General features: G+C 37.8%; 2 protein-coding genes across 12 annotated transcripts; both read right to left on the bottom strand.

Annotated features, from left to right (window-relative positions):
• Nucleotides 1–15,673: 15,673 nt before the first annotated feature.
• Nucleotides 15,674–39,154, bottom strand: RAB12 (RAB12, member RAS oncogene family). The gene is made up of 6 exons (XM_064656756.1): nt 38,747–39,154; nt 27,154–27,214; nt 19,329–19,467; nt 18,701–18,790; nt 17,709–17,813; nt 15,674–17,418 (listed from the first exon to the last, which is right to left on the bottom strand). Exons 1-6 carry the CDS (start codon nt 38,988–38,990, stop codon nt 17,305–17,307), a joined length of 753 nt encoding a protein of 250 aa, XP_064512826.1. The 5' UTR covers nt 38,991–39,154; the 3' UTR covers nt 15,674–17,304.
• A 38,997-nt stretch (nt 39,155–78,151) lies between these two features.
• Nucleotides 78,152–535,519, bottom strand: PTPRM (protein tyrosine phosphatase receptor type M). 11 transcript variants are annotated; one of them, XM_064656540.1, is made up of 35 exons: nt 535,046–535,519; nt 431,813–431,935; nt 396,468–396,733; nt 384,513–384,591; nt 380,784–380,899; nt 367,275–367,449; nt 356,852–357,145; nt 300,775–301,083; nt 297,548–297,657; nt 292,316–292,517; nt 287,818–287,920; nt 259,228–259,501; nt 258,063–258,099; nt 252,303–252,377; nt 235,111–235,243; nt 228,131–228,160; nt 175,406–175,557; nt 172,814–172,888; nt 172,560–172,586; nt 168,483–168,494; nt 167,543–167,730; nt 138,460–138,547; nt 132,271–132,347; nt 129,487–129,523; nt 112,127–112,224; nt 99,441–99,557; nt 94,770–94,924; nt 94,318–94,453; nt 93,589–93,738; nt 92,942–93,115; nt 90,598–90,729; nt 87,390–87,515; nt 85,494–85,657; nt 83,336–83,471; nt 78,152–79,048 (listed from the first exon to the last, which is right to left on the bottom strand). In XM_064656540.1, exons 1-35 carry the CDS (start codon nt 535,116–535,118, stop codon nt 78,995–78,997), a joined length of 4,497 nt encoding a protein of 1,498 aa, XP_064512610.1. In that variant the 5' UTR covers nt 535,119–535,519; the 3' UTR covers nt 78,152–78,994. The 11 variants fall into 11 exon arrangements, with proteins under 11 accessions (XP_064512610.1, XP_064512619.1, XP_064512659.1 ...); XM_064656549.1 differs by lacking the exon at nt 168,483–168,494; XM_064656589.1 differs by lacking the exon at nt 252,303–252,377.
• Between the last annotated feature and the right edge of the window lie 10,693 nt (nt 535,520–546,212).

The following is a 546,212-nucleotide window of genomic DNA, read 5'->3' as shown; positions in this document are numbered from 1 at the left end:
AGACAGGTTAGAGGGAAGAATCAGTCTGACTGACAGCACTTCATCCTTTAAACTTCAGTTCATGGCTGAGCAAAGCAGAAATAGTGCCAAGCAATGACCATGGGGAAATTACCCTTGTTTTCATCTCTGTCTCTTCCAGCTGATGTCAGTAGAAGGAGACAAGACAAAGGACCTCAAGCTGTGGTTAAGATCATTAAAACAGAAGAATATAAAGCCATGGACATGCCTATACCATCTATTAAATATTAATTTCAGTTGTTATGCTGTTTGATACTATTGTTATTATTATACCTTTAATCCATTTTATATAGTTTTATTCCTTTTTTAAGCTCCTTTGTAATGAAGGTGCCTTTTAGTCAGCTCCACCAGCTAATCAGATTGCTTTCCCTTCATTACTCACTTTGAGCTTTTAAAGCCTGAAGCCTAAGCTAACTGGAATATATGCTCACGATTTAAGTAATGTGGAAGAGCTGAAACTATGCCAGAAACAAAGCACATAGCTACGTTTTTATTGCTGTCATATTGAGAGCAGGTGAGATGCTTTTGAATTAGGAGACTATTTAATTGAAAATGTGCCCAGTTACTGTACAGGAGTATAACAGATGTGTTTATCACTCACAAATTTCAGTGGAAATGACTAACAGCCTTTTTTGCCATTTGTCCAATAAATTGTGTTAAGACAAATGCAGGGCAACATTAAAGAGATTGTGTCTGTCAGCAGAGGCAGATAAGATTTTTGGGGGGCTATATTATTTTTTCCCAAGGCAAAGATATTTCTGAGTCAGAGGACAATGCTGCCCACAGGCAATTAAGGAGTCTATAACCCACACACACAGATCCCCCAAGCCTGGTTTAGTTCACAGCAGTGCAAATCTAGAGAATTTCCACTGCAGTCAGTTAAGTTAAGCTGTGGTCAAAAACACTCATAAAGGCAAAATTGTTCCCTCTTTCACAAGACTGTGTATGTGAGGAAAGATTGGAGGTACAGACCTGTGGGTAAACCTGAGTGAAGGGCTTCAAAGACTACATGAATCCAAAAGTGATAGGAAACTTACTCTGACCACTGAGCACCAGTGGCGGGTGATTTGCCTCTCCAGTATGTGGCTGCTGCCCAGGAATGTGGTGGTGGGGAAGAGCAACCTGGTGCAAGGGCAAGAAGAAAGGAGAGACCATTACTACGTGACACCAACAGTAGCAATTTCTAATTCCTCTACACTCTAATTTAGTACAACTGAGAGTGTCATCAATTGCTGAAATCTTTTCACTATTTTTAAACCGTAGGGAGCAAATGGAAATCACATTTTAAAGATGGAAACTTAATTAGGGTTTTTGAGAGCTAGTCATTTGCCAAAGGAGAAGTGACAAGGGCAGTTCTACATTCCTTACCTCTTCTCTCTTCTCCTCTGGGAAGGTTTCTGTTGTATCTGCTGCCGGTCCACAGAGTGTTTCCTTTATTGTGGATTTATCTGTGATGACTCCCAGCAGATCAGTTTGATGCAGCCAGTCATCAGTAGTAAAATGGAAGAATCAATAGGTTTTTCAGTTTGTGTTCTTGTTTTCCTCAGCACTTTTAGGAAAGGCTCTAATTCTTACAATCACATCTTGACCTTGGTTCCCAAGATGATCTATTTTTGAAGATAACTACACTGTTATCAAAGTTTGCTAGTTATATGTGTAGCAGCTTTCATCCAGGTAGATTCAGATTAAAGGTTCCTGCAACAATTAGGCAGCTGAAGCCAATGGCTGTCACAGCAGTGGAGCCCTTATGGCCCCACAAGGCATGCTGGGCATCTGCTTGTGAGGACCGTAGGCTTAGTGGCCCTTCCCATGACAGCTCCTGCCAACCTTGCTCTGCTGGAGTCACACTTTTGCCTCCTAGAAATACCTTGTTACCCCCGTCATGATCAATTGTCTGTAGTCAGTTCTTCAAAACACGACCTTCTTCAGTCCTTCAGCCCAAATATTTATGAAGTGAATGGCCACTTTTGCTCATTAGGCTCTCACAGTTCATGTGGGCTGAGAGCAGTAGCTGATGATTTTTTGTGATGCATATCTGCTGCTCCTCCTCTTTAGCTCTGGAATTTTTTTTCTGAAAATTTTTCCATCTCGGCTTTCTTCAAGTTTCTTTGTTGTGTCCCGTGGCTCTAGAGCTCAAGAGAAGTTGTTCTGGTGTACTTCTGAAAGTTTATCAGGCTCAGTAAGTTAATAGCTTAAGAAGTTGAGAGGCTGGGGAGAAGACGAGATATTCAGAGCACCTTTTTAAGGTATTTGATACATAATCAAATACAATCAAATATTTTGATAAATAAATTAGGAACCTAATTTCTCTTGGCTTTCCTAACAGTGAAAGAGATGACTCGTCCTGATTCCATTTGGTGGAGGAACCTAATTTAAGCATCCAGATTTAGATGAGTTAAGTATATGATGTGATGACTCCTTCCCACTCCTGTTCATTTTTCCACTGCTCACATGGGTGGGAAATTCAGATGTATGTTACTATTTTTTTTTAGCAACATGATGTGACCCCTTATTGTTAATGAGAAGAGATTAATCTTTGGAAATGTGAGGATGAAATTACACTCTTTCAGGACTAGAGCCACGAGCTAATATAATCATGTAGTGCCTAGGAAAGAGCTATGGAGACACCTGAATCTCAGATCTGAAATTCATGTCTATAATGAGAAAACCAGAACATTTATTAAGCGATTATTTAAGTAGGCTCAGGGTCACAATCCTAACCATTTCTGCTTTGGCCAGGAACAGAGAATAGTCACAGAATAAGGATGCAAACGCAGACCTCCACCCACTGTTTCAGTGGGAGAAAAAATCATCTTCCCGCTGGGTTTTGCCATTGACTAATCCTGCAAAATAGAGAATTTTTATTTGCATGAAGAGGCCTAGGAACTAAAATGAGGTCTTAAAATGCAGCCCCAACAGTTTTTGGAACTGAATTTTGGGTGTGTAACTTACACTCATGACAGTCTTTGGCTGTACTATGTTTTGAACACAGCTGCAAGCACACATGTAGTCATTCCCTTAGAAACATCCATCTTGGTTATGGAAATACTAGGATTATTAGAAAATAACTACTAGTCATTATGAGAAATCACACTCATCTGACCAGAAGGACTGTGAAATATAGGTAATATTTGGGAAAATTAAAAAAAAAAGGAGTATTAAGGCAAAGAAATGCCAATATATACCTTTGTTATGTTGCATCAGCATAAACTATAAATAGATGGAAGAAAATGCTGTCACAAATCCAATTCAGAACTTGAGGAATTGCCTAATTACAGCTCTACCAGAGGTGAGTGGTCAAGGACACCACTCTTCTGAATGCCAGCAACATTTTCAAACTATTTGACATATGCTTAGGTGCTCGGCCATCCACAGGGGAGGAACAAGAAAGTATAATGTAATGGCCTTTAAGCAGGTTCATCCAATTGTCGTGGTTTAACCCCAGCTGGCAACTAAGCACCACACAGCCACTCAGTCACTGTCCCCCTGCCAGTGGGACAGGGGAGAGATTAGGAAGATTCAAACCCATGGGTTCTGATAAAGATAGTTTAATGGAACAGAAAAGGAAGTAAATAATAGTAATGATAAAAGAATCAGAATATACAAATCAAGTGTTGCACAATGCAATAGCTCACCACCAACTGACAGGTACCCAAGCCAGCTCCTGAGCAGTCAGCTTCCCCTCCCAGTTTATATACTGAGCATGATGCCATATGGCATGGGACATCCCTTGGGTCAGCTGGGGTCAGCAGTCCTGGATGTGTCTCCTCCCAGATTCTTGTGCCTCTCCAGCCTTCTCACTGGCAGGCCACAAGAAGCTGAAAAGTCCTTGACTTACTCCAAGTTGCTCAGCAACAATTGAAAATATCAGTGTGTTATCCATGTTACTTTCATACTAAATTCAAAACACAGCACTGTACCAACTACTAGAAAGAAACTTTATCCCAGCTGAAACCAGGACACCAATGTAGAAAATACTTACCCACATTAATGCATCTCCCTTTTGGTTCTACTGTCTTGCTCATCACATGGAATGTCATGTCAAATATTGCAATACTAGGAAAAGAGGTTTTACTAGTGTAATTAACATGGTTTCAACAAAAGCTGAGGGCTAGTTTTTTGTGCCACCATAGAAGTAGCCCTACATATATATTTCAGAAACAACCAAAGTACATACAGGTGGTCTTTAGTTGAAAGATGCTTTCACTCATATGCTACCCTTTCTTCCTTCCTGCCTTCCTTCCTTCCATCCCACCCCCTCTAATTCTTCTGCTCCCACCGCAGTAGTGCTCTGGAGGCTCCTGGCAGTCCCGTCCCATAGGTATGAAATGTGCATGAGACTTTCATGTGACAGCTCCTTGGATCCCGACCCAAGCATCTGAGCCCTGCTTGCTCACTGGGGTTGCCAGAGGAGCACTGGTGTGCAGCTTGTGCAGCGTTCAGATGCCTCCCTTTTGACCAGCAAGAGGCTGTTTGATGGTTCATTTGGGCACACCAGGAGCTAGGCTCAGCTAGTGTTGACAAGGTAGGCATCTCCCCCACTAATTCTGACAGGCTGACAATACAGGTTTAATACTAAGGAGCACAATTACTTCTCCTTGTACCCCATTAATATTTGTTTGATTAGTGTCATGTCTTTTTCCTTTGCTCTCCCATCTAAATTCTCCCCTTTCACGCTCTCATCTAAATTCAATCTACTTGTGACATACTCCCATCCATTATCCATTCTCTGTTTTCTCCTCAAATGCTCCTCTAATTCTCTTCCCCAAAGTAAGAGTGGCCAAGCGCACCGAGCACTTAAAGCCCAGATAAGTGGTTACTGAGCTTCCAAGTCCTCCTTAACACAGCCTTGTACAGAGTTAAATGAGCAAGAAGGGGACACAATGGCTCATGCACTCAGGGAGAGAGGTCAAGGTGCTAGCCATGGCTGAGACATACTTTCTAATGAAGAGCTTTTAAGGGAGATCAAAGATTAGGTTGACCAGATGTGCTACACTTGCAGTGTGCCAGAGGAGGAAGGAAATAGGTCCAGCTCCCTGAGGTCTATCTTCACTGAAGCCCCTCACAGGGGATGGAGGAGATGTAAAGAGAGATGGAAAGCATGAGGCACTGAATGGTGCAAGTGACACAGGTTAGATCTGACCCTCAGCTGAATTACTGCCTGGTGTGCAACATTTGAGATTTGAGGTTTTGACTGTCCCACATACCTACTTATATTTGCATCCTTCCTCTTATTAGTTTTAATTACTCTTATGTTTTGCTATAATAGGAAGATGAGGACCTTAAAAGACACACCGCTTCCAGAAAGCCATTACTGCAGCATAACCCCTTCCTCTCATGGCAGAGCTGGGACAAGTCAGTCTTTCTCTGAAACCACTGACTTCCTAAAGTTTTTCAAAAAACTGAAGCATACAAAAAAGGTCCATACTGATTTGATGGGAATTCAGTTTCTAGATGGTAGCTGATTAGAACTAGATGACTGATTCAATTTTCAAGCCTGATGCCTGTTGATCAAGTTGATAACTAATGTACTGCAGGGACTGCTTTCTGACCTATCCAGAGATGGGCAGGCACCTGGAGGCAAATGTCTAATTTTCATTTAGACCCCTACATCAGACAAACCTCTCTTTTTTTTTTGCTTTTTTGTTTTTGTCTCTCTAACACTAATATTTACTTATGACGCTTACTTAGAGCCCTGCAATGCACAGCAAAAGTTGGTCTTATTGCAGAGAAACTGAAGTTCTCTTTTTCTCACTGACCAAATTGTATGCCGTGTTCATTTGGTGGGAAAAGAGAAGTGGAAGTGGACAGAATAGATCTCTTCCATTCTCCTTTGGGTTTCATTATCAAAGACATTTTCAATTTCAGTAGACACCCAAACTTTCTTTACGAGCTGCTAGCACAGTCTAGCACAATTGCCACAATTTATATATCTCCTATACAAATACATTTTATCCATCAGTATCTTATGACCCAGGAAAACATAAAACTCAAATTACTCATTAACCTTAGCTTCCTGAAACTGCAATTACTGCCCTGTGCACAGTCAGTAATTGAATTGAATGTGGGTAGCATGCAAATGCCAGCCAGTGCTAGCTACTGCTAAAAAGCTAATCCTGCATGCTTACCAAAATTGCATGTGGCATACAGACAGCAGGTAGTAAAGCTAGAGTGTTAGAAAGGAAAATGCATAAAGTAGCATGTGCAGGGATTAAGGAGATGCAAAAGATCAGACTCACAGGAACCCACTCAGTGGGAATAAACACAACATTATATTAGCTCAGGTTTACGGTTACAGTTAATAGCATGCAGACTTTCGCATTGAAAAGCATTTTCTGAGCGGATGGTTTCACCACAGAATCAGATCTTGTTTTTCTCCCTGCCTTTTGTAATTCAAGATGCTAGCTGGCATTTTACATAGCCTAGTGTTCCTTGCCCCAACTGTCAAAAAAGAAATCAAGACATTACAAATAAGGACTGGATCTAACACAATGAGATTCAGTTTGAAGTATACTTGTCTTTCAACATTGTTACTGTCTATTTTTTTCCTCCCATTGAATGATGAGTGTATGCTTTTCCAGGTTTGTGGAGAGTGCTTTTACAGTTTTCAGCTTGATCTAAGTGTAGATGACCCTGGTCTCTTGCAGCTACATTTAATATCTCATCATGGCCCTTGCAGAAATCTCTCACTAGCTGGCTAAGTGCATTTATCATGAAATCTCATATTCCTCTCACATTTCACTTGTTTTGTCTAGTTCCCTGGTTCCAGTGCTAATTTCTTACTTTCTTTCTTTGCTACTTGAAGGTGCTCCAGTAAGTAAAAAATGCCACTTAAGAGCTCGAACGCCACAGTTTTGAACTCATACAAGGCATGCCTATGCTAGCACTGGCTGGCATTTGCATGCTACCCGCATTCAACTCAATTTTAATTCAGATAAGGATCATCCCCTCTTGCTGCACCTTGGTTCACATCATAGAACATCATGTTTTATGAAAGGGATTTCTACTAGAAGACCCTAAATCACAAGCTGTTCTTCAGGAGTGCAAGTAACAAATTCCAGCTGCTATCAGCAGTCACTGCCTGAGGACAGACTGGAGCAAGGCCAGAGCAATCTCTGCCCTGGAAATGTCCAGCACCAGTGCAGTTTGACAGTGCCACTCATTTTGGATCACATCACTTTTTAAGATTGACGTAGCATCCATAGCATAAGTATACACAACTTTCTCCTGTTTATATTTGGTGGTGCCTCACAAGAAAGCCCCTACAGAGGATCTACAGCTACCTAAAGAAAACAACGTTATTTTGATAATCTTTTTTTTTTAAGCGATGCCTCTTTAATCTGACGTTTGACTAGTTGTCTGGTTCTCCTTGGCCTAAACTTGTCTCAGCCTGACTGGAAACCTTGGTTTAGCTTGCTGAGATGTAACAACATTTTTTTTTCTAATGATCAGACACATAATACCCATTCTGTGTAATTTTGCATATTTTAGTCATGTGATGTAATAGTTCTATAGTGGTGGCAGCTGGCTGTTCTACGTAGAAGGATGTATTTGGGACTCAAACATATACAGCAACCAGTGCAAATATATAAGAACAATGGCAAAGTATGACAGCAAAAGCCTTCAAAGTGAGAACACTGGATGTGATCTAGACAAATCAGTCCTGGACTGATAAGAGGGGGCTTGGGATAACACGAGGGATGCAAGTACTCACCAACGGTAAATTAAAGATACTCACAATTTGGAGCTGGGCAAAACCAGAGTTAGGAGTAAAAGAGAGCAAAAGGTATTGCCCAACACATGAAAAATGCACTGTATATTGTAAATGCAGATGTAATGTACTTGCAGACCAGTGAAGAAAGAATAAGGTCTAATAAAGTGTCAGTAAACAGAAAAATAGCCCCAAGTGGAACCTAGAGGGAGGAAGAAGTTGCCAACATTGTATTCCTCTTGGCAAAGAGGAAGAAACCCAGTCATCATCACACTCCACTCAGTGTGTGTGCGCTTGTGTGCTTTTCTCTGCAATAATTTAAATTGATTTTTTTTTTAATAGAGTGAGAAATATTAATTTAGTAAGATAATTGGGACTGTGAAATTTAGTAACTGGACTAATCGAAGTAAATGTTTATTGCATTTTATTTAAGTCTACTAAAATGTCAGTTAGATGAACAATAAATTCTTGGCTTCTCAAGTAAGGCTTGTCCCCATTTTTGCTTACAATGAGATTTTGAGAAAAACAAACTGATTTCAATTATGATGTATTTTGTTGCCATTTTGAGTAATCCCTGTCTGGATGCACAGAGTTCACAAAAACCTGCAAAGGAGAGTTATTTGAGTTCAGATTTGTATCCAGAACAGCAACAGTAGTGGAAGTTAAATGTAACCAAGCTTAAACTTCTAAATATGTCAACGTGGGGATTTTCACTGCTTTTAAACTGCTTTCAGTCTGCTCTTAAGATGACAGAAACAGTGCAACCTGCCTGTGCTTTCCTTAAGAGTGGTGACTATACACATCTTGGGCAAAACCCACCCATCTTGTCTGTCCTCCCACACACATTCCATGGAAGAGAGTTCTCTAAGGGACATTTGGAGTGACATCGTTTTGGGATAGCTGGTAGATACTGTAATCAAATAATAGAAGACATGTAGAAAAATGTCATGGAAGAATATCTGTAATATTCAGCCATCACAGACTGCATGAAAAGGGAGATTCACTTCATCTGATTTACTTAGATTTATAAAAGCCATTCAACCACATCTCTCACTGAAGGTTCTTAGAGATACTAAGATGCCATGGGACAGAAGTCCTCTTCTGATAAAATTGCTGATTAAATTATAAAAAGCTATTGTGTAAAGCAATGCTGAAACCCCATTTTTCAGTGCAGTGCTGGCCTTCTTGAAAAGAGATGGTAAAAGAAAATATGCACAGACAAGGGCTGTAAGGATGTTTAAAGGTATGAAATGGATTCAATAACAGGAAGAACTGAAGATAACAGGGCTTGCCAAGACTGTAAAGGATATGACTGATGGAAATATTTGATAAAAGATCTTAAAATTATGGGAAGTTATTTTACCATAGAAATGGTAAAAAGGAAACAATTGTTCATCTGTTTCTTCTGGTAAGAGAACGCTGGGGGATGAAACAAATTAGCAGATAATAAATTCAATATAAAGAGAAGCTCTTTTTCCCATAGTGTATTGTTATGCTGTAGCAATTGCTACTACAGTATATTGAAGATATCAATAAACAACATGAGTCTAAAAAAATGCAGGCAATCGGACCAAATCTTGGAAGAAAAATCCATTGTGCTATTATGATTCATTAGCTCAGGGACAGCAGAAATTTACCATCAAGACTTCCTGCCTAGCAGGGGACAAAGTTTATTTTCTTTAAATCCTTGCTTATTTGAGGATTGCAGTAGGGAAAAAGTCTCCATTTTAAGTTTGTCTATAACGCAGGATTAAGTTAATGAGGCTTGAGCAGCCCCTTCCATTTCTCTGTTCTTAAAAATCAAAACTGCATTGGAGCAAGGAAAGCAACGCCCTTATGCAGAGGTTATCACTGGCTGCAGATGGATGTTCTGGTCTCCTCTTTCTCCCAGTGGTTATTAGAGCTCTTTGCATTTTGTCTCCTTCCTGATATGCCCTCCTGATATGCCCCTAAGACTCCATTAGGGGCAGCTGCAGAAACCTGCAAGAAGGACTGTAGTCAGGAACCTGTAGCATAAAGTAATTTCATAATTTGGCAGGTAACACATTTTGATCGTCCTACCGCCTTCCTTCCCTCTTTTCAGGCAAGCTTAGACAATTCCATAAAGCCTGTGTTTACACTGCTACTGTGAATCTGCATCACTGTGCCTGAGAAAAGTGCCTGATTGCTTTCTTCAGTACCAGCCAGCTTTTAGGGACCCAAAATCTTATGCCAGATAGGGAAGGTGTCTGTAGAACTGTGTGTACTAACACACTGAGACACACATGGTAGATTTTATAATCTTTAAATGCCACATGAGAAGGCTTTAGAGAACATGAAAATCTGGGTTAGAGGAAAATATAACAATTTTAATTTTAAAAAGCATCTTAATTCCCTCATGATAGCAAAAATCACAGCCAACACCAAACAGGATTTCTCCTTTCTAAGAGCCAAAATCATCTTCAGGAAATAAAAATTCAAACTTATAACTAAAATAAAAAATTTCATAACTATCTGTTAGGATCTAGAGGAAGTTGGATCTTTTGCAAGGGCTGGAACTTAGCCAAACTGACAAAAAATTTTGTTTAAATGGGATTGATCCTATAATCCTCCGTAATAGAACAGCATCTTCAAAGAATAATGTATAGAATCAGACCTCTGAAGTACTTGGTAGTTATATATAAAGTTTACCTTTACAATTTTAAGGAAAAGCAGTCTTCACCAGAGATAGTTTACCAATATTTTGGCCAGAGTTGGAAGGAAAAATAATTTCACTCAAGACCACCTAATCACACAATAGTACAAAAAACAAATTTTATGGACAATTCTAAAATTGCTCCAAAAAAAAGAATGAAAAAAGATATTAAGAGTTCTGATAGAACGAAAAGTAATAAATCACACTGGTTTTTTTGGGGGTGCATTTTGATTCATTTATTAGGACATTAAGAAGGCCCATCTGGATACTTGATATTGAAGGGGATCCTCAAGAAGTATAACAGGTTGCACCTAACATGCAGATCACTGGAAGTTAGCTAAAAATATCCTTTTTGTCAGAAAAGACACTTAAGCAAACACAACTTTGCATACAGAAAGAAAAGTGTCTTTTTAATCCTTCAGTATTTCCTTCCTCTACCGAAACAACACACTTGTGCATTTCTTTGGCAATATTTTTAGTGCCCACAGCTATACACCACTATTATACTTTAAGTTGTTGCTTTGGAAAAAGCAGCAGTTTTGACGAAAGAGACATTTACACAGTAGGAAGCAGTGAAAAGGGTACCCTTCATCTGACGGGGCAGGGAACATCTCCACTGGTGGAGCTTCACTGACCCCTAATGGACAATCTCCACCAGTGCACTGCCCTGGCAGGAATTTCAAGCCATGCCAGAAAACCTAATAGTACTTGAAACTTCTTTCAGCCTAATATGAACTCTGACATCTCAGCTTTTCATTATTTAGTGTGAACATATTTATGCCACTTTCGTATTTGACCGTTTGAAATGTTCTAAGAAGCCAGAAGGAAGAGAAAGGTGAACAAACACTATGTTTAATGCAGCCATTCTGACAACTAGTTAGGAGAGCAAGGTCAACTCTTTAAAAACTACAGGTTTTACATCTTTCAACAAGAAATAAAAAATGTTAAGGACTAAGATCTCCAACTGACCCATTTAAACTGTTTTAAAAGGAAGAGCTGCAATAGGCACAATCAAGAATCTGTATAAACGATGGCAGTAATTTGAAAGACACAGTCCAAGTATTTATGCCTTTTCTCCCCCAAGTATGACTATATCTGCCATCAGGACAGCAATGAACCGTTTCCATTACAGGGAAAGGATTCTTTGCTTCAGCAAAGCTACTACTGTTTCCACTGAATGAAAAACTGCCAACACAAGAAGGGAGAACGAATTCATGCTGGTTGGTGCAGTTTCTTTTTGACTTTCACAGACTGCAGAGATGAACTCATGAGAATGAACTCCCAGTATAGGAAAGCAACTTTGTCTAGAAAAGGGTTTTGTTCATGTTGTTTACTAGCTTCGTAGCTCTGCTCCCCTTTTCCTATGTACCTTGCTTTCCTTCCCACCTCAGAAATGTACCTGCTATAAATCTTCCAAACTAGTGAGATTTTGACATGCAGAAGGTAATGGCATGGAACAAAAGGATCCCAGAGCTGATGCTAGCACTGACAGCTAGCAGAACAGCCCCATTTAGAAAAACAATAGCACTAGACTGTAAGACAGCTACTGGCTTCCATGGCTAACTGGATTAACCAGAAATCCTTGCCCAAGTCAAAAAGACTCACCAAATTTCCAATCCTGCTTAAATCTAACACTCTACATAATGCTCACTTCATGATACCCCTTTCACAAACAATGATGATAAAAAGGCAAACCAATTAAGGCAAGCCCTTTGCTGCCAGAAATTCTTTGCCCTTCAGTGTGGTGATATAAATTACAGATTAAATTAATTTAATCTCTGGTTGACAGAGCCCCTTGAGAGGCAGTATTGAAGGGTAAAGGAATCCAGGAAGGCTGGACATCCTTCCAGAAGGAAATCTTAAAGCCACAAGAGCAGGCCAACCCTTGCGCTGCAAGACAAGCCAGCAGGGAGGATTGGCCTGGCTGAACAGAGCTTTGGCTGAAACTCAGGAAGAAAGTGGAGAGTTTATGGCCTTTGGAAGAAGGGGCAGGCAACTCAGGATGACTACAAGGATGTCATAGGTTATACAGGGAGAAAACTAGAAGGGCCAAAGCCCAAGTAGAACTTAATCCGGCTACTGCCACAGAAGACAATAAAAACTGTTTCCATAAATACATCCACAACAAAAGGACGGCTAGGGGGAATTTCAATCCTTTAGTGGATGCTTGGGTAAACACAGTGACAAAGGATGAGGAAAAGGCTGAGGTACTTAATGCCTTCTTTGGCTCAGTCTTTAATAGTAAGGCCATTTGTTTTCTGGGTACCAAGCCTCCTGAGCTGGAAGAATGGGATGGGGAGCAGAATGAAGCCCCCACAACCCAAAGGGAAAGTCAGCAACCTGCTACATCACTTAGATACACAAGAGTCTATGGGGCCTGATGGGATCCACCCAAGGGTCCTGAAGTAGCTGGCAGGAGAGTTCAATGAGCCACTTTCTGTCATTTATCAGCAGTCCTGGCCGACCAGGATGGTCCCAGTTGACAGGAGGTGAGACAATCTACAGGAAAGGCCAGAAGGAGGATCTAGGGAACTACAGTCCTGTCAGTCTGACCTCAGTGCCAGGGAAGGTCATGGAGCAGATCATCTTTAGTGCCATCACACAGCATGTACAGGACAGTCAGCATAAGTGTATGAAAGGCAGGTCCTGCCTGACTAACCCAATCTCCTTCCATGACAAGATGACATGCCTAGAGGATGAGGGACAGGCTCTGGATGTTGCATACCTGGACTTCAGTAAAGCTGAAGCATTCTCCTGGTGAAACTGGCTGCTCATGGCTTGGACAGGTGTACTCTTCACTGGGTTAAGAACTGGCTGGATGGCTGGGCCCAGAGTGGCGGTGAATGGTGCTGCATCCAGCTGGCAGCCACTCACTAATGGAGTTCGCCAAGGCTCAGTGTTGGGGCCAGTCCTGTTTAATGTCTTCATTGATGGTCTGGATGAGGGAATTGAGTGCACCTTCAGTCAGTTTGGAAATGATACCGAGGTGAGCAGGAGTGTTGATCTGCTGGAGGGCAGGAAGGCTCTGCGGAGGCATCTGAACATACTGGATTGACAGGCTGAGGCCAGTGGCATGAGGTTCAAAAAGGCAAAATGCCAGTCCTGAACTCAGGTCACAACAAGCCCATGCCATACTATAGGCTTGGGGAAGAGTGGCTGGAAAGCTGCTGGTCACCAGTGGCTGAACATGAGCCATCAGTGTGCCCAGGTGGCCAAGAAGGCCAATGGCATCCTGGTCTGTAACAGGAACAGTGTGGCCAGCAGGACCAGGGCAGTGACTGTCCCCTGTACTCTGCATTGGTGAGGCTGCACCTTGAATCCTGTGCTCAGTTTCACAGCAAGAAAGACATTGAGGTGCTGGAGTGTGTCCAGAAAAGGGCAATGGAGCTGGTGAAAGGGATGGAGTACAGGTCTTATGAGGAGTGGCTGAGGGACCAGGGGTTGTTTAGCCTGGAGAAGAAGAGGTTCAGCAGGGACCTTATCGCTCACCACAACTACCTGAAAGGAGGTTGTAGCCAGGTGGGGGTCAACCTCTTTTCCCAAGGAACAGAACAGGAGGAGATGGCCTCACGTTGCACCAGGGGTGGTTTAGATTTGGTATTTTAACTTCCAATCCTTTTTTTCCACCTTCTTCTGGTCTTCCTTTATCAGAAGTACCAAATGTTGACATTAGTTGTGTATCTCTGCTCTGAAGGAGCAGAACATCTACTGAAAGGAAGATGTGACTGTCGCTATTCCTCTAGCACACACAGCAACAGTGCATCATTTGAGACATCCTGATAAGGCAGTGGTTTTCATTTTTTCCCATATTGTGATCAGTAGACAAAAGAGAAATTTCCAGTCTTTCTATGTTCCTGTTGTTTGCTTCTGAAGAAATAATCTGTTAATTCAACCCACTGGCTGAATGCCCAGGTCTAAAAGTTTATGGACACAATCAAATATTATTTCAGTCTCTTGATAGATATAAACTTTGGTTTTGGTACAAGACACAGTGCTAATCTTACATAATACAGTTTCAGGAATTTACTCGATTAAATCCTAACTACACTGAAATCAGCAGCAAACCATCATTCAGTGGCCACAATCTATCATTTTTCAATATTTCATTATTTCTGTGATTCAAGAAAGTCAAGAAACCACCACTACTTCAGAGCAGATGTTACTATCCTATTTCTGATACTTCTGTGATTTCTGCTTACCAAAAGACACTGCCGTGTATTTTTTTCCATCATGAAGAAACTGCCAGGGACTAGAGGACCTCAGTAGCATCTGATGAATTTAGTGGTAAAGCACGTATTAGAAGGAAACAGTCCCACACACTCCCTGAAGAGAGTGAACGGGACCCCCTTAACTGAGGCTTCTAAAGAACATTGATCTGCTAACACAGGTTAGAACAGACTGAGAGCTGCAGCTAGTGGTCACCTTCCCTTTTTCTTTTCCATCCTGTGATCTCTCTCAGTGGTTGTAAAGACCATTTAAACACTCCATCATTAGATGTCAACAAAGGTTGGGCTGGCTGCTGAACTTCCCTATGAGGCAAGGGAGCAGCATGAATAACTTTCTTTTCCCACCCCTCTTTCTGCATCACACCACAAATGTCTGCTAGGTGGAGCAAGGATATAAATGGGTTTGACTCATACAAAATCTGCAGAGATAAAATCAAGAGCTAGAACCCTCTTCACAGTATAATGGATGCAAAGCAAACAGGTTTCCTGAACTTTTTATGATTTCCAATGAATGATCAAATACATTCAAATACTCACAAAAATATGTCCTTCTCAAATGCAATAGTTTTTAATTTTTGGTACAAGAGACTGAGATTCCAATCTGCCTATATACAAACAGCACAGAACTACAAAAAGAAAGTTTATCTAAGTCAAATGTCTTAATTTTTATTAAATTCAAAAACTGCAGGAAAAAAAAAATCACAAGTTTCTAAGTACAAATAAAAACAAATCAGCTAAAATAAAATAGTTGTCAAGTTAAAATCCATTTTCCATAAGATTCCCTTCCTTGCTATTGCCCACAGTATCATCAGAACTCGTAGAAGTGCTTTAGAAATTTATTTTACCTTGCCAATATGATAGCAAACTGTAAGTTTACCATGTAAAAAAGCAAACTGTTTAGGCACAAGGTGGCAGAAGACACAAATATCAACCATGCTTTCCTTAATTTGTCAGTAGAAATCCAGGTGTGCTTAAGACCTGCATGGTATTGTATTCAAACTGTCAGAGCTTACTCAGTGAAATAAGGGCTCTTTTTTTGGTATGGTTTTGTTTGTTTTTGTTTTTTTTTTTAAATGTTAAAGGTTTCTTGTATCTTTTTTCTCCCATAAAACAGAGAGAAGATGTTTAAGTCAGCGGTATGCCTTACTGTTCAGTGCCAGTGTTCTGGCTAGAAGAGTGGCAAAAGCGACAAAATGTGTTCCAGCACCAGAGAACGTGAAGTAGAAAACCTGTAGTGTAAAAAAGACCGGTTCATACTTGTGTTTTCTGTGTAATTAATAGTCTGGCGACCACCTGCTAAGACAGCATGACAGGCAGTCACATGCTATTTTTGAAGATATGAGCTGGGCTAGGTCATCAGCTGCTCTCCCAACAGAGCAGTGATCAAGGTGAACAACTAACGTCTGCTGCTCTTCTCACTACACCTAAAGGAACTGTCAAGCAGAAAATTAAATTATAACAAAATTAAAACAAGTGTTGTTCCATATTCCAGATTCCACCTTTTACCCATCACTTGATTCTTGCCATTCTAATAACAGGTGCAGTTCCACTGTCATTCATAAATACAAAATTTTATTTGCACTTCATTAGTTTAGAAAGACCACAATGTTTTTCAATACCACAACATTCAGGACACACCGAGTTATTCAAATATGTATCTACTGATTTACCACAGCTAAACTAAACAGTGCATTTAATAAAAGATATACCAAAGATATAATTCACAAGTTAATTATCAGACAAAATCCTAACACAATATTTGCTTGATGGGAATAATTTCCACCATTAGGAAAGAAAATAATTTTACCTTAGGTTCCCTCCCCCCCAACCCTACAGATGTCCAGACAAAAATACACATATATATTCCTTAACACAGGAAAAGTATAATCTTAATTTTTTTTTTTAAGAATTTGTCTAGGACAGCAGCATTGCTTTTTATACTTTCTTTTAGACCTTGAATATATATCCATTCTTTTATTGAAACTTAGTGATTCTTGTAACCCAAGTTTATGTTTATGCAGAAAATTATATATGCTATTTCAAAGTGCAATCTTAGATCTGCACCAGATGTGATGTCTTGGTACACGAAGAAAGGGTGCAGCATTGAACAAAATAAATAGAAGACTGCCAAAAATTAAACTTAGCTTTTCAATAAATCCAGTCAGCAGAGGATGCTACAGCCAAAAAGTGTTTTCACTACATTAAAAGGAAACATAACGCCCATTATGGAAGCTTTGTACATAAAGTCCTCTGTTTTTAAAAAATTTGTCTTTAAAATAGTTAGCAAAGCACCATATACTTATCTTCATACCAGAAGAGCTTCTGCCTGCCTGTTTATAATAACAAAGAACTATTACAACATTTATGTCAAGAATAGGTATAGATTTAATTTCTTCTTCTCCTCAACTGGATGTGTGGCAAACCCCCAACGACTGTACAGTATTTATAACACTGGGGCAATGAACAAAACATCATTGTGAGGGAGAGGGGTAATAATTAATGTTATAGTTGAATCCTACATAGGATTGCATATTTGCATATTTACAAGTTAGTGTGTAGCTCTGACTTGAATAACAAAGTGCAACGAGAAACTGCCAAATGATTGTAGTGCAGAGTAGTACAGATACTTTCTTTACCCTCCTGCTCCTATTTTTCACTCTGTAGGAAGTAACAAGTCAACAGCAACGGACATGTGGCCTTGGAGGAGGCAGTTCTGGTGGGATTTCTGGCTCTGGCTGCAGGGACAGGATACTGTTGGACAACTCATTTCTTATAACATCCAGTGGCATCTTAAAGAAAAGAAAAATCACCTGTAACAGTCATCTGCATAGAACTCAGCACAAAGAACTCATTTCAGGAGTTCACTGTCAGCCAAAGCCTCAATTTAAGGATCTTTTGGATCTTATTAGTGAAATACATCGGTCAGCAGTCTGTGAACTACATCATGCCCACTACATGTTATCCAAAAATTTCACGTGACAGTTTGTACTTGCCCTCTACTTCCTCCCAAGCATGTGCAGTCGTTATTTAAACACTGACCATTTATCTGGTCAGAGGAACTACCACCTGAGTATTTTACCTTCTTCAGAATGTCATCAACAAGTTTTAGAAATATTTCATCCACATTAAAATTATCCTTGGCACTTGCTTCACAGAACCGCATCCCGGTTATTTGCTGTGCAAACTGATGGGAGAGAAAATAAAATAACTCCATGAAGATATGCACAAACTGCAAAAAATAGCAAATATACCTACCCTCCCCATAAAACCTTAAGAAAAAAATCAAACACACATCTTTCCCCAAATCTGTGACTGCAGATTTGGTACAGCAAATACTGCAACATACAGCTAATTTTTGCTTAAAATTGGTTTATTGGGAAAGTGTTCTGCATTTTTCCAGACTTAAATCTGAGAAATTCACGTATTCAGTTGACACAAGATTGCTGCAGACAAAAAGTAAGAACTTTTCAGAAGAGTTAATCTTAACCTTATTATTCAAAATGCAGAAAAGGGAAGTACAGATGTAAGAATTAGCCTTGACTCTCTGGCAGAAAACACTTCACTTCCAAATGTTTGTGTATGCCCATACTGATATTTTCCTGATGAAGACGGTGCTATGAGTATCACACTAATGATATGAGTACCTTGACTGCTTGTCACTCTTGTACTCTCTAACACTTTTGGAGTTGCATGAGAACATAACAAATATGAAAACAAAGGTGAGCTCAGTAACCAAGCAGGGCTGTTGCCTGTCCAAAAACAGTACTGAAAGAAGGCTCGCAAACATGTCCTGAGTAAAGGTATCTTCATTTGTGATTCAAGTCTTCACTTTCAGAGCCCAGAAAGGGGTACTGTATAGTGTGAGCCTACTTACAGCTTACTTTCTTTAGATCATACTGCTCCAGCAGGAACATATATAAACTGCATGTTCTATAGAAGTAAATACCATATGAATTTTGCCAGATCAACACCACTCTCAATATGCTCCCTACAACTAACAGTCTGAACAAGAGCAGCCATGGACCATCAACAGCAGTGCCACAGCAGCTTTGCTTCTAGACCTATCCTTACCTTCTCTCCCTGCTGTCGAGTAATCTCTCGATCAACTTCACAGTCCAGTTTATTTCCAACTAATAGAAGCTCTGCATCTTCTGAAGCATACTGTAATTAAAACATTTTTAATTAACTAAACTTAGAAACGTAAGATTTTGTAATGCAAACACAATACAAAAAGGGGCAATTCCTCTACTAAATGGGGAAGCACACCAAATCAGTTTATATGTAAATGTTCTTCCCAAAAATTATTTCAGAAATTTTTAACTTCAATTTTTAAATTCCATCCTTAAAACATGACTTGAGAACTAGCTGTTCCAGTTTATCTAAGAATGAACATAACGACCTCATTTCACAGACAGGAAATAACCCCCCTCCCTTTACTGCACAGGTAAATGAGTAATGTTACAGAATTCCACTGACACTTCCAGCTGGGACAATTCTAGTTCAAGGAATTAGGAACGGACAACCATTTTGCAACAAAACCAAATTAATGTTAAATCCTGGCTAAAAGAATCCAGTGAAAATCAACTGGAAGTAGTTAAAAAATCCTAACTCAATGCTGTAAAATGTCTGACAGAGATTTCTCTGAGGGAAAAAAATGCTTCTTGAAAAAGGCATGTAAAAAGAAAAACATAAGGCATACCTTATCAATCATTTTCATCCATTTTGGTAAATCGTCAAATGTTTCCTTCTTGGTGATATCATACACCAAAATAATTCCCTTGGCACTTCTGTAATAAGCTGAGGTAATGCTGTTGAATCTCTCCTGACCTGCTGTGTCCCTAAGAAGCAGCAGCAAACATTGGCACAAACATTTCACCAATTTGCAAAGTACAGAATAACTTTTTTTACATTTTAATAATAACACCCCGACACTCATTAGACACTCTACATTTCCTCCTGTATGTGTGAATTTCAGGGAAAAAAATGGAGCAGTACTTTCAATCATTAAAAGTTTTCATATTAGAACTATTTATCCCATACTAACTTCACCAAGAAAGGCCACCAAACATTTCTACATGTGTCTGAGAATGAAGCTGTCCAATGAAAATGTACCAGCAGATAAAGCTGGTTTTGCATTGCTGGAGTTTTGTTTTTTCTTTTGTGGTCCCTTGTTTTGGTTTGTTTTTTTAATAGCTCTGAAAAAAATGAAAAAATAAATGGATACATCCAGACACCCAACTATAACACAAGCAATTAATTGATCATTTTGATTTGAGCTTTCAGAGTCTTTTTGGGTCAACCACAGCAATTCAGCCACAGTTCTAAAACTACTTCAGAAGCTACTGTCACAGAAGTCAATGAAAAGAATAAGCAATCACCAATTAGTACAAGTTTTGAAAGTAGATACCTGGCTTTCACACTTGCATCTACTTATCTGAGGCGTTCAAATAACATTTCCATGCTCACTGTCAGCACCGTAGGTATTTCAGACAGGGTGCATTTACACTGGAGATTATTATCCAGCAATGACACTAAGTCACCCATGGCTTCTGTTCCAAAGTAGATGAGACAGAAGCATAATTTTTTACTGAACCATGAAAACCCGTGCACTGCTTTTAATTGTATCAAGACTGCTTAGGGAAGATTTTTGGCAGTTATAGTAAAAATACAGCTGGTGCATACCCCAAGTCCTAAAATGTGACTGGCATCTCAACTGGAAAATAAGTTATATGGCACCCCAAAGTGATCAAGCATTTGTTGCTTGAGTTCAGCCCCCAGATTAAACAGATAGTTTTGAATTTTTACTTAGACCAAGTCAGAAGATGGACCAAATTTAAGAGTGGATGGAGAAAAATGTGCATTTGCGTTCGGACTCAAAAGTTCAACGTGAACTCTCTTCAACAGTCACATTTTAGACAAAAGGAGGAGGAGGAGAATGAATTTGGGAATGAGATTAACAATGGAGACCTGAAACACTTGTTACCAAAAAAAAAAAAAAGTGTGTTCACAATATGCCACATCAATTGTCCCAAAGATTTAATCCTTTTATGGCCTGTGCACAAAAAGCAGTAGAACAAACTACCACAAACCTATCTTACTCTTTATGAAATCTTTAGGAATTTCAAAAAAGCAAGTTTAAAAGTGAAGTACTTAACTTTCTCTTCAAATTGCCACAAGCGTACTTGATAGCAAAAAATATGTGGCAGTGAATTCACAAAGTAAAGCAGTGTCCACTAGAAAAAGATTTTGAACCTCTGCTTCATAGCCTGTGGAAACATATTGACTTATATTTCACTACAAGCCAATGACATTGCAACACGAGGCAGAAGAGAACAAATTCCTATTGCATCCATTTTTTATTTGATTGTTATTCAAATCCCATTCTCAGAACTTCAGAATTACGTTCATACAAACCTTTGGGAACCTACAGAAGGTGAAAACAGGTAGCCTGTCTCAATAAGGTCATGCACTAGTAGTATTGCAGACCAGTTTTAGATGGTTAATTGGTTGCTTTCTTATCACTAAAGAGGCATTTTTATTAAAGCAATACAAGTTCTGGCAGCTGAAAATACATATAATAAGTATTAGTCAGAGCAAGTAACTACTTTATTTTCCATTACTTCTTGGCTATGGTCAGATTTATTTATGGAAGGTCCTTTGGACGTTCAGTCCATGAAAAATTTAAAAATTCCAGTATGAACCGTTGATTTTCCACATATGGATAACATTGCTCTAGTGCTTATGAACAGAATTCTCAGAATTCTGCCATCTGTTGCTAATCCAGCCTACTGATCAAGTATATTGAGGATTGGATACCTTTGGTTCCATCATTCTGAGCAGACTTAACTAGGATGGCAGATGGAAGGGCATACCTCATGTAGAAGAATATAACAATTTTAGCTTTGTCCAGAATAATGGGGAAAGCTGCTTTTGTTGTCATTGGGTTTTTTTTTTGTGGGTTGGTTTTTTGTTTGGTTTTGGGTTTTGTTTTATTTTTTTTCCTGGCCAGTCTTTTCCCTCTTTTCTGTACCTCTGTCGGAACACAGAAATAAAGAGGGTGTTTCAAAGTCACCTGTCTGTGCCTCCAGGTGACTGCTAAGGAGCTTCAGCAGCTCCATCATAGAGGGGCCACCAGGGTACCAGATCACTGAGTCCATACATTATAAAAACAGAGGGGAAATAAACACACTAATGTTCACCTACCCTCCCTGAAGTCAGTCATCAGCACACTGGTTAAGTAAGCAACGAAGAGAACTACACAACATTATGCAACTCTCCCACTCCAGCTATCTCCAACTCCACATTTCCCCTAGTTTGCTAAGTGCTGTATTGCCAAGTCCACCTGGTACTATCAGCTTCTCCTCACTCTATAACACCCCTGGGCTCTTTAAAAGTTTATGGTATTCCTAGGTTGCTGCACCCTCAGATCCTGTGCTTCCCATTTGTGTAGGTCCTTCACCCAAATGTCACACAACTTGTAGTCTCGCTTGCTGGCTATTCGGGACACACCACATGCTGTGCCCAGTTTAAAACACCTGTGGACAGCCTGGCTGCCCACTACTTAAAATAAATGGCCAGATGGCTACTGACTGACACCTGCCAGTCGTGCCAATTACTGTGGATTATGGCTGACTTTCTCTGCCTTGCTTTAAGTCATCGACTTCTCCACACTTCACACAACCTCTACTGCTGCCACAGGTTGAAATGAAACCAGTCAGCAGGTTTCTGATTGTAAGCGTGATATTCTAATCCTTGTTTCCTTTGAAAAGTGGAAGAAAATAAGCTGAATTTGTGATCTCTACCATTACCCTAAAATTGCATTTGCTGTCAAACAGTAAGGTGAAAACTGAAAAACTATTTCTGCAATAAGTAAGTTTAGAATGCAACCCCAAGCTACCTAAGTAAACTGCAGTTTGAGAAGAATAACACGTTGATCTTTTGCATGGAAAAATCCCATTTTCATCTTATTTTTCACACAAATGTGCAGCAAATCCTTCTAATATTCAGGAAAAAATCACAATCCTCAATGGAGAGCTGCCATTAAAAGCATATCCAACTTCAAATGCCTTCCTTTCATGTGCAGTGCTGGAGCAATAGTTTGCTACACTATTTTCATCCATGTATTACACTCCTGCAGCTGGAATATTTTACTAAGGATAACTATTGAAGCACTAATGGAAAAGTGGAAGAAGAGATGACCACTATTTAACTGGGCTAACAGTACGTAACTTCATTAACTTCATAAGTGATACTAAGTGCTACTAGTTCTTTATTTGCTCTGGTCAGAATCAACGCAATAGCCTAAGTCAGTTGAATTTAATTCAAACTCCAGAAGTCCAAATAATAAGTTACTACAACTTAAACAATGATCTAGCATAACTGAAAAAAAAACAACCAACACCAAACAATCAGATTTCTCTTTTTTAAATGCTAAGTCTTTTGATTTTTTCAAGAAAATTTTCTAAAGGAAAAATACTAGTATTTCTAAATTGTAATCAGAAACATACAGTGAATGACTCCTTGACCAGCCATACTCTGCAATTATAGAATCCAACCGCTTGATTGTTTTTCTGCTTCCAAAACAGAAATTAGACATAAAATACAAACATACATTACACCAAACAAAAGAAATTAAAAAATCACACAAAGCCCATTTTCAAGCGTTGATATGTCATATTCTATGTCATACTGCATAAAATGCAATACAAATACAGTTGATTAAAATATGTTTGGATAATTTTTCTTTTACATAAATGTTCTCTGTGTCTATCTACACCAGTTGAAACAAACACATGGACAGACTCAAAACTGTCTCTGGCTCTGTACTTAAATTACTTTTTTGTGAGTGGTGGCGTGAAGTGGCAATAGAAGAGAAAATATTTTTAAAACTTTAATAAAAATTTAACACTAATTTAACACTCACATGCTCTATGCTTCTATGGAACCTACAGGTAGTATTTTAAAAAATGCTTTAAAGTAATTTTAGAGGTTAATTCTACTTGTCAAGATGAGTTTTTTTTCCTCCCATAAACCAGAAAGATACTTAAGATCTTTTATTATATAAATAATTTATTTCAGAGGTACTGAACAAAAGGAACTACATTCTGTTATACGCCAGGACAAGGATTTTCCAAGACAACTGATCCTTAGACCACAGAGCCGGCAGAATGTGAACTGAGAATGCACCACTTTAAAACAACCTTCAGAAGCAAATCAAGACTGTTTTGTTGCCAGGACACTGGCTACCTTGGGCATTAGGCCTGTAGAGGTAGAGAGCCCCTTTGGCTCCAGCAAGGAACTCGGCACAATGGCAGGGCACCACTGCTTCCAGCAACCAGGTCCTTTCAGAGGGGAGGCTGGAAGTGACTGCTGGTCATGTCAGCTGCTTGTGTGAATGAGTGCCCAGATGACTCATGTAAGAGGGCACAGTCGGACACCTTACTGTCCTACTGAGCAACTCCCAGCACATCTATGCTTCAAAGCATCGATGTGGAGCTCCTATTATTTGGTCTGGGTTTCCAGCTTTGAAAAAGTGCTGATTCACAGATGCCTGGATTCACTTAGACACTCGAACTATCCAGTAGTTCTGGTTACTCTACCCCATGGCTTGAGCTGCATGCACGCATTACTTTTTATAGAACACAGGAACTTGTTTCAGCCAAGAACTGTGATGCAGGACCTGAATTACTGCATCCCACTACTTTTGGCAACCCAAGGGACACTACTACTGTTCCGGGTAGCACAGAAAAGATGGACACTACTCTCTGTCCTCAGTGGTGCTCTACCATTGCATAATCTAAGAAGTACAAGGTTGTTTCCTGACTGAAAGTCATGGAAACAGGGGAAGCAGGGACCAGATAGGAACAGGTAAAGCTAGAGGTGAGAGGAGACGCCTCTGTGATCCTTAGGGCATGGTATCCCATTACAAAGGGAATACAGGTGATGAGTCCTTTTGTATACTACTCTACTAACAGCAGCAGGTGTGAAAGCTGCTTTAAAAAGGACATCTTGCACACCCAATTGATTGAAATATTCAACATGGTACTAACTTTAATATATCTTTTGATAAACTCAAGTGGTAGAGCTCTACGGAAAACATTCTGCTGACAGAGTGGTCAGTGGAGAAACAGGTCAAGTGACCATAAAAATACCAAATTTAAACTTTTTTTAAACTGTTCTTGTTTGACTTTTAAAGTAGAATCAACAAATGACTGAAAAAAAAAAATCCAAACCCTGATGCTTCAAAACATAACTTTAGTCATTTTAAGAAAGCAAATAAGCATAAAGTTCAGAAATTATCTGTTCACTGAATAAAACATTTTTTGTAGTAAAGTTACTGCAATTATATGTAAAACTACCAGGAAGTATGAGGCAACCTAAATTCTGTCACTGTGTAGGTATGAAAAGAGACTGACTTATGATTAGCTATGCAATTGCAGTCTGCATTTCTAACTTCCAAGTGTTTGACTTACTAAATTGCTTTCCTCTTCAATCTAACAATTGAAGATACAATAAGGAGCTGAGGGAGCTGGGGTTGTTTAGCCTGGAGAAAAGGAGGCTCAAGGGAGACCTTATCCCTCTCTACAGCTACCAGAAAGGAGGTTGTAGCCAGCTGGGGGCAGCCTCTTCTACCAAGTAACCAGTGACTGGACAAAAGGAAACGGCTTCAAGTTGCGCCAGGGAAGGTTTAGATTGGATATCAGGAAAATAAACCTCTTCACCAAAAGGGCTGTCAAGCACTGGAACAGGCTGCCCAGGGCAGTGGCTGAGTCACCTTAAGAGACATGTAGACATGACACTTAGGGACATGGTTCAGTGGTAGACTCGGCAGCAATGGGTTATAAGTTGGACTTATTAATCTTAAGGGTCTTTTCCAACCTAAATGATTCTGTGATTCTGTGTTAATAAGAGTTTATAAACAGACCCAACAAAATACACAACAGAATTCAGCATAAATTAGCAAAAGGAGTGCTAATCTAATTGCTTTTCTAAAAAACTGGAAGTAAGCCAAGACAGTTTTAAAGATTCAGTATAAGAACAACATTTTAACAGCCACAGTTGGAGATGAAGTGACACTTAGGAGGAGGATGTTGTGTTCGTGGATTTTATCATATTTTAAAATATTATCTCATTACATTGTGTTTTCCTTGCTATTGTAGCAGGGCTCCACAAAGGAGTAATCATCACAATTTAGCAATCTCTCAACTTTTAGTTTTAAGTTTCCTATATCCTACTAGCATATTCTCAATATGTGGAAAATAATGGTTTAAACAAAACTTCTCTCCTATAACGTAGTTATTCAACAGGAGAATTTTTTTGTATCAGCTTACCACATTTCACAGCAAGCATTCATATTAGGCATACAGTAGTATTTCCACATCAGAATTTTTTGTTACCTCTGTCAGCTCCAGCAGACCCTGGCTAACAATTGCTGGCTCAACTGCCAGTCTTGTGGTCATAGGTTTCCAAACAGGGACAGATGAATGAAGACATGCCACTAACATTCAAGTGTTAGGTGACTGATGAGACCAAAGATGAAGCAGCAGTTAACTCAGAGGGAAGCAAGACAGACACATGGTGTGACAGACAGAGTTGATGGTGACCTGCCAAGAGGAGTTAGTAAGCTGAATTCACTGCATCCATGTAGTTAAGAACGACAAACCACCAGAATATTCCAAAAGTGTAACAACAAGAATATTTAGAGCTTTTTCCCCCCTCTATGGGTTGTTAGCAGCTTAAACAGTTTAACTACAATGCCAATTATGCATCATACACTGTTAATAAACCAAAGCTAAGCTTCTACATGGTAGTATATAAGGTTAATGTATAGAACATAGCTGGTTTATTCTCTCATAATAATGTTTATGCATTGTACTACTCTGTAAAACAAAGGAGCTGTTAAACTCAATAATTTCTAAACAATAAAAACTGTATTAATCGCTAACATGGAGAACCATTTTCCCACACTGTTTAGAGTGGATATAATTTACTTAAGTCTCGAATGCCCTTAACTTTGAAGTTATTTCAAACAGCATCAAAGAAACAGCACTGCCTATACCAAGTTTTAGAAAAACAGTTTAGAAAATACTTCACAGTTGTTTTATAATTGCTGTTACAATGAAGGTCAGTTTTAATCAGTCCAGAAAAATAAAGAAAACAAAGTGTACTTTCTCTAGTGTCTATTTAGCACAGTCACCTTTTGTTGTTTGTAGAACTCCTATTTCTTCTGTAGGTGATGTCATTCTTCTAGGAAAAGGGGCTCGAGTCGTCTGTGATGCATTAATATTTCAGTAATTACATTCATGCCCTACTTCTAACTTTATCTCTCCTTCTCCTCCTTTACCCTCACAAAAATCTAAGAGCTATTTGGTTTTGCTTAAGTCTTGTGGGAATGGAGGAGAGGAGTAGTAGGGTAAGAGCTAAACCAGCTTATAACAGTTAATAGGAGTATTAGACAAGCATATTAATTCATGCTAGAACATAAAATTAAAACATACTGCTGGTTGCACATTTGTTTTACTTACCAGATTTGTAATCTAATTTTCTTTCCTCTTAGCTCTACTGTTTTGATTTTAAAATCAACACCTATAAATAAAATACAGTAAACAGAAAAGGAGGAATAAGAAGCAAAAGTAATGAGGGTGTAATTATTATTTTTTGATACCTTTTTAAAAAATATATCAACTTGTAACAGTCTCAATAAGCAGAAGGGTTTGCACCACTATGGGTCAACTCAGGAACACCATGGGGATTTCACAACCACTATATAGCCTGTGAGCCATCCAATTTGGCAGCATCACAACATAAACCTTCCACTTTGTGCAAAATTTCCAGCAGCAGGTAAACCCAACATAACAGTAAAACAACAGGCACAGTATGTTTGTTTCTCCCCTGTTCACCTTGACTGTCAAGGACAAGCCTGCTCTACTTCCAACTGGCACAGATGCCCGGGAGGCTTGGAGCAAAAACAATCCCTCCACATCAGTTCTGCTGTTTGTGAAGCAGGAACAATATATGTCTGGCTTCCAGAATAGATGCTTAGCATCTGCTAAGTGCTGTCCTAGAAGTGCTGCAACTATGGTTGGTTTATGAAGAAGTTTGTCAGCAATATCATTCTTAACTCCTGCAAATATTTATTAGCAAACTTCTTAGATTTAAAGAGGGTATTTGATTTTTAAAATTTATTTTATACCTGTATGGTGCTTTTATTGATCATCTCAAATCCAGTCACATTCTGAATGCATGCTAAATATCAAAGATAGAACCATGAAGACTTTGTTATACAGAAAGATCTATCTTCTATAAAAAATAATAATGCTGGCTATCAACAGCTAAGACATACTACGGTCAAACAATACCTAGACACAAAAGCTTACCACCTTAACTACAAGAATATTTCAGGGAATAAATGCCCTAGCATATTTGTAGACTGTGAGTTCATTTTAGTATACATTTGCAGGAAGATTTTTGCTTCAGTTCTTCCTTCTAAACATCACCATCCCTTCTAACAGTGCTAAATCAAAAAGGCAGAAATAAGAAGACATGGTTCAGAATGACACACTTAGAACTCACACAGAAGTGCAGAAGCATAGTGTGTTGGAAACACTTTTGGTATTTCACATACAATTGTACACTAAGAATAGGAATGAAACTGAAGAGGAAAAATAATTTTTATTTTCTTTAACAAAAACTACACATTTTCTCAATGTGTAAAAGCTGAGTGTCCCTGTTGATATTGTTAAGGGTTGAGACTGAATTGTATCTTTGACAGAAAGGACTGAACTTGGCCCTTATGTCCATATTTTTAGTTTGCAAAGCAGGTGGACACTGTTCAGCCAGATGAAATAAACAGAAAGATCACGGACCTTTATTCTCCTAAACAAAAATCCCTTCAAGCAGCTTGCAGTTCCACATTACGCAGTGATAAAAGTAATGGTCACCACCAGGACATTTGTCCTCCTTCTCCATGTCCTTATCAGTGTCTAGCACACTTATTCACAATTCTTGGAGCGCTAATCAGGACATACAATGCTTGCACTTCGTTTACCAAGATGTATCTCATTCAAGCCCCAGGAGCTAAAGAGTTAAACTGATTTGTACTATACAGTCTAAAATTTTAAAGGCAATTTTCAAGCATTCATATGCAAATTGAGAAAAATATTAGAATTATTAAAATTTCAGAGCATTTATTAATCCTAACTTCAAGAAATCTTTTTTCTACACTTCTGAAAAACGACCATCTGTGTTGGTGTAAAAGCAGAAGAGAAACGATCCAGCTATGTTCTACTATCCAAAGTGTGTGAAATAGGAATTTCTGTAATTACTGCTTTTCTATTAATGAGTTTTTTTAAAGAAACATAGAACCATTTCTACGGTTTTAAGATTTCCTCTATATAAATGCATTTAAACTATAGAAACATTTTCCCTAAGGGTCACAGCTTTTTCTACAACAAGAGAGTAACTTTACTTGATAAGGAGATGATCAGTATTAACTGAAATTGCTTGCTTCAAACTTCTCCCGTCCTCAAGGAAGTTTGAATATAACTGCGCACACATTCCCAAGCCCAATTCCCAATCCCGCCATTCTGCCATACACAACCTTCTAAATGATTTGCCATTCATGTGACATTAAAAAAAAAAATCTTCCTTTTCTCTCCCACAGAAACATAAATAGAAAAAAAGAATCTACGATGCTCATACAGTATACATGGGTATACTTGTCTCAGGCTGATGATTTTACTTATAGAGGGACTTGATGTGAGTGCTGAGAGAATACAATTCTGCTGTGTAAAGGAAAAGCCCTATTGTCACACACGAAAAAAGTCTAAATCATCTCTGATCACAAACTAAGTATTAAAAAACGCCACAGGGATTTCATGTAAGTTTCAATAATTACAAAACTAAAATATTTTTATTTTTACAGAAGTGGTTTAAACACTGCTGCCTTACACAAACAAATAAACAAAAAGCTTTTGTTGTATTTTTAAAAAAGAAAAATAAATAATGAACTATGGAAAGAAGATCCAACTGTTACAATAAAGTACATTTTCAACTTGGGACTTTCTGGAACTACTAGGCACAATATATGAATTAAAAAAGTAGGAAAAAAGCCTACATATTAAAGAGATCGTTTCAAAATAAATGTCAACAGCATTCTTATTTCAAAGGCAGATCTTTCTATTAATTATCTTAAATTCATACTATGAAATATTTCCCTACTGTTAAATTTTACAAGGAACAATGCACACAAGTAACAGTTTTGGAAAAGCAGATTCTTCTATAGAACTGTTTGAATCATTTAACACTTGAGTCAGACAGAGTGCCAGAACTACGCAAAGGTTGCTCAACTGCTTTTTATAATTAGTAATGCTCTGCAAGCATCAACACAAAATCAAAAGCTTTATGTCTGCCAATACTGAAGAAAAAAATCTGGCAGCTTTCCTTTTGCACACGAAGAAACAAATTCCTAAGCCTGTCAGGTTTCATTAGCATGTTCCACCATAGACTGCCAAAGCCAGTGCTTCGAGTTTACATACAATTTAGTAATTCAATTAAAACAACAACACAATAATTTGTTTTCCACTTCAATTTCAAATATTGCATTGAGTTAAGAAAAAGTTCAATGGAAGAAATTATTTAGCTTGACTTATGTTAATGAAAATACCTAAATGAAAAGTTTTGTTATCCATACAATTACTCCAGCATGGCTTTATATATAGTTCAATAAACTAGAAGAATCAACAATTACAACTGCATTAATCTGAACAATTTATCTTATAAAAAGAAAGGATTTTAAAAGGCTCTCTTTAGCTGCTACAACACCAGCAAACTATTGCTGGTTTGCATGCTATCTAGTTTGCATTTTAAAGGCCGGCTGGCTAATTTATTGTCAATGAAAACCCAAATATACACATGCCAGCGAAGCCAACAAGTGCATGTGCTTCTGATCATACTGAAATGTGCCCTTTGCCAGTTCACAGTGATTTAAGGGGAATCAAAGGGCTTATTACGATCTACCCTCCCATTTAAAAGTTGGCCTCCTCTATATATCAGGATTGCACAGACCACAGGCAACCAATGCATTCAGCTTATCTAAAATTGTAAACTCAGACCACAAGTAAATCTGAATCACCATCTCTATTTTTATGAGTTAAAAGTCTGTGTGTTTTGGATGGCATATTCTGACCCTCATTTTTCGCTGGAGGCCTTTTTGGGAAGTTCAAATATCCTGTAAGAACTAATGAAAAAGGCATAAAAATACAAATCTCAGCCTCTGGTTTGTGTTTCTGATTTTGTATCTATTTAAACATTTGATTCAGCTTGCCCTACAACTTAAAACTGGAAATGAGCTGCTGCCCTTTCCCCACAGGCTAGATTTATGTCAAATAAGGCATTACATGCAGCAGCACCTACATGGTGTGTGTAACAAAAGATTATTAGTTCAGGATTTTCAAAATTTTATATAATGCACATTGTTTTTGTTAATAGCACATGAACTTTAGATTAAAAATATACTTTGTGAAAACAAGAAAGTCTATTACAACATGCGCTCTATTGAAACCATGCAGGAAAAATAAAGGGATAGTAGAACAGAAGGGTTTTTTAAAAGTATATTAAACACACAGCCAAACAACCTGTCTGCACTCTTTTCAAAACTAAACAGCCCTAAAAGAGAACAGACACTCAAAATAGAAGCGCACTAATGAAGTTCTAGATAAGGGCAAGTCACTGAGGATGACGTATCTTGTCACTGAACCAAACTTGAGACTGTTCCAAACTTGAGACTGAAATCCCATAAAAATGAAGCCTAGCCCAGAACAAAATATAATAGATTAACTCCTCACTCTAAACAGAAACTAAAACTTATCTACTAAGGTACAATCTAAAACACACACAACTGGGTCTGTCCTTTCTCTTTAAAGCTAAAAAAAATTGTTTAGAAATAAATAATAAACTCTTCCTATGCTTTTTATGTTCATTTTTTCAATTTTTTTTTTTTCTAAGTGGCAAAAAAAGGAAGTGGAAACTGTTTTGCTTAATGCACACAGAGTGACCTTTTGGTGGCCAAGATTTCCTGGTAACAAAGCTAATGGAGGAACTGGGAAAACAGATGTAAACAGAGCACAAAAAAGCCCCTCCAACTAAAATCAATTCCAATGGACTAAATTTTCAGAGGCCTATTAGTGATTTGCATCAAAGCAATTCAATCAGTGAAAAATAATCAGACCATGTTTAAAGAAACAGAATCAGTTTAAAAATTCAGAGGTTATATACTAATTAACCATTAAAACAGACATATGATTTGAAGACTATGACAGTTTATTTAATTTGGACATCTCACAGCATTATGCAAACAAATTTTCTTACTTATGCTACAGTTAACGACAAAGGTTGCATGATTTTCAAAGTAACAACCATCTTTATTAGTCCTGGTCTGTAACTCAAACAATAACTTTCACCTATCCAGAAATTGTCAAAGCCAATGAAAAGGTGCTCAGTAGCTTTGATACTGATTTCTAGAGTCTTGCATGGCGGTAGGGGAGAAGCAAACAATAACAAAAGGTACATAGGGAGGACAGGAAAAGGTTACAGAAACTGTTCCCAGAAAAAAACTGAAACCATCGTGTCTTTTTTTAATTGAAGCTGTAGGACAAACAGGTAGTTTCTAAAACACACTAACGTGGAAATGCCTCTTTCAAACTGCATATTATAAATTTTAAGATTATAAAAAGAGATTTGGCAGCATCTAGTGTTATGTCAGATATAAGCCCGTTTGGGGACTATTTCAGAGGCAGGTAAAGTATGTTGTCCATAGGGCTTCAAGAGTGTAATTCTAGAACGATTAACATGCAGACATTCGAGACCACTTGCCTAAAATAAAAGTGTGCCCACATCTCAACTGGCAACTGTGCTACAGACCAGAAAGAAACAGATACCAAATATTTTTTTCTGTTGGTGTAACATACATGCAGTGAGTAAATTTTGAAGGTGAATTAAGTGATTTTTTTAAAATGTCCAATATACAGCTTCTAAACATCTCAGCTGCTTGGTACTTCCCAATTCAGTGAGAATGGAGGAAATTCTGATTTCTTTATATTCTTGTGGACAGTAAAATTATAAAGCCTTTCACAAAATGTAGGCTTTTGACACTAGTTAAGGTACTAAGTTCAAAGCATGCACCAAAATGTTGACAAACAGAATGAGGTGGAAGAGAAAACTGGAAGGAATATGGCTTTCTGTGCCTTCATAAACAAGACTTATTTTCAAACTGATTATAGAACAGGAAAGCATACTGAGGCACTGGTCTACAACTACCTGACCTGAAGGGAAAACTGAATTTGAGGAAGAAGTAAAGTTATTTCATGAGCAGCACTATTCAGATTTTTAAAAATGGAATCTATTTCAAAATCAGACTGAATTTATCATTTTGTTTTGGGTATCAAGTTTCCCACTGCTTGGAATATCAGAAGAAGTAACTTGTAAAAGTGTTGCTATACAATTCCCAGAAAGAAAGTCCCTAACCAAGAATCATATGGCCCTATTTTCCTTGCTACTGACATGCCCAGCTGTTCACAGAGACTGAGTTTGACAGCTGCATTCCACTCTCCTCACAAACTAAACTGCCCATTTGACACCATTCAAGTGGCCTCTTCATCTTGCCTGTTGTTTTACTTGCACAGTCAGTATATGTACTAACTAGGGACTACATGGTACTCCAACAGTCCTGTAGTGTTGATATAACCCAGTACCTGACTGTTTCCATCAGCTGAAGTTAACATCTAGTTTACAAATGAAGTAAACAAAGTCGACTTCAAACTGACTTTTCTTTGCAACCTCTTGTTGACTAAAAACCCCATACCTCCCCAAAACCCTATCCCTAAACACTAATAATTTATATTACCTACCTACATTTCTCTATTTTCAATTATAGTTTTGTTCACTTACGAGGATTCAAATGGTTACACATAGAAAACGACTGTTGACTAAATCAAATGCTGTAAAATACACTTAGTTGACACATGCGAGACAAACAATGACTTGTCAGGTGCTTTCACTTTCTGGAGCCTCTGGAGTGTCCATTACAAGTGACTACTCTGCTCCCAGATGTAAAAGGCTGGTTCCAGGGGACACAGGCTTCTGTCAAAAGTTGCATTTCCTAAGACAAACAAGGAGGTTCACACATGCTCCCTAATTATCTGAAGGTTTTGTGTAAGTCAAAACTGTTTTCTGTTTGAGTTTCCAGACTCCTGCTCTCCTCTGTTTGTAGTTTGGCAAGACACTGCAGCACACCATCAACAATGTACTTATTCGGTTTATTTACACTATTCTGCACTAGTCAAAAAGCCAACACATAAAACCAGATGTATTAACACTTTGGATATGCAAAAGCAATAACAGTCAATAAGAACTGTCAATTTTCACAGAAATACTTATCTCTGATCAGAACTTTCTTTTTTTGTACAACAGTAAAAATTTTTCATGCTAAGTATAGAGCTGATTTTGGATTAAAGCAAGAACATCTTACTATTACTTTGCCATGATGTGGTAAAGCAAGAGACATCTATTTCTACTCTTTCTTCCCTCTCGCCACCCCAACTAGACTTTCAATGCCATCTTATGAAAGGGTGGAAAAAATCCAGTTCTGAAAAACGACAAATAGATGCTTTTAAAATTAATAGCCCGATACTTCTAAGTGAATTTAATTATGTTCTATGACAAGCTTATGGGAATGAAACCGAACATTTATGTTGTCAGTCCACATTTTTTAAGGATAAAGAGAATGAAGAAAGAGTTTCAATTGTCACAGAAATCCCAAACAGATGTATACACACCTATAAAAGTATAATGTATGTATTTGTATATCATATATATGTATGTATATATATTAAAACCAGAAGTTGCCTTACTTAAGATAGCTCTGATAAAAGACAAAGCTAAAGTTTTCACTACTGTTATTGTTTATTTGATGGATATTAGGAATTTTGCATGGAGATGGGTATTTTAAAAATAACTCATATGGAAAATACCGCTTGGAAGGAAAAGCTATGGACCTCTGTAAAGCTCACGAGTTGCCAACCTCCACACCATTTCATGTGGAGGTGAAACAAGGTCAAAGAGCATTTCTGTGAAGTCAAAGGAGTCCTGCACCACAGTGCCTTTACAAGCCACCGATCTGGATCCTTCAGGCTACAATTAGTCCAGAACAGATCACAGGTCACCACATTCCCATTGTGATCCACAACGAATCTTCCCACTACAAACTCCACCTATGATTTTGCTTGCAAAACAGGACAGAAGGAAGCTTTAGTGTTTACTACAAGTGGTAGTATAGTTTCCTATGAAGAGCTGCTACAAGAGCCAGCAATGCACGAGGCACAGAAATTGCATTGGCATTACCAAGGGTAAGGCCTCTTTCCTGGAATGCTTTTAGACCTGGTGGAAAGGAGCTGAAAGATAAGACTAGGTCTTAAGAAACTTTACATACTGAGCCAGCATGTAAAAATAAAGCTGAGGAGCTAAACTTGATTTGAGGGACCATAAGAATCAGCATCCCAAGAGGTGAGTCAGTGCAGAGCCACCAGTTTGGGAGAGCAGGAACCTCAGGTTCAGAAAATAAACCCCAGAGAGAAGTGTAATGCCTGCAGCAGAATTAGATGGATGGGAAATAATGCTGAGTACAGGAATTCTGTAGATCTGTCATGGAAGAAAAAAGCAAGGAGACTGGGAATGAACTAAGATTTGGTGGATGACATAGGAGACACAACCATAAGACTGAGCTGTAGTTGTACAGATATTGGGAAGAGAACAGAGGCCATTAATTATTAAATAAAGGCACTCTGATGAAAAAGAGGGTGAGATAGTACCATTTAAAAAAACCATTTTATAAATTATAAATTTATAAAGATCACCACCACGATGGAGATCTGAATTACAATGTATTCCTTTTAGGATAAGAACTACTTGGGGTAGGGTAAGGGGAGGAAGTCATGGAAGAAGCAGAGGTAAACACTTTTCCTTTGCCCCAATCCTTGAATCTTCTTACAAATGTGGCAATGAGTATTTATCCATTACCCTTTTTCATGCCATATTTGGCATATGTGGCCTCAGCTGTCAAGTTGGAAAAACCTCCAAGTCATAGTTTTGGATTCTGCTCCTGTGTGAATAATGCAGGTGAAGGGAGATCAAATTTTATTTTAAACGGAGATCAAATTTTATTTTAAAAGAAAAAGTGTAGCTTTATGTTTGTTGACAAAGAATACAATGCCAATATACCCTGGTACAAGCATTATTCCATTGCAGGAAAGAAGTTTACTACTCTGGATTTAACACTGGCACAGAGAAAGTAATTTCACATTTTGCAAAAATCAGTAAATATTTGAGCATACTGAGTATTCTCAGTGCTATGTAAATAACAGATTAAATAGACACAATATTCTATGCAGCTAATTTAATGCCCAAAAGAAATACATCAAAAGAATTTTAGATCAACAGCGCATTGTGTGCCATTATGAATAATGTGCTGAAATCTGCCAAGCTATTTTTGAACACTTTCAAAGAACTTCAGCATCTGAGATCCGACTGAAGACATGTTGATATGTTTTCATTACAGAATTTACTTTACCAATCTGGCAATGTAGGCTTCTTAAATTAGCATTAAAATACTGCATCTTTCTTAATTGAATCCCTACATCCCCTTTTCAGCAGAAACACTCTACTTTACAATGACACGGCACGATTATCCTAAACAGCCCTTAGGGACAGGAGACAGAAAAGTTTTAGGACGTTTGCAATTCTTACACTGTTAGAGAAGACTTCCGAGTAGCCTGTGCACTTTCATCCAAAAGCTCAAGGTGTTAAATGTTTTTCTATTTGTCCTATACATCCACAGTTTAATATACAAGCATAAATGTCAGGTTGAGACCATTAATGTCAAGGTAAGGAAGTAAGCATATATTCTAGCACTTCATTATAAATACAGCTTTGCTAATATAAGGTAGGTTTAATAAATTTTTGTTTGGTTACATAGCCTTTTCAATTTTAATCTCAAGATATATTCAGTTTATATAAAGTTCCTCTGAAACTGGATCAGTCACAGGGTTTTCACTGATGTTTCAAAACACATTCTCCACTTGCAATTCTTGAAAACCACTGCGGTTAAGCGGTGACAAAGGAAGAACTTTATGATTTCAACTGTGTATCAAAGGCTGAACTCAGGTTGTTTTGGAGTGCAAGGTATATTCCATCTATATTAAATGTAAATAGCAGAGGTTACTTGTTCTTACAGCGCAAAAAAAGCAGGGTGCGAGCTGACTGTGAAAAGCTCTTTCTTTTAGCAGTCAAAGGATCTGGGGGAATCTCAACAGCTCTCAAGTTAGTCAGAGGACCTTGAAAGAATGCCATTACTGTCAAGTCCTTCTGCATGTATTTTGGCACAAGTTGATTTCCCTATGCTGCTTTATGTTGGCACACTTTGTACACCAAACATTACATAACCTTCTGTCTAGCAGCATATCACCACTTATTTCCTGTTTCTTCTCTAAAATAAGGAAGCTTCTCTGCTTCAATCACTGTCTCAGTTATCTAGGGAATCAGTTTTGCTTACAAGGCAGCAGCCTAGAAGTCTGGATCAGGGTCTAGAGTACCTCCTCTAGAGCAACTTCCCAAGATTCACAGCAGGAAACTAACCCTAGTTACACAGACCAGCCCAGGCTTGAAGGAACCCTTAATGTAGGTCAAGGCAAAGATACAAGAGAGCTCAAATCAATGTTTAGACCTAGAGAATTTATAAAAAAAATTCCATGATTAGTTCTAATTCAGCTGTACCATAAATTTAATTAAATCTGCCCATCTACAGAAGCTATCAGCATTTCTTCATTACAACACATCCCTTGAGGATTAATGCCTCAGATATGCTATTATTGTCTTTCTAACTTCAACAATGTTAACAACTTCAAACCAAAGAATTTAAGGGTGCAATCTGCACTATCAGATTTGGATTCCTAGAGAACCTAAGAAAGAATTAAAAAACTGATAAAACACACATTAAAACAAAAGCATAAGTAACAATGTATTATTTTGTCACAGGAAGATGGTTTTGGATAGTAATAACTCAGCTTCTAAAAGGCATTACAAACACTTTTCATCAGACGTTTCCTCACATTCCAAGCTACAATTAAGCCATGTATTTTCCAGTGACACAAGACTTTAACAACCACCTTTCTGCAATACTCAAGAGTTCAATTTCAAGGACAGGACTCTAATAACAATACAGACTAACTAGCTTGTTTTCCTACCTTTACACATTTGTGTATTAAAAGACAGCAGGCATTAAATTACCTCCAAGACTTGTACAGATGACTAAACTATGAATAAGACAGCACACTACAGAAGTAGGAGGTTCTCTTGAGTTGTGTGAGGAGCCAAACATGCGGCGTGCTCAAGAGGTACTACTCTTCAAAAAACAAAACTTCCTCGGACCTAACATCGCAGAAGGCTTCTTGAAGAAGGCGTAACAGCCACCTGGAGTTAATCTAACTGCAGTCTGGAAAAGTAGCTGAATACACTGAGAAGAGTACGTTGGATGCACAATGAGCAACTTTTCAACTCCTGAAATACTTCTGTCTCCTTACATGCAACATCTAAGACTTAAGCACAAAAGCCTGCTTTACCAACCATCTCTAATATTTCCCTTTAAACTGTTTCCCGTTAGTAAGGCTGAAACTGGGCACCCAGCACCTTCTCAGAACTTCCAACGATAACTAGGGCATCCGCGATCTTTCCAAGCAAAGCTGTGAAGTTCGGCACCAAGGGCTCCCGCGCCATCGACCCCCTGAGCTTCCCACGGCCCGGGAACCCACTGGGCGAGACCCAACGCCGCTCCGCTGGGCGGGAGGCTGGGCGGGAAGGGGACGGGGACCACTGCGCTCCCCGGGGCGGGGAAGGGTCTGGGAGGGAAATGCCTGGCACGCGGGGGGGGGGGGCTCACGTTTGCGGGAAGGCGGGAGAGGGGCCGGGGAAGGGCGGCCGCCCCACCGAGCCCCGCGTTCCCATGGCCGGGCCCTGCGAGCACCGAGGGCACGACAGTCCCTTTGGACGGGACGGGACGCGCTCCCTTACCCACGGTGGACTTGCAGGCCTCGCAGAAGGTGTCGTCGGTGAACCGCTCCATGAGGCTGGTCTTGCCCACCCCCCGCGACCCGATGATGATCACCTGCAGCTTGAAGTCGGCCGGGCGCGGCGGCTGCTTCCTGCGGCGGGACTGCCCCCCGGAGAGCGCCGGCGACCCCGCCGCCGAGCCCGCCCCGAGGTCCAGCCCGCCGCCCCCCGCCCTGCGCTGCGGCAGCCCCGAGCCCGGCTCCATCAGCCACGCATGCGGCGGCGCCGCGCTCCCTCCCCGCCCTCCCCGCCACCGGCGCCGACCACTGCGAGGCAGGGGGAGGAGGGGGCAGCGAGGACGAGACGCGACCGCCGCCCGGCCCTGCCCTGCCCGAGGGGAACGCGAACAGCCACAGGAACGGGAACTGCGCCGCCGCCGCCGCCGGGAGCGGCGCGCCCAAGCCCGCGCCCGCCCTCGCAGCGCCCTCTGCCGCCCCGGAGCCGCGTCCCGCCCGCGCCGCAGTGCCGGGGGCGGGGAGCGACCGCCCCGGAGCGGCCCCTGGCGGGACCGCGGGGTCTCTGGCAGCCAGGGTGGCTGGGGGGCTGGAGCGTCCCTCTGGCGAGGAAAGGCTGAGGGACTTGAGCCTGTTCAGCCTCGAGTTGAGACAACTAAGAGGGGACCTTATTTATGTGTATAAATATCTAAAGAGGGCGTGCCAAGAGGACGGAGCCAGGCTCTTCTCCCTGGTGCCAAGCAATAGGACAGGAGGCAAATGGGCAAAACTGATGCACAGGAAGTTCCACCTGACTATGAGGAAGAACTTTTTTACTGTGCAGGTGACCGAGCACTGGGACAGATTACCCAGAGAGGGTGTGGAATGTCCCTCACTGGAGATACTCAAGAACCACCTGGACACAATCCTGTGCAAGGTTCCCTAGGATGATCTTGCTAAAGCAGGGAGGTCAGACCACATGGCCTGCTGTGGTGCCTTCCAGCCTGACCCATTCTGTGACTCAATGATTCTGTTTCACCTAAATTTATCTTCAGGAAGTCAAGCAGAGCCCTTGAGTGTGGCAGCACATGTGGGCCTGGGGTCAGCTGGGTTTGGATTTCACTGTCAAATCTGAACCTGGTACCCGCTGGCTCATGGGCATGGACCTTTTCATAACAACCTCCAATACCAGCTCAGTTGTATTCCAAGCAAAGGAAAACATGGCTCTAGAGGAAGTAGAATAATAAATCATGTGAAGGAATAATTATCAGGATGAGTGTTACTCATTGTAATATTTGAGGAAATTTCTAACTCTCCAAGCACTGAGGACCAAGAGTTCAGAGAACAGAGATTTTTCAGCAGCAGCCAGAGGCAAAGAGTACAGAATCACAGAATGGTAGAATGACCTGAGTTGGAAGGGACCTTAAAGACCATCTAGTTCCAATCCCCCTTCCGTGGGCAGAGATACCTTTCACTAGACCGGGTTGCTTAGGGCTCCATCCAACCTGGCCTTAAACACTTCCAGGGACAGGGCATCCACAACTTCTCTTGCAGAGGTAGGAAGGATTCATGGTTTTAAATGAGATCTAGAGGTAGAGATAGCATCCTTCTGAACACCAAAAGAAAGCTAGTGGAGATGTGAGAAAATTTGGTCCCCTTTTTTAGATTCTCACTAGCATTTGTAAGATAAGGAAATTCTACAAGGGAATGTCAAATTGGGATTTACATTTAAGAAATCATTGCCCTATAGGAATGATTTTCTCAACAGCTAATTTTCTTGAAACAAGACCATTTCACAGGATGTTGTCAAGAGCAAAAAAGAAAACAACAACAAAAGCAACAGAAAAAACATTTTTCTTAATTGCCACTAGTTTTCATTGCCAGAATTATTGGCAGTCCTTCAAACAAGTAGAATGGTCTAAACCTTAAAACAGGCAAACCAATTCCATAATTTCTTGTGCATTACTCTCACCCCCTCCTCTTCTTATTGATTATCCGTAGTACTATAATTAGGTATTTTGAAGGGGCAATCCATCTCTAAGAGTGAAATAATCTAGCAAGTAGAGCATCATAACAAGATAACCTTTTTGTTTTGAGTTGGGTTTTTTTATCCCTTAGGTTCTTCCTCTAGAACTATAATGTTCTCCAAAATCTGTAACTTTGATAGATTCTCAAGACTGCTTAGCTCTTCCTGAAGGGTGCAGAGCACTAGGTATGTTGTAGACATACAGTCTCCAGTTGTAGACTGTTCCCCCACATTCAGTATTGGTCATTAGAGGAGCCTCAGTTCCACATGCTATTTTGTGTTCTACCAATTCACTTTCAAACAAGCTAATTCAAGCAAATCTAGATTGACCACTCTATTTCGGTACCTGCATATAGATATTCAGCAACATCAATATTCATTTTCAGTCCTTCATTAGATAAACTGAACTGTGAATACCGGGCTTCAATTGCTTAACCTTGAGTGGTTTGTATCTTCTGTGCAGCAGAAGAGCTTTATCCTGATTAGTCAACAGCTGCAGAAAACCCACAAACTTGAAGTGAATTCTTTTGTGCCTCAGTTTGTCATGTTTAGCAATTTGTCACCAGCCATTGCCTATCTTCCTTTTTATTACTCTCTGGCTATTAAGTGGGGTCATCTCAGCAAGCATACATAGATTTTTCATGTTAGCTAGTCTCTGGCATCCAGACTTTTCCTTCAGCATCTATTTTCAGCTTCCCCACACTGACATGCATAGTCAACTGCTGAGTATCATAGAATCATAGAATCGTTGAAGAGAATATGTCAAGTTGGGAGGGACCCATAAGGATCCAACTCCCAGCTCCTCACAGGACTGCCTGAAACTAAACCATGTGACTGAAGTTGTTATACAGGTGCCCCGTGAACTCTGACAGGCTTGGTGCTCTGTCCACTGCCCTGGGGAGCCTGTTCCAGTGAGTGACCACAATCTCAGTGAAGAACATTATTCAAATGTCCAGTCTGAAGTTCCACTGATGCAACTCTCTCGTGTCTCACTGGCACCAGCGAAAAGATCAGCACCACCCTCTCTGTTGCCTGCCTTCAGGAAACTGTAGACTGCAATGGGGTGCTCCCTCAGCCTTCTCTTCTGCAAGCTGAACAAACCAAGTGGCCTCTGCTGCTCCTCCTAAGTCTTGCCCTTGAGGCCTTTCACCATCTTGGTCACTCTCCTCAGGACACACTTAATAGTTTCATGTCTTTCTTGTATTGCAGTGCCCAAAACTGCACACCGGAGTGAAGTTGAGGCTGCCCCAGTGCAGAGCAGAGCGGGACAATCCCCTCCCTCAACCAGCTGGTGATGCTTTGCCTGATGTCACCCAGGACACGGTTGGCCCTCCTGGCTGCCAGGGCACTGCTGACTCATATTCAGCTTGCCACCAACCCATCCAATAGACCAAAGACTTGCCATCAACCCAAACCAACCAGTAGAGCAATAGATTCTTATTTGTCAAGATCAAACTAAAAATCTCAGGCAAAATATGAAGTATTTGGACAACTTGCAGTACTGCAGAAATGAGTTTGTCATACCCTCAACTACTACACTCCAAAAAGAACGAGGTTTTTTTCCCCCTAATAGGTGGGTGTGGATTTTCTTTAGAATACCGACAATACCATCAGTAGCTGCTGATGGAAAATGTTTCAAATAGACTTTCAAAATGGTCTTCTGAGTTTTGCTGTTTTATATCAGACAACTTAATTTGTTGCTTGGAAGGAAGTTGAGAGACATTGGCGCCTTCATCTAGATTTCTTCCTCTCCTACCTGTGACAGAAGAGTCATTATAAAAACATGGAAAATGGGTTCTCTGGCTGTGCTGGAAAGAGATGATATATAGGAAATGTAAAGTCTGATTCATGGCATAAAGAAATTATTCTGAATTAAGACTGAATATGATTTTAATTACTTGTATTCATCTCAGATGACTTTAACTTCTTTTAATTTTAAAAAATGTGTTTGATTTCAGGGATAGAAGGTGTTAGAATCTGAGCTGCATGGCTATAACATAGATCAGTTTGACTGAGGGTGTGATTTTTTAAAACCAAAATACTGTTATCATTCACTATGTGAATACTCTTTCTGTTATAATGAGATTTATATTGGTATGATTCATGCACTTTCTCTAAATGGGAGCCTATATATATATCATGTATTAAGTGCATGTGCATCAGCAGAATCATATCTACCTACATACCTACATACATATATATATATACACATAGGAATGTACTGATATTACTATATAAAAATTTTTTGGTAAAGCTGTACAACTTTTATGGATATTCCGGCCTACCTTTCAACTCATTTATGTACAGAAATAAAAAATGACCATGGGGAAAAAAACAATCAAAAACTAGCTCAAAAAGCAGAGAAAGAGATGAGATTTTGATTTCCTTGTAATTGTTTCGTGAAAAATAATCAATATGCTAGTAGGTAGTATAGTCTGAGTTGCAATGTTTTCATTACAAATTAAATTGGTATTGGCCAGCAGAAAAAAGCTTGGGGCAAAGCTCACATAGTTGGTACAGCAGCAGGGATGAAATAGAAAAAGAGCTTCTGTCCCCTTGGAAACAAAGAAACAAAAGAAAAAAAAAAAAAAGCCCCCAAGCCCCCAAACTTCTCATTTTATTAATAAGCATTTGTACGGAATAAGAGCTATTTTAATACATTATCCCGCTGTGTTCTTGTGGCAAATCTTAGCTAATATTTCCATCCCTCCTCTACATTTCAGGGACTCTTAGGGCAGCCAGTGCATGTGTTTATGTTCAGAAATGTGAAAGGAGCCTTGCTTCAATGTGACGAGCTGTTTGGAGATGTCACTTCATGTTTGTACATTTAATTTCCACTGTACAAGTCTTCAGTATATGTTCCCTATATGTCATCTGTCATGCCCAGGTCTAAACTCTTTCTTTTCATGCAGGTTTTTTTGCCTTCTGTTGTGTCTTGTGCTCTTCTAGGTTTTATCCAGGTGAAATTTATTTCAGGAGAATTATTTAAAAGAAAATACATGAAGTATTCTTTTGGAGAGAGTGGGGAAAGCAGGGCTGACTGGAGTCTAGATCTGTGACTGTCAAACCCAGTCTCTCTAAGCTTGAAAGATATTGAAGAAGTATTGACCTATTGGTCATTGTTCCAGTGGAAGGGACTCTTGCTACTCAATGGAGTACAGCATTATAGTTAATTTAAATGTCTCTTTAATCAATCTTTCTCACAGTCTGTTGCATGATACTTATACCATCACATCTCAATTATGTTACTATTATAATTAATTTGTATTTTCAGTACACATCTAAAGGGATACCACTATGCCTGTATTACAGATGGGAAACTGAGGCCTTGATATTTATGGCTGTGTACTCTTTTAGACTGATTAAAAAAAATCTAGATGATTATTTTATATGTTAGGTCTTGACTATTTCCTTCATGAACTTGTTGGAATATGCTTCTTTTGGAAAGTGGAAAAAAAAAAAAGTTAAGACCATAGCAATCAAAAGGAACACAAGACAGGGGCTGGAAGCTTACATGTGCATGATGCCAGAGTAGTCTAAAAGCAGGACTTCAAGGCTTCTGCTATAGTACATTGGAAAATTTATAGCACCTCAGAAGAGTGATCCAAGAAATAGTAGTCTTGACCTACTCTGCCAGAAATGCTAAGCATAGGGGTATAGCTAACATTTTTATTCCCCACAGGCTTCAAAGTTTTATAGAGCTTCTTCAAGGTGCATAGCAGAATGGAGATTCTCCCTCTCAGATAAATATCCTAAAACAATCTCTCATCAAATAGAAATTAATTCAGTGGCTTCTGTTGGCTTAATTTCTCCTTTTTCTACTTTATGAATTTGTGAAAAGGTGTCAGTGCTCTGAATCTATATGCAAATTTTTTTAAAAGAAATATTACCTTATTTGCTTTGTTTGCAGAAACTTCATCAACTCTGATTGTTTTTTCCTCCTCATTTCAGAGTCATCAACTGTAAATCCCATGTGGATTTTAGATATACTTTTTAAACAGTTTTTATTCTGAACAATAAACCTCCTTTTTAATATGTTTATTCCTTTTCACACTCAAATGTTTTATTTACTGAGTGAGTGGACTAAAAGAACCTTTTTCATAGGCCATCAGAACCCATTCTAGGATATGAAAGAATAAAAATATTGAGTGATATCATACTATGCTTTAGTTTCCCAGTATATTTTTTCCCTGAAAATTCAATATTAGCATTATTGCATCCATATTAGTTTCATTTTTGAGAAGTTCCTTACATGGGTGGGATATTTATCATCCAGTGTCAACATGTCAGATTGAGTATGATTAAATACAAGAAAAAAACAAATGAAAATTAGGAAAGGTCCTTCTGTAAACAACTCTGTGGATCTTTTATTGTATTATCAATTTTAAGCAGGTCTTCTCATTGATTTCAGTGTGGAGTTTGGTTAAAAATCAATAGTATGAGGTGGCCTCCTGATTATACATTAAAATTTGTACAAAGACAATAAAGGGATTTTGTGTGAGGGACCTTTCTACTAGTACCATCAGTGTGAGAGTTAATGGGCTGTGTTCTGATCACTGTCACTTCTGAGTAAATTTTCCTTTGACACATCAATCACACAGAGAACAGATGTACAACGTAATCCATACCTTTCTTCATGCAGGAGTGAACAGCTTTCCACATCTTTCTGTGATCAGGGTTGATTTCTACATATGCAGGGACCCTTGGGAGTGGTAGAAGGAAATAGCTAGGAGAAGCAGGCATTCACTTAGCCCTTGTCTTTTTAAAAAATGTGGAGACGAGGAACACCTAATACCCTTTAGCTATTGCCATGGAATTGTCTGGTCTACCACAGGAATTCCTAGTCTGTCCTGTGAAGGCGAGCAGCTCCCCCTCCCCAGTGGAAGGGTCTCATAGAACTATATTTTGCTGAATTCCTTAGTTCACAGAAAAATACTGGCACAAAGGAGCAACATCTTTCTCATCATTGACTTCAGTGGAATGACTTAATGGCTGCACAGTGCCTTTAGATTTGGCTTTACTTCTGTAGTCATGCTTTACATTCAGCTTTTCCAGCTCTCTGTTTTTTTTTAATCTAACAGGAGATTCTTGTAAAAGAAGATGGCAGTTTTGAAAGCTTCAGTACATGTATAAGATCCACACACCCATCCATCCATCCATCCATCCATCCATCCATCCATCCATCCATCCATCCATCCATCCATCCATCCATCCATCCATCCATCTATCCAGGTAAGGCTGGCTTAAGTTCTAGATGAACTGTGGGATGTAGTGAGGGAGAACAAAGAAGTCCAGCCATGACCAGTATGTGGCTTGGATGGCTGCTTCAGCTTCTGGTTATCAGTGTTTGAAGCAAGTCCCACACTTCTCTTGGTCCACCCATATTATAGCCCTTTGTGATGCCAAAAAATGTAATTCAATGACATCTATGGAATCAAACTGGTACATACTTTTTTTTTGTGTGATTGAAATTTCAGATAAAGTTCAGAAGAAAACTAAAAAATGTACGAAGTTGTTTTGCTGGTGCCAGCATATTTGCCTCAGTCCTGTTGCTTCAAATAAAATATATTTGCTATTGAAGTGAGAAACTCTTTACATAGTAAAAATTAAATACTGAAGATGAATGGATCTACAAACAAATTCTTAGAATAAAATTAAAGCTAATGATCCAATCATTTCTGACTACTGTAATATGATAAAACATGAAACATACTTTCAAAGTATGCAATCTTATGGAGCTCAGGTTGCTATAATAAGCTTGACTGACCAAGTTGCCTCATCTCTTCTAATTCCATGTTTTTCTTAGCAATTTCAGAAAGCTATTGTTGGATAAATGAATTTTTGATTCATTTAAACAGAAATAAACTCTGAGGTTTGATAATCAATATTGCTAATTATTATTATTAACTTGAAGGCCTAGATTTTAAAATGGAAGTGTTACAATTAGATGAAGGCATTGAAGTACTTTGCTCACTATAAAGAATAGCAGATTTTTTTATAAAATGTGGAGTCTTTATATGAGTTGTCTTCATTGTGACCAATGACTTTTAAAAACTCAAGGGGTTTTTCTTCCTTGTATTTGTCTGTGAAATAGAGGATAAATTAACTCTAGTTAAAGATCTAGATCTCAGAGAAAGTAAAAAGTAGAATGTTTCCCCTCACATGCTAACACATTTACACATGCACACACACACGTATGAAAATTAATATTTGCTTTAAGTTCATTAAATGTTTGCTTCAAGAACTCGGAACTGTTAATGTGCACTGTTTATGCATATCAAGACCACTAGGTGCTGCCTATTCACTGCAGCAAATGTTACAGTCTCTTATAGTGAGTGAGTGAGAGGAATTAAGTGAATTATTCATAGTATCAAACTGAATTTGAGGCCTTTTGCTTCCCGCTGTAATCTGAACAACTGAGAATAAAGCTAAAAATATGGTAGAGGGCTTATGTTGTGTAATTAGGAGAAGCATTTCCTTGGCCATTTAATTTTGAGCCCTCAATTACTGACATGGTGAATAAAAGGTATCAGGAAAATCCTGCAAAAAGCCTTTCCAGTGTTTTAAGTAAGGAGAACACAAAAAAACCTCTCATATTCTAGTCTGACTGGCATAGGAGGGATTTACTGTCAGGCAATTACTAAAAATTGAAAATGTAATTAAGGTTCACTTAAAAGTTTATAATCTCACTTTAACTCTGATGCTCATTATCATCTTAAATGCGACATCTATTGTTTTTTAAATAATGTGTGAAGAGCTGGGTTCTTACAGTTAACACTCAATCCTTCCTAATATATTTCATTACCTGCTAATTCTGTATGTGCAACTGCAGATTAAGGATAGACAGGAACAGGAGAAGAAAGTTTATTCTACATGGTTATAATAGAAAAAAATAATTCAAATATCTAGCTTTATATAAGCCTGTCCATGGTAGTTGTAAATACGCTTAAGAGTGAAATGCCAGCAGCAATCACAACATGTGAGCTGCCTACCCACAGATAAATGGAAGCCAATGGCTGCAACACATTTCATGGAAACCTTTGTGATTTTACTGTGCTTGACAAACCTGTATTTCTATCCTCTAGAAGGTGAACTACTGTATGAATTTTAACACCAACAAGTACTGGATTCTGCACCTGGGACAGGGCAACCCTGGATGTACATGGAAACTGGGGAATGAGAGACTGGATAGCAGTGCTGTGGAAAAGTACTTGGAGTTCTTGGTTGATGGCAAGTTGAATATGAGTCAACAGTGCCCTGGCAGCCAGGAGGGCCAACTGTGTCCTGGGGGGCATCAGGCAAAGCATCACCAGCCGGTCGAGGGAGGGGATTGTCCCTCTCTGCTCTGCACTGGTGTGGCCTCACCTTCAATATTGTGTGCAGTTTTGGGCACTGCAATATAGAAAAGACATTAGGCTATTAGAGAGCATCCAAATGAGGGTCATGAGGATGGTGAAGGACCTGGAGGGGAAGCTGTATGAGGAGCAGCTGAGGTCACTTGGTCTGTTCAGCCTGGAGAAGAGGAGACTGAGGGGAGACCTCATTGCAGTCTACAACTTCCTCATGAGGGGAAGAGGAGGGGCTGACACTGATCACTTCTCTGTGGCGACAAGTGACAAGACCCAAGGGAATGGCCTGAAGCTATATCAGGGGAGGTTTAGGTTGGATATTAGAAAAAGGTTCTTCACCCAGTGGGTGTCTGGGCAATGGAACAGGCTCCCCAAGGAAGTGGTCACAGCAACAAGCCTGATAGAGTTCAAGAAGTGTTTGGACGATGCTTGTAGGTGCATGGTGTGATTCTTGGGGTGTCCCATGTAGGGCCAGGAGTTGGACTTCAGTGATCCCTGTGGGTCCCTTCCAACTCAGAACATTCTATGATTTCTATGACTAGTCTGAAAATAGATATGGGACAAGAAATAGAATTAAAGAGCATTGATAGTGTGTCTGTATTAACATTATGAAAAATGAAACATTGAAATAAGATGTGCAGTATGCAGAAAGTAGGGTTATTGCTCCTATGTGTGTTTGATACCACTGTTCTCTTTTCTAATGAAGAAGTGATGAAATTTCATTTATCCTTTGACTCAAATGGAGCATTTTTTTTCAGTAGTAAGAACAACAGAGATGTGAAACTAATGTTGAAAAGCAGAACTGAACATTATAAAAGTTTTTTCAAAGATTTGGATAAAAAATTTCAAGATTATAATTGTTCTCTCCATGTCAGTAAAATGACTCTCAGAATGAAGCTGTACCCACATTATTCTCAAGGTCTGAAAAAAAAAGTAATGCTCGAGTAAACAACAAAATATAGAAAATTAGTAGTCTAGGCAAAGAGATTCATCACTTCTGTAAAATATCTGTCTATTAATAGACAGATATTAATTAATAGATAATATATTAATTCATGTAAAGATTGTCTTAAGAGAACATATATTCAGGTGACAGAACTCCCACAGAGCAAGGTCATAATTAGAGCATGGGTAAGATTCTGAAGCAAAGTTTAGAAACTGTAAAACCCTGCACATTGTGTGATATTCTTTGAATATGGTCAAAACAAAAATGTTGTGCCCTGGATGTGGGAAAAGTCGAGCTCATCTGGTCCATGCCACTACTTTGTAGTGCATATTTTGCTTCCCATCAGTAAAAATGTGAATGACTTGGGGAGTACTCTAATTGTCTGCATCATTCCCTTCTCCAGGAGATCTGCCAGAAAAACAGCTTTCAATCATATCTGGGAGTGTGGAGGAGGTGCTGTGGCAGAGCCTGCCCCAATGAACCAGCTGTGTGGGCTCAAAGCCTTAAATTCTAAATTCCTGAAAACCACTAGTTATTTAATGGTGTTATTTTCAGCTACACATGGCAAGCTTGACCAAAGGACCTGCTTAGTGTATTTCACTGTTCAGAAATTAGTGTGTAAATGCCAGACTTGCGTCTGATCTCACAGTTGCCCAAGTTAGAAGGTGTAACTTTATTTGTAGTGAAGCTGGCTTCTTTATGACAAATAACAAGATCACTGTAACAAACATTTCATTTTCTGGGTAAGAAAGAACATTTACTCTACCTAAGGAATGTAAAAAGGAAAATATCTGGTAGCATCTTCTAAAATTAAATCAATTCATATGCTGTTAAAGTTCTACTTGAAAGGATATTAAATAACAATAATTTTCAAATTAACTTGGAAATCTGAAGACATGCCAGTGTGGATTTCCAGCATAGTTTTAGAGAAAGTGAAGGAAACAAGAAGTTTTAATTATTTACTTAAATACCATACAAAGTAAAAACAGTTAATTTTGTTAAAAATAACATAATAAACTGTCAATCAACATAATTTCATGGAAAATAGATATTTCCAAACAAACTATTATGTTTATTTTATAGTGAACTGTGGATCTGATGGAACAGGACAGTTGCATTGATACACTGTTGTTGGATTTCTCTAGTGGATTTCATATAATGCTGTACATTCTGAAAAGAGAGATGATTATCATGGGACAGCCAGCATTCACAGCGTATAGATTTAAAGTTGGATTACTGAGAGGTCTTGAAATGCCCCTGATACCAGGCTGTCAGACCTGGGTGTCTCAAGCAGGTTCCAAACGGGTCATTAGAGTACTTCAATGCTCTTTTTAAAATCAATTGTGTAGATGATGACACAGAATCTTTGCCTGGATGGTTTAAAGATGACATAAAGATCGACCAGGGAGTATAATGAATACAAGTTGCTTTACAGAGAGGACCTCATTACCTAATTAAATGCAATTACTCAGTCCAAAGAACTGTGATTCAGAAGAGCCACATCTATAACTAGAAGTCATTACAGGGCACCGCAAAGTCTGAGCCAGCACCAAGTACTCTTCAGCAGGGCTACATTGTCTCGGCATGTGGTTTTGACTGTGCTGTCTATGGTATTCAAATTAACTCTCTAGGGGCCATCTCAAGCGTGTCTGAATTGGATTGGATCCAGTTGTTTCCAATTGGATTGGATCTTGCTTACTCTTGTCTTTGTAGATGAATGACTCAAAGAATAGCTGAAGGTTCACTGTAGGTGATCGTCTCAAAATCAAGCATTCAGGCTATGTTTTAGGAAGAAGGAGCGAAGGGAAACAGGGAAGTGACTTTGCCTGTACACATAGCAATAGTAGCAGCATTACTAGAATACTGTTTTAATTTTTCATAGCTATGCTATGAAAGGGATGTGGAAATGTGATTGAAAGGTGCAGAAATGTACAGAGCAATGTCAGCATCAGGTCTGTAGATATCCCTGCTGGTTAATTGGCTTCTAACTTTCAGAGAGTTTGAAAGAAAGCAGAATATCTTTTCCACCAGTGGCTCGTGTTCATACTTCTCTTGCATGGACTGTTCATTACTTGGTTAGAGAAAGGCCAAGCTAAAAGTATTCAGCATTGTTCTGAGAGTCACATCTGCCTGCTCTCCAGTCTGTGCACTGAAGCAGTTTCTCTCTTTAGGCAGTGGGACTAGATGATCGTTGTAGGTCCCTTCTAGCTGAAATATACTAATTTAGTGAGGACTAGTCTGTTTTTCAGAGTTTGCCTTAACACTAGTCCTTTCTCTTCGGGCTTTTCCTCCCCCATTTGATTTTTAAGAGGTCCATATCTTGGGACCTTGTTTTTATGGAAGCCTATTGCACACCTAGAACAAGATGAGTAAAGGAGATTAACTAAATAAGCCATGCAGAAGCAATTGCATAACACTGTAGGTTTTTTTCAATTTAAACCTGGTTTTTTTAGAAAATATTAATCATTGTATACTATTCTAAAGACCCTCTATAATTACCTTTTCATTTTCACTGACTTCACTGATAGTAGAGGGTGGACCAGTAATGATCTTTGACTACATAGCACTTTCTTCCTTTCAATGGAAGGACAATAGATAATTATAGCTTATTAATGGACAAGAGAACAGTTATATGCATACAGGAAAAAATGTTAGGGTCTCATTCAAAGCTGCAGAGGGGAAACTTTCAATGCATAGAGGCATGCTGTTTTATCAAAAAACTTGTTTTTTGCCTTTCCCCAAACACTGATTCTTCAGAAGCTCAGTAATATTTTGCACACTGCGTTATTTTGTTATGTAGCAGTGTGCAAGGATTTGCATCTTATGGAAGGAGAAATCTGCTAAAATTCAAAGATGTTTCTGATTTGATTTATTGACTCTAGTTCAATTATGTCTATCTTTTTTAGTTAACTACAGATTTGTAAACAGGAATTTTAAGTGTGATGTAAAATGTTTCTGCCCCTGAAAAACTCTTGCAATCTGCCAGCATCCTGGATGACATTTCAATGTGTGCTTTTGCTATTTTTAAAGATCAATTTTTTATGTAACTTCAGTAGCAACAAGTGTTATTTGAATTTAAATGGATTCCAGAATATGTTGTAAGTCTTGTGGCTGCAAAAAACCCATATATCTCATTAATAAAGCTAGGCCACCTGCCTCCTGCCTTGATCAGTACATCAGGTGTTAGGAAGGGATAAAACTATGCTGTAAATTGTAGCTATTTGTTTGCACTCCAAATCCTTTTAATTTTTTTTAAAGGGAAGAGAAATATGTCCTCTTCCCCAGTACCTAACAAATATTGCTATGACTCAGAAGTGCAATTTGAGATTAGGTTATTTCCATTTCAAAAGGAGCTTTGAGAAGAGCGGATATATGGAAGATGCAAAACCACCGAAGTCTTTATAGACCACAATTTCTGAACTGTAATAGACTTTTTTTTTATTACTCACTGTTAATAAGATGCACCACAAGATGTCTCTCTAACAACAAAAATAGTCACGACGTTCAAAGCTGGTTCTAAAAATAGTTGCTGAGCTCTGAGTGGGAGCAAGTTTACTACCACAAACCTGTGTGCGGTGCTGTTGAAGCTGAGGAGAAAGAGTTTAACCACCCAGACAATACCTCATGAATCCTTGTTTTTTACCTGCATGTTGTTATTTGTTCACAGAAAGCAACTATAATGTAAGAGAACTTGCTTAAATGTTTGACAGTAAATAGCCATGGCCACCTGTGACAAGTTAACAGTGTATTTGTTACATGGCTACTGAGTGCGACGGCAGGAGAACTCAAAGGGCATTTTTAGCTAAAGAATAATTTCAAAATAATTTATACCCAATTTTGTGTGAAAAAAATGAAGCATTTGTTATTAATTTGTACTATCCTACTGAAAGAAAGATGAGTATGTTTCAAACTCCCATTTATTTACAAAAATTATGTACAGAGCTGTTATTTGACTGGTTTGCTTGCTGGAAACAAAAACTTGCATATGTGCAAAAGTGTGGGAAGAGAATATGCATGTGGAGAATACATGACCAATTAAAGTATCAACTGCAACTTGTGTGCTGTAATAGTCTTAAGCAGATACAGTCAGAAGTGACTACTGGTAAAGGCCATCTCCTACAAAGCGTGCACTGGCTTTGCTGGAGATGAAGCACCAAACTTTTGTATTCTTGTCCTTTATCTCATAGATTATTGTCAAAACCCCGAGTTTTTGAATCGGTAGCAAAGACTAAAACAAACTTCATTCTTTTAAAACTGTTTTTGGAGAGCCATTGGGTAGGTATACACAGTCCCAGTACAGGACATTTCATGTCTTGGGTAAATGAAAGATGCAGACACTAGTCTAACTTGACTAGTCTAGTCCAGTCAAACTCTTCTTGGAGCTTAAGTACAAAATTACACAACACAGCGGAAGAAATAAGGTCAGCATCTAGGACTGACTCTCCTAATCTTGCTCAACAGATCAGGACACAGAACTGAGAGGAGAAAGTCAGAAACTTCCTTAGTTTATCCTCATCTGTCGTTGCTGATAGTTGTAATTCAATAATTGCCTGTGTGAACACTTATGTACTGTGTTAGGACAAAAATCAGTTAAATTCACCTGTTTGAATTTCCCCCTAGATGGAGCAGAAGAGCCCTTGTAGTTAGTTAAAAACTTTCAGCCAAGAGTTATACACTATCCAATTCATAGCAAGGCAAAATAACAGATTAGTTTGAACTATCTTCAGCAGCTTGCTAAGATAACGTGTCCTGAAATGAAGTGCTCCCATAGTCAGACATAGCAGAGATGTGATGCTAGAATATTTTTTTCCTTCCCTCTCAGCTGCTAGCTGCTGCCTCAGACCCATACCTGACTGTGGAAAGGCTTAGGGAGTACTAATAAATCAAGGGAAGGCACAGATTTAATGTCTTAGTGGGTTTGCTGTGACTGAACTTGGGATAGAGAGCTTAGCCACAACCCAGTGTTATTATGGTTCTGATAGAGACCACTTCACAGAGGCTTGTGGTGCTAGTAATGAAATATAAGAGGATTACTGTTTTGGACAGAGATTTATATCTAGTCTTCCCAGCTCTAATAAGAAATGGTCCTAAGCCACATAAAATGGGATTTAAGACTTTCCTAAAGTTTAGTTGTGTTCTGAATGGGGACTTTGGTTCAGGGGAAGTATTTATAAACTTACAGATCCCAAAGTGTCTACTGTCTGAGACTCCCTAGCTCTCCCTACAGCTCCCTCTGGAGCAGTCCAGCAAAATCACTGTGATGAAAGTTCTGCCTTGCAGTTCCTCGGCCCTAACCCTGTCCATGTTTCTTATAAAGGGCTCTTGTTGCTAAGCTGGGCTCTTTGGTTACTGCCCTTCATGTAAATTATCCTTCACAGGGGTGAGCTAAGCTCACAGGCAATGCCAGCAGAGTTCTCCTAATTTGTTATAATGTGACCACGGTTCGATTGCTCATGTGAAATCAGGGAACAGACTGTGTCTGTTGACTGACGCCAAGTGAGATGATGCATTAGACACTGAAATGGCTGAATTAAACTGGAAGTCATGGCTGACTTCTCCCTAGTCTACTATCATCCTGATCATTCTCTTCACTGGAAGAGGAACCTCCAGTTATGATCTGTTGCAAAATTTAATCTGATGAAAATGACCCATTTTAGGTGGTAATGGAACAAAAAAGGATCCCTAGATCTGTGGAATGGACCAGGCGGATTATATCCATTGTTACAGAATCACAAGATAGTTGAGGTTAGAAGAGACTATCCCTGGAAGTATTCAAGGCCAGGTTGGATGGGGCCCTGAGCAACCTGATCTAGTGAGTGACGTCTCCGCCCATGGTAGGGGGGGTTGCAACTAGTTGATGTTCAAAGTCCCTTCCAACCCAAGCCACTCCATGATTCTATGACCTTCTGGTTGAACCTCACTGCTCAAGCAGGGCCCAGAACCATGTCTAGTCAGATTTTGAAGAGCTCCGCAGATGGAGACTCCACAACCTTTCTGGGCAACCTGATCCAGTGTTTGGGCACCTTTATGGTAAAGAAGTGTTTTGTCATGTTCAGATGGAATTCCACGTGGTTTAATTTCTGTCCTTTGACTCTTCTCCTTTAACTGGGCACCACTGACAGGAACCAGACTCTCTCTTCTTCACTCCTTCCATCAGTTATATATATAAATTGGTAAGTTCTCTCCAGGCTGAGCAGTTCCATCTCTCTCAGCCTTTCCTCATGCTGCAGTCTCTTCATCATCTTAATGGCCCTTAGCTGGATTTGCTCCAGTAAGTCAAAATCTGTCTTGTACTAGGGAGCCCAGAAGTGAACTCAGCACACCAGGTGTGCTGAATACACAGGAGAATTACTTACCTCCTCACAACACTCCTCCTCATGCAGCTCAGGAGACTGCTGGCCTTTTTTTTTTTGCCACAGGAGTGCATTGCTGGCTCAGAGTCAGTTTGTTATCCAGCAGGAATCCAAGGTCTTTCTTGGCAAAACTTTCCAGCCCATTGCTCTCAGTGTGTGCTGCTGCCTGCTATTATTACTCCCTCTGCACTTCCCCTTGTTGAACTTCATGAGATTCCTTTCTGCCCAGCTCTCCTGCCAGTCTCTCAACAGTGGCACAATGATCTGCACTCCTCTCTCTTTTGTATTATCTGTGAACTTGCTGAGGGTATAATTCTGCTGCATTCTTGAGGTTGTTAATGAAGACGTTGCCCCCGTAATGGAGCCCTGTGATTTGTGCCACTAGTGACTTGCCTCCAGCTGGACTTTGGGCCACAGATCACAACACTCTGGACCTGGTCATTCAGCTAGCTCTTAATCCACCTCACTGTCCACTTTTCTAACCCATATTTTGTCAGCTTGTCTATGGTGATGTTACAGAAGTTAATCTTGAAGTCTTTACTGATGGAAAACAGTGTCCACTGCTCTCCTTTTGTCCACTAAGCTAGTCATATATCACTGTAGAAGGCTATCAGGTCAGTCAAACATGTTCTCCCCTTTGTAAATCCTTGCTGACTCCTTCCCACAACCTTCTTGTCCTTCATGTATTTGGAAATGCTTTCCAGGAAGATTTTCTTCGTTGCCTTCACAGAGGCTGAGGTGAGACTGGCTGGCCTGTAGTTCCCTGCATATTTGTTCTTGCCTTATTGAAGATCGAAGTGACATTTTCCCTCTTTCAGTCTTCAGTAATCTCTCCCAGTTGCTATGATTGTTCAAAGTTAGTCAAGCTCAGCCAGCTCCCTCAGCACTCATGAGCACAGCCTGCCAGTTGGTTTAAGTGCTCCCTGAACTGTTCCTCCTTTAGCAGGGTAAGTCTTCCTGGCCCCAGACTTTCCCTCTGGTCTTAGGTGCCTGGGGTTCCTGAAGGATGAGGCAAAGAAGGCACCAGGTACCTCAGACTTCTCTGTTTCATTTGTCACCGGCTCCCTTGATGCAGTTGACAGTGGGGCCACGTTTTCTATGGTCTTCCTTTTGCTATTTATGAACTTGTAGAATACTTACTTCTTGTCCTTCACATCCCTTCCCAGATTTAACTCCAAGTCAGCCTATATATGTCAGACTCTATACTCCTGGGTTGCCTGCCTCTGCTTTCACCCTTTGTACACTTATCTGTCATAGCCATGTACCTGCTGAAAATACTTCAGCAACCATGGAGCAAAGCAACAAGATTCTTCATTCTCCACCAGTCCTTTGCAAGACAGACTATGTTGAGTTTGTCAGCTTCTCCCTTCATATGGGCTCGTCATGGCTTTAGCACCTAACTGCTGTCAGCAACTTCTGCCCCAGAAGATGCATTGTCACTGTGCTGTAATGGAAAATATTGGGGAATAAGGTTCTATTCCTACTTACCTGGCTTAGAACTGAACTAGGTGTAACAGAGATGAAAACACTGTTGATCTAGCAAGGCCAGCCCTCCCAGCAGCGCCAGGAAGAGAGTTGTCAGAGCGTGAATAAAATCAAGATTCTGGTGGGGATAAGGCAAAATACAATGTACACTCATTTCTGCAGAAAACCCAGTGGAGCACTTTGCAACCAGCTGGATCTACCCAATGTGCAGCACAGGTTGTGCAGCAAGGGCTTCCAGGCCCCAGTGCCACAGTGGGAAAAGAAGGAAGCACAGTTGCTGCAGCAGCATCTTGTGATCTGCAGCAGAGTCGTTGCACTGGGCATTGCCATTGGATGTTACATTCCTCTCCCATGTTTCTATTTGGTAAATCCTAACATGGACTTTTTTGTCTCTTGGTATATATTTACAAGAACAATGTATTTTTTAATAAATAAAGGTTAATGATAAAGAACACAATAAATATATTGCATATGTTGTTTCATTTATTTCTGTTTAACAATTTGTTATTGAAACTTAAAATGACAAAAGTGACTTGGCCGGTTGGAACATGCAATCTGCTGTATTGGTCTTTGGCAAGTGATGTTTTGGGATGCACAGGACAAATCATCATTGCAGTTAGTATACCATGGAGACAACTGGAAAAATAGACAACACAGTAGAAATCTTTTGATCTAGTCGTAGGTTAAAATTCACAAATCTTTACAGATTTAAAGGAAGGAAAAATGTATTTTTTGTTTTGTTAGGATTAAACTATAGAACACAAACAATAGCAATGCTTTGTAAATAGAAGTATAATAGTATCCTCTGTGCGTTCTCAAAAGTTAGCAATTTCAGTAAATTCGGTACAAATGAAAATAAAACACAATAAATTTCATATGTGGTGTTCAAATATATCACTACTCTATTGTGAAATTTGCAATCTGTGACTCAAGTAATGATACTTGAAAGTCTGAAGCAATAAAGCACAAAACAGTAGCTCATACAGAACACAGAAATTGCATCAATATGCACTCCACAACAGGGAACAAAAGGAAAGAAAATTATGGTTATGCCCTCACTGCTTTCAGAGACAATGTGGGGATAGGGTTAGAGTTAGGGCAGGAGAGGATAGGAGAGGAAGATACCTGTTTGAGAAAAATACTTCATTAAAAAAATTCTATTGACTTAGTCAGCAGTGAATAGTATTCTTGGTGTATTAAAGCATCAACCAACATATTTCATCTTGTGAGATCTGTATCATTAATCCATACATGCCCCCAGTGCAATGCTAGGTTAAGTAGGTGCATGTGGTTTATCAAAGTGCAAATATTTTCTTAGATCTGGCAGTCTCTGGGAAGATGTCACACCACTAATCAGCATTAGAAGAGGCAAATTATTTTTCCCCTCCATGTGGGAAGTTTGTGTTCCTAGACAGCTGACAGGACACCAGAGACTTTTATTTTCTCATTATTAAAGCTGAGTGTGCCACCAGCACATGGCCAGTTTTAACTGAAAGGTGTAATTCAGAGCTAATGTTGATGAAGATTTTGGCTCAAGGGATACACTGAATGGACAATTTAACTTTCCAGGAATCAAGGGTGCCTGTGTGATTGAATCTGCCATGATTGAATCTGATCAGGCATCAGAACTATTAATTTTCAGTCAGAAGCTGAAATACTGAAGGTCGGGCTGCCAACACAGTGTTGAGCCATCAAAGCACATGTTCCAAGAAGATGCATATCAGCATCAGGCTGCTCCTGGGCGAGTAGCAGTGGAATGGGCAATGCCCTCCTGGTTTTCTCTTACACTCATCTAGCTAGGAGAAATAAAGATTAGCCCTGAGTGAGATTGCTAATATCACTTTGAAGAATATATATAAAAAGTCAAGAGGCTGTAGCACCAAATCCCAAAGTTCATCTCCTGGGAAAGAGCAAATGTTTTCCACTGTACACCATAAATTCCTTACTGGTGAAAGAGCTGCCAGTTTAAGAGCTGAGGTTCAAAATTTCCAGGCTTTAGCCTGCTTTGGCACACAATATTTTGTGTGTTGGATACCATTGTTTTCCTATCAGTAAATTTAAGGACAGGCACATGTAGTGTTTCATTGTCCTAAAGTAGTTCCTGACACCTGGTCTGGGTATGCCAGGAAAAGCATCTTGCCTGGTTCTCTGTTGTACCAAGCTTTTCAGATGTCCTATTAAAATCAGTGCTCTATCAAAATATATTCAGTATAATGAATGTATTTAGTTTTTTCTAGTGAGGATGTAGCTATTAGCAGAGGCAGCAATAAATAGGTTAAAAAAAGATGAAAAAGCTGTTCATCTAGCAAGAGTATTTTTCAGGCTCGTATGCTACCACATACACATGGGTCATCTGAGCATGGGGTGCATGAGTTCCTTGATATAGATAAATAATCTGTAGCAGAACTAGTCCCCTGGAAGAAGATACTCATATGCCTGCGTGTGTGCAGGGCTCAGCAGTTCTGTATTTGCATTGTGCAGTTACAAATGCCAAGTTGAATGGCAGTTTAGCGGTTAAATTTTTGCATGAAAGAGATACCATAGCACTATAGTAGATTGTCTGTGCATTGGTCCAAGGCAGTGTTTTCTACAAAATTCTGTACTAAATTACAATAATAATACTTTATTTGCTTAATGTCAAGCTATCATCAATCCCATGCAAATTGTTAGCTTTGCAGCAAAACACCATGTAATTGTCGCTACAATCTTAAGCCTCAGCAGTCTTGATTTTCAAAATACCATTTCATCAATAAACCATTGTAAAGGCTTTAAGCTCCAACAGGAATGCAGTAAAGAAACTCTTTTCATCTGTGATGTCAATAAGCTGAGATGAGAAAAGAAACTAGATTCATCCAAGTGACAAGTGGATATATATATTTTAACCATAATGAATAAATGACATCCCTATTAATTATTGATCTACTTTCAACATTAACAAACAGTTCTAGTGACAACAACTAAACTTTTTTTTGCATTAGAAAAGTAAACTGACACATACCTAACATAGTCAATTAAAGCCTAGTTCGATATTCATAAATGCTAGCTTAGTATATGGAAGCTGAGTTGGTAATTACAACCAGAGCTATTCATTTTCTTTTTTAAGAGTAGATATGTGGGAATGCCATTTAGTCATTACTCAGAATTACTTGTTATCTTTGATGAACTTAGTCTGTGCTTTCATCTGGTACCAGACTTCATGCTAATGCCAATCAACAGTGTAAATATGCAAAGAAAAAATATTTGGGATGCGAATTTTAAATAAGCTTGGTGTCATTTTCGCTCCAATCCCTCCCATTGAGTCAGAGACTGCAGTGGCAGCACCCTCATCAAAAATGCTACCACTGGGACAAGAGGGGATATCATAGCGCTTAGAGAAATCCATCTCTATTCTTGTGACAAGAAATGCACTGCAAATGGGCATTTTTCCTATCCCTCAGTCCATTCCATTTGTTGCTATTCTTATACCAATTTCGAGCCACTCACCCATATCCTGCCCATTAGAACTGGTTAGTACGTGCTGTTCATTTATCATACAGGAAATAGGCTGCTTCACCAGTCAGACACTTTTTTACAGGAAGGTATCTGTTTCAGCAAGGGCTTTTTCTGAAGGTTTGAAAAGCAACAGAGTAGAGCCCTGTGTCCCATGGCAGCCCTACCATCTCCAGGGGTCACAGGCGCAGGCATTGGATAGTGAAAACCGGTATCTGTTTGCTCTGTTTTGTGCAAACAGCGGAAACAGGTTGTTTTTATCCATGTACAGAGAAAAAAGCACAGCAGCAACAATAAATGTCACAACCTGAAGAGCTGCCACAAACTAGAAATGTTATCCTCCGGTCAACTTTTGGAGAGATTTAGTTTGGAGATCTAACTCAGCATTTAGGACACACACACACACACATACAAAAAAAAAAACCACCCCACACCAAACCAAACAAAAACAAACAAACAAAGAAACAAAAGAAAAAGATGATGTAGCTGTTTTTCTGAAATTGACTTCTATTTCTTTTACATCCTTACAGTTAAAATATCTATTTTAAGCTTTACTGTAGTGTCTGTCATCATCCTCTTTAGGTACTGCAGAGGAAATTTTGAAACACAAATACTCAATAATAATAATAATAATAAAAACAGTAACAATAAATATGAATGTCAAGAAGACAATTACTCCTATTTTTGCCTTTGAAAAGTTCTCCCACTTAATCATTAGACATTCCCAGAGTTCTCTAACCTCAGTACATTTATCTGTAGGGAGATTAATGTTCTTTTGAAGTTATGGGTCATTTTTCAAAATGTTGGTTTCCTCCTGTTTTCTGTTAATTTTTCTCAAGATGCCTCTGCTCCAGGGAGAGGCTGGTTAGTACATTAGCTCTTCACCTTTGAAGAGCCGGATGAAAGATTTTAGCCTTTCGTACTTGTCCCTTATATTTACTCAGTCATAAACCACAGCACAGCTACCAGAGAAACAGAAGGAAACATAGAGTGGGACTTGAGCAGGAGGCATGGGTAATGTTAGTACAGCTGTGAAGGAAACACTTATTAACGCCAGCAGACCTAGTTAAATCTGAATTAGGCTGTCAGTACTGAAGTCAAGGTGCTTTATCAGTTAGACCAAGGTGAAATCAGGACTTAACTCCCCTTTTTCTGCTGATTGCAGATTCAGTGCCTCACTCTAGCAAGACTGTAAGAGCTCTCTCCCCACCTTTGAAGAACAGACATTAACCTTGAAGGACAGCTATTTGCATAAAATATGTTGCAAATACTGGATTTCTGAACACAGGCTTCTGTTAACATATTTCAATGGAAGCACATTAAAAAAAAAAGATGGTTATTTGGAATTGTCACGCATTACAGTGAATACAAATACACTCTTATAAATGAATAAAATGCTAAAGCTTCTTATGTTAGAATCTGTCAGTCAGTCTCAGTGGAACTTTATCCTCTTCATAAAGGCTTAAATTTTCTCCTGAAATAAATATAAATCAGCACCTCATTTTCAGTTATTGAAATGGCGGTTTGCTTTGTTTTCCTTGAGAAAAATCAGATGAGATCCAGTTGGCAAGCTTGTGATAAATGCCTCAGTGGTCAGACTAATCACCTTTAATCATTTCAAGCCCTCAGCCTTTCTGACATAAAAAGGGAAAATCCAGGCATTGCTGTCTGCACCTTCCTGAGAAAAACTGTCTTTGGGCGCAAAGCCCAGCGGAGGCCACGACCTGGGAAAGAAGGGCCAGAAGAAACAGCAAAGTAAGCTTAGCCTAGCCTGGAAATGTTCTTTGTCCCAGGAGAATGCTTCTGTGGCTCTTCAGGCATGCTTTAACCTAACTGGGGAGGTGCAGGGAAGGCAGAGGGAAAAATGATATATAGTCCCTCCTGGTGTGATGGGCTGTGCAATTAAGCAGAGAGGTGCTATTCAAGAGCTTCAGAAAGTAAGCTTTGAGAATCTGGCTTCTCAAGCAAGTGTGTTGTTTGTGATTGCTCGCTCCCAGGAAGAAGGCCCTCAATCTCTCTTCGAATGAGGATGTTTTATAGAAAGTCATAGCAAATATCAGGCCAGGCATCAGGCACTTCTGAGGTCTCACTGTCCTCAGATTTCAGAAATATTATATATAGGCCATTTTGTTATTTACACTGGAAATCACAGCTTCCTAGCAGAGACTGGGGAGGTTAAATGAGATTTGTTAATACCTCTGGAAGTCCTGCTGAGCTGAGGTCTATGGTAGGTCTAAAGGAGTTGATAGTGTCTCTGTATGACAAGGAGACAGCAGATAGAAATCAAAATGTTTTTTCAGCGTGAGTGTGTTTTGGGACCACAGACTCTGCAGTACCCATGAATCATCTCTTATCCTGTAATAATAAGATGTAGAAAAAAATTTCCTTTGGAAAAAACAAGAGAGCTTTTGAAGTCAAGTTTCTACCATTTTGCCCATCTTTCAGTTATTATAAGAGTTGAGAAAGACAGGTATTTTCTTCTTCCTCTTCCTCCCTCTTTCAGTTCTCATTTCTCCAAGATCTTCAAGCTCTGCCAGGCTCTGTCTGTTGTGCATGAGGTGCTCTTAGAGCTGACTGGTTCCAAACAACATTTAGGAAAAAACTTCTGGACTGGTACCAGAAACAAAGCGAATGGAAAGGAGGGGATAAGGTATGTGTTACAGACCATTTGTTTCCAAACTTTTCTGTCCCCCACAGCATCATGCAATCAGATCTTGATTATCCACATTAACAGAGACTTAAGATGGCTTGCGTAAAGCAAAATATAGCTAACACAAACCATATGGCAATTAGACTATTGGAATATTGAGTGAAAAAATAATGGGAAGGGAAATAAGACCAATAAAACTCTTAAGAGTGGAGCATGGTGGTCCCCATGCTAACACTGATTTGAACTAGTAAGTCCACACTTAGCCCTGTAGAACCTGCTTTCAGATAAGGCAGAGTTGTAGAAATCTTTCTCTAGGAGTGGGTTACTTACCTACCCCTCAAACAGTCTGCTGAAAAATGTTCCAAAGGTAGTGATTCCAAAGAAGCTGCAGGACCTCCTTCCTTCCTGCATTTCATGAGGAACAAAGTCACAATCTCCTGGATTCTGTCCTGTCTTAAGACTGAGTTCAGTAAAGGACCCTTAATAGTCATGTCCTTTTTTGATTGGTTGGGTTAATGTAGTACCAAGTTGTTCTAATCTTCTTATTTGACAAATATAAAGAAAACTTCACAGGGTCCCTCAGTTTACTCATCCCTTGCCCAGCAGAGGTCAGAGCAAGATCCAAGCCCTAGGCTTATTTTCTTTTTCCACACAAAGGTTGAGATTGACTCCTGTATTTTAATGCCAGTGTAAAACACAACACTCACCCTTCAACAACTGCATTGCAAACCTATCACTTGAAAAATTGGGCTTTAAAATTATTAATCCACTCTGGCTTCTTTGTGGTCTCCTGGAATAAAAGAAATATTTGTCTGTGCTCAGCAACCAGCCACTGCAGGTTAAGTTCCCCAGTGGTCAGCACTGAGGGACAGTACATGCAATCACAAAAGATGAACACCAGTTAAAGCTTGAATGTGAAACATTCCACCTGCTTAATGCCTTGCCTGAGAAATGAAAGGCCAAGGATCAGAAAAGGTTCCTGACTGATGAACTGAAAATGACAGCCTTCGAGTAGTTCATTGCTGAGTTGTCCCGTCAGGCTTCAAAGTGTTTTCTCATCAAGAAGATAAACCTGAAGAAGTTGCTCAACCAAGATGTGTAAGAATAATTTGTTTGCGAGTTTACTATGTTTGTCCTGTCCTAGTACACTTCAGGTCTCAGTGGAAGGAAACGAGAAACAATCCCTCTTAAAAAGGTTTCTCTCAAAACCAGGTGTCTGCCTATAGTTTGATTGAGATACAAAAAGTCTTTGCTGTTTGGGAATGTTGAGTGCTACCCTTTGGGATTAAAAGCAAAGACTCTAAAATGCACTGTGAACCAAATCCTGGGATTTCAGGACGTGATGAAAACATATGGGGGACTTAAGATGTAAAGCAATTATGAGTGAAAGCAGTAATAAGGAATCTTACAATGATAGGACTAAAACCACCAGATTCCCTGTGTGCTATAGGATGTCACTTGTCTTGAAATCTACCTCACTTATTCCCATAATACTGCAGTGAAATGACTGGAAGGATCCTGCAACCTCTCCCTACCTGCTACGGCTGTCAGAGTGTCTTCTGGTGAGTCTAATATCAGACTGTAGTTCAGTAATGGAATACTAAGTGAAAAAGAACTCCATACACATCTAGGAGATAGAAAACCCCAAGGAAAAAATCTGTGCATGTTTGCAAAGAACAAATTGTACCACCCAAGCTAGATTATTTTTGATAGAATTACTAAATTAATGAATGATGGGAATGAAATCGATTAAGCTGTTCTGAGCTTTCAGTAAGGTATTTGATATAGTGTGTCACAAAATCTGGTGTGAAAAATGAGTAGCCATCTGAGCTGCAAAGAAATTGTCATGGATTGAATCAAGGACTTAAGAGGAGGGAAATAAAGCTCAAAAAATAAATGACAATGACAAACCAGGACATATTTGCTCTGGGCTCTCCAAAATCCAGTGTTCATTTCACTAGTATTTCATGCCCCATTAGGGAGCTGTTGCGAAAGATGGAGGTGACAATAAATTAGGAGATTCACCTGAGTTGGAAATACAAGCAGGAATTAGTAGAAAGATGAATTTCCCCTCAGCCTCAGATTCACTCAACATCATTCACACACATACACACACTCTGGACCCCCCCCCAAAAAAACCATCAAATCGAACCTAATATACTGGGAGAAGGAGAGGGAAACACAGCAGGACTGAAAGGTGCGCCTGGAAGGAGTGGCATGGTGAGGTCGGCACAGACCTTGGTGCAGAGAATGAGTGGAGACCTTTTGACCGGCTGATGTCTGGTTCAACCCATGTTATCCAACTGAAGACCCTCCAGGCTGTGGGTTTTGGTTCTCTTTCACAGCTTGCTTGGCCTGACAGATGTGCTCTGCTTGGAAGGCTGAGAATCCAGCAGAGACATACAGAGATGGGAATTGCAAAAAAGAGAAAAATTGGCAATCCTACTCATGTGGCACAGAAAAAGATTATTTTAAGGAGTATACAGGAATGCTTCATATCATGTCATGGGAAGCTCCTGTCTGCACAGTGATGATGGAACTAGGCTTCAGCTTTGCTATACTGATTTTTATTCCCATTTCTATGTCTCTTCAATAATAACTAGTAATTTCTCCCCACTTCTCAGGTAAGCTGCACCTTTTGAAAATATTACTTCTTGAAAATAAGCAGACAGATAACCCACATCCTCAGATAAGCCCAGCAAAATGGCAGTGCCCTGCCCTGCTTGGTGCCAAGGAAAGGGAAGAAAGAACAATTTCTGTGCCTCACTGCATAAAAGTTCTTTGATTTGCCCTCTCCTGTATTCACTTGACTTAAAAATATCTCATGGCTGTGCACATGACATCTATACTACCAACTTCCAAGGAATTTCTAAATAATGGGGTGGGTATGGTCTTTTTTATCTTTGTGTCCTACGTGGAGAATTGGAGGTGACACGATCAGGCTAAAGGGTCAGCATGGATCTGTGACATAGCCTAGGACAAACCCCTGAGCCCCTGATGCCTTACAACTGAGTGCTAACATAGTTTTTCTGTAACTTCTTATAAATTTATTTCTCTCCATCACTCTTAATATTTACTCCCAAATGTCATTGTCTGAAACCACTTGTAGATCTGGAAAGTGCCTTTTATTCCATTATATGTGTTGCAGCAATTTCTATTCTGAAGGCCTTAGACCTTCTGTGACTCATTTTTTCAGGTGTTTTCAGATTTTTGAGCAAGTGAAGTAGCAAACCTGAGTGATGGTAAAACTTTGCCACACAGAGAGACTAATTTTCTTCTGTTGCAGAGATTAATGTTATTCTTTTTGGATAAAAAAGATATCTCCTGGCTGATGACCTTTGCTCTGACACTGGGCAGGAATGGCTCCAGATTTTTTTATTTTCTCTCTTTCTCCAGAACCACTTTGCTCAGCAGTTATTTGTAGGATACTGAAAAAGCCAAGGAACTGTGCCAGTTCCTGCTGAGAATCAGTGATGAGCTCTTGTGCTAGGGGAAAAGGCAGTAGGAGCTGAGCCCTTCTGAGAGAAAGCTGCCTTGCTAAAGACCTGTCAGCTGCTGCCAAAACCAACAAGGCGAACAGCCCTCATGGGCAACTGTGAACCCACGGGATTGGGAGGTCTTTGCTGGTGGCAGAGTCCACTGGGTAAAAACACCTGTGGTTTGAAGGAGCCAGCAGTCCTTTCTGATTAACAACCTCTTACAAAACACATTTTCATCTAATTTACCTCTTTTGGCTTTCAAATAAGCAAGTAATGTCACACCTGCTAAGCAGCTAGAATTATGCGAGCATAATAAATTAAACTTTTTAATTTGCCAAAATTCCTGGCTTATGCCATTTATCATTCAGAGTCATCCTTCAGAGAGGCAGAATTGTTTCCTGCATGACTGCATATGAGAGGGGAATCTTTTTCCATTGTCCTGCAGCACAGGATGAGGCACAGTGGGCAGTGGGTGCCAGCACCAGAAGCTCTCCAGAAGGATGCATCATTAGTGAAGTCGTTAACCCAGGACACTTGTGTTGTAGTGCTGCATTTTGCACCATGTACCTCCACAGCTGCTTTAGGCTGGGAGACTGGTCCACAGGTCCTGCTGTTTGGTTCCCAATGGCACAGTGCAGGCGCCTTCCGCCAGTGGGGCAGCAATGAAGAGGCAGCTGCTTTGCTGATGTCAGGTACTGTGAGAAGTCCTTACAAATAGGAGTATGATACATCAGTGATGCTGTTCCAGCTGAGTAGGCTGGCATCAACTTCAAACATTCTGCCATATGAGGAGGGAAAGTGCCCTTATGAGGTTGGGTAGTTTTGGCCTCCCTCTTCCTGTCCCCCGACTCAAGGCTCAAAGCTGCTTAACCCATGAGAGAGGGAATCAGCAATGAGGCTACTTCTGTAAATGCTTTTCAGTGATGGAAACTGGGCTTTGAAGATTGTTGTCTCTTGAAAACTGTATATCTGTTGGAAAAATATTGATGAGATTGCATTTTACATTAAAGAGCAAGGTGATGCTGCTGCTTAACACAAGCTCCCTGGAAGAGAAATCAGAAATGTGAGCTTGTCCCAGGTCTGGTAACTGCAGAAAAAATGGGGTGCCTGTACTCTCTTTTCCTGTGGAATTTTTTAGTGGATTTTCTCCCAGTGCCTTTTTTTTCAGGCCAAAAGTTGAACCCTTTTCATTGTTTGTAAAATGGTGGTGGGTTCTCTTCCCTAACAAGAAATAAAGACTTGTTCATGGACTAGAATAACTTGAGATCAGGGAATGTAGAGTGGAAATATTCTACTGAAAAAGTAATTTCCTCTTGAAGAAATATTTGAAGTCACAACAAATTGTTTGTTGAACAAATCTATGAAGAGTTATCTAGGCACCAAGTAATACAAATGAATTAAACCGCTTATAAGCATGTGCCCTTTTCCATAAGCAAAAAGTTCATATCAAAACAGATATGTGGATGTGCTGAGAGAAAAATAACTGCATTTAAAGAACCCAAAAATGGTCTAGCAAAAACACAAAGATGAGGGTGATTTGTGGTACCTTGAAGAGAGAGAGTTTTATTTGGACACTACCCTTTCTTTCTGTAAAACATACACATAACTGCTGGGAAAACAAGTTGGGAAGGAGCCAAGAAGAACAGCGGTGAATGGCATGAACCCCGCAGAGGGAAAACAAAGACCACCAACTGCGTGCAGCACAGCTTGGCTTTCCCTCTCTGCTGCTGGCTTTGCTCAGGCCAGCAGCACAACCCTGGGTCAGAGGGCAAAAGGCGGGTTTCATCTGCTGGCCTGGCTGTTGGGAGCCTCCTCCCATTAACTATGAACAGCCTCCAGAGGACCTGCAGCTTCTCTTGACATTCTGCCGCCCGTTTTACAGCCCCGCTGTTCCAGCAGGGGCCTGTGCCAGGGCCACGGCCCTGGGCTCAGGGAGATGCCTGTGGAGCAGAACACCATGTCCTGTGCCCGCTGTGCCTTAGCCTGCAGGGCAGTGCTGGCTGATGGAAGGGCTGTAACAGACTAAGCCACAGACAGAACTGTTTGGAAAATTATCCTGAAAAGGCTACAGTCCTAATACTTCAGGAGCAAACTTCGTCAAGGCTGGAGGTGTTTGCCAGTTCCTGTTTGCACTGGTTTCCCTCTGTGTGTCCTTCTGGATAGCCTTCTCCCAGTGGGATCCTGGGCTTTTCATGGGGAGAGTAAAAGAGCTGTGAAATCTCAGAGATACACATGCTTACATGAGACACCAAGACTGCTCTTTGATATCAAGCAATCAGAACAATTAATGGAGGTTTTATCTTGTTGTGGTCTCTTCTGAGAGAAGACAAACTCTTAATCAAGTTAAATATGCACATTGCATATGTGATACTGATAAACAGTCTTCTGCACTATATCCCTGCTGTTAGGGATACAAAAATCCTTTGTTTAAATTAAGGCTACGTTATTGCTGTTCACATCTAAATTAAAGCGTGGAAACCAAGTCTGGAGTAGTTACACACATCTCTTCCCAAAGGACTGAGCCGTATTTATTCAGTCTAGGGATAGATGTGGGAGGCTCAGGGTCTGTATAAGCATATTCATGCCTATGATGTGCTGATACCGGTGAGCCCCTCTCAGCTAGCAATGCAAACGCATCCTATGGGTAGCAGAGTGTGTCTTGCTTCAGCTTACTGCTGGGCCTGGAGCAGCAATGTGACCTATTCCAAGTCCAGTGGTGGAACAAACCCCTCCCCATGGGTCAGTACTGTTAAATGTCTTCTGGAATCCGAGTCAAGTAAGTTGGATACCTCATCACCACGTGAAGTGTATTTAGAACTTCACACCTGTGAGTTATAATAAAAAAATATGCTAACATATACAGCAATAAGGTGTGATTTGTGATGTTAATGACTTTCCCCTCTATACACTTACTGACAAAATATATTGCATAATTTATGGAATTGCTTTAGCGCTCAGAGCACAAATGGCACCTCCTGATTGGCTCGGTTCAGTGCCATATGTTATATACAAAATGTATTTATACTCAGTGAAGACGTAAATTGTAAGGAAGCCTTGAGTACAATGATAAAATTATAAACGCATTTTCCGCTTGTTGAACACAGAATTTATATTTGTAATCTTATCTTGGTTGTGTTGCAACAGTCAGCTTGGCTTTTGTTTTCACCCCTAAAGGCTTTCTTCAAATATTCCCTTACTAGAAGCATTTCTTGAAGCTCTACAACTAGACAATTAAGTGAGTACAAAGAGCACAAGAATGACTCCACACTGCAAGTATCATGTCATGTGTGGTAATGCCCTTCTTCCTCTCAGTTTATTTGATCTAGTGATATGTTACACTGAGAGACTGGCTTCCAAGTCCATATTCAACTCAGTTACAATAAGTTCCATGAGAACATTGCTGTTCATAAAATACATAAATATGCAAAAGCTCGAAAGCTGGAGAGTTAAAGTGATCCAGGGATTTTTCATTCTCACTAATTGATGAAAGCATTTCAATTTTAAACCCTCTTGATATAATCTCACACACACACACATATATATAAACTTAATTTCCCCAATTGTTTATGTTATATTATCATAGAGCAAGTTACTTTAAACAGTAAGTTTGTCCTTTCTGAAAGGATTTAAGTGTAAAATATGCAAGAGGAGAGGAGAGACAGGTCATGGTGTCCCTTGTTACATGTACATCATCATCATCAGTCTGTGGAGGCAGACAGACCCCTTCAAGATATGTCACCCCGTGGCCATGGAAAAACAGTTTTGGAGTAGGCAGACTCCTAGCATGGTCCTCAGTCAGGTGGCCATGATGATTCAGAGCCTTGGAGCATGCGTTTTATTTGAAATACAGATTTCTGACAATTCTGGTAGACACTGGCCAAATTGGACAAGATTTTTATTCTTTCCTACCTCCTTTCCAGAGAGAAATGAAGGTCTGTTTAACTGCTGCCAACTTCGTTAGTTGATTGATAGGCTTGCTGGCCTGGCCAAGCACTGCTCTGAAGGTTAGGTTTCCTGAAAGCAGAAGGAAAATCCCCCCATGACCACTCTGGCACTTGTCGAACAAGCAATTTGTCTGACTGGTTGCTGAATGTATTAATATTTGAAGTTAATTTGTCTGCTTGAATAATCTGGTGCCAAATCATGTAGCCATTTATCAGCTGTACTGGGAAGACACCGCTCTTGTCTGACCGCTTCTAGAAAGTAACCACCATAATCTCAGTACATTTGACACAGCTGGTTGTGGAAAATTACATTGCAATATTGTTCTGACTGCTTGGTTACAAGAACTATTTAGTAGGTTTATATGTAAGGTTGGACTAAATTATATCTTCGTTGTCCAGAAGAATTTGCAGTTGTACTAAGCAGTACCAGTTAGGGGAGGGTGTACGATTCTTCCTAAGAGTCTCAGCTAAATGGAAATCTCATGCAACATGTATTGAAAGAGAGCATTCTCAGCAGAGGTTTTGGAAGGGGAGAGAATGCTCTATTTAAAAAGATGGAAGGTAAATACCACCCAAGCCAGTAAAACTGCCCACCTTCAGGAGATGATGTTCTGCCCCAGGCTGCAGCGCTGACAGATGTGCTGGGATGGCAGGCAGGAGAGCAGTGCTGTCAGCATGAATGAGAACCTTTGCTGGAGAACAAATGTTTGGCAAAGCTGCCTGTCAAAACAGACACAGGATGACCACAGACTGATCCTTCAAGTGTAGTCAGACATTCAGAATGTGGGTCATAGTGATTTGGCAAAAGGAGAGGTTGGCAGCAGGAAGGGAGGAAGGAAGGGATGAGTGCCAACAGAAGGAGAAAGAAGCTCGACTTTGACCAGCAGGCTTTATCATCTGATAAAAAGACAGTACAGTTTAATGTACCAAAAGCTTTCATTTAATGTATCAAAAGCTTTTATTCAAATCAATTACAGCAGCACTCGCTTATGTGCCCTTTTGGCTGTCAGGCCGAGGCGTAGCTCCACGCAAGGCAGCCTAAAGAAGGCAGAAGACAGACTGATAGCAGTTAATTCGTTTATTGTAATTGAAAGAGGTACAGATTTGTGCATATGCCATCTTCTTGCTAGGACTTCACAGAGGTTGGTACAGGCAGGCTAGAAGAACCTGTGAAGAGTGGAGTATCTAGTTTGGGTGATGGCTTGTATTTTGCTCATATCCTATCAAGAAAAAAACTAATCTGAATAAAATGAAGCAAAAGAATTGCAAGCCACTGGCAGATGGTTTTTTAACAGTGCTATCTCCATGGATTTGCTCAAAAGCTGGTTGTTTTCAGATGAAGACTGTAATCGTTCCAAAACGCAGGGCTGCAATCCACTGCAATCCAGAGCTGCAATTCAGCACGGCTGAATGTGTGCTGATCCCCTGTAACAGCAAAGCTACATTTTGTTTTATGTGGTGTGTAATATTGATTAAATTCCTGTACATGGCCAACAAAGGTCACTCCTCTTACATCTGGGTGTGCAAGAGTTTCCCAGGTGTGCAGTTTCCCACCAAACTGTGCAGACTGGAGAACATGGAAATGAGCAGATAATGAAGCCTTTGAGGACCAACATCAAATTCCATCCCACTTCTCACGTGGCAAGGCAGTAACTGTATTTCACTGAAAAGACTTTCCATCCCCAAAAGGCTTTATATTATAGGCTGATTGTTATATACCGTATAAATCAGAATTTCAAGAGGACACAACAACAGGCTAGTTCTCTATGCATTCAGCTCAACTTCTAAAGGTTACAAATACAGAGAGTAACAAGATGGCATACATACCAGTGTCTCTTTAGAGGCTGTCATTACTAGCCTGATGTGTAAAAGGAGTGTTAAGTATGTGATCCATTGTGGTGCTCTGCCCTCTGAGTAATCTTAAGTTGTTAGTTTCTGGGAGAGCAACTCAGTGGGGTCAAATGCCACCCCCTTGAAAAGTATCTGCAGCTGTGCAGGCCCAGAGCTCTCAGGCAGGGTTCTGCTGCACCTGTAACATTCATTCATGGCATAGCAAAAGCACTAGCAGAGGTTTTTTTTGCTGCAGTAACTGCTGGTTATAGACATTACTTAAAATGAATTGAATACTGTACAGATACAGAGAAGGCCAAGTGTCTGCCCCAAATTTTCTGCCACATACAATTAAATTAAATGTTTTTATCACTTTGAGTGAGTGGGTCAACCTGTTCCATCTATTTAGGTTCATTTTTAAAATGTAGTTTTAATAACATACATCATGGGCTTAATTTTAAGCACCTAGGCAATCCTATTCATTTTATGACAAGTGAGCTCCTATTTAAAAATTTTTCTTGAAGCATATTGTTGACTGATGGATGTAGACCTACAAACACTTCAGTGCTCTGGTGGACTGACCCCAGCCAGCAGCTAAATTTCCACAGCTACACTTGCACAGTCCTTCCACCCTTGATGGGATGGGGAGAGAATAGGAAGAGCAAAAGCGTGGTAATTTGTGGGTCAAGATAAAGAGAGTTTAATAAGTGAAGGAAAGTGGAATGAGAAAGTGGGAAAAAAAGCCACAAACAATTTATGCAAAAGCATTAAAAAATTCACCCACCTTCTCCCACAGACAGACCAATGCTGAGCCAGCCTCCTAGAAATTGCTTTTCCCTCCTCTGCCCCCATTTTGTTGCTGACTGGGATGATGTACAGTAGGGGATATCCTGTCTTTGGTCAGTGGAACTCATCTGTCCCAGCTGTGTTCCCTCCCCCTCTACCTGATCTTGACCATCTGCAGGCTACTTGCTGGGGTAAAGGCAGAGTGAGAAGCAGAGAAGGCCTTGACGCTGTGCAAACACTGATTGGCAATAGCTAAAATGCTGGTGTGCTATCAACACTGTTTTAGTCACAAACAGAAAACGCAGCAACATATGGGCTGCTATGATGAAAATTAACTTAATCTCAGCCAGACTCGATATAGCATCATGACAGGACATGCACAAGGACTGATGAACTCATATGCAAAATCCGTGTGAGTATCAGATTGATTTTTTTGTGCAACTTGGACTAGACAAGAGGGTATTACTGTGAACGTTTGTAGGACTAGGCATTCTGATTGAATTTACTCAGGCCTGGCAGCAGTATTAATGTATGTCTAGCATGAATGAGACTTAGGCTTTAATTGTGGCCCCTGAGCACATCATCACAAAAAAACAATTGCTAGAAATATCACAACTGTAGAGATACAATTAAAAATCTTCTAGCTGCTACTAAAAACACATCGATACAAGAGTTTCAGGCGTAAAAATACCATTGCTTGGAAAGACTGCCAGTGAACATGAGATATTAATCTCCCCTGACACATTCCCTCAGACAAGCTACAACAAGCATCACTCTCACTCTTCATTGTCGAAGCCTATTTTTCCTGTGCCTTTGTACATTGAATACTATCAGCAATATTAAAAAAAAACATGATAGAGTGTTTGTAGACCTCAACCTCTTCCAGACTCAAATCTCCCTTCTATCTATCTCAAGGCATATTACTCAGAAAGAGCATCACATGCTCTGGTGACAGGACCGGGAGGGAAGAGGGAGCACTAGAGGGTGATGCATCTTCCAGGAGGGCCCTTGGAGGTGGAGATGGGACAGCCTTGCTCTGAGAGTGGGTGAGGAACTGGAAAGACAGACTGGAGGAAGTGGGGACAGCAGAGGATGGCTTTCAGGATTGGAGCAGATCAGGTGAATTTGGAGAAATAAGCAATGCAGGAGTTGCCTTTTCAGCCTTTCGCAGAAAAGTCTGCTTGGAAATACCCAGCAGAAGTGAGGAAGGCATTTTGCTGTTGCTGTTTATTGCAGTTTGCAAAGGGTTGACAATGCTTTGGAGAGGTTCCTCCATTAATGTGGGTTGGGATGCTGAAGGGGAGTGTCGCCAGCTGAGTGGGGGTGTGCAGAACAAGCCCCTTCATGCCAGTGGTGTACAGAAAGCTCCTGCAGGCAGAGCATGCGACTGGCTGAGGCAATGCAAATGCACCCATCAGTTTCACCATATAGACAAGGTCTACAAAAATCAACCAAACAAATGAGATGCATTAGAAAGAACATTATTTTTCACGTGATCTGTTGGGTTTTACTGGTACTGTGCCCCTAAAATTGACAGTGGTCATTGTCTTCCTTAATAAGCATCACACAGTAGACCTAAGCTGTAAAATTTTCTTCCATTCCTAATTTATTTTTCTTTTAATAAAGCCTCATGTCTCATGTGAGATATGGGCTGCATGAGATTTTGTAGTTCAAGGATCCAAGTTGATAAAAAAAATGTAAAACCAACAATAAATGTAAAATAATCTGACAAATCATTCTGTTACAGTGATCTGCCGACATACCTTGCTGCTTCTGAAAGCAAATGCACAACTTCTTGAAGTTACTTTGGGAGGTAGAGCAACCAAATTGCCTTTGAATCAGAAAGCTAATGAGGCTGTAAAAACTCAAGTAAACTTTGAAACTTACTTTCCTTTAGTCATCCTTGATATGAGGGAGAGGGCAGGGGGAGAAGAGATGAGACACAATACAACAATGAAAGGACACTTAGGAGCTGATCTTGCTGTGAGTGTTTTGGAGTGAATAATGCCAAGGGGCTTTAGGTTTGCTACTGCCATTACAGCCTCTACAGGCCTCTCCAAAGGAAAATGCCTGGAATACCTGCTGCTGGAAGTGTCAATTTATCTTCATTGCCACATGTCAAAAACAAGTCTGTTATGTCTTTGCTACACGTCATTAAAGGACTGAGAAGGACCATGCACAGTAAGCAGCTGGACCTGGGGGAACACCTATATACAGTGAAATAAAAAGAAAAAAATTTCAGAGAGATTAAAGATGAGCCCTAACCAGATGAAGGAGAAACCCAAAATGAAGATGGTCTTGATGCTGCCTAGTACCTTCAGATCAACTCCTTGTGGCACAGACACCCTTTTGAGAAACACTGCGTACAGCTGGTTAAGAAGTTTTTTCTGGTTTAATTTTTAACCTTACTAGATGTAGTCCTTAAGCTAGTTAGTACTCCATGAAGGTACCTGCCAGTGACAAACTCATTTTGCTGATAAAGAATCCCAGGAATCTGTCAGGAGCCTTGATGTTACAAAGATACAGCTTACCTGCATGTGCTCACTTCTCTCACCATCCCCACTGCTGTTCTTTCAGAATAGCTTAACAAAAATCATCTACCTCAAGTCCCAGAGAGATGATGAGTTGGGTGATACATAGGGCTGACCATTTAAAGTATTTTTTTATTCAGTTATATACCTCTTATATTGTTTTACCTAAGCCTGGATTTCTCTATCATTTGTACTGATTGATAGCTGTAGTGTGAGAATGAAGACACAAAGCTGCTTGCTGTGCTTTCTTTAGCTGGCTCCAGTTTTATAGCATTGTAGTTCACAGAACGCCTTTTCAAACCACATCAGACAGACTGTAACATATACCCTATAACTTCTGACTTATGCCTATGTGGAAAGAATTAGGGAAAAAAGAGAAATAGCAGTAAAACAATAAGAAACACTGCAAAATTCTTTTCTCCTCGTCTCCTTCCACCCCTCACTACCAAAGACTTACCTGTGCAAGGAATGTCTGCAAGAGTAGCAGGTGGAATAATGTCTGCCTGACATGGGCAGTTTCTGTCTTCAGGAGAGATACCCACAATTCTTGCTCCATTTCAATCTCATTCACATTTGGGAACACATTGCTGGCATCACCTTCTGTCCAAGGGTTCCTTTGGCACACTATCTGTCTTACTTATACTTTTTGAAACACTGGACATGCCCACATGTATTTCAATGGATACGTCACAGAACCCAACTTTTTATGGTCCCATAATTATTACAAAGAAGCATGCTTGGCTGGCATACCTGGTCTGTCAAGATGGTTGTGAGGAATATGATGTTAGAGGTTTCGATTTTGTTTCCTAACACTAGGCTTCTAAAATGAATCAGAGCAATTCTGCAACAGGCTGAAGGTTTATCCAAGGGCCATCATTCTTCTCAGGACTGGGGTTGTTTTTGCTAAGTTCTTCAGTACCTCTGTGCAATTTATAGCAATGGCCAGTATGTGCCGGCTACATTTAAAGCAATTTTAAAAGAGATTCTTTCCAGCTGCAGAGGAAACCTATCCTCGTGTCTTCAGATCTGAATTTTGGGAGTGGTTTTGAACTGGGAGTTGACAAGCTGTGAGTCATTCTGTCCAAGCTGGATCTGTTAGATTTAGAGGTTCTCAAAACATGTTGACTGATACATTTATATAGCTACTGCCCCCATTCCAGATGGCTAGCACGTTAGAAGGATCATTTTAAGAGCTGAAATACTGTGCAGTCTGACACTTCCTTGAATTTGATTTCCCATATAGCTTTGGAAGGCTTCAGTATTGAGCAGTTGCTCTGCCTGCAATGTCTCCTTGACACTTCTGGATGAGACGAAGTTCTGCAGTTCCAGCAGATGGTGCAGCAAGCCATTTCTGGCTCATTTCTCCCTTTTGCTGCTTTGTTGCTGCACCTCCTGCATCCATAAACACCAGGTAATTCCCAGCATGTTCAGACACCTGTGCGTGCTTTGTAGAAAGGGGAACCATTCAAATGCAGTGGAAGGTCAGCAAAGCTATTCGTAGGACAGGCAAGAGCTTTAATGCTTTAACTTGTCCAGTGGTAGTACTGACAACAACTCTACTAACAGTAGTTTCATGAAATTTTTAACAACTTTCCCCCCCTCCCCGCCCACCGCCAGTCACTCCAGTATTGGTATCTTTAACATCTTTAAGAAGAGGAATTGCAGTCATTCTTCCCAAGAACAAGTGCATCGTCACCCCTTTCGTAGCAGCAGCAGCAGACACAGAGCAAATGGCAGGGAATGCCCAGGGCTGCGGAGGGATGCTGTGACAAGACTGAGCACCACTAGCCCAACATCATCTCTTCTTCAGAGCAGGGCATCTTTCAGGTTCTGCATTTGTGCACGTGCATCTTTAAACATATGTTCCACCTCTTTTATATACTGGCATGGCACAACTTTGCTCTGGTGAGACCCCACCTGGAGTGCTGCATTTGGCTGCAGGGTCCCCAGCACAGGAAGGACATCAACCTGTAGGACCAAGTCCAGAGGAGGGCCATCAAGTTGATTACACAAACTGAGCACCTCTCCTATGAGGAAGGGCTAAGAGAATTGGGTTTATTCAGCCTGGAAAAGAGAAGGCTTCAGGGTGACTTAATTGCGACCTTCCGGTACCTGAAGGGAGCCTAGGAGAAAGATGGAGAAGGACTTTTACAAGAGCATGTAGTGAGAGGACAAGAGGGAATGGCTTCAAACTGAAAGAGAGTAGGTTTAGATTAGATATTAGGAAGAAGTGCTTTACTGTGAGGGTGGAACGGGTTGCCCAGGGAAGTTGTGGATGCCCCATCCCTGGAAGTGTTCAAGGCCAGGCTGGATGTGGCTCTGAGTAACCTAGCCTAGTGGAAGATGTCCCTGCTCATGGCAGGGGGGTTGAGGAGATGATCTTTAAGGTCTTTTCCATTCTATTATTCCGTGATTCTATGATTCTATGACCTTGCTATTGGCTGGATCAACACTGGATCACATAATAAACACGCTCTGGTGGTAGCTCAGTATTTACTAGATTTAATCTGAAAAGAGGCTTAGTTGAAGGCTCTCAGATGCCAAGAGATACTAAATTAAACGAGATTTTATCATGTATGTAATTATTTATTGAGCTGAGAATCCATACAAGGTAAACAAATGTTTACACTATCATACAGTAAGCATTTCCAGGGCTTAATAAAAATGATTGTCACTCACTGTGCTTCACAAAAAAATCATTTTAATGAATAAATAATTTGATGAAATCAAAAAATATTTACAATATAAACAAATGAAAAAGCTTTGGATATATTAATCTGAGCATCCTGTATTTTGCATTTCCTCACTGTATTTCACTCAAGATTCTCTCTCTGAAATGGGACAAAGTGGATAGAAATTACAACTCAACAAAGTTAACATGATTTGGTACATTTCTTTCTGTTAGTTCAGATAAGCTACATATGATTAATTTATTATGCACGTGTTAGAATACAAATATAACTAAAATAATATATTATCAAAATGCCAGACAGCATTCTCCACAGAACAGAAATGTACACTAGGCTGTGACAATAACTGAGAATCACAGGCAACGAAATATAACAGAAAAGTACAAATTCCTTCATAAGAATATAATTGTGCTCTCTTATTTACCAGAGGACTATGCTGCTTCACCACATCAATGGCTATGTATGAATACGGTGTTCAACAACTGCCATGTGGTTTGGTGTACGTTCATATGGGTGTCAAGCAGCGGCATTATAGTGGGAAACGGGCAGTGCAAGCGGTTTTATAAACACGTTTTTGGGCTCTTAAAAAGAGCCAATTATACAAAGCAGTATAAGCATAACACTGAGAAGTCTTCATCTCATTTACAAAGATATCATGAAGCGACTTGCTTTGTTTGTGGTGGTGAAAGGAGGAACTTTGTCTGTGCTGTTTATACAATCAGCCAGAATTCAAGTATTCCAAAGCCACTTCATAGCAGAATTTGTATTGATCCTGAAAAATCAAAAGAAAACCACAAAGTCAGTTACTGAAGAAACTTAATTAAGGGGATCAATATTTCTCTTCTGTTGAAATTATTTACTATCAGCTGTCGTTAATGGGAACCAGTTTGCAAATCCAATTTATATTCAGATAAGAAAATCTTTATATTAACCAGACAATAGACACTACACATGGTAATTTACGGTACTGCTTACTCTAGATGTGTATTCAGCTGCTCTAATACACTTGCATGAGAAAAACTGGCTGCACATTGACTTGCAACCCTTCTGTCATCTGTCAAAATGCTCATGTAGCCCTTTACCAGAATTGGAGCTATTGAAATTCCTCCCTGGAAATGTTTATCTTAAAATAGATCCCGTGTTTAGTAGTTCCCAGATTGTAACTTTTATTTTAATGTCACTCATACACTTGCTACATTTCAGGGCAAGAGCCACTTACTGCTGGTCCTCTACATGTAGCCCAGACCCAATCTGAAAGTCTGTCCCCTATCCAGTGCAACAGGCTTGTGAGATCAAGCCTGAGCTAAATTACTTGAATTCATTCCAGTTTATTTTTAGCAATTAACCGTGATGCACAAGTTAGGCTCTTAACAGCTCTCTTTTACCCAGAGTAAGTTTTCCGGGGCCATCCTGTGCTCCAAACACAGACCTGCTGTTTTTATTTGCAACTGCGTGGAAAGAGTAAATCCTAGGGAAATCCCCTTCCTGAGGGATGCAAACCCAGTCTGCATCCTTCAGGGACAAATGGTCATGACTTGGCCCCCTTCACATCTTCAGCAGAACAGAGAAGCCAAATGCTTTTGACTGACCTTTGCCCACTCTGCAACTTTTAATGATACAACATTTAAATGATGCAGTCACTGATGCCTTCACAGTTTTGTATATGCACAAATATCCTTCTTATATTTTCATTCTTGCTACTCGCAATACTATAAACCTTCAAATGAAACAAAAAACCTGAAAGAAACAGTAGGTGCAGATTCCCGGAATCCAAGGGCTCTGGCTTTTGAAAATTCAATTTGGAAACACCTGCCAGTTTTATGACTATTTCTGATACTGAAATGCCTCTTTCACTTATGCACTTTAATCAATTAATGAAAAGATAACTAGGCACATACTGTCATCTAGGAACAACAACAGACTTAACTAGCTGACAGCACTCAGCCTTCCCCATCCCCACATCACAAGTAGGAAGATGACAATTACTCTTTTCATTGAAGTAAACATTTTAGAGGATTAAGTCTTTTGGCCTGTACTTGTGTCTTTGGGTCACATTTTAGCTGAAATAGAGTCCACCTTAACATGTGGAAGACCACGTGCTATTACAATAATCAAAAAGCCATCAACAAGCATGTACCATTTCCAAGTTCTTTTGTTGAGAGCTTTGACTGTAAAAGAAAACAAGGTTTACATATAACCTAAGTGATGAATGAGTTGTATGTGAGGTTTTAAGATCCTGCAAGGTTCCATAAACTGCTTGTGCCTTCTTCAGAATGAGAAAAGAATAAAAAAAAGTAGAAAGGAAAGGAGTATTATGTAAATTCCTTTTCTGTTTTTATTGCATATATGTTTCTAAATAAATGGAAATTATTCTGTAACTATAAAACAGATCAAAACAAGAGATCAGCCACTCATCCACTTCCACTCTTCCATGCTCATTTTATGCTGATTTACTGATCCAGCTGAATAAATGTCATTTTTAGTAAACAGGATACCTGTCTTAAAGAGCAAATATATATTATTTCCCACTGTCTTCACTCATGAGTGTCTTTTGTACATTTTTATTATTCACTTGACAGTGGATATTAAAAGAGGTATATTTAAAATTTTTTTCTAGGACACCTACAGGTAAGTCGAATAACATTTATAACAAAATGCTCTGGGCATTCCGTAATAGAGATTTTGTAATACCAAGTGTTACCTTTGTATGATGGCTGAAAAATTTCATAGATTTCCATATTGTATGGATGTGGTATTCAAATTTTTACACTTGGAGGAAAACCAAAGGTTTCAATGAAATAAGAGATGAATCTCTAAGTATGGATGTAAAGATGGCCTTTTAGCTTGTCAGAAAGTGCCCAACAGGTATTGATAAAGCAGTCTTAAAACTATTTTTGTGAAATACTGTCATGATTCTGAGCATTTAATCTTTTACCATAAAATTTTACAAGGTAAATGAATATTATTGTTCTCACTTTTCAGATATGGAAACTGAGACAAAGACAGATTAATGTAAGAAAGGTCATAAAGGATAAATTCAGTAACAGGAGTAGGAAAAAATATCATGTGTTGCAATTCCCTTATACCATGAAGCAATCTACTTGAAAATCAAAACCTTGCTAATTCAAATATTTGTTCCTACAAGGTAGCAGACCAAGACTGAAGAGATGTCATTCTAACTCTGCTCAGTCAGTGCATTACGTGATAATGGGGAAAATTCTGATTGTCCACTGCCTCCATTCTGCTGTCTGTAAAATAAGAAAAACAATACTGATCTCCTTCACAAGTGCTTTGAAATTTCAAAAAAAAAAAGACCCTACAAGGCCTTTCAATGCCTTCCAGATATTCTCAATAACACTCTCAATTTACTAAAAGGTACTTTTATATTCTAAAATAATATGCTGAGCTTTTGATTAAAAAAATTCTCTTCTGCAAAATGGAGACAGCTGCCTGACAAATCTATAGCTGGAGAACTGTCACAAATGGGAATTTATAGAGAGCATTTTCTTAAACTGTACATCTTCACACAGGTAATTTTCTTTTTTATTTCTATAAAATAAATGAATAAGATATCAGTGTGTTCTGTGGACTTGAGCTCTGGGAGAATGGGGAACAGCAGGCCTGCCAAGTCTCTGTCCAAACTATACTACTTGAATGAAGATGTAGGACATTTTTCTTAATATCTAGGAAATAAAAATGTATGGTTCTCAGCATGATGATTCTTCTCCTGAGAATATAAACTAGAGGAAAAGAAGCAAACTAAGCTGCTCCCTCCCTAGTGAAAGCTTGGTAGTTTCTCACTGATTGAAGATTCACAATTCCACATTGCTGGCTCATGGTCCTATGGTACTGCTTGTAATTCCCGCTCCTTGCTTTGCACAGCTGACAAAATCTGGTCTTTTTCCATGTGCCTGGCCAGAGCAGGGCCAGAGGAGGGTCTTGGACTTCACAGGCAGGCTGGAAGGGAGCACTGAGATGGGGGATATGGTGGCAGCCACATCTCTTCTTCCACGTGAGAGATGGGGCACAGTGATACATGTGGTGGGGAGGTGGATATCCCTGCCCATCTCCACATGCACCTGAAAACCTCACTCTTTCTGCCCATTCTCCAGTGTGTTTTGCACTTGGACATTGTTAGCTCACCTGAGGGGGGATCTCCCCTAAAATTACAAGAGCTCGGGTCATCTTAGTGAGATGCCTCCTGCCTCACCCTGGGCATGCTGTAGAAAAGTTGCTAAAATGACCCAAACTTGTTTAACCAGCACTTGCAAAATTGGATTGGATTGGGTTAGCATCCCTGAAAGCACCCAGATGCTGCTTCCTCCTGACTATGACGTTAAATCAAATACAGCTGCCTCTTAAGCAGCCACATCTGCAGCAGGATGTTGTAAAACAGTGTCTTTTATAGCCCAGGTTTCAGAACAGGTTATTACACTACACCCATCCCCAAGTACAAAACTACACACTGGAGTGTAAGAACCTGCTGGTTTAAGCTGTTCTGCAGCTCTTCTGGCATAGCAGCTGGCACTTCAGCAATTCTCCTTTTGAAAAAAAAGCTCATAAAACACTCTCTAGGAAAATAATTGCACATGGCCCCCTGTTTCTGAACTTCTTTAATCTTTCTATGAGATAGAGCAACCATAATTAAATGCAATATTCTGGATGTCAAACTGAAATTCATGGCTTTGATAAATATTAGGCGATTAAGCTATTTATAAAATATATAATTTGAAAATCTGGCATTTCATTTTACATAACTATTATTTCTACCATGCAAGGGCTGCTCTCCACTTGGCTCAGCCTGCTAGAAAAGAAAATTAATAAGGATGTTCATCTGAAAGTTTAAAACTCTTAAAAAATTCAAACGAATGGAGACAAAGTCTCCTTGGGAAAAAAGCAGTGTAAAAATACTCTTACAAGTGAAGTGACTTCATTATCCCCTTTGAAAATGACTTGCTTGCTTTGTGAACAACTCCCATTGCAAATCCTGGAAATCTTACTGAGTCTTCTGAGAAAAAGGAACATTTTCTATTTAGTGGTGCAGTTAAAAAGCTCATACCAGAAGGTCCACCATGTTAGGCTTATTATTCCTCAGTGTTTTCACAGCATGGAATACGTCAACAGCCCTCTGATGTCGAAGCATTTCACAAACAATACTGATTGCACAAAATGTCCCACTGCGGCCACCTCCATTCCTACAATAAAAGCGATAAAATGGCTCAGTTACAATTGACTCTATGTTACAAGTTTGTACAGCAACAGGGATGGCTACAGAACGCATGAGTTCCAGCAGGGAGAAGCCACAGAGCATTCCTGGCCTCAAAGGCTACTGAACTCTAGGCAAAACACACATTTTAATTGAAATTAATGTGATGAAAGATCTCAAAGCTGTGATTCAGAATTCAGCAGGCTGACAGCCTGAAGGGAATTGAATGGCTGAGTTTTACACCACTCTTTAGTGAACACTTGAGACAGCGATGCTAAAATAGGGACGAAGTCCTTTTAGATTCAGTTCAACGCTGCTTTGCACTGTAAACACACATGGTTGCAATGAGCATCAGGCCTGGAAATGTTATAGAGAAAGCGAATCTCTGAGTTCTTTTATTCCGGATCCTAGTGCTTTGCTTTTGGATCCAAGAGCATTTCAGAGGAACAGCAAAAGCACCAGAAATTTCATCTGTGGGAGTCTGTCTGGTGGCTGCACACTTAGTATGGCACTGGCTGCTGCTGCCATGTTCCCCTGGCTGATGCTCTCACCCACTGGCAGCAGGCAGAGGGGATAACTTTTTTCGAAAGGACTGCTTTTAAAAAGTGTATCTAGTTCCCCTCCACCCACAGTATCAGAGGATGAGAACCCGAAGTGACTTGCTAACAAAGGAGCCAGGCACAAATGCTCATACGCATGATCGAATACAGCATTTAATAACACTTTATTCGTGGTTATTTTTAATCTTCAAGAGAATCTCTTTCTTTCTGGAAACCCCATTATTTCTACTGCAATTCTAATCAGAATTTTTAGGCTGCGCTTCACTGAAAATAATAAACCTTAATAATTACCAGAGTGCAGACTAGTTAGGTAGCAGGTCTTTCAAACCAGCTTCGCAAATGGTTGATTTTCAAAGGAAGATACAACATTGCACATCTGTCACATCCAGGCAGTATGAAAAGAATGCTCTCTGCTGCCAAAACATTGCCTGATATTGTGGGACTCTTTGAGAATTTTAATTAAAATAAAGTAATTTAAAAGGATTATATTAGAGCTTTTTCTTTCTTTACTGCCTGGAAGTGACGCATGTGTGATGTTGTACAACTATTTAATATCATCAGCCACCTCAGAGATAACAGTAATTTGCACTTCAAAAGGATCTTTTCAGCTAAAGATCTCAAAACATTAATTAATCACACTGCACAATGCTTCTTTGATGAAAGTATTATTATCCCCATTCTACAGATGGAGAAACTGAAGAGCAATGACTTGTTCAAGGTCAGTGATACTGGGAATTATTATTATATTCTTAGATTTTCCTCCATCATTCTAACATGGGGTCTCAACTTTTGAACATGGTTTTCCTATTACCATGAGCCTTCTCCATCATGGCAGCACCTTTAAACAGATGTTTGAAGGAACACGAATATAACTTCAAGCACTGAAGACTTGGTCTCAAAAGATAGGCTACTGTTGAAAGCAAACAGCATGTACAGGTATTAAACCACATCAAAAGAAGGATGATGGCAGAGTGGATGACAGTCTGCATCAGTGGATCACAAAATCACAGGAGGACAAAAATATATAACATTATTAGAGAAAGGTAAGGCAATTACAGCATCATCGTAACTGGTCTATCACACCACCTTTGCTTCCGTGCTTTATGAGTGGAAGAGAAATCACCCTTCAATGCTACCTATTTCTACAGTTCTTATCTCTAGAAATAAAAGGTACATTGTTCTGAAGGTACAATTCTGATTTACTCTGAATAAATATGCAACTTTTCCATTTGCAAAAGTCCCTGGACATTTTTATATAAAATAGAGTTAACTTGTACCCATCATCTTCTCACAGGGGTCTAACAAAGGACAGAGAGGGAATTATGCAATATTGCATTATGCAGTTCCAGAATAGATAGATGCCTCTTCATCTCTTCACAAATCTTTTAAAATCTGGCATAAATTCTGTAACAGTATTCCCCTACTTTCTCTCTTCCTTTTGCAGTACTTACAAGCAATGTACGACTGTGCGTCCCTCTCCCCCATTGTATTCTTCCTGCCACTTATCCACTTGACGGATGAGCTTCAAGAAGGAGCGCTTAGAAACCGGAGTGTCTCTGTACATGGGCCATCCCAGGAATTGGAACTGCTGCACCATCCGATAGCCGTCTTGGGGCTGTAGAGATTCAGAAAAAAGCAGGAAAAATAACAGCATTTTTTGGGGGGTAAATAATTTAGATATTTGAATCAGCAAGGAAAGTTGTTCAAGCAGATGATTGCTAACAAACTGCTAATGTAATTTCAACTGCTCTTGAGGACTTATGACTTTTAATTTCCAACTAAGTTATTAGAACAAGAATTTTTAAATACAGTGCTATACAAATAGTCTGGAATAGAGCAATAGTACAGCTGCATGATCAAGCAAATAATTAATTAATATTATAGCAGGAACTTGGTAGCAAAGATGGAGCTGCAACACAACTTCAGTTATATACCCTTTTCACATACATGCTTCAGCAATTTTAAGAACGTTTATGTCTTTCTGTCTTTTTTTGTAAGAAAGGTCAAAAACTTTCAAGATATTTTGAAGCAGGAAACATTAAAAAAACCAAACAGAACCCTCAGATGTTTCTGGCTTATAACATATATCTAACTATATTTTGTTCTATTGTGTTCTATTGCAGCAGTCAGAACCCCTTTGGTGAAATGTTACTGAACAGTTGCTTTATGGTGATTTAAAAAAAAAAGGAGCATAGAACAAGTGTTAGTGGCAGAAAACTAGTCCTCTGAAAAGGGCATAATAAACATGATGTGAAAACTGGTTTTGTAGTCTATAATTTGCCACTTTAGTCCAAAGTGAGGGCATTTTAGTGCCACTCTTAAAATGAACAACACACAGAAATGTTGACATTACATTTTATTCTCTAGAGTAAGAGTTAATAGAGAGCATGTAAGATTAACAAGATACAGGAATAAACCAAACTGGATGCAGCATTAGGTATGTTCTCCAACCAGTTTTGTCTGCTTTATGTCAAAATTTGGAATTTACTGATTTCCTGTCCAGTTGCTTTCAGCTGATGGCCCCTCTTCCCAAAGCACAGCAGCCAGACCCAGCGCCTGCTGAAGCTCACATTAACGACGCTGGAGGTTGTTTTCATATTACCACACTTACTGAGAATACCAGGCCTTCATAGTATTAAAGAAGTATCTTGAAGTTTACAATCTGTTTCCCTGTTTGGATATTAGCATATTTTTGGGTGTGGTTTTGGAGTCTTTCACTGTACTGAGAGGTACCAGATCTCTTTTGTGATCGATACCAGCCCAATGCAAAGGCTCCCTGGATGAGAAGAGATGCCTGGTCTGCGGTGAAATCTTTTTTCCTCTCAGCTTGAAAGACATGCCTCATTTAGTCTTCTATCACCTTTATGGGAGCATAAAAGCTCGATATGAGAACCCACTTGCCCCTCTGAAGCTCTTACATATTTTATGAAGTGTGTTTAGTGGGACAGGATGTACACTAAGTTTGGGACTGCTACTGAAAAACATGTCTGGTATTGGTGAACAGCTTTCTTCACATGACACAAGATACAAATATGCAAGATAGCCCATTTCAAACCGCTGAAAACAGCACCAGTTTCAGCATTTCCTGGCTATCATACAGTCTGAATACTGCATTTATTTCATTTCCATTTAACACATTTATGATATGCATTAAAATATTTTTTGCTTATACATAGAAGGATTTTTTTCTCATTCATTATGGTGTGACTCAGTATTGCACCATTGCTTTCAAATAAGTAAGCTGAAAAATGAAAATGGTTCTATGTGAGTTTAACTTTCATTTTTTTGATTTGAGTAGAGTCAATTCATCTACTGATACAGAATTGTTTTGCAAATAACATCCTTACTCTGGCTGCATTATAAATTCGAAATATCCGGCTGATTATGTCTTCTTCTAAATCAGCTGATACAAACTCCACCTGAATAGGACCGTGCCGGTGTACTCCATTTTCTGGCCAGTACTGAGGGCATAGCTATAGAAGACCATGAACAAAAAAGAATACAGTTAATCATTTTGAATTTCATGCTGCCTCAACATACTTTTTTGTATTTTAATTTGTGATACATGTATTACTGAAATTCTAGTACAATATTGTTATAAAATACAAAATCTTCTACCAGTTGTGAGCACTCTGCTTTTACAATGCCTTTTCATGTAACTGAACATACTATTTCTTGCTGCTGCACTTGCTGTTCTCTGGTATTTGGAGTAAAACACTTCTGACACTCAATGTTAATTCTGCAATGCATTTTGACAAGACAGGAGATACTGACAAGTATTACCATATCTCAGAGACAGTGTGGAGCCTAAAGACCAAAGGCCTGGTATCTCCAACTGCCCTGAATGGTTACTTTTAATTCAAGCTACATTAGAATGTGTGTTTTATACTATGAAGGGTTCATCAATTCTCAAAACCGAGGACTTAACTTTCACATCTGTTTCACCCGTGACCAATGATATCGTCTAATATCAGCATTCCTTTAAATTTTCAACAACTGCCTAATTTCTTCTATGAATGACACCTGAAAATATAATCACGCTTTCTTCAGTGCTCAGAAGACACTAGTTCTAGGTACCTAAAGATCACAAAGTAATATTACCATTATCTTGCACAGTTTTAGTGTCTAATAATATATGATGGCTTAATCCAGGAACCAATTATCATCTATGTTAATACTTTAAAGATTAAATCAACACTTTGCAAGGAGGTTTTTGAAGACAGACTCTGCCTGTCCATTTTCTTTCATGAAAATCCTAATGATTTTTTTTTTGCCAGGGATATTTAGAGCAGTTCAAGCATACAGCTTTTGTAAGCATTCACCAAAATTAAATATGAACTCATGAAATTTTGTTTGCTTGCAGAAGCATTGATGTCAGATTTGGAACTTTTTATTTTCATTCAGTAAAACAGCTGTGGTCTTCATTCTGCTGCATTGCTGTTGGTGATCCAGAGCAGAGCTGACAAATCACATTTACTCCAGATGTTGTTTTGCATTTCTTATAACACTTAGTCCTCAACAAAGCTGTTTAGAGATGGCTACATTTTAGGAAAACATAATCATTTACTACATCAATTAAAATGAAAACAGGGTCTGATTTGCAGGAGATCACTTTAACAAGTTAAAACCAGGAATTTCAAGTAGAAAAATATATTTTCATTTATTTTAACCCCCCTCTATGATTTGGTCTGCTGAGCAAACTGCTTTCCAAATACTGTCTAAATCTTTCACAAATTTTTTTTATGAAACATGCTAGTGTACAGGATAACAAAATAAAATGCATACAAGTGGTGCAAATTCCAGTGCTCAGATCATTTAACGTGCACAATTTAGGACACATGTTCCAAATACACAGGAATACTGCTTTGCAGTATTTATCATTTAAGTATTTGAAAAATACTTAAATGATAAAAGCGAAGATGTTTGCTGGAGCTGTTTTAGGAAGCCAAGATTTTCAATTTCTAAAGAAACCAAAAGCATTTAGGTCTGCACACTTTGCATGCAAGTGATACTAGCAACTCTCTTTAAGCCAGAGTCACTGTGGAGGGTTGAATTTCATTTCCCAATAGAGCATAACAATCCACATAAATGGTAATATCGAAACAGAACTTTAAACACTTCATATATACATAAATAATAATGATAACAGTAATTATTAATAAATCTGAATGTAATGCATGTTTTTAATAAGCTGTGCCCTCTCTCCACTTCTGTTTGCTCTGAGGGTTTTGAGATTTATTCCTAATGAAAAGATTGTTACTCACATTAGAGGTAAAAGGTTTAACATACTGCAGAGGCAGGTGCATTAACTGCATATCCCAATAGCTTTTAAATCCTGTGAGGGTAATAAATGCTTGAAATAGCCATGCCCTATTGTAAATTCAAAACACATCTGACAAATTAAAAAAACTCTGTTCAGCAGTCCCTAACAGCCTGACTCCCTTGAGTCTTTCCTTATTCACTCAGAAAATAATCTTAGATTCATGAATAAAAGTTTTGTCTTTCATTTCTATTTTTTCTCCCTGTAGACAGCGAAGGGCTTGAAATCAGAAATTCAGTCTTTAAAACAGCGTGTGGAATTCCTACAAGTTCCTTTGAAAGACCAAACGGAAGATTAGTATCTTTTAAAAACAAATTCTACATGTTAAAATTTTTTTCTAAGTGTGTGCAATACTGAACAAAGCTAAAAAGATTTTTGATCATATCACAAATAAAAATGACATGCAGTCTTCTATAAAAAATCTATAATTGCTCTTAACCAATAATTAACAAATATCTACATATTAGGAATCCAGATTACCACCACATTATTCCAGCAAAGGGCTGGTGCAATTTTTTGGAACTAAGGAAATTATATCTGTGTAAGAACTTGGAATTGCACAGTTACGACCCAGGCTCTAGGACGCTTAGTGATTAATCCTAGTGATTAAACTGCCAAACCAGTAGGTTCGGTTTTCCAATTTTCTGAACAACATCTACACCATTGTACAACCCTTTTGTAAGGTAATTACATTCCCCCACACGTTCCATTGCCCTGTTTTCTCTTAGGAAGGAAGCTTAGTCTCCAATCTTGTTTAGATCCTATCTCCTTGCTAATGATGACATAATTTTGTGCAAAACACAACACAGATTTTCACACTGGGAACATCTATTTCCCTGGTTAGCAGACCAAGGTCACTGACCTGTATCAGGCAGGCTAATGAATAGCTGTTGGCTTCTGTTTGTGACTTTTGGCTATTGTTAGTACGTTTCAGACTTGAGTCAGAATTTCACAGCCATCATTTTTGGGTTTTAGCAGCTCTTCCCAAACCATGTTCTCTTAGAATAAATTACAGGCGCATGCACTTATGTGTGTGTGCATTAAGATTTTGGTGGAGAAGCTGCTGATGGTCTGATTTATTCCTCTTTCCCTAAGTGTATCCGTAAGCTACAGATCAATTTTTTAGCATGTAAGCATTTAATGTTGTTTTATAAAACTAATTACATCCTAAAGCTCTTCTGAAATGCTGAAGCACTAGCTCTACTCTTTTGAATGAAGCAGTTTTCTGGACTTACTTGTGCAGGATCTACATCATTCAGCATAACTATTGAAGTGCAGTGATAATCTAGGACCAGTCTCCAGAAATCTTTGACGGTATTTGGTAAAGGATGTTGTGTAACTATAAAAGCTGATGGTTGCTTGTAGCTCTGCAAAGAAGTAACGAGACAATGAGAAGAATGGTAAGAGGTAAAAATTCATTTAGCAGAATGTCAGTCATAGCCCCAAAACTTTGGGACTGAAAGCACTATTGCTATTTTCTATATAATTAATATATTGTTTTCAGCTCTTTCTTGAGATCTTATATGCTTCAAAGTTAATAAATCGCGTTTGGGCAGAATATAACTTCTGCAGATGTTATATTTCTAAAATGTATTTCATGCCACAGGCATAGAGTAAAATCATAGAGTTGCTTCCAATTCAACTCATACAAAATTTTGAGCAACGGGTTTGTTTTGAGCTGCTAATGGACAGATTAATCTTCGATGTTTGCATTTAGCTCTAAATTTGAATGATGCCTGTGAAAGGAAATATCTAGTTATTTTTCAGAAATATTATTGAAATTCTGGTCTATCTGACAGCACTGAGGATACCCAGGGGATAAATTTTAATGCTCTTTGTTTCTTTTAGTACCAGAATATGTCATTGACTGAGCTGTTTGTTGGAACTTTTCCACTGTGGATCTCAAACTAGCATTTTCACTTACATCCTCCTGAGTAGAAGGCTAGCGTGGCCATACTGGAGCCATGGCTGGGATGGGGTGCCACCGCCTTCATTAAGGAGGGGAGGGGAAGTCTCTACAGGCCTTGAACTGAAGCATTTGTACCACAACAGAGATACAATCTGATCAGCTATTTGCAGACACGTGTTGTTATTCTTGGGGCTGTCCTGTGCAGGGCCAGGATTTGGACTTTGACCTTCTGGCTGCCAAGAAGATAGTGCCAGGCTCTTTTCAGTGGTACTCAGCAACACAACAAGGAACAATGGCCATAAACAAAAACACAAGAAGTTCCAACCTGAACATGAGGAAGAATTTCATTACACTGAGGGTGGCAGAGCACTGGAATAGGCTGCCCAGGGAACTCGTGGAGTCTCTCTATCTCTGTAGACATTCAAAACCCACCTGGAGGTGTTCCTGTGTGATCTGCTCTAGGTGACCTTGCCTTGGCAGGGGGGTTGGACTAGATGATCTCCAAAGGTCCCTTCCAACCCTAAAAATTCTGTGATCCTATGATCCTTATGGGTCCCTTCCAACTCAGGATATTTTATGATTCTATGATCTCTCTTTCAGAGATGTTTCAGCAGTGAAAGAGGGAAGAATCTTCAAAGCAAATATTAAGGGACGGCTCTTTCTGAGCATTACTTAATTCACAGAACAAATGGTGCTGAACTCTCCAGGAAAGAAGGGCATGGTTGCAAACTGCCGATTAAGAAAGTTCTGTTCTAATATGAAATGTCATTGACCTACTCTGAGAATCTATAGAAGTCACTTAAACTTTTGTTGTCAGTTTCTCTGCATAGACAAACATAAAGATACTACTCCTACCTTTTCACAGGAATGTTTTGAACTTAGGCTTATTTTAGGAAAAGGCTTTGAGAACTTGGAAGGAAAGAAATTCAAAAACTGCTATAAACTGTTATTACTCTAGCTTCACTTTTTAAAAAGGCCATTTACAATGTGTTAGTTCTTTGCTAACCTCTGTTTTCTTGTTGTTTATGTGTTTGACAACTGTAATGACTACAGCTCTAAATCATCAAAAATAGACTACAAATATCTACAGGCTGTAAAGGCAGTTTAAGTGTCTTTTTACTGTTACTCTATTAGCAGATTAGAATTACCATAGATGCGCTTGGAAAAAAAATCCACGCACACATGAAGAGAAACCATTCATTCAAACAGAAATAAATGGAAAGACTGAAGTAATGGCTTGTGTACTATCTTGTGCTGACAGACAATTACTTTTTTGTTAATTACTGTTTAAATTATAAACAAAGGGAACTGAAATATTGCTGCAAACCTTATTATTCTATTTAACTGCCTTAATCTCTTAATAGGTAACTCTTGTTTTCCTAGGCCAGATGGTTAAAAATTCAAGCACTAGGGAGAAATCCAGACAGATTTAATTTATCAAAACTCCCTAAATTGCTCTCTGCGCATGGCTTTGGAACCTTGGCTGTGACATAACATATGCGGGATCCTAAATGTACTTGGAGGTTTAAAGATTTTGTGCCATGCTTTTGGAAAACAAAACAAGCTAGAAGGATTTCAGTCTTCTTACGCTGACTCCATTTTTCTGGCATTGCTCAGTTTGTAGGGCTGCTTATTCCCTTTTTATTATTAATGATATAGTAGAGACTTACATCCATCAGTGCAGCATTGATGTAGTTACTGCTCTCCCCATCTATCGTTATGAGGAAAGGCAGGCATCTGTCTGGAGGCAGAACATCCATACAACGATTCTTTTCATGATTTCGTGGTAAAAGCGCTATGCTGCAGTCTTCTACACGCAGTGTCGGAGTCACCATATTTAAAGTCTTTCAAAAAGAGTAAACAATACAACCGAAAAAATTAACACAGCAGTGAAAGCAACCCAAAATATTTAAGAATAGATCAGCTCAGCATTCAGTTTCAGTGGGAATCAATATGCAGAGAAATGAAAACACATCACAGTCAGCAGGGTTTGGAAGAAAAAAAAAATCCTGGAAGCAAACAGATCTGAAAAATAACCTCAAAGAGAGCTGCAGAGTAGCCTGCCTTCTAGAGAAAGGACAGTAGAAAGAATCGACATATTTCCCTTGAGTAAAAAGAATATTTCACTACTACCCCATTGCATTCTTTCATGATTCAGCATCAGTCAAGAGCAATGACAGACATGTTATTTTTCCCTTTTTGCAGTCTTTCCCTCCCAGGTCTGGTCCACAATTCACATGGTTATGAATAAGCACTTAAGCAGAAGTCTTTAGTATAGATAAACTATGGCTTCTAGGCAATGTTAGCCACTACTTACCCTGAATTCCTCTTTGATTTGACTGGAGTTAGTTTGAGGATCTAGTTTATTCATTTCATAGTAAGCAGACCTAACTTGAGAAGCTGGAATAGATGTGTCCCCACAAAGGCAGGCCTCCAGGATAGCATCATGGATGAATACATACTGTTCCTGGTAAAGTAATTAATATATATAGTTACTGACAGAGAGAGCTTAGGCTATTAGTATTTTTGTAAATAAAAAATAACAACTAATATGGTTTATACTTCTCTCTTGAGTTTAACAGCACTGAAGCAAGACCAGAAGGAATAACCACAGCTAATAAAACGTTTTCCCACTCATTTAGAAATTAGTATAGAAAGACTGACTTAAACTAACTACAAGTAGTTAGAGAAGTGCAGTAACACTCCATAATAAAATTCAGCATGTTTCTGGTATTCTCATTCCTCTATGCAGATCTGTAGGTGCTATCACATAACTGAGCCTCAACTAGATGTACTCCAGAATGAATCTTTCCCAGAGAGGAAACACTTGTGGTTTTCCTTTTTGTAAAAAAACCCACAGTGAACCTTCAATGCAGTGTAACTGTGCAGTTGTTTGGGCACGAATTCTTCAGGTTTGTGCGGGGATTATTTTCTGCATATGATTAAATAAACTACTTTCTGGAGGGTGCCAACTACAAAGCTCTATCTTTATGGGCTAGAAGAATATTTTTTTTGCAAAGCAGTATTCCAGTAGATTTAACAATACCTCGGTCTGCACCATGTTAACTCTCCGGGATCGAAGCTCTCTCACGCAATTGTATATGTCTACAACACCTTCTCTTTCTGCCATATCTAGCATGATGTCAATAACAATGAAGCATCCAGTTCTGCCAGCACCAGCACTGAAGTAAAAGGAAAGCATAGTTAATGTTTGGCAGTGTGTACTGGAAATGTGAGGTGTAATGGTTCATCTCACAGGTACTCGATCAGTTGGATGATTACTGAAATTGAGCTAGGCATTTGCAGGACTTCAGACTGGATTTTTTACTCTTGTTTATATATTGCATATTTCATATATACGTATTCTTGTTTATACTTATTGTGGGTAGAGCTCCAGTGGCTTCAGCAACCTGTGTGGGGATGACACAGTACAGGAGAAGCAAAAGTAAAAGCTGGGTTTAGTACAAAACACAACTGAGAGATTTCTATGTTACCTACCTGCAGTGAACAACCAGAGGGCCAGCATTTGGTGGGCTCTTGGATTTGACCTGCCGTACAAATCCCAGCAGGCCTGTCGCATGGTAGGGCACACCGTGGTCTGGCCAGCCAGTGAAGTGAAACTGACGTATTTCTCGAATCTCATGGGCACCTCTCTGTTGAAAAGGCAAGGGTCGAAAACTTCAAAAGCCTGAGGCTTGCTGAAAGCATCCACCCCCTACCAACACAATCTGTACAGACTGTTGGAGAGCTTTCTCATAGCAGAAGAGCAAGTTCAAAGTTTAGATATCAACTGGTTTTAAAGCCTTACAACAAAATTAAGTAAGCACTAGATTGGCTAGAAACCTTTAGCAACAAGATAGATGCTCATCTCTATATTTAAGCACTAGGTTGCTTTGCAAACTGTGGCCCTAAGATGCATGCCATGATCACAGAATAGGTCAGCAGCAAGGCTGAACATAGAGTACAGATGACTTTTTTCCCCACTGCTCTCCACAGGAGTTTTGCTGCTGACTTCAGGGAACTACAGCTTCAGCATGATTTTCCTTATCATTTGTCTCCTTCATTGGTCTGAAAGAAACAGCTGAATAGTAAGAAACCTTTTTGCAACTCCAATCATAGGGGCTGCATTTGTAGCCCTGCACATGCTAAACCTTCAGATGATTTGCCACAGTCCACAAGGATATGGATACAGTGAGACAGGTATGAATGAGAAGCTGATTGTGTAAGTAATTTCCCATGTGACTTTCGGGAGCAGTCTGGATATTAGAAGTGTGTATGCTAAGTTTTATTTTCCTAGTGCTTGTATTTTCCCTTCCCCCTCTAAAAATGTAGCTGCCAATATTTTATTCTTGGGAGAAATCCACAGTTGGAGGCCATCATACATACTTCATCAGCAAACAGCAAAATTATGGCATATCATGTTTAGGCTGGACTAAATGTCTACAATATTAATAGTTTACAGTTTACAGTTTTTCTTCTTAAAGACATATTTCCTGTCTTGAGCTGGTTTGCATATAAAAGGACTTACTCTCTTTGCATAATAAGTAACATAAGCTTCCTAATTTATTACTAGTATGCACAGTCTGGGATTTTCGATGGTTGAGAAATTTTGGCCATGCCAGGGCTACGTGACTGGGGATAGTTTGGTGTATCTTGGAGTCTTTGATACTCTGACAGCTCAGGCTGGGGGTATGTGGAAACAGGGCATTTGCTCAGAGGAATATCTCATCTCCCTTGGAAACTGTGACACAAAAAGGCAGGCAAGGGAGAGGATTGAGTGCACATGCAACAGTGGTGTAGACTGAGGAGATCACATCCTTGCAACAGAAATGACCTTATCTCCTAAAAATCAATTTTAAAGCATATTGAAACCCAGGAATAGACAAAACAATTTGCATTTTAAGACAGTCTAGCAAACACATTCAAATGCAATTTGGTCTCTGTACTCTGAGGATTTCAGAGTGTGTTAGTTAACACATCTCTTTGCTACTGTACTCTGGTGGTCTAGTGGTTAGAGTGCAGGACTCGCACCGCTGCGATCTGGGTTCAATTCCCGGCCCCCCGGGCAGCTGGAGCTCGTCAGCCTTGTATGGCAATCCAGCTACGTCCTGGGGACCTCACTGCCACTGTCCAAGCTTTGCTCGGCCCCGGCAGATGAACCTCAGGATTAAAGGGTGGGCTCAGTTCAGCGCACGCTGTGTCTCACCTAAAAAAATCCACTGCGCAGGCTCGAAGGGTTTATGACCTTTCCCAAATCTTTGCTTGCGAAGACTGGCCATTATTGCTACTGTAAACAAGGCCTTCAACTTAAATAGCTGTGTGTAGGTAGGGTATCCATGTCTCAAACACTTTTATATTGCTTATAACAACTGCTCACCATCCCTTAAGAAACAAAGATCCCATACAAAATAGCAATGCCATGACTATATAAGCTGAGGACCGAAGTGAGTGCTCCATGCAAATACTTCATGCTGTATGCAGCCCAAATTTTCAAACAATTTACAAAAAGCAAACTGCCCCTCCAAACCAATGTGCCCAGCTGTTGCACAGATTAGGTTATGTCCTTGTGCATTAGTTTTGAAAAGGTTGTCTGTCATGCTGACTGCCTTTTTGTCTATTGTTGATAACAGCTACTTAGAGAGGGTTTTGCATATAGGGTACTTATTTATAATGAGTTTTCTTATTATACCTCCGAAAGAATGATTTTCATGTCTGTAGTTTCCTGCTGGTTTCTAAACCCAAAATAGCACCATAACTGTATGAATCATAAAGCATATGCTCAGCTTGGAAAGACTGTATTTTTTACTTTTTCTTTCCACTGAAACGAATGGTGTACATTGCTAACAAACCCTAGGATGTTAAAAAATGCTACAAATGCTTATGCTGCTGCTCTGTGTTACTATATGACTAATTCATCTGAGTTAACTATTGTGCTGCTAAGGAACTGCTCCAAAGGAACTGCTCATTCACACAATGCAAAGTGTATCTAGGAAGTGGTCTTCAGAATCAGGCTGCACTTTTGTGTTTAATTTTTCTTAGCATTGTCCCCCTACTACTCAAAATCCATTTAAAAAAAATTAAAATAAGTGATCAATTTATCTTCAAACAAATCAACTTCTAAACTGTACTTCAGGAGCATGTGAGATGTTCATCAAGAAACAAAAAAGACGGTCAGAAGGGACCTTTGGAGGTCTGCAGTCCAACTTCCGACTCAGAGTGGGTCTATGGGCAACACTAAATCTGCCTAGCTGAGCCCTGATGACCTCCAAGAATGGAGATTCCACAATTTTTTTGGGTAACCTACTCCAGCACTGCACTGCCCTCCTCCTGAAAGAGTGTTTCCAGTGCAAGCTTTCCATACTGCAACTTCTTGGCCATTGACTCTTTCTTTGTCACCAAAGTGTTCCAACACCATCTTTCACTTGGTATTATCTGCATGTTTGCTTAGGGTGCTTTCTGTCTCATCACGCAGCTTGACTTTGAGAACTTGAAAAGCATCAGCCCCAGTACATCAAAAATATAAACTTGAGAATTCTGGTGGAAGAGATGTATGGATTTGACCTTCCAGTACCACTGGAAGAGTTAAAAAATATGGAAAATAGGGTAAAAACAAATGTACTTTACTCAAACTACACTGACACTGCTTTTAGAGGCTTACTGAAAAACTACCAACTATTAAAAAGCAGTGTCTAAATAAAATCTTTTCAAATGGAGATTTTTTAAAAGAAATAAAATGTTTAGTGCCTTTTATCTCTATCTGTTCTAATGCACTTATTCAAGACAGTTTGGTTATGTTCAACTGTAAAATCCTCTAGGTCTTTTTTTCAGTCCCAGCTAAGAAGTGAAAAGCTAACATCAAAGCATAAGCTTAAAATTTGCAGAATAGAAATCAACCAGTGCTTCAGCTACTTCAAAGTGTAGCCACCGTTTCTCATCTGTTTATTAAAAATACCTAAATGGAAGGAAACAACAGGCTTGAATGAATTCAATGTACAATATGTATAGTGGTAAACATGATACAATATTTCAGTTCATTCAAACCACATAATTCTATTATCATTAGCCTCAGGTTCCTGTTTTGATGCATATTTAAGTATTAGACTGAAGAATAAAACAGGAAAGAAAACTAATTCCTCTGTTACTCTGAATGTAGGTACAGAGACCCTGTTGGGTCATCTTTTTGGCAGTTTCATCTACCTGGGTACAGAATTCTTTGATGCTAAAGATTCTGTTCTTCAAAACCGTAATTGAATACTATTTCATCATTACAGAGAACCAGCATTTCACAAGAACTGCAACTAAATCAAAAGGAGCTTTCTAAGCTAATTAGTGGAAAATCTACTCATGGTGATACTGAGGGAACATAACATTAGGAATATCTAGTCTTCCAGAGAGGCTGTTTCCTTGGTGTTCTGCAACTCAGATGAGTCCTGATGTGTACAATTAAAACATTTCTGTTTTTTACTGAAGTCTAAATGAAACTGCTGAATTGCCACAAAATGCATGACACCATTGACTGACCCTGCTCACTTCAGTAAGTACCTTCTTTGTTAATTGTATGTTTTCCATATATTGTAAGCTGTTTGGGAGACCTACAAGTTCTAGTAAGCATCAAACAAATTCATGCTATTATTCTAATAAACAATAATGCAACACACTGATTGGAATTCTCCATATAAAGACAGAGTCCACATGAAAAGGTAAATTGCCTTCAGAAGAAAAGTAGTTTGTTACAAATATATCTCTGCAGAGCAGGAACACACACACTGGCCCAACAGATAACAGTATTCTCCACCACTTCTGAATAATGTTGCATGCAGCCTCTGGTACAGACAGAAAATGATTGCAGGGAACATAAGATGGGAAAGCAGCACGAATGTGTTTTTCAACTGATTGTTGGGAGGGAGGCTTTGATTTCTCCTAGGCAAGGAACTAACTTGGAACACTTTTTCTAACTCAGGCAGGGGCCAAAAGTGATGAAAAGCACATAGAAGTTGCTGCATTTAAAGAAAAACACAGTTTACCGTAAGAGGGCGGTAGTCGTTTACCCAAAAATAGCCACAAACCCGGCATGTCAGTCAAAAGATTTAACTTTCCCTCGTCGAATCTCTATATAAGTTACTTCAGCAGACATCATTGTATTTAAGAAAACTGAATTTGGAAACTTACCTTTTCTACAGCAAATGTTCGAATCACATATTCAGCCAGGAGCTCTGTTTCTATTAGGGTAACTTTAATGTCTTTATATATCTCTGTGTCATCTGGCCAGTATTTGCAGCATTTGACCTTTAAAAAATACAAAATAAATTAAGGTTCATTTATTTTAGAAGGTTCACACTGAATCCATTCTGTATTTTGTGCAATGATTTCTGATTTAAAATGCAATCATGCACAGAACAGTCACATTTTCTGCACATGGAAATGATTAATGTTTAAGGAACATTGCCTCTTCTTTTTTTTAAGACAGTTTTCAGAGTTGCAGGTAAGCTTTGTGTTGTGGTTAGTGAAGTAAGGCAAATTTGTATGAAGCACAGGGGATATTTATACCCTGCACAACTCAGTTACAGTAACAGTTCATTTCCTGTGCTTTGCAAAGCGAAGTGTGCCCAGAGGAACAACTACCACCAGAAGGTTTTTTTCCTCAACCTCTAGGTGGTGATTTGTCTCAAAAATATCTTACTCCCTTCTAAAATGAAAGTGTTTTGCAGACAAGAAGGACACCTCATTGCAGTTTACAATTTCCTCCTGAGGAGGAGAGGAGGGGCAGGCACTGATCTCTTCTCTGTGGTGACCAGTGACGGGACATGAGGGAATGGTCTGAAGTTGTGTCAGGGGACATTTAGGTTGGATATGAGAAAAAGGTTCTTCACCCAGAGGGTGGTTGGGCACTGCAATAGGCTCCCCAGGTAAGTGGTCACAGCACCAAGCCTGACAGAGTTCAAGAAGCGTTTGGACGTTGATCTCAGGCACATGGTGTGACTCCTGGGACTGTCCTGTGCAGGGCCAGGAGTTGGAATTTCATGATCCTTGTGTGTTCCTTCCAACTCAGGATATTTCACGATTCTCTACTGTTAGAAAAGTACCTGTTTTCTCAGATTAACTTTCCAAAGGAACTGATGAGAGGTCAAATAGCAAAACTCAATGATTGGAGTCAGGAGGTGAGTTTTATGTCCAGGTTTTAACATTAATTTACTAGACGACCCCAACCACTATGGTTAGGATTCATCACTCTTAGCTTAACCTAAAATGAGTAGGACCAATGCCTTCTAGAGGTGCATTTATTTTTGTTAACTATGAAAAAAGGCTAGATGATTGCCTTCACCTAGCTGTTTGGCTTTTTAATGGCTGAGGTTAGGTGAGATGAACTCCTCTTTCTCCCATACTGCTATTGCTAGGCTTTTGGGGCTTTGTGTTCTTGGCAAATTCATCTTGGGAGATGGAAAGGAGGTGTATTTTTTGAACTGTATTTCAGATTTTCTAGGCCCTGGTGTGGTCTAGATGGGATGGACTTCACAGTACTTACTGTATACAACATGCACCGTTCTGCTATTTTTTTAAAGTGGGTCATTGTGGGGACTGTATGTGACAATGTAGATAGCTGACAGACTTCAGAATTTTCTCCTCCTTCCGATTTGTGTGGACAAAGTGGTGGGCAGGGAAGCTGACACATTACTTATATGTCTCTCTCTTACTCTGCTTTATTATGCTAGTATCTATGCTATCACCACTGCATCTGGGCATCATCCAGTAGTGCAGTATGTGCTAGGAGTGGCATCTGTTACACATCTGCTGCATGGAATGGTTTCTGTCTTTCTCCTACCAAAGGGAAAATTTAAAATGGATCTTTTAATACATGTAAATGTGTTTTACTTAAATATGCACCTAAACGAGTTGTGTAAAAACCCCAAACACGTCAAATATTCAATAGAAAACTGATAGAAAAAAAATTAAAAAATTAAACTTCACAACAGATATGAGTATTTCTCAAATCCATTTTCATGCCAAAATATTTGGATTACTATCATGTCTAGTCTTGAGCAAAAGATGGATGCATGTATAAGCATACGGTGAAAACTGTAATGCATGATTTAAATGATTTATTTATACAACATCCAGGTTCAGTATATAAAGGATTATATACTTGCCCTGTCAGGCAGAAGAAAATACTTTTCTCAGAATTTATTTCAAGGATGTAGGTTATAATCATGTGCAACCCCTCTTTACTGTATGAATAGAAGAGAGTTCTTGCCACATTATAGTAGTGACACTGGCTGATAAAATAAAAAGTTCGTTCAGGCAGGGTCAGTAGTTATGACCCTTTTTCTGACTCATTAGTAGGATAAAATTTAAATCTGAATAGAACTGAGTTGAAGGGCTGGAAAAACACAGCCCCACATCAGGATCCTCTTCAGAGAAAAAGAGTAGCCTGGTCAGAAGCCCTGGCTCTCAGCCACAAAATTAAACAAGCATCTTAACAGCTTATTCCTGTTTACACAACTGATGGAAAGCTCCTAGAGCAAAGCTGAAGTTCAGGTAGCTTTATAAGCAGGTTTTTATTTATTTTTCTACGCTTGTCTTCAGACCCAGTAACTGCATTAGTATTAGCTAAGAAAAATTCTTGATAGTCTTCACATTTCATCTCGTATCAAGGGTGGTTTCTGGACAAGTAGCAAACACCAGTCTATAAAGTTCCTTTCCATAGCAAGAGGCTTGGAGCTGGGATACTGGACAGTCCTTACAGCGCTCAGCACTCCTGTACCAGGGGCAAGGGTAGCAAGACTGCTCCCCCCCACGCTCAACAGCCAGCAAGCTGACAGGGTGTCAGTGGGGATGAGAAGGTTTCCACTAGCCAAGGGCCAAGCTGAGGGCCATTCCCAGGATGCCTAAATGACAGGATGTCTGACAAACTTGTATTTATCTTTAAAGCATATCTATCCTCTGTAAGCAATGAACAACCATTTCAGAAGCATTAAACATTGCTGCAAGCAGTTTAGTAGTTGCTGCTGCTATCTATTGTTGCATCTACTTGATATTTATTCAGATCTTATCTTGTTTGAATGTATTTCCAAAAATCCTCTGGTAGAAGTTAAGTGAAAAACATTGAAAGCTCATTGTTTTGTCTGTATTGTTAAAATAATCCAGAAAATTCACACTGTTCAAATCCCTCAGGCCAGCAAACTGACCCTTCTATAGTCATTGCCATGAACCCTTTGAAACAGGGTTTTCCTATGTATGGCTAAGATGAGTTTTGTCTCTCCATGAAGAATAAGGCATTTTACACTGCCTCTGGGCTGGAGCAACACACTGACAACCCCTTCTCTGGAGTCGATTCCCTTTTCCTGCCTGTTCACATATCCGTTCCATAGGTGGAACCTGACCTACACAAAGACAGCCAGCACACGTAGGAAGGGAGCAGCTGCAGTGGTGACCCTGCACAGCACTACGGATCAGCACGTCTCTTTGTTGCTACCTTTAGCTTTGTTTTTTTCTGACGGGCACCTGCCATCCTCAAAACAGCTCTAGTTTAGGAAAATAAACAATCAGGGGGAAAAAAACCCAACCCTGGCTGAACTAAATTGCTCAACCTTGAAGGAGAACATGCCCGTTTCTAACTTGCTAAGTTTAGACAGTCTGGATTATGACTAAAAACTAGGGACATTCAGAAAGACCAATTTAGAAGAGCACAGTCCCCATCTTATTATGCCTCAACTGTTGGATTTGCTTCCACTCTTTTTCTGAACCTTATTTAAGATGATACAGTGGAATAATTAGGGAAGCATTGGGGGATGTTGCACAGAAGTAACAGCCTTTTGTGCCTCATGCAACTTGGGCCCACCAGGGATTTCTTACTCAGCTGCACAGGGGATTTTGAGCACAGAGCAGACTGGAGCTGAGCAGAAGGATCCATGACAACACAATTTCCTGAAAACTCTCCCAAGTGGAATAGGGGCTGTAAAAGCCATGGGAACGGTGCCAGAGCTGCAGTCAGAGCCACAGACCAACTGATGATTCACTCACTGGAAGGGAAAAAAACCACCCAAACTCAACTTTATTTTAATTCAGGCGTTTTTCCTACTTTTGGCTCTTGTTCTGCAATGCTCTGCACGTGCTGAGCTCGGGACCTGGGAACTCCATGGACACCCAGTGAGCCAGAAGTTAAGTAAATGCTTAAAGATCCATCTCCCATTGTCTCCAGGACCACTCAAATAAATGCAAAGATGTCTTAAAGACAGAAGTAGATTAAATAGTGCAAATCAAAATCACATTTATAAATGCTTTTTGGATCAGGGCCTTTATTTGCACAAGGAAAGACAATTGCAACAAAATAGAATATGGTTTTACTCATTAAATATGAGAAACACTGCTGGTAACATATGCTCATTTTTTCTTTTTAGCATAGCTTTAGCTATCGTAACTTGATGAATCTCTTTTCCATTTTATAAACATTTGGTACATGTTTTACAAAAAAAAGCCTACTAACAGAAGGTTTAGCTAAATAATTGATACATGATTCCAGAACTGAATATTAAATGCATTACTTTTTTTTCTCCACACAGTTGCTACCATAACAGAAAATATCGTCCTCAAAGCAGAAAACATAATTTTGAATTCTCATCTGAGCAGAATTATAATTGAGAGTTTGTTCAGATACGCCCCACATTTATATACTAACCACATGCCAAAAAATACAGATGTTCATCACAAGATGAGATAAAGGGGTGACTGCCAGAGACACAATGAAAATGCTCTGGTTTAATCTATTCATCCCAAGGTACACTGTCCAATTGTTTCAAACATGTTTATTTTACTAATAATTTTAGAAATTTGGAAAAGAGGATTATCTACATCCACCCTCTCATTCCATTAAACTAAAACAGTTTAATATGAGAAACTTAGAATTAAAAATGAAGGTGGAAAGTTGTTGTTGGTAGTTCTAAATACAACAAACAATGTAGGCACTGGATGGCTAACAAACCCAAATTGTGACTTCTGGAGCTGTATATTTAGCAATTTGGCAATGTGACACATCTAGCTAAAGGCAGTATGAAAGCCAGGACAGTAATTCATTTACTTAGAGGTTTGGAATAGAGTAATATTACAGACTTAATATGTGAGCGGGTTGTGAAATATACTTCGTAGTCTGTACAGAACACTTTAAATAACACTGATTATTCAAAGTTTCCAATTTCCTTTGATTCTGAAATACTCTTACCAAGAAGGTGATTTAACTGACTATGCCCTGCATGGATTGTCATTAGTGAAGAGCAGTATTATATATTCTAATTTAAAATTAATCCTGAACTAAGTAATGATGATAATGCAGACATAAATTTTGAAACCTCTTGGATATAAAATGAAATAGCCAACCAAGCTCACTGGTGAAAATTTTTAACCGATCATAGAGATGTACCTAGGATAACATCATATACTTTTATTTGGCTGACTTGAAATAAAAGGACATCCAGTAATTGAAAGTATTTTTATCTAAATACTTTTCAAACAAAAAATGTATTATGATTTAAGAATGTTTTATATGTTATAAAACAACCTTTGACAGAAGATAAACCCCAGTCTTTCTTTTTTTCATTTTCTTTTGTTTGCTTTCGAGCAAGTCAGTTAATTGTTTTATACCTCTTTTTACAGGTTTCTAGAAGGTAGGGAAGAGTATTAAGAATTACAACTTTTGAGATACTGTTTGGTGCCATCAGACGAACGGGTCTCTATAGAGTCAGCCAGAAGTCTTTATGTTGTTCCTAGCTTCCAGAGGAGGGGAGGTGTCTCCATGAATTTTACTAGCTCAGTCTGACTTCTTCCAGGGATGGCTCAGAGCTGACATAATTCTCCACCTTCTGCTGCTCTATGTTGCCTCAGCAGTGCAACTCTAAGTCACCCACTGAATGCACTCTCATATCAACTTCAACCCAGAATAGCTGGCTTTCTGGACACGTCCAGTAGTAGCCATACATTAATGCTTTTCACCTGAGAAAATGAGTGTGATCCCTTTCTTCTTAAGAATCAGGGATACTGTTAGCATGCCATCAACCTGGTCGCTTGGGTTAGATGAAATTAAACTTACAAGCCAAACTCATGGTGTGGTCTTTGGCCATAAAGAAGAATTATTCTAGAAGAGTTGCTTTAGGGTAAAGGTAGACCAAGGTAAAGCTGTTCTTGTGTTCCTGTCTCCATTGTTAATACCAACAGAAAAATATGAATGGTTTCCACTTCATTGCTTATGTTTAGGCAATTTTGTGCACCTTAGTACAGCTCTGGAGGAAAAAAGGTTGAGCACAGAACACATGAGAAGGGTGGTCCCACGCCAAGATGAATGATGGTTACAGGATTAGCTGAAGCTCCTCACAGCCTATCTTAATTCTTGATACAACTGTGAAATCATGAGTATATTACTCAGATCCTGTGCTCCAAAGACCTGATGTGCCTGCATTGAGCAGAACAGCCTGTGCTCTGAGCCATGCTTCCATTCCAAGAACAAAATCATGCCATTAGCTGAGTACAGAGCACCACCTAGTTAGTGGATTGTATTCTGGCTCTAAAACCTGATCAGCTGATGTTAGGTTAGAAAGCTCTCCATGTTACTTTAGTGTATAAAGTAAAACTGTGTCAGTGCCTCCAGGATACTTCTTCCCTTACAGAGAGACAATTTCACTAGACTGCTAAGGTGAGGAAACTTGCAGTTATGAAGCCATTTTGCTAGCACTGACATCTCAAAGAACCTGAGGCCCTACCTCTTTGCAAAATGCACTTAAAGTTACATCCTACACCTTGGCAGCACTTCAGCTAGGCCAACAAGGGGGTCACTCCATTTGCGTATCCTTAAACTTCTTTTGTTTATTTCTCAAAGTGAATTATCTCAATTGGATTAGTAAGCATTAAGATATTAATCTCTGTTGATTAACATTCTTTGAAACATAGCTTTTACTGGAGACAAGAATGCATCAAAACACTGAGAGCTGAAACTATGTCTGCTTTGAGCGACATGGGACAGTGCTGAACGCTTGTAGCTTGATGCTCTGTCTGATGATGCTAACATTGCTAATCTGGGGACATCTTTATTATATGATTGTAAAGAGTCCTTCCTTCTCTTTCCTGAAGAACAATGTCCAACTTTTCCCTAAGGGCTCCTCCCTTACTATATATAATGCAGTAATGTAAACTTGCTATTTCTGGTTAGAAGTCTAGAAAGCTGAAATATGTTTTGATGACTAGAAGGGTTCACCGACTTGAAAGTTTGATTTTTTTTTTCCTGTTTTTCTCATTGATACTCTGTAAAAGTATAAATGGTAGTTTATCTGATAAGAGATACTGGAATTAGAGTGAAACTGAAAGTATAACAACAGAATATAAAACCATGTGCTTATGTACCATAAGAACAAGTCCCTTTTTTGGGGGGGGTAAACATTTTTAAGAAAAAGTTTTCTATAGATGGGAAAGGAAACTATTTATAGATTTAAGAAGCTGAGAGTACAGTTACCTAGAGGTAGGTAAGGGATTCATATAGCAACCTTTTCCTCTCTTATTTACAAAACGTGGTTTCTTTCTTTCAGTAGAAAAGTTAAAATGAAATCTTAGTCACCAGTATGCACAAAAACTCTTTGGCACATCTCCTAAGGAGCACTAACACCAGTATCCGGAATTAATTCCAATGTAGGTAATTTGGCTTATTACATTTAGAGGCAGTTTCAATTAGACAGAGTGTTCCTCCATTTATACTAAATACAAATGTGCTGTTTGTGAGACGTGCTGAAGAGCCACTGTGTTTCACCTCTGTAAGATCACTGTATTGGGTGATCTGAATCTTAAATACAATTTAAGTTTATCTTTGTTTATTAGAAAGTTCTTCTGCATGGAAGTTTCTCAAAACTTGTAAAATGCATAAGTGCAAGCTTCATAATAGATTTGTGTTAAAAGATTCTGTTTTCATTGTAAGTGTAGGTAGCAAATCCATTGGAAATTTCACATAGATTTTACGTTGTTAGAATTTCCAGTGAAGTTTTGGTTTGCTCTTGCAACCTGTTTTAAGTAAGAAGTCTTTGGACAGAGCTTTATTTAGCAGTCTTTCTTGGATATCTAATGTCTGCCTCAAACAGAAATGGATCATCAGGTAGATCTAAAGATCTAGTTCATCATAAAGATTTCTGTATTTTTTTGTTAAGGAAACATATTTTTATCTGTTTTAGAAATGTCTCTTGAATGCTGACCAAGGCTGCACATCCTGAGCACCCAAGACATGAACATAAGACTGCTCAGGGCTGGGCCCACTGATAGACTTTCCTGAGAAGAATAACTCTCTTCTGACAGCATTTATCTTACAACAGGGAATGCTTTTTAGCCAGCCAGCATCAAGGAGATACTCCCTCTCTGTCACAAGACCATTGTATGGATCTCCTCACTGTCACGTGGAATCCAATACTCTTTTACGCATGAAAAGTCAGAGTTATCCACATTTTTGTAGCAATGCAGATAAGTGCCACATGTCAGCCACAGGTCTGGTAAAACCAGCAAAGGAAAAGCTAAACCACCACTGTATTCCTTCTTTTGCCCTATGCAGACAAGCCATTCTGGCTGCTGGGAGGGAATTGTCACCCAGGAGGAATGTGAAATGGCTATCAGGAAAGCACACCACTCCTGAGAGATAAGCTGGCAGTGAGAGGCTGTTTTGGTAGCACTAAGGTGTGCATGCAGGCACAGGGGCTATTTACTAATTTACAGCTGACCTTCATTCTCCTGTTTGTGTCACATTCCTTCTGTTGTGGTCAACCTCGCTTCCTTTCAAAAAATGGGTCTTTTGTGTGCTTATTAACACTATTAGCCCTGGCTGCTTTCTAATTCTGGATAATAATTGAGAAACTCTAATTACTGTAATTACTATGCTCCTGGGGTGAGGTTTTATTTTTTATAATTATTTCTAGTGATTTTGTTTGTGAATACTTTTAATATAAAAGAGCATGTAGACAATCATGAGTCCTTGCACTGCATTTATTTAACAACTACCTCCACTAAATTTCATCAGTGCCCTTCACCATTTATTAATCAGATACTACTTAATTTCTTCTGCCTCAAGCAAGTGGGAAAGCGACTACTGACAAATGACAAATAATGTGACACGCCAAGTTTGATTCTGCCAACTAAGAATTAGTACCAGCCCAACAAAAGCAAAGATGGAGGTGACAGCTAGATGGCACAATTGAATATATTCTAAATCTTCCCCACATGACTCTTTAAGGAGGAAAAAAATGCTTCAGTGTGTGCAAACACTGAAACAAAGCAAGAAGCAACCTTAGACTTTGGCCACTACATAAACTCCTTGATCCATTCCCATTGCTTTCCACAGAAGGATCCAGTTGTGTCTTCTGGAGCTTGTACTCCAGAACAGTCTCTTGGAGTAAGCAAGATGTTCTCCTGTGTCTATTTTCTGATTACCCCAACACTGGTGGGATAAAAAGTTTTGTTTCTTCTAGAATAATCCACCAGATTATGCTAAATTGCTCAGGAAAAGACGTTCCCTGAAATTACACTACTATCTTCAGCTGCTTTTTCACTTACAAACATGGGCATGGAGGCCTCTTGCATTAATATAATCCAAAATACATTATTTTTAAATAGCTTGTTGTCACACTGATGTAATTTTATGAGTCTTGATTCTCGGTTATGCTTTTTACTTGTTAGTGTGTGGTTTGGAAAATTCTGAGTCTTGGACAAAAATGTTATTATTATAACATTATTGTTATATAAAAATATTATACCATTAATTACTTGTAATTTCCTTTTTGTAAACTTTATTGTGAGTGGAAAGTTGTTGACCCCAGCATGAAGAAGACAGGGACTTTTTTTTGAGGCTGCTTCAAGGGCTGCTTATTTGTTTAGAGTTTTTTTGTAAAAGTTCTTATGTCAGCCTAGGCCAATCTCAACTAAACACTGCTTCATCATCTGTTATCAAAGAACTGTTCATGCAACTCAGCAATGATTTTCCTAAATGACTGTGAGACCTCATTTAGATTTTTAATAAACAGTCACATTCTAATGAGGTCTTCGTAAAACTGACTAAATATGTTTAGAAATCATTAGCTTAAATTATCAGTACAAAAGCCTCCTTAGGGAGCCCTGCAGATTTTGTGATAAGACTTCTGGCAGATGGATTAGTGTAACAGCGCAAGTGAGTTCTGAATTTCCACACAGGCAGTGTAAATCTGAGTGACTGGGTAACAGGCTACTTGATAAAGAGCTAAATGTCCCTGAGGTGGGTTCATTAAAGAGAGAAAACAATCAAAACACATTTCGGTGCCATTTAAATACCAGGTGCACAGCAGTCTGCAGGTGCCAGAAACACTGACAAGGGTCCCTTGCTGGAACACACAAGAGCTTAAAGGGATGTGTGGTTTTGACAAGTGTGCCTCAGATAATGACAGATATTGGCTGATGTACCTGGACCCTGCTGGAGGGTAATGTGGGGACTGAGTCATTTGCAGCAGGTGCTTGCATTAGGGACAGCCTCATGGTGATTCCTCTGCCCGCAATTAAAACAGTCCTGATGCATAATGCTCCAGGGCAAGAAGCAAGTTCCTAGCACCGATTTAATGACTATCCAGCTAGTCCTGGTAAACAAATACACATAAGCCCCCTCAATGATTAATTCATGAAGGCTGTATGCTGTGTGGCAAACATGTTAAATAGATATCCCTTTTTCCTGAAAATACAAGGGAATTTTCCTCCTCAGCTTACAATGGGTCAACAGGGTGAAAAAATAAAAATAATAGACTCCTATAAACCTTATACCAGCAATAGCAATTGAAATAGAAACCCTCAAATTTGGGAAGGTTATAAAGTTTGCCCTACAGGAATGCTACCAAAAGGTCCATTAAAATCATTACTAATCAAGGTGGCACCGAGCTTGTGTTAGGGTTTGCGGGACAGATGGTGTGTTTGTAATTTGCCTCCTTGTTACTGATGGGTCCAGCTCTGGGAGTGGCACAAAAACACCAATGGAGGAGTGACTGCATTGTTCTGTGGCTCATACAATTTCATTTCCATTAAAAGCTCATTTCAATTTCTGCTCTCTAATCTCACCTATGCTGGCCTCCAGAGAAAGTGAGAACAAAGTCATTTCTACCACTGCCAGAAACAACAAAGCCACAGATCTGTATCCCACTAGGACTCTTGCACCCTGAAGAAATCTCCACAGTGGCACAAACCATTATTTGCTGCTAAGGGAATGCGCTGTGTACCTAAATGCTGAGAATGGAGGCTGCCAACACTGGCACCAAGACTGGCGTCTCCCTTGCTGGCACCCGACAGTTCACTCTAATTGGCGCTTTCAAATACTGACTTTAGGAAAACAGTATGTGGTTTCATGCAGTATGCTATTTTTGTTCTCAGGCTTGTTTATTCATACCCTGAAAACATCCCTTTTTAAGTTGTCCACTTGGGTACTTATGAATGTGTATAAAGCTTTAACAAAGAGGTTTGCTGGAGAGTCTCCTATTCTTACAAATCCATCCATTTTGAACTGATATGTGACCATCCCGCTATTTCTACCTTTTTCCTTGCTCAAGGGACTGAGGAGGAAGCAGCCTCCATGATCCTTTTCTGTCTCTGCAATTAGTTGTACATGTGTTCCTGCAGCAGGTGTTAATTGCAGACAAAACCCCCATCTTTTTTATATCTAAAAATAATACTGGCACCTGATATGTGCTTGAGCACACAGATAGCTTAAATGTTAGGATTTATATTATCTGTTGACAAAGGACCTATGGAAGAATAAACTGAGATTGTAAAACTGGACTTGCTGAAAAGGACTTAAACTTACACCACACAAACAGTGCTCTCTCTCCTCATGCAAATGCCACAGGGCAGAGGGGGTATCAGACACTCTACCAGCATGAAATTAAAAACATCTCTTAAAACCATGCAGCTCACACCGAGATGTGTGCACTTGACTTCTTATTTCAACACTTCGATTTACAATAATTGCAGTAGTTCCCATAAAAGCAGTGGTTTTTTTTCATACCAAATGAAAGCTGTATGCCAAGTTCCCAGGCAAATTTTCTTGAAAAAACATCCCAGATGAGAACTAAGACACCAGTACATAGACAAAGCAGTAAATGAAAAGACTCAGTTATTGACAGTTGTGGGAAACAAAGAACAAGGTTCCATTCAATACTTGTTGAAAACAAAATTAGCTATAAAGATTTGTGTAGGAGGCTTACTTTAGAAGTTATCAAGCAAAGAAAGAGAAGTACACAGTATCAACCAGGTAACTCAAGCTTTCCTTTACTACGCAGCTCCTGAAGATAACCTCCTGATAAACAAATTTAGAGTACAAATGAGTAAAACTAATTTTTTCTGGTTTAGTCCAGAAGGCTTACAGGAAGTAAAACCCAAACAAACCAGATTGATTTAGACTAAAATACTATGAAGCAATTTCAGACTTCCAACTACTTTTCCCAGACATCTGTTTCAGAATTAATCCCCTTAGCCTTCCTTAAAAAAAAACAATGATTCCATACTTTGTTCTGCAACAAATTCCCCGATTTCCTTAATTGAAATGGTATATCTGAGACATGTACAAAGATATGGCACCTTCTTTCTTTGGCAGTCTTTGCAGACTCTGCTGTACATAATGCATCTTTATCAGTTACTTTTTTATTGTGCAAATGTTATCAAAGCCAAGCATCCAAGGTACGTTTAAAAACAATTGATAATGAACCTCTTAGCACAGGCAGTCATAAATATTTTATGTGCTATACTTAGTATATAAGCATCTTGTTGGTCTGTTATTTAATTTCCATAAGCAAACACCCTGGATGTCTTTCATCTTTTTAAGTACAAAAATCACTTACCCTTCCCACTTCTACGAGATTAGTAACCATGATTATGCTGGCTGTGTTTTCATGCCATACCATTCTCCAGAAGTCATATATTGTCTCCTGCATTGGTCCTGAAACAATAAATCAAATGAAAGGTTACAATCGGAAAGTCTCATGATTGGAAGCTTGTCTCTGGGGAACTTTGAGAGGCCATGACTATACGCATATATTCATATCACTATCATCATATTTTTCATTTAGGGTCGGTTAATTTCTTTTCTGTCATCCCACCTATCTGCATTTAAGTATTTTCCTCCTGAAATAGTGTTCTGAAAGAAAGTTACTTCTCCAGTGCTTGGGTATTTATCTCCATAATACCCAGAAGTGCAACTATAAAAAATGGATAACATTACTCTTTCTTTTTAACAACTGGATGATAACCTAGGGAAGGTGCATTTGGAATGAAATGAGCCTCAATGGACTCTGTGGCCTTTCCTGGTTTCTAATATTTTTCTTAGTATCCATCAAATTAGCCCGGCTCCTAAACTGTAGTTCCTGAAGTGAAACAGTTTTTCTGCTGCAGTATATCACTTTGCAAAACAGTGGGGAAAGTGGCAAAGAAACCTGACATGCCATGGCAGCATGTCTTCTGCAGTGCTTTCCCGAACAACCTGTGCACTTTTGTAGATGAACACACTGGGCTTCCTCCAGCATTGTGATGAAGCTGGGTACCAGCCCACAGGAAATGCTATAGAAAGGTAAAATGTTGAGAACCACCACACCACTTTGCATATGCCTGGTCCCGTCTGTTTCTGGCCTACATGCCCCACCCTTTGTGTTTGGAGTACCACTCCAATTTTAAACCACTGCTGTAAAATCACTGAGCCAGTAAGAAAAAACAATATAAACTATAAACTTAACATCCATACTGAATCCATTACCCAACTGTCACACTAGAGTTAGCAATTAGGGGCTTATTTAGAGCAATGACTTAAATCAGCTAATTGGAGAACAAATGGATAACGTATTGACCTAAATGTTCCTTTAGTAAAGAAGTAAAAACTCTTAAAGCATTACAAAACCATACATTGACAGATTTCGGTAGTTTGCACCCATGTTTTTTTGGTACTTTGAGCTCCCTTTGAAAATAAAATCTTCACTCGTGAAATAAAGTATTTTGTGGACAATGTAGTTATACATTATTACTATATTATCATGGCAGGGAGGTTGGACTAGATGATATTTGAAGGCCCTTCCAACTCAAATCATTCTATGACTTTGTGATGCTGTGATATTATAGGCAAGCCAAAACCAACTCATGAGGCAAGTAGCACCACAGCTATGACATAACTTAGAACTCAAATTTAAGAAAAAGGATAATAGTCTAAAACTCTGAACACTTTAAAATTCCAAATGATAATTTTATCATCTATAATTTGCATAGATCATTTAAAGAACTTATGCATTCTCTTCCTTATTTTATCTGTCTTCAAAAATGCTGCACATAAGTTTCACAAGTCTTCTCGTAGTCACCTAACTTCTCTTTAATTGTTTTGGTTATTCATGTAACAGGAGAAAAAACCATTTAAAACAAGAGGAAGCTATGATGGTTAGAACATGAGAAATGTCAGAAGGTCTTAAAGCAGAAATAACAGGAGAGCCTAAAATTACAGTTTCTGAAATTACTAAATTCAAGATGATGCTGTAGCTGCAAAACTGGACATCTTTTTTTTTTTCTTTTAATTAACAGCAAGAACAGGTGATACTTTTGTGAGATTTCTTCTGAATTATGACAAGAATTAAATCACTCTCCATCATACGGAAATTTACAGTAAGTATTTTACTTCTACCAAAGTGTCCCGGATATGTAATACAGTCATGGTCCAAGTGCAATTTTGAATGTCACAGTAATATAATTAATACACATTATAGTGAGAGTTTAGCTTGTGTGTGTGTGTCAGTCACAACAACATTGAAAGGTTTGTGTCAGCCTCTCCTACTGATGAAAGGAAGGAGACTATTCTACTCACTGCAGGAAAATACTATCTCTGTATAGCGTCTTCCTTTCTCTCAAATTTCAAACAAGTATTGAGCAAAACCACTATTGCTATCATCTTGTAAGGACCACTGCTAAAAACAGGATTAGGGTTTTACACAGAGTAGTGTCCTAGAAAGAGTCTGCAAATTCATGACCCCTTATTACTATCATTTAAGTTTGATCAAGGACAAAAAATAACAGCACTATTGCTTCAAGAATCCTGGTTTAATGGAGAAAATCTAAATGGCTCCACTGCATTCTGTCTCCATGGGACTATGAGACATTTCAAGAAATTTCATCTATTTTTGGTAACGCTGCAGGAAAGGTAAGAAAAGATCTTCTGTCCACACAGTCTTCTTTTCCCCTTGTGAGAAGCCAGAATCTTTGAGAAATTGAGGGGCAATGTAGCAAGTTTCTCTATGCATTAATACAGTTTTCTTTCCCACAGATTCACTTGAGGTACAAGACAATTGGGCCCCAGTTTGTAACAGTCATTTCTTTTTGACAGCTCTGGGATAACCTGCAACAATTTACTCCTGATTTAATTTTTTTTTCCTAACAGACAGCATAATTTTGTCATGATTTAAATATTCCTACATTTCAAATCCTGCAATCACACATTACAACTGGGAAGAGATCCTAAACATTACTTTATTCCAGTAGAACTTGAATTTATCATTCTCTATAAAGAAAAAGATAATAAGTTATAAGAAAAATAAATCTTTGGAAAAAGTAGCAGCTTTTTTTCACGTCAGAAAAAGAGTTGAGTTCTGACAAGTCTCTCAAGTTCGACTCTCAAAGTACTTCTAGGAGAAATGTCCTATTCTGCAGTACTGAGTATGCTCTTGTCAGTCTAATTGTCCAAATGATAAGAAAATCATAATTAAAAGTGTGTGACAGGATTTCCGGCTCTCCTCATGTATTCTCATGTGTCTTCTTGCTTTTCCTCTCCAATTCTTACACGTAGCCTCCAAACTTCTTTCATGTTCAGGACACCAAAAGAAAAAAATCCCACCCCAAAACCTACCTTAAAGTTTCAGAAAGTAATTCTTCTATACCCCATTTTTCTTTTCTTCTTGACATTTTAAAAATTATTTTCTGACATATGCATAAATTATTACTTGTCTCCAGTGAGAACTGAAAAACATTAGAGACCAGGTAGGGTTGGAGGATTTATTGCCCTGAACAATCTGATTCCATACACTCATGGCAGGGAGAGAAAGAGACTCTAATTGTTCTAAGCATCAACATAACAGATGTGTGCACAACAGGTAGAAAGGTTATTTGCAGCAGTTGTCCCCTTGCAGAAGGAGAAGGTCTGAAGAGAAGGTACTGTGCTACCTAACAGTCAGCCCGTAGCATACCCCATTAGGCCCTCATAATAGTACTTGGTATCAAAGATCTCAGCCATGAAAAAAAAGAAATCAGAAACATACTGCAACCAGAAGATGAAAAACAAAGGAAAAGAAGAACAAGAAGTCAAATCTCCAAACCCCTAGCTAATTAAATGCATTATTGAAAAAAACTCAACAGAAACAATTGGTTGTATATATCACTACCACTAGTTGTATTGCCAGCAGTTGTTAGTTGCTGCTCTGGGAATGCAAAGATTAGGAAATGGAACATCACACAGCTTTTAAGAATGGTTTAAACTCTTAAGAAACTGCTTTTGTACACAAAGATTTCTAGAGCCTCTATTTCTGCTTGCTATCATGAGACCCAGTGCAGAATACAGGAAAGAAAGCAAGCACACCAAGAAACAAGTAAAACCTGAATCTTGAAATGTACCTGATACTTACTCAGACACAGGACTTGTAAATCTATGGGTAATTTTTCAATTTCTAGAAAAGCATCTTAAACAAGGAACGAACAGCTTCTAAAACACTTTTTCTAGCATAGAATGTCAAATCCACAAGCTAACATTTGGTCCACCAAGTTCAATGATAGATATTAAAGCTAGAAATGTGCAGAAAATGAATAGATACTCTTAAGCTCCAAAGGCTCTTCTGGGACAGTGCATGGGCAGTGGGAGCCATAAGTATGTGCTGATAGAGGCAGTGGACTGACAAGATGCAAGACTTATATCTGCAGCAGTTAAAATCCATCTTAAGAAGAGTGCAAAAAACCTCCTCCCAGTGAGTAGATGCAACCACACTGCAAGAAGAGGTGATTATAAAATGGTTCCTTCACCTAATGGTTACTGCAGTTTCTAGTAGCAATGACAACTGTCTTCACTTTTTGCTGAAGCCAAACCTACTGCTTGCTACTGTGACTGCTTACAACTTGACTACTGAAGGACAACTAGCATATATGTCTACCTAGAGGGAGCTGCATTTTAGCCCTCAATCTTTACTATGTATGTTCCATTCAAAATGAACTTGAGACACAGCAAATGTTTTCTTATTAAGAGATATGGCTGCATGGCAACAACAACAAGAAGCCCAAAAGCAATGATTCCCTTTGCAACTACACTGTCAAAAAACCCCAACCCCATTACATAGCAGAAATTGTCTAAAATACATATGAAAGCATAAAACCAGAGAGGGAAAAAATATTGGGAGAGGAGACTAAAAGATAATAGATTAAAGAATTCAAGAATTCTCATTTTCCTAATAAACCTCTTCTCTGGGACAGACATAGCTGTTAGTAGAATAACTTCAAGAGTATTTCACAGACTGCAGGCAAGAGAACATATCCCGTTAACTGAAATACATTTTTTCCCTACTCAATAAGGCAATGTGCCCAAGATTTTATCAACAGGAATTTGCAGGTGCATCATTATGTGATCAGGTTTTCATGAGTGTTCTGTTCTGTTAGCCTCCCAGTTATCTCATGGAAAGCTCATAACTGGTCAGCAGCTCCGCAAACCTGGACACCTCTTTCTGTGACCAGGTGTAGGCTAAGGAGTATAAGATTGGATTCTACTTTTTCATGAAGTAAACCACCTTCAGCTTTCTATCTAAAATAATCAGATATAAAGAAAATGTGCAGATCCCAGATGTGCTGACTTTGCCAACTAGCAAGATAAACTGCTGGTCCAGTATTTTTTTGTAACTGCATGGCCACACAGCAGTACAGCTCTTGTTGGATCATCTCTACTCTCCCCAAATGAGCTGGTTTCTGAATGGAAGGTACTTTGAGGATCTGACCAACTGTCAATAATTTGATTCGTCAAGAGCAGTCCTCACCATATGCTTGTTGAACAGTTATGACAGAGCATGCATTTACCTTTCACTCACACTTCCAGGAGTTCTTAAGGGTTTAGTGCCTCCATGGAAGCCAGCAAAGTCCAGAACAAAGCTGTGCTATAAGAACTTAAAAAACTCACACAGTCTTTCTGCCCTAACTTGTCTCAAAACCGGTTTAGACATTTATTTTCTACCATAAAGCATACCCTTTAAATGCTTACACAGGAGTGTTTTTATAGGCACAGTATGTATGTTCCTATTACGTGAATAATTTTGAAATCTGGGATAAAACTGTGGTCAAGATATCATAAACCATATGGGCCTGCTGCTCACCAATAGCTATCCAAATGCATACAGATCAGTCTTTTGTATTTTTAGTTCTCAAGAATGTAATGATGAAAGAAAATCAGGTCATATAACCTGGATGTCTTCTAATGCTTTAATTAAAGCCCTCCCAAGTCTTTTCCAGAAACCAAAACAGCATCCAGGGTAAAACATACCCCAGTGCCAGCCACCTGTTCACTTTTACTGAAGTCTCCTGCAGGCCTATCACTGTCACAATTAGCACACTAAAAGGCAACAGACACTTTTACTGGCAAAACTTGGCCATAAATGCTTCAGTGTTATTTATTAATTGCTGGTTTCTAGCTGTCATACTTCAGTATTCCTTAATACTTGTTGCTTCTGTGGATTCCAGCCCCACACATTTTATGCACTAAAGAATCTCAATGGGTAATGAGCTGAAAAAATACATACTTCCTTTTATCCCTTTATTTCCTTTGAGTTACAGTGTTGACTGTGGTGGCATTTGAGAAGCACCTTCCAACTTTGGGCTTACAAATTTTAACTGTTACACAATCTTCATAAGGGGTATATTGTAATTATACAGCTATGCTGGATTTCCTGATAAAACTTTCTTAGAAATTGCTCTTGCCTTGAAAAAAATATAAATAAACAAAGAAGTGGATGGACTACCAGTGAGGTTGGTTCCCTATAGGTATGTTAAGCCAGTAAGGAGGGCTGAGGCTATGGCTATTCTCATGTGAGGTATGGAAAAAATCTGCCCCTCAGTTTTAGACTTATTTTAACAATTTCTTGATTACAGTAAATTCAGAGATCGCACACAGAGAAGGCACTCATTTGCAGAGGCAGTAATTAACTCACAGTCAGGTAAGAGAAGAAACCATTTTGTAAGAAAAAATTCTAGTAGAACTTAATTCCCAAGCAAATAAAATTGTTCTCTTTCTCCTAACACTAGTTTTAACCCAGGCTTCAAAATATACCATGCATATAAAATATATGCAGAATCGATATTTGAGTGGTAGCCAGTCCACCATTTCTTTTTTTTGCCTTTTGCAATGCTACCACCCTATACTGCGAGACCCCCAAGAAAACAGTACGCAGCAGCACTGTTCTACAGTAAGTCACCTCAGCTATACTCAAGTGAGTTAATCAGGACTGAGATATGAATTTAAAATGTGTTTTTCATTATTTCCTTACTTAGATGGATTGTCAATAAGAAGTAGATCTGACTGAATCTTGTTAGCTTGACATTTCAGGAAAACACTGCTTATAAAGTAAGCTGAAATACTTTAGCGGGACTAATCCTGCCCAGTGCAGCTACTGGCAACATAGAGGTTTTCTACTGTATCCTTTGCTCTGGAAAAACACAGCTTTCTCTCATTACCAGCCAAGGGACAGCAGAGCGAATAGTAATTGGCTGATTTTCAAGCACAAACTAAATCCTACCTGCTTTGAGCCAGCCAGTCAGCAAACCCTGCCGCCTGCACATTGCTATATGTGAAAATTGGCTTTCACAAAATGAAATGTTCAAAGCGCTTTCAAGTCCCATTAGCTTTCAACGAGGCTTACATTACTAAGTGACTGAGGAGCATGTAGAAATTCTATCTATAGCTCCCATGAGACTGACCAGTGCTTTGGCTGGCTTTCTATACCACCTCCTCCTATATTTAAGGAGTCAGCACTATAGACCTCTTCCAGGAAGAAGAAAAGCAGAAGGCCATTCTGTAAATTCTCCATCTCTTTTCAAATATGAAAAGAAAATAAAAACATTGCTATTTACAACGTACAGTAGTGATAAGCCAGAGCCCCACTGTTTTATGAATTACAGGCAAGTGTCTCACAGATAGCTAAAATAAAAAAAGCCTCCATTCTAAATTCCCAGTTTAATATAGAGGTGCTTAAAAATATATATCCTTTGAGTAATGACAAAACTGATTATTCCAGAGGATTTTTTCTCTTTAAAATTGCTCATTTCGTAAAGCTAGATAATCAGTTTGAAAATACATTTTTTTATAAGAGTATCTGTATACACATACACATCAACTGTTGGCTAGAGCTGGATAATTTCTCTTGCTGGCATTTCCTCTGATCCGATTCTGCAGTGACTCTGAGGGTAGTCAGATGGGGGAATGTGGTATTTATTTTCTGGAATACCACATGATATTTTCTTTTCTTTATTGATATAGATCTAACTGGGCTGGAACAGTGCACATCTCAATGCATTATTTTGTCTGCATTATGGTACCATCTAGAAATCCCAGTCCGGGACTGGAGCTCCACTGTAGCAGAAGTGCATTACATATTAAATGCCCATGAACACACAAAAGGTGTTCATGCCCCTCACAGTCACAAGTCAAACATACCTTGGAAGACAACAGAAGCAAAGTAGGGTTTGAATGAACTGAACAGTCTTGGTATAATATACAGAAACCACAACATGCCAGCCTCTACCATTTCTGACTAATCTTATGTGTTCCTGTTCCACATTAGTATTTCCACCATGTTCAGAAACAAGTCATTGCTGTACTTATTTTTAAGTCTGAGACCACACTTTATTTGTGTACTCTTGACAGGTGCTGTTTAAGACTTTTTTATAACACTGCAGCTAATGCTGCCAGCTAATTTTCCATCTAATAAAGTGTTACACACTTATTGATTGACATTTCTCCACAGCTAAATTTCCAATACTAGCTCAGTTTGTTCTATACGAACAAAATAAAATGAAAATGTCATATGGTTTCCCAAAGAATAAATAGCACATTTCCATAACACCGTTTGACTATTCACAGAAGTACTGCAGACTGGGAACAGAGGAACTGGCAGCAACAGAAATGGTCCAGATTTATACAGTTAGCCTGAGATTAGGCAAAGCTGAATGCAATAAAAGCTGTGTACATAGTACTAACACCCATGTATGCATCCTTATGCCATTCAAGGAAGTGGCTTTTTCTGTCTTGACTGCAGGAAACTAAAAAAAACCCATCAAATCAGTGTAGTTGTAGTTTAATGTAGTTCATCCATTATCACTGAAGAGCTCTTTCACACAATTTTGCTTGCCACACAACAGGGATGTCGAATGGTCTGTTCCTCATTAACATTTTCTGACACTGGATAAATCCAGTATCTTTCAAATTTTGAATTACATGTAGCACTCCTGGGGGTTAGGAATTCCCTAGTGAGGGCTGTGGAATACCTCAATAAGGCTGGAGCCTTGAATCTTTACCTCACAGCTTTTAAGACAGCACTGCTAGACAATGGCTTGCAGGGAGCATGTTTCAGTTTCCTCTTCTATGAAAGTGGAATACTTTGAATAACTGTAATTACAGAGGCCTTGATGTATTTTCTGGTGGAGTGTACTGGCTACAGAGAAACGTCTCACTCCCACATGGACCTTCTTTCTCTCTATGTACTACAATTACTACTGTAATTGTTTCACTACATCCAAGCATGTTGGGAGAATGACAGGTGACTCATCTGGGAAACTGAGATACAGATCAAATAGCAACAGGAGGTATTGTCTGAGGTCACAGCTCTGACTGAAGGCTTATTCCAAGAGCCTTGAGACCATGGTTCAAACCTGAACTCTCTCTGTGAAAGCAGTCCAACAGAAAGTTTCAGTTTAGCTGAATCAGTGTTTTCCACTAAGAAAGCTGTTTTTATTTCTAATTTGTGCATACTTCTCAATAAGTGTGATTTGCATCACGGAAATATGAATACCTATTAATCACTCATTCTAAATAGCTCATCTGAGCTTGGGAAGACTAACAAATAGAGAATTTATTTTGTAAAAAAACATGCTGTCTCTCCAAAACAAAAATCTTAGGTAATTGACTTGTTGGACTGGGTTCTTCATATCAACTTGTAATGCAGAATGAATTCCGATGATGGATGAGAAGTTTAAGATCATTTTATCCCCTTCAGTAGAAAGTTCCTTAGGGAATGGACAAAAAAACCTAATTAGTCTTTTGCATTTCTACTTTCTACTTTCATGTTGAGTCAATAATAAGCATCAGGATGTAATAAAATCATCACTATTCTCTAGTTCAAAAATATGAGTTCATTTTGGCTACTTGTTTCTTTTATTTTTCCCCAAGGACCTTATTGTGAAGGAATATTGCTCATGCATGTGAGTAAGATATTCAGATGCTGTATTTTTTAAACTTGTACTGGGAGTTTAAGTGCATTAACAAGAACGTTTTACCTACATGAACAAACAAGATAATTTAGTCTATATTAAAGCCTAAGTAAAAATGTTAGAAAAAAAATGGTCTCAATTTATTGTCCTGATAGATATCTCATGAGAGAGATGTATCACTCACAATATATTTTTCTATTTAAGGCTAGAGATCATTGGTACATTCATTTCTCAGTCATAGAAATAGTCAGTAGCAAACAACTGTTATCCAGATCAAGACACATATGAAAGTCATTAAAAACAAATGTGTATTGGATATTTTTCCTTTTAATATTGAGATAATGATGGTAAAAATTAAATCTGCACGACAACAAATTCTCTCAGCACTATTATTTGTTGTTATTTTTTGGGGAGCACACTGGTTATTTTCACCAGGGAGATGTTCACTGGTTATTTTCAAGCAGGAAAGGGAAATGCTAACATTTTAATTCTATTTTTTCATTATATTTTATGGGAGACTGCAGTATTTGAAGTACACTGTAAACAAGGAAAACCATTCTAACATGCCGAGTGTATTTGTGCTTAGTACAGACACAGTAACATGAGCATGCTTGCAACAGAAGGAGATTAGCAGCAGCAGAGGGAATCTCCACAGTCTACATCTGAATATGCATCTGCATGGAGGAATACAGATGGACAGGGAAAGAAATTAATCCAATAAGCCTGTATATTTTCTTTTTTCCAAAGCCAGTGCTTAAAAATCAACCAAACTGTCATGTTCATTGGTGGCCATATCAACACAGAGATTTCAGTTGCCATCAAAGGATACATAATAGAGAAAAGATGACAGGTTTCAAAGATTTGGATATGGTGACAAGACAAAAAAAGAGCTGCCTTATTTGTTTCTTGATACATTTGTTTCTGAAATACATTCTGTTTGTAAATTTGCTACACTCTTTTTTTTTCCCCAGCAAATGAGAAGACAAAAAGCCTTCTTCCTTCAGGCTGCTGAAGACCAGCTGGAAAGTAAACTTTACAGAAAAAAAGGATGCTTTGTGATTTTCCTGACAAACTAAATTTTTCTGCTCCTTCTGCTTTAGCGTTAGGCTTCACTGATTAACAGGTCTTTAAACATTACTCTGTCAAGGGTGCTAGATACCCTCCTCATCAAGTCCAATTTATGACTGATTCTTTATCAAGGATGAAAAACTTATCATCAAAAATCAACTTTTCATAATTTGCATTGCCCAAAATACAGACATGTAAGTTAATTTATAAGGCTGATGTTGTATACATCATATTTTTTTTTGTCTGGGTAAAAAAACTGGATTCCAGTTCATATTATAGGTAATTAAGAGTCTGAGAAGCATTAATAGATGGCCACCTCCATAATGTTCTTTTCTGAAAGTGTTTGGTTCACAAGACAGTTTGCTCAGCTGTTGAGTGTCAGGAAGAGCCTAACTTCCTTGTTTGCAGAATATATTTTATAGTCACATTTTTTTAAAGAGCATAAGGATATTACTTTTTACACAGTCTTGTATTTTTTATATTATAACCTTGAAACATTTCCTTTTGCCTGATTCACCTCTGTCTACTTATTTACAGAAATCTCTCATTTCTTTTACTTCTTACTTCTGATATGCAAAGGTCTGTTGTAACTATTCTAGACTCATTTCACAACAAAGCAATATCTTGTCTTTGAGAAAGATCTATATATGCTCTGAAGACCTTTATGTCTGATTTACTGCTGCTCAGTCTTTGTGGGGGAGAGGATAGGAAGAATTGCTTTTCCTTCCTCTGTGGCTTTGACAATGGACTACAGAAAAATCATCAGTTTCTCAAACTGTTGTTTCACAAGCAAGTGAAAGAATAGCCTGCATGGGATTTGGGAACTTTTATGGGCAAATAAATATTAAGTGATTATTTATAACATATCTAGAGCTTGTTTGTACTTTCAAAGAATTTCCAAAGGTTTATGAAAGGCGAGCATGTATTCTATGCAAAATGTAGCCAAATATGTGAAGAAGTGCCTCCATCCAGTAACGAAACTATCAGCACTTTTGTAACAATGCTCCCATTTCACTTGGTCTATACACGAAGATTCAGAGAAATGACACACTGCAACAAAGCCTAAGTCAACCTTGTATCATAGTAAACTATGCTAGCTCTGCATTTACAGCCTTCTAAGCTGAATGGTAAGCAACAGAGGTGTCTCATTCCCTGTACAAACAAAACTAACACAGAGCTGATTAAGACAGACAGAAAAATACAGAAATGACAAAAATGATGAAAGATAAAGTGTTCTGACAGGTATCCCTAAAATCTCCTATTATAAAAAAAGAGGAAGAGAAACTCTGGTATTCTCATGTACCATAAAGTGGCAACTGTTAAAAAGTGTTTGATATTTACCAGTTTCTAGTACACACTGTCTCTTTTTGTACTCAAGTACCAACTTTGAAAAGAAGCTCTAATGTTGTAATCGTTTTCATCAGCCTTTGTTGGGAAATGGTACCACGACAGCTAATGTGAATTTGCCATATGGCTTTACAATATAACCTTGAAATATACTTCCATATGTAAAGGGTTTATTAACTCCTATATGTGTTTGGGTCGGGGCAAAAAGTAACTTTGGCATTTGTCACCACTATTGCAAAACAGATGAAGGACGTGCTTCAGGAAGCCTCACTCATTAAAAGGGGTGCTTAAGAATGGGTTCATATCCCTCACTGAAGACGGATTGCTTCAACCACCTTTTTAACATTTTAAAGAAGTAAAGAATAGCATCAAACACAGTTGAATCTTCAAGATTAATACAGGCACATAGAATTCGATCACTTCATATATATATCAGAAAAACAGCCTGCCTGGTTTTAGTCCTACATCCTGCAAAAAATGACAGCATCTATAAAGCTGAAAAATTGTGTAGAACTATTTTGCTTTTCTGTTATTCATTTCTCCCTGAAGTAATTTCAAATGTTAATATTCACCTGGAGGCTAAAATCATAGAAGCAAAAGTTTCTTTGTAAAGAGAAGTGTTGAGCTTCCACACTGCTATAGTTTTGACAACTTTTGCAACATAAAAACAAAACACATGCCAAGGAAGTTAAGAGTATTATTATTCAATGCAGTATTTCTGCTTCAGATGCCTAAAAGAGAACTTTCAGTTTGAAAGAAATTGTATTTTTATTTCTGAAAACCCTTAATAAAATGTTCACTAAACATATACAGTCACGTGTGGAAGAAAGACAAGTATTTTGCAGAAAAGAGAAGGAATATGAAAGGGGTTATTACAGTGGCAAGTTTATTCTGTTGTAGTCAAGACTGTAAACATTTCCATTGTAAATATTTATTTTCAAAAGTTTATAACTTATTCCTTAAAAAACTCTTTCTGACTGAAACTTAACGATGTCTCTCTACATAATAAGCAATACAGGTAGCAGTTTAGCATCTGCTTTAGAATTGGATAAAAACAAAATAAAAGAGATTGAAAGGCTACACTAGGCCATTGTTTCTAAAATGGCTTTATTTTCAAGAGCTACTTTTTAGAGTCATTAAGATATGCTCTGAAGTACTTCCACAAATTAGCTTAGATCCGGTTCCTCTGCATGCTGCAGCAAGCAGAGACAATCCAAACTGTGGGGAGTATTCAAAAGTCTGAGATGCACAAATGAATGTACTTTATATACAAAGACATGCAGGTTGCATGTGAGTATCTGCTGTTTCGCATGTGATTGATCTGCTTGAAAAACAGCCCTGGTGGAAATGGCAATGAGTGATGCTGTAGAACTATATTAATATTCGTTTGTCACTCACAATTTAGTTGCTGGTGCTGTGGTGGAGGAAGCACACAAAACCTTTGACAGAGGCTTGCTAAAAGAAGCTAAGTGATAGCTCAGTTAACTACCCGAGTTTCAGGACACAAGGAACAAGTGAATTCAAAACCAATTATTTTTTTTCCTGCTTAGTAATCAAAGTGAGACATGCAAGATCAACAGTCATACAGTAGTCAGAATATCCAGCAGTGTGTATAAGTACTGTACGGATATTCAACCCAATGCTCTCACTGACAGACCTGGTTAAAATTCATTGATTACCCAACTCCTGTTAAAAAAAACCCCTAGCTGCCAGTAAATTGAACAGATCATACAAGAGCTCGATATTTTGCTATAAAAAAAAAAATATATCCATGGGAACAAGGGATATATAAAGCAAAATAATGAGTTTTAAATTGCACCAGCTTGCTGGTTCTGCATGACCCAATATGCTGGCTTTTGACAAGGGATTCTTTTTAATCATGGTGACTCAGGTGCAGATCCCATCTGTTGATGCCAGATACAGCAGATAACCAAAAGCCTTTATTAGCTGTAAATTCAGTCTACCCCTCACATTATACTTACCACACAAAGGAAAATTGACATTAATTTTAAAATTGAAATTGCACACTCTGAATGTGTTACTCTTAAAAATGGAAGTAAAATCTTTTTTGATTCTTAGGTGAGAAAGCCTTCAATTAGGAAAGTATTTTGAAAATTTTTCACCCCTAAATCATATTAGCAGAAGGATGCTATAAATGCCAAGGTGGAAATCTACCAGTTTGTATGTCAAACTCTGGTTAGTATGGAAAGCAGTAACACTTTAATAAACAGGTGATTAGGCAACTCCCAGCTCTGTTAAAAGCAGATTGGTAGTCTATTACAAACTGATTAAATTTGCCACTTCTTCACTTCAAACAATTATATTTGCTCATTAACACTTGATATGTTGAATGCAGCTTAAGAAGAATATGGGAAAATTAAATATCAATCATTCTAACTCCTCAGAGATTTAAAACTGACTCACATAATGATACTTTCCTTCAAAGAACAATAGGCAAGTGCACCTGTGAAAGCTGCTGTGGAGGAGAAAAGGGAGAATGGGAAAAGTTATTTAAAGACTGATGAAAAGTAGACATCAAGGGAATTAAACACGTAGCTTAACTGTTGTACTGCACTGATGCGTTCATACATATCTATATGAAAGTGTGTTCTAAAACAGAGCATACACATGGTTGGCTGTACTGCAGGCTGTGGCACGTGACAGGCTTACTAGTAAGGAAGACAAAGAATAGAATCATAGAATATCCTGAAGTCCAACTTATCATAGTCCAGCTCCTGGCCCTGCACAGGACAGCCCCAAGAATTGCACCATGTGCCTGAGAGCATTGTCCAAACACTTCTTGAACTGTGGCTTGGTGCTGTGACCATCACTCTGGGACATTTGGAGGCATAGTCTAACATGTGAGACAAACGTCTTTCCTTTCAGAGCCTTAAAGAAGTTTAGGAGATTATTCCCCCTTATATTACCACCCTTGCAAAAGACAGAGATGGCATCTTAATGGAAGCATTACTATTGTGCAAAGGCTTTGTCAGAAAACTGGGATACTGGAGATAACACTAACTAGCCTTTACACAGCTGCATCTATTGGGACATTGCAGAGAACTATAAAAAGCAGATGAACGTTTTTAACCCTATTCTGATGATGTGAAAGGTGAGACAGAGGAAGGAAAAGAAACTTTCTCATGTTTCTTCATCAGGCCACAGAACACATAAACCTTCTGAGATCAGTGCTCTTCATTCCTGCAAACTAGATATACAAATCTGCTTTCCAACTGGCCTTAAAAAGTAAGATGCTAAAGATGTATCCAGCCAGATAATTTTGAACTTGCTGTAAATTGTATGCCCATTTAAAAATGAATTTTATATTCTTCGAAGAATTAGTTTCTCACTTACTGCACCATGGGAGGCATGTGTGGCTATTTACCATCTCTCCATCCTTGAGATGCATCCCTGTGTGCACTTACCTGCACCTACACAGTAGACACTTATGGGACCTGCCCCAAAAATTGATAGTTGGAACAGTTATATATCCTTTACATCTTGGAAGAAGATTAGTTTATACTTCTGTTCTTGACATCATATCAAGAAAAAAGTGTGGCAAAGAAACTGTTGGGACTTGCTGGTGGATGTGGTACACGGACCTTCAATATATTATTCATACATAATTACATACTTGGTTTTAAGATCTGAAAGTACAAAACCTCAAGCTTGGTATTTGCTACTCAAGTATTATGACGATTCTGATAAAGATTATGATTAAATTGCATTTAAACTTGCTTCAGGCTGGGATCTCATGTCTATAAGAAAACTGTCTAGGAGATCTTCTGGTGAACTTCCTGATAAAAACTGTTTTACAAACTACAAGCTAAATGCCAACTGTTTATCTTTTTATTTTTGGTTTCAATTAAAGGTGAAAAACAGCAGCATTGTTAGCTAAAGGTTAAATGGATCAAACCGTTACTTCTTAGAAGAGGAGGTGTAAAAGCCCAAAGAGATTTAAACAAATGTTGCATTTTTGTCCCTGCTTTTCTGTCTGGCTGAAACCAGGACACTGGCTTGTGTGCAGAGACTGTGCACTAAGGAACAAAGTGGGAGGGTAGCTCATATTCTAAGATCACAAATTCTAAAAGAGTAAAATTCTGGTCTAAAAGTGCAATATTGACACTAGTGAAGTGGTTCTAGAAATAAGGTCCATGTCCTGCCCCACTGTCATCTGACATGAAGTACTGCTGCAATTGAGACTGAGAAGAGCTAAGGTACAGCAACATAGAGATACCAAGCCTCCCACTAGTGGAAGTGGGGACTGGAGGCTGCAGACTCTGGGATACTTAAGAAACAACAGAAATCTCAGCAAGAGCTCTTATTTGACATGCCCAACATTTTATCTGCTTTGATAAAAAGTCATTATAAAGTATATGTAACCTCTAAATCCAACACACGTTAACATTATTCTGAGCGTATTATACCCAGTACTCCAGTTGGGTCCCTTAAAAGGTTGAAATAAGATCCGTGGGTGTAGCTCAGGTCCTTCAGATCCATGAGAAAATGCAGGAAGCTCTGGCACAGACTACCTATTACAGAAACCATTCCCTCCAAGCAGTGGAGGAGCAATCAAATTTTTACATGTATGCTATCCAAGCATAAGCAGGAGATTGGCATATTGTTCAATATTGTGATTAAGCATTCACAGAAGACTCATCTTTCCCATTTGTTCCAGCTCTGAACTTGACCAAAAAATAAATAAGGACTGCATCAGAATGTGCAAATTATGTCTTTCAAGACAAGTACAAATTCAAAATTAATTTGTGTGTCGACAAAAGAATAGGTTCTTGTTCACAAGCAAGCTTTTAAATGATGGCCTGTAAAACTGTCTCTGTAGAGCCCTGTGACGAATCCCCCTGACAGTGACTAAATGTCTTTGGGTCCTCTACCAAAACTTGCTGGCTGAAGAGTTTTGTATTTTATGGACCTGAAGCCTAGTTATCACTCAATAGTTAAGAGAATATACACTTTCATGACACTGTTGTCTCTCTGAAAAGTTTACTGAATGTTTCTACCACGACTAATTTCTTTTTCCATGAGTAACAACATGCTGAGTAACTTCTTCCAAAAAGCATGCATTTTCCTTTTTTTTACTCAAAACCTATTTTAACACAAAGGTAAAGGACTGCTTACTTAAAATACTTGAAAATTTGATAATAATTCAGTTTCTTTGCTTCTACCCAAGTGATTGAGCCTGCTCTATCCTGGATATTGACTGTGGCAAGAATGCATATTAGACAGAATAATTCACAATCCAAGTATCAAAACCTCTTAGCCTCACATAACCAAAAAGAAAGGGTGATAAACTTACCTTGTGTAGCAATGTAGTGATTTGGTCTATGATAACCCTAAAAAAAATTGGAAAAAAAAATCAGCAATATGCACTTTGGCTATGTTCCTATGAATGAAATTTCATTTAGAATCATATTCAGGAAACATCAGTACAGGTATCAGATACAAAAGTTCTTTCCAATTGAGGAAGGGCAAGTGAGAAGGGAAACAAGAAACAAATGTGTTTTGTGCAAGATACCTAAGTTGCAGACTTGTACATTCAGGGCCAGAAGTAGTATGTTCTTTCAGTCCCTTGTTGGCTCTGCTGAAAATGAACAGCATGAAATCCTCTCTAGCACTTGCAGCTAATGGCATCAGATGTTCTTGGAGTCTAAGATATACCTTCACCTATTGCTATTGACTGCAAAGTCTATCCCTTTTTTAACAGTTAAGGAATGTCAGATTTACATTCAGCCTGGTGAAGGGAGAGGGAGGATGATGTTCACTGTGCCCATGGTGAGCTGTTTATGTTTTATTTCTGAACAGTAAAAAGTAAGGTAAATTCTTTGACTAAATGGTTTGGTACGAATACACTTTTTCTGATCTAAATAGGAAGTACATAAAAAATTCTGTTTCTCTGATGATGAGAGCAACTTAATCACAAGTCGGCCAAGCAATAAAGATTAATACTCTATGTCTTCTTTGCAACATTGCCAAAATGTAATGATAGCATTTTTATAGTATTTGAGTTTCTGATGTGATGGGAGCATCACCAAATGTTTAGATGTTGGTAAATTCAGTTGTAGGAGTGTTAATATTTGAACAATGGTAACTTAAGGCTGTAGTATGCATGCCATTGCAATTTCTTTCTAAAAGAGCAAGGGGAATTATAGTGATACAAGGTGGGAAAGACTCAAAACAACTGAAGATACTTTGAATATTACAGAAATAATAACATGAATTACAGAATTGATTTCTTTACATGACATTGAAGCAAAATATGGAAATCTGAACTGAGAAGTGTTCAGAGGTACAGAGCGGATTTTTTTTTCTGCTGCATGTTACCTAATCCTTACTGGCTGGGATCAGACACTTCTATTTCCCCGTGAAAAAGAAAAAAAAAGGGAAGAAATACAGCATAACCATTGTGTCTATGATGGTGTCATTCCCTTATTATCATGTTTATTCTGACAACACGACAACTCTACTAATAACTGCATGCAACAGCAAAATTAAAGCTGCTTCTGTAGTAGAAAAAGCAGCATTTCCCATGGAAACCTGAGTAGCAAGATTATAAACAAACATGCTATGTTTTGTGGTAGAGCTGTCTTTGGAAGATGCCTGCAGTCCTACAAGCTTTGCAATGAAGCCATCTGCTGAGGATGAGGGAGAGACTTTTTTGGTGCTCAAGTGTTGTTGCTTTTAGGACCATATTCTCTCCATCCTCTTGTACTCTTTGTAAGCAAAAAAAAAAAAAAGGTTGCTATGCAACTATCTATCGGTATTTTATATGAGACTGTATGATATAAATCTTTATTCTTCACATCTTGAAATATTTTAGAGTTAGATCAAAATCTCACAGAAGAAGATTCTACTAGCATAAAATGAGAACAATTCTAAATGTTGGAGAAAATGTGAAAGTGAATTCAAATCTAAGTCCCTAGTGTGAACTCTTTCCTTTCATGACAGATTACTCCCTTCAGAGTTTAGTGAGGCACTAACTAAATATATTTCCGTACGTGCCTTTACTGCTTGGTGACTGTGCTATTCTTTCAAACAGGAAGGGACTGAGCAGAAATCTGAGCTTAGCTTAGTGATTCTTGAACATGCTTATAGACATCAACAGAAGGAGGTATCTTCATAAAGTTCTGTCAGAGTCAGACTTCAGATTGTTACAACTTAGGCACCTACTTTTCTTGTATAGCTCTAGTTCCTCCACATTTTGAGAAAAAACATCTGTTACGTTCCTGTTTCATACCAGTAATTAAATTTGAACTGCAAACTGTGACATCATTTTTCAAAGATGCCACTGATGAACAAGAAGTCTTCAGCAGACTAAGTTTCCCGTGAAGCAACACTTGTTTTACTTAGCCTTACATCTAGCACTCCGTGTAAACAGTAAAATTATTATCTTTGCTATCTATAGATTTCTGGCTTTAGATAATATTGACTTTCTAATGATTTTCAATTCTAGTTTTGAGCTCATTCTTTCAACCAAAAACACCTTGTCTCCTAAAGAATTTATTCTAATGTAAAACATTAAGTTAACATGATGCAGAATGAACAAAGAAGCCACTTTCAATAATTAAACAGACTACATATTTAATGAAATGTCTTGCTTGCATTAGAAGTACTGGTTAACAGCTGCAGAATATACTTTGAAGGCGACTTAAAAGTGCAGAGATGACAAGAGACTGCAAATCTCTGCATTAGGCATTACAGAGTTTTGTCACATTAATATGCAAACAGCCTTCTTTTAAATGTGGAATGATGCCAAGCTGTTGACAGAAAGTGAAAATAACATTTTGCTAGCCCACATAAGCACCAGCAGGCAAAGTAGCCATACAGTGTTGCTGGCAAGGTTTCAGTCCAGTGGCAGTTGGAGGAAATGACTAATTTCATTCACTCATCGACAAAACCTTTGAGGCTTTTTTTTTCCTCCAGTGTACACCTAGCTTCCAAAGATAGTACTTGCCAATGCTAAGCAATGTTAGCATCTGATATTAGCTGTGATATCTATTACAAATTATGAATAATGTGAGAATAATAAGAGTTCCCTGACTGAACACAACATTAAGCTTGTTGACTACATCAGTATACGCACATCAATATAATTTCCATTGATGTAATCGGAACTTGTTTCTCCTTCAATAGGCTGCAATCTCACTCGAGAATGATCATCTGAAATGGGAACAATGGAGAGGGAAAAAAAGTAATTAAAAATACATTCAGGAAAAAAGCCTTCAAAATTCCTTTCAAGTCAAACTAAAACCTCAGCAATTGCAAGTTCGGTCTTGTTTGGTTGTCCATGAAAACACTGTATCTACATTTAAACCTCATTTCAGTCATTCATAGGCTTTCTAAATCCCCTCTGATTTTCAGTATGAACATCTTAAATATTCTAAAGTGCAACCCACTACAATTATGATTTTTGCCTTGACACCCCCTGCTTTTGCCAAGAAAATAACATTAAGTTGTCAAAAGTTTAATCACTTGGAAATGCTTCTACCAGTACTCAAAAGAAGCTGAAGTTATTCTACAAGACATACTGCCACCTCACAGTTTTTGAAGGAAACTCATTATGTTTTCAGTAGGGCAGAAAGCAAAATAATGACAAAACCCAAGCAGCCAGACAATTGATTTGTCACTGAATTTTCCTCTACTGTGGTCATCTATATCTATCCAGGAACGTACAAACATTTCCAACTCTATTTTCCAAATTCAAAACCAAAACACCATGGCATGAATTTGTTTTATGTCGGCTGCCTCATTTTCTTTATGATGTAGTAACACTGCTAGAGGCTAGTTCCCCACCCTGCACAACAACATCTGTGTGCTGGCAGGACTTTTTCTTCTCTGAGACTTCATAAGCTCCTCTTGATTCTCTCAGTTCAAAAACAACAAAGCACAACGTTTTTTCCAGAATGCTGCACAAGTTGTTGCTAAAACAATTTGAGGGTATATCTCAAGGATGGAGAGATGCTTAAGAGCCACTTTACTGCTGCTTTGTTTAGGAGTTACTTTTGCTAATTAGATACATGTGTATTATTGTTTTTGCTGCTCGCCTGCTGAGCTAATATTACTTGCAGCTGATGATAGACCTTCATGACTGTCATTATTTTGTTGTAAATGTAAATAAGCATTAAAACACCTGAAACTTGCCACCCATGTTCTGAACAGCTATTTTTTTCAGCTTTAAAATTCCTAAAAGATAACAAATGAATGAAAGAACATGAAGTGGCTTAAAAACTCAATCATAAGTAGGATAATATTTGCCCACATTATGGTGGAGGGAGAATAGGGGAAGTTGTTCTTAGGATAACATTGTTTTAGAACAACAAGTCAAGAGATTTTCAAATGGCTGAGAAGGAAAGGAAGACATAAATCCTTTACTTCATCCTCTTTTATGCTCCAAGTCTCAGGAACTAGAGATCTCAGAGCCTCATTTATTTCCCTGGGACTCCCGTGGAAGAGAGAAAGGGTACAGTTTAAAGCCAAATATAGTAAATCAGAATGAATTAAAATTCCATCTCTAAGTTCCACACAGGTCTTACTTTGCTGTTTTCTTGTGATTATTTCATTTAACAGTCATCAAGAAAGAGTTTTTCCAAACATGCTGGAATATTCAAATCAATTATGTTAATCAGGTTAGCCTTTTCAGCCTCTTTATTCACTTTTCTGAGAGTAAAAATTTATAGAGATGTGACTCTCCATTACATAACCCTTGCTGGTCTGATCCTACCATTCTATGCTAATCCAAGTGCTGTACTATTCTCTGCTTAATTAAGCTATTTATCAGTTTCTTCAGAATAGAGGCTTGGCTCACAGGACCTTAATTCTAAAAATCCATCTTACTTAAGAAAGATACTAAGAAACTTTCTAAGCTCCAGCTATGGCTGCTGCTTTTACAGTTTTGGGACCTGACAGAACTTCTGCTAAAGTCAGCAGACTCAGAAGTCAAGCTTGCTTGGACTCATGGTATGTCTTCATATTTTCATAATTTCCTGCATCATTGCCTTATAAACATTCTCACCAGGACAACTCAGGCTAGTAAAGATCTTTAGTTTTATATTCCTGGATGTATTTAGGACAGGGTTCAGTTGTCTAAGCACAAACATCTCATACCACTTTATATAGCCATCAGGACATACTGCCTAGCTTTCAGCTGCCACTATGGAAATAACATGTCTCTCATGTGTGCTGTGTCACATTTGTTGGTCCTGTACAGATGTCCCAGGTCACTACAAGTCTATGTTCAGCCAACTGAACCCCGTATTTAATGACTTACACACAAGTGAGTTCCATATTGGGCAGAACAAGCTTAAATTTCCCACTAAGAAATATCTTAAAAATATAACTTCCTGTTATTTCTTTCTGATTTATACAACTGAATAATATGCAGTAGCATATTTTCTTTAGATTTCCTGTATTTTGTTCCTTTCTTTGCTTACGCCATTCTTTCCTTGCCATAACTCTCGTTTCAGATAGAGTAAAACTAAAGAAGTTACTGTACACCTATATCTTCAAATCATCATTTGCCCTGTTTTCTTCCTATGTGCATCTTTACTAGTACTGAATTCTCAGATAGAGTTCTGTGAATTTTTGAGGTAATGGACTGTTCAATACCCATTTATTTGTGGTGAAACTGGAGTGACTCCCTTATTTTATCGCATTGAAAACTCTAGTTGACTCCTTACTTCATGGCAACACTTCTTAATTTGAAAAAAAATCCTTCAGTCAACAAAAAGAAATGTTACCGTGTCTTTACTGTGTTTATGTCAGGTAGATTTAGGCCTAAGAGGTACACAAGCCATATATTCTTCAACATGAAGGTTGATTCTGAAAGAGCCTCTAGGTTAACTGTCTAGATTTCTAGGGTATTTTTTCCTTTATACTTCAGCTGCTCTTGACAACTTTTATAGCTTTTAAATACTCTCTTTTCCATCTCATTGTTATTTTGATACCTTTCCATTAGGAGATCAAATTTAACTTTCCACTGATCACTTAAGCTTTCAAAATTAGTTATGATGGAATCAATTTGTCTTCGTAGAAAATGGTAATAGATAATAAATATAAGCATTATATTCTTACTCCCCTCACGTTACCCACAACATGAATATGCCACCCTTCAGACTGTGATCTCTAACAAGTCCCTTGAGCACCTGGGTGATTAGCATGCCTTGCCAGTGACCCTTTCTTGGGACGTGCCTTGCCGATTCTTTGCAAATCAAACCTTTTATAAATGTCTCACCTAAAATCTTAAGCTGCTTTTAAAAGCTGTGATCAATATTCTCTTCTCATTTAGTCAATATTGAGTTAGGTAAAAATAAATACAGAACCCCCACCCCCGTTCCCAAATTACCTCAAGATCTCTCCTGAGGAAAATCCAATAGATTTTACCAAAATCCAAGAATAACCCTATACAATTATGGCAGAAACAGAATTTTTCTTATGTAAAGAAAGATTCATTTAGCAGATTCATGATGGTTTTAGTTCCTAATTAGTAAACACAAAGGTTTTTGCATTCACTAAAGAAGGAGCATGTTTTCTGTGGGTGACTGGACTGTGATCATGATTCAACTTTTTGATGCAGTGGCTCACAAGTTGTAGCCACTCATACAGTGGGTAGGGCACGCTTGTAGCCAATTAAATGCACATCACTTGGGTAACATAAAGCATACTGCAATTTTGACAAGCTCCTGCAATGTTGGCCACTTGGTGCTATTGTTTTAGTTCCCTCTGAGAACAGTAATGACTACAAGCAATAATGTAATAGTAGTATCTTGGGAAAAATTTAAACAAAGAGGTTAAACAGAGAGAAAAAGATTATATTAAACACTTAGCAAAAAATATACATTTCATTATAATCATGTACCAAGGCAGTGGCATCTGAACCCCAGTATTTTTAAGTGTTTGAATATAGCATAAAAAGGCAATTTATTAAAATGCTTTTAAGCTAAAGCATATACTTTAATCAGCTATCTGGGACAAATTTTAAAAAGTGGAGCACTGAAATTGTACTTTCAGACTCTGAAAGAAAAAAGGATCATTTATCCAGCAGCACATTTATCCAGCAGATCATTGATCCAGAAAAACACATGAAATAATTAAACAGTTAACTACCTTATTTGTATGCATGTATTTAATGGACGACAAACTGTGGAGGCAGTTTCAGCTTCTCTTTTAAGATACTGCATTTAATTCTAATAGATACTAATTTTAACTTGTGTTATCTTTGTTCTCACAGCCACATAAACAGGAAGTGGTTTTGATAACAACTCCATCCAAGTCCTTCCCTTTGCTAAACACTGAGGACACTTCAAGTAAATTGAGGTCTAAATGCTCTGAGTTATATCTGGCCTCTCAGAAAGCCTTCAGTATCACTTGTAATTGCCATTGATTTGTGAATCTAATATCTTGTTTTCCCTTGGCTACTCATCACTTCATTACCTCAGACATAAAGCACTAGTAAGTCTTTTAGTTTTCTTCAACCAAAGGGTGTCAAAATGTAAGATAATGGCTAACATGACATTAAAGAGGGGACTGACAACACTAAACCTGACTAAAAGAGGAGATCTATTTTAATAGACTTGGGCTGAAAATAAATCTCCACAAAGCAAGGATAAGCATAAAACTTCCTGGTATTCTTATTTCTACTTAAATGATTAGTCATTACTCAGCTAATGTATTGCTACATCCTCACCAAATAACAAGTTTGTTACACATCAAATATTGCTGGAGGAAAACAAACAAAACCACATTCAGCTAACTTAGCTCCTTTTGTTTATGCACCAGCCCATCATGATATCCACATTTCTCTAGAAGATTTCATTTCCTTTTTCAGTATGTAGAACCATATACATCCAAAATACACAGCAATACTATCATGTCCACTCAAAATGATGTGGCAGATCATCTTTGCTTGACAAGCACCTCTTGCTTAATTTGCCTCTGCCTCCACAAGCATTTGCAGCAAGTTACAGAGCTGTTTTCTCTCTATAGACCATCTCAGCCTAGCTGGGCCTATTCATACCACCTATTGTAAGTCACGAAGTTAGGAGATGTTCTCTCTAGACTTGTTACACATGCACTGCAGAGAGGACCACCAGAGGTGGTGATTCAAAAGTATTCAAATGGGTTCTATTTCTGAATCATTTCTCTAGAAGACCTGTCCTTCTCTCTGTTAAGTTCACGTGGTATATTGATGAGGAAACCTAGGTAGATCTGTCCCTGGACAAGTGCCTAAATTAGGCGCTGAAGTTAAGTCGCTGTAAATATACACTACATGCTCCTTCCACAGGTTGTCTAAATGCTCAGACAATTTGCGCAGCTTATTCTTCTATGCTGTCCCACGTACCTAAGGTTATAAATGATTTCTAAACTGCAGCAGTATCACTCAATGATCCCTCCTTAAAGACCATCCTTCATGCTTACAAAACTTCTGACATGCTGTGACGACTGCATATTTCTCTGTTTACACCTGCCTCATGGTTATCTGGCTGTCTGGTAGAAACAAATACGCTCCATATCTTAAATTTAGATTTTAAAGGAAAAATCTGGGAAGGGATCATCTCCTACAGACACACTGAGAACTTACTCTTTAAGTGCAACAATACCAGTGTGTAAATAATATATTTGTGGTGAACTTGACAAATTTTCTGCCCCCATGTTCATGTGCAGCATCTCGTCACAACGCTTTGCAATCTCATAATGCCAGATTTAGGTGTCACTTGCCAAACCATGCTACCATCTCCTCAAGTTATTTGATTATTAGTATATCTAATCTTTATCAAGCTTGGCCTTTTTAAGTAAAACATACAGATTGTATTTTTTTTCTTAGAGTTTGCCTAGCATTAGAAGGGTAAGTCGGGATAGCTGTCACTTGTTGAGGAACAAGTGTTGTTCCTCACTTATTGAGGAACACTTAAGCAGCAGTACTGTCTGCTCCTACAATATCCAGAACCTAAACCCAAGGTACCGATGTGATCATGGGTACTCTTGCACCAAACTGACAGGAGTAGTTTCAGAGCTGTTAAGAGCCGAGTGCTGGTTAAAGGTGTCATTCTCATTAGCCAAACGTTGATCACAGGATGAAACGTATATAGAAGGTTAGTTCAGAAAATGCATTAAATCTGACAGTTTTCTCAAAAAAAAAAAAAAGTTACATCTTCCCTCACTTTTCTAATCTTAATTAGAGAAAGGGAAACCTGATGTGAGCACAAGGCTGATGGTCATTCTTATCCAGTTCTGAAGGGAAGTTAACGAAGTGCACAATTATGTTGTCAACACTTACATGCAATGATATTCCCATATCTATTTTTCATTCTGTTCTCATCTTTCTTAGCCGAATCCCACGGTGCAGACTGTCCTTCAAAGAAACTCTAAAAAAGGAAAGAGAGTGACATTAAGAAAAGCAAGCCTCAATAGTTACCTCGTAGGTAAACAAAGGAGAAAGGCAAACTGTACTTGTGGGTATTGTTGTTAAAGTATCATTTAACTGATTCTTTTATTGAGCAAAAATACGAGTCTCATGTTTAAATGGTATTTATGCATAGCTTCAGATGTTATTTAAAATCCGACATGAGATTATCCGTGTAATAGCAAGAAGAATTATTTGCGAGTGAAGTGCTATTAAACCTCCCCAAATTTGCATGCTTGCAACACTGAGAGTCCTTCATTTCTGCTATCCAGATTCCCCACATAGTTCTCATACACACATATGAAGCTGAAGGAGCTTCATCATCATGTTGGAGTTGCTCCAGTATTCGAGTGCAGAATTACACACTGTACTGACACATTTTATTTTTGACATATCAAGTTTCATTTACTTCTTGGAAGATGACCTCATGGGTCTAAACATATATAGGCATTTGGAAAATGTGGATTCAACTAGCATACATGTATCTTTTTTTTCTTAAACACAATTTACAATACTGCCATGATGATTGTTTTCTCAGACAATAATGTCATTTTGTGAAGCATGCAATCTTATTCACCCAACCTCTATGCTCTAGCTAATAAAGTTCATGCAAATAGGAAAGTTGAAAGTGCTAAAAGTATATTTTTACATGAATAAAACACAGAAGCTGCCAAAAGGGCAGCAAGCAAGTTGTTATGCCCTATCCATTCTGTGCTTTCTGTGGTCTAAAAGAGAATTTGCACAATTTCTTAATTTACGCACTGTATCCATAAGTCATATCAAGTAGATGCATTTTATCATTTTGTATTGAAATATTAATCTTGTGTTAAAAATATTTAGTTGCCAGGCAAACCAGTGGAATTCTATCATGATGATGACCAGTCTTAATTCATGTTTTTATCTTTTTTACTAGAATGATCAGTATATTAAATATTTTGATTCAGGAGGGACATGAAGGTACATGATTAACTTTTCTGATAACAGAAGCTCAAAATGATTAAGCACCAAACTAAATAGGGAAAACCTTTGGAAGTTTTTATCTCTTGCAAGACCTCAGTACATTCTGAGTGGTTTGAAACAGATAACACCCATTAGACTACCATTAGTATCCTTTGCCCTCATACTTGAAAAAATGTTCAAATCTCAATGATTTCCAATAGCAAAAAGCAAAAAAGTCAAAATAAACCCTAGATCCCTTGCTGAAGTCAATGGGACACAAGGGCATTCAGTGTCTAAAATGGATATTTCTTTCATAACTTCACTAGAGTGCTGGTTTCCAAATTATGATATAGAAATTCTTGGGAATACGTTGATTATTTCTAAAAAGTTTGTAAATAATAACTCAAGAAAAACAGAAGGATTGTCAAATTACTTCAATCTGTTTGTCCTTCATCTCTCCACATTTTCCTTAGAAAATTTTTAATGTTTTGCAAATTGAAATGGTTAAAACCCATTAATACTAATAAATTTCTCTTTTATCATGGCATACCATCATTGGGTACAGCTCTGAGAAATGCAGATTGTTACTAGGATAGATAAGTGAAACCCTGTAAATTCTAAGATGATTTATAGCTTTGGGGCTGTTTGCCAAAAAAGCATCAATTGTTATCTGATTATAGATTTGCCAATGGCATCTAAAGCAAGCAAGCCCTCCCACTCCAGAGCACTCTCCACTCATGCTGGATGAAAAATACTTTTGTAATAAGCCCAACTGAACTGTGTAAGGAATGACTTTCTGTGGGCAAAGTACTATGTCTCAATTTCTTGCAAAGTTCACATTCTCAGAAAACACTGGATACTGCACAATTGAACACAGTTAAAGGCAAAATAGAGATGGAAATGTTCAACAACAAAACTCCAAAGATAGAACAAACTAATCATTCATCTGATCTAAAATCTGATGTGGATTTCAGGATTTTGCATTTCAGACGTCTACACAGACTATTGAAAATTCTAGCTTTCTTATAGTCTCTGACAGAGACTAGTTCACAGAATTGATCCATAAGATATTACCCAGCAAGTGATTTTCAGTTTAATTCACTAAGCATTACATGTGCTGCTACAGAGAAAGTCCTGCTGGTATAGCTTCTGAGCCTACAGCAAGTAAAATGGAAGACCCAAATATACTCATAGGGACACCTTGCTTCTCTCTGTCCCATTAATGAACTTCTACAAAACCAATCAAATAAAGCAATCTCTGGAGACAACTGGGAAAGATTTACATGGTATTGAATTCAGGGAAGATATATAATAGGCAATGTACTGCTTTGGGCAGCTCATCTACATCTCATGTGCTAATGAACGGGTTCAATTTCTCCCACCTGTCTGAATCTTCTGAAAACAATGATAAGCTTAATGAGCCTTACAGATAAAACATCTCTTAACAATATGTCTGCAACATAGGTAATTCTCTTCTTTAGAACACCTATATATCAAACCTCACACAATAGTGAAAACAAAGAGACAGATTCACATTTCTAGCTACTACATATTGACTTCACTTTCTTTATTAAAAATGTATAGGAAATGAACTCCGCATATATATTTTTCTTTGGGTTTTTATCAATAAATAGTTAATGAAATAAAACATATCACATAGGAAAAATAAGACAATTTATGTAGATTCATTTTTCTTTTTAATTCATTTTGGGATACACATTGGTATTTCAGTGAGAAGTGTACAGAAAAGATAATTTGAAGGAAGAGGTATTACAGTGCAAAAGCATAAAAAGAAACAGTTATTGTAAAAGACAGCTGGAGTGTCATTTCCTGAATTCCCCTCGTGCTGCCATTACGCAAACTGCAACAGAACGATAATCCACAACGTATTATAGGGAGAAATCTCATTTGTCCCACAAGTAAAGAACAGAGCAGATATCTCATAACAGATGATCTGTCAAGATCTTTCCTTACTTGTGAGAAATATATGTTTCATTACAGAAATTTTTCTAATCTCTTTCTGACATATCACTCTCCAGGGAAACTGCTGCATAGCAGCCCACACATTATCTTTGTGGCTATTCATTCTAATTCATCCTCAGAAGTTTCTTAAAATTGTGGGCCATTAGGAAGAAATATGCCCCCAAACAGCTTCACTCCACCAAATGCTTGGCAAGGGCAATGGAGAACTGAAAATCAGTGTAGGACATTTCTCATATAATTTAAAATAAGCATTTCTTTAACTCAAATCACACAGAACCGTGGTTACCCAGCCTCCATGATCTTCTTGAAAAATGAAACACTTTTTAAGCCAGCTGTTGTTACAGCAGACATTTCAGTACACAGTGTCAACTGTCATTCTGTTAGTAGAAAACATTTCAATGATCAGAATAAAACACTTTCTGAAGAAAAATGAATTACAGAGAACTGCTTTATATGCAACATGAAAACTGGTCAGTGATGCAGCAGCTGGACCATCTTAGGATGAATGTGATATTTTTGCATGCTTTAACTCAATACTGCAGTGGTTTTCCATTAGAAATTAAATGTTTGACAAGGGCTAATTCACTGTGACCCTCAGACTAGAAAATAACTGCCATATCTCAAATGAAGAGGGACATAATAATCACAAATACAGATTTTTAAAATTATTCCCTTTCCTCATTTAAAATTCATAAGGCAAAAAATATTGGAAGGGACCTATATAAAACTACAATTTGAAGAGGGTAAGATCTTCAGAATACAACTTATAACTCTGTTGATTGTCATTTTTGGCAACACACCGTCTACCCTAGATTTTCATGCTTCCAAGTAAGGATAGTAAAAATAATACATCTTTGTGAGCGCTTTAAGATCTAAAAATGTAAACTCTTCAGTGGAATTACTATTTTTATTGTTAATTAAAAGCCAAGCAGCAACTTTTTCAAAAAATACTTCATAGTTGCTAGGTGACAACAGTGCAGACTCCTACAATGTCATTTACAAAATGCAAGCTCTTACAAGCAAAGAAATGAGAAGTTAAGGGCATCATAAATCTTGCTCTGCCTACTTAATAAGCAAGAATATTATTCATAGGTACAAAAAATGCATATTGCACTGTGTAACAGTCTTAAGTTTGATCTGTGGATTTGTTTTTAAATGTATGACTCTTTAGGATATCTGATTTTCTCTATTGACTCTGAGTTTCTCCACTGATAACATTCATTTTCCATTGCTATTTCTAGATAACCAGATTAAAATATATTTTAGCAAAATTATCAATTTGACCTATTCAGTTATAAATACCTCTGGATTTGTTTTTAAGCAGAGTTATGGAGAGTGTCTAATTTAAGCCAGACCAGACAACAAACAGTGATCCTAATGGAGGTCCCTGTCTAAACTCAATTAGCTACAGAAGAAACTTATATTTCTACTGTCGTCATTTGAATTGCAGCTAAATTAGATGCATAAAATGCCCTGAATTAGATAGTGAAGATTCGCTGTTAGTTTTACCTAGATATATCACTTTTCACTAATGTTATGTCCATTTTATATGTAGAGATTGCAGATGGGAAAAAATGCATCCATTACAGTCTAAGTTAATATTCTAGGGCCACATAAGACTCTTCTTTGTATTTACAAACCCTAGTAAATATGCATTTTATTTTAAGCAAGTCTAAAAATGTTTGGAGGACAAGGATCTTCAGGCTCATTTAATGAACAGCACAAGATTTATGAGTACAGTAAACTTGTCAGGTTTTTCAGTATTCAGAATCTGCTAAATATCTGACACGTGAAGCTGTTCTTGTGACTCAGCAACATTAACCGTTTTGGTTTGTTTAACAGAAAATTGAAATAATCACGTTCAGTTTGTTGATAACTGAGTATTTAGATTATTAAGGAATTAAGAAGAGTCACTGATAGTTACGTTAAAAGAAATCTGCAGGGAGGTCCAAGCTATGGAGCAACATTTTTAATCTTCTAGTCACTTTGAGGGAAGATTTTATCATTGAAAATGCATTACCTGTAAGTAATAGATCACCCCAAGTGTTTGTGAGCAGTGGTAAATGATTTCACTGATGGCAACCCACTGTATGCAAGCGACTCCTCATACTTCAGTCATTGCTTTGGTCACTGAAAGCATTTGTGGATGACAGCATGCCACTAGAGAATATATTCACTATCAGCTTTTCCTTCTCTGTCAGCTTCAATCACTGAGAATTATTTCCAGTTTTCAAATAATGGGATTTAAAAAAAACATTACTATGCCTACCCTTGAAAACTGTCTGTTGCAAGAGCCAATGTGAAAATCTATCTAATCAATGTAAACTGCCTTCAGCTGTTATAAAGCACTTACCAGTGTGTTACTGTAGCCTAGGTCTGAACACAGAAGGAAAAAAACCCCAACAATAAAGACTGTTGCAAATAGAATATATTCATGTTACTGCTAAAACTACCCTTTTCTGTTTAGAATTTTCTGGTAAAATTAGGCTGGTAGTTTACATAAAGTTTTCTGTGTGTAAGGTAAAAGATGCAGATCAGTCTTAAAGCACACACACAGTTATAGTCTGACATACAGCACCTCTCTAATGTTGTTACTGATGCTCATTTATGTGGTTGTGCCTCCTTGAATTGATGTAGAAAAACCCAGAAACCTCCACTTATAAAGGCTTGCATAGCCGAAGGTAGGAAGCAGAGTATTTTCCTTCTCAGGTGCATTTAGGTTAGTCTGCATTACACATGAGAAGAAGAGTAGGAAAGCAAAAGTCCTTCTAGTCTTTTAAGACACTAAACATCATAGTCACTGCCTACATGAAATGCTGAAATGGAAGGGAACTGTTGTCTCCTAAACTGACCAACTGCAGCATGATTTAACACTCAGGTTTCAAAAAAGACTAAAACCACACAGTAAGACAAAATCTGGTACTAATTCTGTGTTACTGGTGTGCTCATTTATCAGAGGCAGTGCTTTCAGTTAGTGTATTTTCTAATAAGTTTGTATTTTTAAAGTCCCAGGATTTGGCACTCCCTGGATAGCTGGCCAGTCTAGTCAACCTAAAGCTGCATAAGGAAAACATACTAAAATGATCAAAGTGCTTCAGTGTGGTACTATGAATGATATAGATACTTGCAGTAGTCAGCATGAGTTAGATCTAGTTGACAATAACATTAGCAAATATAGGGGAAATTCATTTAACACTACAGGACAAGAAGGTAGCTCAGTTACAAGAATAGAGAAGTAACTTCAGTGAAAAGTGACTTTAGTCACTGTGAAAGTTGTGAAGGTTTGTACACCTTTGGGAATAGCAGGCCGTGAGTACCAGCCATGGTGAAGGCTAGTTTTTAGGTGCCAAGTGCATTTGAACAAAACCAAGAATTAGGTATTTTTTTCCTAATCTCAGAGAACTGTATCTGAGAATCCGTAGGGTTGCTTGAGGACAGGACCCAGAGGATGAGGACCTCTGAGAGACACTGTAGGAGACCACATAGCATGGCTGGAACCACCCCACAGACCCACATGACTTCTTTCCTGGAATGTGTCCTCTCTCCTGTGGAATAGGAAAGTTGTGCAATTTGTAAAATTGCATATATCAGTGATTGAAATATTTTGGTAGCTTAGTACATTTAGTCTCCAGTAACCAATTGTCATTTGGTCTTAAACCTTGACAATACTGCAAAAAAGAGTGTCATGGTGCACTTCTGTAACAACTGATAAAAAGTTACTTTCTATATATTTTTAATCCAACCTATTTATGAGATCTGTTGATGTAACTTCTTATCTTGTCATCCAACACTGAAGATAACACCTGTAAGATTCAAAGTAGGAATAGAAATCTTTATAGATTCTGCAGGGTGGCCTAAAAATTTGATAGATAACCTAGTTTTGATAGGCTTTCAGAGCTATTTCCATTTTGCCCACATAAGTTTTAAAAACTCTGTTACTTTCATTCCTTTAAAATTCTTTAAGACTCTCATAAAAGGAAAGATTTTTAGAAATATGGTGAAATGTGAATTAGTAAGAGGACTGCAACAGAACATACAATTAAAATTCTAATTTAGAAACTTATTCCCTGGCATACTAGACAGCAATAACTTAACCTCATTAATCTTCCTGATTTATCTCCAGCAGAAAAATATACTATGTTGATAGGATTTTATGATCCTTTTTTATAGAAAGGACCCTCTGGGTACAATATACACACTTGCACTGTAACTAATATGCAGGACATATTATTTTTAACTTCTGGGTAAAAGGAAATAAAGTTGGTCTCAAGCAGCGCTTATTTCCTCTTATGAAAATAAATGTGCTGCTTTTGGAGGATTTAACAAATACTATTCATGTACAGCCTGTGGGATTTTCTTATCTCCCCATTCTCTTCCCATGTTTTTTTTCCACACAGCAGGTAATTAAAAGTTTTGTTCACAACTATCATATCTTGTATATTTTCAAGAAGAGAGTGAACTTGAGCAACACTCATGACTGTAACGTCTGTAAACATGAAGTGAATGAACACAGGCTACTCTGAATACCAACTAGGTCTGTGCTTTGATAGGAAACCTCTTTTGGGGAACTACAGGAAGACATTGATCACCACAGAGGCAGTATCCATCCTTTTGTGAACAAAATTATCTGCTTCATTATTCGGTAACTCTGTCATCTTCCTGTGTTGTTCCAAAGGCTCTAATTACACGTCAGTTGTACACACGAGTGGTGCAGTCGTTTATTTCTTAATGGGAATTCCTACTCAGCAAGATGCAGGTATTTTTCACTACAAGGATGCTGTCGCACTGGAACAGAGAAGCTGTGGATGCCTCAACCCTTGAAGTGTTCAAGGCCAGGTTGGATGGGGCTCTGAGCAACTAGCGAAAGGTCTCCCTGTCCATGGCAGGAGGGATGGGACTAGATTATCTTTAAGGTCTCTTCCAGCCCAAACCATTCTGTGATTCCATGATTTACACAAAAGGGGGAGGACTCAAAGTTACATACAGTGCTTTGAATGTGTAGGTAAGATAAATTCTAGATTGGCTTTTTTATACCATCTTTGAAAGCTAACATGTAAATACCTCAAACGACTCAGATGGAAGGAAAATATTCAGTCTGATCACTATGACATGGTTTGAATGAAGCCAAAGGGGAGAGGTATCTTAAGATACTGTGTGACACCAGAGACACCAGCTCTGAGCTAATGCTGGTAGCCAAGGTACCATTTCAACCATCTACTAGTTTACTACTACTACTACCACTACCACTACTACTACTAATGTTACTGTTATTATTGATCATGATTATGGTGATAATGTGCCTCTTTTGCCCCCACCTTTGAAAACTTGCCTCACTTTCCTCTATTAGAGGATATGTTATCCAAAGTAGCTCTTGGCTGCCAAATTATCACTGTAAATGTCTCCTTTTTCCAATGTCACAATGCAACTTGTGCTGCTTTTTTGTTGCAGTTGTTTTACAAGTAGTCACAAGGACAGGCCCCTGGAACTTCCAGACTGAGCAAGCTGCAGTGTTGCTGTTAAGGGTGCCACAGGCTTTGATTATTTGCATCAGGGATCTGCACTGTTTGCTAAGACTCCTTGAGTCTTCCTGTTGAGTAAGCATTGCAGAAGAAAGGAAATAACATCCCTGTTTTACCCTAGTAGCAGTTTCCTCTTCTTTCCTCCTTGGCTGCAACACAGTTTCTCATCTCCTTTCCCTCTGTTTGGAGTTACATCTACCTAAGGATATCTGTATGCTTGTGCATTGCTACTCTGTCAGAATTTGGAAAACCATGGAGTTGTCTCCTCTTGTTTTTTGTTTCCAATTTTTATTCAAGAAATTCTTTTTCAGTCCCTTTCTGCCAAGCAAAGCATTCCTTCCACAATAATACTTAAAACTCAGAAGTACATCACCCCTAGATTTTCTCTGTTGTACTCAGAATGTTAGCAGGCAGATGGATTCTAAAAACTGTTTTTAGGTACCTTAGAGCTTTGAGAATATTATTTGGAATCTTTTTGTGCACTTTAAGTTTTAATTCAAAAAACTAACAGAAGATTTAAATATTTTTTCCTGAGTCTAGCCCATTTTTCCTCCTAAAGATTAGCACTTTGATATTTGATTTACTTTACAAATAATAAAAGCTTGCCCCAGAGAATGGTTTCAAAGAGTAATGAAATGTTATTAAAGCAAAGCATAAAAATACAATGTGCTATGAAAGAAGTAGGCAAGAACTACAGATTTGTTCTTCATACAGTAAAGAGTTTGCAATTGGTTTAAAATGTAACGAAAAAAGAAAACAAAAGGAAGGAAAAAGAAATTAAAATGAAAAATTGAGAGAGTGAGAGAGAGAGAGAGGGAAGAGAAGAAGAAAATACAAAAAAATTTAGTCATTTTAAGAAATAATCTGTATTTAGCTGAAGTGGTAAGATTTGTGCTGTAGTCATTACAATTTTGTCTGTTCACTCATGTTTTACACAGTGATTGATGAGAGCTGCTTCACTCATTGCCTGCATATGCTACAAAATGCACAAAACAAGGCTTAAGGCTTCCAAGAAACTCCTTCTGAAGTAAGTGGGAAATACTTACTTTCCATGGCAAAATACTTACTTTCCATGACTTGATTGACATTGTAAGCCTGTGACATTATTCTTTGAGCAACTATATTATTTGAAGAGGTACTATTTATTTAACAGCTGTGCACTTCTGCTTACTGACGATTATTTCTAATGAAAGGTGATCAGCATTAAACTGGTGGACACATACACTGATAAGAAAGGTGACTTCTGACACATTTCTAGCTAATCCAGTAATATTTTGATCTGATTTAATTTGAGTACATCACTGTAATTGAGACAGTGCTCTGAGCTCAGAATTCACAAGAACTGCCTGACTCTAAATTATCAGCTCACCCAAGCACAGAAAACCTGATACGATCTTCAAATCCCCTGTAAAGACAAGCTGTTTGTGATTTAGAACCACACAATTTGGAAAAACCTTGAATGTAATAAAATTCCCTGAAGCAACAAAAAATGGCATGTGGAAAAACGAAACAAAAGCAAACAAATGTTGAATTTGAAAAGTGAACAAACCCCTCCCCTATCTTCATCCAAGTTGTAATGTACACACAGCTGATCTAACCTTTCAGAAGTGATAAAACACCCCTCAGATTTGGCTCACTAAGTGAGCCTCAAGGGTTTTCATGAGTGTATCTAGGCTGCTCTAGTTAATATAATTTGAATAGAAGATAAAGAAACAAAGCTCACATAATAAGATTTTAATTCTGCTACAGGGCGACACTGACATCACATTCAACTACAAGATAAAAGCCAGAGTACACTAGCGTGCAGATGGAACACAAATATTTTGCACACTGTTGTTTTTCCCAGAGTGTATAACAGAGTACTTTTCAAAGGAAGTAAGAGAAGTAGTGTGGAAAATATCCCTCTTTTAAATTTAGAAAGACAGCATAATTCAGGGAACAAAGAAACAAAGAATTTATTCGGTGCGCCAGGTCCTTCTCTCACCGAGTTTTTTGGGGAGAAAGACCCTGTGGGCGTACAACTTATACATTTTATAGTTTTCCAAAATCCCACCCTTTTCAGATAAGTTCTGATGTATTCCTTTTTACCTAAAAAGGTTTCTTCTCTCTGAAAAGGGGCTTTCCCTTTATCCCATTTGGCTGCAAGACATTCCCTGTCAAAAGTGACAGATCTTCCTTTGTTCTTAGCCCAAAGAGAAAAGGAACCTCGTGTACAAAGTGGCCCTAAAAGATTTAATTTTTAAGAATTTTCTCATTTCCCTTATCCCGCCGAAAGAAACCCTGATACCCAAGTTCAGGTCTTGGAACTTGGATATCTTACAACTTCACAATACGCCTATTTATTAAAAAAAAACCATATTTTTATTTCTCATAGTAGGGTATGCTAAAATAGATAAGGGTCTACTTCCATTGCCCTTTCAAAAAAAGGACAGCACTTCATTGTGCTGGTTCATTACATTTTTTGATCTTCACAAGAAACTTTGGTGCCTCAATGTCTGCTTTGCTTGTTTGCAACTACACTATTTGCTAGCATATATGAAGTCAATTAGTCATTCCTCTGGGCTTGACTTTTAGCCCAGCATTTTCCTTGTTCTAAAGAAAATGATCTCCTATCTAAAGCTGCATGTCTACTTATCACTTTTCCTGGCTGGCATCCAGTCCCTGAGCCTATCATTTGCTACACTGTTCTGCTTGGGGGAGAGCAGTAATGTATGACAGTAGAGCCACGGAGTACTTCCACAGCAACAGGAGCTCCTGCTACTTCACTATTCAAAATTCCTGGCTCCAGTTTTTAAAGTTATGTTTCCTTTTCCCAGACATCCCTCTGCAGGCTCTCACTCTATAATTGCTTCCTGTCAATAATCTTCCCTTTGGACAACTGCACACTTACTGGGAAGGAGTGGGTGGGTAAAAACTTTAAAAAAAAATTGGTGTTGGTCCTAGATGATTTCCCATCTCTCTGAAAAACCATTGAAAGAACAATACTGAGTATTTAAGAGCAAAGAAAGATAATCAGCATAAAAACAGTAGACGTAGTAATGGGATTGACAATTATGACAAGTATTGCTGTCAATTGTTAACCTAATTATTTTTAGTTTGCTCACTGTATACTGACAGACAGCAGCAATTCAATACAGCTCCAAGACTACTTGTTAGAACAAAGAGTGTCTGCTTAGGCACACTAGCAAAGAGCAGCAGCTTACCAACCTGAATTGCCTTATTTTGATGTTTGAAATGTATATACAGCACTTTCTCATTCAGAGAGGCATCCCTGCAGCAGTTTATCAACCAGGCTTAAAACCAGACAGTTTATTTGAGTATATAATATATGGAATCAAGGCTCCTCAAATGACCTAGGCTCAGCTAATGGGTCATGTGTAGATGAAGCACTCTGTGGAAGCTAATAATGAGGGACAGGCAAAAGGAGTTTCTGTTCCTAAACGCTGCCATTTGAAGACCACTTCTGCATCATTAATCTAACATCAGATACGTAGTACTAAGATTTTCTCAACAGAAAAATACAATACACAAGTGACAGTTTCACTATGGCATGTACAGGAGCTTATCAATGGACATTCAGACTGTCCAGCTCCCTTTCCCTGTAATCAGCTAGTATATTCCTGATGCCTGAGAATGAAATATTCAAAGAGCCTTGAGAAGTCTTCCGAACTTGTACTGACCTTGTGCAATACAATGGAGATCTCTGGATATCGAAGTGAAAATGTCTCTTCCTTTTTATATCACTCACACAGCTACACTCAGAGAATATATGCTGCAAGTGAAGTAAGTACTGGACTAACTAAAAGAAAAAAACCCATCTCCATCCATAGTGACGGAAACGGGAATTCGAGTGTCATCAGTTACCTATTGGGCAGAACTGCAACACGGATGTCTCTTCTACTCTAGTTTGGTAGTGTTTTACAATCGCTGTGTACAAGTAACAGTACAGTTTAGTAAAACAATGACCCAGATGTAATACTCACAGAGAACAGACTCTGGCAAAAAAAGGAAAGAAAAGTGCTATTCTTTGACAGATTAGTCTTTATTCTAAAGGACAACATGGTGAGGACATGAAGGTGAGTTGTTTATGGAGTAAGGGAGCTAACTTAAAAGTTACGAAGTCTACGTTAACACAAATGGATTATGAAATAAGAAACTTAACAAATAAAAGGTTAGTTACAAAGGAAAAAATGGTGTAAAATACTGTTTATACTCACAGCTTTAAGAACAGAAAAGGAGTAATCATAGTACTGCACTTAGATCACACCCATGACATTATTCTGTGGATTTTTTCCTGGTGTACAGCATCCTTGTGAACATGTCACCTAGATACTCTTTTGTTCAGATTCTGATTGTGCTGAGTATCAAAACAATTCTTCAGTAATGAAGACTGAGGTTTAACGACTTGATGTATAATTCCGGTTTTTGCAATCTGCTTCTTCATTTTCTCTTTTGGATTAACTGAGCAAAATACAGCAATTTATCAGCTCTCTGTGGACATTTCAAGATTTATATACATTGCAGCTCTACATTTTTATTCCTTTCATTAGAACACTGCACTGAAGCTAGATTAATTGAGGCAAGCCAACACTGTAAAAGCTCTGTTGAATAGCAGCAGATGCCTTTATTCTCTGCATCTCTCTATAAAACAAAACTTTTAAAAATTTGAGTCACTATATAAATATTTCCCTTACAAGACAATACAAAGATTCTAGGCATCTGTCTCTCATTAAGCCAATTACTAGTTGTTTAAAATAATCCAATAAAGTCCATATTTATTATGTTTCTTATTAAAAGTATTTTTAAACTCTAGGCACCAAATGCTGGAAATGGAACAAGATAAAATGATGAAGAGTGAGCTAGATGGACAAGAGTGACTTGACAATGAAATGTTCCAGTCCTGACATTTGGTGGAAGTTCTAACTTTGAGAAACACCCACTTAAATAACAAGGGGAGGCTTACTGCTACGAGACTTGGAGATGTCAGCTCAGTAGGGACCAGAGCAGGAGTACAAGGGGGGACATATATTAAGGAGTAAACAGCTGGAGTGTTAGGGAGGTCAGCTGGAGTGTTCAAGAAATTCATTAATGACCTGGATGATGGGGCAGAGTGCACTCTCACCAACCACAGCATCATTTAGGTTGGGAAAGACCCTTAAGATCATTGAGTCCAACCATTAACCCAGCACTGCCGAGTCCACCACTAAACCGTGTCCCTAAGTGTCATGACTACCCTTTTAAATACCTGGCAACTTCACCTCTTCCCTGGGCAGCTCGCTCCAATGCTCAACAACCCTTTCGGTGAAGAAATTTTTCCTGATATCCAACCTAAACCTCCCCTGGCACAACTTAAGGCTGTTTCCTCTTGTCCTGTTACTTGTTATCTGGGAGAAGAGATCAGCCCACACCTTGCCACAACCTCCTTTCAGGTAGTTGTAGAGAGCATCCATGCAAAATGTCCACAAATGTCCAAGAAATATCCATTGCTAATAACAATTTAGTTTGCATGAGGACCCTTTTACTGGCTGTAAAGTACCTGGATTTAGTGCAAATCTGTCAACATAACATGGTGGTCCCATGTCCCACTCTGGCCTCTTACCTTGCCCTAAGTCAGCCTCTGTAAGTTGAATTTTAGTTCCATAAGAATATATTTAAAAGTGTATCTGAGACAACACCCCAAAAAAGTATGGTTTGCTTTTTTCATATTAGGTAGCTGAATTTGAAAATTACCGTTCTCTATAACTTCATTGTAGTCATAACTGCTGGCAACTAAACTTGTCCTATCAGTTAAAATACAAATACTTGTTATGGTACCAGAAAAAACCTGAATTCTAGCATAAACCCAGGTAATTTTTCTGCTTTTCATTAGAAGATGATGAAACTTTCCCAGGCATGGGCAGAACTGTATGGTGAATGGAGTACTTCACTGCTTTATGCACATGCATTTCATGTGCATGCAGCTTTTTAAAATGTGGTGCGTATTAGCGACACCAAAATAGTACTTTCTGTAGTGTATTTTTTTCCTTTTTCTGCATGAAAATAGAGAGGGGAGCAACTTTTTTCATTTTTTTATATTATTGCACTACTAAGCTTGAGCGCTACAATACACTGCTCTTCCACACTAAAACAGTCATATGAGTAGCACTATGCAAATATTTCATTACACCAAAAAAATCACTTACAGACTAGTCAGGTTTCCAGGGACTCTGGCACTTGCTAAACGGCAAATCAGGGGAAAGAGGACACACAAAAACACGGCCTTTTCCTCCTTCAATCCCAGAAGCACAGAATCACTACCCTAGTATAACTCCTTTCCACAGCTGTTTCCACACCCTGACCTCCACAGTCAGGACATCTTCTCTGCTGTTTCTCTGGAGGAAAAAGGAGATTACTTATAGCTGAAAGAAGTAAAGCAGGAATGTAGTCCACCTCCTGCTCCTCACTTTTCCTGGTGTTGGGGAGGAGGACCCCCATCCACTGTACTGCTTGCTATGCTCAGAAGAAGGAGGTGGCAGTGGCCTTAGAAAAGGAATATTTTAAAAAGATTCAATCAGATCCCCTATAAGATATTCAAGGCAATTCCACTGCTGTGCACTTTAGCTAAAAGAAAACATACTCCTAGTTATGTCAAAAGGAAAGACATTTGCTTCCTTACTAGGCTGTCCTTCTACCTCAGCAAAGATCAAATATTGACTGATGGCATGATTACAGTGTTTTTAAAAAATGCCATCAAAAAATCACAAACACATAATCCCAGTAACAAGAAATAAAAAGCAATCCACAAAACAGTTAAACTTCAGAGAAGCCCTAAATGCTGCAGATAGCATGGCTTTTTTAGCTTTCTTTGTGTGCCAGATACACATATGCTTAGTAAATATCAGTAAAATAAACAAAAATGCTATGCAAAAAACTGACAAATGGAGGGAAAATATGTCAATCTCAAACCAGATCTACAATTAAACACATAAAAACCATGAGCAATTTATGTGATTTTTCTTGGATTCAAACATTTTTGTATGTTTTAGCTACTGTCGGTTCTATAGACTTGATTCACAATGTAACTATCAAAATGCAAAATTCAAGCTGGTGATGCTGTAAAAGAAGAGACAATTAAAAAGTCACTGGTAAAACTGAAGTGTGTATAAAAATACCAGGAAAGCAGCAAGACACCAAATTTGTTTAGATTTGAAATGTTTTTCTCAGTGCAAAACCAAAACAAATGCTTTGGTGTGGTTTGGAAGCTCAACCTGTTTACTTGCAAAATTCATACAACTGTATCCCTTTTGCTCCCCAAAACACAAGAAGTGGTTTACTGCTCACACTAGGAGTTTAATTCCACTACCTCAATGTACTGTAAATAATACAACTCTCTTGAAAGGGTCTAATTAATGGAAACAAGGTTCTTTGTAGAATAAAGCACTACTCAGAATAAAAGCTAAAGGATTAGGCTTTAGCATAACAACTACACCCACTTTGAATAAAAATATTTTGCAACCGGATTTCTTTTTTTCTCTTTCTCTTTAGAGCATCATTAACCTGCAGCCCCAGTCCACAGCAGTCCTATAGTCCAACAGCAAGACAGTGGGCCAAGAAAACAGCAACTAAAGTAAAAGAACTAAAAACCACTGAGAATGCTAACTGACCTAAAGAATAATTTTTGTTCTTTATAAACTGAAGTGATGTTAGTTCTATAAAACTGACTACCAGTATGGGGAAAAAAAAAAGAATTACCATTTCACATCACATTGTTTGCTTTGTATATACAGGAGCATTGATTTATTTTCTTTCACTTTATGTGTGTTAACAGCCATACTGGGTCAAACCAGAGGTCCATACAACCGATCAGTTTTTCTACACCAAAACTAGTAGTAGATGTTGACAAAAAAGTACGAAGAACAGAGCAAACAGAGAGTGAATTTTTCCTCAGCATACCCTTTTAGCTTCTAGCAATCAATGGCTTTCCTGAGCAACGTCTTCCTCAGCCAGAGACTGCACACAGTCATTGTGTTTAATAATGAATTTGTCTAGCCCATTTTTTAACCCATTTATAATTCTGGCTTCACAGCATCTTGAGGCAATGAGTTCCACGATGTAATTACGTGCTGTGTGAAAAATATTTCCTTTTGTTCACTTCAAACCTGCTGCTTAATAGCTTTGCTGGGTGCTCCTGATTCCCTGTAATATAAGGAATAATAAATAATTGCTGTTAGCGTGGCAGAAGTAACACTGATCTCTGGCACAGCTCAGAATTTCCTAATGGGATATTACAGCAGCCAGGAATGAGTGTTATTTCATTACCCTGGAAAGCAGGCAGAGACTTAGTACTGGAGCTGATAAAAGGTATCAGCTGTGTCACTTTAAGGATTTCCTTATATAATCTTTACAGAGTTTATGTAAAGTTTATGCCAACCTTAGAGAAGCTGTGTACAGCAGCATTATGCAGAGCATAAAACCTGGAGCTGAAGTATGAATGGGTGAATGAGCAAGACTACAAACTGAAAATGCAGTTTTACTGTAGTTTTTTAGTCCAGCTTGACCAGAGACACCACCAACAAATAGAAACAGCCAAAGAAAAAAATTAAGGCTAAGTGAACAAAAGCTCAGCCTAATGCAGTGGACAATGTTCTGAAATACTCTTCAAGCTAAGAATACAATAAAGTGTTCTGGCTATGACTAATGGTTGACAGCACATGGAAGAGCAATACAGGGATCATAAAAGGCTGAAGAACTGTTGCATACTGTCTATCTCAAGATTAAAAAGTGTGTGCCTCGACAGTCATGCTTAGGTTCAGAGGATCTCGGAAGGATGTGAAAAATCTAAAAAGAGCTTTACACTGCAAGCTTTTCTCCATCTATTTAAGTTTCCTCTGTGCTTTCCTACCTATTTGTACGGGGTTGGAGGTGGCTGCTTTTACTGTTCTTTCATGAGCAGAGGACACACGATCTGACCTATCTTTCTAACATTCGTTACGTCACACTGGAAGTTTGTTGTTTGTCCATTCTTCTTGTAAGGAAAAGCACAGAGATTGCTCATGTGAAGGTATTTACTGTTAACAATGTGAATGATAATATTATCTCACATTAAAACTCTAAGCTCTGTGATACAGCCAAGTATTTAAGCATCAAAGGCAAAGAACTCCTGTTGTTTTCTCCCAGACTAATCACAAACTAAAACTTTATGCTTACTTCAGGGACCAATACTGCACTGCATGGGAGCCTCCACCACCCAGAGCAAGCTGCAGGAGACATTCTATTCAGAAGAGACTGCTGTCGCTGTATGCATAGCACAGAGACAAAAATCTACAATTTCACTAAAAAGAGCTTATTCCCCCTTTACTGCAGGCTCCCTTTGTTAGCTGAAGGCAGCCACAGCTATATCTGCTTCTGAACAGCCCAAGCCTGTGCATCAGGGAAGGTCCTCACTTCTTTTTATTCCCTTTGGTGTGTGGTGTAGGAGCAGAGATAGCCTGTCTCTTAGAGACCTCTGTCCCTCAGACCTCTCTTGTAGATATAAGAGCTTTTTTTCTGTTATATATTAAGAATAGTTATTATTGCACAGGCAAGCACCTTAAAGCTAAATGAGTAATAACTAAGCTCAGCTGATTTTAACTTCAGAGAAACATATGCCACTTATTTTTTCAACAGACCAAAGCAGAGCACTGTCAGTCATGATTATTTTTAAGATGTTAAGGGGAAGAAACCTCATCATTTTTTGTGGACAGATATTCAAGCTTCATCACCATCACATGAAAATGTCTAAACTATCAGGTGTCTGATGTCCCTGGTACTGCTTCCATTTATGTGAATGATAAAATGTAAAACGAGAAAGAATGTATACTAAAAGCAGCTTCAAAACAACCCCTTAAATCCCTTTAAAACCAACTTGACTTAAACACATGCATAAGGTCTTCCCTGCCTTGGCCTCCAAATTGTGTTGTAAACCTAAACCTTTCAGCTCTTGTGTGTGGATTTACGCTGAGTGACTCCAATCTGTTGTTTCTGTCTTGTGAAGAAGTTGTCAATATTATGACTTTTCATCAGTCTTGAACTGAGCTGCAGTAACTCCAATAATTTTACATGGTTGATGCTGCCATCATGTAATTTCTGAAATCCTGACTCTCACTAACAGTATTTCACAAGTCCAAAAAGCCAGCCTCCTTTTCCTTCTTCTCACTTCCTGGGCTGCTTTGTTTCTGTGGGTTCTCCAGACTTCCCATCAGCTTTGGCCTGGGGGTCAATTTTCTCCCCATAGTTATGCTGCTAGTCTTTGCCTGAGCAAGATGCCTGCACCTTCTCATGGCTGCTTGGCAGGATATGTCCTCTACACCTCTTAGATGACTTGCTGAGGACTCAGGGCAACTTAACTGCTAATTAATAGGACAGATACAGAGCCAAGCAGTTAGAAGACATCTTGGCCTCACAATAGTGCAGGCAGTGGCATGACTGAGATCCTGTGTGAAGGGTATGTGGGGAGCAGATATCACACTGAGACAGAGGCAATGGCAGGAAACCAGCAAGAGAGAATAGAAGCTTGCCAGCCCTCTTGTCTTCCCAGCGACGACCTGGCATATTTTCAGTGGACTTAACACTTCCCACAGACTCTTTTGGGCCCATCAAATCAGAATGTTGCAACAAAAAGAAATCATTCCTGCTAGAAAATGATGATCATCTGTTCCACTGACAGGACAATTACTAAAGTACTACAGAAAACATGTAAGAAGTCATCTTGAAATCTTGTATTCCAGTTAGAAAACTTCTTAAAAGGTACACTGAGCCACAGGCTACATGAGAATACAAACTTTCAGTTCCTGAAAAATTTATAATATTTAAAATTTATTACTTTAACTTATTTAAAACAAATACGTTATAGCAAATATTGTGTATTTTATGTATTCTGTAGATAAACTGATGCTAATGTAAACCCAATAGCTAAATTATGCTAATTTGATTTGAAAAGGGTTCCTCTCACTTTACAAACCGCTAGGAATAATGCTCTGGTCACAAGACCAGCATTGAATTAAAATGCCTAATTATTTGTAGTGAATAAATGCAATCTATAGAAAACACATAGGGTGCATATATAATTAATAATAGATTATAATTGCATTTAGCATCATTTGCATAATTTAAAATGGAATAACTACATGACTGATTTTTTATGTCTTTTTAAAGGGCACTAATAAAATATGAAGAAGGTAAGGAGGTTTATATGAGTAGAAAGTAATGAATAATATCTTGAACATTAAAGCACAATATATTATTCTGTGCACATAAATTGGACCAATTCATTTTTTCAGGTGTAATGGGAAAAGTACAGTACATCAGCAGTTTTTAAAAGTAAATAATACGTTAACTGAAGAAGGGATTACAGATTCTGATCAAATATTCAATGTCTTATTTGAATAATTAATAAGTCAGGCTGGTGCAAATATGCAGCATATAGCCTGCAATGCTTCAAAAACTTCTTTCTTTCAAATCATACCTGTCACTAGCATTTAGAATGTTTAACCTATTACCCTATTGCTGTGAGCATTAAACCATTCTTGCAGATTTCCCTCTGGAAACTCACATTATGACCAAAATGAAGTTCAGTGGCCCCATTTAGTTTCCTACTGTGGTTTTCCAATAGCCCATAATGATGCATAGATTGGCTAAATATGAAACTAAACCCTAATTTCAATAGGTACAGAGAGAGCACAGATTTCATACTAGCAAAAGCATAGTAGCAAGATCGGTCAGAAGAAGTGACTTGACTAACAGACAACCAGAGTCAATTTATACTCTGAGAAGTCTGCTCAGTACAGTTTGACTGTTTCTCAACCTGTGGCTGCCAAAGGGGATGAACGCAAGAAAAGCTGGAGAATAATGGTGCAACAGATTCCACATGCTAAAATAGTGATGTGTCCATGTTGATTATTGAAAGAATAAGAATATACTGCTGTGTACATCCAAACATGAGGAAGCAGCAAGATGGAAAAGGTTAATTCTTCTCATTAAAATTATATAACCCCTGTGTTAATTACTTGCACTTATCAGATGTGGATACAGAATTTCCAAAGATCTGCTTAGTACCAAGTTGAGAACAACCACTGAAACTTGGAAGCTATTTCTTTTATTGCTCCAATTTTACATTGCACATGCCCACAAATCTTTCCAGAATAAATTGAGAAAGATTTTACAATGTCTTTAGAGAATAAAGATCCTAATGATCGAGTCATAGGTCAGGAAAAAGGGGAGCAAGATTAAAATAAGTTTTGAAAGCTTGCTGTGGTGGCTGGACCCAAGAGGGGAAACAACTTCCTAAAGTAAATTGAAACTTTAGTACCATGGGACAATTAAGGGCCAGAGGAATATCCACAGAACTGCATGCAACAGTTAAAATTATTCCATTTTAAATGCTTAAGCAGACACACTTGTTAAGGATCAGGAATAATCAAGAGGTGCTTATCATGCTTTAAATTACTTTTAGGTTTTTAATCCAGCTATACTGAAATATGAAATAAATGTCTGCTAAATATCTGTACATGGAAAAGACTCCCAGGGTATCTTCAGGACCATGAGAAATGACAGCACATTTTTTATTTCTGATATATTTTGTACTCATTACTATGTTTGCCACTGCATGCACCAGGACTACCAGACTCAGTAGATGCAGAGAATGACTGAAATAGCTGACAGAGTTTCTACATAAAAACAACCTGCACTTGGTTTATCCATTCAATTGATTAGCTTAAGAATCTATATCTCATGACTTTTGAGTGGGCCAACATTGTCCTGAGTGGATCGATACCACCAGACTCTATTTTAACTGCTTAGAGGGATACAATGGTCATGAAAAACACACTTAAAAGCTACCAGGCTTTCCTCAGGACACAGTTTAAACTTCACATCCAAGACTGAGACTGGTAGACTTATATGAAGAAAAACATTGGGCTGAATTAGTCATCCTTGTTCTTTCTAGGCATCCTTGCTGCCTAAGATCATAGACAGTTCAGATTGTTTAGGCTACTGAGAAGAAGAAAACAAGTTCGTACCCAAGTAAATCATAGACTGATCACTACCAAAAATAGCTGAATCACAGCATGAGCAAACAGCTGCCTATACCCCACTGAGAATAATCCTAAGGATACTGGAAGTGTTCTAGTCTATACACTTCTGCAATTTTACTATTCAAACAGATAAAAGCATAAAGCCTTTCTAATGAAGCCATGACCTGCCTAAATCTATTTCCTGTGATAAGAATAAATTCTAATTAAACCTGCTTAAACAAAACAAATTAGAGAGCTGTTTCTGCATATACATGCACCTCTATTTAAATTGTTGGAGAGTGCATTTAGGAAGAGTGGGAAAGGGAAACAGTGTGATTTAGAAAATCCTGGGACACCTTGACCACTAGGCAGCTAACCACTGTCGCACAAGGCAGTGTCATGTGAATGATATTAAGCACTGTGACAGCACTTCTCATACATTGGAAATCTGTTAAAAAGAGAAATTCAGGACTATTAAGGATAGGTTTAGAATTGCATAAAACTTGCTGACACACCAACAGCCATTCAGCAAACTGTGTCCCTCCTCTGAACCGAAAAAAGTCCCAAATAAATTCCCATTAACTGCCATACAGTTAAAATTGTTGACAACTGATTCTTGCTGATCAACAGGAAGTCACCCATTCTTCTCTGAGACTTATTAAAGAATTAAATGGATATTGCATGCACTGGGAAGCTGTGTCACTAACATCGGCTGTTTACTAGTAAATGTAGTTTCAGGTTTGGGATTACTTTATTTCAACAACCTAGTATTTATCTGGAGTACCTCAGGATGTCCAAACCAAAACATGCTTTGTGGATATGGCAGTTGCTCATTTTTACTATTTCTTTCAACCTCCCTAGATATGATCTCCTCAATGCCAAGTCTTCCAGTGTCCAAGAGTCTGGGATAATCCCAAGCAGGAAAAAATTACCTGGGATTGCTGGAAGGCTGTTGTAGATCCCACAGCAATCTGAAGAAACTGGATATGTCTGAACACAGTCCCTTGATAAAGGAGGAATATCTACCTCATATAAAAGACCTTCATATCCCCATCAGTTGGAGTTACCCTTCATTCAGAGAATACTTACAAAGTAACATATGTCTATAAATCAAATCAGTGCAACTTTCCAGTATTAAAGATTGAAGATTCAACTGGGCATTCAGTTTGGGTTCCCAGCTCCATCTAAACAGATGAAACTTGTTCTGAGCCCCATCTAAACAGATGAAACTTAAAAAATAATAATAGCGATGATCTCTATAGTTGAATATTTCTAACAATTTTCCACATAGTTTTTACAACTAAGAGAGAAACCATTACCTGCTCTTGGTTCTTGAGGACACAGATGCTGTCCTTCCTGTACTTACACTGTGGACTAATGACCCCATTCCCACCCAATGTTTCAGAGTCTTTCTGTTTTCTGTGTAATTTGTGTCTTGTGGGATAGGAAATAACCTGCATTGATTGTGATATTGACTGTCTCAGCTGGTGTTGCAGAATATCAAAATCAGAGAAAAAGGTGTGATAAAAATGTACAGGCTGGAAGCGAGGAAGGTTAGTTGCAGTCACGAGGAATATGCAGGAAAAAACAGCACCAGCTGGGTCCTATCAGTAGCTATATTAACATAACATAAAAAAAATCTATTTTTTCTACTATTTTCAAGATTTCAGAACACGGTCCCTGAAGCACAGGGCTCAGAAGTGTCATGTGGCAGCAAATTCGTCTTCCAGCTGAAACCAAAAAGAAAGAAAAATGCGACTGGAGACTGGGTTTGAGTGACAGGATTCTACTCTGTTATGGCTTTGCATGACAGCAGAAAATGGAAATTATATCATACTTCTTTCCTAAGTCAGACATCAATCTAACAGTGGTCCGGAGAAAACAAAACCTTAAGTAAGCACCTATGGGGCAAACTTCCTCCATAAAAAATCTCTGGCTTGCCTGCAATACTTTCTGTCCCCCAAAACAAGGATCTGTATTTCTCCTGGTTTTAGAGAGGTTTTTTTGCCCTATTTTGCTTCTTAAAACCATTTTGTATTCACCCCAGATGTTCCACTGGCCGGTGAAAAACTTGGTTTCTTTTGACTATTACACATCTACCTTAGCATATCTACATTACCATAACTTCTGAAGCTCCATTTCAATGAATATACTGCTGTGAAGACAGAATTTCTTTCATACCTCCACTTATTCTCAACATTCACCTCCAAATACTCTTTAAATTATCCATTTTTTTATGATCACCTTTGACCACAATCCCCCAAAGTAAAACTGAACAATGACCATGGCCAGATAAACTATTTTTAAATAGTTCTACCAATCTATAATAGGTGCTAAGAAGCCCTAAACTGAAACGAATTCTTTAACACACATTAGATAATACATTTCATGTTCCTGACCTTGACAGGCACTCTGAGCCTGTATTAATCTATTTAACTGTGATTATTATGACATTAATACAGTTACGTTGGTGCAAGACATCAAAATGGAGACCATACAGCACAAAAGGGACAAAATGAGTGCAGTTTTATCTTGACTGCATATAACTTTACTGTATTAGAAACACTATTTGTTTAATGATTTAAGTGTAATATAATTTCCTGACTGAAACAGTTAACTGCCAGAAAACTTGAGAAAGGATGTGTTTCACAGAAGGAGAAGGAAGACAAGAGAGACAGTGGGGGGAAGGCCCTAAAGATAAAGCCACATGGAGAAACCTTTTTTTTAAACCCTGATATTGACCCAGTCCTGTTAGTGACAGTAAGTGAGGCTGATCTGAGCAGGATACCCTTTGCAAATCCTTGATTTTCAAAGAAACCTCTTGTTTTGAGATAATGGAAGCTCAGAACTCCCTGTCATGGAACATAATGGGAAATTGATTTTGCAAGGCTCTATCTACACAAAGTTGCACTGGTTTAATTAAAGGTGTGGTTTAAAATCAATTCTGTTAAACCAGTCCGAGCTCCTGTGTGGACACTCTGAAATCGATTTGAAACTGTCTTATGTCAACTAGCTTTAATTTGGCAAAGAACCAATTTACACTGAGGAGGCACTAGTTTGTGTTCATCCAAAAATAGGGTTAAAAATAAAACATACCTGAAATTATAAGATTTTGTTGAATTTCTCTGTTTCTGCCCTAGCTATGCCAAGCTATGCTGGCCTCTAGTAGCATAGTCCATGTGTTTAGGAAGGAGATTGGATTCTATGGATTTCTGGCCTTTTTTACAGATACACGTTCTTGAGAAAATACAGTGTAAAGCACTGTGATAACATGGGAGTCTAAAACCAAAAGGTGAAAGGTGTAAGGAAGAAGTGACAGATTGTGAAGACCATTTTTCTCTTCTATTTATTTTGTTTCTTTAATGCAGAAAAAAGATGAGCAATAAGCCTTCTTCACAGTCAGTAAAAACTTTCCCATGCCGTAGTATTGGGGAACAGCTTAAATAACCCACAATTAGAGTAGGGTGCATGGGAAATCAGGCCAACATTATCCTGTAAGTCTAAAACTGCTGGAACTGAGCTAAAATCTCTCCTTTCTCATGGCTCTGGCAGGAGATAGAAAGGATTTTAAAGATCCACTGCAGACTAGCTGTGTGGAAATTTCCCCAAGTTCAAGGATTTCTGTGCAATCCCAATCATTCACATTCCACTAGGCTGCAAATGAAGGCCTGCATTTGAGTCCACAACTTACAGAAATGCATCCACATTTTTTCGACACCTGAGAAACTCAAGAGAAGCAGGCAGTGAACTTGTTTCTGGTGTGCTGCTAAGGACACGTCTGCATTTGCTCTGGTTCTACAGGCAGAGTAGGCACAAGATGGGATGCTGCACCACTCCAGCCAAGAGCCGGGGCTTGATCCTGCTTGAGGGAACAACAGACTTCGCACATGCCATCGCAGAAACAGGGTCAGGCTGTGCAATGTTTTCCTGCTGATACTCAACCAAAGTCTTTTCAGTGATGAGCAAAAGCATCTCTGCTCCTCCCAGAAGGAGAACAAAAGGGCACAATCCCGCAAAGCAGGATGTTCCTTCAAGTCCCCATGCACTGGGAGCAACAGACACTCAGTATCCCAAGTAAATCCTACTGCAGAATTGAGCACTGAGTGATTAAGTACCAGCCTGCCACTGCTTAAAGATGATTTTTCAATCTTTATCTTTTGTGTCAGTTATTTTACACCAAAAACTTGTGCATGACACCAATAGGACTTAAAACTACATACGTGTGCTTAGAGGGTGAACTATAGCCCTAATTATTGAGAATAGTGGCCCTAATCATTAGGTTTTATTTTAAAACACTTAAAACTATGCATGACAGTAAGTGCTCTATATCCTTGCAGTCCTCTGAAGTGTTCCTAATGGGTAATGTGCTACTTTACTTTCTCTTGAGTTCAACAGATATATTTTCAGAGTGAATCCTGTGTGAATTTCTCCTGAATCAAACTCTCTCCCTGGTGAGACTATATAATCCTGTTGGCTTGTTAGAGCAAAAACCATCTATGAGACTTCATTCAAAACAAATCCCCTGTCAAACTATTTCTTCCTTTTCATTTGGACATTTATCCTCCTGATAATATATAAGTAAAAAATTCTTTTGTTGTCCAGTTCAAATTTGTAAAGAGGACAGAATCAGTCTGACAGCAGTGTAAACAAAGAGATTTGCAATCTTAGCAGTGCTAGAATATATTGGGCAGTTGTTCATTGCATATGGAGGAAAACCAGCAGTACCGTACTATTTCAATGGGAAAAACCCCCTCAAAGATATGGCTACTTATAGTTTATTCTGATTATAAAAATTTCCATATATAAAGAGGACTTTTTCAGATGCAGTTGCACTATTTCAAGTTCCCCTTCCCTGCCACTGTTAACAAACTGCACCCTAATGTCTTGCATCTACTGGTAATTAGTCACGACTACACCTACTGTTTGTAATGGGATGCCATTTATCACCTTGGTAGGCTCAAAATTAAGTGATTTTCCTGGAAATTGTTTCTCAGCAGCATCATTTGATCCGCTGTAGTTAAAAAGCTATGTTATTGGTTGCACTATAAATTCCATTTTACAGTCTTCATTTTTTTTTTGTAAATTAATTGTAGTTTTCCTCTAGGCTTAATGCTGGTATAAAAGGTTTTGGCTGATGAGCAAATCTTTTCCAAAGACAAGAATTTTCAATTCTATCATTTTTAAATAACAGTGGCATAAAAAACCTCACAGGAAGAAACTTGTTTAAGTCAGCTACACAAATGAAAGTTGACAAGTGATTAGCTCCTTCTGGGAATGAATTGTTATCTATGTTTTAGGGGAAAAAATGTCTTCAGTGACTTTGGAAGTGGCCTGAAGCATGGGTTTTGGAAATCTAATTCTACAAATACCAGTTTAAACAATTACGTATTTAAGCAATTCTTATAACGTGAAGTTGGCATGACAAAGCGTGAAGTTAAAAAAAATCCATCTCTTGTAAAATGCAAGCAGTATGCACATCTGTAAAAACTCAGCAATGTACAAGTAATTGTGTTAGTCATTTTGAAGGACCTGCAATGTGAATACATTAGTTCCTACCTTTAAAACTTAAGTATGGTATATTGAACCTCTAGAGCAGTGCATACCCATGTATGCCCAAAGAGAAATTGTCTTTTGCCCAACAGGATGGAAGTAATTTAAATGACTTTTGCTGTTTGTCGTCCCCCCTCTCTTTCCATCACATAAAGAAAACGAGATTTTTTTTTTTTACTGGCTTATACTTTGAGAAGACAGAATTAAAAGTGAATCTGTATCATTCTCCTTCTTGCTGGCTATGTCAGAGTCACATCACAGTATTACCCATTTATACTCTCTGATTTCTTACATTCTAGTTTCCATGGAAAAGAAATTTAGGGCTGTGTACTGGAGTAGGACATGCAGTGTAATTTGGACAGGTTCCTCAACTGGACAAATAGACACTAACACATACAGAGGCCGACACAGGCTTTGTCAGGTGTAGCCTGCTCCCAGAAACAGGGGAATGAACTGCTGGTGATCAGTGTTTGCTTTGTGGAGCACCCAGCAGGGAACAAGTGTTTTTTTAAATCTAATCACATCATCTTGGGTGATAGTCCACATCAAGTATTAGAAGTCAACAGAGTATTTCAAAGGTGACAGCTTCAAGTCTGCCTACAGATCAGACCCCACAAGTTCTTATGCATCTTCCTACCTGATCAATCAGAATTATCTCAAAAATTCTTACACATTCTTTGACAATTTTGACAATTTATAGTCCAAACCTGACAATCAATCTTATGTACCTTTCCCCTGTGAAGTAATATATTTGTGCTACTTTGTTTTGTGGGTCCAAATCCACTGCATTGTAATCTGCAAGGAATTACTTGCTGTAGACATCTTATCAACCCATATTAGTGTTTCTGTATGTGAGAATCATTCACTATAGATTCACTAGAATAAACTACTTAAAAGCTGAGCTAAAAGGCAGAGAAAAGTGGGCAAAAGACATTTATTGTTATCCCCTAGCAATTAAAATATTTGACCTAAGCAGATTTTTAAAGGGTCTCAAATCCTCCCTCACATTAGGCAAGAAATGCAGGTTGATAAGTCTCTGTTCATTCAAATATATGATCTGGATGAGGAGTGATCCATTCTTGAAACTCTTTAGCAAGGCAAAGTTTTTGAAATCAAGCATAATATTACCCTTAATTTTTGGCACCCGAACAAGTTCTGTTAGTTTTTTGCTTTTTTCACTTAGCAAAGTGACTCATCTCACAAGGAAGCCAGGATCCACAGTGCAGTATGCTGAATTCCTATAGTATTTGCTAGGATGTAGTGGTCATGACATTTAAAACAATGATGATGACAGGGCGGAATAGGTTAATCTAGCATGAAATGAAGAAACAGAACTTGAATTAAAAAAAAAAAAAGGAAAAAAACCAGACTATAAATTCATATGAAAAATAATGAGGATTAGAGCCTCCAGCTAGTCCAAAATGGTTCAAACACCACAAAACAAATTTTATAGCCCTATGGGACTCTCTAAAGATTTTTGCACTTCCTCTCCGTGATGAATACTGTTATCCCAAGAAATACTGCTTGTAGCACTTGATTTCTAAGCTAATATATTGTTACAGGGTAACTGCAATTAGACAATCTGCTATACAGAATGTTGAAAAAAAGCTTCATTCTTCAGTAGTAAAAGGAAAATATGAGAAGTTCTGGGAGAATGCTACTGGACCTGTTTTTTTGAACACGCAGTTTCATGAAATTAGAATTAAACAGAGATTTCCAAGGAAGGTCGTTACGTCTCACTCCTCATCCTACCTGGCTACAACCAGAAAATTTGCTCATTGTAGAGGTGATCCTTTACATTCAGTATGTTCCCTCACATAAGAAGCTGGCTCACTTGGTTGAGTAATTATTTTTCCTGTTCTGTGGTACAGGTAGCAGACAGACATAGCCAACAGTGCAGAAGACAAAAAAAATCAGTTCATTAGATCTGACACTTACTTCATACTCCTCTTTAAATCCATAGCCTTCTGCACACTTCATCTGGGTGATGTGCTGTAGCAAGTCAGCCACACGGATGGCTGGATGGAGCTGTCCGGTCTGGTAGGGCACATCCACTGGATCTCTCTTCTTGTAGGTATGGGATTGGACCAGGCTGCTTGTGTCACTGACCATTGTATGGGTTTCATCTAGAAAAAGAGTATCTCACAATGTAATGGCTCATTTTCACTTATTAAAAGAAACAGAAACTATATAGATTTCTAGAGGAGCGGTAGAAATCTGAGACCATCAGCATTGCTTCTATCTGTGAGGGCTACACCAGAAGAACAGTAAATCCATGGAGCAGTTCACACAGGGAAATTGTAAGACTGATTGGAAAGATGCAAAGTCCATAGTTCTACAATGGAAGCATTGCAGAGCAGTCCAAACTCTAATATTGCTTTAAATATCACTAGCTGATTACATTTGAAAATGGGCATTTGGTTTTAAACTGCAGAGAAGTTTCATTCTGAAACTTCAACAAGCTCCATGGAATGAAATTCGACTTGTATTCTTCAGAGATTACTGAAGTGCTATGTCTTACACTGCAAATTTAGAGCAAATGTTTGGAGTGAGCAAAATAAAAAGATACAAAAAATGACATGGTTTTATCAAGCTAGGACTGCAATGGAAATGTAGATCTGAAAACAACATTTGGAGACACACTACAAGAGGACAAATGCAAAGGATCATCTGATAAGGAAAAATGTCTTGACTGACTACTGAACATGCTTTAGGACCACCGTATATCATGAGCCACCACACTAGGCATGGAATGTTATATGTCAACTGACATGCAAGCCAACAAACAGGAGACCCCCGTGGGCTGGTTAAAATTTTTATGAGACACATACTCTCCCAACCCTCCACATTTCTTGCATGGGGCAAATGGGCAACTTACCATTGATTGGCACTTTTAAGAAGATACATATCAGGAGAAAAAAAGAGGAGGAGAAAAAGGAAACAGGGCATAAGCAACAATACTACATTAATAATTACAGGTAATTTTATGTTTGTAATTTAGTCTTTACAGAATGATTTCCTAAATGAGTCAGATTCTGATCTCAGTTTCACAGTATAAATTAGATTTACTGAAACCAAGGTATCTTACTGAGAGTCAATTCACACAGATGGAACTGAGATCAAAACCTACACTTAGCAGTAAACAGATAGATGTGCACTATACCTAAGGAAGCAATACAACTTTCTTCCTGCTTAGATGGAATTCTAAAAAATTTTTCAGACTTGGCAAAAGAAAGAAACCCAACCCAAATTCTATGGTCCAAGTATCGTCATAAATATTTTATCTGTTTACCCAAATAATATTTTATATATATTAGAGTTTTGAATTTTAAACAAAATTTAAATGTGGTGCTTTGACTTATTCAAGCTACTCCTCACTGGCTACAGACTAAATAAAAATATGAAATCTGTATAATGTTTATAAAATATGGTATTTATCAAAAAATGTTACTTTCTAAAATAAGCTGTATAAAAGGGAAGCATTAGAATAATACGTCCACATTCATAAGTTAGATATATTATAGCAGAAAGTTCCACAAATACTCTGTATGGAAAGGTCCCAGATTCTCATGTACAACCCAAAAATACTGACACACCTTGTTAAAGGTGAGATTCTGGTCTTGGTTATGCAACTGAAAATTGATGATAAAGCCAGAAAGCTCAATGAATCATATTTCAAGGATGATTTGAAGTTTTCTTCATTCCCACTAAGACACATGAAATCTGGTCCTCAGTCAATATATGAACTGAGCATTTACAGCTAAACCAAAAATAGCAGAGAAAAATTTATGGGTATATGTATGGACATTTCACTCCCTTTTCTGCCAGTCTGCTAACCTGATCTAACACAGAGGAAAGGGATTTACCTTTTAGTAATAAAATTTTACAACATACTTGTAAAGTGATATAAAATTGTACTGCAAAGCACCTCAGGATGCATGGCATGACGCGTGGTATACAAGTGTAGGTACAGTATGTTGCTGCTGAAATGGCACCTGAAAACTACAAGGTGGCTAAGACACAAAAGACAAAAAAAGTGTAGAAAGTTGATCATGATTTTTTGGGTTGCTTATTAAAATTTCAGAAACAAGTTAGAAAACTTGGAGATTGACTTTTTTTTTTTGCAAACTGCAAAATTTTTTGTAACCCAGACTGTTAGTAACTAAGATGAAGGCAAAGTTATCAGATAGCAGGGTCTTGTACTATGAAAGCAGCACTTTAATACTTATTAATCTCTTTCCTGTCAGCTTCCTAGTTTTAGAGTAATTTTCCTCTCTCCATTTTTTAATCTATCTTCATTATTACTATTTTTCTCTTTTTGGGAGTTATCTTTTAAGTTGTTCTAAATAAAGTTCTTTCAATTCTTGATCTACATGGTACATTAGGAGCCACATATATTTTTACTTTGCCTCAGCACTGCAGCATGAGCATTTCAGGCTATGAGGTTTTCTAAGGGTGAGCTTCTCCAGATGTAGTGTTCATATGCAATGGAAAGTTTGTTCATCTTAAATACTCCTATAGCTGCATTCTCCACTTACTCATTCCCATAGAGGTGTACAACTTGCTAAATAATATACTTATTTACTAGTTAGATGAACTCCCAACATGGAAAGTATCTGGAAATGCAGCCCAGTATCTTTTCTGGGCTGAGACTCATTTCATTCTCCAATTTTAGAAATATGCACATCACCGATACTAGATAAACATGACCTACAGTCATGCTCAGACACTATAAACTTGGCCACTATTATGCAAAGTTGTTTGGTTTGTTTTTTTTCTTTTTTTTTTTTTTTTTAATTTCAGGGTTTCGCTTAGGTTGTTAGGCCAATAATGAAAGTCTTCCTCCAAATAGAAGAAACTTTCCTCATCTGAAACTAAGTAGCCAGACTGTAGTCTTTTGCATCACTTAAAGAGCTCATCACTAATTACCAGTTCCTAATTCACGTAAATAGTCCAAAGATCCTGTTGTACATAAATTTGGAAACAGTAAGTGTGTTGTGTGGCTTTTCCAGCAAATTTTGAAAACTGAACTCAGCCATTCATCACATGTGTAGCCTTCCCAGGAGGTCACACTGAAAAGTTCATTTAGTTCTAACTACAGGCTCAACCCTGCAGTTTAACACAACTTCTTTGGACATTGGAAGACAGCAAGAGCCAATATTAGTTGCAATTAAAACCCAGCATACTATATTCCCCTACCAATTCAAGCATAGCTAATTTGATTTACCTCAGATAAAACATTATTCTATTCAGACAGTCATAAACACATATTGGTAGAGAGATCTGATCTGAATTGAGCACCCTTCTTAAAATGGTGTGATATTTTTCACATGTAAGGTTACAAAAATATTTCTTTTATGCAGTGAAATAACTGGAACAGTTTCTGAGATGAGTAAGCACAGGTTTGCTGTAGTAGACCATAAAATACATGTCTAACTAATTAAAAATTTTACAGACTTAGTAAAATCAGAGAATTTATTTTTCCCAGTGTGTGTTTGCCTGATATCTGAATTACTTGCTTAGAGATTATTTCTTGTGGGGAAAAAACCTACCATAATTTCACCATTGCTATTATATAGAAAAGGATCACAAAAACAATCAGAGAAACCATTAACTAAAACTTAATAATACAGAAAGGAAATTTCAAAGTTTTTCTCCTGATAATAGTACTTTTCTCCTTCCCCACCCACAAGGTCAGAAAGAACATCTACTGGATGAAGCGCTGAACGAATGCTAAAGCACACACAAAAAAAATCTAACATCTCAGGCAGTTAAAAGGCACTGCAAATTTCATTTGCATGCAGATTATTACATTGTTACAGTCACTACCATTACCTTCTCCCAGATTTACATAATGTATAAAACTAGCAAAGTTCCTTCTCAAAGTTATCACAGTGAAATGCACTGCACAAGATCACCTTCCTAAACTTCTGCCTCTTATATCCTTCACTCTACTTTTACATAAACCTGTTTAACTTACAGTTTAAAGGCAGGAATCTGTTAAGAGGTCTTATGTTTTTTACAGTGAGTTAAGAAAAAGTACAATATTTGTTGTGAAATTATAAATTGAAAAATGAGGAAATAGGCTTGACATTGGAATTTGAATTCTTGGTTCAGTGCAATGTTATATTTTGACTTATTATTAAAAAAAAATGCCCCTGATTAGTAAATTAGCATGGGAAGAAGGTGTAAATGAATACAAGCCACAAAGCAGTTAGAGTTACTTAAGCACTGAAAATGCAATAGCGCTTCATGCTTATTATTTATCACTGTGCAGAAACCTTCCTCATTTTGACATTGGACAATAGCAGGTTATCCTAAATTCCCAGTGGAAATGCTTTACACTTTGACTGTATGTTTTTAACCTACAGTTCTTCTGTTTTATTTCATTCCTGTGACACCTGATGCATAATAAAGTATATACTTTAAGTGTCATGTTATCATTTTGCTGTTCAAAATACCATCTTCCCTCTAAAACTTCACTTTGACAAGCACATCAGAAACTCTGCAGTATTGTGAGATGACATGATGGCTGGTAGATGGCTAAAACTGTATTTTGTCTGATTTTCTGTATCCTGAATAGTCTAATTAGGGAAAAAAAAGTTATTTTTAAGAAGTGACATCTTCAGTCCTGAGATAAAACAGAAAAAAAATGAGGGAAACTATTTGAATTGCTGTGATAATCAAATTCTTTTGTGTCACTCCAAATACATGCATAAACATTTCCTTGCAAATTCACTTGTTAAAATTATTTCTCTCTTTTCTCCCCTGACTTGCACTATGACAGTAGTAATCAAGCCTGATAACTGTCCTTAGCACCTCAGTGTAGCCAAGTCTACCACCCCTTCCCTTAGCTTAAAACTCCAGCATTTTGCATACTATTGTCTGTACCCCGAGAACTGCAACTTCTGAAATTACTTCAGCAATAAACTTTGATAAAGGGAAATGTTCTCACCTAAAATTGCAGTTGGCACAAATGGATCTGTCATACATCATAAGCAGGTCAATGCAGAAAAGGTAAAAAGAGAGAGAACAGTAAATGATTGATAAATGTTCCTGAGTTTTCTTTCAGAAAGCGACTGTAAGCAACCAGTATGCTGCTTATATATGTATTAAATTTTGATGGCAAGAAATATAATAACATGAATATGTACAATTTTATTATGAAAAGGTCTATATAGGGTGGAAACCAAGAAAAAAATCGGTTACCTGGATAGTAAGAATTAGGCACTGTTGTGCTCAATGTGTTAGTTTTCATTGTAAATGAAGATGGTGAAGATACAGCTGTAAAGAGAAACAAAGCTGGTTAGAGACAGCAAAAGTGATATGCGGCTATATAAGCTGAGTGATACAGCATATGTGATTGACTTGGCTTAGAGTTCATCCTGTTGCGTTACTTGCACTGGAATCAGGACATAGGGAAAACCAGGCATGTCTAGTGATTGAAATTGCTCATCGAATTTGATCAGTTCTCTAAAAAGAAATGTCGTTGGAGAACTCATTTTGATCGGTAATCGCAAACATACTTCTTACATCACAAGATTAGACTGAATACTGATGCTTGAAAAAAGACATCACAATGACAACAGGTGTTTTTGACAGAAGCTGATCTTTAGGAAGTTTTCTTAATAATACTGTAAATACTGTATGCAATTATTCTACTAGGGTTTATTCTTACCTCTCCTTTCTTTTTATGCGTTTTGTTCAGCCAGGTGGATAACATGCACAGAGATACTAACAGACCCTGAATATTACTCTTTGTTTAAGACTGGTTTTCAGGGAGTAACAAACAGACCAATGCTTACATTGGTATTTAATAATTTAGCCATTTGTAAAGCCAATGGGAAAGCCCAATGGATCAAATTAAGTTCAGTTTGCCCCCTGGCATACAAAGATCATGCAAATTATGGTGGTAAACACAGATACATTCAACAGGTGGGAGTTAATCTCAACATTTTACAGAATGTTCAGCAAATGAGTCATCAAAGGCTTTTAAGCAAAGCTCCTTCCAAATTCAGCCTTAGTTGCTTGTCTACACAGATCAAATTCAGTTCCATCAGTGAATGTAAGCACATTCCAGATACTTGTAAATGAACTAACAGGAATGTGTGAAAAAGAGAGTTGAGAAATGTAGGATCTGCTGGATGAGGACTGAGATTACTCCTGTTGGCTTTCATCCATCTTTTTTTTTTGGTTGATCTTCTAGGGCATAGAGTTACCAGCCCTTGTTAAGATGGGGGTATCTCAAAACTGGCTTAAATAATGCTGGTAGTTACCATTTATCCTGTAAATTAGTATATCTTAGACGACCTTCCTTTGATTACATCTCCCAAATGAGGAGATTACATTTTCTTGATGGAAAGAATGGTATTCCTTTTGGGTACACTTGGATGCAGAGATTAGTTGAGGTCAAGGCTGCAGAAGCTAATAAAACTTGCTCGATAAAGAATGCAGGCAGAATAATGAAGTTTCACAGGAAGTAGGAGTGTTCTAAATCTTTTGACTACAGTGCCTTACACAAATATTATTCCTAAACACTGTCAGACTGCTTATTCTGGTGACTATGCTTCTTATGGAAAGTCTAATTAGAGGTTCTAGCCCTCGAGTGGTATAAAAAACTTGCTATGCCAGTAATTGCAAACAGGTCTGAGGTGGTTTACATAAAGAGGATTGAGTCTTAGGAACTCACTGCAGCTTCTTTTGTAGTTATGACCATTCAGTAACACTACTGGAAGACTACATCATGATGATGGAATATGAAGTCAAACCTCTGGATTTTCTCACAGGAGTGAGCAATCTTATTAACTTCAAGGGTATATTCTCACCAGAAAGGCAAGTCTGATTTGAAAGACCTACTTCAAATCAATTTCAAAAATAAGTCAAATGCAAACTAACATTGCAAATTCTGAGCCTAACACTGCTGAGAAAAGTCTCACTGTATAAACCTCACAGAGTGTTTGTACAATTGAGCTCGTCAAAGAGAAATTCTTAAGCATATGGTTGAGGAGTGGGAGTTGGACCTTGCAGATTGTTAGTACTTGAAACAAAATTTAATCTTTGACAAATTTTGAAGATGTTAAAAACCACTGGCAAAAAAACCTGAGGCTCCTTAAGAACTACAGAATTAAGAAATTTTTTGAACAGAGTCATTCTTTCTAACAGTTATAAAAACCTGTTTTTTTAGTCTTTGCTTAGTGCTAACTCTCTGATAGGAGTGAGAGTTGACTAAAATTCTAATGCAGGAAATTTTATATCACAAATTTTATTTATTTTGGGATAGATCCAAGAAGACCCAGGATATAGAATCTCTTATGAAATTGCAGAACAGATAATTCCACTGAGTTTTTCCTTTGCACAAGCATCATCTAAAACTGGAAATAATAAGACAATCAGATCATCATTATTAAGTTATGACACTCAAAAATAAATTTATCTTAGAAAAAAGAAGTGAGCAGGGGAAGCATTTGGATGACTTGGGACAGCGTGAGGAATACAAAATTTCTAATATAATAGAGATTGGAGAAAGGTAGAACTACTGTTTCAGCGATGTCATTGCCCTTCTGCAGAAGAAAAGGATGGACAGAAAAAAGCTCAATTATCCTTATTATTTTTAAAGAAGTCTATTCTTGATGTCTGACTGTCTTGCTCATTTGAATAGACACTGTAATGCTCTGCACAGTGGGAAACTCTGGGTCCCATGGATTTTCCATGACTGAGTAATGAGGAATATTTTAAAAACCATTTGCACCTTTCTTTCACCTTCAAAAAGAAAAGAAAAGAAAAGAAAAGAAAAAAACTTACATCTCCCATTTAGATTGTGAGTGTCCATGAAAGAGAAAGCTTCGTCACAGTTGGTGCCTTGCTCGGTGTAGCTTTTATCCATTGAATTCACCATCACTGTCATTTCCTGCCGTGTACTACTCAATGTCTCTTTCCGCTTTTTAGCCAATTTTCTTAAGAAATGAATGATGAGAAAAAAAAAAGAAAAAAAAAACAACTCTCAGTAAGCAGACATAGTCTTCATGTTATTTATATCAGTATTGTAGTTTGTATCCACATTATTAAGTAACATTTACATTTGTTTCTGCATTTCTGAAACCTTAAATTTTACTCTCATGTCTTTCAATCTGATAATCAAAGGATAGTTGCCAGTGCTCTGACTTATGGTCCACATCTTAATCCTTGGGGACCACCACTGAATTAAAGGGGACTACTTGGATATGAAGGTGATGTGAGCTCCTATATCAGAGGCTACATCTGTTTAAATATGTAAATAAAAATGACAGGAGAGAAGATTTCACTGGAACTGACAAATCAGTAACAATGTTCACTTCACATGTGTAGAACTGTCTGGACTTGTTTCACTGAGACACCATATAACACAGCTATCTGTTATTTACGTAACACTGTATAGTATATATTTAAGCACTTAATACACATTGCACACTCAAGTGACGTTTTAAATTGACTTGCATTCCTAAAGACTGTTTTCTGTCACTCCTGATTTCAGGAAAACTAGTCACATGAATTAGTTGCTTCTCAGTAGGAGTGACCTATCAGAGACAAAATCTGATACTACAGTATCACAGAACTGCTTTGGATGCATACAACTTCTTTTTTCATGTCTGTCTGTTTCAGTCTAAACTAAAGTCTGACCATCTCCCCCCGAGTTATGTTGAACTACATCATAAAATAAGATGTCTGAAACTCCTGTTTTTTCCTTCAAGCTCTGTGAGACATCTGTGATCTTGATGACAGTGGATCCCATGACCACTTGGCTTATTTCCCTGGTCTGCAACTTTGTCTTAGACCGCGCCTTTCTCCCAGTTCTTGCCTACAGCATTAATTTAAATTGTTCAGATTCCTTCTGGACAGTATTTTTAAGATATGGGTTTTAGAGAAATAACAGCTCCATAGACTTTGAACTTGTCTTGTCTGTTAATTCAATGACTTTTCTTCTGTGGAAAACAGAATGAGCTACCTCATATTCATCTGCCAGGAAGATCTTTTACATATCTTCAACAGAAGTTATAGGAGCTTATTATCTCATCTAGGTTTTCTTCCACTTCTAGAGGCCAACTGCATCAAGCATAACCAACTTCTGCCAACTTTCAAAGTCTTTCTCTTCATTAACTCTCATTCATCATGAAGAAATGATTCCCACCACAGACAAAAAATTTATACCAGCCTCCCCTACATTTTCAAAGAAGTACGTTTGTCTCCACTCATTCTGCACAGGAGGGGCTTATTGTAACCCTCCCTACTCATATCTCATTATTTTGCTTCAAATTACTGCCTGTAGACACACTTTGCAAAGTCCTGATATTACTGCTCACTATGCTGAGCAGTACTGCCTCTGAGTCTCCTCATGTCCCCCATCTACCTGTTGTCTCTTATCTTACACTGCGGTGTGGTGGTGTTCTCTACCAACGTAGTACCAAGCTCAGCAGTGTCTTAGTCCATGACTAAAGCTCAAAATGCCTTTGAAACTAAAGTCTTGCAAAACAAGTAAGAATGGTGAGTGCAGGCATGGTATTGAGTCACTGCACACAAAAGTACTGAGGGTCACATTTGGCCCTCAATAACCTGCTAGATTGCCACCCCATTCATGAGGGCATGTCCCCACGACTGGGAGCAAATGAAGTACTCTGCCTTAAAAACCAGCTAAAGTACCTGCAGCAATGAGTAGTGTTCTGCCGTGGCTCATCCTATCTCAGGAGTCACCTATGTTTGCTTGAGCCACAAAGAACACACCCTAGACTGAAAATGAGACTGAGAAGGAATGTGCTTATGGTCAGGTGGATGGCAGTCATTTGTGGGTCTCTGCACTACCCTATAACTGAACACTTAGATGTGCAACAAAACCTCGTCCATAAATGCTCATTATTGTAGATTTACAAAAACACTAATGATAATACAGTCCAGGTAAGCAAGAGGGGAAGATAAACAGTACCAAGTCACATCCTTCCTTGTAGATGAAGTTTAACTCCTGATTTTGCAATTTGAAATACCACTGGTGGACGCCAAATATAACTGATAAACACAGTTTTGTTTTTGAATTTTGATTTAATTTTGATTTAATGAGATTAAAAGGAGGAACTTCTCAAGCCCCTTTCTGAACAACACCACTTGACTTTGTAGACTCGATAAAAAAACTGGTTCTTTATTACTTCATGGTGCATAAACGCAGAAGGGAGCATTAGGTAATGGTCTGAACTCTTTCATATCAGCGACAGTTAAATTTCATTCAACTACTGTAAGTAAAACAAAACTCTTAGATCTTTGCATCCCTCAATTTCCCTCCTCCTTCATATCTAATTGTAATGAATAAGTAATATACTATTCAATGTGGAATCTAAGACATATCACCTAATACATGAATTACTTAATCGAAGTCTTTTGTAAGGACAGGCTTATCAAAATGATAACATGATTAGATGGCAGTGAACTAAGTCACGCATGGCTCCCCTTCCAATCCTCTTTACCCTTAAGCTGAAGGTACATACAGCTACTCCCAACACCTGCCAACAACTGAGCAATTCCCAGCTTATCAGGGTTGTGAAACCAGAACCTGAACAGTGACAATGACAACATCCACAGTGTGGTCACTGAAACTTCATCTCTAAGTCACGTTACCATGCTTATTTTATTTCATGGCTGTGCAGACCTTAGGAAAGTACTTCAGGACAATCCAGCCCTAGAGCAATGCTTCAGGAAAGCATGCAGAAGGAGCTTTTCTTCATGAGCTTTCCCTTTCTTCAGGCTGGAAGTAACAGCTTCTTTTTAACCAACTGTCAATCCAATTAGCTACCTAAACCCTGCATACTCACTAAAGCCAGGAAACTGCAGTATACATTGGCCTTCCCCTGTAGGTCCTTCAGTGGACCTGTGAGTACTATCTCTATTCACAAAACCTTTAATCGCTGTTAATCTTGCTAGTTCAGCACTTTATCCAAGAACCTTTGCATCTGAATAATGTACTGGTGAACAGATAAAGAAAAATTATTAGGAGAATCACCCTGAGCAGAAGTATATTGATACTAATCCATATCTGAAAATCCACAATGTGGTAAAATACATGATGCCAGCAACTAAGTGGGATTACAAAAAAACCCAGTCTCACTAGAGTGTACATCTTGAGCATCTGCTATTACAGGGAATGTCCTCTGTTTTACAGTAAAAATTGTATCCTTCACAAGGAAAGCCAGAGTTCTTGCTTATTGCACCAAATTTTATACAAGTCAGATAGTTTTCTTAAAGAAATTACACTAACATTTTCTTCTTTCCTTAATTCTTAGTTTTGGCCCCATAATCACTCGAAATAGATTTTTTTTACGACAGTAACAACTGTACAGTACTTCTAAATCTGAATCTGATTCTGGAAACAGGTCTTGTGGGAAAAGTTCAAATCTGAAACAACTGTTATAGGAAGAGAGTGATACCAGCCAGACTTCTGTACTGTGAACAGAAACACCCACTGGACTTAGTCAAGTAAACTTTATCTGAATATAACACTTTTAACATCTGCAGTTTTCAGATATTGCTGAAAGTGTTGCAGTCTCTGCAACTCATCCATTCCTTGGATCTCTCAATCCCCAGGGGGCTCTAGTTATATGAGATTTAAGACACTTGTAAAACCAAGGTGCCGTACATCACTATCACCACTCATGCACTTAGATTTGAAGTAAATTTTGGGGGAAAAAAAAGGCTTAAATATTTGATCATCTTCACTCACAGAAAAGATGATCAAAGGCTACTCTCTGATGTTTCCTCCTTCTTAAACGAAAAGAGATCTACAACCAAAGGAAAAGAATAACACAGATGGAAGCTCCCAGATGATTACCTAGGATGAAATTATTTTGTAGGGAAAGCAAAAATTATCAGCTTACCACACAAATAGTGTTACCATCACTATATGAGGAAAGAGAATGTACTACATCTCAGAAATGTACATCCCAGAAAAGAGAGCCTGATATTCAGAAAAATCTCAAGACTAGCTAGGAACTGTTGGAATTTTACGGCACAAGAAATAGCAAGAAGTCAACTGGTGTAGTGGTAAAAATACGGTAAAATGCAGAGCAGACAAACATACAGACTTCTGCTGCAAAATTGTGCGGAATTTAGAGTATCGTTTATTCTGTTCTGTTACAAATACTAATCAAAAAAGCCTAGGAAAATCATAAGCTAAACACTTCATCACAATCTGTCCCCATTTTATATACCACTGTGAAACTCTCGAATGCTGCATTTTCTCCCATGAAGTCCACTCTAGGTGAAAGGATCACCCTGTAAAACTTTTGCAAGCGTAACTCAATACCTTTCTTAAAACCTTTTTTCTCTGTAAGTTCTCCCTCAAACCCCTCCAACAAATCAACTCCAATAACTGCTAAGTTTCTATATTGTCAGCCTCTGTTTGCTTCATTTTCCATCTATTTTCCTGTATTCATTTCTCTGTCCTGTCTTGACTTCATTAACAGACACTTTTGAACCTAGCTTGCCTTTTCCCTTTGTGTTTATAAAGCACTGGGCACAAAGAACAGGGCACAATGGAACACTACCATAGTTAGCAAAAATAAATTTAAAAAAAAAATGCTGACTGGGGCTGATAATTGGAATTAACTGAGGCCCTGGAAAAAATGTGCCTTCCATTTTAATTTAGGAACAGTGAGAAAAGCATACGACTTTGAATCAAACAAAAGCTCTCACTTCCTGCTTCCCCATTCCAAACTGAGTAGTACTGTCCTTTTTGTATCAGTATTCCTCCTTTCCTATGAGGAAGATATTCACTTAAGACAAAATTCAGTGTTGACAGACATAAAGTCATGCAGATGGGAAAAATAATCCTAATTACACAGACACAATATTGCATATAAGTGACTTCATAAACTACAGAAGAAAGAAATCTGGTAGTCACTGACTTTCTGAAGACAAAAGTTCAGTGCCATCTATAGTCAAAAAGGCATGAAGTCATCAGAAATGACTAGGTAAGGAATAGAGAACAAAATGGAAAATGTCATTAAGCAACTGTATTAATCCATGGAGCTTCCACATTTTGAACACTGCATGCAGTTCTGCCACATGCCTATCCAAAAAAGACTTTCTCAAACTAGAGAAGATATACAGAGAAGTGATGGGAAGATCAAAGGAGCAGATCCTATCAGAGGAACAGAGGTCCTTAAACAGATAAGGAGTCCCTAGTTTAAAAAAGAGGCAGTTGAACTGAGAATATGACAAAAGTATATTAAAAAAAGGAGAAAACGAAGAAATTAAGAAAGAATTACTGTTTCTCAACCATGTTAGAACCAGAATCAGAGAGTATAAAAATTTTTTAAATATAAAAGTAAATACTTTCACAAAACTCAGAAAATGCTCTATTCTGCACTGGTATAGCCTCACCTTGAGTACTGTGTGCAGTTTTAGGCAGTACAATATAAAAAAGACATTAAGCTATTAGAGAGCATCCAAAGGAGGGCCATGAGGATGGTGAAGGACCTGGAGGGGAAGCTGTATAAGGAGCAGCTGATGTCCCTTGGTCAGTACACTGAGGGGAGACCTCATTGCAGTTACAACTTCCTTGTGAGAGGAAGAGGAGGGGCAGGCACTGATCTCTTCACTCTTGTGACCAGGGACAGGACCCGAGGGAATGGCCTGAAGTTGTGTCAGGGGAGGTTTAGGTTGGTTATCAGGAAAAGTTTTTCACCCAGAGGATGGCCGGGCACTGGAACAGGCTCCTCAGGGTAGTGGTCACAGCACCAAGCCTGACAGAGTTCAAAAAGCGCTTGGACAATGCTCCCAGGCACATGGTGTGATTTTTCAGGTACCCTGTACAGGGCCAAGAGTTGGACCCAATGATCCCAATGGGTCCCTTCCAACTCAGCATGTTCTATGATTATATGAGAATTATGCAGCATATCACCACAGGACTCTAGAGATATCAAGAGTTAATATTGGTAAAAGAAGAATTTATTAAGGGCTGAGTGGAAGACAGTGAATGCATTACCTTATCTTTACTCTGTTTCTCTATTTATGTAAAGGTTTGTCACTGGCCACTATCACAGACACGATGTGTACTTTTATTTCAAAATTTGATGCCATTTTTTATTGTATTTACAATCCCTGCAAAGATTATGCAGGAAACGGGATGTAAATACATTATTTGCTTTTCTAACACTCAGAATTACGCATTTTTTTCATTGTTTAGGCTACTTATGACACCAGCAGTATTAACTAACTCATAAAATAATTATTTTGCCCATCTACTTTGGTTTTGTAGAATATGCTAAAAGAAGACTCATAGCTAATTTTGAGGAACATGCTTTAACCTGAAACAATTCAATGAGCATAACTGATTCAGCGACATTCAGTACAAAGACGTAATTTTATAACAGCTCTCAAGAACCATGTAAGAAAGTCTGCAAATATAACTGACTTATTCCTTATTTGTGGAGTTTTTATACTTTTTTCCAACTTATGTTGCAATTACTTTTTCTTTTAACAACAAAACATCCTTCTCAATAAATGTGAGTGCTTTCTTGTGTTGAACAATGGGTCCTCTAAGGCAGAGACAAAACCACACATCGCATGTCATTGTGAGAATTACATGTGTGTGATGGGAGTTTAGGTTTAGCCTATCCTCTCTGGTTTGCAATAGTATGCATTTGGTAACATTGTGTATTATTCTAACCTGCATTAGAAAATTAAAAATACTATTTTCCATTTTTTTATAAAATTGTTTTAGCCATACCTTGAATCTCCAATGCCTCATTTGTATTCTTTATACTGCTTTTTATTGTTAAAAAGTCCTCATAGAGAACAAGTTTTAGGAACCTGAATATCTAATCCAATTCAATCAAAATGGTAAAGTTCTTTAGTTGTTATTAAATAAATACTATTACAAGTAATTAATATTTTAGTCTGCTTTACATTTCTTATCAAAACAGCACCACTCCGCACAGAACCCTTTCTATCTCCCACAAATGGACTGAAACACAAATACGAAGCAATTGAAATCAAGTAAGGAAGTCAAATATAAGTAGTAAGGCATCAGTGATAGTGAAGTTCTGCTCACCATGAACTTCTGTCATTCAATTTCCCATTTAGATGCTTTATATTGAAATGCCATATGTTCAAGACTGCAATTTCACAGTGACATTGAACTGTGTTCTGTCAATATTCTATCAGACAGGAAATAAAGTTAAGAGAACTATTTTTAAAGGCACTACATTTTGCAGCAAGAACTAGCAAGCACTTAATAAAACACCTCAAAAGTGGTCTCCACTTCAGGAATTAGTATTTCTAGAGAACGACCACAGGGAAAGTAGTTGTCAGGAGAACTAAAAAAAAAGGTAAAAGGTAGGCAGGATATCACTGAATTCTGTTGTTTCTTGCTTATGTTCCCTTAGTATGCAAACCTGTAGTAGATTACAAAATTATTCTTTGTCCTAAGAAGTTCAATATATATTTTGTATTGACATCAGAACAAAGTAAAGCTACAATAGCATGGAAGACTGATGTAGAGATTATGAATATTTTACTATAGCCAAGGGTGCATAAGCCTTTTTTTACCTGACTTACAAAGGGGTGGTTTATTATAATTTCTTTTAGGTGCCTTCTCTTTGTTCTAATTATCAACTTCCTGCTTCAAAGCAAATGCTAACATTATTCATTTCATTTTTATCATGCTCTTGCATTCTCTGATAAAGAAAAAAGAATTAACTTTTTAAAAAATGCTGTGATGACGCTCAAATTTTGGGAACAGCATTCCTGACACTAAAGGATTTAATTTCCTCTCCTTTCATCACTGCGACTTTCATTTTTTTTCACAGACTTTAGATGCACTTCCAGTGACACCAAAACTAGTACTGGGAGATAAAGAGGACATCCCAATACTAGCAGGACTGTCTAGAAAGGGAGAACGAGAAAAGAATACAAGTGAAGGGGTGGGGGGAAGGATTCCTTTAACTTACAGGGTTACAAGATTTGAGTGTAAAAAGAGTGCACACTTTTTACATGAAGGTGAAGGTTAATGAAAATGGTTTTGATTTTTACTACCATAAACAAAACCAGTTTTGATTTCTGTGGTATTTAACTTGCCTTTTTACTCACTGCATATAAGAACTTTAATGGTCTTTTTTGTTACTAATAGATTGGTTCAGTAGCACCACAAGAGATCAAAGCAAAAAGAAAAGTTATTTGGCAACATCCCAATACCAGTGTAAGCTCATAGGTAGAAGTATGGCAAAACTTAAGAAACAGTAGATCAGAAAAGAGAAAGAGAATATGGAGGTGAATGGAAAATGAGAAGGAAAAGATGATGGAAAAGTAAGGTACAGAGTTGCAGTCACAGATATGCAGCTCACCTACTTTTGCTGCTAAGTGTTCTTTCTTGAATTCAAGTGCAGAACACCTGCTTTGAGATTTGCTTATAGTTACATAATTAAAAACTCTGCTTATTTGTTTCTTAGTTTCTGCTTTATATGAAATCCTATATCAGGTTATCTGGGTTTCTGCAAGTGAGGGTTATAGCATCGAACTGAAGAACACCTCAGGTCAAAGAAGGCTGACAGAATGTCTTTGCTGATGCAGTGGCTGATGCAGAGGGGGAACACCTGTGACTGACCGACTGTGAAAAAAATGGAGCTATGTGGTGCATCAGATTAATGTAACAACATTTATTTGAAATGAGCTGACTTTTGTCTTAGCTCTCAGAAGAAGTTAATTTTGTGGTTACAGTTTAGTTCTTATTTGTCCATCTAAGAAGACCTCAATATATTTTAGTATGATTGACAGGTTCTTCAGGGAAGGCTCTAGGCTATGGCAGTAAAAAGGAATTTGAGAAGCTCTGGCAGAACTCTATATCTGCAAAGCTTCTGGCTGCACTATTTTTGGCTCAAGTTAGTCACTGGTCTTGGTCTACATAAAAATGTGCTCACACACCTTAAAAAAAAAATTCAACACCCTTCTGCCTCCCCAATAGGAGAATAAAACAGTAATGAGACATAAGCAGCAGTATTTTTTGTAATTTACCATCATCTAATTTTGACCATGACCTTGAATATTGTAAGTAATGAATCAGACACTAAAATGCCCATTCTACTCAATTGAACTAAGGAAAGAAAAATGAAAAGCATAAATTCTCTGAATTTGTTTCAAAATTTAACAGTTTTGCAATATGAATTTTGATCTGTGTTTTGATTCTTACAATCCTCAATTTAACCAAGAAAAAAGTGAATACAATGTTTAATTGACCTATAGGTCCTCCTGAATTGTAAGGGTGTGTAAGAAAAATACACAGAATATTAAAACTTTTTTCCTCCCAAAATTAATACAAGGTAAATGCTTATGAATATGTTAACTTCACTAAAGACTTATTTACTTAAGTGATTAGAACAGCCGCGTGGAACTACTTGCAGGACGTGGATCAGGGTGCCACTCAGAATATGGGGGAGGCCAAAGTATGACAAATCCTTTACAAGCACAGGGAGGAACTTGGTAGCCCAGCTGGAACACATGAAGGCCAAAAAATCACAGAGTGACAACAAACTGTGTGCTTGTCCTCTCTTCCTAGTAAAAGAAGATGACAGCCAGGCATCTGAGAGGGCTGTTACGGTGAGAATTGCAGGGACCTGGTGCAGCTGGGAGCAGCTAAATCAGGATATGGAGATGACGGGTGAAACGACTGCATTTCACCAAAAAATATTGCTATAGTCTTTGACACAGGAGCAGATCAGCACTGAAGTCTCTCTTATGGCTGATGGCCCTGCTCATTAAACCAGGAAGTCACACTTTCTGATCCATTCCACCTTGAATTACTTTCTTCAAAGCAGCATATTTTTAAAGGTTTTGGAGATTTCTTCCCGTTAAAAACCATGTATAACCAACCAAGAAATCAACCAACCAGCCAACCAACCAACCAATGCGTCAGAACGTTCTGATAGAAAAGAAAATGGACTTTCAAGTACTGTGTGGCTGAACAGGGAGTTCAGCCTGGATCTCTCTCAACAGACAAATCCTGGACAAGGAGAGATGGAGAGAGCTGTGCTTGTTCAGCCTGGAGAAGAGAAAGCTCAGAGAGGATTTTCGTGCTGTTTTTAACTACCTAATGGGAGAGTACAGAGGAGACAGAGCTAGACTCTATGAACAAGGAGAAAGGACAAGACACACTAGACACAAATTGCAATTCAGGAAATTCCTATTAGATCTTAGTAAAGTTTTTGTCACCATTGGGGTAGTCAAATAGTGGAACAGGTTCTCAGAGGGGTGGGATCTCAATCCTGGGAGATACTCAAAACCCTGATGGACAATGTCCTGAGCAACTTGATTTGGTTAAATCTGCTTTGAGTAGCAGGTTAGAAAAGATGATCTCTAAAGGTCCCTTCGGATACAAATTATTCTAGGACACCCACTAAATGTTCTGGTAATAGGGGTTTTTTTCATAAAAAGGAAGATACGGGGATTTAAAGCATTACAGATTTGAACACAATCCTTAATTGTGCCTTTTCTTTGAAGAGTCCTACATGTGAGATTCAGTCAGAACCAATACAGGATAATACTAGCAAAATTACAGTCAAATAATTAAATATGATGATAGATACGGATTCTTCCTATTTAATTATATCATTTTTAATCATCATTTTCTGCCACATGTATTAAACCACCCTTCTAACTTAAGGAGCAAAGCTTACGTAAATATTTTTATCAATAAACCCTTTTCATCAGCGAGCTAGTTATAGTCACACTGAACTGCATAATGTGAATGTAAAAATTTTCAGTGAAAAAAGACAAATTGTGTTTTGATTTTCTAAAATGGTATTAATAATAACATGTTCTTATTTTAATGAAAATTAAATGTTCAATTTTCCATTATGCTTCATTTGTATTAATTTCTGGTACATTAATTATACATAAATGTAAAATGACATTACACTACTTTACATGCTTTTATTACACTATTTCAATTTTACTGAAATGAAGTATTTGAAGACTCTGAAGAAATTCTTTTCTGAAATGTATGGTCACAGGAAAGTTCCACACCTGACCTTTCCTTTGCCTTTCTCTTTACTAACTCTGTTTGAGGAACAGTAAATGAAAATCCACACAGAACCTCCACTTTCTCTTTTTTTTAGCATATATGCCATTTTACTTAGAATTACAGAATCATTAAGATTGGAAAATACCTCCAAGATCATCAAGTTCAACCTTTGACTGACCCTGTCAATTAAACCACAGCACTTAAGTGCCACATCCAGTAGTTTCTTGAACACTTCCAGGGATGGTAACCCCATCACTTCCCTGGGCAGTCTGTTCCAGTGCTTAACCACCTTTTCAGTGTCTTAAGAAATTCTTCCCCATGTCCACCCTGAACCTCCTCTGGCACAATTTAAGGCCATTTCCTCTTGTCCAATCACTGGTTGCCTAGGGAAAGAGACGGACCCCCACCTTGCTACAACCTGCTTTCAGGTGGTTGTAGAAAGCAGTAAGGTCTCTCTTGAGCCTCCTTTTCTCCAGGCTAAACAAATCCAGATCTATATTTATTAAGAGTACCTAGGTTCTTTTGTATGAAAATGCATATACATACTTCATTTTGTTTAAAAAGCCAAAACTTGGAAAGAAACTACTTAGATGAAGAAAAGATGTCTATGTCATATTGGGCTCACAGAGAGATATATTTCATCCATAGTACTGTGTATGTGGATATTAAAGATCCTGTACATGGTAGAAGAATACCCTACTCATAATATGTTGTAAAACATACATTTTGCATTTGACATTGCAATCCTTCCCCTTTGTCTCAACAGCTTTTCTTTTTCCTCTTTCCCCCATTATATTACCCTATGATCTGAATAAAGAACTAAACAGACAACACTGGGGCCTACTCAGGAGGAGGTAGCTGCGTGATGTGCAGTGCTAGACAAACATGAACATGAAAGCTTTTCACAGGAATACATCCACGACAGATTTTGAAATTCTCTTCCAGAAACTAATTATCATTTTAGAAAAGGCTGGCTAATGATGAAAGAAAATACCTTCTTATCCCATAGCTGTCAGTTTTAAGTAGAGCCTCAAACTCCTGGGGATGGTGTGCAATGTAGGTGCCCAAAATCCCTCTGCTTTCACAAACGAAGACAAGAGGCAGCATTAAACTAATGCAAATTTGCGCTGGGATGGTTTTGGCCACGCCAAATTTTCACCATATTTTCAGAGGTGTTCTCACTCAGCATGAGGAATTGCAAGCTGTATGGCAGGTGTATCTATTATGTCGTAGTCTCACATCCTCTCTTCCCACTAGCTTCTGTCTGAGATTTGCTATGATATTATGAGTCCTTAAGCATGGCTAGGTAAATGTTTTTCGTTAAAAGTAAATCTGCCACAGGAGCAGTTCCTTCCACAAACAGAAAATTCCTAGCCCCACAGTGCATCACTATCTGAGGCTCACCTGGGTACAGGACAGGTATCTTTTACGTGAAATACCTTGTTACTTTCACTATGGGGTTAGAAAGTTTGCCTTCCAAGACCCAGTGGAGAAAACAGATCCCCAGATCTCTACAGCATCTAACAAGTTTGTTCTAAGGCTTGCATAGGCACAAGTTGATAGAAAGCAATAGTAACTGGGACAGTTTTAAATACAGGAAATAGTTTTCCCTCAAGGTATTTAGGTCTCTACATAGATATCTCTCTCACCGGCATTTGAGGGCCAATGGATCTGCTGGGTATACATCAAAAGAAGCAAGCTTGTGACCGGCATAGTCCTGTGAGGACAGGTTGAACAGGGCTTTGAGCAACCTGATCTAGTCAAAGGGGGCTTCGAATTAGAGGTTTTTAAGATCCCTTCCAACTCAAGCCATTCTAAGATTTAGTTTTATCAGTATAAGGACATAAAATGTTGCAAAATAAATTGTTCAAAGTTTTCTGAAACTTTCCTTAAACGAATTATCTTTAGCATATTATCTATTTAAATATATGTATATGTATTGTATGTATTGCATACAATATATACATGCCTGTATATATGTAAACATATAATTAAATATATGTAGTGGTGTAGTGCAGAACCAAAAGGAAAGGTTTTGATAGGTTTAATCTAATATGGCTCATTCACTGCCTTACTGCTCCCCAGTAGTAGAAAACAAAAGAGGAAAAGGCTTTTTGCTGACAAAAAAACCCCATTGTGTTTGTATGGAAGTTCTGGTAAAGAGATAAGCATCCTGACCTAGCTTCTGCCTAAGTCCTGCATTGGGTGGTACTTTTTTGGTTCCTGGGTATATTGCCTGCTATGAAAGACAGAGTTCCTTGTTCATGTAGGCTTTTGATCCACAGTCCCCACTTGAATAGATAATTTTTGCCTCTTTGTATCCTAATACAAGCAGCAGCCTGTACAACATATTTGCTAGTCCTGGTACTGAGCATTCACAAACTTGCACATATTTTTTTCTGCACTACATACACTTCATCATGTGCCTTTCACTTTTTCAAGCAATTCTCTCCTTCAAGACTTCCATAATATTCAATACACCTCAGCAGTTCAAACTATCCAACTGTATAGAGTTTTAATCAGTCTTTTAGAGGATTCTATCTTCCTTTTCAACCACAAGAAGTAATCTGTCTCAACAAAAGTCACTGACTAAAAGCCCAGAATAGGCAATACTCAGTCATGTAAGAAAGAAAATCATTTTTCCTAGGGGGCTGCTGAAATTGGGCCATCCCCTTAGGGTGGCTAGAATAACTAGTGAGATGCATGAAGATACACCTGGAGCATAGTGCTCTTGTTAGTGCACTAATGTAATAGTGCTCTGTGCTCACTGGGGGAAGGAAGGTGCTGAACAGTGGTCCTTTAACAGGATGTAGCTTGTAAACCATTCAAGTGCTCTCCCAGGCCATGGGTATATCATTAATTGGCAGTGGAAGTGCAGTGGCAGATGGGCTGCTGGTAATCCAAAGACATGACTAGAGCAGGAAGCGGTCCAGCTGAGGCCTTGTGCGGCTGATACTGTTTGGTCAGTCTAAGATGCAGCTGCACGCTCAATCCAATTTAATCCCACACAGCAGAATGCGGCTTCTGGGAGAAGCTGTCATCTGTCCCCTGTATAAACTGCTAATGAAGCTTTCCAGACCCTATTTCTCTCTTAGCAGGTGTGTGTGTGTGCTGGGGTACTGTATCCAATGGCTCATAAGGAAGATGTTAATATGAGGCTTGTTTGGCAAGGAAGGTTGATTAATCTGCTTTAGGGGCTCTTTATACCATGGTGGAAAGGGCAGCTGAAATAGCTGCATACCATAGTGGCTTTAGGTAAGAACATTTCAAACACATATGTTTAGATCCCTTCATTTCTAATTCTGGCAAAGTTGAACCTATTAACACCAAAGACTTTTTAATTAAAAGATGCAAGAAAGGTGTCAAGGAAAGCTTCTCTAAATCTTCCTAATACAGTTTCATCTGAAGAATAAAATCAGTTTTATAGACACAGTAACATTAAGATTTGAAAAAAAATTTAATTAATGACTGCATATAATATCGGATTTTCACTCAGAGCTTTGCCACCCACAAGCAGAAGGATAATCCAAAGACTGAGGAATCAAAATTTTTGCATGGAACTACCTTTAAGTCTACACCTCTGTCACAGAAACACAAAGAAAAAAATGAATGCCTTGTATTTGTGCTCAAATCTAATCCTAATTTCTGTGAAAATACACTTTTAAAGACAGAAAGACATCTTTTATCCTCGGAAAAGGAAAAATCTGAAACTTCTAAACAGAGCTTGCACAGTAAAGTTCCTTTTGAACAACAGAGTAAAAGCTATAAATAATGTCACAGTTCTTCCCCTGATGAAATCATCCATTACAAGAATATTATGTGTATTAAAATGAGCTGCTAGGCACTGCGCTGTTCAGAAGGCAACAACCTCAAACAACTAAAATACTACTGTATCATTAAAAAATCAGCCAGTTAGAATTTGCAAGTTTAACAGTAATGACAGCTGCTGTTTTTACAATACACAGTCCAGTAGTTCAAATATATTGAAATTTTAAGTTTAAGGTAGTGATGTAATACAGTAAGTACACTGAGATTTATAGAGATACACAGACCTGCCTGAAGGGAGGAGGCAATGACGTCAGAAACAGAACTAACAGGCTTTTGTGTTAAAAATAGCAAACCATTCCTTTGCAATAAAAACAGACAATGGTGATTTCTAAGATACAATGTGTTAGTGCTAAAATTAACTCTCCAACTTGTCATTTACAGGAAGGATATAAACTGTGACAGCTCCAAACTACTTGCTCTGTATTAAAAAAAAAAACACAACCCCCCCCCAGCATAATTTGGTAACAAAGGAAGCAGTATCTCTGAAGCAAAACTTAAAAGAGTTCCATCAAAATGATTCTGCAGCCCTGTAGGTAATGGTTAATCACATCCTTTCTATGAATTTACTGAATAACATATCTAGGACAGAATTCTCTGTTAAAGCTCTATATGGTTTGGGAGATCGTATTTAGGAGGGAGCATCTTAATGTCTGTAATAAACTGTAGATTAGGTCAAGAGACAGATCTGGGTAGGAGTCCCATTAGCAGAAATCAGAGAGAGAGATGTTAGCAGGAGAATTAATTGCAAGACAATAGTACCAGTCAATAACATTTGGGAATATGTGGATATTTAATCCTCCCAGAGAATCTGCCGAAATTTTTTCTGCACTTAAAAAAAAAAAAAAAAAAGTGAGTAGGAATGCTTAAGTAGTGTAGTACTTACTGTGAAACAGGTTCTTTTTAAGTTTCGGCACAAGTGTTGGTATGTTTTCTAATAAAATAGGGTAAGTAATCCATACTATATTCATTATGGTTATTTAACTATAGGAAAGCACCTGAAAATATCTATAGTTTTGTGACTGTTTTCTAAACCTAAAGAAATATGAATGCACAATTGCAAATATATCACATCCATAAAATAGATCATAACAATTTCTGTTTAACATACTGTTTGATTCAAATTATAACTACTTTAGGATCAGATGGTAAAAAAATGTTTTGACTAGACTGACGTTTCCTAGCCTATCTAGACAATTTGTTAAAAAGGAGTGTGTTTCAAAGGAAATTACAAGACTCCTTAAAGTTGACTTCAGCGGAGAGTTAAGCGAACAAGGAATTCAGAACAGAACATTCCACTCCTGCCCTTGGAGAAAGGAGTGCTCTTTCAAGGAGCTAACAGGCTTCCATTTGCTAACTTTTACTTGTGCGAGACCAAACGTAAAAGCAGGATCTCTGGTATATCCATTAAACCCAGTCACTTAGTAAACTTAGTAATGGAATCCTCTTAGTGCAAAGATGACCTAAGTGCTGCACCATGGGTACTTACAAGAGCATTACAGCATTTAAAAATTACCCCTCAACCGAGGGTAATGTTGTTTCATACAAGTCACTGCATGGAACAACATTACCCTCCATCAGGGGGTAATTTTTAACAGCCATCAATAATCTTTAAACTTACAAACATTGAATAAAAAATAGTACTGTGATAGTTTCTTTAACAGCTAGGAAAGAAGTAACTTGAAAACAGATGAGTGGACATCTGTGTGATTCATCAGGGACACACGTTCACTATTTAAATAGCATCTTCTTTTAAAATGCTGCAACACTGTAACTAACTAACTAAGAGTGGGCAGTGACACTCTAAAAGTATTTTGACATAGGTGAATTACAGGTGAGGAGACTCTAGTTGACTTTAGATGAGAAGTTATGGTAACAAAAAGCTAAGTAACAAAGAATTTTCCCAAAATCCAGACTCAGAAATGCAGGCTGAAGGAGATACTGGGCGCCTGGATCAGACACTTGAACATAAGTCTGGGTAGAATTTTAAATGGTAGTAAAACAGTATTTCCTTTACTATAACAGCTGATTTCAGAAATTAGGCAAAGTTTATGAATTATTGCCATGTGCACGTCATCACCATCATGGCTAGGCTTCGTGAACGAAGATTTGGGAAAGGCTCTACCCACGTTTGTTAGAAGCACGCTGGTGGCTAAAAAGGCCAATATGAGACAGGCACGTCCGGTTGCAAAAGGCACAGCAGAAAGACTCCTTAGGTGGTACATTCTGCAAGGCACGATTCTTTCTGCGTTGTCTTTTTTTTTTTTTTTTTTTTCAGTTTTACGTGCACATAGAAAGAATTCCATGTGCACATAAAACTGAAAAAAAGGCTTACTCTGCCAGAGGCAGACAGAAATGTTTGCATAAACTGGAAAATCTGTTTTACATGTCAAAATAGCCTACAGATAGGAATGTATTAATATTGTGGCCTGCATCTGATAAGAACAACTTATCTCCCCTCTGCAGTCCCAGCCTGAGTTTGTCTCTGCCGATTTCTAAATTTTTTTTCCACTATGATCTATGAAGTTTGGGTTTCAACACAATATAAGACTCTGATATGCTATTCTTCCACTTTACTAATATCACTCCTTTTACCTGAGGAGGTTTAAATATTTCATAGAATTTTACTAATTAAAACCTACATCACCCTCTGTGAAATATGTATGGTAAGGGGACAGACAAAAACCACTTCACTCATTAGTAACATGGATCTTGTAAGGAAGTTAGCAGTAGGGTGACAGCAGTGTTAGCCTTTACACAGAAGATGGAGAAGACTATTGCATTCAGTTGACAGATGAAAGGATTTCAGTAGGATCAGTGTTTTTACCTAAATGGAGGGTTGGTCCAGAAAATGGAAGCTTTGCATTTTCAAACAACTTTATTTATGAGCAATACAACTAATGGATTCAAGCTTTCTATGAATTAATGTCCTGTGTTCCCTAAGTATTGTTTTCCCAGACCTCCTCTTGGTTCCCAGCACCCGCTCTCCAACATCTCCCAGCTACCTCTCCTATTTGTATAATGAACTAAGTGGCACTAATTGCTAAACAGCAACAAGGCTAAAAAAAGGAAAAAATTTCAAGTGTCTCCAAATATCTGTAAATTCCTCCATTTAATATGATACAATGGACAGGCAGAGTGTCCCTCAGCACTGTGCTGGGACAATGATTCAAAATAAACTTGTGGATTTCAACTTAGATAAGAATTTAAAGAGAAGACTATAACTTCAGCTCAATGTAGGATTGCCTCTACAAGTACTGAGCTCCAAGCAATCACATGATGACAAGGCTTATGGCAGTTATGGACCACTTACTGACAGACTGGGAGCTAAGCATGTCTTGCTACATTTATTATTTTATCTCCTACATCTAATGTCCCTCTCTTAATTTACCTTACCTACTTTTTCTGTCTTATGTTTTGGATTTCAGGTTCAGCAGTGGTAAAACCTTCACTGATTAGGTGTTTGAACACTTAATGTGAAAGTGTGACATGGAATAGCTTGAGTGAAGTATTTAGATATTTTTTTACTAGCAATTTTAAATTAAATAACAGCAAGTAAAAATATCACAATATAATATGAGATAATCTCAGTGCCCTCTGGAGGTCCTCATCTCTCTCCAATGTTTTAAAATGGAAACCAGGGATAGTAATACATTGTATTATGTTTATTTATTTAGTATTTAAATTAGAGGGAAATAATCTGACTCTAATGACTCTAGCAGAACATGATCTGGTACACAAAATCAAACACGTTTTAAGTTTTCCTAGTCAAGGCCACACTAATGCATCAGCTCTTACCTGCTAAAAGTAGTTCAGGTCTAAAACTGGTTTGGGGCAGAGAGAGAGGCAGATATATCCATAATATTTTTATTTTGGCACTGATCACAGCACTTGTCCTTTAACTACCAAATAAATCGCAGTGACTGGCCTACGTGCACATACTAGTGCTTCCCTGCTACTAAACCAGGTCCTAAAAAAAAAGAATAAGGGAGAGTAACTCCTGGTAATACAAAGAACTACTTTGCATGCATAACCACATCTGAAATATTTTGATTTGCTTCTTGGAACTAATGCATTTTGTTATTTGCAGGTACAGCCAATACGACACAAGTTGAGTTATTAAGAAGCAGGAGGCAAAAATAAAAAGAAGGAAACTGCTCAGCTTCTTCTTAACTGTGTGCCCTCATCACACCATCTTTCTATTGGTTTCACAAAGAAAAAGAAGGGGTGTAATGGTTAATCTATTGTTTATTCAAAACCACCAACAGAAGTTAATAGACAGTTATAAACTAATTGAGTGCGTCTGTAGTGCTATCTCCTCATTCATCTCGCTTATTCGATTTAGCTCTGTTAGTGTTCCATATGGTACAGTGCCCCTGCTGCTAGGAAAAGTCATTCATTGCAAAAAAACCCCCTGTAACAACAGGAAGCTAATAGTTTAACTGTTCCTCTAAATTTGTTTGACAAAACTGACATTTAGTACGCCATGTCACGTTGTCAGTAATCTGCAATTTACCCTTAGGCAGGCAGTGGATGCTCATTTTATTTACCTCTCGTAGTTAAAAGCATAATTAATATTCCACTCTGAAACAAAGATTAGAGATTTGACAAACATTGCAATTTAAAGTCTCCATTATAGCAAACATTAAAATTAAACATCTTTCACACACCCCATTGCATAAAGGACACGTGTAGCTGTAATTTAACTTTTTAGTTTTTAATACCACAAACTAATTTCTGCTGTCAGTTTAATGAGGCGGAAAACACAAATCTTGTTGCACTCTGTGTGCACAGGCTGGGACAGTTAGATTGCAGAGAGCCTGAATCAGTTTGCCTCACAATGTTTCAGTCATGTTTCAGTCAAAATCCCCAAATTATTGTGAGTCTAAAAAAGAAAAAGTCTAAAAACAGAAAACATCTTAAAGACTCTGTTTAACAAAAGGCTTCAAGAAGAACTTCAGGAACAAAAACAGTGTAACACCACAGCAGTTTTCTGATTGCTGAAAAACTTCCAATAATCATAGTCTGAGCTGTAACTCTGCATCAGTGCTACTCATAGCATGAAGCCCAGATAAATTCTCCAAAGACTGCAAAAGGAGGGCATGCTTTCCTCCTTAGCATCTGACCTCCTTCACCCTGCTTTACACACAGCTGAGGTTAGGCAGTTATTCAAATCACTTAATCATGGGCTTAAGACAGAAGCAGTTTGCAGTGATTCCTGACCTGGGTCAACTCTCAGGCTGTAGGCAGGGGCTTGGCTGGCATTGTCTCTGCCCCTTTCCCAGTACCTTTGAGCCTAGGCTGGCATACTCCTCCTCCGCCTCAGGCTCCTTCAGTCTTTGCTCCATGCCCATAGATTTTACATGTATAACAAATGCAAAACCAATTGCAGTGTTTTCTACTCACAGTTGCTGTGCTCTGTGTACAAGTCCCATTGCAGGCTGCTCAGTGGTGCCTGCGGAACAACTGATTTATTTGTGCCAGACTCTGTGACAACAGGGCATATTATCAAACTGGCAAAGTAGGGGGAGCTCTCAGAGAAATAAATGACTGCGGTTTTAACTCATGCTAATTTCAATTCAAATTCTAGCTCCATAAATTCTGTGTGACTGATTAAAATTATTAACATGTAGAACACCTTTAGGCAACCACGCTGGCTCATTAAACATGGAAGCCTAGAATTATCTCCTCTGTAACAAATGTGTGTGTGAATGTGTGTGTTTCAGAGATATACATCAGGAATTTTTAATTTTTTTTTTTTAGATTTTCTTCACAGAAGCACTGATTATGCAAAAAAAACCCCCAAAAACCCCCAAACCAGACAACATAAACTCAACAAAGAGGCTGCTGTTACTCTCTTCTCAATCCATCCTATGTAGTAACCCACTGACTCCTGACTCCTTCACAAGACTTCATTAGTCACTGCCAACTTCAATCTGCTTCAGTTATTTTGCATTCAGCTCCCAAAGGAAAAGCACTCTCCCCCACTGATCACAGGCTAAACTAAAGATAAACTGGCTCATTTTATAACACATCAATTGAACATGTCCTGAATCACACTAGCATCACAAACCAGGAAAGAAATCTCTGAATGTATCTAACCCTGTCACAATGCTAAATAAGAGAGATGCACATTTCTAAAACTGGGTCTCCAAAGCAAGAATTCAAGTTTTAGATGCAGAGAGGTTAGTGTCAGGATGTTATTTCTCTCTTAAATGTCATAAGGAATGCCTGCACGCAAAAAAATAGTAGTAGTATGCTTTAGAAGAGTGCTACTGATGTACAATCTGAGATTCTGTGAATAAATTATTTGAATGAGTAAGTATTTGAAAAGGTTATAGCAACTGAATGGAAGTTACTTAGATTTTTATCTTATTCAAAATGAGATGCAGGTTATGAGGATGTATAAATCAGGTGATAAGTAGCAGAGTCAGAAAGGTCAGAATCACAGCTGTTGATAAAAGGAGCCTCATTAATCATAATGTAAGAATTGCCATGTTGGATTAGACCTGAGCCCAACTTGTCCTGCCTTCATGAAGTCCTGGAAGTTTTAGGGAAATTATAAGAGATAACATGAAATGCAGATGTGGAAAAAAACTGTTTTCAATTTCTTAATGGCAAGAGATTGCTCCAAATTCTGAAACATCAAGCTTTACATGCCTTCCAAAATGCCTTTTTAGCAGTATTTACAAGTGAAATTTAACCATTTTACTTCTGCATATTTTTCAAATCCACAGAGATGTCCACCTTTGAATCTCACTACAATCTTAGCTCAAGTAGCACCTGGTAGCAATCAGTTTCACAGTGTAATTGTGCATTATAGTAAAGATTTCCCTTCTATTTGAAATGCAAGTTAATTAAAAAACTGTTCCCTTTATGGTTGTATTAGCAGACTTATGGAGAATAAAAATTCCTGGTAGGATATACAGTTTATTAATTTATTTACTTTTACTGTGCCTATTTTTATGTTTTTCCTTAAATGGTCGACATCCAATGTTTCAGTACCTGCTCATGTACCTTCTTTCTGCGACTGACTTTGAAATTTCTCTCCCCCTTCAATATTCTTTTTTGGATGAAGACTGATCAAATTAAGAGAAGCTTAGAATTGTACAACTCTAATGCTCACCTACCCCTTCAATGTTGAATTCTTTCACTACTTTACTCTAAACTCAATTCTTCCACTTTTTGTTATGAGATTGATTGCAACAGAGACTCTTGAGAAGCCACCTGAAAGCCTTTTGTGATTCTGAACTGCCTAACAACAAACAGTGGATTTTGTAAGAGCAAATTAAGAGAGAAACTTGCACGACAGGAAAATTTATTTCTTTCCAAATTCCGAGTAGCAACGCTTGACTTGACACGGTTAACTTTTCCTCTTCCAGGTAAATGGGAAGACAAGATGGCCTTCAAGGAAAATCAAAGAGGCACAAGCACATTTTGGTAGCCTTCACATGTAATTAGTGTGCTCCACTGGGTCAGCACTACCATAAAAAGAAGAGGGAGGGACTTGTTCCCTTGGGAGTATCTAGAATGATATAAAATCCATTAAATTCTCAGGACACCAGATTTTCCATAGATAGGGGAAAAAGAGAAAGCCTGACTTTCATTTGAAAAGCTAATAACCATACAGGGAAAGTGTCAGGGGTTTAAAAAATCTGGTTTATATCTGTGGTGGACATGGAGATCACAAGGTTTTCTGTAACCTGTTCAGAGCTGCTTTTGTCTGTTTGCCATCTTACTTGGCCCCTAGGACCAAATATGAAAACTAGCAATGTTCTCATTAGAGTCTCTGGGATTCTGTTGCGAGTTTTGCTCTGAATCACAAAAATCACCTGCAATTATTTGGGCTTTGCATGGCCCTCCCTCTCCACAAACTTCCTCCCTCTGATCATGCTACAAAAAGCTAGAGAAACCAACATTACTCAGTCAGGACTTTCATGTAACTTCATGAGAAAAAGAGAAGGAAAAAACACATGGGATGAACTTACTTGTTTTTTCCTCTTGCCCTACTTTTAAGAGAGAAATTAAATATACAACAATTTCTATGGCAATGGAACACCAATAATTAAATTCTTGGCATTTTCATGCTCTTCTAAGTGACACGCTCTAATCAAGAGACCTTTAACTTCTGTGAGAATGGTCTTCAGAAGAGACAAAGGCAACAGTGAATAAAACATCCAGTTTGAAGGTTCCACTTGAAATGCTCCTATCTTTGAATCATGTCGAAGGTTCATTTCAACATTTCTACTCTAAATGCTGAGATGAAATTTATGAAGAACAGTCTGGTGGATTCTAATTAACACAAATTTCTGGGATTTTTTTTTGGTCTAATTTAAACAGCGCAACAAAAGCATGTCTTACTTCCTGAGTCATTCAAGATGCTCTTGACTCTACCTGTGCCGCTCCTTTGAGGTACAATTGACAAACAGCATTTTTACTGATAGTGCCTTTTCAGCCTCTTCTGGGGGAATCCACCATCAAAACATTCAGCTTACTTTCTAACTGTGAGCCATTGCAAATGTTTTGCTGAAACTGACAAAACTAACTTAGATTTCTAATCTTTTGCCATAAAGCTTCTTCTCAAAGAAAAGCAATTTTCTCAACATGGAAAATGTCACCTAATATAAACTCCACTTAGGAAACTGAAGTTCATTATACACCTAAAATGAGACTCTATCATATTATACAGAGTATGCCAACATTATGTCCACAGATGACTAGGTAGGCAATTAAATATGAAAGCTAACTGAATAAACAGAGGTATTTTTGGCAGTCTAGATCACAGCTAAAAATGTCTTTTTTTCTGATCTGTCAAATTATTTTCATATGTATGTATAATACAGATAAGTGTACATGCATCTTTCTGCATTACCAGACTAATGGTACAGGGCAATATAACATAACAAGACTTTCTGTATTTTTGTTATATAACCCCTTAAACAACCTTTTCCAACTATAAACTCACATTATATGCAAATAGACAGTTAACTGACTTTACCATTATATGTTTAATTTGATGATGCTTAGGGCTTCTTTTTAAAATCTTTCCCAGTGAACTAATTCATTCCATAAACTTATGTGCTCTAGGACATTACTGTATTGTGAATTGTTTTTTTTCCTTCACAAAAGTCTATTAAAAATTTTCGAATCTGCTCTGCCATTGACATTTGGGGATAATGAGTGAAAATCTTGCATTGGTATCTATGTGAGTGGGAGCTATGTGTGTAAATGCTCATCACATCTCAAGAGTCTGTACCTCAAATCCTTTATGAGAAAATTTGCTGTTGTAGTAGCTGTCATTTCTTGAACTTTTCTTACAACACTGAAGTTTTAATTCAGCCCACTTACCAATTCCTTTAAGAGTTTTTAGGAATTGAACAAAACTCTCCACACACTCTCTCACATTCCTTTTAGAACGTGTGACTTAAAAATCCAAAGTATTGGTGTGAAATGCATATAAAGCTCTGAAGGGAATGTTTACATTCCTGAAAGGCTAATTTAGGCATTTATCACTGCAACAGATAAGTCAAAAGTATCTACTTATTTTTCAGAATTGTTGGAAACCCTATGATTTAATTGGTTATATCAATATATCAAAGAATGGCAGAATCACAGCCATGGTATTGTTTTAATATTTTCAGAGTGGATTTGTGTCAATACAAATATAAGCAAAAAAATCTCGATTTTTTCAGAACGTGGATTTGTACCGTATCAGTTCACTGCATTATCCCAAGAAGAGTGTGAATTGAAGCTGTGCTGATTGGATTGGCCATAGATTTGCAGTAGAGAGTGACACAGATAAAGTTCTTCATCAGAGGCCTCTTCTAGTGTCACCAGCTTTTTTTTGATTTCTAGTTGTTTCTAATGTTCCTGGGATTCTGCAGTTTTCTAAAGTACCTGGCAGCTAATTAAAAGCTGGAAAATTTGCCAAAACCCCTTGCCAGTAAGGTTCTACTCATGCATGCTGTGTTTAGGTTGTGTATATACCGTGTGAATGTTTATATGTCTGTGATGGATGAATCATTAGGTAGATAAAGCTAATTGAACAGTAGAGAACTGTTGTGTTTAAAAAATTAATTTTGCCCATTTCTGATAGTACCAAAATGTATTTTCTTTATAAATGATTATGACTGTAATGGTTTGGTATACAAGGCTCTTGCCAGATTTCAGTCTTAAATGGATGTTTCCTCTCAGTTCTGTGAATGCTTCAACACTCTCAACATTTGAGAACACACATTGCATTCCACTGGTCAAGAGACTTGAAGTCCCCATAACCCAGCAACAGGGCACCATACTGGTGTCCCCAGCTCTGGGGCTTCCAACGTAAGAAGGACCTGTAAAGTGAGTCCAGAGGAGGCCATAGAAATGATCAGAGGGCTGGAGTAACTCTCCTAGTCAGACAGGCTGGGAGAGTTGGGATTGTTCAGCCTGGAGAAGAGAAGGCTCCAGGGGGACGTTATAGTAGCCTTCCAGTACCTAAAAGGGGTCTGCAAGAGGGACTTTAGAGGGCATGTAGTGATAAGACAAGGGGTAATGGCTTCAAACTGAAGGAAGGTAAGCTTGGATTAGATGTTAGGAAGAAATTCTTCACTGTAAGGGTGAAGGGTGGAGGACCGGAACAGGCTGCCCAGAGAAGCTGTAGATGCCCCATATCTGGAAGTGTTCAAGGTCAGGCTGCATGTGGCTTTGAGCAACGTGGTCTAGTGATAGGTGTCCCTGCCCAAGGGGTTGGAACTAGATGATCTTCAGGGTCTCTTCCAACCCAAACCATTCTATGATGCTATGATTTTATTCTTTTGGCTAGAATACTTATCTAATTGACAAGCAAATTCAATAAGCTCTCACTATTTAACTTGGCAGCGTTTGGGTCAATAACCACTCCATAAAAGCAGCAGCAAAGTTACAAGCAGTACAGGTACAAGCAACCAGAAATTAGATATCTTTTGAAGTTTTCATATAATCTTTTTGAATACCATAACTATCTCCATTACTAGACCTGAGCATTACAGATCACAAAGAACTGAGGGAATTCAAAGGAATAAAAGTAACTTAGGATGAAAGAAAGTTGAAAAGAATAAATCAGCACATGGAATAATAGGCTGGAAATGATGTATAGATATGGAACATCCAATCCAATCACAGCTCTGTATCAGGGGGAAATACAACTTCAGGTAAGTTTTAAGTGAACTGCAGAAGACTGACCTTTCTTATGACACCACCTTCCATTCAGCACACTTCCCTGATGCAGATACCAGGCTGAAAGCCAACTCCTTTCATCTCTGAATCTTTCTCTCCCTCCTTTTCTTCTCCTCCATACCAACCCCCACCCAAGAAATCTGTTACTGACATCAAGGTATGTTTGTCCCTTTTTTCCACTGTTTTGTAGTCTGTAAGCAGCCATTGTGCTTTCAAAACTAATCTTCTTTCTATTTATATATCAATAAAAAAGAAAGCCTAGACTGCAGCATTTCACTAAACAACTTCAGGGATTTGAAAAGAAAACAAGCCTATTTCACTTCAAAATGTCAAGATTCAATTCACCCTACCACACTATTCAACACACACAAAGAAGGGATAAAATATATCCCAAAGTGTAGTGAGTGACTACCAATCAAAAATGTCACATTTAGGTAGAGAGCTATTGATAAACCTGGGGGAAGAACAGGAAGAAGTGGGAACCAACAAAAATTATACATGCACACACCCCTGAGAGGGGGAGAAAAAAATGTGATAATTAAGACTGTAATCTGTGTATCCAGAAAAAATATTAACTGACACTAAAGCAACAGAAATGAGTTCACTGTTGTCTCTGTTAGCATCCAGAATACAGTGATAGCATCTGTCTGTGTTCTGTTCCTACGAAAATAGCAATGGCAGTTTAAGTAAGTAGAGAGACTGTTTTGAAGATTTTTCAAGGGTTTTTTCCCCCCCCTTTTCTTCTGTCTTGGAAGAATGCCTCTATTCTAAGGAGGTGATTGCAAAATAATTTAAGGAGGACACTTTCAACTTCAATACCAGCCACTAGAATTCCTCTTGTCTTTTTTCTCCCATTTTCATGACATTATGTTTACTAAGAACAAATTCACAGACACAAGCCAAGAAAGAATAAATCACTCCTAGATATATAATGAAGATTGGTCTTGAAAGCATAATTTTCAACAGTCTGCAAGGAACTAAACATTGGAGAACTGCCTTTCAGCTATTAAAGGTATGCTCTACATAATTTGCAATATTTAATTAGTTGCTTATTTATCATATCAAAAATGCTAGCAAAACCCTCTGCTGCTTTAATGCAAAGGTATTTTGATCGCACAACATGTTTTCAGTACATATACTGTACCACTCAGGGATTTATTCTATTCTTGTTTGCATTGTGTTGTAATGACTCCAGGCAGTTCAAAGGAGTAATCTAAATACTGCAAAGCACACAGAGATGCACTATTATTTTCTGCTGTCAAAACATCTACCTTTAAGTTAGCTTTATATTAGCACAAGATTGCATGTACAGCCAGGAGAAACAGAAGAGACTGTGTGGAGGAAGACTGCATGTCAGCTAAATTAACAAAGATGGAATCAGTGCAACTTGCTCCAATGAACCAGTTATGCCTAACTGTCCTCATCACCGTGAAACCTTCTTGTCCAACTAAAGACCTAGGACTGCAGGAACAGTGATTGATTATAATCCCTGAGAACCCAAGGATCAAAGGACAACACTGCCAAGCAGCATACCATGCCACCTCCTCAGTCTCCTAGCTAGCAATTAAAATGCATACTATGCTAAAAGTGCTAAAAGTCATTCATCATAAGATTACGTACTTTCTACTATTAAACTCCACCATCCTCTCTCCAGTACTTTTGTCCTCAGTCCCCAGTTCACCCTCCTTTCCCTGTCCTATATATTTATAATGCTTGCTAACTCATCAGTAAATCTCATTAGCACACTTCTATTTTTTTTTTTTGTGACATGACAAGTAATGGCAAATCATGAAAGATCAGTCTTAAGATCGACACTTAAGAAGCTCCTATGTCAAAAAGGAGGTTTTGCCACTAACATAATGTATTGAGTCTGGCTGAGCTGGAGTTCATTTCCCCACAGTAGCCCTCACAGTGCTGTGCTTTGCATTGGTAGCTGGAAGGGAGTTGATAACACGCTGGTGTTTTGGATACTCCTGAGCAGGGCAGGCACAACATCAGCACTGCAACATTCCTTCCTCAGTTGAGGGCAAGATCCTGGAAGGGGACACAAGTAGGCCAGCTGACCCAAACTGACCAAAGGGATATTCCATACCATATGACATCAGCTCAGATATAAAAGCTGAGTCAAGGAGCAGGAAGGGGGGCATTCATTGTCTCCAATGGCTGCCTACTGAGGAACCATCACGCGTGCTGAAGCCCTGCTTCTTGGGAATGGCCGACCATCGCTGCTCATGGGAAGTAGAGAATAAATCCTGCCATCTTTCGCTTGTTTTACTTTTTGCTTTAAATAAACTGCCTTATCCCAACCCATGAGTTGTTTTTTCCACCTTACTCTCTCCCCTGTCCAGCCGGGAAGGGGAGGGATAGAGAGGTTGGGTGGGGCACCTGGTGTCCAGCCAAGGTCAACCGACCACACATAATCAAGCATCTCTCCTTTGATCACTTTGTATGCTTCTATTTGTGTAATAATTGCCATCCTGCGTAGTTTAAATAATACACATCCCAATGGTATTGCACTGAATACCAGACAGACCAACCAACTACATTCCTGCTGTGAGAAGATCATTATACTATTACAAAAAAATATCCTACCTACCCTGGTAAATCTTCTTTCGTACAATTTACCTTTAATCTCATTTCCAAATTATTTTATTAAAAAAAATTCTAAAGTCTTGAATAAAAGTCGGATTATCTGAGACAACAGTCACCCATGTAGTTTTTTTCTTAATATCTTCCAGTCAGACAGAACCACTCTGATGCAATAGCTCTATTGAAAACTTTTCTAGTGGACCTGTCACTTCATCTGACACTTTTCTTGTAATTTGAGAAGGAGCATCATTTGCTTCCTCCAGCTTGGGGCATCAAGAGTACTGAGTTTTGCTTCCACCATACAGGGGCGATTTCCATTTCTATACCTTTATTCATGTCAGTCATTCTCCCTACAGGCATTTATCCCCATGTTTAACATGATGATAAAATATAAACGTAGTCTTTGTTTAAGAAACACTTTTCAGCCTGAAGACCAGGAAGAAACAGCATAAGAAAGATAAATCATGAACAGAGAACAGGTATTATGTTGAATGGCTCAAATCTTTGAATGCTGACATCTTTGATGATTCACTTGGTTAAGTTATGTTATAACTGAACCTTATGGTAATAACCTGAACTCACAGCTATAGGAAATTACTTGAGGAATACTAAAATTATGTTGGTTTTGTGGTTTTAATCATCCCTGTGTCTGAGTACTGCTGAGAAGCAAAGAAAATATATTTCCACTGGTGCTCTGATGAAAAATATCACATTGCTCTATTCCAGAGAGAAATAGAAATTTTGACATGTCCCAGGACATGCAGAAAGATTTTGATAGTGACAGAAATTTTAACGCAGCCTTGGGATACAATTTAGAAATAATCCTACCTTCCTATTATATGTCCTATAATTTAGTATAAAGTCACACACTTATTTCTAGCATCAAGGATTTCTGGTAAAAGCTGAGAGCACACTAAAGGAAAATGAAGGAAGAGGTAAAAGACTTGGGTATGTTATTTATCAACAGATTATTATAAGCCATCAATATGGTGCAGCCTTAAATAAGGAAATCCAATTCTCAAGTGTAACAGGACAGACATTTCCAGAGACAGAGAAGTATTAATGTCAGGGTTGTCAGGGTATGAGGTACCAGCAATACCTTATCTAGACTCCTCCAGATGGGAAAAGAAAAAAAAAAAAAGAACTCAAATTGGATCAGCTATGTAGTAGGGGTTCTGGATTATCTAGAATGGAGAACTTATTTAACGGAGGAGAATTTTCAAAAAGCACATACTGAAGAAATGACTTCCACATAGGACACATACAGATATGTGGACAGACACATGAAGACTATATACAGGTAGGAAGAACTATATGTCTGCCTTTGACAACTAATAGCTTGGAGATAAAGAGAACCACACAAATTAGAGGACAGTGTTGGCATAAAATAAAAAAAAATGTCTATAAAGTGTATGTGCTGGAAGTAGTAAAATATGGACCAAATTGTCAATGTGTGGACCAACCTTCAAGACAGAGGAAGCTTCTCAGTAAGTATAAATTTATGAAAGTAATTTTATTACATCATTATTGAGAAAGTGAATAGTTTTGATGATCCTTCTAATCTGAGTATCCTACATTCTTAGAAATTTATGTGCTGTGATAATCAAAATAACAAAGCAGAATTTTCATACATGACATTGTGCACATGGGTTTTTATTGATTTATGCAACTTGGCAAAGTAAAATACCCATATTGTGACAGAAGGTGCAATTTTCTGTACACAAATTTTTTGTAGCTGGATAAATTGTATCTGTTGGAATGTCAGTGGGGACCAGTATCTGGCTACTAAGCAACCATGCAAATCTAAAGTACTTTAAGTTTTTACACTATTACAAGTTATTTTCTTGACAGATCAGTAAGGAAAAAAACCACCCAAGATGTGCCAAACCTTGCTACTCCATCATTAATAAAAAGGTAGTCAATGAGAGCACAAAGAAGACGGAATACAGATAACATGTTAAATCTTTAGCTTGTGACTTAGATTTCACTCATTGTCAACAATTTTTTACAATTGAATTGATTTAAATGTAGAAACTAAGTGAAGAGGGTTAAATGGAGCTGCCCATCTTGATTAAGTGGAGTACCTTTATGAAGCAAGGGCATCTTGTCCTACAGTTTTACTCTGTACTTGCCTTGTCTGATTTATTCCTAACGGAAGACCTGTACTAAGAAGTTAGTGAGTACAACCCTCTGTGACAGATTTCAGCAGAAACATGGCTGATCTGTAGGCAGACATGAGTGCTAAAAAAAGTAGCAGACATAAACAAGGTATGAGTCAAGCAATGCCGATCACATGTAAAGCTTGAATTCAGTCCAGTTTCCTACATAAGGAGGTACTTTAATGTGGTACATCAACAGACGTGTTATGAAATCCTGCATCTCATAAGTGGCTTGCCTGAAATGGCAGGAAAAGAGTCTCTATTCTTAGAATGACCATACTGAATCACAGTAGAATATAATCTAGTCTATTATTAATTTTAAAAAAAACCTTCCCCCTTCCCCCCCCGCCATGAAGTGCATAAGGCTCAGAACTGCAGATTTACAATCATGGCTTTCACTGAGAGTTACACACCCTCAGCTCTCTTGCACTGCTGCTGCCTGAGATAGCATGTGAAAGGAATTTGGTGATTTAGTAATACTGTAAAATGGAAACCCAAAGCTGCATCCAGCTGTAAATGAACAGAGTGAAGCTCAATGATGTGCTTCCTAAAGCTGAAGCTTTGGTGTTTGGTTCAACTTACAGAGTGTCGTGCCTGTACTGAAGAGCTAAAGTGAATTTGGGATGTATATAAAGATGTGATTTAGGCCTTCATGACTAAGCTGGCTACTTTTACCCAGGAATCAAGGAGAATATTCCCTTCTTGCTCCTCAGGAGTAGAATAAAAGTATATTAGAAACAGAACCTAATTGTCTTTCCATTGCTTTTGCAGTGGACAAAGAGAATCACAGTTGAGGCTGGTTGTAAAAGCTTTACCTCTAAGATATCTCATTTAAAACAGCTGGATCAATACATTCCGGATGTATTTTTCTGCTTTCACAGTGGAAAACAGACATAAAGTTGACTTAACTGAGTAGTTAAGTCCAGTTAATGGCTGGTTTGAATCTCTAAAGTATCGCAAAGCAGTTGGAGCATAGTAGTGAATCTGGCCTTTGCAGTTTTATTTTGTCTTTAATAGCAACATTTTAATAAGGTTTTCCTGTGCTTAAAGTGTATTTGTTTTTAACCTCAAGTCTCTCAAAGTATTTTGGGATAAATTTATGATGTTGAATTGGATTTTGGGATCTTAAAAAAATAAAAAAATCAAATAAAATGCAATTTCTCCAATGAAACCTTTTTTTCCCCCAATAAAATAACAACATCTATATTTTACATAGTTAATATGTACAAAAAGTATCTTATTTTTTTCAATTCATTATTTTCATTTTTTTCCACCTCTTTATACCTACTGCAGTAGCAAGCAGCTTTTTTTCCCAGATTCTGCAATTTATTATTGAACAGAATATCAAGTGCTGGATTATGAAGTCTAGGGGTTCAGATATAAAATGGAAAATAGTTTCTCATATGTGTAACTAAAGAGATGGTCAAAAATATCCCTTAAAAGAGGATTTACTTAAAAAGTTGCTTGATTTATGTATTTGATTTTAAATACTGCAATTTTTAATACATTTGTAGCAATTGGGGGCAAACTGCAGAGGCAGGTCAAGATGCAGGAAATTTGCAGCAGAGTCTGGACGATGGACCCTGAAAACATCTTGTGAGATGTCTACTTACATAATGTATTGCTATGCAAGGGTCATTTGCAAACTGAAAGCATGAAAATGCTGATGCTACTCAAAATACTCTGTATTAGCAGAATCGCAAGACAGCATGTGGCCTGATTAATCTTATGAACTCAGCATTAACATATTACCAGATCACAATGTAGATTACACATTTATATGAGCATATCAACATCCAATGCAGAGTAAAATATGCCCTGGAGCACCTTCTGAGTGTAATTTTCTTCTACAAATAAAAACAAAGGTTTCAGAGCAATGGCTGGTAGCACAAGAAATAATTTGGTCATATTACTTTCAGTTGCCACAAATGGATGCTTCAAAATTCTATCTCCAGTTTCAGACTAAGTCTATGATTACAAATATTAAAAAAGAGAATCTATGTACAAAGAATTATTTTCTATACAACCCTCTCTCAAGACATATGGAATTCAACATTTACCATGTACATGTGTTGCTAATTTTAACATGCAACTAGTCAGATGGCAAGAGGGGAACACCTTGAATTTATTTCTCTGCGTTGATGGTGTGTAGTCAATCACCAAAAGAAAGCATGCCAATAAATACATGTACCACTCAAATGACTGTTACACTCTAAAAGAAACAAAGAAAGACATCCTGCCTGCCATGGTTGAATCATGTGATTTCTAATATTGCCCATGGGATTGGTACTGCCTAATATTACTTTCTGACTTTACACTGGATATAACTGAAATATCAAGACGATGGGAAACAGCATGAAACCAAAGGCCGAGAAGGAATAAAATGTATGTGTCTGGGATCTTAGATCATGCCTGATGTAATCTTGATACAATATTTTCAATACAGCTCAACACAAAAAAAATGAATCTTTCTTGCTCTAAAATGATTTTCACTAATTTTTTCACTATTTTTTGAATCAAAGAGCCTCTGTGCCCAACATACCTGTTTTGAGACTGGGTCACCGAAAAGCTGACATTTAGCCTGCCTTTGAGCATAGACCCACTTGAGCAGGCCCACATATACAAAAGGCCCCAAGCTCTGACCAACGATATTCGGTAGGTCTGACAATGGATACGATAAACACACCACTTGTTTTGCACACACATACTAGCTATGATGCAATGGAATTACTGCATTGGGAACAACCATGCTCAGTGTTTCTAGAAACATTCAGGCAGCCCAGCCAGCTGTGAGATAAATTTGCCAGTGTCAGAGGGTCAGACGCAATGTAAAGCATTGCCCTTATTCTAGTTTAGCACTAGGTGACCATATAGCATCTATGACGCTCTTCCATTTAGAATTGCTAACAACTACAGATAAAATATGAGACTTGGAAACTGTCTTTGAGTCCTGGCTCCTTGTGCATACCATGAAACTACTGAATTGCACCAGTCTAACTTCGTTCACCCTTAGTGACCTGGTTTCATGGACAGGAAACATGAAAAGATCTGTGTCTGGGGCTTACACATTGCCAGTATGGTTTATTCTGGAGGAAACCTCAGATTCAGGATACAGCCAGCCCAGAATTGTGGGGATGTAAAGAAGTTTTTTTCCAGCACACTTTCACAAGAGCTTCCTTGAAAACATATAGAGGGCTTGCTGAATGATTGCAACACAACTGTTAAGACTTTTCACATTTCATTTAGTGAAAAAGCTTTGTGTAGCTCAGTTTTCAACTGACAATACAGCTCACCATCCAATAAACAAAACAGAAAAAGTAAAGATTAAAAGCATGATTGTGAGGGATAACCTTCAATTTTTTTTTGAAAGGTCATTCTGAATGATAAAAAAGTTGCTGAGGTTATTTCCTACTTTATTTATTTCTAAATATCAGGATAATCTGCTTACAAAATACATATCACATCTGCTCCTACCTTTTGTCATCATGATTTACTGTACCAGATTCTAAACACCTGTGATTGCTCTATCAAAGGCATTTCTGAATATACAGGACATTTTGCTAGAACAAATTCAATGACTTCCATATGATGATGTGACAGGGGATAAGTGTCATCAGACCAGATGTCCTCACAAGGTCCCATCCAACTTAAATTATTCCGTAAGCATGTATCTGCTTATCTACTGATACTTCTGATGTTCAGAACAGCCCAAGCTCATCAAAGAGAAGGCTACAACTAAACGAAGAATTATAACAAGGCTTAACATGCATTCCACTGCTCCTCTCAAGTGATCTGAGTATATGGCAGGAATTTGTACGTAGATTGTACCTCAGACACAGGGGAGAAAAAACTCAGAAAAAAAATTCCACTTGCTTTTCTGTTAACTACATACATCCTACTATGAAATTCTTTCTTGTTCTGACTGTGCTCAAGCCAAATATTGTTAATGTAGTTAAACAAGCAGGAACTCTAGTAAGGAATTTTTTTCCTTCAAAACTGGGATCACTGTCTATTCACAATCACAATACAGATTGTGCAGAAAAAATAAACTGACAATTCCTTTTAGCACTTATGTCAGCATGACTAGCCTGGAATCCTTTGTTTCTCAAATATTACAAACTATATAAAACAATTTGGTTATGGTTGCACTCTGCACTGCATCACTGTAAGTAATGTTACCAAAATGGTAGAGTGTAAGAAGAGCCCTATTTCCACAAAATAAACATTTTAAATAAAGTACCCAAAGGTTCTGCCATCCATGAACTGGAAATACACACTGACTGTCATCAGATCGAAGAGGCTGCACCAGTCCTTTGTCTTACCTATGCCATTTTCAGACTGAGTAGGCAAGAAACAATTCCTCTGCTGCAATCACAGCAAATAAACAAAGCCTAATAAATAACCACTGCTACTTTAGAGAAGTCAAGGTGTTCCCGTTCATAAAGCAGTTTGTGTGTATTTTTTCCATCATATTATGCCCTTGTAATTCACAACAGAACAGACGGAAAGCATCTTACTCTTTGCTTTGTTACCTGCTAGTAGGGCAGGTGTTGACTGTGGCATTACATAAGTTTATGAAACATCATAAATTGATTTATTTTGGAGTTTTCTTCTTTTTGCTATACATCTGCTGACATTCAACCCCACAATAAAATACTGCATTAAAAACTCAGTTTCCACTTGGATGACATCAATTTATGAACATATTTGATATGAAAACATAATTTGTGCAACTGGTCTTCAAAAAAATTAATTGTTTTCCATGCAGTTTCCAAGCAATAGAAAAAATAATCTCTGTGAAAACACACTGCAGCCTTACCATATCACCATATCATAAAATGTTATGTCTGCAAAGTAAAGTGAAGTGTTTAGCAAACAAAAAGAATGAAGACTGAGGACTAAGTCTTGCTGAAAGATGAGATACAGTCACCTGACTTTAGAAATAGCCTTTTAACTGCCAACTGTATAATGAGAGTAAATAAGAAGTGAACATGAATTCACTGACAGTTATTGAGAGCAAAATAGTTGTGTCAAAACAATCCAGTACTACAGAATTGACATGGTAGGCTGCTTTTCTTAATAACTTGTGCTAGTTGGATTCAGCTTTTCTTCAATTTAACATGTCTCTTCAGAAAGATGGTCTGTTTCTTTGCTAGAAGTAACCTACTGAAGAGCTGGCTGAATGAGAGGTTGCTTTGCAGTTACGATTTGTTCATCTTCGATCTATTTGGCATAATTGCATATGGGAGAGTAATCATTAGATGCCTGAGACAGTGCTGCCTCTATCTGGAGCAAAATACTGTACCATCATAAATGAGGTACAGTACTGACAGTCAAGAATTCTCTTTCCTTGGAGTCAATGGTTTTATATTTGGATGAAGATTAAGCATTGAATATACGAACTGCACCATGTGCAAGCCACACATACATGAAAAAAGGGACACTTCTGGCTCAAATATTTTTTTTTATGTGAAAAGCAGACTGAGACACAGAAGCTTTGCTTCTAATGTTCTTTGTGAAACACCATTCTTTTTAAAATCTTCAATGGAATTTGTTCCAGAAATGCATCCTTCTATACTGCTACATCAACTTTACCTCTGGAAGCTTAGTCATCTATCACACTTTTAACCATATGATCATGTGTAACTAAGTAATTATAAGAAAAATGCATTTTCTGAAAATTAACATCATCTTCAACTCCAGGACCACTGAAGACTAAAGTAGAGTGCTCTTTGCTTTTCTTACAGCTGTGGTGTTATTTACTTGGGAACTACTCATCCTTCTTGCTCCTTGTTAAGTCATTTAACATCTGAAAATGCCAGAAGAATGTGATTTTTTTTTACCATTATTTTTCCATGTCAACGTGAAAATGCCATTTTCTTTAACATTCTACATGTTGCCCAGAAAGAAAAAAAGATTTAGAGGCCTAGTTCAGTATAGAGTATCAGTATTCACACGCACATTTCTGGCAGAATTTGCTGCAAAATTATGGGTTGGTTTAATGCTATGGAATAGAAAAATGGCAGCTGCTGCTGCTACAATAAAGGATAGCAAAAATTCCAGCTGTGGATATGCAATCCCTCTTTCAGTGTAATACAAAAAGTGATATTTCCTATGACTAAATTAAATGTGCAACTTTGGCTTGTTTCTCTCTAATCTCATGTTTTCAGCTACTTAACTTTCTTCAGGATTGAAAAAAACAGATGCTCAATGCACCACTCCCACAAACAAAACTATCCATGCAATAATTAATGAAAGCTGTGTAATTTCTTTTTTCTATTTGTGAATCAACCCATAATTTCAATCTCCTCTGATTTCTGTATAAACATTTATTTTTAGCTTCAGAGATGAAAAGCTGACATTCAAAAGAAATAAGGCATAGGAAAATTTTAATAGCTATTAGATATAAGCATAAAAATGCCATCTGTATATAAACTCCAAGCAGCATATAGGAAGAAAAAAATGCAGCTGACATGTTTAAATGTCTATATTTCACTGGGAAATTAGCTACTGTAGGAAATTTTCCAGTATCTATAATAAAAGATACAGTACTGTCTTGTAGTGGAGCTGACTAGATAGATGGTGAAGGAAACATAACACTGTCCTGTTCCCTTAGATTTGCAACAGCAGAATTTAATAACAGAATCTCTTGTTGCATTCTGTTACAGACTAAACCACTGAGAGCTGCAACTTCAAATTCGGGCCATCCTGAAGCTTCTGTGGACCTCGGCCACCTCTTTCTTCAAAGCTTTTTGTGTCATATGGAGTTAGTTACAGTACCACTGCAAGCCACAACAAGTGACAAGTCTCAAGTTCCTGCTGTACCTGTCTCCACTTCAGCAACACTCGAAGGGTGAGTGCCTGGCACAATGTTGTGACAAGGTGTGTGGGTATCGGATCAAAGAGGAGAAGGATCACAGTTACTTCTCCTCCCACAGAATACCTTTGCTATTTTATCACCAAGAATTACAGTCCAAGTGGAACCAACTAATTATTTCTCTGGTTGAATGTTTACATGTGCATGTTATGCTCTAAGAAATTTGTTAGCATCTGAGGCACTGTCAGCTGAGGATTTTCAATGCTTTTCCTTTTACTGAAAGTGCTACCGAAGTCTCACAGATATTTTCCTTGTCTGGTTGCCTCCTGGGACATTTCTTTTCCTTACCTGTTCCTTTTTGGGTCACTTTTGTTCCTTGACAAAGCATACAGCTGTGTCACAGCTTATGGCTAAACTGAGGAAACCAGGAGCGCTCATTAGTTCCAGCAGCCTGGTGCATGCCCTGACTTCATCCTGGCTCTCAGATGAAACTGAGAATGATCATATCAAAATCCAGACTGTTTGGTTTCCTGGCAGATCCAAGTTAACCAACATACTCAAGAAACTAACATGTATAGTGGTGTCCCCTTGTCTTGCAATGGAGTTCCTGAAGGATGGACTTAGTGGCTGAGGATGCACTGGACTTTCAGGAAAGTCATCAGTGGGATGACATAGCCCATTGGCTGTTACCAGTTCACAGTCATTTGTCTCACATCTTACTATCTGATGTCTATGGGCTGCTTCAGTTGTCTCCTGCAGTAAAGATGTGAAGCTGTAATTGCCTTATGTCTTGAGACTTTTAAAAAACACAGTTAAATACCCTGAAGCACCCTAGCACAGGCTTCCAAATTTTCTTCTCGAAAAGTTTTGTTGAGTTACAAGAGAGCAATATAAAGAGCTGAATGCCTTGCTTTTTAAAGACCAGCCATGCACACATTGCCTGATTTTTTAGAAAAGGAGTGTGAACAAAATGGAAGTGGAAAGCTTGTTTGAAGATGAGGTCATAGCAGGCCATGTGCTCTTCTGCAGTGAAGTTTTATAGCTTGTTGCATCATCTTAAACCCACAAAAAGCCCATTTCAGGATAACAGAGTGAACATAACCCATAATGCACTACTTCTCCAACAGCCTGCAATAATGACATTATTACAGAAAGACACAGGACTACACTAGTCCCTTTAATTTTGAAAACTGGTGTACACGGACTATCATCAAAATGCTGGCAACTAGATGTTAATAAGACTCCATCCAAAGAAGTCAAAGTCTTGTCTTTAAAGCTTGATAAAAAGTCACAGCTCAAAATCAACCAATGGAAAAGACTCAATGGAGGCACTTATTTACTAGTTATTGGGACAAAAACCTGAGAAGGTTTACTGTGCAGGGCACATGTACACGCACATCTACAGAGCTCCAAATTACAGCCTGCATAGAGAAACAGAGGTATGAAATACCAGAAGTTAGTACTCTGGCACATCATTTCCTTCACTTCAGATACATCCTCAAATGATACAAAAATAGACTAGCTTACTTTCTGACATGACTAAGGATCTTCAGTTTTGATCTACATACAACTACATTAATAATAGATTAAGGGTTGCTATCAAAGCATGATCACATGCTCCAGAAGGAAGAAACTACAAAGTACAGCTGTCAAATCACTCTCACTAGCTAAAGCAAGGGCAAACTAACCATATCTGAACTTCTGGGACATTTGCTGGTTTATTTAACCTCTCTTTAACATTTTAATCCTGAGTAAAGATTTGCATGCACATGACACAAACATTCTCCTCCTACTTAGTGACCTTGGACAGATAAGGAAAGATTTTTTTCTGTAAAGATGGTAGTATCATCATAGTACTTAAGGCAATAAAACGAGTCTGCAGAGAAGGAGGAACTATGGCATTAGTATTTTGTTAGTCGATACCAAAGAAATAGCATGTGACATAAGTTTACTTAGTATCTCAATCGAGTTTCTCAAGGATTACTCAATATTGAGTGGATGATGTCATTTCAAAATGCCAAAACTCTGAGTAACCATTTAACTACTTCTTGTTTCCTTGTAACTATGCCACTCTCTTAAATATGCAAATTAATCTGTTTGGCCTGTACATGTTTTAAAAATAGCTGTTTTGATTTACTTTCTGATAAACATCCAACAGCAAAACAAGCAACAAAAAAAGACAGCCCTTCACTGTCTGTCCTCAGAAAGGCAAAGCCATTCTGCCAGAGTCCAGCGCAAAATCTGCAAAGTGGGCATTTCTCAATACCAAAGAGAAACCAAGCACACAGAACTTACTAAAATGACAACAAATGGCTAATATGCATGGAGATCCCTTTGGTCACAAACAGACAAGATCTTCACAAATATTTACGGAGAATCACAGAATGGTTAAAGTTGGAAAAGACCTCTTGGATCATCAAGTCCAACACTACCTCAACTAGAGGTACTCTGGAGGTTAGTGAGATATGGGGAAGATGAAGACAGGCCAATTTAGCTACGAACTTCTGGTGACTAATCAGTAATCATGAACCAGGACAGTGACCTTTCCTGCTGAGTTTTCATTCCTGGTTAGTCACTCCAATTTATACGCTTTTCTTTGCTCTCAAATACTGCAAAATGGAGATGTTTTTTCATTCACAGCAAATTCACAAGTATCAAAATAACATCAAGTGACTTTTTATAGGGTTTTATAACTTTTTTGACCATTGAACTTTCTCACCCATATTAAAAAACTTTAGGAAAGAGAATTGATTTTAGTATAAAAGTCTAGATTCTCCACTATTAGTCAGATGTAAAAGATATATTATGAAAATCCTACACTATAAAATTTAGCCTAGATTTTCACTAGACACTGGCAGGAAAAACTAGGCTCCTAAGAATGTCCACAAAAGGAAAATAGACCTAACATTAAAAAGGGAGAAATATGTGATGAAAATGTTAACCTGTTGTCAGTATTTTTAACCCACCAGGCAATAATGTGGTGATTGGAAACACAAGATATTAAGTGATGTGGAAAACAGCATTGCTCGAATGAATCTGTTTACAACAAAATACAAAACAGAGCAATGAATTTGATAGACTATTAATGGGATGAGCAGTATGACCACAGGCATTTCTTGTGTTACTTAGAAATGGTGTGAGATAAAAAGAAAGGGAAAATAAGTTTTAGTATTTGGATCCTGTGCATTCCTCTGTAAATAATCAGAATGGCAGTTATACGCAGAGTTCATAGCCAAAAAAGAAAGATGTGATTAACCAACAGCAGCATATCTTGGAGTGCACATAGTGGACCGTAACCTTTCATTTATCATTGAGGTTAATTTCTATTTCTGAGGGTCACTAACTTGATCATATTTGCTCGAGGTACTGTTGATCTTCTTTAATCATAGAAAAAACCTTTTGTAAGTAATGCCTGTCTGAATGCAGCTAATTTAATCATATGACCTTTTCCATCTTATTTTCACCCTGTGGCTGTATGACTTCTAATCAGACAGCAAATTATGAGACTGTAAGTGGCACAGTATGCTCAGTTATTTTATTTATACATTTCTGAAAATTATGAGATGCTAAATTATTATATTATGCTGTTTTATTGTTTTCATACCTTTATTGAAAGGAACCTACTATTGCGGTATCTGGGCTTTAAATAAGGATTAATTTTTTTTTGTCAAAAGAGTAACCCATGTGCGCAAGAGTTCAAGCAGTAAAGCTTGGATGCTGATTATTCCTACTGTGGGAAAAGAGGCAGTGCTGCAGTCACTGAAGTGTCAAAGCAGGTAGTGTCAGAGAAAACACTTTACACCTCCCCTGGTACTTTTGCAAGGGCTACTCATAAAAGAACATGTGTATCTGCAAGTATATGTGGCTAACCCTGACTTAGCTGGTGATGTCTCCATCACTGATTTTCAGGTACCAATATTCCAACAACATATATTCTTTAGAAACACAAAGAACAAATTTTCTCAAATCCAACTGATGATAAAGGAAGAATAAAGTACTCTGACTCCCTGACTATTGGACCTCCGATAGCAATGATACCACTGCTTTGCAGTAGTTAATAGAAATCAAAATTTAATTAATGTGGAGAATACAGCTTAAAAACTTCCATCAGCAAGCTGGTGGCAGAAACTAGACCTCTTGATTCCCACACTCTTTCCATAACCTACTTGGAAGCTTTTTTAAAAATCAATTGCTATTATTAGATTTTTATGCCACGAAGAAGCCTACAGGAAAGAAGTGAACACCAGAATTTCTGAAAGGATGACTTCAAAGGACTGAAAACCTATGGACCATACTGATGTGAAACGTTCTGCAAAAGAATTAAAATTACAAAACCAATGGAAATTGTGGAGAAATTGCAGCCCTACAAACTTCCACTGAATACCCAAGTTTTTTCTCTGCCACCACTGCTCCATCACTCCTCAGTTAATTTCTTTTATATTGCATGGCAGCAGTCATGGCTGTATTTAAAAATCATCAAAACCTGCTTTAATCAGCTATTATTTGGATCTGAGAGATGGTTATAATGTTCATAGTGGCTTTATTGCCTTACTAAAACTATATCTCTGTTTTTAATACAGAAATGTACAACTGGGCCACAGATAATTTTCAGAAGTCAATACGTAGAACAAAAAAAAATGTCCCTCGTGAGATCGAATCTACATTCTACCCACGTATGCCTTATAGCATCACATATTTATATGAAACACAGTAAACCAGGTAATTCATTACAGAACACAAGACAGTGATTTATTAGCCTTTTGTTGTGCTGTGAGAAAATCTGGAGTCTCTCGAATTTTAGTCTCAAATAGTTAGGTTTTGCAACACCCTAGCAATTCCATCCAGTTCAGTGTAGCATCTGACTCCATGCAGAACACAATCCTCTAGTCATCAGGCACAGAAAAGATGGATACCTATTCTTTAACCTTTAATTACTATTTAGCTACATTACATATGCTGAGGGGAAGATTAGCCATAAACGCTTCTGGGGGCACTGTACACTCACTAGTAACCACTGCACGTAGAAAGTATGTATTTCACTCAGAACCAGCAAGTGGAAAAATATGTAGCACAGAGGGTTGGACAGCATATAATTAAACTCGCTTTGCATATTAGGTGAGTGACTAAAGCAGAAACCATTACTCTCTGTCTGCAAAGCAACTCCCAAGGTTGTTGCAGGCAGAACCACAGAGCCTTGCAATGCCAGGTGCATATGACTGGTGAAAAATAGGCTTTTTGTTATGGCTGGGCTGAGACATCCAAATAGAGGACCAAATTCTGTATAGTGCTGAAGTCAATGGGAATTGAGGGCATCCAGTACTTAAATGAATTCACACAGCAGGATATCAGAATGGACCTTATTTCAGATATTTTAGGCAATCAAATTTAAGTGGTTATGATGAGTTTGTTTTACTCATTTGATGTTGGCTTTATCATTCCAAGATTTTAATTCAGGGAAACTTTCCACTGTCTAGTTAAATTACCAGATGTTATGTATGACATTTTCTTTAAGGATATGATTTTAGGGAGCATGCTGATTTCATGACATTATACAGTGGGGGAAAAATATATTTATAATCTTAAAAATCTCATCTAATACAAAGCAATCACATATCAAACAACTAAAGCAGCATGTTCTGTTGAATCTTTCACTGTTTTTTTTTCATGGGTATGTCAACACTTTTTAAATCTGAATACATTATAATGGACTCACACTAACTTAAGCTACGAACATTTTTGGTGAACAATATTTTCTACTTCTAGACTCCATGTCATTGAAAAGTCAACTAATAATGGATGCTTAGAAATTAATTTATTTCTGGTATGCTATAACAACCATAATCAGACATAAATCCTTTTGCCCTGTTTGCATTTACTGAATTTGCCTTAATTATACTTCTGCCTAATTATGAAACTCAGTCTAGAGGGGAACTCGCAAGAAGCAATGATGCAGAAAGCAGAGGACAGTTTATTCCACTTCATGGATTTACAACTTTCTACTACTGCAAACCATTTGGAACAGACTCTATTTGTGAGGTCATTAACATGTAAACAGTGTCATACTGAAGACGCATGGCAATGACCTACCATGCTAATGAAAAGTGATATTGAGTTTGCTAATTCAGATAAGGGTACACAGATTGCCTTTTCTCTAATGTGCAAGGGCCTGTCACAGAAATAAATGCATGGTCCTTGTTGCAATTAATTTGATTCTTGTTCTTTTAAAGCTTTACTTGTAGATTTAATTAAAGCTTTCATGCAGCATACACTTTCAGGAAGTATCTATGTTTAATGGCTCTTTCCCCTAAATTAAAGAAACGAGTGAAGGTTAAGATTCAAAGAAGAACAAGAGATCATAAAATGAAAAGCTATGCTTAATATAGCAAGCATTACCTTGTTTTGACATAAGTGAATATGCAGTATTTATATACACTTCTTAAAATTAATGCTATATTGCAGCTTCCATTGTGAAATCATTTTCCGTTGGCTAAGATAATTTTTTTCTTTTTGAACACAAAATATTGCATACTAAGTTTCAACCTGGAGGTGAATATTTTAAAAGCCTTAGCAAAATCAATTTTTTGATAATAAAAAACAAGCAAATAAAACCAGCGTATTGTTTCCCCAGGAAACTAAAGAAACAAACCCCAATTCAAAAAATTGTAGACGTGTAACTCAGTATTTCCTTAGTTTTACTGTGTGAAATGCTCCAACAGAGTCAGTCTATCTAAGCAATAATCTGTTAGTAACTATCAAGAATAAAAATAATTAAAAAGGATATTCTGATGTTCTCTCTCTTCCTTCTACAGATTCTGAGGAGAGAGCTGGTAGGACTTCTCTAAGGCCTTTGATATGGTCCTACCCAACATCCTTATTTCCAAATTGGAAAGACATATTTGAAGTGGGTACTATTTTGTGGATAAGAAGTTGATTGGATGGATGCAGCCAGAGAGCTGTGGCAAGAAAGACATGGACGTACTGGAAAGAGTCCAGAGGAGGCCACGAAGATGATCAGAGGGCTGGAGCATCTCTCCTATGAGGAAAGGCTGAGAGAGTTGGGGTTGTTGACACTGGAGAAGAGAAGGGTCCAGGGAGACATCACTGTGCCCCTTCAGTACTTAAAGGGGGCTTATATAAAAGGGGGAGAGTGACTTCCTATACAAGCAGATAGTCAAAGGAAAACGGCTTTAAACTAAAAGATGAGAGATTTACCCCTTTACTGTAAGGGTGGTGAGAAACTGGAACAAGTTGCCCAGAGAAACTGTGAATGCCTCATCCCTGGAATTGTTCAAGGTCAGGCTGGACGGAGCTTTGATCTAACCTAGTGAATCCCCCATAGCAGGGGTTTTGGAAAAAGGTGATCTTTAAGGTCCCTTCCCACCCAAACCATTCTGTGATTCTATGATCCTGTGACATGGAGCAAGAACAAACGATAGGCAGTCTGCATTAAGTATTGGGAGATAAAGCAGAACATAGGGAATGAAAATAAGGCAATCTTAAGGAAATATTTTCCAGGATATGACAGACAATATAGTATCGGGGGGCGGGGGGGGGGGGGTAAGGGAAAAGGAGATAAAGAAAGTCAGGAGTAAGTAAAAAGATGAGCAGAGGAAGAAGAGAAACAACAGAAAAAGTAAACGATAAGAAGAACGGGGAGCCAACCTTAAGAGCTGCATTAGTTTCAAAACTAACTACAATAGTTCTGAAAGAGAAAAAGTAGCTGGAAAGAAGACAACAACAGTTAAGATCTCTGGAGTAAAACCCTTTTTTGGGCAGAGAACTGGACAAAGACACTTCCACGAATGCTCAGTACTCCTGCCTCAAAATAGTGAAATAGTTTACAGGGCTTTATATTCCAACAAAAAGGCAGCTGAAACTGCATTAATCTATTAATAAAAAAATAAACCTGTTCTTGCTGAGAGCTTGTATTAGGACCAAGGCACCCTGTTCTCCATTTCATTTTTTTTAAAGTATATTGTAGGTAATCCCTTTAGTTTAGTAACACCCTTATGTGCTTCTCTTCTTTTGCTAGTTTAAAATATCTTATATAATCTTAATCATATTAAAGTGACATGACTCCTCCCTACTCAGTAAGCAGAAAGGAAAGTTCTACTTCCAGTAACATGTGAATGTTACAGCTAAGGATCAGGGCTCTATTCTGTGATGTATCATAAACATGACAATCTTACCTGAAAAATGCCAGTAAATACAAAGCATTCAGTATTTCATCTGCTTTTGAAAATACACTGTAAGCCATGAACTTAGTTGATACGAAATGACCTTTCCATTGATAATTTCCAAAGAGGACCATAAATGGCAAAATACATGCCATTATATCTAAAGCATAACTAAACACTACCTAGCCCACCTAAAACTGTTATTTGCTGCAAAAAAATATTGCATATTGTGTTATTATGCTGAATATGAACATGCTGGTGAAATCCATACCGGAAGATTTTATTTTTGGCTACTGATGTCACCACACAGGAGGAAAGAACACTATCACTTTGCAATAGGGGATGTGGAATGTCATAATCACTCTGAAATAGCCGATTCTCTCATTCCTGTATGATTGTGAAATGCACAGGTTGGCATTTCACAAAGGGAATGCTTTGCTTTCCCTTTCCTTCAGACAAGACAGATGCCTCTGGTAGCTCTAACTTGTGTCTTCATGATCAGAAGGATCAGGGAATGGGAAAGAAGGAAAGAAGCTATCTCTCTCTGCAGGTGAACGGAGTATAATCGAGATAGCCCTGGACGTTTGGTTCAATATCTCACTGAGGGATCTCAGATCAAATGCAGAACAGTCCTGAGCTTCAGCTGCTGAAGAGAAAAATAAATGTACTTCTTTATGTTCACCAGCTCAGTACTCACAGGAGCAGGTATTTCACTGCACAAGCCCTACAAAACTCTGCTCTGCTCCAACTACTACTTCTTTTTATTTGAATCACTCTGCTGTCTGGTTGGCGCAGGAACAGATGGAATTATGCAAGACTTTCCTGACAGTCCTACAGATTTCTCTCCATAGCATACACTAAATGTTACAGTCTAATAATTACCAGATGTTATGTTATAATAGCAGTAATAACAAACTTTTCTTGCACACTAGTAAATGAAAAGAAGTCATGATTCTAATATACTATGATAAGTCTCATAAAAGATATTCTTTTGTAACAGGTAATCTAGGACTGAAGAAATACCAGGCACATTTTGCTGGATATGTTAGCACACAGCACAGTCGTTCTTCTGGTTCCTTGCTTGATTAGTTTTTGTTATACTCGGTTTCAAACCTGGTGCAATCTTCCCAGATACAACTTGCCCTGAAATTAGGAAGGACCCTGGTCAGATAGAATTCTCGTGCAGATTCTCACAAATGGAAACAGAAGGTCAGTGATCAGGAGTGGCAGAAGAAAGCAAGAGATATGGCTCTTTATTCTCTCATATCAGAAATAGGTAATTTATTGCGGGAAAACTGACAGAAAGAAAATTTGGAAATGAATGATGATTTTGGTCAGCTAGCCATTCCAGAAAGCAAATGGCCACTGTTGTTCTCTCCAGGGATCTGGCAGTCTACACTTTAGGGGAGCTAGAGGTGTACTGTAAATAAGAAAGGAAATGTAAAGGTTAAGTAACAGCAACAATACCAATAACAAAGGGTACAAGGAGGAGACAAACAATTCATGTGGAAACTCCCCCCAACAGGTAATATCGGACTGCTTTCTCTGCCATATTTTGGGACCTGTAACAGAGCCCTTTCCCCTGAGGCCAGGAAATGATGTGAGGTGATATAGAATAATCTTCAAGTCCTGGCAGTGCTGCCTCCTGGCTACAGCAAAAATTAACCCTGTTCTGGCTGGAACCAGAACAGATTATGTGACCAACACAGCAATTAATAATTTCTGATACTTCACCTCTCTCTGTCATACTTATTTATTTGAAGAACCCAAACTTGCAGCACTTTACAGTTTATGGTTTCTAATTCAGTACATCTGGGATACTGTGGTTTTAAAAAGTCTGGGTAAGTTCAGAAATGACCACGGGTTTCCAGTACGGGTATTGGAAAAGTAACCTGGAGTGAATATCTAAACATGTCCAGAAAAGATGAACTAAAGCAGAGGTATTCCTCCACATGAATGATCTGATCTCTGCTGCACTTCAAGGAAGCTATTTCATATAGTCAGATCACTGCCCTGGGGGGCTCACACACTTCAGAAAGAGCTGACAAAATTAAAAAAAAATACTTACTGGTGGTGTGTGTGTTAAGCATTATTTACAGTTTTTCTACAGAGAAATGGGAATGTAAGCCTTGGCTATAAGGCACTACAATCAGATTCAAAAGAATCAGAAGATACAAGGAATCAGTATAAGAAATAACAACTTTAGATAGATTTTTATAAAATTATGTAGCATATTTTAATTAAAAATAAAATCCCAATTCTGAGATTGCTCGGTATCTCTGCATGAAAGCTAGATACCTCTGTACACAAAGCATATGACACATAGCACACAAATGTGTTTTTCTGCAATGGCAATTTAGTAGAACACCCTTCTTGCTGTTTTGGGACTAAGTTTTATCCAAAGATTTTAATATGTTGGCATCGTAGACTTTGCAAGATGCAACAAAACTCATGAGACATCCTCAAATCATTTTAGTCTAGCTTACAAGACAATTACAGGAATCCATGTTTATTTTTGATTACACAATTCTATGATACAAGTCTATGTACCTATGCATATTTAAATATTCAGAAGAAATCACAGGTCTAACAGAATCAAACAGTTCAAGCACATTCATGGTTTTCTGTTCAGTATTCCCCCCCAGGTACAAGATGCAAATTAATGATCTTATTCTGGTTCCAGGGGCAGTTGCAGTTGAGAATACAGGACTGTTTCTAACCTCTTTCACTATTTTCTGCAGAAGTTTTAAATGTGATGACTGCATATTCCCTGGAATTACCCAGAAATGCTGAGAGATATGATACCATTGATTTTTTAAAAATTTGATTACTCCAATTATTAAGGTCATTTTGTAAATCTACTAACCTTGTGCCTTCTGCCATAAGTATTAGGTCAATGGCAATGGGACTAGGAAAATGAGCCACAAATTAAGTCTCTGAACAGAGATCCAGAAGCCAGCACTGAGTATCTGCTAGCGATGCAAGAGACACACACATAACTAAACTGAGAACAGACTCCCAGGCTCCTGAGCTCAAGTCAGAAATACAAGAAAAGCATATTTCAACTGAGCCCCAAACTACCAAATTCTTGGGAAAAGGGCTGACATTTATATGAAAAAGCTCAGTGTTTGTGGAATTAATTCTCTTGCAGCAGGAATTCTGTAATCTGACTCATATGTACCAGGCAACAGAACCTCTAGTCCTACACAGTGCTGGGCTTTGGGATTGAGATTTCCATACATAGGATGAACCTTGATGCATTCCTATTCTAGATCACCTAACTAAATTATCAGTGCTGGGACAGACAACAGCAGATTTCATACTACGAAGAACTCAACATAATTAGGATTTTATAAGAATATTAGGCAATAATTGTCTCCTATTGAAATGACTTGTGAAAAGGCACAAAAATAGAACAAAATTATGCACCTAACTGCTGTGCAGCCCTGTTGTTGCATAAGTACTTAATTTCAATAATAATCACGACTTACAATTTTGATATCAAGCTTAAACTGAGGAACAGCACCAAAAGCTGCCTTCACAACTTTGTATTTTAATTTGGTGTACGTCCTACTCACAGAAATATAACGAAGTCTCGAGTAAACTCCAGCGGTCCAAGCACTCGCTTTGTCTGATACTTGAATCTGCATGAATCTAGCTGTTAGCTCCTGCCTAATGAATAACGGTCTCCAAGGACAGAATCTTTATAAAAATTAAAATCTCGAATATAAAAGTTAATGGCCAACATTCACCACAGTGGTACTTGTTGTCACCTTAACAATAGGCTTGCCTAGTTCATTTAACCATAATTACAAAAAAAAAGAAGAAGAACACATTTTCCTCTCTTCAGCCCATGGTGCAGTAGTTTTGCCATCAGAAAATGTGTCAGGAGTAAGCAGTCATACCAATGCTGCCTGCCATGCTGGGAACACCAGTTGTTCCAAATGTAACTAACGACAGTATCTCCATTCTTCTTTTTTCCCACCTGGAATCGACTGCCAAGTCAAAAGACCTGCTGCAGAGTTAATGAGCACTATTAAATTTGCTCAAATTTTAAGAACAAAAGAACTTATAGAGGACTAACTACAGCCAGACAAAAAAAAAAATCTGCTGCCTGACTGAGGTGAAAGGTAAAAAATGCACCAGTTTTCAGGAACGCAAGAGTGGGAGGAAAGACTGGCAGAGGCACTTAAGCCCATTAAAAAGAATTCTCAATAGCAGCACTTAACTTCTTTTCTCTAATGTCTCTTGACTGGCTAACTAGTAAACACAAGATAAAATAGAAATAATTCTCTGCCAAATATGCACAGCTGTAGGTCCACCTCTGATGATTCATCAGCAGCTCCTGGCATCTGCCAATTTTTTCTTTTTTAATTTTAATTTAGGATGGATCTAGAAGTGGCAGAGATTGCAGGGAAAAGGAGGCCACAGCACACAAGGAAAGCAGCACACAAGACAATAGTAACTATTTCAGTGCATAGATGCTTGCTTGGATGTTACAGCTTGCATTTACAATGACTAATCAGTAAATTTGAATATGATACTCAGTATAGAAGTGGTAAATTAGCAATGGTAGAGTACTTGAAATCATGTTTCTCAAAATATATAACATTTTATAATCCATACCAACTTTCTCAGCTAAAAATAAAACTGTAATGAATTCTGCATTCATGTAAGATTTCCATCAATTTCAGTGAAATTGCGTAGTGTGTAAACAGGTGGAGAATTTGGTCCAAAATACTTCCTCCTACTGACAGACAATTTTGACTGCTCTTTTCAGGGCTCTGACTTTGCTTCTTTTGCCAGACAGGGAACAAAAGAATACAAGGTCAAGATCCCACAATTTCTTTTGGAAGACTTAGTGGACCCAGCTACAAAGTTACTGCATTTGTATCACACTAAAAAAAAGACAGATCTTTTCTTGAAGCCACTGGGAGACTATTTCAAATAATCCCGAGACACTCTCCTCCATCCACTGTTAACAGTCTCTATGATTTCAAAACTGGAGATAAAACATGTTCGTAAAACTTAAAAAACCCATTTCAATTTACATATTTTCCTCTGTCAGTGGAAAAAGAGAAAAAATATATAATACAATTTCTTTGAATAATGAAACAGTGTTTCATTTAATGTTCCATTTGTTTCAATTTTGGTTTTGACTTAGCCTTGAGATATGAATCATATTAAAATATTTATTTAAATATATTTACTTATTATGGCAACAACATACTATATGACTTACTGTATTACATTCTTTTGACATTTTAAAGAACTACATTTAAATGATCCCAAACTGAATTTATTTTTTTAATGCCTATGAAGATATGGTCTTTTTATCTCTGGAACAGAAATAAATTTTGAAATACTGTATCTGTGGCAGAGATAATTTTTTCTGACCTTCATATTAATACACTGCTTTAAAGAACAGTTTTAAAAATTGTACTACATGTAGAGTGTCAAAATAATGTAACATGAAATCTGCATTACCAAGCAAATGAGCACTTTCAATATTTTCAGAAGTCTTACGGAATTTCAACTAAGAGGTTTAAATTTTAGTTGCTTTCATTCATTGGAAGCATGGTTCTGCTTACCAAGTTTTCAAGCTAGAAAATATTTACTAATTTTTCCATAAATCCTATAAATGAATTTTTGACCCTTTTTCAAAATATCAATTGAAAAAATATGTTTAAAAAGTTCGAAGAGCAACTGGAAAGGAACATGAGAAACTTCATATTGCTTTTAAATAAAAACATTACTGAAATGTGTTCCTTTCAAGAGTGTGCTACTACCATATGTACTTGAAAACAAGTACTAATATTTGTCTCATGCAAGTAACACCCAAACTTCTCTAACTACATAAAAATATCTCATAGGTTCCCATGACTTTTAAATCTGAGGTTTAGAGAAAACAGGTATCTACTGGACAGCTGATTTTTGCTGCTGGCCAACAAGATTAAACAAGATTAAATGAGTCTCATTTTGCAACTAAGCAAGACCTCTAATATTTTGTTAATCCAAAAACTACTATGTACTTCTTGTACCTGGAAAGCAAGTAAAGGTGAATAGCTGCAGAAAGGGATTTGCTAAATTCACAGAAGGACCCTTCTCATTCATCACCTGGCAGCAGGGAATGAAACGAAGGCTTTGGGTAAATAAAGAAGCATATAATGCTATTACTAAGGACTGTATCAAAACAAAAGGTTGTTACTTACTGAAAGTTATGTTTCATCCTGCCCTCATTTTTTAGTGCTCACTCCTTTGAAATTCACTTCAGAAATGGTAACTCATGATGTTTATGCATTATCATTATTCATGAAAAAGTAGTAATATGTACACAGCAACAAATGGAAATGCTTGTACATGTCTAACCAATGCTATATTTTCAACAGAACAAATAAGAAAGAAACTGCTAAATAAATTCTGAAAATAGTTATTTAAGCATGAAAATTTCTCATCGACATGGTAGTGGTATTTATACCTACTACTTCTCAATTAAGAAAATTTCTTACATAATGATATTCAAAGGACTCTAATGCACAGTACGAGGCATAAGAAACTGTTATAAAGCTAAAAGCTAAATATTTAATTACATTATTGACCATGTTGTTTTTATCTTGGTAAAACTTTTACAAAGTATGTTTTTATACAGGAACTTTCAATATTAGCATTCACTACTTAGGCATGGAACAACATGGCAGAAAGTGTGTCTCTGATGACAAAGAAGTTACTTACAGGTAATAAGTGTAGGAGTGATAGCTTCTTCTGCCATGATGGTGGAAGGATTAGGCAGTGGTGGAAAAGATGAAATGGAAGGAAAGAAAAGTCAAATATTAATGTATGAAAAACCAAGATGAAACTGAGACCTGAACTGGTGACACAAATGAAAGGTAGCAAGAATGCATATCTGAGCATATCATGCAATGTGTCTGGAATAGACAGATGACATATCCAATCTTCATAAAACTTTGAGCAATACAATATATAATGCATCTCCAACTGTTAAATCAAACCATCTTAAAGTACACCTACTAAGTAATGTTAGGTATTTAATGTTTATTTATATCTCCATATACAACACACAAACATTCCCAATTAAAGTGCTAAACCACTTCTGATTACACCTCAGCTGCATTAGGAATAAGGATATGGAACTTCTAGCATGGTGTTACAAGGTTAGCAATACAGAATTTCAGAACAAGTATGAAGTAGCTTCCCTTCCTGTCACAGCACTGTAGAATCTGAGGCTATCCCCTTCTTTACTTAAAGAAATCAGTTCTGCCATTGACAGGAGTTGAACTTGTTTCCAGAGCAGAAAAATCAATGGCCACGACTTTTTTAATATCTCAGCTTTTTAACAGCCTTTTAAATTTGGAAGAAAAAGATACTTATTATCATGTCAATAAAAAGCCTTTCTTTGCTGGTTAAAATTATATTGGTGGTATTTCCCCATGTGGTAGAGATAAAAATGAGAACTAATCCTGTATCCACATTATTTCTGGCCATGCAAATGTCACAAAAAACAACTTCAGAGACCTTCCACCACCAACTTGAGGAATATGGGCTCAGTCAGTCTTGCACAATGTCTTGCACAGTCATATCCCTCCACCCAGACATGCTCTGTGTGAGCACAAAGTATAGAAGCCCCCAGCTATGCTCTTCTGCTTTACATCTTTTCCTCCCTCAGTTATAAGCCCACTACAAGCAGGACTGCAGCTCTCCAAAAGGGATAAGTTTCAACCTAAATGATTTCCATATATTGACTGCAATTAAAAAAAAAGCTGGAGATCTTAAAACATCTCTGAGCATAATGTCAAGTAGCATTCACATGTTGGTAAGATAAAAGACTGAAAGGAACCATGTAGGCATTTGTAATTTTTAGAGCACATGCATACAGCCCTTTGACTACAGAGGAAACATGTAAACAGGCCTTGCAAAGGCCTATAACCAACGTTAACTTGCCTCTGGCTACATGCTTCAGGCATCTCTTTGAAAACTAGGCTTTCATCAAATTTTCTCTCTCATCTTCCTTGTGTGAAGATGCCGTTAGAAATATTTCCCAGTTTTTATTCCCATTTTTCTGATGCAAACAGTATTGTTCAAACACAAGAGGCTACATACTGAATATTTAATCACGTGGCACATCTGGAAAATGCATACCTGTTAAAGTTGAGTTTTAAAAGATATCTAAGAATAGAGTAAGGGGCAAGCTGCAAAACAGTTACATGCTTCTTCCACCAGCACATACCCCATTGCATTCAGTAAGGAGCATAGGATCAAGTCCTGTGAAAGCAGATCCACTTACCTGTGCTATTAGCAAGGGGCTGTTTTCTGGTTCAGTCATAATTATAATTCCCCCTGCCTTTCTTTTCGAAATTACTTATTCCCTCACTTTGATTTAGAATCTCACAACACTGCCAACCCTATTTCTTGCCATATGTTGCCATGAGAGAGATTTAATGTAATTAGTACAAATATTCTCCTACTTCTAAAAGATGTATAATAATTTGAGAAACAACAATAAATACAATTAATCACTGAAGCACTGATGGTACTTGTGTGCAGAATTCTGCCAGATATGTAATAGAGATAAATTATTCCTTATGAAAAAAATGCTGAAAATCCAGGAGCTTTAATTGTGTAAATGTTCCATTAAGAATTTGTGTAAGATGAGAAAAATTGGAAGTCTCAAGCTCCAGTTATTTTTATATTGCTACAGTTGTGAGATTTTCCATATAAAAGTCCTTGAAAAAGAGCACTGTGGTTTTTGACTATCAAGAATACCGTACACTGAAAGAAACAGGTAAAAAGAACAAATCAAAATCCTACAAAACCAGAAAGTTTTACACTTGTAAGTCCTCAGGCCTCATGCTAAAGCACCATTCGTAAGTGAATGGATTTAGCTTTTTTAATAAGTATGGACAAGTTCCATTTTACTTCCTACATAATGAGTAAGAACTTAGGTCTTTGTCTATGCATGAAAAGCCTTTTTCTGTTAAAAAGACTGATGCAAAGATTCTAGCTAACCTAGGCCAAATTTTCTTATGAGCATGACTCTTCAGTCACTTCTCAGTAGTCAGGTTATTTTATATCCATAAACTGTTTCTGCATATAGTGGCAATACAAAGCATTTTTATATCCTTTAGGACTGAAGACATAAATTAATTTCATGAATACCACTTGTAGAACAAGGCCCCACTATAAAATTTACCAAAATCAGCACTGCTGGCTGCAGGAGGATTGTCCCATTGGAAGAGAAACTTCTGGAACTGTGTCATTACCACAGTGTTTTCTTTCATCACCTCTCTTTTGTAGTTGGCCTAGAGGGAAAAATAAGGTTCAGGGAGAGGAGGCTGGAATTTTCCTTCAGCCTTATTTTCTTCAATTTCTATCCTAACTGCTTGAAATTGTTGGCAAAGGTGTATGTATAACTGAACAGCCTGATTTGCTACCAGGGAATGGGAACAATGCATTCCCAGCACAGCTCCACTGAGAGCAAAAGCCTTGCTTATCCACTGCCAAGAACCAGGGTCTCTGACTTAAACAGATGCCACAACTGCATATATTAGAAACTACTGGAAGGCTCAGGCATAGAGACAGCTGAAAACAGAAACTAAAGACAGGCAAAACAAAGTAACCTTTTTATGGAGAAACGTGATGATCAGAAAAACTCCATTCTACAACGGAAGCAGAAGCCAATGTAATAAAATTTTAATAACAGCTTCCTTACTGCACTCCCACTGCAGCAAGAAGATGGCAGCCCTGAAAGAAACAGCTGCCCCAAAGACATATATGCTTTTAAGCAAATGTGGGACCCACAACTTATCAACTTATGCATTTTTTTTAAACTTAACTTATATAGAATACAAAGGTAAAGAAAAAAAGGAAAGGAGAAAAAGCTGTAAGTGTCTGATTTATGCAAGTGTTGATTTAATTGCTATTGCTTTTCCAAAGCTGTGGGAACAGTACTCTCATTTTCACTGCTCCACTTAAAGTTGATCAAAAGGGTAACTTGCTGCATTCTTTATTTTTTATTTTTTTTACAAAGTCCTATGCAGGTATATCAAAGACTGGAAGAAATCAAGGGCCTCAAGTGAGATTTAATATTCAGGATGAGATTCAAAATTCACTTTATTGTGGATCAATATTGTGGAAACACATGTATTGTTCTCATCTGATTTTGTGTTAACTCTTATATGGGAGATACAGAGCACAGCTGAGGAAGGAAAGCTTATTGGCATTATTCTGACTTCAGAGAAGAATCACTGCATTGGTATTAACCTTTTGCTATAGGAATAGCTTGCAGGTTCCTAGGCTATGTTACATGACACCTTTATGCAGGAATGCGAATGGATAAAGAAAAGATAGAACAGAATAGATAAATAACTCTGAACAACCAAGTGGAGAGAAAAATAGGAAAGCACTAAGTCTTCCCCTGACCCAGGCGACAAGTTTACAAATTTGGTTTACTTCAATCACAGCCTGAGTGTCCATACAGAAAATGTGTCCATGATGTTTCTACCCTCACTCTTGACTCCATACCACACACTGAATCACTAGGCCAGCTAATCTCTCTGTGACCTGGTTTATAATATAACTACTTCAGAAGACCATTATACAGTGAAACTAATAATGCTGCCTAATGACTATTGATATTTGCAGAACTTGTCTACCTACTGCTTTGATAGTGGCCATCATATCCAAAGCACGTCTGCGTGGCACTGAAAACTGCTTTGAATATTGGTCTTCTTCTACCTGGCTACTGAATTAAAAGTTCAAGAGACTGGTCTGTAATAATCCGTGGTGCATGGCACCAACCAAGCAAAGAATGGTTGTTGAGTGAAATGAGGTGGCTATTGAAGGAATGCATTGGACAAAATCATGGTTATCACTTAAGTAAAACTGCTTTCCAGATCTCTTGATAAGGGAAAGAAATGGTTTGAAATTAAGTGAATTAAGCACTGTGAAGCCCCAGAGATGGAGTAAGTTTAATCTACTAGTGTGATCTGGAGATCAAGTCTACAAGAATCTTTTCTGTGAAAGAAAGAATAACACGAAGTACATGCCTTGGGATATGCCTTGGAATAGTGGAATGTGAATGGGATACTGCTGAAGCCAATTCCAAGCAAGACAAGTCTCAGAACATGTAGCTCACTGTGGTGAAACCTAGCATTGTCGCCCAGTGAGTCTGCACATAATAGTGCAGAGAACAAAGTGGTTCTCAGAGGAAAGGTGACACTGAATTACAAGGTGTTATTTTATTTTTTACTCAGATCTTTACGCCAGTGAAGCTCCTGATAAAGTAAATGAAATAAAATGATCAAGTGCAGTAGTCAAACAACCCACTAACTTGATAAGATTGTTTCCCAAAGTAGCACCTTAAGTATCATAAAACTGCAAAACCACTACAGTTATACTAGGCTTGTGGTATGATTTATACATTTTCTTCAAATGCATAATGTATACACAGTAACTGAACCAAGGTGAAACCACAAGGCCTCTCAGCAGCCTAGTGAATTAATGCACCAATAACAATCTACTGAATAATCGGTTCATCTTTTGCTTAAGTCATGAGTGTAATGGTATTCAAGATATTCTAAGCTACAGCAGATGCTTTAGAGGCCTGGGTCACAATATACCCACCTCCTGAAACTCTCATTTATCCCGGTCACATCCTGTTACACAAATGAACCATTCTTAGTTTTTAATATTCACTTCAACTCATTTCAGTTTGTTTTGCTCAAGACTGCAGCATCATTCTGGGATATGTTTGTGTTATTTGTATCGTTATTTCTGTACTACACAATGAAAATGTATGTATTTGGTAACAGAGTTCCCGGACTTTTACTTTCAATAGTTTCATCTCTGTCACAAGCAGATTCATTTCAAACCCCAAAGAAGCTCACATAATACACTTTTCTTCTAGCAACAGAATTGCTATGAATAGTAATTACTCTGCTGTGGTAGACAGAAGGAATCAAGTATCCTTCTGCATTAATGCAAACACTTAGGATCTGAGACCTCCCGCCTCTAACAATTAGATTATCAAAGAGTTTTTCTCTAGAGAATTAAGCAGGAGCTGGCATAGCATCCATTTAGCCAGAGACCCTGACACCTTATTCACTTTGAAACTATTTGTATCATTTTGCAATGCTCTCTCTTCAAAATTAAGAACTTGTCTCCCTTGGGTGAATACATTCTACCTTTGGCAGAAACACTTAAGGAGAGGCTCAGAACTGGAAGAGAGAGAATGATGAATGCTGGTCAGGAAGTATTGGCCAGACAATGCAAGAAGCCTTCCTTCCTGCATGCCAAGTTCTGTGTCTGGCCCTAGGGAGGAGTTTGGGAGTTCAACTGTTAAAACTGAAGGTATGAATGATGCAAGAAATCAGAGTGAGAAGAAAAAAGTACTGCAAAGTCAGAACAAAACCCTGATACACTGTACTTTATTGAGCAGATTTGGTTACTGGGTCAGTTTCATTGCTCCAGTCAGACCTACCCTGGCACTTAAGTCTCAGGCTCTTCTGTGTGGCAGCTTTAGACTGCTTTACCTACCTCTTGTCACGACCTAGCCCCCAGCCCTGGCCACAGCTCACATTTCTCTTCACAGAGACCTTCTAACTCATGGCCCTGCTTTTGTCTTCAAGGAGACTGAAAAGCAGCTACTTCTGTTGCCTGCCCTGAGGCAATGTCAGACAGCTGCCTCCTTTGCTGTGCACCTCCACTGTTCAAATTCTGGAAGAAATTCAGGCAGCTCAGGGGTTTGGACTATCTCAGACCTGCCAAACTAGTTAACATACAATTAAATCACATAGTGTTGGAATGAGTAAAATCAGGCCAGGATTGCTCTCAAAGGAAGAAAAGGAGATAATACAAAGTGCATAGCAAGGAGGTGAGGGGTTATGGGACAATAAGGAGACTGTGGCAGAAGTGGAAGGAGAATTTGTGACTCAGCGCCTTTACACAGCACCTGCATACGCCCAACCCCACCTCTGACAGCTGCAAATCTCACATCGCTCAGGATACAACCTAAAACCTTAATTCTATTTGCTAATTAATTTCTCCCAATCTAGACTTAGCTTCTAATATCACATGGGGGTCTTTTTCTTATCTACGCCTCCTCCCTAGATACGAGATATTTTTCCCATTATTATTTTTCCTTTTACAGTGTTGAGAAAGGAAAACAGTTTTAAAAGCCTCACGCTTCTAATAATGTAGCAGTTTTCAAATGATATTTGAAACAAAACAATCTCAATGTGTGTGTTGAACCAGCATTTGGAAACATTCAGCACCACTGTAACATTTTTCTTCGTTTTCACAGAATGAAGTTTATGCAGAACAATATACTCCCCATTCTTAGCACAAACTACCTTAGCTCTAGTTCCTGTTTGACTAAGAATTTCTTTTACATGAAAGAATGAAACTACATCTAACTTTCAGCTGTTCTGTTGAATAGGGTGGAGACTCACACTTACAGGACAGAGATATTCTTCTATTATTAGAGCCCATCATGCAGTACTGATATAAAAAATGCTAGAATCATTAGTTGGTATACATATATATATATGTGTATATATATATATAAAACGAAGAGAGAAACATTAATTCTCTGTGGACATGAAGGTGGCTGGACACTTCTACCATTATCAAATTGAGAACTGCTGTAGGAGATGCAATATGACTGTGTACATGGAAAACATCCACTCATTGCTCACCTTTTCTTCATTACCAGCACGACCCCCAGAAATATAATGACGAACAGCAAGATGCCTGCAATGACTCCAGCAATTTTAACAGTATGGTCGGTCTGTTTCTCAGGCTCTGGGTCTGGTTTTCGAGTGGCAGCCCCTATGGAATCATTAAAAGAGAAAGAGGAAAAAGAAAAAGAATAAAGGTGTTATTCTTTTGATGTTTGTATACTTAACCTACCAGTACTATTAGTCTTATCCAGGGCCAACAGATATCAATACTTGGTCTTTTAAGAAAAAGTCCTGCTTTCATATGCATTGTCGGGAATAGAATTCTTTATATTGTTCCAAGACATTTTGCAAGACCACAACACAGGTGGATACCACTGCCAGACCTAACCCTTTTACAGGAGCCTCTTCACAGATTCACAAATTTCTATATTTTTATTATCTGTGCTGGCTCCCTTTTCTTTCTGCCATTTAGAAACTTGCTAACAATACAATAACCATACTAAGCCTTTATCCAAATTTTATTTGCTGGAACATTTTCCTCAATTATTTTTCATAAATGAAGCTGTAATTCCATAACATATTAGTTTAAACACCTGGAAAAGTGAGATAAGCTCATTTACCATGCATTTTACCCGCAATTGTTTTTTACACAATAGACTTTTTTTTTGCCTTTGGAAATCTAAATCTAGGTCACATCTGGTAGGAAAAAAGACTCCTTCTAAGCAATTTATTCACAAAGTGGGAAGCAGCTGATGATCACACCACTGGCACCTACATTTAATATCTGTTTAAATGAGATAACCAGTGCCTTACAGCAGCTACTGTCTTAGCTCTTCCAGCTTCTCCATTTAAAGAAAATAACATCGTTTGTACTGTTTACTGTATAATGTGATGGAACGTCAAATCCATGTCTGATGAAATATCCATTTCCCCTGCTAAATGAGTTCAGGATGAAAAACATTAAGGAAGCAACATTCAATTCACTAAGCTGATTTTATTTTTTTTAAGGACTTCCATTTTTTTTTAATCAAAACGTGACAGCATTCATCATTTGAGGCACCATGCCATAAAATGGACACAGAGATTTATGAATCGCTCTCTTGCTGTGGCTTTTTTTGGGAAGGGAGAAGGAAGAGTAAAGCCTAAGTAAAGTGTAATATTTTAAGACCACATTCTTATCTCACTGTCTGAGATAAGATCTGCTCTTTCACAGAGAATTTTGAAAGCACCAACTATATTTTACTTGTTTCTGCATTTCCTTTTTCTGGAGAGAAAGAAAATTAATGATCAATTTACATGCAGAGATATTTTCTGAAAAGTACAACAAAAACATTTCCAATGTCTCTTCTCAGTTCTAACCAGGATATTTTAAGATGGAGAGCACTTCTGAGTGCCCACAGCTACACTTTTGGACTACATCTTCAAAACTCCTTGCTAGGAGGAATGCCAGGAAAACTTGCCAGAAAAGTGATAACCATCAATCAAAACATATCTAAAGCTAACTGCAGGAACCAGGTTCTTTGGAAAATTCTGGCCACAGTACTTAGAATGAGTGCTAAATCAGAGAAGAAGACTGGCTGCCTCTCTCTGTGCCCAGTCCCAACAGAGTATTAGTTTGACAGAAATACATACATACTGTTACAAATTAGCACAATCCTTTGTATGAATAAAGATAACAAAATCTGGCTCTTTATTTTCTTCAATATAGATGCTTAAAATCCCAATATAAACAGTTCTATTTTTATTTTCCTGTATCATATATAAATAAATTTGTTAATAAATAATATATAAATATATATATAATATATATATTATATATTATTTATATATAAAAATATATATATATAATAGATAAATCTATAAATAATTTTGTTAAACTCTATATTGCTGTAATCTTCACAGCACTCAGAAGTGCAGTAGACGCCTAGACCATTTTCATGCAAAAAGGAGCTGTTGAGCTGAACTTGGCAAACAGTGAATCAGGACACTCAAACTCCCATGTTGAATCATCTATTGATTATCCAGTTGAAGGATCATCCCAATTTTCTATGAAAAGACACGTAATGTCACTCCAAATTAAAAATAGCATAGAGTTTCTCACACTTATGGATTCAGCCTGACTCAGAATACAGAACGTCTTAAACTGGAAACATGATGTTTGACAAGCCTTTTAAAAACTCCTATCACTAATTATTATTATAAACCCCGCAAATACTGGGATTATCTCAATTCTCCTTTATTTCCATTCAGCAACTCATTCATTCTCTGACAGAATGTTGCTCCTTTCTTGGTGTCAGTGGTTTCCAAAATCTACTTGGGTAAACAAACCCAATTTGCCACCTTTCACCTTTCTTGAACATCCCTTGAGTCTTTTGATATCAGAAATTTGGGATTAACTTTCCTCATTTTATTTAATACTGTTTATTGTTTTAACATACCTCAAACCTACTCTTTATCTCCCTTAGCATTCTGAATGGTTTTATTTCAACATCAGATGGACATTAAACACGTCACCAGTGCATTGTTTACAATGAAACCTGCATCCCTTTCTTCAGTGCAGTGCTCAGTTTTGAACCCTTTATAAATTAGAAGTCATTTAAATTTAACTCTAGTGAACACTACATAGCATTTATCAAGACTGCAATTCGAGTTCGTACTACCTCTTCATTCAGTTTGCTTTTGTCCTGCTGGAATTCTTCACAGTCCTGTGTGAATCCTGCTAACCCATATCATTTGGCATCATAATCAAGACATGCTGCCCCAACAGTGACTCTTCCACACATTTAATAAGCAGACTGTACTGCATTTAATATTAAATCCTAAAGTGCATTAGCTATGATAAGCAGTGTCATTTTACTTCTCTCTGGTTTCTGTCTGATAGGGAGATGTTGTTCCAGGGTGATATTTGCCTCTCACCTCATAATTACTTCTTAACTGACTTTAAAACTATAGCCACCCGGGCAATTGCATTGGCACCATGGAGAGAAGGGTGGGCTGTGCCTAAGGGGATCGAGGCAGCTAGGGGCAGTAGTTCTGAAATTCATTCTGCCTCATGATAAACTGCAATGTCAATTTGTGCATTGAGTTTTATTTGTACATTTTCAAGAGAGATTGGGAAAAGTACTGTTGTAAGTCTAAAAAAAAGATGCTGTGGTTTCTCTTTTACTCTGCTGTACTGACATATGCTAAAAAATTGAGTCAAATGTCATCTTTTGTTACAGAAACAGTGTTACCACCTATGCACTATTGTATCATGATGCTACAGTCTTGGTGGTTTATTTATTTTTATTGTTTCAACCACTTTTTCTAACACAGTAATTTTTAATTTCCTTGATCACCCTAGAGCCTTTAAGGATACATTGCTACAAGACTAATCCTGTATCTCCAGTAAAATATCTGTTTTTAATTACAGCAATGCATATTGATGCCAACAGCTGAGCTATGCATCTCCCTCACAATACTGGACCTAATTACTTATTTGGATTTCTTTTGTTTGTTTTACTTTTAAGGTTTTGATTCTACTCTTGCATACAGAAGACTGACTTTAAACCTTGCAAAATAATCTCACTTCTCTTTTCTTACTGAGACTGTCTGGGCTAGTGGAGCCAGAATAATCAAGGCCAAATTGACACATACACTGTGGTGCACCTCTAGAAAGACAATAGGTCAGTAAAGAGCAGCGAGTGCAGGATAACTCAAGGGAGCTGCTTAGAAAATGAAAGGACAAGGAAATGTTTCCTGCCAGTTTAAAAAGGATTAAGGTGCTGACTTTGGAAAGTCTTTACTTGATGAAAACAAACCAGAGTGCTTCCTGCCAGAAGTGAAAAACAGACATACACTTATAGATAAACCCTGAGGTGCCACAAAACCCAGCAAAGTATTTCCCCAGGCTTCTTGCACTGAATAAAGTGGAAGACAGTAACATTGCTTAGTTCCACACACTTAGATATTTACTTTTCTAATTAATCTAAGCAATTCTAATTTCCCTTCTACTTATTTCTTTCCCATTCTTTGTGGTTCTCTCTACAGCAGCATTTAAAATGTGAAATATCTTTTTTCCTTCACTTAGGAAGAATGACATTCAGCTGGCCTGATTTATGACTTTTCCTCATGGGTCCCATTTTGTTCAGTACTTCGCAAGCTCCAGTGATAATATTTCTAAGTAGTACCCATGAAACACCTGAAGATAGTATTTCACTTTGTTTTTACTCACAAGACTTATTCCATTAACTTTTCCTTAATACTGGAATCCTGTTCTCTGACATTTAGTGATTGTTCAGCCACTTCATGACACCTTATCTTCTCTTCAGATTGAGAACTGAATTATATTCTAGTTGGTAATATTCAGTGTCTGCCATACTTTGAATTCCTAAAATTACTTTGTGCAGTTAAATTTCTTTTTCTGCACCATGGGTTAGAAGATTGGGTTAAAAAAGATCAACTCTCTTTGAAGAAATTCTAGTTCTGCCACTTCCTTGGGCGGAAAATTTCCCTTTCCTTTCTCACTCAGAAGGCACAAGTATGTTACTGATCAACCTCAAGACTTCATAAAGAATAATCTCCAGTAGGTAGTTTATGGATAGAAAAGTTGGAGAAGAACTATTTCTCATTAAATGGAAGCTAAGACTATTTGTTGACTGAACTAGTCAAGCAAAATATCATTCTTTTGACTTAGATGCAAGCATTATCTTGTTTTCCAAAACCAATGAAAATGTTCTTTAGTAAAAGAAATGGGCCTCTACCAAATTGAATAAAAAGTCTTCCCTTTTCTCTTTGTAAATGAACAAAGTCTGGACTTGCTTCTCAGTGTGTCTCAGTCCCTTCCAAAAAATGGACTTAGAAATTACTTACTGCTGTATAGAACAGATTGACCAACAAAATAACCCTGGCTCAAAAGTCTAGGAGCTGCTGGTTATACTTTCAAACAAAAGAATAAAGCTGTTACTATTAAAAACTAGCAGTAGGTTGCTTTGTCTAAAGCAATCTTTTAAAAATCCACGTTTCTTCTCCTATTTGAGTAAAAAAAAATAACCCCTTCAACTAATTAAGCAGACTGGTCTCATTTTATTTCTCCCACTCAAGGCTAACCATAGTTGCTGACTTTTTTATTCCTTTCTGCAGCTTTAAGTTCTCAAAAGGTACATGCTTGATAAGTCACTTGCAAGCCTTTCCCAACTGCATTTCATCCACAGGTGTTCCAGTGACTGATGTAATGGCTAACTTTACAAGGCTTTAAAGTAATAATACAGTTAGCTCAGATCATCCTAGTTTCCAGTCAAACTTGAAGCTAACTTTATGAGTTAGTAACTAGACTGTGATTTTTTTATGCGGGCAGTGCAATTCAACTATCATGTCTCAGCACCTACTTTTGAGTTATTTCACAGAGTGAGTCAGGAAAATGAAACATTACACCCCCGTGTGACAGTTGCACTATGATTAGGTGGCAGAAATCATGCAAAATGGTACAAGGCAGAAGCAAGGCAGAGAGGTGTGATGCTTCCTTGGAACACCCATCACTGGGATGCTATTGTCCCCACCACAAAGTAAGAAGACTGAAAGATCAGAGAATTTGGATTTGCCCATGCTCTCCAAGGACAACATGTATCACAAAGGCTACTATCATTACTGCTCTCTATTATTTGTATGATAGTAGGCTCTAGAAGCTGTAAAGCAGACTGGGAGCCTGACTGTGCTAAGAACAGTGCAGGCACACAGTGAAGCAATCTTTACCACTAAAAGCATACTGCCTAGCAGAGCTACGCTGTAACAGGCAGGTGTGGCAATCACAGGTGGAAGGCGGAGGCAAAACTCCCTAAGAAAATGCATTTACAACACCCAAATAAATGAACAGTTCTATCCTTCCCGCTCTTCTAGCTAGCTGGTATCACTCAGCATTTCCAGCTGGTACCACAGTAGAAACAGATCTTCAAGTGGGATTTGAGAGACAGAATAATGTATTTATGGATGATGTTGGTTGGAGTGTTTCAAGGAAGGAAGCAACATAAAAGTTCATAAAAATAAAGGCAGGAAAAGCAGACGTGCCATAAGTAAAGGGCTAGGATAAAGGGCAGTATGACAAGGTTACTCATATGAAAAGAGGTGCTCCACAGAGGTAGGTCCTTCTTATAAATGTCAAATGACCAACAAGAAACCCAATCTTATATCACAAACTGCAAAACTGAATGGGGCAGTAGTGCAAACTGACTGGTTTCCTCCATAAATTTGCTCAGCATTCCTACTCTCATCTCACCCATGGCTGCAGAAAATGGTACCCTCATTTTTAAATCTGTAGCAGCATTACCAATGTTGTGAAAAGACAAGCCCGTCCAACATGCTTTTTATTTGAGTTTTGAGTTCACTCCAGATGCCAGGATTTGAGGCTGCCTTGGAAAAGACCCAAAATACATAGAGATTTCTAGATGAAATGAATTACCACCCTGGATATTCTGTTTATACTGTAAGTGACTGGCATTCAGTCCTCATCTGCCAGCCAGCATGTATTCTGCTTGACAAAGTCTTTGTTTTATTACTCCTGGTAGAACTCCAGCTAAAAGGGAGACTTTTCCCTTGCCATTCTCATTGTTAACTTTCCAATCAGTGTTCCTCATTCTCCTTCAAAACTGCAGGGTTTCTGTCCATATGGTAGAAGTTACAAAGTGTTGTTGGGCAGGGTATACTTTTTGCCAGAAGGTGGTTTTGATCAGTATTTTTTCAGTTTGCTCTCTCTACTCCATGTCTTGAATATATTAATTTTGTAAATGTCTCAGAATAAGTTCTGTTTATTTCTCCTTTTACAATACTTTTTCCTTTCTATTCTGGTTTCTTTTGGAAATGCTCATGTATAAACTGCTCTTTCTACATGGCAGACATTATGTTCTGCTTCTGTTTTGCTAGGTACAGGAGTTAAGCGTTGAAATCAATGTAGTCCGATTTTCCCTCCTGTGACATGTTAGTGCTCACCAACCTATTTTTTTAATGTCTGGGAAAAAGGACAAGCAGCACTTAGACTTTAGCAGGACAGTATTTCCTTTGCAATTTATGATCATCAATACAATACATATGGTTCTTCTTTTCCTAAAAAAAGTTTTCTGTACTTCCACAGGACAACCATATTGATTTGGACATTTTTTATTTGGTATTTTTCAAATGCAGGAAGAAACAGACTTGTTAGGTCTGTGGTAAGGGACTATCAAAATAAGGCTCCGCTGTGTAACGATAATTATGAATTATTAATTTTGTTTGTGATATGCTTTAGGAAAATGCAAATATAGGTGACAAAGAACTGCACGAATAGGACTCATTTAACTGACTATCACATGAATTGTATCTCTCACTGGTGGATGATTCATGTTGGTGCATGTGAGTAGAAAGACATTTTCGGTTAAACATCTGTGTCTCCGATTGTCAGGAATAATAACATTCTTTACAAAATATGCTTAAAACAAATAAAGTTTCAGTTTTACACATATGTCACATTTGACACATTTTTTTACAGGATTTTAATCCAGACTTTAGACTGAATTTTTCTGGAGACTGTGTTTTTTAAAAAAATACTTAAAAGCAAGCAAGTCTTGATAAACAGCTCATTTGCTCCTTTATAACGAAACCACCAACCTTTCTGCTAGCTCTTCTTTTCTCTTTTCTTTTAATCAAAGAAATTTAAGTAATTAAAATTCATAAAAATTTTCCTCTCTAGTAGGCACCCAAGGAGTTGGAAGCCCTCATTCATTCTGGAAAAAAGTGTAAGCCCTCAGACTTTAACAGCACCGACATCATTAAGGGATGTTTAAAGATTACTCAGTAGCTACACCACAACCAGAAATTATTAACAAGTGTCAAATATACAGACCTGGTGCATGTCCTTCTTGGAAATAAATAATTTACTAAGGAAAAAAATATAAAGTCTTTGGAACCTTAAGCTTTCAAATACCCCTAAAGGGAACTCCCACACACTTTAGAATATTTTTTGAGCAAAAAAGCGGTTGTTACATATTTATAAGTACGCACTATGTGTGGCCAAAGAAGTAGCCACAATGGTGCCCATCACAGATTCCTATGTCAACAAAGGAAAAAGTCATGGCAGCATATCTGAAAGACAGACCTCAATACTGAAGTGAAAGATAAAATCCTCCTGACTAATATGGAGAGAAGAAAACGGGTCAAACTTTACCAAACTACTCTCTGACTACCTAAACACAACAAAGGTCAATACGATGTCATAAGACACAAATTTCTGTCCAAGGTTGACTGAGGAGTAATGAGAACATACTTGAATCAAATTAGCTGTATACACGTAGGTTCCATTCTGAATAAGGATGAGGAGGTCTGAGAAAGAGGCACCAACAAGGGCTGAAACTTCAGGTGTCACAGTACTTTGAAATATAGGGCTTGTTACCAGCTGATGCTGTGTAAAAGAGGTCCCACTTGCAGCCACTGGAAGTGCAACTGCATCCTACAAAGCTGACTTCTGTGAACAAGAAGTCATAGAGGTATAATATCCAACAAGGGGAGCCTTTAGACCTAAAATATTTGATTTTATGGTTCTCTACATAATCTCAAATAGTACTCAGAGTAGAAGAGTAACTCTCTCAAAGCTCTGAGCAACTGAAAGCAGTCAGTCAAGACTGATCCTGTCCATACACAACGCATTTTTTAAGCAAGTCAGCATCACTTTCAGGCCATCCCTATAGAAGCAGGGGACTATTTATCATCACCCACACCAAGGACATTTGCCTAAGGAGACCTCCTGCTTTTTAACACCAGATCTACACCTGAAAGTATATTGAGGTGTGTCAAGAAGTATCAGGCATCACTGAAAGTTTATTTCGGCTATCTTCTGGAAACTGAAAAGGTGTGGATATGAAGCCTGAAGAGGACTCTGTCCTCTTTAGGGGAGGTAAAATGTTGTTTTCTAATACTCAGTTGGCCTTCACCAAGCAGGGAAGACATGAAGCCAGATCACAGTAATGTTTCTGGAGCTGACCTACTCAGGGTGAAACTCAGCTACAGAACTAAATGTTCTTAGCCTGGACAAACACAGCTGTTTTATTTTCCATTCCTGAATGCAAGGGATCACATCCAGCATGGGAATAAAGTAACCTGAAGCTATGGGTAGGAGGTAGCGGAGTAGTGGAGTGAGGTACCATCTTCTGATCTTGCTGCCAACCGAGAACTTAAGTAGAACACTAATGAACAGTTCCCAATGGAAAGTCAGTGAAGGCATGGTTACTTTGCCATTAGGAGGATGGGGGCAGAAGGATGATGCAGTATAGGAATCCCCAGGGAAGGTATGTACATCCATGGATTTTTTGGCCTGTGCTGCCGTTGGCTCATAGATGAGGCTGACATTCCTGGTGATTTCCACTACCACCCTCCCTTCACTCTGTAACCCTTATGAAGGGTTCTTCAGAAATCCTTCAAAGACAATCACACTGTAGGAATTTACTTATCATTACTCACTACCTACGTATTTTCTTGGAAGAAAGCATAACACAGTCCATTCTGCTCAAAAATAAATGGAACTACACATATAATGACACATGAAGAAATATAAAAATATATTTGTGATAAATTAAAAAAAAATAGGAAAAAAAGACACAAACTTTTTTTCTTTTAAAGCTTTTCAGAGCCAACACTGTTTTCGGGCAGGAAGGTTGGCTAGAGGAACTGGAAAGGAGAATTGGCACAACAAAGGAAAAATAATTCCACAGAATTCTAAATCTTTCTTTGTGTGCCGATACAGTGTACCAGTTCTTTTGTTCACATTTCAGAACCATTTACAGTACTGCCAATAAAAAAACCTGTCCAGAGCACAACAGTGTTGAATGCACTAATATTCTAGTATGGGGACAAGAATAGACTAGACCTTCTCTGAAAAGTTTTCACTTACGTTTCATTTCTCATATACTTCCTGTAGGTTTTAGGGGTTAAAGGAAAACCTTCATCTGTCCTATTTTATTAAGAATGCCTTAAACACTCATTTTTATCATCTGTTCTTTTCACTTTTAGTTATTGACACATTTACTCATAACCAGAAGTGGTCTAATTCAATGACAGCACACTAAAAAGTGCAACTATTTTGCTCCAAAAAAGTTTAAAGAATACTTAATTTGCTTCTGAACAATGACAATTTACCATTTTTCCTCCGTTTCCCTTTGTGTTTCTGATATGAACTCAAAAGATGAAAGAGAACCTGATAATACTTATTTCCCCTCTTGACAGCTTGAAACCATATAAGACATCAACTTCTGTTCACTTCTATGCAAAACTGTGATTCAAGTTTCATTTGCATGGGAGTTTGCTATGTAAACAAAAACTTCTTAGTGGTCAGCAGTAACAGAAAATCAGATTAAGAGAAGGAAAGGAAAATTCAATATTTGGAAAAATAAAGACTTGGAAATGCACAGATATACTTGAATGCATTTCCCAGAGCTCTAAAATCATCAGTTCTTGCAGTCAAACTCCCATTAGTACAGAAAAGGACATTTTCAATATACTGTCTGAAGAAGGTGTTTAGAACCCACCAATAAGTACAGTCATGGCTTGCACTGTGTTCAGCAGACAAGTGCAGCTTAGATATTTATTAAGATTTCAGTTATTTCAAGGAATCTAAATTGAGTGAATCGCTGAAACATTATTTTGCCAAAGGTAGTATGTTACGTAACTCTTGATTAAAGTTGGCAGTACTACTCTCCTCTTTACTGCGCTACTCTATTTAACTGTAACACATTTGAATGTTCATCTATACATTAACACAGAGGTAATCTACATAATATTGCATTACACATTTCTTAAAACTCTCCAGTGATACAAATATCAGATTTGCAGTTTCTAAGAACTACAGATTATTTTACTCACAAGTGGTCTGACATTTTATTTGGAATTAGAATTCTAACTGTTTAGCATTTTATGAATACAGTCAATAACTACAGATGGGAAACACTGAAATTCATAGGAGTTTTTTAGTTACTTATTATATCTCTGAGTTTTCCTCTTTTCCCTTATCTCTCCTTAATTTTTCATTGTGGTACATGCAAAACACGTTCTGCTTCGAATGTAAAAATCAGAGGCATAGTTTTTTTTAATACAGAAATGAAATAACACAATATATGACACACAGCCATGCTCCAAAACTACCTACTGATATTTTTCCTTCGTTTTCTGTTTTTTGCTTCTCTGTACATGCTGGTGTTGAAATATTTTGGATTAGGTGTGATACTGAACAGTACTAGTACTATCCAGACGGCAGAGATTCCTTCAGTTTGTTAATAATTTATCCTGGTGATTTCATTCATAGTGTTACTCTCATGACTGAGTTTTGTGTTTCCATCCTCTGTAATGAGATTAAGGAAAGTGGTCTCTCTCCCCAGCCCAACCTCAAACAGCCTCAGAGATATCCTGACATTAAGATTACACATTACTAAGAAAATAGATTATTTTTCAAGCTAGGATGAACCATACAGACCCATCTTTAGTGGTCTAAGTTAGATTCAGCTCACTCTCTTAATGAAAGAGATATTAGACACTGATACTTGAAATCATATTTTTCTCTCAGCTACAGACTGGAATGCTCAAATTCCCAAACTGGTTTTGTACTTGAGGGACATAACACAACTGCTGCAATGACTATAACCTCTGTGGCAACCAACTTTTTAACTAATCTGACTAAAAGAAAAAATGTTGCTTCAATGCAAAACATACCTAATTAGGCTACTTGTCCTTACTAAAGGGTAAGAAAAGACTGATAGTTTCTTCCAGGTCATGTGATCTTCTCCAATTATTCCTATCCCAGGTCTGTAACACCACTGGTTCTGGCGATAAAATGCCAGGGTAGCTGGAGAACCCATACCTTCTTGGCCAACCATAAGCATCAATGGCCAGAGTAAAACTGTGGATATGACCCATTGCACTTTATCTTCTCTACTCCCCTACTTAAGAAGGAGAGTTGCAAAGGTCCCACTGTCTCCAACCCTACCTTTTCAGAGTAAGAGGAGCTGAATGGGAGGAGGTCCTGAAGCCCTGTTCAGAGCCTCTGGCTTTTCTGTAGTTACTTGGAATGCATTCAAAAGTCAGGCTGTTAATTCATTTTCAGAAAACCTTAAAGGAATTATTATTACTGTAAAACATGAAGTGGAGTACTTAACATCACTAATAGAATCCCACTGGTAACTGACTTCTAATCAGCTCAGGTTCTCTACTCTCTGCAGCTGGAAAGAGCTTGTATTTATATTATGGGTTATTTCACCATTTGTGAATTGCTATCAGCATTATTTTTGGGAGCTCTTAGGTCTTATTAACTTGAGCTCTTCTACAGGTGCTCTGTACTTATGCTTAAAATCTTAGATGCTCTGACTGCACTGTCTTACAGAAGACCTGACATTTGACTCTGTAATGTACTAGGGGAAAAAAAAAAGGAGAAAAGGAAACAGCAGCTCCCGTGGCACTCCTGTATCCTCTTAACATTTTCTTGTAACTATACTGTTTTATACATGAAACTGTCACTGCAAAAATGACAAATGTAACACATAAAAGAACAGAAATGGGCAATAAATCACAAGTGACACTCCAGCCCATTGAAATGCATTCAGCCAGTGCTGCAGAAAGTATGAACATTTCCTTGTTTTGCATTCTGCCCAGCTGAGCAAGAGGACCAGAATCCTTGAACAACCGGTACAACAATCATTGCAACCACCACATAAAAACAGGCTTTGAATTTCACTTTGGAGAGTCAGATCCATTCTCATTCTGCTCTCCTTGTCACTTGGCCTTGTCACAGCATTGTAATATGGCTTTGACATTACAGCACACAGGTGTTCATTCTCCGCTGGATAATTATCCACAACTCCCACTGATATAAATGTTGTTCAAAAGTATCAAGAGAAGAATAAACTCCTAAAATGGCATATTCAACCTGCAGACTGACACATCTGCACACAGCTTTGTTATTACAGACACCACTGTATTCTCAACTAGGAAATAGTGGGTTCTACATTACCCAAAATAGTACTTTAAGTTTCAGCATATTAGAATACATATAAATCAAAGTTACACGGTTCAGGATGGAGGAAAAATGAATGTTAGTGTCTGTCCAGCCCATGTTGTTATAACTCAGATGCACTGTAAAGTACAACAAAACAGGTAAATAGCAAAACGCTCCTTTTCAAATTCATGCTGTTGGGTCTTGTGTCAATAAACAAATTGTGTTTTCAATAATACAGTATAAACCCGGAGTAAATTCCTTGACGTAAAAAAATTCCATGACGTGATTTAATCAATCAATGATTTCAGTTAATTTTTTTCACTTTTACAGTGAAATGACTGAGAACAGAATCTGACCCAGAATACAGCAATAAATCTTGCTATATATTGAATACACATCTAAAGAAATCTGTATATTTAATTATGTTACTAACTTCATAAGGGAGAATAAGTCAACTGGGATTATTTTATCACTGCCTTTAACATGTTTATAAGATATGCTTCTCATTTAGACCTTAAAGTTTGCAGGGTAAAAATTATTTAAGTTTTAAGCTTTTGTCACTATCTGTTAAAAAAAAATCTTCCTAATTCTTAAGTATCAGTTATTCTACAAAACTTCTGACATATCTTGTTGCATCTGATTTGTACCATGAATTTAAACTACGAAGACTGTATAATACAGAACTCTCTCTTCCAGCTGCATGTATAATTAACAATGGGTAGTAAAAAGGGCATTCTATAAAAATCAGTCTTAATAATATCTAGTAGAGTAGTGGCTGCTCCACTAAATCACAAATGGAAATACTTTAATTTAAATATAAGTAGCTCAGACATATTTCAACAATTAAGAAAATGTGTGAAAGAATGAACACCCTAATCATAATTCCAAGCATGCTATTTTATCAGAATGCAGACAAAATACATGAGGGCCAAGTGAATACCAAATATGGCCAATTTAAACCTATTACATGAAGTGTCTCTTACAAAACAGTGAAGCAAACTGCAAATGACTTCAGTCTTTCTCAAAAACATGGTTTCGTTATTCAGCTTTAAAGTTAAAATCATACAGTGACGTACGCATGTGATAAGCTTTTTGATAACCTTCTACATGATTTCAACTGTACTGTTAAACCATATTAGTTTATGAAAACATGGAGACAGTATCATGAGGACTATTATGCTTCATGTATACAGTGTTTTTTCCTGTCTGACAGGTGTTAGACAGTTTGATATTCTCCCTGTCTGTTAAGAGGATAGGATCAATTGAGTGGATTTCAAGTTAGTTGCTTTTTGTAAGGATAACACTGAAAGCTAAACGCTATCCCCCAAATTTGAATTCCTTAGTTATTAAGTTATTGAATCAGTGATAATAATGTATTCACTAATAGTAACAAAACTAATTTCCCTATTTTGGCTTGTAAGAGTAAAAATCACACAGCTGCCTTTACAGCATGTTATCTTATGCTGTAACTGCAGGACAACTACATTGTAAGTATTTAAGTGCAACTGCAAGGAAAAGTTCCATTTGCTACAGACTGTAAGGGCTGTAGCTATGGGTGAAGCAATGGGTGCCTGTCAAGATATTTAGGGCAACTAGCAGGTAATCCTATAAATGGAAGACATTATTTTTATATGAAAAAGGAAAGAGAAAGGACAGACAAACAGAAATTAATAATGCATTGTTTATAAACTGCATCCTTAAGAGACAAGACAAGTTGATGATGAGGGTGGAGGAAATGAGTGCAAGTAGAATTGGCTTGAAAGCTGAGCTGTATTATCATGATATTTCTGAAGAGGAAGACCTTTCAAAATTAGTAATGATATTCAGGAATGCAGCCAAGATTTTAAATTTTCATTATGCAAGAAGCATCAACTTCCCACCTAAAAAAACCTGAAAATGCCAACTTTGACCTCCCCACTGCCAGTTATGTATCTTCTCAAATGCTAAAAGACAAAAGTAATTTCTTGATCTCAAATGTAATTACTTTGATTCTAAGCAAAGAAATGAGGAAAAGGCACTGAACAGATAATGCTAAGTGATACTATCTAACAGTTACAGCTGTAGGGCTTGTGGTAACTAGAGTTAGCAACAATCCTATCCTTTCTGCATAAAGTAGATCCTTTCCACAGTCTTGGAATTTGTAGGAGAAAAACATGGGGAGAATGTGCATCGCTCCCTGCTCCCTCATGTGCAGTTCAGCTTCTGTAAACCTCCTTTTAGAAAACCTTTGGGTTTCTCATGGATACTGCAGATCCCATTACTGCTGTACTGCCCTGAAGCTGAAAAGCCTGCCTTGTTGCTGTCATGGGACAACATTACAATGTGAGCTGGGTGAGGTTTCTTCAATCCTTACTGCAGTTGTGGCAAAGGAAAAGGAGGAAGATGCTTCTTTCCTTTCAAGCACACAGTCTTTCAAACATGAAAATGGGGTGGGAAATCATGGGGATTTCAGAGGCTTTCTAATACATTTCACGGAGAGCCATAAATGCTGTTCACAGGTATCATTTGATACTTTCTTTTTCACTATAAAATTAAATTCTAGTAGAACTTCTGTTTTTTTCTTATTTTTAATAAAAAGTAAGCAAAAGTCACAGACTGCCAAAGCCACCAGTGACCAAAACAACCAAATAAATACTTTGTCAGCTATCCTATGCTAGCTATATCTCTCACTGTTAACTATGCTAGCCATCTCCTTCTTGTGGAACAGGTATATCTCCAGTGTTTCCTACAGCTGCCCAGTTTTGCATTGAAACAAATAAAACAACAAAACGGAAGAAGAAAAACATTTCATTCTCCACATGGTAAAATATATAACCTCATCTGAACCCTGTGATGAAGAAATCAAACTTGTTGAAGTTCAAGAATATGGAAGAGATCTTGTCTCTTCATTGCTTTATTCAAATTGTCAAGTAAAAAATTAAAACTGAGGTACAGAAACGTATGTGGACACAGCTTCTGACACAGCAGCTCTAACAAGAACAAGCTAGTACTTCCTGGCATCATCCAAATACGTTATTCTGGTTAGTTCCTATGTTATTACATAATACAAATATACATGCAACAATTCTGTCTTGATTGATGAGGCAACTAAGGCATTATGGATCAGTCAACTTTGTTATGATACTACATACCCCTGAATTAAAAGCTATAGCAGACATGCCACTAATCCTCTTATCTTAAGCTGAATCATTTAACTGCCTCTTATTGACTACAGTAGTATCCAGATGCTAGGCATCTGAACTCATCCTGATCTCCTAGACACGCTGGTAGCAACATACACAAGCTTCCAAAGGAACTATGCCAGCATTCTTGAAAAAGGCAATTATTTTATCAGATGCTAAATGCTGATGGACTAGGTCTAACTTCCCCTGTTACACATTTCATTACATTCACCTCAGATTCTAGAGTTTTTAATGCTCTTGGCTTCTGTTTGAAAATAAAAACATTTGCAAAACCCTGAAAAGTTTTATGCATGCGTTTTTTTTCTGAAAAAATGAATATTTTTCCCAAGTTCACAAAGATTTCCTGGTATATTCTGAATCATCCTTCAAGTCACATACAGGCTAATAATGGTTTCCCTTGCATACTGAGTTTACTTTGACAATTAGATTTTAAATCCTTAAGTATTGCTCATTCTCATATGTCACATGCTAGTTTATTTTATTTTAATTCTAGAACTCATGTGTGACATAATTAAAAAGGAATCTATTTTATTTATTTTAATTTCTTCCATATTGAAATGTTGCCAGAAAATATGATCTTCCCAACATCACAGAGAAAAAACTCCTAATCCACTACTACTAGATCTTTATCTTAACTTGCACATAACTCTTGAGCCTAAATTATTTAGAAATTCTAGTGTCTTGATCTAATAATACAGAAAAAAATAAACAGGTACACAGATATATATCTATATTCAAACTGTCATTTATTCTGGATGGAGCAAGACTAGATCTCTTTACAACATCAGGTTTAAAGGAACATTCCACAGGTCACACACACAATGGGCACATGCAGCGGAGTTGTACGTACAGGGATGTGTGTGTAAGTCTTGGTGCCAAGCGAACCATTTTATTTAATGGAGCTGAGGAAAAATTTGTAAATGAAAAGAAACTTTTAACATAGAAAACTGTTTATGAGCAGAGAAAGAAGAAACTGTCAGGGAAAGGGAGCCAAAGAAAATGAGACAAAATGCGCATGATGACTTGTCTATACTTGAACATCTGACCTGTTAGTTGGTCGTCGCCTGCAGCAGGGGCGATGCGAATGTATGGTGTTGTAAGCTGAGTCACGATTATCGCAGCTAAGGCAAAGGAAGATTTCCAGGTCAGCATGCATGAGGGAAAAAAAAGCCAGACTGAAGCTATGCCAGCAAGAAGAATCTTGGTCAGTAGTTAATTGTCTGAACTTCTTACAAATAAAAACAAAAAAATTCCCACAAGTTTTCATCTTCAGTTGTTAGTTTGGTTATTCTGCAAATTAATAAGCTTATTTATGTGACTTTCATTAAGGAAGAGGACTCAAAGCACATTATTTACATAAAATGCATTTGAGAAAACTGGAGACTCTTTGAGTCTGCTAGTCACAGCACTGGGCTTTCCAAGTGAAAGCTAACTGCTTATTACTAGATTACTCTAGTATGAACTTCTCCAGGTAACTTGAACTAGTTTCACTTTTTATTTTCCTATTTCAGAATAGTACATTTTTCCTGCAATTTTTTAAAGATAATTTTTATGTAAAGTATTTTTGAGCTAGTTAAGATTAATTTTTCCTATACCCACTTGGGTTGTTGTTCAAAAAGTGCACACACTACACATATACTTAACATTCAGCACACAGAGAATGACCACTTAGAGGTGGCAAGCTTTTAATTAGGTGTGTATGTAATTGTCTGAAGTCTGAGTTTTACCACTAAGACAAGAAAAAGCTGAAAACCCTGAACTGTTTATGTGTCTGAAGTATTCAGACTTTTCTGATAGAGCTGTAACAATCACTGTTTGCTACAGATAACTATTACCATGGCTCACACTAATAAAATCTGTTATTTGTTCATTTTCCAGCAGTTCTATGATTGCCTCTAAATGGTTAAGCACACTGTGATACATATATATTAAGGAATATAAAAAAAATTAAAAGGTCAGATCCAACATGATGCAGCTGGAGAATGATGCAAAGAAAAAATATTGGAAAATTAAGGACAAAATTATATGAAAGATCATTCATTTACATAGAACAGCCTGGGTGCTATTAGAAATGTGGCAACGAGTGAGGAAAATAGATCATCTACCATCTGCAGACAATTAAACTCAAAACTGCTGCTGCATAATATTTTGAAATATCCCTCTGCAACACTGAAATGCAGTGTTGATAGTAGCTTCTAGAGTACTGTTGCTATTAGATTTAAAATATTATAATATCCTTTTCTCTCTCATAATTAATGAAAGGCTTCCAATACTGCAAAATTAGAACAATGATGTTTCCCTCTTGAGAACTGGATTCCTAGGAGATAACCAAGATGTTTCTATCCAGACAGTGTTGTAAGTCATATCAGGAAATACAGTCTTAATATAAATCAAAAACCACCCCAAAGTTGATATTAATAAACTTGGAGGAGTTTTGGAATGTTTTTAACTTTGTCTGCTGAGATTTTACAGTCATTTAGCTCGAAAAAAGAGTAGGTATATGAAAGCCATATTTCAAGCAATATATGACAACTTTTATTACCACTGGTACAAAAAGCTCCTCCTGATTTTTGTTTGTTTGTTTGTTTAATTATCCTGTCAAAAATAATGGGAGTGGAAACTCTGCAGTCTCCACATTTGTATATACACCAAATAGTCTCAGAGGTCCTAAATGCCTCTCTCTACAGAAAACTAAGATCAGGAGACTCCACATCACAAGAATATGCTGTCTGATCCTTCTCCTAACAAAGTCAGTGGCAAAAGCTTCCTCTGACTTAAGCAGAAGCAGAAGGAGAACTTTCAGCTCTACAAATCCCAATATTCTCATCCTACATTAAACTTGCAGTCATTGCAATTAGGATTTTTATATGATCTCTAAAAGAACACTTAACAGAGGTTTCATTTGCAAAGATGTAATGGTCATAAAACAAGAGCATTTTTTAAAAGGGTACAAATTGAGATTGCTTAAAATATACTTGATGGAATGAGAAAGTATTATCTAGCTACTGGCCCTAGACATGCATTTGATCCAGTAGAATTAAGCTGTACTTTTTTAGAGATAGGCTGTACTCTTCTAAGAATCCTGTCAATATGATAATTGATGTCTGGTGCACTTTGTCTCTGATACAGCAACACGGTTTAGCACCACCAGTTGAGCGTGTGCTTCACAGTAAACCAGATGCATTATTTCTGTTGACATCAACTTGAGGGAAAAGTGTACTCAGGGTACAGAACAGTTCTTCTGGATCTGGGGCAAAACCACTCTATCTCTGTACTACACTTATTCATTTTTATTTTAACAAAAGAAAAAGTGTGTGGTGGGCCATAGGATGAACACTGCACGACTCAGTGATAAAACTGAATCTCAATGATCTTATGAAGGTCTTAAGGGCACCAACAACTTTATTATCTGGAGGTGAGAAAATTAAAGGAAATACAGCTAGCAAGTGATACAGCTATGCTCATGACATGTTCTGAACTGCCATATTGGTCCTGAGGGCAGACTTCAAACAGGCTAACCACATATCCTTAGTACAGACAACGAGGTGGCTTGGCCAATCTCAGCTGGCTCAGTGGAGCAGCTCTGAGGTTGTCTTATGTGACCTTGATCTCAGGAAGGGCTGCCAATGCACTTGGTGCAATCATCAAATTCCACAGGAATGGAATTGCAGAAAACTTCAAGAAAAAAGCAGACAGTTAGCTACACTACCATGTTTATTTTGCAGCTCATATTTTATGGCGCAGGCCTTTATCCAGTAAAATACTGGATATGTCTAGTTACATATCTACTTTAAGACAGAATAGTTGCAATGTAGTCAGTAAGATTATTCTTTTGTGCTCCAAATTAGGTACATAACCGATTTGATTAAGGCCTAAAAGTATAAGATTTTCAACATTCGTATTAATTTTAGAGCACACTTACTAATTCCAATGGCCTACACAAGGCTGTAGATAATTTCAGGATCAGACCTTAATTTAAAAGAAGATTTCACCAGTTTTATACATGAATGGCCTAAAGCACTTCCTCTAGCTTTAGAAACCATCAGACTTGAACTTCTGAAGATAAGAGAAGCCCAGAACATAAACCTTTCAGAAATGCTACTAATATATGAAAACCAGATGTTGTACTGGAGAGCGTTCACAATCTTATTTGTAAGAAGCACTACAGTGCATATATAGAGGGACATAACAAGCACATAGAGCTTAAGTAGCTTACTGTCTACTAGCTACACTGTAGTCACAAAGCTGGGTGGAAAATGGTGCAAGTCTGTAAGAAATCTGACACAGAAAGCCATCAGAGCAGCATTTGCTTACTGGGTAACAGACAATATGAATGCTGCACTTATCTGTTTGGGCTGGGTGGGGGGGAGAGAAAGAGAGGTGAATGGGAGAAGACAATCTTCTGTCTTGTTCTGATGCAGGCGTGGTGACTTCTGACCTACAGACATAAAGCATTTTCACTATCTTTTTCTAGTCCAAATGTGGGAAGTCCAAAGACGGCACAGAATTCTGCTTTTCTCCTAAGTATTTCTGTTAGATCTAAAGGGAAAAAACATCTGTCCACATAGGTATTATTAATAAAATATTAAAATATTTCATGGGTGGCACGGGCCCGGGCTGGCCCCGGATGCATGCAGCGCGGCGGCGCAGCCCAGCCCCGGGCACTGGGGCCCAGCCCCGGGCACGGAAAGGAGTGAGAGAATGGGAGCTTCGCCTGTGCGGCAGTGCCATCGTGGGAGATGAGAGGGGAGCGCTGGAACACACAGAAGAGAAGGACAACTCTAAAGCTGGGCAGATGGAGCTTGTTCAGCCCTGTAAGGCCATCCATCTAAGAGAAGGTCACTCTAAACAAACCTACGTCCTGAGGACCTCGCTGCCGCCATCCAAGTTCGCTCGGCCCCAGCAGACAAACCTTAGGATTAAAGGGTGGGCTCAGTTCAGCGCACACTGCGTCTCACCTAAAAAATCCATCGCGCAGGCTCGAAGGCCTTACCCACATTTGCAAAACCCTGTATCACCAGCGCGCTTGTAACGAATGTGGGTGGAGACCTTTCCCAGATCTTCGTTCGCGAAGACTGGCCATGAAAAAAATATGTCATGGTCTCCATTTAATTTTTTTTATTAATACAGATTAAAAATATAATGTGAACATTCAGTTGATGAGCAGGGAAATCAGTGCTTTACCGAAGCCCCCCAAGACAGTTTTGCACCAGGGACCCGGTTTCAAAGTCCTCACAACAACCTCTCCCATTATTTTACAGGCTTTGCAAAGGTATTACAAAAGATTATGAAACGTGCTTTCAAAACAGAAATGTAGGGAGATCTGTTTAAAATAAAAGCTGCATTTCTTACATCTCCATTGCCAAATGGGTTAGCTCAAAGTAGCTTGTTGCTATGGGAGCTATTCCAATCCACAAAGTTACCCTCGCTTCTCAAATGAGAGAGTAAGAATTTTCAGTCAGTCAAGTAATTTGAATAGTTGAACATCCATTAGTGATTATGAATACAAATCTTCAAATAATTTAAAATCCATTCCTCTAATCACCTACTATGATTTCTGAGGGAACGAAGTCCACTCCTGGTATCTCTAAAACTACTCAAAAATAACAACATAGGATTTCACTTGAATCTGGAATTAATCTCTCATCTATATTATACTGGGTTTTAGTTCAGGTATTTTCTATGCTTTAGTAAGCAGTCAGTTGGTAAATTAAAATTACAACTACTTCCTTTGGCTTGAAAAAAAGACAGGAATCCGTTCAAAGAGGAATGAAAATGTATTTGTCACATCAGGGAGGATCCAGCCTTTCAACAGGAACAACTTCACGCTAACATTTCTGATACTTTTAACTAATGACATTCTCATCCATCCCATTTAGACTTAATGGTGGTGGTGGAATTGTGGAGTCTGCATGTAAAGGAAATCATAGTGGGATCGGTTGCATCAGGGATAGTCAGTGAGACAAGCATGATCTCCTGCAAGATACAGTGGTATGATACAGTGGTATAGGGAGGAAGCATTTTTTGTTTCATACTCTTGGCCAGGTGCCCAAACTGCGAGGTGATATTACCTGTTCCTACTCACAGCAGCACTTTCTTCCCTTTTCCTCTATTACAATCTCCAAATAATGGCACTACGCCATCACTTCTCTTTCAAATTTTGAAGTCGCCACCAGCTAGAAGTACTAAAAAGGTGAGACTACAAAGATAATCACAGACAGATCTAGACCCCATGGATAAACAGATCAGCACTATGTTTATCTTTCCTTGTTTAGGGATAAATACTAAAACTAGCACTGTCCGAGTTATACAAACTTATTTCACAAACGGTAGTATCATGTGCTGACAGTCAAATAAATATAGATGATCTGTACCATGAAAATGAAGAACATGTATTCTCCGCTTTTCTTTTATAAAGCAATTAAGATAACACAATTGCTTACGAATAAGGGGCAATTTTTCACCATGGACAGATAAGCAGCTAGTATGCACTCTGCAACTGGCAACTTTACAACTCTACTATATATATATTAAAGTCCAAAATATTTATTGTGAGATCATATAAAAACCCACAGAATATATTCTAAAAACTGTGTTCAAAAATAAGTAACGCATTTATTATTAAAACAAACAAACAAACAAATTTCCTAAATCCCAGCTAGAAACGCAAATGATTCTTTGAAAATTCTGTAATAGGTTTAGTGATGCCTTTGAGCAATATAAACTCTTCTGGAAGGTTGCAAGGACCATGTGAGGAGAAGGTCAGCAAGCTGAAGTACAGAATACATGACATAATACGAACATACCTTTTGTGGCTACCCTGACGCAGTCGATTTTGGTTTCCTGTGTCAAATAAAGAGGAAAAAGGTCACACCTTGTGTTTCTAAGCAGAGAAAACCATCCACGATTCTATTCTTAAAAGTACTGATAAAATGTCAGAGAAGAATGTGCCTCATTACATATTTAACTGCTTATTAGGTAACTCCAAAGTGTGTTCATAATAGGGACAAACACTGCTTGGGTATGGTACACAAACATTTCACTTAATATTCCTCTAAAAGTAGAAAATACGTGAAAGATATTCACAACAGCACAGGCAAGTGTTCAGCTTTTAACTCTGCTAACATAATGACTTTGGGAAATTTTTCTTTTTCTTACAGATAGTATAGTTTGAGGCATCATGCGAGATAATTTTGGAAAGAAAAAATAATCAATGGTGTTTCACATTTCTGCGCTGTCAGTGCACTGTGAAAGAGGGACCATTATGGTTTCTGGCAGAAAACATTTCCAGGCTGTCAGCACAGACAGCCAAAGCTTATCAAGAGTTGAAGGGCTCTGAGTAGGTCTGTCCAGGAAATGAAAAACATTTCCAGGAAGAATTAGTCAGATGAAACATGATCTGTGAAGATCTTTTTACACACTTTTCTTTTCAGTTCCATCTACCCCTTTTTCTTTTACTGTTTGGAGAAACGGACAAAAGAAGTGGTTTCTAATTCAATCAGGGCAACCAAATGAGGAGATGAGAGTTCAAGGCATTAGAAACTAAGGTAATAGGAGTGGACATGCCAGGACAGATGTGCTAAAACCACAATCAAGTTTGGCTTAAACTTAAAAAAAAATCACAACATTCTCTTGTTCAAAGCAAAAAAAACCAAAAACAAACAAAAAGGAAGAAAAAACGCCAGTCAAACATGGTCACTGGACAGCTTTTAGATAATAAGACAGAATGTTAACATACTACTTTGCCTGCTCACTACTGACAAAATGTGCTGTTTTCCCCTCCTCTTTCCTATAACTTTTAATCATTAAGCAATATTGTGTTAGGAAAACCGCTATTTTTCAAACTCTGCGTTAAATTTCACGGTTACTCCATTTTCTCATTAGCAACTAAATTGGGCATCTTGCTAGTTGGTGTCAATCATTTATTTACACACAAATACTGAATAAAATCACGCCTGTCACAAGACTTACCCCATTGGCTCTGCTAGCAGCTTGAAAATAGATGCTGTAGCTCTTATGAGGAAGAAGAGGAGTGTTCCAGAAACCACTGTAGGTTTTGTTATCACCAATAGTAAAAGGTTGAGCAGCTTGTAAACCATTGGCTGGAATCTCTGCAGCAAAGTAGTACTGGGAATTCAAGAGTGAGGCATTCTGGAAATGAATGGGCACTGGGTAGCACTTGAGGATTTCAGTTGTCTTTTTGGTCCTCCGTGGGCGTTCTTCTTCAACAACTATTTGATAGACACTAAGAATGAAGAGAGGAAAGAACAAAAGAAACACACTGGTTATTTTAAGACATGGGCAGTCAATTCATTCTGAAACCATAATACAATATTTATGGGAAAAAAAGAACTGTTAAAAGCAAAGAACACAAGAAGAAAGTGTCATTTTGATATTGAGGTGTATACATTTCTGGAACAGATATATACTTGCAAACAAATTCAGTTTGTTTTGGAAAAATAAAATTAGCCATACACACCACAGCTTTTCATACAATGGATGACAGAACATTTTCTTGTTCAAACTCTTGTACAGAAAACGTGTGCTTAATTAGTGCTAAAATGTGGAATTAAATATTATTTTGTTCCCCAAAGTAAGTATAAAGCTATAGATTCCATTCTCTACCCTTTTTATCTTATCTAAATGAAATTAAATTAGTACTAAGTAAAAATGAATAAATAAATTACAAAGACACAAGGAACAGTATTTGCTTAACTGTTGACATTATAACTATTTATAAAAGCAACACAGAGTAAAGTTTCAGTAGTATGTTGACTATTGCTGAGCAAGAATAAAACACTTTTTGATGGAAGTTATTCTCACTCAAGAGACTAACTTTTACACACTCCTACAGACAACCATATTTTTAAGTGTTTCTGTATTCTGCAAAGCAATTCAGTTTGCACTTGCAGTCTTCGCTGTACTGGGACCCAGAGAGAATGGTCCATCTCTCTCCACTGTAAAGGTGCTATGGACATTGAAGCAGGAACAAAGAAATTGCAATTTCTGCTGTATATGCAAACTGTAATCATTATATCCTTGCAGTTGTTGAAAAAGACTGAGTCGGTGCTTTTAAATTTGCGAAGTGGGAAGTCCATGTCTCCAAAGAGGACTGGCTTGCAAGTTTATTGCTTCACTGGGGACCAGTGATTCTTAATCAGTATTTGTCTTCTGGAATCTTGAATCCCAGTAAGCAAGTTAGTCTAGATAACTGATGTTAAAGTGGCAACGTGTCCACAGTTTTGCATATCATCCAAATCCAATAACAATTTATGATCTTTGAAGTCGATAGTTCAGAAAAGGTACAATCTCTGGGTAGGTTAACTTTCTTAAAGACGAAATATCCGCACAGTCTTCTGACAAGTTCCCATTCCATCATCTGTAGGTAGAGGATTGTGTTTATAGAATCACAGATTCAATTAGGTTGGAAAAGACTTCTGAGTTCATCGAGTCCAACCTATGATCAAACACCACCATGTCAACTAGACCATGGCACTGAGTGCCACAGCCAGCCTTTTCCTAAACAGTCCAGCCTTTCTTTAAACACCTCCAGGGACAGTGACTCCATCACCTCCCTGGGCAGCCCATTCCAATATCTAATCACCCCTTCTGTGAAGAATTTCTTCCTATGTCCAACCTAAACTACCCCTGGTGCAGCTTGAGGCAGAAGACTCTGCCCAAAGTACAGAGACACTTGGGCTGAGCCTCTGCATGTCTGTCTCAGTCTTGTCCCAACAGGGCTTATTGGCTTAGTCATATCACTGCACAGCTATGGCTATTCCCCTTCTAAAGGCAAATCTCATTTAGAAATAAGAGATGACTTTGTGTAGTCACCAACCCACCTCACAACTAGTGAGCTCCTGCACCTGCTGGGGCAGTGCTAGACTCAAGTTCCTTTGGGTGCTAGCATAGAGCTCTCCAGCTCTTGCACTCTCCCGAGCCTTACTCACTTAGCACTCAACCAGACTAACATACTGCTCCTACACTGGAGCTGCCTTTGCATGTTTAGATAATGCTGTGTGCTTGAATGATGTCCCATCAATGGGACTAAGTAATGTGGTCTAGTGGAAGGTGTCCCTGCCCACACCAGGGGGTCAGACTAGATGATCTTTAAAGGTCCTTTTCAATGCAAACCATTCTATGATTCTCTGACACCACAATGCTGGGTTTGCAGAGTCTTCATAGTTAATATCACAAACAGGCAGAAAATCTCTCCATCTCACTGTCTTTTTACCAGACTTAGTGACCCTGTGCCACAGCCCCTGTTAACTATGATTTTAAGATCTAACATCTCCAGTAGGAGATGCTGCCTTCTATGCTGACAAAAAACGCCCAGAAAGTTAACACTAAGAATGCTTAAATACCTCTTCTTCTGTCTGATGTAGACTTTCACCACAGTGGAGCTTTAGTTTAATGTTAACACACTCAAATCTAACTGTCTTCATGAAGATACCTACACATACAGATCTACATATCCAAAAGAACTGAGCAGGCAGAAGGTGTCTACTTTTAGGTCAACTTAATTGCTTCCCAGGCTCCACTGACTATAATAACTAAATGCTCTGCTCACATGTAGACATCTGTAAGTGGGCACCTAAACTTAAATGTTTAAATCTGATACTGAATTCCACTCAGAAATCTAACAATGCATAAATTTAGTACAGCCAGGGAGACAGAGAAATGTCTTGAGGGTCCACTTGAAGGCCACTGTCTGTACATTTTGCAGCTCTGTGCAATGAATTCTTCATATCAAGCAGAAAGATTTTCATTAGTTGATTAATTCCATGCTGAGTAGTAAATGAAGGTCAACACACAGCAACCTTTCTTTGATCCTGTGAGAACTGATTTGTAAAAAAACTAGCCAGGAAATATCTATATCACAATCTTGTTTTTCTCTTCCAAATCAATATTTAACATGATTTTAGAAATTAATTTTCTAGAGCAAAACAGTTGCTTAGAACTGGGATTCCAAACTACTTTGAAGACAGCATGTTGCCTCCTCTAACTACTAATTTACAGTGAATCTACAATAAACACCAATTGAGAATTTAAATGGGAGTATTGGAAAAAAAGAGTAGAAGGTGATGTAAACATTTATTCTTGCAAGGCAGTGAAGCTGGATACACTCGCCTAATACTGCAGCAAATATAAGAATCCCTCAGTTTCACTAAAGCATGATGGATAGTAAGCTAAGTTACCTGGCTGCCACCTTAGGAGAGCACTGTTACCTTTCTATTGTACTAGGATTGAATACAAAAGGGACCTCAGACCAGATGAGGCAATATGATCTGTTTCAGTACTGGTTGAAATGAGGATTCTATTCATTTTTCACTCAGTGAATAAAGCCAAAGATTGTAGATACTTTAGAAACAAATATGTCATTAAAATGCTCCTTTTCCTGTGGGAAATCTGTGTTTAGTTATACTACATGCACTACTCTTTGTATACATTTTAAATGCCTGCCATCTATTCATTCTCAGATACTTTAAAGAAAGAAGTAAGTTGAATGGAGCAATTTCAAACTCAAAATGTCTTTTAATCCTTACTCCATAGACAAATTAGATTTGCAAGCATCTAGGCCTCAAATCTATTTGCTCTTTAATAATTTAAGCACTGAAAGGTCAAACAGCTCTTTTCTGTTCCCCTTCATCAAAGTCCAAGTGCTAATGAAAAATAACTAAATCCTATCTGCTGGCCAATTTCCACACACTGCTGTTTCCCTCATGTAAATGAACACATTATGAGCACCTGGGTCAATGGAAACCTGAAAGAATTTTATGAGTGATACTTTTTACATTTGTAAAAATGAGATCATCTTGCTAATGAATTTTAAAAAATTACCCCAATTACAATTATAATCCAAAAGCTTTTTATAATTCTTACTATTAACATTGCTTTCTTTAATATGTAGGAGCTGAACTGCATCCTCTGAAAAGGATTCAAACTTCATGAATTGAGCTAGCACTGCACCAAGATTCTATTATTCCTCTTAGGTATTAGTCAGATTTCCTGCTTGTTTGAAGTTGCATTATTCCTTTTCCACACCTCTGCAATTCAGAGAATAACGTTTTCCTATCTGTAATCCAAAAAAGAAAATCTACAGTGTAGTGAAAGGTGCCAAAAGCATATCAGCTATTGGTAGAATTTAGACTGATCTTTCTGAAGGAGAGAAATGTAATTTAAGTATAATTCACATTATGCAGTTCTACTATAGAATTTCCATGCCTTGGAAATTAAATACAATTTCTATTTTTATATAGACTGAAATTTATTGTTGCTTTGAGAAGGGAACATATGGGAATTATTTTTAACCTAGGATTCAAATATCTCAAATTTGAGGATTAAAATGGTGTATGGGAAAAGGAAAAAAAAATGTAATATTTAAGCTACTTTTTATTTTAAGAATTCCAAACCAGTTCCAAATGTAAATGATTACGCAGAGATACAGATCTGACTATAATAGCTTTAAGTTTTGTAAGAAATTAGACATAGCAGGTTTCTAAGATACTTATTAAAATTGGATTGCTTAAATTGAAATGGTATGCCAATGTCTGATAAATACACTATATTTTTTCAGAGTTAAAAAAGTGACATGAAAGAAGAAAACATGTTAACACAGTAATAACAGATGCTCAGAATATTTAGACAAATGAACCAAACCATTCAAAAAATTTAAAAGAAGATTTAAGCATATATCTATTCTGAAGTACACAAAAGGATGGATTTTAGTAAATTCCTGAATCTGGAAATTATTCCATGTTACTGGAATGCAGTAAATCAAATTTTAACTAATCGAAGTCTCATCCAAAGTTACAAAATGACTTTCCAAGGAGGACCCATTGGATACAAGCATGGACTTCAGAATTCTTCATATAGGAGTCCTTAACATGTACAATCTATGCATTTATTACTTGAAATTTATGAATCTATAATTATACCTCCACCAAAAGTAATTCCAAATCATAAGCAAAGGGAAAACAAGCTTGATTACTTCATTGTTGAAATGTCAGTTCAATTTTGTCTCTCTAAAACAGTCTTGATGCTTCACACAACTGAAGCAATAAAGAATTTTTTAAAATTTCTTTTACAGAAAGAACTGAATATAGACTAAGACGATCTGAAGTTATTTACAGTCTTAATACAACTGTTGTGTGTGATCCTAGGTCAGTCAATTCAGTATTTTGGGCCTCAGATCTCTAGTTGTAAAACGAGAATAGGAAACTTTCTTATTCCCTCTGGCCTGCTTCAACTGTTCAAAACTAAAAACTTTTCAAGACCTTCTCTCTTATTTTCCTTGAAAAAAGGTGGGTTTTTTTTCCATAGGAAATGCACAAAGCCTGCAAAGCTCTTAAGCTCCACTAAGAGTGCCCTGGTCAGCTGTGTAAACTGTTTTGCAGACTGTTACGGTGACACTTGAGCCTAATTTGAAGTTTTCTGCTCATTGTAGTAAGTATCTTCTTATTCTCATGCTTTATTATAAATATATATAACTTGTACTTTTTATAGATTTATTTCTGTATCTTGACTTGCATGCTTGTTTTGTTTTATGCTAACAGATTCAAACAACAGAATGACCTTTAATCTACAACTTGACCATTATTTCAGTTACTCATTCTCATAATCCTATTTATGTGTATGCTAAAATCACTTTACTGCATTCTTCTACTAAGATACTAGTTCCAATAAAAGGTAAAATTAAAAAAAACCAAAACCCACCCTGTTATCTCAGGTTTATGTCCATAATTGCTCAAACCATAACAGTCTGTAGGGTCCCCACAGTTTCAGCAACACTTCTGTAGACCCTGAAAATTCGTCTGTGGTACTGCTATTTAAGACATAAGCTCTTTTAAAATATATATTGTTTTGTCAATGTTTTGCTTCTAAAGCTTCATACGTCTTTGCTCATCAAGTGTGATGCAGATTTATTACCTAACACTGCTTCTGGAAAAGAATATAATCTTCAGAAATTTTTTTCTATACAATATGCAACATAACTTCCTCTTCACCTCTGTCATCAGTTGTCTCTGAGACAGTCGTAACATATTTATATGAATTAAGATTGGAGATTTTGATCTACTTCTTCCTGCCCTTATATTGCAATAGACTCTTGTAATTCATCCTATAACCTACAATTTTACAGTACTAGAAATTATATGTAAATCACATCTTGAAATGGAAGAGGGAAATTACTCTTTAAAGGACAGATATTAATAATTTACAGTTAGCAGGCAAATAGAAGAAGGCTACAAGAAATTGGCACTAACTCTCCTCCTACTGTGCAAGAGTCTGTGTATTTATTATAGGTGGCATTAAATAAAAGTGATAAACAATCCCTCATTTATCAGGTGTATCACCATCACAGCTACACAGGCTTTTCCAGTGGTCAGGAGTTCTAGCAACACCTAATACACAGTGAATTAAATATACTCTGTGTACAGTCATTTCCAGTACAGATGTGAAGCCAGAGAACCAGCTGAATGGCTGCCCTGTCCCTCTGACCACTGCAGAATTTTGCATATTTTATCAGAGAGGGAAGCACACACTGCTCAGCTATGGAGCAGAAGTAAGACCAGGGAGTTTTTGATTAGCAGTAGGACAAGTGAGTATGCCTACTAATGATGGAGAACGCTGATCAAGGTAGCTCCCTCTATTTCAGGAACATTTTATCTGGGAGATCAGAGATATTCTGGGCTTTCTGCAAAATACAGCATTGCACATTATAACTGCTAAAATGATAAAAAAGTGAAGAAGCCTAAAAAAAATCCCTTGTAGGAACATAATGTTCAGAAATGAAAATATAGAGCTTACAGTAAAGAAAACCAAGCAGACCAAACAAAACCTCCAAATTAATGCTGCTATACTGAGGACAACAACAATATAAGCATTACTAAAGTAATATATTACTATGTAATTTATAAAGAGGGGAAAAAGGGAACTAGGCTATGCTATAAATAATATTAGCACAACACAGAAGTAATCAAAATTTGTCCAACTGTTCACATTTAAGCACTTGACATAGCCGTGTTTAGAAGTGTACTGCCTATTTCTTTGTGTGAGTGAAGGGAGTCTTAATTTGTTTGCATCTTTACTTGGTGTCAGGAGGTTTTATGTAAACAGAAGCTCCACAATCTTTGGCAGGTTTCTAACTCCGCTGGACAGTTGTTGTTTCCTACAAATGTAGGAAAGGGACTAATAAAATATTTTGTGCTATCAGCCTGTTGAAACTTGAATGGAATGATTCTACTTCCACACCTGGCTTTATTTACTACCTTTGCAGGTCAAGAGATAAGTCTGGTTAGATTTTCCAAGGCAGGGACTGTCTTTATTCTAAGGAAACACTATTACTGGCATCTGAAATTTCCAGCCCATGGGGAAAAGTCGAACTGAAGAAATTTTTCTGAATCAGACCTGGAGTGAACACAAGAGAGACTAGTATTATACAGCACCTCCATTGTCATGCAAGAAGCCGTATTTCTCAGATCAATCAAAGCAGAAATACTTAAACAGCTGTAAAAGAGGAGATAAGACAGCCTAGGTTCAGTCTCTAGAGGTACTGCCAAATGTAAACCTCTCAGGTGTCATAATAAGCTTTATCTTCACAGACCCAAGTCCATTGGGGAACAGTATCTGGTTTTTAATGTAAAAGTCCCAAGCTGCTCTGTGACTGCCCAACTCCTTTGTATGGACAGTCTCAAAAACTTAAAAGTCAGTATTTACAAAGGGGATTTTCAGGGAAAAACACATCCAAGCAAACCTCTCCTTACCATTCCTATAGATTTATACAGGAAATCCTGAACAATTTTTCAAATGGGAAGCATTATTTCACTGGAAGTTAAAGATATTATGCTTGTTCTTTTCTCCAAGGACAGTTACTACAGGAGGATACAAAAACAGGTTCAGTTCCCTTGAGATAAAAAACATTTGCTACATAATATCTTAATTGTAGAAGAGTCAAATAGGGTCTGAATGTGTAATTCAACACCCACTATAAGTTCATCATAGATTCAAGTGCTTTTTCCAAACACAGAACTGATAAACTTCTCTTAATGCAAATCTAGACTCTCTAGGAATTAAGGGACACATCAGAGCCTTGGCTCCAAAAATTCTTAGAAGAAAAACTGCAAGTAAAAGGAGACAACGATGCACAGTCCAGTGGCCAGAGGCAGAGCCTTGTAATTGTAGACAACCACACACCATTCACAAAATGTTTCTGAAATGTCTCCGCCTTTAGATTCAAATGATAATTCAAAATACAGTTTTGTTTTGTTAGTGAGTCAGAGAAGGAGAGAGAGAGTAAAAAAGCCTTTTAAAAATTTCAGCTTGTGATAGTTTGCTATTTAGCAGGACAATAGAAGATTTCCAATGTGTAAGTAGTAGTAGATAATCTGTATTCTGTTTTACAGCATATAGCGTACTGATGGACTGCAGTTTTAACTCTGGCCAGTCCTTTGCAAAAAATCAATAAATTCAATACATTTGCTAACCTACCCTTATTCAAAAGAAGTATGAATTTATTATTGAAACAGCATATTAAAATTTATAAGAACCATTTGCCCAACACATATATAAGTGGTGGTTAAACATAATGCCAACAGTAACTGTAGCACAAGAGGCTACTCTGTTGTTAACTGAGATTTGTGAACTGGCAAGGGCATCAAAACTGTTCTCTCAACACTCCCAACCCCTCTAATCCTTGATAAATATTGAAGAAATTGTATTTTTTTTCTCCCTCGTTATACAGCTCCATTGTTAATTATTTCTACTTATTTAAATACCGGTGCCCAGCTAAGCCTTGGCTGTGGTATTACCACACTGGCCTACAAGTGTTAAGTGACTGCCATAATTGCCATAAACAAAAAAGATGCAACTATGTCTTCACAACTGTTAAATACACTTCTACATCTGAAAGTCCTTAATCCTGAACACTCATTTTCCAAGGGACTGAGTACTACTCTACAGTGATACGATCAATTTGATGAGACACAATGTATTAGCAACTCTGCGTACTTAGAAATAACCACATAATTCTATCTCTCTTTTTTTCTATAAAGGTAATCATACATCCCTTTGTCATTTTGAAGGTTTTTAATTATTGTTTCTTCTGCTGAAAAAATAATTGTTCTAAAATACTGCAGGCCACAAAAAACCCCTATGATCAGATACATACTTTTTCTGAATATTTTTAACTTCTCTGTGGCTTCTGCTCTCCATACTTAATATTATTAATTTATGTATTTGGTTCTATTTTTGTCAAACTCAAAAATGTCAAGAAAATATAAAATTTTTGTAAATACTCTGTAGACCTGCATGGAACAAAGTGAGTAAAAAAAGAAAAAAAAAATTAAACCTACTTATAACAGTATTGTTTCACACTGCGTTCGAAGAAGCTTTCTAGAGATGTCAGTAATATAATACAAGAGAGCATTTGGCTCTGTATTCATAAATTCTTTCAGGTATTAATTGTGTGTTATCTGGACAAGCAAAAGACATCTTTGACCACAGATTTTCCCCAATGTGCTCCATACTGTGTCAGTGAGATCTACTAAATACAGACTGCAAGTGACAAGCTAAGAAAGGCACTAGAGATTTGGCAGTGTTTTTTGGCTGAGTTTTTTGTTTTGTTTTGTTTGTTTGCTTGTTTCAGAAAAAAAAAGAAATGTTTACAATGAAGCAATTGTAAGGACACAGTTTTAGTTTGCAGTAAGTAACTGTGCATCTGAAAAGAGAAAAAAATCGAGCAAACAGAACTAGAAAACGATTGAAACATTCAAGAATACGAAAGACCACACAAGGTAGGAATGTAGAGAAGAAGAGAAGAAAATAAAAGGAAAATAAAAGAACACATAATGTACTGAAAACAGCTGGAGATGTATCATCATGTTTGGTAATCAAGAAGTGAAATAAAAAGTAACAGTAGGTAAGATAAAATAAAAATGAAGTCTATCTAACATAGTTACACTTCAAACAAAGCATTTTTTAACAACTTACAGTCAGCTGTTTTTTATAAATTATATGCAACATACTTGTAAAAGGTGCTTGATTTCACAGCAATATTACAAAATAAAACACCTTTTACAAACAAATTGTGCATAATTTATTAAATTACTTTATTTCATAATATGGTTGTGAAATCATGTTATATACTTTTGTAAGATTGGCATTGTTATCCAAGAATGACTGCTACAAGATCTCTTTACACTCACTGTGATCTAGTCAGTATTTTTTTAAATTGTACTATCAACTGATATTTGGCTTCTTCCATAAATAAATCTGGTAAACATAAGCTTACAGTCTTTCCGATAGGTATGCCACCATTACATTTTTGGCAAACATAAAATGTCTCTGCTGACAACTTTTTCATGTATATGGGACAACATTCCAGTTACATTGATCATGTACTGGGTTTTTTTAAACGCCATTTGAAACGGAAGATGCTTCAAAGCCTTATAAATAGACTAAGACGCTACAAGCCTTACAGGAAGAAGTTCAGAATGTGTACCCAAGCACATGCCGTTAATCTCATTTTATATTCCACACGTCATCTGTGATACCCAGCTCCCATCCTCAGTACGCTCAGCTCCTTTTAGTATCTCCCAAAAACTCGCTGGGAAAGAGGCAACACAGGCTGCGGCTGTTTCTGGGCTACATACAGGCCTGCTGGTATGTGAATTGTAGCTCTGTACAAGGGGACCAAATGAACTGAACTAACTAACTAACACAGCCCATCCTTCAGATGCTAATCTGGGTCTTTCATAGAGATTCCAAAATACGTGAGAAACTTACTATTTATGCAACATTCAACTATTTCATGTGTGCTTGAAAATTTCTAAGAGGTCCAATGTTAATAAGGGAAGAAAGGAACATACAGGCAGCTGAACAGGGTGATACTTAAGACTTTCTTTCTTAGGAAACCAGGAATCAGGTGTAAACTTTAACTTAGTTATGTTCCAGAAAGTTTAATTCTGCTCCTAGATATGTAATATAGCACACACAAGTGAAGCAGCACTCCCTTTCTTCATTTTACCACTGAAAAGTTTTATTCCTACTGAGTAAGGACTCAGTCCCTCTAGGCAGCAGATACTATTGATCTTACTCCACAAGGCTTTATGCTCTTAATTTAAACCCAAGCAGCAATATCACTAACTTAAATGATGCTGGTCTAAACTGAACTAACCTAAAGCTTCAGATTCTCCAGGGATTTGAGACTGACTTCACTACAGAGAAGCATAAAATAGGGATGCCTCCTACTTTCTTTATAGTCTGCTCACAACATGGCTTTAAAATGAATGCAAAGCACGGACAGATTGTGAGGATACTAATTCCACAAAATAGTCCACAAAGCCACTATTCTGAGATCTTCCAGTGGTCAACATGGAAAAACTGAATTAAAAAAAAAAATTGTCTTTAGAGAGTTAGCTATACAGATAACTGCTTATTACGGCACTCCTCACCATTGAGAAGTTGGTCACAATCATACATAGATATGTTTTCCTCTTTTTTCTTTAAAGAGGAAAAGGCTATTTCCATTTATTTTAACTTCAGAGATAGGAATGGAGAGAGTATGATATATTGATTGGCAGAAAGTTGCACAGACTGTCCCTATCTGCATCAGAAATAAAACTGTGCTCCCATCTGCATCGAGCCCCAGTGCTGTATCTTCTAGGCCATCCTTCCACCACTGCAAGATTATGGGTTTTCTGTAACCAGAAACACACTGCAGTTCCTCTCCTGACCATCTGAAGAGTCTTCCCTCCTCTTCATCTCTGCAATAGAGCTCTCCCTCTGCTAAGAGGGGTCCACTCATTTCCTAACCGTCTTCGTTGTGTACAAACAAATAAAAATTATTAAAAAAAAAAAGTTGCAGTTGTAGATTTCAAGAGGTTATTTCTGCTGATATCAAAGAATTAATAAACCACTTCAAGTATAGGACTTCTACACTACCCCGCAGGTGATCTGCCTTAATCTGAGTACTTTTTTCAGCAATCATCTATGCAAAACAGTGAGGGAAAGAGGAAGAGGGTGAGAGGAAGGTGGGGAGAGAGAAGGAAGCAGAGTTAAAAAAGGAGAGAGGGAGAGGGGGAGGAAAACTTCTGTAAAATCCTGTCAAGAACAGGAATGCCAGCTAGTCACAAATTACGTGGGAAGCTTTTATAATGAAAACCACCGATCATCAAAGTTATCTAGGTTTATGAAACATTTCTCTCCAATCTTGTTTATAGTTATTTATATGATAAGACTTCCTCCATCTTTCAAAATTTTTATTAAAAACACCTTATTTCCATCAGAATAGCTTAGAGTAACAACTCTCCCACTCCCACCCCACCTCGGTAAACAGTGCAGTGAAAGGAAAGCATTTAGGATTATTCCAGTTTAAAGAACAAATAGCAAATCAACTTAAATGCTCTCATTTTTACATCTGTCATGCTGTGGAGGTGTTTGTGCTTAGTATAGCTCAGGGAACAGTGTGTAACTCTTAGTACAAAAAGCATATGACCTAAACTGGTCTTGCTCATGAAATACAATAATGAAAACAGTTAATAGCTGGTCTTGCACAGACCATATTTGTTAGATACCTGTCATGGTTTGAGAGCCTCAAAATCTAATTCCCTAGTCCAAACCCCCTCCCACATCTCAACCCAGTGTGAGATGGTTTCCAGACACCACATGAGACTCAAAATGGGGGAAAGGGAATATATATTACAATGACTGTACAAATAAATACTACAATACATTATATACAATCTTAACTATCTCTATCATGACATAAAAATATTTACAATGGATCAAATCTCTTTTCCCCTCCAAATAAAAGTCCAGGAGGGAAGAAGGAAAGATCCCTTTCCACTTTTAGAGCAGCAATGTCTCTAGGGCAGCAGGTCTATTTGTTTCGTTCTTCTCATGCAGCAGCCAGATCTCTGCCAGCACACACGAGGGGTATCCAAGCCCCTCGGCCACTTGTCTTCAAACGAGAGTCTTCTTCCATGGGCTGCGTTTCCCAAGACAAAGGGCGCTATCACCACGTCATATCACGAAGCGCAGGGGTCTTCATGACGGTCCCTATCTTCAGGGGATTCAAGTTCCCTACAGAGCTCTGTGCTCTGTCTCAAGAAGCAGGGGGGCCAAGGTCACCCCCTCTGCATTCCTTCTGAGCTTTACAGCTCTTTCTGCAGTGTTGTAGCACTTCAAGACTCTTTCAAGTAAGAGTTTATCATCTTCCTCCTTTCTCGGAGGTCTCAGAGGGGTATGGGGTTTTATTTCAGTTCTTACCCCAATTTCCTCTCTCTCTGCTGCTGCTCTCTCTTGGCTCTCTCAGACAACTCTGTGTCTTCTTTGGTTGCATGCTGTTTGCTGCTGCTTCTCTGGTTCAGTTCTTATCTGTTGGCTTTTAGCCACAGCCTCTGTTCACTGCTGTCTCTGTCGCTGCTTTTCAGTATCTCTTGCTGCGGCTCACAGTGGAGAAACATCCCCCAGCTCATAGCTACGGATACATAGTCCAGCCTAACACTGCTCCAAGTCTCTGTAGCCACCCTGCCGGTGGCTGGGGGGCCCAGCCTCCAGTGGGGGCTCCTGCTGTTTCTCCTCGTGGCTTCACAACATGGCTACTTCTCCTACAACAACGACAACTAACCTTCTCTTCCGTTCTGCTTGTGATATGTTTATATTTTGCAGAAGCGCTCATTGGGTAAAACCTCAAAACTTCAAGGGTCACCACCCCCTGGGGTTTTCCCATTTTATAACTGCAGGGGGAAAACTGTTTCCCCCCACCACAATACCACATGTCTGATACAATAACACAACACTGAGCATTTCAGTCTTGTAACTTTAATTTCTCTTTGTCCTGGCTTGATCAAAACAGGATCAGCTCTAAATTGCTTTGAAATATCAGCTGAGTACCATGCACGTATTTTGTATTCTCTCAACCACAACTCATTGGATGGAACTTGCTTGGCATCAATAAGACACTATCGCTTCTGTGTGTGCACGCGTGTGTGGGAGCGTATGTGTGGCTCAATACCCTGCTGCTAGGCTATTTAGTGATAAAATCTGATATAATACAATATTAATTACAGCTGAAAGGTTGGACGAGAAATATGAACTCAATTACAGTCCCATATTGTGAACAAAGGGTAGAGTGAAAAAAATCCTTTAGTTATAGAAGTTTGGGATAATAAAAGAACAACTAGAACATTAGACTCAAGCTGAGTGCTCCCTAAAAGGCCACCTGTTATTAATCTTCACATCAGGCATAGACATTCAACTAAATTAGGTCAAGATGAAAGATTTTTGCTCCTGATTTTTTTGACTTAACTAATTTAAAGATTTCTTTATCTGAACATTTTTTCTTTGATGCCATTGCAATTCAGTAATTAGAAATTTGTAACAAGCACAAGGAAACATCAATTGTAATTAAAAGTTAGATATCATACACAGTATGCAAAATGATCACCTTACACGGTGACAAGAATTAGCAGTATATTCCAAGAGCCTTCGTTTCAGTCACACTGGCAGTTTCTCTGCATCAAACTGTAGCAGAAGTGGTTCTACCATCTTCGAAAGCCTTTTTTCAGTTTGCTTGTTTTTCAAAAAATGCTGGCAGTGGAATATAAATTATTTTAAGACTTCTTAAAAGATACATTTTTGTTAATCTGTTCGATTTACCTGAGTGTGAGTTCAGATGCATTACCAAAGACTTAACAGAGTGAGACCAGATTGTAAACAAACACAACCGTGAGCCAAAGTTAGTCCAAATCAAATAATATGACCTTGAAATCACATGCACAGTAGTGAATCATAAGAACTGAGCCATCTTATCTATTACTGCAGGGTAAAACGTGCCATTAGATCATAAAATAAGATTTTCATTGTCTGAAGAACCATGTTCTCTATTAACAATGTTTTCTATTTCAACAAATGTTGCTGAAACTCTGGCAATATATTTTGGTATCAAGCCAGAAAACAGACTTCCAATGAATTTACATTTATGATACTTGGAACAATCCAAAGAGTATTTCAAAGCTTCTTAATCAGCTTTATGTTCTTTGCTTAATTTCTTTCTAAAAAGAACACAGAAAAATGATAAGTTCATAAGTACAAGATAAAAGTATCTTGGAACAGCAAGAGAGGTGCTTTTATAAGCCAATATTACACCATTTAACTCACCATTTTTCAGGTTGCCAAGGCCAATTTATAGAACAACAGGAAAGCATGAGAAAAGGAGTAAAGTCTTGTCACAGATTAAAAGAAATTAAAGAAAGCAAAACTGTCTAAAATGATTTAGTCTAGAAAAGAACGAAGTTAGAGGGGATCTGAAAGAAATATTCAAAATTGAAAGCCATGGCAGGGCTGACTGATCCTTTCTTTTCAATCTGTCACAGAGAAAGAAAATACTGATGCACAATGGTACTGAAGTACAGATCAGTGAGGAAGAAACAAAAGGAAATTCCAGGGGTCTAAACACATACAAACCAATATGCAACAATCTGTGAGATTACACAGCCCATCTTATCAGAATCAGAAGTAGCATTTCTGAAAGTGTATGCCTGACTTTCTGATACTGAAAGAAAGCTCACTACTGCTTGAAAACTGTAGGTCTGCTTCTGACTAGAATGCAAAGATTCATTACAACCCACTTTCAGCTCCAACAAAGTTGTTGATGGCACCTGAACCATCAGATTCCACCTGGTTCCATCCTGGTGTGTAAACCAGGGTGCAAAGAAGCAGAAACTAGTTATTTTTCTTATTAAAGAATATGACAAACAGCTATTACCAAGTCTTCCCAAACTGGGTAAGAATAGATCTAGCAAGGTTTAAATGACCAGTTTACTTGGATCCCCAAGGAAACAGGAAGGCCAACTCCCACTTGACAGGGCCAGTCCTAGTTCTTTAAGTCTACATGGGATGAATGTGTTGTGTAATTTGCATTAAATAATTTTCAGATTCAAGTATTTGTTTTGAAATAAATACTATATGATGTTGCTATCATTCTACAATCTTCAGAGTAGCTGTATATAATAGGATAAAATGCTGTACTGGAATTAAAAGGAATAGAGTAATGGAAAAAAAGTGGCAGTCTTCATGCAAGAACCTGAACAAGCAATTTCTACTTTCAAAGAAGTCCAGGGCCCCTTGCAAACCAGAGGCTTCTTCCTCAATAGCCATGAACAAGATCAGTAGCTACACAAAGCTAAACTATAAGAATAATGGGAAAAAATACTTTAAGGAATAATGCGATATTCCTAAGGAATAGGAACATTTCCTCAGATATAAATGAGACACACTACCTATAACGCTGCTGATGCCTTTGAGAAAGCATGTAGGATCACTCTTGAGGAGAAAAGACAAAGCAGAAAGAATCGTGCCTTGCAGAATATACTCCTAAGGAGTCTTTCTGCTGTGCCTTTTGCAATCGGAGGTATCTATCTTGTATTGGCCTTTTTAGCCACCAAAGCACTTGCAACAAACGTGGGTAGAGCCCTTCCCAAATCTTCGTTCACAAAGCCTAGCCATGATGACTGACACTATTGCTCATTCTCCTGTATTCAACTCCCAATTTCTGTTTATTATGTGTGATGGTGCATCCTAGAGCAGTGGTTTTCATTCAGTTCTCCATAAATTTCTACAGATGTAGTTTGCAAAAGGTAAGAAAAATATACTTAGAGCTTATAGATTTAAAATCACAACATAAAGATCTGCACATACACTGCAACATCTTCGGGGATTTACAAACTAAAAAGAAAAGATTTCTATTAAGAGAAACAGATTACAGGTAAGTGATATACTACTTCAATATTTTCTAGTAAACCATAAACTACTGAAATTCTGTGACTATGCTCTGAAGAGTGTCCATGAGGTGTGGACACTCTGAAAATTTAACAATGTTCACATGCATAACTACAGCCAGTTGCACAGCTTTTATTTACAAATGTAAAATAATATGCACATGCATATTGATGAAGGAGCCTGAATGTTACAAAGAAATTTAGAAGTAGTATTTAGAGCAGAAGGTGAGCTAATGGATTAATGACACTGTTAACACTAAAAGAATAAGATCTTTATATTATTCTACAAAGCTGTGTGCTGGAAATTCACTACTGAATTGTGCTAGGGAATTAAGCAAATAGATGTATTAAAATGAGTGGTTTATAAGTAGAGGGAGAATGCTTGTTTTCTCCCTTTTTTCAGGGATGCTCTGCAATCTGCTGATTTGTGTGCAGCACAGAAAAAAAATATTTGCTGAGGCAGCTGAACGAATACACAAGCCAATTTCAACAGGTTTTTTTGATTCAGAGCTTGAAAACTGTTTACTGCTCATTAAAGCACTCAAAGAGGATATGAAGTTTTTAATCTATTCAATGAGGGGACACAACATGGAGCACAGAGACACTAGCTCAAACAGATCCACTACGGTCATTTAAGATGTTGTCTCATTTGTCTGTTTGCTACTGCCAGATGCTTTGTTTCATGGGAGACTGGTGGAAAGCAGCATGTGCCTGTGCTTCAGTTGCAACTGCAAAGGCTGGTGTTATCACTTAAGCAACCCAAGGCACAGACACATTTTTCCTGCTGACTCTGCTGTAGGAGAGCAGGACCACAGCAAAAATAACCACAACAAAATTCTTGCCTCTCAATGCTATCGTCTCTTTCCACAACTTAAATGCAGTGGGTTCCGGTCCAGCAATTTGGAAACGGAGATTACTGTGTTCATTTTCATTCTTTCTTCCCTACAAAAAGGCTCTGCAGGGCATTTTAATCAGCAGTACAGAATGATGCAGGCAGACACAAATAACAAGTCAGTTTTTGTGGCATTGTCCCCAGACTCTCAGGACTTCTGTGGATAAATACAAGGCTGACCTTCTATTCTGTCAGTGAAGGTATAACTCTTCCTCCTCCCTGCACTGGGAATGACTCTACTAGGATTAGGTGGCATAGAAACCTTGGCAGCATGACACTGGTACAGCTCTTCCCACAGGAAATCTGGCCGTAGATAAAAGATTCTGCACAGTTCAGGATTAGCACAACTGTTAAATACAGATGAGATTTTGGTCTTGTGCTTCTACTACCCTTTGAGGCTAATCTTGAAAACAGCTTCAACTCTAGATGTGAGAATGCAGCTAATTCATCCATCCTCATCTGATTTCCCCATGGTAATTTCTTCCTAAATTCAACATTTTTATAATGCCTTAGACATCTATCCTACTGCTCTCTGAGACTGTTTTAGGCTGAGGCATTTATACTGCTCCTGACTAAAGAGTTGCTGCTTTCAGTTGTAGAGCCCAGTAAGTGACTCTAATGTTTCTTTATGTCATTTAATGTAATCCAGTTGAGCAGATTAGCTTTTACTTAGCAATGCTTTAGAGTCATGATGCTTGTTGTAAATGCCAGTGATTTCCCTTCCTACTTAAATGAACAGTAAAACAGAAAGTTTTCATGTTAAGGTTCAGTAAAATGAGTACTCCTTCAGCATCCAGTGTGGGAAATGACAGCATTTCACTCAGAGTGCATCTATAGCTTTTCTTCCTCTTTCCATGTAGCATTCCTCTTTAGCTTTTTGTTTCCTTTAACATTACTTAATATTAAGTAAGTTTGCTTGCAATGCATCATCAAAACGCTTTAGTACACACAGAATGGTTGAATCAAATATCACTTATATTGAGAGTTAGAAATTGCCCCAAATTACTTTGCCCTGGAAACCACAGTCCTCCAGCCATACATTTATGTATTAGTAACAAAATCTTTTTAAATGCAGCCATTTAGTCTTTGCTAGTGAATAAAGGACTTACACAAACTTGCTCAAAATGCACAATACTGGAAGAAAAAAATCCTAAAGTCAATGGCAGTATGAAAATGTACCACTGTCAAAGAATCAACGGAAAAGGCAATTAAAATGGTACCAGTTACTTCTATGTTGCAGAAGTTGTGATTATAATATTGTGTTGCTTTCCTGCATATGAGAAAAGCCTCACGGAATTTTGGTTCCCTGTCACTTGGACAATCCAGGTCCATGTGAGAATCTTGACAAAACCTTGTGCTTCTTTGGGGGGTTGTCATGTACAGAAAACTGAAAAAAAAAAAGACTCCTGGCACCACCGTGCTGTGTGACTAACCCTCACACAGCACCACATCTCATAATTATTTATATAAACTTAACTAGCACCACCTTCCTCACATGTATATCTACCTGTTCCAATCCACCACTGGGTAGAAAATTTATATTTGAGCTGTTTATATATATATGCTAACTGAACTGAAACTGCTTTCCTTCCCCTCTGAAGTTTATTCCCCTGATGTATTTTTAAAAAATAACCACATCTTCTCTTGGCCTTAACAGGCTAGCTCAAACAAGCAGGGTTCTCTTGGTACCTCTGTATGTAACACAGGTTTTCCCTGACAATTTATGCCATAACGCTCCACTGCTGTAGTGCCAGTAAACTGGTATTCAAAGTTCAGCACTAGGCACAGGAGTTCACTTGAGGTCCTACCAGTGTCTTGTACAATGGTGTTCATTGCTTGTCACCTTTGCTGGAAACCCCACCCGGTGTGTAGCTGGTTTGCCTGTTTCACAGTCATGCCATGTACTGATGATTCACAGTCACACTGAAAGCCATCCGTACACACTTTTTTCTCCTGTGTTATTTCCAAAAATGAGCCTCTATCTTACAACATGCATCTTTGTTATTAGCTCATAAAGCGCAATCTTTGCATCTCATTCTGAAGGCTATTCAATATTTTCTGTGCAACATTCCAATCCAATGCTGCAGGTAGGATTACTGTTAAATGAATTATAATGTGTTATATTTATATTTTATATCTATAAACAAAACATTCAGAATGTCATTGGGTCACCTCTCAGTTGATAATTCAGTACTTCACAATACAGCACAGTGAACTTGTACTAATATCACGGTCACTGGTTTAGAGCTCTTGTGAACCACTTAAAAATACATAGCTGATTTAAATACTTATGAAAGAAAAGGAGCTGAATCTCAAGAACCACAGAAAATATAAAGTGCATGACACAGCTAGAGCACAGAAAGACTGTTGTGCAACATTGCCAAGGCTTCAGTCCTAACAGGACCCAAGAAGATATGGCTTCCAGTATGACCTGCAAACCTGGCTTCAGTGCTAATTGAGTCCAATGAGTGAACCAATGTGAAAAGTGACACCATACTTTTCACTTGGGACACCTCACTTGGGCACCTACCACTCAAAGAGTAAAAATACCAATGGGATTCAAACCTTCACAAAAACCAAAGAACTGAGGTAAGATGATAAGCCACTGTGGAAAATCCTCACATAGGATATGAGAAGTGCACATACAGAACACACAGTAAGATCAACAGTGAAAGCTAAGGGTTACATGTGCCTGACAATTCATAACCAGAGTTTTACAGGAATTTACAATGGGTCACTCAGCACTGTGGCTACAGACCAACATACAGCTACTGTGATACACACTGTCAGAAAATGACTTTAAAATGTCTCCAGAAAGTAGGTCCCCACATAATCCTGTTCAACAACCATTGAGGGAAATGTAGCTGACTCACATATTCCCTCTTCAATCCTTCCACAGCATACAGTAAAATTAAAACAAATCCCTGGCACACTTCAGTAAGCACAGAGCAACAGCATCTCTTACATATTCAAGAAGTGCTCTGGTTGTTCTGCGTTTGATCTTGGGTATGTATAAACTGAGTACCCTTTCAAAAATCATGCAGTGCAGTACTTTACATTAATGTTCATAACTCTTTCATTATGGTCCCTCCATTAAACACCTCTTTCTCTCAAGGCAAACACTCAAATACATTTGAGCCCCTCTCAGTGGGAGAAACGTGTCTCTTTGCAACTCCAGAAGGCTACTCTGACATGATGGTAGGATATGACCTCTTATACTGTCTCTATGGGTTGATCAACGGGCCCTTTAACTAAGGAACTTCCTAAATTCAGCCAGAAGTAGATGCTTACATTGAAAGACCTAAAAGGCACCTTATTTGGGGCTTTACTGTATAGGTCTGTATCTGCTTAAGATACACATGTCTGAGCGCTCTCATGAGAGATGTGACAGTCATGCCAGCTTCTTCCACAATAACCCAACAACTCTAGCATGTTCTCAGAAATTGGAGTCTAGGGTTCAATGCTGTTTTCAACCTGAGAGGCTTTCACCATACTGCTCCCACACCCCAGCCATCTGTACAGCACTACTGTGGTCTATCCTGAGACTGGTCTAGCATGAAAACAAAAATACAAGAAGAATCAGAGAATCAGGAAAGCATTCAAGAAGAAACCTGTCTAATCAAATGGAGATTCTCCTTATTCTGTCCATTATTTATGTTTTTATTTAAATACCATCTAAAATATAACACATTAAAAGTCACATGAGAAAGGAACATGGACTTCAGGTCTCTTGTTTGCCTCGGAGGAGCTTTAGGAACTTTGCACTTCTAGTTAGAGGTTTCTACTTGTTTACTGAGAACATGATGATATATGAGAACAAGTTGATGGCTTAGACTTGCTAACACTGAGCTGCCTAAAATCCATCTAACCTATATGTTCAACATTCTCTTCCTGTTAGATGCTTTGAAAGGTCCCCAACAGGGCTGTGGCACCAGCCAGCTACCACTCTTCCCAAAATTTCTAGACAAGAATCAGGGCCCATTCCCAACTAGTAATCTGTAAGAGGTCCCAGTGTCTGGGAGCTCTGCAGTATGAATATGGACTGTTTTTAGCCAGTTGGCCTCAGTACAAGAGAATGGTACTGGGCATACAAATTTCACTAGTAAATGCACACACTTTAAGTCAGAACTCAAGCAGGTTAATCTGAGAACTGAGTAGCCATTCCTTAGAAAGGGATCATGACAAAATTACCTTGTTCTGTTCCTTTCATACTCAGAAATCAAGCTGTTCATTTTAGTGAATAGATTTAATAAAAAGCATTTTTTTATCAATGCTGACTGAAGTTGGCAGCCCAGAGTCAGCAAAACAGGTATGAGTTCCAAGAGCTTATGATTCACTGGTTGAAACGCTGCTGGACTTCAGCCTTCACCAGGCAGATTGGAAAAACCCAGCGGACTAAAGGATCTTAAGAGAGAACTAGCCTAGCTGAACTAGACTACCGTGCTGTCAGAATGAGAGGTATGCAGTAGGGAAGACTATCATTAGGAATTATGCAAACATACAGTCTCCACTGCAACCTACTTAAGGCCACCATGTAGAAGGAAGGTTAAAAAAAAAAAAAAAAAAAGAAAGACCAGTACCTCATAACAGTGCAGCAAATTTTTCAATTGTTAATTATAACCCAAATCTGTGAGCAATGATTAGCAAGTTACAAAACTGAAAAGTAACCTCTTCAGAGATATGGAATAATCTATTTTCTCTTTCATTCTTGAATTGCTCTAGCTTGCTTTATTTATCATGGATTAATTTCTATTAATTGCTAAATGACAGATAGCAATATGTTCTGGGTTCTTGGTGACACAAATTAGTACTTAAAGAAATCATGGATCAGTAGTCCTTTACCCAGGGACCATGTGAGAAGTCACAGGAAAAGGACTATGGAAATTTCTGAACAAGCCAGCAGGACATGTGAAGCTGCACCATGCATGTCCAAGCAACACATACCACAAATTCTAACTCAGGTCACAGCAAAAAGCCAAGAATAGGTTCTACTGAATAACAAAAAAGAATTACAGCATTTTTACAGCATAAGCAATTATCGCACTGTTATCTCAATGAAACTGAAACTGACCTTCCTGCTGTAAATAATGATACTTGTTACTATAAAGAAGTGACAATTATGGACATTAATAAAACCCAGTCCCCTTTGTACCACTGATATCCTCAAACAAGTTTGCTGGCTGCCTTACAGGTTTTAAAACTATGATTTGGAAAGAGTTGACCCTACAACACACAATTCAAGCCTTTATCCAACCCTCAAGCAATTGAAATGATGCTTGTGGCAAGCAAATGAAGGAATGGACAGTAAGTTCCCTTCACGCTCTTTAGACCTTGTGGTCTCACAGTATTTAAAAAGGCTGTATTTTGAACACAGCATTTCAGAATACTACTGAGTTAGTAATGCTACTTGAACACGTATAGTTACATTATTTCAACATAACCATTTCTTTATCATAAATCCACCAAATATCCAGACCAAATATCCAGAGCTCTGGAAAAGCCAGAGTTCACTGTTCATTTTACTGGGAAGCTTTCCACTGGTTAATCTACAGTTCTGATATTTCTCTCCTCAGGTGTGTCTACATAAGCCTTTTTTTTTTCTCTTATTATTTCATTACTATGTAAAGTCACTGGAAATAGAAGGAAATTACAGTAACATGCTAGCATTACATAATGTGCAAGGTAGGAATTGTGAGAGGACAAAGCTAAAAGTACAGATATTGTAAGGCCTTTATTTCCATGTGCCGTTGCCATCTTTCTGCCCACACAGAACACTAACACATCTCTTACTGTGCAAATCAGCATTCTTCCATTTCAAAACTCACTTCTTCATGCATCTTGAATTTATAATCATACCCATGATATCTGTCTCCATAATTCACACATGAGAATTAATGCTGCACTCTTACCATGCAACAGAAACTCAGACTGAGATACCAGTACCTCTTCTTTGAGAAGAGAACTGCAACTTTGAGGCCCAGGCCTGTGGCTGCCATGTGCTTACAATACCAATGCAAGTGGTTTGTGTTATTTTTGCAGTTTTGGAAAATACCCTAAAACTTTTTTATTCTGAGTGTTTGAAACCCTGCTACTTTCTGAGTTCCAGTGGTATCTGCCATGAGTTTCCAAACACCCTGTCTAGCTTGCTAGTTTTTTGGTTTTTTTTTTTGATTTCCTGATTGCCAGGGAAACAAATTAATCTGCTGATCTCCTGACCAGTTGGGTGTTTTTTGTAAAGATGGTACACTTCAAGAATGAAAATAGGCAGTGTCTTCTCTGGAAGGCTATCTGTCAGATTGGAGGATCCTGAAAAATCACTCTTAGGCTTCAGATGATCCCATTTCTTCATACAGAAGCATATGCATGACCTAACTGACGTGGCACAGGTAGCGAAAACACTTGCTGCCAGAAGAAAGGGAAAGGAGTAGAAACAGTGACAAAGCAGAGATGATGGCCAGCCATGAGGAAGGCTGATCCTCATAGCACCAGTCATACTGAAGGAAAGAGATGAGGCCCTAAGACATATTCTCCTGCCTTGTAATGTGTGTGGCAGGAAGACAATTGTGACCTCTGTTTTGTGTGTAGTGCATGGTGGTTCTGGCAGGAACTGCTGCATCACATAGGAGTCTTTGCATTTCAAAGGTGATGCCCTCAGTTTAACTTACTGCTAGTCAGTGGGTAAGAACTGGGTGTCTTCTGTCATTCAATTAAAAATTATTACACTATGAGTGCTGATGAAATGGCTAAACCACATACGGAATGAAGTAGTCCTTGGACTTAGGTTGCCAGAGGTTTCTTTACACAGTGCATTTTCCTTTGAATCGTGCTGTTCCTATTCCAGGGACCGTGTGCAGAAGGCCTTCATTCCACCTGAGACAATGAAGCAAGTATTTAAAGGGTGCCTCTAAAGGTCTGCATAAGGCCAATAAGAAGTCTAAATCTTTCTGGAATTTAAGCAATCTGAACATCTAATGAAGACTTCCTCTAATGAAGCAGTAGAAAGGAGTGCTTATCACTTTAAATAACATGTAGTTTGAAATTTCTACGTTTATTTTCAGTTGTAATGCAAAATACTTAACAGCTTATTATTGCTTTCTGAGCTGAAATACACATTATTTCTTCAGGGCAGAGAGATTAAAAGTACGTTTCAAAATTAAGCACTTCAAGTGAAGAGATGTTTGCTATATTTTCCCAGTAGAGTTCTTATTTATGCATATTGAAGAAGACAAAGATGACAAAGGGCATGCATGGAGAGTACACAGATTGCCTTAACTCAAGAACAGTCAGCTTTCAACTCACATAATTCAAAGTTTATTTACTTCCTTCTGCATGTTTCTTTAAGGTACTTTTAAATTATACTAGTCGGCAATTGCTGCAGTTCTCCCTCTTCTGTCTGAGTTTTGCAGCTCTCAGTGCTGCTGGACTGACCCCACATACTCAGAGCAGAAGTACTCTGGCATCCCAAAGTATTACATCCACAGGGCTTTTCTAGCTGACATATTTGGTCATCCTGTTCTCTTGCTATAGACTGGAAGAGGAAAGTACCAACTGCCTTTGGTATCTCTAAGAGCAAAAAGGTTGGCTGAGTGGGCTATTAGCTGGTCAGAAGGGTTTAATGGGACAAATCCAGCTGAGCCAAACTCTGTAATGTAATATGAAAAAGAGATCAGGAGGCAGAGTAGAGCCTGGATGTTCTCGCCTTCTCTTGTATTCATTTTGCTCCTTTCCCCAGCCTGCTGCTCCCAGAGTGCTTGCTATTGACAGGTGGTTCCAGTGTTATCTGGGCCAAAATCTTTGGGATGTTTACTGTTAAAGTTTTTTGAGGATGTTGCACAGAACAGCAGGAGGAGGTGGTATGGGGACAACATTTTGCTGCTTATGTAAACAGATAAAAGGAGTGGAAACACTTGACCTTTATCATGGCAAGACTGAATAGAAATAGGTGCAACAAAGAAAACTTGCTTCTCCCCACTGAAGCTAAAAACTCGCAGGAAAACTTTTACAGAGAAGGTCATAAGAACCTTTTATAATGGAACATGGCAAACAACCTAAAGCTTTTTCTAACACAGATGAATATATAAATAACACTAAATACATGCAGTCACTGAGCATTACAGTTCTCATTTCTGTGTATAAGCCACATCTTTGCAATAAATTAGCATTCCATAGTTGAAGTATATGGATATACATTTGCAGACAATTTGGCCCCTGAGTCTTCTACTTTAGGCTGATTTGCCCTGAAGAAGTAAAAGATACAAATGTCACTGTCTTGGAAGAGTGACTCATCCCTCAACAGATGTTGAAGAGCCCTCATAGAAAAAATTATTTGCATTTGTATGCTTTTTATACAAATTCTTTAAAACTTCACTGACTCCTACATACATATCTGAAAAAAAGAGAATATCCACAATAAGACATATACTACACAATTTCCACAGAGCCATCACCTTAAATTAAACTTTTTTTGTTTAATTTAAGCCTTGCAAATTACAATCACTCTAAAAATCAAAATAGCTTAGCCAGCTGTTAAAGAAGTACATACATTCATCATTACTGAATGCATTACTGCTTTAAACATATATAATTCCAAAATAATCTCCTTGAAATAAACACAGCAAGAGCCATAAAACATGCTGGACCTGAAATTGAAGACAAAGCAAGCAGTATTTGCTGTATTAAAAATCTGACAAAATACATTTTAATCATGTCCAGTCTTATGAATTCTCAAACAACCTGGAATGCCATTTGGCCTTCATGATTAATGTGTACTTTATCATTGTAAACAGAGCTTTTTGAACATTTCTATAAAGTCCTTTTGAATCAACATTTAAACAATCAGCATTGCCCCTTCTCTCCTTTTATGCTGTGGTAGTTGTGTGTAGATTCTAAATGGCATAAGGTATCAGGATTTTTCATATTTAAGCAGAGAAAAAGAATCTAATCACAATAAAAAGCTGGAATTCTGAATGACCTAAGGTATCAGGTTTGTTGACTTGAAGGGTGGAATTTATGCTCTCCTTATTCATCTCAGCAATTAAAGAACTTTATGTATCATGGTTGATGTGTTGATCAATAAAACAACAACAATCACTTACACCGCGAGTTTAGCGCAGTTTCAAAAATCTGCATTAACCAAGCCAGTAGCTGTAGCAGAATCAATAGACAAGGCATCTTGCTTAGTGGTGTCGATAAATGAAGTATGACTAAACTTTTAGCACCCAGTGAATACAGATTAACATGATAAAATCCACATGCAGAATGTGTTCTGCAAGCAGTGTGCTTGAGAGTGGAATGCACAGGAAAATGTTAGAAGTATTAAGAAATTCCTACTTTCATTTTCACTCTCTGCTTCACTCAGCATTTACACTGAGTTGGCAGCCAGCTTTGCAGTCAGCATTCATTTTAAGACCTGTTGCAAAGGACCTCAGTAAATTTGCTGCTGTGCGTTCATCTGTCAGTTCCATAGCTTCATGTCACTTTAAATCTCTCCTCCTATTTTCCTAATCGCTCATCCACTTATTTGGCACACTTTAATCTCCTAATGAGCTCCTTTCTATTGTCACTGAAGTTTCTGATGTGTCACTACTGCTATAGGAGTCAATCATCTTTAGTTCATGATGCAGATAAAAGGAACTAAACCATTTTTTTATTAATGGCCTAATACGTTCATGTTTAAACAACTACTCCAACTTGTATTAGTTTAATCCAGATTCTTGAATTCAGGAGTACACTAAGCTTTTTGAGATAAGGTAAGACAAACATCAAGTAATTCTGTTTCTAATATAACCTGCTAAATCATTTTCATTAAATGTGCTCTAATGTTTTCTGCTTTTTTCATCAGGTGGTTTGGACTTCCCCAAAGTGTTACATTTTCTTTTTAAAAAGCTGTCTGAATGACCAACTGGATAGCATTTCCTAAATGCATACCTATGAAAATATAATATATATAGCTAATAGTAAAAAAAAGAATTATATGAAAGGCTGAATATTCTTAGGAAACCCAAACAACATTATTTTCATTCATACATATATGAGAATACCAGATCTGTATTTCCCAAACAGAAACTATCAAAAACCTTATCATCAGGATGAAAATACTTGATAGTCACTCAGTATAGATGGAAACTCTTCCTACAATAATGAAAGAATTAACAAGGATACACAATGAGCCAAACGAAAAAACATCCTAAAGCTCTGAAAAGTCTCTTATCTAAATAAAGCTAATTTCTGGTTCTCATTCAAAATAATCTAACCATTCCTCTGTTTTCTTCACTGAAAAGCAGGTATCTTTTATTCTAGCCAATGAAGGACTTACACAGTACCATGTATCTGGCAGGGAAATAAATCTCTGAAAATTGGAAATTCATTAATGGGTGCTATATAAAACTAAAGAATAAAAGCTACTGGTTTTCCAGGTTAATTTTTAAAATTATTATTTCTGCTACCATGGTCAAATACATGTAAATACTTTATGAATGTGACATACTGTTAAAACTGGCTAACTTGCTAACAGTTGACTATCTTAAATCTGTGAAGTAAACAAGAAAACTGAATATTAAAGACAGTAGCTCAGCATAAAAAATGTGATATGCCCTTGAACTTATAACACTGCAGTAAGCAATTACCTTAAAGAAGCCACCCACACAACAGAACTATGGCTTTGTTCCTTATCTTCAAAGAACAAGCCACTTGCATCTGGATCAAATCCTTTAAACAATACACGAACACTCAACATCAAAGCACTTGCATTTTCTTCAGTTATTTAATTTAATTAGAGCTAATACAGACACGAATTTAGACACTGATTGCTGTGTAGAAAATCCCCAGAAAACATGTTCAAGAAATTAATCAATTTGGTTTTAATTTTATAAAGATTTTTTCCCCCAGTACCTGACAGGAGCGCCTCTGCTCTGTGCAGGTTTCAGCAAGACTGTCACAGTGCTGTCAGTTTGATTCAAAGGTGTTTCAAGTTCATATGGTGGCATAGAGGGTGCTAGAATAAGAAAAGAAAAGAAGCAAATAAAATCATTATTCCTGTGTTTCCTCTTTCAAGATCTGTATCTTTATTTGAATATGTAATTTTAAAGGTTTCTTCAAATACAAAGACCACACTGTAAGTCTAAGATACTTTGTGTTAAAATGCAACTGTGAGACAACTGTTAAATAACTTCAGGAAAAAAATAACAAACAAATCCCAAACAAAGAAATGCCGGTTCACTGCCAATTTCAAGACAGGAAACAGAGACTAGTAGGACTAAGTTTGCAGAAAGTATTGAGAATCCATGACTTGGAAATGAAAAGCTATCTTGAGAAGAGCATCTGCAAATGAGCATGCAGTGACTACAGTTTTTGAAACAGAGCCCAGCTTTCTCAATATGTCAGTTGTAACAGGATGCACTCTCAGAATTTCTCATTCCTGGAATTTTAACTAGTGCTATAACTGTCTTGGGTCTATTGTCCACCACAGACATCATTTACAATGATGAAGCAGAATTATCACCATGACAGCTTATCTTAGTTTCAAGCCACACTCAGCACTTTTGCAAACAGCGTCTTCATTAAAGAATTACAGTTGTGATTAAAACAAATGATGCCTCAGTTATTGTCTTTTACTGTTGCTACTTTCCTCAGTGCTATCCTCTAGTCCCATTTTTATCACTACATTGGATGGATGGCCACTCAGTTAATCGGCTGTTTGACAGCCTGTCGTATCCTTATTGTTCAGTTGTTAATGATAATGCACATTTAACAGATTTAAAGGCTACAGAAGCAAAAAGTGGTCATTGCAATGGTCTTTTCTGACCACAAGAATAATGCAGGGCAATGAACTTCCCTAAACTAATTCCCACTTGAAAGAGAAAATACATTTGGTGGGGGAGAACATCTTTTCCTCAGCAGATTCTTCCAAAGGCTAATTATATTCCACATGTTGAATGTGGAGACCCATTTGACACCTCAATTCATCTAGTTTCTTCTTCCAGTCACTGGATACCTTGTGTGTACCATAACAATGAAGATACTCAAGAGTGTATTACGCTCCACATATAGATAATATCAACCTCTAGGCTCCTCCAGCAAAATAAATAGCTCCAACAATGTGGGTCTTTCTTTCAAGTGTATTTTCCAATCATTTTCACCTTCCCAGTAGTACCTGCATCTACCTGAAAGGTAAACTAACTTCTCTCTCCTTATCCATATTGCCCTACATATGCAAGTAAGGACTGCATTAATACTTTATTGTGGAACTCCTCAGCGAGTTGTGAAAACATTAACATCTTCATTGCTTTTCACTGATATTTATCAGTTTTGAAATACTTCACAGATAAAAAAAATTAATTCTTCAAAAACCTCCTTGTAAGTTGAGCAGGTTTTATTCTGTTTACAACCCTGGATATAAGGCACAATCATTTAAATTAATCATTTAAAGTAATTTGGATACCCACTTAAAGGCATAGTATTACACAGTATTTTAAAGATTAAGAGACAGTTTACAGTTTTGCAGTTTTGAACATCAGAACTTGTTCATGTAAGGCCCCAATCTCAACCTGGCCATCCTGAAAATAAGGATGGACATAACTGCATCTCCAAAAAGCTGAAGTTCAGAGTATGAACTCTGAACATTATTGGAATACCTGTCACTTCTTGCCCTTGGTCTCCTGCCCACACCTTAACAAGTCTTTTAATTTTCCTAATTTATGACTTCTAAGTCCCTATTTGCTCTCTTTTCTAATTTCAGTGTCCCTATCAAGACCAAAACTGTCTTCCTATGCTAGACAGGATTTTTGGTTCTCCCAGCCACACCCTTTAGTCCTGGCTACTTTTTCTCTTCTCCATTTTCTCCTGTCTAGGTTATGACTCTTCCTTCTCCACACTGCCCACATGTAAAGAAGGAACGTATCAATAAACAGAGAAAACAGGAGATATTCTTCCTGTACACAGTTTTTGCAACTGCACACCCTGGTCTTCAGCAGCAGAAAGCTCAGAAGTACTCCAAGGCAGACTACCGGTGTTTGGCCACAATGAGTTGATGAACACAGAGGCAAAGCCCTAAAAGCTTGGAGAACTTCAATATGTTTAGTGAATATGGCAGCTATAGTGACGTACGCTGCTCAATTCTGTTGAGTTTCCACCATTGTGTGCCAACTGCAACATTTACAAGTTGCCTGAACTGAACAGATTTTCAGAGTGATGGCTGAGAGTAATGTCTCTCTTGCTAAATATTTAAATCCCCACTTGAAAGCACTTCAGTAATTTATTGGTCCTCAGAGTTTTTAATTATGTCAGTTGTGTCCCTGAAATGGATGAAATTCTTCTCAGAATGAAAGGCAGCATACAAAATTTCAGTATCCACAGCTGACTTTTCACGAAGTTACACACAACAGAAAACAGTCTTCTAATAGAGTGCCCATCAATTTTGATAGCATGTACTGCTACAAGTTCTGCCTTTGGTAATAGGTAGATGAAGATCACTTCATCCATCAGTGCCAATCACACAACTGTAGAATAAAACACAGCAATTACTTACAGTACAGAACAGCACTACTGAAATCACTTAAGACAGGAAATTTAGAGATTTTTATTCAGAAGAAAATACCCTCTAGAGTTAGACAAAGTAAAATGCAGAAATTGATCAGAATGCACTGTTGCCATTAAGCAGTCGAAGCAGTTTTCTCTCACATCTGTCCAAAATGGAGAGCACTGGCCACATGAAAGAGCCTAAAAGCCTTCCAGTGAGACAATGAAATTACAGACTAACAGCGCTGCAAAGAGGGTGCCATATTCAACAGCTAAAATGTCAGTTGTTCATTTTTCAATTATATTAAAAAAATATATGCATTTTGTTTCTATTCTACATTCATCAAGAGATTGGTTTTAACTACCTGTGGACAAGTCACAAACATTCCTTGTTAGTACAGTAACTAACAGGAAGCAATGAGAGAGTGGAGTGCAGACAAGACAGTCTGCAGAACCTTGCCACATGGCGACTTGGAGGTTAGCCTCACTCCCTGTATGCCTGCAATGTCTATTCCTACTAATGAATTTATTTTTTTTTGTGACATATAATTTTAGATAAACACAATTTAAGATCCAGTACTATTCCCAATTATCCAGATTCTCATCCATGCTCAATATCTCCTTCATTCCTCATTCTAATAAGAGCTGATTCTGCCATCCCAACTCATACGAAGTTTTGCTGTGTCAGAAGTTGATTTCTGACAGAGAAACCTTTTGCTTAGTATAGGAAAGGGGATGGAAAATGAACTCCATTTTTACTAATCAGTGTTAATTCTGTTTAGATGTCCCATAAAGAGTAATTGTCTCACTTGAAAATTAACAACTTTTTTTTTCTCCACAAACACCAGTATTGGCAGTAACTTCCACTTTGCATTAACTGCCCTTTCCTATTATAAGAAAGAAGAAATCACCCTATTTCTGACTAACACTTGTTAGTTTTTTTCATTCCAGTGAGGGTGGAAAATGAGGGATGGGGAAAAGTACACAGAATGAGAGTAAAAGACACAGACAACTTTGGACCCAAAAGCTTTCCTTTATCCTTTCTGAAAAGCACAGTTGACCACAAATAGATAAGGCAATTTTCTATAAATATTATCAAGGGGCTATAGTTCAACTGCCAGTTTAATTCCAAAGCAGAACTGTAGTGAAGTGAAGAAGAAAGGGATTTTAACTATAACTTTGGAAAACATTTTGTCCTCAATTACATAAGCATTTTAGAGGATGTAATAGTATTGCATCCCGACAACCAGAGAAATGAAGTGTTCCTCTACCTCTGGGAGGGCTTTAAAATATTGCTCAAGGATCTGCAGAAGTGACAGAGTCACACTGCTGTTATTTGTCCTGATGTTCTTGTCTAATACAGTTTCATATCCACTTCAGTCCACACGCCTGCTAGGAACATATGCAGACTGGCAGTTAACTACACTTTCTAAGCGAGCACTAGATGTATAGTATTTCTACTCTACTCTCAATTGTTCATGGTTCATTAAAGAGATTTTCCAGCACTGTTACTGTACTAATTTAGAATCATGTCAAGGCTGACTAAGCTCTGAATGAAACCCTCATCTTCAGGTCCAAAAAACCCTATGTTAAATGTTACAACTGCAGCTGGCAGTGGCTGCGACACATAATTCATACGGTTTCTTGAGCGATATGTTACAGTTGTGAACAGGAATTTCAAAGTATTAGCTAACATTGAAACACTTGGAAGTTCTTCAAATATGGTAATATATGTCACTTTGACATCTTCAGGGATGAACATGTTTTTCACTTTTTCAGTTTGCTGCTTGTTAAATTATAAAGAGGACATAAACAACAAAAGAATTACTCAACTCATTATCATAAGAAAATAAGATATTCTTTGATCAAGTACCTGATATTTTAGTGGTGAACTGATTTGTTATTGGAGGTCCAAACCCTTTGGCTGTGCTGGCTCTGATGGTAAAAGAGTAGGTAGTGCCAGGATACAGTCCAAAAAAGAGATAGTGCGTTTCATTTCCTAGCTTTGAGACTCGTCCACTTTGATTGGATAAATCTATTTCTGGGTCAAAGGAACTCACTGCTTTGTAGGTGATCTGCAAAAGAATAAGAAAGTTATAAACTGCCTTGAGGAGATTGCATCTTTATCCAGTAAACCCTTCTGATGTATGCGCTGTCAGACATTTTGTGATAAGCTATCTTACTCTCTTATACTCTTCAAATCCCAAATCCCACGAAGGGACACAGAAAAGTCCTAACTGGTATGAGTTATTACTTCTATAGATACAGAGACTTAGAGGCAGCTAGATTACAACTCTAAACGATGGGTTCAGGCTTACATTAATTCCTTCAAGATGTTAGCTTTAACTGTGTCATATTTTGAATTCATCTTACTGTTGGTTTTGATCAGCAACAGTAACAAAGCCAAAACAACCAGGTAAAAACTGAGAAGTGAACAACATGGGGTGTAGCCCCACCCCGTTCCAGCTGACTTAACTGTAATTACACTTTGCCCTGAATAAGGAAGTCCATAAAAGATAATAAGTGCAGCTTAAGGCAAATTTTTCAGAAACTGGGTAAAGCTTCTATTTTAGTGTGAAGCTTAGCTATTACATTTGCTAATTTGGAATTTTTCAGGTTATTATATTGTACCTAGGTCAGATTCTCATTTGGAGGAAAGGAGAGATAAAATATTAAGTAATATATGCAAAGTGTATACTGTATCCTCAGTTTGATTCAAACAGTATTTTTAGCTTTCATTAGAAATGTTAATATAAGTTCACAGTAAAACTTGATCCAGATTTCTTCTATCAATTACTGATTTCTTTGCACTGTAATGAGAATTTAAAAATAAGAAAACCATAAAAAAATTAAAAAGTAAAAATTATTCATCCCTCCTTTTTACTTTTAAAGTTTCATTTTTATGCGAATAATTCCAGCACCCTCATTATATAAAGTGATAATTGACATTCTTTTTGCTATGTTTACTCCATATCATTATAATTAAGAAGACATATAATACAATACATAGAATATCCAAGTGTTGGCATTACACACCTCAATTGCAGTTTCCTAAAACCTTTGACTTAATGAAAACTGATTTATATATGACCCATATAGTATATCATCAATAAAGTGCTGGTAATTAGTAATAAAAACTTTGATACCATTTAAATAAACCCCAACATTTCAGTAGATATAGGTAGATTCTCTATAACTCCTCATCCGTAAACTGAACTAAAAGTGCCTTAAAAATGATTCAACTAACCCTTCTAATTCTTACAGACAACAGAAGAAGATTACATTACCAACTATCTGGACTTCTATCAGTAAAGAAATTGAGGTTATATATTGCTTAACTGAATCTTCCTATCTCATGCTAAGTGTTTTTATGTCTGCTTTTGGGAGAGTGGGTCATAACTTTTTTTTGAGATTTTAAAATACAGGTTAAACAACTACATCACAGTTAAGCTTGAAATACAGGTGATCCTGTTTGCCACAGATATGTGAACTAAATGACCTCCTGCAGCTCCCTTTAATTCTGTTTTCTATATTTCTATGATTCTTAACTCGATTTTCCAAAATCTCATTTAAGTTTTATTCAAGATGATACCAGGCTATCAGAGACTCATCAGTATATGTTAGATTCTTACAAAATTTTTGCAGTGGTTAGCTATTAGATAGCTAAATGGCTGATGTTCCACAATGAAACATGTTCTTCCATGGTTCATGAAGAACACATGAAAAAAATAAGTGTTTTTCCTGGTTAAAATAAACTTGAACTGTTTCTATATTTCACTCCTACTTGAAGGACGGTTTCTATGTTTGGGTTTTTTTTTAAACTGTTGCTAATGTCAGCTCAGCTTTAAAGTGATGAAAAAAAGGGGCATGAAGGTCATTTTCTCACTGGATGTTGACTATTTTTATTACATTTAGATGAAACCTTGCCCAAAGGACTAACACCTTTATTCCAACAACTGTGGACCTGTACTGGCGACAGTGAAGCAAAATGGAATAATCTGTTATTATGTTTTTCTCACCACACATATGAAAAGACTGTCTTCTTCAGGTACTAAAAACAAATAGCTGGCCCCAGAAAACAGACTAAGTTATGAGATTTTTAACAACACAGAGACTTAAGTCCTCTGAGTAAAAAATGCTAGACACAGAGTTGAGATTGAGGTTTCTCTCTGGGAACAGGGATGGAGACTCAGGACTGCACATTAAGTTTATCTGTCTGCTGGGATCATAGAATCATAGAATCGATTGGGTTCGAAAAGACCTCCGAGATCATCGAGTCCAACCCTTGGTCCAAATCCAGTCCATTTACTAGATCATGGCACTCAGTGCCACGTCCAATCTGCGTTTAAAAATCTCCAGGGATGGTGAATCCACCACCTCTCTGGACAGCCCATTCCAATGCCTGATCACTCTCTCTGTAAAGAATTTTCTCCTGATATCCAACTTAAATTTCCCCTGGCGGAGCTTAAGCCCGTGTCCCCTTGTCCTATTGCTGAGTGCCTGAGAGAAGAGACCAACCCCCACCTGGCTAGAACTTCCCTTCAGGTAGTTATAGACGGTGATGAGGTCACCTCTGAGCCTCCTCTTCTCCAGGCTAAACAACCCCTGCTCCCTCAGCCTCTCCCCATAGGACTTATGCTCCAGTCCCTTCACCAGCCTTGTTGCTCTTCTCTGGACCCGCTCCAGCACCTCAATATCCTTTCTGAACTGAGGGGCCCAGAACTGAACACAATACTCAAGGTGTGGCCTCACCAACGCAGAGTACAGGGGAAGATCACTTCCCTGCTCCTGCTGGCCACACTATTTTTGATACAGGACAAGATCCCATTGGCCTTCTTGGCCACCTGGGCACACTGTTGGCTCATGTTGAGCTTCCTGTCAATAAGTACCCTGGGACCTCCTGCTGAAAAATGTCTGCTGCTGTAATCCTAAGGCTGCCCTAACAAAAAATAGCTACCAGTTAAAGAGTTTTCCCTGGAAAGAGCAACCATGCTTCTAGGTCTAACTCAGGCTTACATGCAGTTTTGCATTACCCAAGCTGTGTGTCTTTTACCCTAAAGTACCCGGCACTCTCATACTTGTTTTCCTCCTGGCACTTCTATTCTTTCACCCCTGGTTGTGTGCAGCCCAGTGGCAGGTGACAGGCCAATGGAAGGAGCATTCAACCCTTGCTGTGGCTCTGTGCCCGAATCGTTCCCCTGCAGGCAGATCAGCAAGAACTGGGGAATCTCTCAGGCTGAAATGTCTCCTACCCCGGCCTTCCCCTTACTAGCTTAGTGCTTGTCTGCTAGACCAATCTCTAAAAGTTGAATGCCATGAGCGTAGTTTTCATGAACATACCAAACATGGCTTATGTTTGTATAAAAGCAGCTTTAATGGCTATGCTTTTCAGATCCAAATTGTGGATGCATACACAGCCAAGGTTTAGATGCCTCTGTCTAAGCTTTGGCTTACAACAGGATGCAGACAGGAGCTTGACTCCTCATTCCTCAAGCTTGGGTGATTTGGAGCTGTGCTGGATGCATTACCTTGAAAGCATAACTATCAGCCTGAGGTGCCTACTGAGATATCACGGATAGTCTAAATCAACCTATTAAACATTGGTACCTAAATTTCATCTGTCTTGTCTGGATCTGATCCTGTTCAGTTAGTTAAAATATAACTGAAGTATACTTTTATACTTCACCAGAAGTATACATTTAAAACAGGTAATATGCCACACTGTATATTTGTTGGCCCCCAGGTAGTTTATCAGTCATATCTATAAAAACTTTGTGAATACATTTTAGGCTTATAAGCAAACATCAGGGCAGAAAAAGTACTGACAGACAAGCTTCCAGCAACCAGGTGCCTGTTTATATTTAGCTACCTGACTGGACTGAGCTAACATCTTTAAAACAAGGGACAACATGATTGTATCAGTCTGTTGGTATCTTTCACTTAAAAATTAATTAAATTATGTTTCTGATTTAACTGATGGCCCTGCTCCTCCCATCTCTGTTTTGAGATGTATTGAACAGTATAAGGTGATTTTCTTTCCAAAATCCTCTTCTCTGTTGGAATGCTAGGTTCTTTTGATGTTCAGAAATGTGCACTGTTTGGACTACCTTAAGAAGTCTGGTCCTTTCCCATCTCTGAATACACCTGCACAAGTCCCAGTACAGCTGACGGAGTGAGATTCATGGATACATTCAGGAATGAACTGTCCGTATATGTGTGTATACTCCTCAGTAATTAGACACTCATGCATGTTCCTAAGTACAAAGAGGATTCACCACTGTGTGTTTCTATGCACATAAGGTCTAACATTTAACTAAAACATTTTGATCCCTGAAGACAGACAACTGATGAACTAGCTACAAAGTTTTTAGCTTTATAAAAAATCAATTCATACTTTTTCATAACATTTTATCCTTCTACAATAAAGTAGTTTTCAAAACAGTATCAATAGGTTACCATTCAATTTAACTTTTCTTTTACACCATATCTCATTTAGGTGGGGTTTTTTAAACAAAACATTTCAATAACAATTTTGTAGTAAGGTCAGGTAAGAAGCTTAACAGTGATTACTGTCTGACAGCTTAATCTGTGCAGTCTTTTGTCAAATTTTCTAAGAGGTATTCAGGCAGAGGTTCCACATGAGAAAAAGCAGTGACTTTTAGACATCTAACAACATACAATTTTGTTGAATTTGCATTTAAAAAATGCTAGATTTTTTCTGAATTATGCCTGCTTGTTTCTATTACAATAGGCTTCGTGTAATGAGTCCTATCTAAATGTGACGTTGACTGTCGCTGCTGTGTTATGTCTCCCATTTTTTTAAGAAATTCACTAAGATCTGTCTTTCAATCTTTTAAATATTTCATCCAGATTACTAGATAGAATGCTATATCATGTGGTTGTAAAAACAGCAGTTGTCTGAAAGCTGGTAACTCAAGGACATTCTGGGTCCTGCATAATTCACTCCTACATTATATATATTTACTTTTCAAACAGGAGTTAATTTTACATAAACTGTAAAAAAATATTAATTTGCATACTAATTATGCGCTTTTGAAAATCAGAACTATACATAAAAATTAAAACATGGCAAATTTCTAGATACCTCATACAAAGTAATAACACCATATGTTTGCACCGGTTCTCTCCACTGAAGAAAAATCTTCTCTTCAAAGGTACTCCCTTGAATGGATTCAAGTGGTACAGCACTCGGGACTAAGAGGTAAAAAAAGAAAAAAAAAAGAAATTAAGAAAAAATTCAGAAGGACACACTCTGTTTAATATTTGCACTGCTGAGGCATAAAAACCATCCCACTATTATTTCTCCAAGACTGAAGCAAAAGCCAGGGTAGCTCAGGAGGAGAATGATTTATTTAACAAGACAGTGCCGTTATGTGTCACCTTCAGTGTAAGAAGGAATTTGTGAGCATCACACATTTCCTGTAAAACTTTATGGATGATAAAAGGACAAATCAGCTTTTTATAAGGAATTAGGCAACATCTCAAATATTAATTTTTGCAAATAAAATCTACTTGTGATACCTACTTATCAACAGTGTTACTGTCCCAAAATGGCAAACACATTAAACATTCATATATGAAAATGGACAACCACTGAAGTAACAAGGTATAGTTTCAGGAGACTGAACTAGAAAGGTTAACTTGGAAAGACGAGCCACATGTTGCATAGAATGGCAATGCTCACTGACATTAGGCCTGAAGACCTACAACAGGATGAACATAAGAAAATTATGAAACAGCCAAACTAAAAATCTGACATTATTAATTTTTCTTTAAGTTTCTTAATGTATGAGAAAGACCTCTGAAGAATCACGGAGGTCAGAAGGTTCTGATAAAAGGTATGTTAACCACCCTCAGGTATCTAATTCTGTTTCCCTCTTGTTCTGCAATCATTACCTTACCCCCAAGCCAATCTCAATGCACTTTTCAGAGAAGGAGACATGTAAACAGCACATGGACACGCACCTGTGATTTTATTTTGCAACACCACTGTCAAAGGAGTGTGGAAAGAAAATCCCCAAAAATGCACACAGGACTGTTGTGAGGCAAAAGGCATTGGGGTGTTAGCATCCTTCCACAAACTGCATGTGAAAATCCAGCAAGAAGATACACTTAACATTTTCCACTTGCTACAGAAAGAAGGCAGAAACTACTTTCTGCATTGGTTGAAATAACTTCTCATATCCCTTACTGAGATTTACCTGAATGGTTAAGGAAGAGAAAGATCTGCAAGCAAGATATTTGGTGACTCCTTCCTGTTGACACCTTTGGTAGAGCACTATCCTTCTCCTACTGCTCCATGCTGTTGGTATGGGAGTATACAAGGTCCATAGCTCTTCACAGAGTTCCCTGCTCTACCAAGGGGAAGATCCAAGGACACAAGTGGTGGTTTCTGAACTGGCCTACCAGTCCTCTATAGACCAGTAAAACAAAACCTATAGGGCAGCTTTAATTCTGGGCACTAAACCTTGCTTCCAAGTAGAAGGGAAGTGGCAAAACTTATTCAGAATCATGGGGTTAATGACTTATGCGTAGAGGAAGAGAAATTAAACGTAACATAAGTAAACTGAAAGTATAGCAAACCTCTGCAGTAACCCTCTAAAATTATCTGAAGGTCATAAACTCTGAGCAGTTATGCCATAAGGGGGGGGGTCAAACACTGGCAGATGTCACCTAGACATGTACTCAAACTCAACTGTACAAGTCCTTGAGCAATCTGCTCTCACTTAACCTTCTCTGAGCAAAAAGCTAGACTAAGTGAGCTCTCCAAGTCCCTTGCAACAAACATGGCTGTGTGATTTGAAAAATTAAGATGATTATTTGGGTTGGTATACTCTATTGTGTTAAATTCAGATTTATACACTTTAATGAATGTGTATGGTATACTAAAACCTCGTAATGTTTGTCCAAGGTACTCTTTCAGCCACTGATGCTGGGTTTTAATAGGTCTTAGACTAATATAAAGTTCCAGAGGGCCACAAATAAGACAATTTAGATAAAATACATAAATATCCCTGATAACAATAAGCTCTTTAGCTTTGTCATCCTACAATTGAACTGAATCGAAGTTAGAGGATGACACCAAAATTAATTCTAATTAAACACTTTTTTTGTTAGCTATGCTTTGTTGAATCCATTGCATTAGTAACTGTATATTCCTAAACTGTTTAATTTATTCCCTCATATATTTTGATTAGAAATTAGTACTACATAAAACCAATGCAGCATACATTAAATAATTTAATAGGTTTAAATGACAGACTTCAAGTATTTATTATAAAAGGAACTCATTACTGCTGAAGTTTTTACTAGAAATATTTCCAACATGTTTGCAGTAAACCTATAATTGATCTGGAAGTAAATACAAAGCTATTCCTGTTCAGATTGCAGATGATAAAAATGGAAGGAGGACAGATCTGTTATACAAAGCAATGCCAGTCATTTGATAAGGTTTCTTTGAAATATATGCATTTAAAATAGCTAAAAGCAAGGTCAAAAAAACTAAGGTTCACTTTTAGAGGGCACTAAGGGACTATATATCAGCACAGAATGTTCTGGAAAGGTGAAACTGATTCCTGGTGCATGACCAATTCAACCGGGAAGTCCCATTTTGGTATCGTAGCTAACAGAGCTCCAGTAAACTCTCTGCATGTGTGATCAAAGTAATATCACAGAGGACTTAGGAGGATGGTATAACCTTTTCATGCAATATTTTTAAGAGCACTAAAAAGACACAGTAGCCAATTCTGCTGTCCCTGCTTCAAAAAAGACATTTGCAAATTACATTTTGCTCGAAATAAAATAAAATTTTTAAAAAAGAGATATGAAAACCCCTTGTGAGTTGAAAATTATTAAAAGGAATGGAAAATCTGTATACTTCAATGTCTGTATATGGAATTGTTTAAATAAGCAACTAACACTGTCCAGTGGTTAGGAAGCCAAAGAAAGAGAAACTGAAACCACAAATCAAGAACAAATATTTAATGCTGAGCACATCACTCAGCAGAAAAGCTTACATGAGGATACTGTGGACAATCACCTGAATTTTCTTCAAACTGATGCTGGAAGTTTAAAGTGGTAGAATACAGTTCAAGCATAAGTTGCGAGTTTAATGATGAAATGATTAAACTATGTGTGATGTTACAGGTTATGTAAAAGATCACTGTAATAATGGAGCTTTACTCTCTTAAAACTGGTGAAGTTGGTGGAAAATCTCCTACAATTTTCAGTAAAAATAGAACATGCACTTATAGAGAAAACTGTATTGAGTATCAGGTTATGCAAAATGTATATGTAAATAGAAAAACTCACCATCCTCATCAGTTTGCACTACAAGTTCTTGGCTTTCTTTTCGTCCTTCGGGATTCATTAATACTAATTTGATGCTAACATTTGTGTATGGTGACAGATTAGTAATTGTGTGCTGGGGATGTGAACTTTCTGTATCCCAGCTTACTTCTTCTCTCACTTGCTCTTGACCTCCAGCCTGGTAACGGTAATGGACTGTGAGGTTGTACCGATGGCAACGTGTGACATTATATCCAAATGGTTCCCAGCAAATAGTGATTTGTCTGGATTTGATCTCCACAACTTCTAGTTTTCGTGGTCCACGCATTGGATCTGCAAAATTACCGACATAATTCTAGTATGATTATTTATTCATATTATAATAGTAAGTAACATAAGAAATAAGGAGTCATATAGTTCTATAAATATGACATATAAGAAGAAATAGTAATCCATTGCTTTATAGAATCACAGTGTGATAGAGGTATAGGCTTCTGAAAAACACAAAAAAAAGTGAAAAGAGAGAAGTGCCTTTGATGAAAAACAAAGAGCAAACAAAACACTAAAAAGTTCTTAAACTCAAATTGCATGATACAGTTGAAATGACACTTACTTTTTTACCTATCTGTTGCTTGCAAAAATGAAGTCCAATTTCTTTTTACAAATTAATTTGCGTTAACACTTTTAGAGCAAAAACCTGCGAGAATAAGTATCTAAAAAGAAAATGTAATTTCAGAGAAAACTAGCAAATACACAGTGATTTTCTTGAAGGACTGTTTATACAAAGGCTAGATGGTTCTTCAGCTATTTCATATTCATGTGTTTTTAAGTTAGACTGAATGCAATTACTTGATCTCTATTTGCCAAGGACATTAAGTTAATAATACAATTCCTTTAAAATAGTTCATAGGGATTTTTTCCTACAAAAGCATTAGTTGTTAATAGTGCAAATACCTCAGCTTGTCATAGCGGTTTAGCAAAGAATCTAAAGAAATAAGACAGGAGACACATCAGCTCCTATTCTACTGCATCTGTGCTTTCCTAGGGATATTCCGGTTGATAACGAGTCATCAATCACATCTACCAAAATCCACACAACAAGCACCAAAGATTGTGGTTGATGAAGTTAAGTTCTCTTCAATCCTACTGATCCCAGCAACTGAGATAAAAAATTGAATTAAAATTTCCACCATATTACAAGCAGAACCACTGAGCTGACACCCCCCTCCATGTTTTCAAAACACTGCCATTAATAGAACTATTATACATATTTAGCAATAATCTGGTTTTTTTTCATATTTGAGTCCTCCACAAGATTAAAGACAATGTCAGGTTTTATCCACTGCTTCACTAGTTAAACACTTAGAAGACTTTTAATGAGTTAGAAACCTCTTATATATAAACAAATTAATATGCATCTTCCCTCTTTTATGTTTATTAATCAACATGTCTTCACTAGGAATGTTCTAAACAATTTACACAGGATTTCATCTTTTTATTTTTTAATATAGTCTCTGCATGCTTGAAATATTTGTTCAAAGATGTTATTCATCTTAACTCCTTGAAGAAAAGGTGTTAAGAAATTGCTTGTTCTAACATCTACAAAGCAGGGTATTTTTTCCCCCCTTTCAAATCATCCAGCTTTTTTTTTTTTAATTAATTTTCACTATCAAACAATGTTGATCACCAGTACAGAATATTTGGCAATTGGTGAAAAAATGGCAAAACAAAACAAATTCTAATCCTGGCCTCCTTTCTAGTGACTCAACTGAGAGGTAAAAATGTCTCCAACAAGGATAAATCACTGTAGAGTCATTTACCTGCTTCCATGCTTCCTGTATCCCAGCTGAGAATCACAATGTTTGGGGGGTTTGCAATATTTTCTAATGCTACAGCAAATAAAATTAATAAGAAGCAAATCTCAAGGACTGGAAAGTCTTAAGAGTTTCATATAACCCTAAACATTTACTTCTGTGTAGTTCAGATATAAATTTCATGGAAAATGAGTTTTCCTTTTTTAATTTTTGTTTCTTTTCAGCTTCTAAGAATTTCTTCATTTAAGTGAGATGATGAATAGCAAAGGACATTTGACAGGTATTGTGTAACTGCAGTGCTATCTGAATGGGCTAAGTAGGACTAGAAAACCAACAAAATTGAGGTGACCCTGACATAGAACATTAAGCAATTGAACAAAGCTCCTAGCTGCAACAATATGGAACAGCCTGCTTAGTTCCACAGTAGGCACATCAGAAAATTCACAAGGGACCTGAGAAATCATTTTATTAGAGACATAAAACTAATTCATAGCATTTTAAAACTGAAATTGAGTGGCTGTACAAAATAACTGGATCAAAACCTATGCAAGATTTGTGCCCAGGAGAAAGATACTCCTATGTCATGTTACCTTAATAAGAAGTACAAGGTAGGTCTCTAGTTAAATCTTGAAGTCATTGCTATGAGAATGACACACATTTTCACTTCAAACAAAACAGACAAAGGAAAAAAGAGATTAGATTGTAAAAGATGGAGACAATACAGCTTCAGTTGATATTCACAGGATAAAGCTCATCAGACAAGGCAGATGCCCTGGTTGCTTTTGTTCCTGACTTGATTCTGTAATCTATAGCATCAGATGGGTACATGGCTCATATCTATTTTTCTTACCATTCATTCAGAGATAATGCAACTAATAGGGCCCTGATGACCCCTGTTGCAAATGAATGTTTTAAGGTCACTACTTTTAACCATAAAAAAAAAGCTAAGGTAACAAAAGAATTTGGGGATTTAAAAAACATGGGGCTCAAAACAGCCATGAAAAATAGCAATTATTGCAACAAAAGACAGAAAAAGAAGTTTCCATTTGATCAAGTTAGCACTGAACTTCTCCGAAGGTATCAGTGTATACCCCAGAGAAAATATTTCATAGAATAGAATCACAGAACCATCAAGGCTGAAAGAGACCTTTAAGATCACCAAGCCCCAGCACTGCCACTGCCACCCAGCACTGCCACTGTAACCTCTAAACCACTAAACTGTATCACCCAGTGCCAGATCCAGACGCCTCTTAAGCACTTCCTGGGATGGTGACTCCATCACTTCCCTGGGCAACCTATTCCAATGCCTGAACACCCTAACAGTGAAAAAAATTTTCTAATGCCTATCTATCTATCTTTAATGTAATACAGTTCTGAGAGCATAGTACATCGTTTCCAATATGCTTTTCATCAGGAAGGACGCAGGATACTTGGGGAAAGAAAACTGCATAAAAAGAATGACAGCTAATGACTATGATTTAAAAGGGAAAGCTGAATCAATTACTACAACATGATGACTTCATTTAGTTGATTTTTATTTTCTACAGGATCTTTTTATCACTTTCCCACAGTGAGTTCTCAACTTTAGGTGAAAAAGTGGGCATTTTCTTGAGGTGCTGCTGTTGTGCTTGTGAGACTTGCACTACCTATTCATGCATTAGTGGAGGGCTGCCATCCTAGCAATGGTCTGCTCTTGGTAACTTGAATCGGGTAAAGTAAATGATAGCTACATAAAGAAGTGTCATTTCACAGTGCTAATCACAACTGAAATCACACTTTTTAGAGAAGATGATGAATAAGGAGATTAACATACCACACCTATTGTACTACATACAACATACACACTTCAAACCACAAAAGCTATTTGCTGAATCTTTGCTCTCTCCTTAGTGAACGCCTACCTGCAGAGAGGTCATACAGCCAGATCTCTCCACCCACTGCAGTTTTCTAAATGAACTGAGCCTCTCCTGCTCCTCAGTATTCTAGCTATTTTCTTATGCTTCACTGGGGAGGCGAATGGGGAAAATAAGGTCTACCAATTCGTAAGAGAAGAGGTTTTCTTCCCAAAGGAGCACACTGCCTGTCATGCCTGAAGCTTAGCCAGGTAGTTCTTACCAATTCCCCTGCTGGTGCCTGCAGCATTTTTCATACTGTTCTCCTTCTGCCAGCTTCAGCAGGGTATCAAGCAGTGAATTCTGACAGTTGCAGCTCTGACCTGAGGGACCAGCAAGACTGGTTCTAGCCCCTGGCACTTCAGCATCCCATTTAATCCGTGATCTTGGCTCCTTCTCTACTCCACAGTTTTCCTGAGAATATGGAGCAGAGACTGACAGACAGGATCAATTGCCATTGCAGTTGCAATTCACAGCTCATTTCTCTGGAACTTCACACTTTACTTCTTACCACAAGTGCAATGCTTTTTCAGAAACTCAGTTTAAGAATCACAGAGACATTTAGGTGTATTTTTAGCATCCTGTCATTGATCATCAAAACCTGGGTTTAGAATTAACACTCAGACTGAAGTTTTGTCTTTTTGTCAAAGACTGCACAGACCTATTGAAATAAGAGATGAAGAAAGTAATGGCATGGTGATTTTCTGCCACTCCATGATACTTCAGGAGCTGCAGACATCTGGTATGTGTTAGATACTATTTGAAAGACACCCAAATAATAGGAATTAAGAATTTACTTCTTGTCTAGGCAAACTATTAGTGTGGTTTAGCTATGTAACAACTCTTGGGACTTGAATTCCAGATTGAACTCTACTGTCCTTCCACAGGATGTAAGAGATAAACAGAACAAGAAAATATACAAATTTAAGATGAAACTGAATGATTTGAGATTTACATTATTATCCACTATAGCTCTTTTAAACACAATATTTAATTAATCTCAAATAAATGTAAAGACATTTTTGCAGGTTGCCTAAGCAGTCTTTTTCAAATTACTTAACATCTTTTCACATCAATTCACTCTGAGTAAAGTGGGAGCCATAGCACTCTAGCATCAGTATCCAACTATCTCATATAATTTCATGAACACCTGCAAGGAACTTGTATACTACAGTGATGGAGACCATCTATAGGGCAACAGAAAATAGGTCTTGTGAGTCAGGTGCTATCAAAGCAAGAATATATGGTTTGCTTCTAGAAAACAAATCTACAGATTTGTATACATCTATAGTTAACAGCAAACTGGAAAATAGGCAAAACAATTTACTTGTTTGTCTTGTCTTTATTTGAATTGATTTGATTTGATACCCAATCTACATGACTGCTAACAATTTGAGATTTTTTGCAAACTTGGTCAGACACTTTTGTAAAAGACCACATTCAACTGTGGTGGAGTAATTTTTATACTGTAATTATTCTTCATCTGAGTTCTTCAACAACAGATTGAAGTTCAAAAAGAGCTCTTTCTTCAAAATACCACATGATCTACCAGACCTGATAACAGGTCAGGGTTTTTTGAATTTCAGTTTACCAAAAGCTGCAGAATGCATAGAGGAAAGAAACAAGGGGCAAGATTTTTGTTGGCGCAATTTCACAGCTTTTTAACACATTTTTATTTCAGTCAGATTTGTTAATATAAAGAACTGCTTTGTAGTTCGGATTAGAGGAAGAAAAGGAAAACTTTACACTTTACCCACATGATTTTTCATACTGTCCATTATTTGGGTTATAAAAGAAAGGAATCCAACAAAGAGAAGGCAAACAAAGAAACAAAGGGACAAATGGCTCATGAGCAAAATCAAAATCCTAATAAGAGGCTGGTGGCATGGTTGTACTGCTGAGTCCAATTATTTTCAAGTGAAAATAAAGACTAAGCTACCAGTGTGCACGAAACTGTTAAAGATCCAGAAACAACCCCTGGAGTTCCAAGAGGGACACATTAAAGGTTGGTCATCTTACTCATCTAAGATCACAGTACGTTGAGGCAGCAAGCAAAAATGTTAAAAAACAGCAAAGAACAATTGTAAATTTGTGGAACCCTAGTTCCATATAAAATATCTCTACTTCCTGTCATGGAGTAGACATGGAAATTGACAGCAATAGTTATTAAGAATATTCAGGTAAAAGACCAAAAAAGATACACAGCACCTCCTGGAAAAGATTCCAAATTATGGTGTTCAAAATTCTTAGCACCCTTTCATATTACTAACTAATAGCATTTCTAAAAGAATATGTCCCTAATTCTGCAACACTAGATGCCTCCCACAGAAAAGCAGCACTTCTATCTGTCTTCTAAATGTACTCCCTGACACTTGAAAAAATAGTGGGATGCAAGCCCTGCAGAGCTTCAGCACTAAAGAGGGAAATAACTATGAGACAGCAAAACTGAAATGGTAGTCACCTGCAACACCACAGAGGAAGGAATAATTTGTTTTATATATATACATACAGAGAGAGAGAGAGAGAGAGTGTTGAAAGCTGGATTATGCTTGTTTTTCTTTGAGCAAATTCTGGGGGAAAATGGCTTCCTTTTAATTGTATTTTTTTAATTATTCTTTTTAATTATACTCTTTTAATTAAAATAATTTTTTTTCCACAGTCAAAATGCCAGTGAAAGAAGATGAACAGAAGGGTGTATATGCCCTAAAGTTGGCATGCTAGCTTTAAGCAGCAGCCAGTGGGGAGCCCTTCTGCACTCTTCCAAGTTATTGCAGACTTAAGAGCATTGAGAAGCAGGAATTGGCCTCCTACACACATTTCCCCCAGCACCTTTAGTACCATGTTCAGCATCCACAGCGTTGCAATGGAGAGAAGGTGTTAACAGGACAAGACCGAAGTGAAAAAAACCCCACATCTCAGGGCAAGCCCATCACAGAGAGTTTTCTGTCTCTTGACTAAACTACTCCCCAGCATCTGACAACTGGAAGATTCACACTTACAACATGTGGTCATACTCAGGCTCCATTTACTGGCCAAGATGCCAGCAGCCTATGGGCAAAAGAGAAAAGCTAGCATCTCCCAAACCACCCTGCTCTTAAGGTTATAGCTAACATCATTCTTCTGCAGCATGGAACCAGATGCAAGACTGCTTGTTTTATCATATACTTCGGAAATACTGTGTAGTTAAACCTTGTATCTATATCGGGTATGAAAACAGCATATCTCCTAGTTTATAGGCAGAGAAACTGAAGCTCAAAAGAAACTAATTATCTGCTGAAGGTTACAAAGCATTAGCAAAAGCCGGGGAACACAATTCTCAGTCTGATTTCTAAAACATCAGAACACAGCACTAAGAGAGTCCTTTTCGTACTTTGTAGCCAGAAATGGCTAGTTCCAAAATGTAGGAGCTCAGAAAACAATAAAATACACACTCACAGCAGTAAAATGAACAGGATGAGTTCTTAAAACAAGCCACCTTGAACTCTCAGTCACTTCACAAATTCAAATGTGAGATGTAGTAGAGGTCTCCTTTTTCCAGGAAGGATTATAAGTACTAATATCAGCTTATCATTAGGAGATTTTTTTCTGTGATATTTCGAGATGAAACACAAGCTAAAATATAGGAATTCTTGGGAGAGAACCATAATATTTAGCTAATTATAGAAGATTGATTGAAAGCAAATTCTAATAAGCACCCAAGGTATGAGCTCACTACTTAAAAAAATAAGTGTAGCTGTTGCTTGAAAGCAGATCAGGCATTGGATTTAAGAACTTAGTAATGCATTATTACAAGCACTGGATACGGAAACATGAATGAGTGATATAACCCTGAACAAGACAGTTTCCTTAACTTTTCATCTCCTCCAATTCATGTCTTCATATATTCCATGAGGCCTATGTCTTCAGGCTGACATTCACCGTTGCAAAATTTATAGGTCTAATCATCAATAACAGCCTTTTAATCATCAATTACATCCTTTTAAAGTTAGTAGCATTTTTAAGTGTTGGTTTCTAGACACTATTTTCTTTCATTAGAGGGCTGATATGAACTTTTCATTTTATAGTAAAATTTAAATCTGAACCAATACAAATTAAATCTAATATTTCTTTATGTTGTCATTTTATAGGAATGGCATGTCATTTAAATTGTAATACATTTAAATAAGGAACGAAAGAAAAACATCATTCGATATATTTTTGTCAAATTACCTACATTATATGATTACTCCTCCACAATCAAAATCAGATTTTAAGTATGAATGATACAAACAAGATTACATTCCAAATCTGCAACAGAGATTTTAGTTGCTTGTTTAAAATGACATACCTAGCTATTCAGTAATCACTTTATAATAACCCCTTTCATTTCTAAATCTTCTTAGCCATCAGCCAATAGTGAGGAAAATGCTGGCAGTGGGTTTTACAACTACACATTAGTTTTATATTTCATGACAAGCTAATTCTACAGAGTTTGGAAGACAGACAAGCATGTGTTCTTAAGGATTTCTTTTTTTTGCGTGAAGGAAGCACATATCTAACTGAGAAATGAAAAATAAAGAGTGCAGACATATACTTTTCATTTCACACATGTGCCAGTGACAACTTATCCCAACTTCACCCCAGAAACTTTCATGAATATGTAAACCAACAAGAATTAAAAGGTGGTGACAAATAACTCTCAGAAGAATTACTATGTTAAGACAGCAAATAAAGTGCCTATTTCTGGCAGATGTTACCTTTGGTAGCTCTACCTTTGCTAGGTACTTGGACTAGAACGATCTTTGAGGAAAATTAAGATCAAATGACCTATGTTGCATATACTGTCCCTCTTGACTGATTCTATCACAGGCATTTAACCCTTTTACTGAGTTACCACATGACTGTTTACAGTGTCATTATTGTCCGTGATGATCCCTTCTCCATCATATGTTAACAAAGCACATGTCATTATCTCCTGATTTGACACAGAGATGCATTTAGGCAGACATGTACCTCCACACCTGTGGCACCCTTCAGAACCCGGCATAGACTTTCAGACCATTTATACAGCATGCAGACCAGACACTGCTCATATTTGAGTAGACGCAGGGAACATAAAGGAAGGTCTGAGGAGTTGCTTTTGTGGTCATGTGACACACCTCCTCCACACAGTTATCACACCATAGACTTGTGGCAACTGAACATGAAACCATCTGGTAATACAGGGTCAAGACATAAACTTTCAGAGGTACTAAGGAATGGTGCAGGTTGCTGGCTCGTAATTAAGCATATCACGAGAACAACAGACAGAATTTGACCATACACCATGAACAGGGGAAATGGCATTAATGTAACATACACTTTTCTACTCACTGGTCAAAAAATGGGAACCCAGGAGAATAGTATAAACATTTAAAAGTTCTAGTGTGAAGGAAAAATCCATTCTAGCCCATTTTCCTGGACACGGCTGGAATACATCTATGGTGTTGCAGTATGGAAAACCATTCTCTTTATACACTAATACAGTACATGTATTTTTTACAGTAAGTGTCTCAATCACCTCCTGATTGTGACTAATATTAACGGCAAAATTGTTGCTCTGTTGTGTGAAACATCAGCATGCTCAAACTTGTTACATTTTATGGCACAGCTGCTTGAGTTACCCCTGAAGTCAACTGGAGAAAAGATAAACCATTGTGTAAATTAGTGAAGGTTTCAGCTGTTCAATACCTGCCCTGAAAAACAAGCCCAGAGACTGTTTATTATGTTGCACGAAAGAATAAATGGGCAGTGCTGTTTCATAGATCAGTCAGAATAAGATGTAGCAGCGTGTTCTGGTTATCACTGTGGGCTATTGCCACTGACAAATCACATTAATTCAGAGCTGTTATGTACAGCAGTGGTAGCTAAATTGGGGATTGAAAACAGGCCTTTACTGAACCAAGATGACAGGACAACATGGTCATATAAATCTACGTAAAAGAGAAAATGCCACCAATCAATGTTATTCATCGAAAAAGAGTATTTACCATTCTTTCTAATCTGACACGTGCAATCAACCTTAACCAAATGATGCAGAGTGAGATCAGTTTTGACAAATAACTCTCAAATGCATAAACCTGATAAATGAATCAGATTCTCTGTAGCAACTGGTAAAAGAAACACTGAACTTACATACATGTCAAAGGGGAACAGAATATTCTGTCTTCCTACTCACTATTATGTGCTAGTCACTGTTAACACGTAAGTACAATATTAAATGAGAGGTAAGTACTATAAAATTGAGACAATAATCTGTTTAATTTGTGACAAGACTCACTTCCTGAAAGAATCTCCTATGTAATTGCCACTCAGTCTCAACACAGTCTTTAACTTTCCTCATGTTAGGTCATCCACAGACTTTCCCAGGAGCTCCACACAAACCTGAGGAGTTACTAACTACTGAGTAAATGAAGGTGTTTTTTTGGTCACAATGTAAACTAACATCTTTGTCTTTGATACTGTCAGCAACTAATAAATTTGGCTTCAATATCAGTTGCAACATTCAACTATGCAAGGAATCTTTATATATTAAAGTACTTGAAAAGCACTTATATTAAGAGTACACACTGTTGACTTACTGATTGAATATATTCAGCCTTTTTTTCCCCCGTTATATCACACTATCTAGAAAAATTCTTCAAGAACTCCCTCAGATTCCTCCCTCTCTGGTAGATTTTTTTGGATTTCCCTGTGACAGATCAAGAAGGTATTTGTCACCACTCTTCTCTGCTATGCCATTCCCTGCAAAAAGCAAACATAAGAAACTATGCTTGCTGATGAAGGGAATTTATACTGTTAACACTGTACCACAAAACACAGAGGAAACAAGACCATCCTTGTTTCTGACACAATTTACCAAGGAGAGAAATTGCCAGTGGGGGAGAAAGGAAAAGGGCTGGAAAAAATGGGTGTACTGGATGGTAAACTGTTTCAAAGTTAATTCTTTTTTCCAGTAAGGTTGAAAAGAGTCATAAGATTCCCACAAAAATGTATATACCTGGGAATTTGATATCTGCCCCAATACAGATATATATGATCTCCTGACAAGAAGAGTAGGGACAAATGAATACAAGTATGGAATAAGGAAGAAAATAAGAAAATAAACAAGCTTTTGAGTAACAGATTAGTTAAGCCTGTATTGTTTATTTCCTTTAAGCCATGCTTTATTTCCACACATGATCTTGAGCTTCTGTTGTTTATTTCCTTTCTCTAGTCATAAAGATTAATCATTTATCAGGACTACATTTCCCTCTGTTGCCTCCAGCATCCCCTGCTTTAATCACTACAGGTCACTTTGCATTTGGTTATGTCCTTTTGCTTCCTTCTCCTTTTCTAAACTTGGTCCTGTCAAATGGATTAAAGAATGTGTGCATTTATGCCAGAACCATAACTGACATGGAAGAACACAAAGCAGACATCAAATATTCAGGAAAGCAGGGGTTATGGGAGGTTGCTGAAGTACCTGTGCTCCTGAGCAAAGGAGAGGGGCTAGGATTAGATTATAGTTCCGCTGGTCAAAGACAGGCAGTTGCTTTACTCTTGAGACATAAATCAGCTCTGCAGGTCACTCACGAGCCCCAGATCCCAGTTTTACCACACAACTCAAACACAGAAGAGGTGACTAGTAGAACTCCACCAGATATAAGCTGGTGTGACAAATTACAGAATTGCATATGACAGCACATACATAAATCTGAAAACTCCCTAATTCTATCACCAATGACTTGGGATTCAAAGTCCATTAGTCATTGGCTTTTTCCAGTTGAACTGAACTAATGGGAATGCTGAAAAAGGTCTTACACAGAGCAATAAGAAAAGCAAGTATTATACCATCTCTGTTTATATGTTACTCTAATTTGAATTTATAAACTGCTGACATATGCTTCAAATCATGCAGTTTTCTTCCAAACACAGACATTTCTCTTTGCAGGCTTTCCACTGTCGTTATCACAATCATGAAACTGAAAAATTCAGTATAGTAAGTTAATAAGAGTTTGTGGAGTGCTCAAGTGGAGTGCTTTAATGTTTACAGATGCCTTTCCTAACAAAATTGGGAAGAGAGTAAAAAGGAAGAAAAAAAATCGCCAAAACCCAAATGCACAAAAAGCAACAAGAGTCTATAAGTGCTCAAAATGAGCAGTTCCCAGAGTTTTATATCAATGAATAGCCACAGAGGTGTCCTTATTTAAAAATGCCACTACAGTTTTAAAGAAGTTGAATTTTAGAAAACAGGAAACATTCAGAAAGACATAAACCATACATTTTACATGATACATTTTAAGTATCAAAATTTGCATTTACATGAGAGAAAATGTAAGCTATTATGGCAAATCACAACTGAACCAAATGAGAAGGTGACAATAGAAGAGCTGATGCTTTTGCATTTGCAGAATGGTGTAGGGGTCGTCTATTTGAATCCTGAATTATGACAATGCTTATTTTTTTCTCAGTAGTTTCTAGATTTAGTATACAGATGCACACAGGATGTAGAAATATTCATATAATGTATAACCAACTTCAACTAAAAGTTTCTTGACAACTGAACAATTGCTTTGTGTTTATGCAAGCCTGTCGGCAGCACAACTACATTTTAAACTGTGTTATATTTGTTGAAACAAGTAAAGTCATTGACTTGTAAATAGGATTGTGATATTAAGGACTCCATTTCCAACACTTAATCTGCAAAAACGGAACATAGCCATTAATAAGGTATTATAAACATTAATTGATATTGTTGTACTAGATCACAGAATCACAGAATGTTCTGAGGTGGAAGAGACCCACAACCTATCAGCTAAAGTCTGTGTGGATCAGTATTACTCACACAGGTGTTAGGGTTTAGTGGAAAGATCCCTGTACTGGAGAATTTGAAACCTCAGCTCAATTTCTGGATTAGGTGCTTGTCACTGTAAGATCATAAAAATCCTGCTCACTACCTCCAATTTGCATAACTAAATCCTCAGTTTGTAAAGCACTTTGATATTTATAGAATCACAGAATAGAATCAAAGAATTGCTAAGGTCGGAAAAGACCTTTATGATCATGTAGTCCAACAATTAACCCAGCACTGCCAAGCCCACCATTACACCATGTCCCTAAGTGTCACACCTACATGTCTTCTAAATACCTCCAGGGATGGTAACTCCATTGCTTCCCTAGACAGCTTTTTCCAGTAGTTGACAATCTTTTCCATGAAGAATTTTTTCCTATTACTCAATCTAAACCTCTCTTGGAGAAACTTGAGGCCATTTTTTCTCATCCAATCACTTGTTACTTGGGAGAAGAGACTTGACACCTGCTTTCCTACAAGATCCTTTCAGGTAGTTGTAGAGATAGATAATGTCTTCACTGAGCCTCCTTTTCTGCAGGCCAAACAACCCCAGTTCCCTCAGCTGCTCCCCATGAGACTTGTAGTCTAGACCCTTCGCCATCTTCATTGGTGTTGAATTGGAAGCAGATCTTATCACTTTTTCAGTATGCTCTGAAAGCTGAAAGAAAAGCAACATGAGAGCCCTCAGCAATTCATACAACTGCATCGAAGCTACACATGTGTGGCACTCTGTTTTACTGATACATGACATCAGAAACGATGACAAACTGATGTCAGGGAAGGCAAATGCTTAATTCAAGACAAACAGGTGCGCTAGGATGATGTCCTGGGTGCAGTTGCCCAGGCACTGGCAGAGGGGCTGCAGGGCGGTCTCTGTGAGGAGAGGCCGAGGTTGTCCTGTGCCACACACAGACAGCTCCAGCTGGCTCCAACCAACACATTGCAGGACATGGTTGAGAGGATGGGCAATCTTGTATTTTCAATTTGTCTTTGTTTCTCACTGCCCAAGTCTATGCCGTAATTGGTAAGTGATCTCCCTCTCTTTACCTTGACCAATGACCTTTTCCATCTTATTTTGTCCCCCATCCTGTTGAGGAGAGGGAGAGATAAAGCAACTGAATAAGTGACTGGCAGCCAGAGCTGGCCACAAACTGATTTGATATTTTGAACCTTTTTAGTTGCATTCAGGTACTAGTTCCCCGAATGAAGAACACGGTATCAAAGCCTCTATATATAGCAGCCTAAAATAGACAAGAAACTTTTTATACTGATTTTTTTTTTAATTTTTGATGAATTCACACTGTATTAAGTATTGGAGAAGAAAGCAATCCTTTTAAATTCTATCAGCACTAGCAGCATGTAACCATGGTAATTAAAACAATATTATTTTTTAAAATTACAAAAGACTACTCAAGACATATAAAAAGGAAATATCCAAGAAGGAATATCTTTCTTCTGATAACTACAATCTGTTAAGTCTGGAAAATTATTAAAGACAGACATTTTTTACTCCTGCTAAACAATTAGTTAGATACGCCACAGAATAATGGTTTTAATTAAGAATTAAATTAAAGAGGGAGTTTGCATGGACAGAACTTTCAAGAAGCCTTAAAGCACATTACTGTTAGATGTCTGAGAGAGTATTTTGATTAGAATTTTCTTTCTCTGTATTTATACGAAGATTTCACTACCTTAACGTATATTTGCAAGTATTCTAATACAGGAGCGGTTCTCAACTGGAAAAAAAAAATTCACCACCAAAACCATAAAAAAATCTGTCCTTTTAAGAGTTAAAACAGAAGGTGCTCCCATGACAGCTCAGAAGCATATAAGTCCACTTCAGTCCTTTTACTGAACTGAACATCTAGTACTACCATTAAGAATACAAGTGAATAGAGGTTGAGGGACTGGTCCCTCACAATGTAGTCCTTGCTTATGACAGATGAAAAAACTCAGTAGGAAACAGCAAGGGACCACTTTAATACTGATTTATATAACAGTGTTTAGTATGACACAAAAGCATTTTTGATTTAACTCACTGATCTGAAACATCTTCTAACACTGGCTACTGCCAATAACAAAAAAAGATACATTCTTGGAAGCATTACAGTTGTTCAATAAGGCAAAACAGCTATCCCTGGAGAAAATCTGGTTTTGATTATGAACTAAAATAAGAAAAATGCTTCTGCAAGCCCAAATGTAGTTGTTTCCTCCCTGAATTCATGAGTGAATTCAGCCACTGCATAGCCATACACGTGGTTGTCATAGAAAATGTTCTGTAGCCCATTACACTGAAGAAAGATTTGCAAGTTCAGAAGACAGGTATCCTTTTCCCTTTCCAACATGCTGCAGAACAGCAATTCCCCAAAAGGGTCATACGGTGCATAGGATCCCTGTAGAGGCTTTCCACCTACAGCAACGGGACCTAAAAAGTTCCCAGACGTTACCTGAAGCCCATTAGTGAAAGCAAGTTAGCAACGGCAAGTTTTGCCTTAATTGAACAGGAATGTGAGTGACAAACTACTGATAGGTGAAAGATGTAAGATAAACAAGTCTCACACGTTCCCAAGTTTCCCATAAAATACAAAATTGTCACCAGAAGTCAAAATACAACATGGTTATTAACACTAGGAGACTGTGGCATTTAAGGTTAACCTCCTGTCATATTCAGGGGACTTCTCATCCTTCCCACTTGTATTTAAACATGCAAATGCCCTAGGAGAGATGTCCACCGCAGCACTATCACGCATCCCTCAATGCATGGGCTCAATACTATGAAATGTCCTGTGCTCTGGATGCATCCCAAGAACTTGCTGCCTTTCCTGAGTGACAGGTGTAGTAAAAGCTGCTGGCTCACATAAACAGGAAAACACATTTTTGGTTTTCTTCATTTCTCTCCGCGGCTCCTGGCAAAATGCAGAAAGCAGTGGAGAGAGGAACAAAGGCTTCAGCTATTTTCAGCTTCCTACAGGAATCATAGGGGACCCACCACAGACATGCAATTGGATAATGAGGGAGCTCAAGGATGCTGGAAACCTTTGGTTATTTCTATGTGGCCATGCAGAGATTCTTAGTGAAAGCTCCAAGTTAACCAGACTGCCCAATAAGAAGAAGTCCCAAAAGCCTAATCAGAAAGCCTTTACTTGGTACTAGTTGATTGTTCAGCTTAGCAGATTCAGGGCATATGAAAAAACAGCTGAATAAAGACAAAAGGTGATTATTTAAATTATGCTTTGGCTCAGAATGTCATCTGTCACTAGAGGGAAGCACTACATGTCAATGCCATAGGAGAAAGACCAAACCATGTAGTGTTGAGGCATGCTGTGCAATGCTACCTCATGTATTTATAAGAGGGCTTTAAAAGCACAAACAAAAAGCTTAAAAAGCTGAACCTATTATTATGGTGATTTTGCTTTCTAGCAGAGAGAAGTCTAAATCATCTATTTTTACAAGTTCATGCCAAATCACCTATTCAAAATTTCTTTAGATAAATTCGCAGTAACAAGATTAAAAACACATAGAAGAAGTTAGTTACAAATGGCAGAACAAACCCTAGGAGGCTTCTGGTAGCTTCACAGGCATTAATCATGGTCCATACAAAAGTATTCCCCAGGAATTCACATTAAATAAGGCAATAATTCCATCTAAAGTTCCAATGACACGAACAAATGACTCAAGATTCAATTCTGTTGTTTATGATGTTGCTAGAACCTCTTGATAAAGGTAAAGCTTAAAGTTTACAACTACAGACACATTATTTTTTACAGTATGTTCAGCAGACCATAGGATTACCTACACAACTGTATGTTGTTGTCATAGTTTGAAATTGGCCCCCCTGAGAGGCTGGGGGGGCTCAGGGTGATTGGGTGCCAGGGCAGTGTTCCCTGGAGAGCCAACCACCATCCATGTTGTTCGCTTCTGCTCAAAATCATATATCACAGCACTGAAAGTGGTTGGCAGTTCAGTCTTGGTTGTTTTGCTGTTGCTGTATGCCGTGTGTAGGTGGACAAGGCCAGGGGGTCGCAGGGCTCCCCTCTCCCCCCCCCGGAGGGGGGCCAATTTTAAACTATGACAGTTGTTGAAACAATTTTGCTCTCAGTACAACTGAAAAGCTATTTAAAATTACAGCAGATAAACCCATTTGCTCCAACAGAATTTGCAATCCATTTCAAATTTTAAAGTAGAAATAGTTTTCCTGGTCAGAACTTAGAACTATCTCTTAAGTCAAGAGGGAAACATAGGGACAACAAAACAAATATAGCAATACTGTGGAGACAAAAGAAATATGTGCATGAAGGCTTTCCTATATCTACATGAAAATACTTTATTCTTGCCTAAGACATTGTCTGGAATGTCCTGAAAGAAAATTCCCAATAGCTGGTTTGAACTTTCTCCATTTCTTTTAACAAAGATTGAAGAAGAGCATTTGAAACATTCTGAGAGTAATTTACCAAAATCACTAATATATAGTTCCCCATATAACACCCAGTAATAATTATAAAGATCACTTTACATACAAATGCCACCATAAAAACATGATCAACAGTCACAAAAATGCCAGACAGTATCACAGACATCACTGAAAGTCCCAAGTTGCTTTAGTATTTAAAAAAATTAAAGAATTTTATTGTTTCTCAATAAAGCTGCAGAAGTGCACAAACAATGCTGGTATGCATTTCAGTTCTCTTGTGGTTATCTTGTGTATGGCTTTAGTATTACATTTAGAGGTAGGTATAGCTGTTTGTCTTACCAGGAGAGAAATTTAGCAGTTATCTGCAAATATCTCACTTCTGTGTAAATATATTTTTATGTGCATTTAAGTCTGGCAGTCCATATGGTAACACTAACTGTTTCAATTTAAAATATATCTACATATCTAAAATTTAAGTAAGGCAATGTCAGTACATGAATTTTTATCTTGGACCGTCTTATTAAGTCGTATTAAAAAAAATCCACACTTAAAAATCTAGTATCATTTGCTTTCCTGAGAATAGACAAAATAGTTTGTAAATAGCTGGCTTTTGAGTTGAAATAGAAATGGATCATTATAGAGGTTATGGAAAGAAAGTAAAGAAAAATCACAAACTGCATGAAGATGCAAGCTGGAGAAGAGAAAGAGAGAGTACTATTAGCACAGCAAAACACTATTTTTATTAAAAGCACAATTTCACAAAATACAGGATTTGTGTTCTTGACTGCCATTAAGTTTACGGTTGTGATCTCATATAAAATGTTTACTGATAAGCATGTGTACTGACAAAAACTGAGCTCTTCATGTGACAGCTGGTATAGTGCCACAGAACTGTCCTAAGTCATTGCAGATCACGCACAGGTTGGCGGTCCAGGCACAACTGCTCAGAAACGCTGCAATGGCAGGAAGAGACATTCCCAAGTGCTGGGGAGGAAAGGGCAGATAACACTGCTTTGAGCACTCACAGGAGAGCATCCTTACTGGTGAGCAGAATTTAAATAGCAGCAATGACAAAGCCAAAGTTTAAGGAATGGAAGATACTGGCAAGATTCCAGTGGAGAAAGAAGTCTTCTATACAGAAGGACCATGAAAAATGAGAAGAAAAAGGAAGGAAAAAAGAACTTTTAATTACCACCTTTACCTAGCAATTATTCCAATCAGAGAAGTATATGGATAGTCCAATCCATACACTTGTTATGCTGTGAATAGCCATTGCATTTCACTTTTGAGTTTGCTATTCTTTTATTTTCAGCAATGTTGGGGAAATAGAAAACTTAACTTTTAAAACGTAATATCTGAGGTTGAAGAAGAGCAGAAGCCATTTGTATAAATCAAACATTCATGGCTTAAGGCATGTGGCAAAGTGAAATTGGTAATTTTTATGGTTTTCTTTCCTTTTGCAACTGACTCTACTTTCTAAAATGCATCTGTTTCACTTGCATCCAAAACAAAAACAACTTCATCAGATGGCAAATGGTTCACCTTGTGACCACAGGCTAACATCTCAATCTTGTATTATAGTAAAACATTGCCTACAGTAAAGCACACTCTGTCATTTTGGGTCAGGCAGCCTGATACCTAATGTACACATCTTGGGGGCAGAATTGGCCATGTGAGTGCAAAGGAAATAAATCCATCCCTTTGACAAAAGACAAATTACAATGTTACAAAGCTAAGCCAAGCACATTGCCTAGGGTATCTGCAAAGTGCTTGCAGACTGTTCATCTACTAGTTGTAAAGTAAGAAGACAGAGGACTAGAGGTCCTTGTGCTACAGTGGTACATCAGACCTGAGGCCCTTGAATCTTAAAAAAAACCAAACAATAATTTGAAACAGTTTTCAAATCATTACTCTTTTATTCTTAAAAGAATATTTTCACTTAATGGTTCTTCTTTACTCCATATGATGGTTCTTTAATCTTTCATACCAATTTCTAGCGTGATTAAACAGTCGACATCCACTTTCATTAAATATTTGATAATTACTTAGCTCTCACAAGGTGAAAAGTTCCTATGTAGGTTTTGGATGTTTTGTAAAGTCCTAAAAGTACACAAAGAAGTGTTTATGCCTTAAAACTTAGGCATACACTGTGATGCAGAACAGTTAGTCTACATTATATCTGAGAAATGCTTTAGTTCAAAATAAGGCACGAGCATTTAATATGTGGCAACCAAAGGCTTGACTGCACGGTTTTGTTTTTATCCACTAATTTCAATGTTTTCAGGACTAATACAACTTGTCTGTGCTATTATGCATCATTAGTCTATTTTATTAACAAAAGTCATGAAAGCATTGCCTATCAAATGAAAGCATTTACTACAGTGCTTATCTCTAGGAGTAGAGAGAAGCCTCTGTGAAGAAATAATGTTGGCAGTTGATTTAGTCTGTAAATTCAATCTGGAGACATCTCTGCCTGGGAAAACATTATCTCCAGTGCTCACAAGCCTTGCTGACTTTGCTTCTTTGGCAACACAGCTCTGCAAGTTTGTGATTCTTAGCAAATGGATTCACAGTAGATTTGATGCTAATGATAATTCCTGGCTTGTATATGCTCCGGTGCCATATTTTGGTAAGTTTGTCAGAAAACCAATCATAACTCAAGGGTTTGGAATGACTGCACCACTGGCCTCAAAAATCCATATGATGACTAGACTGTTGTGATTGTCAAGCAATGAGGCTGCTCTACCAGACAAATGACAAATTTAGTCTTGCAATCTGTCATGACATTTTCACAGAGCACTTCAATTTCTGTGAACAAGACAGTTTTCCTTGATAATTTTCCTTCAAGGTAGAAGGCTGGCAAAGAGGAGTACATTTGGTCAGCTACTAATATCCACTCTGAGATGAATTATCAGATACACGTTTATCCACTGGGCAAAAGATTCAATCTATGTGAATCATATGGCTTCCGCATGTGATGAAAGACAAGACGTTAACTTTTCAGATCACCCTACTGGAAAACGAAACAGCAATGAACAAAGAATGTTGAAGCCTGAGATTTTATGATGGATGTCAAGGTTTCCAGGGAGTGTAAGATCCTAACTGAGATATCGAAAGGACATTATCACCGCTTGAAGCTAATGCCATAAAGTCACAATAACTGAATGCAGTACTCATTCCCTATGCACTATCTTTGCTTTGCAGGCAGATATCAGGAAAACACAATTTCTGGAATACACTGATTTCTCCTTCTAGAAGGTATGGAAGTAAGAGCGTATTCCCTCTTCTCAGTCCATTGCAGAGCTTCCCCCAGCAATCCGACGACTAGGTAATGATATCTACAAATATAAGGTGAGAATTGCCTAAAAGCCTCACTGCTTTGTTTTCAGCTGTCTAAGGTACTACTACAATGTAAGGTGAATCGGAGGCCTAATGGGAGGTCTGTACGAAGACATGGCATCCTTAGCAAAAGCTTCTCATTTATTTGCAGTTTTGATAAGGAAAATGGCCAATAGTTTCAGATTCATTTAAAAGACAGGAATACTGTAAGTTCTGGTCCCATGCCAGTTCTTTTTCTCAGGTGACGTGGAGTCTCATGGAGAGAGCAGCTCTGCACATATTTCACATCTTGCTTTGCTTTTGCAAGAATTGTGCTAAAATATCCAGACTTTGTAGCTTTGTCACTGTAAGAGTATAATTAAAGGTCAAGTGTGTCTGCTGCAAAGCTCTGCAAGTGTACAGACATGTTGTTTGTAAGCTGTGAGCATCTGACTGACATCATACTATTCATAGAGAAACAACACGGTGTTGGTATTTCCCACAATTTGTAGATGAGAGTTGTAGCAGCTGCTGATGCATCTGGCAGTACTGGGAGCTGGTAGTGATGGAGTGGCTCCTGTTGTCACAAAAGGAGGGAGGAAGTGAGACTTCTCAAATGATGGAAAGATAGCTCCAAAGATGAGCAACTCCCAGTGTAACATGAGCAGCTGACCTGGAATGACCACTTTTATTAGGTGCCACACCTGAAATCTTCACATTACTAGAGCTGCAAACACTTAGAGTCTGGAGACCCCTTTCCAAAATGATGCCATTATTTCTATATTAGCATAAGTATAAATGACATTTTTCCTCAGCCAGTGTGCTTTCAGCATGTTATCTGAACCACTTCCAAAGCTTAGAAATATAACTAATAGCAAAGACGTTTTATTCAGCCTCTTCCTTTCTGTTAAACTGCTTCCTGGTAGATAGGTAAAATTGAAGTAGTATAGGAAAAAAGACTGTAGAATCAGAGCTTTCTGATAACACTGGAGGAAAGCTTCCTACCTCTTATTTTAATACAAAGATATAGTTTGTATCTTTGATTGCAAATTACATGTTTAGAACTCTTTTTTCCTGTTAGTGTCTGTAGATCTGATGAACAAAATGTGTTTAAACTTTCCTCTCTGTGCTCCACTTCTCTGTCTCTCACAGTTTTTTTAATCTTACAGTATTTGTTTGTGTGACCACATAGCATAGCTCTGGCTCTTTCAAGTAGTAGCTGTTAGGAACATTGAAACAAAATGCACTGCTTTCCTTATGCCATAATAAAACAAAATCAGATCTCAGAACATAACAAAGAAGAGACTGGCTGAAGTAGAGACCATGTTTTTTGTATTTTTAATTGCAGCTTGAACAAAAAGACAGGGAGAACGGATGTGAGATAAAACCAAAAGTAGATGAATATATTATTGAAGGACTCAAGCTCACAAGTGAGAACCACTGTTTCTAACTTTTTCATTAGTTTCTCATATACTGTATTTGACAGAATTATTGCTCTGCTTGCTGATGTAATCCACTGTCCTCCAGATATTGTGACAGTAATCTCCCTGTCAAACTTGACACCTGTTTTTCATGTCCAACTGTTGATTCTCCTTCTTACAGCCAATGTATTTCATAAGATTAAATTATCATTATCAGTAAAATATTGATTAGGCTGCAATTCCTACCTGTAAATTTATAGCCTTAATTTTCAGTAGGTTTCATGAGTTACCCTCAAGCAGATGAAGATGTAATGGAGTCATTAACATGTTTGAAGCAAAATGTGAGCTAGTCTCCCATGTATTTATTAAAGTTTAACGAAAACAATGAATAAATAATTACTTCTATGTAATTGGAGAGAAAGAAAACAATGAACAAGCACCTGTTTAGGGACATACAACAGAAACTCAGAATTATAAGCTACAGATCTTATAGATAAGTAATAACACAGGTAAAAGTCTACAAGGAAAGAGCATAATTCTTGTAGCTGCAGAGCATGAAAGAGGTTCAAGCTCTCCAACATCAACCCTATCTAAGTCTCTCTACATTCAACCTATTACCAAGGCCAGTTCTCTCTGTCCCTGTGGTACTATCAAAACACAACTTGTCTGCAGACCCTGGTTCCTGAAAGCCTCCTTGGCTGAGTTATCCTACATAAATGAAGCTCTCTCTGGACTCCAAATTTCTCATATCCCACCTGAAATAGCAGAACCACCTTCTGCCATTTGTTCCTATATCCTGATATATGCTGTTTTCAGTTTGTCATGCACTGTTTCATTATATTTAACTTCCTCATCATGGGAGGATATTAATTTTCCCTACATATTTCCACAGTTGAGATCCTCCTGATTCCCTTCTCTTTCACTAAGCTTGCACTAATTATTTTCGTCATATCAGTTCCTCACCCTTGGCCCTTAACTGTTCTTTGTGTGAATCCGTGTTTTCTCCTCTGAGTCTTTTTTGCGACTTTTTCATGTTCTGCCCCTTAACTCTCTTTTCTTGTTATTCTTCAGGGCCATGATGATGCTAGTTAGCTACTGTAGAAACACTTCACAATGCTCTCTTGTAAAAGGTTCTGCAACAAGCATTGCGCTCCATCATTTTGCCAGGTGCCTTATTTTGTATGTTCAAATTGAAATCTTGGACCTATAACCTTATGATCATAGAAGAAGAGGGTGAGAAGTAGCTTTTTTAAAATGCAGAGTGATTTGTCAAAGCAGCCTATGAATGTAGCTCTTCTGAGCCTTAGAAACACATGAGGACACTTTCCAACATACAGTGCACCTCTGAGATGAACAAGACCTCTGGGAGATCAAGGGTACTCTTTTTTCTTACTACCGTTAAAAAATATCTTTTTTGCTCCTTCAGTTACCAAATCATCACCATCTGTACATTGGAAGAACAAATGAGGCATTTTCATAGGGAACAAAAAGTAAATTTGGTTATTTAAACAGTGTATTTCTAGAAATTACACTGTTCTGATTTAATTGATTCAAAATGCATTTAAGGGACTAAATTAAGGATCAGAAATTTGACATTTTTCACACAAATGTGTTTTTGTAAGTTATAGCTGAACAAAGAAATGCATGTGAAGGTACATATTAGTCATGTGAACCTTATGAAATTATTTCATGAAAACATATATTCCAGAAGATTATGAAGTCTCAATACCTCAAGGCCAAGAACATTTCTGATAATGCATGATGTATTACCCGCTTAGTGGATGAGGGAAGGACTGTGGATGTCATCTGCCTAAGCTATTCTAAAGTTTCTGATACTGTTTCCCCACAGCGTTTCCCTGGAGAAACTGGCTGCTCATGGCTTGGATGGGTACACTGCTGGATAAAACACTGGTTGGATGGCCAGGGCCAGAGAGTAGTGGTGAATGGAGTTACATCCAGCTGGAGGGCACAAAGGCTCTACAGAAGGATCTCAACAGGCTGGATAGATGGGCCGAGGCCAATTGTATGAGGTTCAACAAGCCAAAGTGCCAGGCCCTGTACTTGAGTCACAATGATCCCATGCAATGCTACAGGCTGAGGGAAGAGTGGTGGGAAAGTGTCCCAGCAGAAAAGGACCTGGGGATGCTGGTCAACAGTGGCTGAACATGAGCCAGTGTGTGCCCAGATAGCCAAGAAGGCCAATGGCACCTTGGCTTGTATAGGAAATAGTGTGGCCAGCAGGACAAGGACAGGATCATACCCCTGTATTTGGCACTGGTGAGGCTGCACCTCAAATCCTGTGTTCAGTTTTGGGCCCCTCACTACAAGACACTGTGGTGCTGGAACATGTCCAGAGAAGGGCAACAGAGCTGGTGAAGGGTCTAGGACACAAGCTTTGTGAGGAACAGCTGAGGAAACAGGGGCTGTTTAGCCTGAAGAAAAGAAGGTTGTAGCATGGTGGAGGTCAGTCACTTCTCCCAAGTAACTGGAAGAGAGGAAATGGCCTCAAGTTGCTCCAAGGGACGTTTAGATTGGATATTAGGAAAAAATTTTTCATGGAAAGGGCTTTCAAACACTGAAAAAGGCTGCCCAGAAAAGTGATGGAGTTACCATCCCTGGAGGTATTTAGAAGACGTAGATGTGACACCTAGGGACTTGGTTTAATGGTGGGCTTGGCAGTGCTGGGTTAATGGTTGGACTCAATGATCTTAAAGGTCTTTTCCAACTCATGGTTCTATGTAATCCCAGAAGCCTCTTTCTCTGTCTTCTCCCTGTAACATATAATTTTATATTTCTTCTTCATTATTCCTTAAGTAAAGAAGTTATTTTATTTTCTCAAAAGAAGTGCTTTTACATTGAAAATATCAATCTAAAGTAAATGTATGTGATTTATTCAAAAAACTTGTGTTGTCTTCAGCTATACTGACAATGATACAGTTAGGAATGAAAATCCTATATATATACTACACCGTTGACAGTGTAAATAGAGCAACTCATCCTTCATTAATTAACCACATATTATGACTGACAAATGTGAGAGAGACAAAATGACTGTAAGAAGAAATGCTACATCTTGGCTATTCACTTATGTCTAGCTCTGCAATATCCTGGAGCACCTTTATATGGACATACTCAAAATTTCCCTGGAAATCAAGAGATAACAGTTGAGATTTACATGCTCAAACAGCAAACAGCATCAAATTCAGGTACTACAGAGGTTTCTAGGGAAACAAATACATATACATTTTTCAAATTATATGCAAGGCATTTACATTGCTAATGTTGATATGCATTTCAGGGAGAGAAAAATGCACAGTGTTTGTTGTGACTGACAGAGCTGTGCCTAAAACCAGAGAGGCAGGTCATTACTCCTTCAATTTACAATGCATAATACAAACTTTGCAAACTGTAAAAACATTATGCTCGTTTATTCTGCTGTTGTGTTAACATAGTTATGGTTGGTCAGAGTGACATTTTACTTCTGAATAATGCAGAGAATCAGTAGTCCAACACAGAAGGGAGGTAGAGGAAAGGATGCTTTGGGGGACTTGCAGAAAAAGTTTACTTGGACTCTGCATACTAAACAAGTCTCAAGAGACCACTAAGTAACACAGATACCTATGCAACCAGGTCTAATCCGCTATCAGTTTCTCTATACAGAGATTGGAGGGCTTTATGCATCTCTGGCACTTATAACCTATGAAATTCTCATTGGCAGCTACATCTTGAAAAGCAGATGTCACCTTCTTTGGAGCAAAGGTGATGATGGTTAAGGAGTTATTCAAGTTTAGAGAACCATTCTATGTACTTTCAAGCCTTGTAGATGAGAAGGAAACATACGACAAAGTTGGTGAAACCACTAAGTACAGATGCCTGGCCACAGAGACAGAATCAGAAGGGTGCAGGAAAACTGTGTAACTGTAAAAACAACTGTGGTAAAAAGAATACCAAAGAGATAAGAGGTTTGCTATTAAACAAAAAGGAAAAGCATTCAGTATAGACATCAAGACAACTGAAGTACATAATGCTCTACAGTAAAGCCTACTAAAGCCTACAGTAGGGAAGGAACAAGTATGTGTAAGGGTACTCAGATCTAAGTTGGATATTTTTACATCTCTAGGCATGTTGGTCAGCGTCCTTACTTAAAGAAGCTAAAGAGGATTAGCCTAAATGAAGATACTACACTGTGGACTAAAAGAAAAATCCCACTGGAAAACCTCACTGAAAATGTAGTGATCTGGTACCCTGTCAAAGTGAAAAGCTAAAAGAGATCTGTCTAGGATCTGTAGCTATTCAAAATTTTCACTAATGGTGTGTGCAATGGCAAAGTTGAGATGATCTTGGCCACCAAATCTGAAAAGAAGAGAGGAATAATCCCACCGTACCACAAACCATGAGGACACTATTAGTAAGTTAAAGTTGCAAGCTGTTACAATGAGGCAGGAACAACAAACTGCACAAACTTTTTTTGTTATTTTTATTTAGCAATATCACATGCGAAAAAGGTGATGCTGTTGGAACTACTTAGGACTCAATCAGAATGCCAGGAAGACAATAATCTTTTCTCTGTGTCTATAGTTGAAAAATAACAGATTTGCACTGCAGCAAAGAAGACTGATCTTAGAGATTAGAAAAATTTCTAATACCATGAACTTCTGGAATAGGTGGGATGAAGAAATTACAAAACCTAGTTTCTTTGAGAACTTTCAGAAAGCTACTCAAAAAGATGTCACAAACAACAGAAATATAGCTGATATGCTATAGAGAATATTTCGGGATAGGGAAGGAACACAGAAGGCCTCAAGAGAGTTTTTCCATTCTAGGACCCTATGAAAAGCAAACCATGGTGACACACAGAAATAGAAGAAAATACTAAACAATTTATTTAGGGTTTGGCTTGGCTTTGTTTTTTTGTTCATAGCTTTTAGTAAGAAATATTCAAATATTATTATTACACCATTATTTTGAAATGTAGCTCTCAAGTTACTAATGTGGTTTGCTTTGGGCAAGCCCCTAGGAAAATCAATTTGACATAGTTTCCTTGAATAAAGTTTCTTAGTAAAAACCAGGAGAAATTAAAAAAAGAACAGAGATAGCTGCTTTCTTTCCAAGCAGAAGTTTCCCATTAATTGTACTCTCCCATGCTTACCTTGTGAAATGCAATGCTATGAATGGACTAAATATCTAAAGCTTCAAAAAATCTAGACAAAGGAAAATTTAGCTTCCCCACTGGCAATACATCAGCATTAGAAATAAAATGTTACGGACTCCTTAGAGACAGCAGTATGTGATGAATAGAGAAAACTGAGAGCTCCAGGCTGACAGGTAGAATGCAGCAGCCTCTTCTATATTTTGTGACTGTAGCTTCAGAACTGTATCTCACAGAATAACAGCATATTCTGAGTTGGAAGGGACTCACAAGCATCGTCAGGTCCAATTCTTAAGTGAATGGCCCATATGGGGATCGAACCCACGACTTTTGAGTTATTAGCACTCTGCTCTAACCAACTGAGATAATCTCAGGCTATGTGCAGTACTGTGCTCCAGAAACCAAATTCTGATTTTAGCTTAAAAAACCAAACCAAACCAAACCAAACCAAACCAAAAAATAGCACCAAAAAAATTCTACAAAAAACCCCAAGCCATCTTGCATTTGACTGCAATCACAATGATGACAATAGACCGTATATTACACATTCTTCTTTAATCTGCCAGTAATTTAAAACAATAGCTTCAGGAGACCTAAAATCTAACTCTGCTGTCAAGACACGCTTAGTTCTAAAATCTGTCTACACATCAACATCATTAACTACTTGCTCTTGCTGGCTGGCTATTCTCTCTTGCTCCCAAGGCAGAGGCAGTGGCTACTCTGATGTTAAAATTCAGGATATAATATTTCTGGGGGCTTGTCTGTGTGTGCAGGAGAATGAACACAGAGGTGCATGAACTTAAGTGATCATTTACAAATTAGCCCTTCTCTCTGCTAAAAGAAGGTAGTTCATCTAGATAGATATTAAATGGCATCCTAGATTCATCCAGTTAGTATTTTCTTCATCTCCTAAAGAAGCTTAAATGTAATGATGTCATGCCAATAAAAGTTTCATTTCTTTTGATAAGTAGGCCAAAGTAGCAGATGTCTAGTTCAGCCTGGAGGAAAGGATGTTTAATAGTGTGTTACAAATAAGAAGAAATTAAAAAAAGGCAACATTTTTTCAGTACAGCCTACTTTAAAAATGTGGTTTTACTGTATTATTTAAGTTGTACACCTCTGCTTATATTGCATTAGAATGACAGTAATAATTTCTTGTTCAAGACTGGGTATTAAAAACCACCACAGTGACCTTTAATACACTTAATAGTTAGCTCTTGATTTTATTAAAGTCTTGACCCACTACTTATCTCTTGAATGGCCATCTACAAAAAGTAGAGCGTGATGGAGCTAAATACAAGGAATCAGTTGTATCATTCCTTTCAAGCCCTCCACACATGTACACTGCAAAATCCAGTTGGCTCACTTGACTGGTTTAAAATGCAACACTGGTTTCCCAGAGAGGATAATGGACTAGAGTATAAACAGAAACGTAAAACAAAGCAACAAGGCAGCCCAAGTGATAGAAGCCTCTTGGGGGGAAAAAAAAATCTTTGGAAAGGGAACAGATGCTTTAGATACTACATGAATATAGTTTTCAACATCAGTCTACTAAAAAACCCACATGACGCTTTAAATATATTAAAAATAATAATGTTGTAACATTAAATTATCAACAAAGCAGACAATACTCTACCAGTAGTGCCTAATCTAACACAAATAATAGTAATAATCACATATTACCAGTGGGCCTAGATTATATAATTATTCAATATTTCATTGACCTAGTAGCTAAATACATACAAAATTAAATAAGAGCACCTGTTCCCTGCTTGCAATCTTAGCAAAATCAGAGACCACAGAACTGATTCACATACAGGAATGGCAGAGAATAAGTGAAAAATCAGATAATATTCATTACATATACAACATGTACTTGATGTTGGGAAGGGAAAATTTCTACAATCTGTATTTTAAAACTCTGGAAAAAGTCTATCTCTACATATCTCTGGCAAATCTCTTTGATAACTCTATCTTATCTGTATCTCGTTTCTTTTCCCATAGTGGATGAAGGATATTACAGAATTAGATGTGAAGAGATTCTGATCATGTTGTTTTTCATTCTGGATAGTCCATTAAAAATACTTAGTATTTTACAGAATGCAGTTTAAAAAATACTCCTCCCATATTCTTGTCTTTGGAATAAAAAGTCCCTAGTGTGGCAGGCTGGATTCTTTAGTTAATTTTGAACCAAAACATTCTCTGCAGTACTTATGCAGGACTCTTGCATATGCTGTGATCTCAGGTGAGCACAAGGGAATATAAGAAATAGCACAAGCCTGAAAGGCACAAGCCCCCACACCTAATTCTGTCCTCCACAGTCTGTATGTAGGCTACATTCCTTCATTTCCCTTTTCACGTATTACAACATTTAGCAAACCAAAATGCGTTTCTTCTATTTTTCACCAAAAGTTATGGACACAGAAACAAAATTTGTCTTTCACTGCTCGACTGCATGTTTTTACGTTTCACAGAAATTCATACTCCAGAAGTTCCTTTGGAGAGCAAGGTGGAAAAGGTGAGATCTTAATTTAGGATGCTTCAGAAGAAGCTTTAAGAAATAAGTTGACTTCCCTTTTACTATTAAGAATGAAATAAGGAAAATAGCAGAAATTGTGAATAACCCTGTATTATTTTGTCTAGTATGTGTGGCGAATGTTGTGAAAGGCATTCTTTCAAAGCAGTGATTAGGGTCAGTGTAGAAAAGAACTGTACACATTGTACTTGTGATTACATACACAGTTTATGCCCTTTCATACTGTGATTTAGTCTGCAGTGGATGCTCTAAATAACACGTAACTGCAGATTTATTGAAAGGAGACAATTTCAGCAGTTCAGTGAGCTTATCAGAAAGAGTTTGCAGATGAAGCTGCACAACATTTTTAGAAATGAAATGTGAAGGACAGAGATGAGCAAAGTCTTTTTCTTCAAGGCTCTGGTTGGCTACCAGAGCATACAAGAGGATACTTGTAATTGACAATTTTTCTCTGGATTTATAGCAATACATTACTGGGATGCTACATAAATGCCTAACAGTCACAGGGAATAGTGCATATTTTCCACAGTAGAAGGGTTTTTTTGACAAGATCTACAGACTTAGCTGACTGCAGACTCCCCCTTCTCATACATGAAAAAAGTGTTCCTCACTCAGAACCCACAAGCAAGGAATGGGTTCCCTTCTCTATCAAGTTCTCCCCTTCATTATTGCCTACTTTGATATCAACTTTTCACATTTCACTTAGCAGTAAACAACTGAGGCATAATGTACTCGTAAGAGGCAATTATCCTCACAGTGCTAATTGCTATGTAATATTTCTGCACTTTAAGAGTAACAGAATACAAATGCTTGCCTTCTGCAGAAGCAGTATGAGAACGAAGATGCTTCTGTACTAATCGCTCAAGATTTCACCCACGCAAACAAATAGCAAAATCTGAAAATATAAATGCATGAACAAATTCATCTACACAATAAAGTGCTTTTGAGTGCAGTTTAGTTGCCTTCTACCTGAAATGTTCCAGCATATCTGACTGATCCATAGAAGGATTTCAGACATGATGGGCTCTGTGGGAGATCCTTTGTCCTTCTGGACTGGCAGAGAGACCAAGAGGGACGTTACAAGGAATCTCCAAAGATACTCACAAGTTGATTGTGTTTAGGGATCTGAACTGAGCCTTACAATTTTAAGGAAAACAAAGTAAACATGATTACTTAGTACCTTTTAAATAACGTTTTGTTCTACACATGACTTCATGACTTCTTTCTGTACCCACTACTGCTGTACTTCTTTTTTCATTCTTCATGAAGTCAGAAATGCAAATAACAAAATTAACTTCACAACGATGGAAAAGAAGTCCTTCAAGTGCTAGTTGTGTTTCAGAAAAGTGTAATGCTACCTGCCTGTATCTAGAAAAAATTCGAAGGTGTGAAACGAATTCACATGAATGGAGACACAGACTATCAAAAGTTAGCTTTGTGTTTCAGAAGTGGCAGGGAATTAAGAAAAGGGAAGGTCTTAGAAGTAACTGATTATGAAGCTCTTTCTCATTATTCTGTGCAATTTTACAGTGATATCATCAGTATTAAGCTTCTTGAGCAAAGAAAAATTTTTATTCCAATCACAACATGAATTCCACATCGCTGGATTGCTGGAGGAAATGAATTAGGGAAGACACACATTTGCCCTTTGCAGGTTATTAATGTGTTTACCTGCTTGAAAAGTAGCACTAAAATGAATCAACAAAACATGCCTTGCTGCTCTAGCTGTGCGTTTTTTCACCAGCCACCCTTTAGCTATTTCCAACAACACTTAAAAAGAACCCATCACCTCTTAATTTTGCTTTTTGGATGCTGACGTTGGTATGATATGAGGCCACAGGACAAAAGTCTGCTCTCAGCCTTCCATGTTGGAGCTTAGAAATGCTACTCCAGTTGAACTTGCAGGACTCAGAGATGTCCCATGTGTTTGGGTAACAAGCTGAGTCGTGCTCTGTAAACTGAGTCCGAGAGTACCATTTGCTTTCTGAGCCATATACCTTCACTGAGGTAAAACTAATATCCACCCACATTCAAGTTTTCCAAGCTCTTGTGCAACATAAAGCCACGGATAGTTTTGTAAAGTGGAACAAGCAACGAAGATTTTCCTTGTTTGTCTTATGGGTAACACCCATTTCCAACAAAAGGACTGAAGCTATAAAAAGAACCAGAAGCTATTCCTGTTACTATTACTCCAAGGAAAAGACAGTCTTCTGCCTTGGAAAAGAAAATCATGTGCTTTGTTACACACTTCAAAAAATGTAAAAATATTTGTTTCTTAATACGTTCATAGTGCTGTATGAAGATGATTATCTTTTTCTTTACTGATCTGTTCTAAAAACAATGTATACAGATAAAAAGAAGAAGGGTGGGGTTTTCTAAAAAAATTTATTTTAAGCTTAATAATGAAACATTTCACCATCTTTCTTCCTCACCCATTAATTATCCCATAGTGTGTCAGAGCAGCTGTTTATTGACTTTTTCAACATCTCTTTTGCATTGTACAGGACACTGTTAACCTCCTCCAGTACATATCTGATAGTCTGCAATTTCCATGCTATGTAGGAGGGTGATCTGATATTGGTAGTTAACATGGTAGCAATAATAGCACCTTGCTAAGTAGGCAAAGACTTGTTATGTAATATTCCTCTGCTAATTTACCACAAATTCAATCAAGAAATAACAGGCTGAAAACTATTCACCTACATTTTACAATTCATCTCCATACCCAAATACTTGATGATCCTCTGTGGGGGCCTTTCAGGGCATATGACATCTAAAATTTTGTAATATACATTAACCAGGCATGCTTCATCATTTTGCAAAAATATTCCAGAACAGCACTGAACTTCTGTCTTTTCCTAATGTTACTAAGATATCTGACAGCATTAAAAATTAAAATGCTTTATTTCCTTACAAAATTTGCATCACATTTGAGTTAGTATTAAACAGGTTCATCCAAGTAAGGATTTTAGTTTGTTGATATGCCCCAGAGTCACAGCATGTCCCTATTACTTCAGAAGCTATAAAAATTGGTTTTGGGCATTATCTAACTTTGCTCTTCAACACAGCTACTGTAGTTTTTATGCAGGACATAATGATTACAGAACTCAGTTTTATTTTTATTTTGTACCTTTTTTGATTTCTTAAGCAAATACCTCTAGACAGGAGGTAAATCTGCCTACATGATGGAAGAACAGATCCACAACTAAATACTACACATCTGGTTTTATGGTAAGTCAACAAGTCTGGCAATCCAAAAACTTCTGCTCAGAGCAGAAGCTACAATCCCAGCATATCATACTTCCTGCCACCATTTAAAACCTACTGCTCAGGAGGCAAGAGATTTGCCAAAGCTCTTTTTTAACCAAAGAAGCCATTTTGGAAAACAGAAAATTTGTGAATATGGCGCTTCCTCAGGACAATAAGCTTTTAAAACTTTAAATATCCCTGGAGACTTGTTCCTTCTTTGCAGGACTAAATTCAAACTCATGAGTAGGATTTCACAGATCACATGAAACCACATAAAACCTCAGATTTTGTTCTACTGCTTTATAACAGTTTTAACAGAAGTATAATTTGGGCTTCATGGGCCATATTCAAGTGTCCACACACATAACACTCCACCAGACCACTGCAGACTAAGGTGGTGGAAACTATAGTGCGTTAGATTTTCTTCTCACCATGGCTGGGTGAGAAGGCGGGAAGCACAGCCACAAGCAGATGAAGAAGACCGGAGCATATTTGTAACTATCAAGAACAAAAAATCCTCACAATAAACAGATGAGAAGTGGCAAGATGAAAATCTTAAACCAGTTCAGATAAAACACTCCAGCCCTTTGTTCAAATTTGCTTGAGAATGCCTTATTTAGCCTAAACAAGTTTCTAGTTACCTTAACATTACCTGAAAATTTAGAGAGTGCATACACATTTTATTCAGGCTACATCAGGCTCATATACAAAAAACTGGACCGAGAGGACCTTTTTAAGACATTATGCCAGGTCAAGAAAGCTGTACAGTATCTGGAATTTATCTGATTATCATTTGGCCAACTTGTAGCTCATGCCTCAAAAACCAGTATAAGGCCAGGACTCAAACCACTACAGCCTTACAGGCATACATCATAAACTACAGTGCCAGCCAGGTTTGCATGGCTGTGAGCAGCTAAATGAAGATACAATCAATTATCTATTGCACAGAGTAGTGGTAAGATGAGATAACTGAGATGTAAAACATTTGTATAAATCAGGCCACTGCAAAGTTGAAATGGAATGTACAGTATGGGAATAACAGAAAAAAGCCAGCCTGTGGAGAAGGCTCAGGAGGAAATGCCTATTCATCCTGAGGGGTGCAATGCACAATCTCATGCAAACACAGCCATGCAGCTTCCAGACCCCAGTTAGCTCACTGGCAGCCAGCTCAGGTCTCTGCACTGGTGGTACAACCTACCCTGAAGTTGGATAATCTACCATTGGATAACCGTGGGCTGAGTGTGGCTCAATTTCCTAGCAATGTACTTTGTGATGGTAGATCATGATAATTAGAATTGCTGTTGCTAGAAAAATAGTAGCTGAGAAATAAGCAACACAAACCAGTAAATGTGAAATAAATATTTAGCGTTGTGGGTTTCACCTGGAATTTCTCTCTAGTCTACATGTCACACAGCATCGTACATTTCCTTCAATGTATATAATATAGCTACTAATTTTATGTGATATATATAGTTATATGACTATAATATATAGTTAGAAATATAATAATAGGTAATAATACAGTTTAAGTATCATATTATAGAAAATATATTTTCTATAATGTAGCTACTACTTTCACAACCCATATAATTACTGTTTAGGGATAACACTACCTTTAGAAACTTATTTTCTTCCTTAGCCTTTGCAGTGAGTTATTGGTTACTGGGTTATGTATGGGATTTGTTTTTGAAAGGTAGAGAGGGCAAAACAAACAAACAAAACCCAAAAGATAAGAAAATAAGCACATGTAATTTTCTCTACTTGAATTGCTTAAGTTGTGTACAGCCTCAAGAAGGTTCTGCCTGTATGAAAGAATCTGAACCCTTCCAGCATAGGCTCGATGTCTATTGATAAACTAGAATAGAATAGAATACTGCATCCCTAATTAGAAATATTCTTTAAACTATAAATTATTTGTCTAGGAAGAACAGATTAACATGGTAAGACACCGGTGCATAAACAAAGCTTGACCTGTATTCATTATTTGGGAACATATATATTTTAGAAAAAGCTGCTTATACAAGTTTTTAGGATGACTGGATTCCAAGAACTTAAATCTCCAAAAGTTATTGTCTAATGTTTAAGGGCATTGTGCAAGCACTGAGCATTTTCAGGATTCATTCCTTCTAATACAGAAACTTAACTTAGCAGGTAAGCTTCACAAAGCACAAACAAGTAAAAGTGCATTTTCCAAATTCTCACCTGTGTTTTCACAGGTAGTTTCTCTTTTGCCTTGACTGAACCTTTTACGGTTTATTTTTTCTTTTCTTACAATCATTCACAGTTATCTGATATTCCTTACTAATACCTAGAGACAAGACACATGTATTTGATCTTTGAAAACACTTCTTTCTACTGTCACTAAAATAAAACTTGTTTAAAAGTGTATGTAAATAAAGCACACCACAATAACAACACTGCCTTATTCTATGCCCAATATAATCTCTGTTTTGGTATAGACCAAAAATTGCCTGAAGAACAACTAAAAAACTTCACAATGGAAGTGTATCTGGATGCTTCTTGCTAACCAAACTTTACCATATGGAACGTATTTTTTTGTGTACTGAACAATCAATATCAATTATGAGCAACAGTTATGGCATGCACTGTTTATGTGAAGTTTAGGAAACCCTTACGACATTCAGCTGAGGGAACTTTTTATGTTGAGTTGTTTTGCATACAATAAACTTACTATTATAAATGCTTTGGAGCGAATAGGGTAAATACAGCCTAACATTTGTATCACTATTATAGCTTATTATTGCTTATCTCGCAAAACTGAGGCCCTCAGACGAAAAGCCCTAGTCCCCTGTTTCATGCTTCTGCGGGCACTGCTGGGTTTCCCATTGGTGGGTATGAGCCTTCAGCAGGCCCGTCTGAGCTCCAAAACCTCTTCTATGCTTCACCTGAGGTGCTACAATAGGAGTGCAAAACAGGACTGTGATGTAGCTCTTCACAAAAAACACATTATGCTTCTAACCACAGGAAGAGGAACAAGGCAAAGAGAAGTTTTAGCCCTGCTCACACCTAGAGTCATTCTCCTAGCAACACTTATACAGACCTAATTTGGGTTAACAGAAATCTTATCTATTCCCACCACTCCTAGAAAATTCTATTTTCTCTCTCTCCCATTATTCCTGAGTCAGCAAATACCTTTAACCCACACTGTTCTGAACTGAGCTTTCAGCAAAGATCAAATGAAAAAGTCTGAGGAGTTTCATGTTGTACTAAAAGGCTACAAGCATGGAGATGTGTCAGGATTTATGGAGAATTCAGCACACGTCTGAACCATCTGCTAGAAAACACATCCTAAGCAACTGAGTAACGATCATGTGGATGTACAATATTTGTAATTCCCAAAGTGTCCCTATCCAATTTAGTCTAGATGACACAGTTTACCATAAACCCTTCTATAAATCACCAGGATTGGTGTTTCTCAGTGGAGATTTCTGGGGCTCCATCAATTATTTCTATGTGAACCTCAGCAGGTACCTGAACAGACCTCTAGTCAATAAGCTTATATGCATTATCCAGAGTGCTGTATGCAGTAATGGCACAGCTGTACAGCTGTTAAAATTTTTATGGAGATCTACAAATGAAGGACAGGTGGAAAAAAAAAAAAACCAGAATACTCATGCAACTGTGCTACCTAAACTTAAAGCTATCTGATTTATCAACACAATGAAGGTACAAATTAAGAGCTGTAACCACCATGTCTCCAAGAGTAATTTTGAAATTAAAGATTTCATGAGGTTGCAAGCCATTTCTGGGGGAAATATCAATTAAAAACAAAGCACTACTGAAATTACCTCTCTGCCTGTAATTTTACATAAGAGATGGTTGTTACCATTATCTGCATCCAAGACCAGGCAGTTTTGATCCCTCTGAAGATGAGGGCCTGAGACTTCTCACAGTCACAGTGACGCTAGTTACTCTGGCAACAGCAAAGCTCCCGCAGAGAAAACAAAGCCCCAAAATCTGGACTTTTTGTCTGCAGCCTAGCAGAGTCAGTTTAGCACTAATTGAGTACAGCCACGAAAAAGCCTGGAAAGGACCACACAATACAGACTTTTCAGACACCCAGTGGTTAAAATGAAATCAATAACTGGTAACAGAATCAGGCACAATAAAATCAAATCAAAATAAATCAAAATAAAAGCATGAAAAATACATGAAGAGTAAGATCCACAACCATGTCACAGACTGATTTTACATGACTTGTTACAGTGAAAGTCAGGTGGTGTAATTAGTTTCACATCATTACCGCTACGTGTTTTGGAACCACACTTAACTACAGGTATCATTAAAGTTAAGAAATTGCTTCTTTTATGAGGAGAGAAACATTTACAGCTCTACAAAGCACAGACTAGCCATCAGGGAAAACATACTAACATCTGAATTTAATCATATGTTCCTTCCATCTCAACAAATGGACTTCAGAAAGTTTAGTACCAATGCAGCAGTATCAACACAAGATGTGGAAAATATTCTTCTGGTTAAAATGTACTTGGAAGAAATATTTCAGACTGCCATTTTCATATGTCAAGCTTCCCCCAGACTGAAGTTCATAAAGAAAACAAAAAAACTTTTTCCATCTACTTTGCTCTGCCCATTTTTTATTTGCTGCTTGCATACACGGAAAAGAAAGTTGATTTTGCAACATGAAATATTATGACTTACAGCTTGTTGAAAGGATCATTACATATTTCCTCCTATTTCTTTCCTTCTGCTATTAACACTTTTCCACAGCAATAGCTATATTCTGTATAATCGTATCTTGACAGCAGATCTCTACACAAATCAACATTTAAGGTATAATCCACGACATTTAAAATCTGCAAGTGCTGTTCCTACCTGATGACGATCCTGCTACTTATTATAGAACAATCTGCTCCTATAAAAGAGGTTGAATAAATTGGCTTTTTCAAGGAAAGAATAAAGTATCATTTCTGTATTTTCTAAAGATCTTCCAACCCATAATATAGGAAAAATTTCACTATATATCTATCTGCATGGTAATAGGATTTATATAGGCTGTAAATCTCTTTTCATCCCTTTTTAAAATACTGATTTCATGATTCTTTCTTAGAAGACTAGGCACCAAAAATAGCTTTCTCTCAGTATCTCTGAGTTCTCTCAAAATTTGACTTTCAGAAGCAAAACAGTGAGAAAATGAAACTGGTCTGTGAAAAACCAAAAGGCCTCCAAGCAAGTATCATGGCTTGTGTGTATCTAATGGAAAAAAAAAAAAAATCTATGGCTAAATCTACTTGGACATTTGGTTATCCACATGATAATTTTTAGCTTTACATTTCCAGAGAAACCACGAAACTGGTGCAAAAATTACAGGAAAGCATATGTGCTGGGGCTGGAATCCAAACCTTTGGGAAGCCAATACTCCTCCTTATGTCTTTCTGCAAAAATACTATTTGAAACTAGTCCAAGAACTATTTCCTAAAAGACTTCTCATTACTAGGGACTTTCCTCAACAATTTAACACTCTCATATTCCAAGATGCTAAGGCTGTGCTGCCTTCTGACTAATGTTCAAATTCCTAACCTTACTCTTTTTCTGAATGTGCTCTGAATTCCAGAATGATGCCGTCCGCCAGCAGACCCTCCTTGCACTCAGGGTTATACACGTTCGTGTCAACTAAAATATTACTAACTGGATCCCAGCTACTCCTTTGCATCCAGGAATGGTTCTGTGCTGAAGTTAGCACTTTTTGAGCCGGTTCAGTATCTCTGTGGGGAAAAAAATCACTAACTCTGAATAATCCAAAACATGATGTATCTCTGGAAATCTGTGCAGAAATGCAGCTTTCATTTTTCTAAATCTGATTTCTGAAAGAGCAGCTCTGTCTCTTTTGGTGTTTGAATCCCTGGAGGAGTCAGTGGTCCACTGAAGATGAGACTGCTTTAGATTTACTGCAAATCAATGAGTGCTGAGTTCACAATTCACTTTGGTTATATTCTAAGTGACTTTTCTCTTTGGATGATGGCTTGGTAAAACTGTCATTCAACTAAAGAAAAAAGTTCATCACCACAAGTTTCAAAAATGCTTTACTAATTCTTGGGATCATAGAGAAGCCAAATGGCACATATGGATCAACTATAGATGTCTTTTCCATGCTGAAACTTTAGGTAAAAAAAAATCTCCTCTCTGGTCTGAAAAAACATCAAAGAAACTGTCAAGAGTTTCTTGGATCAAATTCAGCTCTGAAGTAGCTCTTTATTTTACAAGGAAGATTAACCAGATGATGCAGGACATTCACACTTCTTTGATTCCTTTGACATTATTCCCTTAGGGATTTCTCTGATCTGTTTCACAGGGCGGTTCTGCTTGAAGCACCTGAAGAGGGCCTATGCCAAATATAATTCCTCCACAGGACAGAAAAGAGCTTCTTCTCCCTTATTGGCATTCCCTTTGGATACTTCAGCAGACCTTGGCTGTCCAAGGACAACAGATCACGACTGAAAGAAACACTCAGTCAAAGCTTCAGAGAAGTTTCTAGCCCCAAAAGTGGAACTAAGGAGAAATGGAAGGGTTCAGAGCACAATCTATCCTAGCTTAACTGCCAGGTATGTAAGGTTGAGAACATTTTTGTGGTCATTGCTATGGCCAAACCTCTTCTATCCTGTGACAACTTACATCTCTTTCTAAAAGCATTAAAAAAAAAAGTTTCATCCTTTTACAAACAAAGCATTACAATGTCTTATTTCAAATAATGTGCCCATAGCTTTAAATTTTTAAAGAATTCTTTTGATCATTTCTAGTACTTTGAAAAACTTTAAATCCCATATGTATTAGACTTTTTGTTAAAACCTATAAAAAGTTGGAGAAAAAAAAAAGATATTTTTCCTTAGATCATAATCCCTTAGTTGATTTCTTTCTAGCATTTCCATTTCTGGTGGACAGGATACTAAAAGTAAAGACACATATAGTCTGCATCTTAAAACTAGATATATTTTCCTATTTTCACTCCATTCAGTCTTACCACACCAAGCAGAGCAAAATGGAATAGCAAAAAATTACCACATTCTTTCAGGTGGGCATATTTATGTCACTGGGACTTAAGTGCAATGCGATCCTAAATGCTATGCTTTTGAGGGAGGGTTTGTCTAAACCAGAAGCAAAATACACAGCAGAGGAAAAAGAGTAAAAAGTAAAGATTCTAGACAAAAGAAGTCGTCAAAAGAATAAACTAAGCGAAATAAAGTGAAAAAGCAGGCAGCACAGGATGACATTCTAAGAATAATCCATACTGTGTACAAATGCCCTAAACGCAAAACCTATGCTGGAACATTAAAAAAAGAAAAAAAAAAACCCAAAGCAGACATATAGGTAATCTATATGTCCTATACTGATTTACCTAAAGCAATGTATGACATATATTTTTAGGAATATAATTTAGTCTTTTTTTAACTGTTGACTGGAAATTATTAAATGTAATGCCCATTTACAAGAAGGGGTGGAACTACAAGCCTGTCAGCCTGACCTTGGTACCAGGGAAGGTCATGGAGCAGATCATCCTGAATGACATCACACACCATGTGCAGGCCAACTAGGGTATTGCACCCAGCCAGAATGTGTTTAGGAAAGGCAGTTCCTGCTTGACCAACCTGTCTGCTTTTATGACAGAAGTGACCTGCTTAGCAGACGAGGGAAAGTCCATGGATGTTGTCTACCTAGATTTCAGTAATGTGTTTGACACCATCTCCACAACATCCTCCTGGACCAACTGGCTGCTCATGGCATGGATGGCTGTACTCCTTGCTGGGTGAAAAACTGACTGGATGGCCATGTGCAGAGAGTGGTGGTGAACGGAACTAAATCCAGCTGGTGTCCGGTCGCAAGTGGTGTTCCCCAGGGCTCAGTATTGGGGCTGGTCCTGTTTAATATCTTTGTCAATGACCTGGATGAGGGGAGCAAGTGCACCCTAAGCAAGTTCGCAGATGACACCGAGTTAGGTGAGAGTGTTAATCTGCTGGAGGGCAGGAAGACCCTGCAGAGGGATCCAAACAGGCTGGATAGATGGGCTGAGGCCAATTGGATGAGATTCAACAAGGCCAAGTGCCAGGTTCTGCACTCAGGTCACAACCACCTCAGGTAGTGCTACAGGCTGGGGGCAGAGTCATTGGAAAGCTGCTCAGCAGAAAGGGACTTTGGGGTGCTGGTCGGCTGAACGCAAGCCAGCAGCGTGCCCAGGTGGCCAAGAAGGTCAATGACTTCTGTTAGACACCAGATCAGTAATTATTGGGTCAGAACCACCTTGTGGGGAGTGTGTGTGTGTGTGGAGGGGGAAGGGATGGGTTGAACCTCACAGAGGTGGGTGGCAAGTCCCTGGAGCCTACACAGGGAAGCCCCGGAGTAGCTGTCAGTCACAAACAGCCCAGGAAAACTATGAGACATCACACCTCCTGGAGCCCCTAAGCCAGAGTCAGAATGGCAGGGACAGCGAGAACACTGCCCCTCACCCTGGCCTGGAACCCCAGAGTGGCTGGTGGGTCAGAGACCCCACCTGAAGGGGTTGGCCACAGGGACCAGGGCAGATAAAACCAAAGGCATGTGTTTGCCTCATGTCATGGCCCTGCCACCTGGACATGTGAGAGCTGGTCTCTACAAAGTTTCAGGGATAGCTATCTCTTCTTCTTTCTCCTCCTCTCTTCTTGCTCCCTCTGTTTCTCTTTCTTTGCTCCTTTCTTGATGTTTTGGGGTGGCTTGGAGCTGGAGGGATTGGATTTTGACATAAGTGTTGTGGATTGATATGTGCTGGGTTGGTATTGTGGTGTAACATTTTGTCTAGCTTGCGCAGTGCCCTTTTTGAACCTTTGCCAAGTTCCCTTATCTTCTCCCCTAAATTAGAAAAGAAATCTTTTGGGAACAAGTCTGTGCATTATTCTCTTGATGCTATCTTGAGATATTAAAGAACCCTATACCTACACTTTAAAGTAAAACTCCTAGCTGAGCCCATGAGCCTGTAGCTCCAGGGCTGGAATCTTACAGCACCCTGGCCTGTATCAGGAATAGTGTGGCCAGCAGGAGTAGGGCAGTGATTGTCTCCCTGTACTCAGCACTAGTGAGGGCACACCTCAAGTGCTGTGTCCAGTTCTGGGCCCCTTACTTCAAAAGGACAATGAAGTGCTGGAGCATGACCAGAGCAGGGCAGCAGAGCTGGTGAAGGGTCTGGAGCATAAATCTTATGAGGAGCAGTTGAGGGTGTTTAGTGTGGAGAAAAAGGAGGCTCGGGGGGACCTCATCACCCTACAACAACTTGAGTAAAGGGTGTAGGGAGGTGGAGAATGCTCTCTGCCAAGTCTCAAATGAAAATATGAGAAAAAATGACCTTAGGTTGTGCCAGGAGAGATTCAGATTAGATATTACCAAAAAAAAAAATTTCCACTGAAAGTGTGGTTAAACATTGGAATATATTGTCCAGAGAGATGGTGGAATCACCATCTCTACAAGTCTTCAAGGTGTCTGAATGTGGCACTTGAGGATATGGTTTAGGGGTGATTATGGTTGTGCTAGTCTGACAACTGGACTAGATGATCTTGCAGGTCTCTTTGAACCTTGATGATTCTGTTATTATGTGAAATTTGACAAAAAAAGACCCTCCAGACAGCCTCTCCTCTTACATCAAGAACTCTTAAAAACATCCAATCCTTCTGACAAAATCATAGAATTATTTTTCCTTTCTTCTAGAATATGAAACTCTGCTGGTAACACTATACTGTTGTCAGCTTATTCTTATGTAGCACAGCACCCTGGCATCTCTCACAGTATTTCAAATCAGTTGCATAAAATCCACAGCAACTGACTTCAGAATTTGGTCTTTTTATCTGGTATGGAAATTTCCTTGTTTATATCAGATCTTTGGACAACTTCTAACTCCACTGACATAACAAATAGTATCATCCTTGAAACAGTTATTGAAAACGAGCAGAGTCAGTGTGTTATACTTCAACCTTGCCAATGGCCCATCTCAATATTAATGGATACAGTTGGGAAGATTAAGGAGACATTTGTCTTCTCTATTTGGAGTAAGAACACATTCTGCTCAGATTCAGAAAGTCAAAGTACCATTTCACAATATATCACAGAACTTAATCAACAATGTCCTAGCAGTGAGGCTTTAAATAACATCTTTATTTTAGGAAAATAACTGTTTTGAGCCCTTCATCAATGGACATTAGAACTGACACTATCACTGTTTCAACAACCCAGGCAGGTCTTTACATATTTTATAGGAGCAACTAATCTTGCCTTCATCCCAGAATGCTTTATCTTTATCCCCAAAGAGACTTGTGGGTACTTACAAAGATGCAAAGATGTTAGCCCCCCTAGAAGCATTTTATCATTAGTGGAAACATAAGAACATTTAAAAGATTAATGTAAAATAGGAAATATAAAAAGGCTTCATTTAAAAGATGAGTAAGAACATCTTGTTTAGATCCTGCTTTGAATCAACCTTTTACAAAGCCTGTCCTTCCATGCTGACTACAGAAGTTATGAAAGATACAGTGATAGCATATGTAAAAGCTGGAGGCAATTCTTAATTAGAAACCCATACTTCTGCCGAATCTTAAAAAATAAGTTTATGGGAGTAATATTTACTGTTTCCATAGGCACTAAGCTGTCTAATTCCTTAAATTACTCTTAGCAATTCTGGGGCAAAATCAACAGAAAGGTTATTATGAAAATATTGATAAAACCTTTCCAAGTTTGATCACAGGAGGCAAAATTAGCCTAGTCTTACTGGCTGATATTTACTTTTGCCTAAATAAAATAACCTGATATAACAGCATAGTGGCAATACAATTATACAGCAGAATGAACTGATATTAGATTATAACTCTTAGAGAAGACATCTAGGGCTATGCCACTTAAAACTTCTCAATAACAGAAGACAGATCAAAAATCTTAAGGAAAAAACCTCTTGTCTGGTCCACTGCAGAACTGTGCATCTATAAAGCTCCAAATGCAGAATAAAACCTTAAGATGTTATCTAATTGCAAATTAGGTAGTTTTAACAATCAATGCATGAATCACTTTCCAAGGATTAAAGAAAGAGACATACAAACTGGTCTCAGCAGCTTGCAGTAACATCCGGGAAGCAGCTATTGCACTGCAAGAAGAGTACTTTTCTGTCAGATTCTAAAATATTAACACTGACTGTTTTCATAAGTATGGTCTGTAAGTGGAAAGATTAACAGTAAAGTAATAGTACATAGAAAAGTAAATAATCACTTCGAATTTTAGTAGACTCTGAATTTCAAATTATCATTATGAAAATAATCTATTTTTAAGTCACTTGTTTTAGGAACTCAGTACAATATTGTATGCTAACTGCTTAGCAGAGATTGTCCTTTTGGAACACAGAATAAACTAAATTAGTTTTGGAAGATTCATGCCAAACTGTTCTGTGATGTTATCAGAGTACAAATAGTTCCTTGTTTTAACAGACTCATAGGTAAGATAAAAGGCATTTTTAATCAGTCAAGAGTCCAACTTTTCTGTGAATGTAAGAATCATATTTTAAGATGAATGGCACATACACTTTGTTTAAATAATGAACAGATAGTATAGTAAGAGCAATCAGTGTGCAATTAGACTTGTGTCTAATTAACAGTGATAACAAAAGCACATAAAACACTTCTGTAAATACGGAGCTAAATGAGTGTATGGAAGAAGAATTATTTATCTAATCATTAAATCAGAGTGATTCTGATCTTTGCTGTTGCCTGTGAAAATTTGGTGCCCAACCTCTTTAAAATACTAATCTTTGCTGGCGGTCCCTTTGAAAGATTTTGTAGAAATTGACAGGGTAGCCTCATAATGTTTTTATTCACTGTCTTTGAGACTCCAGTACCAGAAAGCAAAGGATTCATCTCAGTCGATAATTGGAAAATTTGTAAATCAGAATATGTTGTCACTTCTTCTATCAGAAGCAATTCTGTTCAAAATTTAACAGAATATTGATAAAATGGCCTTAGAAAGATCCTACTTCTTCATGAACAGTCTTATAGACTAAGTCAATATCAATGAAGAGAAACAGCCTGAGAAGGCCTATCTGCATAATATTACCCTGAATTACTGCAAGACTTGATTCAACCACCAGAATTTTTCAGCTCCTTTTACAGTAAGTGAAAAAACAAGAAAAGAATTTTTAGTTTCTTTTTAGAACAACTAACAATGCAATGCTGTTTGTCAGTGAAAGGTTTTTTGACAAAAGAAATGCTTTCATTGATTATCCTGAATTATAAATTATAGCTCTCTAATTCTTCCTCTTATAAATGAATACTCTTCACAATCTAGTCTCACATGTCAGACAAAAAAGATGAAACTTTTATAATGGAAATTTAATTATAGTACAGTTTTTGCCAGTTGTCATTCCAAAGTCATCTATAATTATGCTCAGGTCATTAAATTTATTTTTTTCATTTACTTGGCCAAACATGCCAGTTACACATTGGTTCATCCTCTCAAATTCAACACCATACAACAGTAATTAAGTAAATTATTGAATTTTTTTTTATTTTTTAAGCTAATTGCAAACAAAACATCTGCAAAAACAGTCAAAACAAAGAATAACTGACAATTTTTTTTTCCAAAGAACATAAATTTTTAGAAATGAAAAGGCACTTCTGCATGTCAAGAGTAACACTTACTATTGCCTTTTTGCTTTACATGCATTTCCTATATGTATAGTTCTAAAAGATAAGAGTCCACTATAAACATAATTTTCTACTGCAACATTTCTGCACCAAAATACCTTCAGAGAGCTTTCTGAAAGTTCTAAATCATGAATTAATGAATAAAACTAAACTCTCTCTCTCCCAAGAGAAAACTCTCTTTTCTCCTTCCAGGAAGCGGATCAAGTTTCACAGAATGAGACAGCATGAACTAAATGAACAGATAGTTGTTAATATATTTAAAATAATAACAAGGGTGCTTAAATGATGGTATACATTGAAAGACTGCTAAATGCAGACATCAGCTATATAAATTTGAAAACAAAATTGTTACAAGTATTTTAGATGGTTGGGCATACTGAAATGCAAGACCCCTAAAACATTAACTTCATGGGCAGTTTTGTTTTAATCTCCACTATTCTTCTTTTAATACAGTACCTCACGATAATGCTATGCAATGCATTTCCCGATTTTATTTCTTATTTCTTTTTAGATATTTAAGTAAGTATTTGCTTACTCAGTGCTTTCACGGTCAAATGTTTTATTTACTTTGGGCCAGAATTCATCTAGTCATGTAGGTACAGAGTAGCAAAAAAAAAAGAAAACAGAGAAACTTTCCTCCCTCAGATGTTTGTGCTCTACAACAGTTTGGAAGAATCTCAGTTCCACAGGGATGCCCCTCCCTGCCTAACCAACACACTCAGGAGCAATTAGACAGATTGCCAAACAAAACCACTTTTTTACATCTATAGAAGTTGAGGTCTAGCACTCTGTGAACTGTCTCAACTTTGCTTTCCTGTAGTTATAAACAGAAACGTGATGCACATTTGCTCACCAGGAGAGATGCCTGGAGTGTAGGACAGCATTATCTGTTTACAGCACTGCAGTGACAGTGCCCTGAAGAAAAAGAGAGAATTTTTTGTTTCTCCAAAGTCAGGATACTTTTTCCGGATCTGCCCTGATTTCAGGTCTCAAACTAGGCACATAGTCTACAGTCTAGGTTATAAAGTTGCAGTTGCACTTTATAGCAAAAAGTAGTACCAGAAAAGCCAGAAATCACACCACCAGCTCTTCTTCCTCGAAATCTTCAGGAAGCTGGACTGAATTCTGTGTACAGCTCTACATTTGTAAAACATAGAGGTCTGCAAAGCCAATATGCCTCCCAGACACTGAAAAAACCTGTTGTGTCATTGTTCATTTTCCTTTGAAGTGAGGTAAAATTATTATACCATTCATTCTACAAACCTTTGATATTACTTTTTTGTAAGCAATTTAAAAAACCTCAAACTACTAAAAGCTTTAAAAAACTGAAGTATCTCTGTGTTTCCGTATAGTTCCTGGATGTTTCACGCTTCACAGATACTTCAACAGAATTGTATAGTTTATGTGTTTTTACAGCTGGCCAAAGCTGCTGGGCAAGACAGCGCATGGTCTAACAGTCTCAAACAAAAGAGCAAGCCTTAAAATATCAAAACCAAGGAGCATGCCTGACTGTTCATCCATTTCCATCTTTCAACACCTATTAAAACCATTGGCAAATTTCATCCAAATAACTTGTTTAAAATTTAAACTTATTTGACACGGTGGTGCCAGAATTTAATTCCACAAGATGAGAGAGAGCCAAAGTAGTGCCCTCATTCAGGAGGTTCAGGGCAGGCAAATGGAATACTCCAATACTCAAATACTCCATTCAACACCAGATTTGTGGTTAGTTGGGTGCTGCTTCTTGCCTTGCAGGTCTGTTGTAAGGGAAAATGGGATTACCCTTATAATGTGGTGATATTTAGTAGACAAATCTTTCAGAAATTAGGCTTCTGTTGTCTAAGGGACATCTTATTTTCCTGACTCCTCAAACAGAAGACTCAGAGGTTCATGCAGAGGTGTTTTTTTTTTTATTAGAAAACCTATCCTTTAGAGCCTAAATCGTCTCTAAATCATAGAGATGATACACTCATACATATATATGAAGGAAAAGAGATGGAGATACGTATGTGTGTGCAAGTGTCTGTATACAGACATACACACTTGGGCACACACAATTAGTTATTATTTTAGACATGAATTTAAGTAAATATACTTTGGAAACTTCAAATGTATAAAAGATTTTGCTTTGGTTTTGGATAAGACCTTCTCCATTGACTAAGTCAGAGGAAAAGCCATACTTTCCTGTCTTATTTCCTAATGTTTTTGCCAAAGGATCAGCATTATTAATAGTGAAGTTTGCCTATAACTGAAAGGCAGTAGGGCATAACTGTATGCGGAAACTGGAATAGCTGATGTAAAAATTGGCCTCAGGAGAGGGGAGAAAGTGCTCAGCAGAAAGCTGTTGCAAAAAAATTCAAGGCACTCACGGAACTTCATAGGGAAAGCACCTATACCCAAAGCATGCCCTTTCCCATTATTTCTAATTGCTTTTAATAATAGAGTACCAATACATTTATTTAAATCTGCAGTAATAATACTTTTGAAAAGAGAGATCCAAAGCAACTATGAAACAGTTCATATTCAATTTGTTCTCAACACAGTAATACTAAGGAATGCCCTATCAGTACTTTTCACAAGTATATCTAATTTATCATTTCTATTAAAGGTGCCTGCATACCAGTCTTTTTGTTTGTACAAGTACACTCCCAACTTGCTGGGTTTTTCTCACTTCATAATGAGAAATTCTTCCTGAATTTAAGTTGGGTAAAATAATTGTTTTGAGTGTGTGTTTTTTGGAGCTTATCTTTATAATTAATAAAAAACTGCAACAATTCTGGAAATTGAGATATGTTGTAGCAGAAATCATATTATCTACTTTTTCTCAAGGGTCATTATGTTTTCTTCACATTCCCTCTACCTGGCAGATGTGAAATTAATAATTTTGCCCCTCAGGTTTGCTGTAAGTTGGTGAAGGTTCATTTGTCTCAAAGAGCAGGTTAATTTCCTCCTCTGCAAATGTTTTGAAATGGGAATCTAATGAAGTGAAGAACCAAGTCTCCATTTACATGATTGCTTTTCACATGACCAAAGACAGTCCTTCTGGCAGTTCTTTTTGCACACACTCAGTTTCCACTCCTGTATTAACACAGATGTAGCTGTCAGGAAAGAATCCCAAATACTTCTCCTTATTTTCATGTGAAGCTCCTCAAAACAAACTAATCTTACAGTCAGGTTCCATAGTCTGTGTCTTTATCATCACTAGAATGTGTATCTATTCCTACATACTTCAGCACACATGTCAGAGAGTGGGCCAACAGACCTAGGTATTTGCAGTTTTCCTGTCCTCTTTTTGCCCTCCTTGTCAGCTGGTGGGAAGGGAAAGTATTCTGTTTCTCAAGTGAGATCTCTGGATGCTGTAACTACCCCAAAAATATGTATTTAGGGACTGATGGAGACACAAAAGTATAGGTATTAGTAATTTCTACATAGCACCAGCTCGCTTGGTTGCTGATATTAGGAAAGTATTTTTATGTGATTTCCCCTGCAAAAGAAAGACACAATTGGAATGAAAGGGCAAATACCCGGATAATGTTCTACTTTCTAAGAGAAAATGTTTATTTTCCCCTCTCATTGGCAACCACAAATCTGAAGAAGCATCCAGAATAATGTGGTGGAACTCAAAACTTTTGTCTGTAATAAAGTCTTCCCATCCCACTGTACCTCACTGTTTACACAGCTTCAGGGAATGACAGGAATACAGTGATCGTGATACATCCCTGCTTGTGAAAGCAGAGTCTAGGAGAATTTAACAGACACCATGGTCACAGCTCCTCTTCCTAGAATTTGACAGAAACTCAGAACCACAGAGAGGCTGAGACAGGAAGGGTCTGGTTCATCTGGTCCAACTGCCCTCTACACCAGCCTTGTTCAACTAGAGCATCTGGTATGTTGTCCAGATACCTTTTGAGTATCTCTTCTCTCTCCTCACCTACCAAACCATTTTATCACATAAGGCTATCATATTTATCAAGCATGACTTCCCTTCTGTGAATCCATGCTGACTTCTCCTGATTACATTTTTGTCCTTTATGCACCTGGAAATGGTTTCCAAGACTTGTTGTTCTATCACCTGCCCAGGGATTATGGTGAGGCTGTTCAGCCTGTAGTTCCCCAGCTCTTCCCTTTTGCCCTTCTTGAGGACAGGAATGGCATTTGTTGCAGTTGCAATCACTGTCACTTACTGCATTTATTTTTTTTATCCTTTTAGAGACTTAAAGGACTCCCAGACAGGAATTTTAGACTGTGAGACAAAGAGGAGGAGAACTGAATTTAAAGAGATCTTTTATGGGAGGAATTTGGATTATTTGGGCTTTTCTTGACCCGAGATTTCCAGTAACACAAGGGAAGGCTGTTTTGTAAGATATCATCAGAGAAATCATCTTAGTAAGGAAAAACATGGGGACTTGTTTCCAGACAAGTGGCTGCCAAAGAAGAACTTTAATATACTAGTCACAGTTGAACATCGTTTGTGTTTTCTGTAGAAAAGAAGATGCAATTTTTTGTTTCTTCATCAGAAGTAAGTGACAAGTCACACAGAGACATGGGCATGCATTTTGTAATATTTTCTTGGAATTCTATTAAAGTCCATCAGTTTACCTTCTGCATGTCCAAAAGCTGAAATTCACCTGCTACAGTGCAGAAAATTCAATACTAGCTTTTACTCTTATGAGAAAATAGACCTTATACAAGAATGGTTTGTGTATCAGAAAGGTATTAGGAGAAGGGACAATACAGTAGGCAATTACCTTCACAATAAAACCATAAATGAATGTAAGTTCACTGTGGACTTCTAGCACTGATAAATCAATGTAACTTCCCACTAAAGTTTATTACAGTTTCAGGTTAGTAATGGGGACTTTAGAAATATCATGGAACTTTTCCATGGAAAATAAAATGGTGCAATATCTGCAACCCTCCTCCTCAGGATTCAGGTGCCTGTGACCTGAGGTCTAGCTCTAATACAACACAGCTATAAAACCTTGGTTTAAACTTCTGAGAAAATTGCTAAGTTCTGAGAAAGAGCTGTGGAAAAGAACCTGCAGTACAGCTTGAAGTTGACATTTTCTTATGATCACAAAACGAAGCCATGTTAAGACTTTGTTATCTGCCTGAAAAAAAAACTTGAACCTCTTCACAGGCAGTCCTCCAAGGTAAAGCAATGAGATGGAATAACTTAATTCCCAGTAACAATAAGATCCTTCCTCTTTTCTTGAGACAAAAAAGTTAAAAGATCCAAAGAAGCCTTCAAGGACAAAGAAAGGCAGCTGCCATTTCAACCTAGAGAAGTTCTTAGGAAGGAACTCGTCTTTCCTAATAGTGATATAGAATAGGGAAGGGCATGGAAATAAGCAGTAAGTACCACTGAGATTCAAGAGAGGCTAGGGCATGGACACTGACAAAGGAGGAGACTAACTACAGAATTAATAACAAAAGAAGATGAGAGGGTAAAAAACAGGGAAGACCAACTGCAAAAGTGACTTTGTATTCAGAATGTTGTACACTAGGGGCTGCAGACAGCATTTCTTGTAGGACCTAGCAAGTGCTCCATGTCATGGGGCAGGAGGAAAGTGGTGCCATGGAGTGCTGTCTAGCATACCTGAGCACATTGAATTTACATGCAGGGTTCAACACAGTTGCTGGTCTGTACCACTTGCCTAAAGATACTTCTATCTGTGGCAACCTGATGCAGGTCTTAAGTGATAAGAGGGAAGAGGATACTCATTCCGTCAGTGTATTCTGGCACATGTAGATTTTTTTTTCACAATGTCAGTGGATGCCAGTCCACAGCACAGAACTAGCGAAGTGATTTGTACACCTTCGGAAGGTTATCCAGATGAAGCCAGGGCAGTAAGCAAAATGAGTAAAATAAAGACTATTCTTTTTCAAGAGTGGGGATTTAAAGAGTTCCTCTGCTCTGATCTTACGGGTTGTAACAAGCCTTCTAGGAGTACCAGACACTTTACAACAAACCTGCAGCAGTGTTTCAAGACCTCAGTTGTACTGGGAGTAACAGCTTTCCTCCTGACAAGATCAGGAGATGGAGTAGAAGAGACAACAAATTCAACTATGTTAATTAAAACATTCCTGTTACTTCATTGTATAAAAACTGTTGGTTAAATTGACAGTGACTGTTTTTGCAAATACTCCATGGCAATAATTGTTTCTCGGCACAGAGAAGTAGAGTTCTGACTGTTAAAAAACCCCCACGGTTTGGGGATAATTCATCATAAGTTACTTACACTGCAGTCTTATATTTTTTATTTTCTTAATGTCCAATAGATTTTCTGGTTCAGCAAATAAAAATATGCTAATTTTTAGGAATTATTCAAAATGTCACAGTGAAAAAAGAAAAATTATGAGAAAAAAGCAATGATTTTCCCTTGGGGGCCTTAAAAATTCCCTCCCTTAGCAGGAGAGAGGATTTTTTTTTTACCTTTTCTTCCTAAGGTAGCTGTCTTTAAGATGTATCTGTTCACCAGCAGATTCAAGGAACAACATTGCTTAAAAATAGTCTACTACTAGAGAAACAATAGCAAAAAAAAAAATTTTGCAGGAGCTCATTTGCCAGTTCTGGATTTTTCAGGAGTGTTTTAACTGGGGTACTGTCTCACCATCAGAGTGGAGGGACACATACTAGATCAAGATTTGTACCCTGCAGTGCATGTCAAAGACAAAACTGAAATAAATAATTCTACCCACAAAAATATTGATACAGGTAAGAAGAAATTACAGAATAGTCTAACGTTAATACTTCAACATACCCACTTAAGTTTTACTATGCACAGTTCTATTGGTTTTGGGTCAGACTGGGTCTCATCAACAACTGTAGTGACAGGACAAAAGGGAATGGCTTTGAACGGAAAGAAAGTAGGTTTACATTAGATGTTAGGAAGAAATTTGTTACTGTGAGGGGGATGAGGCACTGGAACAGGCTGCCCAGAGAAGCTGTGGCAGAGAAGGCACTGTTCAGGGCAAAGCTGGATGGGGCTTTGAGCAACCTGGTCTAGTGGAAGCTGTCTCTGCCCATGGCAGGGTGGGTGGAACTAAACAAATTTTAAGGTCCCTTCCAATCCAAAGCATTCCATGATTCTGTGATTTAGAGAAGATTTGATTCTGGACTTTTTCAGGCACCAGAGGATTCCAAAACTATTTCAGTGAGAGATAACAGGGTGATTTTTTTAATAAGTACTGATTTTCAGATCCTCAAACTTCTTATATCCCGTATGGCAGAGCTGCTCTAAGTACTGTTAAATGCCTACATACGAGGTGATTTCTTTGGTTCAAATACTTGTGCAGCTATTTCTCTGGTGGCAACAGCTCACCCAAGCTCTCTACAGCAGTGACTGACATTATGAGCCTCACACCTGGCTAAGAGTCTTGTTCCTCAGATAATGGTGCCTGAAGTGTGAAGCATTCTGATAACCTGTCCCTAAATAGCTCTAATTGTGGGTGACTATTCTAGAACAGTTTATACCAGCCTAAAAATGTATTTCCAACTAATTTGAGATATACTGTAAAATGGAAATGTCCTGCCATGTACCTATCTCCTAATGAATTTTCTTCCCATCTGCCTCCACCTCCCCTTTTATTTTAAATGGCAGCAGTCTCCTAGGTTCAACCATATGAGATGCTTGGGGGAAGAGGGAACTCTGAGCACAGTAACTGGTGACTCAAGTTCCAGACAACCCGGGGAGGCCTCCATTTCATACCCTGAAATGAGAAAACCCCTTTTTTCTAAGTCTGACTCAAATGTGGTTCACAATGTTCAAAATCCATTAAACTCCTCTTTTTCAAACCTGAACTCCACATTCTTGGTTAAATCTAATCCAGACCTGAATGTAATTCCTGAGCCTTCCTGAACATTACACTGAAATAACACTTACTTTTACATTATATTTCACCAAAAGGAAGCAAAGCACTTCCAAAAGTAGTAACTGCTCCACTGAGCGTGATGCAACCAAGTTTGCAGAGATATTTTTTTCCTTGCATTCTAATTATAGATGCTTTTATTTAGTAAAGTTACAGATAAGACTTGTCTATTACAAGCCTCTGAAATCTCATTTTGCTAAAATGAAAACATATTTCAAATGCTTTGGAGAACTATTAAGATTATTGAATGCCTAGCATACTGCTTCAAGTCTCCAAGTGGTTCACTATCTTCCCCTAGGGAACAGGCAAGCAGCATACAATTATCACAGTAATTAAAAAGGTGCAATGATTCTTCTCTTAAAGACTCCTGTTTTATTAATTCTATGGTATGCTTTGGAGACTGGCATTGTTTTACTCCTACCCAGCTTAATTATACCGTCATTAGTTTATCAGCATCTCTTTTCAAACCCCTGGGCCGGTTATTAGCATGTCACTTGCTAACAGTTAACCAATAACCACTACACCTTCAAAGCAGGATATTCTTCTATAAAAAAGCCAGTTTGTAAAGACAGATTTAATATCATCATTCAATTTACATTTTTCAGTCACTTCATTTTCTGCTTTTAATTTAAGAAGGTTACTGTTTAGCTTAATGAAAACACAAATAATTCTGATATATTACAAGATGTTACCAGGTAGTAAAATACTTCCAGTACAAAGTGGTTTATGAAACTGAATGCATGTTTTATTACTCAACAGTATGTACCATTGGAAAGACCAGAAAGCATATGATGTTCTTAAATATAAGTAAAATTTGGGATTTCACTCTCTGGATTTCACTAGGTCTGGCTGAGATGGAGTTAATTTCCTTCATACAGCCTGTATGGCGCTGTGTTTTGGATTTGTGACTAAAACAAGCTTGATAACATACCATGTTTTAAATGTGATTTCACAGCCTCAAGGCTTTCTTTTTTCCACTCCACTCCCCCAGCAAATATACTGGAGGTGGACAAGAAGCTGGTAGGGACACAGCAGGAACTGCTGACTTCACCTGACCAAATGGATGCTCCATATCATATGATGTCACAGTCAGAAATCAAAGCTCAAGGAAAGGAGGAGGAAGGGGGGACGTCAACTGTTATGGCACTTGTCAAGTAACCAGTATGTGTGCCAAGGCACTATTTCCCAGGAAGTGGCTAAACATCTGCCTGCCAATGAGAAACAGTGAATAAGTTTCCTATTTTGTTTTCCTTACAAGTGCAGCTTTTCCTTCACCTATTACACTGTCTTCATCTCAATCCACGAGTCTTTTTGCCTTTCATTTTCTCCCGGTCTTGTGGCAGAAGTGACCAAGTAAGCAGCCCTGTGCATACTTGGCTGCTGGCTGGTGTCACCTCACCACACTTTCTAACCCTTTAGTACAGACAGGCTCACTTAGCATCCACTATTGCATTAACTGGTCATATAAGCAGATGATCAAACTACAAGAAAAACTGTTTTAATTTTAAAATAACTGAAGTACTTCTGTATTAAACACATACTTACCTTGTCAAGACAGATATTTTACGTTACTACGAAGGGAATAGTGACCCTGAAATCCTCCTGAAGGGAACTATAATTAATTTTTATGTTTCACTGTTGACTAACTTGAAGTTATCTTAGTCTAGTGCAGAAAATCCTACAAATACTAAATACTTAAACATTATTATAACTTAGATGTAGTGCTTTTGGTATTTTCCATTAAATACTTCTTTTCAGTAACAAGAGGAAGAAAAAGAAAAAAATCAACGAGTGAGTACTTGTATAAGCTTGCATCTCTGAAACAAAAAACTGGGATTTTGAAAGCTGCTATATTTCATTTTGTGTTTGACATCACACTAATTCAATTTAACTGAAATGCCATTTAGTTACTGACAGGTGGCCAAGTGACTTCACAACAAGTAACTGTACTTTCACAAGCAATGGAAATACACAATTATTTCTGTTAAAGTATGTCATTTTTCCTGTTCAAAGGGCAAATAACACCAAGCCATTCTTTAAAATACTAAGAACAATAAGCTAATACTACTTGCTTACTCCCATTTCCTCTAGGTACACTCCTGCCTATCTTCCACTAATTTTACAGCAGCAGAAAGAAGATTCAAAATATTGGGGGAAAATACTAATGACCAAAAAAATCCAGGTCACAGTATCCTCTATTATTTTTGAGCAGCTGAATCTCCAAGTAATATTATTTTTTAAGCAGCTGAATCCCAAAGTAATATCACTGCCACTCTTACTGAAAATTATTCCGCTTTGTATGTTTTTACAATCAGAGGTCAGGTCTATTAATTATAGCATCCAAAACAGAAGCCAAGATTGCTACAACGCACCAGCAATTACACTTTCTCATTTAATAAAAAGACATGCTGTCAGTCACTCAAGAAAGCAGTCCTTTGCTAAACCTCATCTGCTAATTGAGACTTAACAGTGAATGCTTTTGCTGTTACAAAGGATCTTCTTCCACTTTTTATTGTTTGATATGACTGACATTGAAAAAAGGGAAAAAGTAACTTTAGCCAAAACAAACAAAATTTTAATCAAGCTTGGGAAACTAGCCAGGGAAAAAAAATAAAAAGAATGAACTAACCTGAAACTCAAACACACACTGGCAAGAGATGGGTGTAATGAAATGGAGAGAGCTCAGTGCATACCAGACAGTAAAGCATGATTTCATCTACAAACTGCAGTGGCACTGAAGGTTGGTTTCAAGGTCATGACAGCTGGAAAATGTTAATAGCTTATACTTAAAAACATTCAGTCTTAATTCCTGCAGGTTTTAAGACAGACAGTAAAAACTGCTAGCGAAATAACTTATGTTTTCAGCCCTAGAAAGATGCTTACAACTTTCCTATCACTTGTGAGTACTCACCAGCACATTTTGTTCTTGTTTTGAGAGCTGGGCCAGGAGATCCTGTTCCTCCTTCACCTGGTCTTGTAAGTAATACACTGATTTCATATTCTGTATCAGGATCCAGGTGCCCAATCTTATAGCTCGTGGAGTCCACGGGTTGTATGTCATACCAGCTTCCGCTTGAAGTGCGATACTCAACTTCTCTTTGAATAATTGGTCCATCCCCATTGATGGAATTGGCATTCAACTGTATCCACAGGTAAGTTGCACCGACTGAGGACAGCTGAGGTGGAGCAATGGGAACTGGTGGCTCTGAAGGACAGTTACAAAAACAAGCAATGACTATACTTGCAAGTTTTCTGCTTCTAAAACATTCAAATAAGCGATGTGTTTTGTACCATATTAGAGCTGAAGACTGCATAAAAATATGGATATAAAGGAATCACCACGACAGATTGACTTATTTTCATTAAACTGCAATACGCACACTCTTCTGCTTTTGCACTTGGAGATTTTAACATGAAGCTTTTGGTTTATACCACATAACTTCAAACAAGGTGCAAGTGGAATTCTATTCATTAGACATTACAAGGCAACTTAACTTCCAATTTAAAAAGAAAGATTATCTCAGGTTTTTCCTGTTCAAATACAGTTCTTCCTGGATGTTAATAGTATTCCTACTCAAAACTAACATTTTTAAGGTAAAATTGATGTTGTAGTCTATCCTTAGACATAATCAGATCAGTAATTTCTTCATGAAAATAAAATGAATTTTTTATTCATCACTTTTCACGTACTTAACTACTCAGATTTCACGTTTTCAGACTTCTCTGTAAGCAGAGTAAGTATAGTCATTTTTCAAGTTCTATACTCTCGTTAAAATGAAAGAGTTTCTAAAGGAAAGCTGGGGGATTTCTGAAGTTTTTCTACAAGCCTGATTCTACTTTATGTAATGGCTTATTTTCACTAACGACCACATAGAAGCAGTACTCTATCACAGAGCAAGCATGCGTGTGATATCCTGATAGCTTGGACTCCAAAGATTTTAAAGTGAGCAAAATTTTAAAACCACTTTTATTTATTATGTGATGGGCATCTCATTTTAAATTAGACTGCAAAAATAATTGACAAATATAATCTCTTTTTAAAGGTAAATAACAAATTGGGGTTTTCCCTATTGGTTAAATTACTCTGCTGTTCCGTGCATCACATCTGCAAAAAATTCACCTTCCCACTGGTTAAATATATTCAAGTAGAATGAAACCAGGCCACTGTAATAAGGCACTGTTTGATCCAATATTCTTAACATATCTATCAGCAAACACTGCCACCTTCTTAAGGATACACAGAATATGTAATGAACGAGGGACATGTCTTTGCTAAGCTTTAGATTCAGATTTATCCTCTTCTGCTAACCATTTCCCTATGTGTTGAGATATAAGTAGTCAAACAGACAAGAAGCTGAATTTATATATTTCATCATTTTCTCAAGGACTTCAAAGTCACAGTTAAAGCAAGAAACATAAAAGAATGAAACAAAAGGGAAAAAAGAACTCTGGAAATAATTCAATATTTCCTGAGAAATAACAGAATTGCTATTTTAACAAACATGTAATTATCCTACAGTATGCTTTTTTTAATTTACAGAAAGAGTAACTCAGAGCACTAAGTGCATTGATGGCTATGCCTCAGATAGATGGTGTTTCTAATTAGCACCATACACTTGTATGCAAACTTCGATCTGTATAATCTATTAGCAATTGCTGAATATGACATTACAAAACAGCAAACACAGGCATCATCACTATATATTCTCATCTTAAAAAACTAATTGATTATTATAATGAAGAACATGATACAAGGGCAATAAACCAGCATGTGTCCAAAGATGTCTACTAATACTTACTAATGGGAACAGATATAAAAATAGCTTATAATATTGTGGTAGATTCCAGCATATAAGGACTATTGTTTACATTTTCAAATCAGTAGGGAAAACATTGCATTAGCACTATACGACAAACTGATGTCATCATTGGGTTAGAAACATACTGCAGTTTTATTGAAACTATTCTTCCTGAAGTATATAAACTCTGGTTTCATACAGTGATATAGCATGCCTGGAAATAGTTCTGACTTGACTCAAAATGATTTAAAATCAATTTAAATCATTAGGCTGTTTTGTGAACCAAGACATGAAATGGAACTTTTATAGAGCATCCTAAGGCATTTACTTAACCATGCTGAAAGAACAGTTAATTACTTTCAAGTTTCAAATGCTACTAAAGGCTGTTGAAGTGCCATTCAAAATGCAAACTCAGGAGTTAGGTCACTAAGGTTAGTGGTTACACCAATTCATTCCAAGTATTACAAGTACTTGGAATGGACAGTATTTTATTGTCTTCTTATACCTCAGGGCATATTATTCATTTCTCTATGGCCACAATGCCAAAGGGTAATGCAAGCTGCATTATTTCAGCAAAACCCGCATATAGTTCAGTTTAATACCATTAGCATAGTTTAATACTAAAAGTTGTCTTCTTACCAGAGATCAAGACTACATAAAATCAACCTTTCGTTACAAACATGATGTCTATATTGAGAGACTGTTAAAACATAAGACTCAGGTAAACAGATTCTTTAATACAAGCACTACATATCGAAATATGATGAGCCAATTTCATGACTGTCTTTTTCATTTATGCTTTCTTTAGACAGAATAATTTAATTTTTTCAGGATACTGAGGAGTTTGAATCACTTAGGTCAGTACCACACTGCAGCACTACTGTCTTTCACCAAAAGCAGTTTTATGGTTGCCAGTGGGGCAATCTCAATCAACTACCACGCAAATTAATACCTTTATAAAATGGCACAGTAAACCTGAGATCTTACAGCTGTGTATGGTCAGGGAAGGAATTGGAACTGACAGTAGAAACAAGTTTGTAGCAGTGGCTATTTAGTACAATGACCTAGTTTAAATAGGAGTTCTTCCTTGTAGATCTCTCCTGAAGCAAGTAAACAAAGCTATTCAGTACTGTAAAACTCTCCAAAAATGGTTTTTAAAATAGAATATTAACTAAAAAAACCAAGGTAAGTTTACCCATATATGCAACTTTTACACTTTTTAGATTTTGGACAGACATGTGACCTCTTCCTGAATTCTATGACAAAGCTAGATGCTTCAGGCAGATACTCTGTCACCCTACACAAATGGATCATTTATATTAAGTAAGAGAAAAAGACAACCCTTATGATAAGGAGCAACCCTTGTCTTACGTGGAGGATAAAAACAAATGTAGCCATACATGCATGCAAACTACTTATTCTTATGCACTTCTATATTAATTGAAAACATACTTGAAACTACAACTCCTTCACTTAAATTGCTTTGTACTTAAATTATACAGAATTTCCAAACATTTTCTACAATATCTTAACATCTTTATGCTTTGCAGTTCTTTTAAAATTTTAATTCAGAGGGGAAAGGCATCACACAGAGATGCCAGTGGAGATAATGTAAATCTCTAAGATTTGAGTTAAAGAAGACCAAAATAATAGACATTACTTCTCTGTGGCTCAGAACCACTAACTTGAAAAATGACAAAACCCTACTTCAATAGTAAAAATAGCATTTTTGATTTTTCTTTTGAGTCTGTACAGAGTGGGAGATGGAGCCATGCTACGTTTGCGGAAGAAATATTTGTCCTGCAAGCTGATTCACCTTACTAAATAGTAACTATTAGAAAGACAATGCCATGATATTCTCACGTGATACTGTTCACCACATCATGAGCAGCTGAAGTGAAAAAAATGAGGTATCAATCATCTCTGATGCTATGTCCACATTAATAATATCTTAATTACTATAAAACTAATAAAATAATTACAAATTTATACTGTTGAAATCAACTGAACTGCATTAAGACTATTTTTTCCCATTTTCCTCTCTATTTTTTTATGCATATGTATTATTGTGCCCCTCTTTTGAGCATGCAAATTATTCCATCCCTTTGAAAACTATGGAGAACAGTGCCTTTTTGCAACATTTAACTTTGCCTAAAGGGCAACAAAAACCTCACTGATAACAAAAGACATGACTATGATTTTGAAACACCACAGTTCTTCATGCGATTTTTTTTAAAAGTCTTGAAATAATTCCTGCCAAACGATTTAATTATTTAATTAAACAATACCTCTAAACAGTATCATGGATAATATGTGAGCTAACTTTACACTGTTCCTTTACTGAGACTGCTCAGGATGAAAACTTGATGTGACTCAGTATCCTAATGTTCCTAAAATTACTTGTAAATTCATCATTTAAGAAAATGTCATTGTTCTATTTTATACATATTTTAAAATTTAAAAAAAATCCCAAGGGTCCTTGTACTGTACACTTATAAGCCTATGCAGGTACAATCTAATTAGCTGGACACATTAGTAAATATCCTGCTAAGCTCTGTAGCAGTAGTAGTACTTTTACCACTCATACCTAACTTAGCACAGTTTCCTTTCCCAAACAGGATTCCTCCCAAACTCAATTGCTCCGACTTGTGTACTCCCGACATGCCACCTCCCTTTTAAGACAGAGGTGTCTCAGCCTGCACTGCACTCGCTCCATCCTCATCTCCTTACTTCAGTGGTCTAAACCCATCCACCTTTCTTCTTCTCAGCTTTGCTCAGTTTTTTTCTTCCCACACTATGGTCACCACCTCCATATTACAAATACCACTAAATTTCCACTCCAGGTTTGTTTGTGTTATTTTTTACCTCAGGCTTTATCAATAAGCTCTGTGTCTGCTCCTCTCCTTGCCATCCAGTCTGCTGCTGTTCTAACCATGCCTCTCCTAGCATCTGCTTTTCCTTTCCCCTCCTGCAATAGAAAGTTATCCTTTCCAGACAGTTCCTTTTTCCTGGCCCCATTTTTTGCATATGCATGTTTGTATATATGTTTATCTTCCCCTTATTGTCACAGAATCACAGAATCAGGGATAGTGACTCCATGACCTCCCTGGGCAGTTTGCCTCAATGCTTAACCATTCTTTCAGTGAAAAAATTTTTCCTGATGTCCAGCCTGAACCTCCATGGCACAGCTTGAGGCCATTTCCTCTTGTCCTGTCGCTAGCTGCCTGGGAGAAGAGACCAACCACCTCCATGCTGATACAACCTTCTTTCAGGTAGTTGTAGAAAGCAGTAATGTCACCCCCGAGCCTCCTTTTCTCCACGCTAAACAACCCCAGCTCCCTCAGCTGCTCCTCATACGACTTACTCTCCAGACCCTTCACCAGCTTTACTGTCCTTCTCTGGACATGCTTCAGCACCTCAATGTCTTCCTTGCAGTGAGGAGCCCAGAACTGGACACAGTACTTGAGGTGCAGTCTCACCAGTGCTGAGTACAGAGGAGGAATCACTGCCCTGGTCCTGCTGGCCACTCTATTTTCTGATACAGGCCAGGATGCCACTGACCTTCTTGGCCACCTGGGAACACCGCTGGCTCATGTTCAGCTGGCTGTCGACCAGCACCCCCATGTTTTTCTCCCCAGCTTTTAGTGTTTATGTAGTCCCAATTTTCACCTACCTTCCCTTTTATTTCAAAACACCTCCTAGTACGCCATACCTTTCAGTCCCAAAACTAATAATTTCATCTGGGTATGCTCTTGCACTCTGCGCTATCCACATCATGCATCTCACCATTTTACCCTCACATTTCAAGGGTTCAGCAAAATGGAGGACTGCATACTAAAAGCACAGAAATGGTAAGCTCACAGGTTTTGATTCCTGTGCCTGGATCCAGCCTGTTCCGGAAGAGCTCAGATCACTGCTTGCCTTTAACTTCCATTCATTGTATCTAGAATTTGGGGGCAATCTGAGAGATTAACTCCAGGAAGTCTCAGGGTCTTGGTGGGTTTTATTTAGTAGCTTGTAAACTGACTATACTTGAGAACAGACTTTCATAAGAACAGAAAAACAGCATTCTTGACACAACTAGTACCATTCTGAAAAAATGTTACTGCTTCAGAGTCTTCAGAGCTTTCCTGTGGCAAGTTTGCTAAGATGGATGAACTGTATCAGCTGCTTTGGCTGTAGGTTTTTCAAAATCTTCAGGCTGAGGCACACATCTACACTGAAAAATACAACTCTCAAGTCAATTTGCCAAAATAGGAGCATCTGAAAGCTGAACTTCATGATAGGAATTGTTAGGCAACCATAAAAATAAGTCCTAATACCAGCACTGTTTGTAAAAAAGCAGTACAGTCTGATAGATCCAGCATGAAAGGTTAGTTGGCAGAGAGCAAAAACAAATGTCAAATATCTGTGTATTTTTAATTTATGAGAATAACTGATACCACAGATAAGCAATTTTAATATTTTCCTACTGTGTCTCCATATCAAAATGACTTTGCCCTCCAGAATAAATTCTTTGCTCTAGAGGTCCTGAAGGGGTTTGGTTCTATTCCCGGTGTTAAATTTTTCATTTGGAAAATGTAGACATTTAAGCTGCCAGCATTACAGATGGCTACCTTTCTATGCCCTTGCTTAAAAACCTAACCAAACTCCTTTTAACCAATTTGACACCTAGGTTTGCCTTGTTTGAACTCAATAAGCAGTCTGAACTCTGTAATAATCTGATGTCTGCTCAGACAGGCTCATTCTGTTCTCCTAAATCTAATCTGCGTTGGATCTGCCCACTATTATAAAAATTCAACCTAGGGACCATATGTAGAACTCTAATTTACTTCACCAAATACATTTAATCAATTCCACCCTACTATTTTCCTTTTGCTCAATGTTTGATTACTTTTATGTCATCTATTAGATACGAACTGCCATTTTTTACAATAAGTGGGTGATCTGACAAGGCCAATTTCATGTCTCCCATTAGATAAAGTGACATTTCAATCCAATTCTCTGACAAACTTAGATGAGGATACTGTGCAGTTTGAGCACACACAATGACAAGGCACTTGTCTTTTCAGCCTTTCCTATCAGAACAAACACTTGGGTAAATTGAAAACCTTCCCTTAAGGATTTATTTAAATAGAGCAATCAATACTTTATTTCACCATCCTCTAAAAGGCATATAACACAAAAAATCCCCTTTTCTCCCTTGTTTAAGGCCAGACTAATTGTTCACTGACAGCCCTTTTCTCATTAACTAGACAATATTCATGTTTACAATTCTTTAATAAGAGAACATGGGATTAACTGACAGCTCTTTAATTGAGCTTTTTTCTCCCTCCATACTGATGAAACCTTGCTATAATGTGCCTGCTCAGGTAAAAAAAAAAAGAAGAAAAAAAAAATCACATCTGATAGTTTCTGCCATATATTTGATTTGCAAGATTTCATTCCTATTCCTTTGTGATTTCAGATTTGGTTTGCAGCACCTGACACTAGAAGACCTTCGGCTCATTTCAAAGGTTCTGGTACCTGGTACCCAGTGCCACACAACATCATGCCACAGCAGAACTACAAACCTTAAAGAAGTTTACATACATAATCGGAATCTACTAAAAATAAGTTCTTATTTAGTAAAACTATCTCTACAATGAAGTAGAATGAGTGTTGTATGGAGTTGTAACCCATTCTACCGTGCAAAGTCTCTACTTGAAAGCAAATATATTTTGAAAAAAGCTCTACTGCAGTGCAGGACTTAACTTTTTGAAACTTGAGTTAGAAGTTCAGTAACCAGAATGAAACAGAGCATGATAAATGCGAAGAACTGATTCTCTTTAACTTACAAATGCTCAGTTTGACTCTCCTGTCATCCTAGCAGGGTAAATACAGAGAAATTCCTCTTAAGTCAGTTTAGTTACACCAGCATAAATGAGAAGAGAATTAAATTCATTGTTTGTAACAAAGAGTGGGGAGTAATTACACCACTGTTTCTACACATACTATTATTAAGCCATCAGTAATTCCCAAGTATACTAAGCATTACATGCAGTGTGGGTATATGTACATTTTTCATGATTTATTGATAGTAATGGATTTAAAAAATATATAGCTGCACTGAAATCAATCCACTATCTTTGAAAAAGCTGCTAAAAATTAGGAAATACAATTTCTGAATTATATGCCATCAATAAGAAAGCATATTTACTAATTAGCCCCTAATGCTGTTATTTCAGCATAGTCATCTAAGGTTTTAGAGCACAATGTTCAAAATGGGTCTTTTTAGGTCAGAAGGAATGACCTGCAGGTGGTCTCATAAAAGCTCCAACACAGCCAATAGGGATTACCATAATTACTTTGCCACTCTACAAGTAGTTAATGGGATTACACCCTAAGGCTATTGATTTGCTCACAGTGCCCAGTGCAAATTTTCTGAAAGAATCTGGGTAAGCACAAATGCTTTAATGATACGTTTCATAATTTCATCTACCGTACCTCAAAAAGAGCACTAATAAAATAAAACACCCTGAATCAAAGAAACTGAAAAAAAGCTAATTCCTTCGGCTCCCTGTACCTCCTGTCACTGATGCAGTAACTCCTCCAGCTGCCTCCTTCAGGCAGTCTCTTTTCTTCCTTGTTTTCACTCACGTTAGGTCTGAAAGATGCTTCATCATTCCTACTGGGGTTATAGTCCATGCTTCCTTTCTTTGCTGACTTTCATACATACCTATTTTTGGCCTACCCCTTTATTTCGTTTTCATTCTTCGACTCAAATGACCTCATTTTTTCCACCATGCCTTATAATTATATTCTCATTTCACCCATTCTATTTGTTTCTTTCTTCATCTGTCCATTCAAATAGCTCATCTAAGTTTTCATACTACAATTTGTTTTGTCCTTTTATCTTCATACCCTGGTTATCTGCAACATCCTTGTCCTGTCTTGTTTCTCTTCATTTTCTCTACAACACATTCACTAAAACCATATTCTTGGTTTTCGAAAATGGTCTATCCTTCATTATGGCTCTCTTGCATCTTCTTCTATTGGTGATGGATTGTTTCCCAGTCTAACTGGAGAGGTTCCAGCTGATTGGAAGCTGTCTAATGTTGTCCTGGTTTTCAAGTAGGGCAAAAAGGAGGACCTCAGCAACTACAGATCCCTCAGTTTCACTTCAGTGCCTGGTAAAGTCATGAAAAAGATTATTCTGGGAGGTATTGAAAAACTCCTGGAGGACAACATGGTCATCATTTACAGCCAGCATGGCTTCATGAGGCTAAAGTCCTGCTTGTCAAACCTGATTTCCCCTCTACAACAGGATAACCCACCTAGCTGATCTAGGAAAGCCAGCAGGTGTAATGCTTCTGGACTTCAGCAAAGTGTGTGCAGTTTTGGGCAACACAATATAAGAACAGACATTAAGCTTCTGGAGAGCATTCAAAGAAAGGCAAAAAAGACAGTGGAGGGCCTTGAGGGGAAGCTGTATGAGGATTGGCTGAGGTCAGTTGGTCTGTTCAGCATGGAGAAGAGCAGACAAACTGGAGGAAAGGAGATTGAGGGGAGATATCATTGCAGTCTTGAACTTCCTCGAGGGGAAGTGGCAGGGCAGGCACTGATCTCCTCCCTCTCGTGACCAGTGAGAGGACTTGAGCAAATGGCATGAAGCTGAGTCAGGGGAGGCTGGATATCAGAAAAAGGTTTTTCACCCAGAAGGTGCCTGAGCACTGGAATGGGCTCCCCAGGGAAATGGTCACAGCACCAAGCCTGTCTGAGTTCCAGAAGCATTTCGACAACACTCTCAGGCACATGGTGTGATTGTTGGGGTGTCCTTTGCAGAGCCAGGAGTTGGATACAATGATCCTGATGGGTCCCTTTCAACTCAACATATTCTATGATTCTGTAACACAACTACATGGCTTCACATCTTAGATGCTAAAGAATCTGGTTCTGCCTCTGATACAACAAAAATAAAATTCTGTTCCTCCAAAATACTAATATAAAACTAAGAAGTAATCAAAATGCAATTTAAATATAATGAATGTCAAAAAATTGCTCTAGTGCAGTTTTCCATAATAAGGATGTGGAGTTCTCTATGTATTCTATTTACATTTAAGTGTTTCCCAAAGTTTCTAAAACACCCCTCCATATACCAGAATGTGTGTTTTTTATGTGTTCATTTTAATGTGAATGTTTCATATTTTGCAGTAAGTATATATTTAGAATACAATCTCCACAAAGGAGGCAAAGAGCCATTATTATGTTCATACTTTTAAATAAAAGCTTGGAAAGATGTATAGTTCTTAACAGTGCATTTGAGGGAAATATTTAAAACAACAATCAACAAGTAACTAGTTAATTAGCCCGGGATGCTTCTGTCGTTCCCGTGTTACAGTTGGCTAGACTCTTAAGATTTACATAAACAAAATCTATTTGTTGAACCTCTGATTGAGTTTATCAGGCTATGGGTGACATTATTACTGCATTAGCCATTGCAGATCCTTATTCCATACACTGAGCATGCAAATACTGATTTGTATCATGAAATACCTTTCACTATCAGTTCTGCATAGTTTGATACACCAACTCCTCCTTCTGTCCGAATCATGCAGCGATAGTTGCCGGCGTCCCTCTTCGTGGCATTTACCACACTAAAAAGAGCTACAAATCGTCGAGCATTGAACACTTTTATGTCCTTCAAAGGTGCATCCCTTACATAAATTCCCTAGGCAACGAAACAAAAATAAAGAATATTGTTAGTCATATTTAAAAAAAAATACTGACAACCAGTATTATTTCTCCCAAGTTCCCCAAGAGGGGAGGCGAGGTAAAAGCACAAGTCTGTATGTTACTTTTACAGATTTTTATGCTGTGTGAGACTTTACTGCCTTCCCATATAAGTTAAACCATTCATCATGAGTGGGCAACTATTCATCTGGAACAGCTGCTTTCAAATCTTCATAGGTTAACTAACAGAAATATTTAAGAGCAATATAATATTTACTTGCTTAGCTTGTCTTATACAAATATTTAAATTAATTTCTTTTAAAGAAATAGGAAACCCTGCATAGTCAGTCTCTGCTTTCTCTTCCCTCCCTGCATCTGCTACTCGGCATATGCATTTTGCACATATGCAGTGCACAGATACATCAGTGGGTGTTTCTCATGGCAGCACGCACATGAGGTAGAAGAAGCAACTCAGGTAGAAGAAACTAGGTACAGATTTACCAGGCAAATAACCAGCAAGGCTGAAGCTGTCTTTACCTCTCACTTTCTCAGCATGGTACTGGGAACCAGGCAGTTTCTACTCCAGTGGAGTGTCTTGCTCTCAATTCAACATACTACACTTATGGCACAAGAAAATGAGTCATGTAACAGCCGAGGAGAACAAAGAGTGAAAAAGAGAGGGCAGAAGACAGAAGAGAGCAGAGATGACAATTTGCCACGTTCTTTTAGGGCAAAGAGACATGGCTCTCGGATCCTCATCAGAACTCATGCTCCGCCCGGCCATGAAATAGGATATGTGCACTATGAACACTCAAAAACCCCTAGAAAATGTGTAATCATCGAATTATGAGAGCTGGATGGAAAAAAAAACCCCAAACAACCACCACCAAAATCTAATAACATTTACTCAAACAAGCAAACAAAAAAGATGCACTTTTTATACAAATACATATATTTCAACAAACTGAAGAATGCAGCCATTATCAAACATGAAGAGAAACTGGAAAACCCCAATAAGCACCTCACAAAATCTGCTCTCTCCATGAAGGAACATGCATAGTCTGATGCTATGTAATGATACCAGTTATTCTTAGTAGGTTTTTCTGACTTAATGAGCTTCAAGCATGTCAAGAGTCCTGCACTACTGACCTTCTGTAAACCATCAACATATCTTTTTTTCTGCCCTAGAGTTTGCATTTTGTCCAGCAGAATTTAAGACATAGGAAATACTGATCTCATTTTCTTATGACCTTTATTTGACACTATATTGGAAGCACCCTTGAAATGCCAATTATAACCAGTTAGAGAGATTCAAACACCAATTACACAAAATTAAACTCATCCATAAACCACAAAACCAAGCCAAAGTTAACCATGTTGTTAACATCAAAAAAGCAATACAATTAACAATTAATACCGATTCTCATGCACAGTAAGGTACAGTTATTTCCTCTTCAAAAGCAAATGTGGGTGATGCACAGCTTACTGAAAAGAAAAAAAATGTTTGTAAGATGCCCAAAGAAGAATGTACTATCATGCCTTAAAAATTACTCAGTAGTAAATTATTACTTCAGAATTATTTCCGATAATTGACAGCCCCTTAAAATTCCTCCAATTTTGAGCTGCCGATAAACCAGCTTGTGTGATGTGGCATGGCAGTTACCAAAAACTAAACTTGGAAAAAAGCATTTCAAACTACTATTTCAAAACTACTATTTTTACTGGTTTTGCCACTGTAATATCTTGCAGTGAGGATGGCTGCAGATAGCAGGAAGCAAGCAGAGTGGGTTAATTAGAATTCTGGAGAATGAATATTTCTTAAAAGCAACATTATTTTTTACCCAAGACAATAACTTATTAATCCTAATTATCAGAGCTGCTAATCAGTCACAAACAACAAACCAATTTTAAGGTATGTTACTACAACTTCTAGGCTCTTTAAGGATCTTGTGCATAGCCAAGTCATGTGCTCACATTACATCCAACCACACTAGTTTTTCCTATTTTCTAGTCACAACATCAGGAAGCTTTACACAGGCTATTTCATCCTGCCAAGAAATAGGCTAAGTTATTCTCTAGGGAACAACATCCTGCCACATACTGATTAATTCTAGTACCTAAACTAGCTCAGCTCATTTAGAGTGTGAACAAACTCCTCTGCGCTCCAGCCTGCACAGCACATCCACCCTTCCACACAGGGCACCTGCATCCAGAATTTACCAGGACTCTCATGAATTACAACACAATTGAAGAACCATGTAAATACTTTAACAACAATTTCTACTACCACACCATGCCCCTCAGACCTCCCAGCAGCTGGTAGAAATCTTAAACTACACAGTCTTGGCCTTCATATAAAGCCCCAGCAATGCTCAAAGGGAACCACTCAATAGCCAGCCCCATAGGGAATTATTTCCCACCTTTTTCGTGCCTATGTAGAATGAAAATTGTAGCTAATCAATGCATTGCAGCATTTACAATAAATTACTGTCTCACTTGGGTCCCATAACCTTTTTCACCTTCTGCTGATCCTCGAACACACTGATCGCCTGATTTCAAATATTTTAACTGCTGTTCTACAACAGGAAGTCTCAGTTTGATCAAATAATTGGCTTTGCGACACATGCTATCCATTCACATATCAACAATTTTAGCTGAAAAAAAGAGAAGCCAAAGCACATTTCAGAGGCACACAATTTGCTCAAATGAAGAAGGTACATGAGCCTTAAATGTAACTCAGCTTGGTTCTACAGAGGATTTGAGCATTTTTATCCTCTACCAAAATCCAGATGAGAAAAAATTATTAATGATGGCTTCAAAATTCATGACCAAGCTCTGGAATAAAAAGCCTTTATTATTATTACTATAACACACCTGTAAAATATATATGAGATTATTATGAATAGAGATTATCTTGACTGACTTTTCTTGAACCTTACAAACTCACAGAAACAAAGTGTAGAGTGGCTAATTATATCTTAGAACTCAAACAGTCCCACAGAAATCACTAGCATGACATTTTCTACTAGAACTCAGTGAAGAAAAAGCCCCAATTTTTTTCTTTAGTCTCTTTGGGAAAAATATTTTCAAGGAAAACATAGTGTCTGGAACAGACAAAGACTAAGAAACATCATTGCTTTTTCCGCTAGAAAAAATACAGTCCAAGAGAACAAGTCTTCCCTTTCTTTTGGGACAACACCAAATGAGTAGGAGAGCTGCCTAATTGATTTAAGCCTAAGCATAAAGGAACAGTAAGGAAGGCAATGAATTCAAGTATAAGAAAAGTTCAATCCATAAGCATGGAAGGAGGGAGTTAAAAAGGCTGCACAGAAAAAAAAAAAATAAATCCCACAGCTACAACCTCTCCCAAACTCTTATTTCAGCAATGGAATGGCAAAAGACTATTTCTCGTCTGAAAAAAGTTATTTATAATTTGATAACATGAATACAGAATTGTTTCTGTTGTAACTACAGCCAAATGTCAAGCTTTGCTGCTCTTATTTGTGATTCACGTTTTGTTCTCTCTGACACTGCAGTGACTTCAGTAAGCTACTCAGGTATATCAGTGGTTACTTTTATGGGTTAGTTAACTATCTGAAATTTGGATGAGAATGCAATAATATTTTCTTTTCCAGTATTTAACAGGCCCGTTTAAGCTCATTGTATGATAAATTACAAGCTCTCAGCGCTTATTGTCAACAGCTATTTCATTTAGAATGGCCAAAAATAACATATCAAGTGAACATTTGTTTATTAAACATATTAGCACAGTCCACTACAATTTTTTAACAAAGAATTATTTTTAGTAGCATCCAAAAAAAAAGTTTTTAGCACTCATTAATGCAACAATCTGAAATCTCATAAATAAGAGTTCACTTATGATATACTGTTTTACTGATTATGGTCATTAAAACTTTAATCTCAGGTTTCTTAAGAAATTCTGAAATTTACCAGTAGGTCTTGCAAACTCCCACTTTTTATCTGAAAGCCTGAGTCTTCACAAATATATCGTATTTTATTGAAAATTAAACAAAAGAATGACAAGTCTGTAATTTATTAATCCAATTCCAGAAAACAGTATAAAATTCATGATTTACAATGCAACACTATGGTGCTCATATTAAGACCCATTAGAACAGCTTGTTGGAGCACATTTGTAGCATCCTGTTTTCTGGGTGGGGCCTATTTCTTTGTTTTAAATACAATTCAAAAATAAATATGGTTCTTTTACTTTCTTTACTTTAGCCCTGATTTGCCACATGAAAGGCTGGAGCTTTACTACTGATTAAGGCTGTTAGCTTTTCCTGCCTCTGGGACTCGGAGAACTGTGTGAACTTCATGCTTTGGAAAGAGGATACTGCTGAAATAATTTAATTCTAGAGCTGCGCTTTGACTGCAAAGGCCATGTCCCCAGGGGAGAGCTATCTAACCTTCTTAGAGCAGAATTATGACCACAAAATAAATATTACAAAATGCAGTGATCCAAAAATGAAAATAACAGATTCCATTGGGCTGCTGAGCAACCTGTGAGTTTTCAAATGCTCAGAGAAAGTTTATAAAAAACTACCAAATACACATATTTGAAAATGCTACTTAAGCCAACTTATGAAAATATTTAACTGGTAAATCAGTTGTAAGAATAATTTTTCTATTAAACAATGAGCTATTTAATATATAGGGATATAAAAAATAATCTTAATTAAACCTCAGGATATACACAGCTTGAAAATCCATATTCCTAGTACCAGTATATTAAATGCATACAGAGACAGCTTAAAGTACTTTAAAATGCACATTATTTTTCCATCTTGGGCAAGAAATACTTTTAACAAAAATGCAGCACTAATTCAAAGGAATTGAACTTCTGGGATGTTATATCCAGCACTACCACTGCATTAATCACTCTCAAGGCATATATCAACAGTTTTTCAAGAAGAGAGTTAAAAGGAAACATCAGTCACCCTCTGTCCATACAGGTAGATTAAGCAGCTTTTCATACATTCAATAAAAGAAAGGGTTGGTATTAGCCCACTTTCAAATAGGCACATTTATAAAATTGTGATTAGAGTTATACCAGTGGGATCTCAAATAACATCAGCAAGGCCAGAAGTAATTTTGTTTAAAATATGCATAAAATCTAAATCAAATAGTAATTAATACCTCAAGAAAATTGCTTTGCAGAGTTCATATAATTCCAGTAACTAAGACAGTTGGCTCTACCTCTGAATTTCTAGAATTGCTTTCATAACCAAGACAACCATTTGTCAGTCTAGATTAGAGCCATCGCAGATCCTGTGATTATCTTGTATTTATTCCATCTGTGTAAGTTAACAAGTATATTTCATCCAAATAATGAGGCCATGCTGGAAAAAGATTATTATTGTCCTATTTGAAATTATTCTGCTATGAGCCAGAATTGCACTCTGCATGTGGAACTAATGGGCACGCAAGCGAACTGTTATTATTTTACCTTTCAAGAAAGATTTCAGTTTTCAGTATTTTAATGTTTGATAACTGAATCTTTTCTTCAAATCACACAGCTCTCCAGAAATCCCTGTTTATTATGACTAAACCTAAATACTGGCTGGAGCTGTCAGGTAATACTGTAAAATACTACTGAAGTTACACATCCGAGTAGTCACATTATCAAATATTAAGCACTGACATCTATTTGAAGACATATTTAAATACACAGAAAGTAAACAAAGACAATGAATTTTCTGGAGTCATCAAACTCAGTGTAATTTACCCAAAACAGTTACTCTGTACTTATAAAAGGAAAAAAACAAAACAAAGCCAAAAACCAAACCCATGTTCAACCCATTTTTTATTTTTACATTAAATTCAGAGAAGCTGAGCAGAGTTAATATTCTCTAACAATTGGTCAGTGCTCACAAAATATGCAAAATTCCAAATCTTTTTTGGATTCATCTTTAATAGCACACAGTAGAATACAAAACGACCTGTAGGAAACTAAATCCTCAGAAACATCTGGAAAAAACAAAGCATCAGGAAATCTCTCTCTAACTGGGAGTTTAATACTTTGGATAGAAATTCTGGCAATGATCCACGCGTCTGCTAAGCATTTTCTTGAACTTGTAGCCCTACTTATAGTCACTTAATCTAATACTGTATCTTAATTCTTTAAAGCATGCAACACTTAGTACCTCTTATTTGTATTTAAATTCCAAGAATTAGGATGAACACCTTGCTAAAAACTGAAGAGAACATACACAGAATTTTAAACACTCTGGCTTGGTGTTCTGCAGATGCCAGGTTTATGGGGGGGCTGGGAAGGATCAGAGTGAGGAGGAGAAAATGAGAAAGTACAGTTCATTAGCATAATTTTCATTCCTACACACAACACAAAGTATAGTAATTCAGGTATTTGCCTTTTCTATGCAACTACATAATAGGAGACTTAAAAACCAGTGTGCTCATGTCCCATATTGCCATCACTGGGAAAGTGTTTTCTTGGGAAGAAAAGCAGTATTGGGATGAAGAAACTACAATATGCAAGTTCTAGGGACAACCTGAAGTCTATTCCAAAATGTAAAACAATCAGAATAACAGTCAAAACCAAAGTGATACTGAGTCCTACAAAGCAGGTAAGGAAGAAGCAGCTAAGAAAGAACACATATATTTGATGATGAGAAACCATGCCCTCTTAAGGACTCAGCTGTGGCCTCCTGAAAAGATGCTTCTGAACGGGAAGAATGAATGGTGAGAAGAGAGGCAGGCCTATGGTTAAAACCAGCTGTAGTAAACTTTCAACAGTGAGATTGTAATTTGTGAATAAAGACAACCATAGCAGTAATAACCACATGCTGGTTCATGTAACAGGGAAGCTAATAGAGGGGTTTGGCTAGAGGTATTTTGGTCTTAATTACTGAGCCAGTCACTAATTATTTATTCATATTTAAGACAGATAATGAAGCAAAATTTTTCATCAAATATCACAGCTCCTTAGACATTGGCTAACATGAATATGATACAGATCACAAGCCTCCTATATTCTGTTCTTCATGGAAGTTTTTATGCCATATAGTAAGATTACTATGCAATTACTGAAAAACAATTAAAACAGATTAACATCAATTAATAGAAAATACAGAATATATACTGCAAGAAAGCCACTAAGTATATACTGAAGTGGAGATGGGGACACAAAGAAATTAACATACCAAAATCTGGAAATAATATTAAATGGTCACCAGAATTTAAAAAAAAGTTTAACTTTCATCCATGCAGTAATGGTTAGTGTCCATTAATTATCCTTCCAAAGCAGTATCATCTCAGCTTATCTACAAAAAAACACATCACGATGCACATTCAGGATGCATGTAATCTTGGCAAAATTTTTAGTTGACTGATGTCATTAAAGCTCTTCTCAAGGCAATGGACTCAAGACAATTTGCTGAGCACAAGGTGGCTTGGCCAGTCTCAGAAGACTGTGCTATTTAAGAGCAGGAGGAAGAATGTTCTTGTGCATTCCTGTAGTACACAGATACACCTACTGATCAAACCCCAAACATTTTAATATTCAAAAGAATGTCTTCTATCCCATCCCATTGTACAGTTTACTTTAATAGTTCCACCTGTTTGTGTTACCAAGTTGTTACATATGCATATGATTTAATCTAACAGGTAAAGTAGTGTTTCATTATCTTAGTACTCAAAAATGGCTGAAACATTTTTTTCCTCAAGTACTTCAAAACTTGGCAACAAAAATAGTAATTATGCAACAGTCTCAGAGAGTTTACAGCACAACAAAAAAATTCTTATGAAACTCCAGGACTTTTGGTTCACATTCTAGGATATTTTATGCAATTTACGTAAACAAATGCGTGCGCGCGCACACACACACACACACAAACTATGTTGTATATCTTCTCAATATATTTTATTTTCATCATCTGTCAGGATGGTTCTACATTCTTACAAGGATGTGTTTGATACCTCTCATTTGTGTATGTGTGTATTCCTGAGGAAAACAATTTGCTTTCCAGAACTCCCTCTGACACAGGACTATATCTCTTCCTTTGAAAAAATAATAAATAATGCATACAGGTAGTTTTGTATACAGATGAATAAAATCTTTGATACCCTTCATACCTTCAGCAAAAGATTACTGAAGATACAAAAAAAGATACAGTGAATAAGGTGAAAGACAGCTTTCAGGAAAGACAAGAAGAAAAGCCAAATCCTGGATTAACAGGTAATAAACTCTTTCAATGGGGTAGAGGAGAGATTGGCCGCAGGAGTGATACTGTTCTTAGTTTCTTGGCTGCAAATAACGCAGTACGTGTTCTGCATGCATAAACCACAGGTATGACAGATTTCACCCTCTCCCCTTCTATCAGAGAACAACCATTAGTCTCTTGCTATTGGTAAATCTGATGAGACCCTTACTACAGCTGTCAGACATATCCTGAGATCCTATTGCTATTCGCTTCCCTCCAACAAATTTTTACTCGTAGTTCTCTATTTTTGCAATAAAAGTTATGTGTTTGAGAATTACATTTTAAAATAGTTGTTTACATTTCAACCATATTTTAGAATGAAGCTAGAAAAAATAAATAACTTCAGTGAAGTGATGACCTCTCTTTCTCATCAACTGCAGCTTTCCATTGTTTTGGGAATCTCTCCCAAGAAAGGCTACCCACACTGAGTCAAGGCACGTCTAAAAAATGCCATGTTTAGTGACACTACAATAAATCTTTAGAAACCAATGTAAAAAGATTGTGTTGGGAAAGATATTAAAATGGAATTTCATAATACCGGGGTATCATGTGACAGCAATTTCCCTGAAGTCACACTCTAGATCATTGTAAGAACAAGTAGCATACTGAGGGAACTGAATGAACCCAGTGCAAATCAGGAGAAGTAGCAGATGAAGATAGGAAAATGAAGAGAAGGAGCCAGGCCTGAGCAGCTAAGGAAAAACAAACCAATTGTTTGCAGCCCATAGGTTGCACCAAAACCATGTTACTTCCAAAAAAGAATTCTACACCCTCTCTCCTATAACACAGATTTGTGTTTCCACAATTTACTAAATACTAACACAGGCTTTTCAGAAGACATTGTCTCAGCTGCTTTCATTTGACCATTAACTTTTTTGTGTTCCACCTGTTCATTTCTTTCCACCATGGCAGCAAAGGAAAGAGCACAGGAATGACATTTTTGCTCAATCATTCAATAGAAGAGAAAGAGTCATCCCATACTGGCAATAACAATTATTGCTCACAAATACGAAAAAATCAAAGCAGATTGGACTCGTCTATTAATTATAGACATTCAGATTTATTTTTAAGGTATTTTTATGTTTAGAACATTAGCTAATAGGGACATGAATTCATAAACAGACAATCTAACAAATGACCTTATTAACTGGACCCTCATTACAATAACAAAATCAACAAAATACCAAAAAAACCCCAAAATAACAAAGTTGTATGATACTGTGTTGTGTTCTTTCATTTTACTTTAACCTGAAATGGTATCACTGAAAATACCCACAGCTTGTTTTCAAATTATCTGACAAGCTTGCAATCGTAGCTCATGCACCAGGGTGCATGTCTGTCTAGTGGAGTGAAGAACAGTGTTTTTCTTACAAAGCACTACACTATGCAATGGGTAAACAGCTTGCTTTCTTCCCCTTCTTGAAAGAGTAAATACTGATCACAGCATCACGAAACAAATTTCATGCCTCAGTGGTCTAATTTGGGCAGCTATTGTACTAACTGTGATTCCCTCATCACCCTTGCAATTTCAAAAACTTTTATAATACTCCAGAAATTAACAGACTTCATATTCCCTAGGGAAAAAGAGTGGGATAGGTTTGAAAAGGCGGGGGGGGGGGGGAGCTCAAAAAATATGATCTTCAGATTTCACTTAAGACTGCTTCAAGCCCTTGGCATTATTAAACCAAGAACATCTACTTCCAAAACTACTCGCCAAAGACAAGGATACTAAAATAACCAACCAACTTAAAACTATTCATTTGTTTTAAGGAACATATGTCACTCTAACAGTCTAACAGACTGTAAAAAGTAAAATATTTGTTCACCAGAAAAATGTGTCCTACTAAACTTGAAGTCTGGTACACAGAAATGGAGAGGTACTATATAAAAGAGATAGAAGTAAAGGAGCAAAATCCTGCCACCAGTGGAAAGAGCAGAAATATCATTGAATTCAGTGAGTTTGTGATTTCGCCCTTGCAATTTGCCTGTACTTCAGACTAACAATGTCAATCTGAAAAAAAAAAAAAAAAGACAGGTACCGGAAGTCATTTGGGAGCAAATTATCTCACAGTATTCTGGAATTGCCACATCCAGACAGATTAAGCATCCTGATATGACTTACATGGAAGAAATCCTGAGAAGCCCCTGATAAAATCACTCAACTGTATTTATTTATTTACTATTATTTCCCCTTAAGGTTTTATAAATGTAATTAAACAAACCACCAAAAGGATAGTAGAAAAGGCTTAGTATTACTGGTGAACAAACTAGACATACCAGAGAGATTGCATGATTTGTTCATAGTACCACTAAAATCTGAATCCCTATGACCTGAGTGCTACTGGAAACGTTTCCAGAGAATGGTGTTCATTTTATTCTGGCTCTAGTGCATATAAGAATTTCTTTCACTGGGATGTTCTGTAGTTTCATACTGGTTCTAGCGCTACCAGGAGCGAAAGTATCTTTAATGTCCATTTGACCAGTCATGTGATGTAGAAGATGCCATGTTCTTTGACAGCTATTACAGACAGCTGCATTGTACTCATGTGGCAGCATCATGAGATGTCATACACAGGCATATAAAAAATTCCTCGATATCACAACATGAAACCAGATAGTCAGTCAGCTGACTGATGGAGAATTGCAAGGTCTGAGGATCTGTTACCTGATAACCACAGTATCACTGAATATGCTGAGTTGGAAAGGACCCATATACATAATTATATATTGGCCAGTCTTCGCGAGCGAAGATTTTGGGAAAGGTCATTAACCCTTCCAGCCTGCGCAGTGGATTTTTTTTAGGTGAGACACAGTGTGCGCTGAACTGAGCCCACCCTTTAGTCCTGAGGTTCATCTGCCGGGGCCAAGCAAAGCTTGGACAGTGGCAGTGAGGTCCCCAGGATGTAGGTTTGTTTAGAGTGACCTTCTCTTAGGTGGATTGCCTACCAAGGCTGACGAGCTCCACCTGCCCAGGGGGCCGGGAATCGAACCCGGGTCGCAGTGGTGAGAGTCAGGCACTCTAACCATAATGACCTAGTATGCTAAAATAAAGCTAATCCTTGCAGGAACTGTATCTCACAGCCTTGATTTGCAGCATCCCACACACAGAGCTGTTTGTTCAGTCTTACTGTAAGTTGCAGCAGACATCTGTGGAAACTGGCAAAGAAGTACAAAAATAAATCCAAGCTATCCAGGAGATCCTGTCAACTTCTAAAATGTTCTTATGCAAAGGCACACCTGGAATACGCACAACCTTGGACTGATTACCAGAGGGACCTCTAATTGTATAGGGAGAATAAATACACAGTGTCCCTGCAGGAAGATAAAATTCCTCAAAAAGTCAATCTGTCACTATTTTCTTATCCTCCATATAAAAAAGAAATCTCCTAATCATGCATAAACAAGGAATTGAATTAACTAAGCTCAGCAAAGATATTTGGGCATTGCTACTGCTGTTATGAAAATTGTTTTACATTACATAAAACCTAGAAGGATATTTAATTTCTACAATAAAGACATTACATTCCAGCCTTGTAAAGAATTTATGTATGTCCTAAACTCCACGAAAAAAAATTAAAGCTGAAATTATACTGTCCTGAAACACATGGAAAAATTGAATGGAACAAGGATACCCCTATGTTGAATTCTACCTTCAATTTCACAATAGAGAATTGTGCAAAAGTTCAAAGGTTCTACAAAGGATATCACTGATGAAATAGAAACCCATTATTTTCTCATACATGCTAAACCCTTTTCATGAGTGGAAAAATCATTCTTTAAAAAAATCTTGGTGGCTTAGGAAACACAGGAGTCTAATTCTACCAATTCAAAAGTGTAATATTGTCTTTAAAGGTGCTAGAGAAATATCAGCCTTATATCAGCACAGAGGTTGAAAATAAAACCCAAATAAGGCAAAAGCAGATTTTCATTGCCGTCTACTGTGTTTGATCAGGCTCTTTCTGAATAGACATAACAGTTCATCATTCATATACAGATAAATATGTCTTTGCTTTTCAAGTGGTTTTACTTATTTTTTTGTGCGTGCTAGATTACATATAAGTACTCAGTTGTTTAACCTGTCACACTTACATGAATAATTTATGAAATACAAATGCAATGTTAAAGGAAAACTATAGTAAAAGCCTAAAATTGTTTAAACATCAAAAATAGAGAATTTCATTTCTAAGTCCCACCTGTTACCACTGCTTCAAATTCTCTTATTCCTCCTTCTCCACTAACTAGCTTCATCTGACTGATCTCCTTAGGCACTGTTTTATTTATTTTAATTGCCCTCACTTCCTTCTCATAGACAGTGTCTTAGTTCTAGCATGTTGTTTTCCACGTACGGAAATCACTGGGATCTGGAGGTAGGTATATACCTAATGCTAAGTTCAAATACTGACTAACTGTTTGCTGTAGGGAACAACTCTGTAATGATGGCAGCAAGACAGCAGTTAAACCTGCATGCCCATTACTAAAAGCTATCAAGCAAAAAAGGCATATTTTTGATAGAAGACTACACGTCTGGGTAAGGGAGAATGTCTTTACTGAAAGAAAATGAGTTGGAGCAATACTTTAAACCAGGATCTGACACCTATCTAGAAGCTACTTTACTGATTAAGTAATAAATAATGGACTCAATGAATATAAGTAAGATTCTTTGGCTCTATAATAGAGAAGGTCAGATTTGACTGTCATACTGGTCTTCTCTAGACTTAAAGAGTAACAATGCAATTTTAGCTGAAAATACTAAGCAGAGATAGAGGTAAATGTGTAATACGGCAGTTGGCCAGCACAGACCTTGTAAGAAAGTCATGTGCTCTTCCTTGGGGATTTCGCCTTTACTCATGATTGCCACATGTAAGAAAAACAGTACCTTTATTTTTAATAAGGCATTCCACTGAAACAAGAGCAAAAAATCTTCCAGAATAATTTTCTACAACAGAATACCTACTATGCAGCAGTTCAAAGGCACTATAAAATCTAATATTGATGAAAAGGACAGTCCTATAATTTTTCATGTTTTACGTTCCTCTCAAGAGTCTCTCCTCTCTCTAGATCTCAGTGCATCAGGAAAGAAAGAAATTACCTGTAACCAGAGTCTGTCCCCTGAGTCTGTTCCACCATTGGCAGTGCATTGAAAAGTAGCAAACTGTCCTGCATTGACTTCCACACTCTGAAGACGCAAGAAATGGGGAGTTTTTGCTGTTGGAAAAGATAAAAGTATTGAAGTTATGCAAGACAAAAGTACTGGCTATGACAAATACACCAAGCAAATGAAACAGTTGTGCTTTAAAAGATTCAGCTCACTTACTACACATTAGATTCTAGGTTGGTTTACTTCTGTACCTGTGAAAGAGCAGAATAGAAGGGCGCTGTTTAATTGTTCCTGCTGTGTAAATTATCTTAGCTCAGCATCCCTTTTCTAATAACATTCTATTAATAAAGATCATATTGGAAACTAATAATGTTTTCAAGGAAAACCTGTTATATGCTTACACTACCAACTAGAAAAGACCGTAAGAGGTTAAGTGATGTTATCAAGGGAACAGGTTTTTCTTTTCAACCAAGCACAGCATCTACAGAAGAGATTAGAAAATGCAGAAATGTAGCACAACAAACAGTTAAAATACTAACAGAACACCAACTACACCTGTATTCTTTAAATGCAATTCTTTTCAACAACACTGCAGAAAAAACCCAAAGCACAATATATTCTCCATACAAATGCTTATCTTTCATTTAGAAAGAGAAAACAATTCCAGTAAAAGTGAAGGAAATATACCTATAAATAACCTAAAAAATGAAATTGATCTTCAAACAACAACTATGTCCACTAAAGGAGGAAAGACAGTGTGTGTATTTTTGTTTTACTATAAGGAGTCAACTACACGACACAGAAAAACATAGATACTTGATACAGAAACTTATCCTTTAAAACACAGTATTCCCCAAACATTCAAATCCTACTGCAGACAGGCAGACTTCTTGCACTGTCTATACTAACAGATAAGCCAGGCTCTGAACATTGCTTTTTGACCTGAAAATCTTAGTACTAGCATGAGACTAGCAAACTAAACATCTATTTTCTAGCAGAGCATCACAACCATTTCAAGTGTTGATATTTTTTAGAAGACCTTATTACTGGGACAAATTGCATTTTTAAGGAATTTATAAATAACCAGCTACCATAATCCAAGAAAAAGTTGATAAATATTCAGTGCAAGGCAGCATAAGAAGGAGGAAATGGAATAAAATAGCCCAAATTAATATCTAAGTATGAAATATTTTCATGATAATGATCCTTATGGCAAATTGATTACACATACTGCCTTTTTTTTTCCTTAAACACTTCCCAGTTAGAACAGACAGACTTTAGGCCAGAGTCATCCTCTCCTCTGTCTACCAAACTATTAATGTCATACTCTACAGTAAAATTCTTCAGTATATTCCCCCTTTCTCAGGTACTTTTTTTTTTTTAACTTCTGCTTTTACCCCACTCGATTTTACTTTTTTCTGGGTCTTCTTAAACTCTGGAAAACTAACTTTATTGAATTACCAGGTATGGCCTACGTGGAGAAGGGCATTAGGTTTTAAAAACAAATAAACAACACAAGAAAAAACCTACCCACCCACCACAACCCATCCCTTTCATTTTTACGTGCTCACAACTTGACTTCTGCCTTGTCTTTGTACTACACAAGGAATTGCCTATCCAACATTTTTTGCATTTAAATTCTTTGTTTAAAGAGTTAATAATTCCAAAAGTAATTTTTCTGGCAATATACAGAAAGAACAGCATTGTGAACTTTGCCGAGTTTTAGACACAGAGTAGTTCTATTCCAATTTTCACACCTTTTCAATTTTCTTGTAGACAATTTAACTGGTTTGATGTCTTAATTTCTAACGTTTTAATTACTTCATCAAAGAACTTTTCATTAAAGCTTTTGCATTTCAACACTACCACGTCAGAACTCTACATACTAGGGGCTATAACTCAATCTCCACAATAACAAGAGCTACTTGCAGGGTTTGAGAATGGATTGGTACAAATCCACAGACCAAACCTCTCAAAATCTGTATACAAAAAATAGTAAGCTGCTAAAATGCTGCTTTAGACTTACCCTACCAGAACCAAAAATATAAATTCAAAATGCAGAAGCACATATATTGTCTAACAACGTGAGAGCCTGCTGTGTTTATTAGAACTAAGTGATTCAGAAATAACAGCTGCTGATTCTTCATAACTGTCTCTTGTACTTGAAGAAATGTGTGTTTCTTCTTGCCACTAACACTAAACCCATTTTTATGAGGTGTTCCAGTACTAATAGATACTTTTTATTTGGAATCACAGCTCTTACTTATAGCCACAATAAATGCATACAAGATCAAAATTATATAAGAACAATTGCAGAGAAGTTGATTTCTTCTTCCACTCAGTCATTTGGTCAATAAGACTACAACCTACTATTCCATGTATGATCTTAATACACCTTTGTGGTAGTTTGGCCTAGGCCTTCCTTGGTGACCAGTTTGTAACCAAGGAAGGGCCCAGATTTACCCAGTATTCCCTACGATTTTTACATAAGCCAGACTGTAAGAAGAAAGGAGGAGAGGCCTTCGCTCTCTTTCCTTCCGGCGGCTTGGAGGTGCAGGTTCCCTGCTCTTGAGTCTGTCGTGTTGGGGAGCGAGGCCTGGTTAGGCCTTGTCGGCCTTGGGAGGCAGAGGTTGCCGGCGATCGTTCCGGAGCGACTCTCGGTTGTCCCAGGAGAGTAGTGAGATATTTCTTTGCTAACTCTTTGAGTTGTTAGATATTGGGCCACTAATCAGGAGATATATATATATATACATATATATATATATATGTATATATATATATATATATATATTTTATTTTGGTTTTGTTCCTTTTCCCTTCCCCCTTCCCGTTCCCTTGTGAAATTGTATATATATTTCAATTGTATATACCTGTAACATAAGTGTAAATATATTTATAGATATATTGCTTTAGCTCTCTTTCTTGTTTTGGGTTTTCTTGGTTGTTTTTCTCCCTCTTCTCCCTGAGGTTTGGCGGGGGGGGGACTTCTTGTGGTAAGGTTTGGAGACTTGGCAGGGAGCCAGCTTCAAACCATATCAACCTTATTTAACCAATATATATGAATTAATAAGTTATTTAAGTAGTCTGTTCAATTACATCTGGATTATTATATTAAAGCTTGATTTACAAGGTTTGGTTTTGACATCAGTTTTAAGAGAATTTAGAATAGTTAAGTATTATATATCCTTAACAATGGAAAAAGAAAATGTACTTTAGGAAGTAGAACAGGGCAGAAATTGAGCCATGAACCTCAGGAAGCAGCCTCAGCCCTCAACCAACTGAGTTTTCTTCCTTCCAAGCCCTGGAAACAACAATTGTACATATATTCAGCTTTTGTGCTGCTCATCTGTTCTCACTAGTGTCTCAGCTTGTGCCTGTACTGAATTTTTGATGCAGACAGAAAACTCGTTCACAAATCTTAGAATCACAGAATCATGATGACTTGGTGATTTTGTTCTAAAGGAGTCGCTATATGGTCCAGTTGGGGTCTGGGATTCATGCAAGGTGCTGTACAAGGTGCATATAGACAGATGTCTTTAAAGCCAATAGGGTGTAATGATGCTATGTTAGTGTATGCAACACTTTGTACATACTCAGCCTATATTTACAGCAGTGACATTGCTTTCTCACATTTTCCTTATCTTTTGCTCCACATTTATTGAAACATAGTGGCATGTTCATTTTAGGGGTCTGGCTTTACAATAGAAGATAGGTACTTACTACATGGATGTCCTAAAACTTTCACCTCATCAATAGCCACATATCCTGGGTGACCTGAAGTAATCACTTCAAAAACAACCTGAGAAGCAAAAAGAGAATTTCAGTTAGTTGCTTTGTAACACAAGGAATATAAAACTATTCCGTTATATAAAAATACATCAACACTTTCAACGTGTTGAGAACACTCTGAAAACAAAATACAATCATAAAACCCTCAAAATGTGTTGTTCATTTCATTAAAATTAACCAGAACATTTTTTCATGTTTACCTCACTTTTAGAGATTTACAACTGGGATCATATATAGCTCACAGTAGATATAACAAAATCTCCCCAATATCTAGTCTGCCAAAGTAGTTATCTAATAATCACCCTAAGTATTAAGATTGGTATTTTATTTTCAGTTCTCTGTGTTGCAGAATAAACTGCTTTTATTTTAAAAATTATGGTTCTGTAGTATACAGAGATTTGCAGAGCATCAGACACAAACATACCTATTTTCAGGAATGTATTCTCCATGCTGTTAATCTTCCACCAAATGTAGAGAATTAAGTAAAGCAGATCCATTTGCCACGGTTTGTTTAATGGCTATAAATAGGTCACAAAATAAATGGACCGTTCTTGTCATTTGAATTAAGCACACTCTAAAGTAAACCTCTCCAAACTTTGGCAGCCTTATCTTTGAACATACCAAGAATGTTTATATGGAATAGAAGAAAATATGTCAGTAATGTGAGCAGGTACATTTCCAAACCATTGCTCAAGAAGTTCATGCTAAAATCCAGATTGTGATTTCTTCTTTTTTTTTTTAATACTCCCCTATTTCTTGGGAAGTTAACTCCAATTGCCTCTTGTACCTAATCGCAGGAAGCACACTGAGGAGGACAAAGTTTAGAAACTATTTTTCACACACATGCTGTACTTGACCTTGGAGCAGATGTAGACACTGTGTTCTTTCAGCAGAAAGAGAATGATACAGAATGCAAACATATTACAAGGATAATATACAGCTCCATAATTTATCACAATTTCCTGATGTTGAATAAACAGTCAGAGAACTGATTCGGATTTTTAAAAAAACCTTGAGGTGAGAAAAATCTTCACGCCCTCTTGCCTCTTCCTTCTCACTTCTTTCTCATTGCTTTACCTGTGGACACCGATCCTGTTGTTCTCTCCCAGATATCAAATTCCTAAACTGTGTACATTTCTCTGTCCCAGTCTCCCTGGAGTGAAATTGCTGTAAATATGGCTTTAACTCCACATATCAAAAATACTTTTCATTCTAGTTCTGCCTCCTGTCCACATAAGTATTTCAACCTACAGCGCCAATGTTGCCCAGAGGTGAATCACGCGGCAACAAGGAAAACAAAAGGCGGCAATGAGCAAAGTCCAAATGTCACCAAACAAATTTTTCAGAAGCAAGTTCTGCCAGAAAGGGATTGGTCAGTCAAAACCCTCAGCCTGTGACCCTCTAAATGCCAGACGGCACTCTACTGGTGTTTAAAGTTGGTATTACTGATCCACAGTAACAGGTTGAACGGGGTATGGATTTGGCTTCCAGCATTCAGTAGAGGATCCAAACCAAGACTATTTAAAATTTCAAAAGATTTCTTTCCTACAAAGCAAAAACATCTCCTGGTGAAACTGGTCTTAAGAACTATCTTGGGAAACAGAAGTTCCTAAGAAGAAAAAAAAGCAGAGATGCATAAAGAATAACTTGAATTCAGTAACCTTTCTCTCTTAACTGCTCTCTTAACTTCTTTGAAATGAAAATACAGAAAGAGGTGATGTACACAAAGTAACCCCAAGTTTTGATGGCAGTGCGAGACCCAGAATGCAGTTCCTGTTTTCACTCACTGAACTTTGAACAAAGAACAAGCATTTCTCTCTATTAGCAAATGGGACCGAGTTGCACGTTCTCCATTTGTGTTACGATCTCTGAAAAAAAGTAATTATGCTGGTGCCCTTGGAAGAAGGTAGAGATTGCTCTATTACCAGAAGAGCTACCAAGCCTATTCAAAATAGAGAACATCTGAAAGACCATAGGGTATGAGAACCATGGCATAGCTCTGGGAACCTGCACTTAGCGCAGAGATCTTACAACACAGTAGTGAAGAACAGGGAGCAGACAGACGGGTCTCAGAAATGGTGGAAAGTTTCCCAGGGAAATACACTGCCCTAAAGAAAGTCCCTGAGATAACCAAATCCAGTCGTGAAAGCAAAGACCTGCCTGTAAAAACAGAGGGCTGGGGACAGTTACTGATTTGTTTTCTGTATTCTCTAGTGGCTTTGAGTTTTCTCTGTTAAGAAGAAAAATACCCCAACAATTAAATTTCTGGTTTTTATTGAAATATAACTTTTTAAAAAAAATAAAACCTCTCTTTCTTATGGAATGCTCAGTATAGGAAGATCTGCGCAAAGCCATCTGAAAGGCCTACCAGATCCATGATCCCATTACTGCAGAGCAAAGTAGGTCTTTTCATATTCTCCACTTATAGACAAACTAAGTTCTAAAAAAACACCCATGAGGAACCGGCACATGCACACCTGTGGAGCAGCCAGCCAAACCAGTCTTCAGTTTTCTGCAAAAAATATTACTGCCAGATAACCAGGACTTTACTATTTTTTTTAAATGTTGCATAATAGTGTCTTTTCTAAAGAACTTCCAGCAAGACCAATAACCTGAGCTTTAGGAAAGAAAACATATGCAATATCTGAGTAGATTTCAATATAATTTCTGTAATTCATAAAAGGGGAGCTTAACTACAGGCTCTCCAACAGGCCTGAAGTATTTCAGTATTGCAATACACTCACGGACAAAAAGCAGCTTGTAAATTCTAAACACAAAGCCATTCCTTCAGTTCACAGGCAGAAACTACAACCTTGAAACAACTGAATTAGAACTCCTTATGACAACAGCAGAGAAAGACTCAAAGATTGGTCTAAAATACTCTGCTGTATCTCTAGACAGCATACAAAAAATGTCATTGCCACAAAATCAGACAATGTATCAAGAAACTGCCAGATACATACAACTGAATTACAATTATTGACATTATGAGTATGTTCCAAAGAAAAGTATTAGAAATTGAAATACTGTCAGTTTAACCATGCCTCCATTAAAAGCAATAGCCAAGCTAATATCAACTTTAATAATGGTAACTTTTAGTCTCTTCTGACATGAAATATGACATTTTCAGTAAATGGAAAGAGGCACGACAGCCAATAGTGATGCATCATGGTCCAAGGGACATTGCTGATGTACCTTTTACTTCATATACAAAAGAACAAATATACACAAATATTTGTGTAGGCAGAGAATGGAATGAGAGCAGCCCTGATGAGAAGGACTTGTGGGTGTTGCTGGATGAGAAAGTCAGTATGACCCAGCCATATGCATTTATAGCCCAGAAAGCCAGCTGCATCCTGGGCTGCATCAAAAGAGGATGGCCAATAGATCAATTCTCCCTCTCTACTCCACTTTGGTAAGACCCCATCTGGAGCACTGCATCCAGCTGTGGGACCCCCCGACATAAAGGGACATGAAACCTATTGTAGCAAGTCCAGAGGAGGGCCATGAATATGATCAGAGGGCTGGAGCACATCTCCTATGAAGACAGGTTGAGAGAGCTGGGGTTGTTCAGCATGGAGAAGAGAAGACTTCAGGGATCATAGAATCATAGAATGGTTTGGGTTGGAAGGGACCTTAAAGATCATCTAGTTCCAATTCCCTGCCACAGGCAGGGACACCTTTCACTAGACCAGATTGCTCAGAGCCTCATCCAACTTGGCCTCATTATGGGATACCACATTACAGGTACACTATACCCATATATATAACGGAGATCTCACTACGGCCATCCAGTATCTAAAAGAGAGCTGGAGAGGGACTTTTGACAAGGGCATGGAATGATAGGACAAAGTGTGCTGGCTTTAAACTGAAAGAGGGTAGATTTAGATTAGATGTTAAGGAAGAAACTCTTTACTGTAAGGGTGGTGAGGCACAAATTGTGCCCCATTCCTGGAAATGTTCAAGGCCAGGCTGGATGGGGCTTCGAACAACCTGGTTTAGTGAAAGGTGCCCCTGCCCGTGGCAGGGGGGTTGGAATGAGATGATCTTTAAGGTCCGTTCCAACTTTAACCATTCTATGATTCTATGAACATGCCAGCTATTCTAAGTACAGTAATATAATCCCTCTTCTGTTCACAGGCTGTGAAATACTATCAGCTGTTGTATACAAATCTGGTATTTTGTTTTATTTAAATTGATAAATGAAGATTATGGACTCAAATATCTCCTTATCTAAGCATTTTCTCTTATTACACTAAAAAAAGAATTTGATCATATGCATGACATGTTTCTGAAAGTCCTAGCAAGTGGGCTGCACACTGTAAGAGTGTGCTCAGGAAGGGACCTAGAAACACTTCCAACAGCTCATTTATTCACTGAAAACCTTATATTAGGGATATCAAGACTCTTCAAAAATCTGGATCAGTTTTGCTAGTAATTCCACCAGAAATGAAACATAGAAACTTATTTCACATCCAGTTCTCTCCATCATTTCACATTTGAAAAGTAGCTTGCCTGGTAAATGTTAACATTTTTACTCATCCCTCCAAACTTTGCCTTTTCTCCTGGATGACACAACTCCCGCAGGCAATGTAAAAGGCTCCAGTCAAAATAGAGACAACACTCCAGCAACGTCAGACTGGGCGGCCCTTGGATTTTTTGCCTATTATTCCACCACCTTATCAGTCCGGAAACAACTGGTTAAAACACTGAATTCATTTGCTCAGGAAAAACTCCGCTGAACACTGCCCTCAAAGCTGTATAACACCGTTCTCCCTGCTGCAGGCCTGCCAAACAGGAACCAGGGAAGCAGCTTAGCACTGCACTGTCCCTGATCCTCCCTGCTTCAGTGAAGAGCAAAATTAGCTTTTCATTCCTGCCATTTCCCCTTGCTACATATGAACAAAGAAAGGAGGTCTGCTCACCAACATAAATGCTTACTGCTGAAAATGTGCGACTCAAGATAACCCGTCTGCTCCAAAGAACAATAGAAATAAACAGGTTTTGTTGCCACACAACCTCACTCAGTAAATTCCTGCCTTTGTTGTTGCAAAATTACAACGCTTTTAGTCAAAAGGTGGATTGTACCTAATATAAACACTCTCTACTTCACACGACTTAAAAATAGCACTTTGCAAAAACAAGAAAGAGAAAGGAGTATTAAGAAAGCTGCTTAACGTCAGGCTGCAATCCCACCCCGCTGCATCCCCAGCAAGCAGGTGGTGCTGTATCACACGCTGCCCGCATCACCACGCTTCCTCTTTGCCTGCTCTGCTTTCTTCGACTGTATTTTACAAGGTGTTGGGAACAGTTCCTCTCCAGAAAATTGGCACTGACTTGCACCCTGTGGTTTGAGTTCTTCTTCCCTTTCTGACTCATAACTGCTTTATCACCACAATCACAGCAGGCCACAATCACAGCAGGTCTTTCCTCATCAAAGCCACGTGAAAGGAGACTCCTGACCTGGTCCTTCCCAGGCCCCACAAAAGCCCATCACAACTTACTGACTTGGGTTGCCTAAAATGTGTTCAGGCCTCCCTGACATTCGCTTCATGCCGTTTCCCTCCCCACCTCTCACTCCTACACAACTGGCACTTGGCATTCACATGTGCACTCAAGCACACCAAACAAAATTTTAGTGGCTGCTGCCAATCTGAGACTACAAAGTAATCTCTTATAAGCAAGAAGGACTGGAAATTGAGCTCCTGACATTAAGGTTTACTAAACCTTATTCTTCTCTTTTTGTTTTTAAACCAGTTGTTGTCTTAATATTTCTCCTCTGAAGGCCAAGAAGCTTTCCTGGTTTAGGAAGAAGGGACAGGAGAAAATAACAGAGCCTTGTGTATATGACAGAAAGCACATGCCTGCTGATTCTTGGCCATTTTTAGACTACTGGAGTTTTTAATTTTAGATATGTTTGCCCTGGTGCATCTTTCTCAAAATAATTATTCCCAAAGCACCCAAGTCAATGAAGAAGAGCTACTTAAGACGCCTAACACAGGTTTTTGATTCCAAATGCAATATGCATTTCAAAGTTTCTCTGGAGTTCCAAGTGCAGTTCAGGAACTGTATGTGTGCAGTTGAATGCAACATACAAAACATATGAGAATGTGAGCCTGACCTTTACTGCACAAGAAGCTTAATTCTCTGTCCTGGCTGATGACTTAAGTACATTGCATGAGCGAAACTCCAAGCAAAGCATGTACAAAGCAGGTTATGAAACAAACGAAAGTTTAAAAGTCCAGATTTGAAAAGGTAGGTTGGATCTACTGCTTCTTATTCCCTGAACTCCTAATTTACAGTGTAAAGTGTCAGAATGGTAAAGGGTAAATCTCATCTCTGTGTGAAGTGAAACCATGTAACTCCTTTGTGTCCTTACTAAAAAAGATCAGGAATTACTGCCAGGCTCTTATCCCATTTTTTCATTCTACCTTCATAGGAATTTATGTCTAAAGATGGTGCAGTGGCATAGACAGTTACGTTACTCCACTGGAAGTTATTTTTAATCCTTTCAATTCCATCTCTGGATTTTAAGTCTGCAGAGTTTGTTGTTTTATTTAATCAAGATTTGTTTCAGTTCACTGCTGCGATGACTGACTCCCAGCAAAGTACAAAGCAAATAATTCAAAATACAAAAACTGATAGGAGGATGGTGTGTAGCTTCTAATGGTGCTGTGCTAAATTGCTTGCTTGCAGGGTTAGAAGCAGGGAACACAAAGCCACTCACCAGAATCAACCCAGTCGTCGCATTTTGCATATTGTAATGTTCCAAAATGGCAATACTTCGAAAACATAAAATATATTTTAAATACTACTAATTGGTCTGAGAATCGTTAGCTAATCTAGGGAAAAATAAAAAAAATAATTACTCCTTCACCCCAAACACACAAAACAAGAAAATAACCCTGAAATGAACAGATTTGCTAATCGACAGATTCCTGCTAAGAAATCGAAATGAGAAAAAGAAATCAAAACCTAGAAGAAAATAAAAACATACACCAAAAAAGCCTCAAATCCTCCCACCTTCTCCTGACTAGAGGAGATGCCTTTTCAGGATTTATTTGTCAAAGTATAATTTTAGAGTCTCTCATCCTGCTAAGACTGCTCCCCAAAAATCTAAAAGCAATCTCACCACTAACCATAGAAATCTACATCACATTTAGTCCTCTTTTTCTGTATACATTCTAATTCTATGCAAGTAAGGAGGAGGGTGAAGGTCTTAGCAATTATGTGAAACCTTGTTTTGTTTGCAGGCTGTCTCTAAAGGCATGATATACTCCATGATGCTCTTGCTTAAGATGCACCAAGCAGACAATAGCTCAGTAAAGCAAACAATTTCTCCCATGACCAATGATAAAAAGAGGAAGGCAATGCTCCCTCAGGGGAGCACTCCTAAAGTGATTTTATAATACAAAAGTAAGACTAGTTCCTGTAGAAATATAGCTGCTTCGAAACAAATAGCTCAGAGATCAGGAGGCACAGCAGAAAAGAACAAGCTGTGCTGATTATCTTTGACCCTCAGAAGGTGTTTGGAAGCTTGAATCCATGTTAGTGCAACTATACTGTAATCACTAACTGGACTGCAACACAGACATATCAATGGCAGATGTTAAGCAGTGATACTTAGAAGACCATTAATTATGGAATTAAATATATCCTTAATCATCAGAATACTTGACAATTTAAGTTTAAATAATCAGTAAGTAAAGAACAATTAATGTTCTTACCTGCAGGTTATAATTGTGATTTATATATATAATACATCTTTCGCATGGGGTGAAACATACACAAATAACTATCTAGTAAAAAGAAAAGGGTACACTAAAAGAAATTAATTACTTTTTTCAAAGACTTTAATTCTACAAAGTCAATTCTAAATGTAAACCCAACCTGAAAGGTATTAAAAAGCTTGGACAACTGGTGATACAATAATAAAGTACTGTTAATTATTAACTTTTTTGAATGCTCTGCATGTATGCGTTCATAATACATGGTTTAAACAAATAAATCTTTAGAAGTTGGATTAAAACTCACTCCATACTACCTAATCTGATTTGTAGTCAGCTACCATTAGCGGGAGTTATTTCGCCTATGTTTTTCATAAACCAACAGCAAAACAGACACATCACACTGTGTTTTTAAAAATTCTCAACTGTATAAATAACTCTGAAATGTTATCATATATAATTGGTCCTCAGAGTTCTGTAGTACATTTTGGTTTCATTTGCATCTAGACATCTTGTATGTGCTCCATTAATGGAATGGAATTATAAGGCATTCACAGACATGCAGATGGATACATGGATTATGAGATTTAAAACACAACAAAGAATGATTACATTCCTTTGTCCCTTCATCTACTAATGCCACGTCTTTTCCTGAAGATTACTCATCACGAACTTATCATCCTTCATATAAAAGAAGCTAAAAGGCCTATACAAATTTTCTTAGTGGACTTCTCCTAATTTTGTTCAATAAGGTCAGACAACCTTCGAAAATCACTGGGAGGAAGCCTTGTACATTTTGGAGGTTTTGTGAAGAATACATGGATTTGTGCCAAAAGAGGTTGGAGTTTAGGAATCAAATGAATAGCACCTTAGGAAACAGACTGGGTACTGTACACCTGTCAGATGGGTCCTCTGCCTTCTCCCACCATTCATGCAGTCATCTGAGCTGTCACCTAACTTGGAGGCACACTCTCACAAGACGCACATATAGTCTCCTCTTCCTGCCCTTCTCCCAGCTGCTTGCACAGCTGCCTCCCCCACAACTGGCTCTGTGAACATGGAGGAAGAGTTCAGAAACAATGAAAAATCTTAAGTGTCAGCAGGTGAGTGAGGAAATTGCATCACAGATTTCTGAAAGGATGCAGGCAACCAAAATGGAGACAATTGACCACAAGCTGTCAAAATGGTGAAAGCGCTTCCTCAAGAGTAAATTAGCTTATCTACAATAAAACCAGTGAAGTTAAACAGTATTTAACAGTGATTCCTTGCACCACCATGGATATTAACATAGCATAAGATGTTTTGGCACATCAGCTAAATTGCAGTACCTAACCAAGTATTATTTCAGATTAGATGCAGCAAATGCAAAGAAAACGACTTACTGTACTCCTCAGTGAAAGAAAGATTATGCAAGAATTTCTACATTTCCAGAGGTAAAGAGAGCACATGGAACCCACGACTGACAGGCTCAGGCACCTATTACATATCAGATAATGCACTGTAATTGGCCAAACTGCAGTACCCCATCCAAGCATATAAGGGTTCACCTACGAATAAGGGTGAACAGTACAGATGGCAGGTTTCAAGGAGGAAGAGGACGAGAAAGGTTATCTTTCTATTTCTGTGGCCAAGTGCTCATATTACTCAGACATCAGTTAGATGTATCACACTGTTAGAAATCTGATATAGATTATTACTAATAACATTAGTAATAACATCTGAAACTGTCGGAGTTTGCGTGTATTTTTATGAATATGTTAATTTACCTTAAAATTAATAGTCAGAGTCAATGTTGCTTCTATTAAAATTCCCCTGTCCCCATAGCCTTTTGGTTCAGAGCTACAGTGAGGCTTTGCAGCACAACCCTCCTCTTTACTGACTGATGATTTGCAGAGCAATTCTGTTGCACAAAAACCAGACTCTTTTCAGAAGAAGGAAACTGAAAGCTCCTCCACTAATTCACTCCACAGATGGGGACATTACGGTCCAGACTTGGGCATTAGTAACACATTCACACATTTGCCCAGTATTCAGTGCTCCTGAATGACCCAGCATTTTCATAAAACCCTCCCATAGATTCCATGTTACAAATAGCTCAAAGTTATATCCAATGTCTGTCACGAAATTGTCTGTGGGATGCTCTATACTCTTCTCCCACCATCCACTGAGGCCAACCACACAGGCTGGTCCTCACTACTTCAGGCAACATAGAAAGGCTTTTTAGCATCACTGGAGGGTGTTCTCAACACTGGCATCAAATTGGTGATGTGAGGTCTTGCTGTAAGGCCAGAGAATCGTGGAGTATCTCGAGTTGGAAAAGACACTTAAAAATCATCAATTCCAACTCCCTGCTCCTCACAATACTATCTAAAACCAAACCATATGACTAAGAGCATCATCTAAACACTCCTTAAACTCAGACAGGCAACAAAATCTTTCAGCCTGAGAGATGTAAAGGTATGGCTAAACCATGCTTGGACTCTGTCATCAGGATATAGCCTCATGCTCCAGAGTCAGGTAGGGTACAGCTTCTCCCACATGGCTGAAGTGAACCTCAGCTCTGCTAATATGCCTGCCCTCCTGGAAAAGGCACTAGTATTATCTTGTCGAGCCTGCAGCCAAGTATAGGAGATCAATATCATGAAGTTTGATGAGATGTTCATAAGCTTACCCTGAATCCTCTCCAGGAAGCCCCAACACTGCAGCTGTAGCAATTCCTAGCAATCTTGGGCAGAACACTGGATACAAATGTGAACCCTGTGAATAACCCCTCTACAACATAGCCACACATGACAGAAGGAAGGGAAAATTAATGAGTGTGTTCTTCTGGGTCTTCAAGTATTGCATCCACTGACAGGTATCCCAAGTTCCAAGAGTAATATGATCCTGCCACTCCAAACTCATCTTTTGGACCAGAACTTTCTGTTTCATTGCGGGTGAAACAATCACAGCGCTAAAAACTCTGGGAAGTCCTTCAGCTTCTTTTTTTTCCTTAGAAGAAAAAGGGTTCCAAAGGAATGAGTTCAGTTCACTTGAGACACATCCTCATATATCAGTTGCTGCAGCTACAGAAAGAAGTCCACTATAACCTCCTAGAGTCCAGAGTGGACACTGACAAACTCATCATGAGAAACCTAGTCACCTGGAACCACACATGCAGGAACAGAAGCAAGACTCTGCCACACATGACACTGATAATCAGGGCACTGATGTAGGAATTACGATGACCTCCCCTGGAAAAACATGGTGGAAGAGCAATATTGTACTTCCTAGGGAGGTCTACAGTCAAAGAACCCATATCTTTGGGACAGCTTTTCTTCAGAAATCTTCACGCCATAATTACAGTGACAATGTTCAATATAAGGGACCAAATAAAATCCAAACGAAACTTTCCAAACTGCAAATGAAGATGGAGGAGCCTCAATAACATCTGTGTTTTACTGGTCTGCTCTTATTACACCACATTACTTGTTTGTGCAGATACAGACTATACTTTCATGGGAAGAAGGAGAAAAACTGTTGAACTACTACACAACAGTTAATATCAGTATATTCTGTAAACCTTCCTACAGAAAAGCAGCACCCTAAGGAACTGCCAAGAGAAATTCTCCCTAAATCTCTAGGATGCAATCAGAACTCCATTCCTATGACAGCTACTATTATATTTTTGTTTACTACTGGACAGAACAAATGGATATTACATTCAGAGCAAAGACTTAAACTGAAAATTCAAAGGATTCGTCTGGTTTTAAAGAAACAAGTATTGCTGATCTAAATCAAACTTGTAGATTCTACTGTAATAAAATTATTGGCATTCAATTCCAGCATCCCTAATGAACTGAAAGAATGAGTGAATTTATTACAGAGAAACAGAGGTAATTGACTGAAATCAATGGCAAAATTTCTAAATTGTTTCAACATAATTAGTTCATCCACATTTAAAGCACATGAGTGTGCATGCATTTCATACACATCTATAAATATAAACATATAAACACAGCCATATGTATGTAAAAACATTTAGTATCATGTACAAAAAAGTAATTAAGATAAATATCAACTAGACATACTGAAAGGTATTTTGATTTAAAGTCAAAATTATGATTAAGAACCAGGTGACTATTATGAGAAAAAAAATTTCATAAACAGTAAAACATACCTGATAATAATTGGGCCAGAAAGTGCTAATTGCCAGTTCTGTTCTGTTCCAAGCACCAGTGACAGATGTGTTCCAGACCGGGTTACCAATAGGACCATCATTAACTTTCACATATATATTCAAAGTGCCAGGGCTAGATCCACTCTTGCTTGAAACATAATAGTGGAAATCAATACAATGTGTATCATTTTCTTTCAGATGGGGCATCAGGAGCTGAGCTTTCTGTCCCGCAAATCTCCCAGATGTATTAACCAACATGAAAGAACCTGCAAAAACAAAGTCACTGGTTCAATTATTTCGTTATTTTATTTTTCTCTTCCTAATATGGTGATCTCTAACTAAAGTACCATTAGTAAAATAATAATAATAATTCATCTATTTTTCTTTGCTTCTATTAACATAACAGTAATTTGTATTCTGTAGGTATTTAATCTCAAATTACTTTTGGAGCATCTCAAGATTCTTTTTCAAAGTTAGTAGATATTGCAATCCTTATCCTACAGTTATAGAAAGGAAGAGACAGAAAAACCCAAACACTGAAGTGATCTGCACTGTGCTAAATCTAGAGATGTTAGTACAGAATCAACTGTAGGTCTTAACTACCTGAGTGTTTCTATATGCAAGTCTTTATTGGGTTTGCCTGGCAAGGTTTTGGTGAGGGGGAACTACAGAGGTGGCTTCTCTGGGAAGCTGTGAGAAGCCTCCCTCCATGTCCGGCAGAGCCAATGCCAGTTGGCTCCAAGATGGATCACCGCTGGCTAAGGGTGAGCCATCAGTGATGGCAGTAGTGCCTCTGCGATAACATAATTAGGTGGGAAAAAAGAAAACTGCAGAATTGCAGCTAAAGAAAGGAGTGAGAATACGTAAGAGAAACAACCCTGCAGACACCAAGGTCAGTGAAGAAGGAGAGGGAGGGAGCTGGTGCTCCAGGCACCAGAGCAGAAATCCCTCAGCAGCCCACGGTGCAGACCATGGTGAGGCAGCCTAAGGAGTCTATGGATGGAGTAGATATCCACCTGCAGCCCATGGAGGATCCCACACCAGAGCAGCTGGATGCCTGAAGGAGGCTGTGAATTCATGGGAAGTCCACACTGGAGCAGGTTTACTAGCAGGACTTGGAAACAGTGGGGGACCCATGCTGGAGCTGTCTGTGCCTGTAGGACTGCACCCTGTGGGAGGGACTCCACTCCGGAGCAGGAGTAGACTGTGAGGAGTCCTCCTTCTGAGGAGGAAGGAGTGGCAGTGACAATGTGTGATGAACTTATCACAGACTCCATTTCCTGTCCCCCTGCACTGCTGGGAGGGAGGAGAGAGAGAAAATCAGGAATGAAGTTGAGACCAGGACGAAAGGGAGGGTACTTGGCATCCAGCCAGGGTCAATCCACCACAAGAAATGTAATGAAATTTAAGAGAATGATATGTGTTCAGATGGTGGGATGCAGTGTATGACACAGATGGAGTCTATCCAAAACGTTCTCAATTTCTTAGCCTTACTCTAGCTAATCACAGCTTACTCTAGCTATTTGACTAAGTGTGACAATTGTCTCCCATACTCAAAAGCTGACAACAGAATGAACAAATTAAAATACAAGCAAACCAGCAAGCTTTACAGGTTTATAAAAAAGGCATGTTGGTGTGAATTTTATATTATCGTCACAGCTTAAAACAACAAACAACAAGAAATGTAAAAGTATTCACATAAAATTACATTCAAGCAACCCTCACATGAGCAGCTAGTCAATTTATGCTCTGTTTTTCAATGCCTATTAATGCGTTTCGTTGAAGTGTACCTTCAAAATAATCATATTACAGAACAGATGTGAAACTAAAGAATTTGAATGGCTATATAGACATTAGAAAAATATAACATGATTTTCAATGTGTCACTGAGATGTGCTGTTTTAATGTTTCTGCTAAAATGTATCTGGTAAGCTCTTCCTAGTTCATGAGAGGAGTAGGATGTAAATAGATCCTCTTAATTGTTTGACTGAACTATCATCTGAATCTCAGGAAATAAGACACTTGGCAGTGTCATGACAGGTAAATCACATCACTTAGGTTTTTTGGGGCAATTTGATTTCCCACTTGTGCAAGTCTCACCAAGTAATGCTTTCAGAAGCTGAAGTCTCCTCTGTTCCAGTGCAACTGGAGCAGCAGCTTCACCTGTAGAACTTTTAAAGCTGAAAACCAAAGGACATTCAGCCATCTAGTGTGCCCTTCTAAACCTAGAGTTGATTAAATAACTTGTAATATCTTGCTGTATCAAACATAGTAACTTCTACTGTGGCCTAAACATACCTCCCAGACAAAATTTAAGGAAAACTTTCCTGGAACAAGTAGGAATCTAAATGATGGATCCCGGAACATTGTACTGTAAGAGCCTGCTTCTGGCTTCATAAGAGAGCACCAAGTAAGGGTCACACCTTGTGTGCAGATAATGAAATCCTGAAGTGTCTGTAGATTAAGCTATGTAAAATCAGTCTGCTTAATGCAGAGACATTTCAAGCTAACCAATAACCAAAAACTGATTATAGATACATCTGCAACATTACTCATTTTTTAAATTGCATCCTTTGCTGCAGGTACAAGAATGTGCTCTACCTAGAATGGCTAGCAGTGCTTTTTTGAATATACATGCTTAGGTGTCTTCTTCCAGTGGGCCAGATGAACATGAAACATGCACACAAGAAGTCCCAGGTACACACCACGATCAGCATATGGGCAAATATAATTTCAAGTGTAAGCCATCAACACTGTGTGGGTTTCACTGAGGTCAAGCAAAAAGAGAACACGGATAATAAATTTCATGGAAGCCCCCAGCTGATGCCTTAACTCTTGTCTTTGAAAGGTTGCCACATGACATAATTCAGTATTTGATTTGACAGTACCAGTTTTTCCCAGTATGTGAATTCTGATAAAGATCAACTTAGCTTCTACACCTAGCTTTAACTATGGATCTTCCCACAAGAAAAAAAAAACAAACCAAAAACTAATGTGTATTAAAATGAAATGCCATAATCACATCATATAATCATAGAATAGTTTGGGTTAGAAGGTACCTTAAAGATCATCTAGTTCTAACCATGATATATACATATTACTTAAAGCTATACAGTGTGAGTCACAAAAAGTGAATTGAATGCAGTAAAATCTTTCTTACAATTTTTTTCAAACCAAGACAACTTACCTTCAGTGTTAAGTCATGTTGAAATTTTCAACTTCACTACTGTCCTCTGTTAGATTACTGAATACTACTATGACAGAGGATTATATACATCAAAAGCATATGGATAAACTCAGTACACAAATAAACACTAAATTTTGACACAAAAAAAAGGGGGGGAGGGGACAGTTCTTGGCCATGAAAAAAACCACAAAAACCAAAAACCAACAAAAAAAAAATCCATGGCATACTTTCTCACAGTGGATCAGTTCTCCAGAATTGCATATCACATATCTGGGGACATAACAAATACACACAAAAAAATAACTGCAACTCTTCACTGATATATCTACTAGGAAACAGTTACCTACCAGGAAACAAGGATTCAACAAGAACACACATAAAATTATAGTCATTCATAAGGAGAACAAGTGCACATACTACTATAAACATCTTCCTTTTTAAAATTACTAGTTTCCTTCGATGTACTTTCATGTTTAAACACAGGGATTATGATAATTTCTTCAGTCAAAATGTTTTAATGGGTTTTATTTTGGTTCAGTGCTTAGGTCTATGTTTAGGCATTACGTGCATCTTGATAGTTTGAAATTAACACTGAAATCTAACCGAGGATAACACCTAAGGTAGCTGATGGTGCTCAACATCCATTAAATTTAGTCTTCTTTAGTCCACAAACTTGCTGAATCACCCATATGTCATAATTTTTGCCAAGCGGTTTAAATCAAGAAAGCAATGAATTTCCTAAAGTTGCTGTTGTTGTTTACAACTCCTTATTGCAAAATGTTTCAGCACTAATTCAGCAAATATTTGGTTCATTAAAATATTAATTTTAAGAAGATGCAATATTTGAAAAATTAAAATATAGAGTTACTCTAGAGTAAATGGGCAATAGAATATCCTGGTTATGATCATCAGCATAAATGGAAATTTTCTGTGAAGTAAGCATAAAGGAAAATGAAATATTAGACACAAACAGATGCCCAAAAGACACAAGCATGACAAAAGAACTGAAAAAAAAAAATTGTTTAAAAAAGAAAATCTAAGAAGTGGAAAAGCAACGTACTGGCCTACAAAAAATGATGGGAATGGCACAAGAGAGATTTTTCCAGTCACTTCTGCAAGTTTTCACCTTGCTGAGATACACTTTTTATATTGGGAATGTCAAATGCAATGAAATTGAATGCAGTATCATTTTTCATGCATGAAGAAAATGTCACTAGAGAGCAAAGAGAGCTACTTTGTTGATTTTTCACTACTCATACATGGTTGAGGACAAATGATTAGTTTTACTAATAAATATAAGTAAAAAATTACTGATATTTAACTTATTTAGGTATCAGGACTGGTTGCTTTTGACTCTCAATATTTGAAAAATGTGCTAAATGATGGAATGCAGAAAGTCTGATTTTAAGAACAGATATTCTATGTATTACTTTACTGAGAGTAACCTTTAGTTCTGCACCCTTAGGGTGCAGAAAGGTATCAAAAATGCTGTGACTGGACAGTTCATAGAATCACAGAAAGGCTTGAGTTGGAAGGTATATACAGAGAGTTACCTTTTATTAACAAAACCTCATTCCCTAAATGCCAGCCAATACTACTGCCATCACTCACAAGGGATTGTGACTACTGTGAGTGTCCAAGACAAAGTATGGGACTGTTAAAGACTCTGGAACCGCTGTGCATAAGCAGATGAATTGTCAGGCTCAAATGTAATGGTCACCACTTTCAGACAAGGGAAAGTCAATATGTATGTTCTTTTATTTATTGTATTTCATAAACATGTGTACAGACCACTTTGCAAGTATTGCAGAAAGCAGAAGACCTGAATTCAATATCAGCCCACCTTGCACTTCAACTCCCAAAGCTTGGAACAGAAGAATTTTTGTCTGCAGTATTTTTTCATACTATTTACTGATTTTATAGAAAAAAGAAAATATATTTTCAGGTAAAATTTGCAAATTATGAGGCTGCTGTAATTTGAGAAAGCTCTCAAAGCATGACTACCACTACCTAAAGAAGCTGGAACTTTCATTCAAATGACATCACCCAACAGGTATGTGCACACAAACATCAGTGCCGCTTACACCCTTGAATTGGCATAATGAGATGTGCCAGTTGAGAGTCCTCCCTTCAGTGCCTCAGCTAACATCCATCAGTTCTGCTCATTAACTTACAAAGCAGTATTGTCTCAGGTGAATTTTTAGTCTTCTTTTGAGCAATATTTACTCATATTAAATTTAATGTGATAAATTTAATCATTACTTATTACCCATCCTAAAACCATCATTAATCTCAACTTTCAAGTTGTTTATCTTCCAAATTTGCAACTATTCAAACTCTTGAAAAAAACCCCATTAAACTATTCTGTCATTAGTCCTGCATATCGTTTGAAAAGATTAATTCACTTCTACTCATAATGCCATCATTGTTTTACCAGAACTAATAAGACTAATAAGCCTAATAATTCTTTTACCAAATTCAATTCTTAAAATTTTTCCTCATCTCATATGCATAGATACATCACCAATTTTTTGTTACATATTGCTTTGATCAAGCTCAAACATGAAATCACATATTTTCCAGTAATAGCCAGTAATAAAAACACTGCTTTCTGATGAATACTGCTTCTTTTTTCAAGCCTTTTCAATATTTAATGATTTTGACTACTCACCCTGTAATCTTTTTAGTGTTTTCATCATGACTATTATGTTTACAAACACTGTACTGACATTTTGAAGGCTACTTCTTATATAACTAATATTACCTCTTTACAAAAGCAAGCAATGTATAGTAGGTCCACACAGACAGACACAAGCTCACAAGCTCTTAGAGAAAACAACTGCATGTGCATAAATTCTGAGAGATTTGTCTCAGGTTTCAGATTCAAATTCTGATGCAATCATTGCATTTTAGGAAAAAAAGAAATCAAAGTGAGAAAAGACTTCATAACAGGCAGACCCAGACCCAGGGAGACTTTTAAACACAAAACTTCCAGAAGCAACTTCCCAGGTGTGGAACAGTCAAATTCAGGTTGAGTATTCTACTTCAGTAGAATATATACCTGCAGGGAACAGGTATATACTGGAAACAATTAACTGAAATTAATTGAAAGTAATTAAAATCAGAGGACAATGTGGATCTTTCCAAAGTCCTAGTATCATAGAATCGTTTAGGCTGGAAAAAGACTAGAATGTTGGTTTGGAACAAAGATTAGTTAATGCTGAAGGGTGGAGAAAAGGGATCACATTTGAACTGCAGTTCCACTCATGAACACGACTGGAAAGATTTTAATTTTTGGTTGGTTTTTTGGGTTTTTTTTTGGTAACAGGAAACCTGACTAGCCTGAATTCAAGGTTAATGCAGCTACAAAGTAACTCCCCCTCTGTCTGATAAGGCGGGTCATGTGCAGTGTGGGCTATGAAATCTCCAAGGAGTTGTGCTACTCCTCTCATCCCTGGAGAGCCACCTTAGATGCAATACCATCACAGGTGGAGGGTTTCCTTACCAGCCCTAATCACTCACAAAATCCACAGGCAGGTAATCAGCCAAGGTGTACACCTTCTTGGGAGAGTTTTTCACTTTTAAAAGAACTGCGCTCCTTCTGGGCTTCAAAGAGATAAGTTTGGTGCAGGACAACTTTCTTCTTCACTTTAATTTCTGTCATCCCACATTTGGCCTATCCCAATATGCTCTGGCAGCTCTACCACTATCTTCTACAGCCAGTAAGAACTGTGCTACAAAATGCTAAAACTGTGAACTGATTTATCAGTTCACTCACAACAGAGCGCTTCCCACAGAAGGTTGCAAGTTTTCTTCAAATCTCTCAAGACTCCTCATGATGCAGTCAGCTGGACTTCTTTAAAGGTGACCTAATATATTTCCCCAGCTATAACATTTTTTAAGTTTTATGCTATGACTGGATCTCAAACATGCCACAGCTTTGAGACAGATCTGTCTGCACTTTTCCTTTAAAGTGAACCAAAAATACCGAAAGGGCTTTGAAGAAGTGATGTTTTATCAGAACATAACTTGAACAAACTGTTTTCCGTCTGAAAACCCAGATTCTTTTGAGAGAGAGTGGTAAAATACAGCCATTTGAAAACAAATACCTTTTCTGCCCACGGCTTTGCAACAAGGACCCTTTTCCTCCAGACCTGCTCTGTACAGTAGCAACCTTCAATAGCCTTTTTGGATTCAACAAACTCTACTTGTTCTCCTCTGGGTCAACAGAAAAATCTTCCCTCTTCTCATCATCTCTGGCCTAGTTTTGTGTCTCTTCTCTATTACTTTCAGAAAACCTCCCAGGTGCGAGCTCTCCAGTCAGCACATATATTTCTGCCTGCCCTGTTCTTCCATGGAAAAACTTCTCCCATGGCCAGGTGCTCTCAAAGAAGGAATGCTCTTCTCTCCTGAGAACTTCTCCTAACCAAAAAGCATGCAGTTACCAACCATGGACTTATGACAGCATATAACATACATAAAAAAATAATTTTAAAAGACACCTTGAACCATTACCTCATTGTCACACACAGAATGATAGTATGTGCATGAAAAATTTTTTGCGTATTCCTTCTGTTTTCAAGGAAATGAGATGAAGTTTCCAACGTCACCAACAGAATAAAACTTGTTCAGCACACAAAGGCTCTCTCCCTGCCTCTGAGGCTACACTCACAGATGTTTCCTTGCCTTGTTTGTTCCTAATAGGGCACAGCTCCACTAGTTGATTGTTTAGCCTGCGAACCTGCAGTGAGATTGAAGAGGTCTGCCAGACACATCTGCTAAGCCTACCCTGAACAAAAATAAGGGAAGTCAAAATACAGGATAGGGTATACAAAGGATTAAAGGATAGGAACAGAAATAGTAACAATCAACATTGTAACAAACAAATGGGCCTTGCTAAAAAAAAACCCAAACCAACCCTTGGGTTTACACCTGGAGGGGACTGCAAGTACTACTGAAAAAGACAGCAGTTAAAGATATAAAAGACTTCTGTGAAGTGCTTAACACAGTAAACAAACTGAGCAGCATAACAGAACACATCATATTAAAACCTGAGTAACTGAAACAACTGTTAATGAAGAAATTCCAGGAAACATGGGATGAGGCTCTACAAGTAGGATTCTTTGCATCACTGTTAAATCAGACGCTATTTAGCTTCTTTAACGAGGACATAAAAACAGATGTAAAATTTTCTCTAAGTAAAAACTGAATCATACAAACACTGGCAAAAAAACCACTAAGTGTCTGAGCAGCCAAATCCAGGCAACCCTCAGAGTCCAGGATGAGTCTTCCAGCCTGATGGGCACAGGGCTGCTGCAGTTCCATGTCCCCAGATCCATCTGGTGGTGAGGCTTCCCAACAAAGGCAGACAGACAGAGAGGGAGATGGCCTCACAGATCAAATATAGACAGAAAAAAGTGCCTTTACCAGCATTCGTCTAAACCCACAGAGCACTCACACAAACAGCATGGACAGCCCCACCCTGTACCTCCTCTCCAGGCAAGGGGAATCTGACCCTGCTAGAGGAACCCACACCCTGCTCCTCCCCAGGAACTGGCCCCCACACCCAAAAGGCCGCAACTTCCACGGTCTCACACCAGCTGCTGGCACTCAAATCCCTTCTACTATTCCCTGATTAGCCTGGTTTGAAGTTTATCAGCATTCACACACACACTGAAGATCAGAGCACATCCACGCACAAGATGGTGAGAAATAGGATTTAATAAGAACTCAGGACAGATTGTGGTGATCAAGCATCAGGCATACTGATGTATGCACCAGCATACTGAGCGGTCAGACACATACACCTGATAAGACTCTTTTATCCCTTTATCCCTCTATTTCTCCCGAGCTTGCCCCTTCCCAAACCAACTTTACTCCTGCCTTTGGTCCCCACATTAACAGCTGCAAATGCAGTGAGAGCAGCAAACAAAATGGCAAGCTGTGTTTTCCAGTGAGTCGCTTACCCTATCAACTTGCATTTTATTATAACTTGGCATTCAAAGCATGAGACAGTTGTTCTGTCAATGAAGATAAGTATCTTTAAAACTAACCAGCACATGCTAACAATTACTGCTGCCGCCCAGAAAGTCTCCCTTCTGTTCTAAGCACATTCTCTTTGCTGCACCACCAATAACATTAGTCATTATTTTCGTAAACCATTCAACCACGCAATTCAGCATTTAAGAAACAATACTCAGGAGATAAGCACAAATCAGCTTTAACAGGTTTCAGGGGAGCTCCTAGGGCAAACCAGTTAGCTTTCAGATAAAAGCTTTGGGGAAGTAAATATAAGAAAGAAGGGAGGGGGGGAACGCGGCTTGGTTCTGCATGTTAGCCTTATCTGAAAAGGGCCATCTCCAAGAACAGGGTTAAGTGCTACTGGTGCTCTTCTCTCTTCCCAATGACAGGCTGAAAAGGTCTGTTAAACACAGAGGTTAATATAAAAAGCTTCTGAAGGCCCAAAGACGGTGAGCTTTAAAACCTTTATAGAAATTCTATTTCCTTTCAGCTTCAGGTTGCTAGGTTAATGTTAGACTAACGATCATACCTATGTATACTCTTCCAAATTTTAGAACACCTCAGCAATAAGTTACTTTTAATTTAAAAGCTGACTGTCATTGTACTTGCTGCATACAGTATTTCCTGGAAATCATTCTGCCACCTCGCCGATTACTAATTTCCTAACTACTGGTAAAAGCAAATTGTTATCATAATACTATCAGGTATATATACTGCAACTAAGGTGTTGTACAGATGAGTATCTGCAGTAACAAAGCACATGCAAATGACATCCATCTTTTGAATTACACTCAAATGTCTGACAGTCTTCCACACACCTGTAAGGCATAAAACAAAAAATTACTATACTGCCTATGGCAATATAGAGCCTTCTAAAATCTTGTTTGACGTATCAGTAATTTTAGAAGCATATTAGCCTCAAGGGCCATTCTGTTACTGGAGTAATCTACTCCTGGTTTCATGAGTGTGAAGAAAGACAACTCAGAAGAAATCTACATTATCCATCAAAGTATCTATCCAACAAAACAAAACAACTCCACATATCTACAGTAGGTGACGATGTAATGTTTAACCTACTCTTTCGAATCGAAGCAGCCATCTTTGTCTCATCTGTTTAATACATTCATCTGAAAGTTCCCTTAGCATGGACCATGTATCGCCTCAATTCTTCTAGTTCCACCTGAAAAATCTTGCTCAGAAATTAGAAGTTCACCAGTATAATTACAATCACAGTGGCTTCTCTAAAATATACTTTTATGCTTTGTTTTTCTAAACTGAATCACTCATTGAAACTCCAAAATACAAGTAGTGGGCTTTCTTCCCTAGTTAAACTACAAATTACTTCAGATTAGTATTCACAGCATTTTTCTTACACAGACACACTTCAGAGACCTTAGACAAGACTTGCTGAGTAAAATTTTAAGCACATCAGGGCCTGGCTTTCACTGATGAGCAACAGGATGGCTCAGGACCTTTACTCCTGAGCTCATGTCCCACAGGAAAGTGTCATTATACCAGCACAGAGGCACGCGTGCACCCCATGGCAAGTACAAGACAGTTTTAGCCTTAATGGATTAACTACTGCACTTTCCACAGGCTAAGTTATACACTTTAGTCAACCTAAATTATAACAACATGAAAGCTTTAAAACTGATAGAATAGCATATGCAATTGGGGCTGTTTCTTGAATCTTAAGGAAACCACAAAACAAACAAAAAACCCCACTAACATGAATTCAAAATCTGCGTTTAAAATGGAATTTAATACTAGTCTACACCAAGATTTATATATGCATGTATGTGCATTCATCAGCTTGGAATATTGCCTTAATTGGATTTTGTACAGGAATTAGAGACCCATTACACCTCCATTTATGGACTTCTTTTTCTCTTTTTTTTTTTTTTTTTTGTAATGTATTTATGCTTTTGCCACAAAAGCAGTTGACATGATTTTCTACAAATTGGTATATAAAGCCATATTCCACATTGGTTTTCTCCTCTTAGGGATCCTGTTACACTTAGCAATGACAAAGAGAAGAATGACAAATGAAAAAAAAATACTTAAGGCATAAAGATTTTCTTTCCTTAAAGAACATATTAAACTATTGATTCGATATATTTGAAATATCACCTCTAAAATAAAACTCTTTTTGCGAAAAAATGCCTTTTTGGCAGGAAGAAAAAATACTTACTCTTAGTTATTTTATTTTTCACATATTAACCACTACAGTACAATCTATCTTTAAAAGCTGTTATCTAAAAAGGATTACATCACAAACTACATCACAAAGAATGAATACTGTGCAGGTTGCCAATTTATCTGTGTTTATTCACACAATAATTTCCTTCACTGTGGCAACCGGCAGACTTCCCAAAGCCATCTGCACACTGATAAAATGGGAATTTCGCTTTTCATTCTTTTAAAGAGACTTTTTCCAAGCCACAGATGGAATTGGTTTTAAGTCTTGTATTACTGTGGCTATTTGCAATGTCCTAGTTAGGCTCCACTTGTATCCTCCTTAAATACAGCAGAAAACATTCCTAAAGCATTTAACTGGTATACATAATAAAGTTAACATATTTACCACATGGAACTATGGAGCTGCATTTTTCCTGCGCAGTCCCATGGAGGATTCTGTTTGATGTACTTATTTTCAAGTTCTGGTCTGCTAGAGAGGCATTAAAAACATTAATTTGGACTTGATTCATCCCTGAAACAAGCCTTCCAGTTTCCATGACTCACAATCCCAGGAACTAAGATTGTCATTAAAGAGAACAACAGGATCAAGGTTTTTTAGGAAAGCTTAAGACTAATTAACACAAGGGCTTAATGATGTGTTTAAGTACCATTCAGGAAAGCACTTAGACACTTACTTAATTTGGCTTCAATAGGATTTAAAATTGAGAAGGTATATGCATAATGTTTCCACATGATGCTTTCTGGAGTTCTGATGTCCTGCTATTGCAGGAACCTGACATTTCACAGCTTATTTTAAAAATTGTTAATTGTGATGACATTGTATTGACACGCACAATTTAAAAAAAAAAACAAACAAGTAATACAGAAATCCTGGAGTTGATTTTATGAGAGCTAATTTGTCAACAAAGAACAGCAGCTAAAAACAGCTACTTAGGAGCTGCAAGCTGTAAAATTATATTGGCAGATATATGTACTATGCATAGTAGTAGTACATCTGAACTAACCCTTGCCCAGAGAAGGAAGTGCTAATCAATTCAGTAACTCTTAAACCCTGAAACCACTTATTTTTGAACAATATTCAGGCATTTATCAATAGTCTTGCAATTCCCAAATTACATACGGAACATGAACCACGAAGAACCATATTCAGCACCATTCAGTATTGTGCTTTCAGATAAATCTTATATTAAGGGTGACTGGTGGTCTGTAAAAAAATTTAAGGCTTTGTATCTGTGCTTAAGCAAAAAAAGTTTGGACTACAGGGACATAAACCCTTGAAATTTTTTTTTTTAGCCCTGAATTTAATCCAGAAATTAAATATTTGGGCATGTGAGTGATTCTGATTGGGAAAGAGGGATAAATAAGTGCTTTCACTGCTGTGAAAGGGGAATGTATATTTACATATATTTAAAATACGCTGCAGGATAAAGCAGAATCAAACAGAAATCAAACTAAAAGATGACAGATGCTCTACCCTTTTCTTCTTCATTGACTTTGTCTTACCTTTAAAAGCTTCTAGGCCGAAACCTGGAGAGAGTAGCAGAATCCCCTGGATATAACTGTGTATCAGTCAAACAAAAACAAGGGAACTGAAACAACATTTTTTTTTTTTTATCACCTCGCCCTTTTCTGCAATAAGTTTAGCCTGGCACCCTCATGATGCATTATGCTTCTCAGCTCCCCCCTACGGAGGTGTGTCACTCCCCACTGAAGCTTTCAGGGGTGTCTCCCCAGCGAGACCTAGGCTGCCATTTGAGCCACTGCTCCATCCTCGCCCTGCTGTGCCTGCCCCTGCCAAGCTGTGCCTGGCTGTTGGGAGGACAGAGGAGGCTCCCGACAGGGCCGTATTCCCCAAAAGAACTGGGTGAGCTGCCCGGAGTGCTGAAGTACTACAGACCTTTTGTTGTTGTTACGTTCAAACCCTGTTTCATATAACCAAACAAGCTATACCTCAACAGCATTTTATAGGACAAAAATCTTCTATTATAAAACATTATCATAATGAAACAGATAACATTCAAATATTAAGGAAAAGTGAAAATTTTATAGTGAATAACTCGTAGACTCAATTATACTTTAGAGTATAATAAATACTGTGTGTTTCATTAAGACTACAATTTGGTGAAAAAGGGGGAAAGCAAAACATAGCGATATAAATTCATTTTTAGGCAAGCAACTTGGCTTTACTTGAGAAACTGTAGCATTTATTTTCTCTTCTCTCACCTCACTTGTTGCCTTCTTATGCTGCCTAGTATAGTTATTTAACCTGATGTTATTTTGGTTTTATTTACTAAAACTAAGCTTGCAACAACCATGGTTCGTTTTCCTGGAATTTTTGCTGTGATCCTTTGAAGCCCGGACAACTTAATTTTGTGAATATTTTCAAGTGTTTTAGAGATGAAATTTGAACTAAACAAAACATTGAACCAAATGCTAAAGACTTACCTGTGATCAGACCAGAAATAATTTGCCAAGGAAATCACATTAGTGGCAGAACATACTCAAACTAAAAACTCCACTTCTAGCCCAGGTATTTTTTTAATCAGCTATTATTACAAGCATTACCTACAACTCTAGTACTTAGTCAAGATTAAAAAAAATATAGTCCCCATTTTTCAGTGTACTTGGTGTGTGTGTTTGACAATACTTCCTATACAGAAGCATTGAGATTCCAAGCTGGAGATGGAATGCAAAAATAAAAGAAAAAAACTAGTGGTAGATATGGTTCCTTAAACACATTTAAAGCTACTTTGGAAGTTGACTTGTTTTGAAATAGAAGTCCACTCTTCCAGCTTCTTTAAGAGTCTTAAGTCTCTTCTTCAGAAAAGGTAGAAAATAAACTATAAACAAAACTACACCTTAGAAAACACTCTCTGAAATGCCCAGATCCTCAGGCAAAATGGATTGTTTGCTAAGTCTGCTGTGTTAATCTGAACACTGAGCACTACTCACTCACTCAGTCACTCACTCACTCTCTGACACTCACACGTGTCATATTCTTCAATTCCTTCTTATCATCTGCTGAAGACGAGCATAAAATTGAGAACAGTCTACTGGAAAGTGAATGCACACTTAGCAGACGTCAGCAATCTATTTCATATTTCACATGTTGCACAATTACGGATCTACAAGTTGAGAGATAAAAATTTAAGAACACACTGAAAACATATGAATAAAAATTCTTGTAAACATATTTCTTGAAGTGTGAGGATATATTAAACAAATATTCTGAAATGCCTGCTCAGACACAGAAGTTGCTATGTGGAGCACAACAGATACATACTGAATGCTGTTTATGCACAGAATGAATTATCTGTCATTCCCAAGAAGCTGTGCACCACTGTTTGCATTTTGTTTAAAGTTTGCACTAACTTTTTTAGCTAAAGAAGTCTGTTGAAAATAAATCCTCTTTTTACTCTCTTACCTAAGTCTCTAGAGATAGTGGGCTTTTTTCATCATTCAAAATGTACTTATTTTTAAAAGAAAAAAACTTCTCAGTTAGGCAGCGACATCACCCATTTCATAACACTCAAACCTGATTTTTTGTGCAGATTGTAACTTGACAGACTTTGCAATACGATGAACAATTACTAGATAAACGCATCTAGGCTATTCCTACTCTTTGCTCATCATTTTGATAAGGCTTTTCATGAGACAGGAGGCAAGACTCACTAAGCTTTAACAGAATGTAAGTTAATTTCCTGAAAAAATAATGTAAGGGAGATTTTTTATTAAACTCTAATTACTTCTACTTCATTATCACTTCAGTAGGTGGATTGGTTGATATCATTATTGTAATGGAGGTCAGTGAGAATTAATCAGTCCAGTCTTACAAATATACTGCTTCCTCTCATCTTTTTGTAACAGACTGCCACCTTTTCATGTATTTCAGTAATAAAATTCAGAGAGGTCATACCAGGAAAGTGAAAAAGTAGTGACTGAAAAGGGTCAATGATAGACAAGCTCTTACTGCCTTTTTAAAATAAAAACTTCATTCAGAACTTCCTCGACGTGTATGGGCTAGCAATATTGCTAACATGAAATAATTTAACATTCAGCCTGGTTTGGCAGATGAGAAGAATACATTATGAATCTCTTGGTTTTCTCAGAAGTAAGGGGCAAAACTTCTCCTCAAGCAAGTAGACTGGAATAATCTTGAACTTCTGTTTTCTCTAGAAAGCTCTTTTTTTTTCCCCAGACAAATATTTTAAAACAAGATTAGCACTAAAACTAACTTAAATGTTTACAATTTATAGCTTGTTTCAGTTATTTAAAAGTCTTTGTCCTTCATTAAACAATTGCTGCCTTGATACATTTCAGGTAAACTTTTCATCAACAGTTGCTTTAAAAAAAATTATTTTTATGTAAAGCTAGGATTCCTGAGAGGAGAGGTTGGTTTTTTACTGATTGTAGCTAGGTTCCCTGTGTTATTATTAACAAGTACTGGCATTTATTTCGCACCTACAAAAACTAGTCTAAGATTGTCACAGTTTATATGTCTAATTCTTTCTTTCATTTTCTGAAGTTTCTTGTCCTGCCACACTCTACTTAGCTTCTTTCCTCCATGAGGATGCCAACCTCATCAATCTCTTTGGCTTCCTCCTGACCATCTCATGCATACCTTCCTTACGACTGAATATTCAACAGCCCAATCCCCTTTCATTCTTCAACTAAATCAGTTTGAAAGTACACTCAATATGTTTACAGACTAAAGAAGATTATGTTTTAACTTTGCAGATTCCACTTGAAAGGAGGATTCCTTGAATCACAATTCCTTGATTTCTATTAATGAGGGATATGGACACAGTAATTTCTAAAGCTGTAACTGGATTGTGTATATAAGTATTTATACTGTCTGGCTTGTCCCAACTTCACGGGTACCAGGAAGCTTGCTACATGGTAGATGAAGCCTTTGAACTTCATCAGAAATATATAAAATTATAAGAATAGCAACATAACGTGATCTAAACACACAAAGAGGGTCTTAAACCTATAGGAAGTATTCACATCCTTACATCCCTCAGTTATCTATCTACCCATTATGTGTTCTAAACTATGTGTGAAAACCATTCTTTAGATGAACTGATTTTAATTCTGCATTAAACAACAAAAATAGTATTTCATACCTTTAAAATCTCAAATGATTTTCTAACAGATGGAAAAACAGTGACTGAGCCAAAATACAAGCACTTCAATTATTCTCTGTAGCATTCTTTTTATCTCATAGCAGCTAAAAAGATCTCTTTTTTCCTTTTCTTTTTAAAGAGTGAAACACTAGCTCAGTCTATTAAAAAAAAAAATCTGAAAAAGATTTTCTGAGACACTACTAAAAATGTTGTTTAAAGGTTCTCAAATGCCCAAGAAAATCATTACCAGGAAATTACTTTTTAATCAAGCATGAGGAGGAAAGTAGAAAGTATTTTATTCCCTATAACAACATAACACATGCTTAAATAGTTAGAAGCATTATTTATACTTCAAGAGAGATTGTATCCCCAGAAATAACTAAAATTCTCTAATATTTAGCTTTTATCCACAGGGAGATTTAAACTCATATTTCCCTGTAGCTTACCTTTGCTTACAAATTTCTAGCATAAAATCATCTTTTTTTCCTCTGTCTCAGCTAGGACAGCAAAACTAGCTGTTTGTCCTTTTACACTATGCAACTTCAGTAGTTAGGTTACTAAGACCTAGAAAGATCTTTCCAATCCTTCCTTTCTTCTTTATTTTTTTTAGTTGTCTGATAAGAAGAAATGGATACTTAGTACTGTAATTACTTAACAATGACTCCGATACCTCAGTAGCACAGATAAGTAGTATTTTAGGGTTGGATGTGTCATGAAAGCTCAGCTAATATAATAATAGAGCAATATAAACACTCACTATTTTTAAAATATAGTTGGTGTTTTAATAAAAAACCCAGTGGAAATAATTTTGAATAGTCTACTAAAAGCTCTGTATTTATATACTTTTCCTTATCCTTCTGCTTTGTTTTTCCATAGATTTTCACACAAACATGTTACAAGTTTTAGTCTCAAAACGGTCAAATTGATCCTGGGTAAGAAGGGATTCTCAAGACCTTCAAATAATCATCAAAGATGCTGAAAAACATGACCAGTGACCATCTAGACCTGCATGGTGACCTGGTCTCTAAAATGAAAGCCTTGGCAACCGGAGACTTAGAAATTTCAATTGCCAAAGAAACACTCTAGCTCTTTAAAAGCAATCTGCATCACAAATCTGTGTCACCTGATAACACTTAGAAATTTAAAAAAGATATTTAGTACTGTTGGCAAGTAATAACAGAATATTACTGTTTATAAATGACTGCAAAGTAAAATTATCTGGAGAGAAAATTTCACATTTGGAGCACTTATACAACATTCTGTCGCTGAATAGAGGCTGAAGAGGTTTAGCTCAGGCTTTCTGAAACAAAATTCCCTAAGGAATAAGAAGGACTTTTACCAGCCTTGCACTAGTGTAAAGAGATGCTTCACCCGAGTCATCTGTGAGTTGAAGCTCACTGCAGTGAGAAAGATACGCAACTTTTGAAGCAACATCTGTCATATTATGTGGGGATACCTGCACTGCTCCTAGTGCTTTTCTTTGTAATCACCCAGTGCTGAGTGCAAATATTCATTATAAAAACTTGGTATTTTACCAATGCCTCTTTTATTAAGACTTTCTATATTTCAATGAAAGCTTGTGATAAAGGTGAGATTTTAAGTCAGCATTGGTACTCTGGAGTGGAAAGCAAAGCAGGCGTCCTGTTAGGAATCATAAACTAGCTTAAGTATTTATCATCTTTATTTCACACTCTGCCACTGATTCATTATCTCAAGTGAGTCACTTAACCTGCATAGGTCAATTAGATTGTCTGTAAATTATGCAGGACACCCCACAGCCTCATGGTTGATATGAGGTGTTACTCATTTCTGGAAAAAAACGCTTGACATTCTTGGATAAATAAGAGCATAAATTTATTACTGCCAGCTAATGGGAAATTAGCTTATGAGGGCCATACTATGTGCTGTTTGCAGTTATTTTTGCATGATAAATGATTCTCACAAATAGTCATCAGTGATCAATGTCACTTTTCTCAATCCCTGCCCTGTTTTTCGTATTTGCATGCTTTTACATTACCATGCAAGGAAACTGGCATGAAACAAGGACAATAACTGTCAGTTCACACAGAACTGAAACAGAAATGGGCACATCGCATCCACAAAAATGAGATACAGAGTTCATTTTGTTCTGGAAATTAAAACAAATAGTAACTTTTTAGTGATTATTACTATGTCCTTGATTAGTTTTCTTGTTTCCTGAAAAGTAGAACCAAACTGCGTAAGTAGTACTGAGTCCAAACACTTAGTTTACAACGTACTATTATTTACTTGTCAGTTACGTTAGTCAAGCCCATTGAAGCTGTTTATATGGGGTTTACTGTTTTATTAGTATTAGCAGAAGGCGGAAACAGAAAGACTATTTACTACACAGTAAAAAGCAATATTTGGCATTATCAGGCTTAAGAGATACCAAGGTCATCAACTTTGAGTAAGGGAATACACTTTGCTTGGTTGACTCACAGGAAATATCTTGTTACTAACACCTTCTTCTGGGCTTTTTTCCCCCTTATTTTAATTAAAACAGGACTAAACTATTTTTCAGTTTTGCTAAACAAACAGAAAACAGATCAAGCTGACAGAAGAAAGAAAAGGTCTTTTCTCAGGAGACATTTCTTAAATGCATAACCTTCAATTACCTTACCTTCAATAACCTTTAGCTTCTCTAGGTACAACATGAAATTTTGTTGAATTCAAATGCAATTGTATTTCAAATGGGCAAAGAACTGTTTGAACTATTATTGATACACCATCTCTTACATATCAGCTAGACACTCAGAAGCTAGTCTATGAAGCACTTCAAAGCCTACCTATGTAGCCAAAACTGCTCTTTAAGCCCTATAGACTCATACTGCCACTGAAAGTGATTCACACATTTCTACCGTGACTTCCTATTTTTCTGTCCTATGAGGCTGCACAGTAAACCAAACCAAGGACTCAACTGATTTTCTATTTTCTCTGTTGTTGGGGTGTTTTTAGTGCTGGAATGTGTGAGACGGTGGTGTCGGATCCCCAAGGGGCACTATCAGGCCATACTGTCCTGCCCTGTACCTTGCCCATGGTACAGGGCATTTCAGTGCAGTCCTGGGCCATCAGTTTCTGTATCAACCACTGACTCTGACCCCTTCTCCTTTGGCTTCTGCCCCAGGCCTTCAGTTGGACCCTGAACCTGGGACTTCCCTTGGATCCCAGTGGCATGATGTTATTCCTGTTACTGGCTCTGCCGGCTGCCTTTAGATGCTGTGGAACTGCACCTCATCTGTGAGGGCACAGCCTTGCTGCTCATCAATAGAAAAAGGAAGGTGTTGATCAAGTTGATATAACCGCGTGTGAAATTACTGCCTAAAAACTAGGCAAAGTTAATCCATAGGAAATAAAAATAATGTCTGTATTACCTCTCCAGTTGTACAAACCTCAGTAAAAATGAAATCCTAAGCAATTCTGATATTTAAACAATCCTGTTTGTTATGTGAGATAGCACTTACCAAAACAAAGAGCTATTGCTTCAGGTCTTCTGCAAAAGCAGTTACAGCAAAGTTAAACAGTTCCATCACATTTTAAATGTTTGCAGTCTAACAGCTAGAGAGGCACTTCATTAATTTCAGTGAGAAAACCTATGCGAGAAATCTATCCCTACCCTAATATCTGCTTGATCCTTAATCTATCTTAAGAAAAGACATTATGGCCCTCCCAGTTCTCCCGCTAACGACAGACCAGGAAAACTGACAGGGATGAGCTGACAGGGTCTACCTCCAACACAGAAAGTAACAGCAGTGTGGCCTATCACATTTCTTTCAAAGGATGATTTTGTACTGCAGGAAAATAGGAGCTGAATGCGTAGCAGGATCGTGAAAGGCTTCTAAAAGCAGGAGCTATTCCATTCCATTTCAAAATGCTGAAGAAAGGTGTTTCAGGATTAGAAAGGTAGATTCATTTGACAGAACCCAGAAAGGCCTCATTTCAACTTTATATTGCTTTAGTACAAAAAGAAACTACCGAAAAATACCCAAAACAACTCCTTTGGGAGTTTTAGCATGCATTAGACTTGAATGAATCTTAACATACAATTTTCCAACATCTTATTGGATATTTTATTTTTTAAATGCCTCCTGCGTTCCAAATTCTGTTCCACAAGCTACCAATTTTACTGACCACAGATCATGATTTACCAACTTGCCCCACTCCAACCACAACATGATCTTTGTCTGCTTATCTACACAGATTCTTCTGACTCCCATCACAGGATGAAAAAAGGGACAACATTTATTAATTGGATGGTGTCTTGAACTAGACTTCAAGGATGATTGTTGACACACAGTATCCACCACAAGACCATAAAATAAGTATGTAGTTTTCCTATTTTCTTATTTTCTAAGCATCCTTTTCCAGTTGTTTATTGTATTTGTTCTTTCCCCCAGCCAATCTAACTCTGTATGTGTACTCCTTTGTCTCGCCGCTGATTTAATTTCTCACACTTAAAAACAGTTTTCAGAAAATGCTTATTTGGTCATTTAAAGGTTTCCTGCACAGCCAAGTGTAGTTTTACAATATGATGTAACTAATGAAATAAGTCTAAAACTCCAAGAGGAACCTACCTTTGAGCACTAAGTCTGAGTAACATTTCAGTTCCTCTCTTGTCTCTGTTGAGAGGTATTGCAAAATACTGAGGGGAACTGCAAGAACCTCAACTGTGGCAATACTAGGTTGGATCTGATGCCAATCTATTCAAGCAGTTGGCATCTTGACTGGGCCCAAAAACAAAAGCACCCCTTTGGAGAAAGGGGCTACGAACCATAAAGCAGGGTGGGCTGAGACAATCTGGATGCCATGTCAGTCTTTTCCTGACCTCTAGTAGTCAAAAAAAAAGAAAAAAAAAAGTTTTATAGAGGCAAGAGAAGCTAATGCTCCCAGCTTAGGGAAAATGCATGCTACAATATGATGCAGCCATATGGTCCACACGTCAAATTTCTTCCTTTAGCTATTTGTGTGGTAGCTTTTAATATCTGCTCTATATTTAGCACATCAATATTTAAATATTATGCTACTTAATTATACAACTGCTTGTATGAAAGTAGTTGATTTATTGTTTCAAAAACTGCAGTGGTTTTGGTTTACTGGAGCTTGGGTTTTTTTAAGAGTTTTTTGGGTTTTTTTAAAGAAACCTAATATTCCACTCTCATTGACCAGAAGTAATACATATATTTGAAAAGTGCTGCTGTTTGACTATACAGAATACTAAGACATGTTGTAAAGAAACAAAAAACAAAAATAAATCCTTCTCCCAAAGGAACTTCAATAAAATTAGAGTACATTCCCATTTGAGTTTCAAATTGAAAATATTTCAGGGATTCTTACAAACCATTTGGAACTGCAAAGTAAAACTACAGTTATATTTCCTCAATGTAAAAAAGAATTATCAGTATAATACCCCAAATTAAGGTAAAACAATTCTACAGAACAAGCTACTCTTTCTTGTTCCTGAAAAAGGATGTGAAGGCAGAGGGACGAGCAGTACAAGAGGAGGAGAGGAAAGAATGAAACAGAAAAATTATTCGATCATGTTCTCTGCTTAAAAGTTTATCATTATTTTGAATTACAAGCAATCTATACTCCCAAAATACAGTGCACTACAACTGAGTTGTGAGCATTTGGATATATCTAGCCTAACAAAAGAAAATAAGGTTCAGATGAAGCCAATGGCAGTGATAGACATGGTAACTGTAATTCAGCTTCAGCCCCCAGTTGGATACAATGTCCGTTTTTTCAGTCCTTACATTACTAAAAATAAACATCTTGTTTAAATTTCAAGTATGCTCTCCTCATAACTTCCATAAGGAAGTTTTGTCTTGTTATAATAAAACATTTCTATTAAAAAAAAATTACTTAGAAATTTCTAGCAATGAGGTATGGGTCTTGTAAAAGACCATAAGAATACTTGATGTAAAATACTTTTTGACGCTGTAAGAAAGAATGTACTGAACAAAGAAAAACAGTAATTAAAATTTTCGTTACAATGCTATAATTAACATGTCATGTATAACAAACTTCAGAATTGTAGACAAAGAATATCAGATGAGGGCAAAACTTAGTGTCATCTGCTATTTGCACTTAATTAGCAACCAAAAAGTTGCAGAAAATTTTTATCAGTTTATAATACCATGCTTTTTCACAATTTAATCTTGACATGGAAAGAAGCAGGTGTTACGCGGCTTTGTGTTAAGTACTGAGGTATTGAAGAATGCCTTGGAAAAAAGCAGACTAATATTATTTATCTTGAATATAAGTAATGCATCTGTGCATGCAGAAGCCAAGTGAAACCAAATCTCTTCATGTGTTCATTTCAAAGTAAAGGCAACTACCTTGCTCAGAATATCCTGTGGCTCAGCAGATGTACTGAAAATCATCAACGTGGTTATATCCAATTGCTACTCAGGCCTTCCGGAGTCGAAATACACGCAGCCATAAATATTAATGTGTGTGCTTTTCTAGACCTATCTTCAAATGTTCCATCAAATTTTCTTTAAATGAGGAATAACATAAAGGAACACATTTTAATAGGCAAAGCAAAGCAAAGCTCAGGCAACTATTAGATAAAAAAGGATATCCCAGAATCCTTTAGAGAATTTAACAGTTTCTGCTTCCCTAGACTCTGCATCATTGACATGTTTAAACGCGGTACACCAACAAAGCTTTCTCTAGGAAATGAATCCGCTGAAAAATAAAAATGCTCAGAAAAACCACCTCGAGTTTAGAGGTGGCAAAGAGAAATTTGGCACATGATAAACAAACATGACAGCTGATGTAAAATGTAAAGTCTGTGTGTGCCTAGAGGATTCAGCAGAATTTAGAGAGGCGATACGAAGACTTTCCGTACACAGAAATCTCATGAACATACTGAGCTTAAAGCAGAAGGATGAGAGAATGAAATTCTTCTTGTACATAAATATATTCTCCCAGGAAGGGAGAACAGCACATGAACCGTGCAGAATAGGAAAAAGAAAAGAATCTTGAAGTAACAAAACCCCAGAATCAAAAAGTAACAAAAATGAATAAATGTTTTGGCAATTAAAGTTTGCTTTCATTGCAAAGATCTGTCATTTAACAAATGTAGCACAAAAATTAGAACTTCTTTTAGGCTTCAGCTTTACAATAGTATTGAAAGGCTCTTAAATGGTAAAATAAAGGAAATTCACACCTTCATCATAAAAGCAGCCTACCTATTTACACACAAAATAGCGGCCTCCGGTTACATAATTTCAAATGCTTTTCTTCTCAATATGAATAAAATTCACCAGTGAAAGAAACTAGACAACCTGAGATTATACCAGAGGATTTTCTATATTCTTTATGCTATATTACACAGCATAGGTTTTATTTGCCAAACACAAAAGATAAATAGCAGCATCACTGCAGTATCCATTTTTATTTCCATATTACAGGTGGCAAAGTAGCTTTAGTAGCTTTTCTAAAGGAGTATTTTTATTTGAATGACAGTAATATGGGTTAATAAAAGATCTCAGAGGAGCCCTTTTCTGGAACTTTAAAGGCAAATTCATTAATTGGAAGCAAACCTACAAAACTTTATTTCTGTCTGGGTAATTTCACATGTGCATTGCTAAGCATCTTTCAGTATATCATAACAATTGTAGATTTTAGATTCCAGAAATAAAACACTTTCGTGAAGATTTCATTATGATCTATTGGTTGTTGAGTCAGAACATACTGAAGTTTACTGAAAATGTCATCTACCATCTATAAAGGGGAATAACCTGATAGAAACGGATGCATTTATACTGAACCTTATACTGAACCTACAGAGAATGTCAAATCAAGAGTTGGAGGCATTTCCCATACATTTAGGCTTCAAGAGAAGACGGAGACAAGAATGACGAAGCTACAGGGGAGGCTGGACAAGGTTAATTAAAATAGATGTGCACCACCAGAGAAATACTGTCATACTGCTGGTGCTATGCAGCTGTGAAGACCACACCTAATATAAATTCACTTTTTACATGTAAAAATCCTGACTTCATTGGTACATACAGAACATATCCAATGTGTATTCCGTGGGCTTTTTCTTTTTTCTTTTTTTAATTGAAATTTGCTTCTTTATAGACTTGCACGGGAGCTAAAATGATCTGTTTTAATACTTTCCGTTACCTTAAAAGTACAACTCAACGTATACAATCTACAACATGGATAATTTAAATTCAACAGGCGCTATAATATATCCTTGCAAAATATAGCTTTTCCTTGCTGTAACTAAAATAATAATTAAATTCTTACTAATTATACAGTTGTTAGTACTTCTACATTAAAAAGCAGGAAAAAAAAATCTGCCAGTAAAGCTGCTTGCATTTTGCAAGCCATGTAAGTAAAGTGTCTGAATTGACATTTCTCTAAACAACTTTCTGCCTTCGCCAATGTGCCTCACACTAAAATTAAACACGGCAAGAACGCCATAGCCAACGTAACATCTAAATGTGATTGCTGAAAAATACCACTTATTTTTATAGTTGGTACATCAATTTATTCCACTAAAATTTGAAGGCCACAGGCTGCCTTAGAAGTTTCACATAGCACAGGGTGCACTCATGAAGGAAACTTAATGCTGTTGCTAATCAAGTCTACTCCAGAATATGATGACTTTTTTGTTTCTGTCACCTAATCATTACTATTGCTGCTACACAGTGAGCTTCCAGAACTCAGATAATATTTTCACCTTGTCCTGCCTGATGCTTTCTAGATTAATCAGTTCTGAGGGGCGTTAGCTCAAGAGTTGGTGCACAGTATCCAACCCATCTCCTTGGAACAGGATCCTCATCAACTATTATCCCGGAATTTTCAAAAGTGTGGTTGCTTAATAAGGAAACCTCATAAGGAAATGCCAAGAAAAGCGACAAGTTTTACATCCCATTCTTCAGGTACCCTGCTAGCTTCTACAAAAGCACACTTCCTTATTTGGGATACAGAAGAGTCCAGAATCCTCCTCCAAAAGCCTGTCCTCTCTTTCAGTTTTTTCTTGGGATATCACTTGTAAGAGATCGCGACACTGTCCTTTCAAGCAACAGTACAATGGTAGGATCCCTTTCCTAAGATGTGAGAACCCAGGGTAAGTGTTGTCTGCCACTCAAACAGCAATTGGCTATGATTTCTACTAACTGAAAATTCCTGAAATACTGTAGGGGCAAAAGACTGGACCAGGGACCTGCTTCTCTTCACCTTCTGTTTTCCTTCCAGAGCCTTCTCAAATGCCTGACAAATCTTAATTTCTCTTCTATAGATTGCTTTCTCGTTGATTTCTTCCCTACAACATGTCCATGTGCAGAAAGAGGGCAAATGACCAGATTAGGTTCTCATCTTGGGAAGAGCCATTTCCTTGCAACTGTAAGATATGAATGTAAAAAAGCTTCAGAAAGAAGCATCTCCAATTCCTTTGAGCAGTGGTCTTATTGCGCAGGCCTTGCACGAAAAGAAATTTGCCTCTTAAGCAAATTTTCATTCCCTTCCCTTCTTTTGTAGCTCTCAACACATAAGTAAGAGAATACATTAGGGATCACCCCGTTGTTGCTCTGTCTTTAATCTATTTCTTGTGCAACTGCAGGAGACAGACATGTTGGGAAGAAAAACCTCTGACTCCCGAGTTCAGGATGGTGCCACCATGCTCAGCTGCACACGCATCAGGCACTTGGAGAACTCCCCTTCATTACAGTGTGGCTTACATAGGTGCTTAGGTGCTTTCAGGACCAGGTGACAATGCTCCAATCTATCTATCAATGAGTTTCCATCATCACTGTTTTGAACCTGTGCACCTTAATTTTATTCTTATCCTACTGTTGGTTTCTATGTGCCTTTATGAATCCAGGTGTCACGCTCACCTTTTTCTGATGTGAAAGTGTTTGGGGTGTTGGGAAGAGCTGAATGCTGCAACACAGCAACTAATGTCATCCTTCAGCAGAAACCAGAATGGCACAAGATTTCACTATGACATCTGGAAGAGGTAAATGCTTTAAGAGTATGGGGAAATCAGGAACTCAAATTTGGCGGAAGCACATTTCTCCCCTCTAAAGCACGCGGAAAAACGAACTAGTAAAAATTTAAGTAACAACACAGTCATATTTAAACAACGCAAAATCATAGTATATGAAGATACTGGAGAGAAAACTGCATCTGTGGCTTCCATGTTCTAATATGAATACATGTGTACTGAAAGGTGTTCTGCAAATCTGTAACGTGAGAAGCACAGAACTGTGATCAATTGCTTGCATGCAATTATCACAAATATCTGATGTTATTAGCTGCTGAAACATTATCACTTGGATAATTACCTGCACCTCTTTTCTCATTAAATGGCTGTGTACATCATTACATTTTCAATGAGGTCCAGATAGGATTTTTTTTCCGTCATGCTACTGAAATACAGCTGATTGGAAATGTGACTTCTAGATGCAGAAAGCATCATGTCAGCTGGTGAGGGAAATAACTATATTGCTTTAACACTGAGAACAAAAGTACGGAGCTCTTTAATTCAGCTCATGAAGTTCCATGAAAACCTTTTAACTGCTTCTTCTCTGACTCTGAGTTCTGTAAGTATATATAAAGGATTAAGACTGTGTCTGATATGTTGGGAAATACCAGAGGACTTAAATACAACCCAATCATTTTGCTTGTGCAATAACTGAGCTCTGCTGCCACGTTTGCCATGTGACAAACTGCCATATAACTCTCCCCAACTTGGGAGCAAAGTCTAAAAAGTGTAGAAATCTGTGAGCACTTGAAGACACATTGGAAGCAGGAATTCTAGGTGGCAATACGTAGTCTCCTAAGTGTGCTGCTTTTGGCTGAACCAATTCCTTTCATTGGAAAAACGTTGCTTATGCCCAGACACTAAGTGTCTGCAAAATTTTAGCCATTTTCCAGTACACTTCTACTGTGTAGAAAAGCACTTCCTATGAGGTTTGATTAAGGTTAATGAAGTAGTTTAAACCACATAATTCTCTGGTAAAAGAAGAAAGACAACGGGAGATGGTAAAAACACGTTTTTTAATTGTGATGAAAATATCAGCATAGAGGCCTGGTTTTTGACACTGATGAGGAAGAAGCTTGCTTTACCGCTATCTTGTGCTTCAGAGTAATTTCAAATTCAACCCAAAGAACCAGTATTCTGTGAACAACAGGCTTGCCAAATAGCTTTCTGATACAGCATTTAATGACCTCTGCCTGAAATCAATGATTTTTTGGCCACTCTTACTACAGTCACAGCTAGACCTGCTAACAACGTACTATCAGTCATAAATGCTTGCCAACAAATTAAGTGTTGTAAGAAGGGATGAAAAAACCTCCCATAAATATAATTGAGACAAGAAATCCCTCTTAAATTTCAGCAAAAAACCTAATATTTGTGCTCCTAAAGAGGAGTGATGGAATCCATCTCCAGCTCACTGCCACTGACTTCCAACTCGGGAAACAACTGACTTAGGCTCTGAAATGGAGGCAGTCACGTTCCCCACTTTAAAGCCTGTAGATATAAGGAAAGGTTTTGATCCACACTTTATTAGTTTCTAAAGGGCAGGATGGATGAGAAGAAATCTAATGGGATAAGTATGAGACTGAAAGAAAAGCCATGAAGACTGCAAGAAATTAAGAGGCTTTTTTTTCCAGTAGATTAATTACTAAACAAGAAAAAGCTTATTTAGGAATACTCTGCTTATTCTCTTTTCTCCTGATCCTGCAATGTAGTGAGTGCAGCTCCTAGAGGAGGATCTTCAGACTCACTGTTTATTTGCATTTCTCACAGGCTTTTTACTGGCCACAGCTTTGCAGGAACGGAAGAGAAAAGCCAGGCAAAAAGCACAAAAATTGTATTGCTACTTAACACAAGTCTGCTAAAACTAGAGCAGAAACTGTAGCGGTTTCAGTAGAGACAGACATGGCACGGTGCAGTAACATGCCTTCAGCACTGAGTACCTAGGGAACCCTCCACTAAAGCATGTGCTACTTCATTTATACTTTTAGAGTCTCAAACTACCTAGATTAAAGCTTCCTGAGGTACATTTACATGTCTTGGGCATATAGCCAGGACAGAAAGTTTACATTCTTCTCATGGTCTTTCCTGAACGAAGAACCCCCACCAGAAGTAAATTCATTTTTCTTTTCCAGACCAATATTCCACTTGAAAAATGCCAATTCACCAGAAGGTAATGAAAAAAAAATATTTTTTTTACTGGCGTTACAACATGAAGCACTTTGTCTCTCTCCTGTTGGGATTCTCTTACCTCAACTTCCTCTCTCCTGTTGGGGTACTCCTACCTCATCTGAAGGAACTCCTCATGAATACTCCAGAAAGGGAAAACAAACACACAAACAAAAGCCCACTTATTCAGAGTAGTTCTACTTTTAATTTAGCAGGGAAATATGAGACTAGATTCTGATGCACTTAACCAGCAGGACAGTGTCTGGCACTATGGGTGGAAGATGGTGAGGGATACTGGGTTTCCAATATATAACAGTAAAACTTTCTAATCCTAAACATTTTTGTTGTCAAGAAATCCACTGTAAACTCAGCTCCAGTGTCTAGCTTATTATGGTAGCTGCTTCTCAGCATATATGATGGCAGGTGTTGGATATAACCTCAGCAGGAGACATGTAATCACAGCAAGGTAAATGAATTAGGCTAGAGGACTTGCTTAGCACTCTGCAGCACTACACGGTGTTACACAGAATTACCCTCAGCAGTCAACTTCATCTTTCAGGTTACTTTGAGAATACTGTGTTTTAATGAGAAGTGACTTCCCAGATCTTTCATATAGCCTCTGTCTGTCTTCAACAGAAGAGGAGAGTTCCTCAAATATTAAAAAAATGCCATAATTTATTATATCATCATTTTTGAGCCAAACATCTTTAACAAATCTTTATCGTCTATTGGTGGTTCTAATACAGTGTCTCCCACTTAATTCCGTGAGTTGCAGAATGTTCTGCAATTTTGTACTCAAATATGAGGGGGCTGATGCCACTCGTAAGCAAACAAGAAAACTGATATCCCAAAGTTAGTTATGAACACTACAGAAACCCCACTGCTTCAAATGAAAATTTGAAAGTCAGTAATCTATGTTAAGTATTACCTCATGAGCCGCACTGTTCATATTCAAAATATTTTGTTCTATAAAAGAAGAAAAAAGTGTAAACTAAAAAGTCATATGTAGAGAACATCTATAACAAAAGAGTAAGGAGATCATTAGCACTAATTTGTTTGAAAGCTATTAGGCTTTTTGTATTAGCCTTTATTTGTAGGCAAAATACGTTAAAATAAATTGTCTATTTTAGGGTTAAGGAAGCCAAGAACATTGTCTGTCAGTGATTCAGAAAATGGGTTTCTGATGTTAATTAATCTTTTACTTCCCTCTCTGCAAGAATATTGGATGCTCAATGTTTGTAATAAACACAGAATTTGTGCCAGGTTCTGAAATCTGTAAGTCAGATCAGAAGTTACAAAAATGACTGTAAGATTCCTGTAAGTTATAACAACAAGCAATACCTCAGACATAGCTGGTGGCATTATTCTGGTTTTTGAACAAACATGTTAAGTGTCCTACTCACTAAGTCTTTAGGTGTGTTTTTAAAGTAGCTAACCCCTCCAGTGCTTGCATGGCAGCACAGAGGTAGCTGGGTCCCTATTCTGGCAGTTTGCTCGGTCTGATCTCCATGTTGCTCCATATTGGCAGCAACTGGTATTAATTTACACAGTTAATTGGAAACTGGCTTGAATGTGTCAACATGAACTGGAGCTGCTTTGCCAAAAGGCATGTCCTTAATGGCTGCAGCTATTACCTGGATGTGCAATAAAATGCTAAACATGCTAGTGTTCCAGGTCTAGAAAATTCTAAGAAAAAATTTAACTTTAACACAGTGAGCAAGCTGCAACTCCCACACCTTGATAGTACTTTATGTTATTTCTTGATAGCATTCAAATGAATTAAAAATACAGCTATTTAAAGTAATCTGGGGGAAACAGGACTGAATAAGAAATGTACTGGTTTATCTTCAATATGAATGAAAACAGAAGAAAAGTAGCCCCGCTAACATAAAACATAAATGCAATGCCATGCTAAAAAATATTTAATGACAAAGTATTCATCACAATGGAAAATCAAAAGAACTACAACTTCACATGGTAAGACACTAGAGTTGGCTTGAACCGCACATTTGCCAACTGATCACTTTATCTGTCTTTTTAAAATGGATCACAACTCTTCTATGCACAATTAAACAACAATGTACATTTTTCACACAACTACTTCACATTCTACAATATAAAATACTCCTCTGAATCACTGTCTAGTTTATAGGACATCTGCTAGCTATGCATGTCTGGTTACTAGGTCATTTAAAACAATAATTAATATAAGCATTTTCTGCAGACGTTGCATAGGCATTGCTAAACATTATGCAACATTAGATATTCAGAATACAAACAAGCATACTAGGCCATTCAAAAAACCACATATAGCCATGAAAATCATCTATTTTCACCTCAAATAGCACAAACAGAATCCTCATCCTGGCTACAACCAGCACTATATTAAACACAGAAGGTTTCATTGGAGGAAACATCCTTTCAACGCAGTCTGTGAAGATTTGATTTTTATTTGGATTTGAACTGTTTTAAAACGAATGAAAGGCCGATGCCAGTGACTCATTGCAAATGCAGTGACATCCCCTTAGAGATATCAAACCAACCACTGCCTTGAATAAAAATTATGCTACTGTCCTTTAGAAATCAGCTGGAACTGCGAAACACTGTGGAAAGATTTCACACAACTGAACACAGTGTTTCGTAAAAAAAATACATGGATATGAATAAAATTATATCCAGCAAATGACAAACAGAGCAGACTCTCGACAATATTTGTATTTTTTAACAGTAATCCATAACATTCTAATTGCATCGCTGTCAGTGATGACTTCCTGTAGCAGAATTAATACAATGCACTTAAAGATCTCAAAAAAAAAAAATCTCTTTCCATGGCATACAGTCCTTCAGGAATATACTGCTGCGGTGTGGGTAGCCCGCAGGCCACAGGTCCTGCAAGAAACCCTGCCCCTGTGTGGGCTCCTCTCCATGGGCTGCAGCTTCCTTCACGGCATCCACACCTGTTCTGGCGTGGGATCCTTCACGGGCTGCAGGTGGATCTCCGCTGCACCATGGGCCTCCAGGGACTGCAGAGGGACAGCCTGCATCACCATGGTCTTCAACGCAGGCTGCAGAGGAATTTCTGCTCCAGTACCTGGAGCACCTCCTCCCCCCTCCTTCTTCACTATCTTGGTGCCTGCAGGCCTGGTGCTCTCACATATTCTTACTCCTCTCTGGCAGCTGCTGCCCAGTGTTTTTTACCCCTTCTTAAACATGCTATCCCAGAGGTGCCACCAGGACCTCAGCTGTGGCCAGTGGTGGGTCCACTGAAGACAGCTGGAATCAGATGTGTCCAACACAGGGCGGCCACTGGCCTCTTCTTGCAGAGGCCACTCCTGCAGCCCACACCTTGCCAATAGCATAATGTACTGTTTGGGCATATTTTTCTGAAGACATCTTTATTGGACTACAACTAGAGGACTTACAGTCAACTGTAATTGTGAATGTGTATTATATAAACACATTAATATCAAACCGCTGTAACTGTTCTGTCGGATAATGCAAGATGGCATTAATAATGACTAAGTGTTTCTATAATTATAGTTGTGAACACTGTTATAAACACATTCTTGGAACAGAAAGACAACGAGAAAGACAGAGGCTGAGAAAAGGGAAGAGCTGCTCTTCCGACAGCATTTACTCTATCTGACTCACAGGACACTTGAAACAGAAGAGCAATGAATTAACCATTCTCATTTAATTCATACAAATATATACAGAAATACATACATGTCATTACTTTTTGGGTCTATTTAACACAATTTCAGATTAGTACTAACTCACTAAAGGCCATGCTTTTATTTATCAAGAAAATTAGAGTACTAGCACCCTATTTACTTCAGTAGTGATAACTTCATATTTCTCTGCTATAGTAACAATCCCACTTGCACGGTAAGAAACACTTTTAGAAAGTTTTTATTATTATCTTTGATATACCTCTCCAATTTTTATCTAAAACAAAATCTCTCAAAGAACTATTAATATTCACAAACATGTAAATAGATAACGTGCACATTAAAGCATGCACACATATGCACAAATCTTATATGACATTTCTTTTGTCCCACTGAAATAACATATCAAGCCAAAATATTTATCTATCTGAAGTGCTCTCAACAGTCTCACGTGGATTAAAATAAATCAAATGCCATAACTAGTGTGCTTCCCCTCCTGACTGCCACCAAATTATACAAAATATTATATATCGACATCAACTCACTTACTGAAGCATGTTGCCTGAAATTAGGAATGTTACGTGCATTAATTTTTTTCTACTGACAAGGGAGCACTGAACTGAGAGTTCTTGTTTCAGTCTAGTATTACAACATTGTTGCATAAAGCATTTTGCTTTCAAGCCAAGAATTCCCCACAAACCATTAATCTAAGATGTTCTATTCATTATCATCTGAAGTTATTTCTTCTAAAATATGTAGCTCAGAAACTGCTGACAAACTACTTGAAACCATTTTCTAAGTGTATCACATAACCCTCTGGCTAAGGCTAACTGAAAACTAATTAAAATCATTAAGATGATGATTTGAACAAGAACAGGAAAAAACTGCTTAGATGAAATTATGAGGAAAAATTAGATACCACTTGACTGAATTGTGCCCTTAGACAACTGTTTCTCATTTGCAAAAAATGAGCATTTCTTTCCCTCTCCAAGGGGTTTTTGACCTTTTAAGGCACCAGTATCCTCAACCCTCCTCAGACTAACTCGTTCATCTTCTGACCCAAGGCTCCCAAAGCATATTTTACTTCCTTTATGGGTAGAAATAAAACTCCCCAAACCGTAAATACAACTTGTTACCAAATTTAATACCTTTTTACTTGATCATCAGAACATTATTTCAGTTCTGATAAAAAGGCAGGAACAGAAAAAAGAAACAAGCTGTATGACATCAGATAAATAAAATTCTATGTATCATTTTCCCTCTATAGAAACACCAGTCCCTAGTCTGGACTCTTGCCACTGGGAAAACAAACCAAAACATCTTCAAGCCTGTGGTCATCACAGAAGAGAACATTGATTTGGACATCTTCTATCTGCCAAGAAGACTGAACATCACGTACCATCAACTGCCTTCACAAAACTGAAGTGTGGTAATTAATGAAATTCAGAATAGAAAGAGAATTTCCAGTGATTGAGAAAAAGAATGTATACCTTGTACTGAAAAGCCAAGATGACTGATAAGATATGTGTGTTAGCTCCAACTTGAGAAACAGTATTAAGCAGTAATGAAATAGTTCAGAAAATGTTTAGCAGTATATGCCAAGACCACTGGACAAAAGCCAGTTTAAAAAGGAATTTGAAAGAACCTCCTTTATCTGGGACAATGAACTTATCCTCGAAGGATGATCCAAGTGCCAGATAAACTGAACATTCATCTTGAAGTTGGGAGTCCTGCCTTTGCCAGAGGAAACAAGATGCTGAAGGAAAAGGTATTTCAGTTCAGCAATGAACCTCAGATAAGATGTCCACAACACAGGGCAGCATTGATAAATCTACAGTGAAGACCACTGGAAGCATTTTTGTAAGTGAAGGATACCTAAGGCCAATTGGTACACATCATATACTAGTACATTTATTAGTACACTACTGATGAGTGCATATGTTAAGGTTTTGTTTTTACAGTCACTTCTGAACATTCACATTGTTTATCTCCTAATTGCCTTATTCAAAAACTAGTTCTAAGTGTTATGGATATATTTATACTGTTACGAGGCTAATGCAGAAGTCTCACAGTGCTACAATCAGTGATTTTATGTAGTGGTCTTTTCGTTTCGCCTACTTTTAGGTGACAATAGTCACAGGAGGCTCAGTCTGTAAAGCCAAAGCAGATGCTGAGCTGGGCTTAAGGCAGTCATCTCCCAGGAGATGGAAATCAGTACATGGGGGGAACTCCTGACATGTCTAGTAAAAACCAGAAAAAAAGAACAACTGGTAAATTTTAGGCTAGTGAATAGTTTAAAACCAATGGACAGATTATACAAATTTGTGTGGGTGAAGCCCTAAAGGAATGATTGCATTAACAGAGTAAGTTTATAGTTCAGCAGAATGCAAGGGTTGTTGCTATGGAACAAGGTCTAACTGTATGCACTGCACAAAATACATTAACTAATAGTATCACAAATGTCTTTTAAATGCAACAAGCACATTATCATTGAGATCCCTTGTTTTGGGATATCTCTACTTTTTCTCTCACTTCTTTTTCTCTTTCTTTTCATAGCAGATTTTGATTAATATCTCTTTCAATGAAAATGCCTAAGGCCATCTTTGTTTAATCTCTTATTAGTCCTTCTTCCTTTGAATCTCAGTAGTCCTGTCTGCCCGTTTCTAGTACTACTTCAGATTCATTTTCATGACACCATTCTGTTTTCTTTCTACCTTCCCTGATGACACCAAGTTTCTACTTCTATTTTCTAACCTTTATATTCCCCACATAACAAAAGAAAACCTTTGATTTGCAAAATACCCCTCATAAAAATCACTTGAAAGATCTGAGGATTGCAATTAACAAACAGATTTTAGATGAAGCAGCACTTTAACAACAGTACTGTCAAGAAATGCTGAATAAACACATAAGCTAACGTCAAAGAGAAACGAAGCAAAATAAAGACCAACCTGATGGCATCCCTTGGCCTGAGGATGGCTTTATCGGTGCGTTCACCTGATCCCAATTAAGATCATCATCATCTGACTGACTATAGCCACAGGAACTGAGAGGCTCATCAAAAGTACAGCATCCTGTTAAAGAAACACAAAAAGAAAAATTAAACAAGGTATGCGGATAACAGATTATGAATAGCTAATCCTAACCACTTAAACAACATTCAATGCAGGCTGTGTCCTTTTTAAGCATCTTCTAATACAAACATTTATCTATTTATTAATCATCACTTTCCGAGAGGGCATAAAACCTTCTTGTCGTGAAAATAAAATCCCAAAGGTAAAAGAGCAGATTTAGGACCGCAGACAAATTTTCTCTTATGATGTAATCATCAGGTATCAAAAACTAAACAGCAAAATAAAAAACAGCAAAACTCAGAATATTAAAAGATTGCAATATTAGCATTCCTTGGGATAAACAAACTATTTCATGCCTGAGGACCTACATTTTAAAAGAAAACCATAAAGGTGGGAACATTGGCTCCTATTGCTGTACCTTGGTTTCCAAGTAAGGGAAGGCCTAGGTGCTCCCAGGTGTGCTGCGATGCAAACAAGTACCAGAAGGGGTGGGATCAAGGCCTCTGATACAATACAGCACATCTGCCGCAAAATGTCAATCTATGCTTAGTCTCAAGCTCTTAGAAAGAAAACAGTATTATTTCCTCTTTTTTTTCCTCACTCTCTTGTAAGTAAATTAGAAAAGAATAATATGTTATAAAAGCCCATTCTATCTCAGGCTGAGGTAGGGAAAAAACTATCGTCCTGAATTTAGAAGAATAGATTCTGACATCATCCACAAAAAAATGGAAAAGGTTTGCTTTTTATCCTGTGGTACAGAGGAAACTTCTCCAGCTTTTTTACATCGTTATCAGCCAACAGGAGACTAACACGGGGTTACAAAATTCTGTTTTATTTGATGTTTCACTCCAGTGAAGAATGACATCTTTCCTATTTGGGAAAATAAATATAACCCCAGTCACAGATATTTCTGTCCATATAAAAGGAACTTCTGCAGCTGTTCAAACAAAACTAAACTTTATGGCTATTCATCATCTTTGCTATCTCTCCATAGGCACAGTAGGCTTAGCCTTGCCAAGCAGTATTAAAATAAGAAACAGACAAAATGTAGCTTTAAAAATTACTTCAAAAATCTAAATTTTCATAGAAAATGGCATTACAGAATACCTTAACAAAATGCAGAATAGAAGGTAAAATTTCATTATACCTGACAAACTTCACCTAACTGAAGTCCAGCCTTCCTAATGGCTAGTCCAGCTGTATATTTGAGATTCATGGCAAGAACTTTGCAAGCATATAATCTTCAACAGAAATTATTTTTATATGCAGTCGCCAAATAATTTAATTTTTTGTTCTCTTAACAGTGAGAGCATTACATTGGCCTTTCCAGACACACCATGTTTGGCCTGCCCTCAGATACAGGTCATCCTGTATTAGTCTCTGTTCTAAAATATTTTTCTGTAGGAAGTCTCTGTTAAGATCTAAGAGTATGAGGGAAATTGGCATCTCTGGCCACTGCTTCTTTCTGTACAAATTAAAGTGCAAAAGATTCAATTAAATAATCCAGTGGGAACAGAAAACCCATTAAAAAACTGACAACTCCAAACGCTAACATTTCACCTCAATGATAACAACAGATATAAACTCTCTCTCTCCTGAAGTTAAACAAATTGAGAAATACAAGAGATTTTTATAAAGTATATTAAATGACATCTGCAACATTTCCAAAGGGAAAGCTTAGAAATTTAGGCAGTCATTTATGCATTTGTTCTAGTACTTGCATTACTTGCATAAATATTACTCCAAACTTCATAAAATATGTCACAAGCTAAGTTTCAGAAATAAACACTAAACATCAACTTTCACAGGCTGTGCTTTTTATAAGGAGTAACAATAAAAAACCCACAGGTGAAGCAAAAGGTAGTTTCCTTGCAAAAGTACTACAAATGATAATAGGACATAAAGTTAAATACCAAATTATGCAGAGTACAATGTAGTCAAGCTTGGCAAAAAATACACACCCAAGTAAAACCTGGCATAAATCAGGGTTTACAATCCAAACCAGGACCAATGAATGTATGGAATAGTTCCCACACCTCATTACATCATATATATCTCTAGTGTTAAGACAGAAGAGTTTAAGGTGTCTTCTCGCTCAAACCCAGAAGCCAAGCACTGCAAAATGTCCAATACTGGAAAAATGGCATGAGTTGTGATTCCAGATTGTTGGTAAAGGCTCTTTTGCTTCTCATGAATTAGGAAGATGTCAAAAATGTTCATAAATAGAATGACTGTTCTACTTGTCTAGACCTCTTGTCTGTCTCACCGCTTGTTTTTCGTCATTTCTCTTGCAAGTCTATAGCTATTTTTTTTGTCCTTTATGTCCTTTTGCCATTTACATCATTCAAACTTTTGCAAGTTTACTATTACTACAATTTCCTCAAAATGAGTATCTAACCTTCACATCTGCTATAGGAAGAGTTTTAAAGGAACTTCTTAACTCCTATTAAGGAGTTAAGCCCTTTCCACCCACAACTAATAAGGAAAGTGCAGCAAGTATTACTATGAGTAATCAAGCTGTACAGTCACCTATCCAGAGAATTGACCAGCATACAGAAGATCTTTAACAGCACAGATGCCAAGCCATGTTTCTTTTTACAGCCAGCCATGAAGGATAAGATGAATACTAATGAAGGCTTTGCACAGCCATGACTTCTTGTAAAGTCTTTTGGAGATTAAAATGGCATATATAGCGGTTGGAAGTGGAGGCAGGCTTACAGACTGAACATCTTAATGGAAAAAAACAAAACACAAAAAGAAAGCTTAGCTAAATTAGCCAAGATATAATTACTGTAAATCAAGAGTCATCAACGGGCCTAATGGCTTATGCTCTCTCCCTAAAGTTTTGACCCTCACATCTGACTCTACCACAAATAAGATGAAGTTCTTTGGAAACAGTTCATAACATCTGACAAACCTCTACATTTGCCACTTCTGAAGCCCTACTGCCTTCTTCTGCACTTCGTCTATTTTCCAATCCTGATGCCCTTACTGTACAAGTCCCAGTTCATAAAACATTATGGACACAGGGTATCAACAAGCACTGCTAAAATCTGAGCAATTACCAGCGGTCTTTAATGTCTCTCACTGTCACACCGTTTTGAAACACGAGCCACTGCCAAGACAGGCAGTTGTTTATAATCAAGTAGCACACTTGAGAAATTCTGCTCATTTTTTGCTATTAGAATTGAAAATAACAAGTCATAATACATATTGTGTGTTACACAGTTTAATCAAGCAAAGCAACTTCCCTGCCTGTTATACTGACATCACAGTTTGGATAGCCAAACTGGATTTTAAAGGATGAATTCTGTACTGACTGAAATATTTATAAGTAAAACAGGAGATCCATACCCCACTTAGATTCTTTGGCTTATGGTGCATTTTATAGATATTTTTGGATTCCTAAGAGGACATGAATTGACAAATGCAAAAGCTGCAACACAGTCTATTACAGCCTTTGATTCTTTCAACTGCAATTATCCATTTAAGCATCATGAATCCAGTTCAATATAACCATGTCATTGTCTAAATGTAGTCCTTTTTTGATGCTTCTATTTTTATTTGGTTAAATTACTTTAGATATTGAAAAATTTATGAGTTCAAATAAGGAATATAATTTAAGGTGAAAGCAACCACTTACAGTTAAAGGGATAAAGAATACACTATATTTTTCCTATTGTGAATAAAGTTTTATTCAAACTATTCTGTGTTTTACAACTATGACGTTTGTTACGAAGCATTCTCAAAGAATATCTTAACAAATACTAGGATAGTAAAAGACAAAATCCATTAAGCCACAAAAAATAATATAGAAAAAAGTTCAAGTTACACTGCACACTGCTTTATTTTTTTGGGGTTTATATACTTCAAAGATCTCAGATCGATATGTACTTTCCATCAAAAAATTTGCTGCCAAGTGTACAAGTGCTAAAACTTGTGTTAGTGCTAGCGCTGGCAAGGAAGGTATGTGCATACCAGAACTAATGCAACAGCCCTGCTTCAGGATAAAATCAATTTTTTCTTTACAGCCCTACGGTTTATGGTCTGCCATAGTACCATGAATCCTATTGCAGAATATGTGAACCCAGAAGATGAGTTTACTGAATTCCCCATTTTACTAGTATTCTCCTTTATCTTATTTTAAAAGTATTCTGAATTCTGCTATCTCTATATTTTCAGTTTCATACTGAGAATATGTTTATGTCAATTAACTCTTGTGTAAATACAATGTAGCAACTCCTAGAAACAGAAATAAAGATTTTTATATCTGATCTGAAAGCTGGACATGTAGACAACGTGACATATTAGGGAGTTTGGATAATGCAGTGAAAGATTCATGTCCTATTAGGCAATGGATCTTTCTTTCTGTCTATAACAAAAAAAAAGCCTTTGCCCAAACCAACAATACACCCTTCCTCAGCCAACTGCATTCCCTCCTGCGCTCATGAACACCACTGCATCCAAAAGCAATGGACCAAGCACATCGCCAGGACAACATACCAAGGTAAATGAAAACTAAAATAACTGAAAAACTGTGACAAACTACAGTTGCTAAGCTTGCTTAAACCATGAATGAGTCAGCTTATCCCCAAGGGTTACTGCTCCGGACAATCACCCTACCTAGGCACTCTCTTGACAATTAGAAAGTGATCTTAGAAACACAGCATTAGGAAAATGGGATCCTGAGCCTCTAAGCTGACAAACTATCCCATCAGAGAACAAACAACTACACCTTTGGGGGCAGATAAGCAGTCATAAAGTGGAAAACAAAAAATCAATCCCAATTATAAACTCAATAATGGAGAAAACAACAGTGGGAATTAATGGACAATTTTTAACATTAAAAAAAAATTAAAATCCTGCCTTTAAACTTGTGTCACAGGTCTGGTCTGCTGAATAACTTTACTATAAATTGGGTGATGACAGGAATTGCCTAATACAAAACTGTTTGCTTCCCTGAAATCAATAAATTGTTGAGCTAATAAAGCTGAAATAAAATTCAAGTTTTACTTGAGTAAACAAACTGGAGGTACATAAAAGGACGGTTTAAGGAACATATTAGAAACTGGACATAGTGGTCTGCCTGGATCTGCTTTCTGTGTAGATTCTCAGCAAAAAAAAGGCTCTACCTGCCCTTTCAAAGTTGTTATAGCATTGCATGTTTAAAGGGCTTTACAGACATGCAAGCTCAGAGACAGCTAGTAAAAGAAACTCTTCTCTGTGTGCCTCCAAAGTACACACAGAGCTGCCACGTATCTGCAGTGACATACATGCATCAAATATTCTTATCCAGGCTTTACAAGCAAGCTTTCAACAGTGGGTAGTCTGTTTTAAAATGGAACATTTATTTTCTCTCAAAATATACCAAGTTTTTCGTTACTACTAAAGGCGAGTGTTCAGAGCTCTGAATTAAATCTTGTAATCTATATTACTGGTCAGGGAGTCTGAAAACCCACGTGCTGCATAAAGTTGATCAAATTTAAAACAGTATCTACATTTTGTCATGTCTACATATGCACGGGGGTGAGAAAGAAGAGCAAAAGGAAACAGATTTTACAAATAGATAACTTCTCTGATGGTGGCTGTGCTCAGAAAGGGTTTTGAAAACAGCAGAGGATAGAAGAATTGCCTGGAAAAAATCTCCTGCCAGAGCAAAGATGATAAGGTAAAAGTATGCTTTACAACTAAGAAAGGCCAGATATTAATCCTGTCCATGAGGGAGAACAAGAGATAAAAAAATTATACAAAAATGTACTAAGACATGCTGAAAAGGTGGTATGAGAATGCTAGAGAGTTATGAATTCATGGACACAATTTCAGCAGTATCACAGGTGATGACAGTATACAGAAAAAAAATAATTTCAGATAAACATTTAAAGCTGTTTTTTATGAGACTTCAAAAGCTCACCACATGTTCATAAAACATTTACAGTTGTTCTCTCTGTTCTCCCTCCACTTACCTGACAGAAACTGAATCAACATAAATGTGGTCAAAAATGTTTCAGTTTTTGTGACACAGGACACTGTAGCAAAGCTGAATTTACATATCTGCCAGTTCTAACTTTCCCTGGAAACCTACCCACATTTAGGTAAATAAAATATTTTCTAAACAATTACATTTGCCTAATAAATACTGAGAAGAATTCAAAATTTGGGTTTCTGGACATTAGTGAAAAACCCTGAAAAACGTTTCCTCTCAAAATGTGCATTTAAAGTCCTTTGAGCTATGGGACAGACACGAGAACAGACACCATTCACCAAGCCAAGACACTGAATAAGGGTCCTTAAAATAAATATCATTCATCTTATGTAAACAAATAATATCCACACATTTGTGTCATTTTTGTATCAGTGAATATTTATGACGTCTATGGAAAAATGGGTGCAAATTCCATGAGCAAACTTATTTCTGGCATTTTTTTAATGCCAGGGTGTTTGACTTTGCAATATTAGTGATAGATAATATCATCATTAGCTAGGATATCTACCAAGAGAAATATCTGGGTGTTCAAACCAATAAAGAACCTACAGGATTACACAGAAACTGAGTCAGGAAGTCCTATTTTGAAAGGTAACATTAAAACAAGCATACTTGCAGAAGTCATCATATTTTATGCTTTAGGGCAGGATATCATGCTAGGTGTCAAAACTACTAGCTGGTCTTCCAGTTCAACAGAAGTGAATACTAAGAGACATTTCTTGTATGAATAGCTGCTATGGATAAATTTTAGTGGTTGAGGGATGGTTGGGATTTTTTTTTTTCAGTTTTAATTTCTTTTTTGGTATAAATACTTATGTCTTTTTCAATTATTAATTTAATGCCTAAATTGAGTTTGAGATTAGGGAATTGACTTCAGAAATGTATGTTACAATAACTTTCTTTAAAAAAAGCCTTATAAAAAAGACTTTTTTATATGAGAAGTACTTTGGAATGACTTTCCAAGAAAAACTAGAAGTCCAGTTTGTAACACCTATTTAACCTATACAGGTGTACATATCTTATTAAAAAGATCACATTGGACATAACGGTTGCAAAAGGGAGACAGGTGATTTACATTTTTATTGCAGCTGAGTGAATCTGATGAAATTCTGGACCATGGTCAAAACCACTACAAAAATGAATAAATAAAAGGGAGATTTGACATATGTTTTGCATCTTGTTTATCACAAATACATGACAAAAATGTTCTTCCAAATGCAAAAATCTCTTTTATAAACTTTCTGAAACGTTTTGACATAAAGCTTTGACCTGTAGACAACTAACAAAAGGAACCGTCTTTTCACATACTTAAAACAGAATTAAAAATTCAAACGATATTCTGGCAGCGGAATAAGCCTACTGAGAAAAACAAAAATGCAACTGCACACCTATTTCCCATAGTTTATGTCATAGGATTTACTTAATTTATTTTCCTAGCTACCACCCAGGAATACACAAAGCCACTTTATTAAATATGTAAAAGCATTCAGTCATCCTGGCTGGCAAAGAAAGCAGTTGCTATGGAACAGAGATATGGGAGACATTATTTTTTCCCCATTTACCTGAAGTGGAGATTAGTAAGGACATAACCAGGAGGTTGGGATGTACGCAGGGCATTAATATATACAGAAGGTAACAATTAGGCATACTTTCTTTTGACACCATGCAGTACCTCTTAAGGACTTGAAATGACACCTCTGTTTTGAAAAACTACAGTAAAACACATGACAATGTTTTCTGTACTCTTTCCTAGGGAAGAAAAGAAAGAGGGGTGATTTTCAGCCCAGCTCCTGGACCACACACACCCCTACCCCAATTGTGACTTTGAAGCAGCAGCAGTCTGCAGCACTTCACTGTTCTATCAGCTGAGGGACAAAACACATACCATAGGTATCTCTTTTCCATTCAGCATCTATTTGTGATTTCTTATATTGGTAATAGATGCTGCCCCTATTAATTTAATTATTATGTAGAATACCTCTATCCTTTCCTCTCTTGGATTTTATCACAATTTTATCTCCTTTCAGTTCACTGACGAGATCTATCACCAAAATATGGCCAAGCATGTGCAGCTGTAATGAAAAAGAAAATATCTAAACACACTAAGTAATTACTAATTTCATTTATTTTTTTCCTGGTTTAATTTACTTCTATAAAGCTACCAAGGCCTAAAGGCAAAATCCTAAATTGTTTCCTTAGGTGAAATGCTGCCCTGAAAAAGCATAAGCTCAAGAATCACTCACTGTTAATCTGGTATTTACTAGGGATGTAAGCAATTGTGCTGATCTGTTGAAGATAAACAAATTCCAAGAAAAGAAGACAGCTGTCTGCTTTCAGTATTTTCATATTCGTTCCAGTTTTTTAACTGATTATCCTAAAAACTGCTTAGTCCTTTTCATTTCACCTCACCAGAGTACCCCAGCACCTTTGTAACTCACTAAAATACAGCACAGCAGAGTCCCAGAAAGATTCGTCCAGGGAAGGGAAGAGCAGGGGAAGACATTTGGGAAGCCACACAAAACTGTACAAGTGGAAAAAAATACAGAACTGCACAGATTATGTTCAAGAAAGAACCTTATTATAATGGGAAATCTGAAGTGAAATAAAATGCAATTCAGAAGGAAGGAAAAAACAGGGTGGGGAGATCTACTCTTCCCCCCTCAACCCAGCTGGGAGGAAGAGATTGAAATGCACGCCTTGCAGCCAATATTTATCATAATAAAGGGTCCGTTCACCCCAACACTTTATTTAAATCACAGTGTAACCTAAGAAACATACAATCATCAAGACTGCCATTATTAGACCACACCAGATCACTTCTCTAACATCTGTTTGGGAAACACTGTATTAGACTTTCAGTTTGTCATGAGGACAAACCTTTTCATGCTACATTCATCCTAGGGCTCTGGGGAAATACAGCCTAATAACAGACAGTCAAACCACCTTTTCCACTGGCACTGCCAGCCATTCAATTCACAAAGCCATTAAATTCCTGATCCCACTGGATTCTGATTTTCACTAAGGTACTTTTTAATAACTTCGAAAAATATAACTTTTTTCTTAAAATTAGTAAAATCCAACATGTTAATTCTTGGTTAGAAATCGTGCTATTCAACCACTCTCCCCGCAAACTTTTTCCCTATTCCCCATGTAATGTATATGGATGAATGAATGGATGTGAATGAAGGCAAAAATAAACAATACGTAAACAATAAGTAAGCAGTCACTTCTTTTGTCTATGGGTGTGACAGGAGTCATACAAGTTTTCACAAAACAAACAGCTATGAGCTGCATTTCTGGATATGATACGATGAAAAGAAGACTATGTTGCTTCAACACATCACATAAATTTACAATTCAGATTGAGATAAAGAACACTTGTTCTCACTGAACAAACCAAACCAAAGTGTTCCTAGGTCAATGTTTCTTTGTTCACTCCTTGCCTTACAACATTAGGTAAATGGACAGACATTGACAAGCAATCCTTAAGCTCTCATAGACTAATCAAAACCTATGATATTTTAAATTACTTTAACTACTGTGTAACGACTATAACTGTATCTGTTAACAGCACAGATTATATCTGAATAAAAAGCAAGTAAGAGCTACATACTGATTTTTAAAGTTTAGTATCACGTTTACTAAAGTCAATAAGTACAACAGTGCAAAACAGTTCAAAGTCTTGATTAGGTAAAAGCCAGCTCTACGACGATGGGCCCAACATAAACTTTAGGATACCACAGCTCGACTGCTAGCACAGGAAGAATATCCTCAAAGGGATATTCTCCCTTCTTGCCCAGCTTCCATGACTTTTACAGGCAGTTAATACTGCCTCTGAAGTTATAAGACATAGGGACTGAAGACAATGTGTTTTATCAAAATCCAATTTTGATAGCTGAGAGATTAACTATCATTTCATCCTACTATCAGGACATTCTGAGCTGAGTAAGTTTTTTGGGTTTGGTTGTTTTATTTTTTTCCTGATGATGTCAAAAAACTACTAAAACATGCTATTTATCTCTATATAAAGGGATTTCATTGAGAAACCTGACAGCATTCTTCTCAAATGCCAGTTGAGTTTTTAAAATGTATCTTCGCCTTTAAACTCTTCAAGCTAAAAAACAAAAGTGTGCTTCAAGCTAAGTCATTCTCCCTGGCGCTGCTCATTTTTAACGAGCCTCTTGTCTTTACCTCTCCCAGCAGACTCCACAAAGCAATCTCAGGTGACGTGAAACCAATGCTTGATGCTTCTCCAAACCTCTGTCTTTTCTGAGCCTGAAATCTTCCTGCTAAACCCATATGGGACTGATGGGCCATTTCAGTCAAACCCAATTTCGCTTATTTATCACAAAGCCCCTACTTAGAAACTCTGCCGTGGATTGCTTGTACACACAATCTGTTTCCAGCTTTGAACTTTAAAAAGGATTTAAGCAGTCAATCTCAATATCATTATAAATCCAACATGCATTACTTGTCTATTGATTGTGAGAAAATAAAAGTTTGAAGCTTGATTTCAGGGGTAATCTTCCCATTTGCTTGATGAGTTCTGCAGTTGTTAGAGAACACTTAATGCATCCTCTTAGATAACAACATATTAAGCTTGGATGAGAAATACAGACTATTTACAACACAGTTCTAGCTTTAAGTAAAGAACAAAGGCAGCATTAGCTTTGCTAGTCTCAAGAGGCTTTTCAGCTATGCCACAATTAAAAACAGAAAAAAAACACACACACAAAAAAAATTTTTTTATAAAGGATTTCACAGCATCAAAATATTTATTAAAAACTAGTAACATTAAGATGAACTTGATAATTCTTCTGCCCAACAGATCAGAAGTTTATATTCTACTTCTTCAATGGGCAGAGCAAAAGAAAAAACAGACAGGACACGCTTGTATGCATTCCTCTCCTTATCAGGCTGCCCTATAAGTGGTATTTTTCCCTATAAACTCTAAGTGAAATAGTTTATCATCTAATTAAATGGGCTCTTTATGTTTTGAGTTCTAATGTGTCTACTGAGACATCTCAGAACAAATGCCATAAAAGTATTTTATATATAGAAAGAATTCAAACAGATATTAAAGCCCATGCAGCCCCTCTCCTGCCTGCTAATCCAAGAATTCTCCCACCCTTTCTTTTTTTTTAACCCGTGGATTTTCCTTCAGGCGACAAAGGCTGTTACTCTTTTTGGTTTGCTTTTTAACGTTACTATATATGCATTTTCCCATGCAGTGAGTATGAACTGCTACAGATGCATCCCCAACCATTTAGTTCTCTGATACAGCTCTACCTACTCAATCAATAATTCAGGAAAATATTCATCTCGTTTTAGTTACTGCTGTCAGTACAACTCTGTGCCCAGATGAAAGGAGAGCAGGACCTCCATTTGGAGGTTTTACCTGTGCTGCTCAATGAATTAACCTGTAGGAGGTGCCACAGTGATGAAGCAGTCAAAAACCTCCAGCAGGCAACTTCATCACACGGGTAATTAGTTCACTACATCAATAATGCCTCCAGTCATTAGCAGCACTAAGGCTGAATCCCAGGTCTGCTTGCTAAATTCAGTCAGCACAACAGGCTTTAACTGTGAAACAGGTATAAATAAATTTCTATTTTTAAATGTAGTTAGCTACTGCTTTTCTTCCTTCTGTTTTAGCCACTGTCTCTTGCAGTAAATTATACTTTATTTCATACAACACATCTTTAACTTTCTTTCAGAAGGAAAAGATGAAACCTTGTCAGAGGTTTCTCAAATTAATTAATTCAACTATAAGAGAGAAACACATTGACACTACTGAAAACATTACCACTGCAACACTGACATGCCCCAGCATATACGACCCAAGGAGTGAACTCTTGAACCTCCCACACAGAAGAACAGGGCACTATCACTACACTACCCAGATAAAATAATTAGTTTCTTGCCTATAAGAGGATTAAGTCAGTAGTAAACTTGCTTAAACGTTGTACTGTTAAAAAAAAAAAAAAAAAAAAAAAGAGAGAGAAATGGAGGCCACACAGAGCTTCACACTTTCTAACTTTGTAGAAACTATTTCAGGTCTGTGTGTGAGGGACTGTAGTCATCTAGGTACAAAAAAATCTGAAGACTGTCAGGTTGATTCAAATAATTTTTTGCTTTCCATTAATTCCTGCTCCATGCCTGATGCAAGGGATGTTTTGTCCAGGTCATAACACTGGGATAAGCATCTCTGATCCTTTGTGAAAAGGGTCTGATATTCCTGGGACCCCAGTATGTTACACTGGGAAGGTCTTACACTCTCAGTTGCCAAAGTTTGCTTCAGGATAGGACAGTCTAATAAAAGCTAAGTGTATGCTCATGTCTCCAAACAATATAGATTAAGACAGTGTCACTGATTTATGATAGATTAGACTAGCTCAGAGGTTTTTGGCTCAATTATCTGAAAGTGCCACACTCATCATCATCATGGCTGGGCTTCGCGAACGAAGATTTGGGAAGGGCTCTACCCACGTTTGTTACAAGCACATTGGTGGCTAAAAAGGTCAATACGAGATAGACACGTGAGGTTGCAAAAGGCACAGCAGAAAGACTCCTTAGATGGTGTATTCTGCAAGGCACGAATCTTTCTGCGTTGTCTATTCTCCTCAAGGGTGACCCTGCGTGCTTTCTCAAAAGCATCAGCTGCGTTATAGATGGTGTGTCTCCAGACCTCGCGATTTGAGGCCAGAGTAGACCAGTTATGATGATCAATATGGTCAAGGCTGAGATGTTGTTTCAGGGAGTCCTTGTATCTTTTCTCCGGGGCTCCTCTCGTGCGGCAGCCGGTGGTAAGTTCACCATAAAGCAAGATCTTAGGGAGGCGGTGGTCCTTCATCCTTGAGATGTGCCCTGCCCATCGCAGCTGTGTTCTCAGCAACATGGCCTCAATACTTGTGACTGCTGCTTGTTCAAGAACAGATGTATTGGTCACATAATCTGACCAGTGGATGTTTAGGATTGAACGGAGGCAGTGTTGATGGAAGCGTTCCAGGAGACGCACGTGGGTGCCACACTATTGTTATACAATTAATTAATTGTTATATATGGTGTACACCCATACACTTTTAAGTGTATTTTGGAGTATCTTTCTTGGTTTACTTTCAATTACTTAGAAAACAATAAACACTTGAGCTTTTGGGACAATTTTCTTCTTGTATAAATGCACTTTTAAATATTTAAAAGTCTTTATAAAAGTTATGTTTGGTCTCTGTATTTGAGGAAGCAAATAGGTCTAAAGATTTCAATGTGTGATAAGAATTCAATGTGTGCCAAGTGACAAGACCCAAATCATTTCTGAGTATCTTTAGGGCTGGAGACTCCACAACCACCAGGAGCAACCTATGACAGTGTTTAGTTACATCTTTCACAGTTTCCTGTTGTTCAGAGGGAACCTCCTGTGTTTCAAGTTGTGCCTGTTGCCTCTGGTCCTGCCACTGGGCACCACTGAAATGAGCAGATCTCTGCACTCTTTGCACCCTGCCTTCAGGTATTTATAGATGGTGATAACATCTCTCTGAACATTCTCTGCTCCATGCTGAGCAGTCACAGCTCTCTCAGTCTTTTATCATAGGAGAGACACCTTTGCTGCCCTTTGATGAACTTTCGTCAGTATACTCATGTCTCTCTTGTACTGGGGAGTCCAGCACTGGACCCAGCTCTTCAGCTGTGGCCTCACCACTGCTAAGCAGAGGTGAAACATCACCTCTCTTGATCTTCTGGCAACATTCCTCCTAGTGCAACCCAGGATACCACTGGCCTTTACTGCAAGGGCACGTTGTTGGCTCATGGTCAACCTGGTGCTCACCATGATCCTTAGGGCCTTTTCTGAAAAGCTACTCTCCAGTTGGTCAGACCCTAGCCTGCACTGCTACAAGGGCTAGTTCCTACCTAGGTGCAGGACTTTGCACTTCCCCTTGCTGAACAACCCTTTAGTGTATCAGCCACCCCTCCTAGTTTTGTGTCATCTTCAAACTTGCTGAGGGTGTGCCACTGATCACCACCCTTTGGACCTGGCTGTTCAGACAGTTTTCTGCCAGCCCCACTGTTGGCTCATCCAGTCCATACTCTGTCAGCTTCTCTGTGAGTTACTGTGGTCAAGGTGGACAATATCCAGTGCTCTCCCCTCACCCAGCCAGCCAGTCATTTCATCATAGCAGGTTATTAAGGTGGTCAAGAAGGTTATCAAGTTGGTCACTTCCCCTTGGTGAATTCATGCTAACTGCTCCTGATGACTTTCTTGTCCTTCGTATGCCTGGAAATGGCTTGCAGAATTAGTTGTTCCATCACCTTCTGAGGTGACGCTGACCTGCCTGTCGTTTCCTGGATCCTCTCAGTCGCTCTTTTTAAAACCAGGAGTCACATTTGTTTTCCTCCAGCTCTCCTCTCTCCAAATTTTCATGATCATTCAAAGGTTATGAAGAATGGCCTCATAATGTCATCAGCCAGCTCACTCTCATGCATCCCTTTCGGATCACAGTTACCAAATGAACAACCACTTTGGAAAAACTCAGTTTTTCCAAAAATTAATTCACTTAATTCTCAGTCTAAATCTTTTTAGTCACTCAGGCCTGTTCTACTAGTGGCCTGCCTCAATTACTAAACAGCAGTTCTCTACCTCATGCTTGCAAACCCAGATCAAATATTGTAAATTTGAATTACTGAATAGATTCTAGTGGCAGCTTTAAGGAATTTTTAAGGTGTGCTTCCAAATACACAGTGGTTCAACACAGTTCTTCTTCTGAGCTCCCCTGAGTTTGTAGTCCTTCATGAGTTCTGATGCTGCATGAGCTAGATCAAGTATTCCAATAACATAACAATAATGTCAAGTATTCCTCCTATTTCAAATACACTTGATCACACATCAAAAAGCATGGTTTCTCAGTCTTTTTCAATCACTGTTTCCTTGAGAGTGTTTCTTGAGGCTGGAGGCACGTCTTCATTTCTGTATCAGAACATACAGTGCTTTCCTGCACTCCAGCTTGCAAGATCACTTAGCACTCCTCTGATCACTACTTACCATGGCACTAGCCCTGTTGTCATCTGCATGTTTTTATCAGTAATGACTCCATATTTCTCCTTCATCACTAATAGAAAGGTTAAACACCATCAGATTTAAAATTAATCCTCATAGGACCTCCACATACTCCACACTGATTACCTATTAACCATTTTCTTAAAACACGCTTGATGTACCCTGATGATTCTGTACCATTACAATTTCTAAATCAACATATCTCATGGCATCAAATCAAACATTTTACAAATATTAAATGTCACATATCTCTGCAAAGTCAAACTTGTTCTCTCAAAACATCACATTTTCCTGAGAAAAGTACTTTCCACAACTTTGTGCTGAGTAAAATTACCTAATGAAGAATTACAGATGCGTAACACAGTTGACTCCCAGGCAGCCGTGCTACTTTGTGCCAGATTAATGTCTGTTTGACTTACTATTCAACCTTTTAGTGCTTTGTCTTACCAATTTTAAACAATTCCTAGCATCTTTTTTAATACACATCCATTTCTCCTTCTCCTCTTTCCCCCACTTCCTCTTTACGTTTATAACTTAGTTTACTTTCTGTCCCTTCTTAACAATGATAAACCAAACAATTCTATGATTCCAACTAGCAATATTCTGCATATAAATTTGACTATCTCTTCTACTACTTCCAAATCCACATTACTTCAGGTTCCAGAATAAGCACCTATGGATTGTTAGAAAGAAATGTCTTATCTTCATGATAAACAAGCACACCAATACAGCTAATGTGGTTTAATGATGCTAGTAAGTAAATTGCCAACAGCAGAGGTAGAGACAATACTAGGTAACTCCTAATCTAAAAAGAAGTGCTGAATTGTGAATCAGGGAAATTCTTTAGCAGGTCTATCCTTCCTTTAAACAAAACAAAACAAACAAAAAAACCACAACAAAAACAACAACAAAAACAAACAAACAAACAAAACCCACCTAATCCAAACCCTAAAAAACCCCAACCTAGACTTAAACATAAAACCAGCAACGTATATATTTTTACAGAACCTACCAGTCCAAAATGTTTCATGAAAATAGCATATAAAGCCAAACACTCAGAGTAGAGGTGCAAAACAACCATCTACACCAGAAAATACCCTCACCATCAGTGAAGTCACTGTACTTTCAAATAGTTCCACTAAGATGGATTGAAACTTTTAGGAACATGCACATACACACATGCTTTTTCACACAATTTGTTCACAATGGTAAAAAAAATTATTATATAACTCACCTATAGCATGAATTGATTAGCAGTGTTCTGGGAAATATGGCATTTTATTTAGAAAGGCATTGATTTGCAAACAATAGGGCTACAGAAATAGAGCTCAACCAAAGTAAATAAAGGACTGAACAAACATTCATGGAGACAGGAAATTCTGTACATGAGAACTTTCTGGAGAAAAATTTATAAGGTTTTGTTCTTTAAAATTAGGCTACTAGTTGCAAGATGAATGGCCGGTTTTACTGTTTGTAATAGTTTCTTTTCCTTAGAAGGTTATTTTATTGATGTAAAATTTAAAACATGGCTGACAAAATGCACCTCTATTTCTCCACAGTTGTGAAAGTACTACAAAATAATGGATCTCCTTTCTTCAGAAAATTGCCTCATTTACAAGACAAGTGTCCCACATTTTATGCACACATTACATTTAGACATATTTTCCCACGTTCTTAAGCATTTTTTTCTCTTTCTCTCTGTAAGCTCAGGTAAGCCTGAGAGCAACCAAGAATTAACCTACAGCAATCATAGTGAGATAAAATCTGTATTTCTCATTTACCTTCCAATTTTTTAGGATAGTATTTTAGTCTAGCTTCATGCATACTGTAGACTTATTTAAGGTGAATGGTATACTAATCCTATCATAATTTTCCTCCTTCACTGATTTGCAGCAGTAGATCTGTTCTTTGGTCCCAAAGGACTAGTGGCATTCACCCATACTCCACCCCTTGTACCTTTTTTGGGGGAGGTGTGGGCGTTTTTTTATGATTTCTTTCACAAAATAAGCATATTGAAACAAAAGAAATGGCCTACTCACAGTCTGTGCTTTTAACCAGCCACACTTCAGAGCCAGGTAGATACAGGACATGAGGGTAATGAGGATATTGCACATTCACTCAGCTGCCCTCTGATCACATTCTTACTAGGCACTAGAGCCTCCTTGTGTGCTTGCCTGCTGTTGATCTCATGACTTACATACATGCAGTGCCCAGAATCCGGCATTTTCTTTCCAGGGAACTAATCCCTATGTTACAATATCCTCAGCATTACGTGAAGCCATTTGACATTCACCAAATCTGACAAGAAAGGAAACTTGAGGTTTTTTCTGGGAAAGCAAAGAGTAGCCCCTGTGAAGGGCCATCCTCATCAGACAGACAATGAAGACACAAAGATGGCTTCACTATTTTAAAAAGGACACACCACTATCAGGCCGAGTTATGTGTGAAGAAAGTTTCAAGATAACATCTGAAATTAACACTGCTGCAGCAGTTCTCACAGATGGTAAATCAACAACAGCTTCTGTGCTGTAAATCCTTTACTAAAAACTGTAAATCCGCGCCTTTAAGGCCCATCTCTCTGTAATCATCTTTGTTCATCTTTCACTCCATTGCCAAAAGCCCCTAATTAGTATCATCTTAGGCTGCCTTTCACTGCTCCTCAACCTAATCAGTTGACTAATTACCTGCACATAATCTCAGAGTCAGGTTAGAAGATGTTTTTTGAATGAAGATAAGCATGTGGAAGAATTCCCCTAACTAGAGGGCAGGGAAGATAGCCTGTAGACAGCTTTGAAATGACCCTGAGTAGCAGGTAGGTAAAGCTATCGAGCCCTGCTTAACAGAAGGAAAGGGGGAAGAAGGATGCAATCACAGCCAACACCAAATTTACAAACATGATAATCCACAAGGGCTGACAGCAGGAAGCTTTTAGTGAAGAAGGCAAGTCAAGGGAAAGACTGCAGTCTGAACACTAGCACGACAGTAGGGAATGCGACTTTGGATTACCAATGGGTCATATAAAGGAACACCAGCAAATGCTGCAATAACTGATGGAGGAGGAGAGGAAGGCATACAGAAGTGTCTTCTGCTAAGGCAAGAAAAGAACACATCTGATTTAAGGAATATATGAAAATATTTGGAGATGGTATGCACGTGTGACAGAAAAGCAAGCACCAGACATGTACCCAAAAAAAAATTATGAGTAATTAACCAAGAAGCATGGGTAAGAGGAGAAAGAAGAACAGTGTAGAGAACAACACTTAAGAGTAGTTAACTGCCCCCCAACTCAGCCAGCACTGATGCAACTACCTCAGCGTAATTATATGCATTAAAGAGTAAAGGAGATAATGCAGGAAAGAGGAAAAGGACTGGAATAGGAATGGAATAATTTTGACACTCTTCTGCAAAGAACAGACCTCATACCTGTGCTGTTATACCAACCAGCAGCCAAGGATGTGGATTTACAGTACAGCCAGAAATTCCAAGCTGATGCTATGGGTCTGATGGAAGCCACATTCCAACAGTTTAAAGAAGGAACCCTGATAGCCCTTCAATTCATGGTATTTCAGGCAGAGGATGAAGATTTAACTCCGCAGTTGGCAACGGTGTTGCAACACGTCAAACCGTAACCTTCACACCTGGGCACGGGCAGCGTCCAACAGCCAGTACATCCTGCCCTGTGTATCGTGACCAGGCATTGCTGTTACTGCATCCTCTCAGTAATTTCTACCCACCTTTGCTACTCTCCTTCACAGGCATGGTCCAGAAGCAAATGCTCACTCTAAATCATCACGTGCCAAGACCTGGAATTCAGAGTTAGTATGCCATAATTTCTTTTCCATGAAAGTGGAATATCACAACTCCATAAGACAAGTATAAACTTCTTCTCATCTCACACAGCACGTAGATCTCATTAAATGGCTAATTGTCACATATGTAAAAAAATTACAAAGAAACTACTTGGTTAACTGGATTTTCCTCTTTATTTAGCTTATTTCTTACTAATGGGGAGAAAATTTAGTTTGGCTAAACTATCACACAAAGCAACATACAATAGTTTATTCATCTTAACAAGGGAAGAAATAAACTGAGGCACCTGCTAGACCTAAGAGTTAAAGAGTCTCAGGGCTGCAATAGGATTCACCTCCCGTTTACTTTGGACACAACAGCCTAAATGAGAATATAGTTCCCTGGAGGTCCTAGCCCCCCACCATCTAATCCAGTGAACAAGGAGGTACTTCTAAAGGACACATGTAGTATGGGCTCCTATTTAGGTCTGATTGCTGCTATTTATGTCTCTATACAAGTTAGTTTTTTAAACAGCTTCAAAAAACTTCCAGTTCAAATTAAATGTTTCGTAATACAGGTCAAAATTGCAAGTCACTGAACAGTAGCAGTAAGCTGATAAAGAAGATGCAATTTGCTCAATACTGTTCTCTGAATCTGCTAAGCCAAAAGTTGTTTAATACAATTTATCATACCCTGGAGTACAGGAAAATAATTGTGATGGATAGCAGCATGTCTTAGTCTTTTTCATTTGTTAAATTATGATAGATGAATTATGCACATTATTGAATTTCAATGTATTCTTTCTGTTCACCACGCCTGTTTCATGAAAAACATCCAGTCAATAAAGAGTCTAGATCCATCTCCATCAGAACCATGCAATGTTCTACAGTTACAATAAAGAAGTTGAAGGACAAAAATGTTTCAGAATAAGTCCCTTGACATCAAGAGCACCAATAGATATATGCATTTAAGGTAACTAACACTTGCTACTATCTCTTTTTAAAACAAAGTAACTCAACCTGTATCTGGTAAAAATCTTGTTATTAGCACTTTATAAGAACTTTGGGGAACGGAAGACTATAACGAATCAATCCTCCAAAAGACACAGACTTGATTTTTTGTCTCTAGCAATTAGTTAATGGTATCGAAGTCACACCGATAACTATGTTAAAAAAATTCTTTCAAAAAAGAAAAGTAAAAAAAATATTGCTAAATATAATAGAATATTTTCTAAGAAAAACTTCACTTGAGCAGCCATTAAGTCATTACCTGGTCTTTGACAACACCCTCACAAAGAGTCCTTGGATGTACAGTTTTTCATTTTAAAGAAATCCCAGGGCACTGAGAATCGAAAAAGAAAATCCATACCATCTACTTTTTCAAAGGGTTTATATCCTGCAATAATTGTTGCACGTGACTGCATCTGACTTCTAGCCATCTCTGGTATCCATGCTTAACCAGTGCGGCACTTGAAGAGAACATTTATTTGGAATTATTCCTTCAACTGGATTGGTCTTTCTTTAATCACAGACTTACAGCATCTTAAGTTCCTCGACTGAGAGGAAACTGTAAAGTGAAAATTACTGATATGGATTCCCTTCAGAAGAGGACAGTGTATGTCTCCATGTATAGCTCTGTATATACTCACAAACTACCACAACTCAAAATGTCTGACAGATGTACTGGAAGATTAACAGAAACCACTTCTGATTTTAGATGTGCTGATGTGCGCCAGGAGCACGTCTGAGAAATCTACGGAAATACATCAAGGAAAGACAAGTCTGCAAGAGAACCTAGTCAAGCTTTAAATGTGTCCCTCAAGACTTATGAAAAAGGAAACAAAACCAAGAAAACAAAAAGGATTTGATTTGACAAAGTGCCACACATTTCAAAGATTACAGGTATTTACTTTAACTGTTGGTGAGGTATAATTTAAGACAGCTGAAGGACAGCATTATGTATATGATTCACGCTACAAGACTAAGGTACCTTCCACAGTAGGTTTTTGTCAAAAATACATAGAAGGACTCAACTTAGAACGGTTACTCCAAAGTATAAAAGGGGCAGAAAAAAAAAAAAAAGAAGAAAAAATAGACTATTTAACTTCACTAGCAAGTTTCTCCGTCTTTGATGAAAAGACTTATGAAAAGTTTATGAAAGTACAGAAATGTACTTTTCAAGCAGTAGCTCTGTCAAACCTCAGCGATCTGGTCTGACTGACAGGTATACAGCTTCACAAACACATCCTGACAGTTACACACACTACAGCACAAGGAATCTTCTTTTAAGTTTGCAAAAACTAAAATGTGACATTTATAAGATTTCTGAGCAAAAAAACCTCAGGGACAAATTCAATCTGTATTTACCTTCATTTCAACCTAGCTTTCTTTAAATATATTGTCCCAGGGTTGTTCTTCTTATGTCTCCTATCCAGATACAGACCTAATGCCTAGGAACTACCTTGTCACTTTGTGTCTGCCAGGAGCTTTCAAAAAGCATTTTTATCTTAAATATGAAGTGTTTTCCTGCTGGCAAAATGGCATTACATCTTGCAGAATTCTTCATTCATCCCTAGTGATACCACCTACTGTGGAAGGTTAGACCTGAATCATCTTCCTTAAAGGAAGCTTGACAGTTCATTTCAGAGGTTCCTTTTTGTCTCCAATTTCAAGCAGAAAGCAATGTACATTCAGAAATCTCAAGCAGCTGTGCACCACTGCAAGTGCCACAGAACTAAAATAACATTTCTCAGAATTAGCCTGTCATAGTTTAAAGCATCAAAATTGTTAAGCAATTCTCAATTGACAATGTAATTACAGAGTACAGCCTCAGTGACGCCATATATTTAAGGTTGAAAAACACTATTTCAGTCTAAAACACTATTTTCAGTTTCTTGCAACTTTCTCAGTACCCTTCCTTTAAGGCATACCTGACACAGGGCAGAGAGAAGCACTCTTTTTTGACATAGGCCTCCTTCACAATTCCAATTTTGATTGGCTAAACAAGCCAATCCTGTTCCTTGGGGATGTTATATTCAAAGAGAAAAGATAAGAAATTGCTATACATAGACATCACAGAAAAACAATTAATTAAAATCATTCATTCTTGTCACACTAGGTCCTACATGGATGACAAAAGCTATGCATGTAGCTAAAAGCAGGTTATGATAGCAATGTGGACACTATGAAATGTTTAAAAAGCCCCTGAATTATGTGTAGTACAATTTGGAGAAGACTGTAACATCAGTTGTTATTTGTTGTCCCTACTTAGTTGTCCCATAATCCCGGACTGACTAAACTCAATGAGTGACAGAACTTCACTCTGCATTCCCTAGAGCTAAGGTTATGATGAACCCAAAAAGGCTGCATGAAATGCTTGCATTTGACTCCTTGCATAAGTCTGATTATTTTTGAAAGCTCAGCTGAATAATCAGCTATGAGCTGAGCCCTGCCACTCTTTCACCACAAGTCTAACTTGTGCCAAATGCTATCACCCCTACTGAGATCTAAAAGTGAGACAGCTTCTAACTGCAGACTCCTGAGATGCTATTTGTAACACAGCCCATGCCTAGCATACACCCCAGGGAAGGAACGCCACACAACACAGCAGCAGACACCTTAAAAAAAGTAACAGAAGTGGGTTGCCCTGTTCCTTTTTTTAAAGCAACAGACTAGATCTAAGTTTACTGGCCAGCATAAAACCATCCTGCTGTGCAGAAAACGATGCAAAACTCACCAGCCCAAAGGTGAGGATACAGAAGGATGATGACACTACAATTTCACAATAAAGAGAACTTAACCCTGTGGATGAAAAACTTTAAATTATTACACAATATGAGAAGAGGAAAAAAAAACTAAAAAAAGGAGGGAAGCAAACAATTGCATTAAAGAGCAAGTTATAGATTGTTGGGAAGATGTATCCACCAGAAGACCCACTGAAAGCTTTCAACATTGAGCTGTCCTCATCATTTCCCTGCTGGGTAGATCTAAGCAGGCTTGACAAGGTAAGCTAATGAATCTGCCTATCTACTCTGCCAAGCATCCTGGAATACCTGTCTTTCTCCTTGTTTCACAGAGAATAACTCAAAGGTACCAGGAAGACCCCACATGCCCAACAACAATCCAGCATTTCACTGCAATAACCAAAAAGCTCCATGGTATGACAACTAAGCTCTTTAAGTATTTTTACTAGATTTGTACCCAATGCTTCTCACTTCAGGCCCTGAAAATCAGGAAGATCATGGCCCATTGATAAATTGTGTTCACTGCTTACTCTGCCTGATTTCAGCAGATTTCTGGTAACAATCAAGACAGACTAAACAGTTTTTGCCAGCCCCTTTTCGCAGTAGTCTACAGTACAGGAATACAAACAGCAACAGTTTTCTCCTTTTCTTACTTCTTCATCACTTTTTAATATTCAACAACTTTTCAGTTCTGTAGCCTCTTCTCAGCTTTCTCAAGTGTTTATTCACTTACAAAGTTTCACAGTGCAGGATGTTGTCAGTTTTATACAAAAAAATAGCCTTTTTACTCCCACTAGCAGTCATCTTCAGGAATTACCAGTCAATAAGCAAACAATGTCTATTTAGTCATATTAAAATTCTTCCCACAATATGCCATAACTGTTTCCTTCCCAAGACTGCCTTTTTAATTGTTAAGCTGATTGAAGGACCCATCATTCTTTCCATCCTACCACATCTACATAGTATTTAATCCAACAGACATGGCAATTTATCACACAACACATGCAAGATCATGAAAATTTAGATTTTGTTATTCAACTTCCACATTTTACCAGATTTAGTTACTGAAATTGGTCCCTGGGCTGCATGTAACAAGTGAATGTGCTGAATTTTTATTGATATAAAAATAGTAAACTCTCTTGGATTTACTTATTTATGTATCTGGGGAGCAGACTCTATTTCTTCCTTTTCCCTAACCAACACAGACAGCAACTATCCCTGATTTCTGTAGCTGAGGTCCCTAAATGTCAACTTATTAGGAATTTATTCTGAAGAACAGGAGAGAGTGAAACAGAAATATGTCTCAAATAAATAAATAAATAAATAGATAGATAAATAGATAGATAGATCAATAGATAAATAAGTGGGAGGTCCTTTTGGCATAGCAGAAGTGAGAGCTAGTGATCTTAATTTAATAAGTAAGTTTATTTCGAGACTGCTTAAAAACCACTAATGGCTTTAAAAATAGAAATTGATGGTAAGTCCTCAGATCCTTCCTTTCTTTGAAGGAAAATTAAGAATGCAAAGAGATCAAAAGAACCACGAAAAATGATTATTCAGCAAATTTTCACAGATTCACAGAATATGCCGAGTTGGAAGGGACCCACAAGGATCAGAGTCCAGTTCTTAACCCTGCACAGAATCATCCCCAAGAGCCACACCATGTGCCTGAGAGCATCATCCAAACACTTCTTGAACTCTGTCTGGCTTGGTGCTGTGCCCACTTCCCTGGGAAGCCTGTTCCAGTGGTCAACTACCCTCTGAGTGAAGAACATTTTCTAATATCTAACCTAAACCTTTCCTGACACAGCTTCAGGCCATTCCCTCGGGTTCTGTCACTGGTCACCACAGAGATCAGTGCCTGTCCCTCCACTTCCCCTTACGAGGAGGTTGTAGACTGCAATGAGGTCTCCCCTCAGCCTCCTCAAGGCTGAACAGACCAAATTACCTCAGCTGCTCCTCATAGGGCTTCACCTCTGCAGAGTAGAGTGTGACAATCACTTCCCTCAGCTGGCTGGGGATGATGTGCCTGATGCTCCTCAGGACACGGTTGGCCCACCCGGCTGCCAGGGCACTGCTGACTCAGATTCAACTTGCTGTTGACCAGGACCCCCAGGTCCCTTTCCACAGCACTGCTTTCTATCATCTCATTCCCCTGTATGTTCTGTAGGTACATCTGGAGTTGCCCCATCCCAAGCACAGAACCCGGCACCTTCCCTTGCTGAACTTCATATGGTTGGTGATTGTCCAGTCCTCTGATTTGTGGAGGTCTCTCTGGAGGACCTCCCTGCCTTCGAGGGAGTCAACAGCTCCTCCCAGTTTTGTGTTGTCTGCAAACTTGCTTAGTATCCCTTCCAGTCCTGCATCCAAGTCATTTATGAAGATGTTGAAGAGCACAGGGCCCAAGATGGAGCCCTGTGGAACCCCACTAGTGACAGGTCACCAGTCTGATGTCACCCCATTCACTATTACCCTCTGCGCTTGACCCATGAGCCAACTGCTCACGCAGTGCATGATGTGTTTATCCAGCTGTGTGCTGGACAGTTGGTCCAGTAGGATACTTTAAACAATAGTTGGAAGAAATTAAAAGAAATACAGAAATTTGTGAAACCTACCACACAGACTGAAGACAGAGAAAATCATAATTATTATTAGATAATAAAATTTTTTATTCATCTTGTTCCTTTCCAACTTCCAACCATGCAGCACTAGATAAATTTATTTTATGCAGGTTTGAAATAGAGCTCTTGAGAGAAGAGAATATGGGTGGGGTTAAACCAGCAAATACCTTTTCCATCTGCAATGACCAATCACTGAAATTCACTAACATAACTAACCAGTCCATTATTTTAAACCTGAACTAAAGTTGACGTTCTATCAACAAAGTGTATTATGTGAATTTTATTAAGACATTTTATTAAGACCTAATAAAAATTCTTCCTCTTTTGTATGTACAGTCAACATGACATTTTTCCTTCCTCCCAAAAGCTGGAGACAAAAGAATTAATTTCATCCCATTGTGAATAACCTAGGCCTATTTCAATACTTATTACATTTTCCTGCAACAGTTTATAAGCCGAACACTTGCAGTGACAAACACTAGGATACAATTTTTCAGTAAAATGATGAAAAGAACACAGTAAGTAAATAACAGAAAATGTTTTCAGCAAATAAATTGCTCCCTTAAAAATATAATCTCCAGCAGATTCTACAAAGGAGGCCTGATTATAATTTGCAGTCCTTCAGACCAGGTTAATTTAATATAAAGAAACTGGAGACCAAATTTTTTCACAATTACTGATAGTTATGTTTCACATAAATCACTACCATAAAATATGTCTCAAATTTAGCCTAGAAAGTTGTATTTTCTCTTAATTCAGCAATTTTCTTCCCCAAAAAATCATGTAGAAGCACCTTGTATTGTGGACAGGTGACAAACTTTTATAGGTGTTCTTGAGAGAGGCTGTTAAAAAAGTCAGAACTAGTCTTTCCAAAGATGAAAGACACAAGGTGAGAAGCAGCAATGCTCCTCCATGCCTTCTGCCTACTGTCAAGGGATGACAGTGAGAACAATACAGGAAAAGGCATTTCCAATCCTTCTACCTACAGACATTTCCCCAGTAGTTTTATTTACTGGAGTGAACTACGAAATGTATAGGTTTCCATAAAAGAATAATTCATGCTCTAATGTTTAATAAAATGCTGGATTTTCCCCATATCAAGAGTCTACTGAGGCAGCTTATACAAAGTCTATAAACTTTCTGGCTATGAAGCACAAAACAAATACAGGACTTTGCAGCTTATTCAGTGACAACAACTGGACATTACTGCTAACTTCAACGCAATCAATAAAAATTAAATGTGTACATTACATTTAAAATAATTACAACTGCTTGAATAACTTACAGATATGTCCTTGACAAAGATTAGAATAGACAAATAAATGGTAACTTTTTTTTTAATGGAACTTTTCTCTTAGTAATTAAGCTTTTCAGAAAATTAGTCAAACATTAATTTCGTAACAACCACTAATAAAGTTTGAAAATAACATGACCAGACCTTCAGCCTCCAAAACTAAAAATGCAACACTCACTTTAGACATATTTTTCGATGTAATAATGTCATTTATTCCCCCTGTTTTGGCAATTTGCAAAAGGTCAGCTTGTTATACACTATGGAAAGAATTCTTAGACCATAAATTATTGAACTGAGTTACATGACATTCTTCATCAACCCTAAAGTTATTCCCTACTAAGAAGTTTTGCAGAAAAAACATTAAATTGCAAGATTTTATAACTACACCTCCAAACTGCAAATGCTTAGCCTTTCAAACATATATTGAGAAGCAGAGGGAAAATAACCGTTATATCCAAAAGGAAAGGCACTGACAGAAAGGAATTGTTTTTTAAAAATTCTTAATTCTCCCTGTGCACTACAGAACATCAGAAATCCATTCTTTGATGATGCTGTAATGAAAGTAAGTTGCTCTGGTAATATACACAAAGCCCCAGATAAAAGCTTACAGGATTAAAGGATTACATGAAGGTTATTAAAGGGGCTGGGGAGGGAGGGAGCAGGATGCACGCTCTTTTAAATAATGATCATCATTCTGTTTGGAAACATGATAAGTTTGTTTTTAGGTTGTGTTTTAGCTTTAGTAATAAATGCTCTACTTACTGTCTTTTGAGCAAAAACAAACCAGTAATATGTACGGAAATGAGTGCTGAACTTGGTCCTCAAATGCAGAAGAAAGATTTGTTTGCAACATAAATCTGTTGCACTGGCATAGCTTCATTAAATAGAGTTTCAGTTCCAAACTGGCACATTATATATTGCATTTTTATCCATAAGACTGTCAAGCACCATATTTGCAGTATTTTTTCCTATGGAAATATGGATCTAAATGAAAAATTGACGTATCGGTGTAATGAATTACACTGTTTATTACTTCTAAAATAAATATGTGACTACTGTTAATTTACTCATGTCATCCATATACATTATGCATGAGTGTCACAGAGTTTACAGTTCACCAAGATTAAATCCATTGTAGCATCTTATTTCACTTGCTATTGAAAGTAAATGCAACTGATCATTTGAGCAAACATCTTTTATAAAGAACCTGGAGTTTTCTCATACATCTCAAATCATCAGGTTTCAGTTCATCCCCAAAAAGAAAATTCCAGCATTAAGAATATATAACTGCCTCCTGAGGGGGAAATCCTCAATATGGTTTGGAGTTACAGTGATTATTTAAAAAGCACTGGGTGCATCATACCCACTATGGTTTTATTGACTTCAGTGTAGTTAAAGTGACTTTATTACATATAAAATACTTATCTCAGACATATAAAGTATTAGACTAATGGGCTATTATTTTCTTCTACACCAGCTGTACATTTAACAATTAAAGCTTCCTTGAGAATTATCTTATTTCTTAAGACTGTAAAAAATTAGGAAAAAAATTAAAATCAAACATTTCTTGATTCTAAACAAAATACTCATGTTCTCACAGTATCGAGTATAGTTGCTATAGAAAGAAATGAGTGAAGTAATTGAAACAGCACTCTAGCTCTTTGCAAATATAATGAAATACATGACATCTCCTTGGGGACTCATTTGTTCTTAAAAATTAAGCATAAATTGAAACTCTTGCTGAGGGCAGATCTGTAAACAAGTATTTGCCGTAGCTATCTAAGAAAACAGGGCAGTCTGTCTATTCTGCAACCAGCAATTACTAGCAACTCAGAATCATAAAATGGTTTGGGTTGGAAGTGGCCTTCAAAAGCCATCTAGTCCAATCCCCCTGCAATGAGCAGGGACATTTTCAACTAAAGCATCTTCAACTCGATCTTGAATGTTTCCAGTGATGGGGCATCTACCACCTCTCTGGGTAAGGTAACTTCTAAGGTAACACTTGGATTTAAGCTCAAATATTGGGACTGTACTCGGTAAATGTATTTCATTTTACACATAACAAATCCTGTTCATATATTATGCAGTTCAATGAAAAAAAATCAATTGAGATAGTTTATCACTTTCCAAAAGCAGGTTATTTTGCGAGTTCACACAAGCAAACATTTTATAGTAAAGTATTTCTTCTACACCTCATAGTATATGTCACAGTACCTACCAAAACTGGTACAGGAATTAGCTGAAGACTTTGTGACCAGATTTTTTTTACAAACCTATTTTAAAATAGTTCATGTAAAATATATTCACAAATTATGTAATAACTGAAAAGATCCAGAAATCCAAAACATAAGTATGTGTTTTATATCCCAGTTACGAGGCATTTGACACCAACATTTTAAGTCTTTTTGCCAATCACTAAGTTATCTTACAGATAACAATGGGGAAAAAGGCCAGAAAGTGAACATGCAAGAGAATAATGAAATGTAAGAGAAACCCAGATAAAAAAAAAGCTTCACAAACAATACTGAGAGAACATGGGAACATTATTTAAATATCAATTTTATCCCTTCAGTAGTCTTTTAACCTGTTATCCTAATACACCCACTGGAAAGAAATATTGCTAAGTAACCATGGATGGGTACAGAGGATTTACAGCAATAATTTTATTAATGTTACTGGGTGCCACTAGCATAAACCATAATCAGAAAAAAACACAATATAAACCTCCAAACACAGATGCAATATGTACATAATTTTGCTTGCATTTATAATACATTAATCCACTATTAAATCCTTGTGTTGCACAGCAGTTGCACAAAATCCTGTCTTGTTACTGGAACCTTCATGGAGAAAATGTCTAAGAAGTTGGTAGGAAAATTCCAAGCAACTGAGAACATGATTTCTCGATTTCCACCTCAGTATTTCCTATGCACCTTTCATTCGTCAATGCGAGAGGCTTTATGCCCATTAAAGTTATCAAGTATGCACAGGTAATTGCCCTCCATTCTTTTGGTAGGGAGAAACTATTAAGAGACACAAGCTGGAGCATACAGACAAGTCACACTTTTCCCAAAACATTCTGTCAAGCTCCTGGCATGAGAAAAATCAGTAGTAAGACCCCCAGCACTCCAAAGCTGTCTTGCACAGTAACCATTAACAGAACTTAACAATGGCCTGACAAAAGGGCACAAAATTGAACCACTTATTCTGCGGCTAGACCCTGTCTTGGACCCCTTTCTCTGCTGAAGAGTCCCACATGTCATTTATCCCTAGTCTTAAACACAAGCTCAAATAATCTGCATCCCAAGGATATTGCAACATTTTCTACAGATGGGCAGTACTCACTACATTGGAAAGTTCAAAGATGCAGCTTCTTTGGGTACTTTACATCACCATAGCAGGCACATTCATAAATTACCTTTGTTGTGTTTCATACCTTTCTCTTGCAGTACTTGCCCAACTTGCTCCAGTTAGAAAGCTTCATACATATGGATAATGTTCCTTTGTATGTGCTAACAATCCTGGCAGGTTTTCCTTCAATAAACCACTCCAGATGTTAGTCTCAGTAATTATGTCTGACATCTCTCAGCTTTGGTAATGAAATACTGCTGATACAATTCCTTGTTTGTATTTCTATGGATCATTTTCAGACATAAAAACTACAGAGTTAAAACAGCCACATCGACGAGCACAGAATGAAAATCTGCTAAAATGAATACACAGCAACCACATGATTAGCATAAACAGGATAAATATGGAAATAAAGTATTCTATGAGAAAACTATCAGTTATACAGTATACTTCACTCTTCTCCTTAACAAAGGTGCCCTTTAAAATACTATATATACATATGTATGAACTACATGAAAGACAAAATTACGACTGTTATCAATATCACGTAACACCATATAAGATATAACCTCTTTCTTGCTTCAAAGAATCAGAATTCAGCTTCACACAACAGATCTGTTGCCAACAAGGTATGAGAAGAAAGATCCACAGGGGAATTTCTAACCTGAGAAGTCAAGATTCAATACTTACTTTGCCTATGATATTACCACATCAGCTAAACTGAACATTAAAAGTGCTTAGGCAAAAATGTAGCTAAATAATTTGCATCCAAAAAGCTTGAATTTTGCAGATTAGATCTTAGAGAATGCAGATTCTGGAAGGTATATTATAAAGCATGTACAGTTTCTACATTGCTAAATGAGCCTGCTCAAGAAGTCCTCATAGGCTCATATAGTTCTCTTGGGGTTTTTAAATTACCACATTAAATGTCAACACTAACAATAAAGTAATTAAATCAGTACACAGCTACTTCTGATGCCCAAAATTTCAAATATTAGTAGTTCTGTCAATGTTGTATGGCACACACAGAAGGGAATTTAAGCAGAAGCTGATTTTTAGAAATAAATATAAATTAAAAATAAATATTGCTTACAGTCTTAAGCTGTAAGAGGTGCCATGCTAATACTTCTGCTAACATTATTTTACGTCAGATAAATTATCAAATAGTGTTGACAACTTCTTAGTGATAAAAGCTTTTCTAAATATTACACACAATAAAACCAGACATATTACACAAACATATTAATTACTATGACTGCCCAGCACCATTAAAACACATCATTAAGAAGCAACTTTTAGAATCCATTAGCACAAAACAATGTTTGGGGTTTTTTTTAAAGTAAGAATGTAAAAGTCACTTCAACTACTGACTTCGGGAGGAATGAAAATAAACCAAAGTAACTTAAATCAGTAAAAACTTAAGTGAATGCTAATTTGAAGTCTCCTTAATCAAAAATCAGGAAGCCACTCATATTAACTGTAATATGCAACTCCACCATTTTCATCACATAAACCAAAAACTTCAGCACATAAAGCAATGAAAGAACTTCCCCACAGGCTACATGAAGTATGAGAAATGGGCTGTTTCCCAAATAGTATTATGACTGTTCATATTGTTATTCTGCCACTTCATACCATAACTGAAAATCATTCACAAAAAAGACACAATTGCCATAAGGATGTCCCATCACTGAATATTTTGTTTACATAAGCATGAGCAAATGTTTTGAACAGAAATATGTGTATGCACATACAGCTGCCAATTCCCAAGACAAAAAACCCAGAGACTCTTACAAAAGCACATGCAGTACACTGGATGTGCTTTTGTAAATTCAAGGTCATCCAATACAGTTAATGGTTTTGGACTTCTCCAAGTATTTTGAGGCATTTAAGTCAGCAAAATGTTTCTCTAACTACAGCATTCAGTTAATGATCAAACAAGAAAACCAGTTAGCTGGCCACTCATAACAAAATCTCATGACTAGAGTTTACTACTGAAGCAATAGTTACGTTTTGTAAGAAATAAGGAAGTATATGTTTCAAAGGGATTCATATATTACAAGAAAACCCACTTCAATATCTCAGAAGAAAGAATTAGGGCTTACCCCATCAAATGAAAGAAGAAAGGTAAGAAGAATTTAGAGGACTGTTATATGCAATTCTGAACATCTCAGTTTGCCCATCACATGAACTCTGTTAACAACAACAGTTAAGTGGAAGAAGTGAATTGGTGCCGATGCTGTCATTCATAACAAGGTATATGAAATGCCTTGATAATAAGATGATTTTATTTAACCTAGACTGAGCTAATTACTTTGCAGGTTATTTTTTTCCTGGTAGGATGAAAGAAAAGGACTAAGAAAAGCTCAGCAGACTTGGAAGGGAATGATGTCAGCAGAATATCAGCGTTGGATTTTGAAGGGGACACATTAGGAGAAATATACCAAATGCTTCAGATGATTCAGAAAGCTCAAGTAGATAGTGCTACAGACACTTGAGATTTTAAGTCACCACTGCTATATCTGACTTTAAACAGAGAATCATCAAGCTCAGAAATAAAATTTTTAAAAAAGCTGCATATTTTAATTGTGCAGATTCATTAAACTCCCTGTGTTTTCTTCTAGAAAAGTCTAGCTGAAGCCTAGAACCAATCAACAGGAAAGAGTTGACACTGGGGATTACACCCTGCATGAGTACATCTGAACTTACAGAAAGAGTCAGCTCCTTACAGAGAGGACAGAAGGACCAACAGAGCGTTAGTACGGGCTTTTCTAAGACTCAGATGAATGATTTCACGACCTAGGACAAAGCTGACACGCTGGTAAATTAAATTCAAAGGCAAACTTTCCTTGTCCATGCACATGGTCCATCTTGAAGTTATACCACGGAGAGTGATAAATTGAATCTCTTAGAAGCAGCAGTGCAAAGTGGCACATCAGAGGCACAGAGCTCTGTCTTCCTGTAGCCTAGGCCATCAACCTAAGTTTTTATATATTCACGCAATGTAAAATAAAAATGTTAAATCTTATATACTGACTACATGAAAAGAAAAGAAGAGCCAGGGGAAGATAAAACAGTAACGACTACTCTTTGTGAAAAACAACAAACTACGTGTTTGGAATATTTTATTACGCAGAGTAGATAAAATCATTTTAAATAGCTCTACAGTGTTATTGTCTGTGTCTTCTCTGAGAGGAGAACCACCTCCAGCTAAAGAACTACCTCTTGATCTCTCTGTTCTTCAAGTAAAGCGTTCCATAGCACTAACACAGTATATAAAAATGTACTTACTTAGGATCCAAAGAGCATCATTATTTTGACAGGTCTGCCTACAGAACAATATGCTTGTGCTAGACTACTTTGCTTAATTGATATCTAAAGGCTGAAGTAATGAGAGAAAAAACATGAACTCCAACACATTTTCTAAGGCAAACTGACTACTATGCGAGACATCAATTTCTACAGCCAGAAGTTCCTATTAAAAAACCTTTGATCTGTGATTCCTTTCAAAATGGCTTAATAATAGAGCTTAAACACCTCAGTTTAAGAGGGCTCTCTAGAGAGAAGCCAACACCAGTCTGAAACCCATGAGAAAGAAATAGGTAGTTTATGCCATGCCTGGATGTATTTCCCAAACAAGGGTTTTTCACAGAATCAAAACATTATGAATTCAAAGACTAGTTTTATGTGCTCTCATACAATATGCAGCAAACCTATTCCTCAATAAAAAGATCCTGAATCTTCTAAAAACACAAGACCATACCAGTCTTCCATTACCGGGTATCATCTTCGCAACTATTTTTCAGTACAAGCATCAAGTAAGCTCACGTTAAAAGTTTCTAGAAGAAATATTAACTCTTAAAAAGCATCATTACTGCCTTAAAAATTTTGAACCATGTAGGAGGGCATGCACAAAACAAAGCTGCAGCCTTCTCCCTCCTGGCCTATGTGGTGCTGAACCAGCCGGCCATTCTTTGAAAGGGCAGACTCCTATTTGTGGTACTTAATGCCAAGCCTAAGCTAGCTGCATCCAGAAAATAATAACCACTTTTATTACTTGGTTTCTGAGATAAGAGGATTCTGTCATTAAAGTGTTCTCTTATGCAGTGCTTATTCCTGCTCTAGTATACTGGCTGAGACTGGGAAAGCTTGGAATTGATCACTTCCATTTGCTTTAATAAACTGCCCTACTAAACTCCCAAGGCCGTATTGGCTTCGTTCTCCAAGAGGTTCCGATGACACTGATTAAAATATGTAATTTTCAGATTACTCCTAATTATTATTTTTAAAGAAAGCATTCATTTATTATGTATTTTCCAGCAAACTACCCAGATATCCTATGCAAACTATGAAGATATAAAAGCCCTGTTTCTATTCTCAGTGGAATAAGTAGTATGTTGAACAAAGTTCCTGTACACAAAGAATGTGACACAGCGAATTATTATGAGTGTCTTTCTGCAGGTGAAAATATCTTGACAGCTGCACTGCTTGAATATTGTTATGTGTTTACATGATCATATGGTTCCAGCAGGTTTTGAGTATGTTTTCCAAATAAAATTCTTATTTTATTTGAATCCTAGCAGTGCCGTATCCAGGCCAGCTGAACACTGTTACTATGTGCTTGTACTATGTTTTAAGGAACAATGACTGCAGGGTGCTTTGCAATATTCCCCCCCACACACGAAGTGTGCAGAACATGATCAAACCCAGTCTCAGAGGAATGGGTACATGGCAGTACCACGCCAGTTAAGACTCCATCTTCAAGTAAGGACAAAAGTGCGGACCTTCTGTAACAAAGCAGTCTCCTGCAGCACTGAGTCACAGCACAAGTGAAAGGTAAACAGAACAAGCTCCTGAATCTTCTCAGGCTGCAAGTCTGTGACAGAAGAGTTGAGCTGGGGCAGAGGAAAGGTCTCATAACCTCAGACTCTTCTCCATAGTTTTTTGTGTTACTGCATCACTAACAGATTGGAAATCACCATTTTCCCCCCTTTATCTCCAACTATTAACACCAGATTATGCTCAGTTCTGTGCTCCCCGGTACAAGAGAGACGGATGCGCAGGAGAGAATCCAGTGATGGGTCACAAAGATGATGAACAACTGGAGCATTTTTCCTATGAGGAAAAGCTGAGAGAGCTGGAGCTGTTTGGCCTGGAGAGGAAAAGGCTCAGGGGGGTCTTATCAACGTGTACAAACATCTAAAGGAAGGGTGCAAGGAGGATGGAGCCAAGCATTTCCAGTGATGCCCATTGCAAGGAGGCCTGAAACACAGGAGGTTTCCTTATGAACATCAGGAAACACACTTCTCCTATGAGGGTAACCAAGCACTGGCACAGGTTGCCCAGGGAGGATGTGGAGTTTCCCTCCTTGCAGATATTTAAAAGTCATCTGGACATAGCCCTGGGCAACCTGCTGTAGGTGCCCTTGCTTGAGCAGGGGGGTTGGATGAGATGACATCCAGAGGCCCCTTCCAACCCCAGACATTTTGAAATTTTGTGAATTATGTACAGATCAAAAATAATGTCTGATTCAGGAATTGCCTGTTACACCCAAATGGCAGGAACACTTATTTTCAAGTGTCCATTATAAACCTGACCAACTCCTTCAAGTTTTGACTGCTAGGAGATGCATACAGTATTTTATATTACCCAATAAGATTAAATTAAATGATTGTAGGAAGAAATTCATATTTTCAAGAAAGTTGTGAATCCCTGTCTGACTTACCTTCTTTAACTTCTACTGTATTTTGAGGCATCACATCAATTTTTAGAAACTCAAAAGTTCATACATAACTAAAGCACCTATCGGAGTATGACTGAAAATAATTGGTAAATACTTGTGTCTTACAGAACATTTACTATCTGTTTATGTGGGAAAATGGTTAAAGTAATGAATTTTTATTTTTTTTTACTTTTAATCATATGGTATATGTTATTCTAAGTTTTAACATCATTTATTCGTTTTCCCTTTTAACATTTTTTCCTTCCTATATCAATATCTCATAACATGATACAAAAACTTGAAGTCTGACCAGCGTAATTAATATTACGTAGCATTACCATTTATATTCTAAAGTCAAACAGCTAGCCAGTATCATGCCAAATATATCTTATTTCCTGCATATTCACAGGAATATTAGTTTAAGAATCTATTTACCAGAAAATGTGATTTTCTGTAGACACAGAAAATACACTTTCTTTTGCAGTAGTTATTTGTCATAAAGCAAATATCACAACCTTTTTGGCAAGCTGTTACTCTCCTACTCAAATTACATCCTTCGGCTTTCTGTAGCTGTCATTAACTTTGGCCTCTTCTTTATCTTCAATCTGAAGTTAATTCTCTGGCCAGCATGTTGCTTGCCGCTTTGAAGGATTAAATATAAGGGTTTATGAAGAAAGGGAGCTTTTCATACAATGCTATTACACCATGATAGCTTTCACAGAAATTGTTGACTCTTGAAAAATGCACATTAAACATACATGCTGTTCATTTAAAAAGAAATATTATCATGCTGCAAAATAATAAAAAAGGATTATTTTAAAGCATTCACTAAACATATACAAAATCCTATTACAAGAAGCAGACAGTAACATACTGATATTGTCAGCACAGCACACAGACATTGGGAATGCTGTTTGCTGTTTTTATGCAGTGTACCATTACTCTTTTGAGACATATTCAAAATAACACCTAAATTTTTACTTACAAAGGAAATTCTCTTAAGGAAATGTTAAATCAAGGGAAGCATTCTACTGTTGCAGAGTTACAAATCTCTGTTGCTGTGGCATCAGCCTTTCATTTTACCTCATTTCAGCTGATGATGAAATGAAACATTCATCTACAGACCAATTTGGAAATTTAGGACAGTAATTAATTAAATGGTTTATGCTAACCATAGTAGAGTGTGTCTGTACTAATGTCTAAGATCTGTCTAAATGAATGGATGCAACAACAGAGGAGAAATTTTGTGTATTTGTGGACACTTCTTTTCATACATACTTCAAACCAGAAACTCACAGGTAATTCTTCAGTGACAATACATACCTCAATTCTTTAAAAAATTAGCAATTTCAGCTGACCCTGCTGATCTAGCTGAGTACAAGTACAGTACCCCAGGCTTTTCAATCACAAAAACCTGGGAAAATCTTAGAAATATAAAGTACATGTCAGATGCTAGCCAAGGTTAACGTGGACCAGGTCCTCAGTTGGGAATAACAGCAATATCACTCTCATTTCCCTTCCCAACATGTTTTCTATCCCATAAAGTGCAGAATGGTGTAGGAAGCTGTAAGAGACAACACTGCTAACAATTTAGCTACTGAAATATCTCCACAGTTGAGGGAATTTTCCATAGCATCTCAACATCTATCACTACTTACTATTATCCATTTAAAGCCCCAAATTCTGCATAACGAAAAATAAAGAAAGCCACCAAAGGTACATTTCAGTCAATGTGACAGCAAGCCTGTCTCTGGAAAGAACATGTTGCACCATGATTTCGTTTCATTGAAAATCACATTACATGCAAAAAAGAATGTACCTATCTCAGTTTCTTCTACAACCAATAATCACTCAGATGATGTGTTCTCTTGCCTGAAGTACTCTGAAATACTAAGATAAAGACTATTTCTAACTTCAGTTAATTTGCACTGGATTACAGCTGAGAGACTTAAGTAAAAAAAAATATATTATTAATATTACATCTGTTACAGATGGAATAAACATGGATAAGCATAATCTTTTCATTGCTTTATGGAACCACAATCCACCAGCAAGTGTACAAATCCGCGTGATATCCTTGAGTGCTGGATTTAAATTTGGGTCTTGGAAAGAGGTGAAAGATGTGCAAGAACTTAAGTACACAAAGAATCCTTAGCCGACTAAACATATAAGCTAGTTTTTGCAACTCATTTGCAGGGATAAAGCACATCTTTATTTCAGTATAATCAACATAATTTCTCACTTGTTCCTGAATTTCTAAAGGGTACAGAGAATAAATATACAAATGGATGCAACTGGGGCCTTGGGAACCTGCAGCTCATCATGGCACACTGTACTATTCTTTACACAAGCTCTCCATGAAAATCAGAGACGAAAGCTTTGCTGGGGTAGCTCTGAATGTAAAAGCCCTGACATATATATCCGCTCAGAAAGGGAAATTAACCGTCAGCAAAAGTGTTTTTGTTCCAGTGTAACTGTATATACACTGGACTTCTGCACTGCAGAATTAGCAGCCTACATAATGTATACAGTTATTCATATTTTGAAATATGCTAATACCCATATCTCACTTTTCTGGATGACACTGTTACCTTTGAAAACATTTTGAGTTTATCCCTTCAGACCTTGGCTTCAGATTAGAAAAAACTAACAGCAGAAACACTTCCCCTGAAAGTGTTCTGGAGGACTGAAAGACACTAAATATTACAAAATATGGCAGATAATCAGAGAGAATGAAGAGTAGATGTCCTTACAGAGATCTGAAGTATCACTACTTTCCTGCTAAGTACAAAATCTCTCTCCTTTCCATAAGTGTCCACCACTGACCATGCAGTAAAACTCAAAAAAGCTCTTCAGCTCACTTTCCATTTTTAAACAAGCTGAATATGCAAGCACAAAATTGCTGTTCCACCCATCCACAAGAGATTTTTCCTTGGCAGAATGAATACTTTTCACCTACTTTACATGCACAGGCCAAAGGGGAAGATGTCAAGCAGTCCATCATTTTTACATTCCTTGTCTTCCTTAAATACTTCAGATAATTAATTCTGAACATTTATTTAAAATTTGAGCTACATAAAAGACACCCGTCCCCCTGATGAGTGGCTGTGTATTAGACCAGCCTTCATACTGCGTATTCAAGAGATGACAGACAACATACAGTCAACATGTAACAAGCAAGGCATGGAACTGAATAAGGAGCATATTGCCAAATAAGGTACAAAAGTTAGCAAAGTAACATATCCCAACAATACTCACCAATTATTACAGAATCTCAGAAACAGTTAGGTGGGAAAAGACCTCTGAGATTGTTGAATCCAACCTTTAAGCAAACACCACCATGTCAACTACACCATGGCACTAAGTGCCATGTCCAGTCTTTTCTTAAACACCTCCAGGGATGGTGAGTCCACCACCTCTCTGGGCAGCCCATTCCAATGACTGACAACCCCTTCTTGAAGAAATTCCTTCTAATGTCCAATTTGAACCTCCCCCAGTGCAGCTTGAGGCTATGTCCTCTTGTCCTATCGCTAGTTGCCTGGGAGAAGAGACTGACCCCAACCTGGCTACAACCTCGTTTCAGGGAGTTGTGGAAAGCAATAAGGTCCACACTGAGCCTCCTCTTCTCCAGGCTAAACAACCTCAGCTCTCTCAGCTGTTCCATAGGACATGTGCTCCAGATCCTTCACCAGCTCTGTTGCCCTTTTCTGGACTCACTCCAGCAACTCAATGTCTTTCCTGAACTGAGGAGCCCAGAACTGGACACAGCACTTGAGGTGTGGCCTCACCAGTGCAAAGTACAGGGGGAAGTAGCCACTGAAAGATGATGGAAAGACAAAGGTAGAAGGGATTCCACCCCTAAATGTGATAACTAGCATGATCACATGGATGGAGCCCTCCAGCATCTAGGAAAGAGGGCTTTAATACTTCAGCATCTGCTCTTCAACAGGCATCCTGCTGAAAGCTGAGGGGAGGCCCTCAGCTACTGGAACTCTACGGAATGAGAAATGGCTCACTCTCTTTAAAAGAAATTGTTTAGTCAAGACCTCACATATACTGTTATTTATTGTGGGGGAGTGTAGGGTGTTAATTGAAAAGGGCAAATTAGATATGAGGTTCAAAGTGAAAGCTAACAACAATGTACTCAGTCACTTCGATTAACCAAGCAGCATTCAGACAGCACTTGTCTCTGAACACTGGCTCAGCCTGTATGTGAAATCCAAAACTGATTTACCTAATTATCATTTTAAACTAGGCATGAAGCACTTGAAACTTACAGTACAGGTATAACAATGAACAGTAAACAAACTCTTTACAGATAATACCAGCACAGGTGTCTATGGGATACTTTGTGTTACACAAATAGCAGAGGAATTATTATTTAATTAAGCTCGCCTTGAAACCATATCCAAAGCCCTTAGCATTTGCTTCTCACAGCAAAATTTTGCCTTCATAATGCTATCTACTGATAAACATACCACTCTCCCAAAATTTCTGTCATCATTCCTCTTAGCTGACTCCTAACTTCATCTGCACAACTGAAATAAGTTGATGTTAGTTAATAGTACTACCGAGACCTATAAAAGCCCCTTGATGGCTTGAAATAGTAAATCAAGAAGAACTTCGTAGTCCCAGATCCTTAAAAAAGTAAACGTATTCTGAAGAAATTCAAACATGATGCACTTCATCCACTAAATTTTTGGACACCATCAAATCTATATTGTAGTCTTCAAAAAATAAGAAATGCTTGTCCTTAGGAACAATCTATTTAGACAAGAATATTTTCTTTCTTTCCTCTGCTCCCTAGCTGGGTCACAAACCATTTGTAGTTGAAGCTAAGCCTGACATTTAGCTCTCAAAGGTGGTTTAGAGAAAATTAAAAAACAAAAGCTGGGGAAAACAGAAAACAGCCAACATTTAGGGACATTATATTGCAAGTTGTAGTTTTTTAGAAATAAAAAAATAATTGAATCCAGTTCAGAACTTCCAGCCCAATAATATGTATACAGAACTCCACAGGAAGTATCCTTCTCTCTGCAGATGCTATCAGGTGGCTGGAAGCCTGCTCCTAAACAGGAACCTGAACTCAGTCAAGAGAATAAAATTAATCAACTTTAAAGCTCAACTTTACATTGCCGAAATTAAAAGTCTACTAAAATATTAAATAGATTAAAATAATCTTGTGAGCATGTAGGCTTCAATTAAAATCTTAGTGGAAGAAGTGAGAGAGCAGTAAAATGTAAATGTGACATGGCAGAACCCAAGGACAACGAATCAGTTTACACAGCACAGAAGCAATGAAGCCTGGGAATGGACTAAATCCCATGCTGCCTTTTCAGAGCTACAGTGGGTTTGATTTAATACTTATCTCAAATAGTTAGTGTGAGCTGAAGGAAGCAGGTGAAAATATGGTGGCAATTATCTTAAAGCTCACATACTAACACTAAACAGCCCAGTGACCACTTTCCAGGGTGTATGTCAGCAGTTCCCAGGTTTATGCTGGGCACCCCTGCCAAGATGACTGATCCAGTCCAGAGCGTGCTCAGTACTCTGAGTCAACAGTGAAACTGGACTTTGCGTGGGATGCTGCAGTTGCTTAAAAAGCAGAGCTTCACACCATAAAAACTCAAACTAAGGTAGCCATTACCTTTTCAGGTGAACTTCAGTTTATTAGTGTTTTTTTAAAAAAATACTCAAATAGATCTTACAGATCACCCACCCTCCTCACACCAGGTTCCTCAGAGGCAATGTATGTGTTCTAGTAAGAATTCCCCTCTCCTCACAGAACTGAGAACTCATATGACAAAGTTTACTGTACAAGGCTGTTGATACTGGTACTTTTCCTTCCATTCCTCATTAAAGTTTTCTTCTTGCAACTTTACAGATTACATACAAGATCTAATTCCTTCTCCTCCACCTCACCTCAGCCTTACTCTGTGGGCTGCAATCCTTTCATTTGTCATATTTGCTAAAGATATTAATTCAGTAAAACCAAGGAAAAAAGTCTTTTACTATATATTTTTTTGTGTATTCATCCTTTTATTCATAGGGGAAAAGTCTAGAGCATTGAGTAAATACCTTGAGGAAAATATACAAAACATATTTCAATCAAAATAATTTGCCTCCAGAATAAATTCACCTAGTTTCTCCTGGAAACTGAATTTTCAGTTAGTTCTGTCTGAACAAAGTAAACCTGAAATTTGTTAGATAAAGGAAAAGTGGGTCAATCTAAATCTCAATTGTTCATGAAGCAGAGGATGGTTCACTGTTGTGTGTCAGGATCATAACTGGTTTCAACTTTGTCAACTGTAGTTTCTCTGACAAGGGCTGGTAACAAGTCAACTTTTATTCTTTTACCTCAAGGCTGAGAAAAGAAGAAAATTCTTGAAGGAACATTAAACTGACCTCACAGTGCTAACTCAGTCCACTCTAAAGTGATAAATGACCAGCTCTACAGGGCTCCACTTAGAAAAACTTTAAATAGCACAGCTGACCACTAACACTAAAAGGTTCTTCAGTTTTGACCCATACTTTTCCTTACAGATGCAGAGAAAGGGAGGGGGAAGGATTTTATCCTGAGGGCAGGAAAGAGATGCTGATTGAAATCTTAAATGATACTTCTACTTAAGACGCTAGAGAATACCCTTTTTTATGTTACTAAGAGCAATAAATACACTTACTGCATGTTTAACCTTGACTACTCGAGTTTTTCTCAAATCACCTGAGACACAAATACAGTAATACAGAGGCTATAAATTCTTTTCCTGGTCGAACTGTTCAAAGGTTTCCAATTTAATTAAAATGGTTGTTAATTTATTATCAGTTCCAACTGACTTGTCTCTATATGTCGGCAGCACTGATTTTTTTAAGAAGTTTGGTGGGGTTTTGTTAGGGGGGTTTTTTGTGGTTTTTTTTTTTGTTGTTTTGGTTTGGGTTTTGTGTGGGGATTTTTGAGGTTTTGTTTGTTTGGTTTTTTTTTTAACCAACAATTTATTCATAGTGTTATGATCAACAGCAGATGTGTAACTAAGTCATCAATTTTGCTTATACTATTGAAAGGACGTGTTTCACCTATTTGAGTAAAATTATTGATTCCTGCTGATATCAGAGTGCACTGAATCACTGTTTTTTTCAGAAGTTCAAAAAGCATGTTTAAGAATATCTAATTTACAAATTATGGTTACATAGCAATACGTCATGCCAGTTATAATTTTTTATGAACTCTGAATTTCTTGTTGGAAGTGCTGAAAATAAAGGACACGTTATCCCTAAGACAATACTTTCATAAGACTGAAATATTTATGTAAGATCTTCCAAAATAATTTCTTATCATTTCTATTCCCACAGCAACTGCATATAGCTATCCACCATTGAGAAACTTGGGCTATGAACTACATAAAATATAATCAGATGTAAAAAAGATACATATTAAGGAAATTTGTTGACAATCAATGCATTTATTTCACAGATACACCCTATGTGAACCTTCAGAAGACACTGGAACATTTTTTTCCCAAATTAATAAAATGTAACATTCATCCATTCACTTAAAAAAAACAACAAACAAGCGAACAACCATCCCACACCCGCCAACGAACAAGTGTTTTCACTCAAAAGCCCCAATATATTCCTACAAACACGAGAAAAGTAACCCAGAAGTCATGGTGATTACTCTACCAATGGGCTCAAAAGTGTCGAAATGAATAATTGATCGACTGTGACACCGCAATAGCTGGGACTACACAGCAAAAGAGAGAGGAAGATCCCTAAGGACCAAAGTGCACATCTCTGTAGTGGGAGCAGCTGTAATAAATCTAAGCTGACAAGTATTCAGAGACTGAAGCAATGTTCCATCAAATATTTTTAAAGTCAGTTCCACACAAGTCAACCCAGCTTTGCCTGGAGATTTATCAGACATTTAGCTGGTGCACGTGATCACTTGTTAAAGTGAAGAGGAAAGCAAAAGAAGTGGACAAATGAGAGATACAGGACCACGGCACAATAAGATTGTAATGCCTAAGGATGAACTTTCACATTTCATTAAAGTTTAGAAACATCTAAAAAACTGTTCTCACGACTTGCATTTTTAAAATATCCTTTGTTTTCCCCTAAAGGTTTTCATTTAAGGGAAAGAACTGAGAAACTACTTTATTTTCCTAAAATTAGGAACGTGTTCCAATCAAAGTTCCTGAATATTTTTTTTTTTCAAGTTGCATGTATATGTTGTTCTTTATGTCCTAACACAGTTGCACATTTTAAATTTCTGAGGTTTTACAGAGAAGTTTGTAAAATGCTGCTGGGAAACCCAGGAAAGAAATCATACAAAAGCAACCAACACATTTGATTAAAACAGACTTCAGGAAACAGTACTAGAAACATAAGATCTCATTTACTCAAGAAAAATCAGTTTACTAATATCTTTCATAGGATCAGCAAAAGAATAAGAATAGTCATGGCGCCCCTGTTCAAGAACCACCATCCTCAACAGCAGATCAAGTCTCTTTAATACTGGGAATTCTTCAAAATACTTATCAAAAGGGACAACTTGACAAATCCTTAAGTCAGCAAAAAACCCCAAAATATATCAAGTACCTGATTATTCCAGGCTGACTCCGTATCCTTCTTCAATCTCTACCTCCATGAGAAATGTGAACAGCTCTCAAATGCTGAAACTCAATGCAATTCAAATGCAGACACCATTAACCAAACTCTGCTAAGATCAAGCCTTCCCCAAAATATAGAAAATGATAAAGCAGGGAGTGGAAAAAGGAGATGGGGCTGGGACTAGAGCAATACAGAGAGGAAAGAAGAAAAAAATCAGCTAAAGGTCATAAAACAAGACAAGAAGGCAGAAATCCTGTACCATTTCACAAAGACTGTTCAGGGATAGCGGAGCTGAGAATCAGACATTCTCCAGTGTGAGCTGTGGCTCCATGCTCCTTCTGCACATATGTCTGGTAATAACACAGAGGGCAAGCACAACCCTGTTCAAGGTGTTAATGGTAATTTTTTTGTTTTGGATTCATACAAGTGAAATGGAAAGACACTGTGGAAAGTCCTCAGTGGTATTCCAGACTCGAACAGGCTGTCTGCTCCCCAGAGGTTCACGTTGGCAAAATTTAATGAATCTGAGTCAACTGATTTAGGGATTCAGGAGTCTGAAGGTTTTTCTACAGAAGTCTCTGAATCTCACTGCCAGCAGGAAATTCTGTGACTCTTCTATTCATTTACATCCACATTTTCATATCCAAGTTTGATGACAGCCATCTACTGACAATTAGGCTTAGGGAGTGAACATAGATGGATAAACTGTCACACAAACTGACATCCACAGTTTTACTCATCTGATGATGGAAGCTGGCACCAGCTCGTCTATGTGAATGAGAGACGACAGCACAGGGTGGAGATGTATCATAAGGGCTGTTAAGGTCCCTGAACACAAACACAAAGACTTTATAATTGATGAGGTAAAGATGTAAGAGCCAGATGGATTTCTATCACACCGTCTTTTTTCATCCTCATTATGTTCTCTTCTGTTAAAGTATGTGGGAGTTGCTGGTTTCAATGATGCAGTGCTACCCTACCTAATACCCATTGTGGCAGAAATGTGCCGTTACATCTGGGGGTCCTCCTACTGCAACTGCCACGGAGAGCTCAGCACAGCCTATTCCCAAGAAAGGAGATGCAATTCTACCTCTGCTGTAGAACCAATACTGTTACAGTACACAAAGAAACAAGGACTACAGAAAGATGACCAATTCTGTTTTGAATATCAATCTGGTGGGTTTTTTTAATTTTAAGCTTTTGACTAACTTTAAAATTAATGAACCGCTTCTGAATTTTGAAATTCACAGGTAACCATTTTTATGGACCAACATTTATCAACTACAAACTGAACAACAAAATCTAATTGTCATAGAAAGGTCTGGATTGTAAGGGACCTTAACGATCCTCTCGTTCCAACCCCCCCTGCAAAGGGCAGGGATACCGTCCATTAGACCAGATTGCTCAGAGCCCCGTAAAACCTTGAACACTTCCAGGGATGGGCATCCACAGTTTCTCTAGGGAACCTGCCTCAACACCCTAACAATAAAGAATTTCTTCCTAATATCCAATCTAAACCTACAGTCTTTCAGTTTAAAGTCATTAGCCCTTGTTCTATTTTCCAAGACCATTCTGTAACATTATTAATTTGATATCTTTGATACTGAGACCCTCCAGAGTTACTGTATTATTTACTAGTCTGGGTAGATAGTAACATGTAAAGGAAAGCTTTTTCATCAAAAGGTACTAATACAGAATGACATGCATGTTAATTCAAGTTATGGAGGGGCCAGGGACAGATCAAGAAAAAGCAAAGAGCGCCCATTTATTTCTGCTTTACAGGGCCCAGTAATGACAGAATTGATGCTGATACCGTGCAGCTGCAGCACCATATCTGAAGAGGATTCCCAAAATACCAATTAAAATACCAATGAAACCACTCACTGTATTTCATCTCTCTACAAGTCATTGTTTAAATCAGTCATTTACAACCTCTCTATAATAAAGATTAGACAGACATTGTATAAGTTAATTCATCCCATACTAAGAAAGGCAGCCAAGAAAAATGAGATGTGTGACCCTACAAGAAGTCTCTTGCCACTGTCAACTGGAGAAGCTAAAACAACTAAACTTACACAAGATGTCTGACTTCAACACATGAAGTCAGAAGAAATATTTCAATCCCGTTGTTTGCTTGACTGAGTTGGGGTGCTTAATTTTATGTTAACTGAAGAACTTACTTTCCATGATCTTCAACTACAAATAGAAGACAATGCTTCAAAAGAAGCAAAAAGCAGCAAATGAAATTGATTTATTTTTAGCTCTTTGCCACACTTGAAAAAAATGACAACTCAAGGCTGATGTCATTCACAGAAATGCTATAAAAATCACAGAGTGGCAAAAATTAATTTTTAAATATATATATAGATAGATAATTTTCCTGGTTTTCTGTAGTGCTTTTTAAAACAGCTGAGAGGCAACATGGACATTGCCTACTCCAGCTACTGCAAAGCAGAGAAAGAGCTCTAATAAATTTTGCACTTGTTTCAGATAGGTTGGAAGATTGAGTCCTTATCTTAAACACTAAACATGATTAATTTTATTTAATGAGACTACTCACATTAGCAAAACTATTTGTATATTTGCCTGTTTGCAGAGTAAGACCTAAAGCAATTTTGTTCTCCTTGACATTCTTTCAGGCAGAGGCCTTTTATTTTCCACATACAACACTCATATTTTATACATGGCATCTTGGAGAGCCCCACTTTCATCAGCCTCGGCACCTTTTTGAAATCCTCTGTTGCACTGAAGCTCGTGTCAGAGCACAGCAAATCTGTATTCTGCACTTGAGATAAAGGAGGAAGTTGTTGTTTGAAAACACAACATAGAACAGTGAAATAAAGTATATAATTTAGTGAAGAAATAGAAACACATAAGATTCATACATCTTTCATGGGTTTTGTATCACAAAGACAATGCTTGCAAAGTACACATATATTGTGTGAGCTGGACTCCGATAATTTAGGATTAAAAACTGAATAAAATAAGTAAAATAATTATCTGAATAAGCAAACATTAATAGGAAGTAATTTCCTTCATTTTCACTTCTCTGAATAATTATACCTGTGGGCTATTATGAATAATTTATGAGATGGCATGCAGTTTACATGTAGCCTTGAAAGTCTATGCATTTATAATACGATCATTCCAAATAATTCTGGGGCAAACCATGCCTGGTAAGTGACTTCTGCACAAATAGTCTTTCAGCCTTAGGATACTTTAAGCTTCTGTTAACGAAGCAAGGCACACCATAAAAAAAAAAAAAAAAAAAAAAAAAAGGTATTTTTAGTTATTTAAATCTCTCTCCCACAAGTGGCATTCAATAATTCATTAAAATCTTGTAACTCCAAACTTCCTTTAAGCTTTGCGAAATATTGACTAACTACTTTATATATTGATCTTTACAGTGATTAAATTTTTAAGGCACTTGAGACTAAATTCTGGTAAGGGCAAGATCCCCTTTTTCCCAGCAGCATACAAATTATGTCATGCAGCCCAAACCCAAACCATTCTGAGTACCCTGCTCTAGTTTTAGAAGTACAACATTGTGTCAAGAACAAAAAACCAACTCAATCCCAATGTTCTATTTTCTGACACAGTGCAGTATATGGGGAGCATTTAAAACAATTACATACCATTCTATTGAAAGTCCCGTTTGCCAAGAAACAGTTTATTGTACAGATACTAAAAAAACCCCAAGAATATGCAAAAAACCTTTTTTTGTCTACAGTGAATTTTAGCCTTGACCAAAGACGAAACAGCCACTTGCAAAAATACAATAAGACTACACATTCTTTTCTCTCAAGATTACTGTGCATATTTGTAAACACACAGTACTTTGTCTTCCAGAAGAAGTAAACTATACTTAATGATGAGAGGACCACTGCATGAAGAGATAAACTAGAACAAAAGACATTCTGCAAAACACAGTTCATTCTTTATGCATAAATTAGTCATTTTACAATACTGGCACCTTTTAATAAATTTTGGCCTTCAAAGTAAAATTTTTTTGGTTTTCTTTGTTTCTAACACATTTACTGTTTTTATAGTACATTTTATTCTTTTCTTTTCAAGATGCAGTGGAAATAATGGTCCACTACCAGAAACTGTATATTGCAAAGCCTGTAAGTTTATTTATGAATTCCTCTCTGCTTAAAATGTGTATCTCCAAAATATGTCTATTGTGTTCCTCTGTACTTTAAATTCACAGGCTGGAGTTTGTTGTTTCATCCATATTTCACTTGTACTTCTGAATCCATCTTCACAATAAACTACAATGTTCCTTAGAAATTAAAAAAAAAAGAAAAAGAAATATGTTCCATCCAAAGCACTGACACAGCTCCATCTTCTACCCACTACACTTTGCTAATTATATCTCAACAGCTCAGCTTTCATAAGGCAGAGAAGAAAGCAGATGACACCATCAGTATGCCAGGCAAAAGAGGTAAGGGAAAGAGTAACATGAGTAAGCAAGGGAAACCCATGAGAGAGGAGAATGAAGAATTGCTAAATTTTGTAGCAAATACCAAAAGCCAATCCAATCGTATGTAAAGATGACGTGCTTCAAACTTGCGCTGAAGCCACTCTATGCCAAGAACTACTATGTGTTCTACTCCTGTGCATAAAAAGGTTGTTCTGCACACAAATTTTACGTCAGAATAAAAGATGTGAGAAGAAAAGAAAAACAGCCTGTTCAAAATAACATAGGGGAAAAAAAGACTCAAAGGTTTCCTCTTAAAATAACTTTCCTTGTCCTAAGATCCTCCGTCTCTTGCTACTTCATGTTTTTACTTATCTCCACCAAAACCATGACCTTTTGAGCTTGGACTACTTTATCTCTTATATCTTCTCCCTTTCGAGATCTTCCAGTAACACCAAGCATCTTGTCTACCTTCATCCAGAGCAACTCTCATCCTACTAGCACTTTAAATTACTGAGCACATACCAAAAATACCGATTTTTATAAACACAGTTGGTACTGTACCAATAACAAAACTTAGTAACCCTTAGCCCTGCCTGGAAAGGGTATTGAGCAATACCTACCCTACTTGGAAGCAGTTGATATATCTGAGAAGTTCGTCTACTTCCTTTATGAAAAAGTAAAGGTCATTGGCCAAAGAACATGATTCCAGATGTCCTTTCTTGACTTTATTGTTTTCCATTTTGCTGCAAGAGTGATTACACACAAAATTTTCCTTCCATAACATATGTTACACCATATTCAAGCATATGCTTAAATTGTTTATAACACTAAAGTACACAAGCTAGTTTCAACATCAAAGCTCTAGTATCCTCTTCATTTAAGATTTTTAATTTAGAGACCCATTCATGCAAGTGAAGGGGAGAAACTACACAGCTACACAGCACTTACTTGTGATACAAGGAAAAACAAGTTAATTTTGAACAGGGAGAAAAGCAGCAAAAACCATTCTATTTTAATTCTGAATCAGCAATGCAAGTATTCACACTGACCCACCCTTTCCTGCTATCTATTGCCAACGGCACACCACAAGAAAATTTCATCAAAATTAGTAATACACCTATAATAACTAGAAAAAAATTTCTGTGGGCCAGATAACCCTGCATAAGACTTTTACTGCACGAGAAAGAGAGAGAAAGAATCACAGAATCATAGAATCAGCTGGGTTGGAAGGGACCTCCAAGATCATCAAGTCCAACCCTTGATCCACTACCGCTGCAGTTACTAGACCGTGGCACTAAGTGCCACATCCAGTCTCTTTTTAAAGATCTCCAGGGATGGAGAATCCACCACTTCCCTGGGCAGCCCATTCCAATGGCTGATCACCCTCTCTGGAAAGAAATTCTTTCTAATATCTAACCTAAACCTCCCCTGGCACAACTTGAGACCATGCCCTCTTGTCTTGCTGATAGTTGCCTGGGAAAAGAGACCAACCCCCACCTGGCTACAACCTCCTTTCAGGGAGTTGTAGAGAGCGATGAGGTCTCCCTTGAGCCTCCTCTTCTCCAGGCTGAACAACCCCAGCTCCCTCAGCCTCTCCTCATAGGACTTGTGCTTGAGTCCCTTCACCAGCCTAGTTACCCTCCTCTGGACCTGCTCCAGCACCTCAATATCCTTCCTGAACTGAGGGGCCCAGAGCTGGACACAGCACTCCAGGTGTGGCCTCACCAGCGCTGAGTACAGGGGAAGAATCACTTCCCTGGTCCTGCTGGCCACACTGTTCCTGATACAGGCCAGGATGCCATTGGCCTTCTTGGCCACCTGGGCACACTGCTGGCTCATGTTCAGCTTCTTGTCAATCCAAACTCCCAGGTCCTTCTCTGCCTGGCTGCTCTCCAGCCACTCTGTGCAGCCTGTAGCGATGCAGGGGGTTATTGTGGCCAAAGTGCAGGACCCGGCACTTGGCCTTGTTGAACCTCATCCCGTTGGAATCAGCCCAACTCTCCAACCTGTCCAGGTCCCTCTGCAGAGCCCTCCTGCCTTCCATCTGATCGACACTCCCCCCCCAGTTTAGTGTCATCTGTAAATTTGCTGATGATGGACTCAATCCCCTCATCTAAATCATCAATGCTGTCCATGTAATGATTCTCTTGATAGGATACCTCAGCCAATTTCAAATCCTTCTAGCAGAAAGCGCATGTCAAGAGGAAAGATGACAAGACCAAAAAAAGCCATGTTCAGCCATATCCTAGCAAATGCCAGTATAAAAAGAGCATTTAATGCAAAAATGATTCAGAGAAATTTGGCTTTACTTTATGTGAACGCCCATTCTGTTGTATAGTTTAAAAAGAAGCACAACACAATCTCCTCCTCTATCACTTGCAGTTGAAATGAGAAAAATAACATATGATACCAAACATTTTCTGTTTCATAAGACATGGACGGCACCAAAACAGTGTCTAATTTCTTACAGAATACTGATTTTTCATATTTACTGAATAAGTAGCCATTCAAGATATTAGTTAATCTTAACCCACATGGCTATTTCACATGAAAAACTCCAGTAAACTGGATCTTTGTTTTCTGTTATCTTCTCCCCTGACAAAAGTATTGGCCAGGATTCAACTACCTATGTTAGAAGACATATGAAAGCAGACAGATTTCAGAAAGCACAGAGGTCCACTGGATACTGAAGACCCAGTTAAGTGCCAGTCATTGAGCAAGCAGAGTCAGGAAAGACAAGTCAGCTCCTGAAATGAGACACAAGTGGGCAAGCAAACTCTAGCAGGTTTTTGGATCTGAAGCATGGTAATACCAAGCAAAAATAAGATGGAAGCTGCTTTAATAATTGCATGTAATCCTTGTCCTCCAAACAGGGAACTATTTATGAGGGCAGTTACAGAGTAAATCAATTTAGCAAACTTTTGGTAATTGAAGGCTTCACAGAAGTTTTATTTGCATGGTGTACCAAAATTCACGTGCCTACAGAAAAACACCATACTTGAAAAACTTTCTTTTTTCAGAATTATCATTTGCCATAGACTGGTTTTGCTTTCTTGTCCAGGCCTTATTTAAGAGGGTGATTTTTGTAAGTCTCTGTATTCTGGAGTTAAACACAAGTGCACAAGTGCAAGAGAATCATGCATGTCTGATTGAAGCATCTATGATTAAGCAATATAATATCCTGCCCTCATCTCCACATACATTTAAGGATAAACATGCCTTAAAGCAGAGGAAAAATAGCTAGTAGACAAGAAATTATTTTTTAATTCATGTTTGTAAGGAAATAAAGAAGAAATGCTTGAGGAGCAACATATGTTAAACCAAGAGGCAGTCAACACAAAGAAGGTTTGCACATTTATGGCATGCAGTATTTTACTATGTAAATGCTAAGAACTAAACCAAATAATTTACTAGAAGAAATCTAGATTTTTCACATGGGAACCTGGTGCTATATCATCATATATGAAGTCTAAGTGCTGTCATGTACTCCTCCTCAGAGTACAAATGTCTGGAATAATATAACTTAAAATAAGTAATTATTTTAATGCAATCGGAAATATTATCTGCAAAACTCTTGCCAGGCACACTGTACTTTAAATGGTCTATTAAAAAGGAAAGCTGGCTTATCTCTGGAGATCAGTCTTTCAAATTAATATCTTTTAAGTTCTAAATAATGTATTGTAGCTCAGTAGCAGAGAAATTGGAAAATTTATGAGTAACATTATAGATGATTATAAAAAATTAACCTTTTCATTTTTTTCTTGAACGAATCTTGCATACTATTCTTTTTCAACTCACAGTAAAGCATCTACAAATACTCATGATATTCGTTTTTATATTTTCAACTAGCAGCTTTTTTGTATTAACACTAAATATGCAGTAGCAGCAGTATCCTTTTAGGAACAGATATGATTTTACATGTAGTTTCGATCCATAAAATAAAGCTGGACAAACAAATCAGTCACAGCAGTCAGCAGAGCTTCATAACCCAGTGTAATGAATATCTCTATGTAATAATGGACACTATGAGAATTTTTGCATTTTCAAGAATGGTGGATTAGAGATAAATGAACAACGTACACGCCTTTATTTTGGAAACAAAGATCAAACCTTTCTCTGTCCTCATAATTTGTCCCATGGCAGCTCTTGTGCAATAGGATTAAACAGCATAAATGAAGATCTAATATATTTTGTCACAGAGCAACTTCCCTTCAAAAATTTTGACCTTAACTGTGTTGTATACAAAAGGAGAATTGGGAAAACAAAAAAAGCTTTATTTTTTTATCACATTATTTTTTAAGACCTGACAATGTTAGAGTCAGGAGGGCTGCAATGATAGAAGGCAAGAGACACACAGCCGTTATAGTTCTTCATGATCCTTGAGTAAATAAGCATACATTGCTAAGTTCTTCAACAAACACGATCCACAGCTGAAGAGCTTTCTATTTTCAACCATACAAAATAATACAAAAGCTCACACACACTTTACAACTGAGCAGGCTACAGTTTGTCTGGTCTCCAGCTTGCAGGTGGGCCCCCTCAGCTTAAATAATCCTCTAGAACTTGATTTAAAAAGTCTCTAAAATTCATTAAAAAAGTGCGAACTACCACAGCTCCATAAACTGTTCTACACCACACACAGGAGCATCTGAAGGAAGAAACAGCAGACGACTGGAAGTCTCATTTTAATTCACCCTTACCATTGCCATTTGTATTTTCAGTGGGTTTGAGTAGATAAACATTATTTCCTATTCCAAAAGACTACTTTTTTTCCCTTTCCAGATTAGTACTTCAATCATAGACCCACACTCAAACCATGGAATACAATACTTGACCATAGATTTGTAATGGGTTTAGTATTTTTGATAGTGGTACTGTGACTGTAGTAAACTCAGAAAATAGTTACAGAGTACTAAACTGAATACCTGCACATTCTTTAGTATCGATGCTTCATTAAAAAACAATGAAAAAGTCCCAAGCAAGTAAACAAAAAAACCCAACCCAACCCAAACAAACAAAACCGAAAAAAAAACCCCAACACTTTATCCTGAATGATAGTTGTATGAGGTCAACGTCAATTAAATCTTAAGCGTTCCATTCATGGTTCAGCTGTTGAGGCTCCCTATATAATTTTGCTAGAATATACAGCATATAAAATGAGTAATGGAGCTTGTATTTGTATTCTGTCATTCTCTATTAGTGTTGCGTACAGAAAACAAGACCCAAACAGTTAGTGATGAGTGAGGTGAAGAAGGGAAATGAAAATGTCAAATGCAGGAAGAAACTGTTAAATGGCACCAAGTGCCTGGGTGAGGTGTTTGTCTACCCATGTGCTGCTTGTCTTTCTCAATCTATCATCAGAAAGGACAAGGAACCTCAGGAGGGATGAATGTCCAAAGTCAGAAGGATGGAGTGGGCTACATCTTTGACTGCCTCAGGCAACAGCATGCTTGCCCTAAACTGTCAGTTTATGGTCTTCACTGCAATCTGCCTCCTGTCAATGTAAAATTCAGAAATTGAAATCCGATGTGACTTATAGCCCTCAAAAATAAAGACTATACTTTTTTTTCCCCCAAAAAAATGACAGAGCAATGATTACAGGCATGTTCATGGGAGGGGGTCACAACATGGGATGGGACACACATTCCAGTGTACCAACTTGCCTTGTTTTTCACGCAGACTGATGCTGAGATAAGAGACTGACTGAGAGCAGTTGGCCCAAATGACCATCTGACCATGAAAGAGAAATACGGGCTAAAATTCGAAAGGAAGTCCTAATGGAAACGTAAAACAGAAAGAAGCCACACTGTCATTATTGTCAGTAAGAAAGGACTGGAATAACACAAGAAAGTTGATCAAAACAGTTAAAAATGAGAAAAGATACAGAAACATGCTTAAGTTTCTACGCATCATTTCACCTCTCCTGTTTCATAATAAACAATGAGATGACAAACAGGAGGCAAGGTAACAGGTAGCATACTCACCATTGTTCTCAGAGATGAGCTACAATTCTGATTGAAAGACCACAGGTCACCTACTTCTACAAACAACAGCATCATGAGCATGGCAGGTACATCTGAGTTCATCATAGTTCTATTTTGCCTCTTTTTTTATTTGTTTGGGTTTTTTGAAGTATTTTTATTTTTTCATATGATGCTGGGTGTTTGAGCATATTACAAACAGAAGAGGTCTCTATGAGTGCTAAATTCAGAATGACTGCTTCCTTTTTACAGCACAAAAACTTACTAAGAGTTATATCCCATTTCATCACAGAACAGCAATTTAGAGTTTATTTTATTAAATCTTCCTTATAACTGGAGGTTTTTAAAGAGTTATTTTCACATTTTCTAAGAATATTTTATAAATGAAGGCACATTACTAAGATTAAATATTCCAGAATGTTTACAATATTATCAGAAACCATGGATGTTCATCCCTTGATCAGGTACAGACATAAAGTCAAAGCACAGATCTGACAGTATTTTACTAAGAAACTCTAAAATTCACAACCCTTTAATAAAGTCTAAGCCACACCGGACTTTTACACTGGAAATTTTTATTATAGAGTGTTCTCACTGAGTACACAGTAAATTAATTAAACCAAACACATTTTGTGTAAGATCTCCAATAAAGACTTTCACTTACAGTCAGTTTACAACTTGAAAAATAATGTTATATAACTTCTACAGTCATAAAAATCAACAACACAAAATTTTATTATTTTTATATTCAGAAGCAACCTAGATCTACTTTTGGTTTTTTTCTGAACCCCACAGCCCAGATACCATCCAATTAAATGGCAGCACAGTTAGGTCACAGTTTAAATCTGAGACCCAAACTCTGCATCCACAAGGATATCTACATGACAAGGATGAATGTTGGGTTTTACATGCAATATACTTAGGACTAGATGTTGTGCTACAGCAAAGCCTACTGCTACTCGCAAGCAAAACTAGCACCCTCTTCTCATAACAAAACACCAAAGCCCAGAGAAACATATGCTGGTAATTTACAAACAGACAGTATAGGTAGAAGGATGCGGAAAACACGGGCATGAACACACTAGCTCTGGCAATTCATGCCCAATTTGCCAGATGCTTTAAGCAGGAATCCAGACAACCTGCACCCAGCACAGTTACTGTCTTTAGGGCAGCTGCATCAGAATCAACAAGATTTTTTTGAATACACTCCAGAACCTTAAGTAGTTGCTGGCATAGGTTACACCTTGGCAAAGGGGCATGCTTGAAAGCTGATACAGACTAGAAGCCGACTGTATAATTCTGACAGGGTTCTGTGCCAAGTCAGGCCATGTTTTCACCTTCTCCCCTACATGATGAGCACTGCTTCCAACCTAATATCCATATATAAACAGGAAATAAAACAGTTGGTGAAAGACTGTCACACAGCATGAGTATCTGTTCTGGATTCCTCTAATGGTGTTGTATAGCACAAACATGAAAAAACCCATAAAGCTTCGATCGTCAACATATGTATTACTGCAAGAATTTTGCAATCTATTTAAAGGTATTAAGAGATGCAAAAATTGCTTAAATTGAGAGTAATTTAAAGAAGGGACTATTTACACACTGATTTTGATTTTGCACTTACTCCTATTATTTGATCCCATCAGGAGACAGCACTGCAAATTCTGTCTTTGGTTGTTGTTGTTGCTGGTTTTGTTTTTAAATGCAAAATTGTCCATATATCTGGAATTGTAGCCTTTTCCACTTACAGACACACAGTGCCTGTAAGATAAATGCAGTGTGGGGATCTATCTATCTAGCTATCTCCATACTCATGACTCAATAATTTGGTGTGATACCAAGTAACACCATCAACACATCATTCTCCCCCTTCCACCCCATCCCTTCATGTCTGTCCCTCCCCCCCAAAAAAATTTAAAATTAAATTACCCACCTTACACTACCTTGGAAAATAAGCCCTAGCAGAAGACCAGACAGTTGACTGAAGACCCTTCATCCCCCTTCTCCCTGTTGACTCCCAGCTTGCTTTCCTTTCCTCTTCTAAGCTCCCCAGTCTCTGAATCTTCACAGGCTGGATTTTCTACCTTTCAGTAGTCCCTCTACCTCTCACTGTCTCACTTTCCTCCCAGGATTCTTTGCACAAGCAGATATGGCAAAATATGCAGTGTAAGGCTCACTGATAACATTCAGGGGGAGATAGCAGGGGAAAGGACTTCTAAAGACAAAATAATTTTTAAGGAATCGCACAACAGTGTCTCTATATTCACTTCCACAAAACAAGAGTAAAAGAAGTAACTCTGTAAGATTTGCCATAATGCCTCAACAGCACAGTCTTCTCTATGGGAAAGAACAGAGAGAAACAGGCATGGGGCTATAGATGAAGAAGAAGTAGCCTCAATGACTTATGACACAAGATTTCTCTCCTAGCAGAACTAATCTCCATTTACTCTAGTAAGATGGATCTTCTTTATGGAACACTTCATATACAGCAGGAGATTATTGATTCACTGTCCATCAGAGACAAATTTTACTTTTTTGTTTTTAAATGGAATAGCTTTGTATTTAGAGTTCTGCTGGATACATGTAATAAGACTGCTTCTTATTTAGTGGCTTATTCCCAGGTGCAGAAATAACATCCCAAATATAAAAGTAATTCAGCTTCACCCTCATCCCATCATAACTATATATCTGTCTTGACAGTATGATCGTCATCGACCACAGGTCAGATTGTCTCAGGTCAAGTGAATTTGCAATGATCTTATGATATAAAAATAATTTAATTTGAAGTGAAGAGAAAGCCCCATAAGATACAAGTAAACGGCAAACTGCTCAGTCTTTAACTGCAAAAAGAGCGGCTTGCTCTCCAGACAGCCCAGATTTCCTAAATGAAAAAGGGACTCTCACCCCAAAACACCAACCAGTAAAGCCAAGAGGGGCCTCCAAAGAGCCAAAAGAGGAAATGCAGCTTTTTTATTCAGCCCAGTGGAAAACAATCCTAATGGCTTTTCCAGCATATGCAGATTCTGATCATAAAAATATTCTGCTGGGTTTCTTACTGAATTTTTTTGTAAATAAATTATTATTGGTCAGCTATTCTCCAAGATTGGACAGTCTCTTCAAAGCCTTAGCTATGAGTTCGTATTAGGAAAACTAGAGCCAGCCAGTGTATTAGGGGATACACCAACAGACACAAAACTGAAAATGCAACCGTACCAATTTAAAAGTTGAATCCACCATGGTGTTGCTTTTACTCCAGTAGCTCTGGTAAGTTGCTTAAGGTTCGAGTTAATAAAAGGTCACTCTGTACCATTTTTTTTACTTTATTTTTTAATGTCAGAGAAATCCCCAGGGCTGTTGCCAGTTGCTCTGAAAATGCCATAACACAGAATGGAAGAGAACAGCTTTCGGGCTGGGGGCAGGCATCTGTGAGAATCCAAACCTTCTTGGTCCCCAAGGTGACAGTAAAGATGAGCCCACTGTATAGGTTTAGGGAGACAGACAGAGCTACTGAAGGCTATGACAGTCTGCTCTCAGTGCCCTCACATAAAACTGCAGAATGAACCTCGCTTTTCCTCAACCTTCCACCTGCTCGTAGTGTTCACTAATCACCTAATGTTTCACCAAGTCAGGAGAGATGAGAGACCTGGAGAGGACAAGGACTGAAAGCACACACAATTCAACTACAATCATTAAAAAAGGGTAATTTGGAAGATAAGCAGTTCAGCACAATAAAATAATCACTTCCAGACAGAAAATTCTCACTGAATAAAACAAACTAGAGTGTTATATGAAAACACTGCACATCAGGAAGACTATAATTGCCCTCTGAAGAAATTACGGAAGGAAATTACAAGAAGAAAAATGAATTAGAAGGTAAAGTTGTTACTTTTTGCAGAATGAAGAAAACTGATCTACTACACTTTCATCTTTATATATAATATTGGTAACAGCAGGTGGTCATTCAAAAATATGGAATCTATGAAACTGGGCACCATAGCTAGCACGTTTCTGATCCACTCCAGCTTACACTGACTGTATTTCTTCCCTCAGTCCTTCCACTGAGGGGAAGAAAAAAAAAATCCCCATACAACAAAAAGAAACTGTTAAAACACAAAACATTTAAAACCAAAGTTAGAAAGGCAACATAGGAACTACACGCAAGTCTGCTTTGTGCTTCACATGGTCACGGTCAAATTACAGTACTCATGTTTCTTTAAATAGCGAACACAGGAACAAGCATCTATACCTGTCTCTCCTCCATATTAGACAGCTGATGCTGAAATGTAGCCCACAATAAGAAATCATTTTAAACTCTGTGCAGAACTCCGCAGCCTGTACACCAGAAAATGCAGCTACACAGGCTACATATGGTTCTAATGCAATGCCAAAGTAGATTGACCCTTACTTATCTGAAAGCTCTCATTTCTGCAAAAGAGACTTTAGTCACACTACTGCAGCTGTAATAAATATGATACTACAGCTAGAGTTCCAGTACCGAAAGGATGAACAATTAACATCATATTTTCTAATTTTCTAGGCATACTGCAAGGTTGCTAAATGTTCACAAACACAGAAGATCCAAAACATTTTCAGAATAAAATTACTTTTGGGCATTTTTTACCACTGGCAATAAGTTCATATAAATGGTCAACTTTTACACCATGAGCATATAACTAAAAATTAGTAAATATGTGTTTGCTGAACAGACCTCTCTCATTCATCTCAGACTGCCAACTGCTTTCATTCATTTATCTTAAGGTGTATTGAGTTTTTTTATGTTGTTGAAGTTTTTAATGACTATGTTTATTCCAATAGGGTTCTGATTTGAAAGATCTTTAGGTCTACCATTAAAAAGTTACGCCTCTGTCAATAACCATTTTGCATTATATCCAGTCTAACTATTCAAAAGTGCAGATGACCACCACAAGATGTCAATGAACTCCACGGATAACGTAGTCTAATAATAAAACGTTTGTTCAAGCAGTTGTTGCTAATTTCCAATTAAGAATACAGAGTATGTAACAAGCCAATGCACTAAAATAAACACAAACAGAATTCCACCTGGCTTTGGCTTCACATTAGGTGATACATTTCAAGATAAGAAAGGAAAACAAATATATTTGCTTATCTCCCACCTGCCTCCATATTGCATCCAAGCAGGGATCTGTTTGGCCCTAGCAAGGACAAGAATACGACTGCCCTCAATTAAATCCCCACAACCCTTTCAATAATGGGGGATAAGGCAAGAGTACATTTTGGCAAGTGGATTTTTATATATAGGTCATGATTGACCTGGAGGCTGAGTTGTTTTGGCAGCAGAATAAGGGGGAAACCCTCAGCTCCTCATTTTCTGTTGAGTTCAAAAGCCAATTAACTGACCTAGAAAGCAAAATATACTAAAGAGGCTAGTGGACGTGGAAGCAAAGACAGCAGCTGACTTGCAACAAGAAGCAGCCAGATGTACCTCGAGCTTTAGAAAACGTAGGCAGAAACTATGAGGGCACAGTGGACAATCTTTCTTAACCCAGTGCAACACAACCCTTACAAACGACTTTGGTATTTCTTGATAACAGAACTAATATTGTCAATACAGGGGAGTCAGAGCTCCTTCATGCCTGGCTGTGATTAAAGACAAGTTGCTATCTGCCATTCAGTCCTACATGATGTGTCTCTACCCTTCCTGTCTCTGCATGTGAGCCAAATAGGATTGGCAAGGTTTATCACTTCAGCCATTACAGCACTTACAGTGTTCTTGTGAAAGTACTACTCAATCAAAAGGAGAAACCACCTATAAATCCTCTTTTATCTCCATAATATAAGGGCACATAATCTGCGAGTTCAATATACTGCATAAGTTACAAATTAAATCAACTGCTAGCATTTTGAAGAGTTCTCATTTTTAAAAGCTCGTGCTTCAGCACAGAAATGAAGCAGCTTGTTCTAAAAGCCTACAAGGAATATAAAAACTCCTCTGGTTTAGTGGAATTGCTGCGCTTCATAAGGATCAGACATTTCAGATGCACTTTTGCATTAATAATAATAGGTAAATGCATCTAGATTAATAATATAAAAAACCTGCCCAGGCTCCTTCTGGTATGAATTTGGTATCAGAGGTGTTATGGCTACATAGTAAGTGATTCATACAACAGGAGACTATACATACTAATGAAAATAACACAGCTATTTCTCAAATTTATGTAAGCTGCAATAGCTGTTTACCAGCTTAAAGGTACAAGACAACAGAGCTGTCACTTGATTTTAAGAGTATCAACCACACACCGTGTATCTGCTTTAGTTTACAGTTCTACCACCATTCCTGTTAATGACACACTGCAGTCTGATCCATCAGAGGCTAATCCTGAGGTTTAAACAAATGATTCCCTATTATCTCTTGGCCTTAGAATGTGCCACATCAGAGATCTGATGGATTAATGAAACACTGTTCCTGCTAATTGCTGACACAGGAGTATTTAGGGCACTGAGGCAAGCACAGGAATAAAAATAATAATTTAGAAAAAAAAAGTAAAGGAGAGAGAGGCTTCCTAGCCTTTCCTCTGTAGTACATTAATCAGTCATAAAATGTTCTATTGTGAAAGACCACTAAAAATATGCTTTATCGCTTGGTCCAAAACAAATCAAGTCTTTTCCATACTAAATGTTCTTTGGTTTAGCAGCTGTACAACCAACAGCCAAAGATACTAAACACTGACACAAAGCAAAAGATAAAGAAAAGTGCGTACACTGAATTCCTGTAAAACTGTACATAATGCAGGAATATGCTAAGGAAAATGAGAAAACTCTCAAATGATATAAAACTTGGCGCCTGATCCCTAGGAAGAAGTGCTGGAGCATTTGCAAGAGTACACTGATCAGCCTTACTTTTAGTGACATAAAAATCTAAGACTGCTATTAAACAACAAGACAGGTAGACAGACAATTTCACTCAGAAGAAATCACAGCTTTTTTGTTGAACAGTGTGGGTTCACTGTGAATACCTGTAAAGGAAGTGGAGGTGCTTTGTTTTGTTTTGAGTCAATGACCAGAAAAAGTCCCTAAATACACAGACACCTGACTGCCGATGATCAGTGTACTGAGCTCACCACTGAGCTCTTCCACACTCTCACCAAGTTACCCAGTAACATAAAAGTTTAGTAAGTTCTGTAAATTTTTATCAAACTGGTTCCAAAGTCCCTTTAAAAAGCTCCACCATTAAAAAAAAAAGAAAAAGAAAAAACAAAACCTGATAGAAATATGGCAAATACGCAGTCTACAGGAAAGTATACAATAGATTTTCTTTCCACTTAAAGAAAAAATACTGGTCATTCTCTGTCACCCACCAAACACTAATAGGCATGTTCGCTTGCTATATCACAAATTATAGAAACAAAAGTACAAAACCAAACAAAAAAACCCTCACACAGGTGAACAGAAAAGATGGCCTGCCACCCTTGGAAAAAGGCAGAGCACTAAACCAAACTGCTATTCAATGATAATGAGAAAACATGCTTAAAAAACTTCCCTACCTTTGCCTGTGCAATGAGAAGACAGGACCCTGGCATGGCAGGATAAGGCAACACAAAGATAAAATTTAAAAAGAGAGTTGACCAGAAAAAAAACCCAAAACATTTATGTGTCTTACTTCTAAATTAAGACAAATAACACCAATTAATTAAATAAACATATCAACTAATTCCTCATGATTTTATGCAATGATCTCAGCATACGGACATCCACTCCTAAATTTCAACTAATGAAAAGCTATGCAACACTGTAACACCATTTTTCAGCACCATATCCAGTTTAGGATTTCCAAAATTCAGAAACCTCTCGAACTGCCAACATGTGGAGGTCAAATGCTGCAGCAGCAGCAAGAGGCAGCATTTCCAAAGCAAGCAGGAGAGTGCGTTCAGCCTGTGCCACACCATCCCAGCTTCCTGCAGCCTGGGCACAGAACTGACCTGCATTTTTAACTTCACTGCAAGACCTCTTTCACATATTCAAAGTGAGGTAACCACAAATACCACAGCATTTAACGCCTGGGTATCCCACAACCGTTATCAGTGCCTTTACTGTGGTTTGCTACCATGACCAAAAGTGGTTGGAATTATTCCCCATCACCAGAAGATTACTGACCATAAAACTCATTCCCATGAACTTAAGAATTTTAATTCAGCAACAGACATCCTGAGAGAGCATTTCTATTTTATCTCAAAGAGCATCTAGTCTGAGTGTTAAAACTCCAGAAAAAGTGATATTAAAGAGATTTGCTACCTCTTACTGATATTACACAGCTAATGGTGCTTCTTGTCAGTGTTCTGAAGAACTTTCCTAAGTGGAACAGGCCATAAAAAGTATTTGCTAATTTAACTGCTTCACAGAATAAAAACAAGGAGGTGAATAATGCAACACACAAAGAAGTGTTGAAATTCTGATTTATTTCTCTTACCATTACATATCTCTACTAAAATATTATTCACATGCTCTTAACACATTATTTTTTCATATTTTTTACTGTTCCTCAAAAATTGAACTCTATCCATCTTAGAAATCAATATGAAAAATCATCAAAATCATCTATTACAATATCTGATATTATCTGGAGATTAAAAAAAGGATTAAAATGCTTTTCTCTAGGAAAAGAAAGTCAAAGTAGAAAGACTTCCTGTTCTGTAACATTTTTGAATACACACAACAACAGGCTGGAAAAAAAAATTCTGAAAGCCTGAAATTAAATATCATTACAAGCATACTAGCATAAGTTTCACATGATTAAATATACCGTATTGCTTTTTTAAAACTAGATATTTATGAAAAATTTAACACTTAGAAGTGGCTAATGCAGTAGAGGCCACCTCCAAATGTCAAGATTCCCAGCAATATTACAGTATGTAGTCTTTTGCCAGAGGTGAGTAACATCCGAGTCACACAACTTCTGGCTGTCACTTCCAAGAACAAGCAAGTTAGAAAGTGAAAAAGGACTGTTGGAAAATGGAAGACAATTGAAAGTAAGACTGGACAACAATGAACCAGTACTTTGAATTTACACCAAAAAAAAAAAAGGGTTTGAATTTAAAAGGGATCTTTTTCCTTTCTTTTTTTTAATCACCTGAAATAATTCCCCTGGTGCTCTGGTACTAAAAGAGTATTGAGAAAACATCCAGTAGACTTCAGCATATGCTGCAGTTCTGACCAATGTTATGTCACAGGAATTGCTGCACTTTAGCAGCTTGTGTATCCCAAGAGCAGAAACCAGGACGGACACATGTATTCTGTTAAGGGCAAGAAAATGCATTTTGCTTCAGACAGTAAGCTAATTCAGTCATCCTAAATATGCATTACAGTTTTGGGGTTCTAGTTACCCTTTGGCTGTAGCTCTGTCAACCATGGCAGAGATATCTCACACCAAGCCTTTGCTTTAATGACTACTCTGCAGTCTTCCTGTGGTGGAAATACGAGAGCCAGCAGGTGCTGGAACATCTGAGTGAGGTTGTTATTACACACACATGCATCATGGAACTGCAGAAAGACAACCCACGTAGACAGGTTACTAAGCAACTCGGAGACATCAACCACTGCTCTCAGTATGGGATTCTGATCTTAGCAGATCACCTACGAGCCAGCAACCAGAACTGTTCCCAAGTTTAACCAGACACTATGTGTCTGGGCACTAGGCAGAACAGAAAGATTGCAAATGCAGTTATACAAGCTATGGAAGTAGTTTCATCATATTACGATGTTCTTTACCAGACCTATGACATTTAGAATCCTGAAGTAATAGGATTTTCACCCTTGTCCCATAATGAACTTCTGGCAGATGCATATCTTCAATAACTTAAGAGCTAAGAACAGAAACCTACTGAAAGTATTTTAGATATATCAAAGATAGCAACAGATAACCTCATCACATGTAGCATTAAAAAAATTGCAGAAACTTTAGCAATTTTCTAATTCACTTTCTAGCCTACGTCCAAACATTACCAATTACCTAAATAACCACTTCCAATGAACTGGGACTGCTTTGCCCGATTACATTTCAACTGATTTTAGCAGCAATTATTTTCTATGCATGTTGCTGTGGCCATAGTGGCATAAACAATTAGAACACTGAATGACTGAGCATGTAGAAGGTGATAGCTGGGAGTAAAACTTACAGTCATGTAAAAAATCTTCAAGACAAAAGAAAAAAAAAAGGGAAAAACATAGAAAAGGGATACTGTGCAATGTCATTTAAACTATTTAAAAAAGCCTTAAACCAGTTGTAATTTATAATACTTAAATAAGATTACATATTTTACTGCTTTAAAAACTCTCCCCATCTCTTTTTTTTTTATTCAACAGATAAATTAGTAGAACACTCATAATGTGTCATTGCACTTCAGCTAATCTTTCCATCTAATAAAGCAGTAACAGTAATTTTAACTGAAATTATCATTGGAAAAATGGCAAATTTGTCATTTTGCAAAGATCAGATTTTCAAGGGTTTTTTCGAGACAAATAATAGCCATTATTCGCTATAATTCTCTTTCAGGCTTTTTCAGGTCAAACAATGGTAGAAATACTTTTTCTACTGGGTAACATTTATTAGTTGAAATCTGCCTGTGAACCACTGAAAAGGTATTATTCCTTCTTATTTTACTACTGTTCTGATAAAGCAACCACATCACCTACTAATATTCAGACTAATTACTTGTGATATTGTATCTACTCCTGACTAGAATGGTTGGATTTTGATTTTAAAAGTTTGTGGAATACAACCAACCCAGTATTATTCAGTAAAACTGAACCACAAGATATGTATATTAAACTTTTTTTTTCCCCTCCAGGACAGTAAAAGCTATTTAATTATTTAAAAATTTAATTTAATTTTTGAGGACATATACACAGAGTGAATCTTCAGAGACAACAGTAATGTCTCCTCTGCTTAATTTAGTTCTTTATATTAATATTGCAGTCCTAATGTTTTCATTATTTGGACTTTAATCTGCTGATTACTTTGTTGATGTAGTTTTATTAATGAATGGGCTTAGTGCCCCCAATTAGTGCTTTTAATTATTGGTTCCTTGTTGGATTTTTCCTTCCTTTTTTAGTTGGTAGGCAGCCTTCAATTACTTTTTTAGTTTTTCAGTTTTTTCTCATGCTTTTCTTAAAGACAGAGCATTTGCTTCTGTAACAAGAACAAAAGTATATTCATAATAGCAGCAAGCATTAAACCACACTTTCATAACCGGCACTCTTACCAAGGTCATTACATTCAATATTGTTCTTTGTTCCTTTGTTCTATGTCACCTTTGTGAGTGATGTTCTCACAGCCAGAACCTCATTCACATGCTTTATTTTCACTTGCTTCTTCTCCATGTTATAGTGCAGCTCTTGTGAAAATCCTGATGTTGTACAGACCACAAAGTGACACATCTGTTTACTCAGATTGTCTCTGATTTTCCCTATGCGGCAGCTGATTGCCAAGGGTTCGGTGAGGTATTTGTGAGGGGAAGAGGGGTGGAGGTGTGGGGATTGGCAGCACTGAAATGAAATTTGAGTCAGCTACTTCGGAAAATACATTTCTTTTTGTATTATACTCTGGCAGGACTTTTCAGCAAGGGACGCCTAACTCTGAAATTGGTTGATTCTGCAAAACTACACAACACTGACCTTCATGAAAAGATGCAAAATGTTCCAGTTCTCTCAGAATTTTTCAAGCAGAGGATGGCTACTAAGGAACAAGCAGATCAGGAAGGCCTGTAGCTTTCCTGAAGATCGCTGTTAATGTAATATTTTTGTTTCTTACACTAGGTTAATAGCATATTTCTATTGCTAGTCTGGTAAATATTTTGCCATACTACTTTATTTCAACTATCTTAACTTGCTGTCCTTCTTTGTAAAAGTCTGACTTCAGAGCCCCTTGTATTTTTGAGCATTTTTTCAGTACAGGGATGTACAAAAACACAAGCTAGCCAGAAATTCCTACAACACAATTCAGCTCCCACACAGAACCCCCGTTAGCTGCTATTCAGTCCACCAACAAAAATGATGAGCTGGCATTCTTGTCGGCAACCTGCATCAGGGCAAAGGGCTTCCGTGGCACTCTCGCTGTCAATACGTATTACAATTCTTCCACTTTATCACTCAGAAAAACTTAACGGAACATTCATCTAATATTTAAGTTTAACCACGCTGAAAGCAGCACCGCTACTTTTCCATGAAACCTTGTTTTACGTTCTTAGTTTTTAAGCAGCATCCAAGTTGCCGATGTTTTCTTTTACTCAATGTTTTACTGTGTTCCAGTCACATAATTATCAACTGAGACTTGTATGAAAACTTTGGCTTAGATACTGTCCGCCTATCTAACTTCAGGGCAACAACAGACTTCTGAAAATAAGTTTAGCTGCCCTTTGCCACTCCTGTCTCATACCAAATTAGTTCAGTTGATAACAAAAAAGGTACAGACCTTAGCATTTCTAATTTTCTCTTCCGTCAGGGTGGAGAGGGAAGCAATCTCACTAAATGCAGCACTCTTAGAAAGAAATGCAATTTGACAGGAATGAAAGCAGCCTTCATAATTATTCTTCTTCTATCCTCTATCAGGGTTTTTGGTTAGGTTTTTTAACTACCATAGAAATACATAATCCATGCTTTGTCATGCAGATCTCCTATCTGTGTTTAGGCCAAGATCACAAAAGCAGTGACAGACCAACCAGCTAATCATATTCTTCAACTTACAGCCTCAGGCAAGTGACCTTAAACACTGCAAAACATAATCTTCATCAAATCCAAACAGAAGTAATAATTAATTCAGTAATGTTAATATTCAGAACCTTAAAAACCTGTCCTGAGGACACAGCAGAATGTTAAATACACTAAAAATAGCCTTGAAAGAAAATACAGTAACGAAGAGGCAAAATATCTTTCTCAGAAGCCCTCTCCACTGCATGCCACTTAAAAGTGAATTTTAACTTGCATATTTACGTTTTACTGAAGTTAGAGGAAGAAAATCAGCACTTCATCTTCTTTCATAATGGAATTAATATGAATTCTAGGAAATATTTTTGACCAGGATTTCCTGCCACAAATTAATATATTTTATCACAAATTCCACAAAGTGGCATCCTCACATTTCCCTCAATAGCCTGATGCTCCTTCTGCCTCCCATGAGCTGTGACAGAACCCCACTGTGACGGTGCCAGGTGGGCAAAGCAGCTGGCCAGGAGCACTGCAGCAACAGCTCCCCTTGCACACACTAACTCAAATCTTCCTCCTTTACTCACTCACAAATTTACACAAAACTAACAGGAACTAATTACCTCTTCTTCTGAGATTTTTTTCAGCTTATAAACGCAGAGAAGCAGGTTCCAATGTTGCAACAAGGGATTGACAGAGCAAGAAGCACAGCGGTCACACAGCACTTAGGACAGTAAACTGCAGATACAACGCATCTGGCAAAGCTAAAGCTTTGGTTTCTGACTCGAGGTTTACATAAAAAGTATGTATGGCCAAGATAATCCATACTTACTTATGCCTGAAATTCCCTGACCTTTGTGTTCAAACAGCACACTTGGTGACAGTAAAGTGCAAGATTACAAACCGGTTTTCACTATCACCATCAATCACACAGGTATAATCCCACGCACCTTCATTTGCTTCCAATGCAGTTCCCTGGTCAAATTCCAGATGAAGTTGGCTAAAATTGCCCAGCTGTATTACTAACCAACAAGCATGGCCTGATTAACCTGGTCAGTTACTGTCTGCTTTTTAGGGCTGAGGAACTCAAACCCAGAAAATTCTGTCAAGTCACCTAATTCATTAAATAAAGATGTAAATAAGGTTCAATTTTAGACTCGCTTTAGCCTCTGTACATGAGAAACACTAGGTAAAGCATCCAAGGTTGCAGACATGTTACCTGTGTCAGAAGACAGAGGAGGAATTTTTCTCATACAATGCAAAAACATAGTATTTTTTTAGTAAAGAAGGATATCAATCAATGACTAACATCCCCTGGGCAGCTCTTGTAAGATCATGTAGTTTAGATTTTCCAAGACAGATGACTTCAGCAATTTCTGAACCATGCATAGTTATTTCAGGAAATAACTATGCAAGAACTGAAGTCCTGGAATAGCAGCAAATTTCAGGAAATAAAGCTGTAATCAGAAGATAAAGCTGTAATGACAGAAAAAAAAGACAAGAACAAGAAACCTCTTGAACTCTCCCTGGATCCTGGAACAATCCCCAGTGAGAGAACAGCTGTTACAAAGTTCAGTTAAATCAAACTACCATAAATTAACACCAGTTAATGGAGATTGCCTTAAAAAACCTCAAGTGTGTGCTTAAAAGCCAATTTTTCAAAATATAGTTTCGATGCATTTTTTTCATGAGGACTTTACAATAATGTATCAGAAAAATCAGAATGCTACAAAAAAATTTATATTTCTTAATTTAAATAAAACCTAGTCAAAGATATACAGTAACTACCTGGAAAAAGAAAACACAAAACATGAAGTTGATGTGCAGAGGGGGGGTCTTAACAAAAAAGTTCAATAGGACAGTGTTAACAACCTTTAAGAAAGCTGCACCATCCCCAAACTGAGTTTGAAGATGACAAAGACTGAGGAAGAAACATTAAATAATGAAGAGCATTACACAGCAACCTCAGTAACATTCAGTGAGTCAAAGACTAACATATAATCATATTGACAAACACATACAATGTTTAGAAGGAAAGGATGAGTATGGAGAACGAGCACCTCCATGCCAGGAAGGAAAGACTGCAAGAAAAGATGGAAAATAAAAGCATTTAAAAGCAAACATTCCAACCCAAACAAAACCCAGACGATTAACCAAATGGGGGTTCTTCATAGAACACTGGGGGCAAAGAAACACACATGAACTACCTGGACACTAAATGCTGGGTACAAAGAGTATGTAACTATGGAAGTTGCTACAGCCTAGACTACGGAGGCAGACAAACCAACCAATCCACAAACACCAACCCCACCTCAGTTCTGGTATTATAATCATGTAAAAATTTCCATAACCCCAAAACCAGATTAGCTTCCTTTAAAAGGAAAGAGAAACAAAAGACGGAAACTAGCCTCTAACAGACAATTAGTAATCTCCTAGCCTTTCTTTTTTTTTTTTGTTCAAAAATACTTTTCAGTACCAAATGACTCTTAGGCTCCAAAAAAAGAGAAGTTCTTTTCTATTAAAATCAACTTTTCACAACAGCAAACTACGTTGATTTTCTGAATAAAAAGAAATCTCCACCAGATCTCCACAGCAAAGGATAAAGACTACTAGAATTTCAGTACAGCTCTAATACAGGATGCAGAGGTCAGGTGGATACTATTAAAGCAACAAACCACAGAAATACTAAAAACTACAAGAAGGGGCAACCCTTGAGGTTACAGATATTCAACTAGCAGGACTATAATTAGTAACCTCTGGAATTTTTCATGAACTCTAGCAGCTTCACTGCACATGCCACTGTATTGTACAGAAACTAAACACTAAGTATGCGCTAACATACATACAGAAATTTCTGCCTCGCCAAAACAGTTACATACATTTTCTTCTAATCATCAGCAGTTTCAAAGGCAAAGAGGTATGGAAATTCACTGGGTTTGGAGTGAAGGAGTAATGGCTATTAGAGAAAGCAGCACCCCCTTCTGCGTTTCTAAGCAGTGTTAATATTCATAACGTGACTTCAGTAGTACCAAAGTGGACTTTTTATTTCATATTACTTTATAATATTATTGGAGGCTGAGGGCTGGAATATGATCCTAATTTTAAGCTAAGAACTTACTCAAGTAATATTTAAATGCTGAGCAGAGATGAGCCAGGTAACACCAATGTGTAGAAATCAAAGACAAAATACATTCTTGAAACATTCTTCCCTTACTCTCTTTAAATAAAGTAACTTATAAATGTATGCAAAATATTACCAGAAACAACAGAGCAACAAAAGCAAGGCTGCATTCTCTCAAAGGTGAAAATTTATTCCTTAAATCTAGCACTAATAAGACTATAAATTGACAAAACAAAAAGCAACAAAAAGAGAGCTGTGAGCTCGTCAAGCTGGATTGCCTCTTAGCTTGGGTGACCCTGAGCTCAACATTTCCTGTTACACAAACATAATGCAGGAGGCCCAGAAGACTTCTTTACGAGAGAGCCATCAAGAGCAGATTTATTCTTAGAAAAGCTCCCCCACACTGACTCAGTCTGCCCTAAACCACCTCAAGACTGGTAAACAAAGTTTTCACACGAATTGGTAAATACCAGTAGACTCAGGAATTCTATTGCTGTATTTTAGAGAAACAGAGTGCACCATGGATTTGCCAGAGAGTTCCAGTATTTGCAGGAGCGTGCATACTAGCCTGCATACACTAGCATTTTACATTTCCAGAATAAAGAGCAATTAAGTTGTTTTAATTCAATTAATACTTGCTCTTTTATGAATTATTTAACACTGTAGAGTATCCACCTATCCTATTTCTCAAAATAGCTATTATATTTGAATTAACTGAGTTCCTTTCAGCACCACTAGTTGCCATGATTTGCTTATGGAAGATTTCAACCCACACTACAATGACCTCTGTATATACAGCTGGAATGTTACCACAGGATTTCTGATTCCCGCCCTCCTCTTTTACAAGTACACTGTGGAGAGGCAGACACTAAACATCAGGGGCTTGTAATGATCAGATCATTAAATTGCCCAATCTAATGTGAGGACACAGAGTGCTGTTCTTGAAAGATTTACATTTCAGAAGTCTGCATTTCTTTAAGAAAATTAATTCTCTAGCACGCATGCACTCTCACAGCAACTAAAACACATTATATTTTTGCCAGCATCTTCTCAGAGTTAGTCCAGTTATTTCATCAGTGCCAATCACCTGATTTTTCAGCCCTTCACAAGTCCACGCGACAGAATTGCTGAAATTGTACCTTGCCTATGAGCTTACAGGTGAGGATCAGCCACCTGAGCAACTACTTTACTTTCCAGTTGATTCCACATAGAATTCATCCCAAACAATTTGCAGAGATACTAGCAAATAGCTATAAAATGCCTTACTGCATTGGTTCCCAAAAGATTAAAGGAGAACAAACCTGTCCCATTTCATATTCCTCATTTCAGAAGTCTTGTGCCTCACTTCACAATTGAGAAAAGAGTGCTTGACCTGGAAAATGGCACTGACTTTCCTTAAAATGGGAAGAGAAACTTGTAAAAGCTGACTATGCCCTGAAAACATGAACAGAATTGTAAGCATGCTATTTCTCAGATAACAGGAGGTGACCAGTCTTTAGGTTGCCAAGAACATTTCCGAGTTTAGCTAACGAAGTCCCTGAAGAGATGATCATTTTTAAAAGGCAAGTAAATGTAACAATATCTCAGGATGAGGTCTGCTGACCTGAACAAAAGTGCCCTTACTTCCACAGCAATAGGTCACTAAATGGACTGTCAACCAAAGGAAGTCCTGACCAAAAAAAAAAAAAAAGGAAAAAATAAGAAGCAGGTGAGTGACTAAAAGACACCACATAGCTTTCAAAGACTGTTGGAGATGTACAACATTTTCCTGTTCTCCCATGGGAACTGTGAATTCATCTATCATTTTGACAGAATCCTTACAGAAGAGAGCACATGTCCGGATGGACATTTCAGATATTATCTGAAAGCCTTCTGAGGAAGATTTACAGCTTTTCTTTGCGGTGCCACTCATTAACATGGCTCTTTCTTAGAAATAAGCAAATTATTTCAACTGCTACATATTCTGCTTTGGTTTCAGCCTGCTTGGAAGCAAGGTCTGCTCAACATCACAGTGCCCTCTTATCCTGGCAGTAGCCTTCAATATACCTTCCATTTGCCATCAAATTCCACAGGCAAATTGTTGCAGAAGACCGCAAGACAAGACCAAATAAGAGTGGATGTTCTTTTTACCTGCAAGGGAATCTAATCAGACTCATTCTGACTCCACTGGAGACTAAGAGCAATGCATTAGGTGAGACAGTATTTATCAACTATCTGAAGGGACCAGTGTACTGGGTACAGGGTACTGGCTTTCATGATGCAGTTGTAGTAGTAGCAGTTGTAGTAGTTCAGCCTTTTTGTCAGACACGAACTTTAGCTTCTGAAGTCTTTGGATGCTATTATTTAAGGGATGGAGGGGAGGAAAACTAACCCAAGAGAAATAACAACCTCAAGAATTAAAAACACGAAGCCAAGGTCAAAAGCCTTCTACTGCCGATATTACAATCAAAATACTCAACAATAAAATACACTATCACTTTTTTTTTTGCTAGATAACTTAGCAGACTTCAATGTACAAAAGACAATTTTGCCAGAATAAATCAAAGAATCATCAGAAGAAATGCCTCCATTAATGAAGGTCTGGAAAATCTGCCATTTAATAATAGACCTATAACATCCAAATAACTACTTCAGAAAGGTTTTAGAGTCAATTTACTTATAATCTAAAGAATTTAATGAACAATAAGATTTCTGATAATAGGGAACTTCATCCAGAAAAAAATGCATAATGAAATACAACAGAGCAGAACCTCAAAGCTTAACCAAACTCAAATTAGAAACGAGCATTCATTTAAATTCTCTGAGTGACAGTAATTTACCACTGAAACCCCTTACCACAGGATTTGGGGGTTTTAGCCATCAGACAGACCCCTGTATCAATACCTTTCCAGATACATGTCAAAAAAAAAGTGCAAAATGTAATGGGAAAGCCTGTGTAGGCAATAAAGAAGTAATTAGCATGGGCAGAAATTAGATGAACTGAATAGGCAAGACCCTTTTCAAAGCACTGAAAATTATCCCAGGTTTCTGTGTATTCAACTAGAAGAGTTTCTCACATTACATTTTGATCCCTGTAGTAAAGATTCTAAATACTAGATAGTTCATTAGCAGGTTTAATAAGAAATTTAAAGAGGGGAAGGAAGTATTGGAGGGAAAGGTTTTGTACTTTTTAAATTTGGAATCCTCAATAATGTTGTTCCACTTGGCAGAAAACAAAGGAAATCCTAGGTTGTCTAAACCTAATACTCTTCCAGTGCTAGTAGCATTTCTGCTGCCTCCTCCTTTCAAAGAAAGGATCTACTCCACATATTAAGTAAATCTTAAAAAAAATAAAAAAAAGAAAAAAACCCCAAGGTCAAAACAAAACTGGAAACCTGATTTATAGGCAGGATGGGGGTTTATCCACAATCACAGACTGTCAATGCACACTTCCTAAATGTTTTAGTAAAGACAATCATCATAAAGGAATTTAACAGCAAACATCTCAAATTATAAGAAATCTCAACTATTAAATAGTTCAATAATTGTAAGCCATCCGCACAAATGTAACATCTTTCTTTTTATGAAGAACATTTTTGAATCTTGAACATTTCTGTACAAACCTCAGACAATCCCAATAGATTTTTTTCTCTTTTTTTGAATCATCAGTAAATGTTCCCTGGGGCAAAGCTCACACAAAAACTACAGAATGTCTCCTGGTACTAAACCTTCTGTGAGTCAAGCTTTTAGATACTTGCAACGCTCTGGCATCAAGACATTCATACAACTCTGAATTATTTATTCATCAATCTTTGTGCAACTTCCCAAACACCAATGGAGACCAAGACGATTTCAGCTATTTGATGTTACATCTTCTCAAGTGGCTAAAGAGGCTATAAAGCACCCCATTGCTTAAGCCTGCCATCTCAGTTCCATTAGCAGTAAAGACCTCTCTATTCAAACTGCTAAGTAAATCCTCTGAGAGCCCGGGGACTGTTTCATGCTTGAAAGCAACTGTTAAGAATTTGACAACAACCAAACTGTTCCTATTTAATTCTTCTCCCAAGGTAAAAAGAATTATAGGTAAACATATGCCTTCATTATTTGCTTTGCTGCATTTCAATACTCAATCCCACACAAAATTGCCAGCCAAGGATTTAATGCAATCTCTTCTGTATTTCAGAGCTATTGCCTTTACAGAATGCAAAAAGCTTAATAAGGGCTGTAGAGTTGGTTAGCAAACAACTCTATTTCCTATAACGCACACTAGAGATTTTGCAAAGGTAACTTTAATAATGCAAGGAGTTTGGGAATTTTTTTTTTCAAGTCAGGATTTTCAGGTAAACCAGAATAGTTGTTAATTCATTCAATCTGCCAATAAGTATTTTTCTTTTCATTTAAAAGAAACAAAATTGATCTATTATGGAGTACTACAACTCTAGTTTTAGTACATACCCGTATTTCCATAGGTTTCTTTTGAGTTAGTAATATGTATGTTAATCAAACACTAGAATATCGAGGAAAGCTTCTTAGATACACTCAGGAATAGAGTAATATGAAAACTTTAAGCCTTTGGTCAAGTTTAATTCAGAAATTAAAGAACTTCAAAGTTTTTCAATGAGTCCAACACTTTGTTACTTTCTCAGCGATGTACAGCGCTCTCACCCACGCAGTCACTGCGCAATCCTCCTTCTTTATGATAGAACATGAACCATTACGGATAGAGACTAACGACTGAATGAAAATAAACACACAGTTATGCTCTGTTGCCAGAGTCACCAGTTGACAAAAAGACATCACAAAGCAGCAGCAACTCCTGCAGACAGCTGCCACAGTCCTTGCACTACAAGCCATGGACTTCTGGTCATCCCAGCCGTAAGGGCTTCAAAACAAAATGGTGCTGTGTGCTGGGAGGGCCCTGTCGAGCAGGACAACCAAGCTGAGCCATAGCCCACACTGCTCTTGACTTGAGATTAACTGCAATGCAGTCTCGAGGAGTGGACACCCATTAGCACCAGCAGACGATGCAGCTCCTGCACTGCATCTCCCACTTGAGTTTCACTCAAAAAGAATCCAAATTTGCAAGCTCCAAAATAGTGTGACAGTGCAAACTCAGATGCAAAAACCCAGGCAATTCCAGAGTTCATTTCAGAGGTACATACCTGACTCAAAATATAACATAAACGTAAGTGCTCCCTAAGAATGTAAGCGACAGAAGGATATAGAGAAGTAAGTGTATTAACCCAATTAATATTTTTTAAATTGGGACAAAAAAACCAAACAATAAAGACCTGCAAAGAGCAGACAACCTTTCACAAGCATTTAGTCAGACTGCAATCTCATTTGGAGACAAAACAAGGGCTAATATTAAATAGAGGAGGAATTTTCATTTAAACGGACAAAAGAAATTCATACTTTAAAATGAAAGCTGTGGACAATTCATTAGACATTAGAAACCAAAGATTAAATCCAGATCTCTCATTAAATTTCATGGATTTGGACTTAATATACAGTAAGGCAAAAGTTACACTTTCATATAGTACAATAGATAAGTCCAAAATAATTTATACAGTTCACACAATCATGGAATCACAGAATAAGCTGATTTGGAAGGGATCCATAAGGACTATCGAATCTTAGCCCTGCATAGGACAACTCCAAGTCACACCATGTGCCTGAGAGCATTGTCCAAACGCATCTTGAACTCTGTCAGGCTTAGTGTTGTGGCCACTTCCCTGGGGAGCCTGTTCCAGTGCCCAGCCACCCTCTGGGTGAAGAGCCTTTTTCTAATATCCACTCTAAACCTTCCCCAACACAACTTCAGACCATTGCCTCAGGTCCTTTCACTGGTCACCAGAAAAGAGATCGGCATCTTCCCCTCGTCTTCCCCTCAGGAAGTTGTAGACTGCAATGAGGTCTCCCCTCAGTCTCCTCCTCTCCAGGCTCAACAGACCAAGTGACCTCAGCCGCTCCTCATACAGCTTCCCCTCAAGGCCCTTCACCATCCTTGCCACCCTCCACTGGACACTCTCTAATAGCTTAATATCTTTTTTTATACTGTGGTGTCCAAAACTGCACACAATGTTCAAAGTGAGGCCACAACAGTGCAGAGCAGAGCAGGACAATCACCTCCCTCAACCAGCTGACGATGCTTTGCCTGATGCCCTTCCATAGGGGGCCCTATATGTCAGAGGACTTTTTTGACAATTAGCCCTTTATTACCAAGAAGCAAAAACAAGATTCATATATTTAACTGACAGGGGACAACTAATCACTGGGAAAGCTAAACCTAAAAATCAGAACCTTGAACTTTAATGCTTAAGCTAGAAGTCAAAAACAAAACTCCCAAACCATTTTTATACCATACATCATTTATCATACTCCACTTTCTAGTGGGTTTATCACACACACCTTAGTGAGCAAAGCCCGTTATTCATTTTAATAATACTTCCTGCAAGTAAACAAGGAGGTCATGAAAACAAACATGAGCCTTGAAGACACCCAGACAGTTACTGTAAGGCTACCTACGCTATTTAATGGAAAAGAAAGACTTCCTAGCTTAATTTAAGCAGCAAGAAAAAGCCACTACTAGCTTTGAAAGCTGCAGCTTTCCCCACCATTCAATTAGGCTTTCTTCTTTTTCCTGCACATTCACACATTAAAACTTCTTGTTCTTTTCATAAACATTTAAATAATAAATTCCCTTTTCTGCTCTGTACTGCTTAAGGAAATGGGCACAGTGCAGCCTTTATATTACTTCTACGCTTTTTTGCCATGTCAAGTCTCTACAGATGCCTTGGTTGTGCTTAACGCAATACTAAAGCACTGCTGAAAGCATTATGACTGGAGCAGCAGATTAAAAGGCAGTATCTTAATAGTTGTTACTTTTCTTTTACGTCAACTCTTTAGAAACATCTAAAAACAATTTGGCGTTAAAAACATCATTCGTTTTCCTTTCTAACTCATGGCTCTGTTCTAACCTACGATTCCCCTACAATGATATTTGAATACAGTAGTGCACTAAATTACTATCTTTTGAAAGGAACAAAATGTAACTAATAATATGTCATCTCATCCATGTGCATAAAGAAGCTCAAATGAGGACCTAGGTGGACCAATGCTAAAGTAAATATTTTGAGACTTCAATATATTTAGCATATTTCAAGTTTCTTGTTATTCTTCCTGAGAAAAACTGCTCTGCTGAGGAGCTTGCTTGTTAGCAAAACTCTATTCTAATGGAAAAGAGTGGTAAACTAAGTGCACAATAAAAACAATAAATGTGTACAGTAAACTCCTTCATTCAAAAGGAGATGGAAAACAAAGGTCATGATGGAGAGTGAATTATCTTAATGATATTTCTTAGGTAGATTGGCAAGCTTTTGTACATTTGTTCCATACTTTATCATTTCTATTTAGCTTCATTAAAAACATCACAAAGTTTAATAAAAAATTTCACACACAGTAGTCAAGTACAGAGTACAAAAGCAAACAAAAAGTCTCTTGGTAAACAACCAGCCACTTAATAGCATCAGTCTTGACACACTTTTATGTGTCACTCATAATTTTACAAAGGTTACTGCTAGACAGAGATGTCTGCTACCTTACAAATAGGGATAAAGCTAACCAGAATCTTAGCTAGATAGTTGTTTTCTTAAGAAATTGTTCTAATAAAGCTGCTGTGATCAATGTTTTGTTCTCTGCATTGTCGACTTGTCCCTTATCTGCAGCTTGTAGGCTTCTCCTGGGCCAAAAGCATCTACTCCTCTGCTTACACAGTGCTGGCCATGATGTCCATTTGGTTCTGAAAAACCATCCTGCTACTCACAATGAACAGTAACAGCTTTCTTGTCCATGCTCCTTTTTTTGTGTGTTGTAGTTTAGTATTCCTAAATAATAACCAACTGCTCCTTTACACTACTGACTTGGGGGACAAGAAACTTGAGGGTTAGATGCACTATACATCACATGTATTGCTCCTAAAAAATTCAACAAGGCACAACTCATCTATATTCACGCCCCTACATCTGTATATTCCTTTCTATAATTATGATATTGTACAGTCCACAAACAGCCTAAGCACTAAATGATACACTGTAGCTGTTGCTAAGGCAGCAGTAGATTTACATGGGTGAAATCTAGCCAGTGTACCACCCTTGTAAATTATCAATAATTACGCTGCTTCTCCATTAAGGTTGCCACAGCTAAAAAAAGAATTGAAATCTTTATTTGTTCTGAAAACTTAAAGTAAAATAAAGGTCCATACAGTAAAGAGACCAAACATTTTCCAGCTTTTAGAACATTTATAACAATTATTTTTTGAAAGTGCAGCAGCGACTCATGGGCTATGTGTCAAGTCACACAAACTTCTATAGGAAAGAAAAACACCAACCCAAAACCAGTTGCGTCAAAACTGTTTCATAACCAGTTTCACTGCAAACCATCATGCTTCATCTAGGTTAACTGCATTGCAGGTATTCCCATCTTTGGGTAGTTTCAGTACACTCCTATCTCTGTCCCTCTTTAAGTCAACACAAATACTCAAAACAGCAAGAATTTTGAAGACTTTTCTGCATAAAAATAAGTGAGGTTTGTTTACTGGTTTTACCTAGCTGAAACACTTTCAGACAAAGAGTAAAAATAATAAAGAGTTTTTATTCTGAAGCAGATCACGGATAAAACTTTGCTAAAACACATTACTAGTCTGGCATAGAAATCTCTACATATAACCCAATTATAATTAAGACCAACTGTGAGTCACTTAACTAAACTTTCTAGAACTTATTTCCAAAGAAGTGGCTGAGTTTATCTGTACACAGTTTTTGGAAAACTGAAAACACGCTCAGAAAGCTGTGTATCAGAAAGTGAGCACAACTTTCTATACTCCAACACAGAGTACCAAACCATAGCAAATTATTAATATCAGTTCAGCTGATTTTATTATAAGTTCCTGCTATTATGTTAATAAAGAATTAGTGGCAAATTAGTAAGTCACAGTAGTTGCATTACAAGACAGTGATATTGAACATGATAGTTTAAATGAGACTGGTAAAATATACTTAAGCAGAACGTTATTTGCATAAGGAGCTTCATAACTGATATGTCTTTTTCTAATTAAAACAAAAATTAAGCTAATTTTTTCTGCTATCTCCCAAGATCACTCCCATCTACACACAGCAGATAAGCACTCTAATCTACACTGTGTAGTATTTGCTTATTCCAAAGTTTTTCTATATTAAAGTTATAAATATTTTGCACATGCATACAGAATTCTGTCTAAACTAGAACAATATGACTAAAACATCTGAAAACTGGGAAAATCACCAGGACATCATTCTTCCTGTCTTAGATTATTGTCATAATTTAAGAAACATTCAGAAAGCAGCAGTTCAGTTGCAGGTATTAGCTAAGTCAATATAATTAAAAGCTGTTTCTCTAAACATTACAAACCAGTATTTGTAGCCATCCCTAAGGTGATTCTATTTTTCCCATATCACCCTGACTGAGAACCTGGTTTTCCCACTGCAACCAGCATAACTTTAGAAGGAATAAAGAAATATTTCAATTATACCAGCAATGAAGCATACAACAAGCACTATGCCCATGAAGCAGCAACTGCACAAAAGGAAATTATGTGAGATCTAATTAATCTAAGTTTTGAAATGTCTGAGAACACAAAATAAAAAGAGGGGTGAATGTTATAGACTCTATTTAAAATATACACAATCATAACCGTATGGATTGGTATTACACTACTATTTGGGGACAAAAAGTCTGAGCTCTATTTACAATTTAGACACAAGCTTTGAAGAGAGGTAGATGATGTGGTACAGTTAATATTTTTGCTTTGAGATCTGCTGAACAAGTAAATAAAGAACACTGCCTCACTTCTGTATTACTCATCAATTCACTCTTCAGAAACCTCTTGGTGCAAAGTGAGAATAAATCATTGTAAGAGTACCTATTACAGCCCTAAGCAGGAGTGGACTGTATAATACCACAAAGAGGGAAAAATAATCACTGAAGGTGAATTTTTTTTAATGTTTAATTAAAAAAAAAATAGAAAAAATTAAACAGTCACAATAGCTGTCATATTTTTGCACGCTCATCTAACTTTGAACAGCTGTGGCAATGTAAGCTCACACCAACAGTAACAAATTCCCATCTCCGTGTTTATGTCTCTTACACTGTCTCTTGGGCTTTTATTCTTGTTTCTTCAAGTTAGTAAGATGTCAGCTTCAGGAACAGCTACTGCAAGCCACCCAGTAACAAACACAGAGGAGGAGGGGAAAATCTTTTAAAATAATCATCATCTTTTGACCAACTCAAAAGATTCCTTTGAAACTACTGCAGAAGAAATAAGAGTGGAATCGAATGTAATAAACATGGAGCAGAATGAAATCAGAACTTTCTTCCATTAAAATATGACACAAGTTACACACACAAAAAAATCCCAAGAAAAGGAATTTACAGTATAAAGCACTATAACGATTACATAGATACTTTTCATAGTGCAGCTGGAATACCTCCAAGCTGGGCTGCCAGCTCTGCTTTGCAAGCACTGGTGGTTTATGCCACTATTTTGCATGCAGAGCCTCTAGAGAACTCCCTCTCCACAGCTAGTAAAGAGCTGCCAGTACAATGTAAATTCACACCTTAACCTGGTGCACAGTAAATTTACCAGTACGCAAATCCTAAAAGCAAGATAATTTACTGTGTTTTTCAAATTGTTAGCCACATTGTCAATGTCTATTCAAAAGGGAATTAGTGCCATCTGACCTCACACACTAATTCCTGAGCACTCCTCTTCTGATGCTCATAGGTGTGGCATTACGTGTTCTTCATTCAGCAGCAGTTCTTGATCTATGCCCCAGAGATCAGGGGAGATCATGATCTAACAATTCCATCTAGCCTTAAAACACATTACGTTATGCATTTGCAGTAAAACCAATTAACTACTGGAATTCCACTACTTACTTAATAAATATTTAAAGTCAAAAGATAATTTAGTCATCATATATAGGGGCATTTTCTGCAAAAGGCACAATTTTATTTTAAATAATTCATTCCACATAAATGTACCCATAAAAGACTATGTGCAACACCAGCGGAAAACCACCTGTTCAATCAGAAATAATAATAAAAAACCAAAAGACTGATTAAACAAGTTACGTTGTACAATTACGCAGATAAAATCCAAAATCGCATTTCAATCACTAAACTTACATATACCATAGAAATATTTTTCCCTGATGAAGTGACAGTTATGCAAGATCAAAGCATTTTCCCACGTTTGCCTGATGAACTGAACACCTAATTATAGCTGTAGCAATTCAGTTTAATAATGTATATACATGTTATAATTCAATAAAATAGGTATGAAAATATATTAGCTTAAGTTCAATAGTATATCTTTCATTATATATATATATATATCATGTGTTTTATAAGTGACAACCCACATAATCCCACACACAGATCTACCAGACTATTTCAAAACATCAGTTATTTGCTTTGTGCAATCAGCTTGCATTATAAATGGATTGAGCATCAAATAATTATATTTTTTTTAACTGACCATGTGGGGTTTGTTTATTCATTTGGGTTTTGTTTGCTTTGGCTTTTAAGTTATAAAGACTATGCCTTCCAAAGGATGTCAAAAAGAAATGAAGAGCAACACATTAGCCTCAAACTTTGCCCCAATGCAGTTTTCCGAGTATTGACAGGTCGGATAAAACCAACTAAGTCAGTAAACAGATCTATTTTAATTTCATGCTCAATTAAAAACACAGTGGGTTGCCCAGACTGAGAAGAGTGTGGAAACTTTTTTTTTTTTAAAGTTTTCTAATTTTAAAGATTTTTGTAAGGGCAAACTATCATTGCAAAGAAAGAAACAACTCAATACATACTTATGGCTGAAATGCATACAAGAACTTGAAAAAATAACTTGACATCTGTTACGGAACCAAATCTACCTGCAGGAGTGAAAAATGCATGTGCCATCAGGTACACACAAAAAAAAGCAAGCTCTTCACACAACATGTAATTTGTTTAGCTACAACATACTGTAACTAGTTCTCATTAAATAAACTGAAAGCTTTGAGTCTGTTGCTGGCTTTCGTTTCATTTCATTCTTCCCTTCCCTACACATGAAATAAATACTTCTGTATGTTCCACATCGCTCACTCATTTTTTTTGACTTTCTCTTTTCTCTGCCTCTGTTCTCAATAATTTCTTGCTCTTCAGCTTTGCAGAATTCTCTACCCGTGTTTTTCCATTCCCTTTCTTTTTCTGGTTCTGTTCATACCCTCCACCTCTCTCCACATTTCAAATACAGCACCACACCATGATAATCAGACAAATTCATTAAAAATATTCTAATACAAGATAAGTATAGCCACAAATACGTGGAACTGCTGTTGACAATGATTGGAGAGAGTCATGTATCTGTGCTGGTAACAGTTTTCCCCAGCCTAAAGCTTCCTTCTCTCCCAAGCACCAAAAAACCAAGGCCGTTACCACATGCACAAACCACTGCACCAAGATTTCTGTGAAGATGTTCCGGTCGTCAACTACTGACATGAAACAAAAGGAAAAGTAAAATGGAAATGCAAACCACCATTCATTGCTTACTCTGTTTCTCCCATGCAGGGGTAAAAGTCACTCTTACAACAAGTAACATAAAAAAGCCACTGTAAAATTAGCCAGAATTTGAAGCTTCAAGTTGTGGCAGCATTAGCTGCTGTTCAAAATGCCCTCCTCCCAACAGCAAGCAATACTTCAACGAACAGCCACAATTACTACTAGAGTAAAAATGATGGTATATCAATGCTGAAAAAAAGAGACTAAAAGTAGCATGTTGTGTTCTGGTAGTGCCAAATAACGAGATGGCAAATGAAAAAAAAAGAAAATCTACATTTCAGAGGTTTGTTTGTGGGGGTTTTTTATTTCCCTGTTGGTCTAAGTCAAATGTTAGCTCTGGGGAAATGTTCACAGATATCTTTTATGTACACTAACTCCAATATTCACAAGTCTATTGATCTGCAAGTGTAAAGTGGTGGGGTTTTTTTAACTATTTATATTTGTCTTGCTTTGAACTGACAGTTCTTAAAATTGGCATTTACGTGTCCATATGCATGGACACACATTCAAATAATAGCAGCTACGTGACTAAATGCAGAAGCATACTACTTAGTCTTCCGCATTTTATCCCCTGATAAGACAAAATCAGCATGCTGTTACCTAAACCAGCAGTAACCAAATAAAAAGAACAAAGAAGACCTTTGCAATGTTTTAAAGAACTTAAAAAAAGTCCTACACCCACTATGCATTTTAAACAGTGTAAGAATTGCATCTGGAATCTAGATTTGATGTTGACTCAGAGCCTGTGGAGATTCTTGAAACACAGAAAAAAAAGAAAGAAAGAAATTTATTTTAGTCATTTGTGAAACCTCAGCTATAATACACCAACTCCTAATTAGAAGTCTGACACCATAATTAATTTAAACATGGAATAACCTATAACCTTATCACTGTTCAGTGATTACTAGCAAGATGTTTTTACTGTGACTATAAACTCTAGAATTCTCTGAACACATGAACTCTAATCCCTTGGAAATGACCATCATGTGTCATCTCATTACTTAGCACATTTCTGGGAGGAACAAAATTTATTGCTGAAAGGACAAATAAGGAAAAACAACAGCAATGGAGACTTGTGTTACATAAGTCTCGAAGGAACCAATACCCCTGTGAATAGCAGCATGCCTGGGATCTAAGGGGATCTAAGGATGTCTAGTCAGGCCCATTTCTCCGAGTCTTTTTTTTATTTGTTCTCCAAACAAAATGAAATATTCAGGTTTCTACAGCACTTGGAATTAACAGAACCCTACTGAAATGGCAGCCAATGATAGTTAAATGAATTAAGAAATAAAAAAAGTATAGGAAAGAATCTTTGGACATGGTATAATAACCTCTAGTTCCTCTACATCAGGAAAACATGCTTGTGCTTGTTGTTTCTTTCACTAACTTCTCTAGAGGCATCACTCACTCTTCCTTCCACTGTTTTAAAACTCCCCACAGTGTCTCACGGTTACAAGTAACAACATTTCTTTCCCTGCCAGTGGTATCTGGGACAAAACTCAGTTACCAATCTGTAGTTCTTATCCTCGACTACCAATTTCCCTCCACTGGGATTTTTTTTTCAAATACATTTTACTCATTTTGTTGGTTCTGCAATTTGTTTTCTGTTTAGTATTGTCCTGTATTTTCTCTTTGCTGAAGTTTTTAATGGGAAAAAACACCATCAGGGAGAGCTCCAGTATTCTCTGTTACTAAACAGGAATGCTGGTACAATACAACGAAAATTTCTGCTATGAAAGTAGCTGCCTATGCCTTTAAGTTACATGAATTTGGAAACCAAATTAAAATGTTTTCTGGAGCAACTCTCTTACTTGATATAGGTCATCATTTTATTATTTGAAAAATAACACAATCTGAAGCTGGTACAACCACATTCATTCTGAACGAACCAGGACAGAAAACAACAGGAGTTAATATTACTGACACCCTTAAAAGTATTTGTCAACAGTATGGAAAAGTATATAGAAAAACATTCCTGACAGATGCATTTCAAATACAGTTCATTCAGAAGCCTACAGAAATTCTGTAACTTTTACCTTTTATGTTTTAATATGCGCCGGAATATTTTTCCTTGTACGAAAGCACTGCTCTAACTTACTGAGAAATTTTTAGAGCTCATATTTTGTTTTACAAGTTCATATAATACAAGGTTGTAGAACCTCCCTCCATCCTTGAAGAACTCAGAACTCAACTGGACAACCTGAGCAACACTATTTAGCTTTGAAGTTAACTCTCGCAACACCGAGCAGGGGATGAGCTGGACAAGCCACAGAGGACTCTTCCTGTTTTAATTTTCTCTGACTCCAAACCCTTCCAAAAGCAACTGAAAAGGAACTGCAGCACATAAATGGAAAGTATTACAACTGATGGCTTAAAAAAAATTGCTGCTCCTACCTAGGCAGGGTATTGAGTAGAAAGGCATTTCTCCAACTCCACATCTACATTTCACAGTCTCTGGAAAGCTGTTTAGAACAGCAATATTCATTCTTTGAGGTAGAGAAATCTATTAAGTGTGGACCAAAGCTGTGTTACTTCTCCTCCTCTTGGTTTCTAGACCTGCTTCTTGAAGGCAAAGTCTGTCAAGAAATATCCAGGGAAAAGCTGACAGCAAAAACCTCACAGTCAAGCCTCATTTAGCAGGTAGTGGCATTTTCTGGCTCCATCTTCTATCTCCATCTGGTGAGGCTGCCTTTCAAGATTACAGGAAGACAGTCAAAACACAATAAAGAGTGAAAGCCATAGTTGCCAAAAGTCAATCTCTTTTTAGGTCTAAATGCTAATTCCTCTGGCGTCAGATTCTACCTGTCACTGCTCAAAAGCAGGTGATGAGTGAAAGAGCTATCTCCTCAATGCAATGCTCATCATAATGACAACACAGCTCATTTGCAATTTTTGTCTAGTAACTTCTGGTAACACACTATTCATACAAACCAATTTGGCATAAACATCGAAGTTGTATATGTATATACATTTTTGTTTGATCTAGTAAGCTATTTTTTTTTAAGGATTCTTCAGCACCTTTAGTAAGTGATTTAGAAAATGGGCTGCTAGTACAGCTATGGCTAGGAGATGCAGTACACCCCTTCTTCCAGCAGCATCCAGCCCAGCAGATACAGAGCGAAACCACTTCACTCACATTTACACACTTACTATGTAGGAGACAGACATTAGAAACAAAAGCTCAAGCTTAAAACTTAACTTCCAAAAAATACAAATAAAAAACCAGAATCAGACATTCTTCACCAGTGATGTTGTTACTTTTTGCATTTAGCCAGCAAAACAAAACTGATTTTTCCTAATACTTTCTGACTTCATAAGCAAATAGTTAGTTCCCAGTGCCATGGGATTTTGCATGCAAACACTATAGGAAAATATTTTAATACATAAACTAGGTTAATAAAGACACCTTTCAGTTTACTAACTTTCTTTTAATTATGAAATGGCTCACCTATTATCATTTTTATTTCTAAGAACAGAGTTTTCTACTTGGACCTAAGTTCTTAACTGTCCTTTGAAATGTTTGTACTGCCTAAGTATGTAAAAATACAACGGAGTTACACAGGTTTTAGCATACAAGGTCAAACCCACCACATTTTCAAGTGCAGCACATTGCCTCTGGCAGAAACCATTAGCTGGAACTTCAGAAAATAAAATACCCATAATGCATCCAACTAGTTTTGTTGAGTTTTTTGGTGCACTTTAGAAAAACAATCCTGCCATCAACAAGTCTAAACTACTGCAGGTAATACGTTTAGGCATTATGGAAAGTTCCTTGTCTTTAACAAGAGCACGCTTAATCAATAAAAATCTCAAAGCCAAATCGGTTTTTCTTCTTTCTTCTTGATCATACCAACTCAGAAACTCCCAATGCTACAAATTACCACTTCTAATCCTTCTCCCACACAGTAGAGTCCCTCTTCCTTTACAGGGAGGGTCAAGGTGAAATGCTTGTGATGTAGAGCTGAAGCCTTGCAGTTCCCTAATTACCAAGCCCTCCAGACAAGAATACTGGTGCATGTGAACCAAATCCAAACAACACTAATGCATTAATGACTGACATGTGGCAGAGGCACAGATACACAGATGCAGCATGACATTAATGGAGAGATTTGCCTGTGGTCATGCACATAGAGGGGGGGAAAAAACAGACCCACCTGCCTCATGTTTTAACCTGAGTACGAAATCAAATGTCAGACAAGATTAATTAGATGCCTGGAGTTTTATTCTTTTCTGTTGATAGAAAAAGCATATTTCCATAATGTGAGGAAGCATTTATGTGGATAGCAAATCAGGTTGACATTGAGAGAAGGTTTACTTTATTGTGAATGCTAGCTGTGTGGTGCTTGTCAGTGCAATTACTTTCTACTCAAGTGGTTTGCTTTTTAACATTTTATTATCTTAACAATAAAAACCCTGGAAGCAATAATTATTTATTATGCTAATTCTTTAGCTTTTTTATTATTAATTTCTGCCAGACCATTAAAACTTGCTGTTTTCCAGAAATAAACCTGGTTTATTAATATTCAGCCAAATAAGAAAAAAAAAAAAAAGGCAAAAACAATCTCTTTACTGGTAATTAGTTACTAACCAGTCAATTTGTACACTTATCAGCTTCCCCATAAGTTCTATTTTCATTTATTCAATACCCAACATTTCTGACATCATTCTGATTGAAAACAACTTCAAAACACTAAGTCCACTGCAGCGTTTTTTATAAAGAATGATTTAAGCAGTCTGAGAGGCACCAGGATTTTAGACCACTCTGAAAATGCACTATACTCAAGGACTGCATTTTAATTATGGAAACCTTTTAGAACATCCCTGTTTTATTAACAGTAAGTGAAAGACTATAAACAAGGCTTCAGTATGCACCACTTCTTCTCAATCCTGCCTAAAGCCCTCAGGGGGAAACAGCTTCAATGTGCTTTCATTTCTTCCCCCAAGCATTCTCATCTCTGAATGCCTCTTCTCACCAGCTTTAAAATTCACTTAACGTAACAACCACACAGTTATGTTTTTTTCTTCCCTTTTTTTTTTTTAATATACAAGTGTTCCCTCCTTTAGGAATAAACACTAAGGCCACAGCTCTCAAACTCCCACGGCATAAATGCAATATAGGAGACCATAAACAATCTAAGCAGAAAAGCACTGCAACTAAATGTACCTTGAAAAGCTCTTAGTTTGCAATGCTTTCATAAAGCTTCGTGTCCATGCACAAACTGTCCCTACATTTCACGCGGTGACAGCGGTAGTAATCCCTGGAAAACTTCTGGAACAAATTGTGTAGCTCAGAGCACAGTTCTCTCTGAGCCAGTACAGCACGAGCTTCTTTCCATGGCAAAGGTTTGTCAGAGCAGCCCCCCCAGCTTCAGCGAACAATACAAACTCTCGTGCTGCCACACACAAGGGCAGAGCCAGGTTTCTCCATCGCTCTCTGCTTCTGAAACAGCTTTCTCCTGTACCTCCCACTGGGAGATTTTGCCTGTGGCAGCAGAAAGTTCCCTGTTAATATGTAATATATACCATAATTAGCACTGTAAAGCAGGTAGTTATCTCACAACTATCTACCCATCCCTCTCTCATAATCAGAAAAGTTTATTTACAGGGAAAATAAAGGAAACAAAAAGAACCCCACAGAATCTATTCAAAGCCCAAACTATTTTCTATATGATCCCAGCCTCTTGTACAAAAACAACAGGTCTTTAGGGTTTATAACATTAGTTCAGCCTTTCTGATAAAGTGTGTGCCTCAATGACCTGCATTATTCTCTTCTACAGAAGCAGCAGCCTGATTTGGTACAGTCACTGTATTCCTAGCCATGCCTCTGACAAAGTATGCAAAAACCTTGAAATTCTGCCAGTTCCTGGATCCCAAAATTATTTCACCTGCAAATCTAAGTCAGTGCAAGTTGCATTTGCTACCAAAAGGGAGGCAAGGTCAATTGTGAGTTTCAGCCTGATATCCCCTCTTCAGCAGAAATTTAGGATCTAGTGCTCTTAAGCTTTGTGTCAAGATATACTGTATCTGATTAAGTAAATGCTAGAATTTTTTTTTTTGTAAAACATACAAAAACTCTCTCAAAAACTATTCATCTACCAAAATATTTCAATAAGCAAATAAATTCGGGAGCTACACAGAAACGCCTAACAAATTGGGGCTTCTACAGAACACACCTGAAGACAATTAGCTTTTGGCAATGACTTTTGGTTGCTGTACTTGCCACAAGGTAATACACAGTATGTAGGCTGAGAAAACCAACGTACATGGAACAATACAACACAGAAACCTCTGATTTTTCTCTGTTAGGACAGACATCAATTTTTTTATTAATATACTCCACAAAGCACATTACTAAATGTGATGCAGAAATAGAAACAGAAAAAGCTCTTTAAAAAGATAAGATTTACAGCCTATTATTTTCATTTATTATCCATGCTTTTCAAATGGCATTAATTTACAAAGTCATCAAGTACATACAGGGCTCTGATAGTTTCAGGTGTAAAACAGACTAGTTTCTCACAACAGCTTAGAGTTCTATTGTGCACAGAGTAAAGTGTATAGAGTAAAACTCAATGCCATTGCAACTCTATCTCATGTATACACAGGAAAATGTATGGAATAGCTGTAAATATTTACTCTTAAAGAAAAGTAATTGCCCTGGGTGCAATATTCCTGTATCAAGGTTCAGTAGTTTACAGTTACCTTCCACATTAACATAAAAATTTATCGCAAGGGATGTCAAAATCCATTAAGTCCCATGTTGTTTGTTTATTACTGATCCATTGCTGGAGGCAATTAGCTCCATCCCTAACCAGGATGCATTAGCAGGCTGACTCTAGTGCAAAGTCAGAATGGGGAACATAAACCACCTCTGAAAAAAACAGATTTGCAGACAGAAACAAATTGAGGAGTGCTCATGAAATCTATCATATAGCTGAGTAATAAAGGAAGTATCTCTATCTCTAGGTGGGTAGTGAGCATCTTTGGAAATAAAAATCTAACTCAAGTGATTTGTTGAAGTTAAGAGTTCATCCACCTTACAGGAACACACCTCCACTAAATTCATTATCCTGTTATATAAATAGAGCCATTTTAAAGCTTCTGAAACATTTCAACAATTCCCACACCTGCACAGTGTGTGTACACAAGATCAGGGTAATCCTTTTCTAGCGCCAATCACAGCCTCACCTCAGCTAAACACAGAATCTTACTTCTTTAAGATATCCGGGCCCGTGATTGGAAACCTTGACCTACTCTCAAAGTCACCCTGCTTTTCAAACTTATGATTCTGTTGATACTGTAGAAGCCAGCAAAAGAAATCAGCTGCAGTCTCAGAGCTATGTAACTGAAGAAAAGACGCCAGTAAAACTTGCTCCTATCATTAAAGAGAAGAGACAAAACCCAACCAGCATTCAGCTTCCCAAAGCTCTGTGATCTAATTCTACACAAAAGGCTTAATAAGGTTTAGGCTCATAATACAATTAGTAATTTAGCTCACAAATTAGACTATATATTAACACTCCAGCAGAGACATCAGCCATATGAGGATTAAGAAGGAATCTTCTACTCTCAATACAGAGCGAGAACTTGAATGTTTTAATAGACCACTTCAGCTTCTACTAATGTGAACATATATTGCACTGTACAGAATGATATGAGCATGGCCAGCACCCTCTCATATACTGAATTTTCATCAATGGGAACCATGATAATAATTTGTACTGAGCTCATCTTAAAGCATAATTTTAGCTGGTAAAAATATGTACTGATAGTACAGAATAGACTGCATATGAATTAGATGTGCACATAAAAACAAGGGCCAAAATTAAAATGTCAGCATGGACAAAACACAGGTTAACCCAAGTTATGGATATTATATTACAACATTTAACTGCAATATTTGAATAAAGAAGCAACTGTTATCCAAATCTTTGCATACAACATTTATTCTGTATCTATTAAGAATGAACACATGTAATAAAAGATACTTCATCATCTTCTCCCACAAAAGGGCCCAAAAAATTTAGAAAATAACTGATATCTCTTGCCTACTACATAATGGCACATTTTCACACAGAAAAAATATTCCAGATGAATTTTCAGAGGTAGGCTAAAAAGGCAAAAGCCCCACTCTACTTATTACAAGGAGCTAAAATTTCAATTGCTGTGTCTGAAAAGTGCTGTAACTTACAGAAAACTATATGTGTAACTACATTTCTACAAAATGCCAATATTGGTGTGTTCATGCTGACTTGTGTTACCACCTGATTTACTTGCAATTATTATGTCAACAGGAGCTTTTTGTAATTACTTTCACAGTATGCCCAAAACGGACTGTATACATCTTGCGGTTTGAGCTTGTGTTTGTATAATTAGGGCCAGCATTGCTAGTTCTTTTTAGCCTGAAAAACAAACAAACAAAATCTTCATCAGTTTACTTCACACTCTAGTAAAAACCATTCACACCCAAATAATATTATGAACAATGTCCATCTGGTCTGAAATCTAGATCTGGCTGCTGTATCTCATTCCCCACCTGCACTGCCTGCTGTTCCTATCAAGTGTTCAGTGTGAATCCATTCAGTGCAAAGCAAGACTTTAACTTCACTCGTTCCCAGTACTTCCTCATAAGCACATGCTTTGCTGGCATGTGTGTTAGCCCATGCATGGGACCACTTTGGTCTTATTTGTCTCAATTTAAAAAAAAAAAAAAAAAAGAGGCAAAACCCCCTAACTTGCCATGACTTAGGCAGTCAGGAAATGTATCCCCAAGCTTTTACCACAGCCCCCCAGAGGGTCTGGGGCTTTCTCAAAACATGCAAGTAGGTCTCCAAACTGTACAGCCAAGTGGCCTATATCCACAGAATATCCACATCAGAGCTACCATCCTGCAGGCTCAGCTCTCTCCTCAGCTCAGTCTGAGCTACCCAAAGGATGGAGTTGGCAGAGGAAGACACAAATGATTTGAGGAGAGGAGAAGAGAAGGTTGCATGGAGACCTCACAAGAGCTTTTCAGTACCTGAATGGGGCCTACAAGGATGCCAGAGAGGGACTCTTCATAAGGAACTGCAGTGACAGGACAAGGGGGAATGGATTCAAACTGAAAGAGTAGGTGGAAGGCCAAGTCGGATGGGGCTCTGAGCAACCTGTTCTAGTGGAAGGCTCCCTGTCCATGGCAGGGGGGTTGGAACAAGATGATCTTTAAGGCCTCTTCCAACCCACACCATTCTATGATTCTATTTGTGGAACATAGTGATGAGGAGCCGAAATCAACAGAGAAAAGAAGGTGGAGATAGCACAAGAGGTGGCAGGTAAGCAATATATTTTTGCAGGTGGCCTGGTGGTTATCAGCTTTGTGAAATATGTATGATATTTGCTCTGGAATAGATGTTACTAAAGTGCAATTTTAGAATTGTGAGCAGGTAAGAACCCTCCCTCTTCTCTGCACAAAATTCCACAGTACACAGCTCTAGCAAATTACTATAATTGGCTAATTCTTTCTTCTATTGCTAGACCACTGGGCAGAGTCAAAGCACTGAAACAACGGAAATGTGGCTGCTGCTGAATGTCACGTATTCGCTCAATGCCGGTTTGAAGCATACAGATCCAATTTTTTTGCAGTTCCGCTCCCAAAGGTCCAGAAATACACATCATCTAAGTCTGGCGTACAAGCAGGAATTAATTTTTCACTGCTGCAAATCTAGCGTGACACTGCAGTTTGTGAAGACTTTGACAGAGTGAGTTTCGGAAAAGTGAGATTTCTCACTCACAGAGAGTGAATGGTTCCCAAACTGTGCTTGTGAAACTGTGATCCACCCAGTACGTGCAGTGCACTGATTTGAAGCAAACAAGCCTGTGAGATACTCCTTGACTCGAGGAGATTTACTGTGAACCAATTCATGAAACCACGAGTTTATGTTCATTTTGAAATCGGAATCTTCAAAAACACAGTTAGTTTTCATTGCAATGTCTTTGAGTTTGGGCTACACATAAGAAACTGACTCCATTTTTTGCAGTGAATGCAACGGAAGTGACAGGCAAGCTATATCTTTAAAAACACGAATTTCCATGTTGCAGTCTAAACTGCATCTATCACATGTAACAAGAACCTCCAAAGTAGTTTCTGACTGAAGCCAGAATGACTCCATTGCTTCTGTTTTCCATTTCCATCTGTCACCAAGTCATTACAGAGATCTTCCGAAATAAAAATTTAGACTTCCAAAGGCTGTACCTGTTTCTCTGTAAAAATCAGAGAAAAAATTTCAAATGCAGCAGACCATGCATGCATTATTTACATTCCTGCATTCCCCTTGAAGTGACCTTGGCCATTCAGCTAGATAAAGCCCAGACGGTCTTTATCTGAACTTCTCAGTCTGAACATATGCTTCACTCCTACTAGCCAGAATTACTATTTGCTCTTCAACACTCCAAGTCCACTATATGACAGAGGGAGGGTACAGGAGGATAAGGCTGAATTCCACATTCAGCAATGATCTGCCAGTCAATCAATCCACAAGCACCACAGCATGTTTATCTACAACTGAAAATAGAAGTAGCTGAGCAATATTATTCTTAGGTGGTTATTTCCATGTCATTTCCCTGCATGGATAATCTTATTCTAGATACTGGGCTACAATTCAAACAAACATTTTAAGGCTTTTTATGTATACACCTTTTTGTGGCCATGTAAAGTTTTTAAAAAGGGTAACATTTAACTGCCCGATATTCAGGATGCAAAGAAGTAACAGATTTTAGCAAACTTTCTGAAGAGCAATTGTACATCCAGCTCTGAAGCTTCTGCAAGACTCATTTAAAAACCCCAATCCACATCTGCTGTTGGTGCACGGCTGCTCCAGAAGTCAGGTTTTTATTTGTCAAGTGCATTTCAACTAGTCTCAGGCTCCCGAGCCCTATGCAATTTCAATACATATTTGCTCTAAACGGCATGTGCTTGTCTCAAACACTCCTAACAAACCCCAACGTTTTCCAAACCCTCAAACGAAAATTCTAGGCTAATTCACATAAATCCCTTACTAGCCTAGATTTATGTAGGCAATTCTAACAACAACTCCTGAAGTAAAAATAAATAAAACACACCTCATGAACTTTATATGCGATCTTCAATCCACGTGCTTTTGTTGTCACTATAAACAGGAGGTAGTAGTGTTGGGCAACATACAGGCTTCCACCTGGCATTTTCAACCTCTAAGGTTTTAAATAAATATTAACTTTAATTGTGTTTTGGTTTTGTTGGTTTCTCAACCAAAGGTCTGTGACACTCACAGACCTAACCCCAAAAGATTTCTTTCCTATTTAGAAAGTTGCTTGTTCTCCTGAGCTAGCACTGAATCAAGACGACGACATCTCTCAGACACGGTAAAAAGGGCATCAGAGGCACAGTGCCTTAGAATTATTACCAGGACAACAATTTATCTTACATAACTGAGAAATTACTTCAGTATCAAGATGTCTCCGCAGAAGTCAAAAAGAAAAACAGCTTAAGTGATGTGTTATGTAAAGTGCTTATAATAAAGTGTTAAATGCCGTGCTTTGTAAAATAATCATCTACTCTGCAGAATTCAGAAAAGGTAACATTAAAGGAAAAAAGGCTATAGCAATTTTCAGTCATTAACATAAGAACTACCCCACTGAGAGCTATGGTTCCTGGAAATGTCCACAACTATCTCCATCTCCTAAACATGTGACAGTATTTAAGTACTTCGTTGAGTTTCAAGGGAAAACTGAAGTTACAGGTGGTGACAAATGACAGCTGTAGATTTTTCTCTAACTATTTCAGGGGGTTCTGAACTGTCAGCCTCCTTTTTTTAATTTTTTTTTCTAAATGGAAATTTAGTAGATTTATCAGCTATAGGGGGGGCGGGATCAGAAGAAATTCCTACCAGTTCAAACTAAACAAAAACCCCATAGAATGAACAGAAAGGAAAGTTTGGCCACGAAGATCCTCACCCATGTCACAGTCAAATTCCAGAGCACAGATTTAAATCTGGGTCTCCCACACCTCTGTGGGAGTTCTGATCACTAAGCAACTATTACAACAGGAGTTAAAATATACATCTTTGTCTTCATGCTGTGCTCCAGGGGCGTGATTCACGTTAGGCTATGTCATCCCAGTGTGGAACCAGAAAAATCTCCAGGCTCAGAAAGTTCCACTGAGAGAAAATCATTTCCCTTTAGGAAACCTCAGCCTTTGCTTGAGATACAAGCTGGTAACATTTTTTTTTTTCAAAACTGGGGATCCCTTTTCTCAGAAACTAGAGAAACTCTACACTCAGAAACTATGTAAACTTGGTAACCAAAACTTTAAAAAGTGGATGTAGATGACCACTTCTTGGTCACAAATTACTGTATCAGCCATGGCAGAATTATGAAGCATCAGCTCTCAAAATAAGGAATTGTTTGACCATAGTGGGAAAAGAAGGAAAAAAAAATGTACCTCTCCTGCAACTACCTATGCTGCAAGTACACCAGGAAAAATGCCAGAGTCTGCTAATGGGTAATTAATTCATCAACTTTAAGACACAGACATACAAACTGCATATATTACAGGCATATACACAAGTACACAGGAGCAGGTATCACGGATGGAAATTATTTACTCAGTGTAGTGTATATTCACCGGAAGAACAAATGTGAATAGCCACCCTATTCTTTTACCTATAACAACCCCATTAAGAAAACCTTAAGCATTATGTTACTGGTCCACTATCCATCCACCTGGAAGTGCACAGAAAGTCCTGTAGTATCCTCCTCAATCTTATGTTAGCATCTTATCAGCACAACTAAACAGTTCTTTCACCTAATCAGCCTACCTTTATGCTCTACATAATTAAAGGGCCACTGACAAAAATATTCTATCCACTATATTACTTACAAATAGAGAGTTTAAACAATACTTGATTTTCAAGTTAAGGATAAAAGATGTGATAGGATTCAAGATAATAAAGCACCATCTTCCTGAAAACTTCCTCAAAATAACTGTGCCTTAAACATTAAAAAAAAAACTCAAATAACAAAACAATAAACAACCAACCGCAAACAAATACCAGGAGGAGGGTGTCAAATAAAAATCCTGCTCTAATACAGGCATGTGATGCTCTATTTCATTCTCCTAGAAGATGAAGAGCTAAAGTGATGAAAGAGGTAATTAGCTGTTAGTTATTCCAGAGCAAAAACACACTTCTAGTGATTAACAAAAAAATGTTTTAAGAGATATTTATAATAGCTTAAAATTGAAGAAGATTAAAAAGAAAAAGGGGGGGAGGTATAAAAAAGCTAATCTACCCCACAGAAAACCCTACTGTAACCAAAACTTACTGCTCTCTAAATCAGGGCACATTACATGTGGGGGGGGTGGGGAGGGGAAAAACAAACACATTCATAAGCAAAATCTTGGGTTTACACCATTCCACAGGAAAAAATTAGTCATTAACATCATTACATTTAATCATATGTGTAAAGATAATCAACTATTGCTATGTAAAGTTGTCAGAAGGCATATTCGAGCCTTGAATATATTATTAAAAACAAATGTGTTTAAGATAAAAAATAAGAAAATGTGAACAATTATAAATGCATTTTTGGTTTCCAAATGTAATTTAGCTTCATTTTTGACTTCACTTTTTTGGGTTTTTTTTTCCAACATGTCTTCCAGTAAGGTTCATCTCTTCCATTCTTCCAGCAAATGTTATACCTTCCTTCCCATCTTTCCCCCCCCCAACACCTAAATCTAACCTTTTTTCAAAACTCCTTCCTGTTAATACTGCCACGGTTTTGTCTGAACAACCGTGGTCATTACTTTTTTTTCCCCTCCTACCATTTCATTTTATGCGGGAAAGGGTCACTGTTGAGTCAAACCCTTCTGGCTGAGAGCTTCTTTCCTATTCCCTGTGGCTATTGAGCATGAGTATGTGTTAAAGGCATAAATACACCTTAATTTTTACTCTCAGAAATCTGGGCACAAACACGTCTTTCCTACATTCTTAAAGCATATGTGGGACCCTACCCTCTGTACCTCCTCATAACATTAATGGAAGCCATGTGGCTTAAAAAACAACACACCTTATGCCAAAAGTAGAAGAGAATTCCACTGACAGCAACATCAGAGCTGAAGATAACTATTTTGAATGGAACAGAAAGGTTCTTAATAGGTTGTGAGAAGGCTCACACAACATTTAAGGTTGTATCTTAACCATCTTGATTGATCGTTAAAAAAAAGCTTATCAGATCTCTGCAGCAATAACCCTTGCATTTAAAACACTAGGGAAGTACTGACAATATCTTTGTAGTTTTCTGCATTTTATTATGTACTTTTGCCATATTAGAGCATTCATTCGTCTTTCTGATGAATACTGAAATCAGCCTTTTTACCAGTAATTAAAAGTTCATTTGTATTATAATCAAACTGATGCAAACAAGCCACCAATGGATTAAAATTCTCTAGGTCACAAAAATCCATCATCTATTTTCACACCTCCCCAGCTCCAAATACACCTACATTCTTACAAAGCCCAGTTTATAGTCCTTCCTCTTTCTATGCTTATAAAAGTGGATTTAGAGATGCAGCTACACCTAGTGATCAGCAGCAGGTCACAGCAGGCAAAACTGAAAAACACTGCAGAAGTCTCTGAACACAGTTGGGTGAACAGAGTGACACAGGAAAATTTACTGCTAGATTTTAATTTTTTTTTCCTAAATATATAACCATATGCTCAAAATTTGTTTTGCTTTCTTGAAATCCTCTTTAACACATTTATAGCATTATACATCAGAAATACAGAACTGGACGTTATCAGCAAAATCAAATTAAATAAAGATGAGACTCATTTATTCCCCAAAAAAAATGAGCAGAATTCAGCTGCATTCACACATTTACAAACAGTTTGTTCCTGTTGTGAAAATTTTCAGAACTACTACTTCTTTACACAAGAGTCATAAATGTGAGCTGAAAGGTTCATAATTACATGTCATTTCCTGGGGGAACATCTTCAAAACTTAGTGATTTAGCTACCTCAAATTAAGTGTTTGACAGTGATACCAACAAGTTGGAAAAACAAGAGATACCCCCCTCAAAACAGCACTTCCTTTAACATAAAGTTGCAACAGGTAAAATACAGGTTCGGTTCACAGGTCCTGACCCCACAACATCACTGGACTTTGTTCCACCAAATCTACACCTATTATCTTCCACCAGCTGAATCCAACTATGTAAATTGAACAGATGGTCTCAGCAGTAACATGTAAAACTTCCCTGGCCACCAGCAACGAGGCTGATTGACATATTCACTGACCACTGCAGTGCACGAGTGAGTGCACAGGAGAAACAAACCACCTCCACACATCTTCAGGTCAGACTCAAATGACATTAGTGAGATGGAGTTCAGGAACTTGCTGACCAAATCCAAACATATTTTGTTATTTGCCTGAAGATTTGTTCTCTCTAGCTGTCAATCTAACAACTTCTGTGAGCACTAAATGTATTATTTTTTCATACACTATATGCTGTTATATTGTTTCAGGATACTGTGATTTGTTTTCCTTATTAATTCTCACGACTGCTAAACTGTGAGACCAAATAAACACCACGGTATTTTTTCCCCCTGTGTTATTACATTCTTGCAATATTTTGTAGGATTTATTTTTAATTTCTGATGAGGTTTCATTACTAACTTCATTATTATTTATTTAGCTGTTCATAACTAACATTCAGAACAGTTAAATAAAATAAATTTAGAAAACCAACCCACATACCCACCACACAGTTTCTTTTTCAACAAACTGTGCCACTTCCAAAGCCCAGACTCATTTTTACCTGAAGCATTCTAAAGTACATGCCAATTTACAGGGGAAGAGAAACTTCATTTCATTTAACTGTAAAAAGTTAAAACCCACCACATTTAGAAGCTGACTCTTCAAAATGCTGCCATTAATTTGCTGGACTATTTTGAATATGAATAGTCTTAGATGTAAAACAGAAATCAAGTCATTCACCTATTCACCTAACAGCTGTAATAGGAGCAGCAAAAATCTCTAACAGCAGGAAGTTTAGTTTGAAAATCTTCTCCCATAGCTCTCACTGTTTAGCGAGGCCAAGTCCATGCTATAACTTTAGCTGGAATAGTTTTCTGGATGAGCTGACAACTGCGTCAGCCACTAATAAACCTGCATTTTCACTACCATATGTTACTTCCCTTAGGAAGTGCAGGCGTACAGACTTGATGGATGGGTGGAAAGAAAGAAAAGCAGGTGAAATAAACGATGCAAACAAAAGCAGAATTCGTTAAAATGAGATATAACAACACTTGGAGATCTTTGCTGCTGAAGTGATCAGAATAGCTATTAAAGGCTTTCAAACAGAGAAATCTCTTTAAACACAGTTAATTATACCAAAAACTTCTTATTTCCTAGACATTGGCAGGAGCTTCATTTCAGCTACAATAGGACCTATGAAGACTTAACCTATATTCTTTCTTTTCATTTTCCTTCTCTGCAGTCACCAAACATCAACGTGATCACAGTAAGTTTCAACTTCAGCATGTCAAACTTCTCCTTACATCTCTTTTCTGGAAAATGTGATCCTTCTTTTTAGAGTGCATACACCCAAAAATGAAACAGATGAATCTAAGGCACAACTTCTATTCAGAATGCAAGTTTTCGTATTTTTAATTTTAATCCATGAAACAGCTTGAGGACTACTATTCTCTATGTAAAATCTTTACTAGATACTAAGAAAAGTAACTTTCAAGTTTTGTGCAGCACTCTTGCTCCTTTCTTCATAATTGCCACTAGTCCTGGCGCAAAGTTCATTACAAAAGCACTTTCAGTCAGTCCATCCATCCCTCTCATTGCAATAGGACTCATGCCTTCTGAAAGAAAAACTAAAACTTTTTAAACCATTATTGTAAAAAGATAATATACAACCTTAATGCTTTTCATGGCAAAAGAGAATATAACAGACTAATAATAGTCCTCCCTGAGTCAGATTTTGGTTGTAAGCAAGAAGCACCAATTTCACAATTCAGGCTCTGTGCAAATTTACATCTATATCTGAACATGATGACTTCATAAACACAGTGTCTGAGTTCTATGACACATTTCCTCGCCTTCAGTTTCAGCTCCCCATTTTGGTATTCGACAGAACTCATCCCATTCAGACCCTTCATTTTATGCAAGGCCAAATATTTAAGTTTACAATGTCCCTTCTAACTTCCCACATTTTTATGTTTGACCTAAATCCCTTCCAGGAGTGAAGTGCTTCCCCTAGCCTGAATAATCTACCAAGTAGGTGGAAGAAGGAACACAGTGGAGTCAGGTGGCATCTTCTATGACAGAATACCACATTTCAGAGCCTTCTGTAATATTAGCATCCAATCTTCACACAGAACCACTTAATAACATTTACGCTAAAATTATAAACAAAAACCAGATAAATGAGGTGTGCTACAGTTTCTCAGAAAGAAATTAAAAAATAGTAAAAAAAACCAAACGCAAAACAAATCTTGCAGAAAGAGCCCAACTACTTTTAAAAACTTAGGATAAGCATCATTGTCCATTTAAGACAATGTTTTCAGTAACATCTCTTGAATTCAAATTCATGAGATCATTTGCTTCTTGAACTGATGAATCCAGAATTTTAAAATCTTTATTTAAGGACTCAGAGAAAATCTCATTGTTATTTACTGTTAAGCTGCTTTCAAAAGATTACTTGAAATCTCCCAGGCCTTAAAAAGCCAAGATCTGATCTTTCAGTAAGATTATTTTCTAAATAAGAAACTCAAATAAAACAATAGCTGAACGTAATGTTAGAACTAATCTTTGTAAAACAAATCTGTCAGTTCAGAAAAGGGTAAAAATAAAAATGGAATTATAAATGCCAAAGATTACCTAACTCACACACTGCTATTCTTTGCTTAGAACATGCGTGGAGTTGGTTTTGTTTCTTTTTTCTTTGTTTGCTTTTAAACTTTTTTTATAGGGTAGTCATATAACTCCCGTCTGCAATAGGGGACAGCTATTACGAAAGATAACTACCCAACTCAAGGTTGGGTTTTTCTGTCATTTAATTTCTATGACACTGCTGCATCAAAATTTTAACAAAAGGAACAGCGTTTTTTCCCCCCAAGCCAAAATGACACCCAGGCACACGCTTCATATGGTGAAGTATAAAAATGGAAATTTCATCAATTTTGTTCTGAGTGCCAAGAATAAATATTTTAAAAAAGAATTCTCTATGTGCATCTTCACAATAATCTTCACATTCAATATTTAACATACATGCACGTATGCATACATGGGGAGAAAACAGGGCAGATTCTGCATCCCATGCCACCCTTTGCAACCTCGTGTGAATTGCAGCCTCTGTTATACAGTACTTCAGAATGTCTGGAATTGCACCTTTGAAAAACCTATATGCACGAGTCATCTGTGAATTGTCTGTGGTTTCCAGCACAGTTCTCTCCACTGTGTGTGTCAAGGAAATGAACACAAATCAAACACTAACGTGGGATTGTTCTTCAGCAACATGAACAGCACTTCAGTGCTGACTCTAGTATAGTACCAGCACATCCCATGCACAAGCCATTTAAATATCCAGAAACAGAAGAGCTGCCCCAGCTTAACTTTAAACAAGAAGAAAGACAGTTCACTCAAGTCAGCAATGAGTTACGGATTTATCTTAATAAAGCGAGAGCTCCCATTGAAGTCTAGACACTAGACTCCCAACATTAATGAGTTATAGGGCTAATATAACTGAGTCCAGTTCCATAATTCACTGCAGAGCACAGCTTCATCCTAACAGAAGTGTTTGGAAAATATTTCATCATTGTTATATATCACCTCGGAACAAAACATTTTTCTGCTCAGAGATCTTCTGTCTCGTCTGCAATAAAAATCTTGGCAAAAAACTAGGGGAAATGCAGCTATGTACACAAAAGGTCCTTGGAACCAAATAAAACTCAGAATTTTTAATTTTTTTTTAAAGTTTTAAAACAGGCAACCAATTCCTAGCCATAAAACTTGGTTTAGCTACAGTGCTGCATAGAAACAACATGTAATGTACAAAATATAAACTACTCTGCAGCCTGAGCAACAAGGAGTCAGAAATATTACTTCCCACCAGATCAAAGCACACTTCACATGAGCTGAAGACCAGATGTCTTCAATTTAAAGTGCTTTTCAGTTGCACTAACTTCATGTTAGGAACAAAACAAACCAAAAAAATCTGAAGTTACTCTTTGCAGTGAAGCGCACAGAACTATTTCACAATCCAAATTTTTGTCTAAAATTACGCGTTTCTCCAACATATAAATAGGACAGGGGTGTAGGCAAGGCGCTCGAGACCAACATAACCATCTGCAGGTCCGGGGCTTCGGGGAACAAGAGGAACGCTGCTGATGGGGCACTTCGCCGTGCTCTTCCCAGGGTAGTGCATCCCGGTACCGCTTAGGCGAGGGCAGCTTCTGCCCTGCCCTCTCAGGTGACGATCTGGGGGGGCTGCAGAAAGCGCGGGGCCAGGGCTCTACCTCGGGCTCTGCCGGCGTTTCACGGCCGCACCCCCGGGCAGCGCCGAGGGCGGGGAGCGCCGGGGGCCAGCGCGGAGACACCGGCGGGCAGGCAGGGCAGGCACCGCCGGCCCCTCCGGGAGCACCGCCAGCCCTCCTGCCCCCGTCGCCAGCCAGGGCTGCGGACGGAGCACCGGGGCCCGGCGGCGGCTCACCTCGCCCCTCCGCCCCCTGCGCCGGGGCAGCGGGAAACTTTCGGGAAGTCGGCGGCGGAGAAACGCCGGAGAGCCCGAATCCCGCCCATCCCTCCAGCTCTGCCCTGGAGCTGCCCGAGCTCCGCCAGCCTGTCGCCCTTCCATCGAGGCGCAGGGGCGCAAGCCGAACGGCATCCCGGCACCGCCGCCGTCTCCGGACACTTTTTCCACCCCAGGGACGCAATGGTTTCGAAGTGTCAACCCCGTCAGGGGGACGGGGAGTTAAAAAAAAAAAAAAAAAAGGCAGAAGAAAACAAAAAACCAAACCAGACCCCCACCGACTGCGAAGTGGCAGCGATTCCCCCCTGCCCCTTCGCCGCCTGGCCCGCGGGAGGGCTGCCTGGGGGTAAGGCGACTCCTTACCTGTGAACGTCTGCGCTCCCGCTGCCAGCAAAACTCCGGCCAAAGTAACCAGGCAAGTTCCAACTTTCCCCATATTTCCACCCCTTCCTGCTCCGGGTCCAGCAAAGTGCCAAAGTGTTTGCCAAAGTAGGAGGCGCCCCTCTCGCCCCCCTCCAGTCCGTGGGGCAGGCGAGGAGGGGGCAGCCGGACTCCCGCACTTGGTGCCTCGCGGGCTGCTTTCCCTTCCTTGCCCTCCGTCCGCTCTTAAGGGCAGGGGAAGAGGGTGCGAAGTGGTCGCGGGCCGCCCGCCCGTCTGCCTTCCTCCGGCCACGCCGCTGCCCCGGTGGGCGCCGCTCGCCTCCCCCGGTGCCCGGGGGGGCACCCTTAATCCCGGAGCCTCCTCGGCCGGCGCCGCCGCTAGTCCCGGTTCAGCTCGGCTCCCTGACTGACTCGCGGTCCCCCGCGGCGGGCGGGCGGGCTGAAGGGAGCGCGGAAAGTCACGCCCAGCCGCCGGCGCCGCCGCTCTCTCCCGCTAGAGGGCGAGGCGGCCGGAACCCGCCGCCGACAGCAGCTCGGGGGCGGCCGGCTCCCGAGGGGGGAAGCGCTTGGGTCTCCTTCCCGCCCCGCTGCCCCGAGCGCGGCTCTCCGTGCAGAGGTGGCGCCGTGCCGGGCAGGGTGCCGTGTCGAAAGTTCGTGGACAGCGGAGGGAGGAGAGGGAAGAGAAAGGGGAACAACAAAAAAAAAAAAAAAAAAAAAAAAGAAAAAATTTCAGCCAGGCGTCTCGGTAACTTTGCCGCGGGCCGGCCCCGGCCGGAGCCGCCGACGCTGGAGTTGTGACCGCCGTGGGTACTTGACCCGCCGGGACGGGGCCCCGAAGGGACGAGCAGCGCGGCCCCGGGGCAGCGACCTCGCCCCCGCCCCGCCGCTCTGGCGCTGCTCCGGGCACCCGGACAGGGAACGGGAAACGCAGGAGGGGGGGAGAGCGCTGGCTTTCCATCACCGCTTCGGTTTGTTTGTACAGGCGGTCTGGACTCTGTCTGAAGAACTAGTTGGAGGCCACCACTCAGCCTTCCGCGGGAACCGCAAGCGTAAGAGCCCTGCCCGCACAGCGCTCGGCTAATGCCGAGAGAAAATTAAGATGTAAATGGGATCTCCGGGCTGGAAAGGAGAGGCAGTGTCTTGTAAATTAAATGCTTTGCATTCGGATGCTGCTCATAAAACTTGAGCGCCTTGCTTAGCTCTCGGTAACAGCGACCCTTGGCCTCTCCGGAGCGCTCCGGGAAGGGACTTCTGGAGATCGCCCACCCCCGCCCCCAGCTCAAGACACGGGGCAGCTCCTACTTCTGCAAGTGAGAATAACGTCAGGAATTGGCAGGGTTAGAGAGTGAATGATGGAAATAAATCACATTAAAATGGCAGTTATCTTTCATTATTTGCAGCGTGTGACTTTTGGCATTGATCTCCACGTCACGTATGAAACACTGCCGCTTGACAGTCGTCCTCACACTGGGGCTTTGGCTCCTGGTGTCCATGGCACTGCAAGGATGTGTTTGCTGGTTTTAAACCACTTCTTTCTAAAGTGTAGCTCTAGAGGTGGAAATATTTTTGTTGGCTCTCGCTTTCTATGAAAGCTTTTTCTTTCAAGTGCAACTGTGGCCAAATTCAATACCTTGCCTATTCCATGTGGGTTATTAATAAAACAGTAAAACCAAGACTCTAGATAATGCTAGAATTAAGGGTTTGATGTTCTAGGTTCTCATTTATCTCCAGCACGAGTCCTCTGTTTTCCATGCTGCTCTTATATATAGTTAGCTTACTTCATTCCTCCTTCAATTGAAGTCAAAAGTCCACCCATCCCCCGCATGGTCGTGCGAGTTACAACATATTAATGATTTCTGCATATTTTATATTATTTTTACATACAACACATTATCTTCAAACTTACGCACACAGCTGTATCATTTCCAGGGATCGCCCAACCATGCTGTTTTCGGGACGCTGTTCTATTATGTTTTGGGTAATGCATCTGTTACGTGACGCAATCCTTGCGACGGGACATGAACTTTGAGATGTGTGAGGGTACGGCAGCTGCCTCAAAAGTTAACGCAAGGGGGCAGAATAGCATTAATTGTTGTGTTTCCTGACGTCAGACTTTTGAATCGTGAGGCTTCTCTTAGTTTATTGTTTGCCTGGACCTTCACAGTCTTCCCTTTTGGCCCCTGAAAAAGTTCTCTTAATCCCCCAAAGCCCTGGTAACCCAGGGGTATTTTGTAATAAAAGTGGGGTTTTTTTTAATTTTAATTTTCATTTTTTTCCTTGTTACCTAACATGTATTTTGTATGTTCTTTAAAAGCTGCGGTTATAGTTTCTAAAAATTAGAAACTCTAGCTAGTCTTGCAAGTGCTACCTTTGTAACTAAAAATCTTTATAAAAACTCAAATCTCGTAAATAACTAGCAGTAAATTAAACTTTAAAATGTGTCTTCCAGTAGCTCTGTACTAAAAATCCAAAAATGAGCAGTTACGCCAATGCTTATGCTAATGATGACCTTTCTCGGTTCAGGATGCCCAGACACACATAAAATTGTGTGTCTGGTCAGCCACTGTCAATCCCAACAGAGTAACTCTCAACCCCAACTTTTTCACAGAAAATAGAAAATTCCGTGTCTATATCCACAGCTATCTGGCGTTAGCTTAGTGAAGATGAGACAGAAAGTCACTGAATTCTGAGGATTACAGAAGACCATGTAAGAGTGTTTGGTCAGTTACAGTAGGACTAAGTGCATGACCTTCAAAGACACAAATATTCCGCTTTACTTACGGCAAATGTAAGAAATGGTTAAGCTCCAGGGAATACCTAAACCAACAAGAACAATGGAAACACAGGTCATGCATGGCTGATCGGGAATTGTTAGCCGTGTCATAAATAGCACAAATAAAATTATTCCTGCAGAAAAGAGTCAAAGAATGAGACAGTAAGACATGTAGAATAAGGAGGAAATCTGGAAATTGTCATAACTAATTTCTAAATTTTAATGTACAGCAATAGGAAATGCACATAAACAGCTTTCATTGCAAAGATTTTTTTTTTTTATTTTAAAATATGGAATTTGTATATGTTCCACTGGGGGGAAATTAAACAACTTGATGATAAATTATGAATAATTACACTGTTTATTACAGAAACTTCTCTGGCACAGCTGCTCTCTGCCTGCTAATCATTCTCTTGCTGAATAATTTCCAATATTCCAGATCTCTGAGCTACTTCTGGCAAATGATTTTTGAAAATTTCAAACTGACTGAGAACTGTATTACTGGTTAGAGAGGTCTGAGATCCAAGTACTTATCATCATGTGGAAACAAGACGACTTGTGTCAAGGATAAATTCTTAGAAAATACCTACATATGGGCTTGACAATTAGTTATGTATTGTGTTTATCTATTTAGCTGTTACCTTTCCTTTAAGATGCTAATGATACTCAGTGCTGTTAATTCTGTGTTGCTGGTGCAAGATTAAGTAAACATATCTCAAATTCCATAAGGCATCAAGGCCATCCTGCATAATCTGTAGCATGAAGTCACCCTTCCTATAATGATACAGAGCAGGAACACTCTCTTGCTCATGTTACAGCAGAAATAGAAAAGCAAAGACTAGTATTCAAATACTGGAGGAAGGCCCAAACATCCTGCCTTTTTTTGGCCTGTGACAATGCTGATTAAGTGGCCAAGAATGTGGGCTACACGGCTGTCACCTGATCTTTTGGTTCAGTAGCAGATAACATCACTTACAGCTCAAAGCTATTTTTTGCACTGTAAAATAGTCAGACAAGAGTGATTTTTGCTAGCCCACTCTATCTTGTTTTAAAGCTCAGACAGACAAGCTTCATGAATCTTTCAATGACACTACGGTTTAAATATGATGAAAGTTAATTTTCTTCATAGGACAGCGGCACATTTTCTTAGTTAAGTACAGCTAATAAGTGAAAGTATGATGTGCTTTGTCAGAAGACAATGATTCACATTCTCTGTTTTTATCAAAGCTGCTTCTCTGCTACAGTGAAATTCGGACCACCTAAGAAAAATCACATCATTTCTGTAGGTCAAGGAGAAATATGCCCAACTGAAAAATGGGTGATTTTTTTTTTCATTTGAGGCCCTTCTTAAATACAGAGCAGCCTCTTCTCCTTTGCTAATGTTCACTTATCTTTAGGTAGCTTTCTCTTCTCACCTAGTTTTTTACTGATATTCTTCACCTTTTCACTGCTTATTTTTGTCGAAAGCTTTTTTAAAAAAGGGTGTTCTTATCTGTGTGCCAGGATTTATTGATTACATTATACGCAATTATATTCTCTTTCATAATGTTGAATATATCTGTATCCATAGATGCTGTAAAGGTTTCATTTGTTCCTGAAGAGCTATTTCAGTGATGAATGTGATGTTCTGAATAAATCTTCTGGTGTTTAGTCAAAAAGTCAGGTATGCATCCTTCTGCCTTTTGTTGAGGGGTAGAGTGAGAATGTAGTAGTGTCCACCCCATACCCCATATTTCCTTGCCTCCAAGGAACAACAAAGAACTCCTTGGAATCTAAGGTCAGTCTAAAGCAGCTGCAAAAGTTGCTGCATACAAAATGTTCCATCTTTAGTAGAGGCTCATCATCTTTCCTGCTTATTGCTGCTGGGGCTTGCTGGCACTGGAACTGATCCCTGATCATTCATTTGGCACTGAGATGCTCTAATCACTGTAGCTGCTCCCTATCAGATATTGTCATGTGTAATGTGACTGCCTGTTTTGTTCTTTTTTTTTCTTTTTTTTTTTCATTACTAATGATTTGTGCAAGCATTTTTTCTAAGGACATCTTGCCTTATTCACTTGATCACTCTGAAGTTTGTGGTAATAAAAACTAAAGTCCTCTTTGTTTTCAGCTGTTAAAAAACCAATAGATATGGTTACTGCTAGTTCAAGACGAAGAACAAAAAATAGTTTCATTGTGGAAGTACATCTATTTCATAAGGTATTCTGATATTTGTTATAATAAGATGTATAAGAGAGAGTGTGGCCTAGGCAGGTAGAAGCTTGTAAACTCATAAAAAATTTAGCTCTATGTACGGTGCTGTCTCTTCTGCTGGAAGCAAAGTTTTTATTGCCATGATCAACATAGTCTCCTTCAACCACTCATGTGGTTTGTACGGACAAGGAAGAACATGTGCTTCATGCCAGATTGTGTTTGGTGTATTTTCATGTCTTGTCTTCAATCCAAATTCTGTCTCGCATTCTGATTGTCAGCATTTTATCAGAAAACTATTGTTTTTAACGATCAACAAAGACTTAAAACCACTGTGGCTTTTACCTCTACTCTTAGAAGTATATCGCTCTTTATAGTATATGTAAGAAGCAGGCCTCTTCAAACTAGAGCTTTCTGTCAGGGAACGGAAAGGGTCAGCTATTTCCTAAGGGATGGGGAGCCAAGAATTGAGTGCAGTAACATCTTTCAGCAGGAGAGGGGCCAGGGATCTGATCTACCAGCCCCAGCAAGGTAAGTAGGGCAGTGCGAGAGAGCATGGCCACATTCAGCCAAGGCTCCAAATCATGAAGTAAGTTCACAGTGATGAGGTGGGTCCGAGAGGAAGCCAGGAAGACGATCTGCAGATCAGGATTAGGGTCAAGTTCGGTGATCACCAAGCAGGTCCACTGCGATATTGATCTTCTACAAGTCACACAAAGATCAAAAGACAAAGGCATATACACCTGCCTCCAAAGGTACAGCCAAATTAACTCTAGCATGCTGGAACATTAGAACCATGCTCAATTCTGCAGATAGTGGACATCCTGAGCACTGGTCTGCCCTGATTGCCCATGAACTGTCACGTCTCAACATTGACATTGCTGCTCTCAGCGAAGTTCGCCTTCACGAAGAAGGCAGCCTTAGAGAACATGGTGCTGGTTACACACTCTTTTGGTCAGGTAAGCCCAGAAACAAAAAGCATCTCTCAGGAGTCGGCTTCATGATCAAAAACTCTATTGTTCCACTGTGATAAGACAAGTCCAAGATCAAGCCCAGAAGTGAACCCACAGGTTGGGGCCTGGGTCAGCAGGGCCTGTGACCAGATATGTGGAGACCAGTGTTCCTACACCATAGCTCCAGCAGAGACTGAAGGCCCCAGAGTGAGCTGAAATGGTGCTTATGGGACTATGATGCTTGTGGGGCAGAGGGTGTGGGTGAGGGCCCTAAGTGAGGCTGATTAGAGTCATTACTGAACTCAAAATCACCTCACTTCCCCCTTTGCATCTTCAAATATATTACATGGCTTTTAATAATTTTTAATAATTCCCATACCTTGTAAAGGAAAGTATATACACTGATTTTCTTTTACTACTTGTTCTTAGCTTTTCCTGAAATATGTATGTCCTTAGCTGTGTCTCTGTCCACATTTTCAGGAGGTACATACAGGAGACAAGAGCAAAATAGTCCAAATGCCTAATACTGTTAAACGAACACCTACCAAGAGTGTACAACCTTCAGATTTTTGTAAGGTTGAATGGGATTGGTCAGGAGCAGAAAGAAACAGAAACACTGAATTGATCAAATGCAAATACTTGCAAATATTCATATATTCAGTCTTCAAAGTCTGTACAAATACAGACTGTAATATCATCTCTGTCACTCGTTGCTTTGATCTTGTCATTCATCTGGGCTAACATCCTTTTCTATTACAAATTTAGGCTTAATTTCATTGTCTTCAAAGTTCTGTACTGTTCCACCTCTCCCTACTCATTTGAACTTCAAGTTGCTATTCTTTCTATTCAGTGCTCCTATAATCAACCGTGTCAAGGAGATAGACCAAAAGAATTGAAATTTAGATGAGCACTGTGAAGTAAGCTAACTTCTCAGTCTTCCAAGCCAGAGTAATTGTTCCAAAATAAATTAGTCCTTATTACATAATAGAAGGAACATACATTGAGTTTCACCAGCAGAGCTATAGCGTTATATTTTTTCTGCTAAAAATATTCTAGTCCACCCCTCTCCACAGATAAAACCTTTTCTAGGGGTGGTTTTTCTGCAGGCTCCTGTTAGATGGAACATTCCCTTTAGGAGTAATCCCTAGAAATGCTTGACAAAAGTTTGGTTTTCAGATGTTTTCTTAAAAGGAAAAATTGAAGCAGACAACTAAAATACTATGTCTGATGCCATCAGTGCTAACACTGGCGAATCATATCTGTGAGGGCCCTTCAGATGGTGTTTACAGTTAGGAAAACATTTCTGACTTCTTGGGTGCATTCCATCAAAAATGCATAAAAGCAAAAGCCAACTGAAAACCCACATTCAATATAAGGTTAGTTTTCTTTCTGCTTGTGAACTTCTCTTGAGTTTCTTCAGTCACATATATTTTTCTCATTTTTCTTCAATGGCTCTGAATTAGCATCAGATAAGAGGAGCTGTGCCTTGGCATAAGATAACTTTTCCAAAAATTCTTTTACAGTTAATTAGGAGTTTATGAAACAGAGGAAGTGAAATATGCAACCTCTGTATTTCTTTTTGTAGCTCTTGCAAAAACAGTCATTGATGGATGGAATTAGAGTTCCTTCTACCTTTTTATTACTAACTCTGACTTAGCAATGTAGCATTCATGTTATCAGCAGCACCTCTAGACAACTCCCTACTATTTCATGCAATTGTCACATGAGATCCATGAGACATTATTAAATTGGATCCTATTGGAACATGAAGTTAAGATTCTTATTTTCCTACAGTTGTAGTTGAACAGAAGGACATGCACCTTAAATCTTGTCTTTCAACAACAAAAAAAATTATTTTTTTCCTCTGAAATCTACTTTAACAACAATTTATAGTGTTGCAAAACACTGTGGTACCTTCTCATCAGAGGCAATTCTGAGCAGGCAGGCACAGTAGTCAATGATGCAGAATCCATCAGAGAGGCAGCATCTGAGCATAGATGTAAGTACCACCTCTCACACCACCACCTGTGCTGACTGGAGGTTTTTACCTTAATATGTTTAAAAGTTGCTGATAAGTAAATGATATGTTATAATTATGATATCTGTAAATTACACCGTTTGTGTTAGTCATTTGTAGAATTTATTTTATATTTGTGTTTGTGTATTTGGAACTATTTGAAATTTTTTTTTAAATGATAATAGAGGGGCAGGGACGGTACCACAAATTTGAGAGGTTCATGTGTAGAATCTATTCTTATTTAGTAGTTTTTTCTTATTCTTTATTTTCTTTTTTAAAATATTTCTGCTTTTTTAGAAAGGGGAGGAATATATTTTTAAATACTTATGATTGAATTCTTGTTGGTGTTCACTTGTGCAGAATGATGAAGAGGCGTGAAAGTTAAATGTGCTTCATGCCATCATTTTTTCCTCTTGGTTGCTTTCATACCAACAGCAGATGTCCAGTGAAGGGACACAAATATTTCCCTTTAGGAAGTCGTTCCACTGAAAATAATGGGAGCTTATTTAAATAGCATAGCCCTGAGGAGACAAAGTGGGGAGCAAGCACAGAAGAGAATAAGAGCAGAAATGTATTCAGTCAAAGAATGACTTTATTTGCATGCCGTGTAATTTTTTAGCATGTTACACATAATAAAATGAGTAGGAATTCAACTACCCGTTGATTTGTCAAAAGCATTGGGAATGATAACTTGAAATTTGGTGTGACCATGGATGCTATTCATTCTCCTGCTTCATACAGTATTGTGCTAAAAAATCAATTTTGTAATATTTTATTTAATACTGTTAAATTATTTTATTAAATATAAATTAAGAATTATGATGGATACAAATGTGTGCTAAAACATAATGCTGAAATGGATTCCTCTCACAAGTTAAATAACCATTCTGATGAGACAAGAGTGATAAAATAAAATAAGAGCGTGATAAGTAAAAGTCAGGAGAGCTTTGCAGATGTGGTGAGTCATTACATATTACTTTATTTTTCAAAATCAGTACTGATCCTGCTGCTGCTTATTGTGCAGACCTTAGATTAAAGTTAATGGGAATTATATGCACAGGAAAGCTGCATTGTGGAAGTTCTGTGGGTTTTTTTACCATCACACCACTATTAATGGCAATTACAGGTGTGGTTTGGGGCAGAACCATTACTCATATAAAAAAAGTCTAGTCATATTCAAAGGGCTACACAGTAGTATCAGTTACAGGTCTCAAAAAGGTGAATCTGTGGCAAATGAGGAAATGTTGTTCTCTCCTGTCTCCTACAAAACGAGAGAGGGACAATCCCCTCCCTCGGCTGGCTGGTGATGCTTTGCCTGATGCCCCTCAGGACAGGGTTGGCCCTCCTGGCTGCCAGGGCACTGCTGAATCATATTCAATATGCTGTTCACCAGGACCCCCAGGTCCCTTTCAGTGGCACTGCTTTCCAGCATCTCATTCCCAGTCTGTACGTACATCCAGTGTATCCCTTCCCAGGTGCAGAATCTGGCACTTGTCTTTGTTTAACTTCATATGTTTCATGATTGCCAGTCCTCTAATTTGTTGAGATCTCTCTGCAGGGCCTCCCTGCCTTCAAGGGAGTCAACACCTCCTCCAAATGTTGTATAATTTGCAAACTTATTTAGTATACCCTCAAGTCCTGTGTCCAAGTCATTTACTAAGAAATTGAAGAGAACTGGACCTAAAATTGAACCCCAGAGGGGTTCATCAGAAGAGTTCTCTTATTAATTTGTATTTGATGGTATGGGCAAAGGCATGCCCCTGTCAAGAGTAGGTCCTCTGCCTGGCAGCACTGAAGCTGTTAGTGGCTTTGGCTAATGATACAAAGCCAGGTTGTGTAAACCTTGGCCTGAGGAGGATGTCTGGGGAGACTTGGATCAATGCAGAGTGAGCAGTATTCCTGCAGCTGCAGTAGAGTGGATTTGCGGTACCATGGATTATGTTCTCTGTTAGGGGATGATCTGGAAGCTATGTTCTCTGGGATGATCTGGAAGCTTTTTGCATTATTCTGTCACGAGTTTGGGGGTTAATAGTCTGAAAATGTTGTGAAGTTATTCAGCATGAGTGGTCTTTACAGTGCATTTGGCCTCTGAAGATGCTCTTACAAGATAGCACAGAGGTAGCTGTTAAAGATGCCAGAAGGAAATAGCTGGTTTTATTCTTGTGTTTTTCTTGGTCTAGTTTTGAACTTTGTGTGTTTGGTTCTGCTAAGAGTCACCAAATGCACTGGTAAAATAATAAATTTGATTTAAAAATTAAATCTTACAGGAATTGGGAGGGATTGAAATTGTAAAGACGAATGACATTAATCTAACTTCCGTGACATGTCAATATTTCTGTTAATATTAAAAACAGTGATTGCACAAGAAGATAATGTAAACAATGTCACAGATTTGTAACGCTCATAATGATTGTTAGAAAGCTGTTACTCTGCATGCTGCAAAAAAAAATAAAGAACCAAGAATTACATAGAATTCCTCTTGTAATAACAGTATTTTTGCCCACTTAAGGTTACTTTCTCCAAAACCAGTGCTTAAATCTCCAATCACCCTAAGTTATATTTTGACCTTTATAAATACCGTTTTGACATAAACGTGCTACAGCTTCTTTTGCAGCTCACTTGGTCACAAGATTTTCTTCACTAATAGCAGATGTAAGTGAAAATGTCTCTCATATTCACTGTATATTTTAGGCTTTACTGAGAAGCAAACATTTCTGGGCTGCTCCTGATGGCCTTAAGAACAATTTTTCTCACTTTTCTTAGTTCTTCCCTGTGATTCAGTTTCAAAGCAGAGACTCTAGGAAAAACACAAAAGTCGGGGGAAGGAAAGGAGACGAAGGATAGCAAAGAAACAAAGAAAGGAAAGGTGCAGTTAAGAAACAAAACAGTACCAAGAACGACCAGTTCTGACTAATAACTTTACTTGACATGGGACTTCTGGTTCACCCTCAAGGAGCAGTTCTGGACAGGTTTAAGTGGAAGAATGATAGATTAGTGTGAGTGGTGATGTTTTCATCATCATTGAACTGAGAGAGGTTCATGTGGGATTCAGCTCGGCAGAAGAGAGGACGTTGTTGCATAAGAAGAGATCGGGGAGGAAAGAGGAGACTTATCAGCCTCAGTTGCTGACAAAAAAGCCAAAACAAAAAACCAACCAAACAGAAGCAAAAACAAAAAACACCTAGATTTATAGAAGAGATCAGTTTAGTTTAGGAG

The sequence above is a fragment of the Pseudopipra pipra genome, chromosome 1 (genome assembly GCF_036250125.1).
Source record: "Pseudopipra pipra isolate bDixPip1 chromosome 1, bDixPip1.hap1, whole genome shotgun sequence".
In the NCBI taxonomy this organism is placed as follows: domain Eukaryota; kingdom Metazoa; phylum Chordata; class Aves; order Passeriformes; family Pipridae; genus Pseudopipra; species Pseudopipra pipra.
This window is presented reverse-complemented; position numbering and strand designations above follow the sequence as displayed.

Excerpts from the sequence above, each read along its gene's own strand:
- RAB12 (XM_064656756.1), bottom strand. The coding sequence starts at position 38,990 with ATGGAGCCGGGCTCGGGGCTGCCGCAGCGCAGGGCGGGGGGCGGCGGG. Across the intron at positions 27,215-38,746 it reads GGCCTGCAAGTCCACCGTGG|GTGTTGATTTTAAAATCAAA; the intron begins GTAAGGGAGCGC and ends TTTTATTTATAG. Across the intron at positions 17,419-17,708 it reads TTGATGACATTCTGAAGAAG|ATGCCACTGGATGTTATAAG; the intron begins GTAAAATACTCA and ends CTTTTCTTTAAG.
- PTPRM (XM_064656540.1), bottom strand. The coding sequence starts at position 535,118 with ATGGGGAAAGTTGGAACTTGCCTGGTTACTTTGGCCGGAGTTTTGCTG. Across the intron at positions 228,161-235,110 it reads GTGCTGGTAATGAAGAAAAG|AAGAAGCTATCACTCCTACA; the intron begins GTGAGCAATGAG and ends CCATCATGGCAG. Across the intron at positions 87,516-90,597 it reads ATGATGTAGATCCTGCACAA|CTATGCCCTCAGTACTGGCC; the intron begins GTAAGTCCAGAA and ends GGTCTTCTATAG.